Source organism: Canis lupus, chromosome 25, assembly GCF_003254725.2.
Source record: "Canis lupus dingo isolate Sandy chromosome 25, ASM325472v2, whole genome shotgun sequence".
Classification (NCBI taxonomy): domain Eukaryota; kingdom Metazoa; phylum Chordata; class Mammalia; order Carnivora; family Canidae; genus Canis; species Canis lupus.
Window position 1 is genome coordinate 8,433,228 of NC_064267.1, and position 515,801 is coordinate 8,949,028.

General features: G+C 38.2%; 4 protein-coding genes and 3 long non-coding RNA genes across 31 annotated transcripts; 3 read left to right on the forward strand and 4 right to left on the reverse strand.

Annotated features, from left to right (window-relative positions):
- The first annotated feature begins 2,393 nt into the window (after positions 1-2,393).
- On the forward strand, positions 2,394-3,554 carry LOC112663784 (probable dimethyladenosine transferase). The gene has a single exon (XM_035718558.2). It carries the CDS (start codon positions 2,504-2,506, stop codon positions 3,443-3,445), a length of 942 nt encoding a protein of 313 aa, XP_035574451.2. The 5' UTR covers positions 2,394-2,503; the 3' UTR covers positions 3,446-3,554.
- A 13,447-nt stretch (positions 3,555-17,001) lies between these two features.
- LOC112669448 (uncharacterized) lies at positions 17,002-379,443 on the forward strand. 5 transcript variants are annotated; one of them, XR_007406015.1, is made up of 11 exons: positions 17,005-17,067; positions 59,413-59,510; positions 69,267-69,426; positions 160,021-160,128; positions 188,603-188,758; positions 236,364-236,424; positions 238,759-238,882; positions 239,301-239,386; positions 370,983-371,024; positions 371,524-371,589; positions 379,067-379,443. It is a non-coding gene; the product is annotated as an uncharacterized LOC112669448 (long non-coding RNA). The 5 variants fall into 5 exon arrangements; XR_007406014.1 differs by lacking the exon at positions 238,759-238,882; XR_004817150.2 differs by lacking the exon at positions 238,759-238,882 and having other exon boundaries at positions 236,364-236,470; positions 379,067-379,442.
- LOC112669447 (uncharacterized) lies at positions 49,639-67,804 on the reverse strand. Of its 2 annotated transcripts, XR_007406013.1 has the most exons (5): positions 67,692-67,804; positions 60,381-60,519; positions 58,086-58,166; positions 51,832-51,885; positions 49,639-50,105 (listed from the first exon to the last, which is right to left on the reverse strand). It is a non-coding gene; the product is annotated as an uncharacterized LOC112669447 (long non-coding RNA). The 2 variants fall into 2 exon arrangements; XR_007406012.1 differs by lacking the exon at positions 60,381-60,519.
- On the reverse strand, positions 208,885-213,869 carry LOC125753666 (uncharacterized). Its single transcript, XR_007406016.1, has 2 exons — positions 213,252-213,869; positions 208,885-212,660 (listed from the first exon to the last, which is right to left on the reverse strand). It is a non-coding gene; the product is annotated as an uncharacterized LOC125753666 (long non-coding RNA).
- LOC112669446 (malate dehydrogenase, mitochondrial-like) lies at positions 213,884-215,702 on the forward strand. The gene is given in 2 exon segments (XM_025462565.3): positions 213,884-214,224; positions 214,226-215,702. Coding segments are annotated over 2 exon segments (810 nt in total). The 5' UTR covers positions 213,884-214,066; the 3' UTR covers positions 214,878-215,702.
- Positions 224,704-320,186, reverse strand: LOC112669444 (ankyrin repeat domain-containing protein 26-like). Of its 20 annotated transcripts, none has more exons than XR_007406008.1 (7): positions 281,472-281,525; positions 271,921-272,035; positions 258,906-259,027; positions 255,698-255,930; positions 244,097-244,267; positions 243,437-243,545; positions 224,718-230,086 (listed from the first exon to the last, which is right to left on the reverse strand). XR_007406008.1 is itself a non-coding variant. In XM_025462564.3 (2 exons), exons 1-2 carry the CDS (start codon positions 320,041-320,043, stop codon positions 318,254-318,256), a joined length of 966 nt encoding a protein of 321 aa, XP_025318349.1. In that variant the 5' UTR covers positions 320,044-320,186; the 3' UTR covers positions 317,389-318,253. The 20 variants fall into 20 exon arrangements, 1 of the variants encoding a protein (XP_025318349.1); XR_007406005.1 differs by lacking the exons at positions 255,698-255,930; positions 258,906-259,027; positions 281,472-281,525 and adding exons at positions 262,083-262,175; positions 308,529-308,709; positions 309,315-309,453 and having other exon boundaries at positions 224,719-230,086; positions 271,921-272,054; XR_007406000.1 differs by lacking the exons at positions 255,698-255,930; positions 258,906-259,027 and adding an exon at positions 262,083-262,175 and having other exon boundaries at positions 224,721-230,086; positions 271,921-272,054; positions 281,472-281,619.
- Positions 357,137-481,803, reverse strand: B3GLCT (beta 3-glucosyltransferase). The gene is made up of 15 exons (XM_035718567.2): positions 481,613-481,803; positions 467,258-467,307; positions 457,632-457,671; positions 451,965-452,074; positions 438,327-438,403; positions 437,706-437,817; positions 430,397-430,533; positions 417,787-417,850; positions 412,391-412,510; positions 410,642-410,711; positions 403,524-403,637; positions 400,703-400,802; positions 383,556-383,675; positions 376,548-376,692; positions 357,137-359,267 (listed from the first exon to the last, which is right to left on the reverse strand). The coding sequence occupies exons 1-15, from the start codon at positions 481,683-481,685 to the stop codon at positions 359,100-359,102; spliced, it is 1,500 nt and encodes a 499-aa protein (XP_035574460.1). The 5' UTR covers positions 481,686-481,803; the 3' UTR covers positions 357,137-359,099.
- Between the last annotated feature and the right edge of the window lie 33,998 nt (positions 481,804-515,801).

Below are 515,801 nucleotides of genomic sequence, written 5' to 3' on the forward strand. Positions count from 1 at the left end.
TATGTAAGTCATACTTGGATATCTGGATGTTTATTAGAAAAAGTATGTACTTGAATGCTGACATACTTGGTCTAGATTCCCATGGCTCTTGGCTTTCAGTAAAGAGGAAAAGAGGCTAGGGCTTGAATTGGAGCACTGAAAGATGGGACGAATTTAGAGGCAAAGGGGGAACAGAGGGCAGGGCAGGGGCCCACTTTCAGAAGGTTGAGGTACAGAGTTGGGTCCCACTGAAGCCTCCCCATATGGGCTGTCAGCACAGATTCTTGGCAAGGAATGAATGGTTCCATTTCATGGTTGGGGGAGAAAACCAGGAGTCATTTGACCTTGGCAAAGCTGCATAGGCCATGTTTTGGTTCTCAATTTACCACATATGATGCTTTAAGTTTAAATTTCCTCTCTCCATTTACAGAGGATTTTAACTTAAGGTGCTGCTTCTCATAGAATCGTTTCACTTTTTTGCAGCAGGTGAAATTACTTGGTTTACCTGTGGAGAAATCTCATTAAAAGCTTAATTCAGAGGCAAAATCCTGTGTCAGCTAGTAAAATAGCCATTAATGGGTACCTTCTCCTTGTGGATAGGGCTTGTAGGAATGAAGAGCTAAGAGGAAAGAAAAACTATTTATGGTATTCTGTGCCTCTCAATTTTATTCCTCTAGGTCAGTGGTTCTACATATGTGGTCCCTTGACCAGAAGCATCAACATCACCTGGGAACTAAGGAATCTGCATTTAACCTTCAAGGTGATTCTAATACATAAAAAGCTTGAGAAACTCTGCTTTATGCTATTCTTCAGTGAAGCAGGACATTTCCCTTCATCATTTTCCCTCTTAGTCCATTTGGATTTGATGGACTATGAGGAAGGATTTCACTGTAAAACAGAGTAAACAGCCTGGGAATTTAACCTTTGTTTAGTAGTTCCTGGTTAAACTTTTTTGCATTTGGCTGAGCTCCCCAAACTCTGGAAGCTCTCTGCAGTGTGTTTCCTCATTCCTGATTGTTTCTTTTGTTTACCTAAAACAGCACTCAGTGTATCCTTTAGGCAAATTAACTTCAGATACTTTTATTTACATAGGACCCTTCGAAGGATCCATATGTAATATACTTTTTCCTTTTACCTGGATGTTTCCTAGCACTGACAATACTGTTTGCAAGGTAATTCCATGGATGGAATTCATCCAGGCTCCTTTATGAATTGCATGTAGAAGAGAATTTAAGGGCCACAATTAATTGTTATATTTTGCTCATTGATTCCTTCAGAGAATATTCTTGATTATCTACTATATGTATGGTATTGTGAAGGATGCAAAAGACAGATAAGCAAAATCTCTATATCTGCAGGATGTACAACCTTGACTCTAGCCTGAAGAATGTTGAGTAGTATGTTTTGTATGGTGCATACTATGAAAAATGCCTTTCCAAGTGTTAACTCACCTGTCAGTCTTCTGAGGGTAGATATTGTTTTCAACTCTACCTTTAGGGATAGAGAATGTCAGAGTTTAAGTAACAGGAAAGTTGAGACATCTAAAGAAGCAGGATTTGAGGGGATCACTGGATGGCTCAGCGGTTTAGTGCCTGACTTCGGCCCAGGGTGTGGTCCTGGAGTCCGGGGATCGAGTCCCACATCAGGCTCCCTGCATGGAGCTTGCTTCTCTCTCTGCCTATGTTTCTGTGTCTTTCATGAATAAATAAATAAAATCTTAAAAAAAAAATAAAGAATCAGGATTTGAACACAAATAGTTTGGCTCCTCCTACTTGCCTTTAACCACTAAATTAGCATGCTAGCTTTCAGAGGGTTGACAACATAAACACTGGTAAATCCTTAGAGTGGTAAAGATAAATTGTGGGATTGAATACTTGTTATTAGGTTGGATTGCCAAATTTAACAAATAAAAATACAGGATGAAAAAAAAAATAAAAAAAAAAATAAATAAATAAAAAAGAAAAAAAAATAAAAAAATAAAAATACAGGATGTTCAGGTAAATTTGAATTATTTTTAATTGCCTATGTATATGTATACTGAGATAAAGACTATTACTCAGGACACACTAATACTGAAAAATTATTGCACATCTGAAATAAACTACACATATCCAAATTCTATACCTCTTTCTTTAATTATATTGCCTTGTTTTAGCTCTGCTTAATAGTTCCTTGTTTCATGGAATTTGCTTATAAAATCCCTTGCAGTTATAATATATATTCCATTTACATCGTAACATAACTGGCACAATGTTTATATAAAAAGTATTTGGTTCTTTTGCCCATTCAACATTCTTTACTGAGAAAACACATTCAACATCAGCATTATGAGCTGGGATCTTTAGCATGTACTGACATAAAGTTATCAAGTGTGAGAATTACTCTTCCAACTTGATTTGGGTCCCTCCGGGATGCACCGCGGACAGGTGCACGCCGTACCCGGGGCAGAGCCCACGTGTGGCCCTGGGGGCGCCGCCTTGGGGCCGCTGTCGTGCCCGAGGCCTGTGGGTCTGCGCCCGCCGCGATGCCGAAGATCAAGGCGGGGACGAGCGGTCGCCGCCGCGAGCGGCTCAAGCAGAGCCGGGAGCTGAAAAGCGCGGGAGGACTGACGTTCAACACGGGGATTGGGCAGCACATACTGAAAAACCCTCTCGTTGTGAACAGCATCATCGACAAGGCTGCCTTAGGACCAACTGATGTGGTGCTGGAAGTTGGACCTGGAACTGGCAATATGACTGTTGAGTTGCTAGAAAAGGTAAAAAAGGTAATTGCCTGTGAACTTGACCCAAGGCTAGTAGCGGAACCTCACAAAAGAGTTCAGGGCACGCCTCTGGCCAGCAAGCTTCAGGTACTGGTGGGTGATGTGTTGAAAACAGATCTGCCATTCTTTGATGCTTGCGTGGCAAATTTGCCGTATCAGATCTCTTCCCCCTTTGTCTTCAAGCTGTTGCTGCACCGACCTTTTTTCAGATGTGCTGTACTTATGTTTCAAAGAGAATTTGCTCTCCGACTAGTTGCAATGCCTGGAGATAAATTATACTGCAGACTCTCAATCAACATACAGCTGTTAGCACGTGTGGACCATCTGATGAAAGTTGGAAAGAATAACTTCAGGCCACCACCCAAGGTAGAATCCAGTGTGGTAAGAATAGAACCTAAGAACCCACCACCACCCATCAATTTTCAGGAATGGGATGGCCTAGTAAGGATCACCTTTGTTAGGAAGAACAAGACACTCTCTGCTGCATTTAAGTCAAGCGCAGTGCAACAGCTATTGGAAAAAAACTACAGAATCCACTGTTCACTCCATAATATTATAATACCAGAAAATTTCAGCATAGCAGATAAAATACAGCAAATCCTAACCAGCACAGGTTTTAGTGACAAGCGGGCCCGTTCCATGCACATAGATGACTTCATCAGATTGCTACATGGATTCAGTGCAGAAGGTATACATTTTTCTTAGCTTTCTGGCAAACAGAATTTTCCAAACTCAAGAAAAAGAAACTGGAATTATATATTTTTTAATAATTTGAGAAGATGAACTATGCCTTTGCTTCAATGGAACACTATATATGCTTGACTATTTTTGATTTAATACTACTACTGTCATCATTTATTACTATGAATTTTTACAGTACTCAGTCAATTCTAAGTACCCAAGATTTTTTTGGTTGTGTTGTGTTTTTAATATCTAACATAGGGAAGGGTCCAGTCTATACATGATAATCTTTATGAGCCGCAGGCACGCACAACTTTACACTTAAACTTATCATTTCTTTTTTTTTCTTTAATAGTCTTTTTTTATATAAATTTTTATTTATTTATGATAGTCACACACAGAGAGAGAGAGAGAGAGAGAGAGGCAGAGACATAGGCAGAGGGAGAAGCAGGCTCCATGCACCGGGAGCCCGACGTGGGATTCGATCCCAGGTCTCCAGGATCGCGCCCTGGGCCAAAGGCAGGCGCCAAACCGCTGTGCCACCCAGGGATCCCTAAACTTATCATTTCTAACAGTTTATTGTATAAAGATGTTACTTGTTCTATTTTCTGTATATTACTGTGAGGACCTCTAGGCTTTGTCCCTCAAATAGTAAAAAAGTTAAAGTATGCTTAACTCCAATGTATTTCCCATACTGTTTTTATTCATGTACACAATAAAACTGCTTTATTTTGAAAAAAAAAAACAAAAAACAAAAAGCAAAAAAACAAACTTGATTTGTTGGGCAACTCAGGTGGCTTAGTGGTTTAGCACCACCTTCAGCCCAGGGGTCCCAGCATGGAGCCTGCTTCTCCCTCTGCTTATGTCTCTGCTCGCACCCACCCCCCTCATGTCTCTCATGAATAAACAAATAAAATCTTAAAAAAAAAAACTTGATTTGTTGGAGCACATAATGCTGTATTTCATAGCATAACTTGCTTATCTATTCTTGAAGATTATGCCACACCTCTCAATGGCTTTTTAAAATGTTATCCCCTGGCAAAAAGAAGATCATTGTTATCTTTATTCTCTTCTTCTACACTATACATGATGACTCCTATTAAAGAACATAAACATATTTATTTAAAGAAAAAAAAAGACTAAGTGACATCAGTAAAATAGCCAGGTAAGATGTGGCCTATATATCTCCCTTCTCAACAATAATAATTTGGCATTCATCCACAGACAAAAGTGCCTTTGCTGGAACTTTGGGATCTAGGTAGGAGACTGTGAAACCCTAGTGCAGATCAAGACCAAGGCTGTTTTAAGAAGCAGGCTCACACCCAAGGAAGCTTATTTGTTGACTGTGGTCCAGGCCACAGAAATGAAAACACCTCTGTACCCATGAAAACTCAGCTATAGGGCTATTTGGCTTTGGATCTGTTGCTAGTGCTATATGCCAGGGGTTGAGGGAGGAGTCACACCTACCTGTGTGTTTTGTAGAAGACTTACAGACCTTTGTCCTGGCTGTGGACTCTGAAGTGGTCCATGAATCAGCATTAGCCCCTCTTGGTCAGCCACACTCTACAAATAGTCTTTCTGGAATAGGGAGCCTGCAGGCGACACTCCCATCTGCATCCCCAGAGACCTGAGAGGGCCCTATATGCAGCTCCAACTTCTTCACAGTCATAGTCCTCAGCAGAAGGACTAGCAGTTCTGAGGATCCAAGGTCTCAGCAGGAGACACTATCCTGTGCAACCCCAGAGATTTTGAAAGGGCCCTTTATTGGGCTCCAGTGCCACCCAACCACAGAGACCCAGCAGGAGATGGCTCCTGGCTGCACCCATGGATATCTTGAAGGGTCCTGTACTTGACTCCAATCATATCAAAGCTATAGTCCACCACCAGACCTGCCAGCTCTGCCAACCCTGGGACCTAGTAGGACACATTCCTATGCTCTTGGAGATCCTGAGACCGCCTTATCTTTGGCTCTAGCACCTCACAACTATGGTCTGTGGTTTCTTGATGGCCCAGGTTACCAGTGGGAGATACCCTCATTTGTACTACTGGAGGCCCTAAAAAGGGATTATACTTGGTTCCAGGCTTTCTCAGCTACAGTCCACAGGAAGTCTTCCTGTCACAGGGACCGGGTAGGAGACACATCTGTGCCTCAAGAGATCCTAAAAGGGACCTTTACTTAGCTCTAGCCCTTTCAGAAATGATCAGGGGCCAGTCCATCCCACCCAGAGACCAGGTGGGAGAGACACCTAGATATGCTTCCAGAGATAAGTCTGTAGACCTCAATCTTGAAGATTGATCTGGGAACTGAAACTAATTTGGGGCTTGATTTTTGCTTCTCTCAGCAAGTCCTGAGCCAGTCCTGCCCACCCAGGAATCCATCTGGTGACTAGACAACTGATCTTCCAGGGACCTGGCATACACCTGACATGGCCATACCTGTCATACACCTGATAATAGGTTGTCTGAAGATCCAGCTATGGATCTTGAAATGGACCCTTGTCCTAGCAGCACCCCACTAAGCAATCTTAACCAGATCCAACCCAGCATGACAGCAATTCTAGATATAACCCTATATAAAACCCTGGAGAACAAACAGGAAAAGGTATTTATGTACAGAAACCAATCTGTGAAGCCTGAAAAAGGAGTCTTTTCTCAAATATACTGACACAAGCACAAAACTCATGAATCAAGAAGAATCAGACCAATATGACACCACCAAAGGAAACTAATAAAGCATGTATAACCAACTTCAAAGAAATGGAGATTTACTGTTTGCCTGACAAGGAATTCAAAATCATCATCTTAAACTAAATGAAATACAAGAGAATATATATGGACAACAAAGCAGGAAATCACTTCATAAACAAAATGAATAAATAAAAAGCATAAAAAAGAATCAAACAGAGATCCTGGGGCTGAAGAATACAATGATAGAACTGAAAAATTCAGTAAAGAGCTTCAACAACAGACTTGATCATGCAGATAAGGAATCAGTGAACTCAAAGACAACATTTGAAATTTTCCATTTAAAGGAACAAAAAAAATGAATCTATCTTACACCACTCATAAAAATTAACTTGAAATGAATTAGAGACTTAAATGTTAGATCTCAAACCCTAAAACTCCTAGAAGGATATATATGGAAAAAGCTTCTCAATATGGGTCTTGGCAATAATTTTTTTGGATATAAAATTTAAAGTACAAGCAGCAAAAGCAAAAATAAACATGTGAAACTACATCAAATTAAAATGCTTCTGCATAGCAAAAGAAACAATCTACTGAATAATTAGGCAACCTACTAAATGGAAGGATATATTTGTAAACCATGTATCTGATAAGGAGTTTATATCTAAAATACATAAGTAACTTATACAAATGAATTGCAAAGCAAATGAGCAAACAAAACTCACCCAAATAATTTACTAAAAAATGGTCAGAGAACTTAAAGCAGTATTTTTCTAAAGAAGACATGCATATGACCAAACCAGTACATGCAAAGGTACTCAACATCACCAATCATCAGGAAAATGCAAATCAAAGCCATAATGAAATATCACCTCACTTCTGTAGAATGATTGTCATGAAAAAAAGACATGAGATAATAAGCATTATCACAATAGCCAAGAAATGCAAACAAACTGTGTCTCTCAGTGAATGAATGGATAAATAAAATGTGATGTATAAATTGTGTATATGTATATATACATCTATAGTATAATATATATAATACATATAATATATATTTACATATTATGTACTTCCCCTATACTCTTTTTTCCATCAACATCTTTGATGCAGAATCACAACAATCTTGGAAGCTATGTGTTAAAGATGACCATACAACTAGATAAAAGGATCTGAGTTTCCTAAATCAGTGCCTGGAGAAGAATAACATTTCTGTTTGGAAATTCTCATAAGTGAACTTCTTCCAAATTAGAGTCAAAAGACGTTTTGAGATTTATTTGTTATAGTAGCTAATGTAAACTATTATGAATTTCTAAAAAAAATAAAGGAAATGTCATTTTTCCCTTAGAAGAATATCACACACAAAACACTTACCAGAAACCCCCTACCAAATTAAAAATATTAAGTCCTGAACCTGTGCTAATCTGGTAGACATAAGTCAGTGTATTTTGTTTCTTAGTCGCTTATCACTTCTCTTTGTTGTGTTTCTGATTAAGGCCTCTGTCTATAAGTTGTTAGAGATAGAACTATCTGTTCAGCTTGATATAAACACAGAAATATTTTTAGCCTAATCCCTGGTAATATATCTCGAAGAGCAAGTATATGTCTTCCTAAAAACATTAAAAAATACTATTTGGAGATACTTTAACATATTCCTCTTTTCAATGGTCACATCACTAGGGATATTTGTCTTCAATATATTTTAGCCTCCCCCCACCTTTTTAAAAAATGAAGGTAAATATGGCTTTCAAAGATTTTCTCTTAAAAACTTTAAATTCTTCCACAAAGCTTTTCTTCTTTTGGGAACTGGAAAACTACAATCATAGAGCCCAAAGAATGGGGAAAATGAAAATCAAGATATTTACTTCCAAAGGCAAGCAAGGATATAACAGGCACTATATCCTTGAGAAGCTTGAGTATTAAGAGTATTGATTTATGCAAATACTATTTTATCTTATTTCGGTGTCTCCGACTGGAGTATTTTAACCATCTAAGACAGCATTTACCTCAATCAATATTTCCCTTGACTATGGTGGTTTCCTAGGAGATCAGAAGTAGTCTGTAGAATCAGATTACTTATATATTTCTTGGACAAATATGAGAGCATTAAGCTTTTCAAATTATGTTGTTAATGTAAGGTGATTCTGAGAAACTAATTGTCATAAGAATTGGTAACATATTATAATAAGCTGAAAGGGAAAAATGCTTTCTGAAATATGACTGACTTGTCTGTCATGAGATAAAATGGAATATAGAGATGTGATTTTGCCAAAAACTGTGATATAGGATCCAGATAATTTGCTATTTTTGACAGTCACACAATGGCTCACAGAATTACATAAAACATAAAATTTAAAGTCCCCAGTTTATCTGTCCCATCTTCTTTTATCAGAGCCTACATGCAAATATGGGTTATTGCACCAACCTCTAATAGATCCTCCTCCACATTTTTTCTCATCTAATTCATTTTTTACCAAAAACTTGTGAAAATTCTCTTCTCAATGCAAAGCTACTCAGTGGGCTAGTATGGCCTCCAATTGCACATAGAATAAATTTTAGCAACCTCAACATGGTTTTTAAGACCTAGTATCATGTAGTCCTGCTTACCACTCTCACACTTATCAGTTGAATGAGGAATCTTATATTCTTGGGATATAAACAGAAAAATACTTGGTTGGCTGGCTGGCTTGCTTGCTTGCTTTATTTATTTATTTATTTATTTATTTATTTATTTATTTATGTGAAATCTATTTTCATGGTAATCGTTCATTTCCTTTTTTAAAAAATAATTTTAATGAATGAGTAATACATATATAGCTACAAATTTTAAAGGCTTTATAATGGCACATAAGAAAAAGAACCATACCAGCCAATTACCTACCTTGGAGGAAATAATTATGATTTATTATTTGTGTATTCTTCAGAAGATATTTCAATCATACAAGAAACTTTTTTTGCCAAGAGAAGTGCTGTTATTCACTGTACTTTTTTCCCTCCCTTCCTTCCTTCCTTCCTTCCTTCCTTCCTTCCTTCCTTCCTTCCTTCCTTCCTTCCTTCCTTCCTTCCATTTCTCTATCTATCTCTATCTAGTTATCTATTTATGGATGGATTGATAGTTGAATTCAATTTCAGTACCTACAGAACTGTTTCATTTTAGTTGACTTCATCATATTCTATTGTATGGAATTTTAAAAAGTGATTATTTTCTTACCTCAGATCCTCTAGATAGTAACACTGGATACAAGAATTAAGAACTAACACATTACTTGTGAGGTACAGGCCCAGGGAATAAGGATGAGGGATGAGGAAACTGAGGCTAGGCAGAGTGTAGGCAGCATAATGTGATGTGATGTTTGTTCACTGGGTGCTTAGTTCACTTGATGCAGGAGACTTCTCCAGAAATGTTTCAAGGAGGAAACATGTTTCAACATAGTCCACTATGGAAGAAAGGAGAAGATATTAAAGGAGAAGATATTATCTGTCCATCTTTCTGCTGTTACCCATTTGCCATTAGCTAAACTTCACCTTCAACTTATCTCTGTGCTTCTAAGTTATGTCATCAGATCCCTTCAGCCATTTAGGAAACCAGATGTATGTCACATAGCAAGTAGGATTTCATCAAAATCCAAAATTCGAAGTGTGTTTCAGTTTGGGGGAGTCATTCACTAAAAGAGAGAATAAAGAGAATCAGTAAAGGAACAAAAAATTTATTTTCCAGTAGAAACACAGATACATAGAGCACATAGTTCTCTTCGTGTTATAAGAGAACTATGAAAAGATTTAGTGTGATTGGAGATGGAGGAGAAAGAGTATGTATCATGACATATTGCTATCTACAGTTGCTTGTCATTCAGACTATTTTATTTTTTTAATGGAAGTATAGTTGACATACAATATTACATTAGTTTTGGGTGTATACCATAGTGATTCACCAAGTCTATATATTATGCTGTGCTCACCATGAGTGTAGCAACCATCAGTCACCATACAATAGTATTATAATACCATTGACTCTATTCCCTGTACTGTACCTTTCATATCCATGAATTATTTATTCCATAACACTGGAAGCCTGTACCTCCTACTCCCCCTCACCCATTTTGCTCATCCTCTTGCCCTCCCTCTCCTCTGGCAACCATTACTTTGTTCTCTGTGTTTTTTGGTCTGTTTCTGCTTTATGTTTGTTTGTTCATTTGTTTTGTTTTTTAGATTACACATATAAGTGAAATCATAGGGTATTTGTCTCTATATATATGGCTAATTTCACCTAGCATAACACCTTCTAAGTCCATCTGTGTTGTTGCTAATGGTAAGATCTCAATCTTTTTATGGCGGTGTAATATTCCATTTTGTATGTGTATATATATAGTATAGTATAGTGTGTGTATATATATACATAGTGTGTGTGTGTGTGTATTAATCCTCACTACATGTTCCTTAATCCACTCACCTGTCAATGGACTCTTGGGTTGCCTTCATATCTTGGCTCTTGTAAATAATGCTGTAATAAACATAGGGTTCATATATCTTCAAATTGTTATTTTCATTTTCTTTGGGTAAATACCCAGTAGTGGAATTAGTGGATCATATAGTATTTCTATTTTTAATACTTTGAGGTACCTCCATCCTGTTTTCCACAGTGGTTGTACCAAATTACATTCCCACCATCAGGACACGAGGGTTCATTTCTCTCCACATCCTCTCCAACAGTTATTTTGTCTTTTTGATACTAGTCATTCTGACAAGTGTAAAGTGATATTTCATTGTGGTTTTGATGGGCATTTCCTTAATGATTAGTGATGCTGAGCATTTTTATATGCCTTTTAGGCATCTGTGTATCTTCTTTGGAAACATGTCTATTCAGGTCCTCTGCCCTTTTTTCCCATCAGATGATGATGGTGATGACGATGATTACTATTTTGGTGTTGAGTTGTATAAGTTCTTTATATATTTTGCATAGTAACCCTTATTAGATATGTCATTTGCAAATACCTTCTTCCATTTAGCAGGCTGTCTTTTCATTTTGTTGGTGGTTTCCTTCACTGTGCAAAAGTATTTTATTTTGGTATAATCTAAATTTTTTTGTTTATTTTTTTGTTTCCCTTGGCTGAGGAGAGATATCCATAAATATGGTGGTAAAGCCTTTGTCAAATAGATTACTGCCTATATTTTCTTGAAGAGTTTTATAGTTCCAGGTCTCACATTTAGGGCTTTAATCCATTTTGTTTATTTTTATGTATGGTGTGTGCATGTATAGTTTTATTCCTTTTTATGTAGCTGTCTAGTTTTCCCAACACCGTTATAGAAGAAACTGTCCTTTTCTCATTATATATTATTACTTCTTTTGTCATAAATTGACATGGATTTATTTCTGGGTTATATATTCTGATCCATTGATCTGTGTGTCTGTTTTTGTGCCAGTATCAAACTGTTTTGATTACTAGAGCTTTGTAGTATAGTTTGAAATCTGGAATTGTGTTACCTCCAGCTTTCTTCTTTTTCAAGATTGCTTTGGCTGCTCAGAGTCTTTTGTGGTTCCATGCAACTTTTAGGATTGCTCGTTCTTGTTATGTGAAAAATACTGTTGGTCAGATTATTTTAAATTTAACAATGTAGCAGTGAATATATTCCTTCACATACTATACCTCTAAAATACAATTATATATGTTGGATACTTTTGAGAAGTGGGATTGCTGAATCAAAGGGAAGGTACATTTAAAATTTCTGGCAGATATGCATTATTTGATTTTTTTTCTGCTTAGGGTTCAGTGAGATTCTTTAAATATATCACTGGATATCTTTTATGACCTTTCTAAAATTCTCAATCATAATGCCTTTGACCATTGCCTCTTCCCCCATTCCCTATATTCTCTATTTTTGGGACTTTGATTCATGTTACATTTTTTCTATGTCCCACATACCTCTTAGATTCTATTCTCTGTTTCACTATGCTTCAGTTTGGATATGTTCCAGTCAACTATGCCTTTCTTCTGCTCTCTCCAATTAGTTTCTTCTGCTTTTAAATTAGTTTGTTGACTATTTCAGTTCTAGAATTTGCCATTGATTCTTTATTAAATATTGACATTCTCTGAAGACATTTTCCATCTTGTTACCTATTTTCTTGAACCTGTTATTCACAGTTATTTGCAAGTCCACATTAGATAACTTCAATATCCTGATTACTTTCAGATCTATTCCGTTGTCCATATATTTTTCCCTTAGTGTTTGCTCCTTTATTTCTGTCTTCTGATATGTGTGATAATTGATTGAATATAAAGAATTTTGATTAAATCTAAAAAATCATCAAGGTAATTTGAGGCTTTGCATGGTGTTCTGTTCTTCAGAGTTTGCTTTTGTTTCTGGCATGCAGTTGGAGTTGTGGCAGACTAGCCCACTGAGATGATGTGAAGCTCAGTTCCATGTTGAGAGGGGTTTTCCTTTTTAGATTTGCCCTTCCTTTGGGTAAGAACCTCTCTTGAGTCTCAGAAGTTTGAAGTGATTTACTAGGGCCCCTCCTTCTTGTTAGGCTCTGATATCTAATTTTTGATTTCTCATCACTCTCAGATTGCCAAAGTCCAGTTCACCTTTCTACTATCTTTTTCTTAGTTTCTCAACCTCTGTACCCCATAAATTTAAGGAAATATGCCACAGGAGAACAGATTCACCTTAATATTCTTCTTTCTCTTTGAAACTTTGGCCCATTCAGACTCAGCACCTGTAGTTCCCTAAACACAGATTTTAGAATCAGCACCATATGATTATTGAAACTTCAGTTCTGTTCACCAACTGTCAAGCTGGTTGCCTTCTGCTGGGCTCAGTCTCTGTCTCATGCAGGTTGTGATTTGCAAGAGCTTTGGAAGAAAAATTATTGAGTGTGAAGCTTCTATTTTCTCTAGGGGCTTCATTATCTTCAAGATCTTAGCCTCCTGAAAAAAAATATGGTGATTTTAGAATATATATATTACATATATATATATAGATAGATAGATCTATTAATAATCTATCTACAATATAGACCATATACACAGTAACTAATATATATTAATCATAATTATACAACATTAATATATAATAATTTATATACAGATATAATTTAGTAGAATTTATATACAACATAGAATATATATACAATATATAGTAGAATATATATACAATGACTAATATACATTAATCATAATTACATAACATATATATATATATATATATATAAATTCAAGAGACCAAAATCTTTTCCTAGCTCTTCTCAGTAAGAGGGTAGTCTAATACAAAGTCTTCTATCATGAGTGTGCTGTTAGTGAAAATCAAAATTTAACTCTTCGTATGTGTCTATTTTATAAATAAAAATAAAGATTTTATTTATTTATTCATGATAGACTCAGAGAGAGGCAGAGACACAGGCAGAGAGAAAAGCAGGCTCCATGCAGGGAGGCCTGATGTGGGACTTGATTCTGGGACTCCGGGATCATGCCTGGAGCCAAAGGCAGATACTCAATTGCTGAGCCACCCAGGTATCACTCATTTGTGTCTTAAATTAAGATTAATGTGTAATCTTTTGGGGATATTTTAGAATTCCTGAAGTATATTTTCAATGTGGCTCACCTCTGATTGCAGTATGTGTCAAATTTCATGCCCCATATTTTAAGAGGACTAGTAAAAATAAAAGAGGGGGGAAAAAGCAATTGTTTAATTGGGAAATCAGCACAAATAGAAAATATTTTGAAAGTATTTGAAGAAACTTATAGATCATGTGGATAATTTTAAGGCTATAGAAAATAAAACTGTTAACATTATGCTCTGAGTAAAAAATACATGAAATGAAATTTTAAAGGAATTTTTTATGTATATACAAGAAAATAGATGTGTGGGATTTCTTTTTAAGAAAGGATCTGCTAGTATCACGACACTAACAAAAAAAGATATATCTTTCTTTCCATAAATTATACTGAAAGTAAGGTCTAGAAATCTTCATATATTCCTACTTCTGTTGTTTAGGGTAATATCAGAAAATGTATTTCAGTGAATAAAATTTTATCTCTATAAAACTAAAAGTGATTTTTACCTATTTTTTTAAGGTTTCAGAATTTTCTCGACCAGATGAAAATATCTATTTCTGCATTTCACAATATTTGTTGAGTGTTTGGTGTGTGCCGGACACTTTTAAGGTACTTGGGATATGGTTAATAAGAATAACAAGTAAGTAAAACAGAGTGTTGCAGATTGAAACAGAGATTAGTGCATAAGACCTGTGTGCTCTCAAGGATCAACCCTATGGGGAAGGGAGGTACCAGGAAGGCAAGGGTATAATTTCATCTGTGAAGCAGATAAGCAGGGCCTCAGCCTACCTGGTGGGGAACTCTGAGGCTGCAATTATACTTCAGAGTGTCCCAAGTTGGTGAGGGGACTCAGACTGTTATATGGCCACTTTGACCAGTTACTGAATGCAGGGTGCATCCTAAAAAGCAGTGTGGCCTTGATCTAGGCAGCTCTTGTTAACAGATGCAATTCCTGGAGAGGCCTACAACTGATGCCTCTCAGCAAGCCATAACGAGCAGCTGTAGGAAAAGCTTTTCAGTCCTGAAGCAGGAATCTGGGTAGTGCTGCTCAGTCTACTACATATGGTTTGTTAAGTGGTGATACGTTCTATGAGAAACGAAAAGGTTAAGTAGGGTAAAGAGGACCAGAAATGCCAGAGAGGGTGTGGACTGATATTGATCAAGACACAGCTTCAGTGAGAAGGTGGTATTTGAGCAGATAGTGAAGGTGAGAGAGTTAGCCAGGAGGATATCTAGGGCAGAGAGGACAGCTAGGTGCAAAGCTCCTAATTGTATGCATGCTGGTGTAGGCAAAGAACAGTAAGGAGGTAACTGTGGTGGAGAAGTGTGAGTGAGGACCAGAAGGGTGGAAGGTGAGGTTAATGAGGAGATGATGGACAGTTTGTGTAGGTACCTGTAGGCCTTCAGAGGCTTTGGTCTTTAATCAGTGTGTGTGTGTGTGTGTGTGTGTGTGTGTGTGTATACATACATATATAGGGGAGCTGCTGTAGGGTTGAGCAGAGAACTAAGATGATCCGATCTATGTTTTTAAAAGGTTAAATGTGGCTCCTGTACTGAGAATAGACTTGGGGGTCAGAGGTAGAAGCAAGCTAGAAATTATATTTGGATATCAGTGGTATAAAATAACTTTTGTGAAGTGGTACATTGATGAGGGCTACTCTCTCAATTTGAGGCATAATAATGAACACAGGAAAAGCTCTTAATGCAAGCTAAGCACCCTGTTTTACTAAATTGTTCTCATATAATCTTCACAATGATCTTTGATGTACACAGTGTTATTATAGCAGTTTTGCAGATAAGGAAATGACAGCACAGAAGGTTACAAATTTTTTCTAAAATCATGGAACTAGTGGCATAAGAGGCCACAGAGTTGAGATGGGACTTCTTTTTTTTAGTAAGGAAAAAAGAGTTCCCTATAGTTCAACACTGATACTCGTGAAGTATTTTAGGTGAACTGTTACTCTGAGCAACAACTATTTCACTCATGCTTAGTAAGTCCCCAACCCATCAGAGCAGATTTTGTACTTGTATTGTTAAATTTATTCCTAAGTATTTTATTCTTTTGATGCTATTATAGATGGATTTGCTTTCTTCATTTTTTGATTATTCCTTGTGAGTGGATAAAAATACAATCAATCTTTTAATATGTATATTAATTTTGTATCCTTTAATGTTGCTGAACTTGCTTATCAATCTAATTTTTAGTTAATTCTTTATGGATTTTTATAAATAACATCCTGTTATATACAAATAAAGATATATTTACATCTCCCTTTCAAATATGGATGCCTTTTATTTCAATTTATTTCCTAATTGCCTTGGCTAGAATCTTTGGAACAAGCTAAAGAGGGTGACAACATGGAACATCCTTATCTTGTTTCTTATCGTAAAGAAAAGCTATTGTCTCACTATTAAGCATGATATTAGCTGTGGGTTTTTTATAGATGCATTTCATAAAATTTAGGAAGATCCCATCTATTACTACTGGTTGAGTGTATTTATCATGAAAAACTTTTGAATTTTATCATATGCATCTCTCCATCTGCTGAGATAATTATGTGCTTTGTGTCCTTTATTCTGTTGATGTGAAGTATTATAATAATTGATTTTCCTATGTTAACCAAACCTTGCATTCTTGGGACAAATCCTACTTGATCATGGTGTGCAATCCTTTTTGTATATTACTGGATTCAACTTGTATATTGTTGAGGAATTTTCTTCATCTATATTCATAAGATACATTGGTCTGTAGTTTTCATGTGAATGTCTTGATCTAGTTATAATATCAGGATAATGCTGGCTCAGAGAATAAGTTGGGAAGTGATTCTCACTCTTCTTTTTTTCCCCAACTTTACTGAAATATAATTGATTTATAACATTATGTAAGTTTAGGGTATATAAGTAGTGATTTTATATATGTATATATTGGAAAATGATTGCCATAATGTTAGTTGACACATCCATCACTTCATATAATTACACAGTTTTTACTTTTTTAAAATTTTTGTTTATTTATGATAGAGAGAGAGAGAGAGAGAGGCAGAAACACCGGAAGAGGGAGAAGCAGGCTCCATGCACCAGGAGCCCGACGTGGGATTCGATCCCGGGTCTCCAGGATCGCGCCCTGGGCCAAAGGCAGGCGCTAAACCGCTGCGCCACCCAGGGATCCCAATTACACAGTTTTTAGAATTATTTATTTATTTTCAGATTGAGAGAGAGAGAGAGCATGAGTGTGTGAGAGGGAGGAGGGGCAACAGGAGAGGGAAAGACAGAATCTCAAGGAGATTACACTGAGCACCATTATTACGCACGGCTTGATATCAGGACCCTCAGATCAGTACCTGAGCTGAAACCAAGAGTTGGATGCTTAATCACCTGAGCCACCCATGGGCCCCTTACACAATTTTTGTGAGTGGCAAGAACTTTTAAAATTTACTCTCTTAGCAACTTTCAAATATACATTACATTATTGTTAACTGTAGTTCACCTATATTACCAGAAATTATTTATCTTAAAACTGAATGTTTATACCCTTTGACTGCCTTTCTTGGATTTTTTCCACCCTCTACTTCCTGCCCACTGGAAACCACAAATCTCTCATCTTTCCTATAAGTTTGTTTTTTTATTATTCCAAATATATATATATATATCTTTCTCTGTCCAGCTTATTTCACTTAGCATAATGCCCTTGAAGTTCATTCATGTTATAGCAAGCGGAAGACTTTCCTTGTTTCTCATAGTTGAATAATATACCATTGTATACGTATACCACATCTTCTTTATCCATCCTTGGACACTTAGATTGTTTCCATTTCTTAGCTGTTATGACTAATGTTGTTATGAACACAGGAGTGCAGGTATCTCTTTAACAGAATAATTTTGTTTCCTTTGTATATATACCAGAAGTGGGATTGGTGGATAAGATGGTATTTCTATTTTTAATGTTTTAAGGAACCTCTATACAGTTTTCCATAGTAGCTGTACCAGTTTAGATTCTTACCAAAAGTGCATTAAAGTTCTCTTTTCTTCAGTTCTTCATCAGTACTTGGTTATCTCTTGGCTTTTTTATGATAACCATTCTAATAGGTGTAAGATGATATCTCATTGTAGTTTTAATATGTATTTTCCTGATGATTAGTGACATTGAGCACCTCTCTGTGTGCTTTTGGCCATTGATATGCTTTGAAAAATCCCTATTTTGGTCCTTTGGCCACTTTTAAACTGGATTGTTTGGTATTGAGTTGTATGAGTTCCTTATGTATTTTGGATATTAACCCCTTATATGTGATTTTCAAATATATTCTCCCATTCCTAGGTTGCTTTCACATTTTGTTTATGGTTTCTTTTATTGTGCAGAAGCTTTTAAGTTTGCTGGTAGTCCCACTTTATCCTTATATAATGACCTTCTCTGCCTCCTGTTGCCATGGCTTAAAGTCTATTTTGTTTGATATAAATATTGATACTCCTGTTCTCTTTTGGTTTGTACATGCAAAGAATATCATTTCCAGCCCTTTACACTTAGCCTATGTGTGTTCTTAAAGGTGAAGTGAGTATCTTCTAGGTATCATATAAGTAGATTTTATTTTTTCTTTTCTTTCTTAAATCCTTCCAGCTCCTTTGTATTTATTGATAGGAAAATTCAATCTGTTTACATTTAGAGTAAATATTAATAGGTAAGAACTCCCTGCCATTTTATTTTTTCCTGGCTATTTTATAGTACCCTTGTTCCTTTCTTCTTGCTACCTTCCTTTGTGAATTGATGATTTTACATAGTAGTATGCTTTGATTCCACATTCTTTATCTTTTGTGATTCCACTGTAGGTTTTTGTTCTGTGGTTAGCATAAGGCTTACATAAAACTATATGTAAATACATATATGTGTGTGTGTATATGTATATATACACAGACACATTTATACACACATGTATACACATATATGTATGTGTATATACATACATATATGTGTATATATACATATGTGCTTATATACTTATGTATGTATACATATATATGTTTATATATAACAATGTATTTCACTCTGATAACAAATTAACTTCAATCACTTTATATTTTTAATGTCACAATTTGCCTTTTTATGATATATTAACAAATTATTATAGCTATAGGAATTTTTAATACTTCTATCCCTTCCCATTTATAATACAGTTAAGTGGTTAATACACCATTGAATTGCATTATTAGTATATTCTGACTCTGACTTACCTTTACCAGTTTGCTGAATATTTTTTAAGATTTTATTTATTTATTCATGAGAGACACAGAGAGAGAGAGGCAGAGACACAGGCAGAGGGAAAAGCAGGTTCCATGCAGAGAGCCCGACATGGGACTTGATCCCCGGTCTCCAGGATCAGGCCCTGGGCTGAAGGCGGCACTAAACTACTGAGCCACCCAGGCTGCCCTGCTGAATATTTTTATAGGTTTTCATTACTAATTATCTTTTCATTTCAGCTTAAAAAACTCCTTTCAGCATTTCTTGTAAGGCAGGTCTAGTGGTGCTGAACTCCCTCAGCTTTTCTTTGTTAGAGCTTTTATCTCACCTTCATTCCTGAAGGACAACTTTGCTGGGTAAAATATTCTTGGTTGGCACTTTATTTCAGCCCTTGGAATGTACCATCCCATTCTCTCCTGACTTGCCAGGTCTCTGCTGAGTAGTCTGATGATAGCCATGTAGGAGTTCACTTTTATGAGAGGAACTTCTTTCTCTCTCTCTTTTTTTAACTTCTTTCTCTTTTAAAATTCTTTTACTTTGATGTTGGACAGATTTATAATGTTTTGGAGAAGACCATTTTGGGTTGAAATGAACTTGGATGTCCAAATCTCTCCCCCAATTTGAGAAGTTCTCAGTGCTTATTTCTTTAAATAAGCTTTCTACCTTTTCTTCCTCTCTTTTCCTTCTGAGACTCCAGTGATGTATACATTGTTTTTGTTAATGATATCCCATAAATCCTGTGGCTTTCTTCATTCCTTTTCATTTTTTAAAAAATTTTTGCCCCTTTGATTAGATAATTTCAGTTGATCTGTCTGCTAGCTGATTTTTTTCCTCTGCTTCACCCAGTCTGCTGTTGATGCTCTCTATTGAATTCTTCAGTTCAGTCCTGGCATTCTTCATCTCCAGAATTTCCTTTTGGTTCCTGTTTATGTTTCCTTTCTCCTTGTTGAACTTCTTATTTTGTTCTTATATTGTTTTCCTTATAGCACTAAGGTGTTTATCTGTGTTCTCTAATAGCTCTTTGAGCACCTTTACAATAATTACTCTGAATTCTGCCAGTTAATTCCTGGATCTCCATTTCCTTGGGGTCAGTTACTGCAATTTTACTGTATTCTTTTGGTGGAGTCATGTTTACCTGATTCTTCATGATCCCTGCAGCCTCACACAGTTATCTGCACATTTGAAGAAGCAGTCACCTTTTTATGGACTGACTTCAGTAAGTGAAGACTTTCACCTGTGGATGGGGGAACACTCAAGAGTGTTGTGACCTCAGATCTAGTGATTCAGGGCACTGAGTCCTGGGGTTTGTGGTGGCACTAGGTCTGGAAGGGGTGTGTGTGTGTGTGATGTCTCTTCAGCTCTGGCTGCTAGGTTGCACAACATTGACAACTATGTGGTCCTTGGCAAGGACTTCAAGGAGTCCTTAGTGGTTCCAAGAGCTGTTGGAGACCTCAGAAGTGCCTCCAGATGAGTGGCTAGACCAGGGCAGGCAACAGTCAGTAGTGGCTGGACTTGGTGCTGTACACACACATGGCTGCAAGGGCCAGCTGCAGGTACCTATGTAGTGACAGGGGCCAGATGCATATACACTACACAGTGGTAGGGACCAGGATAAGCAACAATGTCCAGGGTCAACTCTGACACAGTGGCAACTGCAAGGCCCTAGCTGTCAGCCTGATTTCCCATGGTTGCAGCCTCTCTCCAGGTGTGCACAGTACAGTGGAATCCAGTGACAGCATTCAGGCCAGGACATGCAGGTGCATAGCTAGAGGCTACCTGCAGGCTCTTATTGTGCTTTGGGTCAGTAACACAAAACAGGCCTTTTCTGAGCCCACAAGAAACTGTGGGGGCCTTGGCTCTTGGCATGCTCTCTTGTGGCTGCACAGTCTCCCCTTGGGCATGCAGACTGTAGTGGAGTGGCATTCAACATTAGGCCAGTGACATACAATGCACAGCTACAGGGATAAGCCTAAAGCACATATAAGATGGCGGAATCAACCATGGAGTCCAGGTGGGTGTCTTGTACTCACATAGCCACAAAGTCCTAGGCTGGCTGCTGGTGCAGTTTCCAGGCTCCAGTGGAGTCAAGAGTGGGATCAAGACTGACAGCAAACATGAGGGAGCATAAATAGTTGTGTGGCCAAACCTGGTGAAATCTGCAGAGGAGTTTTCAGTAGCTATACTGGCTATTGATTTTTCAAGTGGTGAAATATGCTGGGTTTGTGGCAGGGCAGATAAGCCATGATTACTCCCACTGCATGGCTGCTCTTGATAAATTCTGCTTTTCTTCCTTGTTCTGAACTATCCCTGAAAATCTTAGCTTTGTCCGTCAGGGTGGAACAAAATGGAAGTAGGACCTTGGTGCAGTGCCCAAAGGCCGGGTAACCTGGCCACTTGCCCTGCTCTTCCTTTACTGCTGAGGGAAATTCTTTCTAGCTGGGAAGTTCTCTCTTGATGTTGAGCAATGCAGGCTTAGCAGATAAGATGCTGCAGGCACAATGAAGCTGCCTTTCTTCTCTTCTAGTGCAGTTATTCTCAGGTTTTTTTGTTCCACTGTTCTGCTAAAATTTCTTAAGTGGACTCCAAAGCTCTCCCAGATCTGGTTTTACTCATGGATTATTGATCTTTGCAAGGGACGTCAGCTGAGGTCTACTATGTCATCTTTTTTTTTTCAATATACATCTTATCAGAATCCATTTCAGATATATACTAACTTAATTCCAGTATAATATAGGAATGCTGCTCTTATATAGAGTTCCTCTTCCTCCTTTTGTGTTATTATTATACACATTATATCTGTATATTACAAACCCAACAATACATTGTTGTAATTGTCACTTTATATATTTTTACCTATTTTCAGGAAGCTGAAAGAAGCAAGGAGAACAAGTGTACATTTATGGAGGTTATTACATTAACCATCTTATTTACCATTTCTGGTTGTCTTCATTTGTTCCTGTGGATTCAAGTTACCGAATAGTGTCATTTTCTTATTCCAGTACACCTGGGTTGTGCTACCCAATACGTTTGTGCAATTATTGTCAAATATATTTCATTTGTACATGTATAGTCATAATAATACAATTATGTACATATTGTTCTATATAATTTTTAAAAATCAGTTGAACAAAAAAGGGGAAGAAGTGTGCATTTAAACTGTCTTGTATAATTTCATTTACTGATGTTCTTCACTTTTTTGTGTGTGGATTTGAATTATTGTCTGGGATGACTTTCAGCCTAATAATCTTTCTTCAGTATAACTTTCTTTTTTTTAATAATAAATTTATTTTTTATTGGTGTTCAATTTGCCAACATACAGAATAACACCCAGTGCTCATCCCGTCAAATGCCCCCCTCAGTGCCCGTCACCCATTCACCCCCACCCCCCGCCCTCCTCCCCTTCCTCCATCCCTTAGTTCGTTTCCCAGAGTTAGGAGTCTTTATGTTCTGCCTCCCTTTCTGATATTTCCTACCCATTTCTTCTCCCTTCCCTTCTATTCCCTTTCATTATTATTTATATTCCCCAAATGAATGAGAACATATAATGTTTGTCCTTCTCCGACTGACTTACTTCACTCAGCATAATACCCTCCAGTTCCATCCACATCGAAGCAAATGGCGGGTATTTGTCATTTCTAATGGCTAATATTCCACTGTATACATAAACCACATCTTCTTTATCCATTCGTCTTTCTATGAACACCGAGGCTCCTTCCACAGTTTGGCTATTGTGGACATTGCTGCTATAAACATCGGGGTGCAGGTGTCCCAGCGTTTCATTGCATCTGAATCTTTGGGGTAAATCCCCAACAGTGCAATTGCTGGGTCGTAGGGCAGGTCTATTTTTAACTCTTTGAGGAACCTCCACACAGTTTTCCAGAGTGGCTGCACCAGGTCACATTCCCACCAACAGTGTAAGAGGGTTCCCTTTTCTCCGCATCCTCTACAACATTTGTGGTTTCCTGCCTTGTTAATGTTCCCCATTCTCACTGGTGTGAGGTGGTATCTCATTGTGGTTTTGATTTGTATTTCCCTGATGGCAAGTGATGCAGAGCATTTTCTCATGTGCATGTTGGCCATGTCTATGTCTTCCTCTGTGAGATTTCTGTTTATGTCTTTTGCCCATTTCATGATTGGATTGTTTGATTCCTTGCTGTTGAGTTTGATAAGTTCTTTATAGATCTTGGAAACTAGCCCTTCATCTGATATGTCATTTGCAAATATCTTCTCCCATTCTGTAGGTTGTCTTTGAGTTTTGTTGACTGTATCCTTTGCTGTGCAAAAGCTTCTTATCTTGATGAAGTCCCAATAGTTCATTTTTGCTTTTGTTTCTTTTGCCTTCGTGGATGTATCTTGCAAGAAGTTACTGTGGCATGAGTTCAAAAAGGGTGTTGCCTGTGTTCTTCTCTAGGATTTTGATGGAATCTTGTCTCACATTTAGATCTTTCATCCATTTTGAGTTTATCTTTGTGTATGGTGCAAGAGAGTGGTCTAGTTTCATTCTTCTGCATGTGGATGTCCAATTTTCCCAGCACCATTTATTGAAGAGACTGTCTTTCTTCCAATGGATAGTCTTTCCTCCTTTATCGAATATTAGTTGACCATAAAGTTCAGGGTCCACTTCTGGGTTCTCTATTCTGTTCCACTGATCTATGTGTCTGTTTTTGTGCCAGTACCACACTGTCTTGATGACCAGAGCTTTGTAGTACACCTGAAATCTGGCATTGTGGAGCCGCCAGATATGATTTTCTTTTTTAAAATTCCCCTGGCTATTCGGGGTCTTTTCTGATTCCACACAAATCTTAAAATAATTTGTTCTAACTCTCTGAAGAAAGTCCATGGTATTTTGATAGGGATTGCATTAAACGTGTATATTGCCCTGGGTAACGTTGACATTTTCACAATATTAATTCTTCCAATATTCCATGAGGAATATTTTTCCATCTCTTTGTGTCTTCCTCAATTTCTTTCAGAAGTGTTCTATAGTTTTGAGGGTATAGATCCTTTACCTCTTTGGTTAGGTTTATTCCTAGGTATCTTATGCTTTTGGGTGCAATTGTAAACGGGATTGACTCCGTAATTTCTCTTTCTTCAGTCTCATTGTTAGTGTATAGAAATGCCACTGACTTCTGGGCATTGATTTTGTATCCTGCCACACTGTTAAATTGCTGTATGAGTTCTAGCAATCTTGGGGTGGAGGCTTTTGGGTTTTCTATGTAGAGTATCATGTCATCGGCGAAGAGGGAGAGTTTGACTTCATCTTTGCCAATTTGAATGCCTTTAATGTCTTTTTGTTGTCTGATTGCTGAGGCTAGGACTTCCAGTATTATGTTAATAGCAGTGGTGAGAGCGGACATCCCTGTCTTGTTCCTGATCTTAGGGGAAAGGCTCCCTGTGCTTCCCCATTGAGAATGATATTTGCTGTGGGCTTCTCGTAGATGGCTTTTAAGATGTGGAGGAATGTTCCCTGTATCCCTACACTCTGAAGAGTTTTGATCAGGAATGGATGCTGTATTTTGTCAAATGCTTTCTCTGCATCTAATGAGAGGATCATATGCTTCTTGGTTTTTCTCTTGCTGATATGATGAATCACATTGATTGTTCTATGATTGTTGAACCAGCCTTGTGTCCCGTGAATAAATCCTACTTGGTCATGGTGAATAATTTTCTTAATGTACTGTTGGATCCTATTGGCCAGCATCTTGTTGAGAATTTTTGCATCCATGTTCATCAGGGATATTGGTCTGTAATTCTCCTTTTTGGTGGGGTCATTGTCTGGTTTTGGAATTAAGGTGATGCTGGCCTCATAGAACGAATTTGGAAGTACTCCATCTCTTTCTATCTTTCCAAACAGCTTTAGGAGAATAGGTATGGTTTCTTCTTTAAACATTTGATAGAATTCCCCTGGAAAGCCATCTGGCCCTGGACTTTGTGTCTTGGGAGGTTTTTGAAGACTGCTTCAATTTACTCCCTGGTTTTTGGCCTGTTCAGGTTTTCTGTTTCTTCCTGTTCCAGTTTTGGTAGTTTGTGGCTTTCCAGAAATACGTCCATTTCTTCTAGATTGCCTAATTTATTGGTGCATAGCTGTTCATAATATGTTTTTAAGATTGTTTGTATTTCCCTGGTGTTGGTAGTGATCTCTTCTTTCTCAATCATGATTTTATTAATTTGAGTCTTCTCTCTCTTCTCTTTAATAAGGCTGGCTAATGGTTTATCTATCTTATTAATTCTTTCAAAGAACCAACTCCTGGTTTTGTTGATCTGTTCCACAGTTCTTCTGGTCTCGATTTCGTTGAGTTCTGCTGAAATCTTTATTAACTCTCTTCTTCTGCTGGGTGTAGGATCTATTTGCTGTTTTTTCTCTAGCTCCTTTAGGTGTAAGGTTAGCTTTTGTATTTGAGTTCTTTCCAGTTTTTGAATGGATGCTTGTGTTGCGATGTATTTCTGCCTCAGGACTGCTTTTACTGCATCCCAAAGATTTTGAACGGTTGTATCTTCATTCTCATTAGTTTCCATGAATCTTTTTAATTCTTCCTTAATTTCCTGGTTGACCCTTTCATCTTTTAGCAGGATGGTCCCTAACCTCCACGTGTTTGAGGTCCTTCCAAACTTCTTGTTGTGATTTAGTTTTAATTTCAAGGCATTATGGTCTGAGAATATGCAGGGGATGATCCCAATTTTTGGTATCGATTCAGACCCAATTTGTGACCCAGTATGTGGTCTATTCTGGAGGAAGTTCCATGTTCACTTGAGAAGAATGTGTATTCAGTTGAGTTTGGATGTAAAGTACTGTAGATATCTGTGAAATCCATCTAGTCCAGTGTATAATTTAAAGCTCTCGTTTCTTTGGAGATGTTGTGTTTAGAAGACCTATCGAGGGTAGAAAGCCCTAGATTGAAGTCTCCAAGTATAAGTGTATTATTATCTAAGTATGTCTTAACTTTGGTTATTAATTGATTTATATATTTGGCAGCTCCCACATTCGGGGCATATGTATTGAGGATTGTTAAGTCCTCTTGTTGGATGGATCCTTTAAGTATGAGATAGTGTCCCTCTTCATCTCTCACTACAGTCTTTGGGGTAAATTTTAGTTTATCTGATATAAGGATGGCTACCCCTGCTTTCTTTTGAGGACCATTTGAATGGTAAATGGTTCTCCAACCTTTTATTTTCAGGCTGTAGGTGTCCTTCTGTCTAAAATGAGTCTCTTGTAGACAGCAAATAGATGGGTCCTGCCTTTTGATCCAGTCTGAAACCCTGTGCCTTTTGATGGGGTCACTAAGCCCGTTCACGTTCAGAGTTACTATTGACAGATATGAGTTTAGTGTCATCATGATATCTATTCAGTCCTTGTTTTTGTGGATTGTTCCACTGAACTTCTTCTTAAAGGGGAATTTTAAGAGTCCCCCTTAAAATTTCTTGCAGAGCTGGTTTGAAGGTCATATATTCTTTCAGTTGCTGCCTGTCTTGGAAGCTCTTTATATCTCCTTCCATTCTGAATGAGAGCCTTGCTGGATAAAGTATTCTTGGTTGCATGTTCTTCTCATTTAGGACCCTGAATATATCCTGCAAGCCCTTTCTGGCCTGCCAGGTCTCTGTGGAGAGGTCTGCTGTTACCCTAATACTCCTCCCCATAAAAGTCAGGGATTTCTTGTCTCTTGCTGCTTTAAGGATCTTCTCTTTATCTTTGGAATTTGCAAGCTGAACTATTAAACGTCAAGGTGTTGAATGGTTTTTATTGATTTTAGGGGGGGAATCTCTCTATTTCCTGGATCTGAATGCCTGTTTCCCTTCCCAGATTAGGAAAGTTTTCAGCTATGATTTGTTCAAATACATATTCTGGCCCTCTGTCCCTTTCGGCACCCTTGGGAACCCCTATTAAACGTAGGTTTTTCTTCCTCAGGTTGTCATTTATTTCCCTTAATCTATCCTCATGGTCTTTTTATTGTTTGTCTCTTTTTTCCTCAGTTTCCCTCTTTGCCATCAACTTGTCTTCTATGTCACTCACTCATTCTTCCACCTCATTAACCCTCGTCATTAGGACTTCTAGTTTGTATTGCATCTCATTCAATTGATTTTTAATTTCTACCTGATTAGATCTAAATTATGCAGTCATGAAGTCTCTTGAGTACTTTATGCTTTTTTCTAGAGCCACCAGTAGCTGTATAATAGTGCTTCTGAATTGGCTTTCTGACATTGAATTGTAATCCAGATTTTGTAACTCTGTGGGAGAGAGGACTGTTTCTGATTCTTTCTTTTGAGGTGAGGTTTTCCTTCTAGTCATTTTGCTAAGTGCAGAGTGGCCAAAAACAAGTTGTATTGGGAAAAGGAGAAAAAGAGAGGAGAGAAAGAAGGAAAGAAAAGAGAAAAAAGAAAAAAAGGAAGAAAAAAAGAAAAAAGAGAAGAAAAAGAGAAAGAAAAAGAAAGAAGGGAAAAAAGGGTGGGGGAAGCAAACAGAAATCAAAAAGCAAAAAAACAAAACAAAGCAAAACAAAAAAACAAAAAACAAACAAACAAAAAACACGGGAGAGTATCTTCTGATTCTGTGTACTTTAAGTCCCTTGGCTTCCCCTGGAACTTGTCCGTCTAGCTGGTGTTCTGCGGGAGGGGCCTGTTGTGCCGATTTTCAGGTGTTAGCAGTTGGGGGAGCTGCTCTGCCCCTTGCCTGGTGCAGGGCTCAGTGGGGGTTGTTTACCCCGTGAGGCCCCAGGAGGAACAACCCCAGTGGCGGGGCCAGCTCTGGAGCCCTGGAGTCAGCCCCCGCAGTAGCTCCAGAGCTCTCGGTCTGCAGGGCCTGGAGGCTCCGGGGCGGGGCCGCTGATCTGCTCAGGTCGGGGCAGGAGCGTCCTCGCTGTCCTGGGCCCTCCCGGCCTCTGCCTGTCCGGGGAGGCTGGATCCTGCGCCCTGTGCTCCGGGGCCTGCACTGTTGGATTCGCGCTCCCGCCCCGCAGCCCCCTCCGCGGAGCCTCTTCCTCCGCCGAGCCCCTCCGCTCCGGGTCCCGCCGGGTCCCGCCGTGCGCGCTGCAGCCCTTAGGGAGCTCGGCGCACTCTCCGGGGCGCAGGTGTCTGTCAGTGTCCCCGGGAGCCCGAGGGCATCCCCGCCCTCCTGGGTCCTGCTCCACCTCCCCGCGAGCCCCTTTCCGCCCGGGAAGGTCGGTGCAGCTCCTGCGTCTCCGGGACGGGGCTCTCCTGTCCTGGGGACACTCGCCCCCGCCTCAGCCCGGTTCCTCCTGGGCCCCTCCCCCTTGGAGGCCTTTGTTCCTTTATTTCTTTTTCCCCGTCTTCCTACCTTGAGAGAAGCGCGAACTCTTCTCACTGTAGCATTCCAGGTGTTCTCTCTTGAAATCTCAGGCCGAATTCGTAGATTTTCAGGATGATTCGAAGGTTATCTAGGTAATTTGGTGGGGACAGGTGGCTTGGGGACCCGACTCTTCTGCCATCTTGCCCCTCCCCCCTCTTCAGTATAACTTTCAAGAAGGATCTGATAACAAATTCTCCAATTTTTTCTTTTTTAATCTGAGAATGCCCTTTTTAACTTTATTTTTTGAGAGATGCTTTTTCTGGAAATAATATTTTTGGTTGACAAGGACTGTTTTTCCTTTTCCAGCATTTTGAATACTATGTCACTGCACTGCCTTCTGGCTACTATTATATCTGATAAGAAGTCAGCCATCAATCCACAAAGGCTCATTGGTGCATAATGTGCTGTTTTTCTCTGCTTTCACAATTCTCTCTTTGCCTTTGTCTTTCAGTTAACTGAAAGATTAATCTACACATAACATATATATTATGTATAATATGTAATGTATATAATATATTCATTATATATCAATATGTAACATACAACCATGTATTATACATTATAACATTGTATTATTAATATATAACAAATATATTTTAATTAAGTTTGGCATTTTTAGCCATTAGGTCTTCAAAATTTTTCTAGTTTTTCTCTATTTCCTCTCCTATTAGTCCCATTACATATATGTTGGCTTCCATAATTGTGTTGCACATTTCTCCAGAGCTATGCATATTTATTTATTCTTTATTCTCTCTGTTCTCTGGCTTGCATAATCTCTGCCAATCTATCACCAAGTTTATTGATTCCTCCTCTGCAAGTTCCAATCTTCTGTGGAATCTCTTAGTAAAATTTTCAATTACTGTAATTTTCAATTCTTAAATTTCCATTTTAAAAACAAGTTATATCTCCTTTTGATATTCTTTGATGAGACATTGCCATATTCTTCTTTTTTTCTAAAATATTTTTCCAGTTTTATTGAGACATAATTGACATACAGAATTGTATGAGTTTAAGGTGTACAGCAAAATGATTTGACATACATGTATTGTGAAATAATTACCACAATAAACCTGGTCAACATCTATCATATAGATGAGATGTGATGAGAACTCTGAAATTTTCTCTCCTAACTTTGAAATATGTCATCCAGCAGAGTTAGCTATAGTCATCATATCGAACATTACATCCCTTGTACCTGTTTATCTTAAAACTGGAAGCTTATACATTTTGAGCATCTTCATTTAATTTTCTTTCCCCCTATGCCCATATCTCTGATAGCCACAAATCTGATCTTTTTCTGTGAATATTTTTTTAGATTCTACACGAGATCATACATGTTTATCTTTTTCTGTCCAGCTTATTTTACTCAGTATAATGCCCTCAAGGACCATCAATGTTGTTGCAAATGGCAGGATTTCCTTCCTTTTTATAGCTGAATAATACTCCATTGTATATATACCACAACTTCTTTACCCATTCATTCATCTGTAGACACTTATATTGTTTTTGTGTCTTGGCTATTGTAAATAATGCTGCAGTGAACATGCGGGTGTATTTATCTCTTCAATATTATGTTTCTATTTGCTTTAGATATATTCCAGAAGTGGGATTCCTGGATCATAATGGTAGTTTTATTTTTAATACTTTGAGGAGGCTCCATACTGTTTCTCACAGTGGCTGTGGCAATTTTCAGTTCCCCTGACAATGCACAAAGTTTTCCTATTTTCCACATTCCCACCAATATCTTTTTGTCTTTTTGGTAATGGCCAATTTAATAGGTGTGAAGTAATAACTCATTGTGATTTTGATTTACTTTTCCCTTATGGTGAGTGATATTGAGCACCTTGTAATGTACCTGTAGCCATTTCTTTTTTCTTGGAAAGAATGTCTTTTCATATGCTCTGCCCATTTTTTTCTTTTTTCTCTTTCTTTCTTGCTCGCTTGCTATTGAGTTGTATGAGTTCTTTGTGTATTTTAGATATAAACCTCTTATCAGAATATGGTTTGCAAGTATTTTTCTCATTCCACAGGTTATCTTTTCATTTGTTATTTGTATTTCTGTACAGTAGCTTTTGAATTTGATGTAGTCCTACTTGTTTGCTTTGTTGCTGTGCTTTTGATGTCATATTCAAAAACGTTGCCAAAGTCCATGTCAAAGAACTTTTTTCTTATGGTTTCTTCTATGAGTTTATGGTTCCTGGTCTTGTGTTGAAGGCTTCAATTCATTTTGAATTAATTTTTGTGAGTGGTATAGGATAAAGGTCTGATTTCACTTTTTTACATGTGAATATTTTTTCAGTATTGTTTATTGAAGAATCTGTCTTTTTTTCCTTTGAATAACCTTGACTCTTGTCAAATATAGTTGACTATAGATGCATAGGTTTATTTCTGGGATCTCAATTCGGTTTCATTGGTTTATGTATTTGTTTTTATGCCAGTACCATGCTGGTTTGATTACTATAGTTTTATTATATAGCTTGAAATAAGGAAGTTTGATACCTCTTGTTTGTTTAGCTTTCTCAGGATTTCTTCAGGATTATTCAGGGTCTTTTGTGGTTTCACATAAGGATTATTTTTTCTAATTCTGTTAATCCCTCCCCCCAAATGCTATTGGAATCTTGATGGGAATGCATTGAATCTATAAATAGTTTTGAGTAGCATGGACATTTTAACAATATTCTTTCGATTCATGAGCATGAGATATCTTTGATTTGTTTGTATCTTCAAGTTCTTTCACTAATGTCTTATAATTTTTAGTGTAGAGATCTTTTACTTCCTTAGTTAAATTTATTCTTAACTATTTTATTGTTTTGATGCTATTATAAATGGATTATTTTATTTCTTTTTTAGATAATTTTTGTTAGTTTATAGAAATGCTGCTGATTTTTGCATGTTAGTTTTATGTTCTACAAGTTTACTGAATTTGTTGAGTGGATAGGTTTTTTTTTGTAGATTATTTAAAGCATTCTCTATTATAAAAAATGTTTTTCTCTATTATAAAATCTTTTCATCTTCAAATAGAGCCAATTTTAATTCTTCCTTTCTGATTTGGATGCCTTTTATTTCTTTGTCTTGCCTGATTGCTCTGGCTAGCTCTCACTACTATATTGAATAAGAGTAGTGAGACTGGGTGCTCTTGTCTTGTTCCTGATGTTAGAGGAAAAGCTTTCAGCATTTCATCATTGAGTATGATGTTAGTTGGGGGCTTGCCATATATGTTGTCATTTACTATGTTGGCTTGCATTCTTTCTATGCTGAATTTTTAAGGAGTTTTATCATAAATAGATGTTGAATTTTGGCAAATGCTTTCAATGTGTCTATTGAGATAATGTGATTTTTTTCATTCTATTAAAGTGATGTATCACATTTATTAATTTGCATATGTTAAAACAACCTTGCATCTCAGAGATAAATCTCACTTAATCTTATGAATGATGCTTTTAAAGTGCTGCTGAATTTGATTTGCTAATATTTTATTGCATAGTTTCACATTTATAGTCTTCATGAAGATTGGCCTTCCAGTATTCCAACTTTTTTGGAAGACTTTCAGATGGATTGGTATTAATTCTTCCTTAAATGTTTGGTAAAATTTACCAGTGAAGCCACCTGGTCTTGGCCTTTTCTTCATTGGAAGATTTTAAATTATCAATCCAGTCTCCTTACTAACATTTGTTCTGTTCAGATTTTCTATTTCCTTCTGATTCAGTCCTGGTACATTGTATGTTTCTAAAAAATGGTTCTATGTCTTCTAGGTTGTCCAGTTTATTGGTGCATATTTGTTCATAGTATCCTATCATGATCTTTTATATTTCTATGGTATTAGTTGCAAGATCTTTTTTTTTTCACTTATAATTTTGTTGGAGTATTTTCCTTTTTTCCCCCTCTTGGTTAGGCTAGCTAAATTGTTTGTCAGTTTTGTTTATTTTTTCAAAGGACAAACTTTTAGTTTTGTTAGCCTTAGTTTCACTCATAGTGATCAGAAAAGATACTTGATATCCTTTCAACCTTGAATTTGCTAGGACTTGTTTTGTGTCCTACCATATGGTTTATCCTAGAAAATATTCTATGTACACTTGAGAAGAATTTGTATTCTGTTGGCATTGGATAAAATGTTCTGTATATGTCTATTAGGGCCCTTTGGTCTATAGTGTTGTTTAAATCTACTATTTCCTATTGTTTCTGTGGATGATCTATCTATTGTTGAGTGTAAGGTATTAAAGTCTTTAATTGTTGTGTTGCTCTTTATTTCTCCTTTTAGCTCTATTAGCTTTTACTTTATGTATTTAAATGCTCCCATGTTGGGAGATACAATTGTTTTATTTCCTTGATGGATTGACCACTTTGTCTATATAATGACCTCTTTGTTTTTTTTCTTTTTTCTTTTTCTTTCTTTTCTCTTTTTCTTATGAGGGAAGCCCCAGCAGAAGCAACCTGCTTCATAGTCTTGGTGACCCATACCTTTCTTTCTTAAGCATGGTTTCTTTTAGTTTTTTAAAAACATATTTATAATGGTTACTTTGATGTCTTTTTTAAAATTTGACATCCCTGCATGGGATCCCTGCATGGCTGAGTGGTTTAACACCTGCCTTTGGCCCAGGGTGTGATCCTGGGGTCACGGGATCAATTCCTACATTGAGCTCCCTGCCTTGAGCCTGCTTCTCCCTCTGCCTGTGTCTCTGCCTCTCTCTCTCTCTCTCTTTCTCTCTGTTTCTCATGAATAAATAAATAAAATCTTAAAAAAACCTGACATCTATGCCTTCTGACAGAGTTTCTGTTGCCTGTGCTTTTTTCCTGTGCACTGGTCAGACTTCTTTGCTTCTTTGCATGTTTCATAATATTTTCTGTTAAAAAAATTAGGCATTTAAAGTAGTATAATTTTCACTGTATTGTATCCCTGAAACTAATATAGTATTATGTGTCAACTATACCCAAATAAATAATAATATAATAATAATAATGTAGCAACTCTGGACACTGACACCCCTGCCAGAGGTTTACTGTTGTTTGCTTATTAATTTGTTTAATGACTTGGCTGGCCTATTTTATTGATTTCATTAATAGTTATAAGCCTCTAATATCATTCTTCAGAAGGCACAGCCTTGGGCATGGACCCTGTCATTCTAGGTTGACAATTTTAGCAGAGCTTTTCTACTGGACACTTTTTTTGAGGCTTTTCCAGAGGCTGCTGAATCTGTTGGTATCTAAGGCAGATGTTAGGCTTCACTAACTGCCAGATGATTGTCCTATTGTTTTTAATAATGCCCTACAACATTAGGTGTTTCAACATCTTATCAATAGAATTTGAGTCTCTTTGCAGAAGTAGTTTTTGAGTCTAGTCTTTGAGGTTTCTGACTCCAGGAGAGATTTTCTTAACTAACTTAACTTTCTGTGATTCTCTCTGGTAAACAAGCAGGCCTTTAGGGTTTAGCTCCTTGTTCTTGGGAAGTTTCAAGCGTCCTTTTAAATGCTTATCACCAAAATCTCCACTGTTTCTGAAAACTATTTATGGATGAGACAAGTTATTTTAAAGCCACTACCCATTTCTTAAAATTTTTATTTATTTATTTTTAAAGATTTTATTTATTTATTCATGAGAGACAGAGAGAAAGAGAGGCAGAGACACAGGCAGAGGGAGAAGCAGGCTCCATGCAGGGAGCCCGATGTGGGACTCGATCCCGGGTCTCCAGGATCACGGCCTGGGTCAAAGGCCAGCACTAAACCACTGAGCCACCCAGGGATCCCCCCCCCCCATTTTTTTTTAATTAAGTAAACTCTACCTCTAACATAGTACCTGAATGCACCATCCCAAGATCAAGAGTTGCATGCTCCACTGACAGAGCCAGCCATGTGCCCCATGCCACTACTTTTTATTTTTTAAAGATTATTTATTTATTTGGGGGGAGGAGAGAGAGAGAGAGAGAGAGAGAGAGAGAGAGAGAGAGACTGAGCAGTGGGGAGAGGCAGAGGGAGAGAGAGAGAATCTCAAGCAGACTCCTCATTGAGCACAGAGGGGCTCTATCCCCAGTACCCTGAGATCATGACCTGAGCCAAAATCAAGTGTTGCAGATTCAAACTACTGAGCCACCCAGGGGCCCTGGAGCCATTAGTTTTATTTTTTTATTTTTTAATTTTTTTTATTGGAGTTTGATTTGCCAACATATAGTATAACACCCAGTGCTCATCTCGTCAAGTGCCCCCCTCAGTGATGGAGCCACTACTTTTTAAAGACAACTTTCTTCCATTGTCCTGTTAGTTGTACTGAATGCATTTCTTAAATTATCTGGATTCTAGGTGGTTTGGCTTCTCTTGATCCTCTTAGCATCAACCAAAATTGTTTCACTTAAGTACTTCACATAGAAATAATCCACTTCTTAGTTTTAATCAACACTTCTTAATCAACACTTACTCCTCTCCAGCTATGCTTCCTGTGGAGCACAGAGGAAGGGGAAATACAGCCTCAAGGATGATTTTCGTTTTATCTAAATCTAAAGTAAAATAAAACACATACATGTCAGAAGAGAGCTAAGTAGATCCTGAGGGTATATTAGGCAAGTTTCATAGGACAAGCTCTGTATATAAAGCAGATGATTCTGCAAAACAATCAGCTCAGGGATGGGTGAAAGAAATAGTTCTAAAAATCTTTTGTAATCTAAGTAATATCCTACTTTTCCCTATTTTATTCAGTTGATTTAAACCTGAATAAATTCAGTATTTTGTTATTGTGAATTAAATCATTCTGAAAAACAGTTTTATGAAATCAGGTATGAATTTGAATTCCAATTTACTATTTGGATAATTATTTGTGAATATTTCTAAAAATATCCCAATTGAATTCTGGCTATATTTCCTAATGTTTAATATGGGAATAATAATAATAATAATAATAATAATAATAATAATAATAATAAATACAATAGCTTTTCTGTTTAGTTCATGGGGCAGTTTTGATGGCAAGGTAAAAATAACACAGATGGCCTGCAAAGTTTTTAAAACTTCAGAAATTATTTGAGTATTATTTGAGTATGTTTGAGGTACTGTGTTATTTTCAAAGGGACTTACAGAAAAAGTTGTCAGACAAATAAAGACAAAGTGGGAATTTTGGCTAGACTATTCTTTGATCTTGTCTAGTAGATTTCCTTTTCCTCTCAGCTTCTGTTCTGCTTGCCCTTTCTGAGAGCAGGTACACTCACCTTAAACTCTAATTAGAATATTGAAGATAGCTGCCTCCCCCATTTTCAGAGCAGACTTTCACCTGTTTTATTAAGGGCTTCCCACATAAGACTTCTTTTGTGCAATTCATTCCAAAGCTAAAATAATTTTGTAAGCTGCTGTTCCAGAGCCTTTGAAGATATTATTTTAATTTCCCTTACTTAAATTGTGCATACATTTTCTTGAAATGGTAGCATGTAAGAAAATGGTAAAGCAATATATAAACATGTTTCCAGTGGGAATATGGTATAATATTGATAATAACACCTTCTGTTATTGAACATTTTACATTATTCTCTTGAACACTTAAGACAGTCCTGCAACAAAAATGTTATTTTCATTTTGGAAATGTATTTATTCCTTTTCCTCTCACTGCCTTTAACTACGCTGTGCCATGTCTTCTTTTCCCAAAGCCCCCCTAATAATGCTGCTATTGATCCCTTTGAAAATATTAAAAACTAATCATTTCCATGGCTTTTTCACGGTCAGTAGTGCCAGGCAGTGATGAAGTGTTTGCTCAGTGTAGAAAAGGCCTCAGCTTTGTATCAATTTAAAAGACTTTCTTTGAAAATGATAATTATTTATTGCCCTTTGTTTGTTTCAAGATGTCCTTTCTTTTATGATTAACAATTATAGTAGATGGCAGGAATTTTTAAAAATGTCATTCCTTGGAAAAATATAAATATGGCAGTACTACTATGATGTCATTTTTTCTCATATTGTAAGTTAATTTTTACATGGATATTAAATTCACATGGTTACACAATCAAATAATGAGAAAGTAAAAAGTGAATGGTCTCCCTGGAACCCACTTATATCTGTTACTGATATCTCAGTATTTTTGTAGTTTCTTTATGCATGTAGGTATATATTTTTTACCCCTCTCCCAACATCTTTAGACTAAAGATAGTATTTTACTGTTCTGCCCCTTGTATTCATATAAACATATTATCCTGCTTTTTTTTTTTTTTTAGTATGGGCTCATAGAAATATTTTTCGTTCTTTCTTAATAGTAGCATAGAGCTCAAAGTATAAACAAACTATTATTTATTTAACCAGTCTCCTATTAGTGGATATAAGACTATTTCTAATATTCTACTATAAACAATGCTACAATGAATAATCGGACATATTTATCATTTCATACTCGTACAAGAGTGTCTACAAGACAAATTCCCTGAAACTGAATTGTTAGGTCTGAGGATGAATAAAAGGTAGCTTTAATGATGTTGCCAGAGTGCCTTCCACAGAGCAAAGAATTGGGATGGTTATACCAATTTTCACTCTCACCAGCAATGTATGAAAGTTCCTGTTTTCCCACAGCGTCACAAACAGCGAATCTTCTGGATTATTACTGACCTAATAGGTGAAAAATGGTTTCCCTGTATAGTTTTAAGTTGCACCTATATTATTATGAATGATAGTGTACATAGTTTCATATGTTTAAGAGTCATTTGTATTTCCTTTCCTATTAACACACTTTATATACTTTGCCCATTTTTTTGTTGTGTTGTTGGTCTTACTCTTCTTGATTTTCTGATGGCTATTATTGCTTTATTATTTGATACATATACATGTATATATTATACATTCATAATTTTATGTCTTCATTAGCATTATAGAGTTCTCTCTTTTTTCTTGTTTCTTTATTTTGTTTTCTTTAACACAGTGCAGTTTTCATGAGTTTAGCATAAGTCTATTCCCAAGGCTTCTATGTGTAAATTTATGAACACTTATATCTTAATAAATGAAGATGTTACTTGAAAGACATTATACACAGTGCAGGTCAATGAGTTAACAGTAGTGCTATTACCATATACTTCTATTTTTTAAGTTTTTATTTAAATTCTAGTTAGTTAACATACAGTATAATACTAGTTACAGGTGTAGAATTTAAGTGATTCAACACTTCCATACAACACTCAGTGCTCATCATAAGGACACCCCTAATTCTCCATCACCTATTTCCCCCATCGCCTCCCAACCTCTTCTATAGTAGCCCTCAGTTTGTTCTCTATGGTTAAGAGTCTGTTTCCTGGTTTGCCTCCTTCTTTTTTTTTCCCTCCCTAGGCTTGTTTTGTTTCTTAAATGTCACATATGAGTAAAATATGGTATTTGTCTTTCTCTGACCACTTATTTCATTTAGCATAATACTCTAGCTCCTGCCATGTTGTTGCAAATGGCAAGATTTCATTCTTTTTATGGTTGAGTAATATTCCATTTTATATATATATATATATATATATATATATATATATATATATATATATCTCACACATCATCTTTACCCATTCATCAGTTGTTGGATACTTGGGCTGTTTCCATAGGTTGGGTATTATAGATAATGCTGCTATAACCATTAGGATAAATGTATCCCTTTGGATTAATATTTTTGGATTTTTTTTTGAGTAAATGCCTAGTAGTGCAATTGCTGGATCATAGGGTAGTTCTATTTTTAAATTTTTGAGGAACCTCCATACTGCTTCCCAGAGTGGCTGCACCCGTTTGCATTCACACCAACAGTGTAAGGGGTTCCCCTTTCTTTACTTCCTTGCCAACACCTGTTGTTTCTTGTGTTGTTGATTTTAGCCATTCTGACAGGCATAAAGTGATCATATTGTAGTTTTCCTTTATAATTCCCTGTTGATGAGTGATGTTGAGCCTCTTCTTATGTCTGTTGGCCATCTGTTAAAAAATGTCTGTTTGTGTCTTCTGTCCTTTTTAACTTGGATTATTTGGTTTTTGGATGTTGAATTTTATAAGTTCCTTATGTATTTTGGATACTAACCCCTTATCAGATATGTCATTTGCAAATATCTTCTCCCATTCTATATGTTGCCTTTTAGTTTTGTTGGTTGTTTCCTTCACTGTGCAGAAGCTTTTACTGTTGATGAAGTCCCAAGACTTTATTTTTGCTTTTATGTTCTTTGTTTTGGAGACATATCTGGTAAGAAGTTTCTAGATCCGATGTCAAAGAGGTGACTGCCCGTGTTCTCCTCTAGGATTTCAATAGTCATGTTTTACCTTTAGGTGTTTAATCCATTTTGGATTTATTTTTGCATATGGTGTAAGAAAATGGTCCAGTTTAATTCTTTTGCATGTTGCTGTCCAGTTTTCCCAACACCATTTGTTGAAGAGGTTGGTTTTTTCCCTGCCTTATCAAAGATTAATTGACCATATAGTTTTGGGTTCCTTTCTGAGTTTTCTATTTTGCCATATTGATTTATGTACTGTTTGTGTGCAGTACTATACTGCTTTGATTACTACAGCTTTGTAATATAACTTGAAGTCCAGAATTGTGATGCCTCCAATTTTGGTTTTCTTTTTCAAGGTTGCTTTGGTTATTTGGGGCTTTTTGTGCTTCCATAAAAAGTTTAGGATTGTTTGGTTCTAGCTCTGTAAAAAAATGCTGTTGGTATTTTGATAGGAATTGCATTAAATGTGTAGATTGCTTTGGTAGTATAGACATTTTAAAATATTTGTTCTTACTACCCACAAGCATAGAATGTCTTTCCATTTCCTTTTGCCTTTTTTAATTTCTTTCATGAGTATTTTATGGTTTTCAGAGTGTAGATCTTTCACCTCTTTGGTTAGGTTTATTCCTGGGTATTTTATGGTTTTTGGTGCAATTGTAAATGGGATTTCTGTAATTTCTTTTTTTGCTGCTTCATTATTGGTGTATAGAAATCAACATAATTCTGTACATTGGCTTTGTAGCTTGTGACTTTACTGTATTAGTATATCAGTTCTAGCAATTTTTTGGTGAAATCTTTTAGGTTTTCTATATAGAGTATCTTGTCATCTGAAAAAGAAGTGAAAGTTTTACTTTTTCCTTACTGATTTGGATGACTTTATTTCTTTTATTGTCTAATTGCTGCGTCTAGGGCCTTCAGTACTATGTTAAATAACAGTAGTGAGAATGGACATCCTTGTCTTGTTCCTGACTGTAAAGGAAAAACTCTCAGTTTTTCCCATTGAGGATGGTCTTAGCTGTAAGTTTTTCATGTATGGCTTTTATTTTGTTGAGGTAGGTTTCCTCTAAAACTACTTTGTTAAGGGTTTTTATCATGAATGATGCTATACTTTGCCAAATGCTTTTTCTGCATCTGTTGAAATGATCATATAGTTCTTGTCCTTTTATTATTATGGTAGCATATCATGTTGGTTGATTTGTGAATATTGAACTACCCTTGCAAACCCAAGAATAAATCCCACATGGCCTCATAAAATTAATTTGGAAGTTTCCTTCCTTTTATATTTTTTGGAATAGTTTGAGAAGAATAGATACTAGTTCTTTAAATGTATGGTAGAATTTACCTGTGAAGCCATCTGCCCCTGGACGTCAGTTTGTTGGGAGATTTTTTTTTTTATAGTGATTAAATTTATTTTCTAGTTATCACTCTTTTCATGTTTTCTGTTTCTTTCTGGTTCAGTTATATCCATTTCTTCCAGGTTGTCTGGTTTGTTGGCATATAGTGTTTCATAATATTCTCTGATAATTGTATTTCTTTGGTGTTGTTATTTTTCCTCTCTCATTCATGATTTTATTTGTTTGGGTCCTTTCTCTTCTCTTTTTTGATAAATTTGGCTAGAAGTTTATCAATTTTATTTTTTCAAAGAACCAGCTCTTGGTTTCATTGATCTGTTATATTGTATTTTTCAGTTTCTATATCATTTATTTATGCTCTATCTTTATTTCATTCCTTCTGCAGGCTCTAGGCTTCATTTGTTGTTTTTTTTCTAGCTACTTTAGGTGTTAGATTAGATTGTTTGAGATTGTTCTTGTTTCTTGAGATAAGCCTGAACTGCTATATACTTCCCTCTTATGACTGCTTTTGCTGCATCCCAGAGGTTTCAGACCACTATGTTTTCATTTTCATTTGTTTCCATGTATTCTTAAAATTTCTTTTTTGATTTCCTAGTTGACCCATTCATTCTTTAGTAGCATGTTGTTTAATATCCATATATTTGTATTCCAAGATTTTTTCTTGTAGTTGATTTCAAATTTCATAGCATTGTGATCAGAAAATATGCACGGTATGATCTAAGTCGTTTTGTACTTGTTGAAGCTGGTTTTGTGGGCTAATATGTGATCTCTGGAGAAAGTTTTGTGTACACTTGAAAGGAGCATAGAATTCTTTCTTTTAAACCTAATTTCACCTTGTAATCCTGGTTTGTGATTGATCATGTGCTTGCATTTGCTCAGTTCTCTTTTATTCATCTGTTTTATTTCCAACCTTGCTGAGACATATCTTGGTATAGTTAAACTTGTTTTTATTTTTTGCTATTAAAGTTTTATTTTGTCTTAGTTCTGCCAGTGTTCCTAAATGCTTTCTCCTTCTCTACCACATAAATTGCTTTATGTTAAAATGGTCCCTCCATGTTATTCTTTGGTCTGTTATCCTTTCCTTCTCTGAGCCAAACTGTCCAGAGAGACTTTATTCAAGCATTCATGCTAACTCCAGTTCTTACTCCCATTAATAAAAATGATCTATATTGGTTTGCACATTCCAGTGAGACTTCTTATCTTCAGAAAGTATATTTTTCTTGGAACTGAGACATCTAGGCATCTTTATGATTTTCTCTGAAATTCTACTGGTTTTGCCTAGTCTAAGCTCATTTTGGCATCCTCACGTGTATTTTGAAGTATGAATAATAATTGTATCCTACTTTTCCTGAAAACAGTTTGTGTTTTCCCCCCTTTCTCCCTGTTGGCCTTCATATGACTTCCAGGATGAGAATAGAAAAGGTAATGACCCAGCCATGTTTCTCCCCCTGCATTTGTTTTAATTATATAGTTCTGAAACCCAGTCCAGGAAACCATTGATCTAAACAGTAGTCTCTGACTTAGATTTAAAAAACTGAATCAATTCTTAAGATTTTCAGGTTCCAGTGATGAAACTCCGCATCATTGAGATCCTTAGCAAATGATCTTTTGTTTAATCAATCCATTTAGATAAACACAAGTACTTTATCCAAAGTACCATGATAATAAGGTGCCCTTACTTGTTATAGGATGACCTAAGTACATGAACCATAGTTTCATGAAGAATCCAAACCTAATGAGTTCTAGCTAAGTCTGAAAGTGAATAAAGGAACTTTGTCAAACATTAAGTGTTCAATGAAAAAAGAAAAAGAACTACATATAATTTGATCTGCAAGAAAAACTTTCAGATATATTTAAATTAAATGCATAGTTTCCATTCAATTAGCTATATCTTTCCCACATGATTTCCATTAATAGATCATGATTTCAACTATTCTTCTAAGTTAGAGCATAAAGGCTAAAGCTATTACTATTTCTATACCTCTAAGAATAAGTGGAACAAGAGTTGGCTTTGCCTTCACTACTTATCTTTTCATCATACGTACTTATTCAAGTGGCTGGGAGAGAGGCTTTCTTTATTATCTTCTGGGAATGACAGAGATGATGGCCAATTCAGATGGTTAAAAACAATTAAATTGTTGCAGATTATTAGTCAATGGCTACTTTATTTTAGTTTTAATCTGAATTTCTGCTTATTTTGTATAAAATTATACATCATTTGAGTTGGATAGGTTTAATATGATAAAAGGGCAAAAAGAGCATCATAAGAGTGGAAATAATTTTATCCCTTGCCCTTTTCTTTTGCACATCTACGGAAGGAGAATAGGCAAAATGATCCTAAGGTCCTTTCCTCCTAAGGTGTTATGTTCTGCAATACTGCTCCAAAAGCAGTGTAAGGGCCTTGAACTAATAGATAATTCAAGCCAAAAAACTTACCCTTTCTCCCATTCTCTAAAGACCTCACATGAACAACCCCTGGGGGATACCATCTGACTCTGGGAATGTCTATCCTTACCTTGACACAACCTCTATCGATTATAGTCTTTCAAATGATCTGTTGGATTTTTTTTATCTGGTTTCTCTTTCATGGAATATTTGTATGCCTAGTCAAAACAACAATCATAGCCGAACAACGCCAAGAATTCTGGGAAGTTACTTTGCTGTTTAGATTGAGAAAAAGTCTTCAGTTGAAACCCTCTCAGCCCCACTTTGAAATCTAAAGCATAATTAACTCTGAGGGGAGGCCTTTTAATGAGGTCCCATGTTGTGGAAGCCTAAGCAATATAAAACATACCCCTCAGCCTCACACAACAACCCCAAAAACCACAAGGAAGTTATGCCTGCCATGCCTTTGAAGGCTCTTAAAGCTGTTGGCTATGAAATCTAAAGCCTTGCTCTACAGATGTCAGTATAATTAGAGGGCATTTTAACACAAGACAAATTATATTTGAAAGTTTTCAGTTCAGTAGCCAGGGTCCAGGTTTTACTAATCAAAAGTCTGTTTCTCATTCCATATTCCATATGAGTCCCTCATAAGAGAACTTTACAATCAGTAGTCAGTCTTGGTGGCCTCTAAATCAAGCTGCATGTTTGCCAGCACTGTGGTCATTTTAACACACTTGTGTATCTAATGGTTAGAGGTGTTATCTCTGGAGTCAAGTGATCTAAGATTATATTCCCTTATATACTTAATAGCCTGAGGATTGTGAGCCAGTTGTTTAACCTCTTTGGGTCTCTATTTCTTCAATGTTGTAAGGATCAGATGAGCTAGATTACCTAAAGCAGAGAATCACTGGCACAAACTCACTTGACTTTACGAGGAAGTTATAACACATGCTCAAAAGAAGAGATCCTTCCAGTTGCACACAGTTCTTCCTAATACATTTTATAAAGCTAGTAAAAAAATTTTATAGGGATCCCCAGGTGGCTCAGTGGGTTGAGCATCTCCCTTTAGCTTAGGTCATGATCCCGAGATCCTAGGATTAAGCATTGCATCAGGTTCCCTGGTCCATGGGGAATCTGCTTCTCTCTCTCCTGCCTGCAGCTTTCTCTGCTTGTGCATGCTCTCTCTCTCTCTCTCTCTCAAATAAATAAATAAAATCTTTAAAAAAGTTTTTATAAACTCCACACAAGAAATATAGGAGGCAAATCTCACTCATAAATAGTGATTAAGGGATCCCTGGGTGGCGCAGTGGTTTAGCGCCTGCCTTTGGCCCAGGGCGCGATCCTGGAGACCCAGGATCGAATCCCACGTCGGGCTCCCGGTGCATGGAGCCTGCTTCTCCCTCTGCCTGTGTCTCTGCCTCTCTCTCTCACTGTCTGCCTATCATTAAAAAAAAAAAAAATTATAAAAAAATAAAAAAGAAATAAAAAAGAAATAAATGGTGATTAAAAAAAAAAAAAAAACCTGAATTGGTAAATCTAGCCCAATCTAGCTAGATATGTGTAAGTATATATATGTGTATAAAAAAAAAAAAACATCATTTTAACTTTATCCCAGGAATTGCAGTGTTGATTTCTAAGTGGAAAAATCTCATGTAATTCAGAATATTAGTACAGAAGAACCATATGGTCATCTCAATAGAGGCATGAAAATATTCAGTAAAATTCAGCCTACTTCATGATAAAGTCTTAGAAAACTAGCAATAGAAAAGAACATTTTATATCTAGGGTATTTCCACCAAAATAAGTATTAGCATTATTGTTACTAATGAGGTTTAGAAACACTTTCATTCATAATTAGGAAAAAGTCAAAGATATTTATTGTTTTCTTTTCAACGTTGAATTGTGGTCCCAACCAATGCATTCAAGATAAGAAGAAATCAACATTATAAGGTTTGGAAAGAAGAAATAAAATGCCATTACTGGTGGAGGTTATGATCATCTACATAAAAAATCCACAATGACTTTTAAATAAATTATTAGATTTAGCAAGAGTTTTTAGCAGTTTCTAGATATGTATTAATATGCCAAAAATTATATTTCTATAGAGACAGAAAATATTATTTTTAAAAAGACATAATTAATTACTGCCAAAAATAGTTATCCTAAAATAAACTCATGAAAATGTTCAGGAGCATTGGTGCAGATACATTTAGAACTTTGTTGAGAGATAGTGAAAAGACCTAAATAAATTTAAAAATATATAATGTTCATGTATAGGAATATTTATTACCATAAAGATGACACTTTTCATTCAAATAGATCTATGGCTTCAAAAATGTTTCCAATAAAAATCCCACCAAAGTTTTTTCGAGGATTTGAACAAGTTAATTCTAAAATATGAGTGAAAAAGCAAAGCCTAAGAATAGCCAAAACTCTCAAATAAATAGTTGGAGGAATTTGCCCTGTCAGAATTGAGATTTTCTATGAAACGTCAGTGATGAAATTATAGCATCAAGGAAGAGAATAATGGAACAGATTAGAGGGATCTCAAATAAATTTATACAGATATGGATAAGATGCAGGGCAAATCAGGGAAGGAAGGTCAGGCCATTCATAAATATGCTAGGAAACTTGATTATTCAGATGGAAAAATGTGACACTGGAGTCCTATCTTATATACAACTCAAAAATTAATTTCAGTTGGATTAATATTTAAATTTGAAAGGTACGTCATATAAACATTTAAAAGAAAACATTGAATAATTTCTTTCTGACTTACAGGTAGGGAAACTTTTCTTAAGAAAAAAACATATACATACAACATAATTCAAAGAGTATATATTTGTTGTAGGTATTGAGAAACTCCCATTAATAAAAAATGATACTATAAAAGAAGTAAACAAGACAACCTATAAACTAAAAGATCTTTATAGTACACATAACACAAGGGATTATGTCCAGAACCCATAAAAGGTCTCCTTTAAATCAATGGGTTTTAACATGTGCAAGAATATTTACTGCAATATTGTTTATAGTAGCTAAAAAACTGGAACCAAGCCAAATGTCCTCAGTTGAAAAAAGGTAAATTTGATTTATTCAAATAAGGGAAAACTGAACAATAGTGAAAATGATTAAACTATATAAAATATGGACAAATTTCAAAAACAATGTTTAGTGAAATTTACAAAAGAATAATTGTAACGTGTATCAATTATAAAGTCTCAAAAGCATAAACATAAAAATATATAGGCAAATATACATACATATAAAATATTATTATAGTAAAAAAATGGAATGATAAATATAAAAATAAAGGTAGTGGCTACTCCCAATCGGTTAGAGAGTGAAATGTGACCCAGAAGAGGCACATAGAGGTTTCAATGATATTGATGCTGTACCGTACCACCTTTTAATATGAGTTGCTGTTGTTTAAATGATCTTAAAGATGTTAAAATGTGAAAAGATGTGCCTCTTAGAATTCTTAAAATATTGCAAGTCATAATAAAGTATTTAGAAAGATTAAATGTGCATCTATAGTTTTTCTCAGACCTTTCTCATATTTGTTTTCTTAGACATTTCTCATATTTAAAATATTTTAAAGAACTCCTCACCTTCCTCTTTTAGTTTGTCACTATTCCTCTTAAATCAACTGTGTGGCCAGAACTGAATGCAATACTCATTTACAGAATGGATTCTATTGTAGATCTCCTTACATAAGTGAACAAAGACTTCTACTTAGTTCCCTGGCCTGAAAGATCACTATAGAAGTTCTGATTTTGCCCTACTATTATTAGAATTTCTGCAGAATACAGATTTCTAAATGGATGCTCTGGTAGACTGGAGAAAGGATGGGAAAGAAGAAGAACACGTGCCAATTGAAGGGTATGTAGAAAGAAGAACATGCAGTTGCCAAGCAACCAGCCTGAATCCTTCACCTTGAAATGCTGACTGAAAGTGGCACATGGACCTCAGGTCTTTCTCTTTGTGACAGTGACGTAGCCCTCCTTACACCACTAGCTTCCTTTTTCTTTTGCGCCCAAGGTACAGGATTCTGCATGGGTTCCTTAATTTCACATTTTCTATTGACCTCTTTGCATCTAGCTGCCCATGTTGACATGAGTTTGACTCACAAAGGTAATCCTTGTCATTACGGAATTCCCTGGATTGGAAATATAAAAACCCTCTAGAAAGATATTTTACTATATTTTTAATCTCTGTGTGTGTGTGTTCCATATCTTTCCTAGAAAGATTTGAGGTAGCTAGAGTATCATGTGTTTTATTCTCAGTTGATAAAACCGGAAATGAAATTAATTTCCTTTTCCATGATGCGTTCTGGAATAAAAGTGATATTTTCAGCAAGAAGAGTGTGTAATGTAAAACCATCTATTCCATCCACATGATAAAGATGGTTGAGTTTGGGAGATAGAGGAATATAGAATTATGTATAGGTGTTTCTTCTTAAATGCCAACAAATTTCAAAGGCTATTGTGCCAGAAAATCCTATTAAGTCACTCTTTCTTAAGAGTGACCTTGAATGGCCTGTATTAACATTGCCTGGAATGTTGGATTAAAGTGTGCATTTCTTATTCACTCCCAAGTTCATTGGATAAGGTCCTGGGATTTGCGTTTCTAATAAGTTTTCCAGGCAATTTTGGGACACATCTCTTAAGTGATTTTATATGTCCCTAATTATGAAGTATCAGTACTGTTACTAGCTTGGGTGGTCTCTCTAAACAGGATTTTCCATGCAATTAGAGATAAGCCTTCACAACACTTAATGAAATATTTTACCAAGAGTGACCTAATATAATTGTAGTAACTACACATTCTCCAGTTCCAAGTAATTTGCCCTCTCGATTCTAAAATCTTTTACTTTTGAGACCATGAGCCTGATTGTTTTCTTCATTGTATGTTCAAGCTCTGTGATAGCAGCTGATACACCTATACTTGAAACCCCGTTATCCCATCTACTTTTTGCCCTCAGGGAGTAGATAAAGGGAAAGACTCTATTGAGCAGAACTTATGGCAAATGCTCTGATATACCACCGGTTTCCTTTATTTTATTCAAGTATAATTGACATACATTATTATATTAGTTTCAGCTGTACAGTAGAATGATTCAAAAATTCCATACATTACTCAGTTTCATCATAAGTGTACTCTGAATCTCCTTTACCTATGTCACTCATCCCCCTGCTTTCTTCCCCTCTGACAACCACAAGTTTGTTCCCAGTGTATAAGAGTGTGGCATATTTTTGTTTGTCTCTTTTTTAATTCATTCATTTGTTTTGTTTCTTAAATTCCACATGTGAGTAAAACCATATGGTATTTGTCTTTTACTGACATTTCATTTAGCATAATGCCCTCTAGATCCATCCATGTTGTTGCAAATGGCAATTTAATTTCTTTTTATGATTAATATTGCATTGTGTATATATACACTATACCTTCTTTATTCATTCATCTGTGGATGGCCACTTGGGTTTCTTTCAGATTTTGACTATTGTAAATAATGCTGGGATAAAATAGGGGTACATATCTTTTTGAATAGTGTTTTCATTTTTCTTTGGGCAAATACGCAGTTGTGGGATTACTGGATTATATGATATTTCTATTTTTAATTTTTATTTTGTTTTATTTTTTTTCTATTTTTATTTTTTTAAGGAAATTCCAGACTGTTTCTCCACAGTGGCTGCACCAATTTACAGTCTCACCAACAGTGCATGAGGATTCCTTTCTCTCCACATTCTCACCAATACTTGTTATTTCTTGTCTTTTTGATACATCATTCTGATAGGTATAAAGTGATATCTCATTGTAGTTTTTATTTACATTTCCTTGATGATTAGTGATGTTGAGCATCTTTTCAAGTGTCTGTTGGCCAACTGTATGTCGTCTTTGGAAAACTGTCTATTCTTGTCTTCTGTCCATTTTTAATTGGACTTTTTGGTATTGCTTATATTTTGGTGTTAGTTTGGTTTTTGTTTGATTTTATAGAATTTATTTATATATTTTAGATATTAACCCTTTATCATACATATTATTTGCAAATATTGTCTCCCATTTAGTAGGTTGTCTTTTTGTTTCGTTTCCTATCACCTATTTGATACTGATGTGTTTTCATGTGGGTTGTATCCTCTTAGTTCTTAACTTTTTGGCCCTACTGATTTGGAGCTCATCCTTAATCTTTTTGGCAGTCAGATCTAAAGTCTCTATTATTATTCTCAACTAACCTCTGGCAACACCCATTGTCAGGACAGTAATCCTTGTTTCTACCTCATGCTTTTGGAAACCAACTCCAAAATGGTCATGGTGAGCTCTGCCTGTTTCTCCCTCATCAGGAGAAGCTAGAAGCCCAACTTGGTATGTGCCATGCCTTCCTACTGCTATAAGGCATTCCTTCCCACTGGCTCAAGTTTAGTTTAGTACAGCTGACCCCAAGTATTCAGTGTCTTGTGACACCAGTTGAATCATTCCCCCATATATCACTGATGAGGGGATGAGGATAAACCCGGGAGAAATAAACAAGTGTCACCGTGGGATGATGGAAGAGTGGAATAAATAGTATTCATTGAGGAAACACATCCTGGGCATCTACCATGTGCCAACGTCGGTCTCCAGTGCCGGATACAAAAGTGAAATATTGTCTTTGTCTATTTGGGCTGCTGTAACAAAACACCAGAGACTGGGTAGCTTATGAACAACAGAAACTTATTTCTCACAGTTCTGGAGGATGGAAGCCTGGGATCAAGGCATCCATATGGTTACATTCTGTTCTGGGCCCTCTTTCTTATTGACAGCCAATGCTTTTTTGCTGCATCTGCACATGGTCAAAGGGAGCCTAGAGGGAGCTTTCTGGGTTCTCTTTGTAAGAGCACTAATCTGATTCATGAGGCAGAGCCCCATCTCCTGTAACATCACATCGGGCATTAATATTTCAGCATAAAAATATTGGGATGACACAAACATTCAGACCATAGCAAATAGTTATTCCATGTCCTCAAATAGTCTACAGTCTAACAGAGAGAGAAATAAGAAAGGAGACCATTGCAGTATGGTAGATAAGTGCTATGATGGTTGTAAGCAAAGTGTTAAAGGATCCTAAGGAGATCCTGGAGTACAAAGGGATTTTTCCATAGTCAGGTGGAAGTGGAGAGGATGGTACTAGAGAGCCTGACCCACACTAGGTCAGGGCCCACAGTTCATTATGACTAGACAGAAAGTGTGAGAGCTGGGGTGAAGTGATAGGCTAAACTAGATAGATAAGTAAAGATCATATTCATCTCCATGTTCCATGTTATAGGCTAGCCTATCTTAAAGGCCCTGGGGAGCCATTAATGGTTTTAGAAGGATCCTTCTGGTTAGAGTTTGGAGTATACTTTGGAGTGGTTTGGTCATAAGGAGTTTCTTTCCAATGGTTTAACAGTAATCCAGAAAGGAATTAGTGATGGTCTAAACTAGCAAAGTGCAAAGGGCTTACTTAAGTTATCTACTTATTTATAACAAACCACCCCAAAACTCACTGGCTTAAAAATTAATAATTTGTTATTTCTTATAGTTCTGTGGGTTGACCAATTGGTTCTTCTGCAGGATGCAATGTTGACTATAGCTTGGCAATGGCTGGAAGGCCCAAATGACCTAATTCATATAGATGGCAGTTGGTTCAGGCCACAGGAGTTCAGATGTAACTTTCAACCAGAGGTCTTAGTTTTCTTCCACATTGTTGTCTCCATGTGAATTCTTGGCCTTCCAACAATGTGGTTGGGTTTCAGAAAGGAATGTACCAGGGGCATCTGGGTGGCTCAGTTGGTTTAGTTTTTGACTCTTGATTTTGGCCCATGCCATGATCTCAGGGTTGTGAGATTGAGCCCCAGATCAGGCTCCACTCTGAGCATAGAGCTTGCTTAAGATTCTCTCTCTCTGTCTCTCTTCCTTTGCCCCTCCTTATGTTGCTTGTGTGCACATGTGCATGCATACATGCTGAATCTCTCTCTCTAAAAAAAAAAGAAGAAGAAAGAAATGTACCAAAAATTCAAGACCCAATGTGCAAGTGCTTTTCAAATCTCACTCTTGGTACTGTCCTGTTGGCCAAACTAGATACATAGTTAAGCCCATAGGGACCTACATAGGATATGAATAGCAAGAGGCATGGTTTACTGGGAGCCATCAAAGTAATGTTCTACCATAGAGATGGAGAGCAGATGAATTGAACTGCCACTTGTAGTAACCACCTAAGCCATGGCTGCTCCACCACTTCAGTCTGGTCTCCAGAATTTATTCTGGTAACATACGCCTATCCCCTTCCTCATGTGGGAACAGTAGTGGATGGAGGAGGGGTAGTGCACTGGCTTATACTGCCTGAAAGACATGTATACCACTACTAAAATATTATTCAAATGAAAACTACCTCTTTTTTTTCTTCAAAGTATTTGGCTTGAGTTTATTATTGAATAGTTTTATAAGACTCATAGGTTTGTCGTGAGGACAAAATGCAATATAATGTAAAAGTGCCTAAAACTCATATAAGTGCTCAATAAATGTGAACTATGATTCTTATATGCTTTAGGAATATTTTATAGATAGTAACTGGGCAGGATATTGCCACATACACTAATGCTCACACAGAGCACCCAGAAGGCTCAATATATAACTTCTCCCTCACCAAACTTTCTCACCAAAGGGTGAGCCACACCTTGTTAACATGCATCTGTGCCTGTTCACAAGATTAGCGAAGTCTATCCATCTAAGGGTAAATTGTATGTAATCCCAGTAATTTCAGTTGGTCCACTTTGCAGAGTCTGACTTAGTAACATGTACAAAAAGAAATCTGTATTTTAGGGGTACCTGGGTGGCTCAGTGGTTGACCTGCCTTTGGCTCAGGTCATGATCCTGGGGTCCTGGGATCAAGTCCCACATCAGGCTCCTCACAGAAGTCTGATTCTCCCTCTGCCTATGTTTCTGCCTCTCTCTGTGTCTCTTATGAATAAATAAATAAAAATCTTTTGGAAAAAAAAGAAATATGTATATCTGGATACACAACGAGATTCCCTGATGCCACATTGCAAAAATGAACATTCTCTGAGTTGTGCAGTTCATGAGCAAGTGGTAGACAGAGCCAGTCCTGCCAACAGTGAAGGGTTTAAATCAAGTATCACGTGACATATAATTTTCCAGTGAAATTCTCTAACTTGCCTAAGATTGTTATTTTCTCCCCTTTGGATTGAAAATGAAGGAATTTTATTTCAATACCTAAATGTATCACTTTTTCATCACATAATATAAAATTAGAAGGATTCATCAGCTAATGGCAACATGTACATTTCTGGCTATTGCTTGGCATATATGAAAGAAGGAAAAACTATGAGAAATTCAAAATACAACATGTTTCTGATCTTCTCCTCTAAGATATCTTTCTGCCTACCTTTGGTAATATAAAAATAATAATCAGAGCACCTATCTCCTAACATTACAAGGCAGTTATCAAGCCATGCAACAAACATTTAACAAACATGATTGTTTTCATTGGACACTCATGACTGATTCTCAGCTTTTAAATATGCATATTACACTAACAGTGGTCAGAAGTCTACATTCCTCAGCTTCTTTATTAATCTTCTTCCTTGTTCATGCATAGTTTATTTTCCCCAGTTGTACTCTGAATGTGCCCTTGACTGATCCACAAAGCTCTCCTGAATGTGTCCTCCCCGAGGGAACTATTACCTTATGTTCCTCTTCACCATCTGTTTGCTGCAAAGCTTTCTTGAAGCTCAGCCTCTTGGAACAAGAGAATAACAAAAATGAAATTTATTGCCATCGATCACTTTTAGATAAAGCTGAATGTCTTCCAGCCACTCTGAATTGATTTTTCTCTCCACCCTCCCACCCCACTTGAGAAAGTAACAGAAAGGAGTTAGAAATCATGCAGGGGATGGAATCAATACAAAAGTGAGGAGAATTGCATGGAGGTAATCATGTGTAGAAAAGCAAGGAGCTGGCAGCATTAGTTGACAGAGGGGAGTTGCTTACTCAGCTTTATTAATACCTCACAGAGCAGGACATAAAACCTCAGATTTTTCTACCTTAATCTATGTCCCTGCTCCTTTGTGTAAAGAATTCACTATCATTTGTGGGTCCTTTCCATGATTCAGACATGGTTAGGACCCCTTACAATGACACTAGCAAGTCCCTATTGGATGTATATCAACACAACGTTAAAAGTCATGAGCTCTCTGGGCAGCCCGGGTGGCTCAGCAGTTTAGCGCCACCTTCAGCCCAGGGTGTGATCCTGGAGACCTGTGATTGAGTCCCGAATAGGGCTCCCTGCATTGGAGCCTGCTTCTCCCTCTGCCTGTCTCTCTGCCTCTCTCTCCTCTCTCTCTCTCTGTGTATCTCTCTCTCTCTCTCTCTTTTTTTTTTATGATAGTCACAGAGAGAGAGAGAGAGAGAGAGAGAGAGAGAGGCAGAGACACAGGCAGAGGGAGAAGCAGGCTCCATGCACCGGGAGCCCGACGTGGGATTCGATTCCGGGTCTCCAGGATCGCGCCCTGGGCCAAAGGCAGGCGACAAACCACTGCGCCACCCAGGGATCCCCTCTGTGTCTCTCATGAATAAATAAATAGAATCTTAAAAAAAGAAAAAAAAAACTTTAAAAATAAATAAATAAAAGTCATGAGCTCTGAAGTCAGGTAAAAAGGTAATAATTATGATGATAATGATAAAGTAATGTTACTTATATATCATTATTTATTTCCACGGAGAGCTAAAGGTATGTCATCTTATACCCCTCCCCCTCCTTTGGCCCCTCTAAGGCAACTGATTACCATACCTTCTGTAATGTGTCTGTTAAATTTTTATTTAATTTTTGGTAAAACATATATAACCAAAAATTTACCATTTTAACTATCTTCAAGCATAAAATTCAGTGGCCTTTGATTACATTTCTAGTGGTGTGCTATCATCATCACTATTTGCAAAACATTTTAGAAACTCTTAACCTATTAGACAACGACTCCCCCATCTCACCATACCTGGCACCTCTAATCTACTTTGTCTTTATGAATTTTCTTATTATAGAAATTCCATATAAATGGATTTGTCAGCTATTTATCCCTTTGTGTCTGGTTCCTTTCGCTTTGTATAATGTTTTCAAAATTCATCCTTATTGTAGAATTTATTAGATATGTATTCCTTTTTAGGGCTTGATAATATTGTTATATGTACAGCTGATCCCCATTATTCATAGCTTTTTGTATTTCTGAATTTGCCTACTCATTAAAACTTATTTGTAGCCCCCAAATCCATACTTGTGGCTATAGGTGGACATGTTCAGGGTGGCAAGAATTTGAATCCTATAGTGCTGATGTTCCCAGCTGAGGGTAAACAAATAATGCTATAAAGAACATTGATGCACCAGTATCTAAGTCTCTATTATCTCTCCTTTGGGACATATACACTGAAGAGTTGAGTTTCTGGGCCATATGGCAATCCATGTATAAGTGTTTGAGGAGCTACCAAACTGTTTTCTACAGTGGCTACACCATTTTACATGTATAAGGGTTCCAGTTTGTCCATATCCCTACCAACATTTGTTTTCTTTTTAATTATAGACATTTTATTAGCATGTGTGCAGTGGTATCACATTGTGGTTTTGATTTTAATTTCCTTAGTGATTAATAATATCAAATGACCTTTCATGTGCTTGTTGGCCATTTGTGTATGTTTGGAGAAGTATTCTTGAGGTATTTTTGCCCACTTTTTAATTGGGCTATCCTTTTGTGGTTGGGTTCCTTCTATATTCTGGATACTCTAACCTTATCATACATAAAATTTGCATATATTTTCTTTCATTCTGTAGGTTGCCTTTTCACTTATCTTGGTAATGTCCCTTGATGCATGACAATTTTGTCTTTAATCTACCCCTTCCCACTATTGCCTTTCAGTCATGCTCTCACTGTTTCTAGTCAGGATTATTTCAGAACACTCTGGACTCCCAACTTGTGTTTTTGCCTTTGCTTTAGTATCTGTTCCTTGCTGTGATCTATTCTCCATTCAGTTGTTAATTGACATTTTTAAAGATAAATCTGATTAAGTTTTTCAGTGTTTTCCCATTGAAATCAAAAGAAAACCCAGACTCCTTGGGATAATATTATTCATTATCTTCAGCCTCATTTTATAGACCATCTTCCAATGCATGGCTGATGCTTCTGGTCACAGATCAAAACTTGTACTCCAGGCAACATGGCACATACACATAGCTCTGTTCATTTATGCATGTGATGCTCTACCTGGTGTATTTGTATCTCTCCAGTCTTTAGCTATTACAATTCTACTTACTTGGACTTTAATGCAAGATGCCATGATAAGCATAGATATGTTGGACAATATATCACTGAGGAGGAAATTAAGTTATATGTGAATATACAACAGCAGATAGATATAGGACAGTGAAAAAGCATTGGGTCAGTCTAATGCTACTTGATATGTAAGATATAAAGAAAGCTCAATACTGTGTCTCTTTACATAATTTGGATCTTAGAAAATTAATTTGGCTTGCATACAGCACTAGTGTAAACTAACTAGCATTACTCCTATCAAGGAAAGACTACCCAGCTACCAAATAAAGTAACTTGAGATACCAAGCCACTATCTGTATTATTGTGATGCAGTACTTCATGTAGAAGGATGAATTAGCCTCATAAAGGGTTGGAAGCCAGCCATGCTGCTGGGTGGACTGGTGGATCCAGCCTGGAAGGTAGTGATTGACAGGACTGTAGGTGGAGCCAAAGTATAAGTATGTATATTAAATCTGATTTGGGAAATTTCTGAGGTATAGCAGTTCCTTGTTTTTCCCAGGAGCCTATTTGCTGGTGAATAGACTGTGTTGGCATACTCCTTATACTTCTTATCTTATCCTTGAAAGGAATGATTCTTAGAATTCTTGTAGGGATAAAAAGTATTATGAGATGAACAAGAATTGTAGCAGTTGGGACAACTGACTGCTTTAACTTGGGCATAGATAAACTTTTTTTCTGTGAAGGACTAGACACTAAATATTTTAGGCTTTGTGAGCCAAGAGGCCAAATAAAAAATATCATATAGATATTCATATAACAGGAGGGAAAACACACTTCCCCAATTTTTTTAATTGATGAAATTAAAAATATAATAAAAATTGAGTACAAGTATAATCCAGGTCTATTACTGAGAGTAAAATTCTTTCTGGAATGTTATTTTACCTAGTTTGGATACAAAGTTAGTGTTCCATATCATCAAATTGATTGGAAATACTCATCTGTGAAACCATCCTCAGCTTTTGGGCCATGCAAGAACAGGTGAGGACCCCCTGCTGTACTTTGCCAGCGCCTGCAGTTTAACCAAATACCTCTTGTTTCTTAGAGCTGTCAAGGAGGTATGCAGAGGCAAGAATTAAGCATGGAGGAGGGTTATCAACAAAACATTTTGTTCTTGCACATTCCCAGATCATCACAGGCTTGGCTCTACCTGACTTGTCCTTGTATTGTCTTTCATTGAGGCCTTCTCTGACCACCTATTTAAAATCACAATCCCTTCTCTCACCAGTCACTCCTAATTCCTCTTACCCTATTCTTTTTTTTTTTTACACAGCCTATATCACTTTTTTTAAAAAAGATTTTATTTATTTATTCATGAGAGAGAGAGAGACACACACACACACACACACACACACACGCGCACACACACACAGGCAGAGGGAGAAGCGGGCTCCATGCAGGGACCCCAATGTGAAACTTGATCCCAGGTTTCCAGGATCATGCCCTGGACCGAACGAAGACAGGTGCTAAACCGCTGAGTCACCCAGAGATCCCCCCATATCATTTTTTAATATGTTATATGCTTTCTTTATTCATCATTTTTATTGTTCATTTCTGTCTTTCCCTGCTAGAATGTAAGCTTAACTTGAGCAACAGCAATCATTTTTGTTTTGTTCACAAATGTATTCCAAGTATACAGAGTAGTGTTTAGCATATGGTAGGTACTCAGTAAATATATGTTGGATGAATTGATGTAAAATACATCATTTTGTCTTCAAAAAAACTTGCTGAGATAAATATTATTAATATCAAAATTTTAAATAGAAAATTTGCAGGTACAGGGAGGCTAAATAACATGCTGAAGATTACACAGCTAATTCTACTACCACTGTCACCACTCCTACTCCAGGCAAATTAATTATTTCATACTAATCATGTACCAGAAACTGCTCAAACATCATATTTAATTTTCACAATAACCCTGTGAGTTGAGTGTCAGAGTTAAAAATCGAACCTGGGTAGTCTGATTCCTAAACTCATGTTTTAATCATGTACTTATTATCTAAATTGTAATCAGAAGTAAATTCATAGCCTTAGAAGTTCGTGTTATAAACATGAAGAATAAAAATTAATAATAAAATCATGAAGAAATCATAATAAAATGAATGTAAAAATAATTGTGAAAACAATAAACTTGATTAATACAAGATTTCTTTGAGAAAAGAATAAAAATTGAATTTTTCATAAATCTAATTATGTAAAAGGAAGGCAAATCAACAAAAGCATGAAGGAATTAAACTCTAATGTCGTGGCAGAAATTACAAGGTTGCTATGGATTAAATAGTGTGCTTCCCCCAACTCATATGGTGAATTTATAACCCCTAGTTAACTTCAAAATGTGACTTTGTTTGGAGTAGGGTCTTGCCAGAGGTAATTAAGTTAAAGTGAAGTCATTAGAACAGACTCTAGTCTAATACGACTAGTTCCCTAAAAGGGAAATTTGGGCACAGAGAAGTGCAAAGAGGGAAGACCATATGAAGACATAGAGAAGAACAGGCCACCTACAAGCCAAAGAGCAAGAGCCTGGAACAGATCCCTCCCTCACAGCCTTTGGAAGGAACTAACCCTGCTGCTGACACCCTAACTTCAGACTTCTAGCCTCTAGAGACGGTGAGATAGTACATTTCTGTTCAAGTTACAAAATCTGCAGTACTTTTTTATAGCAGCCCTAGCAAACTAATGTGCCTCCTAAATTTGAATTCATCCATATTTTCAATCAGGATATGTAAATAGTGGGCTCATTACCCTGTAATATCTGATTTATTGTGCTACAGCTGCTTTGTAGGATTAAAATTTAAAACTCATCTTAGGTTTGCTTTTCACATTTCCCACTTTGAATTTTGAAACATTTTTTTAAAGATATTATTTATTTGAAAGAGAAACAGAGAGAAAGCGTATATGAGCAAGGGAAGGGGCAGAGAGAGAGGGAAAGGGACAAGCAGTCTCCCTGCTGAGTGAGGAGCCCCATGCAGGACTCAATCTCAGTACCTTGAGATCAGGACTTGAGCCAAAGTCAGATGCTTTACCAACTGATATAATTAGGTGCCCCTAAAATCATTTGAGTGCAACCAATAATATCTTCTTCCATGGAACTTTTGATATTCATTTATTGGGGAAGTTTCTGAGAATCCATAATTCTGTTAGTATTTAAAATAGATTTTGACAATGACAGAAAAATGTGATTCTAGGCCAAAGGAAATTTGACAGGAACAGTAAAACCGCTATCAGGCTGGCAGGCTGCTTTTAGACTGGATGGGAACCTTAGTGAATAGAACCCTTGGATTAGCTGAGCCTCTTGCAGCTACTACCTTTTTCATCAGTTGGTTTTGCTGCTTTTATTGCTGGAATCTAACTGCAGTAATTAATGCCTGTCTGTATGGTTCTGTCAGAAAGAACTCCTTGTTCTTCAGATACAGATATGCCATGAAAAATATGTGAATTAAAATAATGCCTCTATTTGAACATTCTACTCACATTACACATTGATCCCAATTTCCCTTGGTTTTGGCAATCTCTCAGGGAGTGAGGCCACTTACCTGTGACCAGCACATTGGTGACCAAGTCAGTGGCCACACATACCTACAAATGGTATAGATACCAGAAAAAACCCCTGCTAATATTTACCTTGAAGTAGAGCAAATAGTCTTCCCATGGGCAGGATCACCCCTCAGGTCTGGTCAAGGTCAAAGCTCAGAAGTTATAGACCTTGAAATAGTTGAATTATGTTAGTAGATTCAGAAGCAAGCATTCATGAGTCAGAAAGAAGTGCTAGGCAGGGCCAGACAGATATTTTAGGCTGTCTGTCTCCTTCTAAAGGTTGCTCTGACCCCCAGTTTCCATGAGCAAAGCTGAAATGGAAGAATCCTGCTTCTCAGTGTAAGTGGAAGCGGCACATACAGTGAAATAAATCAGGATTTAGGGTCAGGTGGACCTGGGTCCAAATCCTGGCTCATGTGCTTCTGGTTGGGTAACCTTAGAAAGACTGATTAACCAATACGACCTTCACATCCTGCATCTGTATCATGTGAATAACCATATATCGTAGCTACCTCAGAGGGCTTTTGTTAAATGTGATCATGTTTATAAACCTGTGTGCCTGATATGTAACAACAGTTTAACAAGAATTTAAAAATGCAAACATGCCTCTGACTGGTTTGGGATATACTGTGCAAACAACAGCAGTATTCAGTCTTTGTTGAAAGACCACGTGAGACACATGAGCTGAGATCTCAACAAGAGATTTTATGAGAAAGTGACATGGAAGGAAGCCCTGGATTAATAGTTTAGACTCCTAGCCTATCCTGGGCTTTAGATCATAACTGGACTACACTGAGTCTCCACAGGAAATCCCAAATTGGAGGATTTCCTGCCCACCCTTTCTGTCCCTGAGTCACTTTTCCACCTGTCCTGAGGGCCCCAGAGTAGGGATACCATCAGAGGATGAGTTTCTGGGTGTCTGAGAAACTCAACTGTTTCGTGAGAGCACAGACCCATAGGTATTCTTACCAGACTCTTAGGTTTCAGTCCACTTATCCTCCTTCTTTTGCCTGAATACCCCTAAAGAGCCAATGAAGAAGATTACCACCCTGCCATTGGTATCACATGCACAATTTGGAATTACTTTGAGTGCAAGCCCTCAATGCATGAAAATAAATTTGTTCCCTGCTGTACCAATGTGGAAAATAAGAGAGTCTAATAGTTTTAGCATTTTAAATGGCAAGACTTCTTGAGTACAATAAGTACCTTTGAAAAGGCAACTGTTCTTCATGAATGTGTCATTTGGGGAACAAAAATTGACATCTGGTCTCCCCAACAAAAAGGGGAAAAAGATTTTCTAGAAGCTGATGGTGATTTGGGTAAATTTCAAACACTTTTCTCCCATAGCACCTAATGAACTTGAAATTCCACACCCCTTAAAATATGGCTCAATTGGTTTTCTCTGGCTTGGCAGAAACACAAAATAGGAACAAGAATCCAAATCCATGTGGCTTATGAAGGGAGAGGCAAAACTTCTTGGCACATTCATGTGATCACCAGCTCAGTTCCAAAGTAAGACCTTAAAATAGATGAAGTGTTTGTGACTATCTCCTCTGTATATGCTGTATTCCAGTGGCCTCTTGCAGGATTTGGGCACGCAATTCAATACTCTAATTTAATACATACATCATACATCATTGCCATGAGGAAAGGTCTAGCTTAAGCTTGACACGTCATAGCTTTGACGATAGTAAACTATAGACACCTTGAGAAAGAGATTGGCTGGAAATCCACTGTCACTTAACACCTGTCAATAGCAGCTCAGGCTATTATTACAAATGCCAGGGACTGGGTGACTTAAACAACAGACATTTATTTCATCACAGTTCTGGAGGCTGGAAAGTCTAAGATCAAGGTGCCAGAAAATTTAATTCTTAATAAGGGGCTAACTTGCAAACAGGTTCCTTTTGCTATATCTTCACATGGCAATGACAGGAAGCCCTGGTTCTTCCTCCTTTTAGAAGAGTAGTGATTCCATCATATGGCTCTACTCTCATCATCTCATTTAAACTTAATTACCTTCTAAAGGCCCTCCTCCTAATACACACTTTGGGTTAGTGCTTCAACATAATGAATTTTGGAAAAACTAAAAATATTTAGTCCATGATACCAACTCCCAAAAACCTTGAGTGGCCAAAGATTACTTTAGGAATCTTTCTTAAGCTTTTCTTTCCTTAGGCTAAGAAATCCCAAATGTAATCATGAGAACAGTCACTTACTGCAAATCACTTTCCAAACTCTGATGAATAGATTGATGAATAGCATCATCATGGAGGAAAGTCCTCGCCCAAGAACAAATTTCCTTGTTCAACGTTTTGATCAGAAATTTCATGAAGAACCAGAGAGCAGACTTATCAAAATGGTATACAACACAATGCTTACCGATGGGGAATTTAGTGGATGGCAGAATTAGATTCCTAGAAGTCTCCATGGACTGGAGCAGTGAATTGCATCTTATTAGATGAAATGTAACAGGGCTAGTTGTGTAAGGCTGTGCACCTGCATTTGAGAAATATCAAACCTACACAAGTAGAGATCAGGCAAAATATGGTTGTAGTAACAACTTTGGTGTAAAAGGCACACATTCTCAACAAAGCAATTTCATATGAATGGGAAATGTGATCTCTCTGCTTGGAAAGGTGATAGAAGTGATAGAAGATAGAAGATAGAAGATAGAAGAAGATAGAAGAAGAAAGCAGTGATAGAAGCATAGAAGCATGTCATGGATGGTATCCTACTAAGACCCCCTATCTGTGCTCTTTGTTAAGATCCAGACTTTGCACTTAAAAAAGTAAACGGACACACTGGACCTTGTTCAGAGGAAAGTATCTAGGAAGATGCAGAAAGGCAAAGCTTTGCCATACAAAGAGGGCTTGACAACCTGGGGGATGTGCAGCTTGTAAAGATGATAACTTGGGCCACACCTTCTGCCTTCAAATGAAGGAGAACAATACACCCATTTTATTTGGCATGCTATGTTGGGGAAGGATTTTTTTTTTTCTTATTTTTTTTTTTATGTTGGGGAAGGATTAAGGCAACTGATGAAAGCTTATAAAAGCATAGATTTTAATTAATATAATTTAAAACTTGTCAATAGTCACTTTGCTTATACTTCTTATAATTCTTACAGCAACAGTCTAGACAGTCGGACCATGATTTGAGAAACCCTTAAACTTGGTATCCCATTACATGCATTAGATTTAGGTTCATCTGAGAATAACAAGAAATTCCAAAGTTACAAACTACATAGAGTTTTATATCTCCCTCACATAAAAACCAAAACCAAAATAAAGCAAAAACAAACAAACAAAAAAACAAAAACAACCCAAAAGAACAAAACAGAGGCAGGACTAGGTAAGGCCTCCTGCCTTACTCTTTGTCCATCTTTAGCACATCTTTAGGGAGCTAGGCTCCCTAAGGGAGGAGCCATGATGGCCTCTTGGGCTAAAGTCATTTGTCTGAATTCCAGGTGGAAGAAAGGAGGCAAAAGGTGAAAGAGTGAAAGTGTTCACATCATTCCTTTCCAGGAAACTTTCCAGAAGTTCCATTCAACCTTTCTGCTTCTATCTCCCTGCTAGAACTTAACCTAAATTGGAGTCTGGGAAATGTAGATTTTGTGTGAGTGCCAGTGTGCCAGGCTGAAAAGGGAGTACTTACAGAAGGGGGAGGTGGGATGTTAACAAGGCAATTTCTGACACATTCTTTTTATGGCCAAAGCCTCTACCTTTTCACCTCCTGTTTTATTACTCTTTTTGTAACTACTCTTCCACTGTCACAGAGGTGGCAGGTCCCTGATCCCTTCATTTTCTTCTAGCCAATCAGCCCCCATGTCCTCGTTTCTTTTACCAGCTCTAGCTCTCAGCGTATCATCTGTCCTATTTGCTTCCTCATGAACATTCTCAATTCCCTTCATTACCATTACAGCACGCACTGGTCAAAATATAACCCTTGATTTAAAACTTGCCTTTCACCCAGAGTTCCCAGAAGTTATGACAAAGCCATGGACATTGGTGCCACGACAATCCTTGGATTCTCATGTCAGTCATGCCCCTGGCTTTGCCCATCTGTGGCAAACATCTGTGCAACATCTGTGATGTTGCATCACAGCACTTTTACTCATGCCCCTCCATGGCTAATATAAACTGGTATCATTTTTCTCAAGTATTGGCCTCCTCTTGCTCAGAAAACTATCTGATTTCCTAGTATTTCCAAAAATAAAGTTAGGCTATCAGTAGTTGTCATACCTAATATTTATTGAAGATTTATTAAATTCAAATACTATGCTAAATGCTATAAGTCTACTGTCTCATGTAAACCAGTTCAATAGTTATTGTAACCCTCAAATATGACACCATATTCTTAGGATAAACATTGCTTGGTCATGATATAGTACTCTCTTCCTATATTGTTGAATTTGATCTGCCAACATTTTTAAAAATATTTATTTATTTATGATAGACAGAGAGAGAGAGAGAGAGAGAGGCAGAGGAGGAGGGAGAAGCAGGCTCCATGCCGGGAGCCCGACGCAGGACTCGATCCCAGGGACTCCAGGATCGCGCCCTGGGCCAAAGGCAGGTGCCAAACCGTTGAGCCACCCAGGGATCCCCGATCTGCCAACATTTTGTTTAGAATTTTTGCACCTGTGCTCTTGAAGGATGTTGCCAAATCAATATGGAACCAAAAGAAAAATTATAAAATAACCAATTATATTTATTTTGACAGTTTTTAAGCTGAAAAATAGCCCTTTTTTGCTAATAAAATTAGTTATAGGTCATTTGAAAAATTTCACTTACTGAGTTCATTGAAAAAATTCATTTACTGAGTTTATTTTACAGCTTTCTACAGAAAGTATTTTGCCTCCTGAGTCCCCCCTCCAGCACTATGGCAGAGTCCACAACACTAGAAGTGATCTTTTCCTCTCTCCCCTTGCTGAAACACTCCCACTTTAAGAACTAGACATACCACAGTCATCCAGGAGGTGTTCTCCTTCTAAGAATCAATGAGCTCGGGTGTAATAGGTCTCTGAGGCCTATCAAACAGCTTTTCATTTCAGTCCTTTTAGTAATCAGGAAATCCTATGTCTCAAGACACAAATATCTATGGATGCCTGAGTGTCTCAGTGGTTGAGTGTCTGCTTTAGGCTCAGGGCGTGATCCTGGAGTCCTGAGATCCAATCGAGTCCCACATCAGGCTCCCGGCAAGGGAGCCTGCTTCTCCCTCTGCCTATGTCTCTGCCTCTTCTCCGTGTCTCTCTCATGAATAAATAGATAAATTATTTTTAAAAAAGACACAAATATCTAGCAATACAGATATTTCTAACATCTACTTCATATTCTAAGTTTGAACTTGAGAACAAAGGCATCCATCTGTTTTTTAATGAGGACGATGACTCAGTATCATCTACAGATTCAAACCAATTGAAAGTGTTTTTCAGGAGGTTGATAATATTCTGAATATCAAAAAGGTCACTAAAGCATAAGTATATTTTCCCTCTTGGAGACTAAGCATGATTTTTTAAGAAGCAAAATTAATATAGTTTGTGATTCGGAGTTCTAGGGTTCACTGTTAATTTGGTAGCTAAAAGAAAATAAAGGAAGGTAGCTTTTAAAATTGTCCATCATGTCAGATCTCAGCATATTTAGTTGTTGGGGCATATTTACAGATTTTGGCTGTGGAATTTAACTGTCAGAGGGTAGGCTACTAAAATAATCAGATTGGCTGACCTATGGTAAAATTCATAGGTAAATACATGGATGACAGATTCAGAATTAATAAAATCTACATAAGACTTAGCCTTTCAACTCATCAGCCGGTGAGTTGAAATTGTACAAACTCAAATGTAAAATTCTTCTAAATATAAATAACAACATAAATCTGAAATGAAGAATGTAAGCCTCAGTAACAATTCAGGTGAAGAAAAGTTTTCTGTTTTTATTTTTATTGAAAATAACCTGAATATCCCACAGAGGGAAAAACAAAAACAAAAACCAGATGCCATATAAACAGAAGTTTCCTACCAGAGAGATATAATCCTGTGCACACTCATCAAAGGAACTCTAAGAAGATAGAATAAATTCAAAGAATCACTGAGAAGAGGCAAGCTTTCAAAATCTTTCCATAAGATCAGCAATGCATGAGAATGCTGCTCTTTTTAGTGTTTCACCTTATTGTTCTGGGCAATGCAAATATATTTGTCCATCATAACATTATTGACTGGGAATGCATTGAGCAGCTGTGCTTTCATTTTTTCCTATTTTCTTTTAACAGTATTCCTATTTTTCTGCCTGTATTTTTGGAGCAGAATGAGCAAGAAAGAAAGTAGAAGGTTTAAGACCAGAGAGGCAGCAGGGCACCAAAACATAAAGTCTCCTGAGTGAGAATAAGAAATTGGGAATTGATTCTGGTGTGGTGGTGGATTAGTCAGTATCGGAGCATGGAAACCTCTCTGGCTAACTGAAGGAGAAAAGGATGTAATTCAGTGAATTTAGTGCTTACAACATCTTTGGAAAGGCTGGAGGAATGGGTTCTCAGTGGACCTCTGGAATGACTTTCAGAAAACCCCCACAAGGGCATGCCATGGAAGCCTCCTCTCCTGCCAGGATCAGGGAGGTAGAGACAGGGGCCCACACAGCATCTGCTCTCCTCTGGACCACACCGTTGGCACTGTGGCCAGGGATCAGGAAGTGGCTGTTTCTGCAACTGCCTATTTACATCTAAGCTGCTTCCTGGACAGTAAGATGCTGCTGCAGAAAACAAAACAAAACAAAAAACACACCACCCACCACGGTGCTTGCCAGTAGCAGCAATTAAAGCAGCAATTAGATGTGGCCACGTTCATCTTAACTGGCAAAATCTAATGTGTGTCTAAAACATAAGGGCAAGGCCGTTTTAAGCTCTGTGTACTTACGAGATTTAGAATTAATGCCAAGTGTTGACCCACAATATCAGGTCCAAATGGAAAGATTTCCAAGTATTTGAGCAGAGGAATGAAGACATGATTTGACTTAAACTTTTACAGAGATGACAGTGGCTCCTCTGAGAAGGGACTACAGGAAAGAGTTTCAGAGAATGGGAAATGGATGTAGGAGGGAGGAGCCCAGTTGGGGGGCTATTGTAAACAATAAGTGAGATGCAGAGTGATGGGCTTGGACCTGGGAGGCAGTGGTGCAGTAAGGAGATTAGGAAGATTATTGGGTTTTTTTGAAGGCAACATCCAACACATCTACTGATGAAGTGTGGATATGGGGCACATGAAAGAGACGAGGTAAGAAAGTATACAAAATTTTTGGCCTGCACAATTAGAAATCATTTATTGAGATAAGGAAGACTAGGGGAGAGTCAGAGTTAGTTGAGGACAGTAGAAGCACATGTAGAGATGTCACACAGATTGGGGAGAGAGTGGGCTAATGTCATCACCACACATATGAGATTTAAAGTCATGAGACCAGATGATTTTCAACTGTGTAAAGTGTGTTAGAAAAGACATCTGTGGGCTGAGCCCTGAGACACTCCAGTGTTTAGATAGCCAGAAAGTAAATAGAGTACAGCAAAGAAGAGTGAGAAGGTTGGCCAGTAAAATAGAACTGAGACAAAGGAGTGTTCTAGAAGTCAAGAAGAAAAAGTGAGTCAAAGAGAAAAAAAGTTATCACTTGTATTTGACACTGCTGGTGTGAGAGGAATGAGAGAGTATGTGCGTGAGGAGTGAGAATTGATCCATGGATTTGACAATACTAAGGTAATGGATTTTTGCGAAACAGCAGAGGCAAAATCCTGATTGGAATAGGTTCAGGAGAAACAGCAAATACAGACATCTTTCAAGAAAGTTTACTGTAAATGGGAGCAGAGAAATGCCTTATGGGCTCAAGGGTAGCTATTTATCTTAAGGGATTTTTTCCAAGTTGGTCAATAATAGACCAAGCATGTTTGCTCATGGAAATGGTCCAGTAGTGAGGAAAATTTGATGACCAAAATGACACTTTATTATAGATTTTGGATCCTGTTTTTTTCTACTTAACATTATGAGCATTTTTCATGGTATTTTATTTTTTGTAGATGGATTTGGTGGTTATATTATATCCCATGGAATGAATATAATGATTTTAGAAGCCTTCTCTTTATGTGTTTGAACTATTTACTTTTATTTGCTATTGTAAATAATGCTAGGAGGATCATCTCTATATATTTGTCTCCCTAACTTTGTCTATTTTTTCCCCACTTCTCATTTCCAGCTGAGGGGTTTAAATATTTTAAAGTATCCTACGCTGACACATTTGCTTGCCAAAAATCACGTTCCAAGTTTTCAGTTTGGGATTTAAACATTTTTCTTTCAAAGGAAATATCAGACAGCTACACTAGACCTCACTTTCTAGCTCAGTGTCATGCTGATGTATTGGCAAAATATTGGAGGTTCGGAAAAATGCCCAAAGTGGCCCCACATCACTTTAGCAAGTTGCTTAGAAACATTACCAAAGTTTCACTATGGAGCAGTGTACTTTTTGCTTTATATATATTTTATAAAGTTCCCCAATGTGAGAGCTGAGTTATGCTGAAAGGAAAATATCATTGAGAGATTTATCTAGATCTTTCAGTTGTTATATATGAAGTTGATTGATGTGTCTTAACTTCCTATATGGAACTTTTCTGATAGTCAAGTTTATTGCTTCAAAGTAAGGAAAAAGGTAGGAGCATTTTTCTAGTTGTTTCAGAATGAGAAAGGGTATGAATAAGGTGGTATTTGTCTAGAAGGGGGGGGAATAAAAAATTATAAATATTAGCAATGAGTTGTTAGAATCTTTTAATTTTTTGCAACTGAAAATCAATTTATTTTAGATTTGTGGGATAGAATTAAAGAGAGGGAAGGATTTACTTTACATCAACCTCCCCACTGCCCACCCTCAGAACACACAATCATAGTTTCATACTTTTATATAGCCATATCTCCTTTCAAATTGTTAATACCCAAAATCTTAAAAGAACCACTTTGGCATTTTACTGATTTTGACATGGTGAAAATGGACATAATCTATAGTTCTCTTTAATTTTCTATACATTATTATTTATACAGGATAGATGATCTTAAGATTGAGGGTTTGGGGGGGTCTTCTTTTTGGTAAGGAAAGTAATCACAGCATTTTATAATCATTTTTCCCCTTTTTTATCTTTTTCTTTCAGTAGAATTCAGTGATTCACCACTTACACACAATACCCAGTGCTCATCAGAACAAGCCCGCCTTAATGCCCATCACCCATCTAGACCATTTCCCACCCACCTCCTTCCTCAACACTCAGTTGTTCTCTATCGTTAAGAGTCTCTTATGGCTTACTTCCCTCTCTCCTTTTCTTTCTTCCCTTCCCATATGTTCATCTGTTTTGTTTCCTAAATTCCACATAAGAGTGAAATCATATAATATTTGTCTTTCTCTGATTATTTTACTTAACATAGCACACTTTAGCTCCATCCATGTCGTTGCAACAATCATTTTAGATTCTGTATAGGGCTCTAAAGAAAATCACTCAACGACAATATAAATTCTTTAAAAACAAAGTTCCTCCTTTCGATATAGGTTCTCAGTCTCCTAACTACATTTCCAGAATGTAAAAAAGGCTCTGGAAATTGAAAATCTTCCGTGTAACTCATTTGACTGCAAAACCTGATCTGACTTGAACTCATTTGGCCACAAAACTTGACCTTACCTGACATGAGGCTACATTTAGTCTTTTTTAATCCCACTTTCTGTAAATATTCATACACTGCTATACAGAAATACTAGTGTATTTAATTACCCATGCTGCCTTAGAACACTGCTACAGAATTCGGAATACTGAAGCAATCAATTATGACTCCAAAGGCATCAGAAGATGGATTAAGAATCTACATTACTGGGCAGCCCCGGTGGCGCATCAGTTTAGCGCCGCCTGCAGCCTGGGGCATGATCCTGGAGACCCTGGATCGAGTCCCACATCGGGCTCCCTGCATGGAGCCTGCTTCTCCCTCTGCCTGTGTCTCTGCCTCTCTCTCCCTCTGTGTCTCTCTCATGAGTGGATAAATAAAACCTTTTTTTTAAAAAAAAGAATCTACATTACTTTTAATTTTCTAATACATTGCTCTCTACCACTTCTTTTTCTGAAAAATAATTGGTGAGCCATATAGGCGTCCCTGGTAATAGAGTTCTAAAGTAGAGTCAGACTTTAAATCAGAATTAACTAGCACCACATTCCTATTTTTTGGTTCTGTTGATATTCATCATGCCCAGTCAAAATAGTAAAATTGTTTTAATGGTTAAGAAATAAATCTGGTTGAAGTATCACATGCCTTTCCATTTCTTCTTTTTTCATTCTGGGTTTTCTTCTAGCACATATATACTTAATATTTGGGGTATATATCTGAAAACATATATTTGATAATATATAATTGATACTTTCATCAATTTGTTGATAAGAGGAAGTATAGTTATGTGACCAGATTGTTCCTGATTGAGTCTGTGGACACAGGTAAAGATAGAATTAGACACAGCCTTCAAGAAATTCCCAGACAGTAATTTCTTAGCAAATTTTTGGAAAACTTAGTTTAAGCATATAGTAAATGTATAAAGGTGACCCAAAACATTTTATTTTGTTTTGTGATGTTCATGGTTTTTTAGTAATTTACTTCAAAAAGGCAATTAAAAATGATTTGTCTCAAAATAAAGAGATGTGTTAGTAAACATATCATTTATTTGCTAATAACTTACATAAGATGAAGAGATGACTGGAGGACTTCCCAGAAGTCAGATGAATGAAAAACCAAAAACAAGTCCAGATAACCATAAATAGATCATCTTCCTTCTGCAACTTGAACGTTTCCCCTCAGTCAGATCTTCTGATTTCATCTGCTGTAGCCTGGATGTAGGGTAATTACAATCCTATTCCTCTTTGTAATTCTGTGTTTAGAGGGAGTTTGGATTGTGGATTTATCTAGGGATAACAGAGATAAAGAAATATCCCAAGTTTTGCAAAGTAAAACCATAGCACCTCATACAGAAGGGATTAACAAGGACCCAGATGCCTCAGGAATAAGGTTTGGAGCCGTCTACAAGGCAAAGAACTCAGACAAGTTGGGGTCTGGCCATGGTGGAAAGAGTTGCTAAAGAAAAGTGATAAAACTGCTTGTTAGCAACCAATTGCTGAAATGAGGATGATGACATATACCACATTTCCTTCTTGTATCATGTAATGATAATGTCTTTGAACTAATTTATTTTTATCTCCTCCATTCCTTGGTATACATAGGATGTGTCGTGGTGGTGAACTTTACAAATTTACTTCAGAGCCTTCATAGTACCAGTATGAAATTGTGAGAAAACTGGGTGAGAAATGGATTTGGCCCAGATTTCCTGAATTCGGAGCTGGATGCAGTGAGACTCTTGGATTGTTTCCTTTTAGAAATAGGGTGAGTAAATTTTGATTCGTTCCCTTGAATTATGTTAAGGAGGAGTAACTGTTGATGTTATGACGCACATAAGAAGACTGGATATAGATCTTAGGCAAGTGGATACTTGTCATTCCTAGTGCTCATCTTCTTTGTTCTGTCTGCCTGGTGCACAAATCCAAACTCAGAATCGCCGGCTTTCTTGCCACTAAGTTGTGAACATTGGATGGAGCTAGGTCTAACAATCAGGTGCCTTATGCAGGTATTCCTTTTGGAAGTGAGCCTCATGAGAAACAAGCTCTGTCCAGAGCTCCCATTTTGCTGAGGCAAGTGGAAGTGGGAGTGTCTGGCTTTGGGCAGGATAGTGTGAGGATGCCAGGTAGAATTCTTGAGGATGCCAAGTGATGTAGGACTATGTCCACCCAATGCCTGTTAGCTGCTAAAAATTCAATAAATTATTACTATTGATAGTAGTAGTAGCATCAGCAGCACATAACAGAGTTCTTTAACCCTGGATGTGTTTAAGCATGGATTGGATGACCACCTGCAATGTTGCAGAGTGCCTGGGTTAGGTAACTGGTATACGTCATGCTTTGCTTTTTTGTTATCCTTGTTTTTGTTTCTTAGGGGGAGCTGCTGTTTCCTTATCCTTTGTTATTCTAGAGGGCTTTATAAAGGGGTCCTACTTCCCTATCACCAGGTCATTGTGGACATATGACTTAGACTGGTCAATAGAATACTGTATTGTATGGACATAGTATATGGACATATTGAATGGACATGGACATAGTGATTTTCCCCCATGGAGGTGGATGGGCATCTGATCCAAAAGGGCCAATTCTAAGATTGATTCTGATGCTGGGTGGGGGTATCTATTTTTTTCTGAGATCATTACCTCCAAGACTTGAGCTTTCATGAGCATCTTTTTATGTAGTCAAAGACCCTGGCCTCCACTTGGGTGAAGACAAACAGAGGGAAATAGAGCTGCGAAATGAAGAAAGAGAGAGAGAGAAAGAGAATGAAAATAAAGTGTGTGTGTGAGAGAGAGAGAAAGAGAGTGAGGGAGGGAGGAGAAAAAAAGAGGAAGGCAATTGGAGGGAGAAAGAAAGGGAGGAGAGGAGGTAGGAATAGGAGGGAAGGGAAGGAAACAGGGAGAGAGGGACTCAACAGCATCTTCTGACACCTTCATCAATCTGTGCCTGAAGTTACAGAATGCATTTCCTAGTGATACGAGCTAACAATGCCATTTTGGATTTAAGCTTTGTTGGATTGAGTTTTTGTTTCTTGCAAGTGGGAAAGTTCTACCTGAAAGAGCAAACATAGCCTTTTTGAATCTGAGACACTGAAATTTTCTGTAGAGGAAAAGAGGAATATTTTCCTTTTTTTCTTGAGTACCAAACCATATGGAAACCAACATCATACCCCAGGTACATATTTTATTTTTCAAACAGAAATTCTGAAAATAGGTTTTTAAATCTATGTCTGGGCAAGGAAAAGTAAAGAGACAATATTTATAGGGTTGAAAATAGAAGATTGGGATGCCTGAGTGGCTCACTGGTTGAGCATCTGCCTTTGGCTCAGGGCATGATCCCAGAGTCCTGGGGTTGAGTCTCGCATCAGACTCCCTGCAGGCAGCCTGCTTCTCCCTCTGCTTGTGTCTCTGCCTCTCTCCGTGTCTCTAATGAATAAATGAATAAAATATTTAAAAAAGAAAATAAAAGATTGTAGTGATTAATTTCCCTAAAGGGGTCCACTCTTATCACCAAGCATTTCTATTCTTGTCACCAGAAAAACAATTAGGTGGGTCCCCGAGTCCAAATACCCATCTATACAGTGCTATTGATGAGGTTCTTTAACTTTATGAATGCAAAAAAAAAAAAAAAAAAAGAATATGACTAAACTCATAGGATAGGACAAGAAATTCTATAGAGAAATTCCAAAAACTCATTTTAAAACAAAAAAAGACCTATTTGTCTTCAAAGAATAATTTGGGTTTTAACCAGATTTGGATTCCTCTTCTACCAGTCCATTTTTGAGCTGCTTCTTATTCTTGATACATTACTTACAGTACTGTTAAAAGATAATCTAATTTTGTTTAATCTTTGTAGCATCCTTTTATACATGGGAAAGACAGGCTTTAAGAAACTAAGAAATTAGCTCAAGTTTCATGATTTGTAAGTATGGAGCCAGAGCAAGACTATGTGATTTAAATTTGTTTCCTTTTTATTTTTAATTATTATTGTTGTGGTAAGAACATTAAACATGAGATCTACCACCTTGACAGATTTTTAAGTTCACAGTACAGTATTGTTAAATATAGGCACAGTGTTGTATGGCAGTTCTCTGGAACTTATTCATCTTACATAATTAACATTTTATACTCTGATTAGCAAACCCACTCCCCCACTTCTCCAGTCCCTGGCAATCACATTTTACTCTCTGTTTCTATGAGATTAACTATTGTTAGATATATCATATATGTGGAAACATACAGTGTTTCATTATGTGACTAACTTATTTCATTTAGTATAATGATCTCGTTTCATTCATGTTGTCATATATTGAAGGATTTCCTTCTTTTTTAAAAAATTTATTTATTTATTCATGAGAGACACAGAGAGAGGCAGAGACACAGGCAGAGGGAGAAGCATGCTCCCTGCAGGGAGCCTGATGAGGGACTTGATCGCAGGACCCCAGGATCACAACCTGAGCCAGAGGCAGTCAGACACTCAACCACTGAGCCATGCACACGTTGCTTCCTTCTTGTTTAAGGCTGAATAATATTCCAGTGTGTGTCTGTCATATTTTTTATCATATTTGTAATCCATTCAGCCATTGTTGGTTGTTTAAGTTTTTTCCACATCTTGGCTATTGTGAATGGTGTTGTAATATACTTTTTGGCCGTTTGTAGATCTTTGGAGAAATGTCAGTTTAAGTCCTTAGCCCATTTTATGGTTGGGCTATTGGTTATTTTGCTATCAAGTTGTAGGAGTTCATTATATAGTTTGGAAATTAATCCCTTATCAGATAAATAGTGTGCAAATATTTTCTCCCATTCCATAGGTTGCCTTTCAATGCTATTTTTTTTCCTTTGCTATAGTCCCACTGTCTATTTGTGTTTTTGTTAACTGTGCTTTTGGTGTCATCTCCATGAAATCATTGTCAAGACCAAACCTTTTACCCTATGTTTTATTCTAGGAGTTTTATGATTTCAGATCTTCTGTTTAAGTATTTATGCCATTTTCAGTTGTTTTCTATATATGATATACAATAAGGGTCTGATTTTATTCTTTGCATGTAGATATCCAGTTTTCCCAGCACCACTTGTTGAAGAAACTATCCTTTCCCCATTGTACAGTTCTGACACCCTTGTTAAATATCAGTTGACTGTATATGTGTAGATTTATTTCTGGGGTTTGTATTCTGTTCCATTGGCCTAGACAGGCCAGTAGTGTTTATGCCAGTACCATCGTGTTTGAATTACTGTAGCTTTATAATGTAGCTTGAAATCAAAAAGTGTGATGCCTCCAGCTTTGTTGTTCTTTCTTGGGAGTGTTTGGTTGATTAGAATTCTTTGTAGTTCCATATGAAAGTTTTTCCTCTAACATCAGGACTAAGGGAAGGATGCCCACAGTGACCACTTTTATTCAACACAGAACAAGAAGTCCTAGCCAGAGCAATTAAGTGAGAAAAATTGCCCCTGTTTGCAGATGACATAATCTCATATGTAAAAAACTTTGAGGATTCCAGAAAACAACTTAAAATAAACTCAGTAATATTGCAGGATAAAAAATCAATTTATGAAAATTAGTTTTTCTATACACTAACAATGAATTGCCTGAAAAGGAAATTAGGAAAACAATCTCATTTACAGTAGTATCAAAAAGAATAAAATATTTAGGAATAAACTTAACTAAGGAAGGAAAAGTTTGTACACTGAAAACTATAAAATATTGATGAAGGGAATTAAAGAAGATACAAATAAATAGAAAAATATCTCCATGTTTATGGATTAAGAAACTTAACATTGTTAAAATGTCCATACTACCCAAAGCAATCCAGATTTAATGCAATCTCCATTAAAACCCAATGACATTTTTTTTACAGAAATTGAAAAAACAATTCCAAAACTCATATTGAACCACAAAGGACTGAAGATAGCCAAAATTATTTCTAAAATGTGTGCTATTGATGTGATAATGACATAATGAAAAAAATATCTCTAAAAAGAAAATGTAGGAAAATAATTAAGTGTAGATATGCAGTATATACTGTAGCTGGCACACAAACACCAATTCTACATATCTCTTACCAACTCTGTGTTCAGTGATGCTATTTGGTTATTTGAAATCAGAAATAATAGGAGTATTTACACCACAGAAAGTGGCAGACTCTACAAATCAGGACTTTTATTTGGAAAGCCAGTTGTTAAAGCTTTAACAGCACACCACCGCCTGCATGTTAATGAACATCATGGCTCATTTTTATTTTCACAAATTAGTGCACACATAAAAATATATAACATATATAATGATATTAATATAATTATTCTTAATATTTATTTTAAAAGAATTCATTTCCACTCAGTCTAAAATTTGGAGTTTTGAAATTAAAGATTTAAATAGACTCTAAAGCAACCAGTATAATTTAAGAAACTAAAATTAAGGAAGTATTCCTTTTCAAGATAAATTTTGACATGAAAAACATTTCAAAAGGTATTTTGAGACATAGAATTTGGTCTTTAAACTGGTATATGGGTATCAGAGATTAGGATGCCAAGTATATTTAATGAGGTATCATGTTACTTCAATCCTTTTCAGGGACTGTGGGGTAGGAAAGAAAATCTTGGCTATGGCAGCCGTAAGTACCAGCATTCTAGTCTCCTGTCAACCTGGGCTAACTTTTCACTCAGAAAATACAGTCACCTTATCCTTACTCCCCTAGAGCAGTACACCAACCTGATAGTAGAAACATATTATTGAGACAGTGCTTCACTATAATTGACATCATAGTGATATCAAGGTAGTTTCTTAAGGAGGAAAGATGTCAGTCAGGTAGAAATATTTTGGTGGCAAATGAACAATTAGGATGACAGAGCTATCTCATCACTGAGAGCAGCTTAATAGGAGAGCCCCCTTGGAACCTTCACTTTTTAAAAGTTGAAACACTCTGATTGGTTCAGGAGGCAGTGGAAAATCCATATATAGAGCTTAAGTTTTGCTTGTTATATAAATGTAAAATCTTCCTCTTCTCTTGCATTACAACAAAATATGACAATGGAAATATAAAATGAATTGATTATTAAAATAGAATCCAACAAATCTGGAAGCCTACACTGAGTAACAACTTTGTGTGAGAGTCTGAGATACTAATAATTTATTAGAAGAAAAAGGATAGGGAATCCCTGGGTGGCTCAGTGGTTAAGTATCTGCCTTCAGCCCTGGGCATGATCCTGGAGTCCCGGGATTGAGTCCCACATCAGGCTCCCTGCATGGAGCCTGATTCTCCCTCTACCTGTGTCTCTGCCTCTCTCTCTCTCTCTCTCTCTCTATATATATATATATATATCTTTCATGAATAAATAACATTTAAAAATCTTTAAAAGAAGAAGAAGAGGAAGAAAAAAGTATATATACATGTGGACGAATAGGTATTAATATGGGGAAGTAAATAAGGTCAAAAGTGTGAGAGATGTATATTTTACAAGAGATAAGGAAAAAAAGAAATCACTGCTAAGTTGTGATGAACGATTGCAAGGATCAAGTGGGATATAATCTGGTCTTTGATCACTCTATTTGGAATGGATAGAAACTAAGGACAGAGAGTGAGTATTCATCTTTAGCAAATATGTGAATATTTCTAACTGGAAAATAGAGATGTGAATGACATACAGACCCATATTCTCTCTGTATCAATGTTTTTGTCTGGGAGCTAGCTAAGGGAACTAAATCTAACTATTCTGCATGTGTGACCTCCATGGGCTCCCAAAGTGAGGGCTAAGGTGCTATGAATTGGGCTAGTAGAAAAAGCACTGGCCTAAGAATAAAGAGACCCATGCCCTCATCCTGTCTGCACCACTGACTTCATTTGTTTCTCTTATTTATAAAACCAGCCAGGTAGGGTATTGAAGCCTAACAATCCCTTCAAGTTCTTAAATTCCTTGATAATGCCTGGAACCACAGGGCCATTTGCGATGTCACTCTTCAAGTATGCTAAACACTTTGTCCTTTTGGTCATTGCTCATATAGGAGTCTGTGTTCCTCAGACAGCCAGTTCACACTTTGCTCTGTTGTATGCCAGGTCATTTTTACTACTAATTCTCAAAATTGAGATCAGATGTATTAGTTCCTTAAGATTTACATTCAGGTAGTTCTCAGTTTTGACTGCTCATTAAAATATCCAGAGGACAGACACTTAAAACTACTATGTCCCACTTGGGGATTCTGATTTAGTTGGTCTTGGGTGTAGCCTGGGCGTGGAGATCTTTAAAAGCTTCCCAGGTGATCCTACTGTGCATCTTGTGTTGAGAACTATTGTATGTAGGACAGTTTCAGGTCCTTATTAGCAGCATTAGTTTTATAAGTCATATCCTGCAGTCTGGCAAGACTAACTTCAGTTTCCTAATTTGCCTACGTGATTCTACAAGCAGTAGATCAGTCCTATGTTGGCTGGTGAGAGAGCTCTCTGTTAAGCCTGTCCTAGGTCCCAAACCTCTCCTCCCCAAAACAAAACTCTTACCCTTAGTAGAAATAGAATGGTAGGGAAAAGGCTTGTTCAAGCCCTGCCTCATCTGAAACACCTGTAAAACTTATCACAGAAGCTGAGGATTCAGTATAGATAGGAAAAGCCTGGGAACTTACTCCCAAATAATGTATTTAATGCTTTTAGTAATAGATGGAGCCTCAAGATAAAATGATGCAATTCTAAAGGAAAAGCCACTACACATAGCTTGGTAATGATATCTAAAGGAATAGGCTTTAATGAATACTAGGATACCAATATTTAAAGCAAGTCAAAAAGCTTTCTAAGCCAGTAAAGATAGCACCTGCAATTTTTAACATGTTGTCATTCAGGAAGGACTACCTAGGAAAAACAGGGAAAATAGATTACTGCAAAATGAAAAGCATATGGTGTGCAACTGAACAAATTTGGCATACTTGTCCAAAGTAAATGCTTTCTAAATATAATCACTCTGTGTCACACAGTGATTCCACAGGATTCCATAGGGGAAAAAAAAAAAAGCCTTTGACCACATGGCCAAATTAAAAGAACATTCTTTGGAGTGAAATTATTCTTTGTTTACAATGTGTGTGTTCTTGTCTTTTAAATGACAAGTGCTATTTTACCATAATGTGTCTTCAATCAAGCAGATGAGTTAAATTCTTTAGCCTTGGGGGAAAACTAGTACAGAAGTCAGGAGAGAGGGGCGCCTGGGTGGCTCAGTGTTTTAGTGCTTACCTTCGGCCCAGGGCGTGGTCCTGGAGTCCTGGGATCCAGTCCCACGTCAGGCTCCCTGCGTGGAGCCTGCTTCTCCCTCTGCCTGTGTCTCTCATGAATTAAAAAAAGAAGAAGAAGAAGAAGAAGTCAGAGGAGAATATTGAATTCCAGGGATCCACCTAGGGTCTTCCTAATGCTGTTTGATTGTGTGCAGCAAAATAGAGAGGTTACTATTGAAGGTATTAAATCATTCTCTGAGGAGGGATTTAAGAAGTCCAGGGTAAGCAGAATTTCTCCACCTTGGGGTATGTGAGGGCCGTAAAGTGGAAGCTAGCGAAAAAAAGAACAATGCAAATCATTTTGGGTATCTGTTGTTACAACAAAAACTATTCTCCGAACTCATATGTTAAAACAACCATGTTATTTTATATCTTAACTATTTGATCGATCTTTTGAGCAAAGCTGAGCTGGGAGATACTTCTGCTCCATGTGACATCACTCTTTGGTACTTAGCTGGTGGCTGGGCTGGTCTGAAAGGGTCCAACTGACCTGTCAACATGCCTGGGGGCCTTGGTGGCCACCTGGAAGGCTGAACTCAGCTGAGCCATTTCCTTCCTCCTGTGACCTCAGGACCTCTCCACATGACCAATGTACCTGTTATAGGGCAGGGCAGGGCTCTTAGAGGCTAGGCAGAAGCAGCCGGTCCTCTTAGAAGTCAGACCCAGAATGGTCATCATTCTGCCATACTCCATTGGTCAAAGTAGTCACAGGCCAGCCCTAATTCAAAGAGTAGGGAAACAAATCACACTTTTCTGTAGGAAGAGTATTAAGAAAGCACAGCTACCATTAATATTCCAGGCAGCTTGCCCTCTGGCCACAAATGCTTTAGATTCCTCCCACAAGACTCCCAAAGTCTTGTTCCACTATGGCATTGGCTTGGAGTCCAGGATCTCATTTTCTGAGTCAGGTCTAGATGTAGATGAGGCGTTTCAGGTATAATTACTCCAATACATGCCCTATTGCTTTGAAGACCTGTGAATTAAAGAGACAAAGTATCTGCCTCAGTATACAATGGTTCTGTGGTAAGCACTCCCATTTTAAAGCAGGAAAATGGGAGGTACATAGTTGTGACTGCTTGATTAGGGTCCAGTGCTATTCCCTTGGAATGATTTTCCTCCATTTTTGGGTCTATCAGTTATCCACTGATAAGTAATAAATAATTCCAGACCCTAAGGGGGGTCTGGAACAATGTATTATTAAGACATTGTATTAAGACAACGATGTATTATTCCCTGTCATATTTCTGTCAGGTAACTGGACTCAACAGTTTCCACTTGCTGAGATGTGCTTACAGTCAATCTTGACTAGGGCTTGCAGTCACCTGAAGGCTCACCTCTATTGTCTTGCCAGAGTTCTAGTTACAAGACTGGGCTCTTAATAAACCTGCTTACTCTCAGCTCCATACCCCCTCTGCAATGGTTGGGATTGGAACTCTGAAAAATTGTATTTCCCAAATGCCCTTGTTTGCTGGTGTCTATTAGATTTTGCCAGTGAAAAGCACTCAAGGAAGTATCAGAGGCAAGAAGAGAGATAGTTTCATTCTACATTTTCCAGTTTCTTTCAGCTTCGTTGCAGTTGAAACAGACACTTGGTTCTAAGCCGAGCTTTTTTTTTTTTTTTTTAAATTGGGGTATAATTTATATAACATTATATTAATTTCAGGAGTATATGTAATGATGCAGTATTTGTATATATTGCAAATTGATCATGACAATAAGTCCATGTAACATCCTTCACCATATATAATCACAGATTTTTTTCTTGTGATGAGATATTTTAAGATCCACTCTCCTAGCTACTTTCAAATATGCAATACAGTATTATCAACTATAGTCACCATGCAGGACATTATATCCCCATGACTTGTTCATTTTATAACTGGAAATTTGTACCTTTGATCTCTTTCACCCATTTTGCCCACTTCCCACCCTCACCTTAGGTAACCCCCAGTGTATGCTCTATATTTATGAGAACCCCAGATTCTTTGGACACCAATGACTGAGCATCCTTCCTCAGGTTAAGTATCAGTTGTGTGAACCTTACCGGACAGGTTTGAACACCAGCCCCAAGAGCCCCATCTTGAACTCCTAGGTTCTTGTAACCCCTGCTTTCCCTCAGGTAACACTGGAACAGACTCCTACAGTTATTAATCTCTGAGGGACCTCAGCATGCTTTTTTGCTTTTTCAACCCCACCATATTTATAAAACCAATCCCTTTTATGTGATATGGTATAATTTCTGTTTTTATGACTGGAACTTAATGGATGTAAAGACTAAACCAATTGCTTTCTTTCTTGTGTTTCTTGCCTGGCTCCTGTTGTAGCCTATGTTCCTGAGCTCATTTTTATGGCCATGTTTAATATGCCCTCTCTCTGCCTCAAGTAGGTCAGCCCTTTTCAGAAATCAATTGCATAAGTATTTGAAGAAATCTCTCTTAATCTGAGGAGAACATGCTACAAGTTTACCACCATCTTTCCTAACAACAACAACAACAAAAATTATTAAAACTAAAATGGGGTCAAGCAGACTCTTCATTAAGATCCATGGCCGAGCCCCACTGGTCTATGTGGATTCACTCATATCAAACAGCTCCCTAGGTGTTATTCCAGATTCTCCTGTTATGTTCCATGGCTGCAGCTCGGGTCAAAGTTGTACATATCAGTGACAGCCATATTTGTGCAATTGAACCACCCCCTTCACCTTGCAATGTTCTGTGGCCTCCGAATTTGAAGTGCATATTTTATAAGCATCCTCCAATTTTAGAGGAAAATTCTATATCACGTCGCTAAAGGCAGTACTGCAGGATTTGACAAAGTATCTAGTTCAGTTGTTCTCAGCATACCAGTTCAAAAAGCTGCATTTCATACACTATTCACACTCCTTTATCACTAGGTTCAGACACTCTCCCAGGAAAATGTTCTTTCAGATCAAATATTATCCTATTGTGTCATCTTTGGAAACTCCCAGGTGGATATTATTTCCGCTACTCTTCCTCTTTATATAAGAGAATATTGGAGAGAGGGTTCCATAGCTGAGTTTAGGTGTGGAATCTGCTATTTAAATGCTGTCTCTTAGGTCTAATCCAAACTATCTGGTCCACAGGCCTACCCACAGCATGTGTCCATGCTGTGTCTGCATTACTAGCAAAGGTCCATTGTCTAGAGGGTCAAATTATTCTTTGTAGCTGATGGTATCTATGACCCAAGCCCTCTGCTGTCATGGAAGAGAGTTGTTTCTCTGGGAAATCTATCTGGGACTCTGGGATTTGACTTCAGGGGTTTATTAGAGAATATTCTCTGGGACAACACTGACATAGGAGCACAGGAAGGAGGATTGAGCAGCAGATATTGAAATGCAGTACAGCTGCAGCAGAAGCTTCAGCCATCCCAAAATCAAGTGAAGGGATCTGAACATTGGGCATCCTCAATCACTGGATATTGGCTACCTCTAGGAACAGGGAATAATGTTGGATGAGGCAGCTGCATTCAGCCAAAATGACGTCCCAGAGAGTAATGCAGCTGGATCTGAATGATGCACCAGAGGACAGACTACAGTCTAGCTCTTGCTTGGATCCACTTGCTTCATATAATAAGTTCAGTACATTTAGGAAAAGCTCCCCCAAGATTCTGGTAGTTTTCTTTTCCTGGGAAAATTTTCAAGATGATGTTTATTGGGATGAAATATAGCCCCCTTTGCTGAAACTGATCTCAAGACCACAATTAATGCTAATCATCATCCTTCTCTACTACTTATTCCAGATTCCACTTTCGCTTTTTTAGGACCTCTGCTGTTATAGGTGACTTTCCTGGTAAGGTGGCCTAGAACCTCATGCTGAGGTGTCTAAGCCTCTGGACGCCTTGTCCTTCTAAGATCATGGTTATTTTCCTGGTTCATTTACTATCAAAACTGAACAAAGGAATACAAAGAGCTACTACAGTGATCATCTAGTGCCAAAGATCTTTTCTTTGCAACCAATGTGTAATGAGACCTCTGTCTCCTTCTAATGACCAGATTAATTGCTCCTGCCAATTGGTTACTACTCCTTCTTTGATTGAAAGTCTTTTAGTACAAGAAGCCTAAGTAACTCAGCACCAGCCATACTTAAAGCTAAATTGGACTGTTTCTGTGTCCCCTGATGGAGGCATTCCCTTTCTAGGAACTGGAAACTTTAGATCTATAAAGCCTAAAGCTGTGGGGATAGGAAGAACAAATTCCCAGGTGGGACACTGAGTGATGATAACAGAACAGTTCCTACATAAATATTTTGATTCTCAGACCAATGTATTCACCTACTGCGAACACAGTATTATACATTGTCACAGCATGATTTAACATGTTACTGTATCCTGGAGGACAGCATACCATATACACAGGGTATTCTTTCCAAGTTGGCTCTTCAACTGCACCTTCAAGAAGTTCATCTCTCCTTATTCGGCTGGCAGCCTCCAGATAGTATGGTAATGTGAAAGGACTTGTGAATTCTGTGGTCACATGCCAACTGCTACAACTCATTTGCCAGGACCTGCATGCCTTGGTCCATGTAATGTCATGTGAGGTTTTCATCTCACTGGATGAAATCTCTAAGTCCTAAAATAATGGTATTGTCTGAGGCTGGGAGGAAAGGAAGGCAAATCCATACTTGGAATATGTTTCAATGTTAGTCACTATGAAGTACTACCTATATTGGTTTCCTAGGGCTCCTATAAAAAAGTATCACAAACTGGGTGGCTTAAAATTACAGAATTTTATTCTCTCAGAATTCTAGGGCCCCAAAATCACAGTTTCAGCAGGGCCATGCTCCACTGAGACTCTGGGGGAGAATGCTTACTTCTTCCTGCCTTCTGGTAGTTTCCTTCAGTCCTTGTTTCCTGTTTTACAGTTGCATAACTACAATACATACCTCCATCTTCATGTAGTGTTCTTCCTGTGTGTCTGTGTTTTTTCTTATAAGTGTACCTGGATTAGGACCCACTCTAATGACCTCATCCTAACTTGGTTACATTTCAAAACCCTGCTTCCAAATAAGATCACACAGGTTCCAGTCACTAGGACATCAACATATCTTTTAGGAGACACAGTTCAACCCATAACACTACCCCTTCAAAGGTAACAGGGATCCAATGTAGTCAACTTAACACTAAGCAGCTGGCTGGACTTTTTGAGGGATGGTGTCTTATTGGAGGCACATTGTTGGTCCATGTTATGGGTCAGTTTGATATTCAATGGTACCAGTAGCTATGTCAGTCTTACTTGATGGAAGGTCATGTTGTTTGACTCATGCATAGTATCTCCTGGGGCACCTGACTGGCTGTGTCAGTAGGGCATGCAACCTTTGACCTCAGCATTGTGATTTCAAGCCCTATGTTGCAGGTAGAGATTATTTTTAAACAATAGCATCCATCTCTCCCACCAGAGCTACACCATCCTATAGCACTGGAGTGAAAAATTACAAGAGACTGTCTTGTGTCAAGTAGCTAAGTCATTCTGCCTAGTTGGGTGTCATGCCTGTTCTGAGCAGTAACTATCTGAGGGGTATTAACCTGAAATACAAAGATATTTTCACTTGATGTTCATTCTCATAGGTTCATCTAGTTGCTTTACCCAAGATCTTTGCTTTTCCTTTAAGCCCCTGACCAGCCAACCAGGCCATTTGCTACTGTTCAAGAGCCTGACTTAATATTTCTTTGAGCTACCTTTCTTTCTACACATTGTGAAAGACCAGATGCACTGTTTATAGCCCTGGAAGCCCATTGGAAGAATTTCTTCTCATGTTATCATTTAGGACCACTTGCCATGGGGTACGAGGGCAACAGAAGTCCACTTCTATCTTGTACCCACATACTGCACCAACTATTCATGAACTAAGCTTGGTTTGCTTACTCCTTGGTTAGAGGGCTATAGGGATACCCTGCCCTCAGCCCATGTTGTTAGAGGTATAAGCTGAGACAAAGGTGCCAGTATAACAGTAGTGGATGACAAGCAGGTTTGGGTCACCTGCTTTTACAGTCTACTTTTGCCCTCTGGCTCTGCTCATGCCTGATCCTGGACATCTCACTGCCATTTAACACTGGATTCTTCCTGAACCACTGGGCCTCCTGATTTGATGGGTCTGACAAAACCCAGCTCATGATGGGCAGCTCTGGCTGCAGAGTCACTTGATGGCATATGCCAAGTATTCTGTCTTGATCAAGGCCCAAAAGCATGTCAAGATCTACATTTCAATTGGTGTATAATACTCTGCCACAAATATCTTCAAAAACTTTAGGGGTCAAAAAAAAACTTTAGGGGTCACAACAGTGTGATTCTTCTACTGGGGCTTGCCCTAAATTCCATGTGACGTCTTTTGCCTCCTCAGATTTCTCTGTTATCTACTGTTTACCTGACTGTATGGCCCAAGTGAGAAGCTGCTTCCACAGTAGCCCGAATCTTCTGCTAAACTCTTTTCTGAGCCACACTCAGAGTGAATAGCCATCTAGACACTTATTTAATTGTTTAGAGAAGTATCCCCAGTATAGATGGCACAGCAGCTGCAGTTAAAGCTACAACTATCTTGAGTTGGCAGTAATCCATGGTCACCCTCCAATATCTGTCAGACTCCTGTTGGAGCCAGTCTTATGAATTAGAAACATAAAGGAAGCCACCATCTCTGAATTCGTTAGGTCTTTAAGGGTTGCACTAATTTATGCCATTTCCCTTGTGATTTACTTTCATAGCTAGAAGAAGGGTACTTCCAGAGGCTTCCACTCAGCTTTCTCAACTACCATGCTCTTGCCAGCACACCAAGAAATATGTGTGCCAACCTCATATATGTCTATTCCCATTGTACTTTGAGAGACTGGAGCAATGACCTCTCTCTTGACAAGTGTTCCTGCTGTGGAACTAGATCTGGGTTGAAATAACATGTACTATCTGGTCTACATGAGTCTTACTTCTATGAAGATACCCTTGATGATGTTAGTTCCTAGGTATCAACATCAACTCAGATTTTGGATCCAACAGTTCTCAAATGTCTGGTTCATAAGTATATAGTGGCACTTCGCCTTCCATAGCACATGATTACCCAAGGAAATGGCTGAATCCCTTTAGAGAATGACTGGAGGAGTTATTACTGGTTGTAGTGGTGCCAATTCCTTCCTCTTGGGCCTAACTTCTAGGTCCGTGGGCTCCAGGTCTGAAAAATGGCTTAGGTCTGGAAACCTGGCAAAGGATAGGGACTTTTTATTTGGGACAGCTTCCCCCAGCATTCTGATTATCCATCCTTGATTTATTTTGGTAGTATAGATGGAGCAATATGTTGTTGGCTGCCCATCTATTTTGTTCTTAGGGTTGCTGTCTTATACCAGCCATCACTTTATCTCTTTGCAAATCAGGCTTCCTGGCTCCCTGACCTTGCCTCTTATTATAATAATTATAATGTGCCCACCTTACATATCTCTAAGGGAGAGCATCACCTCCATTTCTTTTATTTTAAGATCCTAGCTATGGATCAGGCATCACATGGGAGCCTGTTAGAAATGCAGAATTTCAGACCCCAAACCAGTTCTACTGAATCAGAATCTTCATTTTAACAATCTCTTCAAGTGATTTCTATGCTTGAAAAGCTCTACACAAATCTTGCTTTCGTTTTCAACCCCAGACTTATAAACCAAAGCATAATTACTCCTCCAGTTTTAATGCTATAGTTTTAAATATAGGTTCTCTTTTGACACTTACAGTCCATGCCATTATAGATCAGCAGGCTGGGCCCAGACCTTTCCCCTGATGTTGTCATTAACAGAACTGTAGAAATCATTAAACAAAATCAAGAACTGTGTTTATCCAACCTAATCATACAAATTTATGTAAAATCCCTTGCCTTCATTATAGTCATTAGTGAATGAAAACATTTTTGTACTTCCACAAGTACATTTCATTTTTAAACATCATACATTTTATACCAAAGCTTTCAAGCCACCACTTTTACCTATGAGATCAAGGACGTGGACAGAAACGTCATTTAACCATTCATTGACAGACTGTGCTGTGACAATTAATTGCTTTATGTTGTAACTTTAGCAAGCACAAGCATAAGTTTTGCTTGATCAATAGCCACACTATTGAAATTAGTGCTGGGGAAAAAAGCTAGGTCCAATAATAGTAGAGATTGGTAAAACTTACCCAAGCGGACCTTTGTGAGGTAAGCCTAGAAGTCCTATGTGCAATTCTAGGGAGCATGGCAACCCTTTGGAAGACATTTTGGCTATATCTCTAAAATGCATGTACCATTTGACCTAGAATTTCCATTTGTATCAATCAGGATTGATTTGGCTGAATGCAACCAAATCCAATTAGTGACTTAACCAAATAGAGCTTATTTTTGTCCTAAGGAATAAATCTAGCATAAGGCATTCATCTGTTATTGGCATGTGAGTTGCATCCTCATGATTAGAATATATCTCATACCAAACAAATTCCAGAGTAAAGTATAAAGGTCAAAAGACAAAAGGGACATGTCCAGTTGGGCCTGCACCCTATAGTAAGCTTTCCCTGAAGGGAAAATCTATTATATTTCCTTATATATCATTGACTTTGTCTCCTCAGTCACTTTTCACTTGCTGCCTAAGTACAAAAGAGTTCAGGAAGCTGAGCATTAGAAGCAGGGCACTTTGTCACCCCACACAAAACTGGGGAGAGAAAGGAAGAGTGGGCATTGGGTGGACATCTAGCTATGGCTGTCGCATCATCACTAGAAATATATCCTTCAGATTTATTCTCAGCAATATACAATGATGTGTGCAAAAGCGCTCATGACAGCAAAAATCTAGCAATAATATTAATGACCATCAGTTGAGGACTTGTAAAGCTAATTTTTAATTTATAATATGAAAAACTATGCAACAATTAAAAATGAAGTTTATGTGGACAGGTGTCCAAAATGCAATTAAGTGAAGAAAGAAAGCTGAACTATTTAGAACTACAAAGAAATATATCTATTTTTATATACACTTATTGATACATATATGTAAAATACATATATAGATATTTAAATGATTCCATTAGAGAAAAAAGAGAGAGAAAGAATTAATTAGATAAAGGTAGTACAAGTAGAAAGATGAAAAAGTCCTGGAATAATACACAATAGAATATAAATGGTATTTTCCTCTGGGATGTGGAAATGGGAAGCTGGGTTTAGGGGTGCAATGGGCTTTTACATCCTTTGGTAATGATTGAAAATTTTTAAAAACTTTTATTTAAAATGAATAATAAGGCATTAATATCAAGACATAAGAAAAAAGCAATTATAAGTATTTTATTAAGTAAATGTATCACTTGTGTAACTGAAGATAAAGGACAAAGCTTCCAGACTGGCCTGAAGGCTAGTCCTGGCTGTATTTCTCCATAATTCTGTCATCCTATTGTTGGCTTTGTTCTTAAACTGACTTTTCTCAAGTGACACAATAGCTATAGCAGTTCTTGGGCTTATATCAATATGCAATAGCATCTGGAAAGAAAGGAGAGAGTCATCTGGCTCTCCCTTTTAAAAACAATGTTAAGATCTTTTACAGAAATCTTTGGCATATCTGCCTCATGTCTCATTGTTGTAATTTTGGAGTGGCCACTGTGGCCTGGGGAATATGATGTGTTGTTGGGTTTAGACTCGGCTCCCTAAGGCCTCAGTTCCACCAGTGGTTTTTAGTCTTGATTGCTATATTAGTTTGTGAGGACTGCTGTAACAAAGTACAGCAAACTGGGTGGCACACACAACAGAAGTTTATTGCCTCACAGTTCTAGAGGCTAGATGTCCAAGATCAAGGGGTCAAGAATAGGGTAGATTCCTTCTGGGGGCATCTGTTCTGGGTCTCCCCTAGCTTCTGGTGGTTTCTGGCAATTTTTGATGTTCCTTGGCTTCTGCCTGGCCACCCTGATAGCTGCTTTCATCTTCAAATGGCATTCTCTCTATATCTGCTTCATAGTCCAAATTTCCCCTATATATAAGGACACCAATCATATTAGATTAAGATCCCACCATATTCCAGTATGAACTCATTTTAATTAATTACATCTTCAATGACCCTATTTACAAATAAGGTAACATTATGAAGTACTAATAGTTCAGACTTGAACAAATAAACTTTTTGCAGATACAATTCAACTCATAATACATGCCCACTAGGATCATCCGAGAAATTTTAAACAATGCTAATAATGCCTGGCCTGAGCACCACTCCAAACCAGTTAAGTCAGAATTTCTGTGCAAGGGACCCAGGCAATAGGTATTTTTTAAAAGTCTCTCAGTGTGAATCTAATGTGCAATGAAGGTTGAGAAATGCTGCCTTAGGGGCCTGAGCCCCAGAGCTGGGGCAGTGGAGTTAGATTTTCCTAAAGCACATGGGCTGCACAGGGAAGAAATGGAAACCCAGATATAAAACAAAAAGGGATGCTGAGGAGGTCATCTCCAATGTCCACATGTTATGGCAAACTCCAGCTTGGATCAGACAGACATTTGGCTGTGGAATAGTTCACACCTTAGGTATTGCTAATAGGCAGGCAAGTGGTCCAAGTATGATATGTGTTTCTTCCCAACAGATACCTCACCAGAGAATGAGGCGAGGAATAGGAGAGAAGATCTTTGAAAAGCCTGGATGGAACTAGTATGAATTATAGGACAAAGAATCAGGGGCCCATCCATATGGCATGGATAAGTGGGTATTCATGATGCACTGTGATCACAGACTTCAAAGACACCCCAGTTTATGACACGGTAAAATACCAGGTCTGTAGGTGACAGGATTTGACATTGAGGCTCCTTGGTATGTAGATAGTCCCTGGCTTACAATGGTTTGACTTATAATTTTTCAACTTCATTATAGTGCAGAAATAATATGCAGCAGTAAAAACCATACTTTTAATCTTTAATTTTGATCTTTTCCCAGGCTACTGATATGTGGTGCTGTACTGTCTCATGATCCTGGACAGGAGCAGCCTTAGCAAACAGTTAGCCTGTGATCATGAGGGTCAACAATCAATATACTGACAACCATTCTATATCCAGACAGCTACTGTGATTTTCACTTTCAGTACAGTATTCAATAAATTACATGAACTATTCAGTACTTGATTAAATAGGTTTTGTGTTAGATTTTGTGCACTGTAGGCTAAAATAAGTGTTCTGATCATGTTTAAGGTTGGCTAGGCTAAGCTAGGTTAGGTGTATTAAATCCATTTTTGGCTTAGGATATTTTCAATTTATGATGGGTTTATTGAAATATGAACCCATCGTAAGTTGAGGAAAAGCCATACTAAATTACTTGGGATTGATCTTAGAGTTGGCTACATAGGTGAGTTACTAGACAAAACCAGGAGAAGATGGGAAACAGGAAATGGGGTCTTTGGCATCACGCCTCTCACAACCTGGCTGTGACACAACATAAGATATGCCCTCAGTGATTCATACTCCAGCGTTGGCATTGTACCTTTATAATTAGTGTGCAGCACTAGCCTTATGGATGTAGACTACAGACCCAGAATGAGGAGTGATGGTTTGAGCATTAGAAAACATGTAATATGTATTCTATGGAGCATTCATGAATTCTCCATTCCAAATTGAAAAACTGTAGAGGTCACTTTTGTCAGTCTGTAAATTACTTTCTGTCCCTAGCACCTAAAAAGGAAAAAAGGAAAAAAAGCCAACATCACCTCTTCTACATCTTTGCTCTGGATCACTTCCCTTTCTACTCTCAAACCACAGCTCTTGCTTTTGTCATCATGGTGGCAATTTTTGAGCCCTTTCAATTTTAGTGGATCCTTCAAACAGCTCTCTTGAGCTTATTGGTCTCAGCCTCTACTTAGCTCTCAGCTCTGCATTGTCTCCTAGCTCTGGATCCCCAGTCCTATTTGAATCTACATATGGAGTGCTTCAGTTTTTTTCCTCATACCTCCACCTGAGTAAGGATAATTTTTTTTTTTTTTTTAGAGATTGAGTTCAGTTGACAGAGTTTAATTCACTGAAGAAATATGCCACTTTTTTGAAACCACTCTCTTAGGTTGATAAGCTAATCAAAAAAAGGGGGCAGGGAGGAAAGTTAATTAGTATTTATTAAGGGCCAGGCACTTTATCTATATAATTTCTAAACTCACAACAGTCCTGCAAAAAAGGTACTATTGTCTGCATTTCAGTAATTTTGAAGAAGCAGGCCTGGAGAAGACAAGTAATGCCCCAGGTCACCTAGTTAATACAGGATAGAGCTGGAATTCAAATTAGAAGATACTCCAAAGCTTGCTTTATATTCCCTTTTGTTTTGTTCTGTTTTATTTTTGACTGGTGAGTCAGGCTGGAAGCCCAAATGTAGGAATGAGATAAGGTGGCTGCAACTTGTAATGGTCCTTTTGGGGAAGGGTATAAATTTCCAAGAAGATAAAGTGAAAAATAAGGGAAGATAGGCCTTGGCGTAATCTAGCATTCAGACATTATTTCTTCAAATATCCTTTCTCTCTTTCCTCCTCTTCTATGCATATGTTGGTATGGTTTTAATATCCCACAGGTTTCCAAGGCTCTATTTACTTTTCTCCATTCTTTCTTCATCTTGTTCCTCAGACTCGATAATTTAAATTGATTTATCTATAAGTTCTATGATTATTTTCTTCTATTTCAATCTACTATTGAGCTCCTCTAGTGAATTTTTCACTTCAAACTCCAAAATTTCCATTTGGTTCTATTTTAAAATTTCTATTTCTTAAAAATAAATAAATAAATAAATAAATAAATAAATAAATAAAATAAAATTTCTATTTCTTTATTGGTATTTGATAAACATCATTCTTATATTGTCTGTTAGTTGAGGATGGCTTTCTATAGTTCTTTGAACATACTTATAATAGCTGATTTAACATTTTTTCCTAGTAATTCTAACACCTGGATTCCTCAGGAGCAGCTTCTATTGACAGCTTTTTTTGTTGTTGCTGTTCTCTGTATGTGCATTACTTTCCTGCATTTCTTTGCATGTCTGATAATTTTTTGTTGAAAACTAGGCATTGTCAGTAATCCAATGTGAAATTCTGGAAATGAGATTTCCTCGTTATAGGGATTGTTTTTGTTGTTGTTGCTATTTGTTTATGATCTTCCTGGACTAATTCTTTAAAGTCTTTATTCTGTCATGCGTGACTATGAAGTCTCTGCTCAGGTAGCTTGGTGACTAGCTAAGAATTGGATGGAGGGGTCCCTGGGTGGCGCAGCGGTTTGGCGCCTGCCTTTGGCCCAGGGCGCGATCCTGGAGACCCGGAATTGAATCCCACGTTGGGCTCCCGGTGCATGGAGCCTGCTTCTCCCTCTGCCTGTGTCTTTGCCTCTCTCTCTCTCTCTCTCTCTCTCTCTCTCTCTGTGTGACTATCATAAATTAAAAAAAAAAAAAAAAAGAATTGGATGGAGATTTCCCTAAATGCTTTAGTCCGGGACCTCTCTCAGCCTTTGCTGAGAAGCATTTTGTGTGTTAGTGCAAGTCTTCAGCAGTTGAGCAGGCAGTTCACAACTCTGCATTCCCTTTCCTGCTGGCACAAAGCCTTGGGAAAAGGAAATAGTTTCTCTTTTGGAGTCTGCTTTACTCTAAATCATAGGAAAACTTCCACAAGTTTTCATCACTGCACATTGCAATACCTACACCCATATGCTCTACTCTCCCTTATGTTGCTATGAATTAATTGTCCACATTCTTAACCATGGCTCCTCCCTCTCTTCTTTCCTACTCAATGATATCACTTCCAAAATTCTCATTCTCTCTCTTGCCTGTCCTTCTGTACTGGATCATTCTCATCAGTACACAAAATACAATTGTTAAAAAAATAAAACTTTATCTTGACCCAACCTTCACTACCAGATCACTTCATTTCTCTGATCCCTTTTCAAGCATAGCAAGTTTTAAAAATCATCCAAACTTGTCCAGTTCTTCTTTTCCCATTCCATCTTGAACTCACTTCAGTGAGTTTAAATTTCATAGGGAAGTTTAACTGGGAGGTTAATGCCAGTCACATTTAAAGCAGGTGATTACTCTTTCCTATTTGAGCCACTTGGTTCCTGTGCTTCTCCTGGCTTTCCTCTTACCGTTATGGCTGCTGAGTCTCAGTTGTCTTCACCTGCTCCTGCTCATCCCCTCAACCTTTTAATATTGGAATGTTCAAGAGTTTGGTCCTTACATCTTTTTTCCCCCCTCTGGCTACATTCAGTCTCAAGATGTCCCATGGGTTTAAATACTATTATATATTGAAGATTCCCAATTTATATTTCCAGCCCTGACCTCTCCCTGAACTTCAAATTCATATATCTGACTAGTTGTTTGACATCTCCATTTGGGTGTCTAATAAATATCTCAGACTTAACCATGTTCAAAATTTATCTTTCCTCCTTATCCCTGTAATATCTGCTCCTCTGGCAGACTTTGCCTTCTCAAGAGATGTTAATTCCATCCTGTCAATTATTCAATCTCCTCAGAGTTATCTATGGATACTTTTTTTGCCTCCCATTTCACATCTAATCCATAGCAAATCTTGTTGGCTGAAGCCCTCAGACTGTATCTGGAATCTGATTGCTTCCGGTAAGCTCCACTGCTGTCAACACTGGTCAACCCCATTTCCTCTCACCTGGATAATCACAATAACCTTGTAACTGTTTTGCCTGCACCACCTCTTTTCTCTTCCTATTATTTATTCTTAACACAGACCCCAGAGTGATCCTGTTAAATCCCAAGTCAGAGCATGTCACCGTCCTGCTTAAAACCTCCAGTGCCTTCCCATCTTATTCAAATAAAAGTCAAAATTTTTACAATGGCCCACCAAGCCCTAATTTGATATTCTTTCCTCTCTAACCTCATTTCTTACGACTCTCCCCTTACTCTCTCCTTTTCAGCCATGTTGATCTCTTTGTAGTTCTTCCAACATACAGACTTATGTCTTAGCATCTGCTCAGATACTTCCTATCCTCCTAAACTGCTTTAATTTTCCCAAAGCACTTCTTAACATTTGGCCTATAGTATTTTTTTCATGTTACATCTCAAGCACCTAGAATTGTGCCAGGCATGTAATGGGATGCTAAAAAAATATTTGTTGAATGAATGTCAGTGGATCACCTGGAAGAAGAAGTTTTCTCCCAATGGGGACATTAGTACAGTGGGAAGCCAGTGGGCAGGGAACTACATTCAAAAGAAACAGCCTCTCATATGAGTAAAATTTCTCCACTTAGGCCTAAAGAACTAAAAGCAAACATGATCTTAGAAATAGGAATTGCCACATTATTGAGGTGACAAACTGAATGGAAATTACAGAGCCAATTTAAAATCTTAAATATGTGGATACCAAAACAGATACAGAACGCAAAACCGTTGTATAAAGATTTTAAGGATACAGTTTTAATAATGAAACATTAGGAATTCATGGAGAACCTTAAAAAGATATGAAGCAGAATTTCTGGAAATGACAAATATAATTGTTGATGTCAAAATATGGACAAGTTTAATAGATTATATATAGCCAGAGAGAAAGTATATCTGAAAATTTTAAACGACATTTACTTAAGAGAGATATTAAGAGAGGTTGAGAGACAAAGAGAGTTGAATGAAAAGATCTAATGTATGAATAATTGGTATCTTAGAAAGATGAAAGAAAAGAAGTTGAGGAGAGAAAATATTTTAAATAATTATGATGGAAAATTTTGCAAAACTGAAATACATACATATGAATGAATTCAGGAGGACCCAACAAGTATAGTGTATATCAAGCAGGACACTGAAAAAGAAGTTTTTGCCTAGGAAACATGCAGAGGAAGTACATACCAAACATACAGGAAGATCTTGCAAACCACCACAGAGAAAGAAAGACTATGGTAAATGAGGGCAGACTTCTCCACAGCAGAAATGGAACTTAAAATCCAATGGAACAATAACTATAAAGTGTAGAAGGGAAATAAACCAGCCTGGAATTCATCATTCCATGAAACTGTTATTCAGAGATAAAAGTAAAATAAAATATTTATAAATTTAGGAAATGGGAGAGCCTACTCTGAAGAGACTTCAGTCAACAGATATTTTAATTATTGACTTCAGGAAGAAGAAAAATAATTCTAGAAGGACAGTTGGGGATGAAAGACAGAATGGTAGACAATACATCAGTAAATATGTAGAAAAATTCTGGAATGCGTGGGTGGCTCAGTTTGGTTGAATGTCTGACTCTTGATCTCAGCTCAAGTCGTGATCTTGGGGTCCTGGGATCAAGCCCCGCATGGGTCTCTACACTCTGCTTAAGGATTCTCTCCTTCTCTCCCTGCCCCCTCCCCCTGCTCGTGTTTGGTCTCACTCTCTCTCTCTCCCCCCCTCTCTCTCTCTCTCTCTCATAAATAAATCTTTTTAAAAAATATGTAGGAAAGTTCTAACAAATATTGTCTATATAAAATTATCAACTCAGCATTCCAATGCCTTCCTGCATTGTTTCACTCGCAGAACCTCTACCCTCCACTCAGCACCCCGTTCACCATTCACCGTATCTCTTAGAGTCTCACTCAGCTGATACTCTTCTATTGGTCTACATCTCAAGGAGGTTTCAATGCAGTTTTCTGAAGTTAAAGCTTTATTTGTGCAGTGGCCTGCCCCACAAACCCCATCTACTTTAGCAGCACTGAGTTCTCATCTCTGTCTTGAACTATACACTGCTTTCTTTCTGTTTGGGCACCACTTTTCTGTGCTACTATTTAAAAAGTGCCCCAGACAGAAAAACCAGCATGAATGGTGAGCATTGTGTGTTTCTTCTTCTCAAAATTTGTAATTCTGTGCTGCCTATTGTCTATAACCTGAAAATAGTTACTTCATATATTTTGTACAGGTTTATAGTTGTTTACAGCAGAAAGATAAGTTACTTGTTACTCCCCCATGATTGGGACTAAATCATTAATCATTAGTTTTTTATAGATTATGGCTTTCTTTTATGGCTAAAAATGACACATTATAGCATGTAAGGTTATCAGTTTTCTTCAAAGCACTTTTTTTTTATTGCATTCCCACAAGTTTTATGTAATGCATTCAATGTAATTCAATTCTAAGGTTTTGTTTTTGTCATCATTCATTGTGGTTTCTTTTCTGATAGATGACTTATTCAGAATTGTATATTTTTAAACTAAAGATATGTACAAAAATCTTTATATCCAGTTTAAAGCCAAAAACAGGAAACAGCCTAAAGGACCATCAACAGAATGGGGAAATTGTTTATTAGTACAGTGGACTTCTACTTAGCTATAAAAGCCACTAAGTTCTAAACTTGTGACAACATGGATGAGCCTCAAAAACATTATGCTGTGAGGAAGATGCCAGACATTAAAGGAGAACATATATATGACCCTGCTTAGTAGGAAAGTCTAGAAAAGTCAAAACTAACATGGCATTAGAAATCAAAATAGTGGTTACCTCAAAATGGGGGTTGGAGGTTGTAGGGATTGGCTGTGAAGAAACAGTTTGGTGGGTATAAAACTCAGTGAAAAACTTAGAAATGAGAGAAATAAAAGTTCAAAATTTTCCTTCATGCAATTCAATTTTTAATCCCTTAACACTGGGCATTCCCAATGTTTCCTTCTCTTCTCTGAGTTCCTGCCATTGCAGGAGGTTCTAATATAGCTTCAAAGCCCTGGGGGCAAGGGAGACCCTGATCATTGGTCAGTGGCTCTCAGACTCTCTTGCTCCTGACTGCAGTGTCCGTCTGCTACTTCTGCACCTCTCTAGGCTATCTGGTCCACTTTGCGAGACACGTCATGTAGCATTCTCTCCAGAGAAGAAGCATCTTTCTAGAAAAGTTACTGAGAAGCAGAGTCCAGAGCCCCTCTGCTCTATGGACCCTCAGATGTCTCTATCTCTCTTTCTCAGTTCATGGAGAATCTCTCAAGTTCGGGGTTGGAGTCCCCACAATCACTTCTACTTCTCCAAAATGTTTCTTCTCATATATGCATGAATCGTCTCCTCCTTTTGGACATAAGCTTTTGGAAGTACGGCCAAAAGAAAATCTGTGGGTCAGGCAATCCTAATTCTCCACCTTACCTCACCACCTGAATGAAGCCATAAGCTCTGCCAACTCTGTAGAAGAAGTTGAGGGGACAATGGGAGAATAAAGAAAAAAAACCTCACATGGTAATGTCTTAATATAAAAACTCACATTTCTTTCTATTTTCTTTCTATTTTCTAACTCTCTGCCTTATGGAAAACTCAGATACAGTTTCAATTTCCAGTTCAAAGTCCACTCAGATATTCTTTTTCTTGAATAGGTACTGCAATGTACTCATAATCACTTCCCTTTAAAAATTATTCCATGAGGCTTCTTCAGTATTCTTTGCTCATCTTAAGTGTTTTCTTGACTCTGAGGCAATCAGTGATATAACAGGATTCACACTACTGAATATTAGGTGCCATTAACCACTGGAATCCCAGCTATTAGAAGCAGGATTCTCAGATTATGTAATCTGCTTGGCACCTTGCTATCAGTCTTCATTCTGCTTCTGTAGTCAGCCTGATCTGAAGCACATACAAGTTATTCCCTAGTCAAAAAAGGCCCACCTACTAGTCAAGGACTTCTGTCTCAATCTGAAAATGGGTAAGAGTTTTGGCCTAGATAATGGCTAAGATGGATAAAAGGCAAACGAAATTGTTAAAAGGGTCAAGGGAAAATATCCTTTGGCTATAACTGATGCAATGTTCTATAAAATGTACTGAAATAAAAAAGTATGCAATTGTGAGCAACTCTGGTTCAGAATTACTTCTTTCCTTGACTTACCTGAGGGCTGTCTTTCTTCTGTCCCATGTTCAAATTAAAAATAAAAGATGAGAACAAAAGAACACAGTAGCCTTTTAACCCTATCCATTATCACAAGTGTCCAATATGTAAGAGCCTTGTTCAAATACAAGGACAACATGGACAGACTGAATTGTCTTACTTAAGAGCGACCAATTAAAATAGAACAAATTTGATTAAGTTTCTGCTTGTGTTGACTTTTGGAGTTAACATTATGTGTTCAAGTTCCTAAGAGTGATAAGCCTTAGAACATTTGTTTTTTATTTAACTGTGGACATGCCTATATAGGCCTTCTGAGAAAATGTTCCCAATGCCCCTGTGTTATGCTCTGTGCCCTGTTTTACTAGTCCTTATACTATGGGTCGCTGAGGTAACTTATGAGCCCAGCACTACCTCATGTTGCTGAGAATCCTGTAGCCTGTACTACACGTACCAGGGGTAAAGACAATTGTTCTAGATCAAAACTGTCTTCTCTCTATCTCTTGAGAGGTATGTTTTTGAGAGGTATTTTTTAACAAAGAAGCAGACAAGTGAGATGATTTGAATCTTCTGCCACATTCATGGACCTCAAAGTACCAAAAGGATAAATTACTCTCTCCTGAGACACCTATTTATAAAATGCTGATAAAACCAGTAAAGTTAATATTTTGCTTGTCCAGTCTTTGGTAGCAACTTACCATCAATGTGAATGTTGGATATTAATAATCAGGTAAGTAATTACATGTTTCCCTAACAACTAAAAGCCCTAATTTACTAATCTAAGCCATGCTTGGAGGCAGTGTTTGTTACTTTATAAGCTGATTTCTAAATTAAACTTTAGAATTTACATAGAAACATGGTGTTTCTGATCTGGCAATAATTAATAATTTTGTGGTTTATAATTTATATAATATTACATATGCTTTATTCATTACTTGAGTTAAAATAAATGGGGTACGTGATTTGAAAAATCAGAGAAAATGCTATATGCCACCTTATACTTTCTCTACTTCACTCTAGATTGGCAAAGCGTCTATGTACCAAGATTGAGCAAGTGACAGTTTGGCCAGATGTTTTGCTGCTGCACAGTGAGGGTCACTGCTTTCCAACATGGAATGCTTGGATTCTCACCCATCACTTCTCTATCTCCTTTATTCAGTCATTTCCATGTTTTATGGCTTGTAACCAACTTGCAGTACCTTGTGTCCAAGAATCATACACTATTAGTGATGGATATGAATATGAACATGTGGAGCTGAGAGCAAAAGAATATTGTGTGTGTGTGTGTATAAATAAAATAATGTGACAGGTCTGGGGGTGAGTAGTTGTTGACTTGTGTTCAGCTGTTGAGTGACACCATCAGTTTCAGGCTCTTCTACCTATATTTTCATCACCTTCACTGTGGGAGTTTCTGACCTGGGGCTTGTTACCTTGGTAATATTTAAATACCTGCTACAGTTTCAGCAGTAGAGGGGATTTAGGAGAAAAACAATGCCTGCCGGCTATTTTCACTGTAAACAGAATGCAAATGTCATCCCAGAAACACCAGCAGACTTCTGCACAGACTTCTTTACTTTGAACTATGTCATGATATCCTTTGGCTACAAAGGACACTGGGAAAGTGGAAAATAGAATTGTCACACTGGCCTTAGAGTAATCATTATCCATCATCTAGTGATGGACATGTAATATCCTGAACAAAGCAGTGTTATGTTGGCAGGGAAGAACAGAAGATGGATATTGAGAAGGCAATTGCTGCCACAGTGTGTAGCTGCCTCAATTTCCTTGAGAAAAGGGGAGGCAAATTCTTTAATTCAGTGTTCAGTGTATCTAGCTTCTGATTTAGCCCCACTGGACAATGGAAAGCATTTTGGAAGAAAAGAGGATTAGTGACCTTGGTATTTTCTATCTCTGTATCTGGAAATGAAGCCTGTCAATGGGGGATACAGAATTAGATTAGAAGGAGGACAGTGCAGGCCACTCATGGTATTTGCAGTGTATTGATGAGGCAAAAAATTTAACAAGAGTATTAATAAATAATCTCAATAGTGTTATGCCTATGACAAAAATAAAGCAGACTAACCGGGTAGAGCTTACCTAGAAGGAAAGTGGGAAACAATGCTGAAATTGAGTATTTCAGGTAGGACAGTCCGGGAGGTGTTCCCTGGAAGGTGACTATTGACTTACCACATGAGAAGTGCCAGTTATGTAGGATCGAGGAGAAAGGGGGCGGATTCTAGGCAGAGATAAGTGCAAAAGGCAAAAGTCTTTAGCTAAGAGTGAACTTGGCTTATTTGACTGGAGCAGAAGGAGCAAAGAGGTGAGTGGCAATGCATATGGGAGGGGGATGGTAAGAGAATAGGAAAGAGCCATGTAACTCTAGGGCTTCATAAGCCTGGTAGGGAATTTGAAGTTTAAATGCAGTGAGAAACAAAATAGTGACATAATCTCATATTTGTAGTATATAAGAGGCATTAAAGCATCCTTGGAATAAATCAGAAATATGGTACTGGTAGGTAATTCAGATGAACTGACATACTAGCCAAATGTGAATTGGTTTTTCTGTTACTCAAAGAGAAAACACTATAAAGAAGAAAAAAATAAAACATTCCTTATAGCTGCCACCTCCAAAAATGCAAATGTTCAACAAATATTTCTCAAATACTCGTTATAAGGATTGAGAGGTTATTAGTTTGGGACATCCATGTGTCTTCATGCAATGACTTCCTTTAGGTGATCTTTTAAGAAGTGCTACTTCAAAAATGAGTGGATAGGTGGGTTTCTGGTTTCCAGTAGTTAAAAACTTGGAAATTGTCTCTTGAGTTCTACACATACACAAACACACACACCAGAGACAACACCCACCACATACATACACACACATACCGTGCGCGCACGCACACACACACACACACACACACACAGCTAAAGAAACTGAAAATCAAAAACTTTTCTTAGATCCACTAGAGAATTGAGGTTACAGTACAAGCCATTACTCAAAATTGGAGAAACAGACAAGCTGATAAAGAGATTCATAACTTACTCAAGTAGAAGCCCCGGAGCAAAAACCATCACTGGAGCTGGTACTGAGATCAGAAAATTTAACCTTTAATTGATGAATTGCTAGAAACTCAAAGTGGAATGATTGAGAGTTTACAACTTAAGGGGCCAAGATTTCAGAAGTTCCACACAGTTGTGAATTTTACCCGCAGGAGGCCCACCAATATTCTCACAGTGAAGATTATAGAAAAATCTCCTCTTACTTCTGGTAGGGTGAAGGGAAGAGTAGCTACTTTGAAAAATACACAGAGCATTCTTTTCTTGTCTTGTCCTCAAGGGAAACTGTTTTATCAGAGTCTAACGAACCTGGGGAAAGGAAAATATCCAAGTATAGCCCACTATAGCCTTCTATGTAGAAGAAGAGAAATACCCAATTCTTAGATCTTGCAGTGTTATTTCACCCAAGGAAGTGTCATTAGTGAGAAGCACATACAAAGGCCACAGCTCAGGGGTACAGCCTCACTAAAAATCTGAAACCTAGTCATTAAGAGTATAGAACTACCCCCGCCCCCCCCCACACGCCTTAATTAGTACATCAGTAGGCTCCTGTATAATAACAGGAGATTACAATGGCAAGGACCACATGCCTTATCATATTTAAGAAGAAATTTCTAGGAAAACTAAAAGACAAGAGAGAAGATGATAACAAGGATACCAGAGAAAACTCAGCCTCTGACACCTATAGTGACAATAAACATAACTCCTACGTAGATAAACATAAAACATCACACTAAAGGCCCATTTACCTCAGTTCTTTATATCCAGTACATTATGTTTAGCTTGTCAATAAAAAGTTTCAAAGTTATCCTAAAAGACAAAAAACCTCCCACAAAACCCAAAATCCACAACTTGAATAGACATAGCAAGCACCAGAACACACTGAGATATACTAGAAATGTTGGAAGTATCAAATCAAGACTTTAAAACAATTCTGATAAATATACTAAGGGCTCTAGTGGAAAAAGTAGACAATATGCAAGAACAAATGGGTGATATAAGCAGAGAGATATAAAACTCTAAGAACAAATCAAAAGCAACTGCTAGAAATAAAAAACACTGTGCTGTACTAAATATGAAGAATGCCTTTGATGGTCCCATTAGTAGAATGGACATGACCAAGGAAGGAATTAGTGAGCTTAAAGAAATGTCATTAGAAACTTCCAAACTGAAATGCAAAGGGGAAGAGAATGAAAAGGATGACATAGAATATTCAAGAACTGTGGAACAATTACAAAAGATTTAACATTTAATATTTCTATTATATTATAGAATATAAGGAAAGGAGAGAAAAAGGAACAGAGGAAATGTCTGATGTAATAATGGCTGAGAATTTTCCAAAATGAATGACAGGCATGAAACCACAGATTCAGGAATCTCAGAGAACATCATACAGGACCATATAGGCACATCATAGTCAAACTACAGAAAGCCAAACACAAAGAGAAAATCTTGAAGCTATGGGGAAAATAACTTACCTGTAGAGAAGCAAGGATAAGAGTTACATTAGATTGATCTTCAGAGAGCATGCAAACATGAAGAGAGTGGTGTGAAATAGTTTTGAAAGAAAAAATCCACAAAATAAGAATTTTGAATCCTGTGAAATTATCCTTCAAAAGTGAAGGAGAAATAAATACTCTCTCAGACAAAGAAAACTTCAAATAATTTATTGGCAATAAACCTTGTTAGAAATGTTAACGACAGTTCTTCAGAAAGAAGGAAAATTATATATGTCAAAACGGATATACAGAAGGAAAGGAATAGCATTGGAGAAGATATAAATGAAAGTAAAACAAATATTTTGTTTTATTATTCTAAGTTGACCTAGGAGAGGAGAGAAAATAGAAGCGTATAAAATATCTAATTAAAATGAGAGAAAGCAGAAAAAGAGTAGAATACAAAAAAAAAAATGACACAACAATGATAATAAATTGAAAACTAACAAATACAGATATAACTCTGACTATACAAATAATCAGTTTTTTTTTTCTGAGTCCTCATGCTCTATTGATTGTTAGATATTCTTGTACAAGGCAGCCCTCACCCTGTTCCTGAGCCCCTTCTAAAAATTTATAGGAAAAAAAATAAATAAAAATAAAAATTTATAGGGCACTATAGGTGCTCCATGCTTACTAGCTAATAGAAGACAGGACAGATGGATTTTTATAAACTCCTTTTTCTCCCATCTCAGGAAATCCCCCTGGATCTTCTTTCTGCCTATTCCTCTACACTTTGTTCTCCTCTATCCTGATAACCCCACTCCCTGAGAAGCTTGTCTGGGATAGGTCTCCATGGGAAAGTACACAAATCTTCACATTCCTTTTTAATTTTGCATAGTGTTAAATCTTCAGAGGTATAAACAATCACCTTAAACATTGACAGTGGAACTAAATAAATGGAGTGATATTCCACATTCATGGATTGGAAGATTTAATATTGTTACGATGTCAGTTCTATCTAATTTCATTTATACATCCAGTGCAATCCCAATCAGAGTTCCAGCAAGGTATTTTGTGGCTATCAACAAAGTGACTAAAGTTTAGATGGAGAAGCAAAAGACCTAGAATAGCCAACCCCAAATGCTGGCAATGCTGTAACCTAACGGGAACTCTCATTCTCACTGCTGTAAGAATACGAAACGGTATAGACACTTTGAAAGGCAGTCTGGCAATTTCTTATAAAACCAACCATACTCCTAGTATATGATCCGGCAGTCACAGTCTTCGATATTTACCCAAAGGCGATAAAAACGTATGTCGACACAAAAGCCTACACATGGATATTTTACGGCAGCTTTATTCATAATTGCCGAAACTTGGAAGCAATCAAGATGTTCATAGTGTGTGAATGGATGAACTGTGGTACATCCAGACAATGGAATGCTACTTGGCAATAAAAAGTAAAGGGTTAACAAGACATGAAAAGATATGGAAGAATCTTTTTTTAAAACGATTTATGTATTTATTTGAGAGAGCGCTCATGCGTGAGTAGAGGGGCAGGGACTCTCTAGCAGATTCCACATTGAGCAGGGAGACCATGAGGGGCTTGATCCCATGACCCCAATATCATGACCTGAGCTGAAACTAAGAGTTGGATGCTCAGCCGACTGAGCCACCCAGGTGCTCCAAGATCTGAAGGAATCTTAGACTCATACTGATAAGTAAAAGAAGCCAGTTATAGGAAACGAACTAGGGGTGATGGAAGAGGAGGAGGGCGGGGGGTGGGGGTGAATGGGTGACGGGCACTGAGGGGGGCACTTGACGGGATGAGCACTGAGTGTTATTCTGTATGTTGGTAAATTGAACACCAATAAAAAATAAATTTATTATTTAAAAAAAAAAAAGAAGAAGCCAGTTGAAAAGGCTACATCCCGTATGATTCCAGCTGTATGATGTTCTGGAAAATACAAAACTGTAGAGTCAGTAAAAATATCAATTGTTGCCATGGGTTTGGTGGGAGGACAGGAAAAAAGGGATGAAAAAGTGAAATAGAAGGGATTTTTAGAACAGCACAACTATTCTGTATGACACTCTGGTAGCAGATATATATCATTATACATGTGTCCAGACCCATAGTGTGCATCACAAAGAGAAAATCCCAATGTAAACTATGCGACTTCATAACGATATGTCAATATTGGCTCATCAGTTGTGAAAGAATATATGGGAACTCTGTACTTTCTACTCAGTTCTTTTGTAAACCTAAAACTACTCTATTGATAAAAAATAAAATAAAAAATAAAACCTCCAGGCACTCCTCAATATGAGTTGCCAACTTATTTGCAGAAACATGAGATTCTAGATTTTCCCCCAGGTCTCTCCTTTGCCCCAGCCTCCTTAATTTTTAAGTCATAAATCTCAATTTAGTTTTTTCAGTTGTTTTTTTTTTTTTTACATAACTTTTATGGCTTCAATTTCTTATCTTAGTTGTAGCATGATACACATTATGCTTCAGATAATCCTATGGTGGTCATGTATCTCTTGTGTCTTCGGTAACATAATTATAAACACTATTGGTTTAAAGCTTTGGATCTGTTAAATGTAGATTCTAGAAGCTATAACTCTCAAAATGTGAAAACAAAAAACCAAACTATAAGCCTCCTCTTTGAAAAGAAAAACTATAAAATCAGAGGTATGAGTACCACTTTAAGAAGAGAATTAAGATTTTAGTATGAACAACTAAGGAGAAATCTCTTTAAATTTGAAAGTACTCTGTTTTGGGGGTGTTATAAATCCTTCTCTGTGCTGATTAAACAACTGAACTTAAAGCCTAGTAAAGTCAACAAAGAACTCAGCTGAAGAAACAGTCTCCAAAGCATTTGTGCTGCACTCTTTCCAAAGTGCCTGCTTCCTGCCATTCAGTGAAAAGAGATAAAGACCCATGATGTCATGAAGCTGTATGACAAGATATTGTCTGAACGTGTAAACCTTTATGTTTGTGTAGACAGCATTGTTTGCAAAAAAAGTTTAGGTAATTGCAGAAGGTGAAAAAACATGTAGGAGATAGAGATAGATATTAATTGTATTTATTGCTAACCACACCAAACATAACTGATCTTAGAATAAACATGTTACGTTTTTAAAGTATTTTTAGTCTGTAATTTGGATCTTTTGTTCCACATCCACTATTAAAAAAAATCAGTCTAATCTCTGAGGTTTGAAATAGCAGCTTCTCTGTTTTCTCACTGCTGCTGATGATTATGGTTGAGTAAACTGAAGATGCTTCTGATAGTTTGAAGATCTAAAACACCACTTAGAACATTGTTCATTCTTTGCCACTACTGCTAGCCACTTAACAAGCACAAGAAGAGAATAAGAGGTTTTGGTAGTGATGATACTACGGAAAGGTGTGAAAGTACAAGAGAGGGAAATGTAGAATGGAAGATCTGAGGTCCTAAATCCTACTGCTTCCTCCCCGCAAAAGGGCCCTTATTCCAAAGTCCATATTTCTGCCACTAACAGTCACCAGACAAGTATAGGACTTTTGATATCATCCCCAAGCCTTTCTTCCCTGGCTGGATTTCAGGTTTCTTCTTTGTAATTTTCTGGAAACTGTAATCAAGACATCCCAAAGAAACTATTGAATTAGTGTTCTTTGGACCTGTAGGAGAGCTTTGATCTGACCCCCAATACAAAGGGCTGTGAATACAGAGTATCTAACCTCAGATATCAGGACCCACCATCTTAGGCAAGCCTAATCAAGGCCAAAGGAGAGCTGTCCCATGAACAAAATGACCCAGCAAAGACTTGAGCTGCCTATAATAAAAAGTTGGACTAAACTAAATAAAAGGTAGAATAAAATATAGTATAAGATTCTGCAAGAACAGTAAAACCTACTAAAATTGCATCACTGGTATTACCTCATAGTACACCTGGCAGCTACTCTGTCATTGACTTTTTCATTGTCTATTCATTCTGGTTTGCCTCAGTCCACCTTATTGGTCACTTAAGATTTGATTCTCACCAGGACTTCACATTGAGAGACTTAAATCAACTAGCCAGAAGCTTATGTGCTGCCTGCATGAAGCTCCATTCCTACTAGCAACTCTTGCCTCAACCAACACCTGCTGCCTCAGTCCTGCTAGCTTGCTTTTACCTGGGCAACTCCCACTTCCATTCAATCAACAAGCCACTGTCTTGCATTCCTTGTCAAAGCAGGAACTCAGGGACTCAATAAACATTCATTCTTTTGCCATCATCCCTTTTCTCTTTGTGTCTATAATACCTTTCCATCTTCTTAGTCTAATTTCTTATTACCTGTGCCCAGACAGGTCTCTCTTAACTATTCCTATGCTTGAAGCTTTTTACTATGCAGTTTATCTAAAATAATACAACTGTTTATCTTTTTGACTCATCATCCCATTCACCTTTACCCCCTCTGAATCTTTCCATGACTTCCTATTAATTGCCAGAGATATCCAACTGTTCTGAAGGGAATTTGTTTCCTACAGTCTGACTCATGAGACCTTCTGTTCTAGCAGAAGGTGGATTTCCTTCATAAGCAGACATGAACCCTTTGTTCCATCGAAACTGAACTAGGAGTTTTAACCATTCGGTGGAAATGATTTATCCCCACTCTCTGCAATCTACTCCCTTGGCCAGACTAAATGAGAATCGAAACTGGAAATGACCTGATATGTTAACTTGCTACAATTTCCTGGATGTTGGTAGAAGACCCAAGAGTCCTGGGTAAGAGACAAAAAACTTTATTAGTCACAGTAGTAACAGTAACCAGAGTATAAGTACCAGTTTTTAGACCACCAGGTCCTACAGGGCAACATATAGGGCTAAGTTAGATCAAGGTAGGTTCTATTATAACAAAGAAACCCTAAAAAAAGAGGAACCCTGAGTTCAAGGAACCCAAACCTTTTATAATAGAGAATAATTATGCCAGCTGCTATTCCTGAGGGAGACATTATCACTATCTTTTAAGGCACTTCTCTCTGTGAACATCCTTGAAAAAATAGTTCAGAACAAATTTGGTCAATGCCTCTGCTCACAAAATGTGCAGAAACAGGAGAGACCCATGGATAGATGTCTCTTCATGAAGTAAGTACCTTCTCCTTGAAAAAGGAGGAAGCTTGATTTGCTGGTGAAATACACAAAGAAGGTTGCAAGGCGCTCTTTAAAAAAAAAAAAAGATTTTATTTGTTCATGAGAGACAGAGAGAGAGATGCAGAGACACAGGCAGAGGGAGAAGCAGGCTCCCCGCAGGGAGCCTGACGTGGGACTTGATCCCAGGTCTTCAGGATCAGACCCCGGGCTGAAGGCGGTGCTGAACCACTGAGCCACCTGGGCTGCCCTGCATGAGGCTCTTGAGTCAGACATCACCAATCCATTTAAAGCATTTAGCCTAGTGCCTGGCCAACAGTAAGTGTTCAGTATATACTACCTATTATTATTTTGGTGATTATTGTTAAGTAACAGCAATAACTGATGATCTCCTAATTTCCTACCCTTGGTACAAGAATAGAAAGTCTTCAGAGTCAGCATTTTTCTCAGAATACACATGGTTGGTGATTATAGGCTGAATTGTGAACTCTCAAAATACATACATGAAAGTTCTAATCCTCACTCCTTCAGAATGTGACTATATTTGAACATAGGCTCTTTGACGAGATAATTAAAATGAGACATTTAGAGTGGGCCTTTCTTCTTTCCCAAGGCTAGGTAATTAAAAATTATAATTACATGTAAAAAACAAAAAAGCAACTACAGCTATCAAGAGGCTTCAGACATATTATCATTTGTGCCACTTTCAATCACATGGCCTACATAGTTCAGAATGCCCCCAAATTCCTCTCTTCTTATCCAAGCTTTCTGCTTCCAACAAGGACCTTGTCCTGAGAGTACTTTCCTACCTGAATTTCTATCATTAGTTTCTGTGAGCTAATAATATAGCACATACTCTCATGCAAATTATTTTGTGGACAGTGACTCCCAGAAAGATTTTCAATTATAGAGCAAAAGATCGCAGACCTCATTTTACAGTTTTTGAGTTAATGGACTTGATTTTTTTTGAGCAGTTTCAGGTTTATAGGAATATTTAGCAGAAAGGTCAGAGAACTGCCACGTATCCTTACTCCATCACCACTTTCTCTTATTGTTAACATCTTGCATTAGTGTCGTCCATTTATCACAATCGATGAGCTCATATTGAGACATTATTATTAATGAAGTCCAATAGTTTATATTAAGGCATATCCTTTATACAGTTCTATAGATTTTGATAAATACATAATGGCAATAGTTTCATTGCCCTAAAAACTCCCGTGTTCCACATAGTCGCTTCTTCCTCCCTTCTTCTTAATCCCTGAAACCAGTGATATTTATGCTGTTTCTACATTTTTGCCTTTTCCAGAAAGTCACATAATCAGAATCACACAGTATGTAGCCTTTTCAGACTGGCTTCTATCACTTAGTAATATGCACTTAAGTTTCCTCTAAGTCTCGACACTTGATAACTTGACCTCATTATACTTTTAGCACAGGATTCTGCTCATGGCAAGTCCTCATTAAATATGGTTTGAGGGATCCCTGGGTGGCACAGCGGTTTGGCGCCTGCCTTTGGCCCAGGGCACAATCCTGGAGACCCGGGATCGAATCCCACATCGGGCTCCCGGTGCATGGAGCCTGCTTCTCCCTCTGCCTATGTCTCTGCCTCTCTCTCTCTTTCTCTCTGTGACTATCATAAATAAATTTTAAAAATTTAAAAATAAATAAATAAATATGGTTTGAGTTGTTGTTGGTATTTCCCATTGAGCAAAACTTCATGGAGGAAGGGAGCATTTGGGCTGATCTTTGAAAGTGGGCAGGATTTCTGCATATGAAGATGCAGGCTAAGGCATTCCAGCTGGGGAGAACATTAGCAAAAACACAAGTAATGTCTCTGATTCTCTGAGGCTCATGCCCTCTGCCTATAATTCCCTCTACCTCCTCCCATTGCTATCATGACATTTGTTCACTGAGCACCTGGCTTGAAGTCTTTCTCTCTACTTCATGATTTATCATTTTCCTGAATATTTTCAGCTTCCATGTGTTGATCCAAGTATCCTGTTGGCATTTTAAAATTCTCATTTAACACATGAGTAAAATAAATCTCAGAAGAGTTGAGTAAGGTGTCTGAGATCTCAGTAAGTGGCAGAATTTGTACCTAAACCTGGGTCTTTATGTCCCTAAAAACTACAGTGGCATTTTATGTCTCCAAGGGTTACGTCAACCTAGAGACAGTGAAAATTCCCCTGTGGCCTCAGTCAATGCCTTGAACCAGCAACCAGTATATGATGCTGTTTCTCCCATATCCACAATATATAGGTGGATCTAAGCAGTGGGACTAGGCATGGACCCTCTTACTATTATACCTCATAGCACACTCTGAATTTTTGCTTTCTATTTCTGCAACCAAGCAAGGGAAGGATCTACAGTGAGGGAAACTGAAGTACTTGGCACATGGTAATAAGCACTCACATGTGGCGTGGTCAGAACTCCATAATCCCCTACATATGTTCTTCTACCTGTATTTCTATTCATAGAATGTTACCATCATCCAGTTACTGAGACAGAAACCTAGGTATTATCCTTGGTCTCAGTCTTTCCTTAGTTTTCCCCAGTACCCTTTACTTAGTGAATCACCACATTCCACTGAGTCCATTCCTAGTACTTCTCAAACTCATTCCTATTCCCACAATTCAAATTCAGATTACTATCATCTCTAACATGGTGTCCTTTCCCCCAGCCTTGCCGGCCTTCAAATGGCTCTCTCTGGAGTAGCCAGCATGAAATCAGAAAGGATCCTCTTAGCCTGGTATTGAAGCAGTGAATTACAACTGTGTAAGACAGAAGACCTTGGAGGGAAAGGGATGGTAATGTTGTGGGAATAAGTACATGAAGAATTGATAACACTGTGTTGAAATTTCTCTTCTAGGAATGATAAGTAAGAGGTTAAGGGATGTTTACATTCCTGCTACCAAGAGAGCACAGTTAGTCAGAAGTGCTGCTGGAGGCCAGCCAGGTGGGACCAACTTCTTAAGATTACAGATTATATAGTATCTTCTCTTGGTTATTACATTTATGGAACATGATCCTATATGTACTAATATCCCCAAGGGATTATAAATGAGTTCAAGGGTTGAAGAGTCTAACCATTTATGTTATAACATTTGCTGTAGAAGATTATATTTTTTCACTTGTTATAAAAAGACTGTTTTCTCCTATAATTAATTTTAGCCTATTAATGCTGAGAGAATTCTTTGCTGACTTTATTTTTGACTACCTACTCTGTCTCTCTGTATATGTGGATATCCGTGTGTGTATCAGAGATAAGCATAACCAGTGTTATGGCTGGTTTTGGAAGCTCTAATCCAAGTTTCATTTCTTCCACATCAGAAAGATGTTTCTAAAGCTTATGACCATGATCATATCATTTTCATGTTTTAAATACTTCAGTAATTCTTCTTTGCTCTTAGGATAGAGTCAAGATTTCTTAACCTGGTTTAGGAAGCTCTGCATATTTTGTTACTTGTTACTTATCCAGTATTATCTAGACCAACTGTTTCATTTCCATAAGGGTACTCCACTTTCTTTCCCTCCAGATATTTGTATACATCGTTCCCTTGCCTTCAAAAATTCTTGCTGACCCCTAGCTACTCTAGTGCTTTTTCCTGCCAAGTTCTGTATCTAGTTCCCTCTCTGGTTCATCCTTTATATTTCAATTTAGGTGTCCCCTCTCCATGATCTGTTCCCTGAGCCCCCAGCCTGTATAAATTCCCTTTCCCTCTGTGTACCCAGACCATCCCCTACTTGATCACACCATGTCCTAAATCACCCACTGGATAGTCAGAACAGTAAGAACAGAGGTTATGACTATCTTAAAGATGTTATGCATAGTAAACATTACTAAACATTTACATGTTACTGATTGTACTAAATACCTTAGGTGGCATATCTCATTCATTCTTCATAGACCTCATCAGCATTCATTAGTAACAGTTAAATGCCAAAAGAAAAATTGGGGATTAGGGGGAAGCATATGGAATAATTCACAGAATCAAAGGAAAAGTTCAACACAAAGTTGTGGTTGGGAATCAGTGGGGAAGTCCTGGGAATCCAGGACTGTATCTGCAAATGCTGCCCTCTAGAAGATGTACATCAGACAATTACCACATGAGAATTTCCAACACTTCATGGAAGAGAGAGGAATATTTCTATAAAGAAAATTCTTTTCAGCTCTATTGAGGTTTAATTAACAAATAAAGTTGTCATATATTTAAGGTGTACAACATGATTTAATATATGTATACATTCTGAAAGGGTTCCCACCATTGAGTGAATTAATACATCCATCACTCACATATTTACTTTTATTATTATATTTTCTATTTTTGATGGTAACCTTTAAGTGCTGTCTTAGCAAATTTCACTTATACAATACAGTATTATTAACCCTAGCAACCATCTTTCTATTCTCCATTACTATGAGTTCTGTTTTGTTTTTTGTTTGTTTGATTTTTGATTCCACATATAAGTGATGCCATGCAGTATTTGTCCTTCTCTCTCTGGCTTATTTCACTTAGCATAATTCCTTCTAGGACCATCCATGTAGAAAATGGCAGGGTTTCATTTTATTTTATTTTTTTTAATTTTTTTTTATTTATTTATGATAGTCACAGAGAGAGAGAGAGAGAGGCAGAGACACAGGCAGATGGAGAAGCAGGCCCCACTCAGGGAGCCCAATGCGGGACTCGATTCCGGGGACTCCAGGACCATACCCTGGGCCAAAGACAGAAGTTAAACCGTTGAGCCACCCAGGGATCCCCTTTTTGCCCATTTTTTAAATTGAATTATTTGATTGTTTTTTGTTTGTTTGTTTTGTTTTGTTTTGTTTTTGCCATTGAGTACTACTTTTCCTTGTATATTTTGGGTATTAACTCATTAGATTTGTGGTTTGAAAATATTTTCTCCCATTTCATAGTTTGCCTTTTATTTTGTTGGTTTTCTTTGCTATGCAAAAGCTTTTTTGTTTGATGTAGTCCCACTTGTTTGTTTTTGCTTTTGTTGCCTTTGTTATTGGTGTAAAATCAAAGAATTATTGCCAAGACCAAAGCAAGGAACTTATTTAATGATTTCTTCAAGAAATTTTATTTAATGATTTCTTCAAGAAATTTTATGGATTCAGGTTTTATATTCAAGTTTTTGATCCACACTTAGGTGACTTCTGTGTATGGTGTAGAATAGGGATCCAGTTTCATTATTCTGCATGTGGATATCTATTTTTCCATCACCATTCATTAAAGATACTATCCTTTCCCCATTGTATATTGTCTCCTTCATCCAATATTAATTGACCATTTATGTGTGCATTTATTTCTAGGATATCCATTCTGTTCCATTGATCTATATGTCTGTTTTTATTCCAATCCCATACTGTTTGTTACTATTGTTTTTTATGTTTGAAATCAGAAAGTGAGATGACTCCAGGTTTGTCTTTTTTCTTAAGATTGCTACAACTATTCAAGATTGTTTGTACCACCATAAAATTTTGGGACTGTTTTTCTTTTTTTGTGAAATATTCAGTTGGAATTTTGACAAGGATTGCAATCTTCTTGCTTTGGATAGAATGGACATTTTAACAATATTGATCCTTCACTTCCGTGAATGTGGAATACCTTCCTGTTTGTGTCCTTTTCAATTTTTTAAAAATTTTTAAAAGTTTTCAGTGTTTAGATCTTTCACTTCCTTGGTGAAATTAATTTCTAAGTGTTTTATTGTTTTTGAAGCTTTTATAAATAGGATTGTTTTCTTAATCTCTTTTTCTAGCAGTTCATTGTTAGCATATAGAAAAGCAACTGATTTTTGTATGTCAATTTTTTATCCTGCAACTTTACAAATTCATTGATTAGTTCCATCATATCTTTGGTGAAATCTTTAGCATTTGTTTTGTTCCTGGTGTGAAAGTAAAAAGTTAGCTTTTTACTGTTGAGTATAACGTTGGCTTGTCATATATGCCTATTATTGCTAAAGTATTTTCCCACTATAAATAATTTGTTGAGAGTTTTTATCACACATGGATGTTGAATTTTGTCTAATGCTTTTACTGTCTCTATTGAGGTGGTGTCATAATTTTTATCCTTTATCTTGTTAATGTGGTTTATCACATTGATGTATTTGTGGATGTTGAGTCATCCTTGCATCCCTGGAATAAATCCCATTTGATCTTAGTGTGTGATTCTTTAAATTATTGTTGAATTCACTTTTATAATATTTTTTGAGGTTTTTATATCTATGTTCATCAGGGATATTGGCCTGTAATTTTCTTTTCTTGTAGTGTTCTTGTATGGCTTCAATGTCAAGGTAATGCTGGCCTCATAAAATGAGTTTGGAAGTGTTCTCTCCTCTCCTAATTTTTAGAAGAGTTTGAGAAGGATTGGTATTCATTTTTTAAAAGAATTTGTTTATTTATGTATTTGAGAGTGAGCGTGCGAGTGGGAGGAGGAATAGAAGGAGAAGGACAAGCAGACTCCACAAGGAGCACAGAGCCTGACACAAGACTTGATCTCATGACCCAGAGATCATGACCTGACCCGAAATCAAGAGTCAGACACAACTGACTGTACCACCCAGGCACTCGAGTATTAGTTCTTCTTTAAATGTTTGATAGAACTCACCAGTAAACCACCTGATCCCAGGCTTTTTTGTTGTTGTAAGTATTTGATTACTAATTCAGTATCCTTACTAGTAATTAATCTGTTTGGATTTCCTATTTCCTCATGATTTACTCTTGGTAGGATATATGTTTATAAGAATTTACCCATTTTTTTCTAAGTTATCTAATTTGTTGGTATAAATTATTCATAATAGTTTCTTATGATTCTTAGTATTTCTGTGGTATCGTTGTAATATCTCACTTTTATTTCTGATTTTATTCAAGTATTCTCTTTTTCTTAGCCTAGCTAAAGATTTGTCAACTTTATCTTTATGAAAAACTAGCTTTTAGTTTTGTTTCTCTTCTGTTGTCTTTTTAGCATATATTTCATTTATTTCCAGTTTGATCATTGTTATTTCATCCCTTCCATGCATTTGGTATCAGGTTGTTCCCCTTTTTCCAATCACTTGAAGGTTAGGTTGTTTATTTGAGAAATTTCTTTTATCCTAATGTAAGTGTTTATTGCTATTAACTTCCCTCTTAGAACTGCTCTTGCTGTATTCCATACACTTTACCATTCTGTGTTTCCATTTTCCTTTGTCTCAGATATTTTTTAATTTCAAATTTTAAGTTCCTCTCTGACTCCTTAATTATTCAGAAGCATGCGATTTAATCTCCACATACATTTGAATTTTCCAGTTTTCCACCTGTGTTGATTTCTACTTCCATACTATTGTGATCAGAAAAGATTATTGAAATGATTATAATGTTCTTTAATTTGTTAACACTTGTTTTGTGGTGTAATATATGATCTATCCCAGAGGATGTTCCATATGCTTTTGAAAATAATGTGTATTCTGTTGCTATTGCATAGAATATTCTGTACTTATCTGTTTGGTCCATATGGCCTAACACATGATTTAAGTCCAATATTTTCTTATTGACTTACTGTCTGGATAATCTATCCATTGATGAAAGTGGGGTATTAGAGTTCCCTACTATTATTGTATTGCTGTCTATTTCTCCCTTTAGTTCTGTCAATATTTATTTTATATACTTAGGTGCCCCACTGTTGGATGCATAAATATTTACAAATGTTATGTTCTTTTGATATACGTAATGAACTTTTTTTAATATAATGACCTTCTATGTCTTTGGAGAATTTAGTCCATTTACATTTAAGTAATTATTTATAGTTATGGAATCACTATTTCTACTGGAACTCTTCTAGCTGTTTTGTAATTCATTTATCCCCTTCTTCCTCTCGTGTTCTATTCTTTTGTGGTTTGGTGATTTTCTATATTGGTAGGCATAGATTACTTTCTTTTTATCTCTTGTATATCTACAGTAGGTTTTTGTTTTTGATTCTTATGAGGTTTACATAAAACATCTTATAGCTATAATCATCTATTTTAGGCTGATAACAACTTAACTCTGAACAAAAAGTTCTACATTTTTGCACATTTTTGTTTTTTTTTAAAGATTATTTATTTATTAGAGAGAGAGAGAGAGCAGCAGGAGGAGCACAGGGTGAGGGACAGATTCCACACTATGCACAGAGCCCAATGTGAAGCTTGAAACTACCACCTTAAGATCATGAGCTGAGCCAAAACCAGCAGTCAGGTGCCTAACCAACTGAGTCACCCAGGTGCCCCTGTTTCTGGCTTTTGATGTTTCAATTTACATATTTTTATATTGTTTATCCATTAACTGATTATTATAGTTATTTATAATTCTTTTGCCTTTAACCTTTATACTAGAGTTGTAAGTGATTTACCTACTACCATTACAATATTAGAATATTTTGATTTTAACTATATATTTACCTTTACCAGTGAGTATTATACTTTTATGTATTCTTATCCTACTGGTTAGAATCTTTTCTTTTATCTTGAAAAACTCCATTTAACATTTCTTGTAAGACCAGTCTAGTGGTGATGAAATCCTTCAGCTTTTGTTTGTCTGGAAAACTCTATGCCTCCTTCAATTCTGAAGGACACATAGAGGATCCTGGTTTGCCAGGTAGAGAATACTGGTTTGCAGTTTTTTTCTTTCAGTACTTTGAATATATCATGATACTCCCTTCCAGCCTGCAACATTTCTTCTGAAAAATCTGATAGTACAAGTTTATTTTTTATGTACCAGGTTGCTTCTTTCTAGCTTCTTTAAAGATTATCTCTTAACCTTTAACTTTTGACTAATTATAATGTGTGTCTGTGTGGGTCTCTTTGGTTTATCCTTTTTTTAGTACTCTTTGGGCTTCCTGGATCTGGATGTCTGTTTCTTTCCTCAGGTTAGAGAAATTTTCAGATATTATTTTTTAGATAGGTATTTTGATTAATAATATCTCTTTTCTACTTCTGGGACCCCCTATTACATGTATCTTAGTCTGCTTGATGGTCCCATAAGTCCCTTAAGTGGTCTTCCCGTTTTCATTCTTTTTTCTCTTTTTTCTTCTCTGGTTGGATGAATTCCACCAACCGATCTTTGAAATTACTAAATCTTTCTTTCATTTGATCTAGTCAGTTTTTGAACTACTCTATTGGATTTTTCTTTTTTTTTTTTTCTATTGGATTTTTCAATTCAGTCATTATATTCTTCAACACTATTGTTTCTATTTGATACTTTAAAAATATTTTTTATGTTTATGTTGAAATTCTCATGCATTGTCTTCCTGACCTCAGTGAGAATCTTTATGACTGTTATTTTGAACTCTGTCAAGTAAATCATTTACCTACATTTCATTAAAATCAATTTCTGGGGCAGCCCCAGTGGCTCAGCGGTTTAGTGCCTCCTTCCACCCAGGGCATGATCCTGGAGATCTGGTATCGAGTCCCACGTTGGGCTCCCTGCATGGACCTGCTTATCCCTCTGCCTGTCTCTCTCTCTCTCTCTCTCTTTTTCTCTCTCTGTCTCTCGTGAATAAATAATAAATAAATAAATAAATAATAAATAAATCTTAAAAACAATTTTTTTAAATCAATTTCTGGATATTTATCTTTTTTCTTTTGTTTGGAACATATTCCCCTATTTCTTTATTTTCCTTGATTCCTAAATTGATTTCTATACATTAAGTAAAACAGCCCCCTCTCTCAGTCTTGACAGAGTGGTCTCATGTGGGAAATGCGTCTTGTCAATCGGCCCAGCCTGAGCTTTGTTGCCTCTCAAATCTTTGTGATTGTCGAAGACACTGTCTTAGTGGGTTCCAGTAGCAAAGATGTACCAAGACCCACCAGTGCCCCAGAATGGAGGATTACAGAACCAAGATTCAGGCTGATGAGAAAGGCAGCAGCTAGCAAAGTATGCAGTTAAACTCCTCCCAGGGAGAAATAGATACAAATCCTTTCCTTACTCTTTCTTCTGAGTCCAAGGGGAATAGCTATGGCAAATGCTCACATGTGTACCTATTAATAACTGTTTCTTTGTTTGCTATAGTCCTATAGAACTCATGAATGGATGCCCCATTTGGCTATCAGCATTCCAGAGGCTTGTCCTTCAGCTGCAGCTGCAAAAAGCAGGACACCAGATGTGTGTACAGCTCATTACAGACAGTTGCTGGTGATCTGGTTTTATTGTTGGAGTGAGCCAGAGGGAGAAGGTGGGGGAAGTACCCACCAGCAATGCTGGGATCCTGGGAGGATCTTAGCCTGCAGATAAGTGAGTGCTCATTAGAAAATCAACCCTAAGGCAACATATTATAATGTATGCAAACTCCTCTTGGAAAAGCCTAGGGAGATGGGGTTTTTTTTTTTGCCTGTTTTCTCTGTACTGAGCTCTAGGGCTATAGCCATGGTGATTGCTCATGTGTTCATTATGAACTGCTTCTTTGCTATAGTCCTGTCGAACCCCTAAACACAAACTCCATTGACTAGGTGTTCAGGGACCCATCCCTTGGATGAGATCCATAAAAGTTGGGAGTAGATGTAGAGTGTAAGCCCTTTTTTTCTCAGGGAGAAGCTAGAAGTTTAGGGTCCCCTCCTAATTGTTATGGTACTGTGCCAGGGCTGCAGTTTATGGCAAGGGTGTGTCTCAGCCTTTCCTACCCATTTGATATGGTATTTTTTCATTTGCCTGATGTGTAGGAGTCCTTCATCTAGTGTCTGGATTTCTCTCAGAGGGAATTGCTCCATCTTAGATGTACATTCAGTATGTCTGTGGGAAGGGGGAAATCCAGGAGCTTCTATGTCAGCATCTTGGTCCAAAGTTTATTTTCAAAAAATTGGTAAGAAAGAAGTAAGGCTAGGCAGAAGCATACTAACTGTAACAATTCCATGAGATATTCTTATGTGCTAACAACCAAATGGATCTTTTGAGAGATTAAGTAATTTGTTCAGGTTGCAATTAGCAAAGCTAGACCTTAGCCAAGTCTATTTGACTACAAAACCCATGCTTATAACCAATATTTTATAATGATCCCTTACTCACCCTTGCACCCTCATCACATACCTTGGGCATTCCATAAATATTCCTTGGGTGACTGAATTAAAAGATAAATAAATGGATGAAGATAATGGCAAGTGGTCAGAAGTGGCTGAAGCATAGGATGTGTGGAGATTTGTGTAGGTATGTGAAGAAGGAAGTGTAGGATGACCCCACACTTCTCTACAAGTCTTACTTCCCCTAATTTGGCCTTTTTTCTCTGTACCTTACTACCACAGACCACAAATCTTGCCTCAGTGTATTTTATTTAAGTGTGTCTCATTTTTCACTGACCAATTTAAACTCATGGTGTTTGAAGCCTTCCTAGATAGTTTGTTTTCCTAGATCTTCCTCATCTGTGAACCTGAAAGAAAGTTTGGCCTCTACAACAGTTGGTATATTGATAATATTGATTTTCACAGCTTGCTCACTGCTTAGGGTCTATTACATACTAAACAATGCATCTCTTCAGTCAGATTAGCATCAGTTGTACAAGGACAGACATAGGTTACTCCCACTCCCATACCCTGAAAAACAAAGGTGCTCCATGAACAATTATTTCTTGATTAATTATTGAGATATTGGTTAACAAATCAATAGTCTGTCTCTGGAATGGCAAAGCTACACTCCCTGGTTGTAAATCAATCCCTGGTTGTAATCAATCACTCCCTGGTTGTAAATCAATCAAACCATAATAACTTAAAGTGTTTAGACTCAGTACCTGGCCCTGCCACTGATTCATGGAACTGAAGCCAGATATTTATCCATACTGTCTTTGAATTCTGCCATATATGCTGTGTATCCTCCCTGGATGGGAGCACCAAAAGTCATGCATAGTATTGAGACTCCATAAAAAACATACTTAAAAAGACAGCTGGAAAGTCAGAACAAGCCACTGCTTCCCTGAATGTCCTAATTTGCTAAAAACAACAAAGACTCCCAACCTGGTCATTTCTTCCATTCTAATGTAGAACCATAAAATACCTTTACAATAAATCTCTCTAATTCAGTTTATCTTGGACAGAATCCAAAATCTTATTTCTTTTTTAGTGGTTTCCTAGCTTTCTTTCAAAGGATTATTTTTCTTGTTGTGAATGGGGCTTAAGATATTTTGTGTGTGTGTGTGTCAGATGTTTTCTCTAGAGGATTTTTTAATTCTCTCAGCAATACTGTACAGATTTTGACATTCTTCTTCCAAATGTGTTACATGATGTTTTTAGTAAGTACTTAGAGGGAGAGGCACCAGAGATTAACAGTAAGACAATAAACGCAAATAAAAATCAGGTGTCTCAAACTTCCTTTTTTGAAAGGAGATTCTGGAACTGACAAAATGAAATAGAAGCTTACAGAAGGTGTTGGGGAGTAAAGCAACACACACACGTTGAAATTTACCCTTACTATCCAGAATAAGCATAGCTCTCAAATATGCTTCTATCCTAAAAACATTTTAGGACAGTGAGTGGGCCAATGATACCAAGCATTGTCTCAAGGCAGTAATTAAGGATCATCATCTATTTCCTTTCTTCACCTAGTCAGTGGCATTTAGGTGAGGTTTTCAGCTATTGTAGAATTAGAATTCCCTAGAGTAACAGGATGAGCGTCTAAGTCCATTTGGTCTGCCATACAAAAATATCATAGACTGGGTAGGGTAGCTTATAAATGATAGAAATTTCTTTCTCATGCTTCTGGAAGCTGGGAAGCCACCATTCAAGATGCCAGCAGTTTTGGTGTCTACTGATGATCTCGTGAGAGCCTGCTTTCTGGTGGGAAAGCCATCTTTTTTCATAGATGCCATCTTTTCAATGTGTCTTCACATGGCAGAAGAGGCAAGGGAGCTTTATGGGGCTTCTTTTCTAAGGGCAGTAACCCTATTCATGAGGGCTTCACCCTCAGGACTTAATCACTTCTCGAAGTCCCCCATTTCCAAATGTCATCACATTGGAAGTTAGGTTCCCACAGGGAATTTGGACACAAGCAGTCAATCTATAGCAGTGAGTGATTTTAAGATCTGCAAAATGTTAAAGTACAGCTCAGGCTTAAATCACTGATATGAAGAATGATATCGAACAGAGTATTGGGTAAAATACAACTTAAGGAAACCTGTCCATAACTGTGAAACATCAAACCCCTCTAAGGAGTCAAGAGTATCTTTGTACATGAATACCCAGAGGTGAAAACCTTCAGAGCATGGGCTTTTTCTTTGTAAAAGACTCTAGAGATGAAACTTTGAAGATTTCTAGACCCTGTAGGGTTAGCTGTCAATTTTGTGTGTTTCTGTTCTCTTTTCTTCTGTCTTCTTTAAGTAAAAACCCCTGCTGCTACATGGTATGAAGAGCTGAAATTTCTGCTTTTGATCTGTTTTCATATATTGAAACCACAAGATAAATGTAAGGAGGGTGAAGTGCCTTTGAATTCATTTTTCTATGTAGAAGGTGAGGGAGGAGAAGAAGACAGAGGGGTGGTCTCATCACGTACCTTGAAGACACCAAAAAGAAATGGAGGGTTGATTGCAAAAGCTCCTTTTTCATTAACTCCACAAGGCAAACAAGATTGGGAGAAATAACAGAACATTGAGTGATTTTGAGAGATCGTTTATTGCAAGGGTAGAAGCAACAAAGATGACAAGGTAAACTGAGGGCCTCAAGGCAGAACATTAGTGCTTTCTTTTAAGACATCCTAAAATTTCCATTATGAAGATTAGGGCCAAAGCAATGTTATGAATTTTATGAATTTTTCATCAGTATCGTGTAGTATTTCACAACATAGAATTATCAGACTGATACATCTTCATGTAAATATATGAGTCTACAAAGCCATTTTCTATAATTTTATAGCAGTCAGTGACAAAAGGTATAGCTTAGAAATTTCAGATAATAAATCCAAGAAGTTTAGAACTGCAACATACAGCTTTACAGAGAGCAAATGACTGCATCTCTCAGTAGCATTTTTGTTTATATTATTATAATTATCTCCAAAAAATTCTGGCATTGCTTCAGAAACACAAAACAAAGGGCAAGATCATACAGAGGATTCTTTGAACAGGTTTGCAAGTATAGGTTCTTGGGTCAAGAGCAGTCTGTAGATTCTGCACATTACCATAGTAAGAAAGAAAAGGGGCTAGTGAACTCCACGTGAACTATATTTCCTGGTAAGATTCCTCCACAACAGAGGAAGGGAAGCTTCGTTAGTTACTAACCTCAGAGAAGTTAACTGCCCTCTGAAGCCCACTTTTTTCCAGCTATAAAATTAAGATAGTAACAGCTATGCTGGATTTTAAGAGGGTCAAATGAGATAATGTAGGTGAAAGTGTCATCTAGCCAATATTAGATGTGAAAGGACTAAAGATTAAAAACTCTGAACTGCTATCACAGGAAAGATGTGCATATTAAATAGGAAAGATAATGTATTTGACCCAATCAGGAATCCTTTCCAGCACCAATTGAAAATGAAAATTATTTTCCCCACCAAAAGAAATATATGAGAAAAGGCCCTCAGTTTGGGTGATGTGGACAGAACGCAAAAGCAAAAAAAAAGCAGCAGAGATCATCAAATAGAAAAGTCATGTGTAGCTCATTTATAGCCACTGGCAGGATTTTTTCACCTTATATTAAATGAAGCAAACCTCATTAGGGATGACATTGATGATGATCCAGTGCTTCATGTCTTTGAGGTCAATAAAGTAGACCAAGTTGATGCAGGGGAGGAAAAAAACCTCTTAACCTCTAGAACATAGAAATGCTGAATATATTTTTTTAAGTGTTTAATATATACCTCAGCTCAAAGCTAAGAAATGACCAGGAAACTCCAAGCCAAAATGGTGATTGGAAGCTGAAGCTGAATTGCTGCCAGGAACTCGTTCCATATGTGGGACCAGACATGTAGGGACAGAGTTTTGATTCCAGCACACATGCCCAAAGACAGAATTCCACGTAGGGCAACTAGAGTGAGAAAGTCAAAGGAATTTGGCCTTGCCTCCCTCAGGTGAATGGGAGACAAAGAGCCACTCTGGAGAAATCTGAATCCTACTCCAGCAAATAAGTGTTAGTCTGAATTTGTGATCTTTCAGTGGTGAAGGGGACACCAGGTAAGAACCTAACATAAAAGAGATATAGTGCAGGTGGAGCCCCTTGGCTCCGAACATGGGCAAACACAAAACCACTGTGTAAGGAAGCTGGAACCGGCACACAGAGGGCTCCCACAAAAACAACCCAATGAAGAGGATCTCACAATAAAAAATAATACTAATAAAAAGTTTTTAAATGACATGAGAAAACAAAACAAAGAGAATCAGGAGAATAGATATTGCTGGAAGATGTGCCTCCTCAAGAACTAAAAATAATAGAACCATATCATAGAGAATTTAAAATAATCATGTCTAATATGTTTTAAAAATAAAGAATGAAATATATTGACAGTATAGAGGATAAAAATGCAGCACAGAGGATAAAAAAAAGAATTAAGAACACATGGGGCAAAAAAAAAAAAAAGAAGAACACATGGGGCTAAAAATTAAAAGCTCTAACATGTTTTGGAAGAGTTTTGAAAGGAGTGAATGCAGAGAATAAGAGAAAGTTATATTTGAAGAATAATGGATGAAATTTTTCCTTAACTGAAAAAAAAAAGCCTTTTGTAAAAGCACATTGAGCAGGATAAAGTCAATACCTAGGAGTGGGACTATAAAACATGAAAGACAAAGACAAAATCACTAATGCTATTATAAAGAAAAAGATCACCTTCTAAGAAATATCAATTGATATTTCAAACAGTAATTCGTTAAAAGCACGTGATTATCAGAAAAATAAAATATTTCAAAATGCTGGTGAAAAATGACTATCAAACTAAAATGCTAAGGCAATTAAATATCAATCAACAATAAAGTCAAAATAAAGCTATTTTAGAAGATAAAAAGATTAACCTTACTTAATGTTAGTAAGATGATTACTAAAAATGATTCACCTATGTGTAGAAGAATATTGAATAAGCAAAGATGTAAAGAAAAAATGTATAACAAAAAAAGATAAACTTAAAATTCAAAGTAAATTTTGACTATTATAATTATAATTGTTTTAATTATAATAATTATCATAATAATTACTGTGATATTGAAGCTTAAAACCAGATACATGTGTAAAACAAAACCTGGAAAATGGAGAGGGGGAAGATCTGAGTTAAAATATTCTAAGGTTCAGCATGGGGGTTGAGGTGCTGGTCCTCTTTAGACATTTTCAAAATATGTGTTAAATTTTAAGGATAATCACTAATATAGTAGAAATAAAATGTAATATTTCCAAACCACTGATGAATAAAAATAGAATAAAAATCAAATAATCTAAAAGAAGAAAGAAGGAAGGGAGGCAAATAAAAGTCATGGCAAATAGTTTGCAAAATAATAATGTAGTCCTTAATCTATATATTAGTCAACACAGATAAACCTTGAAAACAAAATGGTGAGTGAAAAAAGGAAATTGCAGACTAATATGTAAAGTCTGATAATATTGATGTACATTTTAAAAGGACAAAAAGAAAAGAGTACCATATTTGAATATACATGTGCTAGAAGAATGTACCACAATTTACTGTGATGCTTGGTTCTCTGGAGAAGAGCTCACAAGAAAGAATGGATGTGGAACCAGCCCTATTTTCTTAGTGTACTGACCAAGTACCACATTTTCTTTGAGACTAGAAACTGGATACTTCTATGCAAAAATATAGTATCCTTGATAGTCTATTTCAGGCAAGCCTGAATAGAAAACTGCATATATAATGAAAAGAGAGAAAGAGAGAGACTCTGTGCTTTCAGCAAACTTTGACTAAGTGTATTAAAATGTCATGGGTCTTTCTTCATATAATGCTAAGCACCTTTGTTTTTTTATAATAAATTTATTTTTTATTGGTGATCAATTTGCCAACATACAGAATAACACCCAGTGCTCATCCCGTCAAGTGCCCCCCTCAGTGCCCGTCACCCAGTCACCCCCACCCCCCGCCCTCCTCCCCTTCCACAACCCCTAGTTCGTTTCCCAGAGTTAGGAGTCTTTATGTTCTGTCTCCCTTTCTGATATTTCCCACATTTCTTCTCCCTTCCCTTCTATTCCCTTTCACTATTATTTATATTCCCCAAATGAATGAGAACATATAATGTTTGTCCTTCTCCGATTGACTTACTTCACTCAGCATAATACCCTCCAGTTCCATCCACGTTGAAGCAAATAGTGGGTATTTGTCGTTTCTAATGGCTGAGTAATATTCTATTGTATACATAAACCACATCTTCCACCTCTGTATAAGCCTCAACCACCATAGGACAGAAAGAATGGGTTGCACGAGGAATGCCAGTAGGGCCTAGAAAACCAAGAAGCAGAGGAGGCTGAATCAAACTTCTGGATAAGAACAAGACTTTTTCTGTAGTTACTCTTGCTGTAATGTTTCACCAGCAATTTAAAGAGAGGGACTTGGTATCAAATACATGGCATAAATATCTATAACCTGAGATAGTTATATATAATGGTCTCACAGTTTCTCAAGGTTACTTTGTCTAAGTGATGTCAGTAAAAGAGGATAGAGTGCTCTAAGACAATTTGCATTGGCAGTTGCTTTCACTTTTATTTAAAGCTACCAAAGTTATCAGGCAATTAAGCCCATTTTAACCCACAGCACAATTTAACACCTGGCTGTGAAGTTAAGGCCAGTGAACTGAAGCTGGGCTGGCTGTCCCTGCTGCCTCAGAGGGGATCCAGGACTGCTTATCCACCAAGGCTGGCAGCAGGCAGGGGGCAGCAGAGAGCAGGAAAAGAAAGCCCCTGAGGGCCTACCCACTTGGTCTGTGGTCTCTACTGGCCTGGTAGTCACTCCTTTGGCAGTTTGGCAGTAAGCTAGGAGCTAGTGCAAGAATTTTAGCTGAGATCCTGACACACTAAGGAGGGCATTGAATCTGTAGGGTCTAGTTCAGAGAAGATACATACTAGGAAATAGACTGTACATGTCTCCCTAAGTGCCAGCATCAGAGTGCTGCATGGGAGAGAGCCAGGCAAGGGCCAAGGGAGCCAGAAGAGGAGTGGGCAGTGGGAACAGATGAGACTGAGTCACCCTCATCAGCACTGTGCAGAGGGGACCACCTCCACCTCCCCAACCACACCACGAAGACGGGGGCATTTCAATTTGGTTATTAACAGAGAAGAGGCCATAACCTTGACACAGACAATCACATGAGGAGATTGTTGCCTTTTCACTCTCCTTTCTGGTTCAACACCAAAGGAGGAAGGGCAGAAAAGACAGAGAGACAGACAGACAGACAGACTGGAAGAGGACACACTGAGCTCCCCATCCTAACACCCCTCCAGAGGCCCAAGTCTACCCTATACTAGGGATAGGGATAGAAGAGCTTGAAGAGCTTGAATAGGATATGCAGGACTGGTAATATAATTTCTGATCCCAATGCAAAGTGAAAACATTGGGCCCTTTGTTCAGAAGTATTAAGAATTTCAAGATGGTGACAGGAGAAGGGCCATATATGGCCCTGTGTGACTGTAGGAGTCATATGCCTATGAAGCCGACCCTGAGAAGGTATGAGAATAAAATTTGAATAGAGCTAACTTTTGATGAGAACTAGAATGATACTTTTTGGCCAACCAAGTAATGCTGAAGTCATCTAGTCTGGAAGAGATACCCTTGAGGCAGTGTATCAGTGGGAGAGGATGTTCAACTCGACACAGTTGGTAAAGATCACTGGGGAAAAAACTTCATGTATGATCCCAAGTTGAAAATGTTCATTAATCCTGTTGCTATCTAAATATTTTATGCATTGGAGCACAACCTTTTAATTGCAGACATTACAGTTAGGAAAAGAGAGCCTGGGATCCCTGGGTGGCGCAGCGGTTTGGCGCCTGCCTTTGGCCCAGGGCGCGATCCTGGAGACCCGGGATCGAATCCCACGTCGGGCTGCCGGTGCATGGAGCCTGCTTCTCCCTCTGCCTATGTCTCTGCCTCTCTCTCTCTCTCTCTCTCTCTCTCTGTGACTATCATAAATAAATAAAAATTTTAAAAAAAATTAGAAAAGAGAGCCTGATGCATATAATTTTACAAGGAGGGAGACAGCAGACAAATGCAAGGTTTTCCATAATTATCTCTTAAGAAATCCATATTATCTTCATTTTAGGTATGAATTGGAGGCTGTGAGCATTTCCAAGATTTGCTCAAGCTCACAGAGCTAGTAAGAGGTGGAGGTCAAATTCCAGTCCAGGCCATCAGCTCCAATCCCTGTTCATTCCACCTCACCATGCTGCTCACATGCTGGGGCTCCACCTTGTGCTGTGTGTACTTTGCAGAGCACAAGTATGTGCAGGTTAACTACATAGCAAACTGTATGGTTCTCATTCCATAGTGTGACACATTCAGACTCAATCCCTTGGTTGTCTTCATAATGTCCCATGAAGATTTTACTCTCCCCACGTTCCCCGCAGCCAATTCCCACAACACACAGGTATTTATCGATTCATATCTGGGCTAGGTAGATTCAGTCCAACTATTGCAGTCAAGATTCCAGGGGCCAAAGGAGGAGGGAAAGCAGGTGGGTTATACTCCTTAGGAAATGACATTTTGGTAAACTTGTACAGAAAATTAAAAACTTTTTGTAGAGTAAAATCCTTACATAAATTTAATGAATGTATGTGTCTAGCTTAATGAGATCTAAAGTGAAGTTTTATTTATTTTTTTTTTAATTTTTATTTATTTATTTATGATAGTCACAGAGAGAGAGAGAGAGAGGCAGAGACACAGGCAGAGGGAGAAGCAGGCTCCATGCCGGGAGCCCAACGTGGGATTCGATCCCGGGTCTCCAGGATCACGCCCTGGGCCAAAGGCAGGCGCCAAACCGCTGCGCCACCCAGGGATCCCTAAAGTGAAGTTTTAATATATACAATTAGGTTAGCTGATTTTCTTATTCCAAGTATGCAATGAAAAGTGTTTTTCATTCTTTGGAATAAATCAAAGAGGGTTAACTCCCAGATTTTGCTCTTCATTCTGCTAAGATGATACCTCCACTCCTAAGTAACAGCATTGTACAAAGCAAGTAAAATCCCCCTAGGATTCCACAAAGACGTTTTTGTGAAGAGATCTAATTTAGTAGATCTGTAGAAAGTAATGTAGTTTGATGAGGATGAGGGCAGTCTTCGGAGTCTCTCTGATGTGGGTTTATTTCCACTTTATTCCTTACTAGCTGTGTGATCTTGGGCAAGCTGCCACTTAAACTCCAAGCCTCAGTTACTTCATCTACAAAATAAGGGTAAAATATATACTCCACAGGGGGGTTGTTAAGATTAAATAAGATAGAATCCCAGTTCTAGCCATATCATGGACTGTTTAAAAAACTCACAATACAAAATACCTAGAAACCCTGGATAAAATAAGAACACATATGTTAAAATGTGAAGTGTGAAAAAGACTAGAATGTTAAACTGAGAGTGGAGGTTGGCCATCCAGGGGAGTACTGTATCACATTACCAAGAAGCCCCCATATACCCTGTGCAGAAGATGAGAGACAGAAGTGAGGCAGTGAAAAGTGGGATGTGGAGTCGAGAACTCTAGGCTGGTACCCTTGAATGCTTAGGACTGAATCAAATAATAGACTAGATAAAATCTACCTTAAAGCAAGGAGAGGAAACAAAGGAAATGCCTTGCATCTGCCTGGGCTCTTCACATGAATCTTTTCCTCACATCATTCAAGTGTCTCCTCAAACATCACTTCCTCTTCGTTCTCCAGTCTTCTTTCTTTACAGCATTTATCACTGCCTGTTATTCTGTTCTCTGTGAGCAAAGGGACTCTTTCTTTCCTGGGACTAAAGTCCTGCACCAGGAACATAGTGGGCTCATAATAAAAATTTATTGGATGAATCAATGAACATTTAGGTTATGAAGCTAAATCTGGTATTCATATCTAGTTACTAAATAAATATGGTAGAAATTGCTTTAAGACCATAATTTTAATACCTAATAATAAAATGTAGTGGGAAGAATACAAACATTTTCACCTAAGACCATTAAGTTCAATATCTACCCTAAGATAGGAAAGGCAATAAGTTTTAACAAAATGAGCTTTAAAACCCCATAGATGTGGCAGAGGGATTGAAATTATCCCCCTGTTATTTCTATGACTAATAACTGATGATTCACATTATAAAAGGTCTAAAGGGTACATGAGAGGTAGAAGGTCAAGAAAATTCCCATTTGCACAGTCACAGAGATCAAGCTCTCCACTCATTTCCTTTTCAAAAGAACTGATGTTCTGGAGGAAACCAATCCAGTCCTGCAGGCAGTAGAGCCAACTGACTCCACAAAAGAAACATGTGACAAAAACATCTGCTTTGATCTGGCACATATTTTATTTATTTTCTAATTTTAAAATATTTGCCTCATTTCTTCAAAATACTTGAAGAGGAATTGGTGCATGTTCTCATCTCAGCTGCATAGAGATATCCACCCACCTCTGTTTCACCCATTGATTCCTGTAAAGGGAGTGGGTGGTTTCTTGGCAAAGTCTGCTCTTGCCAATCCAATTACTTACCCCCCAACCCCTATCCCCACTCCTATCCCCCCCCTCGCCACACACACACCAATGCCTGTGCCCACACACACCTGTTCTCTTTCATCTGGAAGTTACTATGTTGGGGTTGTTACATTTTGAGAGATCTGGATGCCCATGGGCTGACTCCCATGTGGTGAGGTAGAGCAAGGTACTTAGTGCAATGGTTCTCAGAGCCTCTTGGTTGTCCAGAGCAACAACATCATCATCATCACTTGGAACTTATCAGAAATGCAGAACTTTGGGCCACATCCCAGACCTCCTGAACCAGAAACTCTGGGGCAGGTCCAACCATCTGAGTTATAATACGCCTCAAGGTGATTCTGATTCTCACTTAAGTTTGAGAGTTACTAGACTAGAAGAACCAGCCTTGAGCAGTGGCCACTTTCAGAATGAAGGGATTTCATGTTCTTTTAAAGCAGATCCCCAGCCACATGATGTGTATGAAGTGTACCCTCCCTGCTGTACTAGAGCTGGACACCTCTAATTGACTCCAAACCCAGAGAAAAAGCCAACACCTTTCTAAAGAGTTGCCAGGCCACTACTATCAACTGATTAGAGTGAGCTAATGGTGTGATACTTATTTGCCACCCAACAAAGATTCTAACCTTGACCAAACTTTAGACAGGCTCCTTTGAGCCTCCCTCCACTCCACCCCCACCCCCACCACCACCTTTTTTAAACTATGCCTCATCCTTGGGCTCTGTGCTTGGCCTGCCAAACCTAGTTTTAGCAAGAATCTTGCAAAGTTAGTTTAGGGAGAGTACCTCCATTTTTTGATATCTGATCAAGTTCCTCATCTTGATGTTGTTGGCCTGCCTTTAGCAGGAATTCTGTTAGACCAGGTTAGCAAGAATCCCCTTACTCTTGATGTTCCCTCTTAATAATTTTCTACCTACTGTCGCCTCTCACTCTGCTAGTTGCCTATAAATTCCCAGCTGTTTTTGCTGCGTTTGGAGTTGAGCTCAGTTTTATTGTAGCATCTTTCCCGTGTTGTAATAATACTGAATAAAATCTGTCTTTACCACCTTTCACTAGTGTCCAGATCTGTGTCTCTGTGATACACCTTAGCCAGTGGTGAATAAAAACTCATTCTTAGGAGACATATGTTTTCCATTATCTGATACTGTAGGCCAGGCTAGAAAATGAACTTTAGGGATCCCTGGGTGGCTCAGTGGTTTAGCGCCTGCCTTCAGCCCAGGGCCTGATCCTGGAGACCCAGGATCGAGTCCCACATTGGGCTCCCTACATGGAGCCTGCTTCTCCCTCTACCTGTGTCTCTGCCTCTCTCTCTCTCTCTCTCTCTCAGTCTCTCTGTCTCTCATGAATAAAACAATAAAATCTTAAAAAAAAAAAAAGAAAATGAACTTTAAACAGTGTGAGGACAGAAACTGAATCCTATGAAGTAAATACTTTTATTATACTTAGGAAAGTTACCAATGGCCTGCTAATTTCTAAACGCAATGGCTCTCGTTCATTTTAGGCAGTATCTGGTTTACACCACCATCATCAAATGCCTGAATTTTATTTCCCCAGTAATTTCCATAATGATTCTTTCTGAGCAGCAAATCCTACTTTGAAATATATTCATGTGACCTACTTATTTCTCAGAGACTCTGATTACTAGTATAGCATAGCCTGCATAAAAGAAAAACAACTAGAGCTCCTGAAATGATGAAAACTTAATTTGGACAATATAAGAGGAAGAAAGGGTGGAAAAGTCTCTATAAGGATCCCAAAGAAAGATCATCAGCTCAAAGGCAAATGGCATTTGACTTTCTGGAGAAGAAGCTGTAGTGTACTGGATGATAATTCAATTTCTGTATTTCACATCCTCTGATTTTCCCCTTATAATAGTTACATACATTTTAAAGAACAAAAAGGAAAGCAATTTCCTCCTTTCTAAATCAAAGATAAATGCCAATGTGTTTTAGAATTCATTTCAAAGCAAGGAGTGGATTTTGCCAATAGGTACTTCTGGATTTGCATCAGGTATTTCATTAGAATTTATTTTTAAATAAAGTGAAATCACAATGCTTTGTTTTCTGAAGGTTAGGGAAGAATTAACACCATTATCTGGCAAGCTCTCTAGAAAGTGTTTCTGATAGATTTGTTTCAAGCTGATAGTCTGAGAATAGCCCAGAACTAGGGAAAAGAGCTACACTTCTGATATGCCACAGTAGATGTTTCTGGTTAAGGGTGAGCTAGTCAAGTATAGAAAGAACCTGCTGAGGAGTGTGCTGGTGGTTCAGTAGCCAAAACCATTTGCTGATTGGAGGAGGTGATTGTTTTAGGCCTGCCTGGCTGTGTGTCCACAGACATAAATGCAGGATGCTTTCCTCAACCCACACACTTGCAGAGTGACTGGCTAACCCTGTGGTCTGCCTTCATCATCCAAGCTACCATGGTGGCCCCTGATGGCACTTAACATTGTAACACCTTCACTGGGCACAGTGCTTGGCACACAATAGATGGGCATCCCTTGATTAGTAACTCAACTTTCAGGCCTGACCTTAAGTTGCTCCAAGCTCCAGATGTCTCCAAATTCTGCCCTGGAAATACTTCTATTCCACGTCTCATTTCTTCTGCCCAGAAGCAGGGAGTGATAAATTGATTCTAGCTAGCTAATTCTAGCTGGCTAATTTGTTACTCTCTTTAGCTACCAAAAGGTGTTCATGGAGTTCAAGCCTCCAAGCACATTTGCAGGTCAGTGGGAGTCTAGAGGGCCTGTTTATAAGTCACCCCAGAAGCAGTGTTCTTGGGGAACAACGGTGACAGGAAGTTCTCCTTGGAAGAGAGGAGCCAGCTACTCTTGATACAAATGCAAAATGCTGCCCAGAGGGAAAAAATGTTTACAGTAGACCAGCTTCTAAAATAACAGCCATTTGAGCATACTATCTTGGTGTGTCCACAGTAAAGTATGAAGAGAACTCATTGAAAGGTCCTCTGCTTTGCAGCCTCTGTTCTTTATAAAACAGACACCTTTTAACGCTGCATGTCAATACTTTGTGGGTTCAGGATCCAGAGTAGCTGGTAGGGGGAGGCAACCCAGTGATTCTGTAAAAATATAAGGAAATGCACTAAACATAAAATTATTCTGGAGTGCCTAATGTGGGATTTTGGATAAACTAGGGCAGAATGCTATCCCATTTCTTGTGTGTGTCTATGTGTAATTAAACATCAATAAGCTGTCCTAGCAAAAGGAATCAAGAGTGTAAGATGTGGGGCAAGTCCTATTTGTGTTGCAACTAAAAGGTACATCACAGTGATTTCATTAAATGACATGCTAAGGGCAGAGTAGCATACCCAGAAATGCAGCTTCCTGCTCCCTTGAAGAGCAGAGTTTTTTCTTAAAATCTTTTTTTTATTGATTATATTCCCTGTGCTGTACTTTTCATCCTCATTACTGTGTTAGTTTATTTTATTATTACTCATTTATCTTATAACTGAAGGCTTGTACCTCTTAATCCCCTCCACCTATTTCTCCTGTCCCCCCCAAACCCCTCTCCTCTGGCAACCCCCTGTTTGTTCTCTGTATTTATGAGTCTGTTTCTATTTTGTTTCTTCATTTGTTTTTTGGACTCTATATATTAATGAAATCATACAGGATTTATCTTTCTCTGACTTATTTCATTCCGCATAATACCCTTCAGGTTCATCCATGTTGTTATGTATGGCAAGATTTCATTCTTTTTATGACTAAGTAATATTCCATTGTATATAAACCACCTCTTCATTATCCATTCATCTATTGATGGGCACTTGGGTTGCTTCCATATCTTGGTTACTGTAAAGAATGCTGCAGTAAACAAAGGGGTGCATGTATCTCTGAATTAGTGGAAGAGAAGAGCTTCTTGATAATGGTATAGATGATACAAAGAGGCATATTCATTACCTTTTTAGTCAAGAAGTATTGATACAGATTCACTCAAATGAATTAACATTTTTATCTGGCTCATCTGACGGTAACAAAGTCAATGTAAACTTAACTGAAATTCACTAGTAAAAACAGGCTACCACCCATTTTCCTACTAATAAGCAATGAGAATTCTCACACTGTCCCTTTTTAAAATTTAAATTCAATTAGCCAGGGGCACCTGGGTGGCTCAGTCTGTTAAGCTTCTTCCTTCCGGTTGAGTCATGATCTCAGGGTCCTGGGATTGAGTAGCATTGGGCTTCCTGCTCAGTGGGGAGCCTCCTTCTCTCTCTCCTTCTGCTGCTCCCCCTGCCTGTGCTCCCTCTTTGTCAAATAAATAAATAAAATCTTAATAAAAATAAATTCAATTATCCAACATATAGTACATCATTAGTTTCAGATGTAGTGCTCAAATAATCTATCAGTTGTGTATAATACCCAGTGCTCATCATATCATGTGCTCTCCTTAATGCCCATCACAGTTACCCCATCCAGCAACCCTCAGTTTGTTTCCTATAACTAAGAGTCTTTCGTGGATTTTCTCCCTTTCCGATGACTTCCCACTCAGTTTTCCCTCCCTTCCCCTGTTATCCTCTGTGCTGTATCTTATTTTCCGCATATCACTTGGCATCAGGGAAATACAAATCAAAACCACAATGTGATACCACATTTTTCCTTATTTAACAAAAATATGTATTTGAACTTGATTTGCCATTCTAAGTGGCATTGTTGGGCTAGCAAATGCAAGTCACAGCAAAAAAATGAACTTAACAGAAAAAAAGGAAAGAGGTGAGATAATGTGATTTATCAAGATATTCTTCTATTTTCCTTTTTTCCCTGGAAAAACTTTAAAAAGCACTGCACAGGGAACAGATTTAAGTAATAACCTTACTAGAGATCATTGTGAATATAAATTTCTCATAAGACAATAGAGATGTGTGGTGTCTTATGTCTCTATCAGGAAAGAGCAATCATTAGCAAATATACATGTCCTATGTATATTGTGAATTTAAGATTATATATTAGCTAGTATGGGAAAGACCATATAACTTTTGCAGGAAAATAAACACTTAGCTCAAGTAAAAAATTAAAAAAAGGAAAAAAGAAATTAAAATTTTAAGGTTGAAAAATTAGAAAACTGAAAATAATAAAATACATAGAACCAAAAGCTTATCTTGTTTTATCATTTAAATTAAATTTCTAGCAACCTTATTAAAAAATAGCAAAACACAAAGCAAACAGAATTCGAGATGAGTATGAGAACATAGCCAACCAAGAGACAACAAAAAATTAATAAGCAAACATTCTGTGGCTAAATTATCCATGCCCTGGGCAAGACTGTAGGCTCATGCTAAAGAAGGAATAAAAACATAAGCTGATCTGTTACACCAGTGGTCTGGCAGCCTGACATAAGCCATGCTACGGCTCTCTCCAAGGAGCAGAATCCTGAATATGGCAAATAAACAAAAGCACTTTATGTGTCCATTCTCCTCTGCAAGAACAGAAGCTGAAAAGTAGTTATTAACAGCCTCTGATATTTTACATGTTATAAAACACTTTTGAGTGAGCCATTTTATATTTTTTTTAAAGGAGGTAAATATTATCATAATCCCATTTTACTGTCATAGAAATGCAGGATTAGAGACAGGATGTAAACTCCTCAAGGACACTTGCCTGGTAAATGGTGAATATAGGACTTGAGTCAATGTCTATGCTGTTTGCTCTTTCAGATATACTGCATTCCTCCTGGATTTACTTCATTGTTACATGGAGAACATTTTAAAAATCTCAATCACAAGGATTTTTTCATTAAAGAGCAAAGAATGAGAATAGCCAAAACTCAGGCACACTATTTGCACCTGGAGGAAGAGAAAGTTATTTCCAGAAACTCAATATGGGTTGGCTGCAGCACACTCTAAAATGGGTAGTTCCTCAAACAAACAAACAAACAAACAAACAAAAAAAACAATCAGGCTGATTGATAAGAAGTGGTGAGGAAATCTTTAAGGAAATTCTTAAAGAACCCTAGCAAAGATTTGATGCAGTGTCAGCATTTAAAATTCTTAGGGGACAGTGGAGAGCTTAAGAAACTAGTAAGTATTTATTGTGGTGATCACAAGACCCATAAATTGCCAATGTTTTTAAACCACCCATTGGTCTTGAAAGGTAAAACAACAGCTTTTTGATGGTGTTAAGCCTCATGAGCAAAGGAGAGCCTTATCACCCATGGCCTTGGGAAAACAATTAGCCAAGGGGAAGAACAGTGTTACATTTCCACTGCAGCTGTGAGCAAAACATTAAAGGATATATCACTGACAAACTAGTGTGAAACAAGAAAGCCTTCAAAGACTAGACCAAAAAAAGTACAGATTTGGGAATGCTGCCAGGGCTGGGGACTAGAGAAGCATCAATTACCAGTGGTCATGGCCAGCCAGTCCATTGAAGCCAAAGGGGAAGGCGATGACTTTTTTTTTTTTTTTTTTTTTTGATGGGGGAAAGAATTGTTGTAGAAACCAATGTAAGTGCACTACAGGATTGAGAGGTTTCTGGAATGTGTATTCAAAGTTCATTTAATATAAGGACATGAGACAAAGCAAATGAGCAAAAGGCCAATTATTATGATACCGTGGAGGGGGGGCGTGCAGGGAACTTATGTTTGAATTGAGCTTTTTCTTTGATAGAATTTTCAGGATGTTATGCAAGAGATAAAAATTGTACTGGCTGTCCAAAACGTTTCTCAATATAGCTCCAAGTGCTGAGCAAGTGGCAGAGTTCAATTGATTCAAGCCATTAAGAAAGTAAATAGCTCTAAACTTCACAGGCCAGGGGGAAACTTTTATTTCATGTCAATGAAGATAAGGAGAATAATGAACATGATGGAAGCTATAGCCAAGATTGAGCAGTGAGCAGAATTGTTGACAGGACAGGAGTGAGGGCAAACGTCGCTGTTCCCAAAAGAGGATGCAACCAAAGTACTTTCCACTTCTAATTTGGTACCTCAAAGTGGTAAATGTGTTAGCTACCATTCACTCACTTCCTTTCAATGGCTAATGTGTCTGGATAAGTTACCTCAATTGTCAAAAGCAAAATCTTGTTTCTTTGGGAAGTGGCAAGCAAGCTTTATAAGCATGCTTTCTCCTTAAGTTAGCCTCTCAGTTTTTCCTGGATTCTGCTGATCCACTTCCTTCTTCACATGTCATCTGCATGTTTGATACATTTCCACTTGGGTAAAACAGCTAAATCATTTTCCAAACTAGCTTCTATTACGGAGGACACATCAAGAAGTTCCTGCTATAAAGGACATGCCCCCCCCCCCCCATTGGATGTTTAATTCTCCTAATGGATTCAGTTTCTCCACATTTGTTTTTTTAATTTAGGCAGATTTTTTTTCCAAAACCATGAGAAAAATAATGCCAAAAGCAAATATACTGGTTAATAATCTGAGTGGTTTAATTAACATTTTCTGTAGCTCATAAACAATAAAAATTGATTCAAGTAGAAAATCTTGATAGACCCATAACTGTGAAGGAGTTTGAGAATGTTATCACAAAAAGCACAATCGAGGGTACTGGGCTCAGAGGTTTTCATGATAGTTCCTTCCAAAGTACAGGTGATTCCCTCTAAATTATAACTTGATATCAGAAAAAAAAAAAAAACAGATGACTTTATAAAGTAGGATAATCTCTATTTCAGTATAAATAAAGTTATAGGCCAATCTCATTTATTAAAATGCATTAAGAGAATTCCAAATAAATCACTAGAATATAGTTAGAGAATATATTAAAATAATAATCTACCATAATCAAGAAGATCTTATCTAGGAAGAAAAGAATAGATAAATATTAGGCAAGCTAATAAAATAAAACATTACTTTGATAGATTAAATATGAAGAAAAAAATGAACCATCTCAATAGATATTTAAAAGGCATTTAATATAATTGTTACCATAACTGGCTGAAAGAAATTCTTCTAAATTTAATTTTGAAAGTGTGTGAGCTGTCTATTGCTGCAAATCAAATTACCCACAAATTATCAGCTTAAAATTCAGAAGTCACAAGACATCATTGTCATAATATCCTTCTTAGTTACGTAGGTCAGCCTTCTTCAAAATGGAAGGAGACTACGCAGAAGTGTGAGTCCCAGACCCAGGCAATTTCCTATAAGATAACATAAAAAAATATCTACTTTAAACCATAGGCAACATCAAAGTTAAAATGAAAATGCTAGAAGAAGTTCCAATAAACTCAGAATAAAACCAAAGTGCTAACTAGAGTTTTATTATCCAACATGTCCCAGAGATTTTAGGTAATGTAAGATGTATAACAGAAATAAGAGGTAAATTTGTTGAAAGAGATATTTTTCAATTATTCTCAAATCATATGGTTATATAAAGAGAAAACTCATTTATGCTAACAATAACTAATTAGAAAATGACTTTTACCATAGCACTAAAAATCACCAAGCATCTAGAAATCTCCTAAACAATAAGAAAACTACACTTTGAGCAACTAAAACCTGGAGAATTGTACCATGTTCTCTGATTGGCAGATGTAATAATGAAAACCTTCATTGCTTCCAAAATAATTTATTAGTCTATCGTGGGAAGCATCCTAACAAGGCTTTTCAACATTGTTGATCATTTTAAGTAATACTAGGTTAACAAATAGATAAATAGCCAAGTGCATGTGTGCATGTGTATGTGTGTATTTATTAACTTTATACATTTTTTTGTTTCAAGTTTTTATTTAAATTCTAGTTAGTTACTATTGGTTTCAGGAGTAGAATTTAATGATTCATCACTTACATATAGCACCTAGTGCTTATTACATATGACCTCTTTAATCTCCAACACCCACTTAGCCCATCACCCACCCACCTCCTCTCCAGTAACCCTCAGTTTGTTCACTATAGTTGAGTCTCTTATGATTTGCCTCCCTCTCTTTTTTTCTCCCTTCCCTTATGTTCACTTGTTTTCTTTCTTAAATTCCACATATGAGTGAAATCATATGATATTTGTCTTTTCTCTGACTGACTTGTTTCTCTTAGCATAATACACTCTAGCTCCATCCATGTCATTGCAAATGGCAAGATTTCATTCTTTTTGATGGTTGGGTAATATTCTATTGTGTATGTATATTCCACACCCATTAGGTCAATGGACATTTGGGCTTAGCCAAGTATATATTGAAAAGGAAGAGGAAGGTTAAGGAAGTTATCCTGTCAATATTAAAATACACCTTAGAAATATGATTGCCAAGCTTGATACTAATTCAAAATAAAGATATAAATCAATGTCACAAAATAAGTAGTCCAGGAATAGTCTAACACATATGAATTTAAAATAATCAATAATTTAAATTTCCAGTGTAACTTAACATAATTAGGAATTCAAAATAATATCACAAAGTGGTGAAACAAAACCTTGTTAAAAATATGATACTGTAGTCTTCCCTTATCCATGGTTTTGCTTTCCATAGTTTGAGTTACTTGTGGTCAATTGTAATCTAGATGCAGATAATCCTCTTCCTGACATCTCCTCAGAGGTCAGTAGCAGGCGTACCTGGGTGGCTCAATTAGTTAAGCCACTGGCTCTTGATTTCAGCTCAGGTAATGATCTCAGGGTCTTGAGATGGAGACCTGTGCAGTGGGTGCCATACTCAGCAGGGAGTCTGCTTAAGAATTCTTTCTCTCTCCCTTTGCCCCTCCACCCAGTGCATGTGCTTTCTCTCTTAAAAAAGAAAAAAAGTCATAGGAATCTAATGCTATGTCACAATGCCCCCCATCATTCACCTCACCTCTTCCCATCACATAGGCATTTTATCATCTTGTATCTTCCCAAGAAGAAGGGTGAGTACAGTACAGTTGGATATTTGAGAGAGAGAGAGAGAGATCATATTCACATAACTATTATGATAGTATATTACAATTACACTATTTTATTATTTGTTGTTGTTAATCTCTTACTGTGCCTCATTTATATATTAAATTTTATCATAAGTATGTATATATAGGAAAAGACATAGTATATTTAGAGTTTGATCCTCTCCACTTTTTCAGGCATCTACTGGGGTGTTAGAATGTACCTCTTATGGATAAGGAGGGCCTGCGTTACTGGATTAATTGGTTAGAGATGTGAACAATTGAGCTAAAATGGGGAACACTGAGGACTGGGAATGAAATAGGCCCAATCTGAGACTTTGATAAGGCCAAACTTCAAAAGATACAACATTCCCCACTTTCACATCTTTCCAAATTCTGACCCACTCTTTCAAATAAATAGTGAGTATGCCTGGTGTCAGGTTTTCTCCACTATTTTTAAAATCTCTCCTTTAAAGCAACTTTAATTTTGATAAAATTTTCAGGAAAATCCTTTTCCTTTTGGATGGGGCCTGATCCCAGGAAATGAGACAAGTTGTTTTAATCTCATCAGCATCACTTATAAAAGTTCAGAAATCTAGTTCAGGCTTTCAAACTTTTGCAAAGTTTGAATTCACTCACTCATCACATTAAAACTTTTCCTTGTTTTATCTCTGCCTCATCCCACCAAAGTGGTTTAACAAGAGAGAAGGGTGGGGGCTGGGAATAGGCAAAATTTCAGGCTTATTTTGATCGATTTTTTTTTCCACTTTGAAGCATCTATTGCCAAAGACTTGGAAAATGTGTGTGTGTCTGTGTGTGTGCGTGTGTGTACATAGCATCTAAGCATAAGAAAATGGTACATTTTAATGATCTTGAAAGTAAGATGAATCATGAGGAATGAGTTCCTGCCTAGGGCTTTCCCTTCCTTTATAGAAACCTCTCACCCTTGTCAAAGCAAAAGATTATAGTAGTGGATTGGAAAATAAATGCCTTTTAAATGTGAACCCCAAACAGAAATATCCAGTAACAAGTTTATGGATTGATCTGATTTGAATAGATTATTCTGGTTTGTGGCTTGGGAATGCTGAGTGAAATTCACTGTGATTCCAAATGCCTGAGCAGCATATCCAACACCTATTTTTAACCCAGGCCCAGATCTTGGCTCCCCTTTCATTCTTTCTGCCTTCATTTTACATCAGAATCACCTAGGGATTTTCTCAAAAATGCAGAAGACTGGGCCCCCAATATGATGGGCTAACAGGCTCCCCCAAGAGATTTCTAATGTGAATCAAGGTTGAAAATCTCTAAGTCATTGTCTATTGGAACTTCCCTAGAATTTTTTTTCATAATTAATATGCCACCAATATCTCTGATTTTAAAATAGTAAAATTAAATAAGTATAAATTTGTAAAATATTTTTCTTTTACATATGTTGTTGGAATTTACCTCTCCTGCATAATATTCTGTTATATAAACATGCTCATATTCATGAAATTGTTTTTGGCGAGTTATTCTCCCCAGCATCCACACTTACTTAATGTAAAGCTCAATATCAAATGGCTGGTACTTATATACAATTTATTATGTGTGCCTCACTGTCTAGATATTGTATATATCTTGTTCAATCCTCACAATATCTTATGAGTTAAGTAATATTATCACCCCCCACTTTTCAAATGAGAAACTCAGGCTATAGGGAAATTAAGTAAGTTACCCAAGGTCATGCAGCAGCATAAGTTTTCCAGCTCTTAATCTGCTGTGTTTTTCTGCCTCTCCAGCTTCATATTTTATGTCTTTCTTTAAATTTTTTCAAAGCATAAAATGTAGCATAATTTTTTTTCAAAGCATAAGATATCTTCACTAATGAAAATATAAAGAAAGTACATCTCATCTTCTTGGCTTGTAAAACAAACTGTAACATGGCTTGTTCTGGTATGTAGGCAAACAAGATTAAAATCACACAGGTAGAGAAAGAAGCTAGTCGTGAATCACTTGGGCCTTTGGCACAGATTAAAAGTCCCTCAAAGCTTCTAAAAATCTTACACCATAACCAGAGATAACTTTAGTGTTGAAAGTTTACCCAGCAAACAATTTTATGTGGCATTGTCTCAACCTTTGAGTTTTTTAAGTATCAAATTATTCTAATCCCTTATTGCAGTACTTTCCTCCTATGCAGAGAGAAAAAGAAAAGAAACAAAGATCCAAAGCCAAATAGACATAAAAACCTGCATTGACCCCTTCACTCCTTAAGCATTTATTCAGCCCTAACTAAAAGTGTCATGATATGTATTTCCAGGAACACAAACATGCAGGAAACATCCCTGATAGTGATATTCTGAAATCCTAATTGATCTGAACAATGATTCAAAGTCTGCAGAAGCACTGTTTCAGGTGTCTTCCACAAAACCATGGGATGGGGAACTTATCACACTGATTGATGGCAACTCTCTGAGCTACTTGGTTTTATAGACAGTAAGACAGAGGAGAACACCCTCCCAGTGAGGCTCATGAGAAAGATGGTGCTGGAACCGAAGTTGGAGAAAATGAAAGGTCATCAAATTTCTTCTAGGTAAAACCTAAAACTATTCCCATTAACTTTTAATTAAAGTGATGCCTAGGAAGAAACAATTCTCTCTCTACTCTTTATTAGAAGTGAGACAGAAACTCTTCTGGTAGGTAGTGATGAATGCTTATACTTAACTATGGTAGTGCAGTTGTACTTATTAAATTATCTTTTTTCCAACAACCATCCCTGTTGCACACCCTGTTGCTTTAGGTAAATCATCAATGCTAGCCAAATTACAGATTTGACAGCTGAAGAGAAAAACTGGCATCCTGAGACTTAGCCTTGCCAAACTTAAAACAGAAGTCTATAGTGAATATCTCCATGATATTTTTCTTTCATTCATTTATTTGTTAAATATTTGTTCTATGAGACTGTGGTGCACTGGATACATTTTAAAATTTTCCTTTGCCTTACATTATTTGCATTTTTAAAACAATTTTATATAAATATAAGTAAATCCTATTTTTCCTATAAATGAGAATCTGATGTGTTTCCCAGTCCTACTTTAATTAAGGACTAAAGCTATAACTTAGATTATTAGATCATGAAATGAGAAATAACCTTTTAGCAACTTAATGTATATAGAATAATGAGTGAATGTTTTATGCTTTTTTTTAAGTGACCCCAGAAACCCACTTAAATCAACATGGAAAATGCTTTCCTGAATCTTTTATTAATGTTGCACTTATCTCTGGAGACAAAGATACTAGTGATTAATGAAACAGACAGCAAAGTTCTACTTTTTTAAAGTTCTGGCATCTTAGCATTTTCAAATGCTGAAATTAATCTGAGGATTAATGATGAAGAAGGTTTGTGAGGCAGTTTGAGCTTGCACATTTTGTGGGATAGAATTAAAGAGAGGAACTAATCTCCAAAATGGGAGAAAGGAGTCAAAGACAGAGAGATCATAAATTCACTGAGGCCTGTGTACTTGGTTTGCAGAATGGTCTGACATCTGGGATTTCCTTGCCTTTGGCCTGGATTTATTAGTTTATTGCAGTTTCACAGTTGGAGTGTAAATTATGTCACAATCACTTAGACAATACCAGTTATACATTTTGTATTCATTTATCAAGCTTCCCATAACACTGCAAACCTATCACAGCTGTCACCAGCCTGACCACCAACAAGAGCCTGCTTGCATCAAGACACCTGACATCACATATTCTCATCATCTCGTATACTCTGTGACCATAGAAACCACAAAGACAAAATAACAATACATTTTAATCTTCACTTCTCCTATAGGGGGTATATAATGCATGAGCCCTCTAGGAAATGGGTTGGTTCTCTCAAGCTTATAAGAATGCATGAGCCCGAGGAAGACATAGACATGGCCAACACGTACATGAGAAAATGCTCTGCATCCCTTGCCATCAGGGAAATACAAATCAAAACCACAATGAGATACCACCTCACACCAGTGAGAATGGGGAAAATTAACAAGGCAGGAAACCACAAATGTTGGAGAGGATGTGGAGAAAGGAGGACCCTCTTGCACTGTTGGTGGGAATGTGACCTGGTGCAGCCACTCTGGAAAACTGTGTGGAGGTTCCTCAAAGGGTTAAAAATAGACCTGCCCTACTACCCAGCAATTGCACTGTTGGGGATTTACCCCAAAGATACAGATGCAGTGAAACGCCGAGACACCTGCACCTCGATGCAATGTCCACAATAGCCAAACTGTGGAAGGAGCCTCGGTGTCCTTCGCAAGATGAATGGATAAAGAAGATGTGGTTTATGTATACAATGGAATATTACTCAACTACTAGAAATGACAAATACCCACTATTTGCTTCAACGTGGATGGAACTGGAAGGTGTTATGCTGAGTGAAGTAAGTCAATCGGAGAAGGACAAACATTATATGTTCTCATTCATTTGGGGAATATAATTAATAGTGAAAGGGAATATAAGGGAAGGGAGAAGAAATGTGTGGGAAATATCAGAAAGGGAGACAGAACATGAGAGACTCCTAACTCTGGGAAACGAACTAGGGGTGGTGGAAGGGGAGGAGGGTAGGGGGTGGGGGTGACTGGGTGACGGGCAGTGGGGGGGCACTTGACGGGATGAGCACTGGGTGTTATTCTGTATGTTGGTAAATTGAACACCAATAAAAAATAAATTTATTATTAAAAAAAAAGAATGCATGAGCCCAAAAGTTGCCAAAATGGGAAGTGAATTTTTAAAGGGGTTTCTGTTAAAAAGTTGGATGGAGAATTCTCTCAGACTGAAAATAGCTTAAACTGGAGCTGGATCTATTAAATGGTGTATTTTTATGTGGGGAAGGCTTTCAAAGGTATAATGCTAATTAGAGCTGGGCTGAAAATGTGGGAAAAAATCTCAAGATCCTTTGACTACACTGTGATCCCACAACCTTGTCTGGTCACACATTACTCATACTCAGTTAAGGCCACTATTTCCTTCCTGCCTCAGGTTTCTCATTTACATGGCCATCCTGTAGCCTCCTGTGGGGCAAATATTTCTAAAATGCCATTTATTGGGGCACCTGATGGGCTGAGTTAGAAGAGCCAGTGACTCTTGATCTTGAGATTGAGTCCAAGTCCCACATTGGGCATAGAATTCGCTTAAAATAAAATGACATTTATTAAATTTCTTCATGGGCTCAGTAACATACATTGCCTCCAGCCTGGTCTTTTGAAGTTCTCCATTAACTTCCCTGCCCCTAAAACAACAGAAGTTCAGAACACTCCCCTTGGGGAAGAACCATCTGCTCAGGTCAATTCAGTCATTTTGTAGTGAATATGGTACTCCTTTCCATACCAAATTCCTGCACCTGTTCTTGTGTGTGTGCTATTTCTTCAACCTAGAAAGCCACATCATCCCCCTAGTCCCCTCAGCCTCCCCAATTTGGGCCTAGCCCTCCCTCAGCCACAGCTCCTTCTCTCTGGATGCTTGTGTCTCAGCTGATCTTTTCTTTCTCTGAACTCCCATGACCTTTACAGCTCACGCCTGAGCACCCAGTCCTTTTAATGCTTCATGTGACTTAGTCATTTGTTGCCATCTATAGAGCAGAAACTGTCTCTGACACGTCTTTTGTGTTTCTCACACACAGGTGCAATGCTGAGAACAGAAAATGTACAATACCTATCAACTAATGCCCACTATAAATATATCCTTTACTCAGTGAGCATTTTAGTTTTAAAAGTTTGTTCTATCAATAATTCGATAATTTCTAGTTAACTCTATATGTACTTGTCTCCGTAAAATTCTTTCTGCAGATTCAAGACAGCCTGAATTTGTAAAGATGGCACAGGTACCATCATATGAGGTCCCCAAATCCTTCTGCCTTCCAGAAAGAACCATCTTCCCTTCAGCATTTATATTCAGATAGCTTGGCAGTTGTCCCACAAATGATGGGAAACAGAGCATCACTACCAGTTTCCAGAGATTCTAAAGGAGATTACATTTCTCCAAGTCATACCTTATTTCATGTCACTGTAGAACTTTCCATTTCATTTGTGTTTCTCTCTTATGATTGATATTTGTTTCCTTCTTATATTAATATAAATAAGCATCATTTTTCATTCTTGATTCCTCCAAATACTCCTTATACAAAACAGTGTTCTAAGGAAATATTTCACTCCAAAATTTGTAGAGAGGAAAACAGGAGAAGAATATTGCAAAGTGTAGGAGAAAATTTGCAGTTGAATCTTAGTCTGAGCTAGTTTTCAGCCATTGCCAACATTCTCACCATTCCTATCTCAGGATTTCTTGCTAGCTGACTTTTGTTCTCAGTCCTCTGTCCACCCTCTGACTTGTTTTCCATTTCTTTCTTCCTTCTCAGACCACTTCTGGAACTTAAAAGAATCCCATACCACCTCTCTGTTTTGTTTTGTTTTCTTTTCTTTTTCCTAACCTCTAGAGACCACTTTCCTTTTCCACAGTGGATAAAGTCATCAAGGTGCTTAACACTGTTCTCTTATGAAAATGAATCCTGCCATCAGCATGAAAATCGTTTTATTTTAATATGTAAATAATACAATAATCATTCATAATTTTAAAAGGGAAAATATATATGTTAGGTCATTTTGCTGATTCTTTCTTCTGTATTTTCTATTATTTTACATGCCCAGAGCTAGTGGGCAATTACTTATTTGCAGTGAGATTAGATTATTGAGCCAAAATTTCTTTTATATGATGTTCAACTTTTTCCTTTAAGCTTCTGTCTTCCTACAAATCAACCCAGGGATTTTCTCCAACTTTCAGATACATCAAATAGTGAAAACTTAACTTTATTTATTGTGATGGGTTATCTGGGAAAGGCTCTTGATCAAGGAGTCTGTTTTCTCTTGATGCATCCAAGTCATTAAAGAGATTGGTAGCTCTTCATCTCACAATGTTATGTCTTACAGATGTTTCTTTGACTAATTAGAAAGCCAAAAAAGTTTTCTTGGTGATGAGATGAAGGGGGAAAAGGAAAAGACACTCTTTGGTATTAATCAACAGATATGATAGAACCCTTGAAGCTTGAGGTACAGGGTGACAATCTCAGCCACCATATACTTTAGAAAGAGTTGAGAAACAAAACCCACAGTAGAGGGGCTTGGGAATGTTACCAGGAACTAATTAATATCAGCTAGGCATTACATGGAAGATTCCAGAGGTGGAAGCCAGAATCAAGCTGGAGCAGATAAGCAGAGGTAGAGGTTTAAATAAGAAGCAAGACCTCACTAACATTTGTAGGACCCAGAACCAGGGTACAGATATAGGCCCTCACATGTGTCTAAATACTTAAAAGTTGTAATAAATCTCTTGAAAAAAACTATTAAATGAAAGATGTTTTATCTTCCTGCCTGGACAAATATACCTTCCTGAAAACTTGGAAGGCCAGACTTGAATTCAAAATTATCAAACTCCTCAAAAGTTCTACACTACCACATGGCAGCACAGAGAGCTGGTCTAGCTCTTGGCTCTCCAATGCTGCTCTCTCTCACTTTACCTCCAGCTCAGTTCAGAAGTGTGAAGGGACTTGCACACATATCTGGGGTCAACCCACTTTCACATCCCAGTGCTGTCCACATCCCAGTAGTCAGCCATTTCTTGGCTGTCTTGGCCTATGGTTCTGCATCCATGTAGTGTCTGCCTCAGAAAGATAGGCCCAGTGATGAAGCACACATAATCTTTGAAAATGGGCTTTAGGTTGTTTAGACAGGTGATTCTGAGGTGCTGTGTACATGAAGTGTGTTGTAGAAGGAGTTTGTGTTTCCTTGACTCTGAGCACTCCTTGCCCTATGGGATGAAGTATAACCTGAGGAAGTCCAGAGCAGCAGTACCAGGCCCAGGACTGGGATCCCTCTTGCCCAGATTTAATGACAATATTGACAAGAGGAATGCCCACCAACTAGGAGAACTAGGAAAGCCTAGTTGCATCACAGAAACTAAGCATCAAGGTATAAGGCAGAGGTCCCAAGTAAATCAACTTGAAGATTCTTAAACCTCTGATGTTTACCTAAAATTGTTTCTACTCACCTATACTCCAGTTGCTTTTTAATATGGATGCATATCACAGCTTTTAGAATCCATCACTCATTCCTTATCCCCTAAGCTTCTCTTTCTTGCAAGGTCCTCACCAAGTTCTCCACTAGAAAAGTGTATTTCCTCAAAAGGGCCTTGAGGAGGGTATATGTCAGCAAGCAGTAACCTACAGGGAATGAAGGAATTGTCTAAAAGAAAATAGATGTTGGCCAAGTTGACAGCCATGAAAGATCTATAAGACATGCAACCATTCTCTGGAGAGTCTCTGAAATTATTGAGGCGAACTCATAGGAAGTCTGATCTTTCTGTAGTTATACAAAATGGAACCTCAATAGATATTAGTTGAGCATTAAAGGGAAGGACCTCTTCAAACACCTGGGAACAAAAATACTAAGTTGTTGGCAAAATGTAGAATAACAGAAACCCTCATACCCTACCGGTGGAGTTATAAATTGGTCTGGCCATTTCAGAAAAACTTTGAATCATTTAATAAAGCTGTAAGCACAGATTCTCTCTTAACCTAGCCATTCCACTTGTGGTATATGTCCTCCAAGAATGCACACATGGGTGCACTAAGAACATGTATAAGAATGTTATAGTAGTATTACTAGTGTGATCCTTGAACAGGAAATATCCCTAATATCATTCAACATTTGGTCAGATAAGTAAAGTATGCATAATCATCAACAAAATTGTATGCAATAGTGAAAATTAATGAATCACTGCAACACACAACATGGGTGTATCTCACAAATATGCTATGGAGTGAAAGGAATCAGACACAAAAGAACACATAAAATTCAATTTATATATGGTTCAAAAATAAAACTGACTTATATCAGGATAATGATTACCTTTGGAAAGGAAGGGAAGGTGGCAAGTGGGAGGGACAGAAGAATGATTGGTTGTGCTATATTTTTCAGAGAGCACACAGGTGTTTCCTGTGTGATCATTCATTAAGATGAAGGTTTATATTTTGTGCCTTTTTGTGTATGTGTTCTATTTCAGTAAGGAGTTAAAAAAAATCAGGGAATACAAGCTTATACAAAATAGTATTGTTTCATGCATGTTCTCAGTTTTGATCATCAATGTAGCTCATTTTTCCTTACTTCCGTAATAGCAGAAAGGAGTTTGCTCCAAGGAGCAAGAAATGATTATTTTTTTCACCCAAATGAGGGTCATATGTTAGAAATGGAAACCTGGGAAATAAACACAGCAATCTATGGTGGCTTTTAAAAGTCAAAATCAAACATAATCAGGAAAACTTGGTAAAACCCCATCCTAAAGGAAGCTATCTGCTTTCCCCTCGCTATTTTGATTTTTCAGGGTGTTGTCTTTCCTGGTAAATTTGATTTTTCTCTTAAAGTTTTCAAAACATGAAACTGGATCTCTGGGAAACAGAACAAACAAAAAGGGGAGGCCCTGGGCTGCTTCCTCCTATACCTGCCTTCCAGTAACATGGAGTTTTGCCAAGGAAAAATGAACAATTTCAACTTGGATTTGAAATTCATTAAAGGCTCTTCTGAAAAGTCAGGATGGATTTCCTCTCTACCCCCTATAGAAATACACCAGCAAATAGGCTTGTCTGATGGAAACCTCCAAGAATAGAAAATCAAAGTCCATTGGCCCATGGAGATTGGAAGAACTTTTGAAGGCAGAAAACTGAAACTGGTGATTCTGTTGTCATGGCCAAATGAAACCTTTGGAGAGTATCAGGGAAAAAGGAGGGGATAGAATTTTAATGGTCTCAGGAGAGCCATAACATGTGAATTGTGTTTCCTATCCACATCCTTGTCTGTGGATATGAAAGTCCTTTCCCTAAACACAGGAATAGAAGTAAAAATGGAAAGAGAAGACAGCTTTAATGACTCTGGGATTTGAACTCAGTGTATATTTAGTGACTATGTGAATTTCTGATGACCAGGCCAGCAAATAAGTGGGAAGCAGTCGAGTGTCCTGGAGTAAAATGTATTTATGTTTTCATTGGTTTTTAAACCTCGCTCTGCTATTTGATTGTGTGACCTTGGTTACTTAATCTTTCTAAACTTATAAGTTTCTTCATCTGTAAAATAGACATAATATTACTATCTACCTGATAGGGTAATTATGAGAATTAAGTATGTAAGCTATGTAAGGCACTCAGCGCAGATGCTTGCACATAGCCAATATTCCATATATATTACCTGTTTGCTAGATCGTGCGATATATAGCAGACACCATTAGACTTTAGTGTCTGATTGGACATGCGTACATTTAAGTGGATAGCACTGAAGTCACTCTGTAATCAATCTGTTCATAATACAAGCAAAGAATCAACTAAACAAAAGGAATTTTTTCCTTTAATAAACTACTCAGCATGCAGCAGCTTTTTGATTTCCAGAGGCAGGAGTTGCAATATGCAGAGTTTAGGTCAATAAATATTTTTTATATTAGTTATCTCTTTCCTTGAAAGAGAGGAAAAACTAACAAGAGTGGGTGAAAAAGTGTCAGAGTGAGTGGTGGAGTTAGCAAAAGTGTAGTGACCAGGAAAGCTGAAATAAATTATTATTCAGTTAACACAGTAGCCCCTGTTGAGCTATTTGTGGGGCCTCAGTGCCACTGAGGAAGAAGAGGAGCAACAGGCTTGATAGGAAAGAGACAGAGGAAAAGTAGGAAAGCTTTCCTTTCTTTGTATCAAATACTCTTCAACTGCTTATACTTTAGGGGTGCATTGGTAAAGAAATTGGGTAGGAGTAGCATTACAAGGACTTAAAAGGGGGACAGAAGAACTGTTTGTGGTGAAAACAGGGAGTACTACACTGCCATATGCAGTTCAGGAGTGTTAACAAGTCATAATTTAACTATTATTTATCAGTCATATTTGAGAACAGAAAATAAGAGCTGTAGGGTGGTCAATTGTAAGTTGAAGGTGAAATGTGATTTTTTGCCAGGTGTGCATCTAGGTGAGTGTCTGCGATTATTATAATTACACGGATAACCGTTCTGGAGTTGAAGGACCAATCACTGATCTGAAGTAGAATGTACTTCCATTCTACCAGAGAAGCATCCTATCGAGTAGCTCTTCTCGAAGTGTGGTCCCTGGGCCAGCAGTATCAGCATCCCCTGGGAACTTGATAGAAATGCAGATTCTCGGGTCTCATTTTTATTATGATTAGTTTTACATTTATTTTAAAAATCATATGGGAAATAAAAAGAAGAGTTACAAAATGAAGATATGAGAATACCAGATTTTAGATTTTTAATTATGTAGTTACCGTTACTAGAGTTCTGTATTTTTTGTACGGCCTCAAGTTCCTTTCATTTTTGCTGAAGGATTTCGTTCATTTCTTGTAGGGCCAGTCTAGTAGCAATGAACTTCCTAGCTTCTGTTTATCCAGGAATGTCTTACTTTCTCCTTCATTTTTAAAGGACAGTGTTGACAGAGGATTCTTTGTTTGTTTTTCAGCACTTTAGCAATGTCAGGTCATTCCTTTCTGGCTTCCATGGTTTCTGATGAGAAATGTGCTGTATTGAGGACTGTTTGCCTATGACGAGTCTGTCATGTGGTTTGGAATACTCTTTGTCTTTCAGCAGCTGATTATAATGTATCTTAGTGTGGCAGTCTTTACATTCATCCTTCTGTAATTTGTCCAGGTTCTTACATATGTAGATTGATTGATTTTATCAAATGTGTTAAGTTTTGAATAAATAAATATTCCTTCAAATGTTCTTTCTGCCCCCTTCCTATCTTTCCTTCTAGGGTTCCTATTATGCATATGGTGATATCAGTCATGGTGTCCTACATGTCTCTTAGGTTCTGTTCATTTTTCTTCATTCTTTTTTCCTTTTCTGCTCCTCACACTGGAAGTTTTTTTAAATTTTTTTTTATTTTAAGCTTTCAGAAACGTTCATTTGTGGGTGTAGAAATCCAGGTAAATTTGTGAGTTCCTCATACTATCTTAAGGAAAGGATCATTTTGTGCCATGGAAGATGTAATTTGTGTAGTATCTTATTTCTCCACTATGTGTTCTGTGTAATTTGATTTTCCAGGTATCAAAAGTTCACTACTTTGTTATGAAAACTGGAAATAAATAAGTTTGGTTTTTGTTTGTTATTCATGTTTTACTTTTAAGATTTCACATTTCAGTGAAATCATATAGTATTTGTTGTTTGCTGTCTGGCTTATTTCACTTAACATGATACCCTCTAGGTCCACCCACATTGTTGCAAATGACAGAATCTCATTCTTTTTCATGGCTGAGTAGTATTCCACTGTAAGTATGTGTGCACACACACACACACCACCTCTTTTTTGTCTTCACTTGGGTTGCTTTCACCTCTTAGCTATTGTAAATAATGTGTGATAAGCATTGAAGTGCATATATCATTCCAAATTAGTGTTTTTGTTTTCTTTGGGTAAATACCAGTATTGGAATTATTGGCTCATATAGCATTTCTATTCTTATGTTTTTTGGGGAAACTCCATATTTTTTTCCAGAGTGGCTGCATCAATTTATATTCCCACCAACAGGGCATGAGGATTTCTTTTTCTCCACATTCTTACCAACACTTGTTATTTGTTGTCTTTTTATTTTACCCATTCTGCTAGATATGAAGTGATATAGCATTGTGATCTTTATTTGCATTTCCCTGGTGATTAGTGATGTTGAGTATCTTTTCAAGTATCAGTTGGCCCATGACTTGTCTTCTTTGGAAAAATGTCTATTTATGTACTCTGTGTATTTTTTAATTGGATTATTTGGGGGCTTTTTGATGTTGAATTGTAGTTCTCTTTGTATTTTGGATATTAACCTTTTGTCAAATATAACATTTGCAAGTATCTTCTCCCACTCAGTGGATTGCCTGTTCATTTTGATGGCTTCCTTCACTGTGCAAGTTTTTATTTTGATATTTTCTATTTCCCTTGCCTGAGAAAAATGTTTCTGTAGTCAATGATTAAAAATTACTGCCTCTGTTTTCTTCTAGAATTTTTATGGTTTCCAGTCTCACATTTAGGTCTTTAATCCATTTTGAGTTTGTTTTTGTATATGGTGTGAGAAAGTGGTCTGATTTCGTTCTTCTGCATGTGGTTGTTTAGTTTTCCCAACACCATTTATTAAAGAGACTGTCTTTTCCCTATTGTATATTCCTTGTCTCCTTTATCATAGATTAACTGACTATATATGCGTGAGTTTATTTCTGAGCTCTCTATTCTGTTCCATTTATCTATGTGTCTGTTGTGTGCCAGTACCATACTGGTTTGATTACTACAGCTTTGTAGTATATCTTGAAATCTGGAATTGTGATACCTACAGTTTTGTTCTTCTTTCTCAAGATTATTTTGACTATTCAGGTCATTTGTAGTTCTACACAAATTTAAATATTATTTGTTCTATTTCTGTGAAAAATGTTGGTATTTTGATAGGGTTTGCATTGAATCTGTAGATTACTTTGGGAAGTAGGGACATTTTAATAGTCTTAATTGTACCAATCCATGAGCATGGAATCTTTCCATTTATTTGTGTCATCTTCAATTTCTTGCAATAGGGTTCTGTAGTTTTCAGAATGCAGAACTTTCACCTCTTAGATTAAGTTTATTCCTAAGTATTTTATTATTTTTGGTACAATTGAATTGTTGGTATGTAGAAACACAACCAATTTAAGTGTATTAATTTTGTATCCTGGAACTCTACTGAATTCACTTATTATTTCTGATAGTCTTTTGATTAAGTCTTTAGGATTTTCTATGTATAGTATTATGTCATCTGCAAATAGTGACAGTTTAACTTTATCTTACCAGTAGGGATGTCTTTTATTTCTTTTTCTTATCTGATTACTGTGGTGAGGACTTGCAATACTATATTGAATAGAAGTGGCAAGAATTGACATACTTGTCTTGTTCCTGATCTTAGAGGAGAAGCTCTCTGTTTTTTATGAGTATGATGTTATGTTAGTTTTTTTATATATGGATCTTCATTATGTTGGAGGATGTTCCCTCTAAATTCATGTTGTTGAGCATTTTTATTATAAACATTAATTGAATTTTGTCAAATTATTTTCCTGCATCTATTGGGATGATCATATGACTTTTCATATTTGTTCTGTTAATGTTATGTGTCATGTTGATTTGTGAATATTGAGCCATCCTTGCTTCCCCAGAATAAGCCCCATTTGGTAATGATGAATGATCCTATTAATGTTTTGTTGAATGTGGTTTGCTAATAATTTGTTGAGAATTTTTGCATCTATGTTCACCAGGGATATTGGCCTTTTTTTTTTTTTTTTGTAGTGTCTTTGGTTTTGGTTTCAAGGTATTATTGGCCTCATAGAATGTACTCCTCCTTAAATGTTTGGTAGATTTCACCTATGAATACATCTGGTTTTAGTCTTTTGTATGTAGTTTTGAATACAAATTCAAATTCATTACTAGTGATTAGTCTGTTCAGATTTTCTATTTCTTCTTGATTCAGTTTTGGAAGATGATATGTTTACAGGAATGTATCCATTTCTTGGTTTTCAAATATGTGGCATATAATTTATCATATGTTAATTGTCTTTCTCTTATTGACTTATTTTGCTTAGCATAATACCCCCTAGCTCCATCCATGTCAATGCAAATGGTAAGATTTCATTTTTTATGTAATATTCCATTATATATATATATATATATATATATATATATATATATATACCACATTTTTTCATCTATTCATCCATCAATGAACATTTGGGCTGTTTCCATTACTTGGCTTTTATTGCTAGTGCTCCTGTAAACTTGAGGCTCATGTGCCCCTTCCAACCACTATGATTGTATCCTTTAGATAAATACCTAGTAGTGCAGTTACTGGGTTATAGGGTAGCTCTATTTTTAACTTTTTGAGGAACTTCCATACTGTTTTTCAGAGTGGCTGAACCAGTTTGCATTCCCACCAACACTGTAAGAGGGTTTCCGTTTCTCCACACATCACCAACATCTGTTGTTTCCTGAGGTGTTAATTTTAGCCATTCTGATAGGTGTGAGGTAGTATCTTATTGTGAGTTTGATTTGTATTTCCCTGATGATGAGTGATGTTGACCTTTTTTTCATGTGTCTGTGAGTCATTTGTATGTCTTCTTTGGAGAAATGTCTGTTCATGTCTTCTGCCCATTTTTTAACTGGGTTATTTATCTCTTGGGTGTTGAGTTTGTTAAGTCCTTTATAGATTTTGGATACTAGCCTCTTATCCACCATATTATTTGCAAATATCCTATACCATTCCCTAAAGCTGCCTTTTAGTTTTGATTGTTTTCTTCACTTTTTATCTTGATGAAGTCCCAATAGTTCATTTTTGCTTTTGTTTCCCCTGCCTCCAGCAATGTGTCTAGTAACAAGTCGCTATGGCCAAAGACAAAGAGACTGCTGCCTATGTTCTCCTCTAGGATTTGGATGGTTTCTTGTCTCACATTTCATTTCTTTTCATCCATTTTGAATTTATTTTTGTGTATAGTTTAAGAAAGTGGTCCATCTTCATTCTTCTGCATGTCACTGTACACTTTTCCCAAAACTGTTTTTTTAATATTTTATTTATTTATTAATGAGAGACACAGAGAGAGTGGGGGGGGAGGCAGAGACACAGGCAGAGGGAGAAGCAGGCTCCATGCAGGGAGCCTGACGTGGGACTCGATCCCGGATCTCCAGGATCAGGCCCCAGGCTGAAGGCAGCGCCAAACCGCTGAGCCACCTGGGCTGCCCCCAGAACTCTTTGTTGAAGAGACTTTTTTTCCATTGGATAGTCTTTCCTGCTTTGTCAAAGATTAGTTGACCATATAGTTGTGGGTCCATTTCTGGGTTCTCTATTCTGTTCTACTAATCTATGTGTCTGTTTTTGTGTGTCAATACTGATAATTACAGCTTTGTAATAAAGCTTGAAGTCTGGAATTATGATGCTTCAGCTTCAGTTTTCTTGTTCAAAACTACTTTGGCTACTCAGGGTCTTTTTTGGTTCCATATAAATTTTAGGATTGTTTATTCTACCTCTCTGAAGAAACGTTCTTGGTATTTTGATAGAGATTGCATTGAATGGGTAAGATTGCTTTCGGTAGTATAGATATCTTAACAATATTTGTTTTTCCAATCCATGAACATGGAATGTTTTTCCATTTCTTTGTGTCTTCAATTTCTTTCATAAGTTTTCTATAGTTTTCAGAGTACAGATCATTTGTCTTTTGGTTAGGTTGATTCCTAGGTATTGTGTGGCTTTTGATGTAATTGTAAATGGAATCAATTCCTTGACTTCTCTCTTTCTTTTCTCCTTGACTTCTCTTTATGCTGCTTCATTATTGGTGTATAGAAACGCAACAGATTTCTGTATATTGATTTTATATCCTGCAACTTTGCTGAATTCTCATATCAGTTTTGGCAGTTTTTTTGGTGTAGTCTTTTGGGTTTTCTACATAGTGTATCATGTCATCTGCCCAGAGTGAAAGTGTGACTTCTTCATTGCTGACTCAGATGCCTTTTATTTCTTTTTGTTGTCTGAGACTGGACAGCCCTGTTATATTCCTAACCTCAGGGGGAAGCTTGCATTTTTTCCCACTGAGCATGAAATTAGCTGTGGGACTTTCATATATGGCCCTTATGATGTTTAGGGATGTTCCTTCTATTCCTATTTTCTTGGGACTTTTATCAAGAAAGGGTGCTGTATTTTGTCAAATGTGTTTTCTGCATCTATTTAAAGGATCATATGGTTTTGATCCTTTCTTTTGTTAATGTGGTGTATCATTTTGATTGATTTGTAGATAGAAAACACCCCTACAGCCCAGAAATAAATCCCACTTGGTTGTGGTAAACTATTTTTTTAATATACTGTTGGATTTTATTTGCTACTATCTTCTGAAAATTTTTTCATCCATGTTGATCAGGGATATTGGTCTATAATTCTTTTTTAGTGGGGTCTTTGTTTGGTTTTGGAATCAGTATAATGTTGGCTTCACAGAATGAGTTTGGAAGATTTCGTTCCATTTCTTTTTTTTTGGAACAGCTTCAGAAGAGTAGGTATTGTATTAATTCTTCTTTAAACATTTAGTAGAATTCCCCTGGGAAGCCATCCAGCCCTGGACTCCTGTTTGTTGGGAGATCTTTGATTACTGATTCAATTTGTTTGTTAGTTATAGATCTGTTCAAGTTTTGTTTCTTCCTGTTTCAGTTTTGATAGCTTTCCTGTTTCTAGGAATTTATCCATTTCTTCCAGATTGCCCAATTTGTTGGCATATAGTTTTTCATAATATTCTCTTATAATTGTTTGCATTTCTGTGGTGTCGGTTGTGATCTCTCTTTCATTCATGATTTTATTTATATGGGTCCTTTCTCTTTTCTTTTTAATAAGTCTGGCTAGGGGTTTATCAATTTTGCTAATTCTTTCAAAGAACCAGCTTCTAGTTTTGTTGATATGTTCTATTGTTTTTATTTACTTCTGCTCTAATACTTATTATTTCCCTTCTTTGCTGGATTTAGGTTTATTTGATGTTCTTTTTTGGCTCCTTTAGGTATAAGGTTAGATTGTATATTTGAGACTTTTCTTGCTTCTTGAAGAAGGCCTGTATTGCAATATACAATTGTGTCTTCAACTGTATAAGTCAAGTCTTATGACTGCCTTTTCTGCATCCCAAAGATTTGAGACTGTCATATTTTCATTTTCATTTGCTTCCATGTATTTTTTTTCTTTTTAAATCTCCTAGTTAACCATTCCTTAGTAGGATGTTCTTTACCCTCCATGTATTTGTGGTCTTTCCAAATTTTTTCTTGTGGTTGACTTTAAGTTTCGTAGTGTTGTGGTCTAAAAATATGAATGGTATGATCTCAATCTTTTTGTACTGGTTGAGGCCTAATTTATGACCCAATATGTGATCTATTCTGGAGAATGTTTCATGTGCATTCTGCTACTTTAGGATGAACTACTCTGAATATATCTGTTAAGTCCATCTGGTCCAGTGTATCATTCAAAGCCACTGTTTCCTTGTTCATCTTTTGTTAGATGATCTATCCATTGCTGTAAGTTGGATATTAAAATATCCTACTGCTATTATATTATTATCAATGAGTTTCTTTAAGTTTGTTATTAATCTATTCATATATCTGGCTGCACCCAAGTTGGGGGCATAAATATTTACAGTTGTTAGATCTTCTTGTTGGATAGCCTCCTTTATTATGAAATAGTGCCCTTCCTCATCTCTTGTAACAGTCTTTGGTTTAAAATCTTGTTTGTCTGATAAAAGTATGGCTACCCACCTTTCTTTTGATGTCATTAGCATGATAAATGGTTCTTCACTCCTTCAAATTTCAATCTGAAGGTGTCTTTGGATCTAAAATGAGTCTCTGGTAAGCAGCAAATTCATGGGTCTTGGCTTTTTACCATAGTCTTTTTTGCTTTTGGTCTTTCTTTCCCACTCAAAGAATCCCCTTCAATATTACTTGCAGAGCTGGTTTAGTGTTTGTGAACTCCTTAATTTTTGCCTATCTTAGAAATTCTTTATCTCTCCTCTATTCTGAATGACAGCCTTGCTGGATAAAGTATTCTTGGCTGCATATTTTTCCCATTTAGCATGTTAAATATATCATGCCATTCTCTTATGGCCTACTAAGTTTTTGTGGATAAGTCTGCTGTTATCCTTATGCATCTACCCTTGTAGGTTTGTCCCTAGCAACTTTTAGAATTCTCTTTTTATCTTTGTATTTAGCAATTTCTCTTTGATATGTTTTGTGTTGACCTGTTTTTGTTGATTTTGAGGGGAGTTCTCCTTGCCTCTTAGACTCGAATGCCTGTTTCCTTCCCTAGATTAGGGAAGTTCTCAACTATAATTTGTTCAAATAAATCTTCTGCTCTTTTTCCCCACTCTTCTGAGACTCCTATGATATGGATATTATTGCACTTTATGGAATTGTTGAGCTCCTTAAGTCTATATTTATAATCTAATAGTTTTCTTTATCTCTTCTTTTCAGCTTCATTATTTTCCATAATTTTATCTTCTTTATTTTTTTAAACATTTTATTTATTTATTCATGACAGACACACACACACAGAGAGGCAGAGACAGGCAGAAGGAGAAGCAGGCTCCACACAGGGAGCCCGACATGGAACTCGATCCCGGGTCTCCAGGAACACACCCTAGGCTGAAGGCGGCGCTAAACCACTAAGCCACTGGGGTTGCCCTCTCTTGTTTTGTTTTGTTTTTTTAAGATTTTTAAAAAATTTGTGTACTTGAGAAAGAGCAGAGCAAGCAAGAACAGGAGTCGGAGGATAGGGCAGAGGAAGAAGGAGAAGCAGGCTCCTGGCTGAGCAGGAAGGCCATGTGGAGCTTGATTCCAGGACCCTGGGATCATGACATGAGACAAAGGTAGATGCCAAACCAACTGAGCCACCCAGGTGCCCCCATAATTTTAACTTCTATATCACCTATTTGTTCCCCTGTTTCTTGCATATTCATGGTGATTACTTCCAGTCAGTTTTGGATCTCAGTTATAGCACATTTTTTTTTTTTTTTTTTGGCCTGACTAGTTTTTGGGTATTCTATCCTGCAGTGTTTCTCTGGTGTCTTCTATGCTTTTTCCAAACCCAGCTAGTATTCTTATGATTGTTCTAAATTCTTTCACAGATATATTGCTTAAATCTGTTTTGAGCAAATTCCTAGCTATGATTTCTTCTTTATCTTTCTTTTGGGGAGAATCCTTCCATCTTGTCATTATGTCTAGGTTTCTTTTGGCTGTTAATGAAAGCCTGTTTGTTTCCTGTTCCTGAGATTAATGCTATATTAAGAAAGGGGTCCTACACTGTCCAGGGCCTCGCACTTCAGGAAATATCTCTGGTGTATGCTATGTGCACTCTACTGTTGGCTTCTGGCTGCTATTTCCCACAAGCTAGTCCTCTTCAGAGTTCCTCTTTGCTTTCATTGGGGTTTGGACCTTTAACTAGGTATGGTTTGATTTGTTTGCTAACATGAGCCTCCACTTCCCTTTCCCAGTGCAGACCCAGTTCTGCAATCACCCAAGACCCCTGCACCACAAAGTTTCTTCATTCAGCACTTTGAATATATCATGCCACTCCCTTTTGGCCTCCAAATTTCTGCTTAAAAATTAGCTGATAGCTTGAGGGATTTCCCTTGTATGTAAATTTTGGCTTCTCTCTTGCTGGTTTAAAAATTATCTCTTTACTTTTAAACTTTGACATTTTCATTATTTTATGTTGTGATGTGAACCTCACCATGTTTATCTTGTTTGGAACTTCTTTGCTTCCTGATCCTGGATGTCTATTTCCTTCCCCAGTTTAAGGAAGCTTTTAGCAATTATTTCTTCAAATATATTTCTGCCCCTTTCTCTCTTTTCTCCTTCTGGGACCCCTATAATGCAAATGTTTGTTTGCTTAATGTTGTCCAAGAGATCCCATAATCTATCTTAAGTTTTTAAATTTCTTTTCCTTTTTGTTTTTTCAGTTTGAGTGCTTCCTATTACCCTGTCTTCCAGATCGTTGATCCATTCTTCTGCATCCATTAATCTGTTGATTCTTTCTAGTGTATTTTTTATTTTATTTATTGTAGTCTTCAACTCTGACTTATATTTTCTACCTCTTTGTTGAAGTAGAGTTCCTCATCTACTCTCCAGTCTGGTGTGCATCTTTACAATCATTGCTTTAAACTCTTTATCAGTGCTAGATCTCCATTCATTTAGTTGGGTCCTCACCCCGGGTTTTGTTTTGTTCTTTCATTTGGAACATATTCCTCTTTTCCCCATTTTGCTTGACTTTCTATCTTTGTTTCTATAAATTAGGTGGAACAATAATTCTCCCAAGCGTGAAGCAATAGTCTTTCATATGGTCATCCCTTGTGTAGGCTGTATGTGCTTGGTGACTTTGGCTGGCTGGAATTGTGGGTTAAATGGGGCACTCCGACCTGGAGCTGCCCTAGTGGGATGGCTGGAGCTGAAGTGTGCATTGGCCAGAGCAATTCAGTGGCTTTCCATGCAGAGGATGTCCTGGCAGGACACCCAAAGTGAGTATAAGCTGGGGGGCTTTCAGGGCTCTATGTGCAAAGACACCCTGGAAGGACTGCAGAAGCTAAGTGGGTATAATCTGGAATGTTCTGGGACTCTCTACACAGAGGGTGCCCTTGCAGGTGGCTGGAGCCAAGGTGGGGCACAGGCTGGGGTTCCTGGGCTTCTCTGAGTAGGGATAACCCTAGCAGGACAATTGTAGCTGAGGTGGGCATAAGCTGGGGCAATCCCAGGGCTCTCTGCACAGAGGATGCCCTGATAGGACAGCTAAAGCTGAAATGGGTGCAAGTTGGAATGTCCTGGGGCCCTTCACACAAACGGTAGAAGGACAGGACAGCTGAAGCTGAGGTAAGTACAAACTGGAATATCCCAAGGTGCTCAGCACAGGGGGTCTCCTGGTAGGGTGTCTGGAGTCAAGGAAGGTATGAGCCAGAGATTCCTATGACATTATGTGTAGGGGACACCCTGGTGGGGTGTGGCTCCAGCCAAAGCAGGTATAAGCTGGGAAGTTCTGGAGCACTCTTCCCTAGGGGTGTCCTAGCAGGTCATCAGGAGCTAAATTGGTGCAGGCCTGGAATGTTCCAGGGTGCTTTGTGTTTGTGTCAATTTGGCATGGCAGCTGGACCTGTAGTGAGCGCTGACCATGATTTTCTCAGTGTACACTACCCTGCAACCACCTTGGTGGGATGTCTGGGGCTGGTGTAATCTACAGACCTAGGATTCACTGAGGTGGTAAGCCAGTTAGGGTGCTCAGATTCTGCTCAAGTCCAAGACATCAAAGTGGAGGGGGAACAGAAATGATGGTACTTGTTAGCCTTTCTGATCCAGAGAGAATTCCAGCAGTAACTCCACTGTTTGGCAGGGTTCTACGGCTAATTTCTTTATATTCTAGTTACTCTTTTGAACTGAGGCTTTTTTTTTTTTTTCCCTGTGCTCCAGGGCAGACAAATATGCTTATGGTTCCTTGGTATTGTCCCTCCCCACTGCAGGTCACTGCATCTAGGTTGGAGGTTCTCTTTGTTACTTTGTCTTTTTCTTGCCTTTATCTTTTGTTGTGCAGAATCTGTTTAGTCAGCCTTCAGTTTTTCTTCAGGAGAAATGTATATTCAGCTAGTGTAGATTTGGTGTGTCTACGGAGGAGATGAGCTCAGGATCTATGTAAGTAGTCATCTTGGATCAGAACTCTCCTAGACTGGGAGATTTAAATTGACTTATCTTTGTTTGCTGATTATTTTTTTGCCTGCTCACACCTGCTGTTGAAATCCTCTAGTGAGTTTTCATATCAATAATTGTACTTTTCAGCTCAAGAATTTTTGGTTGGTTCCTATTTATAATTTCTCTCTCTTCATTGATAATTTCTATTTATTTGTGCATTGATCCCCTGGATTCCATTAGCTCTTTGTGTTGCTTCCTTTAGTTCTTTGAGTACATTTAAAACAGTTGCCTTAGTCTTTGTCTATCAAGAGTACTGTCTCTGCTTCCGACCTACCTCCTATTGAGCAAATCTTTGACTCTAGATTGATCTGTTTCTCCATATTTCAAGGTGTCAGTTTTCCCTGTGACCTCAGTTCTTTACAAAGTTGTTGATTTTCAGTTTGCTGACTTTTCTTTCTTTGTTTGTAAGCCTGGATATGATGACTTTTAAGTAATTTGCATGTTGGAGCTGAAACTGGATATTTCTTCCCATTTTATTTTATTCCTTTTTCCTCCATTTTTTCTTTCTTTCTTTTCTTTTCCCTGTCTTCCTTTTGGTAACTTGAAAATATTTTTAGAATTACATTTTGATATTTTATAATGATTTTGAGTAAATCTATCTGTACCAGTTTCTTTTTTTTAGTTCTTGCCTGAGTTATTCAATTATATATACAATTATAATTAAATATTCAATTATATATACAATTATATATTCAATTATATATACTAACATGTAATGCATAATACATGTTATATATTCATATATACACATACACATGTAAACCAAAGTTGTAGTTTCCTAGTTTTTATGTTTGATGCTTTGACGTCTTGGGGTCTTGCTGATCTTGGAAGGACTGCCCCTGCCAGGGCTTGCTAATTCTTAAAGAAAGCAAATGTTTCACCTGTAGATGTGCCTTTCATATGCAAACTAACCAATCCAGAGCCAAACCTTCCATCACCTCCTTTATCTAACTCTAGACTACTATCCACCTGTCCTAGCCACCCCAGGGCAGGATACCATACAGTTCAAGACAGCTCCTACACCCCAGAACTCACTGAAATTATTCAAAGTAGTGAATACCATGCCTGCTGTCTTATGCTTCTTTGCTTTGCTTTTCCTACAGAAACCACAATAAAGGCTCTTGCCCACATTTTCTCTGCCTCCTGACCAACCATAGGTCTTCCCCATGTCGCCCTGCATAATGTGCCAAGCCTCCTGTTTCTAGGGATCTGTAAGTATAAAAACTTCTTTCATGGCAGTCCTGTTGATGCCTATGTGTCTTACCATACCTGATGAAAACAAATCCTGGGTACTGTTAAAATAGCAGTCTACTACTGTTGACATTTACCAGTTAGAATGCACTTAGAATCCCTACCTCTTTTTACACCCTTTTAATTGTTCCAATTTATATAATGTGTCTCAAGTATCTCCTCTACATACATTTAAAACTACCCAGAAATTACTATAATTTTGGTTTTAACCATAAAATATCATTTAGAAAACTCAGTAAGAAAATTACCCCTATATTTATTCTTTCTATCATTTTTTCATCCTTCCAGGTATACCAAGAGTCTTTCTATTATCATTTCCTTTCTGTTTAGAGGACTTCCTTTAGCCACTCTTCTTTGAGCATTTGAAAAGTGTTGTGTCACTTGCTTCTATTCTCTATGATGTTTAATGAGAACTTGCGGTCATTCAAGTAGTTTTTCCATAGAGGTAGAAGTCATTTATCTAAGATTAACTGTAATGTATCTTGGTCTGTAATTCTTTGGGTATATCCTATTCTGGATTTGCTCAGCTTCTTGAATCTATAGTTTTATGTCTTTTGCCAATTTAGGAAGTTTTCATCCAGTGTTTCTTTGAATACTGTTTTGAATTTCACCCTCTTTCTATGCTTCTTCTGGGACCCCTATGACAAAAAAAAAAAAAAAAATGTTTGAACCTGTGCTGTAATCCAAAGATCTGAAGCTCTGTTCATCTTTTCTTCTCTTTTCTTTTTTGAGTGTATTTTATTTCTGTTGTAACACTGGGTAATTTCTGGTATTTCTAATATTGTTCTTTTATTCACTGATTCATTCTGTTTACTCTGCTTTTGAGCCCATCCACTGTGTTTTTTGCTCTACTTGTATTTTTCAGTTTTAAGATTTTTATTTGGTTTTATCTAGTATTTTTTATTTCTTGAAGACTTTCTATTTATTTCATTCTATTTTTTCACAATTGCTCATTGAAACATTTTTGTAATAATAACTTTAGAAATCTTTGGAAAGTAATTCTAACATTCCTGTCATCTTGTTTGCATGTATTTGTTTTTTGTTTTCCTAATTCAAGTTTAAATTTCCTGATTTTTGTATGATAGACTAGTGATATTTCCATTGAAATCTGGATATTTAAATATTATATTATGATATTTTAGGTATTTTTCAACCTTCAATTTTAGCTAACTCCCTCTATACCACTCTGGCAAGAAAAGAGAGGAAAGGTGATCCTGTTGCATTACTGCCAGGTGGGGTAGAAGTTGAGGTTACCCATTTGGCTTCTTTTGACACACAAAGGGGTGAGAGTCTTCTAACTACTGCTATCAAGGGTTGGGAGCTTGTGCTTCCTGAACCCTCTCCACTGATGTCACTCTGGCTGAGAAGGTTAAGAGTCTTGTTTCTGTTCCCCTCATGGCCTCCACTTCTATTACAGGCGAATGGGTTTTGGTGAACATCCTCACTCTGTACTAGGCCTCTAACAGTTTTCCTGTGTGGGGGAGAGGAGGAGTTTCATTACTTCTGTGTGAAAATGGAATTCTAGTCTCTCTGCAGTGGTTTCCACTGATATTATGGGACTGAGGGGGCCTTCATACCATATACTGGGGATGAAAATCTCAGCTTCGTACTTAGCTTTCTTTGATGGCACCCCACAGTGAGGATGTCTTGGAGCACCTCATTACAGCATGGAAAGGATAGAAGTCTGGGTTCCTCACTTTGCCTTCATGGGCAAGGATGAGAGTGGGTCTCTGCCAATTTTTCTGTGGCATTTGGCTAGTAATTTTTTTTTTTTTTTATTTTAGGGAGAGAGTGAGTAGGGGAAGGGGCAGAGAGACAATCTCAAGCAGACTCCATCTCATGGCCCTGAGATCATGACCCAAGCCCAAATCAAGAGTTGGATGCTCAACCAATTGAGCCACCCAGATGCCCTGAATAGTTTCTGGTCTTGCTAGGCATCCTCCTTTCCTGTTTTTGTTTTTTTTTTGTGTGTGTGTGTGTGTGTGTGTTGTTGTTTTGTTTGGCTAGAGAGACCAGGCTTTTGTTGGGGCTTTTCTTGTCTTACAATCATTAGTGTTTCTGAGTTGCCAACCACATTAGCTCCAACTCTGCAATATATGAGGCAAAAAGAAAATCCATGAAACTTGCCTCTGTTTTATTCCTTTGGGCCCAAATCTCTAGCTGTTATGCCTCTCCTTTTCACATCCCAGAGTCTTCTTACATTTGGTTACAATGTAACCAAATGCAAAGTCAAGAGTTTTTAGTTGCACTTAGCAAGAGGAATAGGAGAAAGTTTATCTATTCCATCTTCCCCAAAGAAGTTATAATCTCATTTTTTACATGTAAATCACTGCAATTTTGGAGTTTAATCTTCATAAGTAGACAATATGGACATAACTTTAGTTTTTTTCCAGATGGCCATGTAGTTACATAAAATCCATTTTTGAAAAGCCTGTATTTTTCAACTGGATTCAAGATAAAACACTTAACAATCCCTATATTCATATGATTTTATATTTGTTTTCACCGGGCCGTCTATTAATACACCTATATCATACTCTTTTAAATATTTGGAAATTATAATATTAATATAACATGTTTTATCTAGTAAGACAGCCTCCTTAATTTATTTTCTATATATGAACTAACTGTCAACCTCACTAGTTCTAGAAAAACATCTATTGCTGACTTTGCATGTATTAATTTAGAGAAATAAGAGTGGCATATTTTGATGATGAATCTTATTTTTAATGTTAGCAAAAGAGAAAAATAAATATGTTTTGTTGCTATAATTTATTTCTTCAACTGACATTTTGTTGAAACCATAATCTATTCAAATTTTGTGCCCCAGTACCAACTATTTTGCTTTTCCATTTTTGTTCACTCTGAGGAAAGGATTGACCTTACAGGCATAACTTTAGAACTTTAGGCCTATTTCTCTATTCTATAGGAAAGTGTGTTTACTCTTAATTAAAATTTAAAATTTGTTTTTAAAATAAATGTTTCTTTTTCCCATTAAGTTATGAAAGTTTTTCATATTTGAAAGTTTAACTTAACTTTTTAAAATTTACTTTGGAATCTTAGGTATTTGTCAGTTAAGTAGCTATTAATCAACTGAGAAGGAACTTTTTGAAGACAGAAGCTGTGCCTTAATGACTTTTCTCTATAGAGTCTGGCACAGTACCTAGAAATTCCACAAATATTTAAGAAATTGAATACTAATAATTCAACAAAATATATGATAAATTCATGCAGACAGTAAATATCAACAGAGATGAAGGAGAAAAAAAATAGTTTCAAGCAGTGGTTTTTATGGTGAAAGGTTGTACCAACAAGGTGGAATTTAAGCTCCTCTTCAAAGAATGAGTTAAAGTTATAGAGGCAAGATGAAGAGGAAGATAATTTCATTTGGAGGTAGTGTGAATGTAAGCACAAACAGGAAAGTACCAGGCACTTTAAAACTATTAGTAGCCAGGAATAAAGGGCTTATAGAGACGAATACTTAAAAATAAAGCTAAAATGCATGTTACAGTTGACTAGGGTATTGTACTTTATTCTATGTGCAATAGTGATACTCTACTGGAGCTTTATTCTTTATGTGATTAGAGGTACTTCATTCTATGACATCTGGCACTTAACATTTGAGACCAATTTTTATTTCATTAACCTGCTAGTATTTTTAAACAAAAAATACACTTTGTTAGTCTTGTTAGATCTTATTATGAATAATGTCCTACAGAAACAAAACAAACAAAACTCCTTATTGTTACATCTTAATAGCCTATCCATATAATAAAAACATAAAAAATCTTAAAGGTAGAACAAAATCAGTTCAATATCATGTCCTAATGGTGATGTGTTATTAGTAATAGCTTTTTTAATTCTTTGGAAATTAATCTCTTTATCCTGCTTAAAATAGATTTTAAAAGACAGAGAATACACATTGGTGGTTAAAATCTTGGATTCTGGGGGGGGGGGGGGGGTTGCTCAGCGGTTTAGCGCCACCTTCTGCCTGGGCTGTGATCCTGGAGACCCGGGATTGAGTCCCACGTTGGGCTCCCTGCAAGGAGCCTGTTTCTACCTCTCTCTGTGTCTCTGCCTCTCTCTCTCTCTCTTTCTCTGTGTGTGTGTGTGTGTGTGTGTGTGTGTCTCATGAATAAATAAATAAAATCTTTAAAATAAGTAAGTAAATAAATAAATAAATAAATAAATAAAATAACATAATAAAATAAAATCTTGGATTCTTCTTCTGACTGCCGGGGTCTAAACCTTATCTCTGTTACTCCCAGACGTAAACTTGAACAAGCTATTTAAACTCTTTAGGCAACAATTTATTCATCTAAGAAAATGAAGTTGATAATTGTATTTGTTTACTGCATAAAAGTGATTGCAAATGTAGGTAGCTTAAAATACTACCTTTTTCCCCCAATAATTTATTGTGATAAAATACATAAAACTGACCATCTTAACCATTTATAAGTGTAAAGTGTTATTATATATATTCCTAGTGTAGTACAACCGTCGTGACCACCCATCTAATAAATCTTTTAATCTTGTGAAACAAATTTAGTATCATTAAACAATAACTTCCCATTCCCCAGCCCCTGGCAAACACTGTCCTGCTTTCTGTCTCTATAATTTTGACTATTCTAAGTACCTCATATAAGCGCAATTACATAGTATTTGTCTTTTTGAGACTGGCTTATTTCACTTAGTGTGATGTCCTCAAGATTCACCCATTTGTGGGTGAATTGTATCATATTGCACTGAATATGATATTGAATTTTCTTCCTTTTTAAGGCTGAATAATATTCCATTGTATGTATATACTGCGGTTTGCTTATCCATTGATCAATTGACAAATACTTGGGTTGCTTCCACATTTAGCTGTTATAAATAATGCTACTTTGAACATGGATATACAAATAAATATTTGAGAAACTGCTTTCAATTCTTTTTGTATATATTCAGAAGTGGATTTGTTAGATCATATGGTAGTTCTGTTTTTAATTTTTGAGGGGAACTACCATACTGTTTTTGGTAGCAACTATACCATTTGACATTCTTATCAGTAACATAAAAGAATTCCAATTTCTCCACATCTGTGCACCCAAACACCCCTCAAGATTATTTTGGTTATTGAAAGTCTCTTCAGATTGCATATGACTTACACGCTGCATATTTCCATTTCTGCCAAAAAGTAAGAAAAAGTCATTGGGATTTTGATAGGGATCCATTGAATATGTAGATAGATTGCTTTGAATAATATTAACATTTTAAGAATATTAAGTTTTTTGGGACACCTGGGTGGCTCAGTGGTTGAGTATCTGCCTTTGGCTCAGGGGATGATCCTGGAATCCTGGGATCGAGTCTTGCATCAGGCTCCCCACAGGAAGCCTGCTTCTCCCTCTGCCTGTGCCTCTGCCTCTCTCTGTGTTTCTCATGAATAAATAAAATCTAAAAAAAAAAAAAAAAGGAATATTAAGTTTTCCTAATCCATGAACATGGGATGTGTTTCCATTTATTTATGTCTTCTTTAATTTCTTCCAGATATGCTTGGAAGTTTTCATTCTACAAGTCTTTCATCTCATTAGTTAATTCCAAAGTATTTTATTCTTTCTGCAATTGTGGTAACTGGAATTGTTTTTGTAATTTCCATCCCAAATTGTTCATTGATAGCATGTAGAAATGCGACTGATTTTTGTGTTTTGCCTTTATATACTGCTACTTATTAGTGTTAACTCTTTTTTGTGGAATCTTTAGAATTTTCCACATATAAGATTGTATCTGTGGGCAGAGAAAATTTAATTCTTAATTTCCAGTTTGGATGCCTTTTTTTTTTTTTCTTGCTTCCTTGCTTTGGGTAGAACTTCCAGTATGTAAAATAATGTGGTTAGAAAGGCACTCTTCCTGATCTTATAGGAAAAACTTTCAGTCTTTCACCATTGACATGATATTCACTGTGAATTTTTCATATGTATCTTTTATATGTTAAGGTAGTTTCCTTCTGTACCTCATTTTTTAGTGTTTTTTATTATAAAAGGGAATTGAATTTTGTCAGTGATTTTTTTGTATCAGTTGAGATGATGATCATATCAGGGTTCTTTTCTTCATTCTGTTAATATGGTGTTTTATAAAGGTTTTTTTATATATATATTGAATTGTACTTGCATTTCAAGAAGAAATATCACTTGGTAATGGTGCATAATCATAATATGCTACTGAATTCAGCTTGTTGGTATATAGCTGACTATTTTTGCATACATATTCATAAGGGATATTGGTCTGTAGCTTTCTTTTTTTTTCTTGTACTGTCTTCACCTGGCTTTGGTATCATTGTAATGTAGGCCTCATTGAAAGAGTTAAGAAGCATGCCTTCTTCTTCAATTTTTTGGAATTGTTGGATTGATTTTGCTGCTAGTTTGAGAAGAATTGGTATTAATTCTTCTTTAAATGTTTGATGGAGGGCAGCCCTGGTGGCTTACCAGTTTAGGGCCACCTTCAGCCTGGGGCGTGATCCTGGGGACCCTGCATGGAGCCTGCCTGCCTCTGCCTGTCTCTCTGCCTCTCTCTCTCTCTCTCTCTCTCTCTGTCTCTCATGAATAAACAAAATCTTTAAAAAAAACTGTTTGGTAGAATTCCCCAGCGAAACCATCAGATCTAGACTTTTCTTGGGAGATATTTAGTTATTGATTTGGTCTCCTTCCTAGTTGTAGATCTCTTTAGATTTTCTATTTCTTTGTGATGTAGTCTCAGTAGGTCTTATATTTCTAGGAATTTGTCCATTACTAATTTGTCCATTAGTAATCTAATATATTAGTGTACACTTTTTCATAGTGCTCTTTTATAATCCAATTTATTTCTATGATATTAATAGTAATGTGTTCACTTTCATTTCTGATTTTAGTAATTTAAATTTTCTGTCCTTTATTCTTAGTCCACCTAAAGGCTAAGCTAGTCAATTTTGTTGATGTTCTTAAAGAAACAACTTTTAATTTTATTTATTTTTTCTATTCTTTTTATTCTCTATTTCCTTTGTGTCTTCTTCAATTTCCTTCATCAATGTTTTATAGTTTTCAGAGTACACCTCTTAGGTTAGGTTTATTCTCAGATATCTCATTATTTTGGGTGCAATGATAAATGGAGTTGTTTTCTTAATTTCTCTTTCTGCTGTTTCATTATTAGCATGTAGAAATACAACAGATTTCCTTACATTGATTTTATATCCTGCAACTTTACTGAATTCATTTATCAGTTCCAGCAGGGTTTTTTTTTTTTTTAATGTAATCATTCAGGTTCTCTCTATATATTATTATGTCATCTGCAAATAGTGAAAGTTTTACTTCTTCCTTACCAATTTAGATCCCTTTTATCAGGAACAATACAAAGATGTCTACTCTCACCACATTTATTCAACATAGATTAGAAGTCTGAGCCTTGGCAATCAAATAAGGAGAAATAAAAGGCTTTGGTTTTTCCCCATTAAGGATGATATTAGCTGGGCTGGGGGGGAAGTTTCATATATGGACTTTATTATCTTGAGGTGTGTTCCCTCTAAACCTACTTTGTTGAGGGCTTTTATCATGAATGGATGTTGTACTTTCTCAGATGCTTTTTGAGTCTAATGAAATGATCATATGGTTCTTCTCCTTTCTGTTATTTATATGATATATCATGTTGATTGATTTGTGGATATTGAGCCACCCTTGCAACCCAATAATAAATCCCACTTGGTCATGGTGAATGATTTTTTAAATGTATTGTTGGATTGATTTTGCTGCTATTTTGTGGAAGATTTTTACATCTGCGTTCATCAGAGATATTGACCTATAGTTCTCTGTCTTTTTTGTGTGTGTGTGGTATCTTTATCTGGTTTTGGTATCAGGTTAATACTGGTTTCATAGAATGAATTTGGAAGCTTTCCTTACTTTTCTATTATTCTATTTTTTCCTTCCTCAGTAATTTGATAAGAGGAGGTATTAACTATTTTAAATGTTTGGTAGAGTTCACCTAATGAAGCCAACTGGTCCTAGACTTTTGGTTTTTGGGAGGTATTTGATTACTGATTAAATTTCTTTGCTGGTTATTGGTCTGTTCAAATTTTCTGTTTCTCCCTGTTTCAATTTTGGTAGGTTATATGTTTCTAGGAATGTATCCATTTTTTTCTAAGTTGTCCAACTTGTTGGCATATAGTTTTTCAGAATATTCTCTTATAATTATTTGTACTTATGTGGTGTTTGTTGATATTTCTCCTCTCTCATTTGTGATTTTATATATTTGGGTTCATTCTGTCTCTTGTGTATGCTCTCTTTCTTTTGATTAGTCTGGCTAGAGTTTTATCAGCTTTGTTGATTTTTTTTTTCATAGAAGTAGTTTCTCATTTAAGTGATCTGTACTACTATTTTTTATACTACTATTTTTTAAATTTCTATATTATTTGTTACTGACCCAATCTTTATTATTTCCTTCCTTCTGCTGATTTTAAGTTTTGTTTGTTGTTCTTTTTCTAGCTCCTTTGAGATAAAGTTAGATTTTTTTTTTAGATTGTTTATTTGAGATGTTTCTTGCTTCTTGAGGTAGGCCTGAATTGCTATGAACTTCACTCTTAGAACCACTTTTGCTACATCCCAAATGTTTTGGAATGTTGCATTTTCATTTTCATTTGTCTCCATGTACTTTTTTATTTCTTCTTTATTTCCTGGTTGACTCATTCATTGTTTAGTGGTATGTTATTTAACTTCCATGCATTTGTGATCTTTCCAGATTTGTTCTTGTGGATGACCTCTAGTTTCTTTTTTTCTTTTTCTTTTTTTTTTTTTTTTTTTTTTTTGCCTCTAGCTTCATAACATTGTGGTCAGAAAAGATGCATGGCAGCACTTTGATCTTGAATTTGTCAAGGATTGTTTTGTGGACAAATATATGATCTATTCAGGAGAATGTTCCCTATACACTTGAAAAGAATATGTAGTCTGCTGTTTTAGGATGGAATGTTCTGAATGTATCTGTTAAACCCATCTGGTCCAGTGTGTCATTCAAAGCCATTGTTTCCTTATTGATACTCTTTTTAGATGATCTTTATATTGATGTAAGTAAGATGTTGAAGTCCTCTACTATTATTGTATTATTGTTGATTAGTTCCTTTATGTTTGTTATTAACTGTTTTATTTGTTTGAGTGCTCCCATATTAGGTGCATAAATACTTACAATTTTTATTATTTCTTCTTGTTGGATTGTCCCCTTTAATATATATATATATATATATATATATATATATATATATATATACTGTCCTTCATTGTATTTTGTTACACTCTTTGTTTTAAAGTCTACTTTGTCTGATATAAGTATTGCTACTCTGACTTTCTTTTGACATCTGTTTGTGTGATGAATGTTTCTCCATCCCTTCACTTTCAATATGCAGGTTATCTCTAGGTGTAAAATGAGTCTCTTGTAAGCAGCATATAGATAAGTCTTGCTTTTTTAAAAATCTATTCTGTCACTCTATGTTTTTAATTGGTGTATTTAGTCCATTTACATTGAAAGTAGTTATTTTCTCTGATCCTTGTCTTGCTCTCTTATTATTTTCTGGTTTCCTTTAATGATATATTTGGGTGTCATTCTCTTTATTCTTTGCATATCTATTAGCAGTTTTTGATTTGTGGTTACCATGAGGTTTCTATATAACATAATATAGCAGCCTATATTGAATTAATGTTCATTTAAGTTGGAACCCATTCTTTACTCCTCCCTACATTTTAGGTAAATGGTGTCATATTTCACATTCTTCTATTTTGTGAGTTCATTGACTAATTTTTTACCAAAATATTAATTTTTAATGTTTTTGCATTCCTACCTTCATACTGTCATTTTTGGTCTTTCTTTTCCAATATTAAAGTGTCCCCTTTAATATTTCTTGCAGGGCTGATTTAGTGACCACAAACTCCTTTAGTTTTTATTTGTTTGGGAAACTATCTCCCTTTCTATTCTGAATGATAGCCTTGCTGGGTAGAGTATTCTTGGCTGCAGATTTTTCCAATTTAGTACTTTGAATATATCATGACACTCTTGATTACTATGGCTTTATAGTAAATATGAAATGTGGGATTGTGATACTTTCAGTTTTTTTTTTCTACTTTCTTAAGCTATTCAGGGTTTTTTTTTTTTTTTTTGTAGTTCCATAAAAAATTTTAGCACTATTTGTTCTAGTCCTAGGAAAAATACTAATGATAATTTTTATAGGAATTTCATTGAAACTGTATATTGCTTGGGTAGTATGAACATCTTAACAGCATTAGTGTTTCCAGTCCATAAGTATAATATCTCTTTCCACTTGTTTGTATCATCTTCAATTTCATCAGTGTCTTATAGTTTCCAGAGTATAGGTCTCTCACCTCCTTGATTAAGTATATTCCTAGGTATTTATTCTTTTTGATGCAATTATAAATAGAATTATTTCTTTATTTTTTGCTACTTCATTATTACTGTATAGAAATACATTTCCGTGTATTAATTTTTATCCTGAAACTTTATTGAATTCATTTATTAGTTCTACAGTTTTTTTTGGTCAAGTCTTCAGGGTTTTCTATATATAGTATCATGTCATCTGCAAGTAGTAAGTTTTATTTCTTTTCTTTCTAATTTGGTTGCCTGTTAGTTGTTTTTCTTGTCTAATTGATGCATCTAGGACTTTTGGTATTATGTTTCTTGTCTTGTTCCTGATATTAGAGGAAGAGCTTTCAGTTTTCACCACTGAGCATCATGTTAATTGTGGGTTTGCCATATATAGCCTTTATTATTTTGAACTTTGCTCCCTCTAAGCCCACTTTGTTGAGAGTTTTTTATCAACATTGAACTTGTCAAATGTTTTTTCTGCATTTATTGAGATGATGGAATGGTTTTTTTAACCTTCATTTTGTCAATATGATGTATGACATTCATTGATTTATAGATATGGGACCATGCTTACATCTCTGAGATAAAACCCACTTGATTGTAGTGAATGATCCTTTTACTTTCATTGTTAAATGAAACAATGGTTTTGCATTGTTTTGCATTAGCAAAATACTGGACAAATAGGATGAATTTGCAAGTACTCTCTCCTCTATTTTTTGAGTGGAAGAGTGGAGAAGAATAGGTATTAATTCTTCTTTAAACATAGGGATCCATTATTTTTGCCTTAAACCTGTTTGTTTGACGTGCCTGGTTGGCTCAGTCAGAAGAGTATGTGACTCTTGATCATAGAGATTACAAAAAACAAAAAAGTAATAAACTTAAAAAAATTAAAATAAATATTTTTGTTTACTCCTCAACTAAAGTTCATAGGTTAGATATGAAATTAAGCCATTTATATTACCTATAAAGTCATTGTTTCTGGAGATTTTCTCTTTTCCTTTCTAGTCTTTGTTGCTTTTGGTCTTTCTTTCCACTCAAAAGTCCCCTTTACTCTGTCTTGTAAGCCTGGTTTAGTGGTCATAAATGTCTTTGTTTTTGTTTGTCTTGAAAACTATGTCTCCTTCTGAATGATAGCTTTGCTGGATAAAGTTTTCTTGACCTCATATTATCCCCATTCAGCACGCTGAATATATCATGCCACTCTCTTCTGGCCTATCATGTTTCTGTGGAGAGATATACTGCCAACTAGATTTGTCTTCTCTCATAGGTTAGGGATTTCTTTTCCCTTGCTGCTTTCAGGATTCTTTCCTTATCTGTATTTTGCAGATTTTACTACAATATATCTTGGTGTTGACTAGCTTTTGTTGATTTTAATGGGAGTTCTCTGTGCCTCCTGGAATTTGGATATATTTTTTTTTCCAGATTAGGGAAGTTTTCAGCTCTAATTTCATCAGATAGACCTGCCCCTTTTTCCTTCTCTCTTCTGGGACTCCTCTGATACAAATGTTATTATGCTTTATGGAGTTGCTGAGCTTGAGCACTGGATGTTATATATAAATGGTGAATCACTAAATTCTCTTCCTGTAACCAATATTACAGTATATGTTAACTAATTAGAATTTAAATAAAAATTGGAAAAAAGTTAACGGGGGTTATGGCTCTCCTTGCAAGAGCAAGATCAGTCATTAGTAGAATTATGCTAATACTTTTGTTTTTATGGTTCTCCCCAATATCAACCACTGTAGTTTCATATATCTTCCTTAACTGGCAGGCAGTTCAACTATTGTCCTAAATCCAAGGTTATTACATAATCTAGACTGAAATGCATTCACTTTTACTTTTCAACTCAAATTTTTCCCAGGCACATGATAAGCTCAAATGGTACAATAAAGATAGAATGATAATACAAGGTCAATAATAAAAAAGCCTCAAAATTGCATAATATCGATTCTTTTTTATTTCCAAGGAGAAATAAAGTCCAAAAAATCAAAAAAAAAATCAAAAAAAAAAAAGTCCAAAAAATCATGTTCCTATTTTCTATATAAATTAAAGCCACAGCCCAAATTCTTCAATATAAAAAAACTAAAAGAACATATTTCTTTCTTCCTAAATTACTTCTTTCACACAGTGTTAACTAGTAGTTTAAATAAGTCACCTGGATACTTTTAGGGGTACATTCAGCTACTTTAGCATAAGTAGTTACTAACAGAAAAAAGTAAGTTATTTGGAGGAGATAGAAAATTAAAGAAACAACATCTGAACATTTTCCAAATTTGATGAATATTCTACACCTATAAATACAATAAATGGGGTGCCTGTATGGCTTAGTTGATAAAAAGTGTCTGCCTTTAGCTCCAGTTATGATCTCAGGGTCCTAGTATTCAGTCCCATGTCAGGCTCCTGATCAGTGGGGAGTCTGCTCCTCCCCCTCCCTTTCCCTCTGTGCACTTACTTGCTCTCTCTCTCTCTCTCTCAAATAAATCTTAAATAAATACAATAAACTCAGTGGATTCAAAGCAAAAGAAACACAAAGAAAAGCACAGCAAGGCACATTATAATCCAGTAGCTAAAAATCCATGTTAAAAGGGAAACCTTAAAAGCAGCCAAAGAAAACATTATATTTAGAGGAATAAAGATAAGAATGACAGAAGACTTCTTTGCAGAGGGTAGACAGGCCAGAAGGCAATGGAACAACATGTTCAAAATGTTGAAATATAAAGAAAAAAATGTCAAGTTGTAAATCTGCAGCTAGCAAAAAGGAGGAAATAGAATTTTTTGACAAGCAAAAGTGAGAGAATTTATGATCAGAAGAATGAACTACAAGAAATGTTTTTAAAAAGTTTAAGAAAGAGAATAGCCATATGGAAATTTGGACTACACCTAACAGTAAAGATGATCAGAAATGAACATATCTAAGTAAATACCTTTCTCATTTGTTAATATTTTTTCAGGTAATGCACCATTTAAAAGAAAACTAATAGCAATGTATTATAATAAACCTATAATATATTTAGATTAAAATGTACAAAAACAATAGCATGAAGACAGGGGAAAAGGCATCTTAAACTATATGAAAAATTGTATACTGTTACTTGAAGATAGACAGTGATTAAGTGAGAGATGTATATTATTAACCCTTGAACAATAATTTTAAAATCAAAGAGGCAAGCCAATAGTGGAGATAAATGGATTCATAAACAACAACAATAAATACTCAGCTCAGGAAAAAGCAAGTCAGCAAAAGAGGAACAAAAAGAAAATTAAATTAAATGAGTAGCAAAATCATAAATCTCACATAATGTAACTGAATGCAAATTGTTTAAGACTGTATTATCCAATATGGTAGCTACTAGCTACATGTGGTTATTGAGCATTTGATATATAGCTGGTCTGAAATGCTGATTTTAAGAACTTAGTACAAAGACCATTAAATATGTAATTAACAAATTTTATAGCAATTACTTATGAAAATAATATTTTATATATATTGGGTTAAATAAAAAACATTTTTTCACCTCTTGCTTTTTCCTTTTTTGTGAATATTAGAAAATTTAAAAATACATATGTAGCTAACATTTCTTTCTGACAACTTTGGTATAAATATTTCAATTAAAAGGCAAGGATTGTCAGATGGGATAAAAAGCAAAACCTATACACTCTGTAAGAACCTGATCTTAAATTTTTAAAAGGAAGGAAATGCATGGTAATAGAAGCAGGTCTATATTTCGGTGTGAAACCAAAATTATATAGTTTTTACAATACCCTGATCTTTCCAGCTGTCTTTAGCTCCTGCATAATTTTAGGTGTTTGAGATACAAAGTACCTTGCAAGTGCAAACATTACATAATGGTCAGTAAATACAACACAATACCTTAAGAGCCAGGAAAATTGTGTGGTAGGCAAAATTTATTCTTTGGTATCTTCCCAGTTAATTCTTAGTGTCTTCAAGGGAATGGTATTGTTATCTCTTATTTTATGAACTATCTTACTGCTAGCTTTTTTTGTCCTCTTGCTCTTGTCTAGTTGTAAGTTAATTCTGAATAAAATGTCATTTGAAAAATGATTAAGATATTACCTGTACCAACTGACTTATATTTTACTAGAGGACTCCAGAAACATCTTGAAGGAAAAAAATTAAAAACCTTAACATAAAAAAAGAAATCTTTATTGACTGAAAGAATAAATATCTTCAGTGATTTAAGTATAGACCCCTTGTAAAGCCATGTTTGAGAATGAGAAATCTTCCCTGTGCTATCAAATAAGCCTATAAAATGTGACATAGCTAATGAAAACCTTAATATCATATTCCTTTTTGCCAACAAATGCTTAATACTCAGTTCATTAGGGGTTATTTAGCTTCTTTGGAATAGCCATAACACATTTGCATCAATTTTCTGAAGGACATTGAAAAACAGAAGTGTGTCCAGAGGAAAGTCATCAGGTTAGTAATGGCACAGGAAACTATTTCAGTCAAGGAATACTGAAACATTTGGGAATATTTAGCCTGGAAAAGCCTCAGAATGAGCACAATACTCCTATATATCTAATATATAATCACATAGAAGTGGGAAGAGATTTATGCTCTGCTGTTTCATAGAAGGCCATCGAGAACAAAAAGACATTTTAAGAGACAGTTTAGAGCTGCCCGTCAATCAGATGATGAAATGGAATTGGATATGCCTCACCAGAAACATTCAAATAGAGATAAATGATGGATTTATTCTCTAGGGGAACCAAACACAGTGTAGTATCACACTGTGATATCAGGGATGATAAAGAAGTATCATGTGCCTTAAGGAAATATTTAACCAGGTGCCCTCTAAAATTTCTTCCAACAGTTGTGACTCTGTAAGTCCAAGACTGACATGTTAATTTTTACCCTAGAAGCAGCCATATATTTTAATGAGAAAAAATTCAGTTTTGACATTTATACAAAATAAATGATTTTATTTCTAAATGTTATGTAATATATACATTTCACTTTATCTACCTGTGCTTTAACATACTTATCCCTCTTTGTACAGTAGTCAACTGAACCCCTGCATAGTACCAAGAGATTTTGTAATAAGTAATAAGATTCATCATTCATGCTTTGTTGCATTTATGTAAATATTATATCAACATTTTCAAATAGAAGTAAATATTATAATCTTATTTTTTAAATAATCTCTTACTAAGAAAAAAAAGTTGTTTATTCTTCCATGAACGAGCATATGTAGATAATTGGAATAGCAACTTCATTTTTGGGCAGTAATATACGGAACAACAGAGTGATGCCAGAATAATAGGAATTACCCCACTGAAAATTCTGACAACTTGTATCTTACAATATAATTTAGTATCATGGCTAGTAGTGAGCTACTATGTTCCTAATTTTTGTTTGCTTTTTCCTAAGATTTTATTTATTTATTCATGAGAAACACAGAGGCAAGAGACATAGGCAGAGGGAGAAGCAGGCTCCCTCAGGGAGCCTGACATGGGACTCTATCCCAGGACCCCTGGATCACAACCTGAGTCAAAGGCAGAGTCCCAACCACTGAGCCACCCAGGTGCCTATACTGTGTTCCTGGTTGTAAGATAAAGTAGACAAGTTTATTTGTTGAGTTATTGACTACTGATTTGACCTTAATGAAGGAAATAATGGCTATCACAAAAAAAATAGTGGCTTCTCAGTAATTCTGTGAATCATTGTATATTTGACTGAGTAGCATTAAGATAGGAAGACTTGTCCCTGGTTTTTTATATAATGTTCAACCTAAAAAAAAAATACTTTTATCTGTGTAGACCTTGGGTTAAAAGCCTCCAAGGTGGGGCACCTGGGTGGTTCAGTCAGTTAGACATCTGACTATTTAAGTTGAGGTCATCATCTCAAGGTTATGAGACAAAGACCCCTGTTGGGCTCTGCACTGTGAACAGAGTCCGCTTGGGATTCTCTATCTCCCTCTCCCTCCACCCCTACCCTCCCTGTTCATGCTCTAAATGAATGTGTGAATGAATTGGTTAAAAGAAGCCTCCAAGGAAATGTAAGTGTTTAAATGAATTATATTTATATTGTTTAGATAAAGGTTTTCTAAGTGTTAAGCAAGTTGCTATATTTTAATTGTTTGCATTATTCTTACACCTGGAAGAATAAATGAGCTTTTCTCTATCTGGCAAGAAAAAGATTCTGTTGAAATAAAATATAAATACAGAGCTCTGATTTTATCATAACATTTTAACTTCATTTTGTCTGTATGAATACATATTTACTAATCTGTCAATTTTACAATCTCTAGAAGCTGGACGAAAACCTGTTATCTTGACTATGGACTAAGTCTTTTTAAAATCTTTTTATTTTTTTTATTTTTTTATTTTTTAAATCTTTTTAGATTAAAGATAATGCATATTTATTTATGGCATACTGCTACCTGTTCCCTAAAATTTGTTCTTTGTAATTCAATTTAAACTGGGCCCGTGGTCATCTACCTATAAACTATATTTCCCAGCTTCACTTGCTGTTAGATGTAACAAGTGAATAAATTCTGAAGGGCTGGTTTCTCACTGATGAATCGTTTAAGCGGTTAGTTTTTTCATCCCTGGCACTTAGGATATAAAGAGCAGACAGCGCTTCATGGAAATGACATTTGAGTCCTTTTACTTGCTAGATCCCAGAATATGTGTGTAATCTCTTTTAAGCCAGTGTTGTGATACTACACTGTGTTTGGTTCCCCTAGAGAACATTTTAAGTTGTAGCATATGAAAGAAAGTGATATATGCTACTTCCATGTTACTTGATTAAAAAAAAATCACTTGCTCTCCACATCCCAGGGGTTGGGACAGGAACAGGGCAGTGCCCTAATTCCCCCAGACTAATGAGATCAATAACCTTGGGGCTTGTGAAACAATAAAATGGAAGCTCTGAATAATAACCTGGGTCTCTAAATGACCATATGGAACATTTATTCCAATGATCTTTGAGAGATATTAGTGGATAATTACAATTAATTACAATTAATGGACATTTGCATATCCATTTCTCTCCAATAGAGTAGGTAAGGTCTGCCACAAGGGCTAGTGACTACTTCTTCACAGATGTAGTAAGTGTTCTTTGTTTTGGTCAACTACAACTCTCCACTCACGCTGAGTGGTCACCTAAACACAACCTTAGTAGTTTTCTTCAGTGTGGCAATATTTTATATCAAAGCTACTTGTGAAGTGATTTAATATGTTAAGATGCAGCTGTTCTTCATTCATTCATTTGCAAAATTCAGAGCAGTGGGGAAAAGTGGCTTTTAAAACGATTTGACCTCTAAATATATTTTCCTAGAAGCTAGAATGGTTTATTTCAGCAGCATACACAGGGAATGGGGGTAGGGGAAAGAGGAGTTGGCTCATTAAGAAGAATATTTTATCACTGACATTGTTTAGAATTGCCAGTGAATTGTGATAATAAATGCAGACAGACTTTTCAAGTGTTTTATTATTGGTTTTTAGTTATCTACAATTAGTTATCTCTTTATTGCCTATACTAGGGAGTTCCAATCCCAGTAGCCCAGCCTCTATATGTCACTGACTTACCTGAATATCACTTGGTTCTACACAACTGTTTTTCAGAATAGCTCAAATCCCCGGAAATATGAAGTTAATTTTAGTGGCATTGATAAAACTAATTAAAACAAACTAATAAATTCTTCTCTGCAAACACCTCACAGACATTGCCAGGGTCATGACAATATCCCCTTATCCATTATCTTAAAACTTTCAGGTTGCCATACCAAAGTAGCATAGACTGGGATGCTTAAACAATAGAAACTTATTCTCACAGTTCTGGAGGCTGGAAGTTCAAGAATCAGGATGCCAACATTTTCCAAGAGCTGATCAGAGCTCTCTTCTTGCCATATCCTCACATGGAAGAACAAAAGAGTTTTTTATAGAGGGGGGTGCTGGATGAAATAAACAAAAGGGATTAAGAGTACACTTACCATGATAAGCATTGAGTAATGTATAGAATTGTTGAATCACTGTGATGTGTATCTGAAACTAACATAATGCTATATTAATCATACATCAAGAGAAAAAGAAAGAAAGAGAGCTATCTGGTCCCTTTCTTAGAAGGATGCTGATCTCATCATAAGAACCCTACCCTCATGACCATCTAACCCTAATTATCTCCAAAGGCTTCACCTCCAAATACCATTGCATTAGGGGTTAGGCCTTCAACATATGAAGGGGGGCACAATTCAGTCCATAGTAGCCTTTTAGTATTTCCATGCATGCCAGCCCAATTGCCAACTTCCCTTTATTCCCCTAACCCCAAAATAGTAGTTGCTTCCTGCAGTTATTTCTTTTTGTTTTTTGTTCTCTAATCCCCTGTATTAGATTATCTTTGTTAAAATAATTTGTACAGTTTCTGTTTTCCTAAGTGGACTTTAATTGGTAAAGTATTAAAATTGTGAATAAAAAAATTAAGTCACTCAAAAGATAGGCTTTTTATTAATATCTAAAAGGAGTTAGGAAAGATATATCATCTCCCACAAATATATATCTAACATTTTTTGCCAGGCAGAACGTTTTAATGAAAGGAATGTTAAGTCAGAAGTCAGAAACTCTAAATAGAAGATCCCATTTTTATTCATTGGTCAACTTTAGACATATCAGCTAGTTCTGAAGCCCTCATGAGACCAGAAGGGCTTCTGCTTCCTTCACAGACTTGAGATGCAGTTCACATAAGAAAATAGATACTAAGTTGCTTTATAAACTATAATTAATTTTGAAATAAATGTTACTCATTTTTATTAATAATTATACCTCTAAGAATTAAGAATATTCAGCTTAAATTTTAAAGATTATTGTCTTTTAAAGCTTTACCTTAATTTTATGTAAATAATTTACTTGTGCAGGCTCGTTGGCCATAACAAAACTGCATTGACCTACATTAGTGTTCTCTTTCTTACCTGTAGAGATGCCTCTGTTAATTCACCATCAGTAAGATTTGTGTTTCTGTGTATTTACCAGTGGTAGGTGGATAGTTGTTTTGAGCCACTGAAGCACAGCAAATCAATTCTGATTAAACACTCAGCTGGAGAAATAAAGGATGTTAAAATGAGGTTATTGACTCTGATTTATTCTTCTTTCTGTCAATGATATTTTTGGTGATTTTTCTATCATGTCTGAGCACATACTGTTAGATTGTTAAATCCCAAAAATGACCACTTAAATGCTCTCCCTTTCTAAAAATAAGGACTCCTGTGAGTCATACTTACAATTGCAAAAGAAAACCAGAGGTCCTGGAATTGAAAATAGAAAAATAACCAGTAAGCATAATCACATGGATGCCTCACCAGCTCAGACCCAGCATATTGTGAAAATAACTCGTTATTCCTCCAACCAGAAACAGCCAAGATAAAGCTATTTTTGTCTCCCAGTCATTCACATGGTAAATTCAGAATCAGCCCTTCTCCAGAATCTCTAGCTGCGGGCAGTTGCCAAACTCAATTATTTTTCACTTTTTCATGCCTGCCATATGTACCTCTCTTTCCTTCCCTTCATCTTGCTGCCTGAGTCCTGCCCTAGCCTGATGCCTGACTGGTACAGTGAATTCCTTCAACTCCTAGCTTGCCTCCATGCTTTCCACGTTCTAACACAATTCATCCTCTACTGCCAAAGTGGTTTTCCTGTATTCCTGGGTCCTTATGAAAAAGCTGCGTCAGATTTTCTTTAATAATCTCCATCCTAAGAAATTCTCTTCAGAAAGAGAGGAGAGAGAAAGCACTGTCTTCAGACTCAACAGATGTAGTTAGTAGGATGGCCTCATATCAGATGTAACTTCATCTGTAGAACCAGCCTGAATGCAATGTGGGAGTCAAAGACTCTACCAAACAGACCACCTCCCTGCACCCACTAATTATCAGGCAGAGTAAACAGAAATTTACAGAGGTTGGAGCTTCACAGTTCCCAATGATTCAGTTACTGTTTCTAAGAAGTTCATCCTTTGTACCTGAGACTTGGGGATTGAAAGTTAGACTAAGGTACACTACAAACAGCAGGAGTTCAAATAAATGTGTCTACACATGACTTTGATTCTTTAGTTTACATGCTTTAGCAATACTGTGGGAGTGGATTTTGTAAATACCACTATCTCAGGAACTTCCAGAAGTTAACTTTGTGACTATGATTTTACAGAAAAAAAATACTTAATTTTCATTCAGCAGCCAAATAAATTAGCTGTGTGCAGCTTGGAAGGCATGAATGGCAACTACTACCTAATCTGTGGGTATCACATATTGATAAGCAAAAAAAAAACCCACAAGAATGTTTATTTTTAATCATCGCATTTGTATTTTGTGAGGGAAGGAAATGCTAATTCCACATTTATCAAAGTATTCCTTGTTCATATCTAATTGTTACTGCATTTTATTTTCTCAAGTTTTTATTTAAATTCAAGTTAATATACAGTGTAATATTGGTCTCAGGTGTAGAATTTAGTGATTCAACTCTTAAAAACTGCATTTTTAAAATAATCAAATAAGCAAAACAAAGGGCACAATGAATAAATGTATGGCCAAGGTGAAAACCTATTTTGTGTCTGAGTTTTGATTTCTTAAAACCATTTGGAGGGAAAAATACCCCAGAATGTTATGCTTGTTATACATATACAATGCAAATTTGTGCTTCTATAGAATAAAATAGGTGCTCTATTTTAAAAGAAAAGAAAGAAAGAAAAAGAGAAGGAAGGAAGAAAGAAAGAGAAGTGAAAGAAAGGGAGGCAGGAAGGAAGGATGAACAGTAGGAAGGAAGAAGCTCTGTGACCATTTAGCTAGGATGTTGTAGAGAAAATGCAAACAATAGATCTCTCCCAAAACTGAGATTCTAACACATCATTCTACATTTCCATATATATCCCTTTAATTTCCTTTTTTCTTGACTTTTTCCAAGTTCTTTAAGCTCTATTATATGGTACTTTTGGCTAAGAAGTAGAGCTTAAGTAAGAAGGGCTTCTGAATTGAATTTAAAATTGCATCGGTTTCTTTTTAAAATGCTTACAGTATGCATCTTTATTAAAATCTTCTTATTAAGAAGAAAATATTTAAGTTGGTCTTTCTGTTGTGTCATATACTAAAATTGAGTTCTGGAGAAATCTCAAATAAGAACAAGACTTCTCTTACTTTTTTTATATTTAAGCAGATTCGTATGTTGGAGAATTTCTGAGTGGGTATATTTATCCTACTATATTTAATTTTTATTTAAAACTTTAGAATTAATTAAAATGATTAAAATGCTACCACTAATAGTAGGAACTTTGGAATTCCTGAAGGCTTTGGGCAATCAGTTACTTAGTTCTAAAGTTTTTGATAAATTGCTTAGGAAACTGATGCTTTTGAGTCACCACTTTTTTGTTACAAACTATAACTATAAATAACATTTTGGTAATTCTGGGTTTTTTTCCCTCTTTGTTTAGCTGAAAGAATTGAAGCAACTCATCTTATGAAATTACAGTTTTTAAATTTTACAACTATTTTGGCAATCTTCCTACCCTTCTCTCCTCCACCCATGGGCCCATTGAGCGAGCAGGTTGGCCCCACTCTCCATGATCATAGCTGATTGACTATTGGAAGAGTAGATATCTGACCCAAAATGAGCCTGTATAGGGGTGAGCCAGCACCTATGATGCATGAAGCCTGGCTCAAGATAATAGTGGAATCAGCCACATTTTTCTCTGAGAGAACTGAACTAAGACACGAGGACATAAATTTCTAATTGGAAAGCTTAAGCATGGAGCTGAGGTACATCAGTGACAACAGTGGGATCTATAAGCCTACTAACTTCGGATACTGGATAAACATGAAATATTCCTTATCACTCTTACATTAAACTCCCTTGGAAACAAGTGTGAGGAGCCTTTGGTAAACATAAGAAATAAAAAATAAATCTATGCATGTCATAATTCATTATTTGAATTTGAGAGCACATCATTGATAGGTTCTAAATTATAAATACTTAGATCTCCCAAATAATTATATTAGATGTGAGTTGGCACAGTATCTAGCACAAGGTAGATTCTCAATCAATATTTTTGAATGACCCAACCAATGATTGAATAACTATAACTATTCAATAACTAGTTATTGAATAATTATTATCCAACAATATTTGCCATAAATAATAATGACTCCATATTGTAGAAGAATTTCTACATTGTCCAAACTTTTACAGGTCATTTTCACTTTATCTCATGTAATTTTTTTTTTTTTTTACATTTCGGTAGCATAGTCTACATCCTTGGAAAATGTCTGTGTACCAGTATCATCAGCATCACCAGGAATATTATTAGCAATGCAGAATCTCAGGCTTGAGCCTAGCTTGAATGAGTCAGAATCTGCATTTTAACATCTCCAGTGATTTCTATGTACACTAAAATGTGATAAGTATTGCTGTAGAATATGGAGGCTACTTTGATAGAGATTAATTAATTCAATGGTTCTTATCTCTGGATACAACAGAATCACCTAAAATCCTTTATAAAATACTGATGCCCAGGTCCCACTTCATACCAATTAAATTAAACTTAGACCCACCAAATAGATAATGAGAATTGAGCCTCCATATTGCACATATTGCAGGGGTACTGTACTACTATACCAATGATGTATGATGACATTGTATATATATAACTTATTATGTATCTATCTCTATCTCTATATAATCCCCATCGGTATAAACGAAGAAGGGAGAAGTAAGTTAAAGGAAGGATGACTGTAATGAGATAAAGCCTTCTGGAAAAACTAATAGCTTGGATTGTTTTAGAAAAGATAAAAGGTAGTTTGGTTAAAGTAGAAATAATATTTTGGAGCAGGCTTGGTCAATGGCAACATAAAGAGGTTACAGTAAAGGAATAGAAATTGCAAAAATGTAAAGCAATTGATCTGAGTTGGACAGTTACTATTTATAAACCAACAAGCAGAAACCAGACATAAAGACTCAGTGTTAAAAAAATAAATAATAAATAAAGCTAGGGGGCACCTGGATGGTTTAGTCTTCTGAGCATCTTACTCTTGATTTTGGATGAGGTCATGATCTCAGAGACTTGGGATTCTGCTCTGTGTTGGCTCTGTACTCAGCAGGGAGGCTGCTAGGATTTCTCTCCCTACACTCCCCCTGCCACTCATACACATGCTCTCTCTCTCTCTCTAAAATAAATAATATTTTTTAAGAATAAATAAATAAAGCCAAGTAATAACTATATTATAGGCCAGTTGGGAGTTTTCCTATACTTAGACTAAGTTAAATGGTTTGTAGATGACTTTAATCACTTAAAAAATATTTGTCTTTGTCCTGGTATTATAAAAGAATAAATTTCATTATGAAACATTGGAAAGGAGAACAAAGCAGAAAAAAAGGAAACATAAAGTAGTTATTGTTCCATAATTCAGAGAATTATATTTAACATTTTATTGTACGTCCTTCTAGGATGTATCTTTGTGTGTATCATATTTCCTTGCTCTTGGACACTTTTATTTTAAGACATATTATTGATTTAATAACATTTTTATTGGAAGAATAATGTACACATTTAAAAGAGTATAAAATTTGAACCAGGTTGTTTTTTATGTAATACATGATACATTTTTCTAAGCCTTCTATATTATTTAGTCTACATATGGTTATAAATTGCTTTGAGCCATCAGCTATCAGTGATAGCTGACAACATAGTGATATGCTGCTTTTCATACATAATCCATGCCTGTGATCATTACTTCTTTATCCCTTATAGGAATGAAAATATCATTTCTAGATATGTTGAAAAATATCAGGATCTTTCTACATTTTATATTTGGTTAAAGGTAGCCCATGTTTTGCTTTCTTCAACTAGAATACACAGTTTCTCTTGGTCATCAGCCAGAGCTTTTGACATGGAGATATTCAGGCCTGAGTAAAAATCCTTCACCATGCTTGAATTAGTTATGCTGCCTCTCCTAGCTTTGAAAATTTTAGGACCAAGATCAGTATTGATGGACTTTAATTTCATTGCCTAGTGTGTGACCAACCAAGTACATGACAGACAATATTCTGCATACAACATAATTTTGGTTTGAAATATGCACCTAGAATAAGTTTAAGGCATTAAAAGCAATAATTTGCAATTCATGTTTATGTTAAATATGCTGCTGGTACTACTCCAATAAAAATAACTTAGGTGGCAATCAGATGAACATACCTATACATAATTTTTTATTCTGATTTTTTATTATTTTTATGGTATATTTTTGATAACCTAAACCCAAAGTACCTCATTATTTTGTTTTATCTCCATGTCTTTGATGATAAATGAAACTGAGCAAGCTTATGTTGATTGGTCATTTGCATTTCTCCTTCTGTGAATTATCCTGGAAATATCCTCTGTTCATTTCTCTTACTATTTTTGTTTTCTAATGTGTAATCACTCTTGTATATTAAAAGTAGCATTTTCTTATCACATTTCAGGCAAATGTGTTCTTAATATTTTGTTTGACTTTTAAACTTATGTTTGTATGTGCATACAAAATGTATAAGTTCAAGAAGTCAAATAAGTCCACTTTTTCATTAGGGCTCCTTTTGCTAATTTTATATTTGGGAAGTTCTTTCTCCATTTTGAGATTAGGTTAAAATTTTTTTATGTATTTTGTTTTTAAAATGTACTTTTGTTATAGTTTTATAGTTTATATGTGTCTCTTTGATCTAACTGGAACATGATGTATGTTATACAAAGCTCTAATTTTACTGGGAGGAAATTATTCATGTAATTCATCCTCTTCAGTAATGATATTTCATTTGTTATTATATTAGGTTAGAATACCTAATTTTATGCAACAAGGTATGTTTCTAAATTTTATTTCGGTCCTATAGGTCTATATGTCTTATATCAGTAGTAGATGATTTTGATTATTGTAACATATCATTTTTTACCATATTCAACTGTAATAAAAAATCCTTACTATAAGACATTATTTTACTCACTCAACAAGAAGTCAAGGGATTGATTGCCCGTGAACAATTCAGCAGCTCAAGATACCACCAAGAACTCAGAATTATTCTCTCTTCTTGCTTCAATAAACTTAACAGTGGCTAGCTACTATAACTGCAGTCCCTACTTAATTGTATGAAGAATGTTAAAAAAAAGAAAAGAAAAGAAAAGAAAAGAAAAAAAGAAAGAAAAAAGAAAAGAAAAGAAAAGAAAAGAAAAAAGAGGCAATGACTATGCTTTGGGGTCATCTTTAGCTGCAAAAGTATCTAGAAAATTACAAGATTTGTTTTTGTTTGCTTTACAGCTTCTATAAGTAGAAGACATGACAAAAACAATTGAATTAGCCAACATGTAGCATATGTTGCATGCAGCGTTATACTCTGTTTGATATCTTTTAGGAAAAATGTCCTTCTACGCTTCTAAAATTTCATAGCTTTTCTTTGTTTACCCTTCCTCTTGGACTGTGGAGTTAAGTCATCTGATTTTATTTGGTTTATGATTAGAATTCCACACTTAAGAATATGGTATGTCTTTATTTATATGTTCTTAAGTATCTTTCAGTAACATTAAGGTACATCGAGTTCTTGTTAAGTTATTCTTAGAAATTTCGTGTTTGGGAGTTGTTTTGTGAAAGTTATCCCCTTTTAAATATAGGTTTTAGTTAGCAGTTGAATAGCTATCAATTTGAAGTTATTTATCATATATATAGATGTGTATACACACACACACACATACACACACACAAATATAACCTTACTAGCTAGAATTCTTTTCCTTTGACTTGCTCTGCTTTTCTTTTCCAGATATGCTATACAGAATGTTTTGCTTAACATTATTTTTGGTATGCATTTGGAACAAGGGCATCTTGCTTTTAGTTTATCTTTAAGCATGAGTTTTTATCAAGAAAGTTATTTGTGCACTGAACTAGATTTCAAGATTGAAGAGAAAAATTATGTGATGGTTACTTTTTTGTGTCAGTTTGACTAGGCCATGAGGTACCCAAATATTTGGCTTACTGTTATTCTGGATATATCTGTGGGGGTGTTTCTAGATGAAATTAATATATGAATTAAAAGACTGAGCAAAGCAAATCACTTTGCCCAAAGTAGGTGGGCCTCATCCAATCCATTAAAGGCCTGGATAGTTGAATTTGCTCACTCTGCCTTACTGTCTTCATGCTGGAACTTACGTCTTCTCTTGGCTTTAGACTCTGACTGGAACTTACCCTATTGGCTCTCCTGGTTCTCAGGCCCACAGGTCTAGGCTGGAATGATACTATCAACTCTCTGGATATCCGGTCTGCTAATTGCAGGTTTTGGGACTACTCAGCTTCTATAATCCTAAGAATCAATTGCTAATGTGTTTCTATAAACTAGCAATGACTATCTGAAAGAGAAATTAGGAAAGCAATCCCATTTGCAGTTGCTTCCAGAAAATAAAATATTTAGGATAAACACAACCAAGGTGGTGAAAGACCTGTATACTGAAAAGAGTGACTTTTATGAAAGACACAAATAAATGAAAGGTATCTGTGCTCTTGGATTGGAAGAATTAGTATTGTGAAAATGTTTATAGTACCTAAAATAACTTACAGATACACTACAATCCCTATTAAAATTTCAATGGCATTTTTCACAGAAATTAAAAAAGGAAAAAAAAAAGGTCCTCAACATTAGTCTTGGCACTTATTTCTTGGATAAAACACCAAAAGCACGGGGCACATGGGTGGTTCAGTGGTTGAGTGTCTGCCTTCAGCTCAAGTCCTGATCCCTGGGATCCAGTTCCCCATCAGACTTCCCACAGGGAGCCTGCTTCTCCCTCTGCCTCTGTGTGTATGTCTCTCATGAATAGATCTTTAGTGTTCATTTCAATGACTTTTAAGGAATATTCATACTCGTATAATTATCTTCCAAAATCAACATACAGAACTTTTCCATTATATAAGAAAAGTCCCTTGTACCTCCTTCCATGTGGTCAATCTTCTTCATGCTAAAAACCTTTTGACGTCTATCACCAGAAATTATTTTCTGCTCCTTACAAGTTATACAAATGGAATCTGATTCTGTCCTTTAACATAATGCATTTGAGATTCATTCATGTTATTGCATGTATCATTAGTTTGTTCCTTTTTATGGCTAAGTAGTATTCTGTATTTAATATATCATAATTTGTTTATTCATTCTCCTTTGGATAAGATTTGATTTATTTCCAGTTTGGGACTAGTATGAATAAGACTCCAATACATATTTCCATTTTAGCGTACTTGCTTCTGTTGAATTTCTAGGGAACAACTGTCCTGGAAGATCTTTCAATCTTAAAAAAAAATGGAATAAAAAATTTCAAAATGCCTTAACATCGACCATTAATTTTAAAACATTGTTACTATCAATTTCAAAAGTAGGACTTAGTGCCTATTAAAAATGGAAAATATATTTGTAGAAAAAGTATTATTTACTCAGTAAGCATTAACAATGACAGCCTGAGGCAATCTCTATGAAGTGAATATATGTGCATGTGTGTGTGTGTGTATTAACTCATTCATTCATTCTTGATCCTGTCAGAGATTATGTTCAACATTTTAGGAACAAAACAAAGCACTCATTTATTATCTCTATAGATGATATGAAGCTGTGGATAGGGGAGCAGGTAGTTAATAGAGTGGGTAATACCATCAAATTGGGGATAGTATGTATAACAGTAGGGGAAAAATATATGCTAGAGAGGTTTGTAGAGGTGATTCCAGAATCAGATAGGAACTGAAATTTGATCAGTAGTTCACAAACTGGACTATAGGGATTGGAATAGACTGGTTGGATAAATAATCTGGGAGAGGTAGAGAGATATAAGGAAAATGGTGGTTTAAAAAATTAAAAGTTTATTTTACCTCACTGTAATCATGGGGATTACAATTCAGTAAATTAAGGATGCAGTTAAGAATCAATATTTTAAGAAACACCTCAAGCAATTTCAAGTCTTTGTTTGGATGAGAATCTAGGACTCTGAGTTGGATGACTTCTAAGGCCCCTTCTAAACTGAAGGTACTATATTTGTTGTTTTTTTAAAGATTTTATTTATTTATTTAGGAGAGACATACGCAAAGATAGAGAGAGGCAGAGACAGGCAGAGGGAGAAGCAGGCTCCATGCAGGGAGCACGACGTGGGACTCTATTCCGGGACTCCAACATCAGGCCTTAGGCTAAAGGCGGCGCTAAACCGCTGAGCCACCCTGGCTGCCCAAGGTACTATATTTGTATTAATAGTTTGAATGCACCCTGATGTCCTTGAATTATGCTGGAGTCGGATGTTATTTTAGGTATGCCAAAAGGAATTTACGATGATGTGATAATACTTCTTTTGAAAGACAAGGGAAACCACATAAATGACACAGGTAAGGATAGGGAAGATTAGAGGAGATGCATGAATAGAGGAATTGGGATCAAGAAAGAATGATGACAAAATAATTCCTAGGAGTTTGGCTTCAGGTTTTATAAATTCTCAAAGTATCTAGATGCAGAAAATAAGAAAGAATTTCCTGTCATTATTTGAAAAATGGATAGGCATTTTTATTAAAGGGATGGAAATTGAGTGAAGTATATAGATTCTGTGCCAACAGACTAAGCTATAAAAATGTAATTGCTCCCAAATTGAGATACATTATCAATCCCTAGTTTAATAGTGATTCAGAATTAAAGGTCATTAATCAGCATGTTTGGCACAAGCAGAAGTATACAGCCATAGTAATTGGTTTCAGAAAATAGAGAATCTAAACAGTAGTTATTTTTTTTAATTACCCATTATGGGATAGGGCTTGTACTAAGCATTTTACTTACCTTGTCTCCATTCTTCACAGTAGTCCTGAAAATTAGGTGTGGAGTCTAAAATACCACTAGAACAGAATCATAGAAGGAAATCTGGAAACAGGATTTTAGTCCAAGCTCTAACAGTAATAAGATCTCCATCTTATATAACTACTTACCTCTGAATTTAAGGTCTGCAGAATGAAGAGTACATTCAAGCCTTATAACAGTGTATCAATGAGGATAACTTGAACTATACAGTTATAACAACCCCTTTATCTCAGTGTCTTATACAAAACACATTTTTCTCTCATATAAAATCAACTACAGATCTGGCCGACTCTCCAGATCAGGTGTTACACATATAGTGATCCAGTCCTCTGGTTCCACCCTTTCAATATGAGGAAGAGAATCTCCTCCAGCTTTTCACCACCTCTAACCATAGGAACATCTTATTTCTATTCACTTGTCATTAGATAATGCAAGTCACATGGCCCCACTTAATTGCAGAGTAGTTAGAAAATCTATATATTCAAGAAGTAAAAACTAGGTTTTATAAAACTAGCTTTAGTAAGGCCCATTACAAACTCCCTCTTATCTTTAAGTGCATGAGGTATACAGCCTTGAGGATACTTTGCCAGGACCATTTGATGCCGGCATTTTATAAATGGATAACGGAAAATAGCTTCAATAATTACCCAGGTTCTTTTAATCAGTTATACTTGGTGAGTGTTTGTCATCATCATCATCATCATCACCATCATCACCACAACAGCCAATCTTTAGACATTATGACAATACACTAAAACTTAATTGAAGTAATAGTAATAATAATAACATTTATGGGCACTTACTTTGGCCAGCATTAAAGGTAAATACTTTAAGTGAACTAAATTATTCCAATCTCATGACTCTATGAGGTATGTATTTTTTAAATTCTCATTTCACAGCTTGAGAACAAAAATAAAAACAAATATTTAAAAATGCTTAGGTTAAGTAATGTAGCCATATTTAAAGCGCTAGTATGTGGCAGAGCCAGACTTTAACTGTCTGACCTCAAAGCTCATGTTCATAATGAAGCCATGTTTTGTTTTGTTAACAAACACAGAAACTGAGGCTCAGAGATGCATGTATCCTGACCAGTGTTATCCTAAATGTTATGAAGCTAGAACACATGTACCCTCTGGGGCTGAAATACTTATTCTAAATTTTTTTATGGATGGGTCACTTAAGATAAAACAGGGTACTGCTGAAAATAGCCTCTAAAGCAGAAGTTCATCTGCTACTGTTCATCTGTTCATCTTAATTCACTTTTGACTGCCAGCAGCTTGGCCATGACTCTTGGATCTTACAATCTTTCCTAAATTTCAGGGGGTTTTTTGAGGGTTTTTTTTTCTTTATGCCTACTGTATTGAAGCATACACAGAGTCCATTCAAGGGCACATCTCTTTTGACTATAGCACACACATACACACACAATTCTTAGAGTACAAATCTCCTATTTATAAAAACCACAGAACCTATTTTTTTAGTCAAGGTGTTTCTCCTTAAGGAACAACTGTATCACCACTCAGTAAACATTTGTGAGATACATGAATTTGAATTATTCAGTTAGAATTCAGTTAAATGCATTAATAAAGAATTTCCTTTGTGTTAGGTATAAGAAGTTGTTAAAAAGTTATTCTATGTACCTATTCCTCCATTATTCAAGAACAGCTGGAGTGAAACAAAAGAGAAGATAAGAGATTTAAATTGTTGTTCGTGAAATAACCATAGGAGTAGTACTCCAGATTTATCCCTTTCCTTTCTGTCCTTTAGATCTTACAAGAAAATTCATGTTTCCACCTTAGGAAACTAAAAATTTCCCTAGGATCTCTCTCTTTCTCATTTTTTAAAAAGATTTTACTTATTTGTTTGTTTGTTGTTTCTTTAGAAGTAGGGGCAATGGGGTGGGGAGATGGGCAGAGGGAAAGAGAGAATCCAAGCAGACTCTACTCTGAGTGTGGAGCCCAATGCAAGGCTCAATCCCATGACCTGAGATCAAGAGCTGAGCTGAAACCAAGAGTTGGATGCTCAATAGACTGAGCCACCCAAGCATTCCCCTAGGATCTTTGGAATCTGGTACGAGAATAAGATTTATAAAGAAACTTAATTATATCCTAAAATAATCTTCCTTCCTTCCTTCCTTCCTTCCTTCCTTCCTTCCTTCCTTCCTTCCTTCCTTCCTCCCTCCCTTCCTTCCTTCCTTCCTTCCCTCCTTTTCTTTTCTCCTCCTCCTCTCTCTCCCTTTTTTACTTCCTAAAACTTACACTTATTTTTTAATCAACTACCAAATGAAGTATAGCAGTTACACATTAATCTTTGGTGATGGAGGGGGAAATTCAACACCAAATACAGTATGTAAAAAAAAATGTGAAATTTATTGTATCTGAAATGTTCCTGAAAGGGAAAATATTTTCCAAAAGTGATTTTAAAAACAGTTGCAGTGTATGGTCAAGTAGGCCCTGTCAGCTTAAATACTCTTTTAAAAAGGGTAAATTTTAAATAAAAAGGAAATATAAGAAGAAAGAAAAGAAAACAGAATACAATGAAAGAAGCAATAGTATACATGGCCAGTTTATGGGTAATTCTAAATAATTATTAACTCTAAAGATAATCATAATACTAATGAATGGATATTACAAACAAGATAGAATTAAAATCAGAGCATTAGTAATGTGAGACAGTATCTAAGCTAAAACAGTCTTGCATTGTTTAGGAGAAAGATAGAGGTGCTGAACATTTCATAGAATCCCAGATACAGAGGAAATAGAAGCACCAGTTATCTTTGGGAATGGGGATAGAGAGGGAACCAAAAGTGGAAACTTGTTCTCCCCCACAGCTATGTAACTACCTTTACCTAGTCAAGCAGAAGACTAGAGATTTATTCTCTGAAGAGAGTGAACCAAAGGTACAATAACCTTGGGGACATTAGACCCAGCAAGTGCAAAGGTACTATGCAACAGTAAGAGGAAAAGCGAAATTTATATACTAAACAGGAAAACCATCAGTTCCCTCACCCCAGGCCCACTTCCAGGTAGGAAATTAAAGATCTACTTTCAGGGAAAATTGACCAAGAAAATAGACCTACAAATATCTGATACTTCAGATACTTGAGTGGTCCCCTAAGAGAAACTTTCAGCTCACCACTCTCAATGTCCCTGATCATAAACAAGGAGCAGAAAGCCACTTGCTAAACAGTTTAACAGTTTCTTAAAATGATAATCTTTTCATGTGACTCAGAAATTTCACTCCTAAATATCTACTTAAGACAAATGAAAACCTACATCCACTCAAAGACTTGAATGCAAATGTTTGTACAGTATTATTATTCATAAGAGCCAAAAACTAAAAGCGAACCAAATGTCCATCAACTGGTGAGTAATTAAACAAAATACAGTACATATCCATCCAGTGGAATACTATTCAGAAATAAAAAGGAATCAACTACTAATATTTGCTACATGAATTAACCTCAAAAGCATGCTAGTGAAAGAAACTTCATGCAAAAGACTCTATATTGTATGATTCCATTTATCAAATATCTGTAAAAATGCAAATCTTTAGAGAAAGTAGATTAATCTGCAATAAAGATGAGAGCAGAGATTACCTAAAAATGGGTAGAAGGGATCCTTTTGGCGTAATGATAATGTTCTAAAATTTGATTGTGGTGGTTATAAAACTCGATAAGTTTGCTAAAAATTATTGAATTGCTCACTTAAATTGTGTGAATTTTATAGTATGTAAATTGTATCTTGATAAGGTTATATAAAGAATTTATCCCATTCATTAAATCGGAGGATGCTATGAAATAGAAACAATAAGAGAGAACTCAAGTAAACGTGATTTTGAAAATATTTTTTAAATGTACTAGAAATTTGAAATTAAAGTCCAGTAATTCTCCTAGAATATGGAAGTGAAAGGCTGAAACATAAAAGCTAAAAGAACCTAATCTAGGAGATACAACTTCTGACCAATGTGTGCTCCAGATACATAGGGGAAAAATAGGGGAAAATGTAAAATAAATAAGAGCAAAAGTTTTCCAGGGCTGAAAAGAAGCATAAGTCCTTCACATTTTAAGAGTCTGCAGAGACCCAAGAAGAAGGAATGAAAAACAAACTCTCCCTAGACAAATTGGCATGAAATTGTATAACATTAAGGAAAAGGGGGATCCCTGGGTGGCCCAGCGGTTTAGCGCCTGCCTTTGGCCCAGGGCGCAATCCTGGAGACCCGGGATCAAATCCCACGTCGGGCTCCCGGTGCATAGAGCCTGCCCCTCCCTCTGCCTATGCCTCTGCCTATGTCTCTGCCTCTCTCTCTCTCTCTCTCTCTCTCTCTCTTTGTGTGACTATCATAAATAAATAAATTAATTAATTAATAAACAAACAAATAAATAAATATATGAGGAAAAGGTATTAAAATTTCCATAATGCAAAACAGAAAATGAGAAACAGATGGGCATTGGTTGTCTCATCAACACTAAATGCCATAAGACAATGAAATAGTTCTGAGAGAAAATTACTGTAAATCTAGACTACTATATCCACCCAAATTTTCAGTGAGAGGGCAAACCAAAGTTTTTTTAGCTATCAAAGGGCTCAAGACATTACCTTCCATACATCCTTTCTGAAAAGAGCAAGGGTAAAGAGGAAGGAAGTCATGGGATACAAGAAATAAAGAACATCACTGAGGAACTCAGTGAACATGTTTCCCAGCATATGACAATAATACAAAATGTCTAATAAGCAACTAATTCAAATATAAGTAGGAAGCCACTAGAGTCAAAGAATAAAAGGCAGTAGGGTAGATTCCAAGCAATATACAATGACTGCAGAGTTATTAGTAAAAAATTATGAAAATAAAAATGGACAAAAATATGTTTCTATTCTCAATAAGAGGAAAGTAAAATAATCAAAATAGCTAATAATAAGGAAGCTATACAATATGTAAGAAAGATGTGCTGAAATACATTTCAAAGTAAACTATGGCATGATTTTGAACAATAGAAGTGAAGAAAAGAAATTCCACTTAGCTTAGATGCTTTGAATTGTCTCCTTTAAGTAACACAGCAGTCAGAATATTGTGCCCATGGAGTACTATAATACTAACATTCTATTTTGCTTATAGTTCTCTGTTTGCAAATACTATTATTTTTTTCAACTTTAAGAGATAATTCATTGAAAAAATTTTCCAAGTCTTCAATGTAGTTATGAAACAATATAAATACAATATAAATACCATTATTAAAGAGTAAAGGAAAGGAGGAAGGAATTGGATATTATATCCTCATCTAATATTGTGGGAAGCTGAGATACAGTATTTGAAGTTGTTGAAACAAGAAATAGAAGTTTAAACATGACATATAAAGTTACAAAGACAAGCAACAGAACTAAAATACTATCAAAAATTGGATCAAGGAGATAGAAACTTACGGGTAAGTTATATCCTCATGGAGTTTTGTGTTAAATGTAAAACCAAGCAGTAGTGATATAAATATGTTATTCAGAATATAGGAAGATAACCCACTTAAAGTATTAAAAAGTGTTTCTCTTGATCCAATGCAATGCCAGTCAAAATCCCAGAAAGTTATTTAGGGGATATTGACAAATTGATTCTAAGGTTTGTGTGGAGAGGCAAAAGACCCAGAGTAGTCAACACAGTATTGAAGAAGAACAAAGTTGGAGGGCTGACCCAACCCAAGGGCAAAACTTATTATAAAGCTATAATGATAAAGACAGCATGCTATTCACAAGGAATAAACAAATAGATCAATGGAACAGAGTCCAGAAATGAACCTAGATAAATATATTCAATTAAAAAAAATATATTCAATTGAACTTTGACAAAGGAGTAAAGGCAATACAATGAAGCAAATGTCTTTTCAGTGAATTGTGCTAGAAGTGGACATCCATGTGAAATAAATAAATCTAGACACATATCTTACACACTTCACAAAAATTAAACTGGATTGTAAACCTAAATGCAAAACACAGAAGTATAAGACTCCCAGAAAATAACATAGAAGAAAACTTATATGATTTTGGACACAGCAATAACTTTTTAGATACGACACCAAAGGTATGATCCATGAAATAAATAATTGATAAGCTAGACTTCATTAAAATTTAAAACTTCTATGAAAGATGATCTAAAGAAAATGAGAATACAAGCTACAGCTTGGCAGAAAATATTGCAAAAGACACATCTAATAAAGCACTGTTGCCCAAAATATACAGAAGACTCTTAAAACTCAACAATTAAAAAAAAAACCAATTTAAAAATGAGTCAAAGATCTTAATAGACACTTCACCAAAGTAGATACACAGATTTCTGGTAAACATATGAAAATGTTCCACGTCATATGTCATCAAGGAAACGCGAATTAAAATAACAATAAGATACCACCACATACCTATTAGAATGGCCAAACCTAGAACACTGATAGTGCATATATTGATGAGGAACATTCACTGATTGCCAGTGGAAGTGCAAAAGGAACAGCCACTTTGGAAGACAGTTTGGTGATTTCTCACAGAACTAATACTCTTACTATAAAAAATAGCAATTGTACGCTATGAAATTACCCAAAGGAGTGGAAATCTTCTATCCACACACAAAAATCTGTATATAGATGTTTATAGCAACTTTACTAATAATGGCCAAAACTTGGAAGCAACCACAGTATTCTTCAATAAATGAATACAGTAAAATATTACCACTAAAAGGAAATGAGCTACCAGGCCAAGACATGGACGAAACTTAAATGCATATTACTAAATGAGAAAAATGAATCTGAAGAGGCCACACACTTTCTGATTCCAGCTATATAACATTCTGGAAAATGCTAAACTATGGAGACAGTAAAACAAAAAAAAAAAAAAGAAAGAAAGAAAAAAATAGTGGCTGCCAGTGGTTGGGGGCTAGGAGTAAAATGGGAGAGAAGAGCATAGGTGGTGAACAGAGGATTTGGGGAACAGTGAAAATATTCTATATGATACCATGACAATGGACATATGTCATTCTACTTTTGTCCAAACCTACAGAATGTACAACATAAAAGGAAAACTGTAATATAAACTGTGAACTTTGGGTATTTATGATGTGTCAATGTATTTTCATTAATTATAATAAATGTACAATTCTGGGGAGAGGCTACATGTGGGTGGGAGCAGGGGAAATCGCTGTGCCTTCTCAACTTTGCTGTGAACCTGAAACTTCTCTAATAAACTTAAGTCATGAAGAACAGATTTAAGAAAAAAACAGCATGTCTTTAGGAACTAAAATTAGGGCTAGGGCTGAGGAAGGGCTTAAAATTGTTTAATTTATGCATTCATTCAACAGAACCTTACTGAGTACCAACTATATGCTAAACTTCATTTATTATTTTACTTTAACGTTGTGAACATTAAGAGGCATTAAAAATTGTAAAAGCAAAATAAAATAAAAAATGAAAGTGAGAAATATAATTTAACATTCACAGTATGAAAACCTCTTCTATAACTGGAAATGTTTTGAAAATTCATCTTTGTGTAGTTACATAATGTATAGCTTTGATTTTAGCTAAATTACTACTGAAATTGCTTTTTCCCAGACTGACCAGAAAGAATGAAATTAGAGCATTCATTTTTAACCATGATTTTCATTACTTCTCACTTTCTTTGTTCATTTAGGACTTAAAACCAATCAAGTATTTCTGAAACTCAGCCTGGACCAAGGGAGAAAAATCTTATGGTATAAGATTTGGATTGAGTATTTGTGGACTATTTATACAATCATAAAAATAATTAAAGGGTGTTTATAACTCTAAAATGAACTTATTAAAAGAGAGAAAAGAGGGGGAGCAGAAATCATTTAGGAGAGGCAGTTTTTAAAACGCCTATAGAATAGACAGTGCAGGCTGATAGGTCACAGGTCAAATCAAACTTTTTGAACTATGGCTACTTGCAGAAAGACTCCATGCAACATGCTTTTTATACGCATCCAGGGAATGCATAGTCAGGAAAATTTTCACTGGTGTGCATTAAGAAAGGTGTTTGGGGAATTCTTCCACAATGAAGAAGATGAATTGGATCTTACTTTAGGTTTCCTTGTACCCGACCCTTCCCAATTCCTTCCATTTTTATATAGAGAAGTTCCAAGCAGAGCATGGGGTATCATGACAATAAACACTTCTACACAACAGAATCTCTCCCCTACAGCAGTTAATAAAATGAAGTATGTCTCTATGAGGTATTTTTATGCAGTTTTTCTCAGCTGTTTCCTTGGTAGAACTGAACTGTGGCTTAGCCTTTCATAACTTCCGCTCTGTCCTAAAAATTATCTCTAACTCACACTCCTCTGTATCTCCACTCTGTAAACCATGATTCATTAATAACCAAACCTCTCTCCCAAATCCCCACCATGACCCTCCTTCCCAGTCCCTTGAGCACTTTATGTTTACTTCATTCTTCTCTTGATCTGGTAGCAAATCAAAGCCCAAGTTAGAAAACTTTGCTTCGGGCCAGAGACAGAGGCATTTTATAGATAGTAAAAAGCAGGAAGAGTTCACTTTTTCTAATAGGGTTCTATTATGCCATTTATTTTAAGGGTTTTGGAGAAAACACTCTATCCCACTCGATATCAAGTGCAGGGGAATCTTGCAATTATCATATGGAAATAATAGTCTAAATTAAGATTAGATGATGAGGATGAATATCTGAACCATTAATAGAAACCAATTAGCATCTTCTTTTAATAAGCAGAATTTTTCAAGAAGTCTTCCTGCTGTAAAGCCAAGGGTAGAAATGGAAATAACTATATTGTGATAAATGCAACTAGCTATTCCCATTGGTAGAACAGGATTAAAGACATTGAAGAAACTAACTTACATCAATGTTATGCTGAAGGTAGTTCACAGAGAAATGAGAGCTCACATTTGGTAGTAAAGGGCCCTGACTGACCCCAGGTTGCCTAAGATTGCATTCTCGCTCCCTTTGCCCATATCTCACTCCCTTTGCACTTGAGTTTCAATTTCCTACTATGTGACATGGGGCAAATAATTATTAGTCCACACAAGGTGGTTGTGAGGATTAAATGAATTAATACACATGAAGTGCCAGAAATACCGGAAGTATTCATTAAACATTAGGTATAATAATTTATTTTTCTGCATTTCACTTAGGATGCAAAATAATTAGCTGGGAAGAGATTTCTGCAGCCACTGAGTTCTATCTGGGTGTCCAGAGTAAATCTTATTTGTTAGCTGTTGCAAAACAGAAAGAGAAGCAAGTATTTTTTAAAATCAATGTGTTGATTTTTTTAGGTATAACTGACATACTGTTACATCCTATTACTTTCAGATGTATATCATAGTGATTTGAAACTTGTATACATTATAATATGATCTCCACAGTAAGTCTAGTTACCATGTGTCACCATGCAAACTTATTATCTTTTTACTTTTCTGTATTTCCTATGTTGTACATTATATCACCATGATTCGTTTTACAACTGGAAGTTTGTATCTCTTAATCCTCTTCACCTATTTTACCTGCCCCTGTCTGGTAATCAATAGTTTGTTTCCTATAATTGATGAGTTTGTTTCTGTTTTATTTGATTTTTTTATATTCTACATATAAGTAAAAACATATGGTATTTTTCTTTCTTTGTCTGATTTGTTTCACTTACCATAATACTTTTTATGTCCACCTATATTGTCACAAATAGCAAGATTTCATTCTTTTTTATGGCTGAGTAATATTCCATTGTGTGTGAATGTGTGTGTGTGTGTGTGTGTGTGTGTATATATATATATATATATATATATATATCACATTGTCTTTATCTCTTCATCTATCCATGGATGCTTAGGTTGTTTACTTCTTGGCTAAGTAATTTCTGCAATGCACGCATGGATGCATATATTTCTTCAAATTGCTATTTTCATTTTCATTGGATAAATACCCATAAGTGGATATTCCCACTCGCGTGCTAGATCATATGGTAGTTCTATTTTTAATGTTTTGAGGAACCTCCATACTGTTTTCCACAGATGCTGCACCAGTTCACATTCCCACAAACAGTATACAAAGTTCCCTTTCCTTCACATCTTCAACAACACTTGTTATTTCCTATCTTTTTTATACTAGCCATTATGACAGGTATGAAGTGAAATCTCATTGTGGTTTTGATTTGCACTTCTCTGATGACTAGTGATGTGGAACATCTCTTCATGTGTCTATTGGCCAACTGTATGTCTTCTTCGGAAAAAAATGTCTATTCAAGACTTTTGTCCATTTTTTAAACAGGTTGGTTTTTTATATTAAGATATATAAGTTCTTTATATATTTTAGATATTAACCCCTTATCTGATGTATAATTTGCAAATATTTTCCTTCATTTGGTAGGTTGCTTTTTGATTTTGTTCTTCACTGTGGAGAAGCTTTTTAGGTTGATGTAATCGCATTTATTTATTTTAGCTTTTTTTTGCCCTTGCCTAAAGAGACTGGTCCAAAAACCTTTTGCTATGACTAATATCAAATAGTTCATTTTCTGTTTTCTTTCAGAAAGTTTTATGATTTCTTTATTTCTTTCAGAAGTTTTATGGTTTCTGGTCTTATCTTCAAGCCTATAATCCATTTGAATTTGTTTTTGTATATAATATAAGATACTGGTCCAGTTTCATTCTTTTGCACACCCAGTTTTCCCAAAACCATTTATTGAATATACTTTTTCCTATGGTATATTCTTACCTTTCTTATCATTGATTAACTTATCATATATGCCTAGGTTTATTTCAGGGCTCTCTATTCTCACACATTGATCTATGTTTTTGTATTCATGCCAGTACCATGCTGTTTTGATTACTGTCACTTTGTAACATAGTTTGAAATCTGGTAGTGTGATACTTCCAGCTTTGTTTTTTCTCAAGATTGCTTTGGCTATTTGGGGTCTTTTGTGGTTCCATAAAAAATTCAGGACTCTGTTGTAGTTCTGTGGGAAAAATGCCATTGAAATTTTGCTAGGCATTGTACTGAATCTGTAGATTGCTTTGGCGGGTATGGAAATTTTAATGATGTTAATTCTTCCAATCCAGGAGCATAACAAATTTTTCAATTTATTTATGCTGTTTTCAGTTTCTTTTATCAGTGTTATAGTTTTCAAAGTACAAATCTTTTTTTTAATTTTTATTTATTTATGATAGTCAGAGAGAGAGAGAGAGAGAGGCAGAGACATAGGCAGAGGGAGAAGCAGGCTCCATGCACCAGGAGCCCGACGTGGGATTCAATCCTGGGTCTCCAGGATCACACCCCGAGCCAAAGGCAAGCGCTAAACCGCTGCGCCACCCAGGGATCCCTCAAAGTACAAATCTTTCACCTCCTTGGTTAAATTTCATTCCTTGGTATTTTATTCTTTTGGTGCATTTTAAATGGAATAATTTTCTTAGCTCTTCTTCCTGATAGCTTAGTACAGAAATGCAACGAATTTCTAGATGTTAATTTTGTGTCCTGCAACATTACCGAATTAACCTATTAGTCCTAAAAAATTTTAGTAGAATCTATAGGGTTTTCTATATATAGCATCATGTCATTTGCAAATAGTGATGATTTTATTTCTTCCTGAAAATTGAAAATTTTGGTTGCCTCTTTTTCTTTTTTTCTTTTTTTTTTTTTTTTTGTCTGATTGCTGTGGCTCTGACTTCCAGTACTACGTAGAATAAAAGTGGTGAGAGCAAGCATCTTTGTTTTGTTCATCATATTAGAAAAAAGCTTTTAGCTTTTCACCATTGAGTATGATTTAGCTGTGGATTTGTCATATATGGCCCTTATTATGTTGAGGTCCATTCAATCCATACTCATGTTGTTGAAAGTTTTTATCATAAATACATGTTGAATTTTGCCAAATGATTTTTCTGCATCTGTTGAGATGATTGTATGATTTTATCTTTGCTTTGTTAATGTGATAGATCATATTGATTGATTTGTGAATGCTTGCATCCCTAGAGTAAATCCCACCTGGTCATGATGTATGATCATGTTAATGTATTTTTGAAATCAGTTTGCTAATATTTTACTGAGGGTATTTTCATCTATGTTCAGCAGGGATCCTGGCCTGTAGTTTTTGTGGGTGTATGTGGTGCCTTTGTCTGGTTTTGGTATTAGGGTAATGCTAGCCTCACAAAATAAATTTGGAAGCATTTCATCCTCTTTAATTTTTTGGAATAATTTGAGAAAAAATAGTAACTGACTTCTGTAAATATTTGGTAGAATTCACCTGTGAGGCCATCTAGTCCTAGATTTTTGTTTTGAAGAGTTTTTAGTTAGTAATTCCATTTTATTGATTGTAATTGGCCTGTTTAGATTTTCTATTTCTTCAAGATTCAGTCTTCAATGGTTGCATGTTTGTAGGAATTCATATCTTCTTGATTTTCCAATTTGTTGGCATGTAATTGTTCATGTAGTCTTTTATGATCCTTTGTATTTCTCTGGCATCAATTGTAAGTTTCTTTTCATTTCTGATTTTATTTATTGGTCCCTCTCTCTTGATGATTCTGGCTAGAGGTTCAATGATTTCATTTTTTTAGTGAACTAGTTTAGTTTCATTGATCTTTTTTATTGCTTTTGGGTATTTCATTTACTTTGATTTTGATCTTTATAATTTCCTTTCTTCTACTGACTTTGGACTTTGTTTTTTAGTTACTTTAGGTATACAATTATATTTATTTGGGAATTTTATTTATTTATTTATTTGGAATTTTCTTGTTTCTTGAAGTAAGCCTGTTTTACTATCAACTTCCATCTTAGAACTGTTTTTGTGGCATCTCATAGATTTTGGAAAATTGTGTTTTCATTTTTATTTGTCTCAAGGTATTTTTTTAAATTTCCTCATTGATTTCTTCATTAACACATTGTTTAGTATGTTGTTTAGTCTCCACATGTTTGTGTTTTATCCAGTTTTCTTCTCTTGATGATTTCTAGTTTCATACTGTTGTGGTTAGAGAAGATGCTTGATAGGACTTCAATCTTTTTTAATTTATTGAGACTTGTGTTGCAACCTAACATGATTTATCTTGGAGAATGTTCCATGTGCACTTGAAAAGAATGAATATTCTGTAGTGTTTGGATGAAATGTTCTGTGTATATATCCATTAAGTCTATCTGGCCTGAGTGTCATTTAAGGCCAATATTTCCTTATTGATTTTCTTTCTAGACGATCTATCCATTGATGTGAGTGGGATGTTAAGTCCTATACTATTGTTGTATCACTGTCAATTTCTTCTTTTAGTCTATTAGTATTTGTTATATACATTTTGGTACTCCTATACTGGGTGCATAAATATTTATAAATGTTATGTCCTCTTCTTGGATTAATCCCTTTATCATTATATAATGCCCCCCCTTTTTTTTTTGTCTTTTGTTTTTGTCTTTAAAGTCTATTTTGTCTGATACGAGTATAGCTATCTCAGTTTTCTTTTCATTTCCATTTGCATAGAACATCTTTTTCCATCCCTCCACTTTGAGTCTGTATCTTAAATCTGAAGTAAGGCTCTTGTAGGCAGCATATAGATGAGTCTTGTTTTACACACACACACACACACACACACACACACATCGGTCTTTTTAACTTGATACTCACTTATGTTTGTATACATTTCAAAGCATTTTTACCTCCCTTTCGAGTTTTATGTTTTTGATACCATACTCTATATCTTTTTATTTTATATCCCTTAACTATTTTATTTATAGCTGATATTACCACTTCTATTTTTTAATCTTTATACCAGCTTTTTAAGTGACTATCCACTGCCCTTACTATATATTTGCTTTAACCAGTAAGATTTTTTTTCATATATTTTATTTTTAGTTATGGACCTTTTTTCCACTTAAAGAAGATCTTTAACATTTCTTATAAGTCTGGTTGGTAGTGGATGAACTCCTTTAGTTTTATTTGTCTGGGAAACTCTTTATCTTGCCTTCGACTTTGAATGATAATGTTGCTTGGTAGAGTATTCTTAGTTGTAACTTTTTTCCTTTCAGCACTTCAAATATATTCTGCAACTCCTTTCTGGCCTGTTAATTTTTTTTTTTTTTGAAAAGTCAACTGATAGTCTTATGGGGTTTTTTTATCTGTGACTCTTTATTTTTCTCTTGTTTCCTTTAAGACTCTCTTTTTTTATGGTTTACATACTATAACATTTATGTGTTCAAAGTAGTTTTTAGTATAATTACAGAATTCTTTAACTTTTGCCATTTAGTTATGGTGTAGATCTCTTGGTTTTATCTTGTTTGAGGAGTCTCTGTGCTTCATGGAACTGAATATCTGTTTCCTTCCCTAGGTTAGGCAATTTTTGAGCCATTATTTCTTCAAATAAATTTTCTACCCATTTCTTTATCTCTTCTCTTTCTGGGATCCCAAAATGTAGATAGATGTTAGTATGATTGGAGTTGTCCTAGAGGTCTCTTAAATTATTCTTATTTTTTATAATTATGTTTTCTTTTTGCTGTCCTGATTACATAATTTCTACTATTTTGTTTTCCAAATTGCTGATCTGTTCTTCTGTATGAATTAATTTGATGTTGATTCCTTCTAGTGTATTTTTCATTTAAGTTATTGTGTTCTTCAACTCTGATTTACTCTTACATTTTCTAACTCTTTTTGAAGTTCTTACTGTGTTCCTCCACTCTTTTTTTTTTAGTTCAGTGAACATCTTTATGACCATTATTTTAAACTCTATCAGGTAAACTACTTACCTCTACTTCATTAGGGTTTTTGTTCTCCCAAGGCTTTTACCTTGTTCTTTCTTTAGAACATATTCCTCTGTCTCCTCATTTTGTTTTATTTTCTGTCTTTGTTTCCATGAGGTAGATGGAACAGTTACTTCTCAAAGGAATGTCCTTATGTTGGAGTGCCCCCTGTGTAAACTGTGTTTGCCTGGCAAATTTCACAGGCTGGCTGGAGCTGGAACAGGTATGGGCCAGGGAGTCCCAGAGCATGCTATACCAGGACCATCTTGTCAGGACAGCTGGAGCTTGGACTGATGTGGGCAGGGGGCCCAAGGTGCATGCACCAAGGCTACAAAGGTGGCAGGGAGGGCAGTCAGCTGGACTGGTATGGCCTTGGGGCCCAGAGTGTGCTGAGATAGCTCTAGTAGATTGGCTAGATGGCTTGGACTCTGCTTTCATCCCACTGTCAAGTTGGAAAGTAACACAAAATTGCAACCAGTAATGCCCCTGATCCCAAAACAATTTCCAGCAATTCCCTGCCCATTTGGTGACCACTCTAAGGTTAGAAAATAGATTTCTTTCCCTTACTGTCTAACAGTTCTTTAAACTGTCTTTTTTTGGCTGTGCCCCGGGCAGACAAGTCTATGCCCTTTAGTGATCTCTCTCTCTCTCTCTCTCTCCTCCAGGTCACTATGTTAGAGATGCAGTCCCCATCATTATTATGTTTCCTTCTCTCCTAATCCTCTCTATATGGTTTCTTTATTGTTTGTTGTACAAAAGCTGTTCAATCAGTTATCAGTTCTTCAGGAGGAATCGTTCTATATGTAGATATAGGTTCATAGATTCAGTGTGTCCATAGGAGGACTTGAATTCAGGGTCTTCCTATACTGCCATCTTGGACTCTCTCCAATGTGTTGATTTTTATTGCTCTGTTTCCCCTGCATCCATGGTGTCCTACCCTAGAACACCACATAGATATAACAACAGAAGGACTTATGAGAGACTTAGAAGTAATCTTCACTTTCTCATATTGAAAATGACTGATTTGGAGGGGGAGGGGTAGTATGTTATATTCTAATGATCTAATTTAATATGTCAAGGTAGTGGGTTAAAGTCAGCCTATATCAAGAACCAATTGTTAATAGTTAAGAATTTTGCAAGCTGGTTGTTGAACTACTGATAACTTGAAATCAACCATGGTGGGAATATTTACACTACATAGATCAGTAAATGCTCTAAACTAGGTCCTTTTTTTCTCCTCAGAGAGTCCATTGATTAGCATACCACTAAGTACCTGTGTCATGTACAATGTATGAAAGGAAATGAGGATACTTCAAAGGTAGTGGCTTATTCTCTTTGAAGCATGTTTCCATCCTATCTAAATAATCTTTCTAGCAATTGTATGACAGTGGCAGAGTATTTTTATTATTCTGTTTTACATACTTGGAAACCGAAATAATGATGCATAGTCATTAATAATGCAAAGTAATGTCCATCAGGATGACACCAGGACTAAAACCTGGACTTCCTGACTTACCACAATATTTATTTTATTCTTGTTTTGAGATAGAGCATCACAGGATTTTATTTTTTGCAGTTGTTGATTTCCAATTAATTTTAAGAAATGCTATGATATTTTCTAAATTAACAAAAGAAAAAATCATCAGAATTAAATATTCCATATATCACTTAGTGGGGAGGGCTTGGAAATGAAGAGAAAGTCAAAGATATGGTAAATATTTCCTATAGACGTATTTATTTGTCAACATTAGGTGAATCCTCTGCTGGTTGCCTTTGGGTATAGAAAAAAGGTATCAAAAAAATGGAACATGTACATATTTCCCTGAGAAAGATTTCATTATAACTAGGAATCCTGAACAGACATGAAATACTTAAAGAATGTTTACAAAGCAAAATGACAACAAACGAAAATGCAGTTTTGTTCAAACTGGGAACCTGAGCGCTGAGGTTGATCAAAGGAGGCCTCCTAGAGGGAGAGAATTTGAAGAGTGTTTTTCAGGAAGTGTCAGCTTTAGCTGAATTGCTGAAGATGACAGGAAAGGATATTGGCACCTGGTGTGTTAGAACAGCTAAGCAAAGACTTCCTTCCCCAAAGTATATCCAGCCCTCTGGACGTTACCCTAAATAATGGTACCTCTTCTAGGGATAGGGAGAGGAAGCTCAAACCAGACAATTTTATTATACCTTGTTCAGTCTGGTAAGAGAACAGAGGTTGAAAATTAATAACAAAATAGATTGAAGCCTAAGATTTTCATTTTCCTTTCTATCACTTCCTTAGTCGTTCCAGTCATTTCCTTTTGACATTCCAGTATATGAATCACTGTATCAGGTATGAAAATACTTGAGAAAATTTTCCTATTGTTTTCTCAGAAGCTATATGACATACTTTTATACCACAATTAACAAAAACCTAGCAGACAAATATCTAAACTCATAAACCAAATGGATCAGGGTATTATTATTTGCATCACAAAAAGCCTTTCATTTTTTAAAAGGCTTCACTATTGTTTTATTAATTCATTTTTATGTAGACATTTGTTAAGTGCAATTTATATTTTAGGCACTATAGACACAGGTTTATATAACAGGATCCACTGCCCCCACAGATCTCAGAGTATACAAGAGGAGACCAACATGTTCTGGCATAATTATAGTCATACTTGATGTAGAAAAATGTTGGGGTTTGGAGTCAGTGGCCAAGAAAGAATTCTTTAGACATCTTTGGTGCAAAAAGGTGGTTTTGTTAAAGCATAAGGACAAGACCTGTGGGCAGAAAGAGCTGCAATGGGGTTGTGATAGGTGACTTATTATATACTTCCAAGGTGAGGGGCAGTTAAGGACAGCACAAGCCTTCAAGGTATTTAGTAAACAAGATTTCCAGCATCCTGAAGAGGCTAACTATTGTTATGAGAAGATCATCTGTTATTGTTGAGTGAAAACTGAGTCAGGAGACCCTTCAGATGTGTATCAGTGGGCTATATTCTTGGAGGATGAATGCTAACATTTACCTTGGAGGTACCTTGGAGGGTAGAGATAAAGGAAGTTTCCAAAGGAACTTTCATATATTGAAGAAGACTTACAGGATCCTGGGGGTTGGGATAAGATTGCCTCTTGATCTTAGCAAAATATTAACATCCAGGCAGCTGAGTTTGTAGAGGAATGTCACTCTGACTGTTTTAAGACTGGTCAATGGCCACAGCTTTGTAGTACAACCTGAAATCTGGCATCGTGATGCCCCCAGATATGGTTTTCTTTTTTAATATGCCCCTGGCTATTCGGGATCTTTTCTGATTCCACACGAATCTTAAAATAATTTGTTCCAACTCTCTGAAGAAAGTCCATGGTATTTTGATAGAGATTGCATTAAATGTATAAATTGCCCTGGGTAGCATTGACATTTTCACAATATTAATTCTGCCAATCCATGAGCATGGAATATTTTTCCATCTCTTTGTGTCTTCCTCAATTTCTTTCAGAAGTGTTCTATAGTTTTTAGGGCATAGATCCTTTACCTCTTTGTTTAGGTTTATTCCTAGGTATCTTATGCTTTTGGGTGCAATTGTAAATGGGATTGACTCCTAATTTCTCTTTCTTCAGTCTCATTGTTAGTGTATAGAAATGCCACTGACTTCTGGGCATTGATTTTGTATCCTGCCACGCTGCCAAATTGCTGTATGAGTTCTAGCAATCTTGGGGTGGAGGCTTTTGGGTTTTCTATGTAGAGTACCTTGTCATCTGGGAAGAGGGAGAGTTTGACTTCTTCTCTGCCAATTTGAATGCCTTTTATTTCTTTTTGTTGTCTGATTGCTGAGGCTAGGATTTCTAGTACTATGTTGAATAGCAGTGGTGAGAGTGGACATTCCTGTCTTGTTCCTGATCTTAGGGGAAAGGCTCCCAGTGTTTCCCCATTGAGAATGATATTTGCTGTGGTTTTTCGTAGATGGCTTTTAAGATGTTGAGGAATGTTCCCTCTATCCCTATACCCTCAAGAGTTTTGATCAGGAATGGATGCTGTATTTTGTCAAATGCTTTCTCTGCATAATTGAGAGGATCATGTGGTTCTTGTTTTTTCTCTTGCTGATATCAATCACATTGATTGTTTTACAAGTGTTGAACTAGCCTTGCATCTCAGGGATAAATCCTACTTGGTCATGGTGAATAATCTTCTTAATGTACTGTTGGATCCTATTAGCTAGTATCTGTTGAGAATTTTTGCATCCATGTTCATCAGGGATATTGGTCTATAATTCTCCTTTTTGGTGGGGTCTTTGTCTGGTTTTGGAATTAAGGTGATGCTGGCCTCATAGAAGGAGTTTGGAGGTATTCCATCTCTTGCTATCTTTCCGAACAGCTTTAGTAGAATACGTATGCTTTCTTCTTTAAACGTTTGATAGAATTCCCCTGGGAAGCCATCTGGCCCTGGACTTTTGTGTCTTACCAGGTTTTTGATGACTGCTTCATCACTGGAGGGTATTATGCTGAGTGAAATAAGTCAATCGGAGAAGGACAAACATTATATGGTCTCATTCATTTGGGGAATATAAAAAATAGTGAAAGGGAATAAAGGGGAAAGGGGAAAAAATGAGTGGGAAATATCAGAAAGGGAGACAAAACATGAGAGACTCCTAACTCTGGGAAATGAACTAGAGGTGATGGAAGGGGAGGTGGGCGGGGGGTGGGGGTGACTGGGTGACGGGCACTGAGGGGGGCACTTGATGGGATGAGCACTGGGTGTTATTCTATATGTTGACAAATTGAACACCAATAAAAAATAAATCTATTAAAAAAAAAGACTTGTCAATGGGCTGTAAGTAGTAAGGATATTTAATTTTTCTTTTGCCTTTGTTTTTCCACATTAACACTCAATTGGTAAAAAGAAGTTCAAACACCATAGGCATTAAATGATCAATGATCAGGACAGTTACAGATGTTACAGATATTGGACAAGTCTGTAAACAGAAAGTGATGATTCAGGTAGAAATGAATAGGTTCACTGGACCAAAAAAAGAGAGCTTTCCTAAAGAATGACAAAACAGAAAAGTATGCAAGTATTTTTTTTTAAGTCAGTGTGTTACCATGGTTCCACTGTGTTAATGGTGTTTCAATCTAGACCACTTAGATATAATAACTGAAGGGCTCATGTGAGATTAGGAATAATCCTCACTTTATTTCACAGGAGTAAAAAGTGGTTGCGCTTATAGTTGGAATGGGAAAATTGAAGTTTCTAGAGACAGATAGATTAGGGATACATGATGGGAAATCACTGAATATTTTCAGCAAGAACAAGAATGGTGTGCTCTGATTTATGTCTTTTTAAAAAGATCATTTTAAAGACGATATAGAGGATGCATTGAAAGGTAGAATTTTTCAAATAGAAGCTTCCTTATTATACTCAAAACATAATTTTATTTGCAAAAGTTCTGCTTCTGTAGAGCAAACTCTTAATCCATCCCCTGTAGCGAGTGGGCCACACCTAAGATATGGCAGGTGAAGTCTAATAAAGCACAAATGTTTTAGTGCTATGACCTTCTATTTTTCAGGGCCACCAACCAGTTCTGTTTAGAGCAATGGTCCAAATGTAAGCCTGATAAACTATAATTGATCTCATACCACCCACACCATAAATAATTTCAAAGTATCAAAACAAAGGCTCCAAATAATTCAGATATATAAGTTCCCAGCCATTTATCTTCCATTTCTGGACCAAACATTTTAAGGTTTTTGAAACCTGAAGGTTGCCCTTTCCCTTGCTTTAAGATGTTGCCAATTGAAGCTAAGCTATACACAGAGCTGATATAGAATTCCCTTCATCCCTTGAGCTAAACAAAGGAAAGCTTATAAGGAAATTTCTGGAAATGAGGTTAATACAAAGTATGTAGGTTCTACATATTTTTCCAAGGAATTTGAAATTGAGCTCAGAGTTGGCTAGCATCCTGCCGAGTTAATGATTTTCAAATTTTAGAAAAAGAAATAAACAAAACTGCTTCTAAGGGTACTGTAAAGAACTGAAGAAATCCATGATTATTCAAATTAATGCTCTGGAACACTTGCTGATATAGTCAGCGATTGTGGCAGGCAGTTTGTTTTTTCCTTGTGTTTTAAATCATCTTAATTTAGAAATCATCTTTTGGCATTTATGACCTCAATTCTACTGTGTCAACATAGCACATTACTATTCTCTTTTTCATTTTTTACTTTTAAAAAAGGTGAAAGACTTTATAAAACTCAATCTCAAACTTCTTGAACCAAAGAATCCAGGAAAATGATGCTCTGCTTGCCATTTATGAATAACCAGGTAGATCATACTGTAAGTCAGCCAGAAAATCAGTTAACCCTATTTCTTTTGCCTTCTATCGGTTGCTAACAGATCTTTGTACTTTCTTAGCCAAGGATGGGAGGAAGAGTGTCTGGCAATGGTAAGTTATTTAGACTCAGACTATAGACTGCTGAAAATTTTTCAGCCATTGCCTTTTAGAAAAATAGATCTATGTGTAAGGCTGCTTGCATTTGTAATTTCATTTCAGTCACAGTTTGATTTATCACAAATCAACTGACATTAGGCTGTGACTAATTCTTTCAAGATCTTAAAGCTACTGAGCCTTTGTTGCCCAGGAACTCAGGAGACTGTCCAGGTGGGTGGTTTGCAAATTGTCAGTCAGTGATGTTGAGGGTCTGGTAGGAAAGCAGTAGCCTGGTCTACATAATTGTTCAAATAATTATCTAAAATCACCATTTCAGTGCTTCTTATTGGATGATCAAGACAAAATTCTCTACTCTAGGACGCAATCCATTCAATTTACAGGCTTCACTAGCTCTGTCTGAGCTTCTCTCTTGCTCTTCCCTAGTGCTAACCCTCTTGCCAGCTAGTGTCTGTGGTTTGCCTATTTTTTTTATTATTATGGCCCATATTTGGTACCTTTGACTTTGCTGCTCATATCCAATGTAGGATACTCTCTCAGATTCTCTTCGTTAAAGTAAATCCTCAAATTTCTTAAAGACCTACAGTTTAAAAATCACCTTAACAAGCTTATACCATCCCTCAAAGATACTTTGGTACCCAGCAAGGCAGAAAATACAATACTCTAAACCCTTTATTATGTGTTTTTAGTCCTTGCATTCATACATCATAGGGTCTTATTGCTACAAAGGACTCTAGAGATTGTTTAACAAGGGGATAATGAGGTCCAGAAATAATGAAGGATTTTTCCAATTACAGTTCAGTGCAGTAAAGACTGATGCTCCGAAGATAGTGAGACCCAGTGATATTATGAGGTGACCTTACAATCACCAAAGGATGATTGACTTGTGTTTACTACAGCCTCAGAGTTAAATCTGAATCTCAGAAAACAAGTATTCCAAGAATTCTGTGCAACATCTCCTAGTCTTGCAACATAGATATTCCTCAGAACATCACATTATGTGCGCCTCCAAAAGCAGACAGAATGTGTTATATTTTGGAGAATTTCCACTGTTGTTTTATGTAGATTAAGGTTCCTCTTCTACTTCCCATAGCAACCGTTTCACAGAACAAATATCTACCATTTTTAAAGTTGAATTGGACTATAATTATCATTTTATTATAATAATGATATTACAATTGGATCATAAAATCATGAGGGCAGGGACTGGGATTGTTTTGCATCATTACATCCTTGTGTCTAGAACAATGCTTTGAACACAGAAAGTACTAAAAAAAATGTTGAATGAATGAATGTTTATGCCTTTTTTTCCAGGTTAAATGTATAGTCTACAAGGGGTGGCTGGGTTGCTCAGTGTTTGAGCATCTGCCTTTGGCTCAGGTCTTCATCCCAGGGTCCTGGGATTGAGTCCCACATCAGGCTCCCCACAAGGAGTTGCTTCTCCTTCTGCCTACTCCTCTGCCTGTGTGTGTGTGTGTCTCTCATGAATAAATAAATAAAATCTTTTTAAAAAATGTATATGCTACAAGACAGGTTCTAGTTCTTGTTAGCATAAAGCAATTCACTTAAAGTTTAATGAAGATTTTTAAGTAAAAATTTACTAGAATATGAGTCACGTATTTAAATGCCTATAGATGCAAGCAGGGAGCACAAATCAGCAAAGCCAGGCTGCATATGAGAAATACAACACAGCACTGCAAGCACGATGATTAGAAAATGATATTAATAATGATTAGAACTGTGGCAAAGAGCGTAAGTCTCATCTAAATTGGCTGATTGTTTAAAAAATATTTAAAAATTAAAAATTAAAAAAAATAAATTGGCTGATTGTTGCCATGTCAGAATGGAAACCCAGTGATTTTTATAGAGAGGCTAAGATTCAGATTTTAATATAAAATATCACAATATTAAAATATTGATAATTCATTCTAAAAGAAAAACACTTTGTGCACAAGTATTTCTATGGGCAGCTAGTGGCTGTCAATTCCTAGATTTCTGCTCTAAAATCAAAGAACACATCTGGGAAGTTCTGTAGAGGTAATTGAACCCAATAGTCCTGTCTTTCTTGTTGGGGCCTCCAGTAGTAAGTGGACAGCATCATGCTCCAAATATCATGCCACCATGAGAATCAGATGAACCGAGCCCTTTATTCCAATCTGGGACCTACAGGGGTCAAAAGAGATCACAGAGATATATACTGCTGGCAAGCTCTGTACTTTCATAAGCCAGTAATTGGCTTGACATTTTTAAAATAGGAAAGCAACAAGACTTATGCACTCTAAATTGACCATGAAATGCTCTCAAAGCAAAATTATCACCAAGCCTGTCTGAAACATCTCCCTAGAAAAATGGGAAAGGGGAGGACTAGGATGGGCAAAGTTATTTTCTTAAACTTACAGATTCTGCTTTGCCTACATATTTGAGAAAATTCTTATAAAAGTCAGGTGTAATTTTTTTAATAATAAATTTATTTTTTATTGGTGTTCAATTTGCCAACATACAGAATAACACCCAGTGCTCATTCCCTCAAGTGCCCACCTCAGTGCCCACCACCCAGTCACCCCCACCCCCTGCCCTCCTCCCCTTCCACCACCCCTAGTTCGTTTCCCAGAGTTAGGAGTCTTCCATGTTCTGTCTCCCTTTCTGATATTTCCCACTTATTTTTTCTCCTTTCCCCTTATTCCCTTCCACTATTATTTATATTCCCCAAATGAATGAGACCATATAATGTTTGTCCTTCTCCGATTGACTTACTTCACTCAGCATAATACCCTCAGTTCCATCCACGTCGAAGCAAATGGTGGGTATTTGTCGTTTCTAATGGCTGAGGAATATTCCATTGTATACACAAACCACAGAGTCAGGTGTAATTTGATCAAGATCTTTTGTATATAATACAGAGGAGCATGGGCACAAAAAAAAGGGTTTTTTCATAAGAACGATATAGTTTAGAACATGCAGTATATTACCTATTATACAGCAGGCCATGCCTTCCTGAACTAAAACAGTTTTCAACTAGAGAAAGTCAAACCTCTTATTTGTATGGGAACCATATTTTTTGACTTTTAAAAAAAATTTAAATTCAATTTGCCAACATACAGTATAACACCCAATTCTCATCCCATCAAGTGCCCTCCTTAATGACCTCACCCCATATTTTTTTTTTTTTTGGATGAAGACAAATAAAACCACTCAAGTAGCTAACACACACACACACACACACACACACACACACACACACACATCCTGAACTAGGTAAATGGAACTATTTTGTTAAAAACAGAATTTCAGAGAGCGGAGCCGGGAGGCCCGGCGCAGCGTGGAGGTCGTTGGCGTCACCTGCCGGCCGCCGCTCCCTGCGCGCTCCAACCAACCGTGCCCTCCGCCCTCGCCCGCCCCGCCCGCGCCGCTCTCGGCCGCAGCTTGGGCACCTCGGCCCAGGGCAAGGCTAAACCGCTGCGCTCGGGGCTTCCGGAGAGTGGGGCAGCCCCTTGCGCGGCTTCTCAAGAACAGCCCCTAAGGAGCCGCCGGACCCCCCGGATATTGCTCACACACCGGAGCGGCCGCAGATGAGCCACATCGAGACCAGAGCAACCGTGAAAGGCCACCTCGGACCCGAGCAGCTGCCGGATGGCCTCAAAGACTGCGATGCGGTGGTGACTCCAGCCGGAGTCCCAAGAAAACCAGGCGTGACACGGGATGACCTGCTCAGCACCGGTGCCTCAGTGTGGCCACCCGGACTGCGCCTGCGCCCAGCATTGCCCCGAGGCCAGGATCTGCGTCATTTCAAATCCGGTCAACTCCACCATCCCAATGGCAACGGAGGTTTTCAAGAAACACGGAGCTTACGACCCCAATAAAATCTTCGGGGTGACGACCCTGGACATTGTCAGGGCCAACACTTTCATTGCAGAACTAAAGGGTTTGGATCCCGCGCGAGTCAATGTTCCTGTCACTGGCGGTCATGCCGGGAAGACCATCGTCCCCCTGATGTCTCAGCGCACCCCCAAGGTGGACCTTCCCCAGGACCCGCTGACAGCCGTCGCCGGGCGGATCCAGGAGGCCGGCTCGGAGGTGGTGAAGGCCAAAGCTGCAGCAGGCTCCGCCACCCTGTCCATGGCATACGCTGGAGCTCGGTTTGTCTTCTCCTTTGTGGATGCAATGAATGGGAAGGAAGGAGTTGGCGAATGTTCCTTTGTTAAATCCCGGGAAGCAGACTGTGCCTATTTCTCCACACCATTACTGCTGGGGAAAAAGGGCATCGAGAAGAATCTAGGCATTGGCAAGATCTCCCCTTTTGAAGAGATGATAGCAGAAGCCATCGCCGAGCTGAAGGCCTCCATCGAAAAGGGAGAGGAGTTCGTGAAGAACATGAAATGAAAGGGCAGCCAGCTAGCAGTCCGTTTCCCTCACTTATGAAGGCATCATGTCCCTGCGAAGCCATCTCCTGCCCTCATGTTTCCGTTGCGTTAACCACCAGTGTCATGTTAAGTCACCGCCCCTTCCAATCGCAAGTCCGTCAGTGTGTGCATCAATAAAAGCAGGCTTCCATTTTCTTTAAAAAAAAAAAACAAAACAGAATTTCATCAAACTGCCTTGTGTTTACATGCACCTAAAGGGATATTCATTCACCTACAAGTTCATTGATCAGCCCAGTGTGAAATGGGGAAAGTTAACTGTCAGAAATAGCATCCCGTGGAAAGGAATTTAGAAAGAATCTACTGACTGTGCCCATGTTCTGTGGGCTAGCGCAGCATGCTGCCGTCACTCACTCAATATCTTTTTCACCTCCTGCTGTGTGCCAAGACACTCTGTGGACACCAACACTCATCTCTCACCCCATCCTGCCTCCAAGTTGCCCCAGAGACATCCATTCTCAAGATTAGGCACTTAAGGTACACTGCTCCTCAAAGTGAAGAATGTATTCATTTCAAATATATTGATGTTTTTTTCTGATCTCACTGGGTAGTACTTAAACAAAACATAGGCAGCCTCAGCACAAACCCAGGGAACAGATACTTTTGGTGAAACAGCTGATCTGGGACTCAATCTCACCCTTTGACTCCTGATCAGGTGCTTTCTGCTCTTCTTCTGAACCTCTCTGCCTTAACCATGGGCAGCAGCTATTTGTTTCCAAGCTGACCCATTTCCAGCTTTTGAGTTTGCTGGAGATACCAGAGCATTAAACTAAAAGAGTTCTTAAAACATGTGTCAAATATCCTGGTTCCACATTACTTAACCTTTCCTGGACTTGGTTTCCCTTCTATAAAATAGTTAGATAAAGCTGACCTTCTAAGTGCAGAGGACTATAATGAAAATCACAGTAATTTACACACATGAAGTCAAAATATACAACTTATCCGAGTAGAAATAAGCCTTCTTAACTCAGAATCCCCTATCAATATTTACTTGGTTTTGCTCACTTCAAGATATTAATGATTACTTGTAAAGTGGAAGACTCAAATCTAGCTATATAGAATAGATGTTCTTTAAGATGACAAAAATAACAAAAGACATATTGTTAGAAATGACCAACTTTGCTCTGAGATTAAAGTATACCATTTACCTTTCATATTTATATACAAAGAACTGTGTTCTTATATCATTCCCTAGTTTACTCCCACTAAGGAATAAGTGGTAAGCATATCCAGTAGGGCTAGAAGATGATTTCTGGTCTGCTCTAGTCTTTTTCTCCGAAGTTATAAACTTAGGCATCATCTCTCACTCTCCATGACCAATCCTGTCAATTTTGCCTTTCCTGTCTCTTGAATCAGTGAACTGCCTCAGCCTAGTCTGGATCTCCTTCCTCTATTATCTGGATTATTGCACTGACTTCCACACCAGTCTCCCTGCTCTAGGCTTGCTCCGCTTCAATCCTTCCATCACACAACTACTCTACTTCTCTTCCTAAGGGACACATTTGACCAGGCCTGCTCAAAACCCTTTAGTGACCTTCCATTGCATATAGATGTAAGACTAAGCTCCCTACCTGGCTCTCAAACCCTTTTACCTCTCCTCCTTCCTTTCCTGTTTATCATCTTAATCATGCCACCATATCCCCTTTTGCTTTTAGGCCCTCCCACGTTCTATTTTTCTCTCAGCCTTGATGCTGTTTTTCCCTAATCCAAGTAACATCAGCATGCAACTGAGAAAAATCCTAGTCATCCAGTTTAAATTTCACTTCCTCACAGGACTCTGCTGAACCCCCAAAATGGGTTAGAGCACCCTTCACCTTCTCTTTAGTAGTATAGTAGTCATTATGCAGTACTATGTAATGTCTGTCCTCCCCACTAGACTATGAGCTCCACTGAGATGGGATCTACTTCATATAGGGCTATATCCCCACTGTGAGGACCACATACTAGAATCTCAATATTTACTTACATAATAAATAAATGACCAAGTGAGTGAGTTAATATCCCATGCTATTATTCCCCCTACTCCCCACCTTTAGGCTACCTGTAGTATGCTATGATATCTACTTCTTTTTTCAGGGTTTTTATTTATAATCTTATATAGTTCTTAATTTTGCTTATATTTGAAAGATAGTCTGTAAGTACTGATTTAGTTTGCTGATTTCCATTCACAACTATACCTCACCATATCCTCCACTCCTCAATTGGCACTATGAAATATTAGCACTCAGTTCCAAAATAGAGGTAGGTATATATCAGATCATATTCAAAATCTCTAAGTCATTTTGATGAATAAAGCAAGTTTTAAAAAATACTTCCACTAATTAACACAATATATTTCCACAGGGCTATATTAAGAAATTTGAAGGCCCTAAACAATCCTAAATTTTGAAGGTATTGCTCTACCTAATTTGGGATATATTCCTCAAATTAAGTATAAAAATTTTGTAAATCTGGGAAGGATTTTTCTAATTTTGCTTTTGGAAAGATTTAACTACATGTAATTTAATTTGCAATTAGCTATGATTTTCAGTAATGATCATTCATACTTGGGAATATGTGTGAAATGACAAAAACCTAACCACCTATTGTTTTCAAATTCAAAGACTTACTAATGTTAGTGATTCATCACTTACACATATAAAGTAAGAATAGAGGAAACATACCTCAACATCATAAAGGCCATAAATGAAAGAACCATAGCTAATATCATCCTCAATGGCCAAAAACTTAGAGCTTATCCTCAGCAGTCAGGAACAAGTCAAGGATGCCTACTTTCTTGATTGTTATTTAACATAGTGCTACCCTCAGCAGTCAGACAACAGAAAAAAATAAAAGCAATCCAAATCAGCAAGAAGAAGACAAACTTTCACTATTCACAGGTGGCATGATACTCGTAGAAAACCCCAAAGACTTCACCAAAAAAATGTTAGAGCTGATATATAAATTCAGTAAAGTCACAGGATGCAAAATCAACATGCAGAAATCTGTTGCATTTCTTTACACCAATAATGAAGCAGCAGAAAGAGAAATCAAGGAATTGATCCTATTTATAATTGCACCAAAAACTATAAGATACTTAGGAATCAACCTAACCAAAGAAGTAAAAGGTCCAGACTCTGAAGACTATAGAACCACTTATGAAAGAAATAAAAAATGACACAAAGATATGGAATAACATTCCATGTTCATGGATTAGAAGAACAAATATTGCTAAAATGTCTGTATTACCCAAAGCAATCTATACATTTAATGCAGTCCCTATCAAAATACCACTAGCATTATTCACTGAGCTAAAACAAACAATCCTAAAATTTGTATGGAACCAAAAAAGAACCTGAATAGCCAAAGAAATCTTGAGAAAGAAAGACAAAGCTGGAGGCATCACAATTCTGGACTTCAAGCTATATTACAAAGTGATTAAGATAGTGTGGTACTGGCACAAAACAGACACATAGATCAACGGAACGTAATATTAACCCAGAAATGGACCCACATCTATATGGTCAACTAATCTTTGACAAAGCAGGAAAGAATATCCAATGGGAGAAAGACAATCTCTTTGACAAATGGTCTTGAGAAAACTGTCCAGCAACATGCAGAAGAATGAAACTGGACTACTTTCTTATACCCCAAAGTAAATTTAAAGTGGATGAAAGAACTAAATGTGAGATGGGATACCATCAAAATCCTTGAGGAGAACATAGGCAGCAAACTCTTTGACATCAGCCGTAGTGACTTCTTACTAGTCATGTTGCCAGAGGCAAGAGAAACAAAAGCAAAAATGAACTTTTGGGGCTTCATTGAGATAAAAAGCTTCTGCACAGCAAAGGAAACAATTAACAAAACTAAAAGGCAACCTACAGAATGGGAAAAGATACTTGCAAATGACATATCTGATAAAGGGTTAGTATCTAAAATCTATAAAGAACTTATCAAATTCAACACCCAAAGAACAAATAATCCAGTCAAGAAATGAGCAGAAGACATGAACAGACATTTCTCCAAAGAAGATGCACAAATGGCTAACAGACACATGAAAAGATGCTCAGCATTAGTTATCATCAGGGAAATGCAAATCAAAACCACAGTGAGATACCATCTCCCACCTATCAGAATGACTAAAATTAACAACAAATGGAACAACAGATGTTGGCAAAGATGTGAAGAAAGGGAACCCCTGCACTGTTGGTGGGAATGCAAACTGATACAGCCACTCTGGAAAACAATATGGAGATTCCTCAAAAAGTTAAAAACTACCCTATGACCCTGCAATTGCACTACTCTTTAACATTATTTTTCAATTATGTAGTTTTATTTTTATACTTTAGAGGCAATAAAAATTTTAGGAATTAAATATTTTAAAGGCCCCTGAAAAGTGGTAGGCATTAGTTACTATATTCATAGTGCCCAACGGATCAAATGGCTATATGGCTATAGGTTTAAATATAGATGGAAATGCACAGAAGAAATAGAAGTTCTGGAATTATATACAATGAACTAACAGTTGTTAGTTCTAGGAAGAGAATTATGATTGGAAGTGGAGGGTTGAGGAACAGTAGCCTAATTCATAATGCCTACATTTTACAGAGAATATGTTCCTATATTATTTTGAAAATACAACTTGAAAAGGGACTTACTATGTTTTTAAATAAGTAAGGAGAAGACTAGAGTAAGAGATGTCATAGGCACTAAGGATTTTCAAGTAGATGTGGGTATTTTTTAATGATGGAAATATTTTTAGACCTATTTTTACCAGGCTGTAGCATATTTGGGTAGATGAATTAGGGTTAATTTTTTACAAAATAAGTAAAAGTCTCCAGGATAATTGTCCGAGAACTTTATTATAGTATCTGACTATATCAGGAACTCTTAGAATGGATAATTCAATACATAACTTTTTTTAAAAAAAGATTTTTTTATTTATTAATGAGAAGCACAGAGAAAGAGAGAGAGAGAGAGAGAGAGAGAGAGAGGCAGAGACACAGGCAGAGGGAGAAGCAAGCTCCACCTAGGGAACCCGACATGGGACTCCATCCCGGGCCTCCAGGATCACGCCCTGGGCTGAAGGTGGCGCTAAACCCCTGAGCCACCCGGGCTGCCCAATACATTGTTAATGTATGATTTTGTAGCTTCTAGATACATATAATGAAATACATATAATGATTTTACCAGAGGTAAAAATAAGTGGACTATGTTCCATTAATGTTGTTACTTTCTAGTAGTTTGGTTTCACCTCAGCATTTATTCTAAGACCTGGATCAGTTGCAAATGTTTTCTAAGAACACTAAACCAAAGGGTAGATTATCACAAAAGAAGATGGAAAATCCTCATTCCTTTAACATACATTTTAATGATTACTTTTGCTGATATTTGCAAGCAAACATGGGGTATTTAAATATAAGGATAAAAAGTGCATATTTAGTTTTTTTCTTTCAGTACTTTATTTTGTTTTAAAATTTTTTAAAGATTTCATTTATTTGAGACAGAACAGAGTAAGAGAGAGAAAGCAAGCATGAGTGAGGGCAGGGGGTAGGGGCAAAGAGAGAAGAAGCAAGCTGCCTGCTAAGCAGGGAGCCTGACCCAGGGCTCAATCCCAGGACTCTGGGTTCATGACCTGAACCAAAAGAAGACACTTAACCGACTGAGCCTCCCAGATGCACCTAAGTTTTTTTTAGAGAGAGATAGCATAAACAGGGAGAAGGTTGGGGGAGAGGGAGAATCCCAAGCCAACTCTGCTGAGCATGGAGCCCGACATGAGGCTGGATCCCACGGCCCTGAACTGATGACCTGAGCTGATACCAAATGGGTTTAACAGACTGAGCCATCCAGGTACATTTTTATAATTGAAGTTTATTTGGTATAAATTATATTACTTTCAGGTGTACAACATAGTGATTTGACAACTCTATACATTACACAATAATCACCATGATAAGTGTAGTTATCATCTGTTATCATATGATGTTATTATAATATTATTGATTATATTCCCTATGCTGTACTTTTCATCCCCATGACTGATTTATTTTATAACTGGAAATGTGTACCTCCTAATCTCCTTATCTCTTTTGCCAGTTCTCCAACCCCCACCCCTCTGGCAGCTACCAGTTTGTTTTCTATATTTATGGGTCTATTTCTGTTTCTGTTTGCTTTGTTCTGTTGTTTGGATTCCACATTTAAGTTATATGGTATTTATTTGTCTTTCTCTGTCTGAGAATTATTTTCCTTACCATGATATCCATCCTCTAGGTCCATCCATTTGTTGCAAATGGCAAGATTTCATTCCTTCTTATGACTAATATTTCATTGTATGCATTTACCACATCTTCTTTATTCATTTATCTATCACTGAACACTTTATATTGCTTCCATATCTTGGCTAGTATAAGTAATGCTGTAATAAACATAAGAGTGAATTAGTATTTTAATTTTCTTTGGGTAAATACCCAGCAATGGAAATACTGGATTGTATGGTATTTTTAGTTTTAGTTTTTTGAGGAAACTCCATACTGTTTTTCACAATGGCTGCACCAATTTATATACCCGCCAGCAATGCACGATGGTTCCCTTTTCTCTAAATCTTTGTCAAGACGTGTTATTTCTTGCCTTTTTTATTTTAACCATGCTGACTGGTATGAGGTGATATCTCATTGTGGTTCTGATTTGCATTTCTCTGATGATTAGTGATGTTGAGCATCTTTTTATGTCTGTTGGCCATTTGTATCTCTTCTTTGAAAAAAATATCTAGTCAGATTCTCTGCCCATTTTAGATTATTTGGCTTTTTTGGTGTTGAACTATATGAGTTCTTTATATATTTTAGAAATTATTCCCTTATCAGATATGTTATTTGCAAATATCTCTCATTCAGTAGTTGCCTTTTTTTGTTGTTGATGGCTTCCTTCACTATGCAAAAGCCTTTTAGTTTGATGTAGTGCCAATAATTAATTCTGCTTTTGTTTTTCTTGCCTGAGGAAATGTATTCAGAAATATGTTGCTGACAGCAATGTCTAAAAGATTTCTAAAAAAATAATAATAAAATAAAAAAATAAAATAAAAAAATAAAAGATTTCTACCTATGTTTTTCTCTTAGCAGTTTTATGGTTTCAGGTCTTACATTTAGGTATTTAATCCATTTTAAATTTATTTTTGTGTATGTATAAGAAAGTGATCCAGTTTCATTCTTTTGCATGTTTTCCCAACACTATTGAAAATACTATCCTTTCCCCATTGTACATTCTTGACCCTTTTACTATACATTAATGCACCATATGCACATGGGTTTACTTCTAGTCTCTCTTTTGTTCTATCCATCTATATATCTTTTTTTATGCCAATTCCATGATGTTTTGATTACATAACTTTGTTGTATATCTTGAAATCTGGGATGGTGATACCTCCAGCTTTGTTCTTTTTCAAGATGGCTTTGGATATTTGGGGTCTTAAGTGGTTCCATACAAATTTTAGGATTATTTGTTCTAGTTTTCTGAAAAATGCTTTTAGCATTTTGACAGGGATTACATTGAATCTATAGATTGCTTTGGGTAGTATAGATGCTGTAACAATATGAATTCTTCTAATCCATGAGAATAGTATATCTTTCAATTTATGTGTTTTGTCTTCAGTTTCTCTCATCTTGGTCTTCAGAGTGTGGGCCTTTCACCTCCTTGGTTAAATTTATTCCTAGGTATTTTATTCTTTTTGATATAATTATAAATGGGATTGCTTTCTTAATTTCTTTTTCTGCTAGGAAGTGTGTTTTAATGCATCCAAAAGCTTTCTGTTTTTACCCATTCAGACAAGACAGTATTATTTTAAATGTCATAGATTTTATATAGTCTAACCCAATAAAAAGTATTTTTCTAATATTCTGGCTACTACATGAATTTTTCCTACAGTAACTAATTTTTAAAAAGTAATTTTTGAGGTTTTTTTTTAAATAGCGTTCTTTGTCCACAAATTTCCTTTGGGTTTGGGCATTATTTTCAAATCCAAAATCTGAAATGACCATGATGAACACAAAGATAATTTTCTGTTTCATTTTTTAGTGTGAGGGAAATTATTTATTATTTTTTTATTTCCAAGATAAAGTCTAGAGAAGATGTTAATTGATTCCTTCCTTCTGGCAATATTTGAGAACTGGTAAAAGTATCATCCTAAAAACATGAGGTAGCAAGCAATGTTAAAAAAAAAATGTTGGAAAATATTAAAGCCTAATTTTCCAAACAGACATATTATGAAAGAAGGACTTGGAGCATTTAATACAAGGACAAGATACAAGAACAAAGAAATACATCAAACCAATGAGAACAAGATCATCAAAATGCCATAATATTTTTTAAAAAATGCCATAATATTCAAAAAGTAGCAAGCAGTAAGAAATTAGAGCATTGCTAAAAAAAAAAAAAAGACAGGAGTGAGAACAGTGAATGTAAAATGGAGCTGTGAAGAGGAAAATTGAAGAAATTAAGAAAATTAACAAATTGCAAATTGCAGTTTTTAGTAGATTGTGACACTTGGATAAGGAAAAGTAATGTCAAAAAAAGCTTGTTTTAAAATTCTAATTGTATTAATTCTATAACATGAACCAGATGCTATGCAAAACCATTCAGTTCAACTGATCAAATGGAAAATTACCTTCTTTCCAACAGGAAGCCGTGGTCATCCAATTTAAGAACTTCATTCTATTTTTGGCTTTGTGTCAATATTTGAGGTAATGTAGAAAAAAAACAGATCTAATGTAAGATAAATTCTGAGCCATTCCAGGTGGGTGTTTTAGGCCTGGGTTTAGCCAAAAGTATCTTGACATTGCTGTACTTTGGTTTTTGGTTTGGCAGGGCCAGGTATTTTGTGACCTCAGATCTGTTTCTCTGAACCTTAATGTTCATGCCATTCCAATTTCCTTACTTCATTTTAGACCAACTGAAATGGCTATCCTTTATTTTGAGTAGGCCTAACTCATTTTTAAATGTCCTGGAGAGAGACATAAAACTGAACCCAAACATCAAAGTCATATGCAAGGCCACCCAGACCCATAAGGAGTCTGACAGGCCTGTGCCCCGCTTGGCAACTGATGCATGTTCCCGGCATTACGCCTTCAAAATCCCAGAAAGCAGTAAACTTGCTCTGTATTTTCTAATTTGTAGTATGGAGGGGAAGATGAATTTTGGAGGAAATAAAAATGTTTTCCAGCTCCTGACATGAATATGCTGATGAAGTCCCAACCTCAGCATCTGGCATTTGGAGGTCAAGGAAATTAGTCCACATCTGGGAAGACTTGGGACATGGCCTAATACCTGGGGATTAAGCATGCTCAGTAAATACTCTCAGAAAGGGATTCAGCACAACCCAAAACTTATTACCTTCTGTCTCTCCAACACCAAATCTAAGAGAGCATTTAAAAATGATTCTCAACATTGCTGATTCTGCTGAATAAGATGGCTATTCAATTTGTTTTAACTTACGGAAGTTCCATTATGTCAAAAAATATTCTTCCTATGATACCAAGGTTATAAAAAATTAAGGTGACCAGCTGATTTTTTTTAAATCCATCCTAAATCTTGGACTATATTCAAAGGTTTAATTTTTTTTTTCTGTGTTCACCCAAATTAACTTGACCAGAGGCATCAGCCATGTGTGGAAGTTTTGTTTGTTCTACCTCCTTTACAGACTTCTCATTTAAATCACCAAAATAGGCCAACATTCTGTTTCCCTTTTCATAGGGATAAATAAAACAAACATACTCTCAGTGCTTGTGCATCATTGTTCCAATTTTATATTGCTGAATTTACTCAGATGGTCTTTCTGAACATAGCATTTGTCAGCCCTTTCTGATAGGAAGAAATAGCCCTCAAGCCTTTCTCCTGTCCAGTGGTTTGTTTGGCATCTATCCTACTCTGGTGTCCATTCACCTTAGATTTTCCAGAAGAGTCTCAGCTTTATTTTTTTTTAAGATTTTATTTATTTATTCATGAGAGACACAGAGAGAAGAGAGGCAGAGACATGGGCAGAGGGAGAAGCAGGCTCCATGCAGGGAGCCCTACATGGGACTCGATCCCAGGTCTCCAGGATCACACCTTGAGCCTAAGGCTGCACCAAACCACTGAGCCACCCAGGCTACCCGAGTCTCAGTTTTAAATATTGTGTTCTTCTGTTGTCATAAGACATTGAAAGTGAAGGGTCACCCCAGTATACTTCCTGAACCAAAATATCCACATGTGAGTTATGGCAATGTTTGGTACAGGTACTACTTTCTCAATGTCTTCATGGTTAGGTTATCCTACAGTGATCTAGGTTCTGACATCCCAAGACACCAGGCTTTTTTCTTGGTAAAAGCCTGTGGGCCGGATACTGCAGCAGTACAGAGCCCTGGGATGGACCGGCAGCACAGGAGCAGCTCTTCTGCGTGAGCGGGACATCAGTATGTCCAGAGGATGAAATCGAAGTGGATGCTGAAGACGGAAATGAAGAACAATGCCACCAATCAGATGCACTTCAGGCCCAAGTGAGGTTCTGAGCGTCTCTGAGGATTGAGTGGTGTGTGTCCTGCACAAGTGTCCTTCTTGAGGCCCGGACGCAGCCGGATTAGAAGACAGGCCCTTTTTGCTGCTACTTGTCTTTGTTCTTTGTGTTCTTACCTAAGAATAAAAGTCAGAATCCTGTCGGCAAAAGAAAAAAAGAAAGAAAGAAATTATTGTATTGTATTATTGTAGGCCAATAATTTCTGCAGTAGATCCTATTAGCAGAAAGAATTCCATCATACTTACAGCCAATCACAAACATTCTCAGAGTGAATAGGATGTTCTAAAATATCTCATTGCTGTTTCCAAACTAAGCAGAAGCTTTCTCATATGGACCTCCAGAAGTCCCTTCTTTTTTAATATCCTTTCTTCCTTCCTTTCCTACCATCTGTCCATCTTTAAGATCTTGTCACTCACCCTGTATATGAGCTCTGGGAAACCCATTCTTGGTTTTATCCAAAGAGAAGATGGTGAGTTCTCACTTTCTTCAGAGCAGAGCCCTTTCAAAACCAACTTACCTCATGTATGACATGTAGTGTTATTCTGCTAGAAAAATCCCTCCTGGGCAGAGGTGAAGATGCACTGGAATAGAGGTGATGAGAAGTCCATTTTATCATAGAAGAATAACAAGAATTTAGGAAGAAGAAAATATTTGCATAGAAGACTCCACAGATAATAGATTTTAAAATCATTGAAATGATTGAAATTGGCACACTGCCTATCAAGATAATAGTAGCTAATACCACTGAGTATGTTTTTTAATAATAGATACTGAGCTAAGTGCTTTGTTTGGATTGTATTATTTAATACTCAAAACCATTCTAAGTAGTAAGTGTTATTTTTGTTATAATTTTGTAGATGGGGAAACAGATTAGGAAAATTAAATTGCTTATAATTAGACCATCCTGACTTTTAGTTCAGAAGATGATGTGCACTGTCCACATTATAGTTACTGGAGTATAAAAGTCAATCCTAGATTAAATTAAAAGGACTTGGAGGTGAAAAGGTTTTGTACCCACCCACCACTCCACTACACATACTCACATAGAGCTTAGAACAATGACCTACACACATTAAGAACTAACAAATGTTTGTGAAGTGCATGAAGGCACAGCAGGATTTGCATAGGTTAATGAAGGCATATACCACATTTTTGGAGTTATAGTCAAGTGTTTACTCTTTAAGATTACACATATAGAAATAAGAAGTGAAATATAGCAATGACAGGGAACATATTTAAAAAGAGAAATGAAAGACCCTAACCAGAAATAAAAACAAGATAAATACCACCCTGGACCAAAAATGGAATAGAGATGGAAAATGGTGAGCTGGCTGAACCTAAAAGCCCTCTAGGTTCTGGGTCTGGACGCAAGCAGTGGCTTCCAGGAGGCAGGTTTTGTGGGGTCAAGGGCACTAGAAATTCTCCATCACACATGGGGCTAGAGCCAGGCTCATAAGTATGAAAGCAGGGGCTTAGGTAGGCCTCTCTTAATCACAAAAAGAGACTAAAGAACAAAAGAAAATAACGTGGCAAAAGTGGTCTTCCTAGATCTCTGGTCTTTAGAGAGCTGAGGATCTGAGAAAGCAGCATGTCAGTTCATCAAAATATGAGATAGTAAGCCAGGTTGCCTGCTGGCTCTGCAAAGGGATCTACTATCTCCAGTATCTTAGAGTAACGGGCATCCAAAACTGTTCTTACTCTTCTTAACTTAGGGGCTGAGAGGGCCAGGAGAAGGTACTTGAAAATCTGCTATCCTGAGAATCAGAGACAAAAATACTGTAAAATCTAATATTTAAAAAGCCAACAAAGTCAACAATGAAAACATTTTTATAGAATATTTTATAGACTACTTTTGGCAAAACATTTAAATAAGTATGCTAAATATGTTCAAAAAGAAAATGAGGCATTGCTTCTTTTAATAAGAATAAGAAAAACTCAAAAAAAAAAAAAAGAATAAGAAAAACTCCATAAAATAAAAACAAGGAAAAATAAAATAGGTACAATAGCAAAGAAAAAGAACCAACCATAAACTTGGAAAGGAAAGATGTGATATCAGAATGAAAATAGGATAAATTCCAGAAAGGACAGAGTTGAAGAAAGACTAGTCATTTGGACAACAGTAGATAGAACACAACCTGCTTTTCAGTTCACGTCACAAAGAAAATACCTACTAGGTCTTGACCTTTTCTTCCCAAAGGCAGTCGAACATCTGTGAGATGTGGCTTTGAGTCTAATTAAGCCCTTCCAGACTTAGTTTAGCAACCATCTCTGATGAGAGCTTTCCAAGAGTAAATCCATCCTGTTTCTGTGTATTAAGGATATTCAGTCACCGTGAAAGTGTATGTAGACCCACTTTGCTAGAATAAGGATCCTAAAGCAATGAGAAGAAGTGACTTGGCCCTTCTACTCACTCCCTCAAGTACATTTTGGTGACCAAAGACGGGGATGAAGCATCCCTGAGTGATTCAGTAACCACACCTCTGTGCTCTACTAGAGTCCAGAGTATAACGGGCTGAAAAGCCCTTCAACCCCGAGATAGTCTTCGGTGAAAGAACATCTATCTCTGTTGCCAGGAGTTGCAGAAGAAAGAGCTTGGGAATTAGAAAAAGTGTTGGTTACTCTGTCCAAGGAGAGAAATAATGCTAATGGGGTTTGTGTAGTCCAGGGCAAAATCAATCTCCACAAGAAGGGTTGTGTATGTGACTGTGTGGAGGTCCCATTCCTGGTTGAGTTTCTAGATGTGTGGTGAATAAGATACATCAAAAAAACCACCTCATTGAGTACTATATTCTAGAAGTATAGACCCTGGTCAAAGAGACTTGGAGGGCTTGTAGCTGAGGGTGACATACCATACCTGAGATAGTGGCTCCCCTTGAAAGGAGCCTTCTGGCAGAAGCACAGAAACTAGAAGTATGTTGTGAAACTGAGGAGCGTTGTGGGACCTGAGGCTGCAGAACAGAACATGTATGTTGAATTTTCTTTCAGTTTATTCAAACTTTTAAGAATGCTGTGAATTTGAAAGGTTGATGCTAATCATTATTGGGGATTTGAGTAAAATTAATATTCCCTGGGATTTTCAATGCAAGGGCATTTCCTACACAAAGCTGCATAAACAGCAGTGGCATCCTGAGAGTCCATTACAGAGTTTGACTCATTTTATTTGGAGCATCCTCTTAATGGTGGTTGCACTGAGGAGTTTTGCTTATACCTTGATCTTATATAGTCTCAAGCTGAGCACTACATCTTTCTGGCCCCAGGCAATGCCATACTAGATCCAAAGTGCCCATGCTGGCCTCTGGAGGTGTCTTTCCTATCCCTGCCCACATCTGGTCTGCTCACTCATGTCCTCAGGTCAAGCTTTCCTTCTGCCCTTTAGCAACTCTTACCTTCAGAAGATTCTTCCTCCCCTCATAACTATCTTGGGTAACAACTTCTTTTCATGTTTTCCTGTCTCATTATTTATTTTAATAGTTTTGTTTCCCTAGAAACACAGAGCTGGAAGAAACTGTAGGCATTACCCAGTTCAGCACCCACATCTTACAGATGAGAAAACTGAGGCTCAGGGAGTATAAGGGGTGTGTGTGTGAGAGAACCATGGGATCTGGCTCTTCTCAGAGACCTGGCTTTGTTTCTGGGACTTTACGTCAATAGGGTTTCTCAGGATGGCAGACTCTTCCTGCAGCCCTTGAGAACACCCCAGAAGTCCAGCAGTGCAGGTCATTCTGAAAGTATCTGCTGTCTTGGGAATAGGCTGAGTCTGTCTCTGATCTTTTTGGACTCTTTACATAGTCTGACCCAGTGTGCTCCTTACCCAGCTTCCTGACAGTCCTGATGTCATCCAGAATGTTCTCTCTCAGCCTGACCTGATTCTCCATCTCATTGCTTCTGCCTAATATCAATCTTCTTGCCAAGGAATTTGCCTACTCGTCCAGCAGCAGGTTGCATCATTCTGCTCCTCCTAAGTGTTTTTTGATGCCACTTGATGACCATGAGCAAGGATCAGTCGTTAGTTGGGATCAGCTCAGCCCCCAGCTCCACAGAGATTGAGACATGACCCATCTGCACCTGCATGCTGTGCCTGCCAAGACAATGTGCTGGGGAAGATGTTTACAGATTTTAAGGCTGATGAGGATGGGGCTCCCAGAGAGTTCTTGCTGGACATCTGTGACCCAGGGCTTCTCTTTAAGGAGAATAAAGTGAGGCAAACTTAAATGGGCTTAGAACCATAGAATGTTAGTCCTGAATGATAAGTAAAAGTAACCTGGATAAGAGCCCAGTGGGTATCAGATTTAAGAAGCATCCACTTTGTCTTGGGGGATTATTAAAAATTCAGATTTGGGCGCCTTACCCAGAGAGAGAATATGGTTTACTCGGTCCACAGTAGAGCCCTGGAAAGTGACTTTCTAATAAGCACATGCAGATACTACATGACTGCTCATCACTCTAATTTGGAACCCCTCAATATGCACACCTCTTTTGCTGCAAATAAGGAAAATAAGGGCCAGCACCTCTTGATCCTCCACTCAGCCGTAGCAGGCTGTCATTCCCCAGCCCTGTACAGAAGAGACCTCTAACTTTGATCTTATGCCTCTGTGGGGCCATGACTCTTCTCCTGGTTCAGTGATAGGTGGGCTGTATTCCCAGAAGAGTACCTGGAGGAAAGAAGAAATCCATGGGTATGAAGAAGAGAATTAGAAAAGCAGTGAGGATAGCTGCAAATGCTTCCTCACTTTGCCAAAGGAATTTACTGAGCCAAAGCATCCAATCAACTCTGGAAAAAAAGCCATCAGCCACCTGCCAACCCATTAAATGTGTGGTCAGACACTCATCTAATGAAACCAACATGAATGTCTGCTGAAGCCTTTCTTTCTTCCAGCATCATCTTCTTCCTTCTCCATCCTCCTCCTCCTCTTCCTCTTCTTCCTTATTTTACCTCCCCAAGTATAATATGAAATACCAAGTTGGAGAGAGAAATTAATACGAATGTTGCATTGTGTACACTATGTCCAAGAGTTTTTAAATGTGACGTCATACAAATGCAAATATGTCAAGGTATCCCCTAATTCCCAAAGTCCCCTGGAAGTGATGAAGCAGCATAGTCCTGCCTTCTTGGCATTCCTTGCACTTCTTTTTCTCAAGGGGATGCCAATGATTGAGTGTTGCATACGCAGAGAGTGCAGAAGAGGAGGCATTAACAGTTTCCTAGCAGAAATGCTTTCTTAAAGAATGATTTTATCTCTCAATCTGAGTTCCTCTTTAAAATTAAAATAGCCATACAGCTCTTTTGCGCCTAGTGTGCAATTTCAAATTGCATCCTCTTGCAGTTTTCCCCGTGCTTGCCAAGACCTGGCGGATAAGAGGATGTTTTATATGTTCAGTATAAGTTTTGTTCCACTTACACACATTAATCACCAAATGCCAAGTAGTGACAAATATATGGGACAAAACAGGCAGCATAAATAACATTTTAAGGTGCCCAGATAAGAGCAAAGTCAACATCTCCACGTACCACCTCAAATCTCTTTTGGAATTAGATGGTGGTATAAATTTGGAGCCATAAATAGGTAAGACACTTCTGTACTGTTATGCTAACATCATAAAAACAAGCCACTTCTTTTCCCCTTCTGAATGTGCCTGAATTTGAACCAGAAGTCAGAACAGTTTTAGAGAAACACAAAAATGTGCTAAATAAAAGCAAATTTAAACTGGGATTTTTTTTTAATTACTAAATGAAAGTTATCATCATCACACATTGCAGCTACTTTAGAGCTCCAGTCACAAATTCCTGGATAAATCATCCTCTTCATTTTGTTGAATAACATTCCACACATGGATTTACTTAAAATGTGACAGTTACAATGCTAATCATTCCTGTAATGAGATAGTGGTGGAAGCCCAGATGATAAAATATAAGGAGTAGCCCTGCATGGGTTTGGAAAATCCCCCACACATACATGCGTTAAAAGTGTCGGTTCTCAAGATGTGCTGGGCAAGTTCTGAACCCCACTGCTTTGGGAGCAAAAGGTGTCTCACATGGGTCATCCCTCAGGAGAGAGTACATGACTGCTCAACAAGTGATGGTAACGATAGACACATCCATCTCTATACAAGCTGAGACACTCCCAGATACTGAGAGGACATGCCTCACAACTGGATACCTCTGGATTTTATGAAGAACTTTTGGGGGAAATGAAGTACCATTTAGCATGCTAATGTATCAGAAGTGATTTTATTCTGGTTTTATAAAAGAAATGTTATTTTACTCATAAAAATATCATATACAGTTTATTGGCACCAACCGCAAAATCATAATCTAAAGATGCATGCAGCAATATTTCAACAATTCTGGGCAAAAGGTATATAACCAAATGATTAAAAATATATTGATATCAATATATATAAAATACAATAAGTTTGCTGATGAATCAAATTCTATACCTTTCAGGTTGTAACATAAGTGCAGACAACAATTTTGCCTTTCATAGAATGCCAATACCTAAAAAGTCAGCCATAATATAAAATGTACATGAATGGATTTTTATATAGCACCTTGGACAAAATAAATATATCATGGAAAATTCAAAGAAGTGGCAAGACACAATAAAGTAATAGAAAATAATTCATAGATATAGAGTCAAAGTGCACTTTAAAAATAACTGATAGAAAGCTTTAAACTACATAATAAATTTGAAAGAATTCCAGTCTCATGTGTAGGCATGCAACAAAACCAAATTGTTCCCTGACTGTAAGTAACAATAGGAAACAAAGGGAAACATGAATTCTAATAGATACGACCTTGAACTTGTTATTGTATTGACTCTATTGGTTTTAAGTCTTAGCTTATTTTGAGGCAAATATACATGTCAAATATTAGTAAAATAACAGCAAATCTACTTCTTATCAACTGTGTGGCTTCAGGTTTGTTACTTTTTATTTAACAAACACTCACCCACTCCCACCCCACCTTCTACCCCTCCCCTGCATGCCAGGTCTCACCATAAGGAATACTACTATCACTGTGGTCCTGGTATCCACCCACCCCTGGAGGAGCTCATTGCATATAGGAAAAACTTGTATTTGGGGGAGGTTGAGGGAATGTATGTCACAGCCAACAAATCCAGGATATTTGGATAACTGTAGTAATGGCTAGTACATTGATGTCTTTTGTTATTTTAATTTTCTCTAGCAAAAAGGCAACAGCTGCCAACATAGTGCATTTTTGAGTAAAATGGTTTTACTAATCCAGTATAATCAGTTGATTTATCTAGCCAAAAGGAAAAGGGGAGCGTGACTGGCTTTGTATTAGTACAGTCTTGTACCCCAAAGCAAATAAGCCCTGGCAGAAGTAAATGGATAGAGGTACAACAACTAACATTGAGACAGGAGGGGAGACCTATGCTGACAAGGAGCCCATGGTCGGGATGTAGCAGTGTATTGCACAGTGCTTACAAGCAAGAGGACCTGATAGCAGTAATTAGAAAGATTGGCTTACTTGGAACATTAATGTTCTGAGGGACAACTGTGCCAAACTCCTCAGGAATCTATTTAGCTGTCCTAGCCCTGGACCAGTGATGTGTATTGATACCAGTGACTTTCCAAAGCTGTAATAATAATACTAATAAACATATTTCAGAACCGCAAGTGTGTCTACACATCAGCTCACAGTCTACTACAGTCTGTGTTAACATCTGAGTCTGGAGCTACTAAATGAGCATCAGACAAATTGAATATAAATTGAGTAATGAATGATATTTAGATGCCCAAGGATTAATTATATTGCAATTGTATATCCAGTCAGTCTGCTCTCATAAAACAAGGAAATGCACATTCTAGAAAATTTCCCATTAAAAACAAATTATATCTAAGATTTAAAAGGTTTGAAGTCATCTGAATAAACTTGGCCATCCAGAAATTCTTAATTCCCGAAACACTCTGAATTGTAGAACACTTTAAATAGATACTATGTAGAGTGAGATTGATTTTATGTACAGTGTCTCCTTTTAAAAGTCATTTATCTTCTTTCACTTCCTATCTATATACCACAAGTGTTCATTTTGTTGCACTAACATAGTTTTCTAACTCAGCATAAATTTCCCTTTTTTTAAAATCACAAACTTGTAGTCTCCTCCCTTTTTCTCTTTTCTTTCCTTGTGGAAGATATTTACAATGCAGACAAAATGTCTACCTATTGAACGTTAGTATAAGTTACAACGTATGAGCACATTGTCTCCCTGAAAAAAAAAAGAAGAGAGTCCATGAGGTCCTATACTCTGGTTTTCTGTGGCCTTCTCAACACTAATCCTAGAATTTGAACTTGAAGAGATCATACCATACACATAGTTTAGCCTATTCTTATTTGCTGACTGAAGACAATAAAGCTGTAAAGTTATTTCCTACTAGCTCCAGTCCAGTGCTTGTCTCACTGCATAGAAATTCCCCATCCCATAAGAATTCCCCACCCCCCACTTCCTTTTCTTATTGATGGTAATGTGCCCTGAAGGTTCTTTTTCTTGTTTGGGAAGAGAGGAGTGAAGAGGGTGGTAGGAGGGGAGTCGGATGGATACTACTTGTCCAGAATATTATGAGGATGCATGAACATTGTAAATATAATAATTGTACTTTCTCAAGAGAAAAGCCCCTAAAATAAACATAAAGCATTAACAAGAATCAGATATAGTTTGCTTAACCACAATATGGTTAACATCCAATCCAGATGTGAAATATGGAATTTAGAAATATATGCCTTCAAAACTAATCTCTTTTCCTTCCTGAACATTCAGATTGGCATGCTACAGAATTTAAACCTCTTCTTCAGTATCCCCATGGCTATGATTATGAACATTTCCAGCAGTGTTGTAAATATGTAAACAAAATGCTGTGAAATAATGACTTTTTTTTTCAGAAAGTACATACAATATGTCTACCATAGATTTTTCTTCAAATCCAAAAAAGATGGTTTGATATCCACAAGCTGTTCTTTTTCCTATTCTTTGAGCCATGGTGCCAGCACACTAACCTGGTCAAGCAGAATTCCAGGGCTCTGCCTCACTTGACCAAGTTTGCTTCTGGTCTCCTGGTGGCCCCTGGGAGTTCATCACCTCCTCGGGACAATACATTGCTGGCAAGGGCAGTCTCTGTACAACTTTGTATAAAGGACTTTCTCAACTTTGCACAGAGCACCCTCATTGAAACACACACTTTCTTGGGTAACAACCTTCCTGCAATCTACATATAACGTCAATCAGAGCCAACTGTAGCCAAAATCATGACCAGGCATGAGTCGCTTCCAGAATATTCTGTAACCTTTGCCCTTTGGCAACTTGGTGACCTTCAGTATTCACACTATTACAAAGGGAGTTTTGGTAAGTCCGTGAAGTTGCTTTATCTTAATGAGATTGTTCCAAATAAAAAATCAGTGGTCTAGTTCAAAGCATGCTTATGGATGAAAATGCTGAATAGCAATTTGGATGCAGAAATAAATTGAAGAATTATTTATATCCAAGCCAAAATCCATATAGAAACACCTGAAAAAAACAAAAACAAAAACAAAAAACACGCACAAAAAAATAAACTTTGGGGCTTATGAAAAAAACTGAGGTAAAAAAAAAACACATTTGTCATGAGAAAGACAGCTTTAGTTATTTTTTAAAAGGCAGTGTGGTTGAGTTAAAATCCCATTAAGTCAGTGAACTATTACTTTCTGAGTTCAAAAAGCGACGCTTTTATTTTCTTCATTGTCCTTGAATTTAGTGCTTTTAAACTGGAGATCTGTCATTTATTTTTTTTCACACTTAATCCACTTTATTTTTCCAAATCTTTGCCTCTCTTCCTCAACCCATCTACATGTATTTAATTTTCTCCCTTTTCCAAAAGCCTAAGAAAAGAGGAGAGAAAGAAAAGATTTTCCAATTAGAAGCTTAAGTGAAATGTTGATAACAGTTTTCATCAAGCTTTTGCAGCCACAACTATAACAAATTGAGTGTTTTCAGATACTCTAAACAGCTCTGATACTCTGAGAAGGAAATGTGCTGATTAACGTATAAGTCATTGAACTGGGTTAGGTGCTAAATGAGAACTAGGGGAAGAGGTGAACCAGTTATCAAATGTTCCAGGAGCATTGCCATGTTAAGGCTCTGATGTTGGGACTCCTGCACCTGTCCTTCTTCTGACCTGCCCACCAGCCCTCTCTTAACTACTCATCGCCTGAAAAAGCCCCTCCCCATTTTTTTCACAAATATGTATTGAGCAACTATTATATGGTTGATACTATTCTAGGTCGCTACCTTCATGGAATGTACATTCTAATTGGGAGAGGAAGAGAGAGACAATAACATCAAATTATCCCAAGAGTTAAGTGATACAAATATATATATATATATATTATGAAAGATGGAGAATGACTTCAATGGGTATCAAAAGGAGCACTCGGAGAAGACTCCTAAGACCATTTACTATTACATGTCAGCTGCCTTCTGAGATGCTACAACTCAGAAACTAGGTCTTCATGTCTATCTGAAGAGATGAAACTTTTTTTAAAAGAATAGTCAAATATAGAATAATATGCAAGTATTTACCCTTGGTAAACACTAAAAGAACATAAGGAAGCTGAGAAATAACTATTCTAGACAGAACTATTTGGTGAAGTTTTGTAAATGGCCTCCATTCTTAAAATATAACATCCTTGATTCTGCCTCTTTTTGCCCTAAGAGCCAAGAAGTTTCCTGCAAATGTACCAGGAGAAGTGAAAAAAAAGTGAAAAAAAAAGTGAAAAAAAAAAAAAAGAAAAACCTTTGGGGCTTATGAAAAAACTGAGGTTAAAAAAAACAACAACACACTTGTCATGAGAAAGACAGCTTTAGTTGTTTTTTAAAAGGCAGTGTGGTTGTATAAAATATCAGTGTTTATTTTATTTTTTCACAAAATCTCTAGGAAATGCTGCCATCGCCTTCTGCCTGAAGAGATATGGTGCCCTGTGAAGGAATGAAATGAGGTATAGTTCAAGGGAGATGAGTGGCAGCATGGCCATCAGAGACATGGTGAGATCTAGTCCTAGCCTTTATGGTGGCCAGATGGCCAGAGCCTTCCCCTTAGCCTTCCCCAAACTTGAGAAAAATACAATTCTCCAAGAGGAGAAAGTTGTTTCCTTTGGTTATTGAATTTTGACAATAGAAATGTGTTTCTGTGAACTGGTGCAGCCACTCTGGAAAACTGTGTGGAGGTTCCTCAAACAGTTAAAAATATACCTGCCCTACGACCCAGCAATTGCACTGTTGGGGATTTACCCCAAAGATACAAATGCAATGAAACGCCGGGACACCTGCACCCCGATGTTTCTAGCAGCAATGGCCACTATAGCCAAACTGTGGAAGGAGCCTCGGTGTCCAGCGAAAGATGAATGGATAAAGAAGATGTGGTTTATGTATACAATGGAATATTACTCAGCTATTAGAAATGACAAATACCCACCATTTGCTTCAACGTGGATGGAACTGGAGGGTATTATGCTGAGTGAAGTAAGTCAGTCGGAGAAGGACAAACATTATATGTTCTCATTCAATTGGGGAATATAAATAATAGTGAAAGGGAAAATAAGGGAAGGGAGAAGAAATGTGTGGGAAATATCAGAAAGGGAGACAGAACGTAAAGACTGCTAACTCTGGGAAACGAACTAGGGGTGGTAGAAGGGGAGGAGGGCGGGGGGTGGGAGTGAATGGGTGACAGGCACTGGGTGTTATTCTGTATGTTAGTAAATTGCACACCAATAAAAAAAAAAAAAAAAAAAAAGAAATGTGTTTCTAATTTGTTTCAACTATACTGTGTCTCCAATCTTACACTTGACATTAATTTTTCTAATCTTTTTTTTTTTTTTTATCCTAAGCAGCTCAGAAAGGGAAACATGGTAGTAATCATACAAGCTTAATGTGCTGATCCCAGTCTTTATGGCATTTCCTTTCTAAAAGTCTAAAATCTGGGCAGAGTCAGGAAACGGTGGTTTAGGAGATACTCAGTGACCAAGTATGCACACCCACCATGCTCCTTCCCTTGGTACAGTGCATTTCAAAGACACTCCCAACCCTTGACTAAGGACAGAGTTGCTAACTAAGAGATGTTTCTCATTCTTAGTTTCATCATTTGTGTTGATGATGTAGCTTTTAACAACAACAACAAAAAGAATAGGCAAGGTTAAACTTCTATCTGAACCTTTCTCCTTAAATAGTTTTTTTTTGTTTGTTTATTTTTAAGGTAATTGTTTTGATCCCTAATTTTCATTTTGTTTCCTGAGAACCTTAACCATTTTTTTCTTTAACTGAAGAATCTTAAAAATAAATGCACAGTACTTTAAAGGAAAAGTCTACACAAAATACTATAATTATCAGTTTGTAGGATGACCCTATATTAAAAGTTTACCCTTTTTAATGGTGGTGGAAACCATTTTTAAAATTGAATCTTACGTAAAGTGCCAACATATAAAGTCAATAAGATTTGGTTGTTCTTATTAAAATGGGGGGTAGAAAGACCAAAATGTCCTCTTTTTTCACATATGCACACCACACATATTAAGAAACACTACATACCGTGCCCTGAGGAGGTCCTAATGTGTGTCCCCAGAATGGAAGGCTCTGAGGGACACAATCTTAGAGTCAGTTTTTGGTGGATCTCACTCCTTCTAGCCTCACAATACCAAATTTTATAGGTGGCCGTATTGGTTATGCTGAATGTGTGTCCAGCATTTGGTCTTTGCTTATTCATCTCCAAACACTACCCAGGAAATTTAAAAGGCACCACATTTAACTCATTTTTTTATTTCTCCTTTTACAACCATTTATGAAAATAGAAATAGGTAAGCTATTGTAATAAAGTTGCTTTGAAAAGAGCCTAGAAATTTTACCTGGATCTGCTCTTGGTCTTAATTTTTTTTGTTTTTTGTTACTGTGTTAAATATACACCAAACTCCTTCTATAGGCAAGGCAGTTAATTGTCTAAACCAACCAGATTAAAGCAGCATGGTTAAATGGAAAGGACATAGGCTTTGTAGTTATCCCAGTTCAACCAGTTAGTGTGTTGTCCCACTGTGCCTCAGTTTCTTCATCTGTAAATCAGGGATAATGCCTAACTTGCAGTGTGATTGTGCAGAGTGAGGCTCAATGGGATAATGCATATGAACTGCCTATCCTGGCACTTGGCCCAGAACACCAAATTTCTCTTGAAGTGGAAAATAGAAGAGGGAGGGGTGTGGCTAGTAAGTTTTCTGTGGCTTAACCAGAGTGCAGGGTAAAAGCCTGACATCTAGTGGTCAGAGTGACAGTTGCACCTCATCTTGTAGGGTTGAGTCTCAGAAGTTCTCAACTTGGATCTGCATCAGAATATCAGAATAACCTGGAGGACCATGCCCCTCTCAAGAAGATCCTGATATTGCAGGTCCAAGCCAAGACCCAGGAGAACTAGCTGTAAGAGCTCCCCAAAATGGGAATGATTTTTATGCCACCCTCTAGTCACAGTTTGAGGTGCTTCAGAGAAGAGAGGCTGGTAGGTTAGAAAGGTCTTTAAACTTTTCATAAAAAGAGATCTTGTGCCTGCAGAAATGCAAAGGCAAGAAAGTACTGCATGAAAGAGTGGATTTTCAGTTGTTCAAAGTCAAGCAAACCTAAACAAAACTAAGAATAATCTCATAGATGATAGCAGTAACCATAGCTCCTGCCATATATCGAGTAGGCAAACCTACCAAAAAGCAGTACACCTAGCATCTCATTACAATTTATTGAGAAACACAGAAAGTCAATGATAGCATTTCTACACATGCTAAGGGCCATGGTGGCCCTTAAGGCTGTAACTTGAGTAATACTGATTCAGGATGTTCTTCTACAGATCTCATGGGCTACTGGGGAGATGAACAAGTAATCCGGCTCTTAAATGGCATCTTAAGAGTGTTAATACACAGAAAGGAAAGCAAGGTATGGAAGTATATAAAAAGTCATCTATCTATATTAGTTTTCTATTGCTGCTGCGACAAGTTACCACAACCTTAGTGGCTTACAACAACAAAATGTTTTCATCTTACAATTCTGGGGTTTAGACATCCAAAACTAGTCTTATGGGGCTAAATCATGGTGTCTGTGGAGCTGTGATCCTTTGGAGACAATCTACTTCCTTGCCTTTCCCAGTTTCTAGGAGTTCCTTGTGTTTTCTGGCTCATGGCTTCACCACTTTGACCTTGACTTCCATTGTTACCTCTTCTTCTCTGATTCTGGCTCTTCTGATTCCCTCTTATAAGGACCCTTGTGATTACATTGGACCCATCCGAGTAATCCAACATCATGTCCCCACCCTAGTCTCCTTAACTTAATCACATCTTGCAAAGTTCCTTTTGCTATGCAAGGTATTATATTCACAGGTTTTGGCATTAATACATGGACATCTTTGGGGAGTCATTATCCTGCCTACCACATTATTCCACCCAGACTTGGGGAATCAGTGAGAAGGCCTTCCTAGAAGAAGAGATATCTGAACTGAAACTTAAATGATAAAATATTATATTTCCAGAAAGAAAAAAATGGTGAGACATGTGAAGAAGTTGATCAGTCATAGAGTAAGATTTCCCAGGGAGGAAACATGTGAGAAGACCCAGAGGTGAAAGGAAGTATGCTTGTGGAACTAAAGATAGTGCTTTAGGGCTGTGTGGTAGGTGGGAGAGGGAGGAGATGAAAAGGCTCTAAAAATAATCAGAGGCCAGAATATGGAGAATAATGTCAAAAGTGCATTATGGACTTTGGAATTTATCCTATGTGTATCAGGGAGTTTATAAAAACATTAGTTGGAAATATTTCACTCTGGTGTGAAGTGAAGCTGGGAAAGGGTATGGTTGGAGGCTGACATACATAGAAATCTAGAGGAGAGATGATATAGCTGCCTAATTTGAGGGTTCAGTGGCTAATGACCCTGGTCCATGCTACAAGGCTCCTTCAACTACCATCTATACAGTAGGTGCAAAATGCTTAACCTCTTTATACCTCATTTTCCTTATCTGTAAAAATGAGAATAACACTAGAGCTCACTGGAGCTTACCCAGTTGCATTGCTCTGAGGAATAAATGCAGAAATACATATAAAGCACTTAGTACAGAACCTGGTACATAACAAAGGTCCAGTAAATATTAACAGTTGTTTCTTAATGGTCATTTCAGTAGGAGTGGCAACAACTGAGCAAATTCAAGAGGTATTTAAAAGAAGGAATGAATAGAACTAGTGGCAGGCTGCTAAAGTGCGATGAGATAGATCAGGAAGCCAAGGCTAATGCTCTGGTGTCTAGGTGAGCAGTTGATTTAATGGTGTTGCAGACAATGGTGCCCCAAAACAGAGAAAGAACTAAGGTGTGGGCTATGTGTGTGTAGGGGATGAGGGAAGTGACAGGTTCAGTTTTTGACATTTTGAGTTTGAAAGTGATTGTGAGACTCTCAAGAGGAGAGATCCAAAAGACATTTGGTGGATATGTATAGAAAGATTTGAGCTGGACATTTCTATTTGGGAGTTATTAATGGAATCTAAGAATGTGAATGAGATCACCTGGGAGCATATATAAAGTAAGGGAGGAAGACCTAGATAGAAGGCATGGATGAAGAGGACTCTGCACTTTCCTTCTTATGGCATTTGTGACTTTGAGTTGTAATTGTTGATTATGGTCTCTGCCATATGACCCCATTACACTGCAAGCTCCCTAGGGCCATGACAATGTCTAACTTGATCACCATTGTATCTCCAAAGGGTAATATCTGGCTTTCTTTTTTTTCCAAATATTTATTTATTTATTCATTTATTTATGATAGACCGAGAGAGAGAGATAGAGGCAGAGACACAGGCAGAGGGAGAAGCAGGCTCCATGCCAGGAGCCCGACGCAGGACTCGATCCCGGGACTCCAGGATTGTGCCCTGGGCCAAAGGCAGGTGCCAAACCGCTGAGCCACCCAGGGATCTCCAATATCTGGCTTTCATATAACCACACTCAATAAATATCTTCAGTTGAATTATTAAATTATAGGCATTCTTCAAAACTAAAAAAGGATAATAAGTATAATACATAGTAGGAAGAAGCTGTGAAAGATCTTTGAAGGTCTGAGCATGAAGATAATATTGTAACAATATGCATATGATATTGGGTAGTTTAAATAATGAGGTATATGAGAAGCTGGTGGATAAGAGTAGAACAATCACTCTAACATGAATTAAGAAGGAAGAACTGATGGAATGTGGTTATTAGATGATGATGATTATGGTGGTGGTGGTGGTGGTGATGATGAGAGGCAAAAATGAGACATAGAATGACAGTGTTATTAAAAATAAGATCAATGGCCATTTATATCCGTGGGTGATTCAAGTATAGTCTTGTCTAGTAACAGAACTTTTCCTGGTCCAATAGCTCTGGGGTAATAGCAACCTCATAATGGACATCCTAGGTCAAAGCCTAAAATATTCCTTTTCATATATTTACATATTCATTCCACAAACATTCATTGAGCACCTACTGTATATCAGGACACAAGAATGAGTGAGACTGCCTAAGAGCGAGTGATATGCCACATCACCGGTATGAAAGGAAATGTAAACAAATTGACAAGCTACAATATTGATTTTATAATCTAGATATAGAACACTCTATCAAATTTGTTTTCTCAATGTCAATAATGACCTCCATGTTGCCAAACTAAATAGTCAATTCTATGTCCTCATCTTACTTGACCTATCAGTAACATCTAATACAATTGATCAACTCCCTATTCTAATACTTGATTCCCTTGGCTCTCTAGTTTGATATTACTGCCTAGTCCTCTTTAATCTCCCTCAATGCTTCTTCCAATGACTTCTAAACATCAGAGTGTCTCAGAGCTTAGTACTTCAATCTCATCTATACTCACTTCCTCAATGATCTCATCTAACATCTTGGTTTTAAATATGCTGAAGAATTTTCTATTTTTACTTCAAGCCTGAAATTTTCTCTTGATTTCCAGGTCATGTAATCAAGTATCAAACTGACATTTCCTCTTGGGAATCGAGGAGATATCTCAAACTTCATATGTCCAAATCCAATTCCTGACCATCCCTTCAAAACTAACTTTTCCCATAGTTTTCCCCTCTTAGTCATAGCAACTTGATCCTTCTAATTGCTCAGGTCAAAATACATAGACTCCTTTCTGACTCCTGTTTTTACCTAGCACCTGGCAGATAGTCTATCAGAAAATCTTCCAGCTTTATTGTCACGTTATATCCAGGATTTCATTTCTCTCACCACTACCAAACTTGTCCATGCCATGGGCATCTCTTACTTGGATAATTGCAAGAGTTCCTAACAGTTTTGTTTCTACACTTGCCTTCCTATAGCCTTGTCTGAATACAGAAACCAGATGATCCTGTTAAACATGTTGGATTGCTCCCCCACTGAAACCCTACTTTTTATCTCAGAGAAAAAAGCTGGAATCATGATTACCTATCAGACCTCAGATCTACCCCTTGTACACTCTTCTTGAGTTTTACCAGCCTCCTTGATATTTCTCAAAAATGCCAGATATTTGTTTGTTCCTTCTGCCTGGAACAGTTTACTGTCAGATAACTGAATGGCTCATTCCTTTACCTCCTTTCAGATCTTCCCCCAAATGCACAATAGGCTTTTGCAAACTGGTAGTAGCAGACTACAGTGACTATAGTACTAGCAGACTCAGGCTAACTTCTGTGAGGTCACTCAGTTTGTTATCTCTGTGAGATTTAAAGACCTATCCCTCAAATGCCTGAAAGATTCTGATAGCACTAAAAAATCCAGCTTGGGAATACCAAATTATGTCTCTTTCCTCAAGTAGGCCTCTTCTCAACAAAGCACAGAGAAGGTGACAGGATTGGCCACACAGTCCTTCGGTTTAGGATGCGAAAGTTGGACCAAAGGGAAAATGGAGAGAATGGTTACCCAGTGAATTTCACTTGTGCTCAGCTTTTAAAGACCTACTCATTCTGGGCATATACCTAGATAACAAGATAGTCCTTGACCCCAGAGGCTCATTATGTGTTTTATTAAAAAATTCTGCTGGGCTAGAATCAGTCTCCAGTTAAAGTAGCAAGTAGAGCCACAAATCTGAAAAGAAAAATGAGAACAAGTTTAGATGGGCAGATTTATCTAACCCTCTAGAATTGTAAAACTTAAAATTCTAGGGCAACTGTTTTCCCTTCAAGAGTTAGAAAGAGAATATTTTTTTTCTTGGAGAAGCATCTAAGATGTTTTAAATAGAGATTAAATATATATTCCCAGCCCCAAGTAACCTGCCAGTATGAACCCAGAAATATGAATAAAGTTTGAAAGCAATAAAAGTCTTTTTTAAAGTTCTTAAAATATGCCAGATACTGTGAAGGCTATTTTACATAAATTAGTTCATTTAACCTTCACAAAAACTCTCAAGTTAGGTATTATTCCCCTACTGTGTAAATGGGGAAACTGACACCCAGATAGGCCAAAGAATTTGGCTCAGGTCAGTAGTAAATGACAGTGTCAGGTCTATTCCTGTGCCTTACACTATTCCAGGTACTGAATATAGGTAAAAGGGATGTGGGCAATATCTCCTACAGAGGAGGAGGCTGAGGACAAGGTTGGTTTCCCTACTGAACTGTTATTTACCAACCCAGACCTACCTCCTTAGTTCCTCTCTGGTCACTCCTTACATAAAGTGACTGTGGATCATGGCCACTAGAGGGCAGACATGCCTGAAAAGTCAGGAGCGCTAGGAGGAAGGAGGAACCTTATCCGGTCCATTTCCTCTCTTGGTCTCGCTCAGACCAGGCCCAGAAGAGGCACTCCTGGACCTGCAGAATAAATGGCAATAATTACCATTTACATTTCCACTGGACAAATCCCTTTCAGATCACATTCCATTTCATTCTTGGCACAACCTCCCCAACGAGTGCTTTTTCTTTTCTTTTTTTTCTTTATTATTTTTTTATTGGAGTTCAATTTGCCAGCATATAGCATAACACCCAGTGCTCATCCCATCAAGTGCCCCCCTCAGTGCCCGTCACCCAGTCACCCCCACCTCCTGCCCACCTCCCTTTCATCACCCCTTGTTCGTTTCCCCGAGTTAGGAGTCTCTCATGTTCTGTCATGATATTTTCACTGATATTTTCACTCATTTTCTCTACTTTCCCCTTTATTCCCTTTCACTATTTTTTGTATTCCCCAAATGAATGAGACCATATAATGTTTGTCCTTCTCCGATTGACTCATTTCACTCAGCATAATACCCTCCAGGTCCATCCACGTTGAAGCAAATGGTGGGTATTTGTCGTTTCTAATGGCTGAGTAATATTCCATTGTATACATAAACCACATCTTCTTTATCCATTCATCTTTCGTTGGACACCGAGGCTCCTTCCACAGTTTGGCTATTGTGGACATTGCTGCTAGAAACAGCGGGGTGCAGGTGTCCCGGCGTTTCATTTCACAGAGACACTTAAAAAGGAATGAGACAGATACCTATAATTTTACTATCAATATTTTCCTAGATTGTAGAGTCTTGTTGGAACTATTGAAAGCACTGATCCCTCAAGACAAATTGGTCTGATGAGATAAGCTGCCCAAGGCATAGAGTGTAGGCACTCAGAGGGAACAACACTGTCTTCTTCATCCCTGGCTTTCTCACAAACAAGAAATATTAATTAAAGAAAAAGATGCATGGGTGGCTCAGCAGTTGAGCGTCTGCCTTCAGCCCAGGACGTGATCCTGGAGTCCTGGGATCAAGTCCCACATCGGTCTCCCTGCATGGAGCCTGCTTCTCCCCTGCCTATGTCTCTGGCTCTCTCTCTCTCGCTATTTCTCTCTGTCTCTCATGAATAAATAAATAAAATCTTTAAAAAAAAAAAGAAAAGAAACTAAAAACTTATCGCGTAAAGTTCGCTACCTCCAAGACTTTGCAAATAGGGCTTCTTGGCATGAATTGCATATCCTATTGCATAAGCAAGGTATCTGAAATTCAGAGAGACTCACATTATACCACAAAGTTTTTCAACGAAAATAAGTATGACTTGCACTAAGTGTTTACTTTTAGAACTCTTCTTACCAAACCTCTTGATAATTACTAAATCCAGAATACACAGAAAAATCAAAGTCAAAAGATACAACTTAATAATCAGATTCTAGGAGTCTGGATATATTCAGGCTGTTGCTCACAGGATGAGTCACCTATGTTTTGTCCACCCCATTCAGTTTGACCCAAATTAGAGAAAGCTGTTACCCTCACCCTATTTGTAGGGTTTTAGCATGATATATATATAACAAGAAGGCATTGGAAGAAGACTTTTGAAGGCTTATATTAAAGGAAAATTTAAGAAAAACAGATTCTAACTAGATCATTAAGATAAACCACCACAGAGTAGCTGATAAGAACTTGTACCAAGCCATGTTGATGATATCTGAACTAAGATGATGGCAAACCCTGGTTTGAAATTTCACTGAGTGAAACAATAAAGGAGGAAAGTGTCATAAAGAACTTAATCCATTTAATTATCTAACCAGGTTCTAATCTTTTTACTCCAGTCACCTTGAGAAGATTTTTTACCCGTACTTCCTAGTCATTTCTCTGTCCAACCAGCTTATTCTCTGTTGGCAAACTCTTGGTTGTTCTCTCTTTGGTTGATACTCCTTTTGAAAAACTATTTCATTCTCAAATCTGGTTCACCCTAAAGATATTGTCTTGTGAATCCCCTTAGCACCATATTCTGCAACCCCAGAACCAAGTCCATACCACCCCACTTCTAATCCAGCCCTGAGAATCCTATGCTGTATGAAACCCTGGTCCTACCTCTCAGTAAAAGAGTGCTCCAGAAAGGGAGCCATTTTTATAGCATCAATTCAGTTTCATTTAGCAAGTATTTATTAAGCACATTCTATGTGCAAGAGTTGTGCTAGATACAGTTAAAGGCCCAAAGAAAATTAAAATAAAAATCCATCTACTCTTAAATTTTGGTAAGATTGGAAACAGGGATTAATTAGAGCAAGATAACCCTAATATATTCATATATATATATATATATATATATATATATATATATATATAATATGATAACCCTAATATATGATGAAACAGGTCGGATTTCATCATAAGTAGAAAATGCTATAGGTATCCAGAGGAGGAAGAGATTAAAATCAATTTAGAAGGATCAGGGGAATATTTGTAAAGAAGTTGGCATTTAATGAGCATTAAAAAGGATCAAGAGAATGATGTTTCATGAGAGAAAATGACACCCTCAAGAGCTTGTGCAGAGAAACCACTGAAAGTACATTGAGATTTATGGACTGGCCCAATGTAGCTGAAAAATGAAAAAATGGCATCCTGGAAAGAGTGGAAGGGTCAGCCAAGTGACTTCCTGAAGTTCAGGAAGTGGATATGTGAACTGGCCTTCTCAGAGGGTACAATATGTTCTAACATATCTAGTATTGAGGAATATTTAAACAATGTTTCTACTGGGTGAGCTTGTGCTAGGTGGAGCTCCTTGGTTCTGAGACGTTCTCACTTCATTAATGATTGCCTGGAACATGTCCTCATGTCTCCCACCACAGTTTATTAAACTCTTTCCCTTTGCTCCAACAAGTTATAAAACTTCTACTTCCAAACCTTGGCTCATTTCCTAAAGGAGAGGTAAAAATATCACCTTTTAACTAAATATATCATCCCAGGCTGTCTCTCAGAACTCACCTCCTACTCTCCCCCAAAGCCTCCAGGCCTCCCATCTTCTACCCCATCAGACATTTTGCTCATTATTTGTGTTAAACTATGGTTGTTAAAAATTGGTTATGCCCATTTTCATCACCACAGTGCTGCCTGGGTCAGGTAACCTGCCCCAAGTAACCTGCCAGTATGAACCCAGAAATATGAATAAGGTTTGAAAGCAATAAAAGTCTTTTTTAAAGTTCTTAAAATATGCCAGATACTGTGAAGGCTATTTTACATAAATTAGTTCATTTGTGTATTTTTTTCCTATAATTTACCTTATAAACTGTCCACACCTCAAATGAGCAATTTTCACAAACATTCCTTTACTCCTCAAATAGTTTAACTTTATTCATATAGTCCAATATAAGGTCAAGGATTAGCCATTATTGAGTATATATATTGACACATATGTCCATAACAATTCCTTATCTCTATAGCCATGCACTCATAAATGGCAAACTTGATACATAAGGAAGAATGTCATCATTCCCAGTTTGGATTAACATATTTATATGACCTCATGATGATCTTGAAGCCAGACATAGTAGGCTTGCCTGTCTTCAAGTCCCAAGGACTCATAAAGACCTGTTGAAACATACCCAATCCAACATATCAGATCCAAGCATGACAGTTGAAATCATTCAGCCATCAGCATATGCCCTGTTCTGTTTCTTCTTGTAGATCCCTAAACTCCAGGCTTTGCACACTACGTTTTCTCCTTCTCAGTATATTCCAAAACCAGTTGGTTAACATATGAAAACAAACACATCTAGGTTAGGCATTCCTCTGGATGTCCTTTTTTTCTTCCTGCATCCCAACCCAAAAGACTGCAGCTACCAAGAATGACTAAACTCTGGCCTTTAAAAGCATAGTGCCTGGTCCCAAATCAAAATCTTTGATTTTATATATTGGATATTTGTGAGTATCCTGGAGCTAACCAACCACGTGGAATTGTTTTAAAGAACTATTGGCTAAGGGGAAATCAACTTATAGAGAGTGAAATGAAGACTCATACCCTCATGACTTCTCACTGCCCTCAGGGTACCTCTTGCTTTTTTTTGGCTCTTCATCCTGGCATTCAAGGCCCTCCTCACTGAAGCCTCTCTGCCTCTCTTTTTACACAACTGCTCCAACATGAGCCTTCTGCTGCCTGCTCTCTAACTTTGTTATTGTCTACTCTATGCCTGGAATGCACTTGCCTCTTGACTTGTCCAAATGCTATTTCACCCCCTGTGCCAACTGCTCCTTGTCCCCTCTGAAACCTTCCCATACCACTTAGATCTATTTCCCTTCTCTGAATTCAAACACCTATTTATTTGCATGGTTTATTTCCCAAATGTCATATACTTAATTATAATTTTGTTTTGTCTTATCATTAACTTTTTATATTATTTGACTGGTTATGACCTTTCTTCTCAAATAGAACCTACATTTCTTGAAGGTATGGGCCCTGTTTTTGCCATCTTTGTCTCCCAATGGCACCTAACAGGACACAGTAGGAACTCAATATATATTTATTTGTGGATAACATATGAGGACAAATAGCTCAAGAGCCTACAGAAGCCTTATTCTCCGAGAGACTGGAGATATATATATATATATTCAGTGATGCCAACTCTCTGAAGAAACAAGAAAAAAACCACCTCCTCTCACGGCCTGAGTGTCATTGGCACCCAACGCCTCCTCTCTGCTCTGCTGCTGACCACCCCTGAAAAGTCCCAGGTGGAGAGATTCTCTGAACTTCCCCTGCTCTGCCTTCTGCCTTCTTTTCATTTCCCATACCTGGACTTCTCTGGGTCAGTGATTAAGCATCTATCTTTTACTGTCCTGTGTTTTTGCTCCAGAGAGAACCTGTGATCAATGATTAAGTCTAAATGTCCTGTGCCCCAAGTCTGCTGTTCCGCCATTATTGCATGGAGTGTGTGACACATCCCTCTGGTTATTCATACTTTCCCATAGTGCCATCCTTGTAATGCCCTCACCACTCCCCCTCAGCCCCCTTCATCCTAAACCCTTAACATTCTGCTGTCTTGTACTCCCCCTTATCTATAAACTCTCTTGTGTCCTCAGACCACTCTGGGAACCTCCTCCTCCTTTCCACACCTTAACTGTGATCAGCTCTCTCCTGATGGCACCACTTCTCCTACAGTGCCAGGAAGCTGCTCATTTTCTCCTCATCCCTTTGTTAAATGAGATAGGATAGATCACAGCTTGGTACTGAGCAGGGGCTCCAGAAATGGTAGCTATTAGTATTCCATCATTATAATTATCATTGTTGTTATTCCTCAGATCAATAAATGAGGTCATCATCCTCCCCACTCCTCTACCTTCTGGTGAAGACCCTGCTCTGTGACATACATGTTGCCTGGAAATATCACCCTTGACTCCCTGTTAGAACTGTCAGTGGGGCCTCTGGCTCAGAGCTATATTGTCTTCCCCCTACTCCACCAGCCCTACCTCTTTTCACTTCCCTCCTTTTGCATTGCGGATTTGGTGGTGTAGCATCTCCACCCCACTCTTGCCCAAATTCTAAATTCTCTTGTCCATCTTCCTTTTTTTCTGACTTGCCCAAACATATCTCATCCCTGCATGGTATCAGTTCTGCTTTCTGGATGCCAGCACTTGAGCAAGTAAGCACAACTTATTAATGTTTATACAGGAGTTTTGTCACATATTTTATAAGATTATTCTGAAGTTTTTCTGTGATATATTATTCAAAGCATCATGTAATTTCAGAGAATCTGATTTCCCCCAAACAATGATAGCAATGAAACATTGACATGGCCACAGGCTTCTCCGTGCCTAATACTGTGGCTGCAGATCTTGAAAATAAATTGGGAAGAGTTTTATCTTTTTTTATTCTGTTAAAGAGCTTTAATAGCACAGGAATTCGCCTATCCCTTAAAAATTTAATAATGATTAATGTTAATTTTCATGTGGAATTTTCACCTTTGAAAGTGAGAATGTTTAAGAAATGGAAGTTATTATTTATTTATTTATTGAAATGGAAGTTATTTAAATTGACACAGATTTAGTAATAGAACCAGGAAGGAATATTTGACTTTAAGCACTTTGAGTTCTAGATTGTTCTTCAACTATTTAATGTTTGTTGAGAGCATGTTCTGGGCCTTTCATATTGAACTGTCTGGTTGCCGACTTAAGTGAAAACAGTTATTTAATTGATGGCTGAGTGGCTTACTTGGGCACAAAATTCTAGTTCTCTTACCTCAAGGCTGTCTCAGACAGTTTTGTAACTTACAAATCCTGCCTGAGTTTTCAGCCTGTTGCCTTCCTTACAGATTTAAGACTTGCCAGCACCCCCAGTCACATGAGCCAATTTCTTAAAATAAATTATATACATATGATGTATATATATATAATACACATACATATTATATAAATACATGAATACACACACACACACTCTTTCTATTGATTCTTTTCTGGAGAACCCTACTAACACACATATTCCAAATTTTTCTGCATTTACTTCACTTTCCATGGGCCATGGTCTATTGTTATTTCATTTAAGTCCAAGGCAAAATAATCTATCATTCAGTAGCTAAAGTTTTAAAGGACTTAGAAGTACCTAAACCCTCAGGTGCTTTCAAACAATAAATTCATATAAGTTTGGGGGGACTATTATTTTTTTAAAAAAATAATAGCAAGATCTGGGAACAAGTTCACAAATTATATAAAATGTTTTAAATTTATACAAGTATAATATATCTATTATAAACCTATAATGTGAAAAATCTATAAATACTTGGTTCATTATGCTTAGTACACTGGCTCTTTTTGGTTCTGAGTTTTGTTAAACTTCATCCTAATTAGATATGATCTCATTTTGGATTTTTTTTAAGTCAAAAAACTGGGGAAAGGGGCACCTGGGTGGCTCAGTGGTTGAGCATCTGCCTTTGGCTCAGGTCATGATCCTGGGGTCCTGGGGTCAAGTCCTGCATCAGTCTCCCTGTTCAGTGGGAACCTGCCTCTCCCTCTGCCTGTGTCTCTGCCTCTCTGTGTCTCTCATGAATAAATAAATAAAATCTTTATTTTAAAAAACAGGGGAAAAATATGGGCATTGCTAACCTCCTTGAGGTGAAATTACATATGAAATGTTTAACCTTTTTTTGCAAAGAGCGTATGTTGCTCTTAAAATAGAAAAAAATTCTGAAAAACAAAAATACTTGCTTTTATAGCCTACAATTAAAGCAGAGTTGGAAAATTTGCGTAATGTGGATGAAATTAAAGAAATACTGAAAAAAATAAGAAATTGAAAACTTGGGAGAGTAGGAATATAAGTTTATTTCTCTAATGCCACAAACAAATATATATGCAGGGAAGACAAAGGGACAGGAGTACAGATAGCAGGATTAACCATCACACAATGGAAGGAAGCAGTTTTAACTTTCTAGGAGAGCCAAGCCCCCAAATCTGAACATCAGTTAATGAAATATGATACTCTTATTGAGAAGTCTGTTAATTGGGGCCCAGGGTCCTTGGAGCATCAGTACTATGTCAGCTCATCAGCCCCAGCTGGGAATATCCCAAATTAAATGGAAGGATGAAGTTAGGAGTGGATGAACACGAAGAAAGTATTTGGAAACAAAATGTTATCCAGAGAAACTGAACGATAAAGGAACTAAGTGACTTAGCTCTTAATGCTGATTTATTTTCTTTTAAAAAAGAATAGATTCCATAAGAAATTAAATTGAAATGCATTGGATCTGACAATATGACCACAGAAGAGGAAAAAGATATTCAAAAATATATGTAAACTTTGAGAAACTTTACCAATCAAATGCCACCCAAAGAAAGAAACCTTTTTGGGATAAAAATCATTTTTTTTTTTACCAGACGATGTAAAGGCTTTAGCAGTGTTTCAGAAGAAAGGCACCCTGGAAACTTTAAGCTATTTTTATCACTTTTATTGGAAAGGCCATTTCTCTGCTCTAAGGCTGAATTTCCTGATGCAAGTTTGGTGGCTTTGGGGTGAATCTGAATGCAGTTTTCAGAGCAGTGAGAAAAAATCATGCAGTGTTAAGATGCCAAACTTCCTCCAATAAATCTTTTGAAAATAACTGATAAAGATGCTTAGGGCTTCTCTGAATTCCTGTGAGGTATAGCATTCAAAGAAGCTGGTAGTTTGGAACAGTGCTTTCCTCTGATTATAGACTGTTGAATTCTCAAATCCCACATAGCAATATAAGAGCAAAATATATTCATTTTTAATTCACGGTGGACAAAATACATAGGTACAGTTTTGCTTTGAGGCTGAGGACGTAGACGTGGATGCATTGGTCAGGTTATCTTGTTGACTGATCTTAATGATCATCACCAATGCCATCACCATTAGTAGGGAGAGAAATGATGTATAAGCCATTTCAGGCATTTGCCAAAGGTAATCAAATAACAGGAAGAAGTAATGGTATAGAGCAGAAATAAATACAACAAAAGTCCTCATAAATCAAGAGATCCAATCTGGCTGGTGGCTGATGACCTACGTAATAGCACACAGTAATTAATATACCATTTTAATTAAGGGGGGAAATTGTATTATTTATGGAGTATGGACATTTTGTGAATTGTTGGGTTTTTAGGATTTTAATGCTACTTTGTAACCAATTTGAACTTTACTTTTTAAAATATTTTGTTTATTTTGAGAGAGAGTATGAGCACAAGGAGGGACAGAGGCAGAGAGAGAGGGAGAATCTCAGCACACTCCACACTGAGTACAAAGCCCAATGTGGGGCTTGATCTCACAACCTTGAGATCATGACCTGAGCGGAAATCAAAGGTCAGATATTTAACCAACTGAGCCACTCAGGCATCCCTGCCCTTTACTTTTTAAAAAAACATTTATTTAAGTAATCTCTACCCCTAACATGGGACTCAAACTCATGACCCCAAGATCAAGAGTCATTTGCTTTATCAGCTGAGCCAACCAGGCGACCCCATTTTGCAGAAGAGAAAACTGAATTACAGAGACGTTAACTTGCCCAAGGTTATACAACTATTTACTGACAGACCTTGGATTTAAACCCAGTTAACCCAACAAAAATGTCAAGGCCTTTATTCTACTCTTATCATACACTGCAGTTTATATTTTTATTGTGCATCTATTAAGGACATGGCATTTTGCTCATTTATGTTGATGATGTGAAGTATGAGACAGGGTTTTTAAAAACTATTTTAATAAATAACATTATTTTTCTTCTTTCCAAAAACACAGGCATGTATACATAGCATTGCTTAGCATTTTGCCTCAGTCTCTGGTGCCATCTGTACTGAAAATCCCCCAAACAGTGAAAATAGCTTACTGGCAGAGAAGAGCTGATAATACGATACTTAATACTCATCTTTCCCCACAGTAATATCTGGATCAGCTAGAGCAAACATAGAGCTTACTGATGGCTCTCTGGGCTGCAGGCTTATGCTACAAACTACCTATTGTGATGTCAGTAATGAGAGAGCTCCCCTAGCCTCCATAGTTAGCCCACTCCCCCCTTTCTCCAAGAGACCAACACCAGGAAAGTTAAAGGCTAAGACTCATCCCTGGATTGCCTTGGATTTCCTTTTGCTATGTCTAACGTATAATAATAATAAAAATATTAATTATACACATATGTTGCTTAGAACTGCCCTATACAGCACTGATTTGTTATAATATTCTCATGACAGAAATATTTGTATTAAAAATAGAGACTATAAATTCATTAAGGTGAGTCAGAGCATAATTGTAATGGTGAAGCATATGAAATTACCAACATTCAACCTTTTCAACCTACAAAAAAAATGTTTTCTTATGTACAATGAGTATAGTACGTAGAGTGTCTTAAGTTCTTACCCAATAAACCAACTTCCCATAGGGCACTTTGCTCAATCTCAAAGACATTTAACTCTCTGGTCTCTCTTCCGTTATTGGATATTCTTGTGGTTCAACTCTAACTCACAAAATTAAAAAGGGTACACAGGTGACAGGGTTTCAGATGCTACAAAGCCTCATTGAAGAGCTGACAGGTGATGTGAAATGCAGGCTTAGTGGCTAAGTGGCCTTCCCAAGGCAAAGTCAGAGAAATACAAGTGAAAATCGGCTGCCAGGTAGAGGGTCATGCAAGACCTAAGACATTATGAAGAGCATCATAAGCATCATTGTTGTAGTGGAAAAATAGAACAGAGACACGTTACAACTTCAGGAAGTATGACAAGAATGAATAATTGTCAAGATTGCCTTTTCATAGATTATCCCCTGCTGACCCATGTTTCCAGAAAGAATTCTCTATATTAAAAGATATGTATAAAATAATAATGGTTATTCTATGCTTTGTGGGGACTGTGATGGGCGAGGCCTTGGGCTAACTACTCTGCATGTATGTATTAGGATTCTCCAGAGTGACAGAACCAGTGGGATATATATATATATACACACACTGAGATCTATTTTAAGGAATTGCCTTACACATTGGTGAGGCTGGCAAGTTCAAAATCTATATGGCAGGCTGGTAGGCTGGAGAGCTCCAGGTGGCTGCTGATGCTGCCATCTTGAAGCAGAAGAAATCTCAGTGCTACTCTTAAGGCTTTTTAACTGATTGGATGCTGTTAACTCAGATTGTGGAGGATAATATCCTTTATTTAATGTTTTGATTGCAGTTATTGACCGCATCTACAAAATACCTTCAGAGCAATCCCTAGATTAGTGTTTAAATGAATAGCTGGATACTATGGTCTAACCAAGATGACAGCTTAAACTATTCATCACAACATGTATGCCATTTTCTCCTCATGAAAAATCTGTGAGGATGGTATCATTTTATCCTCATTTTACAAATAAAGAATCAAGTCCAAGAAGGTCAAGAACTTGTTCAAGGTGATAAAGTTTGTAAAGGATGAAGCCATGTTTTGAAACTAGGGAATTTAACCTCAGTGCTTGTGAATTTGACCACTGCATTCTTCTGTCTCACCAAGTAGCAAGGATTTTATCCTAAGGATGCAGAAGTTGAAAAGCCAAAAACCAACAAAATGTAAAGCCAAAAAGAGGTCAGTATTAGAGAATCATAAGCTTTCCAGCACCTAGCCTACCCCCAGCCATCTCACCATGCAGTGAATGCAAGCTGAGATGTATTAAATAAGCCACTCTATAAACAGAAGATTATGACAGTGCATACAGAGGTACCAGCTTGTGTGGGGAAAAAAAGCCAGATCAAATTGGATTACACATAAGACAGAAATCAGAGGGATGAATAAAAATGTCCTCTTTCTACCATTCCACATTGACTCCTTCCAAGGTTTCATTCCAACGGCAGCATTAGCAGTACCTGGGAAAGTTACACTCTCACAGCTGTGACATTGTGGACATAGAGGATGTGGGAGTTGAGGACTCCCAGGGAAAGCAAGTTAGCAGCTAGTTGGAGGGGGATTTTACAGTTGCCTTTCCCATAAACTATTGGTAGCACTTGCAAAACCTTTCCATGTCCCTAAAACTCTCAGCTCTGCTTATAGATATTTTAGTAGAATAATTTTCTCCTACCTTGGGAGAAAACCAGAGGCCTGCAGAGACTACCTTCTTAAACATCTTTTTATACCACCGCCAAACACTGATCTGTACCAATCCTCCTTGGCTTCCTCTGTAAGATAACCCCTTGTCTCATGCTCTGGACTCTGAATATCACTACCATCAGCTCTAGAACATGCGTTGTCAGTCTCAATTTCCTTTCTTCTCTTATTTTTCCAACCTTTTTAGTTTTTTTCATTCTTCTGTCCCTGCAAGTAGAACAAATGCTTCCACCATCTTAAAAAATACCTTGCTTCTATGTCATTTTAATAAACATAAATAGATTAAAATGCTTTACAAGTGGGAAAATTTGATCAGAGAAGTTGGATTAAAAAACAATATTATTCTGATTATAATAAACACATCTTACATATAAGGTAATAAAGATATTATAGGGGCTCCTGAATGGCTCAGTTAAGTATCTGCCTTAGGCTCAGGTCATGATCCTAGGGTCCTGGGATGAAGTCCCATGTCATTGGGCTCCCTGCTCAGTGGAGAGCCTTCTTCTCCCTCACCTTCTGCCTATCCCCTGTTAATGTTCTCTCTCTCTCTCTCTCTCTCTCTCTCTCAAATAAATAAATAAAATCTTTAACAAAATAAAGATATTATAATAAAAAGAAAAAATATTTTCCTTCCAAACCCTAAGCAAAATATAGTGTATATCAGATTAGAGACAAGAAATACTACTAGAGATAAGAAAAGGAAGTTTCATAGAGATTAAAAGTTCAATTTACCAAGAAGATATAAAAAATTCTAAATCTGTGTATGTTTAAATATACTCTTCTAAATTTTCGTGTTCTTCTAAACATACACAGCAAAAATTAACAAAAGAGGAAGTATATATCAGTAATGTACTATGGGTTTTAACATACCTCTACCAGTAATTTACAGAGCAAGCAGATGCACACACAGTAAGATTTTAGATGATTTTGTCAACCAAAACAGGGACACACATATACCCAGAGACACTTACAAGAATATTTATAGCAGCACTATTCTAATTGTCAACAACCAGAAACAGGTAATGATATCAAGGCAGATGAAATAAATGAATTATGTTATTTAAAAATATATACACCTTACCTCAACTCTGCTTCTCCTCAAGCTACTAAAACTTTTCTTGTTTTCTTATCTATCTTGAGTACAAATATTTTCAGAAAAAAAAAACCACTAGCTCTCTTTCCTCACTTCTATTGCACTGCTCAATCCTTAGCAATATTCCCAGCCCCCATCTTGCCACAGAATTTGTTCTGGACAGGGCAGCAATTACAAAACTCCATTATTTTGTTTCTTTTGTCTTTTTTTTTTCAAGATTTTATTTATTTATTTGAGAGAGAGAGCACAAGCAATTGGAGAGGGGCAAAGGGAGAAGCAGGCCCCTGCTGAGCAGGGAGCCCAGCCCAAGGCTGGATCCCAGGACCCTGAGATCAGGACCTCTGCTGAAGGCAGATATTTAACCAATTGAGCTACGCAGGTGCCTCTCCATTATCTTTTTTTTATTCCTGGTTTCTTATACTTGATTGGCTTCCATATCACCTAGAAGTGACAATTACTCCTTTCAACCTAAAAATTCCTTGTTTCTTAATTTATTTTTTATTTTAAAACTTTTCAAATCAATTTACTTTAAATTTCAATTTTACTTCAATTCCAGTAAAGTTAACGTACAGTATTATACTAGTGTCATGTGTACGGTATAGTGATTCCACAATTCATATGTCACCCAGTGCTAATCACAAGTGCCCTGCTTAATTTCTTGATTTCCCCCTTGGTTCTCTTTCTGTTTCTAAATTTTTTTTTTCAATGTCTTCCACATTTCCCACAGCCGCTTGTTCTGTCATTGCAGGTATGCTAAGACCTGAGGCCCTGTCTCTGCATGAGCTGGGCAACAATCCTCAGTCCCTCAGCTTTAGTGCCATGTCTGTGTGGAGGCAGGTGGTACAGTTACATGGTTGAGCATAGACTCTGAAGTCAGAGAACAAGTTAACTCTGCACATCAACATCTCTAAACCCAAGCTCTTTTCCTGAGCTTTAATGAGACGGGCCCTAAAAATAAACTTGCTCTAGGTCCTGTCTGTGTAGTGAGCAAATTTGTATCCCTTCGCATTCATAAACTCTTGAAAGCTCATATCCTATTCTCATAATACCAGACCCAGTTTGTGCATTTCTCAGATTTGCTTGGCTATGTTGTCTGCTTGGTGATACAGATGACCCTCCAGGAATATCACTTGGTACCAATGGCATTCTTGTTGATACCATGAGGTGATGTCCATCTTTACTAAAGAGAAGCTTGCTGAGCTCTGTCCTTGCCCTCATGATGGAGGCTGATGTCTCGCTGCCCAGCACTTGGCCTTGCTTCAGTAAGCAGCCACTTTGGATTTCCCATGTTGCTACAAGCAGGACCAAACCATGCCTGATCTCACACCTCTGGCCTCATGCTTCAGGGCTCTCCCTGCCCTTGTGCTTTGCTGTCACTACTAAAGTGCTGATGTGAGAAGCTTCATAAGCTCCCCAACCCACCTATCCCACTGGCTTTCCAGAATGTGTCTTTCAGAAATGCAGTATGCAAAAAAGGCAGGCACAAAATGTTGCTGGCTCATACCCTTTAACTACCTAAATGCCACTGCTCTTGGGGAAAAAATAACCAGAAATGTGGAAGAGTTACACCCTAGTGGTGGAAAGAAGAGACTATTCAGTGAATAAAAGGAGATAGCAAGGAACCAACAGATTCTTCTCCCTTCTTCCTCCCCGAGAGACTGTTCTGGGACTAAGTATTTCCATTTTCCTTCTTGGGAGTTGTCCTATGTGACTGAGCAACCAGTAAGTTGCTCCTGGTACTAGTTTCCTGGTAAAGTCTGGACCAGTTTGGAATGCTCTCCTTTGTACTTGCTTTCTCTCATCCCCTACCTCACTTACCTGGTTCCTTCACTTTTGCTTCCCTGTATTACACCCCCTCAGCAAAACTGACACCGAAGTTTTGACTTATGCTAGGTACTCTAGGGAAACTAAACTATTCACCATACAAAGGAAAAGGGAATGTAATCTTCTTAATTCCTTAATAAGTGCCTATGTTTTTGCTGAGTGACTTATGTTTATCTCTGAATCCTCACAGAAAACTATGCAATAGATATAATTTTTCCCCTATTACAGTGAGGAACTGAAGCTCAGTGAGGTTTAAACAACTTACCCAAAGAGGCACAGCTAGGAGTAACCAAGCTAAAGTGCTAAGGCACATGTGTCTGGCATCCAAGGCAGTGTTCTTCCCCTGTTCTCTACTGTCTCTAATATCAGGACACCGCAACGGGGATTCTGTGAAGGTTATATGTGATTATTCATTATTGGGAGCTTTCAGAAGCTTTGAGAATGATTCAGTGAAGAACATTTAACTATCCAAGCAGAGCACCATAAGAAAGTCCTAAGATGACAGGGTAAGCAATCAATAAAAGCAGATGGTTAAATCATCCTTATTATTTGACATTTAGAAGTCACTTATATAGTCATGTCTAAATGAAATTCCACTAATAAGCCAACTAAAGGTCATGAGAGTAGCTGCTTCAGGAGGAGAAACAGAGATCCAAAAGGAGAAAAGAGGGAGAGGAGCTCCACCCCACCCAAGCCTAACTCATTGCCCTATCGACATGTGAGATCACTTGGCCAAGTTCATCTAGATCATCCAGATCTGTCTGTTCTCCTCCTAAAGATATTTGAGAACAAAGAATACGAAGATTTAACTAGAAAATTAATCTTCAAATGAAGTAGAGGGGTCTTGACTGCCAGAGACTGACAAGGGAAGATATCCTCATCCTGCACAAACTGTTACTGGCAGAGTTCTGTGTGTGTCCAGAGGTTTGGGCCAGGATTGCACTTTGAAAATTGGAGAAAGACTGAATTTGGACCCTAGTGTATCATTCAGCATCTCTCCAGGTTGTCAATTACAAACCGAATTTTTTCATTCCATGTCCCTCCTATGGGAAGGAGATACTTCTTTTTTCGTGTATTATACTGTTTGCAGATCTAATCATTTTCTCTTGGTCTGATAAAGTGCTGAAAGACTGACTCCTTGAGCGTGGTTGTTAAATCATAAATGCATACTTCCAAAAACTGGTGGATTTTGAAGAAAGCATTGATACCACCTGTCTGATACTGTAACTCTTGTCTTTAAACTTGATAGGCATCTCAGAGGTCTCCAGGAGCTCTCCTGTGCCATAGAAGGTTTATTCTCTCAGCATCATTGCCAGCAGAGGCCTTTTCATCTTCTGTATCGTCCCTGGATGCTGTTTTGCCACACTGCTACAATGCCCAAACCCTCACCTAAAGAATCAGCACTTGTCTCTTAAGATATGTAAACTTCTTGTCTCTCAAACCACCCTCTAACAAAAACTTATCAAAGAGCTTAAAACACAGTTAATCTGAGAAGAACAACTATCATACGGTTTCATTCACATGCAGAATATAAGAAATAGTGCAAGGGACCATAAGAGAAGGAGGGGAAACTGAATGGGGAAAGATCAGAGAGGAAAACAAAGCGTGAGAGACTCTTTAACTCTGGGAAACAAACTGAGGACTCTTGAGGGGGACATGGGAGGAGGGATGGGGTAAGTGGGTGATGGGGATTAAGGAGGGCACATGATGTGATGAGCACATGTGATACAACTGATAACTGAACTCTACATCTGAAACTAATGTGCTGTATGTTGGCAAATTGAATTTAAATTTTAAAAACATAAAAAAAAACACATTGTCTCAACTTGTAATGTCACCTGGAAGTCTTGATAAAATGACATTTTGATTCAGTAGGTCATAGGAGGAGGTTGGGGGCTGGGATTCTATATTTCCAGCATGCCCTCAGGATATGTCAATGCGGCTGATCCATGAACAAAACTTAGAATAGTGAGCTCTTAAAAGACCACCTTGATTCTCTTTTGAGTTTGAAGATAATTTGGTCCCAAGAAAAATTTGCCCCTTGAAACTTCCTCATTGCTACCAACAAGCTGTTCTGGGCACCACTGCAGAAATTTTCAAACAGATGGGGATAAAGTTAGAAACACTGAGAACATCACAAAAGAGCTGTTCTCATTGGCCACATTGTTTTAGCTCTCAGCACAAGCACAAACTCAATGCTGACCTAAAGGCTTATTCTCAAAATTACATACAAAAATGGATTTTTCCAATGCTACTTGACTAATGTGCTTGTTCCTCAGACCACCAGAATTGTTTTATTCCATCTCAGATTGGTTATTTTTCTTTGGGCAATTTCAATTATTGTAGGGCGGTAAGAAGATTTAAATGTTAAAGCACACAAACAGAAGCAGCTCAATTGTGTATTTAAATTCTATATTTGTTTTAACAGAAGTAATACTTGTTATTCTGCCTCTATTTTAGGGTTTTCATTTTCTGCCTGGAGAATTCAGTCATTTTAATGTCTTTAAAAAAAAACCTATTGTGGAAATGAAGCTAGTCCAAAACATGTCTAACTGTCTAGAACAGATGAGGGAAAAGGGTATTGAACTAGGGAGCTCTTTCCAGATGCCTTAGAAATGCTTACTGAGTACATGCCTTTTACCCAAAAAGTAGAGCTGTGTATTATCTTATGTAGAAAATTACCTTACTTGGGGAAAAATAAAAATAAATATGTGGTTATACATAAACTATACCAGTTTTTAGATTTATCCCTTCCATTCATTTTTGAAAACTGCCTGCCTAGAGATCAAATCTTTACCACCACATTTCAGTAACATCCTCCTGGTTACTATCCCTGGCTCTAGAGGCTATCTATTCTAAGTAGATATCTATTCCAAAACACATTTACCAAAATCCCCTTGATTTAAGGAGATTAAGACCTTAACAGCCACTTATCGTTCTCCTATTTTTAAGACATTTGTTTAAAACCTGTAGTTCTCAACCTACTACTCAACACCATTCATTAAATAAATTAATCAAAATCTCAGATTTGGGGGACCAGTATATTGCTTAGCAGGGGCAAAATAAGGAGCCCCACCTCAGTAAATAAATCTTTAGTTTTCTGTATCCATACTGACCTGTGCCATTCAACTATTAATCCATTTAATAAATATAGAACTATTCAAAAGCTATCTATTTCTTCTTCAGTGAGGTTTGGTAGTTTACGTATTTACAGAAATTTCTATTTCATCCAAGCTGTTTAAATGTATGTGTATAGAGTTCTTTATCATATTCCCTTTATTATACTTTAAATGTACATTGGGTCTGTAATGATGCCATCTTTTTTCCTCCTGATATAATTTGTATCTTCTCTCTCTCTTTCTCTCTATGTTTTGGTCAACCTGTACAAAGTTTTACCAATCTTATTGATCTTTTGAAAAAGCCAATTTCTAATTGTACTTACTATTTTTCTTTTTTCAATTTTATGGATCTCTGCTTTCCATTATTTACTTCCTTCTGATAACTTTGGTTTATTTTGCTCTTATTTTCCAGTTCCCTAAAGTAGAATTATATCATTAATTTGAAACCTTTCTCTTTTCCTCATATATGCATTTAATGACATATTCTGCACCCCGCCCCAAGTACTATGGTAGTTTTACTTCACCAATTGTGTTATGCTGTATTTTCATTTTCACTGAGTTCAAAATGTTTTATTTTCCCTGAGAATTGCTCTCTGGCCCATGGATTGTTTCTTGTCAATTTTTATCTAAATTATTATCTAATTTCTAAGAATCAGAGAATTTTCCAGATATCTTTTTATTATTGATTTCTAGATGAGTTCCATTATGGTTAGAGGATATACTTTGCATGATTTCAATACTTTTAAATATGTTAAGTTTTTTTTATGATCCAGTATATGTTCTATCTTGCTAAGCGTTCCCTGTGCACTTGAAAGAATTTGTATATTCTGCTGTTCTTTGGTGGAGTGTTGTTGTTCCATATGGTATTATTTTTTGTCTACCTGTTCTATTACTGAAAGGGGAAACTGAAAGCCTCCAGTTAATGATTGTGGGTTTACTTCTCCTTGCAGTTCTTCTAGTTGTATTTTAACACCAGTTTTGGTTTCATTTTTTATGTGTGGCATACGTATTTAATATTGTATGTCTTCTTAGTGGATTGACCTCTTATTACATAATGCTTCTTTGTAATTTTGCTTGTTCTAAAGTCTACTTTGTTTAGTATTAATAGAAACAATCCAGCTTTCTTTTGATAAGTGTTTGTATGTGACATATTTTTCTTTTTACTTTTAACCTATTCATATCAGGATGTTTCAAGTGAGTTGGTTTCTCTTCACAACATATATTTGAGTGTTAGGTTTTTGTCCAACTTAATGATCACTCCTTTATTGGATTTTCTTAGACCACTTAGAGTTAATGTAATTATTGATAACTTATTGTTTTGGTCTGTCATTATTTTGTTTTCTTTTTGTCCTTCTATTTTATATTCCTCCTTTCCCCTTTTGTGAATTTTTTGAAATATTTAGCTATCTATTTATATTCCATCTTATCTACTGTCTTTGTCTTATCTATTTTCTTAGGGGTTGCTCTAGGCATTATTACATACAACTGTCACTTTTTACAGATATTTTTTCCTGAGGTTGATTAAGATGCATCTGGGCATGGTTTCCTTTGAGTTCATCCAGTGAAGGGTTCTCTAAGTTTCCTGAATCTCTGAGTTTCTTGAATTCTCTGAGTTGAGTAGATTAAGCTCAGCATCCATAGATACCAGTGGCTGGAATTTATAATACAAATAACAAATATGGGAGGACTGCCCAAAGAGAGGACTATGGAGATCTATAGGAGACCTCTTTTGAGTATTCTGAAGAGTACTGATTAGGGCATGTGTGTAGGAATCTACTGGATGCTAGCAAATAACCACCCCAAATGGATCAGAGAAAATATTCTTTGGATTTCATACAGGACCAGGAACATGACTCCTTTCCACCAGAATGGAAAACCTCATAATCCATGAAACAATTAGTAGAGTCTCCTAAGTATCTTATTTCAGTAGTGAGACGTAATTAGCCTTAGGTTAAATGCTGCTCTGATTCTGCCCAAACAAATCTTAAAAGCAAGACACAAAAAGATCAAACTGTTTCTTATTTGCATCCCAGGAAAAAAGATTAATATTTATAGGAAGATAAAAAGTCCAGCACCTAATGAGGTAAAATTCACAAAAACTGGAATCTAATCTAAAAATCAGCAGACATGTGAAGAAGCAGAAAAATATGACCAATAATGAGAGCAAAAATCAACCAACCCAGAATTGACATAGATGTTAGAATTAGCAGAAAAGGGGACACCCAGATGGCTCAGCAGTTGAGTGTCTGCCTTCAGCTCAGGACATAATCTTGGGGTCATGGATCAAGTCCCACATCAGGCTCCTCTCAAGATGCCTGCTTCTCCCTCTGCCTATGTCTCTGCTTCTCTCTCTGTGTGTCTCTCATGAATAAATAAATAAAATCTTAAAAAAAAAAAGAATTAGCAGAGAAGGGCATTAAAATTTATTATAACCACATTAGATATGTTCAAAAATGTAAGTAGAGATATAAGACGATATTTCTTTTTCTTTTTTTTTTTAATTTTTTTAAATTTTTATTTATTTATGATAGTCACAGAGAGAGAGAGAGAGAGAGAGGCAGAGACACAGGCAGAGGGAGAAGCAGGCTCCATGCACCGGGAGCCCGACGTGGGACTCGATTCCGGGTCTCCAGGATCGCGCCCTGGGCCAAAGGCAGGCGCTAAACCGCTGCGCCACCCAGGGATCCCTAAGATGATATTTCTAAAACCCAAATCAAATTTCTAGAGATGAAAACTACAATATCTAAGAGAAAACTACATTGGATGAGATTAACATCAGATTAGACATTATTAGAAATAAAGATTATTGAACTTGAAGACAGAAGCAATAGTAACTATCCAAACTGAAATATGCAGAAAAGAGAATCCAGAAAAGAGCCGGTTAACTGTGGGATAACTTCCAGAAACATAGTATTAGTGTCAATGGAATCTCTAAACTAGAGGAGGAAAAAAAGAAAATATTTGAAATAGTAGGGGGGAAAAAAATCTCCCAAATTTGATAAATGCTATGAACTCCCACAACCAACAGGCTCAATCAACACAAACTTGCTCAAAAACTATGATAAAGAGAAAAATCTTAAAATCAGAAAAAAAGATTTGTCAGGTATAGAGAAACTAAAGTAAGGGTGACATCAGATTTCTTATTGGAAGTAAGGCAAACAAGAAGATAGTAGACAGCATTCTAAAAGTGCTAAAATAAAAATTACTATATGAAACATATACCTAGTGAAACTATCTTTCAAAATCATAGCAAAATAAACCATTTTCCAGACATATAAAAGCTGAAATAATTCACTGTTAGCCTGAAATAAATGTTAAAGGATGTCCTCCATGCACAGGTAACTGATTATCAGATTAAAAAAAAAATTTTTTTTAAAGGAATAGAGAATATCAGATATATAAGATTCATTTTATTTAAATGTCTTCAAAAATAGTTTTTATATATGTTGGATAAGAAAGCAGGATTCAACCCTATGCTGCCATTCAAGACTATATATGTGTATCTACATATGTGTGTGCATGTGCGTGTACATACATATATATAGAATCCTTTTATTTATACCAATATATATAATAGAAGAAATTCGACCATCTTAATATTAGTTATAAAAAATCTGTTGTAATTATGTTAACAGCATAAAAAGTATAATTCAGAGCAAAGGATATCACCAGAGTTAAAGAAGTTTTAATAATGATAAAAGAAATAACTCAAAAAAATCCTAGTCATTTACATATCTAATAATAGAGCTTCAAAATAGTTGAAGAAAAATTAATAGAACTATAAGGAGAAATAGACAAACCCAAACTTATATTCAGAGATATCTATACTCCTTTATCAAAAATATATAGAATATGTAGATAAAAATTCTAAAAAAGACTTTTAATAAACTGAATCCAACAACATGTTAAAAGGAAAACACAACAAGTTCTGTAGGATTTATTCCAGGCATATAGGGTTGTCTTAACATTAGAAAATCAATCTGATTAATCATATTAACAAACTAAATAAGAAAAAATATCATGTTAATAGATGGAGAAAAAGCATTTAATAAAATCCAACATTCATTCGGATTTTAAAAAAAAAACCTCTTAGCATCTAGGAATAGAAGAAAGCTTTCTCAACCTGGTAAATATCACACATAATGGTAAAAGATTAAATACTTCTCCCTAAGACCAGGAATTAAGACAGAAATGTCTGCTCTCACCACTTCTGATCATTATTGTACTGGAGATTCTAAGTACTGTGATTAACGAATAAAAGGGAATAAAAACCATTCCAATTTAAAAAGAAGTAAAATTCTTTATTTGTAGATAACATGGCCATCTATGTAGAAAATTTGAAGTTTCATCAAAATAAATAAAATCTACTAGAACTAGTAAGTGAATTTAACAAGATTGTAGAATACAAGTTTAATATACAAAAAATTAATTGCATTTCTAAGTAGTAACAATAATCAGAAATTGAAATTACAAGAAATTACAATAAAAAATATCATCCCAAAATATGACATACTTAGAAATAAATCTAACAAAAAGTATGTAAGACCTGTACACTGAAAACTATAAAACAATAAGAGAAATTAAAGAGAACCAAAATAAATAGGCTATGTTCATGGCTCTGAAGACTCAATATTGTTACGATGTCAGTTCTGGGGCACCTGGGTGGCTCAGTTGGTTAAGCATCTACCTTCAGCTCAGGTCATGATCTGAGGGTCCTGGGATCCAGCCCTGCATCATCTGGCTAGGGCTCTCTGCTCAGCGGGGCATCTGCTTCTCCCTCTCCCTCTGCCCCTCTTCCTGTCCATGCTCTCTCTCTCCCTCTCAAATAAATAAAATCTTTTTAAAATAAAGGTGTCAGTTCTTTCCAAATTGATGTATATATCCAATACAATATCAATTAAAATCCCAGTTGGATTTTTTTGGTAGAAATCGACAAGCTAATTCTAAAATTTATATTGAAATACAAAAAAAAAAATCTAAATTAGCTAAAACAAATTTTTAAAGAAAAACAAAGTTAGACAATTAACTTTTTCCTGATTTCAGGCTTATTATAAAACAGAAGTGGGATGCCTGGGTGGCTCAGCAGTTGAGCATCTACCTTCCACTCAGGTCGTCATGTTGGGGTCTGGGATCGAGTCCCGCATCAGTCTCTCCACAGGGAGCCTGCTTCTCCCTCTGCCTATGTCTCTGACTCTCTCTCATGAATCAATAAATAAAATTCTTAAAAAAAGAAAAACAGAAGTAATCAGGACAGTGATTGTCTTGATTGGCATAAAGATAAATAAATCAATAGAAAGAAGGATTCCAAAAATATATGAACATATCAACAAAGATTGACAACTGATTTTTGGCCAAGGTACAAAGCCTCTAAAGACAGTTCAATGAAAAAATTGGATATCCTATGCAAAAAAGATGACTTCAATTTATACTTCATACCATAGATAAAAATTAACTCAAAATAAATCATAGATTTAAATATAAAATCTAAAACTATTAAACTTGTGGAAGAAAATAAAAGACAAGCTACAGACTAGAAAAATTCTTTGCCCATTTTTTTTAAAATTTTTTTTTAATTTTTATTTATTTATGATAGTCACAGAGAGAGAGAGAGAGGCAGAGACATAGGCAGAGGGAGAGGGAGAAGCAGGCTCCATGCACCGGGAGCCCGACATGGGACTCGATCCCGGGTCTCCAGGATCGCGCCCTGGGCCAAAGGCAGGCGCCAAACCGCTGTGCCACCCAGGGATCCCCTCTTTGCCCATTTTTAATATTGAGTTATTTTCTTATTATTGAGTTTCAAGAATATTATAGATAAAAGTCTTGTACAGATGTATGTTTTGGAAATATTTTCATTCATTTTGTTTTCTTTTTATTCTTTAAACTATCTTTTTTTTCTCCAAGGTTTTATTTAAATTCCAATTAATTAATGTACAGTTTAATATTAGTTATGGGTGTAGAATTTAGTGATTCATCATTTATATACATCACCTGGTGCTTATCACAAGTGCCCTCTTTAATCCCCATCACCTGTTTAACCCATCCCTGCCCACCCTCTTCTCTAGTAACCATCAGTTTAAACAGTCTTTTTTTTTTAATTTTTAAAAAAATACTTTATTCATGAGAGACACAGAGAGAGAGGCAGAGACATAGAGCAGAGCGAGAAGCAGGCTCCCTGAGAGGAGCTTGATGTGGGATTTGATCCCAGGACCCCGGGATTATGCCCTGAGCTGAGGGAAGATGCTCAACCACTGAACCAGCCAGGTGCCCCCTAAACAGTCTTTTAAAGAGCAGACATTTTTAATTTTAATAAGGTCTGTTTTATCAATTTGTTGATTTATGGATCATGCTTTTGGTGTCCTATTCAAGAAATCTTGCCTAACCCAAAGTTATAAACATTTCTTCCTTGCTTTCTTCTAGAAGTTTTATAACTTTAAGTTTTATATTCAGGACTATAATTCACTTTGAGTTATTATATGAAGCAAAGTATAAAAGAAAGTCAAAAATTTTTTAAGTCTGAAAATATAAATCAATAAATGATTTATATCCAGAACCTATAAAAAAATATCCAAAACACAGTAATAAGAAAATTCACAACCCAGTGAAATAAGCAAAAACAACTGATGCTTCACCAAAGAAGATAATATAAATGGTAAATGAGCATATGACAAGATGCTCAATATTCCTAGTTATTATTAAAATGCAAATTAAAATCACAGTGAAATACCACTACTCACCTATTAGTATGTCTAAAATCAAAAAGACTGGTCAAACCAACTACTGGGAAGGATGTGGAGGAAATAGAACTCTCATGGTCTGCCTATCATAGGTCAGATTTTTAAATGGTACAATCATTTTGGAAATGAGTTTGGTAGTGTCTTGAAAAAGCATGTACTTACTACGTGATCCATCCTTCCTCTCCTAGATACTTATCCAAAAGAAATGAATACTTATCCAAAAGAAATGTGTATATCTACACAAAGCTGTAGCTCAAAACAGCTTTTATTAATAGCTCAAAACTGAAAACCACCCAAATGTTTATCAGTAGAGCTAAATGGACAAAAACATTTTGTTTATTCACATGTATTAGTTCTTAGGGCTGCCATAATACAGTGGGTGGCTTAAACAACAGATATTTATTGTTTCACAGTTCTGGAGGCTAGAAAGCCAAAATGTTGGTTGCTTCTGAGAGCTATGAAAGAGATCCATCCTATCTAGGTCTTTTTCCTAGCCTCTGGTTGCCTCAGGAATTTATTGACTTGAAGTTCTCTCTGAGACTTTACATCACCCTTTCTCTGTGCATTTCTCTGTGTACAAATTTTCCCATTTTATAAGAACACCAGTCATATTGGATTAGAGTCCACCCTAATAACCTCATTTTAACTTGATTACCTCTGTGCAAACCCTATTTCCAAATAAGGTCACATTCTCAAATACTGGAGGTCAGGACTTCACCATATCTTTTTGGGGGTGGTAGAGGATACACAATTCAACCTATAACACTATACAGTGGGTTATTATTCTGCAATAAAAAGCAAAAGCATAAATGATTCTGAAAACATTTATGAATGAAGGAAAGCAGACCAAAAAAAATGGGACATACTGTATTATTCCATTATATAACATTCTAGAAAATACAAGCTCATCTATAAACTACTTTCTTTATTGAAGGCAGATCAGTGATTGCCTGAAACAAGGGATATATGGAAACTTTTGTTGATGATGAATGTTTGCTATTTTTATTGTGATAATTATGGTCATGCGGGTAAAATGATTTAGAGACAAAACAATCAAATTCAGTCAGTGGAATGATACCACACAAAAAATAATCCAATTATTGACAATGTTGGGTATCATTATCCAGGGCAAAGGAACCAGTAGTTCTCCCCTCTGGTTTCACCATCATGTCAGTTAAGCTTTTTGTACAAGCATACCTCAAGAGATACTGTGAATTTCATTCCAGACCACTGTAATAAAGTGACTATGGCAAGTCAAAAGTTTTTTCTGTTTTCTCAGTGCATGCAAAAATTATGTTTATACTGTACTATATTAAGTGTACAATAGCATTATGTCTAAAAATATACATATCTTAATTAAAAAAAAATTTATTGCCAAAAAATGCTAATCATTATCTGAGCCTTCAATGAATTGTAATCTTTTTGCTTATGGAGGACCTTGTTTCAGTGTTGATGGTGGCTGTACATGCCTCCATATGCAGTGTAAATGGATATAAATATCAGTTTTGCCAATTATTGGATCCTTAGCTAAGATGTTTTGTATTTCTGGATCTTGGCTTCTTTAACTAAAAGACAGAGATAATCATATCTATTGCAATTCAACTAGATTTGATAATATCTACAGTTATTTCATGTTAACACAATCTAAGAGAGGTTTTTTTGTTTATTTAATGAACTGGCATGGGACTATTTGCCAGCCATTGTTCTGAGCAGTGTTCAAATATTTCATTTAATACTACTAATAATCAACAATATAGGTATTATTTTCCTCATTTTTAAAGCTTGAATAACTTACCCAATGTAACAAGGCATAATATGACAGAGTTAGACTTGACCCAAAGAGCACAGTCTAGCTACAGTCTGTGTTCTTAACCACTACATGTTGCTGTCTTATTTTGGGGATTAAGCATAAACTTTTAACAGGAAAAAAATCCAAATCACTCACTAAAAATGACAGTCATTGTGTTCAAGCAACAGTTTTCACTATCCAGTATTAGATAATACTTCTATTTAGTTATTTGTAACTGTCTACCAAAGTCTCTAGCACTCAGTAGGCACACACCAATATTGATTAGCTGACCTGTCACATCATCAATTCTCAATTACCCAAACTGAAAAAAAAAAAGATCCAACAAGTAATAGCAAATCATTTATATATGGCTTATCTAATATGCTAGAGCAAGATGGAGAGGGTTCTTGTCTGCATTTCCCCTTCCTAAATGTACTTTCCTAGCACTTTTACTAAATTGTCTTTCATTCTATGTCAGTACATTTTATTTCTTTCATTAAAAAAATCATATTCTATATTTCTGAAATCATTTTCCTCTCTTAGCCTCTATGAATCTGTAATTCATCCCTTTGTTAGCTCTGGGATGGCAAGTGGGTTTCATCTGGAGTGTCAACCCTGGATAGTTGTGTCTTCCTTGGAATAATGGATGCAAGAGTTCTGAGGCTGGCTCCTGGCATAATCATATGGAGCTGCATCTATAGGGGACTACAGGAGACATGTATACAGGGTCACACTTATTTCTGTCCCTGTGGCCCACCTCCTTACTCAGTACTACATGTCCAGCCGTCAGAGTACAATAACGTATGTTAACTAAAGGGAATTTAAATAAGAACTTTTAAAAAAATGATAATGGTGAGGGATGCAAACACCAGTTAGAGAATCCTCCAATAGTAAGAAAGACATCCTCACTTTATTAAATTGAAGTCCAGTAAAGATAGAGCCTACAACAGTGATTTCTGCTTGTTACTCTTAAAAGTCAGCTGGGATTCTACTTCTATTTCCTCAGCTTCAAATGACTGGTTTTCAAATAAGTGATTCAGAAATCAGGGTCATTAGAGATTACTTTAACCTCAAAGTTGAAAAGATGGAGATGATGCAAGTCAAATCAAGGGTGGTAACGGAACCTGAGAACCTTGGCAACTGAAAGTAAGGATCCTCGTCTTCTATGAGCATTGCTTTATCTATCTATGAAATGTACCTATTTCTCAAGGATGAGTCATTGGAAATAAGATGTTTACAGGATATAGGTAGGAAATATCTGAAAATCATTAGAATTCATTTTCCTAATATTAACTTAGATAAAATCAATTTCAATGAAGCATATGACAACACACACACAAAAAAAACAATTTACTTGAAATGCTCTCTGAAGGAGGAAATGGACTCAATTTTCTTCCATCAAGTGGCCCACTTCTTAGTAATCTAAGGAGATGACCTCTGTATGAAGAAAATTAAAAATCCAGAAAAGCTCCGTGGAAGAAAAATTGGATTGGCCCTTTGCTGTATACAGAAAAGGCTCTCAGCCAGAGGGGCATTGATTACCTCAGAACATGGCACTATCCTCAAACTATGTTAACTCTTCCTCTTACTACTTTCCTACCGTACAGAGGCACAGGAAAGCATGTTCATTTTTCCTACCTCAGAGACCTCTGGCAGCCTGGAATGCTCCAGTGGTGCTTGAATTTCTTCTCCCATCATTGGGGCAAATCTCTTCAGAACAAAGATTTCAGGCATATATGTCTGGTGGGCCAGCCTGAGACACACATGAAAACCTATGGCAGAAAAAGAAATTGCCATGTTGTGTAAAAATATTTCTGCCACTTTAATTTTAGAACATTAGAAATAGACTTTTAAAATGGAAAGTAGCCCAGTGGCTTTAAATACTTAGCTATTAGTTTTTCTAATAAATTGTATAAATGAAACTGAACCCTTTAACCCTCAAAAAAAAAATAGAGTGGATAGAACTGTGTCATTTCACAAGGTGACTTTTTTCAAAGCCTTTTTGACTCTCAACTTTAAAAAGGCTGACATTTGATAAGAACTAAAAGCCTCACACTGTTCATTCCTCTTTGAGCATCTCTTGAAGATGGTCTCTGATTGTGGTGTTTTTAGATAGACTCCCATTATAGCAGCTGCCCAGCGATCCATTAAAATGACAAGCCAAGGGCCACATAGTGGGCTGAGTGCATTTAGTGCAACTCTGACAGGAGACATGACAAAACTGTTTCTTCTGGTCAGTTACAGAGATGCCTCCACACCTGGGAGCAGAGGGAGAACTTCTAAGTTAAAGCATAGAATGATCTTTGAAACTCCAGAAACTGGAAACAGAATTGAGGAGCTATGGCCAACCGAATCAAAGTGATTTCAAATTGGTATTAGAAACCAAAGGATGCATAGCTAGTTAGAGGAATTGCTACAATCATGTGCCGATTATTACCTCTTGTCAATGGGTTAAACTATATTTATGAAGTTTTATGCACATCACTCAGTAGAAGGTACCATCCATGGTTATCTCTTTAATTACAATTAAGCATAGATTGTTTATACTAATGTAGAATCTGGATGGATGACAGAAAACTATAGGTGACAATGACCTCCCTGGGATTTTTTTTTAGCCAACAACTATTAATACCCATGACCTTACTACTGCAGAGATCAAATTCTATATTGCAAGCTTTGAGAAACATAAATGTGAAAACTTTGCTTTTTGGAGACAGGCCTTTTAAGGGATTCCATTTCTAGGTAAGGTGAGCAACAATGAGCTAGATTAAGAAATAAGTGCTACGTGATTTTTATCTGATTAAAATTTTTTAAATGAAAGTCGTAAACAAGACATGTTTTCTTTTTAAATTTCTATCTTGAAATAATTTTAGATTTACAAAAATTGCAAAAAAGGATGGAATAGAACCCCATGAACCCTTTACCCATCTTTCCCCAATGGTGACGCCTTTTATAACTATAGCACAATATCCAAATCAGTAAATTGACATTGGCACATTATTATTTTTTAAAGATTTTATTTATTCATGATAGACACACAGAGAGAGAGAGAAAGAGAGAGAGAGAGAAAGAGAGAGAGAGAGAGGCAGAGACACAGGCAGAGGGAGAGGCAGGCTCCATGCAGGGAACCCAACACGGGACTCCATGCCGGGACTCCAGGATCACGCCGTGGGCCAAAGGCAGGCGCTAAACCGCTGAGCCATCCAGGGATCGCCTGGCACATTATTATTAATGAGATTACAGATGTTATTCAGTTTTCACCAGTTTTTGCTCAAACCAGTTATTCTGTCAAACTTCCAAGAAACAGATTATTCCAAATATATATTAAAGGAGTACCACGTGAAATGTCAGTATTTGGTCATTTGAAAATAAATATGATTCCATTATGCTATTAAGAATTTGCAACAATATTATCTCTTTAATTTTGTTTTCTTACTGAGTCTATTTTTATTGTTTTTATTTTCCCACAGAAGTAAACAATATACTGTTTGAAACAGTATACTGCTTGAAAGAAATGTAAGAAGTTTTTAAAATGAAGTTAAATGAATATCTTACAGCTAAGGCAGATAAGATTGTTTTGGGTTTTCTATGTAGACAATCTGATGTGAATAATGACAATTTTATTTTCTCCTCTCTAATCCTTATATTATTCTTTTCCTTGATGTACTGCTTTGTCCAGAACCATCACATAATGTAGAAAGGACATGGTAGTAATGGGTTCTTGATTTTCTAATGGGATGATTCAACAGTTTCACCCATATGAAGTTTGGTGTAGGTTTTGAAAAGATAACCTCAGTCATATTAAAGGAGTTATCTTCTATCTCTTACCATGTCTTTACCAAGAGCTTTTTGTAAAAAAAAAAAAAAAAAATCATGAATAAGTATAGAATTTTCCCAAATTCCCTTTGTGCCCCTATTGAGATGTCTGTACTTTTTTCTTCTGTATCAATATGGTTGACTACATTTAGAGATTTGCTTTAATTTAAATTCAATTAGCCAACATATTACTATTAGCCATCATTACTTTCAGATGTAGTGTTCAATAATTTGTCAGTTGCATATAACACCCAGTGCTCATCACATCACATAACCTTTTTAATGCCCATCACCCAATTACCCCATCCCCCCACTCACATCTCCTCAAGCAACCCTCAGTTTATTTCCTATAGCTAAGAGTCTCTCATGGCTTTTCTCTCTGATGACTTCCCCTTCAATTTTCCTTCCCTTATTCGACATCCTCTGCACTGTTTCTTATATTCTACATATGAGTAAAAACATATAACTGTCTTTCTCTGATTGGCTTATTTCACTCAATATAATAGCCTCCAGTTCCATCCCCATCAATGTAAATGATAAGTATTCGTACTTTCTAATGGCTGAGTAATATTCCATTGTATATATACCACATCTTTATCTATTCATCTGTTAATGGAAATCTCAGCTCTTTCCACAGTTTGGCTATTGTGGAAATTGCTCCTTTGGACATTAGGATGTAGGTATGCCTTCAGATCACTACATTTGTATTTTGGGATAAATACTTAGTAGTATTTATTGACCCAATTGCTGGGTCATAGGTTAGTTCTATTTTTAAATTCTTGAGGAACCTCCATACCATTTTCCAGAGTGGCTATACCAGCTTGCATTCCCATCAAAAATATGAGACAGTTCCTGTCTTTCTGCATCCTCGCCAATATTTGTTGTTTCCTGTCTTGTTCATTTTAGCCATTCTGACTGGTATAAGGTGACATCTCATTGTGGTTTTGATTTATATTTCCCTGATGCCAAGGGATGCAGAGCATTTTTTCATGTGTCTGTTGGCTATTTGTATGTCTTCTTTGGAGAAATGTCTTCTGCCCATATCTTAACCTCAAACAAATAGGATTTATTCCTGGGCTGCAAGAGTGGTTCAACATTTACAAATCAATCAGCATGATACATCACATTAGTAAAAGAAAGGACACAAACCGTATTATCCTCCCAATTGATGCAGACAAAAGTATTTGACAAAATACAGCATCCTGTGATTATAACTCTCCATAGTGCAGGGATAGAGGGAACATAAAAGTTCTATCTACCCCAGTATCATAAAAGCCATCTATGAAAAACCCACAGTGAGTGTCTTTCTCAATGGGGAAAAACTGAGAGCTTTTCCCCTAAGATCAGGAACACCATAGGGATATCCACTCTCACCACTGTTGTTCATCATAGTACTAGAAGTCCTAGCCTCAGCAAACAGACAACAAAAATAAAAGGCATTCAAATTGGCAAAGAAGTCAAACTCTCACTCTTTGCAGATGACATGCTACTTCATGTGGAAAACCAAAAGACTCCACTCCAAAATTGCTAGAACTCATACAGCAATTCAGCAATGTGGCAGGATATAAAATCAATGCACAGAAATCAATTGCATTTCTATACACTAACGAGACAAAAGAAAGTGAAATTAAGGAATTGTTCCCATTTACAACTGCAACCAAAAACCATAAGATATGTAAGAATAAACCTAATCAAAGAGGTAAAGGATCTGTACTCGAAAAACTACAGAACACTTATGGAAGAAATTGAGGAAGAGAGGTGTAATCATGGATTGGAAGAATAAACGTTGTTAAAATGGCTATGCTACCCAGAGCAATTTATACATTCAATGCAATACCTATCAAAATGCCATGGACATTTTTCACAGAGCTGGAACAAATAATTCTAAAATTTGTATGGAACCAGAGAAGACTGCAAATAGCCAAAGGAATTTTGAAAACCATAGCCGAAGGCATCACAATGCCTGATTTCAAGCTATATTACATAGCTGTGATCATCAAGACAGTATGGTACTGGCACAAAAACCAACACATAGATCAGGAACAGAATAGAGAACCCAGAAATGGGCCACTCATGTGTCAACTCTGTGGTCAACTAGTATTCAACAAAGCAGGAAAGAGAAAGGGCAGTCTCTTCAATAAATGGTGCTGGGAAAATTGGACAGCCACATGCAAAAAAATGAGACTGGACCATTTTCTTACACCATACACAAATATAAATCAAAAGGGATAAAAGACCTAAGTGTGAGGCAGGAATCTATCAAAAGCCTAGAGGAGAACACAGGCATTTAGAGATTTTTCTAATAGTCACCACTCCTGCATCTCTAGGATTTGCCCAACTTGGTCAGAGTATAATTTCTGTCCTTTATATTATTGAATTTAGTATACTTTTACCATGCCTAGGACTTTTTATGTAACTAAATGAGTGATATATATAGATAAAGATAATACTATTTTCTTTTATTATATGATCCTTGTCTGAATTTGGTGCCACACTTGGCTAACCTCAAAGATGAGTCAGAATATATCCTCTTTCTATTCTCTAGAAAATTTTATGCCAAATGAAGTTGCTGTACTTATAATAGAATTCTGAAATTTGGAGGAAAATAAGTTTTAACTAACACATATATACCATTAACATTAATAATTTTTTACAATGGCATATTAAACAATATATTCAACTTAAAATTTGGTGGTTTTAGCTAACATAAATTGTTCTAGTCTTCCAATTTACTAGTTCTTGATTGGGGAAGGTTTTGTTTTTTAAAGCTTCAATTGATGAATGTAGTGGTGGTCTGCTGGAGAAAGTTTCATTGAGTATGACAAATAAAATTTGATGATATTAATAGTTGTCTTACCTGGGTTTAATAAACCACAACATAGCCACCAGATTTATGAGCTTATCTTGCTAGTATTTGGTGAAACATGGATTCTAATCTTGACAAATTGAGTTCAGAAAACTTAAAAATCTTGAATTCCACACTGAAAAAGATATAAATCTGTATGATGTCTGATTTTCTGGGAAGTATTCAGTGAATATAAAGTAAGCAATGAAAGATGGCTGTCCATCAGTAGCTGCTGTCAAATTCTGGTCTCTCCTAATCAAATACATTAATCATAGTTTATGTGTCTTGGGAAGCAGTCCTTATTCTTATGGAGGAATGTTAGAAATAAGTACCTTTTGAAACTCACATCTTGAGGCAAAGATATGCTTGACATCCTCTACACTGAAAAAATTAGTAATATATATAAATAAAATACACACACAAAGACATAAGCCATAAGGGGCACTATCATAACCACTCACTTGCATACACTCTCAACCCCTCAATTTCTGCCTGGCATCACCATACTCTTTTGGCAAAATCACAATCCTAGCCAAAACCCACTGTCTGCATATTTCATATATATCTGTACAGCTAATATGACTAGAGGAAAACACACAATCACAGTGATTGATTGGTCAAATTTATAATTTTAAGTCAATTGGACCCTTGCTTTACGATGTCAATCATTTATACTTCCCTATTTCATTCACTCTCCTGTTCTTCTAAAAAAAGTGCAGTCAATTCTTGTTATTCACTACAGTTACATCCTTTGAAGTCACCAGCAACAGTGAACTAATGCATACTGAACCAGTGCTCCTAGCAGAAATACAGAGTCAGGTTCCCGTAAGCTTTTGGCTACATTTTCATCAACTGGTAGCATATAACACTTTTTTTGTCAGTTTTCGTTTAAAAACATCTTATTTAATATATATTACTGATTAATTAGCATTGAGCTTACAGATTATGGCTTTATAACTCATGCCTGAATAAAGCTTATCTAGTACACATATTTTCTCCATGAGGCATGCCACAGCCTCCTTGCTCTTAGGAACACTAGACAGCATTTCAGCACTATGCCTGGAAGGAAGCATTGTAAACAGCAAAATCACCAATAAAAAGCACAAAATGCTAAAAATCTGGCTCTAAGTAGACCGTGAAAAAGACACTTTCTTATAGTATGAGAGCTGAAACAAAAAGGCAGAATGTCATCTCGTTCAGTCTCAGCTAAGAGTGTACATCTTGGGTGACAACAATTTTTCACAGTTCTAAGTGTACATGTATCTGCAATTGAAAACACTGAGAGTACAGACCTGGGGGTGCCAAGTTAATTCTAACAAATGGGTGAATTTGCAAATATTAAATCCACAAATAATGAGAATCAACTATAGTTTACCATCTTTTCCTTTTAAACTTTCATCTTCTCTACTGCCTTCACTCTAACTCATGACCTTGTTTTTTACTTCTCTAAGAAATTTGAAGCAATCAGAGTTTCTCTCCCATCACCACACTGTCAACCTTCTAGCATCTTCCCCCACATACTGTACCTTCCTGCTTTCTACCAAAGATAAGTTCTCCTTGTTTCTATTTAAAATCACCCCCACTCCATTTGGGCACTAAGATCCCATACTCTACTTCCTCAAGGACATTGTTTTGACTATGCTGCCCTTACTACCAAACATCAGTTTTTCTCTCTTCTAGGTCATTTCTATCAGTACAGAAATATTGTTCTCTCTTCTTTCTTGATAACTTTTCTGGAAGTTATTTTGCAGTGTTATGAAAAACTTTTTAAATAATCATACAGGTTTAGAAAAGATTCCTCTCCATCCTTAATACTAATGAAATCATCAGAAATAAGTAGTTTCTATGAGGTTATTAATTGCAGCAGTATTAATTTTTATTTATTTATTTTTTATTTATTTGTGATAGTCACAGAGAGAGAGAGAGAGAATGAGGCAGAGACACAGGCAGAGGGAGAAGCAGGCTCCATGCACCGGGAGCCCGACGTGGGATTCGATCCCGGGTCTCCAGGATCACACCCTGGGCCAAAGGCAGGCGCCAAACCGCTGCGCCACCCAGGGATCCCTTGCAGCAGTATTAATAAAAGCAAACAATTAAATCTTAGGCAACAAGGGTGGAACTAGAGGGTATTATGCTAAGTGAAATAAGTCAGACAGAAACAAATACCATATTTCACTTATATGTAAAATCTAAAAACCAAAACCATTGAAACAATTGTAAAAAAGCAGATAGACCCATAAATACAGAGAACAAACTAGTGGTTGCCTGAGGGGAGAATAGAAAAAATGAGTGAAGGGAAGTGGGAGACACATGCTGGCAGTTATGAAATGAGTAAGTCATAGGAGCAAAAGGTACAGTGCAAGGATTGTAGTCAATGGTATTGTAATCATGGTGATAGATGGGAACTCCAGTTGTGGTGAGCACAGCATAACATACAAACTTATGTAATCACTATGTTGTACCTGAAACTACTATAAGATGTGTGTCAACTATACTTAGACAAAATCAAAGAATTGAAAGCAATCTAAATAAAGATTAAGAGGGCTGGTTAAATATATACAGTAAAATACTATGCAGACATTATAAGCTACAGATTGATATTAAATAATGTAGACTATTGATTTCTATAAATTAAGTTAGAAACACAATTTACTGAGACATAAAATATTGTCCTACCTTTATAAAAAAAAGAAAAAAGAAATTTATTTTGCCTATTGCACTCTGAAAAATAGTTGGAAAGATATATGCCAACATTTTACTCCTGATTTGTGTAACACATAAGCCTAGGGTCTTAGCCACTCCACTAAACTGTCAGGTGTGCCTGTTCTCAACTAGACTGGGATGGAAGCCCGTGGAAGGTACTCTAAATCTTGACCCAGAAAGCTACACTGAAATTATATGTGTTTTTGCTAACTTATTTCTAGAATATATTTTTTAAAAGCCAACTAGTTGGAGTTGCAGTGTCTTCTTTGTCTTATATCAATACACCCTATTTAATTGTAAAACTGGGAATATAACCAAGGTACTTCTTAACTCTAACAAAATGTCTGCCAAAGTGGTGAGCTGGAATTATCCTCCCTTAGGCAAAGGCAGAGACCACAAAATCCAATACCCCTGGTAGAATAAGAACAAACAGCTCTTACAATAACAAAACTAACCAACAAGTGTCTCAAAACTGTGTTTGAAAAAAACAACTCCAATGTCAAAGAGCAAGCAGAGCCTTTTCTACAGTAGGTAGGAGGTATGTTTACAGTGGGTTGACTAGTTCAGAGCCAGACTTCCATCTTGACAGCTGTTCTGATTCTCACAAATTGTCACCATGGCTACTCCTCAGCTAATCCTCACCAGATGTTTTGAGAGATTGAGAACATTTTCCAAAACCTAGCCCAGTTCCTCAAAATAATTAAGAGCTATAATCAGATTCTAAAACTCACCTTCATATACTATTAAACAGTGAGTTACATAGGAGAAAATAAGAAGAAGCAATAGAATTTAAACTTAATACTATTTCAGTTGTTGAAGGACTTAAGTAAACTTACATTTTTTGTTTTCACAACAATCTCATGGAACATGAAGAGATAGTACAATTACTCTGTTTTATAGATGCAGAAAGCAGGGCTCAATGGGCTCAATTTCTGCAGAAAGCAGAAAGCAGGGCTCAAGCAGAGCTTAAGTGCTCTGTTCAGTCACATGCCCAATAAGACCCAGGTGGTGGGGGAACAAAAGCCCAGATCTGCTGCTCCTGGTTTACTGTTCCTGGTTTCATGCCTTCCTGATCAATGTCTTTTCAGACCTTGGTGTGTATGTACCACGAAGCAATCATACGCCATCATCCCCACCTCCTTCCTACTCACCTCCGACCCTCCCCGCTATTCTTTTACATGTTCTACCAAGCCTTTTACCCTATTTGCCCTACAAGCTCTCACATCAGTCAAGTTCAAGGACTATATTCTGCCTTTATAGGAAACACATATCTAGGCCATATAGGTGTTTGCTTAATAATTATTCTTTAAACGGTAGTTTTATGTATCCTTCCGCTTTAATATCTCAAAGTAAAAATAGTTCTACGATGAAAAAAATGGTTAACTTAGGGTTTTAAATATTATGTCCTTTTCTTGCCCATGACTGTTAGCAGATCATGACAGAACTTTGACCAAGTTCCAAATTTTTGGAAAATTAACCCAAATTTTTCCTAGGTTCCTGATGCCTGTTCAACTTCCCTCTCTGCTCCTACCCCCCACCCTAGTCAGTACTCCATCCCCTGCAGAAATCAGCCTCATTAGCAAGAATGCTGCCCAACGGGCTCCTAAACTCTGGGAGCCTAGTCTTCAGGCCTACCCAATCCATTTATGGGCCTAGAAAAATACCTAGAATTCTTTTTTTTTTTTTTCTAGAATTCTTTAAGTTAGGATTTTATATGAAAATAGAGCAAAACAATACACTTAATAGGACTAGAACACATACATCAAAATGAAAATTATATAGGTTTTTATATGCATGTAAAAGGGCATTTTTATCCAGGCCACACCTGAGAAACCTTAGAACTCATGACCTCTGACCCAGAGGTCAGCTGTGATGCTCCAGGCAGACCGTTCTTAACTGTCGTGGAACATTGGGAAAATTCTTAACTGTCACTGATAGCAATGTCTGGACATATCTCTTGATGTACCTGATGGAGCAGGAACCCTGTGGGGACATGTGAAATCAATGTATATTTAGATATTTCTGCTGGACTGAGTGTCCCCAGAGGAAGCCAGACTAAAGAGAAGTAGAGTCCTAAGAGAAAAATTCCTGTGAATAAGGAAGCTTAGCCCATTGGATCTGACAGGGCATGGTGAAGCAGATGTGCCAGACAGGATGGATATCCTGTGTGTCCCTGAGCCAACTTTTCTGCCCACCTACCCACAACATGCTCTCCCTCCCATGGGGAGGAGTATGCTCCAGAAAGGAGGGGGCTGTGGTCCAAAGGAACAAAACCATGTCACTTGTGCTCTAATACTGGTGGAGTGGTGATCCAGAGGAGATGAGTAGCCATGTGGGGAGTGGCCTGTGTGGGAGGTGGCCAGAGCATGGAGATGAGGCCAGAGAGGTTGTAAAGCATGTGAGCTTTGTTTTTAGTGAGCATGTAAGTCACTGTGTCTCCTTCCAGAGGCTTCAGGAAGAAAATGAACTTCTACCTTCCTAGAAGTAGGGATATTCAGATTACCAATGAAAATACAATTAGAAATCCTGAGGAATGTTTTGGAAGAGGGATCTTAAAGGGGGGAAAAATAGAATTTTTGCTGGGAAGAGACGTGGGAATCCAGAATAGGGAGAAAGGTAGGGGCACTACAAATGGGCCATGTATATACTCAGGGGCAGATGAAACTGGCTATAAACTCAATGTGTATACAGTGGGGGATGGTATGAATCTGGAATTCTTCCCTACTAAAGGGATCAATGACAATCCTTATCCAGGGTGGATTAGGGGACCGTCCTGGTCTAGTCTGGGTCCTCTTCCTCATGTCCCAAATGTCCATGTTCCACAGAATATCTTCTTTGTGTATCCCCTTCTTGATTTGGTGCCCTTATAACTGGACTTTATGCTTAGGAAGTTGCTCACAAAATAGCTTCCAATGACACTGTCCTTCCCATTTGTTTTATGGCAGGCTCTGCTTCCCTGAACTATGCCCTGTGAGGTTTGCTATGGCCCTAAGAGTCCAATCCTGCTGTGCCTGTCTCTGTGTTCTCTTTGGCAATTGCATTCTCTCTGTGGGACCCAGCTTCTTCCTACATGCTATGGTAATCAGATAGGTGTTTTAAATCCAGCTCAGCAGCTGAATATTAGCTCAAATGTATCACCATTAGATTAAAAACAATGTGGATGGGTTACAGTTTCAACATAAAAGGTCATTTCCTGTTTGAAATTAGAGGTGAAAAGTGTTCCCCACTAGTCCAAAACATGGACAGCAATCTATTGCTTATGCAGGAGGCAGTAAGCTGCACTCTCCAGCCTCCCACCCCATCCTCTTGCCATAGTAGCTGATAGCAAGTATATTTTGCCAATTTTGTGCCTGTAATTAATGTAAACCTCCATAGAGCAGGTCCTCAGACTTTGCTGCCCACCTCTGGTCATTTTGCTTCTTTGTTTCTTAACTTGCCACCCAGTACCCTAATACCTAACCTATAGATAACCAGGTTACCTACGTGTTCTATATACTCTTGCTGCCCCTCACTGTTGTCTCTTTCAGAGGGCCAGCGGGACCCAGGTTGCAAGAGTCTGTCTTCACAGGAAGAAGGGTCTGGATGGTGTAGGCAAGGTGTTGAACTCTAGAAGTCTGTTGAACATAAGGGAAAAGTAGCCACCATAAAACTATATAAACATGTCTGGAGTTTGGAAATCCGGGTTTCTGGAGCCATTGAATCCCCTGGGGTGGAAGTTGACACCTTTGGCAACGGTCCCATGATACTAAGAAAAGCACACAGCTTCCAGTTCTTTTGTGCCGGGTTGGTTGGGTGAATTTGGGCAGGTCACCTACTTTTTAACCTTGGTTCTTTATCCAGATTTTGGGGAGGATGGGAAAAACCTAGAGAGGGCAATTACCAAGAATCTTGCGGATCTGCAGATCCAGAGTGAAGGCAGGAGAGACTGACACCAGTAGAAGAAGATGCTAAGATGGCTCAGGCTGGGGGCATCCGCTCTGCTCTTGTTTTTGTAATACCTGCCCCAGCTATGTGGTCTGGGAACCCTCTTGAGGCAGATGTTTTTCTGTGTCTCCTGACTCCTGTAGCTCACTAGGCTGCTTGTTTCTAAGACTCTCAGGACCCCTAAAAGAATCCTGAGATTCCTCTACTTTATCCATATGTTTCTTTTATCATCATATCCCCTAGCATGTTGAACAGCATTGAGTAGAGACCTCCCCAACTATAAAAAATACATTAAGGTCTGATGCAAGAGCAGCCTCATTTTGTTGTCTTTTTTTCTCTGCTTTGATTATTTTTAATTCTAAAAGGATTTTAAATTTAAAATGTATATTTTATGAGGTGACTTGTACTCTCCCACTTAAAACTTTATTTAGATGATGCCCCATTGTCAACAAATCAAATCAAACTCCTTGAAAAAAAAAATCAAACTCCTTGGAATGAAATTCACAATTCTTCACAATCTGACCCAAACTTTCCTTTCCAATGTAATCTGTCCCTTTCTCCCACCCTAATCACTCTGATTCCTTCAGAGTGAGCCTAGAGAGCCTAGAACATGCTAAGTAGTGCCATGTCTCTGCATTTTTGCTTATGTTTCTGTTCCTTCTCTCTCCTCTACCTCTAGACCATACCTCTACCAAATTCTATTACCTTGCTACCTACCCTTACCTCCTTCCTCCTTGAAAGCCACCTGTTCTCCTTGCTCCATACTCCCAAAGTCTACTTCATTCATTTTCTTGTTTGTATACGGTCTTATTTAACTTGTATATGTGTCTCATCTTCCCAACTGTTATAAGTTTTAGGGCAATAGAGATAGTTCTTGCATTTCTTTTATACTCCCCATGTTGCCTAACTTAGTACACACATGTAAATCAACAATAAATGTTGAACTAAAATATAGGAAAAGAAAAGAAAGCATACCAACCAAACCCCTTTGAGGATGTGCCAACCTGAAGTTTTCCTTCTAAACCTGCCACGTTTGTCTCTTGGCTGAGCACTTTTCTATTGTTACATGTCTTCACTGCCTTCAGTGTTGAAGTCAGTTGATTAACATTGATGATACTCTTGCATGTCCAACGCATACACAGAAGCCAGGTTCCCAGGCATAAACCAAGGAGAGCAGAAATCTTCTCAACATTGCTTTTAGGATATCTGAATCTGTCACATTGAGATTAGACTAAAATGTCATGAAAGGAAAAAAAAAAAAAAGTGAATGCCCTGAACCTATGCCTATAGAGGATGAGGTCGAGTTAGAATCTATCTACTTAATCATACTTTAGAGAGATAAACTGTATTATTCAAAGTTTAAAATGGGGTTTTTAAGAAATTTGACAAAGCAGATAATGCAATAAAACTTTTATTTTTTTTTCTTAATGTATTTTAAGTGACAAATTATGTCTTAGGAGTTTTGGTGTATCTACCTTCTCAAATCCAACTGAGTTTTCTTTCTAGTGATTTCCCTCAGGATTAAGTGAGGAGAAAGATTTATTATGGGTTACTGAAGAATGATTTTTAAAGTATTAAAGGAGCTATTTATAGCATTTTAGATCTTCTTCCCAACTATTTCCAAAACATATATTACAAGTATTCATATAACATAGGTAGTGGTGTATACCAGAACATAAATACACAGTGTATGCCCTTAAATTGGAAAAAAATAGACTTGAAATGAATGCTATACTTTCTTGTCTGAAGAAAACCTTCAAGCCCAAACCACAACATTCTACAAAACCATCAACACTATATTGGTGTGATTTTTACTCATATTCTCTCCTGGCATTCTTTAGTCTTTCAAGATAGGACAAAAACCAAACTGTCCTAGATAGGATAAGTTCATCATGCTGAGAAATAAAAATTTTTGCAAAACAAAAATAAGCCATGAATTCAATCATTCATCAAGATCTGGGGATTATGAAGATTCCTGGCTCTTGGGCTATTATTACTCGTTTCTCAGAAAACCAAAAGGACATCAGTTTTCACTATCCTTAACATAATTAAAATCATTTTGATTCAAAAACACTTTGAGAGGTAGTTATTCCCATGATACTCACATCCTAAATCTCTTCTCTTCTGGACAGACACTGGACACCATTGTAGATATATATATAGTCCCTGAAGAGAGGGTTTTTAATCCTGAAATCAAGTTCCACTGGATAAGATATAAATTATAAGAGGACTTCCAAATCTATAATTTCCATCTGATTTTTCATCTTATGAGCATATGATTTTCAAAATTGTAGACATTGAAGGATAGCATGCATTTTATTTTTACCTGTAAAACTGTCCTCAGCACCCTCTCTAATAACTCCATAACTCTTGCCTTCTAATCTGTTTTGCACACACAGGCCAAAGTATCTCTAAAATGCAAACATGATCATGTCACTTTCCTGTTTAAAATCCCTCAAAAGTCCTCCATTGCTCTTAGGATGAAGTCCAAATTCCTTATCTTGGCTTTTACAGACTCTGCTGGGTCAGCCCTTGCTTATCCAACTCTCTTTATCTTTCCATCCTCAGCCCCAGCATCAGTACACATCTCTGCTTCCCAACGATATAGAAAATACCTTACTTCTCTGTGTTCTGTTGTCTCCATGTCTTGAACATGTTGTTCCCTCCTATGCCTGCTTCTACCTCTGTGCTCCTTTAATTTAGACTTGACTTCACATGTACATGTTTGCACAAATGCATGTAAGAATGAATGGCCTAGTGGTGTGAAGAGTAAGATTTCTTAAATGTTACACACTACGAATTCTACGGTAATTTTACAGGCCAACATGTAACTTATTCTTTTAAACATAGTCATATCCTTTTTGTCTTGATTACCTCTCCCACACTCTACCAAGTTGGTTTAAATGTTTGACATGTTATGGAATAAGTTTTGTTTCAAATTAAAAGCAATTCTAATATGTGGAGTGTTCTGGCCATCTCTCTTGACACCTGTAATTGTACTCTAATGAGATTAGGTGTAATCACTCCAGCTGTCTGTGTTTCATTTGGTTTGGTCTTGACTAAGAGTATACAGTGACATTAATAAGATATCTAATTCATCAAAGAGGTGTTTAATTTTCTCATTTAGCTAAATTAACAGTACAATAGTTAATCTAGGGGATTATAGGAGAGAGAAAATGAGTGAGAAAAATTAGAGAGGGTGACAAACATGAGAGACTCCTAACTCTGGGAAAAAACAAGGGGTAGTGAAAGGGAAGGTGGGCAGGGGATGGGGTGACTAGGTGACAGGCATGGGGGGGGCACTTGATGGGATGAGCACTGGGTGTTATACTATATGTTGGCAAATCCAACTCCAATAAAAAAATACATATATATAACAAAAATAAATAAAATAACAGTACAATAGATAATCTAGGGGAATGATGAAATAGAGTTCACTTGCCCAATTTTTACTAGATTTTATAGTTCCTAGAGATCCTTAGAAAAAGTATCTTAGTACTTTCTGTAGTTCCATAGGAAAATTATGCATTTGGAATCATTACTTCTCTCAACCTCTAAGCTTTTACTTTCAACTACTGATATTCAGGACCATATATAGTAAGCATTCACAATTTTTGCTGGTTGTTGGTTACTGCCAAAATGGTTAATGATCTGAATTCAAGTTTAAGTTGTTTTAATAGCAAGAAACCATAGCTTTATATAACCTAACTTTAATCCAGGAAGCTTTTACTAAACATTTACTATATTTCAAGGCTTTGCTCCTTGAAAAAGCCCTTATTTTATACCAACTTACATGAGTGATTGTGTAGAGAAGCAAATGTTCAAATATTGACATTAACTCTAGGACCTCCCTAAGTGATGAGACTCTCTAAGGGGCAGGCCTTCCTAAAGCCTCCTGATGCTTTATGTACTGATAGCACCCCTTGCTGCTGCTTGCCCCTCAGAGGGTTTGTGATTACTCCTAGATAGCTGACTTCATCTATCGTACGTGGTGTTACAGAATACCACTAGAATGCGTCTGGAAAATGAGATATTTGTGATAATAAATTCTTAAATAATTCCATAAATCAAGATTTTGTATAACCAGGGTCTTTACCCAGTCACAGTTTACCCAGGATCCCCATTTCCAGCAGCCCAAGAGTTCCTAGAATGAGTTCAGCAAGTCTTCACATAAGTGATGGCTAGAGCTGTGCATGGAGCTGGAGCTAGGGTGGCCTAGATAGGTCACCTACTGCCCCTGCATCCCCCACACAAGTAAATCTTACATCCAAATGGCAAGGACTGAGCCTTGCGCCTCCTACCCTGCCCTGAAGTTCATAGAGGCACTTGACAGTGAATCAGAGAATGAAGTGGGAAGCTTTTCAAAATGCAGAAGTTTATCCTAATCAAGCCAGTCTTTTTTAGTGCTTGAGAACAAAGTCAAAAATAGGATTAAAAAAAAAATAGGATTAAACCAAACTCAAGAATTAAAACATTTAAGGGGCAAGAGCAAATGAGAGAGTGTTAAGATTTGGTAGAAAAAGATTTGGTAGCCGTAATATTGAAAACTTAGGCAATCTCCCAAGAAACAAGTCACCAGTGCCTCTCTCAGTAAGTATGGTGCTGGGAATGCACAGAAGAGTCTGAAGACACAATAAGCAAAAGAATCAATAGAACTTGGCCTATGGTGAGGAAAGATGGGCAGAAGACATGGAAATAAAAAATAATTGGAGTATAACTTCTCTGGTGTGCTCATTACCATCAGTGTGGGCAGCCATCCCTCTGTCCTGGAAAAGAGAAGCTGCCTGTGAGTGCCAACTCACCTGTCTTCCTTATGGGATGTGGGGATGGGAGAAGGGAGGCTGTCTGTTGGGTCTTTCAGACCCCTCTAAAGCTCAGTATGCTGTGATGCAGGGTGAGCTGTGCACTGCTAGAGGAACTTTTACTCTCAGCAAGCCACACCAGGTTTGTTTGGGAGCCATGTGACAGAGAGACTAACCTCTGGGAGGGAAGGATAGGAAGGGATGAACCCTATAAGAAACTCCTGTGGCACCATTAGCAGCCTTCCCTTGACCTCAGCAGTACTTATGTGACTGTCAGTTTTACAAATATTTGTTAAACTGCATGGATTTATGCACTTTTCTGTAGCTTTATTTTACAACATTAAAAATGTTAAAATGAAAAAAGAACAGGGCACGAGGATATTGTAAAAGCAGGCCTTTTCCTGGCACCTTAGTAACTGTAGGACTTTGGGCAGTAAAAATAAGAATCAAAACTATTAGTCGCTGGTTGTGTCCTTGTACTAAACTTGCATTATGCAGCAGTCCCATAGGTTAGATATTATTGTGCCCATTCTACAGATGAAACTACCTTAGCAAGGTAAAGGAGTCTGCTCAAAATTCCATACACCTTGAAAGGCAGGGCCAGGTTGAGACACAAGGTCCTCTTATAGGTCTACCCAGACCCCACTGTCCTGCCAAGACACGGGAAGATATCTTCCAAGGCCAGCTTACTGCTGGCAGAGCCACTCAAACAAAACCATGCTGTCATGCTATTCCTGGAGAGTAAGGTCATTTTATGAAATTGTAATCCAAAGATGTGGTCTTGACAGCATACTTTAAAGAATGTGCTGGATTTTTTAAATTACTTATAAGATTTTTTAAATGCTTATAAGAGTCGAATCGGAGAGTTTTGATTCGACATGATGTTTCTGCTGGGTTGTGCAAAGGAAAATGGATGAAAGAGCTTAAATACTTCAAGGGGTTTTTACTTCTGTTAAATGGCATATCACAATACAGTTACATGATTAGCTTTCCCTGTAGTGTCCCTGGTTTAGCCTCTGGTTCCTGCGCCATAGTCCTTCTGCCCCTGAGGAGCAGTGACTTGGATAGTCACTGGGTTCAGGTGACCCCGGAGAGCCCCAGCCTCCAACTAGAGGAACACGGCCCTCCCCAACTTGGGAAAAAAATGAGCACATGGGGACCAAAGGCCATTGAACCATTTCTCTAATCACAGGCTCCCACTGCACAGACAACACCAAGGCATGGGGTCGAGGCAATACACCAAGACATGGGGTCGAGGTCCAGGACTTTGGGAACATGGGTGACTGTCACTGACTCTGTGCTTGAGCCAAGCCCTTGGGTCCTGTGGAAATTGTTATACTCCACAGTGTCCCATCTGGTTCCCCAAGCCCCTATGTTCATAACCCTGGTACTATAATGCCATTGCCATGCTTCCCCAAAAAGAGGGTGCTTAGGTCTGGATATAAGTGGCAGAAGGTTGGGGGGTGGTGGTGTCGGGTACATAAGCCACTCAATAAAATGTGTTTATTTTCCTAAAGCATTCAAGTAAACATTATAGTTGCAAGATTGTCCCTGTAGTCTAATTGTAAGAGGCCCCTGGATGTCTCAGTCTTATTCAAGTTCACAGCTCTAAGATTGGGAAAGGTGCAGGTGGTGTTGGCCTGAAGAGGTGGGGGGCACTAAGTCAGGAGAACGTGCATGCCCAAATGTGCTGGCCCCTCATATTGTACCTGGCACAACATGAGAGCAGTGGCATGCACTTTGCACAGAGGAGGGCCTCCAGCATGTGTTCCCAGTCTACAAGGCCTGGCCTGAGAGGGAACAGTGATCAACTGCTGTGTATCTGCTTCCATGAGCCTACCCTGGGGCCCTGGAACCTCAGACCTCCATCTGTCACTGGGGGGATGTAGCTGTTCTCTCTGCTGTCTACCCTATTTGCCCAGACTTCTTTATCCTTTAGAGAAGCAGATTTTGTTGATAGACCTATGCCCAGTCTATCGATCAGAACCTATTATTGCCATTTATCAATATGGGGCCTGGCTTGGGGTGGGGAGAGGGGGTATAAAAGTAAACATGAATATACTAGGTAGCAAGTACAAAATAGCCTGAATTTTCAGGCAAAATGTGATATTTCAAAAATAGCATCAATGCTTCAGGGTAGCTTTGGGCTGGGGTAGCTTTGGGCTGGCCCAGAGTAAGATTTGGTAGGGTGTGGTTGCTACCAGGGGAGGTGGAATAATATAAATTCATTCTCCTCTGCCCTTAGGCATAGGTAGCTTGCAGAGCACATTCATCAAGTCCAGGCTGACAGCCACCTCTCAGGAATAAATGATCAGGACAGGCCATGTGGTCTCCTGTGCTGCACATGAATAAAAGTTGTGGGCAGCATTGTCCTAGAGTTTAGACCAGGACTGTGGGCTGCTCCTGTGTGGGGTTGTGTCCCAGCTCCGCCACCACCTGTGCTACCTCTAGTAAATTCTATCTTGGCTTCTCATTCTCCTCTGGAGATGGTACTAATAGGACCTACCTCACAGAGTTGTTGTGAAGATTAAATGGGTTAATGTGTGTGAGGCTCTTAGAAAGTGTCTGGCAGAGAGTAAGCGCTCAGTAAGTGTTAGCTAGCTGCAATGGCAGGATGCATAGGAGCAGCAGAAGGAGGAGGAGGAGTGTCGTTGAGGAAAAGCAGCCGCCCTCACCGGAGATCTCAGCCTGGTTCTGGGGAAAGCTGGTTATTTTCACCTGAAGTTCTCCCCATCATCCATCCTCTGTTTGCTGTCAGTGGCTTATAGCATCATCTATCGCCCGTGTTTTCAAATCCATGAGCAATTGCAGGGACTTCTGAGAGACATTCTTCAGCTCCCCTGTGACTGTTGCTGCTACTCCTTTCTCCTCAGAGAAGTACATGATTTCCATATTCATTTTTCCCTGGGGTACAGAGCAAAGGTCACGCTGCAAGGGAAATCCTGGCCTCTGGATGCCACTTGATCCTGTTTTCTATTAATGTTGCCTTCCATCCAGATCCACACCTCAGAGGCTTTTCGACACCAAACAGAAGAGAAAGACAGAGAGAGGGAGGGAGGGAGGAAGGGAGGGAGGGAGGGAGAGAGAGAACAAACTCTGCCTTTCGATTGGTTCCTGAAACATTTTCCTTAAATGCTGGACAGAGGCTACATTGTTCTCGTTCAACGGTGTAACTAAGCATTGACCAATTAGAGTAGGAAATGTATCCCTCCCCAGATTTCACAAATGCTTTTCAAGCACACTCCCCATTTAATATATTAGTGTGAACATACAGCAGCAGCAAAGGACCAGGGTGCAGAACGCTGGCCCACCCAGACTTCTGGTTTGCAGCATGGGGACCTTCCCTGGCCTGGGTTGGAAGACTGGGTGTGACCCAAACCACACAGCAAAGAGAAGTGACCACAGAGAGCTGAAAAGAAAAGAGTGTCTTCCTGCCTTTTAAGTTTCAAAAGCTTAGACCTTTATGGAAATTTCTTTAAAGTTTTTGGCTTTAAAAGATTTGGGAGAAAGCCAGGTGGGTAAGAGCAAGACTCCCCATGTTTCTCCATACCTAATGATAGAAGATTCCTCCCCACTGGAGTGGAAGAGAGAGGAAGGATACAAGGGCTGATGTTTGTGGTTCTCTGGAAGAGATCCTGCTCTTCAAGTGAAGCTGTGGGAGGTCTGTGGGGACCATATAAAGAGAGAGCCTATGCCATGGTTCCCAGGGAAATTCCTAGAGAAATGGGCAGACTCCAAAAAATTAGATGAATAAGGTAAGGGAGGTGTCAGAAAGATGGGACCTTACATGGCCTCCAAAACTTCCAAGCAGCTCAGACTAGTTGAAAACCTGAAGCTGGTTCCTTTGTGCTAGAGACATGGTGTATCAATCAGAAGATTGTAGCACCCTGTAGCACCCTGCGTGGTCCAACAACTGTGGGCCCAATGCAACAATGAACATCACAGTGGACACTGTGCAGATAGGTGACCCTTTTGTAAAGTCCTGGAATTTAGCCAAGATCCAGAGCCAAATGTGAGAATCCCTGATTTGACTAGGATTATTTTTCCATTGTCTTATCAGATTGACAGCTTCGAAGATATATTTCTGAGATATCTGGCCATTTAGATATACATGCATCCTAAAATAATACAAAATATAGTGTGCAAATTATTGAGTCTGCATTATCACTACCGAAGACATCTCTTCAAATGAAATATTTATAAACCTTATAGAAAATAAGTAAAATTTGTTGAGAGTTTATTATTCTGAGGGCTTATCCCACATTTGGTGCAGCACTGTCCATGCCATGGTAGGAGAATGGTGAGTAGCCACAAGTACAACCAAGCTGAGGAACCTCTTAGGCCCACTGCTTCACTATAGGGTAGGGAGAAAGTCAACTAATGTTCCTAGATCTTCAAGGAGATTTTGGAATTCTGAGAGGAAGAGTGGCCAAGAAGGGGTCTGAGGTCTAGGAGTTAAGAAGACAATGGTAAGGTCATCAGCAGGTGGCAAGAGAACCATAACCTAATGGATCCCAGGACCAGACATCTGATGCCCAGACCACTGACACGTTCAACAGATATTGCAGGGACAGCTAGCTATGCTCACTGGAGACAAGACATCCCTTTCCTAGTGCTAGAAAGTACATTAGTCCACTTCCCCCCTCCCCTAGGCACTTAATGTCACCTCCAAAAAGGAAGGCTGGTGAAAGTGGAGAAAAAAGAAACCCTAGGAAGCAGAACACTTACTTCACCATGGCAAGCTCTGAACTTTGCAGTGGTTGAGAAAACAACTTTTGAGTGTATTGAAAAAAAATTCTGGGATTAGATTGAATATGTCAAAATGGGAAGGAATGAGTTATCTGTTCTCAAGAGCAAAGTTGAATTCAGCATTCGAAAGTAATATCATATTTGCTCGCATTCAAATTTACTATGGTCTGATATAAACTCACATTACATGCCCAGGAGAATACAAGTAGTATTGCAGGAGTGTTCTAGGAAAAAAATAAGTGGGAAAGCAGCAGGCAGTTATAGTCATAGCAGTCCACATGCAAGGAGATGTGGTACTGCAAGAGGGGTTATAGCAAGGAAACATTGCACTAAGCTAGAAAGCCTCAGGTTTAAAATCACATTAGAAAGTTCACAAAGGTAGCAATACAGATAGAGCAGGGAGTGCAGTGTTAGAGGTAGAAAGCCAGAGGGAAGTTGGCATTTACCAGTCCAGGAGATAGAAGTGACAAAGTTGAGAAGAAGGGATGGATTTCAGAGAGATTTAGACCTTGCTGTTTGATGCTTGGCTAAGGAGAGGGCAAAGGATGGTAAAGGATCCAGGGTAGATTAGAGCCAGCTCCTTTGAACAACAACTGTATGAGAGTGGCATTCAATAGTTTCACCAGGGAAGGCAAGGGCTAAGGAGACAGAAGTTTGGGTGGTGAGGGAATAAGGGCGATACTAAACTTGAAGCACCTGTGCAACATTCAGTTGGCAAGTTCTGCTAGCCAGGAACTGTCCACAGAGACCTAGAAAGGAGTATTTGGGAGTTACCAACATAGAGATGGTAGCTGAAGTCATGCCATGTGTGAGACTGCCCAGTGGCCAGTCATAGAGTGAAAAGAGAAAAAGGGCCCAGGGGCAGAGAGTAGGGAGGGTGGACATTTGGGTAGAGTAAAAAGAGCCCATAGTGAGCCCTGGCCAGAAGTCCAGGAAGTGAGAGGAGAGAATAGGTTCAGGGAAATGAATGGAGGGTTTCAAGAGGGAGTGGGCAGTTGGGTCAGATTCGCAGAGGAGCCTGGTAAACCAGCTGGCAACTTTAGAGTCAAAGGCTCTGAGTTACGTTTCTGCATTTCCTCTCTCTTCTATGGTTGCATGATTCTAGATGAGCTCAGGGTTGCTGTAGCCTCTCTTACTGAGCCACCAACCAAGATAGGATTTTGTTTTTGTTTTTGTTTTTCTCCTACCACCCCCCTGATTTTGATAAGAACATATAAATTAGCATGACAGTAAATGTAGAATGGCAAGAACTATGTGGGGGGGAAATGCAGCCTTTTGGAGAGTCCCCAGCCCTGCTGTTCCTGTGAGACTTTCACTTTTTCAGCATTTCCTTTGAACTTCAAATGCTGAACTCTCCAAGAATCTCTTTAGAGAAATATGGCCAACATACAAACCAAGTAGCCTGAGAATTATTCCAGGGCTATAGTGTGCCCTTTGCTTATAGTGGCCCCCAAACGGGATAGATCCATACTTTAGGTTGTTTTCAAATGTTCTCCATGGCCATTCTTCTCCTTAGGAGGTGGATAACATTCAGTACTAACCTTACTCTGGTTTCTAGACCTGTATAAATCTCTGTCCTCTTTTTATCTTACTACATGGGCCACTAAAAGGATCCCCAATCACAAACAAAATGGATTAATGAAACTCTCCCCCATGCAATCCTCCAAGGATATGTGTTTGGAGAGTTCTCCAAGATTTCTATCCTCCCTGCTGGTCTCCTCCAGCTCTACTCAGACGCAGAGACAGGAGACCGCCAAGCTGTGAAATCAGCTCCATGCCATTTCTTCACCTTCCTAAGCATGGTATTTGATGAATTTCCTCCAGTGCATTCTGGGATATCCACTGGTCCACTGAGTCTTTCTTTAATCCCAGCATGGTAACTTGTCTGAGTCCTATTTTCTTGAATATGCTATAATTTGCCACACTAGGATGGGAACTTGTATCAACCAAACTTGTACTCAGCTTGTCCCATAGCCTCACCTATTCATGTTCACCTCCTTTTTATTCTCCAGAGACTCTGGAGGTATTAAGCCCAGCATGCCTATACATCATCTAATAGTTTATCCATTCAACAAATATTTTTGTGCCAGATACTGGATATAACGAATTAAAATTCAGTCCTTGCTCTCATGGGACTTGCAGGCTTCCAAAGTAGACAGACAAAAGAATAGACATGACAATGCCATGATAAATGGTTACAGTGATAAAGGTGCAGGTTGAGGAAGTCAGCATGATCCATGAGAAAAACCCAGATTCTAGGCCATTGTAATACATCCTAAAGTCGGAGCAGAGATCAGGGCAGATAGTGAAAGCCTGGGCCTGTTGGGACAAAAAGCTTCGACTTTATCCGGTAGGCAATGAAGAACTGTGGAAAAGATTTTAGCCAGTGGAATAACAGGATGAGGTTATATTTTAGAAGATCTTTGGAAGGCCCTGACTTGCTTTAATCAATGGGCATGGGCAGGGAAGAGCATACTATGGAGAGGACTATCAAATCATCTCTTTAGGATGGCATGGCATTGACACCATTTTTTTTAAAAGAAATGTACCTGCACATGTAGAAGAGATTAGATGATGGGCGCTTAGACTTGAAATTAAAGTAGCTAGTTTTTATTCTGCTAATTGGAAATGGCACATGTCCTGATTTAGTTTTGCTAGTGACTTCCTGTTCACACTCCTTCATTTTGAAACATTTATATGCATCACTTGATAAGCCTTCTACATATTCTCATGGAAATCTAATGGTCATTTAATTTCTTTTTTTTTTTTTAAGATTTTATTTATTCATGAGAGACACACAGAGAGAGAGGCAGAGACACAGGCAGAGGGAGAAGCAGGCTCCATGCAGAGAGCCTGACTTGGGACTCGATCCCGGGTCTCCAGGATCACACCCTGGGCTGAAGGCGGCACTAAATTGCTGAGCCACCGGGGTTGCCCTGAGCCACCTGGATTGCCCTGGTCATAAATTTCTTACTTTGAAATTTCTACTTTTTTTGACCCAGGAAAAAAGGATGTGACGATGTTTGTTGTGGTTCAAATGAACCCTTATGTGTTAAGAGAACTGCCTTCCTAAGCCGCCCATACCATATCCTTTTTCATGAAAAATGTCTCCCCACAATTTGGCAGAGCCCAGTGCTGAATCTATAATGCATGGGGTCACACTACACAGGTGCCAGCATGTAAGAGGCCACTATCAAAGAATAACCCTTGTCAGAGCAACAGAGAGGGGCTGTCCCCTGGATCTCAAAACATACATTTGATCAGTGTCCCAAATAAACCCGTTGCATGACTTGGAAGAAAGGATTGCATTAGCTGGAGGAGATAATACAGAAAGCTCCAAGCTCAAACTCAAGCTCAATTGGTTTTTTTTTTTTTCAATTGGTTTTTTAAAAGAAATGGTATTTCCATATTCTGATCTCATATCAGAAGATATTAGAGACCATTTCTTTAAGATGATGTTTTAAACTTCTGTTGTTTTTAAGAACAAAGCCTTATCCCTTGCACAATGTAGAATAAGAAACAAAATAATTTGATAAAAATAATGAAATGCAATAAAGTACTTCAGCATTTGGGTGATACCTTTGACATACCAAAATCACCTATTTCTGACATTCCTCTCATGCTAAACCATGTGGAATCAATGGTGAATCTTTCTCAAAAGTCCAGGAATGCTATTTGGAAAAACACTTGCAAATTTTTTTTTCTCTAAATCTGAAACAGATGAAACAAGTGGAAGAAACCAATGATTTCCTTTTTTCTTTTTAAATGAAAATGAATTCCACTTGCAGATATTAACAAAATAATTAGATGTGACAGCATAGTCCTTTGAACTAGAGCACAGGTAAAATTAATAAATGACATGGAAAAAATTTACTAGCCTGAGTTTTGACAACTAAGAGTTTTGACAACCATTCTGCTGGCCCATTTGTGTGCTTTTCAGGACAATCACTAGAACATGCAGTGGCTCTAGCCAGAAGACTCCACACACTATTAGCAAAGAGTTAGTTAGAAGCTTACCCAGCAGGGGAAGAAGAGTGGCACTGACTCAACATCTAAGGAAATGCCCTCATGCTGGATAGTGGTCTGCAGTTGGGGGAGGTGGTGAGAAGGAAAAGAGGTGGCTTAGGAGTGGGGGAGTGATGGAAAACGATGGGATTTGCAAGGATGAGGGAAGGACATAGAAGGGGAGTGCTTTTGAGGGTAGAGGAAGCCATATAGCAAGGATTAAAGAAGTCCATATGGAGGAGAAGGAGGTGATGGTGGACGTGTAAGATAATTTTTTAAAAGAACTTCATAAATTACATGCTTATTCTTGGTAGACACTTCAGGCACAGTATCCTAAATAACATGCATGAATGTCATTTTAGAAGTAAGCACTTAATATTCTCAAATCTGGTTAATAGGTGAGAATATTGTTTTTTATACTAAAAATTGTTCTTTAAAAAATAAAATAAAAGTTATTCTTTTAGAAGAACAACTTTTTTCCCCATACTTCACATATCCTGAGTATGGCAGCTCTTTTTAAGTCAAAAAAAAATATATATATATGTATATATATATATATATACACACACACACATAATACAAAAAATATATATGTATATATATATACATAATATATGTATATATAATCAAAAACAACTTTTAAATAAAATATATATTACCAACAAACATGAAAAATGCAAAGTATATTGTCATAATTGAACGTAGATTGTGACCTATATTCAGTTTGAATATATGTTTGAAACAAATGACTCTTCTTCTAATGCAAAGAAATGTAAACTCCTAGCCTCATTTAAAATAAAAAGTCAGCCTGATCAGTGCAATACTTTTTGAAAGTGGTTCAATAAATAAAAGATCCTAACCCTCTCAACCCATAAACAGGTTGGTTAAGGTTTCCTTGGGAACTGAGGTCAGGTTACAAGAATCAGATAACTCCCCTGAAGCTAACAGCTTCTAAATAAAGCCTCCCTGGGCAACAAGAGATATTTCTTAGATGCTGCTGGCTTAGCCACAGGCAAAATTATCAAGTCAAAAGAGGCAACATCTGGTCTCTTTTCCTTTTTTCAATCACATATGGACCTCTGGCTCCCAGAACACTGCCTAGCCTATAGTCATACTCCATAAATCTTGTATGACTAAATGTGAGGGATGAATGAATGAAATGAATGGAAAAGTTATTGAGCACTGCCAAGCTCTCAGAGCCCACAGGCCAGCACTGGAGACAGAATAGCACAGAAAACAATAGAACAATAGAATAGAAAATTAAAATAGAAGATAAAGCACCAAAGGAAAGTGTTTTGGTAGGAATAAGTACAATGCTAGAGGCACATCAGGGCTCTTGCCTGCATTTGTCTTTTTCTGAGTTTTCCTTTTTTCACATCCCACCTGTGTCCTCATTTCATTCATTCAAGTATTCTTTGGGTACCTGTAACACACATACCAGTAGTGAGTGGGATATGCCAGGTTCTGCCCTGAGAGACATTACATTCCAATAGAGACGACAGGCAATACACAGTGCACATGGCTCAAGATAATTTCAAAGACAATAAAAGCTATTACGGCCATAACATAGGATAATACAGCAGTGATGGGAATTGGAGGACTATTTCATATAGGATGGTGAAGGAAGGCTTCTCTGATGAAGGGACAATGGCCTTCTGCCCACTACCAGAAAGAAACTGGCCTTTCCCCAGACAGTACCATCTAGGAGAATGACTTTCAAACTGAAAATATCCCCCAAAAAGCAGAAGATATCTAACTATAGAAGTAATAAGAGAACTGCTAGCAGCTAATTATTTTAAATCCCTGCTTAGAAGAGCTAAAAACATGAGGAAATTTGTATACACAATCCCGGAAACTGAGTAATCTTTGAGGAATTATGGAGAATAAGAGGGGAGGCAAAAAAAAAAAATGCTGATTATCCACAGAAGGAAAGAAAGTGCAGATTTTGACCCAGATTGCTCAGTTTAATGTGAATTCTCAGGAAAACGCAAGACTAAGTTTCAAAGAACTGATGCATGTATCCTTGAGGATACCCACCCCATCTACTCAGCACATCCGTGGCTTGACATTGAGCCTGCACTTCCCAAATATCTCCTGGATTCTATTTGCCTGGGTGCTCAGAGCATTTTATGCCCACATCAAAATCTGAGTTCATCATACCCCCACCCATATGTCCCTCTTCTCTCATTTTAATTTAATTTACTCACATTCATTCATTCATTCATTTCACAAAGACTTAGTGAGCACTACATGGCAGGCAAGATGCTACATGCTATCAATGCAAAGAAGAATGTGCTGCACAATGTGGCCTGAAACAACTTCAGAGTCAGGCATTCTGCACACCAACCTCGGGGCTTCCACTGAACTAACTATATGCATATAGACAAACATCTTATCCTTGCTCTACCTCAATTTCCTCATCTGTAAAATAGGGGTGATGGCATAGGTTTGGTACTAAAATGTGTGTGGAAAGAGGGAAGGGCAAAGGGAGAAAGGGAAGAGCGGGGGGAGGGGGGTAGAGAGGGGAAAGTGGGAGACGAGGGAAGGAGGAAGAATTGGCACTTACCTCATTTGTGAGGATTAAATGAAATACAAGCACTTAACACTGTGCCTGGCACATGGTAGTATCTACATTTACAGCCCCTCATTTCAAGGAGCCCACTATCTAGTGAGAAAATAGGAACACAGTTCAGGTAATAGTTAACACTTACTGAGTGCTTATAACGTGCCTGGCACTATTCTAAACACTCACTTCATCCTCAGCACTTCGTGGGTTAGTTCTATTATTATCCTGACTCCATAGATGAGAACTACTGGCATAAAAGGATTAAGTAACTTGCCCAAGGTTGCACAAGGAGCGAATCGGGAGCAGAGCTGGGATTCAGACTCAGGCACTTTGGCTCCAATCACTACAATCTGGTGCCTCACACAAGTATGGGCAAATGCATAGCAATGAGGTACACATACTATTATGGGGGATTTGCAGCCCAGTAAGGTGACAATATGGCTGAGGAACTGTCCTGGGGAAGAAGGACACCTGCATTTGGGGATTTGAGGATGCTCATGAGGAGTCAGCACAGGGAAGAGGAGGCAAAGGGCATCACAGAGAAGATAACATAAGTAGAGCTCTGTGTTGCTGGGGCAGGGTTGGTGGTGCAGGTCATGCAGCATTGCACACCATGCTAGGGGCTTGGACTTTATCCTCTAAGCAATGGGGAGTCATAGAGAAGCAGCATGACGGGAATTGCACTGTAGAAGGTTTGCTCTGGGGCTGAATGGGTGTGAGGAATATGATCGCGGAGAAAGGAGGTCAGTCAGAGGCTGCTGCTGGGTCCCTGGGATAGTGAACAAAAGTAGGGGAAGATTCATGACCTATTTAGAAGGTATCATTGGAAAAACATTGTGCTTGTTGAGTGAAAAGGCTGAAAGAAAAAGAGGAGATGAGGAAGACCTTTAAGACTTTTGACTTGGAAGCTAGAAGGACAGTGGTATCATCTTTTGGGCAAAAAACATAGAAACATTGACGTAAAGATCTCAGGGGCAATAAATTTCCTATGTCCCAAAGTTGGGAAGTTCCTCTTCTTTGCCTTCTTTAAATTTTTTTTTATCATGATAATAATAAACTTTAAACACATAGAAAAGGAGGAGGAGAGAACAATAAATACCCATCACCTAGATGCAAAAATTCTTCACAAATTGTTGAGTTTGCCACATTTGCTTCATATGTACATTATATATTTTTTTATAATTATATACTTTTATTTTGCTTTTTATTATTGTCAAATCATTTTAAACAAACTACTGATATCATTACATTTACCCTTAAACACTGTATCCTGTATCATCAAAAAGTACTTAACTAAACAATCACAGTACCATTGCCACAGCTCAAAAACTTAATTACATAGTATCTCATAATGAATCTACATTAAAATTTCCCTAGTAATTTCTGGAATTATTTTATAGGTGTTTTTTTTTTTCAAAACAAGATTGAAGTAATGATCCCATATTGCTTTTGCTATGTCTTTTAAGTCTCTTCAAATCTGTAACCATCTACCCACATTTTTCATGACGTTGACTTTTTTATGAATCCAAAAAATGTCTGATAGGATGCCTCATTGTCTGGTCTTGTCTGCTGGTTTCATCACTATGTCTTTTAACTTGTTCCTCTACTCCCTGCATTCCTAGAAAACTGAAAGTTCTAAAAGCCTGATCAGGACAGCCCGGGTGGCTCAGCGGTTTAGCACCGCCTTTGGCCCAGGGTGTGATCCTAGAGACTGGGGATGGAGTCCCATGGTGGGCTCCCTGCATGGAGCCTGCTTCTCCCTCTGCCTGTGTCTCTGAGCCTCTCTCTCTCTCTCTCTCTCTCTCTCTCTCTATATATATATATATATATATATATATTATATATATATATCATTATATATATATATATTATATATATATAATGTCTCTCATGAATAAATAAAATCTTAAAAATAAAAATAAATAAAAAAAACTTGATCAGATTTGAGTTTAACATTCTGATGAGCATAAGTCATTCATGATGCAATATCCCTTGTATCACATCCCATTAGTATCAAGATTTTGGTTTCAAAATATCATCCTAATCATGCTACTAACAAAACTTGACTGATTTCCAGATCTGAGATGGAGGACAAAGAAGGTCAACCAACCTTGTTCTGGAAAGCACAAAAGTACCCAGATACTAGTGGGTCACATCAAAAGAACAAAATAGCCAATTTAAGGGGTCCCACTGGTTAAATCTGGGACACTTTAAGCATCAAAAAAAAAAAAAAAGGACTGGGATTGATTAAAATACATGGAATCTATAAATCTGTATAATAATCATAATACTTAAAAAAGTAAATAAACAATGCAGGATCACTTGGAGATGAGGAATGGTTCACACACTCCTAAGGTAGGTTCTCTCCCTGTCTGGCATCTCAATCTGATCCACACCTCCATGTCTTGAGTCCAAAATACTCCAGCTTTCACTTACACTTGGACATTGATCCCAGCTATCCTTTATGTGTGCCTGGAATAATTGGTAAAGGCCATGGGAACTGAAACTAGATTTTCTTCCCCAAAATTACTTAGGTCTCATCAAAAAAGATAATATATCAAACATCACATTATCATTTTAAAGTAAAATTGACAGCATATTTCAGGACTTCCCTAGTCCTGAATTCCTGAATAGTTGAATTCTTCAAACTATTAAAAACCAACAACAAGTTTCTGATCCCAGTTAATAAATATGCCTTGCTAGTAAACATTTTTCTTGTGGCTCTGGACCCACTCTAGTTATTTCTCTAAAGTTTACATCTGTACCATAAGAATAAGTAGCAGTTTTTTTCTTTAATATTTGAAAACTGGTCTCATTTCCTTATGTTGCCAACAGTCAAAAACACCAAACAAAATTCTACTTCAGAATTTAAAGAAAATATACATTTGTTCATTAAAGTCCAACTGCTTTGTATCATTTTTTCTTATGTTATTAACATAGTAAACTAACATCTAATCCATGCTGCAGAAGTCATACTAAATGAAACAAATAGTAAAATATCACAACGATGAAGGAAACCATCTTTGTAAAAATATATGCAAGAAGATAGAGTTCAAAAAGGAATATTCAGTATATTTTATTTCCCCAGAAAAATAGCTATGGTGTCAGATAAAGACTTCTCAAACAGGTTCTGTTCGGTTCTTAACAGAATCTTAATTCTTCCCTATATTTACCAACAATTTGAGAAACTTGCTTTGGGCCCATTTTGCTTCCTTTTCATTGCACAGACATTTGTTCAGAGGCTACCCAGTCATTCCTATAGATTCTATAGTAATAGTATCATATATATTGTATCATACACATGTATATATTCTAAAATATAATTTTAGTCATGTTTTAGAAAGCCACCATCATACCTTATCCCCTAACTGGATAAGTATTCTCTCTCTCTCATTCTGGTTTTGTACTAGAATAAATTTTTTAGCTTAGAAACAACTTTGAAAATTGATCCCATTAACTATGATCTTGAGAGCAGGATCTTTTCAAATACACTTCAGAAAAGTACAGTTTGCATCTCCCAAGTCTGAAATTAAGAAACCATTAGCTGGTTTATGCCTCATTTCAGTACTGGTTTAAATCTGAATAGCTTTACTGTGCATTCATCAAATATTTAAATATTAATCATTAGAAGTCTTCCTGGCTGCAGACAGAACTAGAGCAGGGGCATTGGGAAAGGCTCAGAGAACTAGAAGAGGCTTGTGTCTCATTTACACCACGTGCAGCAAGGAGATTTCAGCATGGGTTTCAAAAAGGCCTGGGGATGCTTTCTAAAAATTCATCTCTCTTTGGAATAAACCATTTTTTTTCTGCACAAACATTCAACTCTTACTAAGGGGAAGAACTAGGACAAAAAAAAAAGAGAATGACTATCTTCTGTTGTGTGATACAAGAGCCAGCTCCACATATACTTTTCGGAGTTGTAGTGTGCACTCTGTTGGCGTAAAGGGATTGTCATTTCACCTTTGCTTCAGTTCTTGCCACACAGAAGAGCTCTTCCTGAGAAATGAAAAACTTCAATCCCGTGTACCCCTAACGGTGTCTTATAATCTGGCTTAGATGCCCCATGATGAATCCCTGCTGGCAGGAAATTACTCTCCACTAATATTTGTCTACTGCACAATACTTTAAGTACCAGGCAAATTGACTATCAATCTCAAGCAAAATCTCAGTGCCACTTGCTCAGTGAAGAAATTCATTCATCATGTTCTAAATTAACCATTAATAAAACTCACCTTGCTAACGGAGGTGTAACTTTTTGTTAACTGCAGAAGTTGTTGATGCTGCATTTGACTGACTTAGCATCAGCTTCTTCCTCAGAATCAACTGGCCACTCTCCCATAGTTAAATTAAATTGTACCTGATTTGCCTCCTAATCTTTGTACCATCACTCAACATTAACTTGCAAACTCACTGAATAGCTTGGCTTGTCAGTTATGCAAGGAAGACCAAGGGACACCACTGGCATAAAGTAAGCATTGCAGTGGGAGGGAGGGAGACTTTTCTCTGTATTTGCAGGACACTTTCAGAATCAAAGAGGTGAGCCATGATTCTACTGGCTATTGGATCAACAGAGCGGTATTAATTGACAATTAATATAAAAGCTCCAGGGCCTCCATTATATTTCTTAGAAATTAAGTTCTTAATTTCTTCTCACCTTCTCACCATCTATATTGATACTCAACTGCTATTAACAGAGTCCCTGAGTATGAACTAAGCTGTGATTCAGCCACCAGGGGACTATCAGAGCAGGACAAGACTTCTTTCTCAGGGCGTGTCTTTCATTGTAAAGAGAACATTCTGAATGAGTCTTAGGGGCTTAGACAGTGTACAAATGATTGAAGCTGTCCTTACATACCGCTTCTACTGTTGCTATCACAAATAATATTTGCAGTAATCTGTTTTTTAGTAAAACATGGCTTTGCTCCTGAGACAAGCTTTCTTGGCAAGAAATTGAATTCAACAAATTGTCTACCCAAATGAGATTCCCACCCCCAATCACAGACAAAGTTAATTACTACACCCATTTCATAAAACTGTCAAGTCTCTCTATAAGTCTAGTAAGCTCATGGACACAGGAGCCTTCTAAAATCTGACACCATTAGTTTGGAAACTAGTTTCCTGGGTTCCATCTCTTCTGTGCAATCAGTTCTCTCCAAACCATGTGAAGGCATCCTTCCTTGCTGAGGTTCTAGCAGCTGTGTGTTTGCTGGACTCTCTCCTGTAGAGTTTTTTCTCTTCTTACTAGGTGACAGCTTTGGCTTATCAGAAAGAAGTTTGGGGAAAAGTTCCCAGAACAGCTCATAAATTGAATTATTTTCTTTGTAAAGGCTTCATCATATTCCTCTTCAATTCTGTTTTAGGTCAAGACCAGGGTTGTTAATATTTCTGTCAGCTTCAATTCCTTCATCTTCATCAATTATTCTGTCTTCAGTGTCCTGCAGCCTCCTCTGGGCAGCCTCCCATGGTAACTCTCCAGTTACCTGATCCATTGCTTCACAAAGATTTCTCATGCCAAAAGAGAAAGGTCACCAGTACATGGAGCCCTCATATTCTCATGTCCATCAAGAATGCTGCCATTGGGACCCAGCACAGAGCATTGCACCAGTCAGGCTTTGTTTTCTTATTGGACAGTCTCCATCATCATTATGCTTTTGCCTGTGTTTCTTTCCTCAGTAAACTAAAACTCCTCAGGTCTCTAGAATCTAGCTACTGCAGCCTGAGCCATAGCCGGTAGGACACCTCAACCTATCTGCCTCCACGGGAACTCAGACAAATGTGGAGGCTGCACCCATCTCTGGCCTGCCCAACCCCCAGTCCATGAGCTGCAGCCACACTGAATGTCCAATCCTGACCTCAAAACATGTGCTTTTATTTGATTATAATCCCCTTGCTCATGTTTTCTCAGATGGGTTGTCTCCCAAGTGCATAAGAATAGTGAATAACAAAATTTCTTAAATTTTATAATAGAATGTCAACCCTATCCCTGTCTCTTCTAACTTAACACACAAATGCATATTTAGCCATATGGAGTAGCCTACACACCAGATCCTTATATAGGAGGATTATTACTATTTGCTATCCACCACCATCAAATGCTCCACTCAGAGAACTGACATTCAATATAGAGAAAATGGCATAAGACAATTCTTAATTTAGCTATACATGAGAATTGCTTGAGAGAATTTTAATTAAAAATACAAATTCCCTGTACCCCACCCTAGAAGTTCCTGATTTGGTAAGCATAGAATTTAGGAACAGCTGGCTTTTGGAACTCCTGGCTAAGGAGTATATCTCTATGCACATCTTCAGCTGTGTCCTCCTATAGTGGGATCACTGTTAAAATCTTAATGCTTGTTTTCCTTTATTTTTTCCCCTACACTGATCCCTGCAACTCCAAGAAGGTAAGGGGTTGTGCTAGCTTGCCTCACAGTAAGTTTTTACTGGGGTTGAAAGCAGAAATGGCGGAAAGCCTATCTATTGAAAAAATGTCATAAATACCCAGAGGAAGATGATGAAGCAAAGTCATGCAGACTAAGAAAGATTGTACATACCATGATAGAGAATTATGCTGAACCACATGGCACATATCTGGGACAGGGACAGGGTCTCATAAGGAGAGGCTGTAGATATATATGTAGGAAGGACCCAACCCTAGACCATGGGATTCCAATGTTGACAAAGGCTTCTACCCTCAGTGAGCAGTGTGGAAGTGCATTTGTCAAGGTTCACTCAGAGAAGTATAAACAGTAGGAGATTAAAATATTTGGACTTATTAAAGGGAATTGGCTTAAGCACTCATGGGAGCTGTCTCCACATCTAATGCTGGAACCCAGAACCTACAGGCTGGCTGACAGGAAAGAAGGTCATGAACAGGTTGGAACCTCAGAAGCATGATCTGGAACCCCAAGAAGCTAGGGTAATACACATCAATTCTTGTTGCCTGTGCCCTTCATAACAAGAGTGACTTGCAGAGGCCAGGGTCCTCTGTTGAGGACCTAACCAGATCAGGAGTCAGAGAAACAAACTGAAAGAAGTTCCAAAGGGAAGGGAGATCAATTACAGGACAAGTTGCTGCTGCTTTCCAATTAAATGAATCAACAGATCAGGACTGATGTGAATGTGCAGTAAAATAGCTGCTGTCTTCCTTACCTTCTCCAACTCTCAGGAGAATCCCCCTGGTGGGTCATGCTAACAGGAAACACAGAGGGAAAGGGAATTCTGGGAAGTGTAGTTCAGTTTAGCCAAGTGGGCATATGGCAAAGTCATCGTGGGAAGCAACAGAGGCTCCAGCTGTCACAAGGAACCAGTGTGGACAAAGACATCCCGAACATTCTGTTTTGTGTAAGGGGATGGGAGAACCGTTGCACCATCCTGCAGGGAATCCCAATTATTATGAACATTAAGTTTTCTGTCAGCCTTACAGGAGAGGGCTTAGTTAGAATTACTTTGGTGTAAGGGAGATAAAATAATGTGATAAAGGTGATGAAATGCAATCCAGTGAGGCCTTCAGAAATTTGTATGTTTGGATCATCTTAGCTTAGCTCCCTCTCAAAACTGTCTTCATTAAAAATTCATTTAATATGACTTTGTATTATCAGTCATAAGAAGAAACAACTGTATGAATACCATTGCATATTTATTACTGAAAGTATACATCACTAATATCAAGGGCATTATTTAGTTTGCTGTCCCCTATTATAAGACTTATGTAGAGAACCAAAGTTAAAGTGTCCCAAAGATGCCATAGACTAAAGTAGGCAAGAAGTGCAAGGGCCATTTTGGTTCAGAAACCTATTTCTGAGGATTTCTGAATAGTTTCCTGATATTTAAGTTGGAGCAGTGTGTTGTTCTTAACATCATTAGGACATCTTGGAGACCATGATGTCCTTTCTCACAGTAATAGCTATTCATAAGAATCCTCATAATGCCCTAAATGGAGCTAAGTTTCCTCTCTGGCCAGGACCTGCATAATTGTCTTTCTATCAATGGCTGGTACCCTTGGCCCATTGTGTCCTAGATTCTGTAACTGTGTTCTTGACCTCACTCAGAGAGCTTCCATACAAATCACTCAAAGTATTGAAACTCAAGTGACCTTTTTAAAGAATATTACTAGTCTTGCTTCCCAATCCTCTTGAAAAATGCTTTCATTTATGTCAAATTCTATAAAAATCCATTTTTCTAATCTTAAAAGAACTAGCAAATTTATTTTTTCTCTCCCTGATATCAACTGGAAGATGACTCCTAGTTTTAACCCAGAGAGCTGTGTCCTAGAGCCATCCTAGGGCCTTAAATTGTGCTCATTGATGGATTCTGAGGAGCCAGGCTCTCTGAAGTACCCTGAGCTAGCTACAGGACCTAGCTGCAAGGTCCTAAAACCCTTCCTACAGGAAGAGAAAGGTAGGAATAAAGTTTATACATTGGGATGAGAGATATAAATTTGAATGTTATTCAACCTCTGTGACTTAGTTTCTTTCTGTCCAGGCACCATGTCCTTCTCATATCTGGGGTATATAGGGCAGAAGGAGAGGGTACAATCAAGAGCAAATAAAAACTAAAAGATCTCTTTCACTAAAAATCACTGTAAGGCTTTGAGGACTCAGGGGCGTAGTCTTATGCAACTTGTGAATGCAGAGAATAAAATATGCAAGGGTGGCAAGTCCTTCTTTTTCTCATTAGGACCAAGAACAGACATAGGGGACCTGAGGAATAAATCATTTTTCTGCATGAACCCCAGGCTAGAGAGAGAATAGTAGGAAAAAATATATATGAGTTGGCAATCAAATTAAATATTGATAGCATTTAAATTTTTTTATTAAATATAGCTATAGCTACTTACTATTTATCAGGTCTTGTTTTGAAACACTTGGCAAATATCCATTTAACTGTCATAATGACTCTGTGACATTGAAAAAGTAAATATTATCTTTATCTTCACTTCAGGTGGGGATTTTCAGCCATTTCATAATGCCCATAATATTCATTTCATTGTGTATTAGTAGCTACTATAGCACTGGGTCCTACAAGTCGGAACAAAAATGAGGGACAAAGTGAATGCAGTAAGCCATACAACTATGAGACACACATCCAAAGGTATTCCAAGTATATTTGGGGAGAATTTTAAGGAACTAGATTAGCCTATTCATTTATTTTATTGACCCCAGGGATTTACAAAGCCCAGATTTCATCATGTTGCCTGAAAACATGATTAAAATAATATCCTCGTATCAACTCCAACAATACTTTCTAGCAAAGGTCACCAAGTCAGATCTCTGCAAGGACCAGGCATAAAACGTAAGTGAATGAATCTACTCAGGTGTAGAAATATGGTGTCTGCTCCATATAAAGGAGGAAACAGCTTATCAGATCTAGTCAATTTGCTCAGACTCTCCATTTTTTCAAGAGAAGCTAGAAATCCATATTTTATGCTAAATCTCCCTATTTTCACATGTTGGCAGCTAATTCAATTTTTGTAACACTATATAGGTTAATGAAGCACATCTGTTAGTCTCTTCTGGATCTTGGGCATCCATTGTACCATATCTGCTCCATGGCCTTTGTGCCATGGCCACATGAGGAATGTCCTTATAAGAAACAGAGAATCCTGTCAAGGACTCCAACTTACGTGCAAGTCATGCTCCTTATGCTGAACTGTAATCAGCCCAGAGACTTCTCTTTTCCTCTCTGGAATTTCTTTCAAAACATTTTGAAAGGACTTCTTTAGAAGTGCCAGCCTTACTTATTCCTGTGGAGTCTGAGAGGAAATAAACAGTACACTGCATAATGTTTCCCAGTCACTCCCTTGAACCAATAATCAAAAAGCAAGGTTTCTCTGAAGCTTCTCTAACTTGTTCAAGTGTATCCAGTGTGCCTGGTTCTTTGTCTTCACCAATTTCTCTTACATTCTTCTTCTGTTTCCCAAACTATCATAAAAGACTCAGAAGAACCTAATTTCATGCAACCTTCTGCTCCATGATGCTCCATTCCTGGAGCTCCAAGGACTGCTCAACCCAGTGGCTCACATCAGTCTTGGCTGTCCTCCATCACAAGGGCTAGAATATGTCTGTCTTGTTCACTGCTACTAAACTAATCTTGGCCAGGTATCTAATATAAATCCCTAGGTAGGTGCCAGTCATCTGAAAAATTACTTTAGAATGACTCAATGTAGGAGTGAACAAATTCATTGACATTGTCATTTTATGTAGCTGACCATACCATCTTTTTTTAAATCTCTCAGATACCTTGACTTCTGGAACACAGCACATATCTCCTTGCTTCTCACAGTGCTGGATCTTCCCTCTCTGGTCTGTTTGCTCTTAGCTATCACTTACGTAACTGTTAGGTAACTGGGGCTCTTCTTTCTATATCCCTGCTGCACCTTCCTGCACAGCTGAAGGACTCCCACAAACTGGACTCAACCCAAAAGCAATGTCAATAGGGTTCAGGGTTCATATAAGCTTGGAAGATGCTAGGCTGACTTAAGTCTCATGTTTCTTTTGAACAGGGCTTCCTAGGGTTTTAGAAAGATAAAGAACATACTAACATGTTCTGAGAATTTCTAACAAAAATTTTAAAAATTACTTAACTCTGAAAACCTCCTTCTTATAAGTATTCTAAAGGTCAAATATTCTGTGGGTCACATCCTGGGAAGCCCATTCTAAAGAAAAATAAGCCAACTAAAATAATCCTAGATTAGGATGTATGTAGGACAGAAGACCAGAAGTAATGAGTGAAGGGCCATACTTCTTGACCTTCGAAGGTCTTTATAACTACTCAGTGGGCAGTCATGATTCCTTCAAGAAATCTCTACCAAGTCACCTGGTTAGTCACTTAGTTCTAGTGAGCAGAGCATCTGACATAATTCATGTCCTTGATGAGTTCTTTTTTGATGCAGCCTGCCTGAGTGTGCCACAAAACCTCAGGGAAAGAGCTCAGTTAGTCTATTCTATATATATATATATATATATATATATATATATATATATATATATATATATATATATATATGATTGCTTTGATGATGTGTGAGGGAAGAGGTATAGAGGACACACATTGGAAATAAATCTTGTTAGAACACTCAGAACCTGACAGAAAGGTTTGTCAGTCATAGAGGAAAAATGAGATGTGAAGAGTTCCAAGACAATAACCTTTGGAAAAACTAACAATCAATGAGCAGGGAGAGAAAGAAGAGCCAAAAAATATTACAGAGGGGAAGCCAGAGAAGAAAGAAGAAAATCAAGATGCTGCATTATTAATAGTAGTAACATTGGCTAACATTCAGTGAGCTGTTGTAGTTATTCATTGCATTCATTCAGTGAACTTTATATTATTGAATCCTCACAAGAGCCCCAGTGAGCTTGCTGAAGTTAAGAAATTGCCCAAAGTCACCCAGCTAGTAAGTGGTGGTAGAGTTGGAATATGAAACAGTCTACTCCTAGAGCCCATATGTAGAGATGGGGAATTCCCACCCCCACCCCCCCACCCGGCAAGGTGGAGGAAGAACTTTAGAAAAAACAGTTTGGGTAACAGTGCCAAATACCACAAGGACACAAGTGAAACTGGGAAGGATTTTAGATTTGGCAGTTATAAATTTTGGAAAGTGCACATTCCAAAAGAAGAGAGTCACAGAAACAGAAGCCAGATTATTGGTAATGAGATAGTGATTGGATGGAAAGAAGTTAGAAGTAGCTGGATATGTAGCATTTATGTAAGAAATCTGACCTCAAAGGTCAGATTTCTGGAGGTAACTTAGTAAGCCCTTAATCCATTGAGGCCAGTATACTACTCAGAATACAGTAGTTGCTTTAACAACCCCCAAATCTCTGTAGCCTAAAACCAGAGAAGTTTATTTCTTGTTTTCATTAGAGTCCAGTTAGGTTTATGAAGGAGGAGCACTGTTCCAGGTAGTCCTTCAGGAACCTAAGCTCCTAGCATGTGGGTCATCCTTTAAAACCTCAGAATCCTCTACTCAATCTGTGACTCTTAAAACTAGGAAAGAGTTTATAAATGAAAGAGGGGGAAAGGGAGAGATGACTAATGGCTAGGCTTAGAAGTGATGTACAGGGGATCCCTGGGTGGCTCAGCAGTTTAGCGCCTGCCTTTGGCCCAGGGCATGATCCTGGAGACCCAGAATCGAGTCCCGCATCAGGCTCCCTGCATGGAGCCTGCTTCTCCCTCCTCCTGTGTCTCTGTGCCTCTCTCTCTCTCTCTCTCTCTCACTCTCTCTATCATGAATAAATAAAATCTTTAAAAAATTTAAAAAGATAAGTGATGTACATACATTTACATTACATGTGTCCAACTATCACATGTTCACATGACCCCACTCTGACCAGAGGACTATCTAGGATATGTGCTATAGGTGTGTCGCCAGGAAGAAAAGCAAGCAGCTTGCCTTTAGCCTCTCTCTCTGAGCTCCTCTGCTACAACTCTGTTCTTCCTCTGCTTACTAGCTACATGGTATAGTGAAGAGATAAGTTGAGATGCTTAGAAACCCTAGTTTCTTTTCTACTTTTCATTTCAAAAATGAACTTGAAGTCCAGTCTTGGTATAGTCTGCCATCCTCTCCTGCCTCATCTCTCCTGACTGGCCCAGAGTTGGCCTCTGCCTGCAGTGCTAGACTTCTACTTCCAAGGAGACTGGTGGCCCTAAGCTGGCCCTGAAATAAGAGAAGTGATGGAGGGATCAAAGCAAATACAGAGGAAAAGAAAATCCCACTTACTGTGCTGACAGTACCAGGGAAGGCTACATTACTTGGTAAATGTGAATGAATAGGGGAGACAGGGAACAGTGGGTCCCCTAGAGAACACTTGCTCCTCCTAAACTTCTAGCTGATTGCAGGGCTTAGGAATATGGGTCCCTTGTTGCCAGATCTTCACATTTTTCAAGAAAAGTCAGAAATCTGGATTTTTATTTGAAAAATCATAATTAAAAAAAATGATCAAACAAAACACCCATGGGCCAAGTTCAACCAACAGGCAAACCATTTTCTGTCTCTAGATTTTGCAATATGACTCCAGGGACTCTAACCTCCTCACCACTATGCCCCATTATGCCACTCATAGAGCAATCAGAAGACCTCTGGCACTCTTGAATAACCAGTATCATAAGGAGGGAGGGAACTGGGGGCAGGGGGAAAATGCATTCTGAAGAAGCACCTCTGATAAACCTGACTTTGAAACAGCCTACCAGATGCTGGTATGCCAATGATGCCCAAAGTGCCAGAAAGAGGATGCACCTTCTAGATGCATGTAGTCTAGAACATTTCTAGGTTAGGCTAGAGATTGGGTATAAAGAAATCTTCCTCAGGGGAACCTCTACCTCACATTACCTCTGGGATCCTGGCATGCTATTGCCAAACTCTGTCCCACATCTGGGGTCCATCATACCCCAATTTATTCTGTGAAGTAATGCCACTCTGAGCCATTATGATCTCACCAAGTACTTAGAGAAGTGGACCCGTATATAAACAAATTTCAGAAAGCCAATAATGATTTATTGCCATGTGATACTGCATCTATGACATCTAGGCTTACAATCTTGACTTTTCTTCCTCCAATTTATTTTTTAAAGATAAAGATTTTATTATTTATTCATAGACATAGAGAGAGAGAGGCAGAGACACAGGCAGAGTGAGAAGCAGGCTCCATGCCAGGAGCCTCACGTGGGATTTGATCCCGGGACTCCAGGATCACGCCCTGGGCCAAAGGCAGGTGCTAAACTGCTGAGCTACCCAGGGATCCCCTCTTCCTCCAATTTAAATCTCAGTTGAAAAGAACCTTCTGATTAGGTCTGAGAAGGGATTCGCCAATGTAGAAAAGGGAAAGGCTAGAAAAAATTCTACTATTGAATTAGAATTAGATGCATTGATTACTATGGGGATTTTTAATATGTATACACAGTTATGGGAATGGTTACAGATGTTATATATGTGTGTATATTAATATATATGTATGTATGTGTATATACATAACTTTGTCTGCTGAAGGGGCCTGAGAACAATGACTGCCCAGTAGAAATGAGCATATTGCTCAAATAAAACTTGGCATCTAAATGTCATTTTTACTAAAAGGAACCAGAGCTCCTCAGTGGAATAGCTGTTTCCATCACTGGATTAGGAATAGCACACACCCACCCACCTTTTTTTTTGCCAGAAAATACAAAGATACTCAAAAGAATTACTGGAACAAAAGAGTAAGAGCCAGCTTGAAGGGGCCCTCACTGACCAAATCTAGAAAAATTTTAGCATATATAGTGGGCATACCACTGTCTAGCAACTGCAGAGACTCCATGTGGTTCTGTTAATGCCTTGATAGGGAATTTGAGGCCAACATTAAATTTGAAATATTTAAAATATTTAAAATAGATAAGTGCTGAGCTACTTTAGCAACATAAACAGTTGTATTGTCAGTGAAAGAGCCAGTAGTTAAAAAAAAATCACCTTACAGCCTATCCAAATTCCCATCTGAACATATACCAGCCATGCCTGACAGCTGGGCAGGTATGGTTAATGTATAGAGAGCCATATGCTCTTGAACTTTTTGATTCTACAGAGCAAGATGCTTATAATAAAATATGACCTATCACCAGTCCACAACAGATGCATCCAGAGTCTGTTTTTCAGTGCTCTCTGTCTTTATTCATAAATATGAAAGAACAATGGGTATTTGAGACACTACTCTCCACAGTCTCCTTTTTTGCTTGTTGGGACCAACACTGACCTCAAATGATCTCTCTACTACTGAGACATTCTCTAAGAATAAAGCCTATAACACTGAAGACTGCTGAAAAGCAGGACACTAAAGTGGTGTCTACATGCTACACAATGTTTAAATTGAACTAAAGATTAAGAATTAAAATATGCTTTTGCAATAATGACAAATGCACTGCTGCATCCAACCACATGTACTCTTGTGAGACAAGGCCCATAGGTATGGTCTAACTCAATTTAAATACTAGTTAATGTTAAGTGCTGTGCATGATAAGAAAAGTGATCAGTACCATTCTTTGGTCTTTTATTTCAAAAAGTTTTGTTCATTTAAAAGGAAGGCATGCTTGCCATGACTGAAAAATTCTTGGCTCAAATTGTTGAGACTCCTTCCTGGTTACACTCTGGAAAGTAATTTGGTACATCTTAGTGAACTTTTTTCGGTTTTTTTTTTTGTTTTGTTTTCTTCTTTTTCCTTTGAGGATATGTACGGAGCAGTTTTTATTTGGTCTTGTTTTTAATTAGCCAGTGGATAGCCCTTGAGTAGAGGAGTATAGATTGATTACTTATTCCACTTCCTGGACCTAATTTGGAAAACATAATCCCATGTAGTGCTATTAGGAAGTAATATAATGGAGTAAATGTCTCATTTAATAACGCATAATCCTTTTTGAAAGTTGCCTTTTCTCTCCTTGAGTGGGTCCAGTATTTTATGGAACTTATTGTGACTTATAAGAATGGATGGAACTTTGATGCACCATATATGTGACTATGACTGGCAAGGAAATTTGTCTGCCATGTGTTTTTCTTGAAGTTGTTTTCTGACCTCTTTCACTGATAAGGAGAGAAAAATATTGCACCTTCTGAAATAATCCAAATGGATTCAGTTCTTAATTACTTCCCTGTTTAGAAATATGCACAAAATGTGGGATTGCAACCCATTACATAAAATCATAACCATGGAGCCCATATTAACCCAAAGTTAATAAATACAAAGGGAAGAAGAGAAAGCTCATCCTTAAAATAGAATACCAGCCAACGTGTATAGAAGCAATGGTGAAAATAATCACTACTTGACAGTCAAACCATCACAGCAGCACTTGATACCAGCAGGAGTTGTCAATGAATATGAGGTTTGGTGGATGGAGATTTGAGGAAGAGGATAATTTCAGACCATCTTTTCACAAAAGATAGATTAAATACAAAGGGAGAGATAGCAGCTTTACGTGAGGAAAGCTGGCAGACACTAACTTGCCAGGTGATCATGATCAACATCTTAGTGGGACCAGTAAACATTGTGTGGCCATTGACATGATGCACTGAGAAGAGTCCAGCATCATTTCTGTGCTATCTCTGCCTAGAATATATGGCTCACATCTGGTGAGGAGGAAACATAAGACCAACTCTGGCTGGTGGCCATGCTATAGACCACTGTATTTTTTTAAGTTTTGTAAAGACATGAGGACAGGAAAAGACTGTTCCAGACTGAAGGAAGTTGATATGACATGATCACTAAATATAACACATGTTCCTAGGTTGGATGCTGAGCCAGAAAGGAAAATAAGACATTTGGTGGACAGTTGTTAAAATTTAAAATTTGGTGGATAGTTGTTAAAATTTGAATGGTTTATAGATGGGAGGGTAATGTACCAGTATTGATTTCCTGATTTTCAGAGGTCTGCACAGTGGCAATGTAAGGGAATATATAGTATTGTTTGGGAGAAGTATATCCCACAATATTAGTGGTAAGGGGAAATCTGGGTTTAAGGGATGAGGAAGTTCTTTGTTGTGTGTTTGCAATTTTTGGTAGATTTAAAACTATTAAAAACAAAACAAAAGGCTGGAAGAAAATAAAGCAAAATGGTAAGAGCAGCTGCCCTCTGAATACCAAGATTATGCTTGGTTTTTAAAATGTTTTGTTAAATTTTGCTATATTTTCCAGGTATTCTATAATAAACATGCATTTTTTTCGTTGATGAGGCATCATAATAGAGTACATAAAGTATACTCACTTGATTTCTTACTTGTGTATACATACTGGGTGAGACAGAACATTTCCAGCATGATGGAAGTTTCCTCTAGGTGGCTTCCCTGTTTATAGACCATCACCAGAAGTTTCCGTTATTCTAACTTCTGATATTTTACCAGCTCTTAAATTTCATATAAATAGAACCACAAAATTACATTCTCTTTTGTGTCTTGCATCTTTTGCTCAATATACCTGTGACCATCATTCATGTTATATCTACCAATAGTTTACTTCTTTTAAATGCTAGGAAGTATTCCATTATTTGAATAGATCGCAATTTATTCCCTTTCTTCTTGGTGAGAGTTGTTTTTCCAGTTTGGAGCTATTGTAATAAAACTTCTATGAACTCTTTTGAACATTTCATTTTGTGGAACCATGCACTTAGGAGAGGAATTGCTTAGATGTGGTATAGACCAGTGGTCAGCAAACTTTTTCTGTAAATAACCAGATAGTATTTTAGGACTTGCAAGCCATACATTCTATCTTAACTAGTCAACTCTGCCACAGACAATACCCATTTTCCAAGCCTTTTTAGATACTTGTAAGTTGCCTCTGGATATGCTCTGGATGCTGCTCTGGTATCTGCATTTGTTGCAGTTATTTTTGATCATGAAGCACAAGCATGAGGACAAAGGCAACATACTAAGGATGACAGGGCAAAATATAAAAATAAAATTAGTCTCTGATGGCATTTTTGAGCAGCTAAACCAAAGCCAGAAACTACCTACTTCAAAAATAATTTATATGTGATAAAAATAAAACCCTATTAAGATTCTGTGAGTTTAATTTTTTACTGGTAACTTAATGCGTTGCTAATAGATATTTTATTTATTTTTTTTTAAATAATAAATTTCTTTTTTATTGGTGTTCAACTTGCCAACATACAGAATAACACCCAGTGCTCATCCCATCAAGTGCTCCCCTCAGAGCCTGTCACCCATTCATCCCCACCCCCCACCCTCCTCCCCTTCCACCACCCCTAGTTCGTTTCCCAGAGTTAGGAGTGTTTATATTCTGTCTCCCTTTCTGATATTTCCTACCCATTTCTTCTCCCTTCCCTTCTATTCCCTTTCACTATTATTTATATTCCCCAAATGAACGAGAACATATAATGTTTGTCCTTCTCCGATTGACTTATTTCCCACAGAATAATACCCTCCAGTTCCATCCACATCAAAGCAAATGGTGGGTATTTGTCATTTCTAATGGCTGAGTAATATTCCATTGGATACATAAACCACATCTTCTTTATCCATTCATCTTTCGATGGACACAGAGCCTCCTTCCACAGTTTGGCTATTGTCGACATTGCTGCTATAAACATCGGTGTGCAGGTGTCCCATCGTTTCACTGCATCTGTATCTTTGGGGTAAATCCCCAACAGTGCAATTGCTGGGTCGTAGGGCAGGTCTATTTTTAACTCTGAGGAACCTCCACATAGCTTTCCAGAGTGGCTGCACCAGTTCACATTCCCACCAACAGTGTAAGAGGGTTCCCTTTTCTCCGCATCCTCTCCAACATTTGTGGTTTCCTGCCTTGTTAGTTTGCCCCATTCTCACTGGTGTGAGGTGGTATCTCATTGTGGTTTTGATTTGTATTTCCCTGATGGCAAGTGATGCGAAGCATTTTCTCATGTGCGTGTTGGTCATGTGTATGTCTTCCTCTGTGAGATTTCTGTTCATGTCCTTGCCCATTTCATGATTGGATTGTTTGTTTCTTTGGTGTTGAGTTTAATAAGTTCTTTATAGATCTTGGAAACTAGCCCTTTATCTGATACGTCATTTGCAAATATCTTCTCCCATTCTGTAGGTTGTCTTTTAGTTTTGTTTTAAGAGTCTTGAAGCTTAAAATTTTTTTTTTCATTTAATGGATAGAGATTAAGAACCTAACTTAGCTAAGAAAAAAATTTCAGTTTTAATTAATAAAAAGACTAAATAAAATGCTTATTTATGTCCTCTCTTTATTCTCAAAAGATCTAAAATCAGCCAAGATTATACTACACAGTAAGTTTAATTAGAAACCACAAGAAAGACACTGGCCAAAACTCAAAATTCATAATAAATCTGATTACAGCTTAAAACAGATTTCACTATGCATTATCTATAAACTCAAGTTTTGCTAAATTAAATACAGGCTATCATACTTTATTAAACTTAAAAGGATAAAATTTCCTTTCAGTTCTTCATAAAAACCAGCTGTCATTCAGAAGAGTCTGAGCATTTTTTTATCTGACTTTCTTTTCTTAATTTGCATTTAAAATAGTTTCTATCATATTTTATAATATACAGTATCTGTTCTCCCTTAGCCTCACTACTGCTGGTTTTTTTTTTATAATAATCTCTCTAAATTATTCTATCTTTACATTCATCTTGTCCTTCTTAAATGAATTCTTCCCCCACACTCCCTCCTTCATCTTCACATCCATCTAGCTATTCTTTCCAGTTGCTTTCTAATTCTTTCTTTCTTTCCATAATGGCATACCTAAGATTTGTTTATTCCCACCAACTGTTATAAATCTCAACCCAGTACTTACTTCTCTGTTGTTATTACACTGTTTTCTCTTATATTCTTGAGGGCTTCCATTTCTCCCTAAGATTCTTTTCATTATAGGGATATCAAGAGGATAGTATGTGAAAAAACATGGGGGAAAAATTCAAAACAACTTACCTTTGTAACACCAAGCATTGCTAAAGACGTTTGAGGAGTTCCAGGTGATACAAAAGCAAGAGGAGAATAGTCAGAGACATTGACTGATGGTTTCCAAAGAGTTTCAGTCTTATCTTCACTTGCAAAATTGTTCTCAGCAAATAAAGGTCTATCTTCTAGGCTCACAATGCCACATTTTGCCCTCTTAGCTCGCAGAAAAGCAGCCATTAGCTCTCTTAAGTTTGGTTTTGGGACAGCCTTGGTACCAAAACTTAAGTCTCCATCTGATGAAGGCCACGAATCATCAGTATCTGGTTTACTGGAAAGACTTTTAACCTTATCAACTGCAAGTATATTTGCTCCTTTTCCTACTAAAAATTCCACCATTTGCTCTTTGTTTTCATTTACAGCAACTAAAAGTGGTGTCAGGTCATCCTTGTTTTTTGCCTCTATATCTGCATTCTGTAAAAGCAGCTTCTCTGCTATTGATACATTGTCACCAAAGGCTGCATAATGGAGAGCGGTGTTACCCTTGTTGTCCTTAAGATTTGGATCAGCACCGTGTTCCAGCAGAATAGTTGCACATGCCTCTTCTTGGCATTGTACAGCCTTCATTAGAGCTGTCCTACTTTCATCATCACGGAGGTTGAGCTGGCATTTCCTCTCTACCAGGATAGTCACCACATCTACATGGCCATTGGCACAGGCCAAGTGGAGAGCAGTCCTGTTCATCTTGTCTCTATCATTCAAGTCATTTATCCCCAGCAACAGAATCCGCTGCACTTTCGCTGCGTTGCCCCCACTGGCAGCTTTGTGGATCTTTCTGAGATCTCCGACTCGGATGTGGTACCCGGGGCCCGGGTTGGCGAGTTTGGTACCATTCAGGCGCCGCGAGCCGGCCCTCCGCGGGCTGATGTTGAAGCCCAAGGGCAGCTCGCCCCTCTTACCCCTGAAGCTAAACATTTTCTTCATCGCAAAGCTTTCAGGCTTCACAGACACAGGTTTTAGCCGCCTCTACAGCTCAACACTTAGCGCTAGAAATAAGGCAAGCCGGCCTCGCGGCAACGTCCCAACAACTGAGCTCAAGGATTTAGAATCTTCCTACACAGAACAAATGTCACTAATAGATATTTTAATTCAGCTTCAGTTATTCAACAAACTAACACAGATTTGATGAATACTTGGATACACTATGATTCTGTTCTGCTTTTGTTTCGCTGAGTATTAAAAGGAGTTCACAACATGATTCCCACTTAAACTATAGTATCTTTCAAAGTAGAGAAATATATCGGTATTAAAAAATGAACACATGATACATAACCATCCCATTTCAAATAAATGATATGATAGTGACCAATTGATATTTCTAAATATAATTATTTTCTCTATTCTTTGTGGGAAAATAAATATTTCTTGCCTGGATATTGAAAAGGAGAAGACTGCTTCAGTCTAAAGATTGAGGTTGATGCCATTCACAAGTGAAAGGCAGCTACTCTCGTGGAGAGATTTAAGAGCTCCTAAAGGCCTGTGTAAGCAAAGTTAAATTACTTAGTCACATTTCTTCATGTTTTAAAAAGCCCACTGCTAAAACACTTCTTTGGGATTAGGGAATTATCCTGGAGTGGTCCTGGTTAAAGTAAATATCTTAGCCAGAAGGTGTAATATTAATAATCATCATTGTAGTTTATGTGCCATAGTGCTACCTGAAAGCAAGCTTCTGAAGGATTGAGGTGACAAAAAGGTAGAATTTGAGGGAGATTTGCAAAGAGAGGTTTAGAAGGAATTTTGAAAGGTTTAGGACATTCCCTGGGAAGCCAAGTATACTTGTCTACTCGGGCTGCCATAACAAAATACCACAGATTGGGTGGTTTAAATGACAGAAACTTATTTGCTCACAGTTGTGGAGAGTGGAAATCCATGATCAAGATACTGGCAAATTCACTTTCTGGTGAACTCTTCCTGGCTTGTAGATGGCCACTTTGTCACTATGTCCTCACATAGTCTTTCCTTGGTGCCTGTGCAATGGGACAGATGGAGAGCAGGCTCTCTGGTGTCTCTCTTACAAGGGCACTAATCCTCTTGGATCAGGGCCCCCCTTTAATGACCTCATTTAGCCTTAATTACTTCCTTAGAGGCCCTATCAACAAAATCAGCCACATGGGTATTAGGGCTTCAATATATGAATATTGGGGGGAAGGACACATTCATTCCATGACACCAGGAAACAGAATGAGGTGCTAAATGTTGAAGGGAAGGAGCAAGAGAAAAATCATACAGAAGCCATGTGACATGAAGACATGGTCACTGGCTTGGAGCCCAGTGTTCTGGTCAAAGCCTTACCACCAACTTGTTGTGTCTTGGGCTGTGTGGTTCAACTGCTTTGCGTATCTTCAGTTAAAATGAAAAAAGCAAGTGGGAGATCTCTACAGTCAAACATATAGTGAGGTAGATGTGGAAAGAGGCAGTATGGCTCTTAGATCAGGGAAACAGATCCCTGGTACTGGCCCCATGCATCAGGACTCAGGGTCCTGGAATGCCTTCCTTCAAGGAAGCCCCCCCCCAACCCGCCCTAAGCCTGGCACTTGTTGGGACTAGCCATGCCATCTGTACTTGGTGTGCCAACCCCAGATATGGCCATTTTCTTTTCTGGGAGCACTTTCCAGCTCTCCTCCTCACATGTAGGGTAGACTAGAAGCCCTATGGAGCTCTGGAATTCATACTCAGGAGTCAGCCTGGGGCCTCATAGAGGTACAAAGTCACAGGAAGCAGCTTGAAGAGCAGGTTACTACCACTGCCTGCCACAGTGATTCTTTTACAGGATCACATGAGATTGGGCCACCAAAATAGTACTGAGACACTAAATTTGGGCTGACTCTCACTTATATAGGACACAGGACAAAGAATCTTAACATCCACTGATTGGAAGATAAACAAGTACCCCCATTATTTTAAGTCTTCATCAGTAAATCTCTAATTCCCATGGGTCCATGAATTTTGTAATACAATTTCTAATTGAACTGCTTATATAGACAGGCAACCTACAAAAAAATTTTCCCAAGGCCCATGTACCCTGGGGGTAGCTCTAGAAAGAGGCATACCTATGTTAGTTACAATTTGTCTGACACTATATCTGGTTAAGAAATTAGAGGAATCAAAGTAGATAAGAATTAATGGAAGGTTTCCAAAAGGGGAAATCCTGGCAGCTAGAAGATTACTCAATCTTTGGGAAAAGGAAAAGCAATTCAGAACCTTTATGAGCCTTTGTTTCTTTTAAATAACACTAAGGACAATAAATGAAATTGAATCTCATGACTTAAAATTACTGAATGCTGAGTTCTTCAGCGTTAATCACATGTCAGATGTCTGGGTACTTATTCATTGCTCTATAAACAGCCCCCTAGTCCTAATCTTTTTTTTCCTTCCTAGTCCTAATCTTGAGAGTTAAACTGTAGAGCAGTCTCTCCTCTTATAAGACAGATGCAATTGAAAAAGCAGCTAGGCAGTTCTTAGTGGGTCATTTCTAGGACTTCATTGGACTGGTACATCAGTGTTTTTGGTGCCCTTGTGGCCTTTGGACACAAGGCCAGTTATCAGTTGATTACCTTTCAGCTCCAATCTACCCTTTGTTACCTGTTCTGCCATATTGGAGAGAGACCATTTAAGCATTTCTCCTTTGCAGCAAGCATGATGTTAAGTTTTGTCAGTAAAGTTCTGTAGAGGGACATTGCAGGAGGGAAGGGGCTTCTCTTCCTGGTGCCAGTGTGTTCACCTCATTAGACAATTGCATGTGCATGGTTTTTCCTGCTGTGCCCAGTGGGCCAGCAACATGTGCCATCTGCTAGTGAAACTCTCCCCCTACCACCTATCTCAGAAAGCTGTGCAGCAGAATGCCTCTGGTGGGGGTCCTTTCTATTACAGGCTACCCCCAGCTCACTCTCCTTTGGACCTCTAGAGTTCACTTTCCAAAAATGTTAGCAAATCCTCATTTTCTAATGCTAAACTTACAGCACTCATTGTGTGAACATTTTCGGTCTGCAGAAATTCTGCAAATGGTTTAAAAAGGGAAAAATAGAAATGAGCTTTAGGGAACACTTACATTTCTCAACATATTTGCACCATTTTTATTCCCCAGAGGAAGAAAGACTAAGAGAAATGAAGGCAGGGTGGCACATGCTGCAGAGGTAGAGCTTGGCAAATTGATTATTAATCTGGCTCTTAGGATACCTGAAGATTCTGGCACCTACCTAGATGCCAAGATCAGTTAGGAACACTTTTTATGAATCAGGCACTGTTTTAAAGATTACTAGAACAATCATTTAATTCTCACCACCACCATATGAGGACAGTCTCCAACTAATAGCCTTGTTCTAAATGAGGTTGAATAACTCGGTTGAGGTCTACAAATGGCAGAGCTTGGATTTCAACCAGGATATTCTGGCTGTAGAAAATATACTCTTAACCAACTGTGCTAAAGTAACGAACTTGGTGGTTAAGCTTAGAGTGTCCCTTTGGAGGGAATTCCTCAAGACAGCCCTTAAAAACAAAACAAAACAAAGCAAAACAAACCCCATAGTAGCTTAACTATTGTTTTTCATTACACTACAACCCATAACTTATTGAACCCAAATATCCACTTCCTTCACTTGGCATCCAAACACTAAAATGTTAGAGATATCACAAAACCAGACGTCATACAGAATTTAAACTCATGATCATCAATCTCAAAGGGACACCGAACCCTCCCCCTCTACTGTTTTCCTCATCATAAGCTCACGTTCTCATATTCTGAGGCATTTCAACTTTCTCTTCATCCCTCAAACTTCTCCCACCATCTTCTCAACAGCCGTCTTCCCCCCTACCTTGCCTCATTTTTAACTGAAAAGTAGAAGTCATCAGATAAGAACCTTATCTTCCCACAGTGGAATCCAAAGGCCTTCCTGCATTTGCAAACGCGTTTTCTTCCTATCACAATGGGAGAAAGGCCTTCCTTCTAACAATGGTGGGTTCTTCCACCATACTCAGGTCATATCCACTCTCTACTGTGTCAGGAGTTCACTCTTTCAATCTTCCCTCTTTTTTCTGTATTCCTGTAGTAATGTTCTCTCTCTGCTTGATTGATACCATCAGTATTTCATATGCTGTAGTATCTCACATCTTAACAAAGAGATTCTATTTTGACCCTATAGTCCATTCCATTGCTCTGTTCTCATCCACAGCAAACCTTCTGGAAAAGGCTATATTCACTTCGTCACTTGACATGCTCACCCAGTCCAGTTTTCTTTTGTCCTACAATCTCTAAATGAAACTGAACTAGTCAAGTCCCCAGTAAATTCCACATTTTTCAAATCCAGTGGCTTATTTGCAGAAACTTATTCATTTAACTTGGTGACCTTTGTCATTGGCTACTTTTTCAAATCCTTTTCCTATCTTAGTTTCCCTGATAGTATATTTTCTTGGTTTTCATATCAGCCAGACTGGCTACATAGACCATGGATTGGGAAACATTTTCTAGATTCCAAATAGTAATATTTTAGGCTTTGCAGTCCACACAGGACTCTGTTCCATGTTCTTTTCTGTATCTTTAGGTTTTTTTTAAATAGCACTTTAAAAAATATAAAAAATCATTCTTAGTTCATGGGCAACATAAAAAACAGACTACAGACCAGATTTGGCCTATGAGTTATAGTTTACCAATCCCTGGCTTAAACAACAAGCATTTAATTCTTGCTTATGTTTTACCTTAATCATGGGTCAGGTGAGGGTTCTGCTCATTTTAGTGACTCTGGATTCAGGCTTATTGAATAGCCACCATCTCAAACATGATAGTCACTATGCCAGAAGGGGTGAAATGAGGGTTCTGGAATGTTCCATATCAGCAGTGCTGATTCATAACTCATTGGCTGGAAGTAGTCACATGGCCCACCCAACCATAAGAAGGCTCTGAAATTCAGCCCTGATGGTGAACATCACTAATCAGAGTCACATTTTTGGAAGGCAGTTCTCCATAGGTCTCTCCTATTTCTGCATGCCTTACAAGCAGAGCACTGACAGCTTTTGTTCTAGACCACCTTTGCAAAGATGTCTTTACAGCAAAAAGCCATGAAAGATAGAAGCTATGCCTCATTCTGGAGCATAGTTTGTTTACTGTTCAATATAATAATGTGTTTCCAAGACAACAGATGGGCTAGTTTACTTGGAACCCATTAAAAATATTCCCTAAGCTCTGATCTGAGTTCCTCACCTATGATACAAGCCCATTGTGTGTGCAACAACTATATATAACCCCCATTGGATTTGGGGGCAGAAGGGACCGAGTGAACATGAAGTTTCCCATGAAACCATAGCAGGCTAAGTCAGAAAACAAAGAAGGTCCTCATCCTCATGGGCCTTATATAAGAGTGGGGCCAATTTCATTCTTGGCACTTTATCATAAAGGTCTTTCTTAAACTTCCCTATAAGTTATTCTCTACCACATTATCCCAATTCCTTCTTAGATGTTATAAAAATTTGAAACATAAATTCTGTCTTAATTGTCCATTTCCCTTCTCTTGAATGTAAGCTTCCTAAAAGTTGACATCACCATCTTCAGTGCCAAGAACAGTGGTCTGGCACAATGGCTACATTGAAGGAAGAGAGGATGGAAGAGAGAAAGAAAATTAATGTGGGTGCCCCCAATCTACAACAGGTCTGAGTACTTCTCTCAAACTCCAGAATCAAAATGTATTCAGAGGGGTTGGCCAAAGGGACAGCAAAGCCTAGCCTTCAGGAAAGGTTAGTCAATGAGAGTTAATCCAGATGTAGAGATCTTTTTCCATCAGAACAAGAACACTTGCATGCTGAACTGTATCCCTGAATAGAGCTAAGTTTCTCCCTTGAATGGACAGGTATGGATATAGATCTTGGCTGGTCCTTTGCTGGAGCCCTTTCAGCCTGCATGGCAAAGCCAATCCTGACAATACAAGGAAAAGGCCCGGGTATCAGCTTTGACAGGTTAGGGAGGATGGAGGCAGGCAGTTTGTCTTTAATTTGCCTCTCTCTCTTAGCATGGCTTTTGTAAGGTTCCCTCAGTCTGTACTTTCTGTGGATTTTATTTCCAATCTAGTGACTCTTGACAATTTTTAGGTGAAAAGTCACACATCTACCTCTCCTTGCCCTGCCACATTTGGAGGGGAGACAAAAAGGGCCATTCTTGTAAAAATATGTGGTTTTGTTCTAATTATTATTATCTCTTTCCAAAATTCAGTTTCTCCTGTTTATTTTTGTTCTCTTCTGCTCTCTTGGTGTTCTCATCCTTTTCTCCTTTTGCTTTTCACATTGCCAGCTTTCTTTGTGATTTCACCTGAAATAGCATTACCCTGACTGTTGACATTTTCAATATCTCTTTTCTTACTTGAATTTTAGGTCTTGCAAACTGGATTGGGGAGAATGACAACAATTTTTACTTATTTACTTCAAATTGCAGCAATAGTTCAAAAGGTCTTGAATTTCTAGAGCAAGGTGAGGTATTGTTTTATTAATTCAACCACTTAATACAGACAGAAGAATTTGTTGGCTTTTGAATCAATGTGGCAAATGGAAGACTCAATTTCTTTTCTTGAAATGAACTAATTAGGCAAATGTTTACTTCAGTAATGAAGGGCAAATGTGAGCTATGCACTTCTGGTGCCTTGGAATTAATTTCCGTATTAGTTAAAACAGTGATTCTCAAAAAGGTATTCCTACAGAGTAGTTTCCCAATGAAATGGGCTAATGTATTCTAGTGCTCAACTTTTAACAGTAGTATTTTCCCATAAAATTATGTGGGGGGGAAAGTAGATGAACTGTTTTCTTAATTTTAATATTTTTCTCCCATAAATAGTGTTCATGCATGTGGAAGCTGTCACTGCTTATCTGTTAACAAAAGTCAGTAGATGTGACCACATTTAATGCATTAATAGTAGACAGATATTTACAGAAAATTCTGTTATCCTGCTAAATCTTTTGCATTCTTTTTCCAAATACATCATTTCACACATCTGAAATGGTTCCTGGCTTCACAAGGAAATAAATTCAATATTTGTGGATCTCTAAAATAAATTCTTTGATTTCTGGTTGTTTTACTATCTAAACAAAATTATCACTTTCTATTCCAGACTATGACACAGATCAGTTCTCCTCATAATAGCAAAATTATGAAGTGTTTATTATTCAGTCTTAGAGAAACCCTCATACTGCTACTTCTACATTCTCCAAAATTCATTAGCTAACCTGGTTAGCCCAATGGGGACTCCTAAATCAATGCTAAACAAGGCCAAATTCTAATACAAGATTGTACCTTCCACTATCTCTTGGACTTTCTCATTTGGTTTTTCCACTTAAAACTGCAGAGTCAGAATGTTTCTTTCTGTATATGTTGATTTGAAAAAATGATTGTTCTAGGAAAACCTGGCTGAGTTAATGGCAATGAACATCTATCTACTAGGGTTCTTTCTTTGTGCTGAGTATGGATGGATTTCCATATTAATCATTATTACCAGTTTCTCTCTCTCTCTCTCCTTCTCTCTCTCCTTCTGTACGTATGTGTGCCTGTGTGTGGGTGTGAGTGTATTGATTGAATGACCTATCATTCAACCTCAGGTCAACAAAGTGATTTAAATTACTATTTCTGTGGACCCATTTAAGATGAAAACATATAAATCAAGTGCTGTGAAATAATAAAAGAAACATCATTCATCACACTGTTAGTGTGCAGTAATGAGGCAGGATGCTGAGTTTGGGTTAAGAGGAAAAGAGCTGTCTTATAGCATATGCGACATATGGAAGCTGTGTGCTCAAGTGTTTGTGATATAGATCATCTTGCAGGAGACTTCATGCCTCCACTGAGAGCAAACACTTGATATTTATGACCCATCTGTCAACTCAGAGTTTACTTTGGTTTTTATGTTCCCAGTTCTCCCAATCTTGGTGGCCGTGAGAAAGTGAAGCATAATTGGTTTCCATGGAGATATTATCACTTTTTGCATGTTATAGTGCAGCTGAACCCTTTAAACCCTTGTTTTCATGTTTAAATGCATCAGTAAATTGTTTAGATTACCTTTTCCCAAATGGACTTCATGTCCAGATTGTTGTTACTTTTCCCAAAGATTTAGTTGCTTGTAATATTATAAGAGGAAAGGAGCTAACTTGCTTGTATTGAAATAGATAACCAAGACAAGATAGCCAAGAACTACATGAAAAATAAGTACCAGTAAATGTACTGACCAAGTGCCAACTACTCTTACTTATCCAACTAAAATTGTATACCACATAACAATTGAGAGATGAAAATTTCATTAGGTTTTCTGGTTATTTTCTACAGTTATGTTTGTCACTAAATAACTGCCACTTTTTTGCCACGTAACAAGACAGTTGTGATAGGGAGTGTGAAAATAAAGTGGGTTTCATACAGTGTCTATACCAGGAGTTCTGAAAAATAAAGGGTAAATCTTAACCTCAAAAGTGGTGCTTAGGTTAAGAGAAGTGTGTCCTCTGTGTTCTCTGAGGCAGTCCCCAGATGCTTCTATTCCTCTGCTTACTACATTAACCTTGACATTTTTTATTATGGCCCATGGATCCTCCTCCTGTATTATTTGAGTGATTTAGCCCACAATCATGGGTTCTGTGGATCATAGGTAGTTTTGTGGTTTTTCCCCCAAACATCCTGGCAGAGCTATACATTCACATTCCTAACTGGCCCAATGGCCTTCCAGAGGCCACTTTAGGCACTTCAAATGCAATATGACCAAATCTAAACTCTACCTTCCTCCTTCCTAAATCAGCTTGCCTTCTCTTATCCTTTGCCTCTGGGAATGGCTCCACCAAACTCCCAGTGTCCAAACCAGCCTTCTTCCTTGCATTCTACTCCATTGCTTTAGCCAAGGCCCTTGTCACCTCTTACTTGATCTACTGCAATGGCATCCTTACTAATTCCCTGTCTTTAATCTTACATCACACTAATCAATCCCTCAAAATCTCTCTCTAGTATGCATATTGCTATAAGCTTTTACCTTGATAAAAATTCTTCAAGATCTTACCATCAACTTGGACAAAAATCCAACTCTATTTACAGTCCACCAAATTCTGCATAAATTTAAACCTTAGTTCTCAAATCAGCACCATCTTCTTAATTGTACTGCTTTTAAAATGTTAGTGTTTTCACATTTTATTAAAAAAACACATACATACAGTTTTAAGAATCAAGTAGTACAGAAGGTCTATAATTAAAAGCAAATGTTCTTTCCCTGATCCTGTCCTCCCCTGGTCCAGATCCCCAGGGCAAGCACTTTTCAGCACTAGTTTCTAATTCTTCTGGTGTTCACCTGTGTATATTTAGAAAATATACTTTCACTATCATTTTTTTGCTTAGCAACTTTAGGGATCCCGTTACCTGCATTCCCCACCTCCTCCTAATACAGTTACATCACCTATGTGTACCTCTACCTTTTTTAACTTCAAGTAATTAAACTATTTCTTATAGAATCAATTCTAGATATTTCCTTTCCACCCTTCAGACTATAAGGATAATAGTCTTCCTACCCTTTCCTTCCCTTCTCTCCATTTCTCTCGCCTTCCCAAATTTTGTCAAATGTGCTTTTACTTTTACAATTTGTATATGCTATTCTGTAATAAGAACTGTTTTGTTCCTTTCCTGTAGGAAGATTTTTCAAGTTTTAAATATCAATGACATATTTACATTATCATGCCCATGTGAATATTCACTGCAGGGCTGTGTTACGACACAGCTTTTATTTTCCAAAATACTAATTGCCTTGCTAGCATTTCCTCCCTTTATCACATTCTTAAGTTCATCCAGCATCTCAACAGTACTGTGTGGTCTATGGATTTTCTTTTTCTCCAGATCTCCCTTCTGGGTTGTCCCATTTTCCTGCTGCAGTCTGGACTGCTTTTCTCTAGGCCTGCTGCATTCTGTCACTCTGGAACCTTTATTGTTCAACTTAGTAGGAGCCATTGTTTTCTGGATCCCTTCCTTTGTTTACTATCTCATTTGGCTGGAACAGGAGTAACTTCCTAAGAAGTAGTACATAGTGCATGAGAAATAGAATTTCTGCATCCTGGCATATTTACTAACATATTTACTGGTTCCTCATACTTGACTGATAGTGTGGCTTGTATAACATTCCAAGTCCTAAATAAATTTCCTAGCACATTAATGGTATTGATCCCCCTGATTCAGACATTTAGAATTGCTTAAAGCCCATCTTATTCTTCCTTTTGTGTAAGAGTTCTATAGTTTTCTTCATGGATCTTTTGGATTATCCCTTTATCCTTGGTTCTATTAAATTTCACATTGTTGTGTGTAAGTGTAGGAGGTTCTTATGTTTTGCTTGTTGCATTTTTTTTATTATGCTAGACATAGAATAGAGCCTTTCAATTAGAAGATTGGAGAAAATTGTTTCTTTGATAATTTCTCTCTAATTTCTATATTATCTATGTAAACCCCATTCTTTGGATGTTGTACTTCTGATTTCATTTATATGAAATTCTAGAAAAAGCAAAACTATCATGACAAAAAGCAGATCAGTGGACACTTAGGGCCCCGGTAGGCAGATGGGATTGACAATAAGGGGATATGAGGGAACATTTTGAAAGATGAAAATGTTTTATATAATGATGATGGTGGTAGTTTCATAAATGCATGTATTTTTCAGAGTTCATCTAACTGTGCACTTAATATTAGGAAATTTTAAGGTACATTATAACTCAAGGAAAATAACCTTTTAAGAAAGGAGATGAGTCAAAACAGAGTAAGAAGCATAATGAGATCTACAGCATGATATCGGTGTAAATTAAAAGTAAATTTGATAAAGGAGGAAAGACTATCCACTGGAAGAAAGACAGTCTCTTCAATAAATGGTGCTGGGAAAATTGGACATCCACATGCAGAAGAATGAAACTAGACCTCTCTCTTTCACCATACACAAAGATAAACTCAAAATGGATGAAAGATCTAAATGTGAGACAAGATTCCATCAAAATCCTAGAGGAGAACACAGGCAACACTCTTTTCGAACTCGGCCACAGTAACTTCTTGCAAGATACATCCACGAAGGCAAAAGAAACAAAAGCAAAAATGAACTATTGGGACTTCATCAAGATAAGAAGCTTTTGCACAGCAAAGGATACAGTCAACAAAACTAAAAGACAACCTACAGAATGGGAGAAGATATTTGCAAATGACGTATCAGATAAAGGGCTAGTTTCCAAGATCTATAAAGAACTTAATAAACTCAACACCAGAGAAACAAACAATCCAATCATGAAATGGGCAAAAAACATGAACAGAAATCTCACAGAGGAAGACACAGACATGGCCAACAAGCACATGAGAAAATGCTCTGCATCACTTGCCATCAGGGAAATACAAATCAAAACCACAATGAGATACCACCTCACACCAGTGAGAATGGGGAAAATTAACAAGGCAGGAAACCACAAATGTTGGAGAGGATGAGGAAAAAAGGGAACCCTCTTGCACTGTTGGTGGGAATGTGACCTGGTGCAGCCACTCTGGAAAACTGTGTGGAGGTTCCTCAAAGAGTTAAAAATAGATCTGCCCTATGACCCAGCAATTGCTCTGCTGGGGATTTACCCCAAAGATACAGATGCAATGAAATGCCGGGACACCTGTACCCCAATGTTTATAGCAGCAATGTCCACAATAGCCAAACTGTGGAAGGAGCTTCGGTGTCCATCGAAAGATGAATGGATAAAGAAGATGTGGTTTATGTACACAATGGAATATTACTCAGCCATTAGAAATGACAAATACCCACCATTTGCTTCAGCATGGATGGAACTGGAGGGTATTATGCTGAGTGAAATGAGTCAATCGGAGAAGGACAAACATATGTTCTCATTCATTTGGGGAATATAAATAATGGTGAAAGGGAATAGAAGGGAAGGGAGAAGAAATGGGTAGGAAATATCAGAAAGGGAGACAGAACATAAAGACTCCTAACTCTGGGAAATGAACTAGGGGTGGTGGAAGGGGAGGAGGGCAGGGGGTGGGGGTGAATGGGTGGCAGGCACTGAGGGGGGCACTTGACAGGATGAGCACTGGGTGTTCTTCTGTATGTTGGCAAATTGAACACCAATAAAAAATAAATTTATTATTAAAAAATAAAAAGTAAATATAGCATACTCAGAAATTGACTATCATTCAGCCATAAATAGAAAAGAAGTATTGACTCATGCTATGACATGGATGAAACTTGTTTTCAATTATACAAAATGAAAGTAGCCAGATACAAAAGAATTATTAAGAATAGAGAAATTCATAGACACAGATTTGCCATTTCCAGGGCCTGGAGGAGAGGGAATCAGAGTGACTGATTAATGGATATAAAGTTTCTGGCATGGGGTGATAAAAATTTTCTAGAATTAGGTAGCAATGATGGTTGCACAACACTAAATGCACTAAATGCTACTGAATTGCATATGACATAACATTGTTAAAATGGTAAATTTTGTGTTATCTATATTTCCCACAATAAAACTAAGTGCATATATACTGTTTTTCCACTTGCAGCACTGATGAGGTAACCTACTAGACCAAATTTTCCATCATGGAAAACTATAAAAACAGTATACATGTACTTTTGGTGGGGGGGGGGGAGGAAGCTTTTGAATCTGGTCATCAAAAATTGGCTAAGGCAGGCAGAACATGAGGCAGCGTAGGTATGATAGACTTTCAGATGAATCCCAATGATCCTTGTTTCATGGTATTCATGCCTTTGAGTAATCCTCCCAAGTGTGACTTGTGATTTGCCAATAACTAGTATATTGCAAAGGCTGTCCTTTCTGTGATTCTATTACATAGGACTATAACTTATCATCCTACCAGCTGAGTCTATTATGCTCTCAGCTTGTATACTTTGAAGAAAGCGCTGGATTAGCCCGTAAGGCAAGGAACTGAGGACATTCTATGGACAAAAGCTAGCCAGTAAGGAAAGCCCTCTGTCTAATAGCCTGCAAGGAACTAACACCTTCTAACAACCTTTGAATGAGTTTGAAGTAGATTCTTTCCTGATCAAACCTTGAGATGAAATTCTACCCCTAGCTGATACCTTAGTTGCAGTCTCATGAGAGAGCTGGAAGCAGAGGACTCAGCTAAGCCATGTCTGGACTCCTGACCCCGAGAACTGACATAATCTGTCTTAAGTCTCTAAGTTTATGATAATTTATTACACAGCAATAAATAATTAAGAGTAAAGGACAAAGTAAAGGACAATATACTAGGTGAGCTGGACTGTCTTTGTCCTCCTTTCCCTTAGGGAATTGCTTGTTTTTAATGCAAAAGATTGAGGCTGAGAAGAAAATAACTGCCTAGAAATTTTTCCAGTTAGAAGTCAAAAATGAATGCAAGATTAATAAGGCAGCCAAACTTGAAGGACTAAGATCCTAAAGTAAAGGAAGCCACAGAAAAGTGAGTCCAACATTCTGCATCATTCTATACTACATTTTTCCTCAAAGAATTTGCCACATCATAAACTACTCTGGGTCAAGAGGCCAAGAAATTAAGCAGAAAATAGTTACTAAATGGCTACTTGATGGAACAAGAGTTTAGGGGAGGTAAAATTGCAGGTAAGGATAAGACAAGGAAGAGGGACCCTGGTAAATATTTCATGTTTTCAGCTGAGACTCTTATAAACTCCCAAGACCTAGATGAACAGAATGACCAGTTCTCAGAAAGCCTGGAATCCTGCTTGAATCATCTCAAGCCCTGATTAGATCAAATTTTTGCCTCCAGTTTCTCTCCTAAAAGGAAATTAAATCATCTCTAGGGGAGATAAAATCACCCACAGTTGATATAGTATTTCATATAAAATGCCCAGCATTCAATCAAAGAATACCAGGCATGGCAGGAAACAGGAAAAATAACTTATTATCAAAAGATAAAACAACAGAAACAGATAATCCAGCAGATAGATAAAGAATAGAGAATTTTGCCATAATACTGGAATCTAAAGTCAAATGGAAATTCTATATCTTAAAATTCCTTTTACCGATTTTAAGAATAAGAAAAAATTCACAGCAGAAAAAAAAAAGAACTGGAACTTCAAGCCATTTGAAATGATCCACAATTCAAACCACAAAAAATAAGGATGGAAAACACAAAAATAAATTATAATTGGTGGAGTGAATGCTGTAATATATATATACCTGGAGTATTATAAGGAAAGAAAAGAGAATGAGACAAAAATATATTTGAAGGGACAAATGACTGATAATTTCCTAAAACTGATGAAAGATATTAGCCTCAGATTCAAGAATTTCTGTAAACACAAGACCTTAAAAATATTAGCAAAACCACAACTACACACACTAATAACATTCCTGGAAACCAAGGAAAAGAGTAAATTTTAAAAACAGAAAAAAATAAGTCTTAATTCCAGGGAGAAACAAGGACAACAACTGACTTACCAACAGAAATTATGAAGCCAGACCCGGGATCGAGTCCCACGTCAGGCTCCCAGCATGGAGCCTGCTTCTTCTTCTGCCTGTGTCTCTGCCTCTGTGTGTGTGTGTGTGTGTGTGTGTGTGTGTGTGTGTGTCTCATGAATGAATAAATAAAATCTTTAAAAAAAATCATGGTATATATACTATTGAATATTATTCAGCTGTAATAAAAAAGGAAATATTGTCATTTCCAATTATATGGATGGACCTTGAGGGCATTATGCTAAGTGAAATAAGAGAAAACTAAATACAGTATGATCTCACTGATATGCAGAAATTAAAAAAAAAAAAAAAACACCTCACAGATACAGAGAACAGACTGGTGGTTAAGCGTTGGACAGCTGATCTCAGCTCAGGTCTCCATCTCAGGGTAGTGAGTTCAAAGTCCTCATTGGGCTCCATGCCCAGCATGGAGCCTATTAAAAAAATCTTTGGTAATAATTTTAGAACCAATATGTGAATCTAACAAGGTGAATAGAAACTGATAACTTGCTGAGATTTAAGTATAAATTCCTTTTTTTAAAAAGATTTTATTATTTATTTATGAGAGACAGAGAGAGAGAGGCAGAGACACAGGCAGAGGGAGAAGCAGGCTCCATGCAGGGAGCCTGATGTGGGACTCGATCCCGGATCTCCAGGATCAGGCCCTGGGTGGAAGGCGGCACTAAACCGCTGAGCCACCTGGGCTGCCCATGCGTATAAATTCCTTAAAAGCTTATTGGGAGGAGAAGGGGAAAATATAGTTTTCCCCTCTTATGTTGTTTGAACTGATTATCCCGCAAATAATGATATCTCTGGTTAGACTATTCAAACACTAGTGTGTTCTGCTAACTTTCTTTGGTTGACTGCCTTTCTTCATATCATTGCACTGGGGACATGACAGGATATTTCTGCTCTCAATTCCAGGCAAGTGAGTCAGTGCAACTTTCTGCATTAATATGTCAGAATAAAATATCACTATTAGCTTCTAATGATACAGAATATTTTCATCTTAAATTGCTTTTCCATCAAAAAATTTTTGTCAAATTCTTATATAAATCTGTAGGTTGTGTTTTCTTCATTTTGTAAATTTCTCTTTGAAACTATATTCGCAGGTTATTTGAAGTTAATTACACAACCAATATGGTGGGTTCAGTGCACCTGTACTGGGAAGTCATTTACACCCATTGAAAAATTGGCATTGGTGCCTGAGGGAGTCCTACTTGGCAGCATCACAAAGTCATAAGCTAAATTATCTAGAGTAGCAGCCTTCAAACTACATAAGTGGTTATGATGTTTAACAGGATCAGTTTCCAGATCTGCACTTGCATATGTACCCTTGGTAGCGCAGGCTTAGCTGCTTCTTCCCCATCCCTCCTTTTACTCTTGTGAAAGGAAGGCCTATCACTCTCCTATCCCTGATTTAACTATGATATGTTGCTCTGGGTAGGCAAACCTCCAAGTGCAAAATGAAGGATCCATTCAAAATCTTGGTGTCAGGAATGGGAAATGACTAGGTAAAAGTCCTTATATAGGTGAGGTGGTTTCTAGATCTTTGCTGCCAACAAAATTGAAAGATGACATAGTGGAATTGGTACTAGCTAGTAGATCACTAAACATCATTTTGGAAGAATAAATTGCTATGTAATTTTTGGCATGTAACTCAGGATTTCAAAGAATTAAGATGCTATAATATATGCTCCATTTTTATCTACTTATTGGTCAATAAAAATTAAAATAGCAATAAATATTCATTCATGGATATATAAAAGTCATATAAACACACTCCACCAATCTCATTGAGTTGCATTTCCAATAAAATAGTTTCTTATATTTAATAATTTTTTTAAAATGTAGTACATATGGGCACCTGGGTGGCTCTGTGGCTAACTGTCTGCCTTTGGCTCAGATTGTAAACCTGGGGTCCTGGGATCAAGTTCTGAATTGGCTCCCCACAGGGAGCATGTTTATCCCTCTGCCTATGTCTCTGCCTCTCTGTGTCTCTCTCATGAATAAATAAATAAAATCTTTAAAAAATGTAACATGTAGCTGTTGTTTTGGTCATAATGATTATAATGATAAATTGATTTTTTAAAATTTAAAGCCTCAGAGTCAGAGGAAAAATTTTATAACAATTTTATATGTATGTAAGTAAAAATATATATATATATTTGCATATATATCTTTATATACATATATATATTATATATATATACACTTATTTGCCAAGAGGTATGATGAATTATTAATAAATGACTTCTGAGAATTCTGGGCACGAATTTAAGGAGGAAAAGCAATGATTTAAAGCTTCTGATTGTTGAAGAATAGATCATTCCTGTATTTTTAAAATGAATGATGGTAGTTATTAAATTGCCATGGTATTTGGATTCATCTAGATAGATCAAAAGAGTGATCTAGCAGTTTTACTTTAATTTTTATAATTACATATTTTATGACTACTTGAACTGTCAAAGCACAACTCACAAAATGTCAAAAATGTAATTATTATACAAATAGAAGTTAAAAACCATATAAATAGATGAGTCAAAGTTTTAGTTAACCCATTACAGAAGGAACTATCATGAGACAAGTCTGTTTTAAACAGGAAATGAGAAACTGGGATTTTATGTAGTCAGTGAAAAAAGGAACACTTAAACAGTATAGGTATATTAGAAACAAAATTAGCTAATATACTATACTAATATACTATTAGCAATAAGATCATAACCCCTAAGGTTATCTGCTGTGGCAGACAGACTAGAAAAGTTCACATACCTTATCATTTTTCTACCAGCTAACTTGTAACTTGACAGAATTATAAAATGACTTGGCCCCAGTCAAGCACAAAACTAAGTCGGACTTCTATGCCCTGAAGAGTCAGATTATCCTCTGACTGGATAATTAGAAAATGCTCCTAGCAAGATATTAAAAGTTCAAATAATCAACTTTTCATCTTATTTACCAGATTTGTATAGTTCTCCTCAGTAAAACTTATGATGAAACATTTTAAATGTCAGCTTTAAAAGGTAAGAAAGGAAACATAATTTTTTTGGAAAAAAAAATCAGGAGCTACATAATAATGGTATGATTGAAGCCTGGGAATGAAATTCACTGTTGGCTATGTTTTAAAGAATTGGTAGGCTATTTTTGCCCAGATTTGTGTGTATGTCCTAAGAACAAGAACACAAATAATTGCAGCACAAAGGTCAAACTCAGAATATATAATATAGAATTCTAGTGCCTAATCCACAATTCATACTCAAATTCCATCAGTCATCCCTGGGGAGTCCTTTATACCTATATTTTTCTCTACCTGGAGTCCAAAATGTGAGGAGGTATGATACATGCCAAGAGAACTGTGTGATCTTTCTAATTTACATAGATAGGGAATGGGAGTGTGTGTGGGAATGGATCTTAAAGATGTGGGATGAAGCTGGAAGAAATAAAAAGTTGAGTGAGGCTAAATTTATGAAGATGGGCTCGCTAAGCAGAATTCTGAATTCAGTGTTTCAGCATGAGAGGTTAGGAAGAGCTCTGTTCGTTTAACTGAAATATGGACCAAAGTAGCCAAATGTTAGAACTGCCTTGGTATGTTACAGAGGAAGTTAATTAAAGATTTAGGGACATTAGAATGTTAATACGGATTTACCATATAAATCCTGCTCACCCACCCTGGGAGAGACCAGAGAACACACTTTTTACTACGATTGTGAGAGACAGATTTGGGAGGGGAGCCCCAGCATCCTTGAATAGCTCTAGGTTGCCCTTCTTTGTAGGTCAGAAATTACAGGGGGAATTGCTACCACTAAATTGAGATCTCTAAATGCAATGTAAATTATGAAGTCTCAGGGTGGCAAGGGCTAAGAGGTGGCACTTAACTGCCAAAAACAACGTGGGTGTGGTTACTGTAATAGACAGTGGGACCAAAAAAATAATCAAAATAGTCTAACTGGCCGAGACCAATGGCATTGTCTAGTTGATCTCAGTGTCTCTAGAAAAGAAATAGATGGGCAGCCTACTAAATTCCTACCTGATCTATGTAAGTAAAAAAATTCCAGGTCAAGTAAATAGAAGTCTGACTTGAATCCCTAAAATAGTTACTCACTTAATTTCCAGCCTTCAAACCCAGACCATGGATGAAGGTAAGGGGACAACCCCCCTGAAGAAAGCAACCCACTGAACTGCCAAAAAATCTGTACTGTCTTTCAGACTTTCCCCCTAAGGGACCTATGGAGCCTGTGAATTGGGAAAAGGGAAATAATTTGATTTCTCGGGGATAACTTGACACTGGCTTTGAACTGACATTAATTCCTGGGGACCCAAAATGCCACCACCAGTGGCATTATCAACCACCAGTGAGAACAGGGGCTTTTGGAGGGCAGGTGATCAATAGATTTAGTTCAGATCAGTCCCACATTGGACTTAGTAGATCCTCAAAACTACCCAGTTCCAGACTGCATAACTGGAGTACCCCTACTTAGGAACTGGCAAAATCAACCACTGGTTACCTGGTCCACAGAGTAGGCATTAATGAGATAGGAAAGGCCAAATGGAAGTCACTAGAATTGCCTCTACATATGAAGAGAGTAAATCAAAAACAATACTGCATTTCTGAAGGGACTACAGAGAAAATGCCATTATATTTGAAAGATGCAGGGGTGGTGATTTTCACCACATCCATATTCAACTTGACTATTTTGCCTGTGTAGTAGACAGATGGATCTTGAAGAACGACAATGGATTATCAGGTGGTCACTCTAAATATAACCGCTGTTCCACATACGGATTTCATTGCTTGAGCGAATGAACACATACCCTGGTACCTAGTATACAACTATTGACCTAGCAAATGCTTTTTCCTTTGTTCTTATTAGTAAAGACCACCAGAAGCAATTTGTTTTCATCTGTCAAGGCCAGCAATTCACCCGCACTGCACTGTCTTACCTCAGGGATATGTCAACTCTCCATCTCTTTGTCATAAGTCTTACCCCAGAGACTTTGATCACCTTTCCCCTCCACAAGACATCATGCTGGCCCATTGCATTGCTGATGTTATGCTGATTGTGTCTGGTGATCAGGAAGTAACAACTATACTAGATATATTGGTAAGACACTGCATGTCAGAAAGCAGAAAGTAAATCTTACAGATTTCCAGGGGCCTTCCACCTCAGTGATGTTTCTAGAGGCCTAGTGATATAAAGCATGTCAAAATATCACTCCTAAGGTCAGGAATAAATTGTTGCATCTGGCTCCTTCTGTGACCCAAAATAGTGCTACGCCAACCTATTTGGTGAGTGAACTAAAATTATGTTTTAGTGTGTGAGACCATTCCTCTCGAATCTTAAATTTCTAAATGTGTAGGCATTAAGAGCCAATTTGCTTTGAGCAATCTTTGCAAGAACATTTGTATAAACAAAGAGCCTTGGACAGATGAAGTGACTCCTCCTGGAGCAGATTCACTTAGATTCCTTAAATACATTACATTACTATTACGGTAAAGATAGAGCTGTCTCCTTCCTCTACACAGAGCAAATTTGCTTATAATGCAGGGTAATAAGAGAATGTCTCTCCATGGAGGAGAGGATAAGCAAGTTTTCTAGTAGCCCCTGAATAAGACCACAAGAAATTTCCTAATCTCTGGGTTCTACTCCAGAAATGCCTCCCACTCTATGTGTAGGAAACACCTAACTTTGAGCACATGGTCCTTCGAGAGTTGAGGCTCAGGGAACAGAGACAAAAGTTTACCTCTGGCTACAACTATTGCTAAAAGTAATCATTTTTTCTGACCCAGATGCTTCATGTTCTTCTGCCAGTATCCATCAAACTGTAATAGGCTTACTTCTTAACTTGCAAAGAGAATAAAGCTCAGAGTTTTCAGTCTCTGACTTGAGAGTTTAACACTGATAACTTATTACATTGAGCTTCTTTTTATGTGCTTATTGGCTGTTCATGTATATTCTTTGGGAAGTGTCTGTTCACATCTTTTGTCCATTTATAAATCGAATTGTTTGTCCTATCATTGATCATATATTGGGAATATAAGTAACTTGCTAGATAGATGTTTTGTGAATATTTTCTTATCTGGCTTGAAAAAATGACATAAAATATGAAGACGGTTAATCCTCAATTGGATGTGCAGAAATCATTTCCTCTACCTACATATCAAAAAGAGTAGCTGAAATCTGAGTGCAGACTACAAAATTTTATCTAACCAAATCAGGAGATAAAAAAGATGAAAGAGGTTATAATAAAATTGAATGAGGCTGAAACTCAAAAAAAGCATGATACACTGGGGGCAAAACTTACCTGAGCAAAAGGGCATTTGTCTATTTGGGGTTCTTCACTGACATGGTAGGCATGACTAGATTCTCAGAATATTCACCTGCAGCTCATAGAATTCTTGTGTCTCAGTCTTGAATCTGTGTGTGGTAAGTAATCAGCTCTCAGTCCTAGTCTTCTAACAGTAAGTTCAGCCATCCTGTGATGGCAATCTGCTTCCCCTAGCTCTGTAAATGCCATTATCACACCAAGAAACTATGTTAATAACTAGAGAATAAAAGTGACAATAGATTTTCTCTTTACATTTCAGAAATATTATATCAATCTACTTGTGTTTATTATTTAAGGTCTTTTCAATATTCAAGAAAATTAGGTCTTCTGTTTTCAGAGGTGTGGTGGACTCGTATCTACCCTACTGCTGAAAACAACTAAAAATCAAAAAGCTGAACTGGAAATAAGAATACACAAGGGAAAAACAAACTTGAGATGGGAACCAAAGAAGTAGGTGGGATGGTGAAGGCTTGTTTTGTGTTGAAGGTATTGGACAAATTGGATTAAGTTGAAGTTTGCTGTCATGGCACATCCTGGAGACAAATGCCAGGGCCCAGATCGGGAGATCCTGATCCGCTCCATTCTTTCCACATCAGTCATTGTGAGGTTCCAGGGCCTCAGTTTCATGGAATGAAACTCCAGGAATGGTTCTGAGCTGTCGCAGTGTTTTATGACCTGTACTTCCCTCATCTTAACCGTCCACTGTTACGGACCAGACCTCACTACCTGTCTGCAGGCTTGTTTGATCTGATGTGGACTGCCACGTTGCCCACGTAAGCTTGTCAGTTTCTTCAAACATGTACTTAGTTCTCTGCTCTCTCAAAGTGCAAGTAGTAAAACTTAATACAAGATGATTTGAAAACAGGTATACAACTTCTTCTTCTTCAGAGGTCCCAGGTTTTCCTTCCAGTGAAATGTACTAATTGGTCTTGGACCAAGGGCATGTATTAATAGTGACACATGCTATAAAAGCAGAACTGTATTAATTTGTACTTTGCAGAATATTCCTGTTCAAATCATAATTCATTTTTCACTCTCCGGAGGAAATGCAGTTGGATTCATCATCTCTTGGAATGCAATCCTCTCAAAAGCAGCAACAAGCTCTATTTTCCACAGGCTTCTAAAACTATTTGTCAGAACTTCATTTAAATTTGCTGTGACTTCTCAAGGTTATTTTTCCTTGCCTTTGGTTCTTAAGGAGCCACTCTGGAAATTTTCGAAATTGGCAGATGCTGAGCATTTTAAGTGTCAGTGCAGAGATCTTATCATTTGAAAGTAGTAAGCAGTAGTATGATGCAAAAGCCTAGCTTCCAGCTTTATCATTAAGCAGTTCTTACTTCACATTGTGCACAACATTTCTCTGAGCTGCTCTAAGTGGCTCATTTGTCCAAGTCACTCTGCTTTCCCTGATGAGGTGTGAGAACACCCAGAAGTGATAATCATGTGTAAACAGCCATGGTGAGGAGGTGTTACACATAGGTCAATGGGCCTCTACAGTCTGCAGATTTTAAACCTTTTGTGTGATGACAGGGAGAAATGTGTATAGCTGTCACTAAAAGCATTTCAGAACAATGCCAGTTACATTCAAGGTGCACATGAATGCCTGTGGAATTGATTTGGCAGAAAAAGCACTGGTCACACATTGAATGTAAGCATACATGTAGCACAAACTAGTACTCAATAGAAGCATGTTTGACTTCCAGCCAGGTAAGACAGAGCCTAAAATGGTGTGGTAGGTAGAGTAATGGCCCCCTAAAGATGTCTATGTCCTAATCCTCCTATGTCCTAACATACCTATGAGTATGTTACCTTAGATGGCAAAAGGTACGCAGGTATGATTAAGTTAAAAATTTTGAGATTGGGAGGTTATCCTGGATTATTCAGGTTGGTCCAGTGTAATCACAAAAGTGCTTATAAGAGGGAGGCAGGAAGGTCAGAGTTAGAGTAAGATTTGAATACCATGTGCTGCTATCTTTGCAGATGGAAGAAAGAACCAGGACCCAGGGAATGCAGGTAGCCTCCAGAAGCTACAAGGAAATAGATTCTCTCCTAGGAAACCCAGAAAAAAAGCAGCCCTATTGACACCTTGGTGATTAACATGGTGAGGTCCATTGCAGATTTCTGACCTCCAGACCTACAAGATAATAAATTTATGTTGTGTTAAACTACTAGGTTGTGGCAATTTGCTACAGCAGCCAAAGAAAACTAATATGGAAGGTGTATGGAAATCCCTGTCCATGATTTCCATGTTCTGTCTCATATTCTTCTCTATTGAAAATTGAAACTTTGGGTATATACCTCAGAGATACAAAGTGCCCAAAAAGTCTAAGCGTGCATCTTTAAGTGATCTACTTTTTTTAAAAATTTATTTTTATTGGAGTTCAATTTGCCAACATATAGCATAACACCCAGTGCTCATCCCATCAAGTGCCCCCATCGGTGCCCGTCACCCAGTCACCCCAACCTCCCCCCGCCCACCTCCCCTTCAACCACCCCTTGTTCGTTTCCCAGAGTTAGGAGTCTCTCATGTTCTGTCTCCCTCTCTGATATTTCCCACTCATTTTCTCTCCTTTCCCCTTTATTCCCTTTCACTATTTTTTATATTCCCCAAATGAATGAGACCATATAATGTTTGTCCTTCTTTGATTGACTTATTTCACTCAGCATAATACCCTCCAGTTCCATCTACGTCGAAGCAAATGGTGGGTATTTGTCGTTTCTAATGGCTGAGTAATATTCCATTGTATACATAAACCACATCTTCTTTATCCATTCATCTTTCGATGGACACCGAGGCTCCTTCCACAGTTTGGCTATAGTGGACATTGCTGCTATAAACATCGGGGTGCAGGTGTCCTGGCATTTCACTGCATCTGTATCTTTGGGGTAAATCCCCAGCAGTGCAATTGCTGGGTCATAGGGCAGATCTATTTTTAATTCTTTGAGGAACCTCCACACAGTTTTCCAGATTTAAGTGATCTACTTTCAGAGAGTTTCATGATTCTGTTGCCTAATATGAAAAGAAATCTGTATTTGTTTTTACATTTTTTAATTTAAATTCAATTTGTCAACATATAGTATAACACCCAGTGCTCATCTCATCAAGTGCCCTCCTCATTGCCTGTCATTCAGTTACCCCATCCCCCACCCACTTCCCCTTCCCCCCAACCCTTTGTTCGTTTCCCAGAGTTAGGAGTATCTCATGGTTTGTCTCCCTCTCTAATTTTTCCCATCCAGAATATAAGCAATAGTGAAAAGGATTATAAGAGAAAGGAAGAAATCTACATTTTTAATTAATTCTTTGGGTCCTTGGAAAAGTCATCAGTTAAACAATGCCCAGTGCACCTCTTCTATACCAAAGGAGCAAGCAACTGTGCAAGCAAATAATTTACACTTTTGTTAGATCCAGCAGCCCAACCTGAATCCTGCCTAGAATGTCTCTCACTGTCTTTTTTTTTATTTCAGGATTTCTTACTTAGTGAAAACATTACTAAATCCCCATTACTTAGGAATTATAGAATGGCCTACATCCTTTATTTCTGCTTAAAATTTTTTCAATAATAAGAGCTATTTACTAATAGCACACAAGGATTATAAGTTAGATACATGGTTCTATCAGTAACTTTTTGTTTGACTAGGAAATTTTACCAGAATTAAGAAGACTAGGGGCAAAATGGCATGGATAATTTTAAAACACAAGACAGGGCTTTATCGTAAGTTTGCATATACAATGCTAGGTATTTTGATGCATTATATTATCTAAATCCTTTATTCCTTACAACAACCATAAAAGACAGGAAGTATTATTATACCCATTTTACAAAAGAGAAAAATGAGAAAGAGGTTAATTAGCCTGTCCAGCATCACACAGTAAATTGTAGAGCCAAAATTAAAATCCAGTTATCATGGCTTCCAGCACTCTCAGATTTTAAGTACAAAGCCCTTTTCATTAAATCTGAAAAATATAAAGCCCTTTCTCAGGTAACATTGCTCTTGGAATCTGGCCATCATCTTTAATTATTTTTATTGTAATGTTACTTAAGCATGTACAAACAAAACTGATTGCACATTTCTGTATTAGTCTGTGTGGGCTATCACAACAAAATACCATAGACATGGGCCTAGGAGAACAGAATTTTTTTCCTCACAGTTCTGGAGGCTAGGTGTCCATAATCAAAGTGCCAGCAAGCTCAGTTTCTGGTGTGGCCTCTCTTCCTGGCCTGTAAACAGCCACTTTCTCACTGCCTCCCCACATGGTCATTTTTCTGTATGTATGTGTAGAGTGAAAGAGATCATTAGTTTCTTTTCTTATTAGGATACCAGTCCTATCAGGTAAGGGTCCCACCCTAATGATCTCATTTAACCTCAGTTATCTCCTTGGAGGCCCTGTCTCCAAATACAATCACACGGAGGGTTAGAGCTTTACATATGAATCTGGTGGGGACACTATTCAGTCCATAACAATTTCTTGTTATTGTTCTTATACAACTATAAAAGCAAAACTAATATACAAAGTAAATAAAAACAACATTCCCAAGCCAAGAAAACTAATTAGTTTAGTGTGATGGATTTTTGTTCCCTAAAACTACATTGCCAAGATTAGGTTTAATACTAAAAAAGTGGGGCAGCCCTGGTGGCCTAGCGGTTTAGTGCCGCCTTCAGCCCAGGGTGTGATTCTGGAGTCCCAGGATCGAGTCCCACGTCGGGCTCCCTGCATGGAGCCTGCTTCTCCATCTACCTGTCTCTTCCTCTCTCTCTCTCTCTGCATCTCTCATGAATAAATAAATAAAATCTTTAAAAAAAAATACTAAAAAAGTGGAACCCGAGGTCTGGTTCTGTTTTGACTCTATCTGCATTTTTACTTCAATAACCCAATTGCCTAAGATCCTTGCTCACAGAAGTATATTGAACAGGTTATTAATGACCTCAAGACTTTGATCAAAAGGACTCAGGTAGACACCAATGACTGTCCCATGGTGCTAGCTGGAAACCGTAGGCTCATAGATCCATACGTTTCTCCCTGTTCTCCTGGTGTGCATGGGCCATATGCTTGGGCAGGACACAATGGATGCTTTTAGCATCATGAGGCTGTGCTCCCAAAGAAGGAGGCTGCCTTCCCCTGAAACCAGTCTTCCTGAGAGGTGGGGGCACCTTGTCCCAGCTAACTCACTGCCAACTCTGAAAGAGGTGTCACAGCTCTGATAGGACTCAGATCACACACTCAAATTGGGTAATTGAGAAGAGTTTAAAAAGCAAAGGAGTGGGTACGGTTTAGAGAAACCAAAACCAATCTTGCAGTAGTACCTCAACACTAGCACACTAGCAATTATAAGAAGCTATTACCACCACGCACCACCACTACCACCCCCGCCCCGGAAAGGGTCAGGCAAGAGAACTGTTCCTGGGACCACACACAGAAGGGCTGCACGGGAAAAGTTCTCCAGCAGGAGCAGAAGCTTTAATGGAGGGGCATCCCAAGCCACAGTGGCCCAACAGTAAGGTAGGAAGTAAAATAGCTCACCCTCCTCCACTTTTGGTCTCCTGCAAGTGTCTCCCATTGGCTAACCCAGATTGGAAGCCAGTGGGCCTCCCCATGTCACAAAGAAGGGAAGAGAGTAGATCTGAGGGGCAAACAGAAATTATCCAGTGTACCTGGCCAGAGCCTCTGAGGTCATTTTGCTGACAATCCCATTTATCCACAAACACTTTGCTGATTCATGATAATTAAGTAAATAAACCAAGTAAGGTAACCAAAACAATGCTGATAGTAGAATATGGCAACACTATTACATCAGTTTGGCCTTTTGAAAACAAGGTTAGTATTATGGCATTATTGAAATCTACTTTAAATGGATATCTAATCCAATTATTGCTGGAATTAGAACCTGAAAATATCTGAAATTCATTTGCAGTCTTGCAAATAATGAAAAAAAAAAAAAAAAAAACAGATTCCAGAAGGAAAACAGTAAATGGCTTATTCACTTCATTTCTAATAGTATATCAAAGTTTGTTGTTATTGCTTCCACTTTGCCTCAATGCAGGTTACATAAACACATGGAAAGTATCTTTCCCTAGCATGCCCTGACATCATTTGGCCTTGGTGATGCACAAAAGTGCCATCTGTGAACCAGTCTGTCTCCACTCTTTTCTGACTTAATGATTAAGTAGCACATTATTTGCCCCAAATCGTTGTTTTCACATCAAAATCAAACCCTTAATATGTTAATTAAATTCTTGTGAAAATGACTTTCATTGGTTACTTTTCTCTACAAAGGGAAAGTTACTTTTAGAGTTGGTAAGAGAATGTAATGGCAGTTGTCATTTTGACATTGGTGACTGCTTGTTGCCAACACAATCATAAACACAAAGATGATAATTGGTCATCAAAATGCTGAGATTACTTTCATCATATTATCTAAAAGAAAAATCAGAATCATCACAAAGAACTGTCAGACTCCCAAAACTGTGTCTAGGGATCTGTATACCAGGATGTGATAGCTTGTGGAAGGTTCCTGGTATCTATGGGTGTTAAAGATACTCAGAAAAGTGGGAGGCCATGCAGACCAATCATCTTACCAAGGAGCTCTTTGTAGGCTAGTTTCATGTGGTGATGGATATGTTCCCTCCTTGGTCAAACCTGCAGATCATGGGAGGCTTCTTTGCCCTTTCCACCTGGCTCCTGCTGCAACCAGACTGCCTTGGCCTGCAGGAAGCAAAAAGTGTATTTGAATCTGACAGTGCAGAACTCAAGTCTCTCTTTGTCTCTCTTTTTGCTGAGCCAAAATGTGAAGTAATTTCAGTCCCTCATTTTATCCCTCTTTAAACATATTTGCTGAGCCCAAAATGCGGGTCAGGCTATGTTTCCTGAGCTGGACTATCACAACACATGGTAATACAAAACGCGTAAATTTTATCTAATCCAAGGCAAATAATGTTGCCAGGAGATAAGAGGCAGAATTCTTTCTAGATTAATACAGATACTCCATCCCCTAACGATCTGGGCATTCACAGGGGGTAAAGACCAAAGGGAAAAGGTTGTACGTAAATTACAAACCCTGAAGAGTCACAAGAAGAAGGGCAAGGCCCACCAACAAAGGGAGACCAAAGCTGTCACAGTGGGCAGCAGCCTTGAAGGTGATTAGTGGACAGCAAGCCATCTCCTCTGCCCTGTTTGCTTATCTCATCACACCACAGGTTATTGAAAACCTGAAAGGAACCCAACAGTTGATGAAAGACAAGGAGCAGCTGGCTTGCCCAGAGTAGGTAATGATGGTAATGATGAAGGGAATAGGATCCTCTCATGCCCACCTTCCCACTGGGCCATGGCCAATGAATCATGTCTACCATGTGCTAGAACAAGGTCCTTTTGTTACAAAGGACAATAAAAAACAAAATTCTCTACTTACTTTTAGAAAGTACTTTTATAAACTGCCTTTTCAAATTCAGTAGATTCATAACACCTTTAGCATCTGGGAGTCAGAAAGTCTTTAGATCATATAGTGCAGAAATCTGTGAAATTAAAAAAAAAAAACAGATACACACACACCAACTAAAAAATTAAAGCACAGAGTGAGGAAAGTACCTTCTCAGAAGAAGAATCAAGATAGTCTATCCTGTGTTAACCATTCCTGACTCAACTATAGGTTAATGCTCTTCAACAAGTATTTATTGAGCATAAGCTCTGTGCTGGGCTCTGTAAAGGACACAAGGATAGTAAGCAGAAGCCCATTTATCAGGAAATCCTAGAGAATAATAGACTAGTAAGTAGATTTGAATCAAAATGGAAAGGAGACATTCAAGAAAATAGAAGGTTCCCATAAAAAATAAAAATGTTATGAAATATGAAAAGTTCTGTGGGACTGTTGGAAGTATAACTTGGCACATTGCTAGAGTACTCTTTGATAATACATAGTAAATGCATTCAAATTACAATATCTTATTGTATCAAATGTTTCACAGGTAGGAATTTAGCTTAAAGAAGTAGTCTTGAACTCTTGAATGTGTACCAATATCTAGCTATTAGGCTGTGCACCACAGTACTGCTTATAAATAGGGGATACAGATGTATATATAATTAAACAGGAGAAAGAAGGGAAGGAAAGATGGAGAGGAAGAGTTGGTAATGGTTTTAGAGATGGTTGTTATTTTCTTTCACTTTCTTCAAAATAACACTTTTCATTTAAAAAGTTAAAGTCCTGTAACCCACCTACTTGCTTTGACCAACATAACTAATCTAACCCAGAATCTTTTCCTTAATGTCTAATCTTAGTCAAATCATCCTACTTTTATTTCATTTAATCTCTTCTAAAAATTAAATGAAAGTGTAAAAACAACAGGGGCACATGGATGGCTCAGTCATTTGAGCATCCACCCTTGATTCTGGCCCAAGTCATGATCGCAGGGTCATAGGATACAGTCCTGCCTCAGGCTCTGCCCTCAGCAGGGAGTCTGCTTGAGATTCTCTCCCCTTCAACTCCCCCCACCCTCCCACCTCCACTCACGTGCTCGTGCACTCTCTCTCTTAAATAAATAAATGTTTTAAAAAGTATGAAAACAGGGTGCCTGGATAGCTCAGTCAGTTAAGCATCTGCCTTTGGCTCAGGTCATGATCTCAGGGTCCTAGATTGAGCCCCACATTGGGGTTTCTGCTCAGCAGGGAGTCTGCCTCTCCCTCTCCTTCTGTGCTTGCTCTGTCCCTCAAATATATAAATAAGCATTTTTTTAAAGTGTGAAAATAGCAAATAACCAATAATAGAGAATTTTTTAGAATATAGTGTAAATATGCAGTGAAATACCATATGGGGATTTTTATTATAGAATATTTAACAGTATGTAGGATGTCCATGATATATTATATATGAAGAAAGCAAGCTACAAAGGGCTATTCTTTGTGATCCTAGAGCATTCCAACTTTTTCCAGTTTCTTAAAGAAGATGTAATGCCACCATCACTGGGCCCTTGCATATGCAGTTTCTTCTTCCTGAAATGGTGTCCTTTTGACTCCTTCATAGGATTAGCCACTTTTTATTTTTATATCTTAAATCAAAGACCTAGTCCTTCTCAGCATTTATTATGAATATTGTTTTAGTAAAATAGTAGGAATCTGTGCCCTAGATTATAAAGTCTATAAGGACAGAAAATCTGTCTGCTTTTGCTCACCATTCCATGTCCAGAATCTGGAACATAATAGAAACATATATTTTTTAATGACACAAAGTTAATTTTCACATCTAGGAAAAAAATTACCTTAAAACTGTCTCATTACCTAGTTTTCCTATATTTCTAAATCCATGAATGAAAGCCAAGTATATTTCAAATTGATTAAATTTAATAGGACACAATTTTCCAGATTGATAGAGCAGATAATTCATTTTAATTAGAAAGCTTTGAAGTCTTAAAATTCTTTTCATAATGGAACATAAAAATGTAGAAATAGCATCCACTGGGAATATTTAGTAATGGAATATTTAGTAATATAGGCCCTATATTTAGGCAGTAGAATCATAACATTTTCAAGTTCAATCTGCTTCATTTTATAACAAAGCTGAAGCCCAGAGACACACAGTGAATCACCCAAGATTGCACAGTGAAGGCATAGCTAGGACCTTTTAATCTAGTGCTTATTCTACCTAAACATAAAGGAACAGAGTAATTCCCAGTTCCAGCTGTAGAATCAGAAGAAACTCAGAGGAGGAATAAAGCAGGAAGGTAAAAATAGTGAAAAGAAATTCTAGATATAGACATGTCTGAAAAGGTCCGGTAGACTGGTATGCAGGCCTCTAAACTAATTTCTTCTCCATATAAAGAATGCCTTTAAAAAAAGAAAAATCTGGTATGTGTGTGGGTGTGTGTGTTTCCTGATGTGGGATGATCTAAGAAGCACCGTTGAGAACCCAGTGCCTTCTGACATCTAGCAACAATGCCTGGCACAATATAGTCACTAAAAATATTTGTTAAGTAAGTAATGAGTGAATGAATGAATGAATGAATGAATGAGTGGGCATGTCATCCATAGACTCCCCCAATTTGCCCACTTGCTGGCTCATGTCATCACCTATCGGTGAATGTTAGCACACTGAAGTAGGCTGAATAATGCTCTCCCTCAAAAAGATAACCATGTCCTAATTCCTAGAACCTGTGAGCGTTAGCTGATATGGCAAGAAAGGGATTTTGCAGGTATGATTAGAGATGGGAAGGTTATGTTGGATTATCTAGGTGAGCTGTAAATGCAATTACATGTGTCCTTATGAGAGGGAGGTGGAGACATGGATATTTGACATATAGACAAGAGAGAAGTCAGTGTGACCAGAGAGGCAGAAATTGGAGTGATGCACCACAAACCAAGGAATACAGCCGCCACCAGAAGCTAAAAGAGGCAAAGCATGGATTTCTCCCCTCTGAAGGAAGCGTTGCCCTGCCAGCACTCTGATTTTCACCCAGCAATATTAATTTCAGCTTTCTGGCCTCCAGAACTATAAATGTATAAATTTCAGTTGTTTTGAGCCACCAGGTTTGTGGGAATTTATTAAAGCAGCCACAAGTACAAATTTTGGCCCTGGGAAGCAAGATGCTGCTATGATACATAGCTAAAAATGTGGAAGTGGCTTTGGAATGGGTAATGGGTGGAAGCTGGAAGAACTTTTACATGTATGATGAAAAAGCAAACATTACCCTAAATAACCTATTGGTAGAAATGGATGTTAAAGGTTCTGCCAGCCAGTACTCAGGAGGAAGCAAGGAGCACGGGAAAGAAAACCTATGTCACATTAGAGAATACATACCTTGTTATAAACAAAATGTTGGTAGAAATTTGAGCTTTCAAGGCCCTGCTGGTGAGGACTCAGAAGGGAATAAGGAAAATATTTTTGGAAACTGGAGGAAAGAGGATCCTTGGTCTGTAATAGCAGAAAGTCTAGCTAAATTATGTTCTATAGTTAGTTACATGGAAAGTAGAACTTGGAAGCAAAGAACTTGAATATTTTGCTGAGATTTCCAAGTAAAGTATTGAACGTGCTCTGGTTTCTTCTTGTAACCTGTAGTAACATTTGAGACGACAGAGATAAATAGAAAAACCGTGAAGCAAAAAGGAAACTGAACTTGACAGTTTGGGAGATTTTTAGCCAATTCAGACTGTAAAGGATGCCCAAATTAGGAGATTGATGCTGAGGAAGGAATGCCATGAAGAGAAAGCCAAGGGCGTAGCCATTGGAGCAGAAGCCAAGGATAGAGATGAGACCGTCAGGAAGGATCTGTGGAGGAGCCCCTCATCCCATTGCATGAGTCCCCTTGACATACACAGGAGACCCACAGGGTTTTTGAGATTGTTACACAAGCAGAAATGATGCCTGTTTGACCCAAAGGGACAGAAACAGGACAAAATGAAAGAAGGTTGCTAGACTCCCAGAATTCCACAGGCAGGACAGAGGATAATCATTTTTGCTTTTGTTAGGCCACCCAGTATGTGATAAATTGTTTCTGCTGCCACCAGAAATTAATACTCACACATTAGATGCTTAACAAGACACTCTTGGGTTTTTTAATTAAATCAAGTTTGGGGGATCCCTGGGTGGCTCAGGGGTTTAGTGCCTGCCTTCGGCCCAGGGCGTAATTCTGGAGTCCCGGGATCAAGTCCCATGTCGGGCTCCCTGCATGGAGCCTGCTTCTCCCTCTGCCTGTGTCTCTGCCTCTCTCTCTCTCTCTCTCTCTATCTCTCATGAATAAATAAATAAAATCTTATAAATAAATAAATAAATAAATAAATAAATAAATAAATAAATAAATAAATAAAGTTTGTCATTAATTACATCAAAATTAAATGTTGAACAGGGAGTATTTATAACATGTATCAGGCATAAAGACTACTTATGAAATAAACACCCATATACACACCAACTTGTTTAAGAAATAGAAATTAAGGTTACCGTTGAGGCCCCCATGTGTCTGACAGCATATCCCCCTCACTTTCCCCAAGAGGTCATTACTGTCTTGAATTCTGTGTTTATCATTCTAGTATTTTTTATTTGTTTAGGTATGTATCTCTGGGTTTACTGTTTCATTTTGCATGGTTTTAAATTATTCAAAGGAAATCCTACTACAAGTTTTGTTCTGTGACTTTTTAAATTTGCTACATGGAGAGGTCTCATGTAGCGGTGGTACATTCATACTAATTGCTGCATGACGTGATATTATAAAGACATACCACAACTTATTAGTTCTTCAAGCAAGGGACACATAAACTAGTTGCAGCTTTTGGCTCTCCTGAACTGTGTATGCTGCTATGATGCTGCTATGAATATCGCTGTACATGCTTTTCAGTGCATTGGCGTACAAGTGTCACTAGGGCATATGCCTCAGAGTAGAACTGTGGAGTCACAGTGCAGGAGTACCTTCATCCCTAGATGTATTGTTGTCCACAGTGCTGGTACAGAGTTTAAAATTCAATCTCAGGTAGCCGTTTCCTCATTTTTTTAACCACCCAACACATCTTGCTTCTACAATTTATCTGATATATAATCACATTGGCCTTGAATCTCTCTAATATAGGGTTACTTATGACTGACTCTTGGATTCTCGGTCATCTTTATCTGTGCTAGTGTTACAGGTTCTTCTTAGAGGTCAAAGTCCACAAGTATTCAATGAATAGACTCTGGAGCCAAAATGGGCTTAAAACCCAGCTGTGCCACTTACCAGCTGGCTGTATGACTTTTAACTGGTTACTCAATCTCTCTGTGCTTCAATTACCCCCAGTGTAAACTGGGAAAAACTATAGTATTCACTTCGAAGAGTTACTGAGAGGATTAAATAAGCTGATGTGTGAAGCCCTTAGAACAGTGCCAAGCAGAGTAACCTCTATGTATTATTCACATCACAGCTCTTCATAGGAACAAACATATGTGAAAAGTCACTCCCAGCAGGTTACCTGTCTCACAATAGAAGTGATCAAATTCAGGGTGCCTGGGTGATTCAGACAGTTATGCCTCTGCCTTAAGTTCAAGGCATGATGAGCCCCACATTGGGCTCCCTGCTCAGCGGGGAGTCTGCTTTTCCCTCTCCCTCTGCCCTTCACCCTACTTGTGCAGGCTCCCTCTCTCTCTTTCTGTCAAATAATAAAATCTTAAAACCAAAAAATGATCCGATTCAAACACTCACATTTTCTTGTCAGCAAATCTAAAACTCTTTCTCTGTGCCTACACTTTCTCCCATTCGACAGAGTGGATTCCTCCACTGAACTCTGGATTCTGTCCTGTTGTGCCAAGACTGCCCATGTAGTCATTGTACCAGTCTTACTCTCTATGTGATCATTCTCATCACATGTGGACATTCCCTAGAATCTTCTATCTTAAAATGCAAACTACCTAGTCTCCATGTCCCCCCTTAAGCTGCTTCCCCTTGTCTTGAATTCATCCCCCCCCAAAAAAAAAATGTTTATAATTGCTCTCTGCAGTCTCAGAATCCATTCCTTCCCCCATGCTACCCCATTCACTGGGAGTGATCTTATCAAGGTCACCTCCATGCTGCTGAATCACATAGTCACTTCTCCATCCTCTCTAATGGACCCCTTGGCAACATGGGACACATCTGACCATCTGCTTCTTAAAAAAAATCTTTATTTGGCTTCCTTTATACATCACTGGGTGTCCCTCCCACCTCACTGACTGACCTGCTCAGGCTGCCCTTGTTCTGTTCTCTCCTATACTTTCTCCCTAGATGACCTCCTTGTTCCGTTCTCTCTTGTACTTTCTCCCTAGACGACCTCGTTCAATCTTGTGATTTTCAAAACCTGTAACATGCTGATGAGTTCGAAAATTATATCTCCAGGCTTGACTCCTCTGGCTGATCTCCAGATTTCCCTATCAATTATTTATTTGACATCACATTGATGTCAGGTAATGATGATAGCTAAGCAATGGTCACACAATGATGATAGCTAAGCAGTGCCACACACACAAAGTTGTGTCTTTTCCCACAACTATCTTGTTCCCACCTTTGAACCTTCACATTTCCTGTTCCCTCTGCCTAGAACAACCCATGAATATACCTTGCATTCCTTTTTTTTTTTAATTTTTTATTTATTTATGATAATCACACACAGAGAGAGAGAGAGAGAGAGAGAGAGGCAGAGACACAGGCAGAGGGAGAAGCAGGCTCCATGCACCGGGAGCCTGACGTGGGATTCGATCCCGGGTCTCCAGGATCGCGCCCTGGGCCAAAGGCAGGCGCCAAACCGCTGCGCCACCCAGGGATCCCCTACCTTGCATTCCTGATCCCTTCCAGTCCTTTGGATCTTTGCTCAAACATCACCTTCTCAAAGAGGCCTTCTCTGACCACTCCCACCCAATGTAGTCTCCAGATCTAACATGGTATCCTGTTTGTGCCAACCTCACTCTCTATGTGATCATTCTCATCACATAGGACATTTCCTAGAACCTTCTATCTTAAAATTTATGATAACATTTATCATTATGAGAAATTATCTTGTTCCTTCACTTGTTTACTACTTTACATTCCTTCTCCTTCCACTTACCCTTACTCCTACAAGGAATATAAATGCCTCTTAAGGGAAGACATGCACTAAGAGACAATATGAGATACAAACACTTCACTTTCTACAGAGAGGAGGAAAACACATTTTGCAGTTGACATGTTTATAGAATTCATGGGAATATAAAACAACACTACCTACTGTGTGCCAGGTATTCAAAGATGCTAGGGGCAGAGTGATGAAGAGGACAGATAAAGGGCATCCTGGAATGTCTGCTACATAGTAGGTGTTTAATAAACAGCTGCTGAATGAATCTATTGATTAATTCATTCATTTTAGTCCACAGAAATTATATCTCTGATTTTTAAAAAACATTTATTTTTTTGAGAGAGAGAGAATGAGAGCATGAGTGGGGGAGGAGCAGACAGAGAAGCAGACTCCTGCTGAGCAGGGACCCCACCCCCCATGTGGGGCTCAATCCCAGGGCCTAGAGATAATGACCTGAGCTGAAGGCAGACATTAACTGACTGAGCCACCCAGGTGCCCTGAAATTACATCTCTGATTATGAATGAAAGACAATAGAAACATTCTTAAAATTCTTCCAGCATTATTCTATTGGATTTTTGAGGAAAAACAAACAATTTTAATGGATACGGATGTGGAAACACTTAAGGTATTCAATAATCAGGAAATTCAGAAAACATTGATAAACCTGTGCAAATAATCACTTTGTGCTACTGTTTTATGTTCCATAAGGGCTATGTTTGTGTCTAAATTTCTAATTTAGCTACAAGATGTAAAAAATCCTACATAGTCAGACAACGTGGCTTTAGTTAAATCAGAAGTGCCTTAAAAGCAAAAATAGCATTCCAGCTATTGACATCCCTAGGATAAAAATAACCATCTGGGGGATCCCTGGGTGGCGCAGTGGTTTAGCGCCTGCCTTTGGCCCAGGGCGCGATCCTGGAGACCCGGGATCGAATCCCACGTCGGGCTCCCGGTGCATGGAGCCTGCTTCTCCCTCTGCCTGTGTCTCTGCCTCTCTCTCTCTCTCTGTGACTATCATAAAAAAAAAAAAAATAAATAAAAATTAAAAAAAAAAATAAATAACCATCTGGGAGTAAATGCTTATTAAAAAGGCAAAAGAGGGGATCCCTGGGTGGCGCAGCGGTTTAGCGCCTGCCTTTGGCCCAGGGCGCGATCCTGGAGACCTGGGATCGAATCCCACGTCGGGCTCCCGGTGCATGGAGCCTGCTTCTCCCTCTGCCTATTAAAAAAAAAAAAAAAAAAAAAGGCAAAAAAATTGTGACTAGGACAATATCTGTCCTGGGAAGTTCAGATTCAAAATGTATTTCTTAAGATAGGAACTATATGGGAATCCATTCCAAAATAACATCCCCACTTTTAAATAATAAGATAGATGATCATTTCATGGACTTAGTATAAATATATCTTCAATGTCTGATGGTTTTCTCTTAAAAGGATAGCTTATTGGGAGATCCCTGGGTGGCTCCTGGAGTCCCGGGATCGAGTCCTGCATCGGGCTCCCTGCATGGAGCCTGCTTCTTCCTCTGCCTGTGTCTCTGCCTCTCTCTCTCTCTCTCTCTCTGTCTTTCATTAATAAATAAATAAAATATTTTTAAAAAGGATAGCTTATTATTTTTTCTCTCTGAAAAATTACCAAGCCACCAGCTTTTCCCACTGACTCCATTAATTCTTTTTCCCCTTGCCCTTCCCACTCTAGGTTGGACTAATGAATACATTGGAGGAAAGAGTAACTTAGGCAAAGACCTTTTATTTGTGGTTAGGCTTACATAGTTCCAGAAACTAAACATAATTAACAAAACACCAACAAGTACCAGAGGAGGTGCTCCGGTATCAGTAGAAGGCACTGATCATAAGAAAGCTTGACATGGATCTTCACATACAGATGCTGGTTCAGTCCTGTCAAACGAATATGCTGTATCCTGAATGTGACAAGTGGGAGCAGGAGCAGGAAGAACCAAAGCCTCTTCTCCACTGAATCAGGCAGCTAGGCCCTCCAGGAGTATTATCACAGGTGACACGGAGGCCTCTGCAACAGTAGCCATGACAACCAGCCCAGCTATGACAACAATGCTGATGTCACCACCAATAGTTTGATAGATCTATAAATCCTTAGGGTGCTTCACATCCAGTTCATCGTCTCCGATCCATTCCTTGCACAGGCCACAAAAATCCACTTTCACAGAAACAAATCCAGTGCATTCAGGTACCACTGAAAACACACCAGTCCTGGTATTTGCTAATTTGGAACAATGGTAAAAATACTATTGCATCATTTTGGAAATGAGTCCAGTCTAAGCTATAAGAAAAAAATATTGTTAAAAAAAACACACATAGGTACTTTTGATGGTATGGCTTTAAAACCCTGCACTTCACTATAATTATGAGCCTTATAAGCAAAGTTAACGAATAGCAATTTTTATTTTTTTAAAAAAAGGAAAGTATTTTACTAGACCAAAACTAGTTTAAGACCTACGAAAATCAAATTTTATGCAAACACTCTTAGAAAAACTGAATTCTATAATTAAAACATCAGAGTACTTTTTACAAATTAATAATGTGTTAAATTACTATATATTAAAGATATGATTTGAAAATAAAAAATACTGTGTTCAAATCTCATTCTGTAAGAACCAGGGTAATTAATTGCCAAATCACCATGCTGTCTTTCCACGAGGGTTTCATGGTACACTGGAGGGTCTATTATGAGCCAGCAGGGAGTCATTAAGTAACATTCAAGGAAAAATAAGAGTAAAACATCAGGTACAAATTAATTTAATTCACTTCCTGAGACTTACACAGAGCTCACTAACTTGAATAAAGCACGACAACATTGTCTTTAAATATTGAAAACACTATTTTCTGGCAGCATCCAGTACACTTTTGTGTTACAAGGAGGTCATAAAGATAGGGCTTCGGGGAGAAATAGAACACAGATAAACCTCTAAAGAAATAGAAAGTTCTAACAGAAGACTTCTTATTCTCTTTTTATGAGGCAAAAACAGAAAAATAGATAAAACATAACAACCTTGATTACAGACTATGGGGGACTTCATATCTAGACTTTTATGATGTTTTATGAATGATATTTACTACAGCATTATTCCTATTGAATAACCAGAAAATAATTTTCATCATCAATAATACAGTCAAAAAGTTTACACCATGGCAATATCCATGTCAACAGATGTTGCCTCTTCTATCTAAAGTATAGAATATATACTATATGTATAAAGTATATATTCTATATGTACTATATATATATATACACACACATATATGTATCTAGCACATATATAAATACAGTCATGTCTTTCCAGTCTCATACCCATCTGACACTTTATAATGAAGAGAGAAAATAGGAGGGAGACTTCTGGTACCATTTATTTTTCTGTGACAGTAATAAAGCTGCTATACCACAACTTGAAAAAATACACAGTAATCATTGTATATTAACAATAACTGCATAATGCAAAAAGCAAATGCTTTTTCCCCCAGAAAAAAAAAATCCCAGGGTTTTCCCTATGACTCTGTTCCCTGCCCCCCCCCCCGCCTCAAAAAATACCGTATATGTAATTTCAACCTAAAGTCAAAAGGCTTCCAATGCCACGTGGCATGTGGCAACAGTATGCTCACCGCTCAGCAGGATGATGCCAGTCTCCGACCCAAACTGTGCTCCCAGGCTAGCACGCTTTATAACTCTTCCTTAAAGCCCTTCTGTGTCTCCTGCCTGGCTTTGTCTTCCTCACTGGGTGCCAGCCACGTGAAATACACTTTTACTGGATCAATGTTCCAGTGTTTGTGAAAGGATATGGGAACCTGGTGAGAAAGGTAGTCCCTAGGATAATCCACGGGCCGAGCCTGCAGGAAGAAGGAACAGAGAATTATGTTCCTTTATTCGCTGAAAACAATTTTGCTTCAGAATAGTATTTGAATTTATGAAATGACTGATTTTCTTCAATATTTGATATGGGTTATGGGAATCTAAAGGCAAAAAGGAAAATCTTTTCCGCCCTCTTCCTGCTGACGTGAGGCTTTAGCTTTTGTATCTCCAATTGGAGATTGGAGATTTAATTTAATTTAAATTTAATATCCATATGTACCACTTTTTGCTTCCATGATCTATAATCATACCTCCAGGAAATTCCTCAACCATGGTAATAAATCTAAAAAGCCTTCCTTGTAAGTTATTTAAGAGACTATTACAACTTCGGTAAAAGGCAGAAAAATTGCTATTTCCCAGGCCTGTCTAAAGAAACTCTGACTATACAGTGTGTGTGTGTGTGTGTGTGTGTGTGTGTGTGTGTAAGAATGGGGTGAAGAGTTCTTGGGGTTCACCTCGCCTGCCCACTGCCCTGACGTGTAATTAGGTGTATGTCTCTCAGAGAAGGAAAATGTGGAGCTCATCAGAAGTCAGGGAGAAATGTGAGTAACACAACACTCTCCTCCTACGCAGATACCTAGTCTGACTCCAGAAATGGCAAGGAAAACATTGAGTAACTAGAAGTAGTTAAAGAGAGCCTAAAAAGTTTGTCCACAGTAATTTCAGTATTTTCTAGAATTTACAAAATGAAGTTTAAGCAGAATCAGACATAACCTAGGATGACTGAGATTAAAATATCCTTCAGGGTATAAAAGGAAACAGAACCAGATATTTTTTTTTACTCTAAACAAAGCATCCACACACTTTCAATGTTTATCTTGTTTACAGATTTATATAGACTATCTGTGTTCTATAGTAATTCACTGGGTTATCAATACTAAAATAGTCTTGGCTTTATTAAAGCTGGATAGGATATTTTTTTAAAAAGTCTTCTTTAGGCTATTACTTTATTACATTATGCTTAAATGTTTAATAACAATACTATAAACTCTCTTAAATGGTTTACAAAATACCTTTATTAAATTTTATCTCATTCAACCCTTAAAACAACCTTGCAAGATGGTCAGAGTATCCTGATTCATCTTCAATTTACATAGGAGGTAACTGGAGCTCACAGAAGTTATAACTTCCTTAGGGTAACATGACTAGCACATATTGGAATGGGGACAAGAGCAGGTGCCTAGCCCCTAGTCCAGTGTTCTACAAGGACACCTGAAGCTGGTCCTGATTCTGTGTGGCACAAGCCTGGCACATCAGCAGTGTGGCACATCAGCAGGGCTAGGCTGCCCTAGCCTCCTTGAGAAGCTTTATCCATCGATGGTACAAATATTCTGCTATGATAAGTGTTCACAATAATATCTGCTCAGAATACTTCAAAGTAATGTAGGGGGAGAACTTCCATACCAACCATTCATCGTCCTTTAAAAATTCTATGTGCTCATGGAGTTAAAAATCTAAGAAGACAATTTTAAAGGAAGAGAGTGAAACAAAGACCAAAAATACACACTAGAATAAAGTCTAACAGAGTTGAGAAAGTTCTGAGTATTAGCTGAGGGGATTCATATATGGTATCTATTTGTAAGGACCTCTGGGAGTTTACTGGCTTGGAAGAAACCCCAGGGAAAATATACTCTCAATTCAGTTCTCAGATAATTCCACAATGCTCCCAGAAGAAAGAAAGAAAAGCATGGAAACAAATCTTAGCTTGTTTTTCATATTTAAAAATGAACTCTTAGAGACACAAATGCATTTCACAGGGAAAAAAATAAATCCATAATATCTTTCCCTTTATTGATGCAGATTCCAGAAATGATTATAGTTGAATGTTAGGAGCCATGGATGAGTGAAGAGCTGGTTTAGTATTAGAATGTGCTAATTGTTTCTGGAAAATGCAGTTTTGGAAAAGAAGAAGACAAAACTGGAGAAGTGAAATGGATTCACAGAGGTGTCCATAATACCAGAAGTCTAAATGGACTCTGGTCATCACATTTCTGTGTCCAAAATGCCAAAAGGAAGTACCAAACAGGCAGGGTCGGGGTGAGGGAGGTGGCCTCAGGAACATACATGGAGCATGATGGGAAGCTGTGCACAGAAAGAGAGAGGTGGCATAAACTGCATGAGAAGTACATCCATTAGGTGAAATTAAAGTTAATCTGTAAATATTAGAGCACATTGAACACTGCAACAAATGGAGATTAAATCTGTATTTCCTTAGACAAAAATATTTTTTCTAGCTGTATTGACATTTGATTTACATACCATATAATTCACACACAGTCACGGTAGTTTGAAAATTTCTAATAGATTTCCATATTAAGCAACCACAAATCCAGTTTTAAAAGATTATAGTCATTTCCCCAAAATTCCCTGCCATGCACTTTCAGTCAATCCCCACCCTCACTGTCCCAAGAAATCACTGGTTTGCATTTTCTCTATAGTATTGCTTTTTCTAGAAATTTCTTTATCAGTGAAATCATAAACTGTGAATGTTTTGTCCCTGGCTTCCTTCACTTAGCATTGCTGCATCATTACTTTTACTGCTGAGCAGTATTACGTTGAGTGGATATACCATTCAAACAATACACAGTTATTATCACATAGCTTCCATGGGTCAGGAGTCTTGGCACAACTTAGCTACAACCTTTGCTTCAAGGTGTCTCACAAGATCATAATCAGGATGTCAGCCCAGGCCCTGTGATCTCATCTGAAGGCTCAACTAGGAAAAGATCCACTTCCAAGCTCACTGGGTGGTTACTAGTTTCTGGTGGGCTTATTCAGTTCATGGTGGGCTACCGAGCTGAAGGCTTCACTCTCATGCCCTGCCCCCTTACAGCTTGCTCCAACAAAACCTGCAAGCCAGGAAGGAAGTAGGGAGAGTCTACAAGGAAGATGGAAGTCACAATCCCTTGTAATTTAAGTACAGAAGAGACATCCCATCACCTTTGCCATGTGCTACTGGCTCATACTCAGGAAAGGAAACACAGGGTATGAATACCAACAGGAGGGAACCAAAGAGATCTATGTCATAAAGTGCCTGCCGCATGTATGTTTAACTTTTTAACTGCCAAAACATTTCCAAAGAAACTGTATTTTATATTGCCACTAGAGGTCCAGGTTTCTATATCCTCATCAGCACTGGGAATGATCTGTTTGCTTATAGCTGTTCTATAGATGTGATTTTAGTTTGCATTTCCCTAATGACTAATAATGTTGAGCATATTCCCATGTGCTTAGTAGCCGTTTATGTATCCTCTTTAGTGAAATGTCTATTCAATCTCTTACCCAGCTTAAATTCTATTTTCTTATTGGGTTGTAAAAGATTGTTATATATTCTGGATTCAAGACCTTTACCAGATACATAATTAATAAATATTGCTCCCAGATTATGAATTTTTTCATTCTCCTAAGGATATATTTTAAAGAGCAAGGAGTTTTTAAGTTATATGAGTTCAATTTATGAATTTTTCCTTCTATGGGTCATGCTGCTGATGCCATAAATCTTTGCCTGAACTGAGGTCACAAAGAATTATCCTTATGGTTTTTTTCCAGCAGTGTATAGTTTTAGTATATTTTGTACTTATATTTTGTACTATGATACATTTTGAGTTAATTTTTGTGTTATGAGGTCAAGTTTCAGGTTCAATTTTTTTGTGTAGAATATATAATTGTTCAGCACCATCTGACCATCTGTTCTACTTCTCCACTGGATTGCCTTGGCATCTTTGTCAAAAACCAGTTTACCATAAATGAGAGGATTTATTTCTAGAATCTATCCTGTTCCACTGATGTGTGTGTATGCGTGTGTATAAGTATATCCTTATACTAACTATGCATTGTCTTGATTATCATAGCTTTATAGGTTTTGAAATCACAGGAGGGTAAATCTTCAAATTTTGCTCTTTTTTTTAAGAATTTGTATTTCCATATAAATTTTAGGATCAGCTTGTCTATCTTTACAAAGAAGCCTGCTATGACTTTGATAGGGATTGCACTGAATCTATAGATGAATTTGGGGGATGCAGGGAAATAAAATTTCCTATAAAAAAGCCCTACAAGAAACATTTCACATTCCATTTGTCTAAACTGATCTGATCCCCAAAGAGAGTAAAACCGACCTTATCTCTTGGAGAAGCCAATGGTTGTATCCCTGAACCAGGTCCAGAGGGTAAGCGCACCAAGGTGCCAGAGAGACCTGAACACTTTCACCTGGGGATACAGTTACATTTCAAGGAAGAATGACGTATTTATTTGCATACCAAAATGCTAAAGTAAGGAAGGCTTCACCTTTAGAAGCAGAAAAAACAATTTTTCTTTGTCCCTTGCGTATGGGGTATCTGGTCACTTGTGTAGGGAAAGTGAATTGGCCCTTATATGCTTCCCTGAAGGTAAAAACTACCTCTAGGCAGTGGGAGTGGCAGTGAGGGCAAGATAGGCTTATTATTTATTGTGAGGTACTTAATGTAAAAATCTATCTCTGATCCAGAACACTTCATTTAGGCACTCAGAATAAGCTAATTTTAAATGAATAAGATGAAATAATATAGTTCACTTTAAATGAATATTAAAAAGTCGATGGAGAAATTGCCATCATAGCAATATTGAGTCTTCTAATCCATAAATATGGTATATATCTCTTCATTTAATTATATCTTAATTTCTCTCAGAATTTTATCATACAGTGTAACTTCCTTTTTAGATTTATCCCTGAGTATTTTATTCATTTGGATGCTACTTTGAATAACATTATGTTCTTCATTTTCAGATATTTTGTTGCCAAATCACTACAGAAATTTTGTTGCATTCTTGTGATAAATCCCACTTGGTTATGGCATATAACCTCTTTTATACATTGCTGGATTCAATTTGCTAATATTTTGTTAAGGATTTTTCCATCTATGCTCAAGAGTAATATCAGCTGGTAGTTTACTTTTGTGATATACCATTTTAATCCCTCTGTTACTTTTTTAGCAATATTTTGGAGTGATTTTCTAAGTTCTTGCTCTAGGGATACAATATGCATCTTGAGAGAGAGAAAGAGAGAGCATGTGTGTGGGGGAGGAGGGGAGCAACAGAGGTAGAGGGAGAAAGAACCCAAGCAGACTCCCCACTGAGTGTGGAGCCCTGATTCAGGGTCCCCTGATGTGGGGACCTGAGCCAAAACCAAGAATCAGATGCTTAACTGACTGCACTACACAAGCACCTCAACAATATGTGTCTTTGACATATTAGACTAATATTGGCCTCATAAAATGAATTGGGAAGTATTCTCACTCCTTTAATTCCATTCCATCAATGTATGTAGGTTCAAATACTTTTAAAAAGTTTTGCTAATGAGCATGATCCTAGAAATTTCTCTCATTTTATTTAAATTGTCTAAGTTGGCACAATTTGGGTATGATTTGCAGTGATGTCCCCTCTTTTATTATCAACCTTGGTAATGTCTGTCTTCATTCCTTTTCTCTTGAGCAATCTAGCTTAACGTTTACCAAATTAGCTGATCTTTCCAAAATAACTCATTTTTTACTTAACTAATTTTCTCTGTTTTTTTTTTCTGTTTTCTACATTGACTTGTGCTCTAACCTTTAATATTTTATTCCACTTAATTCAGATTTGTATAATATTCTTTTGCTTTCAATGCAGATGTTTAATGATTTAATATCAGTACCATTTCTAGTATGTTTTTTTAAAATATTTTTTATTGGAGTTCAATTCGCCAACATATAGCATAACATCCAGTGCTCATCCTGTCAAGTGCCCCCCTCATTGCCCGTCACCCAGTCACCCCAACCCCCCCACTCACTTCCCTTTCTATCAACCCTTGTTCCCAGAGTTAGGTGTATCTCATGTTCTGTCACCCTCACTGATATTTCCCACTCATTTTCTCTCCTCTCTTCTTTCACTATTTTTTATATTCCCCAAATGAATGAGACTATATAATGTTTGTCCTCTTCTGATTGACTTACTTCAGTCAGCATAATACCCTCCAGTTCCATCCATACTGAAGCAAATGGTGGGTATTCGTCGTTTCTAATGGCTGAGTAATATTCCATTGTATACATATACGGCATCTTCTTTATCCATTCATCTTTTGATAGACACTGTGGCTCCTTCCAGAGTTTGGCTATTGTGGACATTGCTGCTATAAACATTGGGGTACAGGTGTCCCAGCATTTCACTGCATCTGTATCTTTGGGGTAAATCCCCAGCAGTGCAATTGCTGGGACATAGGACAGTTCCATTTTTAACTGAGGAACCTCCACACAGTTTTCCAGAGTGGCTGCGCCAGTTCACATTCCCACCAACAGTGCAAGAGGGTTCCCCTTTCTCCACATCCTCTCCAACACTTGTTGTTTCCTGTCTTGTTAATTTTCCCCATTCTCACTGGTGTGAGGTGGTATCTCATTGTGGTTTTGATTTGTATTTCCCTGATGGCCAGTGATGCAGAGCATTTTCTCATGTGCTTGTTGGCCATGTGTATGTCTCCTTTGGTGAAACTTCTGTTCATGTCTTTTGCCCATTTCATGATTGGATTGTTTGTTTCTTTGCTGTTGAGTTTAATAAGTTCTTGATAGATCTTGGATACTCGCCCTTTATCTGATAGGTCATTTGCAAAATATCTTCTCTCACTCTGTATGTTGTCTTTTAGTTTTGTTGACTGTTTCTTTTGCTGTGCAGAAGCTTTTTATCTTAAGTCCCAATAGTTCATTTTTGCTTTTGTCTCTCTTGCCTTCATAGATGTATCTTGCAAGAAGTTGCTGTGGCCAAGTTCAAAAAGGGTGTTGCCTGTGTTCTCCTCTAGGATTTTGATGGATTCTTGTCTCACATTTAGATCTTTCATCCATTTTGAGTTTATCTTTGTGTATGGTGCAAGAGAGTGGTCTAGTTTCATTCTTCTGCACATGGCAGTCCAATTCTCCCGGCACCATTTATTGAAGAGACTGTCTTTTTTCCAGTGGATAGCCTTTCCTGCTTTGTCAAATATTAGTTGACCATAGAGTTGAAGGGCCATTTCTGGATTCTCTATTCTGTTCCATTGATCTATGTGTGTTTTTGTGCCAGTACCACACTGTCTTGATGATCACAGCTTTGTAGTACAACCTGAAATCTGGCATTGTGATGCCCCCGGCTCTGGTTTTCTTTTTCAATATTCCTCTGGCTATTCGGGGTCTTTTTGATTCCACACAAATCTTATGATGATTTGTTCCAACTCTCTGAAGAAAGTCCATGGTATTTTGATAGAGATTGCATTAAATGTATAAATTGCCCTGGGTAACATTGACATTTTCACGATATTAATTCTTCCAATCCATGAGCATGGAGTATTTTCCCATCTCTTTGTGTCTTCCTCAATTTCTTTCAGAAGTGTTCTATAGTTTTTAGGGATAGGTCTTTTACCTCTTTGGTTAGCTTTATTCCTAGGTAGCTTATGCTTTTGGATGCAATTGTACATGGGATTGACTCCTTAATTTCTCTTTCTTCAGTCTCATTGTTACTGTATAGAAATGCCACTGACTTCTGGGCATTGATTTTGTATCCTGCCACACTGCCAAATTGCTATATGAGTTCTAGCAATCTTGGGGTGGAGGCTTTTGGATTTTCTATGTACAGTATCATGTCATCTGCAAAGAGGGAGAGTTTGACTTCTTCTTTGCCAATTTGAATGCCTTTTATTTCTTTTTGTTGTCTGATTGCTGAGGCTAGGACTTCTGGTACTATGTTGAATAGCCGTGGTGAGAGTGGACATCCCTGTCTTGTTCCTGATCTTAGGGGAAAGGCTCCCAGTGCTTCCCCATTGAGAATGATATTTGCTGTGGGCTTTTCGTAGATGGCTTTTAACATGTTGAGGAATGTTCCCTCTATCCCTACACTCTCAATATGAGTTTTGATCAGGAATGGATGCTGTATTTTGTCACATGCTTCTCTGCATCTATTGAGAGAATCATATGGTTCTTGTTTTTTCTCTTGTTGATATGATCTATCACGTTGATTGCCTTACGAGTGTTGAACCAGCTTTGCATCCCGGGGATAAATCCCACTTGGTCATGGTGAATAATCTTAATGTACTGTTGGATCCTATTGGCTACTATCTTGTTGAGAATTTTTGCATCTCTGTTCATCAGGGATATTGATCTATAATTCTCCTTTTTGGTGGGGTCCTTGTCTGGTTTTGGAAGTAAGGTGATGCTGGCCTCACAGAAAGAGTTTGGAAGTATTCCATCCCTTTCTATCTTTCGGAACAGCATTAGAATAGGTATTGTTTCTTCTTCAAGCATTTGACAGAATTCCCCTGGGAAGCCATCTGCCCCTGGACTTTTGTGTCTTGGGAGGTTTTTGAGGACTGCTTCAATTTCTTCCCTGGTTGTTGGCCTGTTCAGGTTTTCTATTTCTTCCTGTTCCAGTTTTGGTAGTTTGTGGTTTTCCAGAAATGCGTCCATTTCTTCTAGATTGCCTAACTTACTGGCGTATAGCTGCTCATAATATGTTTTTAAAATCGTTTGTATTTCCTTGGTATTGGTGGTGATCTCTCCTTTTTTCATTCATGATTTTATTAGAGTCTTTTCTCTTTTGTTTTTAAAAGGCTGGCTAATGGTTTATCTATCCTATTAATTCTTTCAAAGAACCAACTCCTGGTTTTGTTTATCTGTTCTACAGTTCTCGTCTCTAGTTCATTGAGTTCTGCTCGAATCTTTTAACTCTCTTCTTCTGCAGGGTGTAGGTTTTATTTGCTGTTCTTTTTCCATTTCCTTTAGGTGCAAGGTTAACTTGTGTATTTGAGTTTTTTTTCAGTTTTTTGAGGGATGCTTGTATGGTGATATATTTCCCTCTTAGGACTGCTCTTGCTGTATCCCAAAGATTTTGAACGGTTGTATCTTTATTCTAATTCATTTCCATGAATCTTTTTAATACTTCTGTAATTTCCTGGTTGACCCTTTCATCTTTTAGCAGGATGGTCTTTAACCTCCACATGTTTGAATTTCTTCCAAATTTCTTCTTGTGATTGCGTTCAAGTTTCAAAGCATTATGGTCTGAAAATATGCAGGGGACAATCCCAATCTTTTGGTATCAGTTAAGATCTGATTTGTGACCCAATATGTGGTCTATTCTGGAGGAAGTTCCATGTGCACTTGAGAAAAATGCACATTCAGTTGCATTTGGATGTAAAGTTCTATAAATATCTGTGAAATCTAGTCCAGTGTATCATTTAAAGCTTTTGTTTCTTTGGAGATGTTGTGCTTAGAATATCTGTCATTTGCAGAAAGCACCGTGTTGAAGTCTCCCAGTATTAGTGTACTATTATCTAAGTATGTCTTTACTTTGGTTATTAATTGATTGATATGCTTGGCAGCTCCCTCATTAGGGGCATAAATATTCATGATTTGTAGGTCCTCTTATTAGATCCTTGAAGCATTACATAGTGTCCCTCTTCATCTCTTAGTACAGTCTTTGGGATAAATTTTAATTTAACTGATATGAGGATACCTACCCCTGCTTTCTTTGGAGGACCATTTGAATGGTAAATGGCTCTCCAACCTTTCATTGTCAGGCTGTAGGTGTCCTTAGGTCTAAAATGAGTCTCCTGTAGACAGCAAATAGATGGGTCTTGCTTTTTTATCCAGTCTGAAACCCTGCGTCTTTTGATGGGATCATTAAACCATTCACATTCAGAGTTACTATTGAAAGATATGCATTTAGTATCATCATAATACCTATTCAGCCCCTGTTTTTGTGGCTTATTTCTTTGGGCTTCCTCTTTCTTTTACAGAGTCCCCCTTATTATTTCTTGCAGAGCCGGTTTGGTGGTTACATATTCTTTCAGTTTCTGCCTATCCTGGAAGCTCTTTACCTCTCCTTCTATTCTGAAGGAGAGCCTTGCTGGATAGAGTATTCTTGGCTGCATGTTCTTCTCATTTAGGACCCTGAATATATCCTGCCAGCCCCTTCTTGCCTGCCAGGTCTCTGTGGAGAGGTCTGCTGTTAATCTAATATTTCTCCCCATATAAGTTTGGGATCTCTTGTCTCTTGCTGCTTTAAGGATTTTCTCTTTATCTTTGCAAGTTTCACTATTAAATGTCAAGGTGTTGAATGGTTTTTATTGATTTTGGGGGGAGGGGGTCTCTCTATCTCCTGGATCTGAATGCCTGTTTCCCTCCCCAAGTTAGGGAAATTCTCAGCTATGATTTGTTCAAATGTGCTTTCTGGTCCTCTGTCCCTTCCAGCATCCTCTGGAACCCCAATTAAACGTAGATTTTTCCTTCTTAGGCTGTCATTTATTTCCCTTAACCTTTCCTCATGGTCTTTTAATTGTTTTTCTCTTTTTTCCTCAGCTTCCTTCGTTGCCATCAACTTGTCTTCTATGTCACTCACTCTTTCTTCTACCTCATTAAACCCTTGTCATTAGGACCTCCAGTTTGGACTGCATCTCATTTAATTGATTTTTAATTTCAGCCTGATTAGATCTAAATTCTGCAGTTATGAAGTCTCTTGAATCCTTTATGCTTTTTTCCAGAGCCACCAGAAGCTTTATATTTGTGTTTCTGAATTGGTTTTCTCACATCAAATTGTAATCCAAATTCTGTAACTCTATGGCAGAGAGTACTGTTTCTGATTCTTTCTTTTGTGGGGAGTTCTTCTTTCTAGTCATTTTGTTCAGTGCAGAGTGGCTAAAAACGAGTTGTACTGGAAAAAGGAAGAAAAAACTAAGAAAAAAACAAAACAAAGAAACAAAAAAAACTAGGAAGGATATCCTCTTGTTCTATATACTGGAAATCCCTCGACTTCCCCTGGAGCTTTCCAGCGCTGCTTGGCCAAAACTTGCTTGCTCTTCCCCTGTCCTTCCAGCTGGTCTTCTGGGGGAGGGGCCTGCTGCACTGATTCTCAGGTGTGTGCACCTGGGGGTGCTGCCCCACCCCGTGCCAGGTGGTGGGCTCAGTGGGAGCTGTGAGGCCCCTGTCCCCTGGCAGCCCCGCCTCTCCCAGGCACAGGTGACACCAGGAGGAACAACACCACGGGCGGCCAGCTCTCCATCATCTTTAAAGCCAGCTCTCCATCTCTGGAGTCAGCTCTCGGAGTAACTACTAGTCTCCCAGTCTGCACTGGCTTGGATGCTCTCCGGGGCGGGGTGGGGGTGGGGGTACTGACCTGCACAGCTCGGGGGCATATGGCGGCAAGAGCGTCCTCACTGTCCTGTGCCCTCTCCGCCTCTGTCTGTCCCGGTGGAGCGCAAGATCCTGGGCTGTGTCCCCTGGCACCGTGGGATCCGGGGCCTGTGCTGCTGGCATTGTGCTCCTGGGGCCACGCAACCCCCTCCAAATGGAGCCGCTGCCTGAGCTGCTCCCGAGGCCCCACCGGGCATGCTTCAGCCCTTTACCGAGCTCGGCCTGTGGTGTGTTCCTCTGTCAGTGACCCCGGGAACCTGGGAGCTCCACTGCCCCTCCTGGAATCCTGCCCGAGCTCCTTGAGAGTGCCTTTCCGTCCAGGAAGACTCCAGTACGGATTTTTAAAGCTCCTGCTTCTCCGGGGCTGGGCTCTTCTGTCCGGGAGGTTCTTGCCACCCCTCTTAGACCAGCATCTCGCAGGGTGGGGGTGGGGGCCTCCCCAACTTGATTTTTTTTTTTTCCGTCTTCCTACCTTGTTATTAGAAGTGCAAACTCTTCTCTCTGTAGTATTCCAGCTGTTCTCTTTTTAAATTTCAGGTCAAATTCATAGGTTTTCAGGATGATTTGAAAGTTATCTAGGTAAGTTGCATGGGGCCAGAAGACTTGGGGACCCTACTCCTCTGCCATCTTGCCCCCCCCACCCGCCCCCCCCCTCCGCCCCGCTAAGAACATCCATTTCTAGTATGTTTAAAACTATAAATTTCCCTCGAATCCCTATATAGCTATTTGAATGATAATATTCATTTTTCACTGTAGATCTTTAATGATTTAATACCATTATCCATTTCTAGTATGTTTAAAAACTATAAATTTCCTTCCATTCCCTATATAGCTATGCTAAATACTTTTGTTATTTTTTTTCATTTTTATTCAAGATATTTTCCAATTTTCCTTATGATTTCTTTTTTGACCCAGGGTTATTTTAATGTGTTGTATAATTTCCAAATATTTGGAAATACTATTTTTTTCTGTTGATTTCTAATTTCATTGCATTGCTGGGAGGATATATTTTGTATGTTTTAATCCTTTAAAATTTATTGAGATTGTTTTATTATCTAACATATGACCTATCCTTTAGAACATTCCATGAACACCTGGAAAGAATGTGCATTCTGCTCTTGTCAGATAAAACATTCTGTGTCAGGTAAGTAGTTAGTATTTGTCCATTTCTCATTTCAATTCTGTCCATTTGTGTTTCATGTATCTGAAGGTCTGTTAGGTGTATATATATACATTTATAATTATTGTATCTTCTTAATGTACTCACATTTGGTTATAAAATGTCTAATAATAGTCCTCTTCTTAAAGTCTATTGTGTTTAACATAGCGTAACATATTGTGTTTCCCATCCTTATACATTCAACCTATTTGTGTCTATGAATCTAAAGTGTACTGGACTCTTATAGACAACATATAGTCAAATCTTGCTTTTCATACAACCTGACAATATCTGCCTTTGACTAAAGGAGTTTAGTCCATTGATATTTAATGTTATAATTGATATATCTATATTTTTATCAGTCATTTTGCCATTTATTTTCTATGTCTCATGTGTTTTGTCCCTCTGTTTCTCCTTTATTGACTTTTTTGTTAAACAAAATCTTTTAGTGTACATTTAAATCCCTGTATTGATATTTTAAGCTATATATTGAAAATCATTTTCTCAGAGATTGCTCCAAGGATACAATATGCATCTTTAACTTAAGTTAATATTGAATTGAATCAGGGATGCCTTGGGTGGCTCAGCAGTTGAGCGTCTGCCTTTGGCTCAGGGAGTGATCCTGGGATCTGGGCTCGAGTCCCACATTGGCCTCCTTGCAGGAAGCCTGCTTCTCCCTCTGCCTGTCTCTCTCTCTCTCTTTCTCTCTCTCCCCCCTCCATGTCTCTCATGAATAAATAAATAAAATCTTTAAAAAATTGAATTGAATCGATAAAATCAACTGCTATAATAGAGCTTCATTTCCTTCCCCTGCCTTTGCACTATTATCATCATATATATTGCATTTATCTGTTATAAACCCAACAATAGGGTTATAATTATTGCTTTAAACAATGTTATGTCTGTTAAAGAAATTAAGAGAGAAAATATGTATGTTTATGTGTGCTTATACACACACTTTTCTTCTTTTAATTATATATATGCACATATATATATGTGTACATATATATGTATATGTATCCAGAAACACAGTCTTTTATATTTTTCTCCATATTAACCCTATCCAGTATTCTTCCATTCATTCAGTATATTCGAATTACCATGTGCTGTTTCCTCTCAGCCCAAAGGATTTCCTTTAGTTTTCTTGTGTAGGGAAGTTTTACTAGCAAAGATTTATCTCACTTTTTGTTTACTTGCAGATATCTTTATTCCACTTTCATTTGTGAAAGATAGTTTTATTGGATATAGAATCATTAGTTGATTGGTTTCTTTTGGGACTTCTGCCTTTGGGCTTCTATTATTTTTAATGAGAAATTAGCCAGTAACTATATTTTTTCTTTCCCTTTGCATTAGGTTTTCTGTTGTTTTTAAGACTTTCACTTTTCACCATCTTTCAACAGTTTGACTATAACATGTCAGTGTATGATTCTTTTCATGATTATCCTACTTGAGCTTTGTTGAGCCTTCTAGAGCTATACATTAATGTTTTTCATCACATTTGGGAAACTTCAACCTTATTTCTTTGAAAAAAATTTTCAATCCAATTCTCTCTCTAGTCACTTTTTAGAACTCCCATCGGTTGGTATACTTTAAAGTATTTTAATGCTCTGTTCATTTTTCTTTAGTTATTTTTGTCTCCATTCTCTGGACTGGGTAATTTCTATTGATCTGCCTTCAAATTCATTGTTTCTTCTGCCATCTTAAATCTACTATTATGTCTGCCCAGATAATGTCTCAATTATTTGGTTTTACAACCATTCCCATGTTATTCCATAACCATTCATTAGCTTTTAATCATAGTTCCTATTTTTTATTAAGATTTACCATTTGTTGAGTCATTCTCCTCATATTGCCCTTTGATTCTATGACTTTAATTTTATTAGCTTCTTGAAGCCTTTGTCTATCAACTCCAATATCTGGTCCCACTCAGAGTCCGTTTCTATTTCTACATTTTTGCCTCAGTATATCTCTCTGCTTTGTCTCATGATAATTTGTTGGAAGTTGATTATTTTGAAAATGTATTCTAACAACAAATCTATTTTTACTACATTTTAAAAAGTAGGGATCCCTAGGTGGCGCAGCGGTTTGGCGCCTGCCTTTGGCTCAGGGCGTGATCCTGGAGACCCAGGATCGAGTCCCACATCAGGCTCCCAGTGCATGGAGCCTGCTTCTCCCTCTGCCTATGTCTCTGTCTCTGTCTCTCTCTCTCTCTCTCTCTCTCTGTGTGTGTGTGTGTGTGTGTGACTATCGTAAATAAATTTAAAAAATTTTTAAAAATTCCTTATAAAAAGTAACTTGCCTGGATTTACACTGTGGGATCATTCTCACTGCAATGTATGGCTACTGATATCTCCACTCAACTTTTAGTTCTTACTTTTATCTTGTAGCTTAGCTTACTAGAGGTCACCCCTGTGCTTAAATAGTTTGTGGCCAACTTATGATATAGGAAGAGGTTACGCTCAAGCCCATCAGGCTTCTACCTGGGCTGGAAAGTGCATTCAAAGCTTCGGTGGGTTCTCAAACATGGCTTGGATTTTACTTTTACTTTCTGCTAGACTCATCCAGTGGTCCATGTGCATGCACATGGTTTCCCACCAGGTCAGAGAATTGTGGAGAGCTTTATAGCCTTTCTATTTCTCTCTTATTTCCAGGGTACTATGTATTAAATTTCTGGTGTAGATACCCTTTACCATATCTGAGACTGCAACCTCAGGCCCATAAAGGTACAGGTTTTTCTTGTTTCCTACCAAGTTTGACTATTTTAGCTGACATATCTATAGGTTTTTATCTCTCCCTACCCACATCAAGTCCACCCCCTCTGACAGCAAAGCTGCCATTTTCCTCAGCCAGGCCAAATTGTTGTTCCTCTCTCCAAGCTGGGATGGATGGGGAGGTGGAGGCTGGGAGGGCTTCAGGCAGAAAGGCTTCCGAAAGCCTCCTACTCTGTTGGACTTACTGAAACTATAGCAGTTTTTCAGGAATAAATGCTTCTCCTGAAATAAGTATTTTGATAATTTTGCACAGAGGATTCATTAGCCATGGCATGCTGCCATATGAATGAATTGGTGGCACATAATTTTGGAAGAACAGAAAATCACATGCGCTAGATCCTTTGTTTTTAATAAAAGGACATACTACACATTCCTTAAATCCCCTTCTAAGCCTATGATTTCACAGTAACTTTCCCTGACTAAAAAGATAAGGAAAGTGTCCCAGGCAACTTTTTGTATCTGAGATTGTTTCCCAAGGCCCACTCTATCTCTAACTCTTCAGGAATCTTAGATTTTTATCTTTTTGCCTCAAATGTATTTCTCAATATGAACAAATACACTGTTTGGATCACTGTTCAGCATTATACATGGGAAATAATTTTGAAATCATAGCAAACTCCCTAAAAGAGGCTTAAGAATTAAAAGATATAGTGGTATCTGTTGGGGAGCATAAGTTTTAAGCATATTTTATGATTTTGGAAAGATTTAAAATTTATTATGCAAAATAGAGAAATCAAGAGTTTATGTCTGGGAAATGACACCTTTTTCCATTTTTAAATTATCTTCAAAGGATTTTTGCTTAGAGAGTATTTTCCTTTTTTCTTTTCTCTTTATCATTTTCTTTACTAGCATATTCTTCCCTTAGTGAAAAAGGCCACTATAAAAATCTAACACTGCCTTATTAACAATCATTCCCCTTATACACCAATAGTTTTAATTGCCCTTCCTTTTCTGGAAGTGAAATACTATAAGATAGAGCAAGAGAGAGAGCAAGAGAAAATAACTTGCTTCTCTAAGTCATCCCGTAACACAACACATAGGCTTAAAACGGGTAAGATCTCTCAAGATTCTAAAAGATGGACAAGTACTCCTGACTGGTACCAATGAAGGTTTCTCATAGACATCTTATTATGAAAGGTCTGTTTCCATCTTCCCTTGTGGTTGAGATGCAGAAATGGATCCTGCCTTTTTTGATAATGCACATACTTTCTTTGCATTGTTCAAGTTATTTCCTAGAGTGCTTTTATGTCATGTTCAATTTTCTATATTGCCATGATAGCATTTGCTACTGGTTACTAAATAAGACATTATTTATCCTTACAACATCAGAACATTCACTGACATGATTCTTAAAAACTACAAAAAATAGTTCAGAGGATTCCCTTCTCCAAAGTGCAGTATGGTAAAGTTATTAGTACCAACCATCTCTGGTACACATCATCTTAGACTACAACCACCCCCAGATTATATGCTCATTGAGATACTAAATTAAAGCTTAAAAGAGCTTAGCCACTCAGCTTAATAGCAACCAACGGGGAGAAAGCCCAATAAAAAGGCAATCAACGGACAGCGTAAAAACTGCAGACAGGGGCAGCCCCGGTGGCGCAGCGGTTTAGTGCCGCCTTCAGCCCAGGGTGTGATCCTGGAGACCCAGGATCAAGTCCCACGTTAGGCTCCCTGCATGGAGCCTGCTTCTCCCTCTGCCTGTGTCTCTGCCTCTCTCTCTCTGAGAATAAATAAATAAATCTTAAAAAAAAAAAAAACTGCGGACAGTATAGAATTACATACATGTGGTGGCATATATATAGCAAGAAATATTAGGTCATTCCTGTATATTTCCAGATAGCATTTAATAATTTTTAAATGCCATCAATTTTTTAACTCAAAAATAAAGGGGGAAAAAAGAACAGCTTTCCCTTGGCCCTGTATTCAAGGACACCAGTCAAACCCCATTTTGTTTTCTAGAGATTTCTGCCTTCCATCTTCCTGCTGTGCATGGTACAGCATCAATCCTCTGGACAAAGAGGTCTGTTAAGGATGCCCCCCTTGAACATTTCCACATTGTTTTTAAGATTGTTTCCAGAGAATATGTGAAGGAAATGAAATAGGACCTTAAAGTGAAAAGAAAATCCCCCTCTCCCTCTGAGGTAGGAATAAAAACATTGTTCTCACCTGATGGAAGAGAGGGCTGTGTGTCACAGGGATTCCCAACCCGCTAAAGCACATGCCTAGGACCATATCGTCGGGAGCATCATTGCTGTAGCAGCGACATTTACTGGCAAGAAGTCTCCTAATTGCTTCTCTGCTGAAGACCATTCTAATGGGAAGCCAGGCAGAGCAAAGGGTTAGAGTAAGTAGCATCTCAAGACCTTTAATCTACATAAAGAAATATAGTTCAGAGGATACATTCCTGGTAAAGATGTTAATAGTTATTCTGGGGAAGTGTTCTATGCTTTCTGTGAAAGGAAAATTTACTTTGAAGAAGTGTTTACTATCTAATAGGTAATTTTATTTTTTTGCATATTTCTTACAAATGAATACTATACAATGTTCTATACAATGTTCTTTTCCTAACATGTCAATGGAAAATTAGAATAGTTCTTTAGTTTTCACACTCTTAGTGAGATCAATAACAACATCCACCAACAATCCCAGCACGTAGATGGGCCCAGGTAAACCTCACTCATACAGGTGATGACTGACATTGAAATCAAATCTAACTGAAACCACTGTGCATTGTCCAAGTGATTCCAGTCTACAGAAGCTTACTTAGGTGATTTTCAGAAAGAAAAAGGAGACAGAGAGAAGGAGAGACTGGTCTACCTCAAACAGTACTATGATGATACTTGACCTGGTATGTTCGGTACTTTCTTGTGGAACTCATGCATGGTCCTGCCTTTCTGTACCCTCCTCAGATTTGCAAGAGGCTAGAAATTTTAAAACAGTATTTTTCAGACTCCCTTGCCAGCTAAGACCTGGTTTCAATCTGACAATGAGAGGCACTACACTGGGCGAAGCCATCTACTTCTGGCTCTGGTGGTCTCTGGCAGAGGCAGAAGATGGTGGGCAGCAGAGTGTTAATGGCAGAAACACAGTAGCAGTGGAGAGCCAGTCCTGTGACTGCCTCAAATGCAGTGTGGTGTCCTAACAGCATGAGCAGCCACAGCAATCCACATGAATGGGCTCCAGGATACAGCCTTTGCTTTGCTCTTCCATCCTTTGGGGCAGTAGTAGCTTTCTAGAATTACCAAGCTCTAGGTAGAGCCACCTGCACCGTTTTATTCCTTAGGCCCTTTCCAACACTTTTTGTACCAAGTACCTGCAATAAATCCTCTTTTTAAAAGGCATATTGGTCCTAAAATATAGGACCATTCTGGCCCTATGGCAGTAATGGATTTTCTCATATTATGAATAATCCAATAGCCGATAGGGCTAAAAGGACTAATATGGTTCACAAATTCATCCCCAATAAGCCATGACTTCCTTGAAGGCAAAACTGTCTACAGTTTATCCACATGTTCCCAGAGCCAAATGCAGGGCCTTGCATACAGCAAGCACTCACTAGAATTTGATGCATCAAATAAGTGAGAATTAAGCTGCCTTTATAAAGATCGTCTTCCTGTGGGGGGAAGGAGTTCTATATACAGTGTGAAGGAAAACGGGACAAAGACCTTGAGTACAATCCCTGATGCAAAATGTTGGTTCCACACTCAGCTGGGCTCAGGTCAGTGTAGTTTAACGTTAGTGGGCAAGTGCTGGCAGGATAACCACACACATGGCAGTTGCTCTGCCCTGGCTAAGATGCCAGAGGACAGGATGAAACAAGACCAGACAAGAGGAAAAAGAAGCTCTTTATTTAAGCTGATATAAGAGAATGGTTCTGTACCAAAAGAAGAAACAGTTCTTATGAACTGTCCCAAAAGGAAACCTGCACATTTGAAAACTCACCAGAAATCCTCTTTCTCTCAGAGTCTCAGTGCCTCCCAGCAACTGGATAGCACCTTTGTGCTGAGTCAAAATCTGGCTCATCTACCTGACCCCAGGAAAAGGATCTATGTAAGGGGACAGGAGACAGACACTGCCCTTCACATCCATCTGATACTACAGGGGAATTTCCTAAGTATATTGCAGTTGACCTTGAACAATGCAGTGTGAAGGGCCAGCCCCATGTGCAATTTAAAATCTGATGCTGAAAAAAAAAATCTGATGCTAACTTTTGACTCCCCTAAAAGTTACCTACCAATAGCCTACTCTTGGCCTTACTGATAACATACTCAGTTAACACACTGTATGTTACATGTATTATAAACTGTATTCCTACCAATAAAGTGAAGTATGGAAAAGAAAGTATTATTAAGAAAATCATAAGGAAGAGAAAATACATTTATAGTACTGTATTTATCGGAAAAAAAAAAAACCCGCATGTAAGCCAACCTACCCAATTCAAACCCAACTGTTCAAGGGCTGCTGTACTTGTATTTCAGAGCTGTAATCTTGTTTATCTTGAACTAAATTTAAATAAAAAGAGTTTACTTTTTTTTTTTCTTTTGTCACCATGTAATAGAATGAGAAAGAAAGGGAAAGCCCATTCTTTTATTTTGGCCCACTCTCTAAAAAGTTAGCCTTATAGGAAGATAAAATGGAAGCATAAAATCTTTATTAGTAATTTTTTTCTGTTTTTCCATACACAGAACAGTCTTACATCAGTTATGCACACAGAATAAATATACAAGAGCCTCTAATAACACCTGGTTATAACTATGCTGATGAGTTATTTCAAAATGAAGAGTTGTCCCACAAAATGGAAGACGGTTTTTTTACTAGACACATCATGGTATGTCTGTTCGTATGCCAACTTTTAAATATTAAAAAGATGTTGAGAGGCTCTAAGTGATTTCTTTTAATATACAACACACCAATTTTAAGCATAAGAAAGACTGAAACGGGAGACTGGAGCTTGCCTAAGGCCATGCATGCGGATCAAGAGCACATACAGAAGATAAACTGCATCAGAAACATGCCCACTAAAAGGAAAGAAAGAAAGAAAGAAAGAAAGGAAGAAAGGAAGAAAGGAAGAAAGGAAGAAAGGAAGAAAGAAAGAAAGAAAAGAAAGAAAAGAAAAAAGAAAAAGAAAAGAAAAAGAAAAAGAAAAGAAAAAGAAAGGAAAGGAAAGGAAAAGGAAAGGAAAAGGAAAGGAAAAGGAAAGAAAGAAAGAAAGAAAAGAAAGAAGAAAGAAAGAAAGAAAGAAAGAAAGAAAGAAAGAAAGAAAGAAGAAAGAAAGAAAGAAAAAAAGAAAGAAAGAAGAAAGAAAAGAAAGAAACAAAGAAACAAAGAAACAAAGAAAGATGCCCACTGCTTTTGGTCTTCCAGAAGATGAGCAAGCCAGGGCTCTCTCTAGAGAACACTGCCTTCAGCCTCTTCCAAAGAGGCTGCCAGAGAGAATAATAATGACATCCAGAGCCAGCTTCCTACTCAGACAGAGGTAAGTATTGCAAAAAGGAAAGCAGTTATTGAATAAACTATCTGCAGACACCCAAATATCCAAGGAGGAAGAAAAGAAGTGAACACCAGACAACTGGCTTCAAATAATGCAAAGGTCTCATTTTCCAAACAATACAGAGTACCTACATGTAAAGCACTATGGAGTCTATACTCCCAATTCAGCTCTGCTTAGTGGGGCTTAAGAGAGATGGTTCAAGGCAAGGCTTTACAAAAACTTAACTTGACTGTGAACCAGAGAGAACACAAACACATTTCATACTACAACCATTTATATGTGCTGTGTGTATAAAACTGAAACAAAATTTCACAATACATATCCTTGCTACATGTGATACACTATGATATATCTATTTTATTCTATTCCATTTTATATGTTATCATTTTTAAATGATGGTCATGATCCATTCATAGATTTTATAAGCCATTAATTGATCCTGGCTTGCTGTTTACAAAAAAAAAAAATCATAAGTCTACTGAGAAATCATTTAACATTGTGTCTGCAACTTTTTTCAAAGGTTGATATGAGATGATCTCATGATGAATGTTTCTGCATCTTTGTAAAAATGCTATTAAAAACAAAACATTATACTGGTCATTAGTTATATACAGATCAAGTCTGTGTTCATGCATTTGTTTATTCATTTATTCATTGTATCTTGTAAAAAATGAGTCTCTATGCTAGGAAGTGAGGATATAATGAGAAATGAGACACAGGTGCTGCCTTCAAATAATTCATAATTTAGGTGGAAAGTAGAAAGGTAAATAGGCAATTAAATGATAATGGTTTGCATAATATGCTACGAAAGTACATTTGAAAGGCATCAAACCCAGATTTGAGAAGCAAGACTAGGCCAACGGCTTCCAGGAATAAATGATAGCTATATTATGTCCAAAAAAAGAGAAGGATGAGCAGGGTGACAAGGACAGAAAGTTGGGGAGGGGACACAGTTCTATGTAGAGACCAGTAGATGCCAGTCTTGGAGGAAGAGAAAAGAAGAAATGCCTCTGAGGAGCTGAAGTAAGTTCAGGAACTCTTTAAGATGACAGTGCACACAAACGAGGCTAGAAAAGTAAAACAGCATCTGCCAAGGTCATGAGAGGCCTGGTAAGTCCAAATGAGGAATTTGGACTTTATCCTAAAGGTAACAGGAGGTTATAAAAGAATGCAAAAGACTTTCATTTCCCATGGTAATACCAAAAAAAAACAAAAAAAAAAATCAAATAAAATTAAAATCACATTAACCTATGGAATTATTGAAGAGATGGATGGTATGAAATCCGGAAGAACTAATTTCTAGAGAGAGGAATCCTTCTCAGGTGGGCAGCAAGCAGTGGCAACTTCAGGGACAAGGTGGGTCAAAGGGCAGGAGGAAGGAGACCAGCTAGAGACATCGGCCCCATGGCAGTGGCCTCAGCAGCATCTAAGCAGGCTGTGGACCTGGCAAACTGACAGTGATTAAAATGAGGCCTGTTCCCAGACCAGCATGACTCCTGTTGGAATCTGAATCCCACTGTGGCAGGAGCACATGTGGGAGAGGTGGTGTGACCCAGACTAGACCTGGAGAAGTGGGGACAGAAGTGGTATTTAGGAGACAAAAGTGACTAGATTGACTGCAAGGTCCTGGGGGATAAGGAGGAGAAACATAAAGCAGACTCACAGGTCTCTGGGGCAGGAACTTGTGACTGCATGTCTTCCCTGAGGTGAGACTACCAGAAAAACACTAAATCAGGGGTCAGAGTCAGAAGATGAGGTCAGGATGGAGTGCTGGGTCTCATGTTCTGTGACTCACCCCAGTGAACACGGCCTCTGGTAGGTGGAGGTAGGAGTCCAGAGGTCAGAAGAGAGTTGTAGTCTGGGGATAGAAGTTTGGGGGCTTTCAGCATAGTCGTAGGGGTGGATAAGATCACAAAGGAGAATACAGATCAAGAAAAGAAGAGACACTGGAGAAGATGCCTGGAAAACACAGTCATTTAAGGGATAGGAAAAGGAAACTGAGAAGGAATAATGGGAACGGCAGGAATACACAAGGATAGGACACTGTTCTGGAAAGCAAGAGAAAGGAGCATTTCAAGGAGTAAGCAGTCACCTTTGTCAAAGGCTGCTGAGAAAAACTGGAATTGAGCCACTGGATTTGGCTCCATGGACACCGCCAGAGACCCCAGCAGGATAGTTTAGGTGGAAGGCCAAGTGTGGGGGCCAGATGGAAGTGTGGGCTGGGGAAGCAGAAAAGATGAGTTCTTAAGATGATCTGAGGGGGAGAAGAGGGAGGGTGTGGTGGCAGGAAGGAGTTTTAAGATGGGAAAACTGGAGGCAGTAGAAAGTCCATGGTAGGCAAGGTAGAAAGAAGTTGAACGTATAAAAGGCTAAAGATGCTGTCTTTAGCCACCACAGGCCTAGGAAAGGGATCAGTGACTCTCATGCAGGGTATTTGCTGATCTGGCCTAGCCTGATCATAGGGAAGGAAGGAGCTCCCATGGCTTTTGTTTGCATCCCCTATTCCTGCACTCACTAGGCTTGTGGAGTGAATGAGCAACCAACTGGAGTGATGAGACAATACTGGCTAGGCGAGGTCAAGTGCCACTTCAGGCATCACAGGCCAGTCTCAGAAATAACACTGAAATCCAACAGGCAAGGAAGACAACAAAATAGTTTTCTTGACACAAGTCACTTCTGTGTTAAAAGTATACAAACACCCATGTGCTACAAAATATATAAACCCATATTCAAATAAGATCCCTTTCAAAGGTAAGGAGTTCTTACTCAACAGATACCATGCCCTGATCCAAAAACAACACCAGAGCCTTACCCACTGAAAACAAAATGCATTACCATAAGGCGGCACATAGCTTGCAAGCCTTTTTTTTTTTCTTTTTTTTTAAATGAAGAGATCAGTACTCCATAGCCTTTCCCTTTGGTGTCTTATCAAAGGCCTACATGGACACCCATCCCTGTTGCTAATGAGGTCAGGTAGAGGCATGGCACTGCTCAAAAAGATTAGTATTCCTGCCCAGGCTTAGTTATCACTAGGAAAGAGCCACATCCAAGCTATATTAACCCCTGAATTAGCTAGACCAAACCAGAACATCTGGAACATGATTCTTGAGGTCCTGCAGCAGGAACCATTATGCTCTAGGGGATTACCAAGTAAGAATACCAAGTCCCGACCCTTCAGAGGTTTATACACCAGTGCTAAGAATGTTGCTTTGGCACAGAGTGGGCATGCAACAAATACCTGTTGATGAACTTTAAATCACTATAATTGATACCAAGTCTAAACTTCTATACGACTCTTCCTAAATGTGATTTATTAGCACTAGATGATTTGAAAGTCTAATGGCTTATTTTCTGGCAATAAAATCTATATCCAAATTTCTTTTCCATTTAAACAATCAAAAATAATTGGCTACCTAGAAGCAATCATTCCTATAGGAACATTTCTACCAAGTACCTTGACACCCATTTATATTTCTTCATGGTGTGAAATAGTCTTTACCATGGATTTTTTTTTTTTGTATTTAGTAAATTTAATGTTTGTTCACTTTCCTGTTAAAGAAACAACTGCCATTTACAGAGCACTTAGGTATCAAGACAGATCCCACCACCACAGACCCAGCCCTACATCATGGAAACAGAAATTAATGTTGAAAGTATCTGCAGAAAACTATGGTCATAGTTACCCTCCTCCTCCCGTGATGTAGCTGTAGCCGCCAGTGCCCAGGCCGTAGCCGTACCGCTCTCCCAGAAACACCGGTTCACTGGAGTCGTAACAGCTAAGCAAGTGCTGGAGTCTGGAGATGCTAAATTCCAAAGGGAACATAAGCAATAAGGACTTAATTCAAAATCTCTTTTCATGGTAAATAGTCTGTGATTCTTACATCCCACTGGTTATTCCATATGTATAATTGTCTGTATACAGATATACTGATAGTATAATACTTTACTGAAATCACTTAGAAATGAAATTTAAGTGATTTACAGAAGAAATGCATTTTTTAAAAAAAGGAAAGAAAAATTGATGGAAGCTGTATATTCCCAGAAACAGGAGAAAAACTAAAAAACGTGGGGCTTACTCCTCAATTTTATTTTTTTAAGGTTTTATTCATTCATTCATTCATTCGAGACAGAGAGAGAGAGAGGCAGAGACACAGGCAGAGGGAGAAGCAGGCTCCATGCAGGGAGCCCAATGTGGGACTCAAATCCGGGACTCCAGGATCACATCCTGGGCTGAAGGCAGATGCTCAACTGCTCATCCACCCAGGTGCCCCCAGGCTGAGTTTTAAAAAGCTCCTGCCAGAACACAGCTGCCTAGGTTGGGTGAACAGGGTGGCAGATTAATGAAGTAAAGGTGGCCAGTGTACCAGTCCTGTTTCCCAGTGAGTGTGAACTAACTGCCACATCTTTTCAGGTGTACTTGGTGTAGGAGTGCTAACAACACTGACTCCATCTTTGGCCCTCCATCTCGCCCTCACCTGTAGTGCACAAGTGGCGCCACTTTAGATACCTACCCTGAGACAGCACCGCCATGCCCTGAGGGATGAAGGGCTGGAGAGTGGCACAGAATGGCTACATATTACTGTCCTGACCTATCAACTGACCATCAATCACTAAGTTACCCTAAATAAAACTGTGTAAGCAGAATGGAGTGGCTTGCTTCCTTTTTCGGTATTAAAGTGCCCTCTCAGTCTTGGAAGATACTTTATTGACCCTCCTGCACCTACTAATGCTTGAAGTAGTGGGCAGGATACCAACAATGAAACAAGCCATAGGTGAAACAGCCAAGCCGGGGGAAGCCCATGGTCCATGCACGGGAAATCCCAGGCTGGCTAGCCACGACCCTGTGGGGAGACTTGGCCATGTATTTTGAGCACTTCAGGCCAGTGTGTGAATATGGAGATGCCCTAAAAATGCCTGAGATCGTGGAGAAGCAAATGGGCCAAGAAGCGGTGGCAGCTTGAGTGTTATGACTGTGGGATGCTGGAGGAGGTGGTATTATTGTAAATGGACTCCTAAGATGTCAAAAATGGCCTAGGCCACTGCTCAACCTGCCTTGTGACCAAGACTGTATACTGCAGGCATGGGTGAGACCTGCAGGCACTTAAAACCTGGCTTAACAAGGACACTCCCTCCCCTCCATTGCACTGGACCCCTGTGGAAGAACCGAGGATGGAACATACCATTTACACCCAGTATTTTGGTGGCCCAAATGAAGAATTACTTTTCTCTTACATCAATGTTCGTATCTCACAGTCAGCCCCAAGGGCAGGGTATCAGACTTTAGTATCTGTTCTTGTCCGTGTGGCTAAACAGCCCACTGCTATGATAGCCACTATAGTAGCCAACTTACACAAAACTGAAAGGTAAATAGATTGAAAAATAGGGAAAAATAAAGGATCCCCTCAATGATGAAGTGGTGGAAAAGAAGCCTATCAAGATCTTGTAAACAATGGTAGCAAGATCTAATATTGTCTGGGACCCCAAGAGAAAATATAGACAACTCAGTTGGGTCTTGCTAAGCCTCTAGAAGGCATTGCCTAAGGGAAAGCAGTTTACTTCCTTGAAGGCTCTAAAAAGCCAGGTGTGTTGTCAAGGGCCCCTCTGCTAATGGCAGAATTTCAGGGGTGGATACCACCTACCCCTAGAGACAGGAGTTAGGCCAGTGTTGCCCTCTCATGCATGCAGGAGGGGCCAACCAGAGGGCCCTATATGGAATTAATCATTTATTGATCTTGCACTAACCAACAGACTGTACTAGCTCTAACAGTCACTGGCTGAATGCACACTTGTCTACAGAAACACCTTAAATTTTTTGGGAGAAATAAAGGCAAAAATGGTAGTAAAAGGCCTTAGAAATATTAATGCCAAATGTGAGTTGAATGTAAGTTCACATCCAGAGGGTTTGGCTGAAGCTGTGGCAACAACAAAATGAGAAATCAATTATAGTTATTTATAGAAGTTCAATAAGAATATGGTTCTTGTAACAGGACATCACTGAAACGGTGGTTATATTATCAAGGCTGTGACTGGAAGGTCCTATTTAAGAGACCTGCATAGATTCTGATATGGCCAGACAGCTTTAAGGAACTAAGATTGGTTTTAGGGAGCCAAGGAAGCCCCTTGGAAAAAAATCAGCCTGGTCCCTTGCTTACAGGCTTCCTCAGAGCCTTACCAGGAGATTAAGGAAGATCATTTCCTGTCAGTCTCAGGAACCACAGGTATTTGGGGGAACTCGAAGAAGAGAGGAAGTAACCCAAACTAAACAGATTGCAGGTGAGTCTGATGGGAGGTATTTGGCTTGGCTTGCAGTCTCCAAAGGCTGTTAAAGGCTCAATCTGAAATTCCTTATGAGAAGTCCCAGTAAAGCAGATTTAAAAAGAACCTAATGACCAGCTGCTATTCTTACTGCATTTATGTAAATAATTGGGCTTAAAAATAATAATTAAGGCAAGCTTGTTAAAATTGGACTTGTTTTACAAATAGCTTAATCTTGTTTTTGGCGGCAAGGGGTGCTGAAGGGGAGGCGGGCAGGGAGAAGCAAAGGGGAAATGGAGAGAGAATCTCAAGCAGACTCCACATTTTGAATCAAAATCAAGAGTTACATGCTTAACCAACCATCTGAGCCACCCAGGTGCCCCACAAACAAGTTAATCTGAATTTGGCTACCTTTGTAGAAATGAAGGTTATTTTAGGGGCACCTGGGTGGCTCAATAGGTTAAAGTGGCTGCTGTTGGCTCAAGTCATAATCCTGGAGTCCAGCCCTGCATCAGGGTCCCTGCTGGATGGGCAGCCTGCTTCTCCCTCTCCAGTGCTTGTGTTCTCCTGCTCTCTCCCTCTCTCTCAAATAAATAAAAATCTTTAAAAAAATGAGTATGATTTTAGAGAGAAAAAAATTCTTTCAGTAATTTGTCTTAATGGGTGTTAGATTCTAGTTCTGATTATCTTTGAATGCTGATTGTTTACCTCTAAAACTAGGCTGGACCCTGCATTCTTTTGGTTTCCTTGCATATATGGCTTATTTTCTACCTGACAGATTGCACACTATAGGCCTGACTTTGAAAGCCCACCAGCAGGACGACCTCCTGAAATGAGAACCGCTCTTCAAATGAACTTACCTAATTGCCCTTGTTATAAAATAGAAAAAGATGCTAAGACTATATGCAAATATATCCAAAATAATGGCTCCATAAACGATGGGGGCTCAACTTAGTACTAACAGAATCTCTGCAGTTTGATGCAAGGCAGTTTCATTCCTCAAATCTTGATCTGCACCCCTTTTCAGCAGGAAGTAGTTAGACTGGTCATCACCCCTACCCCCTCAAGAATGAGAAATCCTGAAAAATCAAGGAGTAGTACTGGTTAAGCTCCTATATTGTTGCTGGCACCAGGATACAAGTCACCTCCTGCTGTCTGGTACTAAGGTCACTGTGAAAGAATGGTGTGCAAAGATTAGGCCATAAAGATGTCAAGGGTGGAGAGAGTAGGAGTGCTGACAACACTGACTCCATTTTGAGGACTTCACCTTGTTCCCCCCTCTAGTGCACAGATGGTACCACTTAAGATAATTACTCATGACCTCCCCACCATGTCCCTCACTCCATAAGAGCAGGGGAAAGGTCCAGACAGAGGCTGAGAATAGGGGTAGAGAATAAGAGCATGTTTCAGCCTGGATCATCTGTCCATCAGCCTCTCAGTAAGTTACCCTAGGAATAAAACTGTGACTGGTTTGAAGAAGCTTGCTTCATTTTTGGTTTTATAGTACCTTCTCAGTCTGGAGAATACATTACTGACCCTCTGCCACTTTCTAACACTTAGTATCTTTTAATTTTTAATGGATTCCAAAAGGAATTTTTTCAAGATTTTAGAGAGAGTGCACAAGTGAGCACATGGGGAGTCGGGAGGGGGACAGAGGGAGAGGGAAAGAGAAACTTTTAGTAGACTCTGGGCTGAGTGCAGAGCATGACTCAGGGCTCGATCCCATGACTCTGAGATCATGACTTGAGCTGAAACCAAGAGTCAGGCACTTAACAGACTGTGCCACCCAGTTTACCCCCACAAATGGAATATTTGAGGTACAAATGAGATCCACGTCAGGCACATGGCTGGCAGGTGGGGAATGGGAATTTAGGCAGTGAGGATTTCCAGGAAACCTTCCAATTATTGCATACAGCCATGCACAGTTTTCTCCTGAGTAAGGGCACATGAGTTGTCTTTTTATGTCTATTTATACCTCTGGAACCCATACTTCTTTGTTATATGTCAACGAGATAGCTTACAAAGGGCAATGAGAATATCCAGGAGCTAGTAAAAAACACCTACAACTACAGCTGCCATAAGGATGAAGGAAGAAAAAGACTTCACAGGAAAATAAAACATAGAAATATTTTTCAAGGGTGAGACAAAGGTTGATGTTGAAAATGCTAGTTTTTCCATGTTTGAAGAACTTGTATCACTTACAAATGCATTATAAAGTCCTTCCACTGTGTGTTCTAAACTAGAGCTTGCCAGGTCTCCACAAAAATCCTCAATTCTCTAATGATATTAATCAGTGTTCCCTGAAAAGAGTTGTTTCTTGGTCAATTTTGGATTCTTTTTAATTGGTTAAATAAATTTCAATCTTTCTCAAGCCTGATGAGCACCATGCATGTGCAAGAGGTGGAGATAGCAAGCACCTCTCTAAATCGTTAATCATAAATTCTTCTGTTCTAGAATTTCACTTTCCTCTTTTGGGGGATAGGTAGAGTCTTAAGGAGTCAAAGTGGAGATGTATGAAGTAGAGAAGAAAGAGGACACCATTCCAATCCACATTCATGCAACTTACACAAATACCCCAGCTAATAAGCCTAAAAATTAAAATGAAGAAAATAAATTTAATGCATGAAAATATCACTTAAAAATGTGGTGCTGAGAGTTTATAAGTTTGTTAATCATGTTTATATCTGCCTAGAGGTCAAGGCCTCTGACAATGTAGATAATTTCTGAGTGACCAGAAAAACGTTATCTTTGAAACTGTCATATTTTAGGCACACAAGGTAAACATTCTAGGCACCTAGTTTGGAATCTATCTTCAGAAAGTCAGCTAATAACTTGGCAGGGGGAGGTAAGAAAGTGTACAGATACCCAGTAAGACAGCATTCGGCTATGGAAAATATATTCTTAAAGATTTCTAAGGAAACTGTGACTTTTGGCTAGTAAAAGTCTGTAGGTAAAAATACAACACCACCACCACCAAAAGACAAACAAAAAACCTCAAAGACCTCTGGGGCAAATTTAAAATTTACATCACGTTCTTGACCTGAGAAGAAATGAAAAGTATTTCTCTTCCTCCTGCATACTATAAAAATGTCGATTCAGCCCCCAACTTGTAATTCCTGAGGTTAAAATAACTGGTACTTAATATCTCATCTGGGTTTCTTTTCCTTATAACGTCAATCACTTCCCTACTCACAATATCATTTTAAAGCTGGAGAATCATAAACTGGGTCTGACAACCATCATATGGTTCATTTTGGTAAAAACTAGAAATGTGAATAAAGCAGTCCAATTCTGTCCAAGCAGACTGGCTGTTCACCCAGGAAAGGAACTCTATTTAACAATATGTTACCATTTCAGACAATTTTGAGGCACAGAAATGAAGAAAAACAATATGGCAACACTAAAGATTATGTGCTATCAAAATTATATTAACACAGCTTAGTGTTGCATATAGATTTTTAACTGCATAATACTGATCTGTGTGTGTGTGTGTGTGTGTGTGTGTGTGTGGTGGACACATAACGTTATCTAAGTTTCAGGTGTACAACTTAGTGAGGTGACAAGTTTACACATGATGTTACGCTCACCACAAGTATAGCTACCATCAGTCTCATGACATTGCTATTACAATATCATTGCTATTGATATGTTCTCCTTTTTATTCCCAAGACTTACTCATTCCATAACTGGAAGTCTGTGTCCCCCCGCCCCCCGTCACTTCCCTTCTCTCTGGCAATCATCAGTTTTCCGTATTTATATTCTGATTCTGCTGTTTATTCTTTTTTAATATTCTGTTCATTAGTGGAATCATAAGTCAAACTGAGAAAGAGTTATTTCACTTAACACCCTCCAGGTCCATCCATGTTGTCACAAATGGCAAGATCTTTCTTTCATAGCTAAAGTAATATTTCACTGTATGTATGTGTGTGGGATAGATAGATAGGTAGGTAGGTAGGTAGGTAGGTAGATAGGTAGGTAGGTAGATAGGTAGGTAGGTAGATAGATAGATAGATAGATAGATAGATAGATAGATAGATAGATACCACCTCTTTATCTATCGATGGACACTTGGGTTGCTTCCATGTCTTGGCTATTGCAGATAATGTTGCAATAAACATAGAGGTGTATATATCTTTTCAAATTAGTGTTTTCCTTTTCCTCGAGTAATTACCCAATAATGGAATTATCAGATCCTATGTTATTCCTACTTTTAACTTTTTGAGGAACCTCCATACTATTTTCCACAGGGGCTATACCAGTTTGCATTAGCACTAGCAGTGCAGGAGGGTTCCTTTTTAGCCATATCCTTGCCAACACTTCTTTTTTCTTGCATTTGACTTTAGCCATTCTGACAGGTGTGTAGTGATATCTCATTGTAGTTTTGGTTTTGACTTCCCTCAAAATTATTGATATTGAGCATCTTTCCATGTCCTTGTTGGCCATCTGTAGGTCTTCTCTGGAGAAATGTCTATTCAGATGTTTTGCCCATTTTTAATGGGATTATTTTTGGTACTGTAGGAGTTCTTTATATATCTTGGATATTAACTTTATATATCTTGTTGGATATGTCATTTGCAAATATCTTCTCCCATTCAGTAGGTTGTCTTTTTGCTTTGTTGATGGTTTCCTTCATTGTGCAAAACTTTCCATTTCAACGTAGTCCCAATAGTTTATTTTTACTTTTGTTTTCCTTGTCTTAGGAGACATACCTAGAAAAAAATGTTACTATGGTTGATGTCAGAGAAATTATTGCCTGTGCCTCTATAGATTTTTATGGTTTCAGGTTTCACATTTAGGTCTTTAATTCATTTTGAGTTCATTTTTGTGTAGGGTATTAGGAAACAGTCCATTTTCCTGGTTTTAAATGTAGCTGTTCAGTTTTCCCAGGATCATTTATTAAAAAGACTATCTTTTCCCCATTGTATATTCTTTCCTCCTTTGTCATAGATTGACCATATTAATGGGGGTTTATTTCTGGGATCTCTAACCTTTTCCACTGATCTATGTGTCAGTCTTTGCATCAGTACCATACAGTTTTGACTACTACAGCTTTGTAGTATATCTTGAAATCTGAAATTCTGGTACCTCCAGCTGTTCTTTTTTTTTTTTTAAGATTTTATTTTTTTATTTATTTAATAGAAAGTGAGAGAGAGAGAGAGAGAATATGAGTGGGTAAAGGGGCAGGGGAGAGAGAGAAGCCAACTCCCTGCTGAGCAGGGAGCCTGATGTGAGGCTCGATCCCAGGACCCTGGGATCATGACCTGAACTGAACACAGATGCTTAACTGACTGAGCCACCCAAGTGCCCCTAGCTTTTTTTTCTTTTCTTTTTTTTTTATCAGCATTGCTTTGGCTACTGTGGTTCTATATAAATTATAGGATTATTCTAATTTTAAGAAAAATGCTGCTGATATTTTGATAGGGATTGCATTGAATCTGTAGATTGCTTTGGGTAACAGGACACTTTGACAATATTCTGATCCATGAGGATGGAATAACTTTCCATTTGTTTGTGTTATCTTCAAATTCTTTCATCAGTGTTTTCTTGTTTTCAGAGTACAGGTCTTTGACCTCTTTGGTTAAGTTAATTCCTAGGTATTTTATTCTTTTTGGTGAAATTTTAAGTTCTGTATTCTTAATTTCTCTTTCTGTGATGTTGTTGTTAGTGTATAGAAACACTACCAATTCCTGGGTATCAATTTTGAATCTTGCAACTTTAGTGAATTCATTTATTTTAGTAGGGTTTTTTTTTGGCGGAATATTTAGGTTTGTCTATGTATAATATCATGTCATGTACAAATAGTGACAGTTGAACTTCTTTACCAATATGGATGCCTCTTATTTCTTGTCTGACTGCTGTGACTAGTACTATGATGAATAAAAGTAGCAAAGAGTGGACCATTCTTGTGTTGTTTCTGATCTTAGGGGAAAAGCTCTGTTTTTCATCATTTGAGGATTATCTGTGTGTTTTTCATTTATGGCCTTTATTATGTTTGGGTTTAGAAGAAACATACTTCTTTTGTTGAGAGTTTTTTCATGAATGGAATCTTGTCAAATACTTTTTATGCAGCTATTGAGATGATTATATTATTTATCTTTTGCCTTGTTAGAATAATGATTTTTTAAAAATCCAGATGAAATTCTACTCTAATCTACTATGGATTTTGTTTTTTAACATTTTATTAGGAAATAACATCAAGATTACAGAAAAATTCCAGGGATGCCTGGGTAGCTCAGCAGTTGAGCATCTGCCTTTGGCTCAGGGCATTTTCCTGGAGTCCAGGGATGGAGTCCCACATCGGGCTCCCTGCATGGAGCCTGCTTCTTCCTCTGCCTATGTCTCTGCCTCTCTCTGTGTGTCTCTCAAGAATAAATAAATAAAATCTTAAAAAAAAAAAAAAAAGATGATAGGGCAGCCCAGGTGGCTCAGTGGTTTAGCACTGCCTTCGGTCCAGGGCCTGATCCTGGAGATCCGGGATCAAGTCCCACGTCAGGCTCCCTGCATGGAGCCTGCTTCTCCCTCTGCCTGTGTCTCTGCCTCTCTCTCTTTCTCTGTGACTCTCATGAATAAATAAATAAAAATCTTTTAAAAAAAAAGATACTGTTAAAAAAAAAAAAAGATGATAGAAAAATTCCAAGAGTAGTACAATGGAAAGAACTCTCATATATCCTTTACCCAGATTCACCAGTTGTTAACTTTACCCTATTTGCCTTATCATTCTCTCAATCTTTCTCTCTATATAGATATTCATATATCTGTGTATATATATACATATGTATGTATACATGCACCAATGTGTGTACACATGTGCATATACATGTATATATACATATATTTTCTCTTTTCTAAAATATTGGGAGTAAGCATCATACATTATATCCCTTTCCCCTAAAACATCAATGTATATCTCCTAAGAACAGGAAAAGTTAAGAACTTCAAGAACTTTAACATTAATAGGGTAATTTTATTAAAAAGCTAAGCCTATACCTATTATATGTTCTAGCCATTCCACTCATAGGTATTTATCCAAGATAAATGAACATGTATCTATACAAAGATACATACACAAAGGTTCACAGCAGCCTTAATTAGAATTCCAAAATTGAAAACAAATGCTTATATCTAATCTACCACCTATATTCCAATTTTATCAGTTGACCCCGTGTCTATCATAGCACATTTTCCCTCCAGTACAGGATGCAGCCCAGGATCCCTTATTGCATTTATTTTTCATATCACCTTATCCTCCCATAATCTACAATAGTTATTCAGCTTCTCTTTGTCTTTTGGGACACTGGTATTTTAAATAAGAAAAGAACCTCCCTGGTTTTTTAATGGAATGATCATAATCTTGGGTTTATCTGATGTTTCCTCATGATAAAGTCGAGCATATACATTCCCAGTCACAGTATTATTTATGTGATGTTGTGTCTGATACATGATGTCCTTCTGTTCTTCACTGGTGGTACTCATTCTGACCAGCCAGTCAATGTTGTTGTCTGGTTTCTCTACTGGACAGTTACTATTTTTCCATTGCTATTTTTTAATTCCAGTGCAATCAATGTAGTGTCATGTTAGTTTCAGGTAACCTAGAAGAAATAAATTCCTAGAAACATACAACCTCCCAGAACTGAATCAGGAAGAAACAGAAAATCTGAACAGACTGATTACCAGCAAGGAAATTGAACACCAACCAAAGTCTAAAACCAGAAGGCTTCACAAAGGTGAATTCTATCAAATATTAAAGAAGAGCTAATACCTATTCTCAATATTCCAAAAAGTAGAAGAGGAAGAAAAGCTTTTTTTCCGTATTCATTCTATGAGACCAGCATTACTCTGATACCAAAACCAGATAAAGACACTACAAAAAAGAACTATAGGTCAGTATACCCAATGAACGTAGATGCAAATATCTGCTAGTCTACTATTTGATCTAGTGTATCTTTATTTTGTTACTGAGTTATTCATCTCCAGTTGTTTTCTATCTCTGTTGAGGGTCTCTGTAGGACCCTCCATTCATTTCTCTAGTCCAGTGGATACCTTTATGACCATTACTTTAAATTCCTTAGCCATATTACTTATCTCTGTTTCATTTAGCTCTCTTACTGTGATTTTGTCCTACCCATTTGGGACATATTCCTCTGTCTTCTCATTTTGTCTAAGTTTCTGTGTCTATTTCTATGTACTAGGAGACAGTCATAGCTCTTGATCTTGAAAGTAGTTGCCTTATGAAGAATAGGTCCTGTGGTGCCCTATAGTACAATATCCCCTATTCACCAGAATCTTAAACTTCAGGGATGTCTCCTGTGTGTGTTGAGTGTGCCCTATTGTTTGGCTAGGCTGCTTTTGCCTTCAGACCAGTTGTCTGCAGTTGCTCTCTTTGTTGCGGCAGGATTTGGCCCCTGTGTTGTTAATGGGCTAGTCTGGGACTGCCGTGGGGATGAGCTGGGTAAGACCATCTATTCACCAGAGATGCATTAGTATCGGACTGCAGGGCATTCTCCCTGCATCGTCCACTGAGAAGCTGTTGGTGGGTGGGGCCCAAAGTCAGACCATATGTCTGCCCCCAGGTTACTGCTGGAGCTGCAGTAGAACTGGTGTGTGTGGTTATCTTACCCTCTCCCAGGGGCAGGAGTCACCCCAGAGTGACCCCCCTTCCTGGGGATGCCTGCACATTTCCAGGCTTGTGGCACCATTCTGGATGCATTCTTGCTGAAGGCTGGTTGGAGGGGATGGGGTGTATAGCGTCAGCAAGCTTTGCCCCAATTTGCTGCGGAAGGAGATCTGGTGCTGCTTTAGAGAACTCCTGCCAAGGCCTGGTTGAAGGGGGCAGTCTGCAGAAAAGTATAGGGGTGGGGGAAAAGGGGGCAGGGCTGGGAAGGTGGCAGATGGTTAGCAAACTACATGGAGAGTGTTAGCACTGTGCTGATTGCTACACATGTCCATGTAGGCTAGGGGGTGGGGGAGGGAAATGGTGCCTGCTAGCTCTTTTGTTCTTGGAGAAGTCTCCTAAAGAACCCTGCCCTTCCAGCATATATTCTGAGATAATAAACAAAACTCCTTTCCCTATACCCCAGGTTTTTAAAACTGCTGCTTCTATTCTGTATCTCAGTGGGGCTGTTATGCTATCTCTTTATGAGTGGGAACTCAAGTTTCCTGTGGCCCTCTAGCTCTCCCAGAGCTGAGCCAATGATTTTTTGAAGTTCTAGGTGTTAAGCTCCACTGATTGTAAAAACTGGTAATGTTAATCTCCTCTAGTTTTCAAAGCTAAATATTATAAGGATTTGTCTTCCCAGTGCAGGTCCTGGGAAGGTGCCCAGTGTGGGGTCTGCTTCTCTCCCTTCTCCGTACTTGTAGTGGCCCTCCCATGGACAGTTCCATAGGTCAGCCTGGTTCCTGACTGCTTCTCTGCCCTTCCTACCATTTTTGACATGGCCCCTTTATATTTAGCCATAGAGATTCTGTTCTACCAGTCTTTGGGTCATTTTCTGGATTATTTACACTAGTGTTATGTAGGTATTTCCATGGGATGAGGTGAACTTAGGGTCCTCTTCTGCCACCTGCACATCTTATACCTTTCTATTGCTAACTCTGAGACTCTGGGCAGGTACTTTAACACCAGCAAATATCCTTGGCCCTATTAAAACGTACCCCTAGTTTAACATCCATTAATGATTGTTATCCTAATCTTTACTATGATGGTTACAAAGTGATGGCTTTTCCCACTCCATCACTATCTCCACATTTACCAGTCAGAACTTCTCATTATCCTGGAAGCAAGAGTCTACCCACTAGGGATGGAATTTTGTCCCTTTCCAAATTTATACATTGAAGCCAGAACCCCCAGTGTGGTTATATTTGGAGATGGGGACTCTAAGGAAGTAATCAAAGTTAAATAAGATCATAAGGTAGGAGGACTCTGATCCAACAGATTTAATGTCCTTCTAAGAACAGATGCCTCAGAGTTCTCTCCACAGAACACAAAGGACACAGAGATGGTGGCTGCCTTCAAACCAAGAGAAGAGGCCCTGGAAACCTACTCTACCACGACCTGGATCTTGGACCTCCCAGCATCTAGAACTGTGAGAAGAAAAAAAAAATGTCTGTTGTTTTAAACTACCCACTCTATGGTATTTAATATACCATCCTTCCCCCCATTTATTTACCTATTTTCTACTTTTTATAATCATGAACTCACTGATTCCCAATTTTAATGGTTCATAATTCATTTTTTCCCTTAATTATATGATGTTTGTCCAAGACTTGGCCATTGGGAAACCATTAAAGTTTGTTTCTTTGTCCTCCTAAACTGCACTTTTCTTTTTATACCAGAAAGTAAGGAAGTCTTAAAAAAAAAAAAAAAAAAAAGGAATGTTCCAACTGTCTTTATATCTTCTTGCCTAAGCCTTAGAACCTGCTATTTCTCTGCATCAGTGGAGCAGCCAGCACCACAGTTCTGCTCTCTAGTTGGCCAGTGCTACGGGGATATCTGCTTGTAGTCTCCTTTAGGAGAAAGAACTAGGAAACATACAAGTGCACATACACGTACTTTAGAAATCATGAGTCTGACAAAAATTATGAGTTGTTAGAAATTTCTCTACTTCCAATCTACCCCCCATTGACCTGTCCCAATCAATGTCCATATTTCCCTTCTTCCACAGTGAGAACCCTGGCTTCTAATCCCATTTACTCAATCCTCCAGTGTGCCTCCAGTGTACCTAAAATCCTCAGAATGGTTTTACCACACCACTCCAAAAAATAATCAGACCAACTGAAAATTCAGGATTTGTCTGACGTTCCTCACCTCTTCCCACACCTTCTAAATACTGTCTCCCCCATTACTTGCATCAGTTGCATTTTTCCTTTGGTGTGATGATGTTTTCATTTGAAACACAGTTGAGTTCATTTGCTTCAGTTTTCTCTCTTTCCTTACTGACTTTTCTCCAGTCCTTACTGATTTTCAAATATGTAAAATATGAGCATACTTCCCCAACCCAACTAAGTTAAAAGATAAATTCAGAAGTGTCACACCATCTATCTTCTTCTCCCACCCAACCCTTCTAGAAACCAACTTCATGGTTTACTGGTTCATCTGGCCCTCACTTGTTTTTGTAAAGATAAGGAGACATAGGTATGCTTTATTTCCCTTTCATTCTCACAGAGACTGGCATACTAAATATATTGTGCACTTTGATTTCCAGGAGATACCAATAAATGAGAAAAGCATTCAATACAATTTTTCAAGGAGACAGAATTTTCATTAATTTGATCTTTTTCTCTACCTCATCATGTCTGCATGTATCTTTATTATTTCCTTCCTTGTCTTTTTTTGCATTGGCTTTGTGATTCTTTTCCAACTTTCTGAGTTGGGAATTGATTTTTTTTATTCTCTTTGGTTTGCCAAATTTTTAGCCATCCCTTTATTTTTAGGCTTTGTGAAGGACTGTTTATGTGTCTCTTATATAAAAATATAGAGTTGGGGTTTGCTTTATGAGCCAATTTGAAAAGTTCTTTGGTGAGTTAAACCCATTTGCATTTAGTGACACGACTGATATTTGATATAATACAGAAATTACTCTGGGTTTTAATTATACATAAACTGTTTACTGTATTTCTTTAGTTTTTCCTTTAAAAAATATTCCGTGTGCTGAGAAAGTTTTTCCCATTATCCTGTATTTAACTTTTTATGCCTTCTTAGGCTTTTTTTCTTATTTAACAGTATTAGATCTGTCAGCTTTACATTGTATCTTTTGAATCCATCTACTAGGTATACAATAAGCCATGATCTTATTCTACTTCCTCTTTTCTTTACTTCTAAAAATATATATAGATTTTATTTATTCATGAGAGACACACAGAGAGAGGCAGAGACACAGGCAGAGGGAGAAGCAGGATCACCACAGGGAGCCTGATGCCAGACTCCATCCCAGCACTCTGGGATCATGACGTGAGCCAAAGGCAGATGCTCAACCACTGGGCCACCCAAATGCTCCTCTTTCCATTTTTTAAAGTTGCATACTTCCTGCTTTGTCAAAACATATTACATTTATATACTATTCCTCTACCACCTCCCCGACCCTGTTTTTGCTTTACAGTTAAATCTATGTCATGTTCACCATCAGTCCTCTTGCCCAAATTTCATCTGTCTTGTTTGCATGAAGTTCTCTAATATATTCCCCAAGAAGGATGCATGCACATACTAGTCCTTTATTTCATGCTCATTCATTTTCCATAGCCTTGATACTTAAGAGAATCATAGCTACATATAAAATTTGGGATTCAGTTTTTTGAGTTTAACACATTCCTCTATTGTTTCCATACTTGTATTATTCTGAGAAGTCTGATGCGAGTCTTACTTTCTTGCTCTATAGGTTATTCCATCGTTTTGCCTCAAGACTCCGAGGAAGTTATCATCAAAATATAGTAGTTTTACCCAGCTATGTGAGGTTGAAGATCCCAAGTCAATTTTCCATGGCACCCACTAGGTAGGACCTTTCAACATACACATTAAAGTCCTCTTTTATTTCTGGTAACTTAAGTTTTATTTCTGTTCTTTTGCTTTTTCTTCAATCAGGGACTCCAATTATGCATGTGTTGGACTTCATTGCCTCTTCATTTTAACCACTTTTTTTTCTAACCTTTTTAACTACTTGACCCCATTTTCTGGATTGCTTTCCTAATTTTCAGCCATGTCCCTTATTAAATTTTTATTTGAATTTATTTACTTTAGGGTGTTTATTCATAACTCCAGATATGCATTTTCCTTTTTCTTTCTTGTTCTAGTTTCACTTTTTCCCTTTATTGGCCACTTTCTTTTTCCATGTTTTGAATTTTTTTTCTTAACTAGACTCTATGCCCAATGGAGCCCAAAGTGGGCTTGAGTTCATGACCCTGAGATCAAGATCTGAGCTGAGATCAAGAGTTAGACACTTGACCAACTGAGCCATGCAGGTGCCCCTCCATTTTTGAATTTCCTATCTGCCTCTAACTCTTGCAATTATTCAGCCTCATGACTTAGGAGTAGTCAAAGTTCATGTGATCAAGAATGATGTCAGAATCTTGCAAAGAAAAGGAGACAAGCTCAAACTAAAAAACACATTTATGACCTTATTGGTCAATTAGGTATTATTGCTGCTAAATATGAAGAAAATGTGGCAAAACTTTTAATGTAGATTACTGAAAATTGATATACAAATGAACCAAGTGTAGTGGTTACAAATGTAATAATGTTATACAAGATGTTATTATAAAAGACCCTGTTTTTGAAGGTGATTGTGCTTTGCTTAGATGTTCACAGTTATGTCTGGGGTTCACTGATCTGGAATCAGTGTCTGGATAAGTTGATTTATAGTTTTTATCAAATTTGGAAAATATTCCTTTAAATGTTTTGGGATTGAGTCCCACAGTGGGCTCTCTGCTCAGCAGGGAATCTGCTTCTCCTTCTCTCTCTGCCTTTCCCCCTACTCATGCTCTCTCTCATACTCTTTCCCTCAAATAAATAAATAAAATCTAAAAAAAAATCCCATCCAATAGATTTTTCACCTCAGACAACATAGAGCAGTTCAGTTTTGCTACACCTTCCATGTTCCTTTTTGGAATAAATGGAAGAATTATTAAGCTATAACTAACAGAGCTGGTAATTAAAATAACTAGTTAACACTGCCATTTCTGGGGCAATTTCAATCAACTAATTTTTCTTATTATGGGTTCATTTTCCTGTTGCTTTGCATGTCTGGTAACTTTTGACTGAATGCCAAACATTGTGAATCTTTTTTGGGTTATGGATATTTTTGTATTTCTAGAAATCTTGAGCTTTGTTCTTGGATGCAGACTAGTTACTTGCAAACAATTTGTTCTTTTGGGTTCTTTTAAGATTCCTTAGGCAGGACTGGATCAGTACTTACTTAGTCCAGCCTTAGCTGTTTCCCACTATTAAAGCAAAACACTTCTATATGCTCTACCCACTTATGAATCCAGGATTTCCCAGTCTGGCTAGTGAGAACAGGTACTATACTCAGCCCTGTGTGTTGGCCACCATCCCCTCTCATCATTTTGGCTGGTTCTCTCCCTAGCCTCCAGTAGTTTCCTCATGCATATGTGTACCAATCAATACTTTACTGAATACTTGAAGGGAACCCCCCACAGATCTCCAGTGTTCCCCTTCTATGCAGCTCTCCCTCTCTGGTGCTCTGTCTTATAAACTAATGGCCTCAGTCACTCCAGGATCTTGGTGTCATCTCTTCAACTCAAGGTTTGGCCAGGTTCAACCTAGGCTCCCCTTCCTCAGCAGCTATTTACATGTTCTTAAGGCAATTAGCTAAGGCTGTCATAGAACCTACTTCCTATGTTTCATATGTCTCATGGGTCATTGTCCTTTGTTCCCTAATGTCCAATCTCTTGTCTTAAAAACCCTCATTTCATGTATTTTGTCCTTTTGGGGGAGTTGTTTCAGATGTGAGGGTAAATCTATTTCCTGTTGGAAAATCTTGGCTAGAAGCAGAAGTACCAATCATAGTTTCTGAATACGAATACATGTAGAATCTAAAGCCACCCTAGGATGAGAAGGACTCCTTACCTTATTAATGTATCATCATCCACGATGACCAACCATGCTATTTTGTCATGGCTGTGATTCAAAAATTTTTCCAAAATGGCAAATGTCTTTCCACAGTGACCTAGGAAAGGCAAGAAGAAAACTTACAGTGAAATATTTTCTTTAAAATACATATATAACTCATTTTAGGGGAACCTAAGTGGTACAGGTGGTTAAGCATCTGACTTTTAGTTTCGGCTCAGGTCACAATCTCAGGGTCATGAGATTGAGCTCCACACTGGGCTCTGCACTCGGTGGGGAAACTGAGTTTCTCTCTCTCCCTCTGCCCTTCCCCACCACATTATCCCTTTCTCTCTAAAATAAATAAATAAATCTTTTTTTTTAAGTTAAAAAAATACATACTTAATTCATTTTAAAACATTTTAAAGTTTTAAAAGTAAAACCTTATGTGCGTCATGACACATGCACAAGTAGAAATTTTTAAAATTATCCTTTTACAATTTTTATAGACATAGTGAAGGGGTGGGGACTTAAGAGATCATGAAGTCTAAGCCATTTATTTCATACATGGGGAAACGGGAGGCCCAGAGAGAGAAAGGAGGTCACTTAGATAATCTGAGGTAGAACTAGGACTAGTATCTTCACTCCAAAGTTCTAAGTCTCATAGAAATTACAGAAGCCTGGCACCTTTCCTTAGATATTCTTACTCTGAAAGAACTGTTAGAACCCCAAGCACACATTAATAGGGTAACAGAACAGTAGTACAAAAGGAGGAGATTATACCTTCATTCATTTACTTTGTAAACACTTACTATTAATTTCCCATATGCCAGATATCCTGGCAAGTTCTGCTCTCAAAGCACAGTGTTCTTGGTGGCCAAGAGTTACAGCTCTTTGGATGCCAACAGATAAAGGTCAGTGCTTTAATGGAAGATGCTGGGGCCCAAGATAAGAATACAATGCTTGGAAATAGTACTCAAATCAATAAATAGTAATATACCCCTGATTTCAACAAGATATTTGCTGACACAATAGAGAACAAGCTAATATTAAACCACTCAATTTGACCTTTATTTTCATTTTTCTTGATCTCTTTATGAATTTTTAACCATTATTTGAAAGCCATCTCAAACTCCATTTGGAACAAGGTAGAATATAAATAGCAATAATAATATTAGACAAAACACCAATTAAGAAATCAAATGAGGAATACATGAATGAATGATTTTTAAAGGCAACCTAAATTGAAATCTAAAAAGCAAACTTGGGACACCTGGGTAGCTCAGCTGTTGAGGGTCTGCCTTTGGCTCAGGTCGTGATCTCGGGGTTCTGGGATCAAGTCCCACATCAGCCTCCCACAAGGAGCCTGCCTCTCCCTCTGCCTATGTCTCTGCCTTCTCTCTCTCTGTGTCTCTCATAAATAAATAAAATCTATAAAAAAAATAAAAAGCAAACAATAAAAAAACCTCAATCTAAAATCATTTTTCCAAAGCAAAAGCAATAGACAGACTCAGTAATATATTTAACCTTGTCAGAAGAATTGATAACTACAGGAATGCATATCTAATTCTACATTGTACATTATCAATCAAGGCCTTATGAGAAATGTGACCATGAATCAATCCAGATAAACTACTCGAGAGAACAAGACAATCAACTTACTACTTCTTTTTCTATTCATAAAAGAGTATGGGGAACCAGAAAACTAAAGAAAATAATGTGGTGGGAATACTAGAAAAAAATTAAGATAAAAAGCATCTGAAAGTGAAGTGGCCAAATTTCTAGTTTGTTTGTTTTTTTTAAAGATTTTTATTTATTTATTCATGAGAGACACAGAGAGAGAGGCAGAGACACAGGCAGAGGGAGAAGCAGGCTCCATGCAGGGAGCCCAATGTGGGACTTGATCCTGGGGCTCCAGGATCATGCCCTGGGCCGAAGGCAGACACTAAACTGCTGAGCCACCCGGGCTGCCTAAAGTGGCCAAATTTCTACTTCCATTTTTTTTATTTTTATTTTTTTAAGATTTTATTTATTTATTCATGAGAGACACAGACAGAGGCAGAGACATAGGCAGAGGGAGAAGCAAGCTCCCTGTGGGGAGCCTGATGCAGGACTCGATCCCAAGACTCTGGGATCACAACCTGAGCCAAAGGCACTCAACCACTGAGCCACCCAGGTGCCCCTACTTCCATTTTTTTTTAAATAAAAAATGTTTTAATTAGAAAACCTGCAATCTGAAGAGAAAAACAGGTAATTACCATCAATTACTAATTAAAATGTTAACAAAATACATGAATATCATGGAGCTTATGTCACACATAACCATGTAGAATGTGGGTAAGTGCTACTTGAGAGGTAGGTACAAAATGTGAGACCATAAGCTTCATGAGGATAGACACCATAGGCTTCATTCCTATCTTCCCTACTTCCAGGGCTTTGGCAGCTGGCAAACAGCAGTCACAGAACAATCCTGGCCGGGTAAACTACTAAAATTAAATGAGGACAACTTTTGTGTGGGAAGATAATATTAACTTTGGACACTCCATTATGGTCATAATGAATCATTAAGGTATAAAAGGATCCATTAAATAATCCTAATTGTCATGTGCTTGGTCATATCAATATGGCCTAAGAACTTAGAATCTTTTCTTAGTACTTATAAAGCAGCTCTTAATCCAAGAGAATTGGTCCAAATCCATGGGTAAAGATGTTGGGGAGGGGAGGAAGTGAAACTTACATAAGGCAAAAATCATAGTATTTATAATACATTTCATTTGTATTCTTATTTACTACATTTCAGAATAGACATTCTGAGTAAGAGTAGTATGAATTAAGGACTCACCTCTATCTGTATTGGGAATCCCCAGATCTACTGTAGGAATGGAACTTTCTGCATGATCACTGTAGTATTCAATGAGACTTGCCTGGCCTGCCCAGGTCTGCTTTACAATGGGAACTGAAAAAATGAGAGGAGTGACAGTCACTGACATAATCATGCAGGGAGGCTTAGCATTCTGAAGGGCAGCATAATCACCTATAAAGGAAGAGAACCATTATTTGTTCTTCTCCAGGTGTTTTCACCTGCTAGCTTTTCCTACCCTAAGAAATGTCAGGCTGTTAGTTGATGACAGCACATGAGTGGGACCAACCCTCTTCTTGAGCCATTTTCAGTATACGTTAGAGCCCAACACTTTCCATTCCTGGTGATTCCTCATTCCACGTCCATGTAATGATACATTTTCTAGTCTGTTTATACTGTTGTGCTTAATTTTCCTCTCCCCCCGCCCCCATGGGCTATTGCATTTAAAATTCACTACTGGATTTTTAAAATGCTTCTTAGAGGAGTGGGGAATATAATTAGTTCTAAGGAATGTTCTGTGTTTCTGGCTGAGACACAAATTTACCTCCCATACAATAGGTGTAGGGAGCTTCTCAAACTACACACGTCCGCACTCAATGATTCCAACAGAACCACACAATCCTATCCAGGGCATGACCCTGAGACCCACTGCATATTCTTGTGCTGCACTTCTGAAAAATGTGGAAGAAGAAAGACTGATAACCATTGCAGATTTTTTACCTCTACCATTAAGAGATAAATTGTTTTAATAAAAGAAACACAAACAACAGAAAACTTCCCCGGTTTTCTGTAATTTAAAGCTATCTTTAAGCATCTCCAGTCTCCACACTTGATCAGAACTCTGCCTGACTACTCTTTGATATTAATTCACCTTACCAAATATCTGCATAATTATTTCTCATATACTTTTTTTAAGCCACTCTCTGTGCATCTCTAAATTTTAAAAAGAGGTTTCTGCTGTTTTAATAGAAAAAAAATTGATCAGCCCTGGCAATTTAAGAATCTGAGTAGAGATTCAGAACACAAGTGAACTAGATCTTCAGGTCAGTATTTAGAGATTTTATCAGATCCTTCATCTTTTTCCTTTTCCTCCAGCCCAAATAAAAACATATACAAAAACTCCCAATGCAATATTACCTCTAAGTGTTTGGCTATGCAAGCCAACAAACTCAGTCAAACTCAGCCTTTGTCTATAAAATACAAAAGTGCACCATTTTATCTATTATTCACTAGCTTTTAAGAAAGACCCATGAATTCTGGACATTTGTTATAATCTAAATTACCTATTTTAACGCACTAAACTTTTAGACCTTAAGACGTACTTCTGCAATCATAAAAAAGCAGAGATTTCTTCATGTCAAAATGGATAAAGGTGCATAAATAACAGATAAGGCTGCTGGGGGAAGGGCAGAAAAAAGAAAAAAAAATAATATACTTTCATGTCGTAGCACAATGAAAATCTTCACCTTGGCACTGCAGTGGCAGTTCGTTTTGCATATAACACGCAGGAGGACTTACCCCTGAAAGGGCTCCCTGCAGCTTGCTGCCACTAATTCACTCTTGGGTAAAATGTCCTCCCTTGCATGATGCTGGCAGAAGCTGTGAGGAAATGTCAAGAATCTTCTTCAGTCCCCAGCACTCAGCCATGCAACCTGTGCAAACGTCTGCTTTTACTGTCCTCAGCCTTTAGCCTCCAGTTTCTGTTTGCTCTAATAGCTTTATTAAGCAGGGGAGATGTTTCTTCTTGGCTGATTTAAATGACATTAAAATCAAGTTGTGAGTGAGTTCTTTGCCGTACCTAACTATTTGCTTTCAGTTTTCGTTTGAAACAGCTGAAACGGAAGTTTCCCTCAAGGTAAGAATTACTGTGCACCTCGCTCCCCACACCTGGCCCAGTGTCTGGGATGTAATAAGTGCTCAATAAATAGTTGAAGAAGGACTGGCTTTTGTAGAAGTGCTAACAAAAGGCTTAGGGCTATTTTTGGAACTAGTTTAAAGGAAGGTTTTATTCATAAAGGCAATTTGTCATTTGCTACAAGACTGTTGCCACCATTACCAATTGTATAAAAACACACCAGCCATTTTAATAGAGTAAGGTGCTATGATTCTATAATCCCAAAAGCATTCAGCAGTTTTTAATATCTGTACCCTAATTACTGTAATTCCCAAGGCATTTGTCATATCTGCCAGCTATAAAGAATTTAAAGCTAATGCTAAATCTTCTGGGACAGCAGGTAAAGCCTTTATCTTTATCTGAGGTTGACTCAAAATTACCTAAAACTTTTAAAAGACTAGTCTATTTTGCTATTTTATTAACAATGCTTGAATTCTAAGTTGAATTCATTCTATTTATAAAATATTTTATATTGAGGCACCATGTTCCTAAGGATATTAAACTTCGAGAAAATATTTCAATATAGTTACATGATCTATTATCTCATTTTCAATACAGAGAAGCATACTTTCTACCACCTAATAAAACACTAGTGAATGCCTCTTTCAAGAAGGTCTGCCACAAGATAACTTATAATTGGAGCAAAGTAAAACTTGTACTATTAAAAAAAATACCCCACTGCACAGATGGTATAAATCTTCCACATGGCTTTACAGACTTGAAGCAGGAGGAGATGTGTCTCGCTACAAGGCACAGAACACACATTTTCACCCCTGGTGAGTTTACTTGCAAAAATGATTACATATGAAAATGAACTAGACACAAGCACTGTACAGAAACTACCATGCAATCGAATGTGAATAACTCTTGATTTTAAGAAATCTGCTATTTTCAATTGACAAATAGACCTCTAGTCTCTGTATGCATATCAATGACAGAACCCTGGCTGCTCCTCTCTCCACAGGAGAGGGTTAGAGACACACCCTCTGATTTTAAAGATGAGGTATACAGAAGCCTGAAAAGCAACCCTTGGGACTGATCTAAAACAACATTTTTGGGCAATCAGGAATGTCTTTATCTGTTCAACAGCCAGGAGGAGAACTGAATGAGGCAGCACCTGACTCCCTCCCTCTCCTTAATAATTAATCTGATCACATCATTTGACATAGAGTGTAGCCTTCTACCTGGCTGCCTTGTAATCCGTCTCATGTCTGAAATAAGCAGACTGCACCACAGTACCTGTAAGCCTCTCTAACCAAAGAGCACCCAGCTACCACAGACCCCTTTCAATAAATTTGTTCAGATTTGCCTCTTCCAGACAAGATGACTGCCGTAAAGATAACAGGGTATTTTGTTTTTTCAGTCTGAAAGGAATAAAGTGTTCATTTTTAGGTGCTCAGGAAGCTGTGAAAAAGGAACTAAATGCTGAGCAAATAGCAATTTTACCTCTTTAATCAGAGGAGACTGCAGCAGGAGAACATCTCACGACCCACCACCACTTGATGAACAAAACTGTGGCTGCCACAAGATACTTGAGAGACGCACAGGAACGGCATGGCAAAATGGTGCAAAAAAAAATTCTTAACATTTTCTGACAGCTCACGTCACACAGTGGAAAAACACATAACCCAAGAGGAAGTGAACAAGCTGAATATTAAAACTCCAGAGACCTTCTCCTTGCTTAAATATGTTACATGCTATGCCTATTTTGCTTTATATAATACTTTTAAAGTTTCTTTAAAATCCTACTAACTGCTTGCATCTCAAGAGTGTGTTGCTATTTCGATGGTGTCAATATGTATTTCCTTCTTAAGCCAAAAGATAGAATATATTTTTGCTGTGTCCTGAGAATACTTTATTTCATTTAAATCAGAATCCAGACATAAAGCAGTTACATAAGCATTTGTTTCACTGTTAGGCAAAAAAGGTACAAGAGGTAAAATAGTTTAATTTTGGAACTTGCCTTTTTATCAATTCTTCATTGAAAATAAAAAAAGAAAAATGAATTCAATGTATACTTTCCCTTGCCTTGACTGGAGCCTTTAACAGAAGTTCCATCCCTCACTCTCACCCTGGACATGGCCAACATTATAAGGAGCCAGGAGTAAGAGGCATTGCTGGGGGTCCTCTGCTGTACCGAGGGGCAGTGCATCCACAATGAGAACCTGCCACCAGATATATAATGAACAGTATAGCCAGCTCTCAGTTTTTCAAAGGTAAAATATACAATCTTATCTTTGGGTTTTTTTCCTTCATTGTCATTTGGCTTTTGTAACTTAAAGTGTTTCTACCACAGTGTTTTCTATACAGGGAAAGAAAAAAGAAAAAACCCACCCCGGTTCATGTATTCTGCTTGACTATAGCAGTTATATGCTTGGACAGGGGTGGCAGTCTAAATGCCCAGCTAGGTTTATATTTTAGGTCCTCTGTGATTTCAGTTTCTGGCTATTGCCATTCCTACTGAAAATAAAAAGCCTACTTTCCTAACTTCTGGCCAAGTCAAAAGTGACCTTGAGCCTAGCAGAACGTCAACATGAATATCAAATACCATTTATCAAGTGTTAAGATTGTAATACATCCAAGGAGATTACACTACAGGTCTGCTGTGGCAGAAAGAATTTGGGATTTGGAGCCAGAAAACCTGAGTCCTAGTTCACCTACTCCATAGTCTACAAGAACATGGGCCAGCTGTGTCTTGTCCCACACTCGGTTTTCTCTACACTACCAAGGGAACAACATTAATTATCACATCATAAGGAATTGTCAACATGAAGGCAGATAATACAACATATATAAAAAAACACACCAGAAAACGTAAAGAAGATAAGTATAGAAGCAGTCAATACGGTGTTGTCAATTTAACCGATAGGATTACTGGTTAATTTTCTGGACCATCTGGTGGTTAGACTACCTTCCAAAAGGAGGAGAGGAGCCCAGTGGCCTGGCAGGCTCATTTCCATCAAGCAACATGGACATCAAAGTGCCTAAAATCCTGCTGCCCCAGACTATCTTTGCAAACAAACATCCAAGTTTAAAGAGAGCTTGCCACAGAAACCCAACTGTGAAAGCCTCCTAATACCTTTTAATTAAGTCTCAGGCTTCAATGACCCCAGATCCAAATTCACAGCAGCAAATCAATGCATCCAGCTTTGGGAGGTTTGGTTTTAATGTTCCTAACAGGCTCTTAAGATTTGTAATTTTTTACCCACCATTTGCTTCAACGTGGATGGAACTGGAGGGTATTATGCTGAGTGAAGTAAGTCAGTCGGAGAAGGACAAACAGTGTATGTTCTCATTCATTTGGGGAATATAAATAATAGTGAAAGGGAATATAAGGGAAGGGAGAAGAAATGTGTGGGAAATATCAGAAAGGGAGACAGAACATAAAGCCTCCTAACTCTGGGAAACAAACTAGCGGTGGTGGAAGGGGAGGAGGGCGGGGGGTGGGGGTGAATGGGTGACGGGCACTGAGGGGGGCACTTGACGGGATGAGCACTGGGTGTTATTCTGTATGTTGGTAAATTGAACACCAATAAAAAATAAATTTATTAAAAAAAAGATTGTAATTTTTAAAGACGTTTGACTCAAAATTCAAATATAAAAGCGTTTCACAGATATCTAAAATGATTATCTCAACATTATGCAAATAAAACAATAAACTAGATCATTCAAAATTACTAAATTAAAATTAGCAAACTTATTTTTCATTTCTGTAGAATTTGAAAAATACAACAGGATTGGTCCCTCATTTTACTGCCTCACCGTCACCTGAATAATGTTTCAAAAGAGAAAATACGACCACCATTCTTAACATCATAAAAACAGTCTCTACTCCCAAGTGCAGCTTCAAGATTATGAAAATAGTCTCTACTCCCAAGTGCAGCTTCAAGATCAAATATATCAATTTGAATACTTCTGCTGGTTGTTAAAAAAAGAAAGTCCCCTCATTCATTTCCTTTGATGCTTTTTTATATGTTAAAAATTGTCCCCAAACACCCTTCCAGATTTTAAAATAAGCAAAAGGATATTAAAACTAGGTCAATTTTGTGAATGATGAAAATTATAACTGCTATATTGATTTCTAATAGTCCTTAGGACTCCTTATATAATGAGTGCATATATTAGGCTGATTTAATAGGACTTGGTACTTTCTGTGACTATTTTAGGTAAACACGAAGGTTTATAGTTATGTACTTTTAAGATACTGTACATCATAACCAGATTTTAATTGATGTCAACATCTAAAACAACCTTCAATCCCAAATCATAATATTATTTTATTTGGAAAATGTTCCCCTTTAAAGTTAATTTGTAAGTATTATATTATCAAAAAATTATATAAATGAATGTCCCCCATAGCTCCAATCCCATGAAAACGACAGCTGGTTTAGAAATCTCTTTTACATAAATATCACACTCTTGATGAAATCGACAGTCTTTTCACGGAAAAAAATTAAAATATATGCTAAAATTAGAAAATGCAAAAGACTGTCTAATTTTCAATTTGAGAAAAGTGCAGCTTGAAATAAGGCGAAAAAAGAAAGAAATTATGTCTACTTATATTTAGGATGGGCTTTTTTTTTTTTTACATTATCACCATAACTTAGTAGAATTCTGTAATGACACCAAAAACTTGAATAAAAACATTCATCTGCATGCCAAGATTTCCTTAAGGGACCACTGTGTATAAGCCACCTGTTGCCTTTTCTGCAGTATAATCTACTCATAAGCAAATAGGTATCTTTCAAAGTTCCAATGTGCACATCTGCCATAATGCAAAAAGAAGGATTAGTCTTCAAAGAAAACATCCTTTTTTGGCAGTCTCTCACCTTGAAATCCCTTCTAACATTCTTCATAGAATTCAGAGATGGCACATGGACATAATAGGACACTGTTCTGCAGAATGGATTGTTATTCATACATCGTGTCCAAGATTGTCACAGCTGCGCTTTCCCATTTCCAATTTAAAACACTGCTCTGAACAGTATTCAGAAGGGCTAGGGCCACTCATGTTTTGATACAAACGGTCCCTTCTAATTGATCTTGGTGATTGAAGTGGTACAATGAGGAATACTAACTAAGTAACTGCTTTCATTTCAACAATATATGTATCATGATCCCTTGAGTTCCTATCTGGTTTGTACTTTTTTTAAAAAGGCAGTTGGGATTTTAAAAGGTCAACAGAAATGAGTAACACAAAACATACTTCTATCACCATGAAATTTCTTGCACGTTTTTACTGCAAAAAATATATCCTCTTTCTTCACTGGATTTCCCTAGAAAACAAGAAAACATATATGAGTCTATGTCATATTTACACCCACATCCACACCCATATTAGATCTCACATACTGTAGGGGTGACATTCTCCAATGTCAAGGACATCAAATCTGTTTCCAAGATTAAGTTTTAAGCAAAAACAGGAACTGTTGTTAGGCTTACAAGGCCTCGGACATCAGCCAGACTTGGGCCCAAATCCCAGCCCTGCCCTGTACACACTGTGTTATCCAGACAACATTCTTCAGCTCTTGACTTCAGTCTGCTCATTTAGAAAATGGTCAGAATAACCACCAGTGAAGCTGCTTTTATTACTACATTTTTTTTTTAGCACATTATAATTGCCCAGTAAATGTTAGTCACCTTCCCCTCCTCTTCCCAGCTGTTGAAGATTTTGACAAGGGGAGAGAACCAGGGGATGTTTCAGTGTAAAACAGGAGCAGACTCCCTTTTGTGGGGCCAGTCTTACTTTGATGTTGAAAGTATTTCTATGGCTCCTTTATTGTCTACCCAAGTCTAGCCTACAGTAACATTCTATTTTCTGACAAAAATAGGGTTATTTCAAACACTTGGGTGCAGGGAAGGAAGGGCAATTAGGAGCCCTGTGCTGGCCTAGCCCCAGCTGACCACGCACATGAAAGGGGCACACAGCCTGTGGACAGCCTATACATGAGGCCACAGACTGCTTCATGGGGTGTTCTGACCCCTTTATCATCTGTCTTGGGCCTCTAATAACATTCCTTCATGACTCAAACATCTAGAGCCAGTTTATAGTGACATCTAACCACAGCTTTGTCACATTACTCAAGACACTAGGAGGTTGACCCCATTAGGGGTCAAGAAGAGCATTAAAGAACAAGTAAGTATCATATCTAGAGAGACAGGCTTTCCCCCTCAGGAACTTAGCAAACATTACAGATTCTCCCCAATTACTGCAGTGTGTTTGTGTGTGTGTGTGTGTGTGTGTGTGTACATATATTCATCTTTGAAAATGCAACCCACAGACTTCTGTATGACTGCCTTGAGAAGAACAGACAATCTTTGAGGGTGATGAATATATTTTCCCTTCTGAGGACGAACTGTTAACAACCTAGTGAGTTTCAGGGGTCTTCAGGCTCATCCTGGGGACTGGACCAAGGTTATGCCATAAGAAGTACATTCATCCTGAAAGTTCTGCTGGACAGTGTCAGATGAGATCAAACCAAGGTCTCCAGCTGAGCAGAGAGGGGCTTGAGGAGAAAGCTTAGATATAACAGGAAATGTCTGAAATCACTCTTCTAGGAAATGAAATAGATATTCCAGTAGACACATGCTGTATCATCAACAAGAGAAATGATTCCAGGCACACTGACTCTAAAGAACTGTGGCAGGCAGCTCTGCACAGAGGCTCTGGAGTGAGTCTCTGCCATTGTAGTCCTCACTTCCCCTTCCCCCAGACTCACTGTGTGACCTTGAACAAGCACTTCTCAGTGCCCCTCTCTTCTTGTGTGTAAATAGGATAATAACAGTGCTTCCCTGATTAGGACTATTATTAGTAGAAATGTGACAAAAACTTTTTACCTGGCACATAAGAAATGTTGAGTTCTTTTCGGTATATACTTAAAGTGCCAGGACAACGTTATGCACAGCAGGTAGATTTTCCTTTGATATGCAAGAAAGTTTTTTTTCTATTACTTACACAAAGTGGTAGAAAAGAATGGAAGGTGGTAGCACAGTAGAAGTCCACAGCATCTGTACAAAACTCAGGCACTGGAGTGAGGGGAGGCCCATCGCCTTTGTCCCAGATGTAGAGGGCAATCTGTCAGGACAGGAGCCAGCAGCAAATGAAAGAACTCACTGCCAATACCACAAGTGTAAGAAGGTACAAAATATCTCAAAGAAAAGCAGATCACATCTTCTATAGGGCATTTAGACCGAAGCATATCAATCTGATGATATTCAACAGATTTTTTTTTACTTATAAAAATAGTAACTTCACATTGATCAATCTAATCTTTCATTAACAAGAATCCATATTCTGACTGCCAAACAATTCCAGAGTTGTCATAAGCAATTTCAGGGAAGCTATTTTAAGGTTTCTAAAGCGTTGCAGTGAAAGATAAAAGAAAATATTACCATGATTTTGGTTTTCTACAGTATAGTACAGTACCTACATACCTTGACTAACTGACTTGCTGAAAACATCTAAAACTGTTGGATAAAATATCTTTAAAATGATTTTAATTGGATTGCTAAAGTGCCACAGAAGTATAGAACTTATGAGGAAGAATATACAAAAGGAAGAGCCTGGGAAAAAGGGCATCGAGGGTAGTTTTACTCAGTAGATGGAAGGTGAACTCTGGTGATGCTGAGTTTCTGATAAGAGTTAAGAAAATAAAGCCTATGATGTACCCAAGGTGAGAGATGTCTAAGAGCAACCCCCACATAAAGCTGGGACTTTGGAGCTAGATAGAGGGGAAAAATCATCTCTAAATTTTCTCTGAGATTTTGTAATCAAAACCCAGGCTTCCCTAATTTGTGTCACCAACATGGTCCAAAACACTTCAAACAGTAATTCAAAGAAGCCCCAAGTCAACATAACCCTGTAGCAGCAGGAAAAGCAAATGTAAACCCTTCCTGGGGAACTCCCACCATACTGTAGGGCTCAAAGGATTACCACAGATACAGTTCTAAGCAAGACTACTCAGAGAAAAATCACAAAAAGCACAAAGATGTGAGCTGACAATCAAGAGCCAGCAGACACAACATAATCAGACCTAAAAGACTGCAGGTCTTGGAATTATCAAACACAGATTATAAAATTACTATGTTTAATATGATTTCATAAAGAAGAGAAAACTTTCAAGCTTCAGCAAAAAATTATTTTCAAAGATTATATAAAATAAGCAAATTTGAGAAAGAAAGGACTAAACTTCTAAAAATAAAAAATAATTAAAATGAAAAAAATTAATGGTTAGGATAAGCATTAAATTTAAATTAAAAATTAAATTTATTTACCTGCATATTAGACACAGGTAAATAAAAAATAGTGAACTAAAAGATGAAAGCTCTTAAACTGTCTGAGATGCAGTGCAACAAAAACAGAGGTGGGAAATGTAAGAGAAAAATTCAGAATGTAAGCACACCATTGGAAAGATCCAGGAGGAGATAACAGAGAGAATGGGGGTTGAGAATATACTTGAGAAGACAATGGCTGAGAATTTCTGAAAATTACATAACAATTCTATTATACAAAAGGTCAGTGGGATGCCTGGGTGGCTCAGCTGTTAAGAGTCTGCCTTCATTCAGCTCAGGGCATGATCTTGGGAGTCCCATATCAGGAGCCTGCTTCTTCCTCTGCCTCTCTCTGTCTCTCCTGAATAAATAAATATAATCTTTAAAAAAAAATCAGCGAATCCTATGCAGATGGTAAAAAAAAAATCTACATCTAGACATCTCATAGTGAAATTGCAGAACACCAATTACAATCTTAAAAGCAGACAGAGAGAATGCCAGAATACCTACAAAGTAGCCATGTAAGACCATTTTTATTTCCCACAACAATAACAGAAGCCAGAACACAGTGCAGTAAGGCCACTGTGATGACAGAAAATGACTGACAACCCAGAGTTGTAAAGACATGGTAACTATGTTTCAAGAACAAAGTTAACATAAATGTTTTTAAAGGAAAAAAGATGAGAATTTACCACCTCATTGAAGGAAACGCTAAAAGATGTGCCTTAGAAGAATAAAAATGATCCCATCTGGGTTTAGCCACTCTGGAAAGCACTATGGATGTGTCTCAAAAAGTTAAAAATAGAGCTACCCAACAACCCAGCAATTGTACTACTAGGTATTTATCCAAAGGATACAAACATAGTGATCCAAAGGGGCACATGCACCCCAGTGTTTATAGCAACAATGTCCACAGTAGCCAAACTAAGGAAAGAATCCAGATGTCCATCAACAGATGAATGGATTAAGAAGATACTGTGTGTGTATGTGTGTGTGTGTGTGTGTGTGTGTGTGTGTGTGTATGGAATACAATGGAATATTACTCAGCCATCAATAAAAAAAATTAAATCTTACCATTTGCAATGACCTAGATGAAACTAGACAGTATTATGCTGAGTGAAATAAGTCAGTCAGAAAAGACAAATCATATGATTTCACTCATATGTGGAATTTAAGAAATAAAACAGAAGATCATAGGGGAAAAGTAAAATAAGATGAAATCAGAGAGGGAGACAAACCATAAGAGACTCTTACCTCTAGAAAGCAAACTGAGGGTTGCTGGAGGGGAGTAGGGGTGAGGGGATGGGGTAACTGGGTGATGGGCATTAAGGGGGAGGGTACTTGATGTCATGAGCACTGGCTGTTATATGCAACTGATGAATCCCTGAGTCGCACTCTACCTTGGAAACGAGTAATACACTATATGTTAATTAACTGAATTTGAATTTTAAAAATGTCCAAAAAAATTATCCCAGCCAGCAGGTCTTAGAAGTTAGATGGGATACCAAGCAAAGACACTGGGAAATATACGGTTAAGCTAATACAGACTATGAACTGCATAAAATAAAGGTAATATTGGAGGAGTTAAAAAAAGAGAACAAAAATACTAGACAACAAAGAGCATATAAATTGTGAGGGGAATAATCAGAGTTCAACTATTCTACATCTGCCAAATTTTTAGGACATCAATTAATTGGCCATTGTCAGGTTAAGAATGCATGTTAAAATATTTAAAATAACCAGTAAGGTACAAACATGGGGACTGAACTTCCAAAATAGCAGGGGAGGAAAAAATGGAAAAAGAAAGAACAAAAAATAATCTATATAGAAAGTATGGAAGTTTTTTAAAAAAGTTCCGGAGAGAAAATGGGGGGAAGGATAAAATGAAGTGTTAGAAATCAGTTTAAATATAATGGTAATTGTGTTCAATGTAAGTGTAAATTTTGCTACCTGGTTTAAAGACAAAGACTGGCAAACTGAGAGAAAAAAAAAAAAAAGATAGTCCTAAGAGAAATTCATCTAAAAGAGGACACAAAAGGGTTCCAAGAAAAAGATGAGAGACAATTATGAAGCAAATACTAAAAGAAAGCTAGCATAGACATAATCACCGCAACAAAATACATGCAAGGGCAAAGAGCATGACAAGAGATAAAGATGATTTCATACGAAGACATAAAGATTCTAAACTTACATGCATCTAATTAATACAATGTCGGAAAAAAAAATACAATGTCAGACTAGAAAAAACAAGAGTTGGTAGTTACAAGGGGAAGCACTGTCAAATGCACCATTATTATGGAAGATTTTCCCATTCCTCTCTTAATAAATGATAGATCAAGCAGACAAAAGTAGAAAGAAGGGAGGGAGGGAGAGAGAGAAGGAAGGAGGGAACAAGAAGGAAGATTAACTTACTCGATTAAATCTATTTCTTCTTTAATAAAGAGAATATTACACCCCCCAAATTATAGCATATATATCTTTTTCTCTACTCACGAAAATTTAACATGAACCAGGCCACCACATAAGCCTAAAAATATTCCTAATTACTGTTATATAGATACAATAATATTAAGCTAGAAATCAGTAACACAATAACAACAGATGCAAATATACTGGGTCACAAAGAAAAATGTAGTTTTTAAAGTGGATCACAGTACAAAAAAAAAAGTTTAAAAGTCTCTGCCCTAGAGAAACTCCTGCCAATGATCATGATGCGCATTAAAAACAAAAAAAAAAAGAAAAGAAAGAAAAAAAAAACCCTCATAGAAGTAATGACTGTAATAGCAGGAAACCCATAGCAATGCAGAAGCCCACCACCAGGAGAATGGATAAGTAAACTGGCATAGCCATAGGAGAGACTGAAGCAGAAAGTGGAAATAAGTTTGTTAGAGCTGCTGCACAGATAAACATGGATGAGTTTCAAGTTAGAACAATACTCATGGTACAATTCTGTTTATATGAAGTCCAGAAGGATGCAAAATTGCATAATGTGTTATTCAGAGATACAGTCATATGCTGTAAAATATGAAGAAAAGGAAGAGAGATTTCAAGAAAATGTTTACTAATAAGAGTGAAAGGGACAAGGAAAGTCACATTCAGGTTAGCTTCAACATGAGGTGATGTTCCAGCTCTTAAGCCAGGTGATTACATCATAGATATTTTGACTGATCTTCATACCTTTCACATAAATTAGAAATACTCTTTCTATGTATTTAGTGTCTATAGATTCCCGAACCTGGGTATCTATATCAAAAAGTTCAATCTTCTTCAAAAATATCTAGGCAGACCTGTGCTTTTGATTAGTCATTCTTTCCTCTCTATGGAGAGGAGGAATGATTTTTACATGTCTATTTCTCCTCCAATGAACTATTTCCTTACATGCAAACATCCAAGAAGGTAAAGCCTTGTGCATGCCCTTTTTGCTCCTGGCAGGCTGCCAGCACTGCTGGACTGAGTTACATGTCAAGACCGATCTAGCTGTCCTAAGATACAGATTCTTGCAGAGAAAGGTGGGGCTGTTTTAGGCAGTCAGTTATGCTTGTGAATGAAACCCACAAAGAAATCTTCTTAACAATGATTCAGTAATGATTAATGATGGGACACCTGCCACCTGCCTTCAGGATGGTGGGTCACAGATGTCCACTAAATACCAAGGATGCTCGGGTCTCAACTGGTATGCCATGGCTGCCTCTTGGGACCAACTGGCTCAATTCTGCCCCAGAGGGTCAAGCACAGAAACATGACCAAGACATGTGTACAACCAAAGTACCAAATAAGAGCAAATGGCAGTTTTGCATGTTTTTAGAAATCCACCTTTGCACCCAGTATACCTAGCTTTAAAAAAATACAAATATTAAGAATCACAGATGCAATCTCTTGCACTGCTCCTTCTCCACCTACATGATTAAAATGAGCTTACAGAGAAAGACCTAATTTTCGGGAGAAGAATTACCTTGGTGGGGAGAAGATGTATAGATGCACTGGGGGAGGGCACACTGTTAGGGAATAAAAAACACCTTTTACATCAAAATACATGGATTCTTGATTACTAAGACTTTTAACAAAAAAGCCATGACGTACCTCATGTTTTAAGTCTATTGTAAAGTCGGATTTCAGGGATTCACTCTTTAACCTCTTGGTAAGCCTAGAAAATAGATACAATTTGAGGTGGCGTTTTTTTTTTTTTCTTAATCAGAAGAAGCATTGAACAAGAATAACACATTGAGACTTTCTAATGTTTGAAAACAGATTAAAAGCACACATTTTAAGATAAAATTAAGAGTTTCACATTTCCTTGAGGCAAAGCCCTGTGAAAATGGAGTTATTTGTTGAGCAAATGAAGGCAAGCCTTTTTTGCAAATGTAGCATTGTTTCAACATCTGGCAAATAAGATAAACTACAACACAATACAGTAAATGCCTTAAAAACAAAGCCACAAAGTTTACTGACTCCTGAAAGTATATTGACTCCTGACAGAGAAAGAAGACAGAAAAGATTAAAAAAAAAAAAAAGTTGCTACTTTTTAGTCTCCTCCTTTTCATAATCCAAATGAACTGTAGTTTGTGTTTTTAGGGGAAGAAAGCATATGATTTCTGGAAAGAAAAAACATTTCAAGTCCTTTTCTTGCTTAAAGAAATCTTCACTGGCTTCTTGCCATGCCGATGAGAGTCCTTCCACTGTCCCCTAACTCCTCCATACTTACCCTACCTACTTATGCTATACCCACAGCACATACCTGCCCACTGGTGTCTCTCGCTGTACATCTGCCTAGTACACTCACACCCAACCTTTACCTGGCAAACCTTTGGTCAAGATCAAACTCAAGGGTGCCTCTCCTGGAGAAGGTTGCCAGACTTGCCCACCGGCATAAATGGAAAATTCCTTTGCTCCTAGAATAGGAAGCAAGCCCCATTAACTTTATCAAACATGTTACATCCTGTTGTGTATACGTGCCTCTCTGTGCTATGGAGTCTTTGTATCGCCAGCACTGCCACCGCGCCTAGCCAAAAGGAGCACTCAATGAGCTGCCTGAATAAATGAGGGCAAGATATTCTTTGATTCCAAGCTGCAGGAGGTAGACTTACATACCAAGACCACTGAAATGCCATACGGTTCTATATCCATCAAAGGGCTACAGGCTAGACCATTGGTTTCTATTACAAACCCCCTAGCACATATTTTAACTATAAAGATATAATAGTGGTTTTAAAAGGAAATGTAGTAATAAGTTTCAAACTCTTTACTGAGTTTTCAGCCTAGTTGAACCACAAAGATTTCTTTTAAAATTTACTTTTTATTAGAGGAAAGGAAGAAAGACACAGGTTATCACTTAAGTTTAGTATTAAAGTATTTGTCCAGGTGTAGATTATTAATGAAGCTTGGGGGCAGGTAGCTCCAAAAGCAGCCCAGGTAATCTCAGTCACATTCCTGCTCAATACCAGCCCACAGATTTTTCAGGAGGAGTGGGTGAGGATACATAAAGAGACAACGTTCTCAGACACACTCCCAATATATGTTAAGAGAAAAAAATCGGCCCTGGCGTGGATTCTCATCCCATTTGAAGCCTGCTCAGTTAGAGTCAGTTTTTATAAATAAACAGAATCAAGGTAATTTTGGAATCTGGACTTATGCCAAGTGTCTTCAAAATCTGATCAGACCACATTCAGATACCAAAGACAGAGAAAATCATAAACCTGCACCTCCTGCCACAGGCCAGGGGCACGGAGTTGTGGTGGGAACCCAGTGGTTTTGGCGTCCGTTGTTAGATGGCCGTGCATCACAGGCCCCTTTTTTACTAGGCAATAAATACTTCTGCCTTGTTACCCTCAACATGCTTTCTAATTTTTTTACTCTAAGTTTCTTTTTCATTCAATTCTTAAACATTTGTATTTGAGGGAGACCTTAGAGGGGCACGGACAGAATTTCATTAAGATGGACAATGACTAATTCAAAGACACACAAAGACATACACTGACATTTTTAAGTGGATGTGCCTGGCAGCTCATGAGGTCTACTATAACATTAAGTGATGGTTACCTCAGCATCAAGGTCACATGGACAAGTCTGCCTCTAACACCCTGAGCCTAAGTCAGTCAACTTACAAATGTGGTCAAGTCCTAAAAGTGTGCAGGGCATCTACCGAATTTAAAAAGCAAGTCCTAAAAGTGGGCACTAGGTTTCTCTTTTCTATACAACAAGATAGCACGAGGGTTCTCCAAATGCTAATTTCAGTAACCAACAATGCCAAAAAAAAAAAAAAAATTAAGGTCAGAAATTCTAATTACTCAGATAAAATATTTCCTCATCAAATATTCAGTTCCTGGCAAATATGACACTTGATATTCAGCTTTTCTATTTTTAGAAGACATTAAGTCATGTCCCAAAACACAAGCTCTAAAGACACAATCAGCAAGCCTGGAAACTTGCAACAGGCAGGGGGCCCCTTCGACTCCACATTAGGAGAAGTTCCACTGAGTTTTACAGCCCCATTTGTAAGCCAGTGAAGACCATCTATTCCTGAGGGTTCACTGAAGAGACAGCACTGCAATCTTTCAGCTCTGGGGCTGGAGATCAGGATGCAGCCATTTTTATTTCAATCCTCTAAAAGAGGCACAGAAACCTTTGAGGAAATAAAAGCCACACAGAGCAACCAAAAACAGCTTACACTGAGCCCAGGCCCCTGGCAAAGGGCAGGGCAAATCCACCCAGGCACAGACACCTGAGAATCAGCACAGCAGGCCCCTCCTCCAGAAGACCAACTGGAAGAACAGGTGAACAGCAAATGTACAGGCCACACAGCATTGTAAAACTCCAGTACTAGGGGAAAATAATATATAGAATTCATGGGTTTTTTTCTCACAATTCACTTATCTTTCAGTTTAAAATTTTCCTTTTTTTTTCTTTTTTCCCATTTCAACTAGTTTCTTATTTTATCAACTCTTTGTTTTTTACATTTACATTTTATAGATATATTCTTCATTTTGGCTTCCTTTCACTGTTCAATTTTAATTTTGTATATATACATAAGTTTTGCTTTCTTTACAATTTGGTATGTAGTATCTTCTAACACACAGACCAAAATTCACTCGGGATCAAGTGGATCACCCTATTCTGTCCACCCTGTGGGATGATATTCTCTGTTACCCCCATATACACTTTTTTTTTCTCTTTTTGTTTTTTTCATTTTTTTTTCTGGTTTCTGACCTCTTGGGATTTGTCTAGTGTATTTCACTTGGGTCTTAGTTGATATTCTTGATAGTACTTACTTGTTCATCATCCATTCTTCTCTGGACAAAATGAAGGAGGAATTCACAACAAAAGAAAGAACCAGAGGTAATACTCTGCCACAGATCTGATCAATATGGATATAAGTCAAATGTCAGAGATGGAATTCAGGATAAGTATAAAATTAATAGCTGGGTTTGGAAAAAGCAAAAAAAAAAAAACCCACTAGAGAATCTCTTAGTGCAGAAATGATACCTAATCAAGCCAAAATTATAAATGCTTTGAGATACAGTCTAAACTGGATGCTCTAACAGCTAAGGTAAATGAGGCAGAATTAAGTAACATAGAAGACAAGTTGATGCATAGGAAGCTGAGGAAAGAGAGAAAAACAACTAATGAACCCTGAGGGGAGGCTTCAAGAAATCAGCAAAGCCATAAAATGAAAAATATTTGAATTACTGGAAACCCTGAGGGAGATGAAAAGAGAGAGGGCCACAGATATATTTGAGCAAATCATAGCTGAGAGTTTCCTTAACCTGGGGAAGGAAACACGCATTCATGCTAAAGAGGTAGAGAGGACTCCTCCCAAAATCAATAAAAATAGATCAACACCCCAACATATAATAGTGAAGCTTGCAGATTTCAGAGATAAAGCGAAAATCTTGAAACCAGCTTGAGACAACAGGTTCCTAACCTACAGGGTAGGAATATTAGACCAGCATCAGACCTATCCACAGAGACCTGACAGGCCAGAAAGGGCTGGCATGATAATATACAGGGTAATAAATGAAAAAAACATGCAGCCATGTTTATTTAGCTTGGATAAAATATTGGATACTTTATCCAATACTTTACCCAGCAAGGCTGTCATTCAGAATGGAAGGAGAGATACAGGGCTTCTAGGACAGAAACTGAAAGAATCTGTCACCACCAAGCCAGCCCTGCAAGAAATATTAAGGGGGATGCTGTAACTGAAGAGAGAGCCCAAGAGTAATATCAACCAGAAAGAAACAGAGACAATCTACAGAAACAGGGTATTGTTTAATAAAACCTGTATTGTATTACAGGTAATACAATAGCACTAAATTCATACCTTTCAATAGTTACTCTGACTGTAAATGGGCTAAATGCTCCAATCAAAAGACATAAAGACATATTGGATAAAAAAGGAAGACCCATCAATGCTGTGTACAAGAGTCATTTTAGACGTAAAGACACCTCCAGACTGAAAGTAAGGGGGTGGATAAGCATTTACTATGCTAATGGACCTCAAAAGAAAGCTAGAGTAGCAATCCTCATATCAGACAAATTAGATTTTAAACCAAAGACTAGTAAGAGATGAAGAGTGACACTATATCATACTTATAGGGTCAGCTCAACAAGATCTAACAATTATAAATATTTGTGTTCCTAATTTAGGAACAGCCAAATTAATTTAATTTTAATCAACCAAATTAATTTAATAACCAAAATTTCATAACCAAATAAAGAAACACATTGAAAATAACACATTTATAGTAGGGGACTTCAACATCCCACTCAAAGCAATGGACGGATCATATAAACAATGGACAGATCATATAAGTAGATGATCAATAAGGAAACAAGGGCAGATCAACTCCACCCAGGCAAATGAGACACTGGACCAGACGGACTTCACAAGGCATATACACAGCATTCCAACCTAAAACAACAGAATACACATTCTTCTCAAGTTCACATGGAAAATTCTCCAGAACAGATCACATACTGGGTCACAAACCAGGCCTCAACCAATACCAAAAGATTGGGATTATTCCCTGCATATTTTCAGACCACAATGCTTTGAAACTTGAACTCAATCACGAGAGGAAATTTGGAAGAAACTCAAATTTAGTTAAAGAGTGTTAAAGAGTGTCCTATTAAAAGATGAATGGGTCAACCAGAAAACTAGAGAAGAATTAAAAAGATTAATATCCTTTAGGTATAAAAAGATTCATGGAAACTAATGAAAATGAAAACACAACTGTTCAAAACCTCTGGTATACAGCAAAGGCAGTCCTAAGAGGGCAGTACTTTGCAATACAAGCCTCTCTCAAAAAATTAGAAAAATCTCAAATACACAAGCTAACCTTATACTGAAAGGAGCTGGATAAAGAACAGCAAATCTAGCCTGAACCAAGCAGAAGAAAAAAAGTAATAAAGATTAGAGCAGAAATCAATGAAACAGAAACCAGAACAATAGAACAGATCAACAAAACTATAAGCTGGTTCTTTGAATTAATAAGACCTATAAACCCCCAGCCAGATGTATCAAAAAAAAAGGGAAAGGGGGATCCCTGTGTGGCTCAGAGGTTTAGCACCTGCCTTCAGCCCAGGGCGTGATCCTAGGGACCAGGGATCAAGTCCCACGTCGGGCTCCCTGCATGAAGCCTGCTTCTCCCTCTGCCTGTGTGTCTCTGCCTCCCTCTCTACCTGTGTCTCTCATGAATAAATAAATAAAATCGTTAAAAAAAAAAAGGGAAAGGATCCAAATAAAATCATGAATGAAAGAGGAGAGAGCACAACCAACACCAAGAAAATACAAATGATTTTAAGAATATATTATGAGCAACTATATGCCAACAAATTAGGCAACCTGAAAGAAATGGATGCATTCCTGGAAACTTATAAACCTCCAAAACTGAAACAGGAAGAAAGAGAAAATCTTTTTGTTTTTTTAAAGATTTTACTTATTTATTCATGAGAGAGACAGAGAGAGAGAGAGACAGAGAGAGAGAGAGAGGGGCAGAGACACAGGCAGAGGGACAAGCAGGCTCCATGCAGGGAGCCTGACATGGGACTCTATCCCGGGTCTCCAGGATCAGGCCCTGGGCTGAAGGTGGCGGTAAACCACTGAGCCACCCCATCTGCCCAGAAAGAGAAAATCTTAACAGACCCATAACCAGCAAGGAAATTAAAGCAATAATCAAAAACCTACCAAAAAACAAGAGTCCAGGGCCAGATGGCTTCCCAAGGGAATTCTACCAAACATTTAAGGAAGAAATAATACCTATTCTTTTGATGCTGTTTCAAAAAATATAAATGGAAGGCAAACTTCCAAACTTGTTCTGTGAAGTGAGCATTAACTTATGATCTCCAAATCAGACAAAGACCCCATTAAAAAGGAGAATTACAGACAGATACCCCTGATAAACATGGACGCCAATATGCTTACCAAGATACTACAAATAGGATCCAATAGTACATTAAAAGGACTATTCACCATGATTGGGTGGGACTTATTCCTGGGCTGCATGGGTGGTTCAACATTTGCAAATCAATCAGCATGATACACCACATTAAAAAAAGAAAGGGCAAGAACCATATGATCTTCTCAATTGATGCAGAGAAAGCATCTGACAAAATACAGCATCCTGTGGTTATAACTCTCCACTGTATAGGGATAGAAGGAACATACCTCAATATCATAAAAGCCATCTATGAAAAGCCCACAGTGAGTATCATTCTCAATGGGGAAAAACAAAGCTTTCCCCTTAAGGTCAGAAACATGACAGAGATGTCTACTCTCACTGCTGCTATTCAACATAGTACTAGAAATCCTAGCTTCAGCAATCAGACAATCAAAAGAAATAAAGGGCATTCAAATTGGAAAAGAAGGGATGCCTGAGTGGCTCAGCAGCTGAGCGTCTGCCTTTGACTCAGGGCGTGATCCCAGAGTCCCAGGATTGAGTCCCACATGGGGCTTCCTACATGGAGCCTGCTTCTCCCTCTGCCTATGTCTCTGACTCTCTCTCTCTCTCTGTGTCTCTCATGAATAAATAAATAAAATCTTAAAAAAAAAAATTAGAAAACAAGTCAAACTCTTACTCTTCACAGATGACATGATACTTTATGTGGAAAACCTGAAAGACTCCACTCCAAAATTACTAGAACTCATACAATTCAGCAACATGGCAGGATACAAAATCAATGCACAGAAATCAGTTGCATTTCTATATACTAACAAGATGGACGAGAAATTAAGGAATCGATCCTATTTACAATTGCACCAAAACCCATAAGATACATAGGAATAAACCTAATCAAAGGGGTAAAGGATCTGTACTCTAAAAACTACAGAATGCATATGAAAGAAATTGAGTAAGACACAAAGAGATGGAAAAACATTTCATGCTCATGGATTGGAAAAATAAATATTGTGAAAATGTCTATGCTACTCAGAGCAATGTAATCCCTATCAAAATACCATCAACATTTTTCACAGAGCTGGAACAAATAATCCTAAAATTTGTATGGAACCAGAAAAGACCCCAAGTAGCCAAAGAAATGTTGAAAAAGAAAACCAAAGCTGAAGGCATTACAATGCCTGATTTCAAGCTGTATTACAAAGCTGTGATCATCAAGACAGTATGGTTCTGTCACAAAAACAGACACACAGCTCATTAGAACAGAATAGAAAACCCATAAATGGACCCTCAAATTTATTGTCAACTAATCTTCAACAAAGCAGGAAAGAATATCCAATGGAAAAAAAGACAGTCTCTTCAGTAAATGGTGCTGGTGCTGGGAAAATTGGACAGCCACGTGTAGAAGAATGAAACTGGACCTTTTTCTTACTCCATACACAAAGATAAACTCAAAATGTATGAAAGACCTAAATGTGAGATGGAATCTATCAAAATCCTAGAGGAGAACACAAGCAGCAACCTTTGTGACTTCAGCCATAGCAACTTCTTGTAAGACACATCTCCAAAGGCAAGGGAAACAAAAGCAAAAATGAACTATTAGGACTTCATCAAGATAAAAAAAAAAAAAAAAAAAAAAAAAAAAAAAACTTCTGCACAGCAAAGGAAATAACTGAAAAAACTAAAAGGAAACCTACAGAATGGGAGAGGATATTTGCAAATGACATATCAGATAAAGGGCTAGTATCAAAGATCTATAAAGCACTTTTCAAACTCAAACACCAAAAAAACCCTAAGAATCCAGTCAAGAAATGGGCAGAAGATATGAACAGTCATGTCTTCAAAGAATACCTACACCTGGCCAACAGACACATGAAAAAAATGCTCAGCATCACTTCTCGTCAGGGAAATATAAATCAAAACCAACGATGAAATATCACCTTACACCAGTCAAAATGGCTAAAATTAACAAGACAGGAAACAACAAACGGTGAGGGTGCAGAGAAAGGGAAATCCTTTTACACTGTTGGTAGGAATGCAAGCTGGTGCAGCCACTCTGGAAAATGGTATGGAGATTCCTCAAGAACTTAAAAATAGAATTACCTTGTGACCCAGCAATGCACTACTAGGCCCCAAAGACACAAAAGTAGTGATCCAAAGGGGCACTTGCACCCCCAATGTCCAAGCAGCAACGTCCACAATAGCCAAACTGGAAAGAGCCAAGATGTCCATGGACAGATGAATGGATATAGAAGATGTGGTGTGTGTGTGTATACACACACATATATAATGGAATACTACTCAGCCATCAGAAAGGATGAATACTTACCACTTACATCAATGTGGATGGAACTAGAGGGTATTATGCTAAGCAAAATAAGTCAAACCAGGAAAGATAATTATCATATGGTGTTACTCACATGTGGAGTATAAAACAGCACAGAGGATCATAGGGGAAGGAAGGGAAAACTGAAGGAGAAGTCATCAGAGAGAGAGAAAAACCATGAGAGACTCTTAACTCTAGGAAACAAGCTGAGGGTTCTTGGAGGGAAGTGGGTGAGGAGATGGGGTAATTGGGTGATGGGCATTAAGGAGGGCATGTGATGAACACTGGGTGTTATACGCAACTGATGAATTACTGAACACTACATCTGAAACTAATGATGTACTATAGGTTGGCTAATTAAATTTAAATAAAAAAATTTTTTAAAGAGACTTTTTTAAGATTATTTATTTATTTATTCATGAAAGATAGAGAGAGGCAAAGACACAGGCAGAGGGAGAAGCAGGCTCCATACAGGGAGCCCGATGCGGGACTCGATCCCAGGTCTCCAGGATCACACCCCGGGCTGAAGGCCGCACCAAACCGCTGAGCCACCCGGGCTGCCCTAAAAGAGACTTTTTATTTTGATTAATTACTAAGCCCAACAAATGGGCTTCAGGGTCGGAATTAGTTTGAACCTAACCAAAGCACTGAAATTCCCTGCAACCATTAATGGTTCAGGATTTAGTATATGCCTGAAGTTGACTCAACCAACTTCAATCAGATAAGATCCAACTAGTGACTGAGGAATAGCACTTACATTCCATGGTTAGAGAGGTTCTCCACTGCTGAACATAAACAAAGAAACAAAAAACAAACAAAACATGTAGCCCTTTTTGCCTTAAATCAATAAAGGGAACCAAATTTAGGATGAACTGATGCTGTATGTGGTTTCAGGAGGCTGTGTACTAAGCATGAGAGATTGAGAACCAGCATCTTCAACAGGATTGTTTTTGCTTGCAGAAAAAGGGAGGAGAAGCACAGAGAAGACCATGGATATTAATTAACTACAAACATTGTGCAGTTTGTTGGAAATCGTTCAGTGTTATGAAATCAGATGACACTGAATGCAGAAGGTTAACTGGTGCCTTATTCCTCTATCATGCCAGAGTTATGGGTGAACTGCTGGAAATTTTTGAAACTTATACAAAAGATTAGTCTTTCGGCCCCAATTCCCATATGAAGTTCCTTACATACCATACCACAATGACATGAAGCCCTCAGTCCTCTCCCATATCTCAGTAGAAAATATTGCTAAGCTTGACCATAAAGACAGTAAGCAACACTTATCAATAGATGTTTTCAATGACTTCGTAAAGATGACAAGAAGAGAAGCATGGCTGGTGTGACATCTATGGAACACCAAGTCATCCATAACACAGTCTCCCCTCAATAAGACGAATACCTTGGCTAGTACAGAAACTGCAGCCCCAATTCACAAAGCCCCTGGCAGTTAGTCATATAGTGAACATGAGGTAGTTATGAGACAAGCATAAGCCAGAGTCAACAGAACCTGCCAGAACTTTGGCTGCCTCTCCAGCTTATAAGCAGTGAAGCCAGAAGGCAGAATTCACAGACCCAAGAGGTTTTGTAGAAGAGAACTGCCTGGCTGCCAAGCAATGAGTTAGGCTACACTGTCCTTTAAGCGGATGCTAGGAGTCAAAGATCTGTCCAACACAGATTACTTCCATCCACTTGGTTTAAAAGTCAAAAGGAAAGCAATAATTAAGTACCTTATCACACTGAACTCAGTAAAAGGTGAATTGTATCCAGCATTAGGGAGCCTCCAAGGTCTTTGCTGGATGCGGGATGGAAAAAGTGAAACTTTCTAAACTACAGGATTTGTTTCCTGGATGAGTGGCCTCCTAGATCAGAAGGGAAGAATGGAGAAAGGAGTTATGCTGGCTTCAGAGAGACAGTTATATTCCAGGCTTACTGAATGGGGTCTTTGCAGGTCCGTGGGTTTCTCTTCCACCTTGGGAGAAGAAGGTGGGATCTGTGCTCAGAGTACTGCACAACACAAATTATAGCTGTACCTGTCCCTCTATCAAGGGACTTGTTTCTCCAGAAAATGGAAGACAAGTAGACTTAGGAAGAGCTTATAACCCCCAAGTCAGAGAAACCAGAACCGCCAGAACTTCTGTAGAGAAGTGAGCTCACATAATTCCGGGCTATGAAGCTAAGTATAGAGAGTGAGGACAGACCAGAGGAAGGCTACTGCCAGGGTGAGAATCTGTAAAGCACAAGGAACAACCCAGGGCTGGGATGTGCCACTCATGGCTCTGGAGAGTCCAGACAGAACAGAGGTAGCTGAACTGGGCCCAAACATAACGCTTCTGGACATAATGGGAAGAGAGCGTCCTGGGGGCTCCTGGTCTTCAAGCTACAGCAAACCCAAGCTTAATTAATTTGAGAATAAAGATGACCCTGGGCTACTGAAACAGAATTATCTTCCCTTCACTCCAGCAGAGCAGAGCCAGGCAAATCAGTGTAGGGTAAGAAGGGAATAACAACTCTCTCTTCTAGTTCCCCTTCCCCTCCTGCCCAACCCTTCCAAGAATGGAGCAGAGAGAGTGTGTGGCCCTCCTAGGCATGTCTGGCATAGGCTGGGGGCAGGGCATCCCTGCCTGGTATTCTCAGGATGGGTCCATGGGTCCAACACACATTTTAGTTGGAGATAACAGAATCCACTCTGGCCAGTTCAAGCACAAAGTAGACTCATTAATACATATAATATCTCACAGATTACTGGAAAATCAGAATAAAGATATTCGAGGCTAAGACTCCAAGGACAACCTCCAGATTTATACTACAGAAATGGGTAGCCGAGGAGCTGTGGCCTCAGCCATCATCAGGAAGCTATTCTTAGCTGCCAGCCTCCAAATGACCCCTCCTCTAATATGACCTCTCAAGTCAAATGGACCAGCATATGTTGTCTCTTTCTCCATATAACTCAGTTCCCAAAAACGATTTTACACAGTGCATCAACCTATTAGAGCTTACCTCATGTAGCTGCTGTCTACTGGGAAGGAAGGCTACACAACATGGAGGTGTTATTGTTGTCCTTTTCTGGATTCTACATTGGGAAGCAGGGTCTTACATTGTAAAAACTTTCAAATGTCAAAGGAGTAGTCAATAAGTGTTGGCTAGTCACAAATGACAAGGTACAACTATGCTGTATTTCTACAATCGGCTATAAAGTTTCCCAAGACTCAAAACCCTAGAAACAGTGTATCTAATGTAATAAATAACAGAAGCCCTTCCATCTCTGATGATATAAAGGCCACAAATGTTTTATCACCTTTCCATTCCCTAAAGAAAAAAAACATAATAATTAACCTGAAGCATTTGAATTAAGAGTCTGTCAACAATCATATTTCTCCTGAATTACAACTTAATTACCTTTACTTTTCACATTGAAAAAAGCATTATTGCAATTATACACACAAATAGCTAGGTATGGATATCTACAGAGACTCTGGTAACTGTCCTTCTTGTCTGGCCTCTGTTGAAACATATACATCGACATACATAATTTGCCATCAACTCCCATCCTGGGCATGTTTACTGATTCATTTTCTTACTGATGATCAAAGGCATACTTATAGCTAACTAGATCCATTAATAATAGTAATAACAACTCTGGAGGTAGAGTTCTCAGAGTACTTATATGCCCTCCCATTGGGCCCCCAATTTCTTATTCACTGTATTGCAGGTGAGGAAAAGAAAATAAAGAATGGTTGAGTAATCTGTCTGAGGGAACTAGTAAGTGACAGAGCAGAAGCAAGAATCTCAGATATTGACTCCTGCTCCAGGTCTTCCCACTCTACCACACACTGCCTCCAGCAGCAAAACTCACTTGAGATCCATCAATTACCATACTCCGTGAAATAAAAGTTGACCTGTATGTGCATGCGCACGTACACACACACACACACACACACACACGCACACAAAGTCTATAATAAGTTCTTACTTGTTTACAAGTGGAATACTAAGGGCCCAGCCAGCAGCAAAGTCTGGATATTTAAAAATTGTAGGATTTTCAGAAAAGGCATAATGGTGAATTATTGTAGATTCTTCATCATGTAATGCTTTTCCTAAAAACCATTCCTGTTAAATAAAGATATAAAATGTCACTTTCTTATAAAGAAGACGTGATCTCACACACAACACACACACACACACACACACACACACACACACACACACTGGAATATCACTTCACCATCAAAAAAATGAAATCTTACCATTTGCAACAACCTGGATGGAACTAGAGGGTATTATGCTAAGTGAAATAAGTCAATCAGAGAAAGACAATTTTATGATTTCACTCATATGTGGAATTTAAGAAACAAAACAGAAGATCATAGGGGAAGGGAGGGGAAAAATAAGACAAAATTAGAGAGGGAGACAGACCATAAGAGACTCTTAACTATAAGAAACAAACTGGGAATAAATAAATAAATAAATAAATAAATAAATAAATAAATAAATAAATAAAAATAATTTAAAAAAGAAACAAACTGGGGTTGCTGGAGAGGTGGGGGTAGGGGATGGGGTAACTGGGTGATGGACATTAAGGAGGGCATGTGATGTGATAAACACTGAGTGTGGGCAGCCCCGGGGGCCCAGCGGTTTAGCGCCACCTTCAGTCCAGGGTGTGATCCTAGAGACCTGGGATCGAGTCCCGTGTCAGGCTCCCTGCATGGAGCCTGCTTCTCCCTCTGCCTGTGTCTCTGTCTCTCTCTGTCTCTGTGTCTCTCATAAATAAATAAATAAAAAATCTTTAAAAATAAATAAATAAATAAACACTGATGAATCACTCAGTGGCACTCTACCTCTGAAATGAATAATACACTATATGTTAATTAATTGAATTTAAATAAAATAAATAAAAGTAAAATGTATTTTGAATGTATATCCAAAAAAATAAAAACTGAAAATAAATAAATGTCACTTTCTTTCATTTCATATGTGAAATGGCCATTTCACATATGACCCAAAACAAAGTCATATCATTAATTTTAGCTAATTAAGTACTCTGGGTGATATAGAATTAGCATGGGTTATTACTTTCTAAAGAATTTTAACAAAAACATAATTAATGCTCTATGATAATGAACATGACATAATCTTTACAAAGAGAGTAATTTAGTTTATCAACAAGATGAGCAAAATATTAGTCATCATTATGCCATAGTCATATAAAAGTGTATTTTACAGAAAATTCCATACCAAAATGCTATTAAGGCAAAGAAAACAAGTGTTCCTTTATGCCCTACTGAGGTTTACAAAGGAGAATCTGAAAAATTCTTTCCAGAATTAGTGTCTATCTTATTTATTTATTCATTCATTCGATTAACATTTATTATTGTTATCAATTCACATTTGACATTTATCCCACACCAGGTGGGAACGCAGCTTACACAATAGCAGGGAAATAGAAAATCAGTAAAGTAGGGTCAGGTGGTGACTGCAGTATGCTAGGATAAAAATAAAACCAAGTGCCTGGGGACTTCCCTGGAAAGAGAGAGAAACCTCTCGTGAGCTAACAAATGAACTGAGAATAAACAATACCAAGGAGCCAGCTAGGTATAAATCTGGGGAAGAGCCATCAAGGCAGTTACTACAAAGTCCCAAGGTGAAAACAAGCTTGATACATTTGATGGAAAAAGAAGTCCAATGAGGTAGAATATACTGGATATGGGGAAACATGGTATAAAAGAGACAGACAGGAGACGGCCCAGGGTGGATTTCAGATGCCAGTGGGGAACAATGTAGACTTTACTCCAAATGCAGTGGAAGGCTGCCACTTCTGGCCACAACAGAATAGCCTGGATCAGACTGGCTCTCCCACTGAGAACAAGCACTAAAGCTGGAGAAAAATACTTAAACCAAATAATTAAGGGCATCAGAAACCAAAAACAAATAGTAGATGAGGGCAAATATCCAAGAGAGAAGAGAAGAGAACACTGTAATCACCTCCTTTTACCTTCAAGGAATTTACCAGTTGTTCCCATAGCAGAGAATGGCACACCACAGAAAGCAGCATCTGGGACTCCACAGCCTTGCTGGACTGAGAGAAGGGTTGGAGCTGGAGGTTGCCAAGAAGATATTTAAGGATTTAAGAGGCTTAGAAGGATCCAGATTTAAGAGGATCCAGAAAAGTGAGCCCCAAATTCTGCATGTGATTTCTTTTCAACTCCTAGCCTGGGAAGGAAAAAAAATAGAAAAGAATCAAGAACCAAGTGGAAAGGAGCAGGAGAGAGGCTAACTGCTGACCAAAGTCTTCAGCAGGGGTACTGGGGAGCCCAAGGCCCATATACAGGGTCTGCTGGAAGAAAGGGGTCTAGAAGTAAGGGCAGTCTGTAAATAGACCTACCTAAACAAGGTCTACAACTTAGAAGAATATTAAATCCTCCTGTAGGCACCGATATCATCCACAACCTCTTTGATTTTTTCATGTAAACTATCTGGCATTTAGCAAAAAATTACCAGGCATGCCAAGAAACAGCACCAGAACAAAAGCAAAGAGAAAAATGAGAAATAGAAAGATACACACAGATAAGTACTGCAGTTATTAAAAAAATAAGTAGAATTCGTATATTTAAGGAAATTGGTAAAAAGATGAAGAATTTTATCAAAGATCTAGAAAAATAAAAAAAAGTCAAATGGAAATTCTAAAACTGACCAATGTGATAACCAAACTTAGGAATTCAATAGGATATTAGACACAGAACAAGGAAAGCTTAGTGACTTGGAAGGTAGTAAGTCAGTAAACACTATTGTGTGATACACACACAAAAAAAAAGAAAACAAAAGGAGGAAAATTGAGAAAAGAGCACTAAAGCAATATGAGAAACAGTGAGAATCAGGTCTAAAACATATGAAATTAGGAGGCCAGAATAGGAAGAGAAAGAGAATGGAACTGAATCAACATTTGAAAAAATAGAGGCTTAGAATCTTCCAGAACTAACAAAAGTCACCAAGCCATAGATTCAAAAAGCTCTATAAATACCAATAAAGTACAGAGGAAACCACATAGCGGTATATGTTGGTTGAAAAGACCAAAGATAGAGAAAATCTTAAAAGTAGCTTGAGGGGAGAGGGGTATACACATTTCTTTTAAAGGAATTAAAATAAGACATATGGTTGGATTTTCAATGGAAACAATAGAATGTAAAAGGCAATGGAACATCTCTACAGTGATAGAAGAAAATCACTGCCAACCTAAAATGCTGAATCTAGTGAAACTATCTTAGTTGCAATGGGAAACCAGTGGAAGTTTCTGAACAGAGGAGTGGTATGATCTGAATTACCAAGAGGCTAGATTACTAGGATGGCAAGAGTAGAAACCAAGAGACCAGCAAGGAGACTCTAATAATTGTCAAGGCAAGAGATGATGGTAGCCTGGACCAGAAAGGCAGTAATAAACATGGAGAGAAGATGGAAGAAGGTATATTTTGGAGGTGGAGTCAATGAGATATGCCAACATAGGATTGAGAGAAAAAGAAGAATCAATCATGAGTCATAGGTTTTTTTCTCTGAGCAACTGGATAGACCGTGCTGCCATTTCTGAGATGAAGAAGACTAAAGATGGGAGAGGTTTGAAAGGCGCATTAAGAGTTCAGTCTTGTATATGTTGAATGTGGGGTTCTGATTAGACAAGTAGAGGTATGGAGTAAGCTGTCTGGTACAGGAGTAGGGAGCACATGGCTCACTCCCTGGGTTCCTTCATACTCTGCTCAAAAGTGACCTGATACCCTGTACAGAATAGTAAGCCCACCCCCAACCTATCCCTTATCCCTCTCATTCTTTTTGTGCTCCGCTCTTACTACCATCAGATGCTGTTTGCATTTTTGCTCCTTGCCTATCTCCCCTGTCACGAGAACATCCCCCTCCTTAGGAGGGAAACTGTCCATTTTGCTCACTGCTATATCCCCACCAGAATAACTAACATGTAATAAGTGCTCACTAGTTAAATGAATGGAGCAAGCCCAGGAGAGCTTCAAATGGCAACCACCCTGTTAGAGAAGTTTCTCTAATAAGTAATTTCAATCAAGCTTCCTAAATTCTAAAAGTTTTGCATATTTTCTCTATTATCCAACCATCACCAACGCGCTCCCTGTTCCTGATCAGAAAATAAAAAAACAGGCAGGACAACATATTCTCTCTTCTGATTGTGAAATTGTCCCAAATACCTCCCAGACCCTTAGTTTGGGTCAATTCACCGAGAGGTCATAACTGAACCTGTGTGCAACCCATCAATACAACTGTGCACTTAGGGTATAGAGCTACATCATGATTCTCTTGATATTTTATGGATATTTTAAATCATCACTGGGCAAGGGGGATAATTATAAGGTAAATGGCTTTGGCTTAAGAGAGAAATTCAAGATCTTTTTAAAAAATCAGTAAGAAAAAAAAATCAGTAAGATAGGACTTTATCAAACTGCTAAACATTACCGAATATGAAAATCATCACATTTAACATACAATATCAATATAGCTTGTTTAAAAAAAAATGCCGCAGGAGATTTTCAGTACATTGCTCGCTAATCCTTCACTGTTATAATTTCCTGCTGCAAACATAATTTTATGCAGAACCTGTTTCTATGTTTTAACTCCTAGTGGCAGTGTCCAGCTATTACCCAAGGAATAGATTAAGATTGTTAAGATTGTTTTCCAATATTTGGAGGGGAAGGGGTTATTATCTAAACTAAGGGAGAGGGATGCCTGGGTGGCTCAACGGTTTAGCGTCTGTCTGCCTTTGGCTCAGGGCATGGTCCTGGGGTCTGGAATCGAGTCCCACATCCGGCTCCCTGCAGGAAGCCTGCTTCTCTCTCTATGTCTCTGTCTCTGTCTCTCTCTCTCTCTCTCTGTGTCTCTCATGAATAAATAAATAAAATCTTTAAAAAAATTAAAATAAAATAAAAAAATAAACTAAGGGAGAAATTTATACAAAATCTGTGGAAAGAGGCATTCCCTCATCCTTAACAATTTTCTTAATATATAATAAAAACAATTACATAATTGTAATTAAGACAATTACAATCAAGATAAACTGTAAAATAACAATTCAGACAATGTTCTACTAGTATCTTAGAATACTCTTTACCAGCACCTGTGTTTTACCTCTATTAAAATGTCAATACATTTCAGCAAATGCACACTTATATTAAAAGCATACAGTGGGGAAAAAAAAGAAAGACTTCAGCAAGATAAGAAATTTATAGAAATCACCTAGAAAGGCAGTTTAACAAAGATGACTACTTTAATAAGGATTTAAATTTTCCATTTAAAATACTGTGTAACAATGTAAATTTGCATTAGTAAGAACGACAGACTGAAGGGAAAAAAAATCAGAATCCAAAAAAAAGATTGATATTCTAACATACTACACTATTATTATTTGAATATAGTTTATTGTATCTCTATCAAAGCCAGTATTACTTTATACCTTGTTTCTAAAATTTCAAATGGTGGGGGGGAGGGGGAAGCACACTAGTTTGAGCTAACTTGAACATTATGTAATCTTTATTTCCTAATGCTAGTTTCAAAAGAAATAAAGCATCCTTGATTTTTTTTTTTAAAGGTTGAGCTCAGAAAGGAGGGGAAAACATCTCATTTTACCTCTATTCTGTACTTGCTTTTCATGAACTTGCTTTGAACTTTTAAATTTATCATTCCAATTTTCATTAAAAAGCACAGTGAGTCACCATCTTCTGCACAGAAATAGAGCTATATGGATAATGGAAAAATAATCTCCAGGTGAAATGAACACTAGAAGGAGATTAAAACTCCTACATTGTAAAAAGGATTTGGGAGTTTTTCTCAAGTCAAAAGGAAACATAACAGCCTAACAAATGTTTTACACAAAACATGGCCAAAGTACATAGATGCTGGTTAGCATCATCTGAAAAGATGGGATAAGACACATTCATAATTCTTCTCTCCTTTGAAGGATTTTTCTTTTTAACCTAACAACCTTCTCATTCAATTATATCTGTATCTTTCTGAAAGCAAAAGCATAAAGAGAAATCATAATGGACTCTTAACAGTTTTTAAAGAACATCAAAACCAGTGGCTTTGTTAAGGTAACACACTTTCCAGTATTTGAGAATGATCACTGTCACTCAACATTATTTATCTACATCAACAAACAACCAAGCAGGCACCCAGAAGCCACCTTTCCTTCTCCACATTCTCAATAAACCTGATTTAGTTCTGGAGTGGACACCAGAAAAGGGGTAGGGCAGGTGTCCAGTGGTACCTGAAAGGGCCCAAGTCTACTTATTTCAAGCTTAAAGGATTCCATATGGTGATCAGGGTATAACCTGGGCTTCTCCAAGAGAAATGAATAGCCTGATTACTCTCGACATATCTCTAGGGCATCCTCCTGAGACACGGGCTAGCCCAGCAAAAAAGCGGACATTACAGGGTTAATCAGTCATTCACAAAAACTCATTGACCACATATTAAGTGTTAAGTACTCTGTTCAGTGCTAGAAACTTAGAAATAAAAGATCCAATTGCTACATCACATCTGCCCAAAATAAAATCTGAAAATATGAAAGAGAAGGATACAGAAAGTAGCACTGAACTTCTAATATGAGATGCACCTCTTCTTACCCCCACACCTCTTCAAACTTTGTTCCCTCTGCTTAAAACACTCTTTCCTATTAACTTTTACTCATCCTACAGGACTCAAATTAAAGATCACCTCCTATCGTGACCCTCAGAGGTAAGGTTTGATGGCCTGCTATGTGCTTTGACAGCACCCTATGTTTCCCTTACTATAAGACCTCTCACTTTTCATTGCTCCCTTAATGGTCTGTTTTCTCCCTGCCATTCTGTACCATCCACATCATCAAGATCCTTGTCTGTCCTAGCCTCTGCTATCATAGTGCTTGATAAACAGTTGGCAACCAAGAAACACTTCTCATCTAAAATAATATGTGGTTATTGTTGATAAAGAGAGACAAGCAATTTAAACTTATTTCTTAATTCTGCATTATAGCTTTTTACCTCTCTGAAATTGCTAACACATGTAAATAGATTGTCATTTAAAAATGATTCATTTTAGGTTCTATCCCTCCAAAAGCTATAAAAACCTCAAAAAGAATTATTTTAACATTGCTTCTAGATATTCAACTATTATTTCATTCTTTTTAATTTTAAATTAAATGTTTTTATTAGATTGGAAAACCTCTTAATCAAAATCAAATCTTCTTTTAAGCATTTCCCCCAAAGGATAAATATAGGTATTAAAACTGTATTCACCTTTGATGGGTCATATCTTCTGAGTGTTTCTAAGAGTTCTGGAATTTGTATCCTTGTTTCTTCTTCACAGAAGAAAATCCATGATGAATTTCTGCTATATGTTACAGAAAAGCTGACAAAGAGAAACAGGTTATAGTAATCACTTCTGTAAAATGATTTTATAATAAGGTTTAAAACTGACAGACAGACAAGAAACAGATGAAAGACATAGAAGATTGTAAGAAATCTAGATTAATTTCCCCTACATTTTTCTTCAATGGATAGTTTCAGATTATGGGAAAGCAAGATATTAATGGTTTAAAAAACAATTAGTGTTCTTTTTTTTTTTTTTTTTTTACAATTAGTGTTCTTAAAGTTAATTCTCTCCATAATGACACCAGTGCAGAAAAGTAGATTATTTTCAAATATAAATATCAAACCTATCAACATTTTAGCTTTTAAGAAAGCAACATATTTAAAAATAGAAGCCATTCATGATTAAAAGAATCAAGAAATTTGGGTAATGTAGTAATCATAAAAACAGAGTTCAAATTTACTTATTGACTCTTAGTAAGAAAGGTAGGGAACAGAGAAGTGTTCAGGTAGAAACATCAAAATTCACACATTTCAAATTAAACATACTGTGGTAACAGTGGAAGTATTGTCCATGCACCTTCCTGCTTAGACAGCTGATGAAGAAGGAGGACTCTAGGGAGTTCCTAAAGAAACATTATCAAAGGGGAGAAATAAATAAAAATACAATACGATCACTTCAATTAAAGAAAAAAAAAGACTCAATTTTTAAATGCAGGTATTTTCAGAGAACTGGCATTTTACTCTCCTAACTACTCTCTTTTTCCTTCTCAGGAGCTACTAGAAATGTGGGATGTTGGCTGAATCCACAGAATCTCTGTATCACCCAGGCATGAAACAGTACTGAGGGCCTCCAAGAATGGCCTTCGGTGATACCAGTAGATGACCTGAAATTTGCAGACTTGATATGAAGGGAAGAGCCCAGAAGTAGTCAGAGATAATGCAGAGGCACAGAAACAACTTTCACTGTTTACACACCACAGGTAGCAGATGGAAAATAAAACACTTCAGCCAAACAAGAGGGTATATAGAATGTCCAATTTATCTCCTGTAAAAAGAAATTTAAGTGCCCTTAAAAAACCAAAACACTATAGTAATGAAGAGTTTCAGTTCTAAATACTAGAAATATAACCCTTAGGTATTCAAACAATGATAGTAATAAATAGAAAATTCAAAATTTATAAATATAGGATGAACTAATATTCAAAAATAATACACATCTATAGTTAAATAAATATGCATACATATACACAAAGAGAGAGATTAATATGTTTAAGGCTATGAATGTTAGCTTTGAAGCACTATTCAATATATTTCACATTATTACTAGCCCAGAGTCAGATATATAGTAATATGCTTGAATATCACCCTAACAAACTTTAGTATATTCTGTGTTTTATTCTATTTCTTGGTAACTGATGCAGACAAAAGACATTAAGAATAAGTGCCTAAATATCTGAACCATTACTATACTAATGTAGATTCCATACCAGCCTTTAAGTTTGTATAAGCTCATTATTTCAGGAGAATGGTTTTCAATATAAATCTTGGGAACTATCAAATAAAGCCTCATGTCTTTATTTTATGTAGTATTTAACTTTCATGTATAAATATGAAATGCAAGAATAGTAATCAAAGGTTAAATCAGACTAACAGTATGACACGTCAAAGAGAAAAAAAGCTGAAAGGCTGAATTAACAGTTAGTTACTCGGTATACTCAATATAATTCCAGGCTTTCTTGCTGTTGACTATGAATTATGCAGTAATTTTCACTGACTTTTAAGAAATGGCTATATATAATATATATATATATATACACACATATATATGTATATGTATATATATATACATACATAGATACATGTATATTCATAAGGGATTATATGAGAACAAAACTCACGTGTGAAGAAAACTAATAATATTAACAAAATTCATGTATGAAGAAAACTAATAATATTAATAGTTGCATAAAATTTTCAAATAATTATGGCACGCTAATATGAACTAGCTAGAAATGAAACATAGCAAAATACTTTAAAAGGTTTTACAAGAAAATAAGTAAGGGGCGCCTGGGTGACTCAGTCCATTGAGCGTCTGACTCTTGATTTCAGCTCAAGTCTTGATCTCAGGTTTGTGAGTTGAAGCCTTGCCCTGGGCTCCACGCTGGGTGCTGGGCATGGGGACTACTTAAAAAAAAAAAAAAAAAATGACCTATTCTGTAACAATTGAAAGTATAATAATGAAGTCTTTGTAACCATGGAAATGTCTTTATGTTAAGTGGAAAAACACATGATTCCCAATTTGTAAAACAAATTCATATATGAACAGAGACTGGAAAGAAACCAGAAAAATGAAAATATTTATGTCAAGATGACCAAAGTATTATATCTATGCTTTTAAAATTCTTTAATGTAGTTAAAACATAGTTTAGTTTTAAAGCTTCTTGCATAAAAATAAATAGACTTCAGAATTCTTCTTCCATACAAATCCTACCCTTCCTGGTTATAAGAAGTATGTAAGTGATGTCAACAGGTATCACGGAAAGGCTGTGAGGGCACCTTCCTGGCAAGGATGCCAAGACACACTTAATGAATAACTTGTCATGACAATAAAAGTAAAAAGGCAAAGTCTTAGCACAAAGGAGTTAAATTCTAGTCTAAAATAAACTCTGTGGATTACTAAGGAATTATAATCATCCCTATCTCCATTCCTTTCTGTTTACTAAATCATATGCATGGGTTTCATATTTGCTTCAGTCAGTGAACACAAAACGGCAATCAAGTTTTCTGTACCCATTTATCTCCAAATAGAAACATTTCAAAACTAGTGGGCTGTGTTGATAACTATCTCCAAAGGTGTGTGAATACCTTTATCTCAAAAATATGCCTACCTTGGCATTCAAAACCTGGTCTTAACTCTTGATTAACCCAAGGTCATTTCATTGTAGATAAATTTTCATCCACTAATACTCAAAAAGGCCCAAGAGCTTTTATTCTTGTTTTTTATATATATGTATATATATATGTATGTGTGTGTATATGTGTATTTATATACATGTGTATAAATGTACATATATACTACCACTTCTAAAATAATCTAAAAGGTCACAATAAAATTTTCCATCAAATGATCTCATCTCAGGTTTTACTACTTGGAAAATTATATAAAATTGCTCTATCTGGGATCCCTGGGTGCCGCAGCGGTTTAGCGCCTGCCTTTGGCTCAGGGCGCGATCCTGGAGACCCGGGATCGAATCCCACATCAGGCTCCTGGTGCATGGAGCCTGCTTCTCCCTCTGCCTATGTCTCCGCCTCTCTCTCTCTCTCTCTGTGTGACTATCATAAATAAATTTAAAAAATAAAATAAAATAAAAAAATAATAAATAAATAAATAAATAAATAAAATAAAATAATAAATAAAATAAAATAAAATAAAATAAAATAAATAAAATAAATAAAATAAATAAAATAAATAAAATAAATAAAATAAATAAAATAAATAAAATAAATAAAATAAATAAAATAAATAAAATAAATAAAATAAAATAAATAAAATAAAATAAATAAAATAAAATAAAATAAAATAAAATAAAATAAAATTGCTCTATCTACCACCACCAGATTTAGGCCTCCTTGTAAGAGCCATTTGGAATAAAAGCTATAGTAAAGGCACCCATGCATACAGCACTGTCTGGTGGCAATCTAAATGATGCCTATTCACCCAACAATACTTTATTTCAAACTGAAGAGTTTAAGGCAAAATTCTATCAATAATGTGATCATGCCATAACAGAGGCAAGCATAAACGGGCTAAAAATACAAAGGGCTTACTATCGGCATATGACAGAAGAGGAAAAGAAAACGATTAAGTTGAACAGTAATTAAACTTTTATGTCAATTCTATTTATCTCATTGAACCAGTCTACCTTCACTTCCATCATCAGCATCTACTGATCTCCTAACAAGCACTGTGAGGTCAAAAAGCCTACTGGACATGCATTCAGTACTTCCTTTGAACACATTTTGTATCAAGGCCACTTAAATGTTCACACTTAAAGCCACTAAAAATTATGAAGAATAAACACCTTCAAAATCAACACTCTAATTGGCTCCCTGGTTCTCACACAAATCCACCACCTGCATTTGGCAAACGGGTTTGATTCCACAGCTGAGCATACAGAAGGAAAAAGTATAAATGAAAGAACCAACACTTGAACATGGATGAAAACAGATTAATATTTTAAATCTCATAAATAACTTTAATTGTTAGGCAAATTTGGTTTTGGATCACTTTACTCTTTGTATCTCTGTCTAGGAAGAATTCAACAAATTTAACTTCATGCTGCTGGCCTTTTTCCTTCTCTGCAGACTGTTTCCCAATACTTATAACTTGCCTGTACCTTAATTCAAAGTATAAACCTAGCAGTATATGAGTTTATGGTCTAATTCAACCTCATCATTCAGACCAAGTACTAAATTTGAAAGCAAAAGCCAAAACATTTGTTCAGTGTGAGGTAATGGCTCTGAAAGATTCCAGTTCAACTGTGTTTCCAAATTCCAACTGTATATAAGTCTTATCCATTGAACTGAGCTTTTAGGCCAATACGTGAATTATGATGAAAAGTAACATCTGTTTATTGTTATAATTTCTCCCCTAAGAAGGAAGTATATCTTATGAGGATGATGATAAAGATGTCTGATATGCTGTTTGGAACACATATCAGACAGATTTACTAGTCTAAAAATCCAGTATTCATTTATGAACCAGTAGATTACATGTGATGCTGTAATAACATATCTCCCAGAAACCTGACCCTATATATTAAAATATATTTTTTCCCAGATACCAGTCTCCTAATAAGAGAAAGCTATTACCTCATTATTTATAACATTTATTTTTATTAACTATTTACCTTGAAATGTGCTACTAAGTACATTTTTATAGTATGTATAAATCTGTTTTAACTAATCATTCATTCATTCATGAAAGGCCATACAGCTCAGTGTTTAAGGATCTGATTTCTGGAGCCAAGGTACTTGCATCAGAATCCTTACTCTGGGGGTGCCTTGGGTAGCTCAGTCGGTTAAGCATCCAACTCTTGATCTCTGCTCAGGTCTTGATCTCAGGCTCATGAGTTCAAGCCCCACAATGGGCTCCATGCTGGGTGTGGAGCCTACTTTAAAAAAAAAAAAAAGAACCCTCACTCTGGCTCCTCTGAGCCATGCAAACTTGAGCAAGTTCCTTGCTGTCTGTGGCTGTTACTATCTCATCTCTAATGTGGGGACAACATTAGCCCTGGGGATCGAGAAAGCCAGTACATGCCACACATTTGGCACATGCTACACATGTGATGGTTATTAAGATTAGTACTGATCTTACAGTGTTTGTTGAGCAACTACTGTGTCCTAGGCACTGTTCTAAGAACACAATAAACAGCAGTAGAAAGACAGGGCTGCATCCCTGCCATCTTGGATCTCACGTTCCAATTAAGGAGAAAGGCAAGAAGCAAATAAATCTAGAATATCATGTCGGGGATACATGGTATAAAAAAAAATGAAGCCAGGTAAATGGATAGAGAGAAGAGGCCACAGGAACTACTTTTGCACAGCAGCTGCAGCATCAAAGCCCAATCTGTGTGTCAGAAGGCAGCAGAGCAGACAGCAGAGGCTCTGGAGCCCACTGGCACCAAGGTGCATGGTATTGCACTACTTATCAGTGATGCCAGCATGGGCATTTTTTTTTTACAATGCAAAGTATTTTATTTTTAAACGTCTAAATTTGAAAACAAAAGAGCCTAGATTAAATAATATAGTTTTCCAAAGCTGAATGTGCTCATTTGGAGCTCAGTTTTTCTGCTTGCAGTACAAAACAACTTCCTAAAACTCCTAGGCAGGAACACTACTGTTTTGATGATCTGTGATTAGATGAACTGATCAATCTCAGTTGGTAATATCCTTTTTTTTTCTCCTTGGTAAAGGCTTTAAAAAATTCTAGAACAAATGCATTTTTCTAGTCTTATTATACAATCCCTCGATCTCTCTGAGCCTTGATTTCCTCTCTGCAAAATGGGGAGATTAACAGGAACTACCTCACAGAGTTAAATGAGCTGATTTCTGCACTCCAGCCCCTGGCCTCACCGACCAGATGTCTCACTAGTCCCCGCAAGCCCACCTCTCTAAACATAAGCTCATACGCTAGCTCACAGAGCACCTCACTTTCCTTTCAGTCACCCTTTCCCTGATACCCAGTGAGACACATGATTACCGCCTCCATCCACGAGAGTCCTCACACCTGTTCCAGCAGGAGTCTGGTCTGGCAAACTCTTTACCATTTGTTCAAGGCTCAGTTCAAATGCCCTAACAAAGCCTTTGCTGACATTTCCAGGCAGGGCTGGGTGCCTTCTTGTGTGTGTTCTCAGAGTGCAAGGCCACTATTGCTTCACGCAGCAACGTCTGGTGTCTCCCCTACTAGGATGAGCCTGCTGGAGGACGGGCATAGCCACTCACCAGGAAAAGGCCACCTCTAGCCACCAGGTATGGGTGTCACTACCCAAACAGTGAGCTCTCTCAAGTGACTGGCTTCTGTGGACCCCTGGCTCCAGACTCAATTCTATGTGGCAAGGTCTGCCTGGCCACACTCCATCACAGGCTGCCTCCCCCTGAACCCAGCATCTGGCCTCTGACATTCTTACTGGGCCAAGACCCAGCTCCCAACAGACTCACAGGGATAGAGTTCTCCAGAACAGGAAAGGGGTTCTGTCAAAAAGAGACAAATGCTCACAACAGGGCCTTTTCCACAGTATGGATGAACTCATTATTGCTGAGCAACCGCCCTTGGAGCAATGTGGGTCTCAATGTCCTATTTTCTCCTACAGCATCTTGCCCAGGTCCTTGTTTAAAATAAATATTCAATAAGGATTTATTAATGAGGGGATAGATGAATAAATTCTTATTCAATAGCAATGTAGTAAAGTCTCCAGTTTAATGAATTAACGTGATGTCTTAACACCTATCAGTTACTACAAAACGTGAATCTTTAGTAAGTAATTAGGCATCCAATTGTTCTCATCTAAAAAGAAGATTTTAGTGATAGCCAGTGACACACTGTCAAAGCTAACCTTTCAGTGGAGTATCTCACACAGTCTCCTTGACAATAAAAAAAATTTCTAAAAACAGAAAACCATCTTTCTCAAGCTTCTTCATACTGATCAAAAAGGTTTTGCTCTGGCTTTCCTGGCTTATCTCACGGAAACAAGTGTGTTGTTTTTTTTTTAACTTATGAACCAAAGCCTGTGGACTAAGTCTCCTCAAGAAAATAGTGATTTACAAAATTTTCTGTGAATAAGAAAAAAATGCATTTATTTGTTAAGGCGGAGATTCTTCTAGGTATTTATTTATTTTATTTACTTATTTACTTATTTACTTATTTATTTATTTATTTATTTATTAAAGATTTTATTTATTTATTCATGAGAGACACAGAGAGAGAGAGAGAGAGAGAGAGAGAGGCAGAGACACAGGCAGAGAGAGAAGCAGGCTCCATGCAGGAAGCCCGACGGGGGACTCGATTCCCGATTCCCAGTCTTCAGGATCAGGCCCTGGGCGGAAGGTGGCACTAAACCGCTGAGCCACCCAGGCTGCCCAAGATTTTTCTAGGTTTCAGATAAAGTTCACGCCACCAAAGAAGACAGTAAATTAGAAGTGTCTGTTCTTTTCAAAAGCTATTTAGTTGCGGGTGGGGAGAGTGCGGGAGTTCCTAAGCAGCCAGTTCAGCTCCATTTGGCCCAAAGCAGAAAATGTACCAAATGTAATGTATACAGCTGCTCACCCCCCAAAAAACTCATAATATCCCACCTCTGAACTTTCTTTTCTGTATTTGCAGGTTGCCTGAAAAACAGAACCGTTAAGTTGTCTGTGCTTCTGCCCATATTTTTCTCAGGTCCTGTGTCCACTGTGAGCTTGGGCCTTCCCTCCCCACTGCACTCACTCCTACAGGGGCTGACTTCCCCATGCGAAGTGGTTCCCCAAACAAGTATGACCCTTGCCCTGTACTATGGTTGAAGCTCACATTTTAGAGTCTTCAAAATGGTGCCAGAATTTTTGTTTTAACAGAACCTACTAAAAATACAAACCACCCCCCCAAAAAACCATGATGCTTTATATTCTTCCCTTTATAGTTTCCATCTTAATCTTAATTTTGAAGTTCCTTTGGAGAACAATGCTAGTTTCTGTAACTTCAGGCAAGAGTTAATATCTAATACTTCACAGTCTGGGTTCCCCTTGGTTACTGGATCCCAGGTACCAGGAGGGAAGGTACAACCCTCAGAGTACGGCCTCTCCATCAACAACATAAGCATAAGATACTCCCATTGTATCTTCACCAGAGGCCAACCTGTTTGCTCCCACTTCTTGTCACACACACAAAATATATATATTCACAAGTATTTTCACAGAAACATCCATTCAAGAAGGAGTTTTCTTAGGTTCAAAAAAAGGGAAGTCAAATCATAACAGACCCACAGATGCTATGCACATAGTAAGCATTGAAAATGAAATACATGAGGCACCTGGGTGGCTTGGTGGTTGAGCGTCTGCCTTTGGCTGAAAATACTATCCCAGGGTCCTAGGATCGAGTCCCACATCAGGCTCCCCGCAGGGAGCTTGCTTCTCCCTCTGCCTGTGTTTCTACCTCTCTCTGTTAATTTCATGAATAAATAAATAATACAATATAAATAAATAAATAAACAAACAAACAAAATACATTCAAGTGCCTGATTATTTAAGAGATTGTTGCACAAACTCTTATGGGTTTCTGTTAGCCTCAGCTCCATGTGGCTTTTTCTTTTAAAGATGTTATTTATTTATTCATGTGAGACATACAGAGAAAAAGAGAGAGAGAGAGAGAGGCAGAGACACAGGCAGAGGGAGAAGCAGGCTCCATGCAGGGAGCCTGACGTGGGACTCAATTCCGGGTCTCCAGGATCAGGCCCTGAGCCGAAGGTGGCATTAAATCGCTGAGCCACCTGGGCTGCCCTCCATGTGGCTTTTTTGTTTGTGAAACTCTAAACAGCCAATCTACTTAATGATACAGTCATTTCCATTTCCATTATGAAACAGTTACCGTCTACCTCATAAGGAACTCAAACAGCTAGAGCATCTTTTCTAACCCTTTATTCCATAGCAATCAAGAACAGTACTCTGCACACAGAAGAGCACTTGGTAAAGTCTGCTGGCTTTCTGATTAGAGAAAGCATATAACTATAAACTACAGAGCCATTAGAAGCTGCATTATAAGCTTCAAAACTGGAAATGGGCATGACAACTCACAGTGAGCCAAATTATTTTAGAAACAAGAGAAAAAAGATTTACCATTCTAGCCACAACTCCCAGTACAGAGCTAGGTTTCAGACAGAAAGTTAGTTTAGCCTCCTGTCTTTATATTCACATTTAGAAGGATAAAAATGTTTGCGTTCTTAATAAGACCGCATCTTAGCACCTTGAGGCAAAGCAGGCATACATAATGACTTGCCAAAGCAAAGAGAACAGCTAGAACGAAATGCATAATCAGAGAAACCATTAAATTTTTGCACCTTAATTTTTGGCAGATTTTGTAGTCAAGTACAACCTGACAAGAGTAATGAATAAATAAACAGCAGTTCTAGACATCTGGTAGTGTGGGAGGAATAGATATTTTGGCCTATCAAATAAATATTCAAATGGTAAAACACTGTTGATTCCTCCCTTGGCAAGCAACTTTGGTGAATGCTCATGGTGGGCAAATCTATGGGGAAATGCAAAACTGAAACCTGAACACTTCATGGTTCAGGTCCCAAATAATGTGAGGGCCTGAGATATTTGTTCAATTAGAGCTAAAACGCACACCTGCCAAACCATGGGATTGACCCCTCCTCGAAGGAGTGAGCATGCTCCCCATCACAGTGCTGGGGATGCCCTGACAACTTCTACCTTAGATTCTCCCTTTCTCCACTTCCATGGCTGATGAATGAGTTGTCAATTCTTTCTCAAGAATATGTCAATCTCTCAAAACAAGTTCCAGTTAAATTTTCAGTAGGGAGCCATACCTGCCTCTTAAAGGGACTTGGTCCCACTCCCCATGTTTTGTGCATCTCATTTAATTCTCCGAAGTCAAACTTGTTGCCCTATTTTCACATAGTTCTAGGTCAGGGTATCTCAATACCACCCCAAGTATTGTCCACAGACCCTATGTTAGCTGTCAACTGCCTTTGGATCTTTAAAATTTGACTTTTAATCATATACATAGCATAAAAAACTCTGTAAGGAGAAAAAATTAACTAGTATCAAGCATAGTTTCAGACACTAAAATCTTTCTGGCCATTTCAACTACCAAAGAGCTGGATCTTGTGAGCAAATCAAATCCAAGTGTTAAAGTTTTGTCATAACTACCTCAGTATTCATAGCTGGCTTCCATCCCAGGAAAGAATTTCAGAATAAGAAAAATAGACTATCTTATAATTAAAAGGAAGTTTCCTTATTGCTTTAGTCTAGACTCCATTTATTATCACAGAAATTAAGGGTTTGCTTGATGATGTTGCTTAATTACGTGTCTTTAAATGTAAAACCAATATTGCCACCTAGTGGCAATCTAAGACACCTACTAAACAGGCTGTCTAAAGCACAAACGATAAACAGAAAGGACAATAAAAATTCAGTATATGTAAAACCTAAAATTAGAAGCATGAAATAAAGTTCTAGAGAAGGTAAATACTTCAGTGAAATGGAACTGTTTTCTAAGACTTAAAAGCTGAGAAAATGTATCAGTTAAAAATGCGGTTTCTAATGTCAGTGTGTGGCGTTACCCTGGATGCCACAGGTCAGGGGGTACAAAGAGGACAGAGCAGGACTTGCTTCCCTTTGGATTCTGAAAGCAGGCCAGAGGCCCTGTAGGTGAAAGGGCACCGCAGGGGGGCCCATGTGGAATACCAAAGGAGCATTCCAGGAAAGTAGTGCCTGTGGATGAAAACGGCCATCATGGTAGACCAAGGCTACCCCCAGGACCCAGAGGAAAGGCTGTCCAAGTAATGATGATAATCATTCAACCATAAAACTGAAGGAAATCCTGTCATAGGCTACCACATGGATGAACCTTGAGGATGTTACACTAAGTAAAATAAGCCAGTCAAAAAAAGAAAAAAAAAAACAAATACTATGTGATGCCACTTATATGAGGTACATAGTATAGTCAGATTCATAGAGACAAGCAGAACGCTGGTTGCCAAGGGCTGAAGGAAAAGGAAAAGTAGGGTTGTGTCACGGGTATGGATCCAGTTTCAGTTGGGAAGACAAAAAGTTCTGGAAATTGGCATACAACGTGAATGTACTTTACAGTACTTACACTTAAAAATGGCTGAGGGCAAATTTTACATGCTTGCTTTCTTTTTTTTTTAACCACAATTAAGAATAAAAATAACAATAACAATAACAACAGCAAAGCCCTCTGGGTGGCAACACCTCCTGAGGTAAGTGCACAGGCAGGGGTCCCCGCAAGACTTTTCGGTTTTCCTGAAATCAGACAACGCACTTTCTCTGTGTCTCACACACTCCTGTGTCCCCAGAAGGCTGCTTCTGCTCTGCCCAGCCCCCAAACCCTGCTTTTCACCAGGGCTCCACTGTTCCCCTTGGAAGCAGCACCTTCAAGCTTTCAGCCACTACCTATGTATGTTCCTGATCCCAAATCCACCACCTTCTGGACAAACTGCTCTCCTGAGTCTAAAGCAAACAAATATCCAGCCTCCAGCAGCTGACACCTCCACCTCAGACATCACCTATAGAAACCAAAAGTCATCTTGTACCTACAAACCCATCCTCAGCCTTAGATGGTGGCCCCACCCTACCCCACCTCAGTCCTTGCTGGGCACTGGTCCTGACTTTCCAGCCCTTCACCCAAACTGCCCTGGTTCTGGCCTCACATCCCCTCTAAGGCCGCTGCCACCACCAGCTCTGCCTCTTGCCCCTGGTCCAGTGCTTCTCACACTGCCTGTGATGAAGCACTAGCAGAAGTCTGCACCCTCATTTTGAGCAGCATTACCCCCAGGCAACCCCCAACAACTCCTTGCCGCAGTCTTGGGTCAGTTCAGCTGCTTTCTTCACAAATACCAGAGTGATCGTTTTAAAATATAGAGTTGACATGCTGAGGCCCTACTGGCTCTCCCTAGCAGTCATTTCAACTGGCCATGCTTTTGGTAACAGTGACTGTTGGTTCATCCGACATGTATTGCCAAGAGCCAGGGATGCTAAATGTCTCAGATCTCAAATATATCTCAAATGCTCAGAGTGCCCCCTTAGAGGCCTTGAGAAAGGCCCTGGGGCCTTAAGAGGGCTCATGGCTACTCTGGCTATCAGGTCCCTACCTAACCTTCCAGGTTGGTATCCACACTGCCCACCTCCTATGCAACATGTTTCTGCTTCTCACCTGGTTGCTATCACTTGGCTGTCTACAGAGAAACCCTCCCCTGCTCCTATCCCCCTCCTTAACCTCACCTATTTTCCTTATTTTAGGAAATAGTACCTTATTTTTTTATTTTTATTGTTTTGTGATAAGAACACCTAACATGAGCTCTGTCCTCTCAATAAGTATTTAGTGTCCAACACAGTTCAATGCTGGAATGCAGATCCCAGAGCTTATTCATCTTACTTAATTGAAACTTTATGCCAGGTAATAATTACTCATTTCCCCTTCCCCTGGTTACAACCACCCTGGTCTTTGATTTATGAATTTGATTATTTTAGATACCTCATGTAAGTGGAATCATGCAGTAACTGTCTTTCTGCACTGCCACTTTGCTTTGAAATTGCCTGTTTAATGGGCCTCTCTCCTCTCCTGGACTTGAGTTCTTTAAGTATAAGGACTATACTTTGCTGCTACCTGTGTGCTCAGTGCTTTGCTCTGTAAATATTGAATGAATGAATGAGAGGTTCATAGATAAATTCTACTGACTAGGTGAGTCCTTGATGTGTAAACAAAATCCTGACTTTAGCAGAGATGTCAATTGGTCTCTTCTTCCTTTCAGTGACTAGAACTCCTGGCGTTTTGGCTGGATCCATAGGCTACCCAACTAGATATTACCTTTCCCAGCCTAGGTGTGTCCACATGACAATGGTATATAGGGGGAAATGATGGAAATATGTATACTACTTCAAGGTCATATCCTTAAAAGGAACCTGGTTGTCCTCCACAAATGGGAATGCCCATGTAGTGGTAGTAAACCAGTTCCAACCATGCCAACAAGGACAAGACATTTCAGCCCATGAAATAAAACAGAAGGATCCTGGAGCAGAGTTGCCAACCCCTAGCCCATCCACCAACAGGACTATTTGTAAGGGGAAGTAAATCTCCACCTTCCTTAAGTCATTGCAGAAAGAAAGCAATCGGTCAGAGATACACATCTCCTGTCAAAGAGTTCTTGCCGAGAGCTGAGGGATAGAATTCATCTACAGACAAGAACTTCTGTCTTAAAGGCCATAGCAATGCAGTGTAGCGAGCGCGCTGGGAGGGATGTTTCTTCTGCTCAGCTAAAGAAGAAAGCACCTCTATGGCAAGACAAGAAGGTAGACCTTCCTTTACTCAGACCTTCAGCATTATTCATAGCAGCTGTAGATTCAGTTCATGCCTATTTTAAACACTATTAAAATGTACGTGCATGTGTCGATTTTTCTCTCCATAATCCTTCTTGGATATTACATTACAAATCAACTCAAAAGTTCAATTAATGATATCCAATTAAAAAACTGATTAAGAGACTCATGGAGGAAACACCACACTAAGGTTAATGAAAATGTTATTTCAACATGAAAATTGCCTTAGAACCTGGTACTAAAATTTTGAACATTAATTATCCCTACTATTTTAAGCCTTGCTTTTAAAATGTTATTCCTTCCACTTTTTTTATACTTTATGACAAAACCACAAGAGTCCTACAGAATTATGCAAGTCTTTTAAAAAAAATAGGAAGAATTTAGAAGACAATGCTTTGAGCATCAGGAATTAACAAGAGCATTTTAAACAAGTCAGTATTAAATAAGCAAACAAGTCAGAAGAGTTACTCTCATCTAAATAAAATGGATTTTATCTACAGACGGAGGACTTTGGAAAACGTGAAAGTAACAACAAATAAGTAACTAGCAGACATCCCAGCCATCACTACATACCTGTGTGAGATTTGTTGCTTGCTTTAAGATGCTTTTTTTTAACTGTTCCGCTCTCTTTGCATGAAAAGAATTACTTTGACTCTGGATGACAAATACAATTCCTTTTAAATCTAGAACCAAAGGAAAAAAAGCTTTCAGGTATTTATTTCTCAACAACTGAAATAAACTTAAAAATGGATTTAAAAAAAAAAAAAGCTGTAAGGCAAGCCTTCAGGCCATAAACTCTTAAGGGGAAAAAAAAAATCAATGTAAATGTAATCATAGCAACAAAAATCTCTTTTTAAACTGATCTCTGAAACATCCTTCCTAGAAGTTAGCAAGTAAATAAGCTCACTGTACTAGATCAAATCTGTGGTAGCAAACTGTGAATCCGCTCCTACATCTGTCGAAAGATGACTGTAAATGTGAGAAAGTAGGAAAGTGTCTACAATGCTAGTCTCCCCAGTAGCTGAAAATCTTGTTTGCAACTAGCCGCCTAACAACTCACACATAATCCTACACTGCACTATTACCTGCTATGAGTTGAAGTGTGTCCCCCGCCCCAACCCCACAAATGTCATATGTTCATGTCCTAACATCTAGGGCTTCAGCATGTGACCTTACTTGGAGCTGGGTCTTTACAGAGAGGCACTCAAGTTCAAGTGAGGTTGTTAGTGGGGGGGGGGGGGGGGGGGGGGGGTGTGTGTGACCTAACCCAGTATACTTGGTATCCTTACAAAAAGAGAAATCTAGACACAGATACACTGAGGGAAGATGATGTGAAGCCACACACTGAAGACAGCCATCTACAAGCCAGAAGAAATCAACCTCAGAAGAAATCAACCCTGCCCACACCTTGATCTCAGACTTCTGCCCGTCAGAACTGTGAGACACATTTCTATTGTTTAAGCACACAATTTGTGGTAGTTTATTTCAGCAGCCCTAGCAAACTAATACATGACTTCAAGAATGTTCTGGATGGCTCTTTAAGATGACACTCAACAGGGACTGCTTCTGACCCATTAGGTCACAAGTACTTGCAAATAAATAACTCAATAATCTCTACTCTACTTACCATGGCACCTAGCCAGAATTAAGTGTTATCTCCAGGAAAACAGCCACAATTCTATAGGAGCAGGGCTTCAACATGAAGTGTTGCATAAAAGCCCATCTACAACAACACTGGCAGTATTTACTAGCCCCCTAGGGACTCACCTCAGGGTGGCCAGCTTTCTCACAATGGCTAGCAAAAAGTAAACCCTAGTATGTTAGGCCCACCTGACCAGGGAAGACTACTTGCTTGACAGCAAAGAGGGTTGCTCAGTCCCCACAATGGAGAAACACATTAGGTTCTGAGCTTACAATAAAGCAACAGATAGAAACAGCCATCATGTCAGCAGCCTGCCACCAGACAGGGGCATTGGCAGAAGGCAGACTTCATATAAACTATAGCTTCCAGGCAGGCTTACAGCAATGGTGGGGACCTGCCCCCTACCATGTGCCTTTCTCTTTAATACCTCTATTCAGAGACGTAACCTGGTTTTAATTTTATTCCTTAAATTTTATTGTTCCTATGTTCAGTTCCATAGTTCCATTCATTTATTCACTCACTCAAATATTCATACAACAAATAGCTCCACAGTGAGCCATCTAGATCCTAAAAATAATCCAAAATGCTCTTTGGTTAAAACTTAATAAAAAATTTAAAAGGAAATGCTCAACAACCTACTGAATATGACCTAATTATTTTCCTGTAGGAGTTTATACAAATATGAACATTCCACGTACCTACCTACCTACCTAATTCAAATCAGTTTCTTGGCTCTATAAATAGGACACACAGATAAGACTTAAACAAGTAAGTGATAATTTCAACAGAAATGTAATATCCTATCTACTATCTGAAACATTGCTGTTAAGTGACATATCAAAAGAGGAGTTATAAAGACTTACTTTTGTTAGAAATGAAATAAATAAACCTCAGAGAATAATTTTTGCAAAATTTAATAAAGCTGAAGACACACATTCCCAATGACCCAGAAACTCCACTCCTACTAATCATCCTTGAGAAACTTGCATACCTGTAAAAAAAGGATATATAACAAGAGTGCTCACAGCAGGATTGTGTAAAAGGAAAAAATTTGAAGCAACTCAAATATCCACTAACAACATACACAATTGGAATACTACGCAGCAATGGAAATTAACTAGCACTTGATGCATCAATCCAGGTGGATATTATAGATGAATCCTACAGATTGGGAAAAAAAAAAAAACAACAAGCTACAAAGGAATAACCATATAAATCAATGGTCTGTGAGAAGATAAGCACAAATATATGTAAGATGGATATATACTATATAAATGCAAAATATATATATATATATATATATACATACCATATCATATGTGACCAGAAAATATAAAAGATTACATGAGAATGATATAAACACCAAACTAAGATCATAGTTAAAAGGCTTCAGCTATGTTAGGAATGTTATATTTCTTAAACTAGGTGGTAGATACGTGGATGCCCATTACTCTTTGTAGCTTCCTGTATGTTCAAAATAATTCATAATAGAGTTTTTAAAAGAGCAAATCCATCTGTCAAAAGGTTAATTCTGCAGCAATCAACTTCTGCCTTTTCTTCTACCAGATAAGCAAAACTCTCACCGATCCCACAAAAACAACAGTTCTTCCACATGGGGAAGAGGCTTTACAAGAAGGAAAAAAGTCAATTCTTCCCCTTTGCTTAGACTGGAGTCACATGCTCTGAGCTGTATTTGTTTTTTCTGCTACTAAGAAATCATCATGCCTTGATCACGTGAGCTATGAGCACTCGTCCAGCAAACATCTCTAAATCTGCATTGAGTTCAAAGCTCTGTGCAAGGCTGCACAGTCCCAGCAAGTAAGAGCCTGAGCCTAGTTCAGAAGGCAGCCCTCACAACACAAAGCCAAGCAGAGGAACTAGAGAAGCACAGAGGGGGAGCAAATGTAAGGAGGGTTTCTGGAAAGGGGCATTTCCTGAGTTTCCTTTAAAATGCAGCAATTATCTGCAGACTCAGGCACAGAGGGTGGCAGAGAAGGAAGCAGGGTTATCACAGAGCCCACAGCCTGCCTTCTCTCTGCAGCATCAGGAGTAGATGACCGGGGGAGTCTGTCAGGCATTTCTGAGAAAAAGATGAAGGGAACAGTCAGTGATAAAGTTAGAGAGGGAGGCTGCCTCAGCCAGATCAGATTGTGAAGGATTTAAGTGCCACACTAAGAGAATGGATCTATAGATTAAAAGCTTTCAAACTGGGGTAGGGCCACAGAGCCATCCGGGACCCCAAGGAGTAGGGAGTTCCCAGAAGAAGCCATGAGGACACTGTCCTGGGGATGCCCAGAGAAGAGGTGAGAGGAGTTTGAGGGACAGAAGGAACAGTGAAGGTTTGGGAGAGTAAGTGAAATTAGGGCTCTGAAAACAGTGACAGTATGGCTAAGAAATAAGATCCATATGGGGCAGTTACTGGTGATAAGGCAAAAGAGGAAGGGTGTACCCAACCCAGTTCCTAAAACCCTATTAATAATGAATGACACAATATCACTGAGAAGCCATCCAGCCCCACCTCCATTCTGGGGGTTGGCGGGGAGGTGACTGGGAGGGACAAGTTAGCACAGTTAGGTGCTAAAAACTGTTTATATACTCAAACTCCTGATGTTCGTCATCTCAGCTCCAAGAAAGACTTGTCTGACAGACATCCTGAGCTCTCCCTAACTGATCACATTCTGGCTGAGTCTAGACCCCAGGACTGACCTTAGTGGCAGTCTTCTCTGCCTATGCTGTTCCAGCCTCTGATTCTCAAGCTCTTGCTGCCCAGTCAACTGAGCTAAATAAGACAATCCCCCTATTTCCTTATCACGTCGGTCACACCTCTCTGAACACACTGCAATTTGCCAACGAAAACACTATAAAAACTCAAGACAGATGGTCATTGTTTCTCCTCCAGGAATGGGCAATAAATGGGTCATACCTTGAGTGCCTGACAACAATCAGGCATATGATGGGCCAGAAGGGGAAGGTAAAGAAATCAGTCAAGGCTGGGAAAGAACCCGTATGGTTCTGAGGCCAACAGTAAGCAGCAGAGTATTAAGAAAAGATGACAGAACCAAGGAAGTGGTTAGGAAAGATCCCTAAAGGAGAAATAATAATTCTTTGAAGGAGAAAGAAATCAAAGGTTCTCTATTTCTCAGGTGTTGAGCACCTATCATGTGCCAAATGCCCTATTAAGTGCTAATCCTTCCTGGTCAGAGGTAATTTACAAACATGGATTCCATCCTGCTGCTGTCTTTCTGATGAGGAATCAGTGTGCAGTTCTTCTGATAAAAGTCAAATAGCAAGAATGTTGATTTACTTATTCTGGTAACTTCCCCTTGGTACTTTAAAGCCCATATCCCAGACTAGCAACATTAGTTCATTTAATCACCATTTTCAGATTTTTCAGGACACCTGGATGGCTCAGTTGGTTAGTGTCTGACTCTCAATTTTGGCTGAGGTCACAATCTCAGGGTGGTGAGATCAAGCTTCACATTGGGTTCCATGCTAGAGGTGGAGCCTGCTTAAGATTCCCTCTTTAGTTCCCCCCTCCACCTCCTCCTTAAAAGTAAAATATAATCATTTTCTATAAGGAGCCCCAGAAACCCCATAAGCTCCCATAAAATAAACATACAAACACCCAAAATCACAAATGTTGGCTGCATAGAGAACATCTCCACGTGGGGAGGAGTGGCTGAGCATCCAGGATGTCATAATATAAAGAAGAAAAGACAATGAACCAACAAGGCTCCTTCAATCTGCCAGTCTCAGAGCTGAAGGCATGCATGCCTGCTACCCCAGCACAAGCTATCCTCCCAAAAAACCCAGGGTCATTCTCCTGCCTTCTAGACTCCATAGAACCCAGGCTTATGAAAGGAAAGCCTACAAAAGAAAATGTGCCCTTTCTCTACTGTCCAAGGAGACACCAGCTTTATCCTCTCAACACACTGCGGCATTTTTCTCATAAGAAAATGACAATAGTAACAACAACTGTGACTTCATGGTCACATTTTTGAAGATGCTTACAATCTTCTGAAAAGGAGTATGAGTAAGGGTACAGAGGGGCCAGGGAAACTACAGGATGTCTACAAAGATCCAAGAAGCTGCTTCTGTACTAGGGTTCTCAGGATGAGTTTGACTGATATGATTGGTAAGCTGATCTCTAGGGAAAGTGATGACTGCAAGTCAACATGTAGAAAATCTGGCTCCAGGCAGAGGTTAGTCCTTTTCTCCCACTAAGTGTGGGCCTCTAATGACAGAGACTGTGTCTTACTCATCCCCATCGCCCCTACAGTGGCCACCTGGCGCAGTCATCCACCCTAATTGGAAACTCAATAAATGAGGGTCAATGAATTCAATCTAACATATTGGCAGTTGTGTCCAGTACAAATCACATGCCACCATGTCAATCTGAAAAGTGTTCTCCCCATGTCTTCATGAGGGTAGATGCTGGGTCAGGCCCAAGATGGAACATGTATTTGCCCAAGGATATTTACCTCATAAATAAAATAAGAAACAGAAATTCACTTCACTGAAATATAATTTATAAGAAATATATACCTGGGTATATACTCATAAGTTAAAAAAAAAAAAAAAAAAAAAACATTACTTACCTATATCACTTTTCCTTGAGACACCACTTTTCTCCAAATTCTGTATTTTGGACAAAAGAGCAAAAGATAAATCTATGTAACAAAGCTAGCAAAACACCAAATAAATATGCATGGTACACAGTAACATTTAGGGGAAAACGGTGAAGAGGAGAGCTTGGCAATGCTTCCCTAAAGAAACAAACCAAAATGTATGGGGGAGCGAGCAGAGATGATACACTTCTGCATCATGACAGGAGCCTTCTACGGGGCTGCCCCTTTCTTATGTGATCTTGGACAAGTCACTTAATTGAACTGAGCCTCTTTCCTCCTGGGTAAGATGGAGCTAAAGGTAACTCTTAACTGGTTCACAATGTTCTGGGGTGAGTTCATTTAAAAATCCTGTGAATTCAAAAGCATGGTAAACAAAACAAACAGTATCAATGCTGGCAGTGTGTTTCTCATGAAGATGAGCTCCACTAATTATGGTATTTATCATCTTGTGGGCTCAGACACACTGTCATCCATCCAGAACATCACCATGATGTGCTCCTCCACCTGAGGAGCAGTACCGGGGGCCTCAGCAGAGCCCGAGGAAGCAGGCAGCCTGTGGCTCAGGAGCACTCACGAGCACAGAAAAAGCATCTCACAGCTACAGAGCTTGGAAGACAGAAATCCAGACGTGGGCACAGAAATACCTGGTCCTGATCCTGAGTAGATTAGGGGAGGGGCTCATAAAAGATTTCTCTGCCAAAGTGCAAAGTGTCAGCCACTAAATCTGCCATCCTCCCTGTCTTCTCCAGCAAAAGAATTTTCCCTCTAATTGCCCTTTTCTGCTTCTGACTGCCATTCACTATAATTATAACAACTGGACAGTGGCAAATATCCTTCAGTTTTCTTCACAGGCTGCAACAAGAAATGCATTCATGAGCCTTTACCAACAAAATGGGGAACAGCTTCCAAGCCAAGATGCAGCCACACAGAGATGTAAATTCTCAGAATGCCAAAGGGATCATGACGGTAGACAGGGAGGATAGAGAGGGAAACATAGAACACCGTCTACCTTTGGCAGCATTTCCTGCCATTATCTTTGTCTCAAGAGTAGAAATACCACCGAGCAGAGGAGAACCTCATTGTGGTGTACTGATCTGTTGTGCCTCAGGATCAAGTGACATTTTACTTAATCCTAATGAAACATGGACTTTTTGGAAAAGCCCACTAAAAAATACTGGAATGCTCTAGCCACTTCTTTGTGCTGAACCAAAGTCAGGTTACCATCATAAGTTAGCACAGATCGACTCACTGCATCTTCCACAGTCTGTCTGCCCTCGGAGAAGAAGCGCCAGCCTCAGAAACCAGAAATGCCGCTGAGCATTCACCGTTAACCTGCTGCCCACCCCTTGGCCAAGCTGCCCACTCCTTTCAAGGCCACAGCTTTGGCTGGGAAGTGAGGATCATGGAAAATTTGAAAGCTTAGATTTAAGAATAGCATTGGAGTGGTTAAGAAAATATAGTGTATATACAATGGAATATTATTCAGCTTTAAAAAGGAAGGAAATTCTGGCACTTGCTATGACACCAATGTACCTTGAAGACCTCAAGCTAAGTGAAATAAGCCAGACACAAAAAAACAAATACTGTATGATTCCACTTACAGCACAATGTGATTCATAAAAACAAAGTAGAGGGTGGTTGCCAGGGGCTGGGGAAGGAAAATTGAGAGCTGTTTAATGGGGACAGTTTCAGTTTTGTGAGACGAAAAGAGTCCTGGAGATTGTTCGCACAACAGTATGAATATACTTAATACTGCTGAACTGTACACTTAGAAATGGTTATGGTTATGGTTAATGTTATGTTTATTTTACCATAATGTTTTTAAAAAGAGAGAGCATTAGAGATTATGTAAACCAATGCTCCCCTTTTACAAATGAGACAATGGAGACTCCGAACGGGTAAAGGATTTGCCTAAAGTCCAACAGTCATTCTAGGCACAGAACCAGGATAAAAATCTAGGTCTTCTGAGCTCCTTCCAATGTTCTTTTTGCACATCCAAGTGATAATGTATGCCGTCTTTCTCCAGAGGTATTCTTCAGAAAATATGCATCAGAAGAAAGCACACTTGAGAGTGAGCTCCAAGTGATACCCACAACAAAAGTCTCCTTTAGCAATAAGCTGAAAGATTTTTAAAAAATACCCTCAACTCCTTGTTTCCTAATTTACCCTGGAAACCAACTGGACTTCCTACCACATCTCTTTGTGAAACCAAAGAAAATCAACCAAAATTACAAATCTTTCCATTTGTTATTAAGCCCTGCAGCTCCAACTGGCTGAAAACAATAGCTCAGAAATGATTAACAATTGTGAATGGCTCAATTTGTAAACTGTAAAAGTAAAACATCCTAGAATGGTTAAGTGAACTGAATGGAACCAAAATGGTCTTGGGCAATTTCCCCTTTGAGAAAGAAAATTAGACTAAATGAACAAATTGACAGGACATTTAAAATTCTGTCTCCAGCTTCCCTCGTGAAAATGCTTAGCTCTTCCTAAGAAGAAATACGTGGTTTGTTTTATTATCTCTGCTGCCACATGTTTCTTACACCGACTATCAGTTTCAGTCAAAATGTGCTCACTGTCAAAGTTTTGTGAGTCAACTGAATTGTTATTCAGATAGGAAAGAGATTTCTTACTCATGTATCCACCCCACAAACAGCTCTTACCCTAGCTGAGAAAAGACAAATCCAAATCACCCTTTGGTACAGGTTTTATTTATTAAGGCACGATAGATTTCAACATTCACAATCCACATATGTACTGCCTCATTTACAAATCCTCCATGAAAAAAAGACAAGACATCCTCAAAAGAATTTGATATGAAATCTTTTAAGGGACGCCTGGGTGGCTCAGCAGTTTAGTGCCTGCCTCTGGCCCGGGGCGTGATCCTGGAGACCTGCTATCGAGTCCCACGTGGGGCTCCCCACATGGACCCTGCTTCTCCCTCCGCCTATGTCTCTGCCTCTGCCTCTCTCTCTCTCTCTCTCTCTCTGATGAGTAAATAAAAATCTTTTTTAAAAAAATCTTTTAGGAAGAGAAGTAAAATGGCATCTTGTACCCAGTCGCAAACAACCAACTGCCCCCCGCCCCCCGATGTTGAATAAAATGAATTGATCAGGGGATCCCTGGGTGGCTCAGTGGTTTAGCGCCGCCTTCGGCCCAGGGCGTGATTCTGGAGTCCCGGGATGGAGTCCCACATCGGGCTCCCTGCATGGAGCCTGCTTCTCCCTCTGTGTTTCTGCCTCTGTCTCTCTCTCACTCTCTCTCTCTCAATCTCTCTCCTGAATAAATAAATAAAGTCTTTAAAAAAAAAAAAGAATTGATCAAGATGTGTTCATCAATGGACTCAGCTAAAAGCTGGTCCTTGTTTTAATTCTGCCCCCACCACTTACTAACTAGCGCCTCAGTTTCTCTTCTGTAAAACGGGAATAACAATTAGAAGACCTACATCACAAGATTGCTGTGGGAGTTTCATTTAGTAATAAAATGTTGAGCATAGATAGCATCTACCTGAAGAAAATGCTCGATAGTTGTTAAATCCAGCTCTGTTTCATCATGATCATCATCTATTTCATATGAAGTCAACTAACACCATAAAAGAAATTTAACTGATAAAAAGCAATAAGGTCTATTGTCCTTCTTTTTACTTTTGATTTTTTTAAAGTTCCTCTTGCAAGGCTGAGTAACATACTTCTTGTTGTCGTATCAGGTACACATTTAAATAGGGTGTGGCACTGTTTAAAGGGATGGACACACACACATAATCTTCAAAACAGCTTTTCTGAATTAGATCACCCCATCTCATAGATGAGGAAACCAAGACAGTGAAGGTGAGTCAATCCCACAGCATATCAGTGTTAGAGAAGGGAAGTGAACCACAGTGTCCAACTCTATCCCTCCATCACCCAGGGCACAATGTCATAAGCCACCACAGGCAAAAGTGCAAGCTGAAGCACATACATGGCCATGGCTGAGGCAGCATCACAGCCTGAAGCATAAGCCAGGGGGTGGTGGGGGGCCGGGGCGGGGAGCAGGTTCCCCTGAGAGCTGAGCTAGGTCAGAGTCCAGGTCAGTGCCAGGGACCAGGAACCTAGGAGAGGAACCTTGGCCCAGAGGGCAGGCCCCAGGAGGTACAACAGGGCACTGGCCGCACCCAAAATTTGGATGTGAAGCCACCTGATGCTAACCAGGGAGTCTGAACATTACATGGGGTGGGCACCCCTCCCTGAGCAGGGCTGTCTGCCTTCTAGAGAGAGCCCTGCCTGGGCCCCTAAGGCCAGCAGTGAGGTGAGGGGGACAGAAGGTGGCTGTTCCTGAGCAGCATGGGGGAGACCAGCCCTCATGGGCAATCAACTAATGATAATCCCAAATTACCATGGTTGTTGTTAAGAGCCTTAACTCCTATCTCCAGGTTCATCTACAGACCTTGGGCGACCTTAGACAAATTAATTCTTCTCTAGCTCCCAGTCTCAGGTATGGTCTATAGTAGACATTTTATCGCTGCCTCTCCTCAGGGGATTAATGGCTTTTTTTTTTTTTTTTTGCTCCATGGCCTAATTGCAGGTGGGGTTAAGGACACTTTTCAAGGACTTTAATACCTTTACATGAAAGATGACACTAAGATACAAGACTCACCTTATTTCTATATATATTTATATATGTGTGTGCATATATGTGTTTGTGTGTGTGTATATATATTTAAGAAGACAGATATATATATTTCCCTATTTAAAAAGGTGAGTTAGAACCTACGCTTGAAAGTATATGCTACAATTCTCAATTCACTGCGCAAAGTTTTAATTCCCTATTAATATCACTTAGGTAGCCCTTTAAATTCATTACAAATAAGCTTTATTACTGCCAAACACACATACATGTTATAATGCACAAAGTTACATAATATAAAATTACAGTGTGAAAAAATACAAGGATTCAGGAAATTTAGATTCTGACTTCACCTTTTAATTGCCACATGACCTCACTCAAATCATGTAACTTCTTTGAGGGTGAGTTTTCTCTGCTATAAAGGCATACCTCATTTTATTGCACTTTGCTTTAGCATGCTTTGCAGATACTGTGTTTTTTACGAATTGAAGGTTTGTGGCAGCCCTTTGTCGAGCAAGTCCATCAGTGTCATTTTTCCAATGGCATTTGCTCCCTTTGTGTCTCTGTGTTAAAATTTAATGATTCTCATAATATTTCAAATTTTTCATTATGATTACATGTGGTTATGATGATCTTTAATGTCAGTATTGTATTTGTTTTGAGGAGCCACGAACTGCATCCATATAAGATTATAAACATCAATGACAAATGTTGTGTGTGTTCCATTCCACTAACTGGCTGCTCCCCATCTCCTTCCCTCTTCTCTGGGTCCCTAGCCCCTGAGCACAACAATACTGAAATAAGCCAACTGGTAACCCTACAGTGGTCTCTGAGTGTTCAAGTGAAAGGAAAAGTCACATGTGATTTAAATGATTTAAGTAATTTAAATCACTTTAAATTAAGCTTAGGAAGGAAGGCATGTTGAAAGCCTAGATAGGCTGAAAGCTAGACCTCTTGTACCAAACATTATCCAAGTTGTAAATGCAAAGGAAAAGTTCTTGGAAAAAATTAACAGTGCTACTCCACTGAACACATGAATGATAAGAAAGAGAAACCTTGCTGATATGGAGAAATTCTGAGTGGTCTGAACAGAAGAACAAAGCAACCACAACATTCCCTTAAACCCAAGCCTAATCCAGAGCAAGGCCCTAACTTTGTCATTCTGTGAGGGCTAAGAGAGGTAAGGATACTGTAGAAGAAAAGTCTGAAGCTGGCAGAGGTTGGCTCACAAGGTTTAAGGGAAGAAGCCAGCTCTAGAACATAAAGTACAAGGTGAAGCAGCAAATGTTGGTATAGAAGCAATAGCAAGTTATCCAGAATTATCTAGCTAAGTTAATTAATGGAGGTGGCTACACTACACAAGAGGTTCTTCATAGAAAAAACAGCCTTCTAGTGGAAGAAAATGCCATTGAGGACTTTCATAGCTACAGAGGAGAAGTCAATGCTTGGCTTTAAAGCTTCAAAGGACAGACTGACTCTCTTTTTTAGGGGCAAATGCAGCTGATGACTCGAAGCTGAAACCAATGCTCACTGACCATTCTGAAAATCCAAGGGCTCTTAAGAATTATGCTAAACCTACTCTGCCTGTGCTCTATAAATGGAACAACAAAGCCTGGATAACAGCTCATCTGTTTACAACATGGTTTACTAAATATTTGAAGCACACCGTTGAGACCTACTGCTCAAAAAAAAATTTCCTTTCAAAATATTACTGCTCATTGACAATGCACCTGGTCACCCAAGAGTTCTGATGGAGACAATGAGATGAATGTTATTTTCATGCATGCTGACACAACATCCATTCTACAGCCAATGAATCAAAGAGTTTTTGACTTTCAAGTCTTATCTAAGAAACACATTTCATGGCTAAAATCAAAAACTCAAGAAACAAATGTTGGCAAGGATGAAGAGAAAAAGGAACCCTCATGCACCATTAGTGGAAATGCAAACTGTTTACAGCCACTATTGAAAACAGTATGGAGGTTCCTCAAAAAACTAAAAATACAATTACCTTATGATCCAGCAACCGCACCACTGGGTATTTACCCAGAGAATAAAAAACACTAATTCAAAAGGAGGACGATAGATAGATAGATAGATAGATAGATAGATAGATAGACAGACAGACAGATAGATATCCCTATGCTTACTGCAGCATTACTCACAATAGCCAAATTATGGAAGCAACCCAAGTGCCATCATTAAATGAATAAAGAAGATGTGGTGTATATATTCAATGGAATATTAAGCCATAAAAAAAAATGAAATCTTTCCATTTGCAACAACATGGATGGAGCCAGAGTATGATGGTAAGCAAAATAAGCTAGTCAGAGAAAGACAAATACCATATGATTTCATTCATATGTGGAATTTAAGAACAAATGAACAAAGGGGAAAAAAGAGACAAAACAAGAAACAGAAAAAAGTCTTCACTATAGAGAACAAACAGATGGTTACCAGAGGGGAGATGGGTAGGGAGATAGGGGAAATGGGTGAATGAGATTAAGAGTACACTTATCTTGATGAGCACTGAGTAATACATGGAATTGTTGAATTGCTACATTGTACATGTGAAACCATATGACTTCTGTATATTAACTAAACTGGAATGAAAATTCTTTAAAATTAAAGATTAATAAATAAAAGGAAACACATTTCATAAGGCTAATGACCTCGTAATGATTCTCTGATGGATCTGGGCAAAGAAGATTCTACCTGTTATAAAGAATATTCAGGATTCATGATAAGAGGTGAAAATATGAACGTTAGCAGGAGTTTGCAAGAAGTTGATTCTAACCCTTGTGGGTGACTTTAAGGGATTCAAAACTTCAGCAGAGGCAGTAAATAACTACATTTGTCAAGGAAATAGCAAGAGGACTAAAATTAGAAGTGGAACTGGATGGGGGAGATGGGCAAAATGGATGAAGGGGAGTGAGAGGTATGGGCTTCCAGTTATGCAATGAATAAGTCATAGGGATAAAAGGCACAGCACAGGGAATAGAGTCAATGGTATTACAGTAGTGTACGGTGACAGATGGGAGCTACACTTGTGGGGAGCACAGCAGAATGTACAGACTTGTCTACTCAGTATGTTGTACACTTGAAAGTAATGTAACAGTATGTGTCAACTCTAATTCAATTTTTTTAAAAAATGGGCCCATCTCATGATCAAACTTGAACAGATGAGGAGTTGCTTCTCATGGATGAGCAAAGAAAGTGGCTTCTTGAGATGGAATCTACTCCTGGTGAAGACATGGTAAAGATTGTTGAAATGACAACAAAGGGTTTAGAAAGTACATCAACTTAGGAGATAAAACAACAGCAGATGTTTGAGAGGACTGACTCCAGTTTTGAAAGAAGTCCTACTGCGGAAGGCTATCAAACAACATCACACATTACAGAGAAATCATTGGTGAAAGGAAGAGTGAATTGATGGGGCAAACTTTATTGTTGTCCTATTTTAAGATATTGCCACTGCCACCCCAGCCTTCAGCAACCACCACGCACCTCAGTCAGTAGCTACTGACACTGAGGCAAGAGCTGGTGGAGGCACCAGCAAAAAGATTATGACTCGCTAAAAGCAAAAGTGATGGAGTGATGGTTAGCATTTTTTGTTAGCAATAAAGTACTTTACATTTGAGGTATATGCTTTAATCATGTTATTGCACACTTGACAAGCTACAATATAGTATCAACACAACTTTCATTATGCAGTGAAAACCAAAAAATTCATTTGACTCGCTTTATTGCAGTATTCACTTTACTGGAGTGGTCTGGAACCAAACCCACTAGCCCCGAGGTATGCCTATACATGGGAATATCTGTTTGCTTAGCAATTGAGATCATTGAGGATCACTGGGAAAATCAAATTAAGTGAAATATCGGAAAATGTTTTATTAAACACAAAGGATCTTAAAACCAAAGGAAATCATTATTATTGTTCCTGTATAGGAAACCTACAATACAGTTAGAACAGATAATACTCTGTTGACAAAAGAGAGTTCCTATTAAAAAATGCTTTTACACTAATTGTGGGATAAAAAAAAAATAAAGTCAACTGAGTCTTAACTAACATGATAAAGACAACTGATATTCTTTTTTTTAATAAAATATTCTATTTATTTATTCATGAGAGACAGAGGCAGAAGCAGAGACACAGAGGGGGGAAGCAGGCCCCTTGCAGGCAGCCCAATGTGGGACTCTATCCCGGGACTCCAGGATCAAGCCCTGGGCCAAAGGCAGGTGCTAAACAGATGAGCTACACAGGCATCCCAAGACAATTGATATTCTTAAACTACCATTTCTCATTTAAAAAAATATATTGTTTCTCTTTCTCATCTGCTAAACTCATCTAATGCAAAGCCTAAATGGTAAACTCTAGGTGAAGTTCTTGAACATGATCAATGATGAAAAAAGCAGCAGCTCTGAGATCTGGGTAAGTGTTGTCCTATCTCCATTGGTCCCCTGGGGTCTATCCGAGGTTCCTGGGTACAACTGTGCAAGGAGCCTGGAAGTCACCTCTGGGGTCTCTTACGCAGTGCCACCTTCAGAGAGAAGGATACTCAGGCTCTTGTGACCCCGGGGACATAGCCTAAGACTACTTTCTCAGACTGGGAAAATGAAGCCCAAGTTTAGATGCAATCAGACTAGAGAAAACCACAGTATCCAAGCAAGCTTCTAAAATGTCTTACTCCATTTCAAAATACTTTTTCTTAAAATGAAATGTGAAACCTACTTGGTCTGCTTTAACTATTTTTTTTTCTTTTTCTTTCTTTTTTTTTTTTTTTTTTTTTTTCGCTTTAACTATTAAAGGGTTTTTTTTCATCCACCTTATCTGTAGGTTGCCACTAGGGATTAAAAATCTATGTTGACCAACATTTCATTAATTCATTAAAAAAATTGGTAACTATTGAAAGATGAAATTATTATAGCTCCCATTAAAAAAAATACAAATGAATCTCCGACAGGAAGAGTAAATTTGATGAGAAAAGTACCTTAGATTGCTTGACCTCTTTCTTTGTATCTTCAGAAACCAAAGCAAAAGCTGGAAAAGAGAAAACATTTTTACACGAAAATTATCAATCAGGATTCATTCTCACATTCAACACTGGTGCTTAAAATAAGGAAAAAGGAGTACTTCAATAAGACACACTTTGCTCATTTTTAAAAGCAGCTGCATTGCTACAAACCAGCACCGCAGGCCACCTTCATCACTGGACCTGAAATTATTCGTCGGTGGGGAGCCAACGTGCTTAGGCTACCAGCTTAAAAAATACTACATCAAAGAAATTAGAATCTGTATACTGTTTTGTGTCTACGGGTACAAAGTACACCTTCTTAGCAACCTCGATTCTGGGAAGGGGAATTCCCGAGAATCCAGAGGGAAGCAGTACAAATTCCTACTCACATAATCACTGCCAGAGCCTGGCAGGCAACAGAGCTAAATCTGGGGCAAGCTTTCAGTCTCAGGGGCTGCCAGGTTAGGAGCGGGGTGCAGATAATGCTGCCACATGCAGGCAGGAGGTAACAGAGCCCACTACGGCGATGTGGCCAAGAGAGTCAGGGAGTTAAAATCATTCTCTATTTAGAATGATTTAATGTTTTGAGTTGGAGCCCATAAACAGATAAAGATATCCCTACAGACACACCTGGGCTCTACATTTAGAAGAAGAACAAGAAAAACAAAACAACATGACAGAAACACTTGGGAAATACAAAGCAAAATAAACCCAATAGTCAGGAAGGTTAAGTGGACAAAAAAATAACATACTTTAATTTTATAGTGCATGCCTCCTGAGGAGCTAAGAGGAAAACACCTCATAGAGTCTGCTTTCTCTAATTAGCATCCCCAGGAGAAAATGGGCAATGCCATAGGGCAGTAATGTACTAAAAGTGCAGGACAGCTGATTCCATGAAACAGTAGTATCATACAAGGAGTTTCAGCAGTAGGTTTCCCCCATGTCACAGAAGAGACTCTCCTGAGAAGCAACAGACCACCTCCCCCATTCAGAACCCCCCTCTGGTCCCTCCCCACCCTAAAGCTCAGACAGCCACTGCCTCAAATTCTCTCTCCACATAACACATGCTCAAAGGAAATAATCGAAAACATTCACACTAAGAAGCAAATGACTGACGTCATTTAATCATTTCCATTTCTGGGATGACATTTCAAAAGGCAGGGTGGAACTGAAATGTAAGCCAAAGGAACCTCTATGTGTAGAATTTAGTTAACAGCAGGTGTTACAGGAGGCCTCCCTGAGACCACCTCATATAAACAATAAATCCCCAACTCCACCCCTCCTTACCTTCCCCACTTTTTCTTTTCCTCCAGAGCACTTACCACCACTAATATAATATGTATTGATGTGTTTTTTTGCTTGTCTTACATATTAGTTTATTGTAAGCTCCATGAAGGCAGGAATGTGATTTTATTTACCATCTGCCCCATATCTAGAACACAGCCAGCACACAGAGGACATCAATAAATATTTATCAAATGAATGAATCAATGAATGAATAAATGCAAGTCTTTACAATGGCGCTGGGATCCCATTATTCCCATTATTTACAGGCTGTTTACTCCTTCCTCTAGGTAGCATCCACCAAGCAAAATAAAGGAATTTAGTGTGTCCTCCAACACCAACTTATTCTCAGGAGTGTCTGATCTGCTTTCTCATTTTACACACACACACATACACACACACACACACACATAGAGAGAGACACACACACAGACAAAAGAAGGCAACCACAAAGCCCAAATCATCATTAAATTCTAAGAAGAAAGGAGAGATTTAACCCCAAACACCATTTTAAATTCTTCTGGGTATTTAATTCTTTGGTTTTGTCATATTTTATTTCCTCCAAACTAGCATGCATACTTAAAGCCCTCAAGAAGATACCAAAAATAGAACTATTAATGAATAGTATATAGGGAAGTCACCACACGTTAATATCACTCAGCACCACAGATTTCCAAGAGAGAGAACATTCCAACAACTTGCAGGATACAAAAACCGTGGTCAATCTAAGTAAGACACAACTCTTAGTTCAAAATCCTTCTCTGCTGACTCCATCAATTCTTAATTTCAAACAGACAGTCAAAGCTCTCTGGGCTAGAATTCCTTCTTTCGTCAAGATAAAAAAACCTTCTCGGTTTAACACGTTCAGTGACTCATCATCTAATAACCAGGATTTAGTCTTTCCTCACTTTTTTTGCAGGCCAGATGGCTATGTAAAAAGAAGAGTATGTCAACATGAAAGCCCTGTAGAATGCAGACTCTATACTGAAGAAAACATGTCTTTATTTGGTATTGGTTCTGAGAGTTACTAACACATCGCCTTTCATAAGCAAGCAACTAATGTCATTTGACAATGTTTCATGTAGGAATTATATGGAGAGAAGACATTCCCAATAAAATAAGTGAATTCCACAAATCCTCCTTGTCATAATCAAGATAGCATACCTCTATCCAGGCAACACTTAAATGAAGAGTAAACTAGACTTTAGTTCCCTTTGAAAATACAAAGGCCTAAAGTTAAAATATCCTTAAACACACACACACACACACACACACACACACACACACACACACAGAGGGACGCCTGGGTGGATCAGTGGTTGAGCGTCTGCCTTTGGCTCAGGGCATGATCCTAGGGTCCTGGGATCAAGTCCCACATCAGCCTCCCCACGGGGAGCCTGCTTCTCCCTCTGCCTATGTCTCTGCCCCTCTCGCTGTGTGTCTCTCATGAATAAATAAATACAATCTTTAAAACACACACACACATACACACACACACACACACACACCTGTCATTTGTCCCGATCATACTCTGCTGTGAAATTAAGAACTCCTTTTTTCCCCATGACAGAAATAAAGTAGACAATATTTAAAGCAATAACAAGGAGGTGCCTGGCTGGCTCAGTCAGTAGAGCATGTGACTCTTGATCTTGGGGTCATGAGTTCAAGTCCCACATTGAGCATGGAACTTACTTAAAAAATAAACAAGTAAAGCAATAAAGTAAGAAATGTATCAGTTACTTTTAGGTATAAGAGTAAATCATATGGCAAGATAACCCTCATTTAATATTTACAGAAATACTAGTTGGTTTTATCTTTATGTTTCTACAATCTAAATAAAACAAATCACCAAGGAACCAAGTGCATTTTGAAGGCACAGAATATGCTATGCCACTAATAAACCCACTCTTAAAATAATGAATCCTTTACACAATTCCTACCAACAAAATCTTGGCTTTCACAGTTGCTGCAAATGCAGGAGAAATGGTAAAATTAAAGGAGAAAGTGAGAAAAATCAGCAAGCGAAGAAATTACCTGTCACCTTCAATGACCCTAATAAGAACACACAGTGGGGCTTTAACATGGTGTGCCTGAGAGGTGGGGGGAAGGAGGAGGGAGGAAATGATCCCCCAACTCTGCCAAAGGGAGTGGCCACCTGGGGCTGGATGTTTGCTGTTTAGCTTCACACTAATTTCCAGAGTCAGTGGGGAAAAAATATTCTTGAAAGCTTGGCCTTAATGTGCACTTGGAGAACTATTCCAAGGTAAATCATGCTCTTATATGCCAAACTGCTGTTTAAAAGTAATTTTCCCTTTTCTATTTTCAACATGAATTCCTGTGAATTGCTACAGGGAACTATATTTAAAGTGCAAATCAGGACGGGCAATAGAAATAAGACCTTTCCGAGATAACTTTAAATAATTCAAGCCAACTAATGTGTTAGCATACCTATTCTAAGAGATAAATCAAGATTTTACAAGTAACCTGGGACTAAGATTTATAGGCCAGCCTAAGCCCCCAGAGTGCCAGAAAACTGAAGAGGAATTAATTGCAACACATTTAAGCAACACTAATCAAGTTTCTTTTCTTTTTCCTGGGAGGGAGCGAGGGACCCCATGCCCATGCAGGAAAGATGAGTGTACCTCCTAGCTCCTAACTCCGTTTTGTTCCTAGTCCCTGGTATGTCCTCCCAGATTCTCCCAGGAACATCCATCATAGAAACCGTGTTAAACACAAAAAAAAAAAAAAAACACACTGAGACACTAAATAACCCCAGTCAGAGGGGTGCTGCCAGGATTAAGTGAGATAATGGACACAGCATTTAGCGTGCAGCTCAGCATATTAAAAGCTCGGGAGATGCTGCAATGATGCCGCTGGTGGTGCAATGATCACTGTCAGTCTGGGCGGTGTCTAGGTGGTCGCGGGCCCTACGCTGAAGCCGGGAGGGAGGAAATGAAAGTGGGTGTCCCCAGCCCCACCATCCAGAACAAAGCCCCAGCACACCCCCGGAAGCTTGCAGCCGGGACCCCTGCAAGGCCCAGGGTCTCATACTGGCTCTGCCCCACATTTCCTTTTGACACACTGTGAGAGGGAGCCTGTGGGGCTTCACTCGCTTTCCTGTGACCTACTTACAAAATGTTTCACCCAGCACAGCTCCTCCCTGAGTGGCTCCAGCTCCCCAGAGCTTTCCAGGCTGAATTCCAGGTGGTCCAGAGGAGGGGAGGCCCAAAGCGCTAGGATGCACAGCCCACAGACCATTTACTTAGCTCTGATTACCTGCTTTGAAGATAATCCACGGCAGCAGAGCTACAGGGAAACAACAAACGCATCGACCCAGCGATGGGGACCGAGCCTGCCTTTCCTTCCTCCTCTTCAGACAAATCTGCTGTCCCTGGGGTGGTGCACGTGCTGGGCACCAGCTCCATCCATGTACCTTGAGGCACCACCGCCCAATCTGAGGATGGAGCCCCCACCTCCTCGCACTCCACATGGGCCCAGGACACAACCAGCCCTGACATGCAGCCACAGATCAAATGATTTAGCATGCGTTATTTTTCTAGAACAGGGCCTGGCACATGCTAAATGCTTTGGGCCTTAGCAGCTATTGTCATTACTATTAGTTTACATTTTCATTTGTGCAACAGAAAATCAGAGAGTGGCTGCGTTTACTAGTGCCACATGTCATGCTAGGGGCTGGATAAGATGAAGCAGCAGCTGCCCAAGGAGCTAAGTGACACACAGGTCCCTTGGTCAACAACCAAGCCCTCAAGTGTCCACTCTAATGACTGTCATTCTAACGGGAGTCCGTAAGGGAGCACCTAGGGTGGGAACAGAGAGCATCTTACCCAAGGCAGGGCAGCAGAGGGAAGGGGAGGCTTCCAGAGACCTAAGCACTACTTGTACCAAGCTCAACGTCATGATTGAGGCAGTATATTCTAGGCAGCAGAGACTTCAGGTTACAAGAGCAAGGAGGCCTGGAAATAGGCTTCTGCAACAAAGCTTGGTTAATAGTCCAGTGTACCCTGAGCACTGACACCTGAAGGGAGAGAGCACTGGCACATGGACACCTAGGGGCAGGGGAGACAGTGAGGCAGATATATGGGGGAAGGATGTGCTGGGGCACGGACACTTGTGGTGGAGGGGAGAGACTAGGGCATAGATACTTGGGGAAGGGGAGTACTGGGGCTAGAGATGAGACAATAGAGGCTGTATTATGAAAGGGGTCAGTGTTAGTCAGAGTCTGTTTTTATTGTGAGGGCCATGAAAAGCTTCTAAGAAACCCAATGCCATGCTGAAATGTGTGTCTTAGACAGGTTTGTAGAGTAGCACTGGGTGGGCTGTGGAGGGACCAAAAAACAAGGCATAAACATGCCACCTGGGAAGCCCATGGAGCCAGGTAATGAGATAAGAGAAGGAATTCAGGTGAGGCACTGCCGGGGCACAGCAGGTTGTGAGCAAAAGCAGGTGTTGGGCTATTAAAGCAGCAGAACCTACAGGCTACTAGCAGACCCTACCAGTGGATGGGGTGGGGAAGGGAAAGTCCGGAGGGGCTGGTGAGGGAGAGAGAGCAGTGTGGGTGAGTTGGGGTTTCAGAGGGAGTGGCTAGGTATGTGCCAGGGCCCTTCACAAGCTGGAGAAAGAAGCAAGGGGAGCAGAAAAGCCAGCTTAGTTCCCAATATCCTGAGATGCTGGGGACATTCAAGGCAATATATCCAGCCCTAGCCTGTACCCAGGTCAAGAGGAGAGGTGCCAACAGTGTCCCCACAGTCCAAGGGAACCAAAGCCACAAGACTAGATGGAAAGACAGAAGTGTGAGGGAACTCCAACATTTCAGGACACAACTGTAAAGATATAAAAAATAGTGAAAGGGAATAAAGGGGAAAGGAGAAAAAATGAGTGGGAAATATCAGAAAGGGAGACAGAACATGAGAGACTCCTAACTCTGGGAAACGAACTAGGGGTGGTGGAAGGGGAGGTGGGTGGGGGGTGGGGGTGACTGGGTGACGGGCACTGAGGGGGGCACTTGAGGGGATGAGCACTGGGTGTTATTCTATATGTTGGCAAATTCAACACCAATAAAAAATAAAATTATTAAAAAAAAAGATGAAAAAAATGAATGGCCAGGCAGAGAGAAGCTAAAGAGATGACAGTAGTTTAAGGAGTTTATAAGATGTTCTTTTAAGGCGTTCTCTCCCTAAAGCTTCTTAAGTGCAATGGGAAGGGGCTGCAGTACAGGAGACCTGGCCTCCAGGCCCCACTGCACTAGGAGGACTAGCACAGCATGCTGGTCAGGTACACAGAATCTAGACTCACACCTCGTGCCATCAAATCTAGGCTCTGCCACTTAGTAGCTAGGTGCCATAGGGCCAGTGACTTGAGCTCTCAGGGTCTTTGCCTCCATCCCTGTAAAAGGGGGTAACAAAACAAGAACGAAGTAAGTTGGTGCATGTACAGGTTCAGGACAGTACCCAGCCTATGGGAAGAAAGAGTTTTGCTCAGGTACCAAAAAGCAAATTCAGGAAGTGATGTGCAGCACTGGGGAGGATGCCCCACAATTCCACAAGGAGACAGCTGGACATCATTTAGGGCCAGGGAACTGCTATGCCCCATTCCATGGGTTCTGCACCATTTACTAGGTGATCCACCAAGAGAAGTGATGAAGTGGGTTTTTTTGTTTGTTTGTTTGTTTTTTGGCGGTGGGGGGCCTGGCCTCTCAAGTGTGGCAGTGAGCACACAGACATGATAGTCCTCTTTTGAGCCGCTCAGTACCTACCCCTATTGATCCTACTCCACCTGAAACACATCCTCTGTTTTATCAAAAAAAGTCAGTGGGAAAAAGGAGGTTGGAATACAAATTTTTCTTCACTTGGTAAACAAACTTGGCCAGGACCAATATATTCTCTGTGCCGAAGGGTAAATGTACTTATAGGAAGGACAGTAAATAGAAAATAGAAAGAAATAGGAAATAATTGTATATTTTAGAAAGAAAAAGGTCATTTTTGCTTCTTTGGTTCATATCTCATTTAAACAAATACTATGAAGACCCATATGCCAACTGAAACAGAGGTTCGGGGGAGAGATGCAAAACACCACCCTCATAAGCATGTTTCATAGGCTGAGTCATAGGTAAGGGGCAGAAGAATCCCTGGCCACCCAACCCACTCCAGAACAAACTCAACCACAAAAAAAATCAGCACTTGATATAATTCCTTTGCACTGTAAGAGTAGTACTCAATAATTAGGTGTCAAACTAACTTTAAAAAATACAATCTATGCTTAAATTTGGAGTATCTTATTTCTGCAACACAAAAAGTGGTTTTAGAAGCTCTCCCTGTCAGTACCACTGAATCCATGGGAGCCACAGTCTGAGATGTCCTAATGCTGTTAGGAACTTGTCAACTGTCCAAACACCTTTGCTCTAACGACTTAATCTCTAGTTCTTGAGACTCCTGCTGCCCCTGCTACACCCCCTCCAGTAGCATTTGAAAACCTGCCAGTTCCAAAAGGATGCTGGAACCAGAGAAAGACTGCTTAGTTTGAATTCTGGGGTTTCTGGTTCCTTTCCCAAGGAGATGAAATATCTGAGCAGGACACATCAGGTCTCAAATCCACGCTTTGCTGTGTCCAAAACAGCTCCTTATTTCGTTTTAAAGACAAAGCAACCAGCAATCATCTTTACATTGTACAGATACATAAGGAAATATCTGGCAAGAGTCCCAGTTTATCCCTGGGCCTCGGGTGGCCCAGGCAGGGTTCCTGCGCATGCCAGCACACAAGACCCACGTGGGGCCTTACAATAATGCAAATCCACAGGCCTCCTCTCAGATCTTTTGAGTCAGAAAAATCTAGAGCTAGGATGCCCTAATCTACATTTTAACAAAGCGGCCCTTAACAAAGGGAATTCTTCAAGACACTAAGGTGATTCTCCTGTGTGCTGACACACTGGGGTGCATAACTAGCCAGATGCTCATGGGAAGGGAACAGGGCTATTTTTCCAACAGGCCTTGGCCATTAACCTTCCTTTACTTCACTCACCTCATAAATGAAGAGCCACCCTCAAGGATCTAGAGAAGATAAATTCAGCATGATGTGTAAAGAGCCTCGAGCATCCTACAGCAAGCAATGATGTAAACTAAAACATATCACCTTTACAGACCATAAAATATTCTTTTAGGAGTGAAAATAAGTCATATCCCTAGGAGAAAATAGCATTGCTATAATTAAGATACATTCAAATCTTATTCGATGATACCTTTACTCGTTTTTTTGTGTGTGTAAAACCTATAGCTTTACATCATACAGATAAAAACTATTTTCTGCCCCAGCTTCTACCAAATCTTGGGTACACACAAATTTTGAATAAGAGCTCAAATGGATTTATTTTGACAATTAAGACTCTACTCTTTAAAAAAAAATTAAAAATCTACTCAAATTGCTCCCAATCTCTCTGCAGTCGACCTCTCCAATGAACTCCAGACCCACAAATCTAACTGCCAACCTGAAATGGCACCTGAACATCTCACATCCCCCCAAACTCAATTTGTCCAAATTGAATTCCTCATCCTCACCTCAAATTAAAAGTAAACTTTAGAAACAGTGTCTGGGTACTTCATACCACTGAACTGTATACCTCTAAATGGTTAAAAGAAATTTTAGGTTACTTAACTACAATTTTTTAAAAATGTTTAAATCTGGTCCTTCTCCATTAGCGCCTGTATCAGTAAACAGCACCAGTAGCCACCCACAGCTCATGAGAAAAGCCTGATTCATCCGTGACCCCCTCCTTTCTCTCGGCCCACTGTACCCATCAACCGCCGTGTCTCAGAGACTCTTAATCATCTCTCGCGTAGTTAGTTCTAGCAGCCTCCTCACTGGTCCCACGCATCCACACTGGCCCCCTCTAATCCCTGTTCTCTACAGGACAATCAGAGTGAGTTTCTAAAACGGGAAGTTAAATCATGTCACTGTCCTATTATAGCCCTTCAGCCACTTCCCACTGCTCTAAGGACAAAGTCCAAGAGCCTTATGCTCCTCTTCGAGACCCTGCATTGCCTGAACCCTACTAAACTTCTCAGCCCCTCTCTGGACCTCTCCAGTCCTGTCTTTTCTCTATTGTATCCCTCCTGCAAAAACCTCCTGCCCCTGCTGGGCATATGCCCGTCCTCCCCTAACTGATTTCTGCTTCTCTTTCAGGTCTGAGTTCCCATATCCCTTCCTCCAAGATCCCTTCCTTGAGCCCCTACTCCAAGATTTCTCAACCCAGAACCCAACACTAGTGACACTAGACCAGATCTCTGATTCTTTGGAGGAGAGGTTGTCCTGTACACTGGAAGGATGTTCAGCAGCACCCCAGGCCCAGATGCTAGTAGCATTCCCTGCCAAATCATCCCCGCTGACAACCAAAAAGTCTCTAGCCATTGTCCAATGTTCCCTGAGGGGCAAGATCAACCCCCAGTAGAGAACCACCATTCCAGACTCCAGGCTAAAGCCCTTTATCTCCCTGCCAAGCATTCTCACAGTATCCCCAAACTCCCTGGCCAGGCACTGAGCACAATGCAATTTGTTTCTGGTAGTGTTTAATATCACCTTCCCCTCGAGACTGCATGCTCAATAGGGAAAAGCTAGACTAGATCTGTCTTCTTCCTGCATACTCCCAGTGCCTAACACATGTAGATACTCAACACTTTTTGAATAAATGAAAAAAATTCCAACTACAGTTCTTTCTTTTAATACTATTTTTGAACTGTTAACATTTCCTAGGAGTGCAAATCAGCGCCTACACTGAATTGGGTTTCTCTGGGGAGTGGCTTAGTGAATAGAGCTTTGAAACATGGAATTAAGGGAAACTCTCAATCAATAATAGATCTGATGAACCCCTGACACTCACTAGAATTTTTCCTTTGTGTTGGGAAAGATGGCATTAACACTCCCATATACCTTTATAAAGCAAGAATCTGGCAACACCAAAGGTAGATTACCCATAATGCTACAAAGAAGCAAAACATACATTTGCAAATTCCCCATAAATAATCCCTTTGTGCCTAGAAATTATGCCTGTTTCTAATGAAAAGCAAAGCAAAACAAAACAAACAAACAAAAAAAAAAAGCAAACAAAAACAAAAAAACAACCTGGCCCTTAGTCATCCAAATGAGGTCAGTTACTAGAACTTGGCTCAAGAACTCTGCCCACAATGTTTGCCTTAGAGCAAGTTAACAAAAGGGTCGGGATAGCTCCTCCCCACTCCCCACTATCCTATCTGAAACAGATGCCCCTACATAAAGAGCTTGAAGGTTGGCTAAAGGCAAACTCCTTTGGGTCAAGCCCATGACCCATACCAACTTGGGGACCCCAGGACTACCTGGATAAGAATCTATCCAGATGGGTGAAATCTGTATCAGTCATATTTGCTTAAGAAATAAACAGGGTTTAAAAAAAAAAAAAAAAAAACAACCACACACACACAAAATAACCTGGGATCAGGTCTGGCTCTTGGTGTCCTAAAATGTCTAACTCACTGCAATGAAAAGAATCTGAGCAAGAACTGGACCAGAATGAAAAATCAACCCTAACTTTGGAAGATGCTAACAAATTCAATCTTGACACATACAGAGCAGAAACAGGGATAAGAACGATAAAAGTGAGTATCTTATTATGTTACCATTGGTTCAAATGAGCTTCTTCACAGATATATACATTAGCTGCTGCATGTAATAGAAAACCGAAACAATTGAGGCTTAAACAATTGAGGCTTAATCTCTTGCAACAGAAGTCGGAAATAAGTGACCTAGGGCTGGCATGGTTTCCCACATCTATCTGGCACCTGGGTGGTGCTATCCCTTCTGCTCTACCATCCTTACCACTTGCTTCCGTCTTCAAGGTCACCTCATGGTCACAAGATAACCGCCATGGCTCCAGCCATCAGATTTACAGACAATGGGAAAGAAGATGAAACAAAGACCAAAAAAAAAAAAGGATGCACCCCAACTGGGTCAGCTACCTTTAATAAGCTTTACCAAGAGACCCACCCAAAAATCTCTACAGATAACTCAGTGGCTACCCCGGCTTGCAAGGACCACTGGGAAATGTTTTCTCACTGGACACACTGCTACCACCACCATGACATTCCTGCATCCTTCCTCCCCTCACTCCCTATATGAATTTGTCAGCTAGCGTTGCCTTAACAGCAACCATAGACTGAATGATTTAAACAATGGAAATATATTCCTCACAGTTCTGGAAGCTATTAGTCCAAGATCAAGGGGCCAACAGGGCTGGCTTCTGCTGAGTCCCCTTTCCTTGGCTTATAGGTAGAAGTCTTCTTTTTTGTGTCCTCCCATGGCCTTTCTCTGTTCACGCGCATCCCCGGCATTTCTTCCACTTCAGAGAAGGATAAGGACATAGGTCCTGCTGGATTAGGGCCCTACCCTTAAGGCCTCATTAACCCTTAATTATCTCCTTGGAGGCTCTAACTCCAAATACAGTCACCCAACATTCCTGATTATCTAAGAGGTTTTTTAGTCTGGAAAAGAAGGAACTACAGGTTATTGAGTTGGCAGAGAGCAGTCTCTGCCACAATAGAATCAGTATGTTAAAACTGTAAGAAATGGCAAAGTTCTGGTATTTTATCTAGTCTATGCCTCCTGTTTTATAGAAAACCAAGCTCCAACCCACTAGAAGCCACACGGTGGCTGACGTAGAGGTGTGAATAAATCTGATTCTAGAACTGGCATTGGACTTTAAAGAGTTGAAGTTGCAGTGAATTTGGTCTGTATAATCATATGGGCTTAAAATAAATTTTCTATATTGACTGTCCTCCAAAAACTCAATGGGTATGCTACAGTTTGTGGTAAAAAAGCTAAAACTATACATACCCGAGTCAAACTTATAAGGGTATATTAAGAGTACTTTTAAGCAATCAACATTGTTCACATGCCTCAGAACCCGTATCATAATCTCTGTTCTAGCCGTATTCTAAGATATTTGGTTTGGAGATATAGAGAGCGGGTACCACATCTTTTCACATCTTGGTGCTCCCCCACCACCACCAAAGCAGAGCTCCCTCCACTGAGCTCATGATTTACTTCAGACGTCAAAGAATACAGCTTCGTGCCTGTACCAACCCATGAAAGGCAGTTCACAAAGCCGAATGTCTCACAGGGACCTTTTAATAGGTTTTATGTCTTATTTATTGTGCTTATCTGACAACTTCACAATGTTAATAGACGTCTCTAAAAATGTGTTGACATTTTGGTTCATTCTGACAGTCCTTTAATGTATTATCAAGTTTGGGCAGTACAGATATTCCCTTAAGCGCAATGAGAGAGAGAGAGAGAGAGAGAGAGAGAGAGAGGGAGGGAGGGAGATGCACATGGCAATACAAATATGTATTTCAGCCCATATCTGGAATATATTATGTACAAATATTGTAGCCCCAGCGCACCATTATAAGGCGCAATGCTATAAATAGAGCGCCAATTTCAGCTACCACCCACCCCATTTGGATTAGGTGCAAAGCTCCCAGGCAGCAAGCCAGCCGAGGCAACCAAGAGTCACCCCCATTTCCCACCCCTCCTACCTCCCCTCTTCCAGGGCCGACCCCCTCCCAGCGACGCGGTCTTCCTTCCACTGAAGCAGGTCTCCAAGTTCAGAAGCTCTCGCCGTCAATCACAGCTTTCTGTGCCCAAGGTGCCCGAAAATTTTTAATTACACTGTTGCTTACTTAATCATGCGTGTGAACAATTAATTAACAATTAAGCTCAGTCGATTTTCCCACACTGAGCACCTACCGAGATGCTAAGGGCACGCAAACAACGTCCTCACTCGGTGCGTTTAAATCCAAATAAAAATGAGCCTGGTGGGCTACCAAAAAGCAGTGTGCAATAACGCGACGTCTGTTCCTAAATTGCACCATTCTGCCATTTCTGAAAATCTGAAATTACTGCCTTTTGACGGACTGGGGGCACAGAAGTCCGGGTTGGAGGAAAATAACCCCGAGAACACTGAAAAGGGAGTCACGGGTCCCCCACGGTCTCAAACTTGAACAAATCTCATCACACATGTCAATTGGAATGGCCTAAAAAGAAAAAAAAAACTTTTGCCACATCATGTGACGATAAAGAGGAGAAAACGCTCGTGAGGAGAAAGGAAGAAAAAAAAAAAAAAAAAAACACAGACAGAAAAGGGGCCCGGCGGCGGCGGCCCGGCCGCGGGGTTTCCAGGCTTCGGCTCTAGTTTTCCGCCGCGGCCACCCAAGCCGGGGCCGCCCCACGCCGCGAGCGCACCCGCCCCGCCCCGCCCCGCCCCGCCCCGCGCCTCCCTGCCCGGCCGAGGACTCCGCCAAGTTGGCACCTCGGCCCCGAGCCCCGAGCCCCGAGCCCGGGCGCGGCCGGAAGATCGCGGAGAGCCCTGGGGGCGCGGGGCCCGCCTGCCCGACGCGGCGGCGCGGGGGGAGCGCCAGGCCCCGGCCGCAGGGCCCGCTCCCTCCAGGCCGGCGCCGCGCGGGGGGCGGGGGGCGCGGGGGGCGCCGGAGGGCGCGGGGGGCGGGGCGCCGGCGGCAGGCGGGGGGCGGGGAGCGGGCGGCGGCCGCCGCGGCCGCGCTCTCAAAGTTTCTCGCAGTTGCACGTTAAGTCAGCGCTTCCTGTGGGGGTGAGCGCCTCGCCCTCCCGGCTCGGCCGGCCGCCAGCTCCCGGCGGAAGGAGGCGGCGGGCGGCGGGCGGCGGGCGGGCGGCCGCGAGGGGGGCCGCGGCGGCGGCGGCGGGACCCGGCCGGCGAGAGGGCGGGCGCGGCGCGCCCCGGGGTCCCGGAGAGCCGGGTCCCCTCCCGGACGCCGCGCGAGGGCGCTGCCGCCGGCGCGGCGGGGACGGGACGGCGGGACACGGGCGCCCGCGGGGCAGGGTGGGCCGCCCGGCAGCTCCGTCCGCGCGCGGCCGCGGGGCGCGGGGCGCGGGCCCCGGGATGCGGAATGCGGGATGCGGGACGCGGGACGCGGGCGGCAGCGCCGGGAAGCGACGCCTCTCCCGTGCGCGCCCGGGCCGCCCGCTACTTACCCAGCGAGCAGGTGAGGAGCGAGAGCAGCGCCGGGAGCGCGAGGCGGCGGCCGCGGCGGGCGGGCGGCAGCATCCCTGCGGCGGGAGCCGCGCGCCCTCCTGGGGCGCCGGGACGGAGACGCTCGGGGAGCGGAGCTGCGCCGCTGCCGCCCCTGCCGCCGCGGCTGACCCTTCTCCGCCGGCTCCCCTCCTCCCTCCTCCCTCCTCGGGCTCCGCCGCGCCGGCTCCGGCCGCGCCCCCTGGCGGCCGGCATCGGGAGCGTCCTGCGGGGCTCGCGGCGGCGCCGGGCTCCCGCCGCCCGACCGCCCGACCCGGCAGAGGCGGCTGCCCCGCGCCCGCACCGCGGCCCCTTCCTCGCGGGGCCCCTGCCCCCTCGGCCGGCAGCCGCCCCTCCTCCCCTCCTCGTCCCTCACCTCGGCCCGGGCTTCTGCCTCCCGTCCTTCCACCTGACTCCGGCACCTCCCTTTCCAGGATCTCCTGGAGGTCAGCCGCAGGCCCCCTCCTACCTCCCAAACCGAGGGCCTGGGGGGTGGAGGACACGGGACAGGGACGGGAGTCACTCCTCCTCCCCGCTGATGTACCATCTGCTTTAAAAAAAAAAAAAATCAGCAATTCAGCTTAATATTGTTGGCACCCATGCTCTGCGTTGATGAAGGTGTTTTTAATCAGCTCAACTAATTTACTTAATATCCTCTTTTTTTAATGGGATTTGGCCAATAGCTTAGGCCTGGAATTTGGCTTTCAATAGAAGTTTGTGTAAATGTAATTTCGTATAAATGTAATTTTAAGTGTTCATAATGGAAGAGGGAGGGTGTAATTTTATTCAAAACGTCTGATAAAAATTAATTAACTTGGAATGCAGAGAAAGGGAGTGAGCTCCTGTGCAGGGTCCCTCTTGTCCCCATGGGACTGTCAAGGGGCTCCCAGCCCCGCCAGAGGGTGTGGAAGCGCGCCTCACGCCCACGAGGAGAGCACTAACAAAAGGACTATGAACCCTCTAATGGTTCTTGACTGCCTTGCGCCTCCCCCCAGCCTTGACTCTTGTCTCTCCCACAGAAACTATGTGGAACCCAGTGCCAATCACTTACCTAAGATTAGGATATGACCTCCTGCAGGTTGTGTCCATGTGTTCATTCATACTTTATCATGTTTTTTGGATGCCTACTTTTTACCTAGGATTGTGCTAAGCACAATACCATTGTCTCTCACATGGACATGCAGCATTCACCCACTTGCTAAATATTAAGTGAAGACCAGTGTCAGGTGGTAGGAATGCAAGATGTTGGGATAACAGCAAAGCAGGTGCTGAATAAAGGTTGTCTTGAGCCTTATAAACGTGAAGACCATTAAGGGGTTTAACCTTGAATACATTAGGGTGGTATTGTCGTTTGCTACAACAAATGTTGTACCAAACAGATTTGGTACAACATCTGCAAGTGTTTTTAAAAAGGAAGTCTGGGGATCCCTGGGTGGCGCAGCGGTTTGGCGCCTGCCTCTGGCCTAGGGCGCGATCCTGGAGACCCGGGATCGAATCCCACATCGGGCTCCCGGTGCATGGAGCCTGCTTCTCCCTCTGCCTGTGTCTCTGCCTCTCTCTCTCTCTCTGTGACTATCATAAATAAATAAAAATTAAAAAAAAAAAAAAGGAAGTCTGGAGACTGTGGGTTTTCTCTCTCTGCTTTCCTAAAACTAGGAACTAAATATCTTGTGTGTTAGCCATTTTGCGTGAATGCAAATAGTACCATCTTGTTCCATTCAGCCAGGTTTTGTGGCTACATGTCAATATTATTTTTATAAAACGGGAAAAGAAATGTAAGAATCCATCCTGTGTGCGTGTGTGTGTGTGTGTGTGTGTGTGTGAAGCTTTTCAAATTTATGATTGCATTGATCCCTTTTATATTCCAAAATGTACCTGCCTGGTAAAGAGTTCTAGAAGATTTCCAATTTTCAATTTTCAAAGGTGTTTAGCTTTCTTCCAGAAAATTATTCCTCACCTATATTGATATTGAATATTAAACCAAGGTATGTGTAAATAGACACAGAAGCCTAATAATTGAGCAGCTTGCTTACCATGTATGTGTTCAAATACCTACTTGATGTTTGGTAACTAGCAACTCTAAGTGCTCAATCAATGTTTTCATCAAAATTCACCCCCTGAGAGTATTTTGTGTGCTGGAACAAGGTGTGGGGAATGGAGACCTCAAGACAACAGACAGTACACTCTATGTAATAACCTGCCCTGGCCTTCTTCCGCTCCACGCTAGACATAGATAAATGGCACATTACAAAGCTCCATAACTCACATTTTAAAAAGGATTACCTTTCACTTACTCTAGTCATATGATAAATGGACTTCCTGGGAGTTCCATCTCCCAAAAACAAGTTGAGGATTTCTGAGAACAAACTGTGCTCATGAGGACACTAACGGATTCATGGTAACTGCTTACCTCGGTGCCTCCTTTGCCATCTGAAACACCAGCTGTAAGGGGGACAGCTCTCAACAGGAAAAAATAAATTTCATAAACTCTAGGACTGTGATCTGAAAAAAGAGCAAGCCTTAACTCTCTTCCTGGGATTCACTCATCTTGATTTCAGATGCCAGCCCCATACTGATCCCTGAAAGTATGGCCCTCCCCTGGAGCAAGGAGTCCCCTCTTCTGAGGGAGGAGGGCCTATTACAACATACTTAAAACAGTTTGGTAATTTATAAAAGAATCTTCTAAATGCCAAGAAAGAATATAAAGACATATGCGTAAAACCATAGATAGTCAAATAATCTAATAAGCAAGCTCCAAACAGATGGTTTCTGAGCTTACGATAACTATAGACCCAAAAGCCTGGACTCCATTCATTCAATTGATAGTGAATGGCTTCTACCTGCTGTATCCATTACTAGACTCTGGAGCCAATACAGTGAAGCATAAAACGTGGCACTGGGCATAGTCCAGTTAGGGAGATAAAATGTTCAGAGATTTCTAGATGGCTCATCCAATTGAGCAACTGACTCTTGGTTTCAGCTCAGGTCATGGTCTCATGGGTTGTGGGATGGAGTCCCGTGTTGGGCTCTGTTGGGCTAGGGTGGATTCCGAGCTCAACAGGGAATTTGCTTGAAGATTCTCTCTCTCTGCCCATACTCCTGCATGCATGTATTCTCTCTCTCTCCCTCTCTCAAATAAATAAATCTTTTAAAAAATCTTCCTCATGTGCCTGCGTGGCTCAGTTAAGTGTCTGCCTTTGGCTCAGGTCATGATCTCAGGGTCCTGGGATCAAGCCCTGCTTTGGCTCCCTGCTCAACGGGGAGCCTGCTTCTCCAGCTCCCTCTGTACTTGCTCTCTCTCTCTCTCTCTCTCTCTGTCTCTCCCCGTCTCTTTCTCTCACTATTTCTCAAATAAATATTTTTTAATAATTTTTTTTAATATTCGTAAGTAATTTTATTGCTCCATGATAAATGCTACAGGACAGGTGGTTGGAAACACTTTGGAACATACAGAGGGAAAAACAGAATGGTGGCCATGGGAATCCATCAGTAAGGCAGAAGTGACTTGTGCAAGGTCTTAAAGGAGAAAAAGGTTCCTGGCCTGAGAAAAAGAGGAAAGGCATCCCAGATGGAGGCACAACGTACACAAAGCAAATCAGCCCAAAGAAGTGTGGTGTTCTGGGAAGCGGCGCAGACTCTTATCCAGCCCCCTCCCAGCCTCCTACCTCTCTCCCACAACTTGGAAGTTTCTGTTATCAGCAAAGACTAAGAGACAGATTTCAACTCTCCACTCTCTAAGGGCCCTCTCACATGGCTTCAGGAGAGCACTTCTCTTCGCACAGAGAAGCAACCGTCCTTTTACCTAAAGAGGCTTAACTACAGGATTCTTAGAAACTAACAGACCTGAACCTAGGTCCAGGAAATAAAAGTTACCATCTTGGCAGGCCCCAGGATAAGTCCAGAAATCCAAAGTTATTGCCATTTCGTTTTCTGTACTTTTGAAGATACTGTATGGTATAAATACTTCTCTGCAAAACAATAACACAAAAAGCTATATGCTAGAAACTTCTGATCAGAAACAGATCATCTACTTGACTGTTTTGTTCTCCTTTCTAGAATCACATATCCTCCTGTTTCAGTAAAGATCAGGAATTACTCCTAATAGGTGTGTCAACAGGAGCAATAGGAAATAACTGCACTTGACTTCTTTTTTAAAGCAATGTAAGGGGATGCCTGGATGGCTCAGTGATTAAGCATCTGCCTTTGGCCCAGAGCGTGATCCTGGAGTTCCGGAATTGAGTCCCACATTGGGCTCCCTGTATGGAGCTTGCTTCTCTCTCTGCCTAGGTCTCTGCCTCTCTCCCTGTGTCTCTCATAAATAAATAAATAAATAAATAAATAATAAATAAATAAATAAATAAAATCTTTTAAAAGATAAAAAAATAAAGCAATTTATATTTTATCTCCCCTCTGTGATGATTCTTTTTTATTATTACACTATTTAAACTATTATTACACTATTTAAACTAAAAACAAACATATAATTCATCCATATCTCCTATCTTCCATCCCCTATATATATATTATATATATATTATATATATATAATTTTCTGCATATACGAGAGATCATACAGCTTTTGCCTTTTTCTGTCTACTTATTTACTTAGCATAAAGCCCTCAGGTCCATACATATTATTGCAAATGGTAAGACTGTTATTTTTTATTTCTTTATTATTTCTTTTTTCTTTATCCATTCATCCATCAATGGACACAGGTTGTTCCCACAGCTTGGTTACTGTAAATAATGCTGCAGTGAATGAACATTGGGGTGCAGATATCTTTTTGAATTGGTTCTCATTTCCTTCAGATAAATACCCAGAAGTAGAGTTGCTGAATCATATCCTAGTTCTATTTTTACTTTTTATTTAATTTAAATTCAAGTTGGTTAACATATAGCATATTATTAGTTTCACAGGTAGAATTTAGTGATTCATCAATTGCATATAATACCTAGTGCTCATTACATCACATGCCCTGCTTACGGCCATCACAGTTACCCCATCTTCCTACCCACTTGCCCTCCACCAACCTTCAGTTTGTTTTCTAGAGTTAAGAGTCTTTTGTGGTTTGCCTTCCTCTCTGTTTGTATCTAATTTTTCTTCCCTTCTCCTATGTTCATCTGTTTTGTTTCTTAAATGCCACATGAGTGGAATCATATGGTAATTCTCTTTCTTTGACTGACTTATTTCACTCAGTGTAATACCCTCTAGTTCCATCCATGTTGTTTCAAATGGCAAGATTTCATTCTTTTTAATGGCTGAGCAGTATTCCATTGTATGTATATAACACATCCTTATCCATTCGTCTGTTGATAGACATCTGGGTTCTTTCCATAGTTTGGCTGTTGTGGACATTGCTGCTATAAACATTGGGGTGCATGTGCCCCATGCAAAGCACTATGTTTGCATCCTTCAGACAAATATCTAGTAGTACTAGTCCTGGGTTGTAGGATGGTTCTATTCTTAACTTTTTGGGGAAATTCCATACTGTTCTAGGGAGTGGCTGCACCAGTTTGCATACCCACCAACCGTGCAAGAGGTTCCTCTTTCTCCAAATCCTTGCCAACATCTTTTGTTTCCTGAATTGTTAATTTTAGCCCTTCTGACCAGTGCGGTTTTGATTTGTATTTCCCTGATCATGAGTGATGTTGAGCACTTTCTTACGCATCTGTTGGCCATTTGTGTGTCTTCTTTGGAGAAATGTCTGTTTATGCCTTCTGCTCATATCTTGACTGGGTTCTTTGTTTTTTGTGTATTGAGTTTGATAAGTTCTTTATAAATTTCAGATACTAGCCCTTTATGTGATATGTTACTTGCAAATGTCTTCTTCCATTCCATAGATTGCCTTTTAGTTTTATTGATTGCCTCCTTTGCTGTGCAAAAGCTTTATCGTCATGAAGCCCCAATAGGGCTTTTTGCTTTTGTTTCCCTTAACTCTGGAGACATCTCTAGCAAGAAGTTCTGCAGCCGAGGTCAAAGATGTTGCTGCCTGTGTTCTCTAAGATTTTGATGTATTCCTATCTCACTTTTAGGTCTTTCACCCATTTTGAATTTTTTTGAGGAACCTCCATACTGTTTTCCGTAGTGGCTACACAAGTTTACATTCCCATCAAAAGTGGGATCTGCACTATTTTCAGATGACATGATATTAAATATAGAAAACCCTAAAGAATTCATCAGAATACTTAGAACTAATAAAACAAATTCAGTAAAGTTGCAGGATACAAAGTACACAAAAATCTGTTGTGTTTCCATATACTAATAATTAACTATCAGAAAGAGAAAGAGGGACACCTGGGTGGCTCAGCAGTTAAGCGTCTGCCCTTGGCCCAGGGCATGACCCCAAGATCTGGGATCAAGTCCCACATCGGGCTTCTTGCAGCTTGTGTCCCTGCCTCTCTCTCTGTGTGTGTCTCTCCTGAATAAATAAATAAAATCTTAAAAAAAAAAAAAAAAAAAAGACAGAGAAAGAAAGAATTCCATTTACAATTGCATTATAAGGAATAAAATACCTAGGGATGAATTTAACCAAGGAGATGAAAGACTTGTATATTGGAAACTACCAGAAAGTAATGAAAGTAAATGAAGAGGATGTAAATAAGTAAATAAATAAATAAATAAATATTCATATTGTGCTTTTATTAAGACTTTTTTTTTAAGAATAGAAGCTGTGGGCCATGAATGCACAGCAGCTTACAGGAAATGTATTGCTGTTTTTGGTGCTGCTGCTAATAACTAGTCATTTGTTTTATAATATCCACTTCCAGGTGTAGGATCTTGGTTAATAAATTCAACAAAATGAAGAAAAATTTGTTTTCATTTATCCATCAATAAACATGTCATAGAGTATAACTGTAGATATAAGGCCCTCATATGACCTGCTAAGGTTGGGAAGAGAAATGCATATTCTGGGAAGATCACAATCTGGTTGAGAGGACTAAAAGGTGCATAAATGCCATGAGCTCATGTAGAATATGACAAGTACCCTAACTAAGATGCATTTGAAGGAAATAGGACAGAAGTGTACAGAGGATAGCACCTCCACCTGGGGGACCAGAGAAGGTCTCACACATGGGGTAGGTGAACTGGAGTTAAGGAACAGATGGGCTGTTCACAGCTAGGGGAGGTGAGAAGGACATTCCAACAGAGAGAACATGGGGCACAGAAACATGGAAGCCGAGAACTCTGAGATCAAAGACTGATGAGTTCAGTTTGGCCAGCACATAAGAAATAGGAAGAGAGAAGCCAGTTTGGGCCACTGCGCAGAAGACTTTATTTTATTTTTTTTTAATTTTTATTTATTTATGATAGTCACAGAGAGAGAGAGAGAGAGAGAGGCAGAGACACAGGCAGAGGGAGAAGCAGGCTCCATGCACCGGGAGCCCTAACGTGGGATTCGATCCCGGGTCTCCAGGATCGCGCCCTGGGCCAAAGGCAGGCGCCAAAGCGCTGCGCCACCCAGGGATCCCGCGCAGAAGACTTTAAATGCCATGCTAAGGAGACTGACTTCAGTGGAGTGTGGCAGGGACCACAATGGAGAGATGCGAAAGATATTTCAAACCCTCCACTGTAAGACTGTAGCTCTCAAGGTATATCTTTTGTCCTAAGTCTGCAACTGCTATCAAAAACCCCAGTACGTAATGTGTACCCAGTTCATGTGTGTTGTGTACTAATTTCATGACAGAGCTCTGCTATAAAAAAGTAATTCAATGGTGACATTTTGGATGAATTGGAGAGAGGAAGGAAAAGAAGCAAGAGTGGTTACAAAAACAAAGCAGTACCCCTGAAACTAATATAATGAAGTAGGTTAACTAACTAGATTTAAAATAAAAGCTTTTGGGATCCCTGGGTGGCGCAGCGGTTTGGCGCCTGCCTTTGGCCCGGGGCATGATCCTGGAGACCCGGGATCGAATCCCACGTCGGGCTCCCGATGCATGGAGCCTGCTTCTCCCTCTGCCTGTGTCTCTGCCTCTCTGTCTCCCTCTGTGTGACTATCATGAATAAATAAATAAAATCTTTAAAAAAATAAAATAAAAGCTTTTTTAAAAAAGAAAACAAAACAAAATCCTGAGAAAAGGATAAAGGAAGGGAAACTAATATTTGTGGAACATACACTATAGGTGGGCACTCAGCTAGTTAACTTTCAAATATGTTACTTCATGTAACCTTCCCAAAAAAATGTGTGGAAAAGGACTATTTTTCTTCCCAAGTTATGGAGTAGTAAACTGAGTCTTAGGCAGGTCAAATACCAAGAGCCAGAAGTGCCTTTGGTGGCAATTCTGTCCACAATGTCATGCTCTTTAACCAAGGTGATAGCAGCAGGAAAAGAAGAGATCACTGTGAAAGTACAACAGAGGGTCAGATCAATAGTACAGTTCTTGTGGGTGAACAGACATCGGCTGGAAAAAGAGATCACAGGAGACAGATGAAGCAATTAACTAAAATGGAGATCTGCCAGAGGAAGTATTTGTTGGGGAAAAATAGAAGATTATCAGTATTACTACTATTACTAATGACAGCTATACCCTTACAAAATCTATGGATTAATAGTAATAGCTAACACTTAATAAGCACTTATATACCAGGCACTCTACTAAGGGCTTTACATGCATTACTTCTGGTTAAATAATATTTTATTCAATTCTCAGGCCAATATTTCTTTCAATTCTCAAAACTTTTTGTGATGATACTAAAATGTTATTTGCTTTTATCTCTGTGTTTCTACCACTGGTACAAAAACAGTGTGGGCAGAAGTGCTATTGCCTTAGCACTAATCAAGGCAGTAGCAACAATGACATAAAAGCCAAGTTACTGCTTAGTGAAGCACTACAAATTACTCATTTTATTAAATTATACACTGAGTACATATCTCTTTTATATTTTGTGGGCAAAACTGAGGTGTGGCATAAAAGTGCTCCTCCTGTACATCAAACTATCATGTCATCTCAAAAAAAAGCACTTGTGTGATTGCTTAAGCTGCAAGCTGGACTAGCTTCTTTTTTCACAGAAGACCATTTCTAGTTGACAGACTGACAAACTATGGCTTTTCAACCTTAGGGACTGGGCATACATTTTCTCAAAAATAAACAAAATGAGGGATCCCTGGGTGGCACAGCGCTTTGGCGCCTGCCTTTGGCCCTGGGCGCGATCCTGGAGATCCGGGATCGAATCCCACGTCAGGCTCCCAGTGCATGGAGCCTGCTTCTCCCTCTGCCTGTGTCTCTGCCTCTCTCTCTCTCACTGTGTGCCTATCATGAATAAATAAAAATTTAAAAATAAATAAATAAATAAACAAAATGAGCCTATCACTTCAAGGAAAACAACTGGATGGTATTTGTTGCCAACAATAAAATTCAAGCTTTGGCATGAAACTTGAATTTTGGAAAATTTGTATCTGCAACATGAGCTAAATAGCTTCCCAATCCTTAAAAACTTTTCCACGAAATCAAAGGTGGTAGTAAAAAAATGTCATTTTTTTATATAATATACTGACCTGTGTCAACATTTGGAAGATGTTCTGTTAGTTTTATTAAACAATATTTTCCAAATGACCTGTGCATAATGTTACAAAATCATGAAAGGGTTTTAGAAAGTTGTGTTCAAAGAGAGACCAATGGGGTTTCATGTAGCAGGATATAAAAGTTCACTGACGTAAAACAATCAATGTGATTCATCATATCAGCAAGATAAAAAAACAAGAACCATATGATCCTTTCAATAGATGCAGAGAAAGCATTTGACAAAATACAGCATCCATTCCTCATCAAAACTCTTCAGAGTGTAGGGATACAGGGAACATTCCTCGACATCTTAAAAGCCATCTACGAAAAGCCCACAGCAAATATCATTCTCAATGGGGAAGCACTGGGAGCCTTTCCCCTGATCCCCTAAGATCAGGAACAAGACAGGGATGTCCACTCTCACCACTGCTATTCAACATAGTACTGGAAGTCCCAGCCTCAGCAATCAGGCAACAAAAAGATATAAAAGGCATTCAAATTGGCAAAGAAGAAGTCAAACTTTCCCTCTTTGCTGATGACATGATACTCTACATAGAAAACCCAAAAGCCTCCACCCCAAGATTGCTAGAACTCATACAGCAATTTGGCAGTGTGGCAGGATACAAAATCAATGCCCAGAAGTCAGTGGCATTTCTATACACTAACAATGAGACTGAAGAAAGAGAAATTAAGGAGTCAATCCCATTTACAATTGCACCCAAAAGCATAAGATACCTCGGAATAAACCTAAGCAAAGAGGTAAAGGATCTATACCCTAATAACTATAGAACACTTCTGAAAGAAATTGAGAAAGACACAAAGAGATGGAAAAATATTCCATGCTCATGGATTGGCAGAATTAATATTGTAAAAATGTCAGTGTTACCCAGGGCAATTTACACGTTTAATGCAATCCCTATCAAAATACCATGGACTTTCTTCAGAGAGTTGGAACAAATTATTTTAAGATTTGTGTGGAATCAGAAAAGACCTCGAATAGCCAAGTGAATTTTAAAAAAGAAAACCATAGCTGGGAGCATCACAATGCCAGATTTCAGGTTGTACTACAAAGCTGTGGTCATCAAGACAGTTTGGTACTGGCACAAAAACAGACACATAGATCAATGGAACAGAATAGAGAACCCAGAAGTGGACCCTCAACTTTATGGTCAACTAATATTCGACAAAGGAGGAAAAACTATCCCCTGGAAGAAAGACAGTCTCTTCAATAAATGGTGCTGGGAAAATTGGACATCCACATGCAGAAGAATGAAACTAGACCACTCTCTTTCACCATACACAAAGATAAACTCAAAATGGATGAAAGATCTAAATGTGAGACAAGATTCCATAAAAGTCCTAGAGGAGAACACAGGCAACACCCTTTTTGAACTCAGCCACAGTAACTTCTTGCAAGATACATCCACGAAGGCAAAAGAAACAAAAGCAAAAATGAACTATTGGGACTTCATCAAGATAAGAAGCTTTTGCACAGCAAAGGATACAGTCAACAAAACTAAAAGACAACCTACAGAATGGGAGAAGGTATTTGCAAATGACGTATCAAATAAAGGGCTAGTTTCCAAGATCTTATAAAGAACTTATTAAACAGAGGATCCCTGGGCGGCGCAGCGGTTTGGCGCCTGCCTTTGGCCCAGGGCGCGATCCTGGAGACCCGGAATCGAATCCCACATCGGGCTCCCGGTGCATGGAGCCTGCTTCTCCCTCTGCCTATGTCTCTGCCTCTCTCTCTCTCTGTGACTATCATAAATAAATAAAAATTAAAAAAATAAAATCTTTAAAAAAAAAGAACTTATTAAACTCAACAGCAAAGAAACAAACAATCCAATCATGAAATGAGCAAAAGACATGAACAGAAATCTCACAGAGGAAGACACAGACATGGCCAACAAGCACATGAGAAAATGCTCCGCATCACTTGCCATCAGGGAAATACAAATCAAAACCACAATGAGATACCACCTCACACCAGTGAGAATGGGGAACATTAACAAGGCAGGAAACCACAAATGTTGGAGAGGATGCAGAGAAAAGGGAACCCTCTTGCACTGTTGGTGGGAATGTGACCTGGTGCAGCCACTCTGGAAAACTGTGTGGAGGTTCCTCAAAGAGTTAAAAATAGATCTGCCCTACGACCCAGCAATTGCTCTGCCGGGGATTTACCCCAAAGATACAGATGCAATGAAACGCCGGGACACCTGCACCCCGATGTTTCTAGCAGCAATGTCCACAATAGCCAAACTGTGGAAGGAGCCTCGGTGTCCATGGAAAGATGAATGGATAAAGAAGATGTGGTCTATGTACACAATGGAATATTCCTCAGCCATTAGAAACGACAAATACCCACCATTTGCTTCGACGTGGATGGAACTGGAGGGTATTACGCTGAGTGAAATAAGTCAATCAGAGAAGGACAAACATTATATGGTCTCATTCATTTGGGGAATATAAATAATAGTGAAAGGGAATAAAGGGGAAAGGAGAAAAAATAAGTGGGAAATATCAGAAAGGGAGACAGAACAGGGAAGACTCCTAACCCTGGAAAACAAACTAGGGGTGGTGGAAGGGGAGGAAGGCAGGGGGTGGGGGTGACTGGGCGGCAGGCACTGATGTGGGCACTTGACGGGATGAGCACTGGGTGTTATTCTGTATGTTGGCAAATTGAACACCAATAAAAAATAAATTTATTATTTAAAAAAATAAATAAAATAAAATAAAAGTTCACTGATAATGGCTTCAGATTCCATGTCACAACAAATGTTTAAGAAACTCCCAGTTATCTCAAGTTTTGGTGTAGTATCAAAGAATGTCTGCAATTAAATGAAAAGTTTACTTAAAATCCCTACATTTCTCAACTGTGTATCTGTGAAGCTGGATTTTCTTCACTTATATAACAACATCATCCAATATATATATATAATATATATCCCGCCAGATTCAATAAAGAAGCAAATATGAAAATAATCCACTCATCTATTAAACCAAACATTAAAGAATTTATTTAAAAAATGTGAAATAGTGATACTCCCCTCCCAACTTTTTTCTATTGGAAAATATAGTTATTTATCATATAAAATAGAGTTATTTATCATAATTTCTTGGGTCTTATATCTAATGCAGTAAGTATTCATAGAAACGACCCACATAAACAAAAGTTCTTCAGGGTCCTCAATAATTTTTAAGAGTCTAAGGTGGTCCTGGGACCAAAAGGTAAGAAAACCACCTTGTAAACCGTAGATGCCATTACTCAAACCCTGGTCTGATTCCAAAATCCTTTCTCTTGCCCTAAATTGCTCCATTTGGTTTTAGATTTATTGCGTGAAAAGTTCCTAATTTCCAAGGATACCACTTTGGCTTTCCGTTGCCTAATTAAACCCCTAATCATTAGGGATTTAAAATAAGTATCAGTTAAGTGGGCCAAGTTATATTGTGATAACAAGCAACCTGAACATTTCAGTCGCTTACAATTACAAAGGCTTTCTTGGTCCTGCCAAGTCTGCTGCTGGCCCGGGTGACCCTCCAGGCCAGCTGTGCTACATTGTCACTGATGGCAGGTTGCCTGCTATCTCAATTGGAGTTCTCCTTCACAGTCATCGTTGTAGTAGAGGCGCCTGCTGGAAAGCCAAACACCAGCCATCAAAGGCCTCCAGCAACAGTGAACAGTCATCTCTGCACGGGTTTTACTGCAGGGTGGGGCAGGTGCCGTCCTCATAGCCAGAACAGAGGGGAGCTGGATCCTGCCAATGACTGTCCGGGATCCACTCCCTGTGAGCCCCCCATCTTCTATCACCCCAGGAGCTGCTCTGAAGAGAGGCTGCATTAGATGCTAGGGGGCAAGAGTAAGGTTCAGTCCTCCGTACTTAGCCTCTGCCCTTCAGAAACTCACCATTTATCTAGAAAGAAAAGACTACAAATATGTCTCTGTAGCTGACCTTTGTACAGATCTTTACTATTTACCAAATAACCATGAAAATCATTGCTGAATGAGGTGGCTAGCAGGGAAGTCCAGATGAACTGAAGAGTTTTGAGTGTTCTTGGGAAAAAGAAAGTTCTGGGTTGGATAATCAAGGATGATTTCAGGGAGAAGGTAGGGTTTGAATAGAAGTCATGAAATGAGAGAAGGATCCAAACCGGTAGAAACGGAAAAGGGGTGGGGGAGAAAAAGACATAAAGCCAGGGAAGTGACAGACACATTAGCAAGAGAGCCAATAGACTAATTGGCTACAGGGGATCATGTCAGAAAATGTATTGGTAGTACACAAAGATGGCACAAGGGGGAGAACAGACAGGAGGTTGTCTGGAGAGGATAGGAGCAAGCCCAGGAGAGGAGCCCTGGCCCCACTGAGGGCTTAAGTCCCTAGGAAGGGAGGGTACAGCTTGACCAGGCCCCCACAAAAGTAGGCCATGGGGCCCTGAGGACTTCTCATTAATCAACAAGAGAAATGTTAGGCTTAGAGATACAGACATCATTTATTTTTAATTGAAAAAACTAGAGCCAAAATAGAACCAAATTTTTATCTCTTTTTTTCCAAAAAAAAAAAAAAAAGGTACTTCCTTTGTAATTCTTCAACTTCTAGAATAATAAAATAGCTGTGGCATGATAATATCTTACGCAAATGAAAATACAATTTTCAGAAATAGTGCTTCAGTAAGTTTAAGTCAAGCGGATGTCAAGGTATCTTGCTTAAATTAAATTGTCAGTGGCTTTCAAAGATAGGCAAGTCCTGTTTGTGTGTTTTCGTGCTTTGTGACATCTACTGACATCTCCTTTGGAAGAATATAAAATGAAAGGGAAGAAGGAAGGAAACCCCGAAACTTGAGATGCAGGCCATGCCTCTGCTCAGGGAAGCTGCCCTGACTCACTGAAGCACTCAGGGCCTGGCTGAAAGTGGGGACAAATCAAATGGGGCAGCAGTAATGGAAGAGAAGAGACTGCAAGGAGACAAACTGCAGGCATCGAACTTAGAGGACCTCAGAAAGATTGAAATCAACATCTTCTTTCCATGATTCCTGCAGGATAATATTTGTTACTTTGTTTAAATGTTTGAGGTCAAAAAAAAAAAATGTTTGAGGTTAAGTCAGAGACCATATAAAGCTAGAACAGAGGAAAGGAGTTGAATCAAGATGGCTGACTTTCTCCAATAGTCAGGAGGAAACCATTGCATTGTCAAGAGGCTGATACACTCATGGACGTAGCCCATTAAGAAAACTCTCGTGGCAAAGTGTAGGATACACGAGAAAGAGTACAGACGACAGTGAGGTGGGTTGAAGACTGTTGTAATAGTCCAGGCTTAAGTCCAAGAGGAGCAGAACTGGAGCCCGGGTGCAGAATTAGGAAGGAAAGTGAATGCAAGAGTTGTCATGAAGGATAAATTAGAAAGAATTAGGATTAGCCAGAAGGAATTAAACATGATTCTGAAGTTGGGAATCCTCGTTGCTAAGTACCACGGGGAGATTAGTGAGAGAAAAGAACACATTGATGTAAAAGATTTTGGTTTTCTGACAAACTGTATGTGAGGTAAGGGTGGGCCATCTAAATAGAAGCATTCAGTAGGCAGACAGATGGGAGGACTGGGACTCAGAGAAGGGTTAGTGGCTGAAATACAGATTTGAAAGGAACCACAAAAGAACTGGGGGGAAAAAGGAGCACCTGGGTGGCTGAGTGGTTAAGCATCTGCCTTCAGCTCAGGTCATGATCCTGGTCCCGGGATCCGGTTCTGCAATGGGAAGCCCACAGGGAGCCTGCTTCTCTCTCTGCCTGTGTCTCTGCCTCTCTCTGTGTGTCTCTCATGAATAAATAAATAAAATCTTAAAAAAAAAAAAAGAATTGGAAAAAATCCATAGGAGTCAATAAGAAAAGAGAGGGGCGAATGGCAAGACACCAAGTTAGGGGCACCATCCTGTTGGCTATTAGGTTTTTTCCATCTTGATCCCAAATATTTGGTGTCTTTTGCAACACCACATCTTCAGGTTCTGACAATAGCTGGGTATCCATCAGTTCAATTCAATTCTGACACCATTCACCTGGAGTACGTGTCAGATCTTGTAGGTTAAAAGGCTCCCACAGATGGCCCCCACTTCAGACGCTAAATTGCAAGTTCAGGGCCACCCATATTTCTGACTGATAGGCTATATAAATCTGAGGTTCCTATAACTTCTTCAGTTTCAATAATTTGCTAGAACACCTCACAGAACCCATACAGGCACTTTGCCTAAGTTTACTGGTTTATTATAAAGGGTACAAATGAACAACCAGATGGAGAGGTATATAGGTGAGGTCCAGAAGGATCCTGAGCACAAGAGGTTTTTTTTTTTTTTTTTAAGATTTTATTCACTCATGAGAGACACAGAGAGAGAGGCAGAGACACAGGCAGAGGGAGAAGCAGGCTCCATGCAGGGAACCCGATGTGGGACTCGACCCCAGGACCCCAGGATCATGCCCTGAGCCAAAGGCAGACACTTGTGCTCAGGATCCTTCTGGACCTCATGGAGTTGGGGTGCACCACCCTTCCAGCACATAGATACATTCTCTGAGGGAAGCTCTCCAAATACCATCATTTATAGGTTTTTATGGAGGTTTCATTTCATAGGTATGATGGATTAAATAACTGCCCATTGGTGATTAATTCAATCTCCAGCCTCTAGCCTCAATCTCTTTTCTCCGGGGACAGGGAGGGGATGGGGTGGCACAGCAGTAAGGATTGAGATTGAAAGTTCCAAGCTTCTAATCAAGCTTGATCTTTCTGGCAGCTAGCCTCTATCCTGAAGCTATCTAGGAGATCCCTAAGAAGCACTTCAACAAAAGAAACTTCTGTCACCCTTATCACCTAGGAAATTCCAAGGGTTTTAGGAGCTCTGTGCCAGGAACCAAGGAAAACCAAAATGGCTGTTTTATATAACACCATCGGGGTTGTCCTCATTGAAGAGTCAAAGGCAGGAAAAGAAGCTAGTGACAAAGCAATCTGACAGGTAGGGCAGGAACCAGATTTGGCAGTGCCAGGAAGATAAGATGGAGGAAGAAAGTGGACATTTAGCTTTCCCTTTTACTTTCCAGCATCTGAGTCCCTTTGTTCCATTTGGGAAATTCCTCATCATACTATATGCAGAGCCTGATCACTTTCCCCTGCTGCATTGCAGCTAGAAAGCAGGGGCAAAATCTAGACTCTGCCAATTAGACATTCATTCCCCAGGCTCTGAACAAGAAGCTGAGGGTGCTGCAGGATACACTCTGCAGTGAACAATGAGGGCAGCATCTGGTTCCCCTAGTGTTGGTACCACCAACAATGTAAGCAGCAACACCCAGGGCTGGCAGCAGATTCAATGGATCAATTTCCAGCATGACTGGAGGACTTACTCTTGGCTTTCTGGCCTCCAAACCTAGCTCCATGCCCTCACCCTATGTGCATCCCATCACCCCCCCCCCCCCCAGATTATTTGAGCTAATCAATACCTTTGTGTCCCTTTTCTTCTTAAATCAGCCAGAGTGACTTCTGCTGCTTGCAACTATGAACTATGGCTAATACAAAAAGTTGCCAACAATGTACTGCTGATTATTGCATTCAATTTCATGATTTGGTTATTTGTGATTTTTAGATGGCTATCTAGTAATGGGAATAAAATATGATTAACAGTGGAAAAAAGAGTGAGTTCAATGATAATACTTACCTAACCACATGTCTGAGATCGGTATTGTGCTAACCAACAATATTGATTTGGTTACAGAGTGCTGGAGGACTCATCACAGTCCAGTTGTGAAAAGCCTGAGACCTTTTCTTGTTCAGAGCTACATCGTATGTATTAGGTAAGGCTGGAGAGTGTTTTGAATCACCTTCCTTCTTCCTCCAACAGAGAGAGACCACTCAGGATCGCAGCCAAGAGGAGAATCCCACAGATTGGTCCAATGGGGGCAGTAGAAAGATCTGATTCTCCTCCTCTGCTTCCTGTGAGGTAAAAGATTGGTTCATGAACTTGCATACACAGTTCTTCATACTCTGGTCTCAACCTTTCCACCATTGGCTCCACCTCTCCCTTGCCTCACATGTCCCACCAGTGCGGCAGGACTCTCTCAGAGCACATTCCCATTCATAAAAGTGACATGTTCTTTCACACATAGGAGAAAACACTGCTATATTTTTCTTCTGACTAAGATGGTCCCCCCACTTCTCTGCCTGGCAAAATCATAGGCTTCCTGTATGACTCAGATTGAATACTGCTTATTTGGGGAAGTCATCCCAAGTTCCCACACTTCAGATCAAATGATTCCTGTTCCTGTTCTCCTTTAGCACTGCTTTCTAAATAATTAATTATGCAATATATCTATCTATATCTATTTATAAATTACATGGGTGTCACTATACCAGCTATATATTATCTGAAAGCACACAAAAACAGAAAAATTTAAAATATGAGGTAAAAAATACAAAACCAATTCTAGTATTTTTCTTTGCCCCTACCCCACCCCCAGCTCAGTCACATCATTTGTACCCAATTCTTTTTTCCCTTGGTACATAATTCTATCTCGTGTGTAGCATCTATTGCATCCTATTACAATTCTGTTTCAATACCCTGTTGAATTTGCCTTTCCATCTGCACATAAACTAGGTGCTTATATATATCTGTTGAATTAGCCTAATAACAAGAAATCACTTCTTATAAATTATTTCAAGTTCCCATAATTTCTCAGGGATGACAGTGAAGAAATTGGTATATTGACTGAGTTATCCAAACAGCCACAGTTTAAAGTCAAGTGAATCACCTTCCTTCATTTAAACTGCCCCAATCTTGGGCTCAGTTAGGTTTTCTTTCTGTCAGTCCTGGATTTATGCTTTAGAGCACAAATAAATGATGATCCAATCCTGGATCTGGAGCTATTAAAAATTCCAGAATCTGGGTTTGTTTTTGAAATGAAGTATTTGGACATTACCATCACAGCTAGGACTGGGTCATTAATTTACAAATGTGAAAGTCTCCCCAAATAAGCCAAAAGCCCAGTTATTCATGCAAGACTTGAATCAAAGAAAAAAACCAATAGGAATATACTTCAAATAGTCACAATTCCCATTTTTGAAAATTCTATTCATTTTGGGCATAAGACTCAGTGCTTTTTCTTATGAGAATTATCTGACTGTGAAATACTTGTTTAAAAATAGAATGTTTAAAAAATACTATTATGTTGTGGTCCTCTCCAATGTTCATCCTACTTTGTTTAAATTATATGCTGATGGCCAATCTATGTAGGCAACATATTATGTATTAATAATTAAGTGAGTTCTAGGAAGAAAGCTGGCATGCACCTGCCTGATGGGAAGGTGGCTCAGTCAGTGCATGTTGACTCCACATGATGTTCTATAGCTTCATTTCCCAGCATCGTTCCAATAACCAACCCCCAAATACTCCATTTAAAAAAGCTTATTTGAAATATGTCTATACAGAGTCTTGATTGAGCACTTATTCTTTATTTTGTTTCTGTTTACTTCTCCCTCAAGACAATGTTAAATTTCTGCTGAATCCTACAGGTAAGAAATTGATAGTAAGTTTAAAGTAGTGAAAGAAGTTGTTTAGTGTTTGAGTTCATGTTTGGGGTAAGAGACCACTCATTTCCTCCTTTCCTATGGGGGTTTATTCCTGGCTGTCCCACATCTGAAGAATAGTAGATGAGCTACTGCTTGAATAATAACCCTATTGCTGAGCTATCATTAAGCTGGATGCATACGGTTGAGGATATACCCATGGTTAATACAGCTGAGTAAAGTTGAGGTCAGGAGGCTTTCCTTCCAACTATTAGATGGCTGGATCTGTAGAGCACAGCGAGTCCACTTGCCCAAGCAACTGAATGGGCAGGATTGACATACTCTTCCCAGAGCTTAGTTCTGTGGAGGCAGAATGTAAAAAAGGCAGTGCCTCTTGTCCAGCCTGACCTTTAAGACCAGCTCACAAGCAAATCATAGGCCAGGTAATGCCCTGAATTCTAGTCCACTGGACCAGCAAGTCCTCTTTCTGTAGAAGTACTAATAGAGTTGAGTATAAGGATAAAATCGGTTAAAGTATTCCATCCACTCTGGAGAAGCAGGCCTAACACAATGAGAAGGTCTGAAGATTCCTCTTCTTCAATGGTAATATTCAGTTCCATAATTTTCTGAGGTTTTCTAAATTTCATGGGTTTGAGGTTGTATCTGTCAGGTTAGGCCATGTTATGATGCAGTAAGAAATGACCCCCAAACTCTAAGAGGTTTACAGGATAAAGATTTATTTATCTCTCACATTACGTGTCTATCAAAGGTCAGCTGTACCTCTGTACTATGTCGTTTTGACTCTAGGACCCAAGGTGACAGAACAGCTTCTACCTGGGACATTAGCAGTTGCCATAGCAGGACGGGAAGAATACAGCCAACTATACATCACTTTTGCTCACATTTCACTGGGAAAAGGAAGTTGTGCAGACACATGTGGGTGATAGGATGTGTCATCCTTTCTAGGAGAGGTCACCAGAAGCAGGTCACTGAATATGATTAAACTATATTACAGTCTAATGAATGCTGTTATGTTCTTATGTTTTATATTGACCCTGGAGAACTTTAGAAAAGTTAGACTCCAAGGAGATCTGGAAATGGAGAAATACAACTAAGGACATACTCCAACCCCAGATATGCTTCCTTATCAAATACTCGAAAGAAAGAAAAGAAGAAAGAAAGAAAGAAAGAAAGGAAGGAAGGAAGTAAAAAGACTTATTTTTGCTCACAATATGTCCATCTGAAGGGGTCTAATCTATGGTGTCCTAATCCAAGACAGAGGCTTTCACCCCCACATCTGCTACACGGTGGACCCATGGCAGGGAACAAGAACATAGAATTTGTACATTCTATCTAAAGACTTTCACCAAGAGGTAACACATGACACTTCTACTCCCATTCTGTTGACCAAAGTAGATCACATGAACATGTCCAAATTTAAAGAGAAAGCACTATCCCACAATGTGCTTGGAAGGAGGAGAACCAAACCACAGTTGAACTAACTGATGACTACCACAGAAAGTATTGAAGCTGCCCTGGGCTGAGCAATGGAATAAGATTCCAGAATCTACTGACCACCTGTGACTGCTTTGGCTAGATTGCAAAGAATAGGGGACAATGAAAAAAAAAAAGTATACATTTTGTATGTCTGTATGTCTCCTCAATTTTAACTTCTCTGTAGGGAAAAAATAAAAGGGTTAAAGTTTCATATGTTGATGCAAATTTTGAGTTATTTTTATATATTAGCCCTCCATTATGTGGGCTGGGTTCCTATCTGAGCTCACTATATAAACCTGCCAGACAAACCTAGTTAGCCACGGAAGTAAACTATGGATGACTTTTCAGCCTATTATACAGTATGACACTGAGTATAACAATATCTCATCTTGATCCAGTTTAGAGGATGGTAGGAATCACCTCCTAAAGGCCTGAGGGGCTCAAATACTTACCTTACAGACTTTGGGGGATATTCAGAGAAGATAGGACAATTCTGTGAAGGGGCATGAGTAAACTTCTCCATTTGGCACAGCAGTCTGAGACCCCTAGTTCTTTCAGAAAGTTCTTTTAAAATCAGAAGTAAAAAAAGAGAGCTTCTATGTTGAAGAAAAAGTTTTCACATATACTATTAATATATTCATCTTTTTACCAATGCTTTAGTAAAATAATTTTTATTTTATTAGGAGGAAGGCACTCATGAAGACAAAAGTGGCTAAGACCCATGAAAGTCATAATGTGATGCTGGAAGGGGAACCCAGAATTCTCCCCTAATCTCTCTGGAGAGCAATAGAAATATGGTTAACTCAACCCAATCATTGAATACATTGGGATTAATAAACCAAGAACACAAATGAGGAAATTCTGGCCTCAGGGGGAAAATAGGGCCTCCCCGTGCTCCCTATCCCAAGGCATAACATATGGAAGAGGGTGAAAAAAGATGTTCAAGGTCTACATAATAATTTGAGAAGCAAGAGGTAGTGGAGCTTTGCTGCATGATAGAGTGTGATGAGGAAGAGGCTACAATGCTAATAAGCCAGAACAGACAGTCTACTTCTGGATTCTTCTCTTCCATTAGGTCTTGTCAGGCCTGGAGTTGTTCCCAGTGTGGTTCTTCCTTCTCCCTACAAGAGGTAAGGATGAGCAATTCTGCAAGTTCTAGCTTATGCCTTAAGAAGAAGCTATTATTTCTTGGGATTGCTTATGCTTGGTGCACTTTTGCCCTTAGCATCATCTTTCTTCACCATTATCTCCTATCTGTACCATTGCAAGAATGTCCAAACTGGTGACTCTGTTTCCACCCTTGGCCTCTATAGCATAGACCTGTGTTACACATTATGGTAACCACAAGCCACACAGAGCTATTAAGCCTCTGAACTGTGACTCTGCTTTAAGAATGAAATATACACCAGTTTTCAAAGATTCAGTATTTTTAAAAGATGGGTATGTTCTATCTTAATAATTTTTACATTGATTGTAGGTGTTATACTTTTAATAATTTAGACATAAGGTTAAGTTAAATATACCAAAATTATTTTCACCAGTTTCTTTTTGCTTTTTACAGTGGCTGCTTGGAAAAAATTTTTAAAAATGTATGACTCATTTTTGTGGCTCATGTTATGTTTCTATCAGACAACACTGCTCTAGACTTCATGCAGCACCTAGAGTCATTCTTTGGTAATCATGAATATCATGTTTCTCCTTTATTCATAACTCTCCAAAGGCTTTTACATTTCACTCAGAGGCAAGTAACAGATCTTACTGTGGCTTATAAGGTCTTATGTGATCATAGATGAATCCAGCTACCGCTCCAAACCCCTCTCCTACCACTTTTGCCTTTACCACTCCATTCAGGGTACACTGGTCTCCTTGGTAAACATGCCAACCACGCTTTTACCCCAGGGCCTTTGCATGTGTTTTCCTCTCTGTCCAGAATCCCTTTCTCCAGATATTGGTAAGCCACTCCCTCACTTCATTCAAGTCTCTACTCTTTTGTTTACCACCCTGTTCAGAGTAGAAGTGCATGCATGCACCCACACGCACACACATGCACAATCTCCTGAGACACCTATTCCCTCCTTATTCTGTTTTAGTTTTCCTCAGGGCTTACCATAGGTCATCATTTTTTCTTTTTCCTTTTTTTTTTTTTTTTCTGTTTTCTGTCTCCCTCTGTTAGAAAGTAAGCTCCACTTACTTATAGGGCTCCTCCACTTATAGGGCAAGACTATTTGCTACTGCTGACAACCAAGTGCCTAGAACAGTGTCTGGCATGTAGTAAACACTTAATGAATATGTATTGAACGAATGAATATCAGAACAGTAAATATGTGTGGATTCAGTGGGGTGACCTCAGGATGACCCTGAGGTTTGCCACTAGCCTAAGTAAAAGGATCTCCTTCCCCACCAATAGATTTCTACTCTGGGGTTTCAGGCAAAAGCCTCTTAGTAACGGGGTCCCCTTTGCCTGACTTTATTCTCTGTAGAAACTCAAGGACAGGACAGGACCTGAGGATGCTAGGTGCCATCCAATTACTATCAACCCTAAAATAGCTCACAAAAATCTCTTGTGTGTGTTTCCTTTTTTCTTTCCTTTTTTTTAAAAACACAATTAAAACAGAATACAGCGCTTTAAAATTCTTAGGTAAAATGAAAAGAAATCCAAATAGTATAAAACCGATTACCATAGGGCTTGGGTTATGATCCTACAATAACTAGAGCCACAGCACAGATTGATTAAATTTTCAAGGGTAAAGCCTGGCTCCCTCCAGCCTCAGCTTTCATCTGCCTCCAGGCTCATTTGTGCTCTGGGCGTTCCCTCATTTCCTATTACCCAGTACACTCCTAAATTTTGCCCTCAATTCAAGGAGAAACTGGAATGCCAACTTTTTGAGCCACAAACCCTTGCTTGCTAGAGACCTCAGTTCAGTTTATGGTTTCTCTAAATGCAGTTAATCCCCAGTTCTTCCTGTTAGCCTCCTCCCCTGCCCTCACTGGCTCGGAGAGATACACTTCTCTGGCCCCAGATCGTAGAAGAGACCCCTTGGAACTCAGCCTCGCCACCTGAAAGCTGCTCCAGACTCTCTGCGCCCCTTTCCTAGAGGAGGGTTAGGATCTGCTCTGAGCTCAGACAGGAGGAGTACAATCCCCACCTACACTCCAGAGGCCTCACCCTATTCTATACCCACAAAGTGCTCAATACCAGATACATTAACCTGTGCCTTTAGTGAGAGGAACATTGTTCCATTCTCTGGGATTCGCCTGTGAGGAAGTTTGTGGCTTAGGCTGTGCTTGAAGAAAAGGGAAGGAATTACTTAGAAGCACTTTGCTCTGTTTCCTCTTATTGCCTTGCACCCACGCCCACTACCTCTGTCACCCAAGCCTGCCAGGCAATGCCCTCTACCCCACCCTTCCCCTATTCTTCTCTACCCTCCCTCTGTACTTACCCGCCCCTTTCGATCATGGAAGGACTTCCTGAATTAACAGCTGGTTCCACCACTTACCAGCTGTCCTTTGGGAAATCACTTAATCCAGTGAGGCTGTGCTCTGTAAAATGAGGATGCAATAGAAGGTACCTATCTTAGAAGCGCCTTGGGAGCTAATCTGGAGAACACATGTGACCCCCACACACACACTCGCTCTCTTCTTCTGAGCAGTAAACAGCATTTCGACCTGGAGCTGAAGGGCCTGACTTCATCCCCAGGACAGGACGACAGGAGCACAGAGCAGAGCTTAGCTGAGAGTTGGATAGAGAAACACAGAACAAGTCCTAATAAGCTCAAAGGAGCCCCTGTATATGGCTAAGCCTAAACCAGATGCACCCCAGAACTCCCAAGTTAGGTGAATCAACAAATTCCCTTTAGTTTTATTTTGTTGTCTGGTTGGTTGGTTTTTCTGTTGCCTGCAATTGCTTTTCCATGCCCTGGCTTTTAACTTTGGCAGCTTCGTATAAGATTTTCATGAGTCTCTGGCTCCCCTGGGTGGCAAAGAGAATAAATTCACATTTCTAGGATTCCTACTCTCTACATAAGCATTTTCATTTCTACAGTTTATTCACATGGCGCCTCTTGTCTCAGACATATTTGGGTTTACTCTTGGCCCATAGATCCTTTGACAGAGATTTCTTTTTCATGATCCCCACTCCCCGCTCACCTCACCGCCACGAGCTGGTGCTGTGTCTGCAGTGAGCAAGTCGAATCCTCTCGCTGGTCCTATTTTGGGTGGCCACTGGATTTGGGTCAGTTGCCTAGTGAACGACCCAAGTCAAGGGAGCAGAGGGTCCCCAGCATCCAAAAACAGTCAGGACACAAGGCACCATTTTGGTATTATTACAGGTTTCACCAACCAACTATGTGAACCAGCCCAGATTCTATTGAGCTTCTAAAAGCCCTGCCGGTATGAATTGGCCTTATCCAAATTTCTCTGAATGAAGAACGTACAGAATTGAAAAAAAGTGCAAGCTGATAGTCATTTTCATTACACAATTTGTAAAGGTACATTTAAAAACACAAAGGTTTGGCCGTACTGGTTTTATTATGATCAATTTCCTGGAGAGTCAAGAACGTTCTTGGAACCCTCACTAACCTTTTAGTACTCAGAGACCATCTGGAGACATGTCTTTGGTATGTACCATTCTGTTGTGCTTACATTTTTTTACATAATTGTTGCTCTTTCCTTACTTCAACCCTTGCACTTCAGAAACACTAACCTGCTTGTCCTTACAGGTTATCCTTCACCTCCTGCGTATCTGCATACTCTGATAGAGAAATGGAGTATCCTTCCCCCATCCTCCTCACCTCCGCTCAGGTGTATCTATCTTATCCCCTCCATTGTACACCCTTGGCCCAGGTTGGGGTAAGTGTCCCACTTCTATTTTCAATGATGTTCTATGTGCAGCACTGTCATTACAGCAACTACATGAATAATTAATTACTTGCTTATAAACTGTGTTCCTCAAAGAGGTTGTGAAGCTTGAGGTGTGGTCTTTATGTCTTTTTTTATTTTTAAAAATATTTCATTTATTTATTCATGAGAGACACAGACTGAGAGAGAGAGGCAGAGACCCAGGCAGAGGGAGAAGCAGGCTCCATGCAGGGAGCCCAACGCAGAACTCGATCCCAGGACTCCAGGATCACGCCCTGGACCGAAGGCAGGCGCTAAAGAGCTGAGCCACCCAGGGATCCCCGTCTTTTTTTCTTTAAAAAGTGCTTTCTAGCACAGGGCTTGGCCCAAAGTTTATTAAATGAATATATGACTTAGAAGGATAGGAAAACATAAAATAGCATTTGGTGAGGACCTACTGGCCAGATGCCTACAGCACTGTGGTAAGAATTTAACAAGAGAGCATAAATAAATGACCTGCAGACATACCTAGCACAAAATGGACATGCATATTGAGTGAATGATGGTAGATCCACATTCTGAAGAGGAAGGCTCAGAGTGCTTGAGCTACTTTCTGAAGTCGCCCAGTTACAGTGAGAGAGCTAAGATCCAAACATAGCTCTCTCTGGTCCCCATGCCCTGGCCCCACCTATGCCTCCCTGTAGTCTTCCACTTCATGTCTCACTATATCCCTCACCCAAGCAGGTAGGCAAATTTTTTTTTTTTTATGTTGATCATGATCTTTGAATCAACTGTAACACTTTTACACAATGACTTTCGATGGGAAAAATTCCACAAATATTTGTTGGGTGAGTGGATGAATAACTAGACTAGGGGAAACTTCCAGTACTGAATAAACACGGGTGGCTGATTGGTCCATTTAGTGCATGGTATTAAACTACTCCTTTAGAAAATTACAATATCAGTGTGGCAATCCCAAGCAGAAAAATAACGCATGATAAAATAACAGTGGGTAAAGGGCTTTAAAAGCAATTTAACAGAAGTAAAGGTAAAGAAAATAAAGTTTATCTTTCCAGGACAGTGACAAAGTTAAAATCTGTGGTATTCAAAATATTCTTAAGAATCTCTTATGACAGGAGGCATTTTGACGTCCCTGCTAAAATCTGACTCTCTGATTTTAAATTATCTGTGGAGATATTAACACAGATCTATCTAACATTTTGAAATCTGGATGGTTGATCGTCTAAGCTATATAAGTAGCGCACTGTGAAAGGTGAGGATAAGTAAAGAGTTTCAGGTTCCCCTACCGGGAGAGGATTAGGAGGGGAATGAAGCTAATTGGAGCAACCAAGAGATTAAGTAATCAAAGCAGTAACAATCATAGCTGCTGTCCATTATGCTCCCTTTGCTTATGCTAAATTATTGAATTAACTGTCCCCACAATACCATGATGTAATAGGATTTCTTATCTACATTTCACCAATAAGATTTCAGAAATTTCCCCAAGAAATGTTACAGATGCAAAGATTTACACCCAGATCCATCTGATTCCAGACACAGAGGCTGGTGGATTGTCTTGTGACTGTCACTGTAAAGGAAAATTCACAACCCTGCTGGCCAGGCCCTGAACCTTACCAGAGCTTGGTTATAAGAGCTCTGTCCTCTTCAGTTTGCTGAGGATGTGGACTGATCACCACCATGTCTCAGTACAAAGCAAAGGCCTTGCACACCAAAGGTGCCCATCCATTGTAGGTGATAGTAAGGACTACTTTGAAATAAGCAAGGTGCAAAGTTGACTAGTTAGAAAAAGAGCATTTCAAGGTGAAGGCCAATAGGCATTTTAACTATGTAAACTGTAAGGACATATTTAAAGCACAAAGTTTTGGCCATATTAGTTTTATTGTATTGTAATTAATTTCCTAAAGACCCACTGCTATTGAAAAAAGTCAGCAAGATCCTTGCAATCCTTCTCGGAAACAGCCTAACACTCCTCAATATTACAGTCTTCCTGCCACCATCCCTGCCAAGTATCTCCACATTCTCTTTTTTTTTTTTTTAATTTTTAAATTTTTATTTATTTATGATAGTCACACACAGAGAGAGAGGCAGAGACACAGGCAGAGGGAGAAGCAGGCTCCATGCACCGGGAGCCCGATGTGGGATTCGATCCTGGGTCTCCAGGATTGCGCCCTGGGCCAAAGGCAGGCGCCAAACCGCGGCGCCACCCAGGGATCCCATCTCCACATTCTCTTATGTGTAAGTCCTACCCCAGGGAAGAGTTCTGTTCAAGGACTGATGTGATCCTCAAGGACAGGTCATAGGTTACAGTAGTAAGAGTGGGGCTTCCTGTACTCTCGAGGAACAAAAATGTTCTTTTCTTTCATCTCTGTCTCTCAAGGGTAACAAGCCATAGTCAATACTTCCTCCTCCTTAGGAGATGTTCTTACCATTGAAAAATAAAGCAAGACCAGTGCAGGGCCAGAGGAAATAAAGTTCTGTAGTGGTTTGTTCTAGGAGAAAGAAGCCCCTTTTTCACTGCTTTGATGTAGTTGATAATATAAAACAGGACTGGGGCTGCCTTTTGCAGGTAAGCCTCTTAGGCCTTGGAAGGTCAGAGACAAATCAGGTAGGAACAGAACATACATATGTTAAGAACCTTAGCAGAGGCAGGTCAGAGATTTGCATTCTGGGCCACATAGGAAACAAATCAATAGCAAATGAGGAGGCTGGAGGCAGGTATGAAAAGGCAGGAGTCAGGAACTATAGACATTCCTGACCTTTTGTTTTGGGGCTGACCTTGTTCCTTTCTTAAGAGACAAAGGAGGAGAAATTTACATTGTCAAAAAATCAATCAACAGTTGACAAATGGTAAACCTCCTCAGAAGGGAGATTTTGCAAGTACAGAATAAAGTACAAGAACATATTTGTGGAGGGGACTTTTTTTTAATGAAAAATAACAACACACAAACTTCCTCAGGAAAAACAGACTTAATATTTCACAATTTAAATAGCTGGTTTCAGGGTCATTAGCAATATCAGGTTCCTAACAGTAATTGTGTTTTTCCCTCTCTGGAAGGTTGGAGGGATTTATCTTCTCTAATGCTTTACTCATAACATACCTTAAACCTTATGTTTGTTGATATAGAAAGCAGTTGGAAAGCATGTGCTATTATTTTGGAGTGCCTCACCATTTGGAGTTGGCAAGAATTTCTGCTGCCTTTTTGCTATTTCTCCTTTTTTGTTGGGGAATTAAAGCAATTTTAATTTGCATGACTTTTAATTCTCATGTGTCTCTCTTTCCCAATTATTCAAGCTGTCCACTGCTAGACAACTGATCTTTTGTGATTATATCCATTTTTCCAAGATCTGATTTTGTAATCAGGTAGCCAACTCTTCCTGAAGGATCTAGAAAGAGAGATTTCATTTCACTCTGCACAAATGAAGTAACAGTCCAACTTGCCCAATGAAAAGAAATCCTCAACATGTTAGCACTCCTACCCTCCTGACTGGATTATTAATTCATTTGGGAAACTGAATATACACACTCTGGTTCCATGACTCTAAGGTGCCATCTAACAATAGCATCCATAAAAATGCTGAAATCTCTGGAACTCAGACACATCCTGGTCTCAGAATCTACCTGATTCATAAAAAAACAAAAACACTAACACTTTGGTGGTTGTTTCCCACTGAAATGAAGGTGCATCCTTTCAACAAGTCAAATCTAAATAGCCTGTAGTGAAACGACTCATCTTTATGATCAAGGACTTGAACTTACCCCATTATAGCTCAAAAAAGAGAAGATGCAGGAGACTAACTCTCCTTCCTTTCCTTTCTCTCACATGTGCTGAAGAAACAAAGAAAAGAAAAACAAAAAGAGGAATCTGTTTCTGGCCTATGAATTTAGTTTTGGGGATGAGAAATCTGAACATTATGTAGAGCAACAATGATCCTGCTTATCCAAATACAAAATCTCTTATATCTACTATCATAGAATGGTTAAGGTAACCATGATATAAGAATTGCTTAATAATTTTCAGTAACAGAGCAGGAATTCTAATGATTAGTTCGTAAGTAAGAAAACCAAGGCAAAGAAGATAGGTGCATTACATATAATTGTTTGAACTGTCTTATAATCACAAGAGGACTTCTCAATCACTGTCAAAATCAACTCCTTGGAATGGGCAGGGCACATGTTCACAACAGCAAACAGGTCCTGTAGCTAATGGGAGACACATCATCTCTCCTCACCTACTGAATGGAATACAGGATGGAGTTGTCTGTCTTATTCATAGTGTCATTATTGTTCTTTCATCTCTTATATAGCCTCTGGTTTCGGAATCAAACATTATTCTATTTTCTCTCAAAAACATCTATGCTCTATTTGTGCCAGTTCAGCCTAAATAACATCTTAGGAATATTCTAGCAGAGGTTCTCAATCAGGGACACTTTTTCTTTTTTCTGCTACTGGTATCTAGTGGGTAAAGGCTGGGGGTTTTGCTAAACACTCTAGGATAGCCCATACACAACAAAGAATGATCTGGCCTAGTATGTCAACAGTGCCAAGCTTGAGAAGCTCCGTATCTGAGAAAAGCTTGACAAAGCTTCCCCTTTTCCCCAATAAATTTGTGATATATTTCTATCATCCAAATCATTCACCAGATATTTATTGAACATTACAGCACTCTAAAGACAAGTGCAATCCTGAGCCATACAATTTAAAGAGAGGAAATAAATAAACTTACTAAATAAATAAACAGTATAATTTCAGAATGTGGTATATATTGTAAAGGAAATAAATGGATACCAATAGAGAATAACCAGAAGATGCTTTTGATAATATAACCAAGGAAGACCTACATCGCTGAGGAAATTAGGATGTTCTTAGCAGCGAATAACAGAAACTCCCAGTTTAGGCCAGCTTAAACAGTAAGAAAAAATATGGTTTTCTCTTACATTCAGAAGTAGGATGGGTCTTAGGATTGAATTAATGCTTAGGCTCCGATGTCTATCCAAGGGTCTATATCCAGCTTCCTTTTCAGAATGGTAGTAAGATTGGTTGTAATCATTAGGTCTCATAACTTCACATCACAGTGCTTGCAGAAAGGCAAGGGAGATGGGATGGTGCACACAGGTAACAGTCTCATCCCAGTGCTTTAAGCAATAGCATTGAGAATCAACTGATTGGACTGCATAGGTCACGTACCCACCCCTGAACCAACGACTGTGGGCAAGGGGAATGGAATATGCTGATTGGCTTAAGCCAAAGAGTGCCCACCCTGGGCATGGGGTCTGGAATCAGCTTCTCAACAACTAAACAAACACTTTGTATCAATTTGGGACTTACTTACTGGGTGGCTTTCAGAAATTTTCTCTGTAGAAGATGAGCTTCAAACTGAGCCTTGGAGAATGAGAAGGAGCTGGCGTAGTCAAGGGCCCAAGGAAGAGCATGGGAACTAGGCGGGAAGTATGGGGCACAAAGGTTTTGAGATGGGGAAAGGAGGCCATGGTGTTCCAAGGGGAAAGTGGTCCACAGTAAACTTGGAAGGGCAGATATGAACAGTATCATCTAATTTGATTTTTGCTAACCACATTTGTTATAAAATATGATGATCCTTTTTAGATTGGAAAAACAACAACAGTATTTCCTTCAGGATTTTTCCATGCATTCCTACTTTTAGGTAATCAATCTTTCTAATGTCACTTAAAAGTAAGACAAAATAGGTTTTATCAGAACTTTAAAAAAATAGTTTTCAAGTTAATATATGAGAAGAAAAAATCCTTTAGAAAGCAAGTATTGAAAGAGACTCAAGTGGGGACACCTGGGTGGCTCAGCTGTTGAGCATCTGCCTTCGGCTCAGGGCGTGATCCTGGGGTCCTGGTATAGAGTCCCGGAATTGAGTCCCTAGATCTAGTCCCATATCGGGCTCCTGCATTGGGCTCCCTGCATGGAGCCTGCTTCTCTACTCCTGTGTCTCTGCCTGTGTGTGTGTGTGTGTGTGTCACGAATAAATTAAAATCTTTAAAAAAAAAAAAGACACTCAAGTGGATGGGATTTCAGATAGTTGAGTATTCAGATGTAGGGGCACTCTGGAGAAGCTATACAAAACTCATCTTGATTTAGAACCAGTTTTACCTACTTCTGTAACCCCTACCACCTGACACGGTACTGAATACAGAGGTGGTCACAATAATACTGATTCACACCAGAAGTTGAAGATCATGAGCACTTTCATATTCATTATTCTACCTACATATCCACTGTTTTGACCATCTCTTCCTTATAAGGAAGCCCATCAAAACTTTTTTATACTGACTGCACATTACCTCTTTGAATGGCATTTTGATTTGGGCTTTTCGTCTTTTGTCTTTGCATTTTTGTTTTATTGTTCTTTGGGAGCTGTTTCTGCTTCCAATCTTGATGACTGTCTCATTCTCCAAAGCAAATATGGGGAAAAAAAACCCCAGTAACTGCCATGATAGCTGCTAGCAGATTTATAATAAAGTCACCGTAATTGCTTGTTTACCTTTGGCTCCATAATTACATAATAATGATGTGTTGGTATTATTTCTATCTGTTCTTAGTTTCATCCTAAAATTCCTGACACTATGACAGTGAGAGATTATGTGTATTAAGAATGTAATAAAATAATAAAGTATGATAAAGTAACAAAAACAAGGATTCTAATTAGATAATAGACGTAGCATTACCTAATTAGGCAATAAAGGTGGTAGTTCATATGGCCCCTACTTACTCACCTGTCCCAAAGATTAGTTAATGTTGAATAAAAGGGGACTACAAAATGTACAATTCAGAATTCACAGCAGTGTGAGCTGAGATATAAGTTCTGGTATGGCTTTTCTTGAAAAATATTACTGTTGCTACAATTTATTGAGTGCCTGCTACCATATTAGATGTTTTATTTAGATATAATCCTTCCAAACTCCAAATGAGATAGTATGATCTCCATTTTTACATATGAGGACACAGAGGCCTAAATAAGAATTGGAAGATTACACAGCTATCACATAATAATGACATATGTTTAGTGGTTTATATACATTTTCAGTCCTTATATACAACCTTATAAGGCAGAACTCAAGAAGGCTTAGCATTTATCTCAAGATCTCACAGCGGGCAAATTACTAAATATAAAGAGCCAGAATTAAAGCCCATGAAGTCTAACTCTGGGAGGCTGGTACTACTCGTAGAGGTTAAGCTATAAAATATTTTAATATTGCCCAGGATTTGAACCCGACTCAAAGCTGTTTAGTTCTAAAAGACCAAGAACCATTCCTTTCTCCTTTCGGTTTCCTCATAAAAAAAAAAAAAAAAAAAAGTGAGAAGGCCAAAAAAACTCAAAGTTCTATTTCTGCTCAAAAATGCTATGGTTCCATGGATTTTAAAATATAAGATTTTGTTATGAAAACAACATGGGGGCAAGAGTTTTTGCAAGGCAAAACAAAAATTACAGCTACCAGTATTTTCAAACATAAGAATCCAATCACTTTTAGTTAGCTGATGAAGCATCTAAAGTTTCAGTAGCTTGTCTAAGTGCCGGGCCAACCATCATAAAGCACGTACAATTTACATCTAACAAAAGCTGGGCCTCCCAGCTTGTCTCTAATACAACCTTCTAGCAGACAATTTTTTTTTTTTTAAGATTTTATTTATTTATTCATGAGAAACAGAGAGAGGCAGAGACACACACAGGCAGAGGGAGGAGCAGGCTCCCTGCGCTGAGTCCCTCGCGGACTGGATCCCAGGGCCCCAGGATCACCACCTGGGCGGACGGCAGATGCTCAACCACTGAGCCACTCCGGTGCCCTCTAATACAGCCGTCTAATGATTGTCATACTCTTCAGAAGATAGATTTTCGGATTCAGGTCACCGCTCCTCCAACTTCACCAGTTACACACCTCTGAACCCTTCTGGTGCTTCTAAGCGCCCGAGGGGGAGTGGGCAGGGCGCTACCAGGAAAACTTGAAGACAGAGGAAGTGTACGAAAGACCTGATCGTAGCAGCAGAGCTCCACCTTTTATTTATTTATTTTCTTTTCGTACTTGTCTCCTTACTGAAAATAAGTTGATAGCAACATCGCTGTTCAGGGAAAGAAACAAAAGCTGTTTTCTGATCAAACCAAGAAGCAAAACTTAACAATTTACGGCCAGAAGCGGCAGAGGAGAGCAAGGTCCGCTCAAGACAGACAGGAAACATAAGCGGCAAGTGATGCCGCGGACAGCCCTGCATATCACGCCGCATCTAAAAACGATTTCTTTAAAAACAAACCAAAACAACGAAAAACCTATTTATTCCACAAAAGAATATCCTGCCCTCTGACGAATACAGGAACATTTAACACACACCCTATGCCTAGCATTAGCGGCTTAAGCCGAAATCCCCTCTTCTAATGCGGAATCTGTACCATAGGAGCAAACATAGAACAAACAGCAAACAAAACACCACCGGCACACCCGGCGCGCAAAACCACCACCCGGAACGCGGCCTCTCCCGCGAGTCCCCCAAGACAAAGCCCGGTCCCGGCACGCACTGCGGGCCGGGACTACACATCCCGGCATGCAAGGCGCACGCCATCGGCCAGTTGGACTACGGTTCCCGGCATGCTCTGTTGACAGCCGGTCGGCCCCCTCAGGGCCTCGGGGTCTCGGGGTCTTGGGTCCCGCAGACGCGGGGTTTGTTCCCCCCTCCCCGCGGCCGGCCTCTCGGGGCCGCACACCATCACCCGCTAGTCAATTGTAAGGATTACGATTTTCCCAGTCGTTCTGC

Bases quoted from the DNA above. Each gene is read 5' to 3' on its own strand.
- LOC112663784 (XM_035718558.2), top strand. From the start codon at position 2,504: ATGCCGAAGATCAAGGCGGGGACGAGCGGTCGCCGCCGCGAGCGGCTC.
- LOC112669444 (XM_025462564.3), bottom strand. From the start codon at position 320,043: ATGAAGAAAATGTTTAGCTTCAGGGGTAAGAGGGGCGAGCTGCCCTTG.
- B3GLCT (XM_035718567.2), bottom strand. From the start codon at position 481,685: ATGCTGCCGCCCGCCCGCCGCGGCCGCCGCCTCGCGCTCCCGGCGCTG. The intron at 437,818-438,326 runs GTATGTTTAATT...TCTCTTTGTCAG, and splicing joins ATACTTCCACTGTTACCACA to CTTTTCTGTAACATATAGCA. The intron at 383,676-400,702 runs GTAAGGAGTCCT...TTTGGAATTTAG, and splicing joins GATGATGATACATTAATAAG to CATCTCCAGACTCCAGCACT.